Source organism: Dunckerocampus dactyliophorus, chromosome 10, assembly GCF_027744805.1.
Source record: "Dunckerocampus dactyliophorus isolate RoL2022-P2 chromosome 10, RoL_Ddac_1.1, whole genome shotgun sequence".
NCBI classification, from domain to species: Eukaryota; Metazoa; Chordata; class Actinopteri; order Syngnathiformes; family Syngnathidae; genus Dunckerocampus; species Dunckerocampus dactyliophorus.
This window is the reverse complement of record NC_072828.1, coordinates 16,796,011-17,315,375: the sequence shown is the minus strand read 5'-3', so window position 1 is coordinate 17,315,375 and position 519,365 is coordinate 16,796,011. Positions and strand designations below refer to the sequence as shown.

Sequence of the window (519,365 nt, the reverse complement as noted above, 5' to 3'; positions counted from 1 at the left end):
GAAACCTAAGATGAGGCGACCGCGACTTATTGGGCAAGCCTTGCCTACCGAGTGAGTGCACACGGAGCAGGCTCATGGTGCCCGCCAGTTTCGGTTTGTCATAATACAATGTTGCACAAACGTTTCTGATACACTAGGACTTTCTATAGCGGCCGCACGGTGGCCGAGTGGTTAGCATGTCGGCCACACAGTCAGGAGATCGGGAAGACCTGAGTTTGAAACTCCATTGGGCATCTCCATGTGGAGACCTTTTAGACCTTTTATTTTTTTAATTACAGCTTATGAACTGTTACAGTCCAAGCCTGGCCTTTTAAGAAGCATTGCATTGTGGGAAGTTGAGTGTCTCTCTTCCCTCGCTCGTCTGTCTGTACCGCCCATTGTTGTCTGCGTCCTGATTGGCTGTAGACCACTGTCAATCAATCTCCTTTGTGCCGCCGTGAGTGTCTCCTGTGTCACCGCTAGCTTGCTTGTTAGCTTGTAAATGAATCTTTGGTTCGAAGGACTGCAGCAGTATGTTTTACCAAGGATACAAAAATGCTACGGCGCCAGGACGAAAAGGCACGGTCACAGGAGAAAAATACACGTGAGAGTCTTAATCATTTCTTGTGTGCTACCTGTAGGTCCGTCGTTAAAATTCAAACAAAAGTTTGAACTTCTTTGAGAATGTTTAAACAAGAGAGAAGTTGGTTACTTCTCAGATTTCACTTATTGTGGGCTATTTTGGGAACCTATCCCCCGCGATAAACGAGGGAACACTGTACACAGAAATGTCATGTGGAGGTGCTTGCAGTACTCGCTTCATCCTGAGGGGGTGGGGGCGTGTGTGAGCTGGAAGGGGCTTTTGTCACTACTGTCCTCATATAGAGGGGGTAAAAAAAAAAATTCTTTTTTTTTTTTTTTTTTTTTTGACAGCAGCAATACCAGCTACGGAGCAGACGTCATTTTTGGGGTGCTGTCCGGAAATGATGGATACTGTCGTGTCATACGTGTCAAAGGGTAAATAGAGCCTAGCTCTTCAGGAAGGAAGGAAACGTTCCTCTTGCTTCAGTCAAGCTTTTATTTATAACGTGGCGCAAAACAGAGCAGTTGAGCACAAACAGATTAGCATGGCCTTCCCACTTCCACCTTCCTTATACCGCCCCCTCCACATGCCCAAGGCCAAAGGTCACATAAGTCCCCACTTTTCATGGCTGTCTCAGGCAATGCCTGGAACATAGTTACAAGTTTTTTTCTCGTAAATGCACGACTTTATTTTCATAAATTTACTACTTTATTCTTGTAACATTACACGTTTTTTTCTCCTAAATTTCCCTCGTTATTAATGTAAATTTACAACTTTACTCTCGAAAGCTGAGATTATTTTAATACTCCATCGTAACAGGCATTGCCTGAGACAGCTATGAAAAGGGAGGACATATGTGACCTTCAGAGTCGAGTGAAGGTAATATTACGACTTTGTTTCCTTGTAAATTTACGACTTTTTTTCTCGTAAATTTACGACTTTATTCTATAAATCTCAGATTATTGTTTTTTTTTTCCAATATGGCCTTAATACTCCGTCCTATGAATAGATGGTAGGTAGCAAACCTCAAGTGCAATGTAATGTTTCACCGTCTCGGTTGCATTCTGGCATATGCGTCCACCAGGCCACACCCCCCTCTATGTCCGCGCCTGCTCATGTTCGGGTTACTCCACCCACAGCACGTGTCTAGAATGACCGTGCATAGTGACAGACTTCGCTCAATTTAACACGTTTTCCTCCTTTTACCTGCATGGGTGAACAGAGATTGTGGTAATCATACATACCCACATGGAGTTTTATGTTCTGCTCCTCAATCGGATGTTCACTTTAAGCGTCCTATGGGAAGTTTCCTGATACGAAAAGCAATACAACCCCTTTAGTTCCCGCAAAAAAAACAAGTTTGTGTATGAGGCAGTGGCGAAAGACACACAGTATCAAGTCATGATGGGTCACACTCAAATTCCACCACATGATTGATATTGTTTTTCACCACAAAATACAGTTGGAAGACACGGAAAAGCATTGTGATCTTGGTTTTAGCTCCAAGCAGTGACAAAGTGAAAGTGAAAATATACACACAGCAGTTGCTCAGTTGCAGTGTATATTTATTATAATACGCTCAGCATATTGGAACGAGGAAACATCTAACAAGGATCCTCACACAAACACGGCAAACACACAGAACCTTCTACTTGTCAGCTCGGCCATTTCAAATAAATAAACGGGGGCCCAAAGTTAGGAAACTTGGTATGCAGCTGTTTCATTGTGCCCGTGAGTCATTTTTCCGGGACTAAATAATAAAAGCACCACTATCAGCTGCACCACGGCTCAAGTTGAAGTGAGCTCCGAGTGTCATTGTGTTATAGAAGAATGATTATAGATTGCATACACATACAGTATTGTGCAAAATACTCTTGTGGAGTGTGGACCTCCACCACGGACAAAACACGTACTTTTTGTGTATGCTAGTTGCCGGGCTACTTCCTGGTTTATGGAGGATGATTACATCATTATCAGTCTCTCAGTCTGGACAGTTCTAGCGATGCCATAATATTACCCGTGTCCGCCGCACGGTACCTCAACGCCTCTACTCAGCTCTGTTGACTCTTCCACCGTCAAAACCAGGAGATTCACCATCTCTGTATTATTTTAACAGGATACATGACTAGAAATGATTCGATATATAAAATGACAAAAAAAAGTCTCCACTTAGCTGCAGCTGCCCCCAGTCTCCTCTCTGGTAAATGTGTGGGAGTGAATACGCCTCCATTGCTGTTTTTTTCTTTCTGATATTTAATAGTTTTTGCAGTGTAAGAGTCGATCCAATGCGGCATAAAAGTGTCAACCGTGACTCAAAACTGTGAAAATAGTTTGCACCTTTATCCTGATCCTCACCAAAATGCAATTAGTTGTTATTCGTTATTATAATATTATATATGCCATTTTGTGGAAATCTATTTTGCTTTAAAAGATAGTGAGACCTTTGCACAATACTGTATAAACGTAACTCACAAACGTGGGTACAACCCTCACATTGCAGCAACCATTTTTATTACCGTACATCTTCTCATTGGACAATACTTGGGATGTCACAAGACGAGACGATACATGATATCGGGCTCACGGGAACAGGACGAGACAGATATTTTAACATGACTTTTAAGAAAACAACAATGACAGAATATGGAACTGGACAAACAGTTTATTTAACTGAGTCACAATACAGTGCAGGTACATTTTGAAATGTTTCGTAATTTTGCATGGATGACCTAAGCATTGTGCTTTTAAATGTTGGAACTTGTTTCCACAAAAACTAAAAATGCTAAAAGTGAAAATAGTGACAGCAGTTATAGCTACAAGTACTAACCATTTATGTTGGCGTGTAGTGATGTAAAGACACATCTAAAAGATTGCAGTAGATTAATTTTTTGTTTATGCTAAAAGAACAGTTCCCATGACGCCATGAGCGCACTACTAGGATGTCGGTCCGAATTCGACGCTTGTATCACATGTTTCGAAAGAAGGCTTATGCAGCGATCGTATATTGATTGACTTTGATCAAATGTAGAATTACTACAACTTCCGCTCGGAGATGAACACTGCCGCAGCTGTTGAGCTCCGATGAAAAATAACGAGTGAGGCTGGAAACACCAAGGTAGGTTGGACTGCAAGGTTTATATTGTGCGTAAAGCACTTTAAGTGCGGGTCCAATCCTGTCTCGCACACTACCACTTGCATCTTACGTGTATTATCATTCACAGTATCGATGTCATAGCTCAGTCTGACCCGTTTCCTCGAGACAGCTGCTCTGTAAATGACATTATCATGACATTCTAATCAACAGCCCTATACCATACCAGAAATAACTTCAAAGTAAGGTACATCGTATATTTAGTCTTGTATTTAAACAATAACAACTGTGCGTTGAGCAGTGACGTGCAGTCAGGGGAGGCAGCGCCTCGAATAATAGTAAAATATTTGTCTATTGAACCGTATTGTAAATGTTTTCTCTGCATGATTACAGTTGTTTTTAACATTTTCAAGTAAAAATGGTTGACTTTGCACATTGCTACTGGTAGTGTATCTTCTTGCATTAGCGTGCAAGCCTTGCCTACCATCTGAGTGCACACAGAGTTGGCTCGTGGCGCCTGCCAGTTTCTGTTTGTCAGCATGTCGCCAATGTTGCAGAAACATTTATTATAAACCAGGACTTTATGCAGCCTGTGTATTCTTGCTAATCGGGCAATACAATTGAGCGAAATGTCATACGGGAGGCACCTGCAGTACCGCTACGTCCTGACGGGTGGGGGCGCGTTTGAGCTGGAAGATGCTTTTCACTGCCGTTCTGCCATAGAAAGATGAAAAGATTGCATTTATTCTGACAGGTGGAGAGGAATAAGTCAAACGCAAGATATTTGTATGCTGTTGTGAATGAATGAATACATTTGACTGCCAAGATGGAGGATTATATACCCAAACTCACCAGGAGGTGATCACACTGTTCCACCAAAGTATCAGAGCTTTTCCAGGAGAAGGAACTTCATTTACAGGTACAAGGTAAGAACATACCGTAAATGTTTCTCAGTTAATAAATACATTAAATAAATGGGACTAAGAAGTATTTGAAGACATTTTTTTTTAACCAAAGTAAATTAGTGTCTTCCATTTCACGTCTTCTTAATGAGCAACATGTACACAAACAACTCTTAAGCACATTCAAGTTTCATTTCTAGTGTTGCCCTTCCAGAAGATCTGCTGTCATGAAACTGGTTGCTGAAATGTGAAGGATGTACACACTTTTGTGAGATACTGTACATTTGCACGTGGCCTTTACCTTCATGTACAGGTACTTGGACCGCCATATAAAAAAAACTGCACCCTACGCTGCAAAATGCAAGTTCTCATATTTATATATATACAGTATATATACTCTGTGTGTATATATAAAAGTGATATCCTTGCGACATGTGTGTTACAATATAATGTGTGTGTGTGTATATATATATACACACTCCTGATCAAAATCTTCAAACCAGTGTAAATAATTTACATTTTGCACTGTTGGAGGTTCTAAGTAGAGCTTCAAAAAGCAAAAAGAAGAAATGGGAGTGAGACAAAAAACATTTTCAGTAAGCAATTTACCGCGAACAAGCATTAATATGAATAAAAAGGCCCACATCTTGGCAAAATTGTGGATTCAATGTCATTTTCTGTCAGGTATTCCCACTGTCACGATCTCTGGACAGCAGAAAAAAACAACCTTTCTCTCTTTGAACGTGGTCAGATTGTTGCGCTGCATGAGCAAGGCCCCTCGCAGCGCGCCAGTGCTGCTGAGGTCGGTCGGACGCAGTAAGACAGTCATTTGAAAGTTCTTCAAAGATCCTGAGCGTTATGAAACAAAAAAACGTCATGTGGTAGACCCAAAAATTCAAAAATGTCACCGGCCCCGAGCCGGAGGATCCGATTGGCTGTCCGCCAAGACACGGGACCATCCTCGGCCCAAATGAAGGTTGTCACTGGTGCAGGGTGCAGTCCAACAACCGTCATACGGCATCTGCGAGAGAAGGGTTTTAAGAAGAAAAAAACGTCTTCAAAGGCCTCGTCTCAAAATTTGCCCGTTTGGGCGCCCTCATGATCTGGGGTGCTTTTTCCTTCAGTGGAACAATGGAGTTTCAGGTTGTGCAGGGGCGTCAAACGGCAGCTGGGGGCATCCCTAATGACTGAAAGCCCTCGTCTGTGTGGTAATGACTGGCTTTTTCCAACAGGACAACGCTGCAGTTCACAATGCCCACCTGACAAAGGACTTCTTCCAGAGGAATAACGTCACTCTTTTGGACCCTCCTACATGTTCCCCTGATCTAAATCCAGTTGACAACATTTGGGGATGGATGGCAAGGGAAGTTTACAAAAATGGACATCAGTTCCCGACAGTGGATGCCCTCCGTGAAGCAATCTTCACCACCTGGAGCAGCATTCCCACTAGCCTCCTGAGGTGATTAACAAGAATGGCGCAGCATCTGAGTCCTTTTTTTTTTAAATTGTATTTCTATTTTAGGGGGGGTTTCAGGTTTTTTTGAGCTATGGTCTTAAACTTTTGACCAGCTAATGAACAGTCATTTCAGGTTAATAGTTGTTTGCAATAAATTGTTTGTCTCACTCCTATTTCTTCTTCTTTTTGCATTTTGAAGGTCTACTAACAGTGCAAAATATAAATTCTTGAAATTTTCAACTGGTTTAAAAAAATTTATATATATATATATATATATATATATATATATATATATATATACACACACACACACACACACACACACACAAACACACACACATTATATGGGCTGTCAAATGCTTACAGTTTTTTAGCCAGATTAATCACAGTTTTCAAATTAATTAATCACCATTAGTCATAATTTGTAACTATGTCTGAAATATTCCCATTCTTACCGTATTTTATGAACAGAAAGATCAATGACAGGACATACTGTACATATAGCTGTATGTTTTAACAGTTCCAAATGAAATTAAAAATTAAATTAAGCAAAAAGACGCCACACGTCTGAAAATCTATTTGCCTGTAGTCTCTTTAACTGTAGCAGAACATTGTAAACAATGAGGGTTGCCTTCAAAGACACCACGTAATTTCAGTAGAATGCACATGTTCACATTCACGCTGTATTTTCCGGGGTTTCCGAGCATACTTAAATGCTGATAACAATATCTATGTATTGTTTTTCTTTGTCTTTCCGTTTATTAAGACCACACATACATGCATAATAAAGACGCTGTTGTGGCGTTCAGCGTGTCCATGAACGCACCTCGCGCAAATGTGGTAGAGAGTGAGGAAGCGTTTTTCCAAGGATGGATGGAGAGATGTGTTAGCGAGATAAATTCTGTATGTGGTGTTAGAATTGCCTCCATCTGCCGACTATGGCGTACGTTAAATATTTCAGCCGTTAACGCATTATTTTTGACAGCCCATATCGCACACATATACACACAAAAAAATACACAATCGGACACAATCTGTGCTCTCCCTCTCCCTCCCTTCCTTTCCTGCATCACACATTTTAGCAGCTCAGAATGACCTTCACTCGCATGTAACTAAGGCCGCAATGCTCCACCGTCATGAAGAATGGACAACACAAACTTGATTACTGTGCAAAAAGACGAAAAAAAGTGGGGCGCTGACATCCCTTTCTTTATCCAACGCGCTTCAAATGCTGTAGTCCTTATCACCGTATACCAGATCTGAATGTGCTGGAGACACAAAGGAGACGCTGAGACAAACATTTGTGCTTTCAGAGTAAACTGGTTGAGGTGAGCTTTTTTTTTTCTTTTTTTTTTTTTACCATGCAGGGGTGGGGGGTGTGGGGGTAGACCACAGCCCTTATGCTGACTTGAAAAAAACAAAACAAAAGGAGTGTAACCACGCCACAGAACGATCAATCTGACATTTCTCATGGGAGATCAATCTGCATCTCTGCAGACCGCAGCTGTTCTTTTGTCATGAGGTGTGCAGCTTGGAGCCAGTGTTTCTAGAGAAGACATCATGGTGGGCAAATATTGCCTTGTGTGACATCACAGTCCGTGTCTAAGGTCAATAAAAGGGGCTTGGTGTAAAAGGCTTTGTCATCACAAGTTACCCTTTTGCTCCAGTCTTTGCTTTTCTTGCTCCAAAATTCTCATTCCGTCTTCCCAGATGCAATCCTGACCAGCAGGCCCACTATTCGTGAACTCTGGCCTCCGATGTTTGACTGCTTTTACTAATCCCGGATGTGTTCACTATTATGTGTATGTATGTGTAGATAAATGTGTACGTGCGTAGGCACATCTTTGTCAGTTGGTCTCATACGAGGAAAGCAGTGCGGCGTCCACAGGCTCCATGCAGGACGGGCAGGTGAAGGACCTCATCAGCCAGTCATCTATACAGTCCATGTGGTAAATGTGCATGCACGGCAGGAACCGGATAGGGTCCCCATACACAAAGTCCATCATGCAGATGACACACCTGCGGACACAAATGCACACATTTACTATTTTCTTCCATCAGGTTACTACTTCACTGCACTGATAATCCAAGCAGTGCTCGAGAGTCCACATCTTACGCCTAGCTGTCTTCTTATCACGCCCATTTTGGCAAAGGAGTATCAGGTGGTGACTTGTCCAAACTTTGGTATGCTAGCTAGAGTCTAGCCAGAAAGACATTGTGAAGAAGTGAGTTTGTCAGATCTGTTTGCCGACACCACTGGCTTGAATACAATCTGGCGTGAGGATCTAACTCGTCTAAAAAGTTACATACAGACAAAGGTTTGAATTATGGACAATAGCAAGATAAGATACGTCTCAATTTCAAAAGTGTTGACTACCAATGTTTTTCATGGGCAGAAAAAGGCTTCTGTTTCAGCAAATGCAGAGGAGAACAATGTGAGAGAGAGCCAGGAACCTGTTGCACTATGGGAGGGAGATAATGGTGATGTGGAACGACATGAGGAAGGGGAATTCGGATGTTCACAAGGAGATAAACTCGTTCAATACCAAATACATACTTATACGTTTTTATAAACCCGAACGCCAGATCCCAAAGACGCCTTTTACGTTTTTTTGCGTGAGAGGGAAAAAGAGGTGATGATGCAAATGCACACCAATAGATGTCACATTTAGAGCAGTTTTCAGCCATAAAAACAGCCACGAGGTGGCAGAAATGCATTTGATAAAAGCTCGACATGGATCATTTGCAGATAAAAACACACTGGACAGCAAGGAGGATGCGGAAGAGCATGGAGGAGTGTAGTGTGCAGACGTTTACGTATTGTAGGGAAATTTTAATGCATGCCCACACACACAGTTTAGTTCCAAATGCAAAAATTGTAAATAGTTCATGGTGTTATATTTGTAAATAAATTGTTAGTGTGATGTAAAACAACCCTTTTTTGTGTTGTTTATGTTGTGGTATAGTTGTTTAGATATTTGAGCTGTCACAAAAGCAAAAATATTGTGTCAAAGTGAAAGTTATGCTTGAAATGTATCTTTTCTTGGGAACTGCTATTTTCCTGAAACTTACCTATGTTCTACTGCTGATTAGTAAAGATCGAAAAAAAAGTAGAAACAACCTTTTTTTCCCCCTGATAAAAGATGAGAGTCTAATCTTACTTTTGGTAGGTTCCATTTTTATATAGCCATAGAACATAATATTCTGTGTGCCTTGAAAAATCAGTCAAAATCGTCCAAAATGGCCGGTGCTGAAGGAATTGTCTTTTGAAAAATGTCTGGGATTGAATGAGTTCATGGGTCCCTGACAAGATTCATCAACTTTGCTTGAATAAATTATATATTGTTTGTAATTATGTTCTATATGTAATAATGTTTGATTTGTTGAAAGCGAATGGTCAATTCGAAAAAATGACATTTGTAGTTCATGCCACCAGCCGCGACAAACTACTTCTCGCAGCTCAGCTTCATTTCCGGGTGTGACGTAATCAGGGTAACACTTGCTCAGCTACACGAACATAGTGTACGAGACGGAGGATGTTTATATTGATTATAGTGAAGATTTAAGTGATGTGTCTATAGTTTGAGGAGGAAGGAACATTTCGAGATGAAATAGAGAACTTGCAGAACAGAGACTCAAAACATGGAGATGGAGATTGGCCGCCTTCAAAGCACAGAAGGGTAAGTTACTCTGGGTTTGTTTATCCTTCAGTTATTGTTAGCGGCTTCTAAATGTGTGTAAAGTGGTTTTTATAGCCTGTGTTTTAATGTACATGTGACCTCATGTCCACGATGAATGACCGCCATTGCCACCACCGCCCACCCCACAGTAAACATATCACTGTGAAAAGCTAATGCTTTGCAGCCTTATCGCTATCGTGGAATAGTGTTTAGAGGACATGTAAACAAGACATGACTTACTCTCTCCTGAGCCAACTTTGACGCTTCGTTGCGTTGATGTTTTTTCCTGGGTACCCGTGGAATAGCATTCTATTTGAAAATGCGTTTACACCATACTTTCAAGCCAAATGCTTCTTGTAAAGGTGTTCCTTCTAAGCAGTCGTCAGTGAAATGATCATGACGCACAGAACTCGAAGTGGGCGTCCATCTGTCTCTTGTTCTCTGCACTTGCTTTGTCCGTTGTTGTCTTGGACCTTCGTCTTTTGAAAAGAAAACCAACCTACAGGATCACTCAGATACTGTGACCATTCAGCAGCAACACAGCATTTTGGCATGACTACTATCTTGATGAAAAATATACTGAACCAAGTCGATGATCTACCTCCGAGATGCGTTTGTTTACTCTGCTTTAGCTGAGCGGTATTACCCTCGTTATGTCACATCCGGAAATGACGCTGACCTGCAAGAACTAGGTCTTCATGACTGGCGCCATGAACTACAAATGCAAAATGAACTACAAATTTAAGCAAAGTTGATGAATCATGTCAGGGACCCTTTAATGACATGAGAAAGGAGAGCTCTGTAAATACCAAGGCGCTAAAAACAAAATAGATGACGACATGAAATACTTAACGAAACACGTTAAGAAATTGGAGAATGATACTTCGTCACTTTTTAAACAAAATAAGGGTTCCAAATGTGTGCAATTTGGAGACAGTTGATTAAATTCTTCCCTAACTGAATGCAATCACAGCTCCATGGTTTCTTGACGCTATCTTATGGTCATCTCATATTCGGGTCAATATAGTATTAATGTGGTATCTTGTAATGTTCAACCCTTTCTCATAACATTATGTCTAATTTTTTGTAAATGTTAATTTTTTTCCATTTCAGAGTGGCCTTAATCCTCCTTCCTAATGTTTTATTCTTTGAAATCTATTGTTTCAATTTTGTTTTGTAATATGCTACATACCAATAAAAAACATGTTATGTGCTAGAATTGACTCCCCCAGGCCGCACACCCATGTGGTTTGTACTAATACAGTGGAAGCTCGTCCATCCATCCATCCATCCATCCATCTTCTGCTCATCTGAGGTCAGGTCGCGGAGGCAGCAGCCTAAGCAGAGAAGCCCAGACTTCCCTCTCCCTGGCTGTTTCGTCCAGTTCCTCCTGGCAGATCCTGAGGTGTTCCCAAGCAAGTTGAGAGAAAAAGTCTCTCCAATGTGTCCTGGGTCTTCCCCAGAGGCCTCCTACCAGTCAGACGTGCCCTGACACGGACACAGGCATCCTGACCAGATGCCCGAGCCATGCCATCTGGCTCCTCGATGCGGACGAGCAGCAGTTCTACTCTGAGTTTTTCCCGGATGACAGTGCTTCTCACAAAGGTCAACCAATGCAAACCACAAAGTTATGTATCCTGGGTCAGTCGATGATGCCATCTTCTTCATATTTACTTTTTAAGGCAATATTTGAAAAAAAATGCGGAGGACCCAATTAACATATCAGGTGTAACGAATAAAATTGTTTCTACTTACTCTCTGATCTTCTTCTCAGTGCCATCCCGCCCGGGGTCGTAAACGCCCCTCGGAAGGTGCTGGATCAGTCCAATACGCTGGGCGATGCGCACCTGCTCCTCTTCTGTCAGCTGGGTGGCCAGACGGGCCTGGCTGGGTGTCGGGTGGTAGATAGGAACATGGATCTGCTCCTGCAGAGAGAGGAGAAAATACTATTTACCAATTATATCACACAAGAACACAAATCTGAACCTATAAGGTTCTAGAAACACTTCTTTATCTTCATGGGTCATGTGTGCATGTATTCTACATTGTCACTGGTACATGGCACAATAAAATGTACGCAGGTGACTGAGCGGGTTTTCATAGTGACTGCAGGCTTTTAAAAATTTCTTCCAATAATTTTTGGTCATTGACAACTGCAATGAATGACTAAATTGTGAGCTAGCAGTGAGTCTGATACGGCATGTGAAAAGGCAGCAGGACCCTCCGTGGCTACTAGATTATTACCTCAGCCAAGGAGGCACAGTAACCCCTCCAGATTAACTTTTTCTTTTTTTTTTTTTTTTTACGAGGAGCACAGTGGCACCTAATTTTGGAGCGCAGGCAGAAAATTTAGGGGCACACATCAAAATCTAGCAAATATTCACATTTATTCTCATTTTCACCTTATTACAAGAACAATAAATACTTGAACAATACATGGCAACCGTCTTCTCTAACCAACCTGTTTCTGTCCCTAGCTTCTAGAAGACATCATACACATGATAACTTCAATGCTGCCTTCTTTTCACACATCGGCCCGCCTTCTTCTCCTTTGGTGTTCTTCTCCTTTTTTCTTCTTTTAGAGTCCGTTGACAAAGTAGCTCATTTGTGCATTACTGTCAACTACTGGGCTGTGGTGCTGACCAGACGTTTGTCAGCAACAAAAATATGAAATAATAATAAAATAAAATCAGCAAATTAACTGGCAAGGTTGCCAACTTCCTCAAAAAAAATATGTGACACCTTGTTGGCAGTGGCAACCAGCCTGACTGTTTTTTGTTTGTTTTTTGCTTTCAATTGTGTAATAAGGGACTTAACTCAACAAACACAGGCTTTGTGGTCAAGATGCAGCTCAATAAAACCTGATTTCCCCAAACAGAGTTAAACGGTACTGTGACGGTGGTTATCAACTTACTGTGTCAAGTCCGGTTCTCGGCTTTGTGCTCAGTGCGCGCTCACATAAGAGTCAGGAAGTTTGACGTCATTTTATTCTACTTCCACTCAAAAATGTAGCCATCCCAGCTGGTGTATTTTACAAAAAATGAGCAAGTAATCATGGAGCGTTATGAGGAGTTCCCAAAAGATTATCACTGCCAAAAGCATCACTGTCGCCGGCAAAAGAGCGAGGGAGGACCGCTGGCAGAATAATGCTAAGCGTATAAATGTGGAAGTTAACACTGATTATTATACTAACTACACCCTACTGGTCTTTTCATTTATGAACATTCAACTTTGGCATATTATCCCTTATCCATTTAAACAAATAAATAAATTGGAGCAATAACTGTCTTTTTTCATCCTTGAAATATGTCTACATTTTTATATTTTACGGCAATAGAATGCTGTACCCTGTGGTGACCAATAGGTGGTGACGTATTGTTGACTCACGCAAAGGACTATTGTGACATACACTGCTATCCATCCATCTTCTATGCTGCTTATCCTCACTAGGGTCGCAGGTATGGTGGAGTCTATCCCAGCTGACTTCGGGCGAGAGGCGGGGTACACCCTGGACTGGTCGCCAGGGCACATATAGACAAACATTCACACTCACATTCATACCTATGGACAATTTAGAGTGTCCAATTAACCTAACATGCATGTGGGAGGAAGCGGGAGTACCCGGAGGAAACCCACGCACGCACATGGAGAACATGCAAACTCCCTTGTCCAACGGAGATTCGAACTTAGATCTTCCCGATCTCCTGACTGTGTGGCCACCTTGCGGCCCTATACGTCTGCTAACATTGGCCTAATTATTATTTCATATTAATAATGAAATATTAATAATAATACGTGATATTAGCATCATTACTTCCTAAATTACTTCCTAAATCTCCACTCTAAGCATTATGGGAACTGTAGTCGGTCTTTTAGTGTAAACAAACCTAATCTCCTGCAATCTGCAGTCTATTTTACATGAATCCTTACATAACTACATCATCATCATCGTAGATGATTAGTAGTATCACTATTCTCTAATAAGGAAGGGATTTTTGTTTTATATGTAAAATAAACAATTTTGGTCAGGCCAGTATTGACCCCTGGGGTACGCCACAAATTATATCCAAGCATGATGATGAAGGCTTCACAACTGCTTCCTGTCATGAAGTAGTTTTTTTACCCAATTTGAAACCAACCCTTGATGTCATACAGTTCTAATTTATTAAGCTATGATTTATTGCATTGAATGCTTTTGTCAGATCCGTAAATACTCCAGATACATACTGTTTGCAGTCTATTGCATTGATGAGTTCTTCACTTAGCTGGAAATAAGATAATAAAATAAGCAAAAAAAGCCTGTAAGCACAGAGTGGCCATGAGTCAGCATAGTTGGTGCTACAGCAGGAACTGCTCCTATTTTCACTCATGCCAAACAAGGATGGCAGCCAGGCATGGGGAATTTAAGTATCATGCACCTGAAAGGGGGGGGGGGCAGCCATCATACTGTGTGTCTGTGTGCGTGCGTGCGCGCGCGCGTGTGTGTGGCATCAGCTGTGCAACGTTAGCAGTCTAATTGTTATTATAGGCCTCTACCTTCTTTTGGACATGGTGTGTCAGCTGGGCTGCAGTAACTGTTCTAACCTCGCATTGACTGGGAGCCCAGCAGGAAAGGGGGACAGAGTTTAGCAAGTTGCCTTGGGTGAAAAGAGGGATGGGGGGAGGGAGGGAAGGCCAACATTAAGAACTTGGGTGTCATTTATCAAGCAAGACCTTGGCTGCTGAACTAACAAGCGCATAGCAACAGAGGGTGTCAGGCCTCAGGCTGCTAACAGTGTGTGGGGAGGGAGGTGGGCACAATTGGTTGGAATGTAAAACTCCCATCTTCGCCATGCTGCAACTATGCCCAAAGCATCACAACATCTCAGGAAGACTTGTGAGAAAATGAGCGCAGACAAGAAGCGAAATAATATCTCTGCAGTGCTATTCCTCCAAACCTACATGGCCCTGTGTGAAAAAGGTGGTTGCCCCCTAAACGTAATAACTGGTTGGGACACCCTCAGCAGCAACAACTGCAATCAAGCATTTGTGATAGGATCTCTGCCATGCAGGATGTTTTTGCCCAGTGTCTTACTTATGGTGGAGCCATGAACACCGACCTTACTTTTTCACAACACTGTATATGCATTTATATACGGCATTTATATTCCATAGAGTTTCTCGCCGAAATAACCCAATATGGTGCCAAAGAAAGTTTGATAAAGAAGTTGAGAAACACTAATGAAAAAAAACACGTGATCGGCGTATGCCGATAAGTGTCTTTCAAAGCCAATCACAAAAAGCGATTGCCGTGCGGCGGCAAATCCTACAAGTCTGCTGTTACGTAGGCTTGCCAACAAAATGCTGCGTTTCGTATTGAGCTTGCCACAGGCTACGCCAATTGATGCCAGCATGTTTGATCACTCCCTCACCAAACCTACTGCTTTTCCACTATTCTTGTATCTTTGTTTACACGCTCTGCCTAGCTGTCACTGGCTGTACTCTGCATTGGCGAAAAGAACAAACACGGGAAAACACAGTTTCTCTCCAGCCAGTGTCAGTGCATCTGGGTCCTTCCTAGCGTCATACTAGCGAGCTAGCTAGGGTTGTCAGCCTAGCATCTGGTCTTCGGACTCCAAATGTGACTTTACCACAATGACATTTTACTTTTAAAACAAACAAGCAATGCGGTTAGTTTGGAGTTAGTTTTTTTGTCCCACGAGGAAGCCACAAGTGGATATCACGTTCATGGGGTTCATACTAACTTTTTCAAGTGTCACTGAGCAACTTTACTCTCTGGTTGTTATTATACTAATTAGTTTTTTTTTATGATAAACTGTTGACTTCAAACTTTATGCCTTTATATAATGACAAATGAGCACAAAATAGCATAAACAACACGACTGTCTAAAACGTCAATCCATCCATCTTCTATGCCGCTTATCCTCACTAGGGTCGCGGGTATGCTGGAGCCTATCTCAGCTGATTTCAGGCGAGAGGCAGGGTACACCCCGGACTGGTCGCCAGCCAATCGCAGGGCAAACATAGACAAACAACCATTCACTCTCACATCCATACCTATGGACAATTTTAAGTCGCCAATTTACCCAACATGCGGGAGGATGTGGGAGGAAACCGGAGTACGCGGAGAAAACCCACGCACATGGAAAACACGCAAACTCCACACAGAGATGCCCAACGGAGATTTGAACCCAGATCTTCCCGATCTCCTGACTGTCAATTTTGCATAATACAATAACATGAGTCCTTTGCATTAAAAAATATCGATGAGGCACTCGTAGTGTGGCGCAATGATCCACATGGTTGTGTTTTGAGCTAATGCTAGGACAATGTCAACAATCTACAGTACTGTCCCATGTTTCTGTTACCATACAAGGACAACTCAATCCTGACTCATGAGTGTGATTAAGTCAGTTACACTTGAGTTGAACTCCTCTGTAAGGGCACAAAAACTTAAAGTCACTGTAGAGGAGGCGTCACTGTGACCATTTTAAAATCAAATAGAAGCACAGTTTGAGCTCAGGTTTCTCCCACAGGTAGCTTGTGAGCTCACCAAAAGGGTCAAGGAACACTTGTTTCAACTATACTTTTAGTATTTTTTTTATAAACTGTTCAATTCAGACATTATGGCTCTATTTAATGACAAATTACCAAAAACAACATAAAGATAATGACCACATTGTTTAAGTGAGAACACATAGCTCACCGAGTAGAGTAGCTCAAATAGTGTTGAAAGTTGGAAACACCTGTTTTAGCCTAGCAATGAAAAGCCATATGTCGCTGTGTCTTTAATTGTGCAAACATTGCACCAGTGTTGAGTCATTTCTTTTTCTGGCTGAGAAGGAGTCATCTTCAGCAACCCTTGGCAGCCAACTTGGAAAAAATTGCCAAAGTTTTTCTGGTTACCTAGATAAGTTCAGAGCACATAACCAATCTGTGGGGGTCAGAACACTTGCTGTTTGGTAGGAAATCACATGCTTATTTCACTAAATCAAATGCAAATGTACAACTTTTTTATTATATTTGTTTCTGTATATTTTTTGCTATTCTGTCCCTCCCAGTTAAAATAAACCTATTATAAAATTCTGGACTGTTTATGTCTTTGTAAGGGGAGAATCTTACAAAATGATGGCCTGGGGACCATTCAAAGTTCTGTCCATCCGGACAGTATTCACAGCACTTTTTCCACATTTAGTTATGTTACAGCCTTATTCTAAAATGGAATACTTTTTTTCCCCCCTTAAAGTTCTAAGCACAACACAAAATGACACAAAATAGGATTCAATATTATTATGACATATTTTCGTGGTTGGAGCATAGAAAACCTGTTTATGACTTTCTAAATATGTATTTTACCATTATTAGAGCCCTGTAGACATGAAATAACACCCCTATAGTCATCTTTACACTCCTATTTTTATTTGTTTATGCCACATTTCTAATGCGCAGGCTATGGGAACACTTCAGTGGCACAAGAGACGGCCACGGCTTTAAGCATAAAAAATATAGCGAGCTAACTAGTTATTGTAAAATTATGAATTTTTCTTGTTTGGTTACAACTTTTTTTCTCTTAATATTTTGACTTTATTTTTGTATGTCATCATTACATTAAATACAGTCAAACCTGTCTATAGCGGCCACCAAAGGGAAAACGGCAAAAGTGGCCGCTATACAGTAGGCATGTGGCCGTTATAGACAGGTTGGCAGCCATTTTGAATTTGTGCGCGCACATATTAACGTCTGTGATTAGAAGCTTGCTGTGTTTGCAGATACATATAATTATACTGTTACATGTTGACCAGTAGAGGGCACTGTGGGACTGCGGATAAAAGTTGTAAAGAACTACTAGGTTAATAAACCGCTGTTAATAAAGCAATTAAAGTGCATCGGCGACGTGAGTCTCTCCTTCCCCACAACAAGAGGCATTACAGCATTGACCAGTGCATATTGTCTCACACCAGGAAATAAACTGTGTCACTCTCTGCAACAAGCTCCAAAGAAGATGGCTTTTTTTAATGTGGAACAACTGACAGTTTGTGTGGATCTTGTGAATGATTGTGACTGAGCTACGACTCAGTAATTAAAGTCTACACACGACGGCTTCATTGCTTAAAAAACAAAACTTTTTCGTGCATGAAGCTTCTGCTTGAGTCGGCATTTTGGCCGCTATATGCGGTCAGATATTGACCAACGGATACAAAATGGGTGGCCGCTGGCCGCGTTAGATAGGTGACCGCTATACACAGGATCTATAACACGTAAATTTTCTGCGGGGGATTTTTCAGTGGCCGCTATAGGCAGGTGGGACTGTATATATATCCATCTGGAATTAAAGCAATTAATTTTCTACATAACTTAATCCCCGTTTTGAGTCTAAGCGTCCACCTTTAAACTAAGCAAATTTTACTAAGCTTATATTCATCTAGGATGTGGTATCAAATGTAGAAACATGCTCACTAAAAATGGAAATGCTTTGATATCGGATCACTTTATTATTATTATTGTTTTAATTCAGCAATGTTGCTTGTCGCAATTAAAGGGTTAAGTAGCAAAATTACCAGCATGGACAACAAACATAACAATAAGAATATCGATATAATGTGCATTCAAACCTTTCGAAGCGGAGCCATAATTAATTTTAATTTTGCTGAGTTTTATCATCATGAGATAGCATTAATGTCACAGTTACTTTTCTTAATATAGTCCCAGTTATATGATTGGTTGATTTTACTGTCCATTCCTTACGCGCAGCACATTTTTTCCTTTCTTTTGGTGTATTTCCTCCTTTTTGGAACAACCAATTTACAGCTCTTACAAGATGCGTCATACCTAGCAACGGGGTCAACCACACCTCCTCACCAAGACAAAAAATTCTGTCCTCTACTTGCTCAGAGTTGCTCTCAGAACGTTCCTTAATCATTCTTAAGCTAAGATGTCTTGCAAGGAATTTTTAGGCTAAATTAGGAGCTTTCTGAGAGGACTCTGAGAAGCTTTGTGAATACGGGCCCAGGCTTGCTGCCAAGGAGTGGCAGTTGAGATGGTTGTCCTAAGGTTCTCCTCTCTCCACAAAAGAATTCTGGAGCTTTAACCATTGGGTTTTTGGTCACCTCCCTGACAAATACCCTTCTCCCTCAATCTCTCAAATTAGACAGCCGGCCAGCTCTAGGAAGAGTCCTGGTGGTTCCAAATATCATCCTTTTGGATGGTGGAGGCCACTGAGCTCATTTGGACCTTCAAAGCAGCAAAAATATTTCTTTACCCTTCTCGTGATTTGTGCCTCGAGACAATCCTGTCTGAGGTCTACCGACAATTCCTTTGATTTCATGCATGGTTTCTGCTCTGACATGCACAGTCAACTCTGTGACCTTATACAAACAGGTGTGTGTCTTTCCAAATCTTGCCCAATTATGCTGTAGAAACATCATAAGGATGCTGAATACTGTCGGGACTGTAACAGAACTTTGAACGGTCCCCGGGCTAGCTTAGCCCTTACAAAGACATGAACAGTCCAGAATTTTATGGTAGGTCTATCTGAACAGCGAGGGACCGAATATCAACAAAATTATCCAGGAAAAACATTTCATTACAGTTATAAATTAATTTGTACTTGATTTAGTGAAAAAGGTGATTGATCCCCTACCAAACAGGAAGCATTCTGACTGCCACAGACCGTTGGGAAAGCATCCCAAAGAAAATCTGAGGAGGGAGCTGACTTGTATAGGGACAGCCTCAAAACCGTCAGGGTTTGGAGAGTACCTGTAAAAGGGTTCCTCCACAAAGTACTAAATAATGTTATGCCTGGTGATCAAATACTTATTTCACTCAAATTCTAATGCATTTATGGTCTTTATTTAATGTTTTTTTCTGGATTTTTGTTGATAGTCTTGTCATCTTGCTGTTAAAACCTACCATAAAAAAGGATAAAAAAACGATTATCCCCACTGTGCTCGCAGGATGCGGGTCACACAAGCGTTGCTTGCTGCTTTTATAAATGTTGTGGCCGCCGGGGAAATTCTTTAGTTTCATCATCTCTTCAAATTCTTTGTATTCTGGCTTTCTATAACCGAGCTGACTAATCTCTGACTAAAAGCTCTGAACAACTTGCGTTCTGGTGCAGCTTTCTGACAGCAGCATGCAGACCTTGCAGCCTCTCTCGGGCTTGCACAGGGGGCATTGCAGGTCACGGCTCAGCCGCTCTCTAATGCAAACAGTGCCATTTTATCTCCAGTCGTCTGCTCACGCAGCAATGAGTCAACACTCATCTCACCGGCTGCTCGACAAATCACCATAACCGACATAAACCGACATTCAAAATTGCAAAGTAAATATTTACATTTCCTCTCATTTTCACTGTATTACTAATAAATACTCAAACAATAAATGACAACCGTCCTCTCTATCGACCCTGTTTGTGTCCCTAGCTTCTGGGATGCCTCATTGGTGGCATCATAAAACATTATAACTCCAATACCACGCTCTTTCTTGTCTCCTTTCTTCCTGTTTAGGAGTTAATGTGGGTTGCCAAACTACCTCATTTGCATGTGACTGTTACTGTCAACTGTCGAGTGTGGAGCACAAGTTTGTCAGCAACAAAAAATATTCAATAAGAATAAAATAAAATCGGCAAATTAACTGGAAAGGTTGACAACTTCTGGAAAAATAAATAAGGGATGCCGTGTTCTGTTGCCTTTAATTGTATGACACAAATTATGTACTATTTGACACAAACCTGAATTTAATTTGATGCATGTAGAATACTACTAATACATGGGAAGTTAATTGTTTCATAAAATATTTTTTAGTTAAAAATAACACAATTAACAAAATTATATAGCAATTACATTTTTTAATAGAAATCTGTCCTCCTTAATATAAAACAGTATAAACTGAGTGTCTAGGTTTATGATAAGGCAGGTGTATCCAACTTCCAGCACGATTAAAACTACTCTCACAAAAAGAAAGCAGAGGTGAGCTATTTGCGTTTTATGTGACTGGCAACAAAGCACATCTCCACTCAGTGTGCTCATTGTCTTTATCTTATTTTGTGGTCATTTGTCATTAGATACAGGCATCATGTCTGAATTGAACAGTTACAATAAATACTAAGAGTTGACGCAAATATTCTTTGGTGATCTACTCAACTGATCAGACGGTGAGCTACTGGTAGTTCACGAGCTACCTGATCCCATGATAGCGTCACTATTTTAAAGCTGGACACACTAGATGTTTATGTTGAACACCTTTGACACACAACTAGTGTTTTGAATACAAGACATAATTATTATTAGGGTGACAAGAGAGCAAGGTTGTTAAATAACACTTTAAAAAAGTAAGTTAGCATGTACTACATGAACGTGACAGCCAGCGTAGTTTCCCTGTGGGACAAAAATGAGCTCCAAACGAACCGCATTTCTTGCTTCTTTTAAGGAAAAAATGTCACTCTCGTCAAATTTTATTTTATTTTTTAAAAAGGCACATTTTGAATCTGTCAACCAGAGACTAGGTGTATACCTATAGCTAGCTAGCTAGCTGTCGCCAGAGAGACAGTGGAGTCAGGCAAAATGTGTAAACAAAGATGGTAGACTCGTTGAACAATGCGAGTCAAACGTGAGCGATCACACATGCTGGCATCTACTATATAGGCTTAGACTGTGACAAGCTGTCGGCAATTGACTACACATTTCACAGACTCTTTTTCATTATTTCGGTAGTAAGGGACAACCCTTGTCAACTCAATAAAGGACATATTCTTTTACCTGGTCATATATGCATGAGTAGATGAAAAATTCACTCACAATGTCTCATATTTTAGTGGCAAGCAGGCTGAAGCCCTGATAAGGCTATTTAGTTTGTTTAATACAAAGATATGGTATAACACTGTTCAATAAGAACATAAGAAATGTATCCTTGAAGAACTTCTGTTGTGTTGTGGTGCTATATAAAAATAAACATAATTACTTTTTTGACTAACAGATACATTAAGTCAACAAGTGAGATGGGGAACTTTTCCTTTAGTTGCATAATATTTGTGCACACAAACATTCTTCTAAGAAAGCCAAAACCTCACTTTTACTTTCTTAAAATGATTATTAACATTTTGGATTGACCAAGAGCACTGCAGTTGTTCAACAATAAACTTAATCCTCAAATAAACTACTTGCCTAATTATTTTGCGTACAGTGTACAAATGAAAGGAAGGCACTTCTTAAAAAACAACAACAACAACAAAAAAAAACGTGTGTTAGGCCAAAAATGTGTGTCGTGTTCTCAGCTTGTGCAAGGTTGCTGCAAGTCTTCTGCGGGGAAAAGGGGGTTGGACGTGGCTATGAAAGAGTCCTTTATAAATGTAGGTTTGAACGTGTTAGTTAAGCCGCTTGTGAAATTCTATCAGTGTAAACAAACTGCACTTAGACCACTAGGCTGAGAAGCTCAGAAGAGAGCTCTTCTCGGGAGATTGTAAGAAACACTTCCTGACAGGATCTCTGCTCTGTGACACCACAGCTGGCATTTACATCCTGCTCTGCATGAGACATGACCACAACCGAATAATATAGGGGGAAAATACTAATAATCAGAGTCATATTTATATATATATATACACACCTGCACAATCTAATGAGATCCAATGCAAGAGCTGCATCAGACAGTCCACCTTTACAAATATAATAATGAGGTATTCATTTAACAATATGTTTATTATTGTGGTTGTAGTTTGCAGTGGAGTAGAACTGAGTATTAGGTTTACCTTATTTAGCTACATCTTGTTAAAATAATACCACTCTCACCCACTAGGGTAAATAGCACTAGGGATGGGTACCTCAGGATATATTATATGATTCGCAAGCTCACAATACATGGCTCACGATAACGATAATACAGTATCTCAATACAGCGGAAGGGTGAAACAAAAACAAATAACATAATATCATAGTTTATATTTTGCAGCATATTTTAACTAAGTACAAATAGCAATAGAAAATAATGATGACACGGTTTTAGTGCAGCATAAGTGTTAAGAGGATTTTATTTTAGGTGTCTGACCAACATTGTCAGGTGTCTGGCAGTATTTTAAACTCATTCAGAAAACAGGACATCTCATGTCTCTCAAGTACATCAAATCTACTAAGTTGAAGCATAACAAACATAAATATTAATTTAGTATAATAGTAGTGATGTAATCACCAGAAAGAGACAGAAATGATCTGGATGAGGTTGAGCTGTATGAGGACGATATTAACAATAAAAGAAGTAAACCAACCACACATCTCTTAATTGAACAACAAAACGTTTAGCATTTGAATAGAAAAATCCACACTTCTCTTTCTAGGCACAGTTTTCTCCACGAGTGTGGTGACGAATGAGGTGCATGTGCATATTTGTCGTGCCACCCGTGCGTCGAATTTTAGTGAGACACTGCCAAGTCCTTATCCAGCTTTGTCCCATCCACGCTATGAAAGCCAAAGCGAGTCCACGCTTTTCATTTCAACTATGTCGATGCGTCTTTCTGTTTAACTTCACCGCCCGAGTCTGCCAAAGTGCGGCGTTTGTTTGTTTTTTCTTCTTCTCCTGAGACTTTCGCCCAACTTTCTGCCACTCTCACAAGGAGCTATGAAATGTAAAAATGGTGTGACTCCACTCACCGAGGAGGAACGATGAAAGAACTTTATGGCGACTATATTATAATAATAATAATTTTTTAAAAACGATACATGGCGAGAGCGTATCAATAATCCATCGTAGGGTTAAACACTGCGATAGTTCTGCGATCTATCGATATCTATCAATATTTCGTCACACTCCTAAATAGTCCGCAACAATTAAATTCAAATCACAAGGGTCAAGTGCCACCGACTTCTAGGACCTTCCGCATTGTCCTGGGCAAGTTCAAAATAACGACTCATCTGAATTCTATGAATGTGAAACTACTCTTGATTCACTGAATAAAAAAAGAATAATAATTTTTTTTTTTTTTTTAAACATGCACCTCCAATGTGTTGCCTGTACTATTATTTTTTCTAGAGGTGTCCTGATCCTATACTGATTTCGCATAATAATTTAATTCAACCAAACTCATTGTGCATTTGAAGGAGGATTTTCGTATCGCTCTGGCTTCCTGAAACATCCATCGCTATTTGACACATTTGCAAAGCATGAGAAACTCCCACGGGGTGGCAAAAAGTTACTGGCTGTAACAGAAAAGCGCCAGCCCCCGTCAGTGGTGAGTAATGTCAGGTTTAAACGCTTCATTGAGCACGTCGAGTCTCGCTACTTTATGCCTATTGTCAATAAAACTATACACCAAATGCATCAAGAAGTAAATGGGTCCTGTTTTGTCATGCCTACTGTTGCTGACTATTATTCTCTGTTTGAGTAATATCACTTTATCAAGCCTTTTCTAACATTCCATGCTGCAAAACAAGTAATAAAAGTATGCATAAGGTGCTGATATCGGATCGATATTGGTATCGGCCAATAGTCAAAGTAGCAATATCGGGATAGGATCGGAAGTGAAAAAGTTGCATCGGGACACCACCATTTTTTTTGACAAATACACCACACGGTGGCGCAGTTATTAAACCCCAAAGTTTCGGCTCTACTTGAAATTCCTCACACAGCTCAATGTGCACTACAAAACACCCACTTTAGCTTTAGGGGTTTTAGCTGCATCACCACGAAATGTGGTACATACCTTTATGGAAATGACAAAGTCAATGTTCAATGTTAAATTTGAGCAAGATTGGTTTGAAAACATGGCTGTCACCAAGCAAAACATCTTTGCAGGGGCACCAGTGGGACTTACAATATAAAATTATGAGCATATGTGTATTATACGTAGGTCTGTCACGATAATCCAAAAAATAAATTAACCGCATGATACATAAAAACTAACTTGTGAATTTTGCCGGCCTCAATAAATTGACAATGACACTCGCGAGTGTACACACAGTGCTGCAAGTGAGTGTCATGAGGAGTAACAAGCAAACAAACGCAAATAGGTGATTCTGCTGAAAGGGGTACCAGCGAATGAGAGTATTTACAGGCGTACCAGCCAGACAATGCAATTACTTTGACTACAGTGACTGGATTGAAAATATACAGCATATAAACAGGAGAAACTGTCGAATACATTAATCGTGCTTGTTGTGTATAAAACACTATGTGATGTCAATTTCAGCCCATTTGCGCATAGTCATTTTGTGACATAAAACAGTTTGTGACAAAGACAATTCAATAAATAATACAAAACAGAGTAACTTACGTTTCAGTTGCCATGATTTCTGAAGTATAACACCTCATTGTGTACCAAATGCATATGGCTGCATCCAAAACATGTACTTTGACCAAATTCACTTTGACAAAACGTTACACCTCATTAAAAGTAAACAGCGTATTCCACACAATGTTGCTAAAAGTGAAGCAAGGAAGTGTATATGCAAATGAGCTGACATCTGCATTAACACACAATGTGAATTTCCAGGTCATTTCTCTGCTCTCGACATTCCAATTACAATGTTAAACATTGTGATGAAATTTAAGTTTATTGCCATTGATAGAGTGAACTCGCATTATTACACCATATGAGATGGTTTCAAAATAATGTTGACAATAATCTCGTTTATCTGCAATAATTTCAATTATCATCCAGCAAAATTCCTTATCGTGACAGGCCTAATTACATGTATGCTAGCATGTCTAGCATGATTTAACTGGTTTCAGTTTTGCGTTCAGTCTGTACAGTACAGATAAATAAATAGATATCAGTTTCCCAGTAGTATTTCAAAATGGGGCGGGGGACTGCAGCAGCAGAGGCATTTCTTTCATTTTCTGAGTAATTTTGTGTGTTTTTTTTTTTTTTTATTCGGAGAAGAGATACTTTCATATTTTTATGAACGATTCTTCATGTATTCTCCATCTGTGAACAGCTTGCCCCTTCTTACGAGCTCAGCTGTAGTTGACTTTGGAGCGTTCATCTACTTCTTGAAAGTATGTTTGCTTGCTTTGTTTGCTCAACCTTCCGTAGGAATTCCGAAATCGCTCTTTTAGGGCCATCTGCAGATGGGTACTTTTCAGAAAAAGCTGCTTGCTTGTTTTGAGAACGTCTTCCAGCGTTACATGTTTTTGTTGTTTACTAATTTCTCGCCACATATCAAGCACACGGGTTCCTAAAGGAGTACCTCAAGGTTCAATCTTGGCACCAGTTTTATTTACTACTTATATCAATAACTTGTGTGATAACTTATCAAATGTCTTGTTTCACCTTTATGCCAATGACACAGTCATTTATTGCTGCTCTTCCTCACTTGCCCAGGCTTTATCATTTTTACAGATTCATTTAAAATCTTTGAAACTGGTTTTAAATACAGAGAAAACTAAAATTATGGTTTTCTCTCATAAACATGAAGTTACAAGGCCTGTGAAGACCATTACCACTACAAATGACAAACAGATAGAGATGGTCACTAGTTGAAAGTATCTTGGCTTTTTGCTTGACCAAGAACTCTCCTTCCAGGCTCACGTTGCCAATCTAGTTTGTAAATTGAGGGTGAAACTTGGATTTTATTACAGGAATAAATCCTGTTTTTCCCTCAGAGCTCGGAAATATCTTGTCCCGTGCAATCTTTCTGTCGTTGATTTATTATGGTGATGTTTTTGTACATGGATGCCTCGTTAAAATGTCTTCGGCACTGGACACTGTTGATCATTGTGCATGACGCTTTGTTACTGGTTGTGGTTGCCCCACTCACCACTGTGAGCTCCATGCCAAAGCAGAGTGGTCCTCCTTGAGCTCCCGGAGGTATACACATTGGATGATTTATAAGTCTCTCCTTGGATTAGTTCCATCCTACCTAAGCTCTCTGCTTCAGAAATCAAGAAACACCTATGCCTTACGGTCTTTCACAATTCACCACCTAAAAAGGTGCCCAGAGTTACAACTGAATTTAGTAAAGGAGCTTTTTGCTATGCTTCCCCCACCGTTTGGAACACAATACAGACTGAACTGAAAATGTCCGAACTGATCACAGTTAAAGCCTTCCGTTCTATTTTACATACAAGGCAGCGAGATACCAATGATCAATGATTGTGTTTTTAATTGCTACTGTCCTTGAAAGTGTTGCATTCTTAGTGCAAAATTGCTGAATTTTTACCTTATTTATTGTTTGTAATTTCCATCCATCCATTCTCTATGCCGCTTCTCCTCATTAGGGTCGCAGGGGTATGCAGGAGCCTATGCCAGCTGACTTCGGGCGACAGGCGGGGTACACCCCTGGACTGGTCGACAGCCAATCGCAGGGCACATATAGACAAACAACCATTCACACTCACATTCTTACCTATGGACAATTTAGAGTCGCCAATTAACCTAACAAGCATGTTTTTGGAATGTGGGAGGAAACCGGACTACCCGGAAAAAATCCACACACGCACAGGGAGAACATGCAAACGCCACACAGAAATGCCCAACGGAGATTCGAACGCAGGTCTTCCCGATCTCCTGACTGTGAATGTGTGGCCAACATGCTAACCACTAGATCACCTTGCGGTATTTTTATGACATGTGCTGCTGACCTCTTGGCCAGGTTGCCGTTGCAAACGAGATCCTGATCTCAGTGGGACTTACCCGGTTAAATAAAGGTTTCATTAAAAAAAATAAATAAATCAAGCCAGCGTCATTGGCAGTGAAGGCAAAGAAATATGTTCATTCTATTTTCTTTTTAGGGTCTAGCTTACCACGGGGGTAGCACACTCATCGAGACGTCTTTTTCGTGTCATACTGGCCCCTCTCTCTCTTTCTTTGCTCATCCAATCAGCATTCAGAATGCAGTGTAGATGCATTCACGGACTTGTGGTGAGTTGGATATTTCAAGCTCTTTTCAAAAATTTCCTCCACTTTGTTGTTAAAAAAATTACAGTGCTCAGCGTGGGTGCCACAAGAAGGAGGCTGAACAGCCGCATGTGGCTCCGTAGCCATGGGTTGCTGACCCATGGTCTGTACTGTATGCACCCTGTGATTGACTGGTGACCCGTCCAGACTGTACACCCGTCTCTTGCCTAAAATCAGATGATAGGGTAGACTCCAGCTCACTTGTGACCCATAATTAGGACAAGCAGTATAAAAAAATGGATGGATGGACGTTTAATATTGTGACTGGAGTTTAAGTTATTGCAGTTGTTTTGGTTACTTGAGAGGGACAAATATCATTTGACTGTGCACGGAAAGATCAGTGGTTGAATTTATTAATGCAATACACATTATACACAATGAAAAAGCAATGAGCTTCTCTCTTGCCTCTTATCAAGTCATTAGGGTGCATTTAAACGGAGTTTAAACTAGCTGGCAGTCAACTCCAGTGCTCCGGGGCTAGCATGAATGATGCATGCCGTGCAGCTATATTACAAAGCGGATTATTGTCAAAGCAGCCCATGTTCTGAGGGCCCGAGAACAGCTGATCACCCCTTCCCCCTTGCGCGTACAAAAACATAGTAATAATATATATGTTTGTGACTTGTGACATGGTCTAGAATTTAATTATCTTGACAAAGTTACCTGGTAAGGGGGCGGTGGCTCCTGGTCGGTGTCAGCGCCGTCTCCGTAGCTGGCCCGATCGGACTGAGATTCATGGAGCAAAGAAATGTCGTCCGAAGTCGGCGACTTCAGACAGTTGCCCATGTCCTTCCTTCCTCTTTAGCCGAACACCTTCCCCTCTTCTCTCTTATGTAACAAGGCTGAATTTTACTGATTATTTATTCTACCGAACGACGGGAGGGTTGCTTGGCTCAACAACAACACATCCTAGCAGCTAGCCACACAAAGAGCTAGCTCCACTAGCCAGCACTCGCACTGGAGCATTCACTACGATACAATTCCGAGTGAAATCACATCTGCTGGTTCCTTAAATCCATGGCGGAAGTGGGGCGAATAAAGGACTAGCACCCCTCATTTTTATAATTGTAGGTCCTACCCGGAAGCCGTCTCTCTCCTGGCTGTCAGGGACTTTCCAATTTTCAGCTGCTTGAACAGCGGACAAAAGACAAGTGATGTAGCAACACTAAAGCACCGCCCACCGAAGAATTAGCCAACCCGAGACCTAGTACGTCCACGCAGCAATTGCTCAAGGCCAATCAGATTTATCACATTGTAATTCACTGTAAACATAAACAATAGAGATAGGCGTAGTCAAATGAGACTTTTGAGGCGCAATTTATGGACATAAGCCGCAATTTATGGACATTTTCTTTTACTGCTGTGTTTAGAACCTGTGTTTAGAAACCCTACAATTTAGTCTCTCCGATGAACCCAATAGGCACGTTTTGGACTGTGGGAGGGAGCCGTAATATGGAGAGAACTCACACATGCAAACTCCATTCAAAGATGCAGTAATGGAAATCAATGCCTTTAAACGGTGCTGTCTGCCTTGGTTAGGTACTGCACGGGGACGCTAACTTTCGAATGTGTATATTCCGCGCTTTTCTTGCTCCGACGTTACAGCCACGCTCCACCTTCGAATTGTGACAAATAGACATTTATTTGTTAGTCTATTCTTTTTAACCGCTATTGATAACATACAATGTCGGAGCTACGTTGTGGCCGGCCACTACATTGGCCATCTAGACGTTTCAAGTATCAATTTATTGCCACCACTATGAGTAATGGTCTCACCTTGGCCACCCCCATACAAAAATGTCAGGCTCCGCCACTGGTAATATATGCCAGCCAGCCGGTGGTGGTGTTTTTAATTTTTTGGTTATAAGAAGTGTACTTTGGAGAGATGGACAGCACTTTTAAACATAACTGAGGTAAGCTTAGCATGTTTGAAAAAGTTGTTTCTCTTTATTTTTCTCTAACTTCTGTGCCACACCCAGTGGCGGACTTAACAATTTTGGGGGTAAACATAGCCAGGGGCCCTCGTCATATGTTCTTTTAACACAAAAAAAGCAGGAAAGGCAACCTCAAAGGCCATTATCAATTTACAACCTTGCACTAAATTAATACGGGGTGAACGTCCGTTGATTCATCCATTTTCCTCCGCTTATCCCGGCCGCTGCGGCAGCAGTCTCAGTAGGGAAGCCCAGACTTCCCGGTCCCCGGCCACCTCCTCCTACACCAGGAGGACACCAAGGCGTTCCCAGGCCAGCTGTGAGACATTATCAACCAGCGTGTCCTAGGTCTGCCCCGGGGCCTTCTCCCAGCTGGACGTGCCCGGAACACCTCACCAGGGAGGCGTCCGGAAGGAATCCGGACGAGATGCCCGAGCCACCTCGATTGGCTTCTCTCAATGTGAAGGAGCAGCGGCTCTACTCTGAGCCCCTCCCGGATGACTGAGCCTTTGCCTTCCGGCTCAGCTCTCTCTACACCACGACGGTCCGGTACAGCGACCGCATTACTGCAGACGCTGCACCGATCCGCCAATTGACCTCACGCTCCAACCTTCCCTCACTTGTGAACAAGACCCCGAGGTACTTGAACTCCTCCACCTGGGGCAGGACCTCATTCCCAACCTTTACCGATGGGGTGAACAGAATGAGAGAATAAAGTTGCAGATATAAAACCAGTGTATGTCAAAATGCCAGATATTTATTTTTGAACAAAAACAACGCAGACATCACAACAAATGTGTGTGTGTGTTTCAGAGCGAAAGAGACTGTGTATGTATTAAGAGGGAAGATGAACAATTAAAATGTAACAAAACCAGTTACTAAACTATATCCCAACAGTCATAACTATATAGCGTCAGGAGGAAGGCATGGGAATGGGGAGAAATCAATTGTTTGCAAAGATGACTCATTTTTTATGTGTGTGAGATAGAGAGACAGAAACAGGGAGAGTTTATGTTCAAAGACAGAGGGGGTGTTCATGTGTGTCAGAGAGATATATTATTATATAGGGAGAAGAGAAAAGGTGGAGGATTTTAAGTACTTAGAGTACTTAGAGTAGTGGAGAGTGTGGAAAAGAGGTGAAGAAGCGTGTAAATGCAGGATGGTACGGGTGGAGAAAAGTGTCAGGTGTGATACAAGAGTTTCAGTTAAAATGAAAGGAAAGGTGTACAAAACTGTGGTGAGACCAGCAATGTTGTTTGGTCTAGAGACAGTGTCAATGAGGAAAAGACAGGAGACAGAGCTGGAGGTAGCAGAGATGAAGATGCTGAGGTTCTCTCTGGGAGTGACCAGGAAGGATAGGATCAGGAATGAGTACATCAGAGGGACAGCACATGTTAGAGGTTTTGGAGATAAAGTCAGAGAGGCCAGACTGAGATGGTTTGGACATGTCCAGAGGAGAGATAGGGAATGTACAGTATAGGTAGAAGGATGCTGAGTTTTGAAGTGCCAGGCAGGAGGCCTAGAGGAAGACCAAAGAGGAGGTTTATGGATGTAGTGAAAGAGAACATGAAGGTAGTTGGTGTGAGAGAAGAGGATGTAGAAGACAGGGTTAGATGGAGGCAATTGATTCGCTGTGGTGACCCCTGAAGGGAAAAGCCGAAAGGAAAAGAAGAAGAAGACTGTGAAGCAACTAGTGTGCAGTGCTTAAAAATATTGTAATGGCAGCTGAATAACTGCACCTCAGGATGGCTGTACTCAGTTGGTCATTTATTTTCATAAGTAGAAAAGCACTTACAGATGCAGGAGCACTTACTGTAGCTACACACGTGTGTAAAACAGCAACACTTCCTTCACACCTTATTCTACGCCTTTTCCCTCCAAATGCTTGCTCCAACTAACATGCTGAACCCGACTGCCCCCTATAGCTCACACACCAAAACCACAGCTGGGAGCAACACAATATACCCGTCGCTACACTACCTCCGCCCTATAAAGGCCCTCGCCCCAAGGGCACCAAAAATTAACAACCAACGAGGAACACTTAACAAAAACAATACAACACACTCAAGTGCTCCCCCCAACCTTATGACTCACATAGTCTCTGAGATACCGTGGCGGCCTTCTCCTCCTCCTTAGGCGCACCGCCACAGGCGGCGCCCCCGCCGATGGTGAGAGCAGGCTGCCTCACCTCGGGCGTTGCCACCCCAGGTTGCTCACCCACATGAGTCCGGAGAGGCGAATGTCCCTCCTCAGTCTCTGGTGCTGACGGAGCCCCGCGGCCCGCCACTGCGGGGTCTTGCACTCCCCGGTATGGCGCCAGCCGGTCACGATGAAGAACCACTTTTCTCCCTCGACCTGGCAACTGCACTCGGTACACCACTTCCCCGACTCGCTCTAGACTCGGCACGGTCCCGTCCAGGGGCTGTCCAGTTTGGGGCACTAGCCCTTCTTGCGCTGCGGAAGGTAGACGCACACCCGCTCGTCCTGCTGGAAATGCCTCCCTCTGGCTTTCAGGTCATAGTTCCTCTTCTGTCACCTGCCCGCCCTCTGTTGCTGCAGGCAGGCAAACTCGTGAGCGGCCTCCAGCCGGTCCTGGAGTTTCCTAGAATACTCTGGACCTGGGGCCGGCTCTGTGGCCTCAGGAGGGCAGCCAAAGGACAGCTCGGCTGCGTGCGGAGCTCCCTCCCCAACATGAGCAGGGCTGGGGTGCAGGCTGTAGACTCCTGCACAGCAGAGCGGCAGGCCATGAGCACCAGAGGAAGATGATCATCCCAGTCCTTCTGGTGCTGTGATGTCAAAATGGCCAGCTGCTCGCCCAACGTGCGGTGGAATCTTTCCACCAACCCGTCACTCTGTGGCCGCAGCGGTGTGGGGCGTGTCTTTCTGATGCCCAGGCGCTTGCACATTTCTGTAAACACTCGTGACTCAAAATTTCTTCCTTGGTCGCTATGTAGTGTCTTCGGAACGCCAAAACGGCTAAACATTCCCTCTATCAAGGCAGTGGCGACTGTCTCTGCTTCCTGGTCGGCCAGGGGGTACGCCTCTGGCCACCTTGTGAAGTAGTCGATGGCTGACAGGACATACCAATTCCCCCGGTCAGAGCGTGGCAGCGGCCCCACAATGTCGACTGCCACTCTTTCCATGTGCGCCTCCATGAGGGCCTGCTGCAGCGGGGCACAGGAACGGCCAGGCGGGCCCTTCCTCGCTGTACACAGGTCACAGCGACGGCAAAAATCCTCTACATCTCTCCTGCAGTGGCCCCAGTAGAAACTTTGGCACAGGCGGCGCAACGTCTTAGCCACACCAAAGTGTCCAGAATCAGCTGCCCCATGCATGGCGTTGAGCACAGGCTATTGTATACTCTTTGGGACAACCACCTGCCACCTCTTTTCTCCCGTCGCCGGCTCCTTCCACGCTCGTTGCAGCACCCCTTGACTCAGACGCAGCGTCTCGAACTTGGCCCACAGGCCTTTAGTCCCTGCTGACATGTGGGCTATCTCCTCCTATGCTGGACGTTGCTGAGACTCCACCCACCTCCGGACTGGCTGCAGGTCTGCGTCTCCCTCTTGCTGCTGCTCCTATTCGGCGAGTCCTACCATCTGGAGTTGCCTGACCATCACTCCTATGGCTCGGCACTCTGACACGCCACTACCCGCTTCCTCCAGCAGCTGCTCCTCCCGGGCCTCTATCCTTTCACAATAGCGGCAGCCCTCTGCAGGACACGGCCGGCACACGTGCCCCGGCTCTGTGCTCCACCTTGAAGTCGTAGGCCTGGAGCTCTTCGAGCCACCGGGCCACTTGCCCTTCTGGGTCCTTGAAGGTCATCAGCCAGCTAAGAGCCGAGTGGTCTGTCCTCACCCTGAAAGGCTGGCCACATAAGTAGTATCTAAAATGTCTGATGGACAGCACCACGGCCAGCAGCTCTCTGCGGGTGACACAGTAGCGCCTTTCAGCCTTGCTGAACACTCTGCTGAAGTAGGCCACAACCCGCTCGCCTTCAGGTGTGGGTTGCGCCAGCACTGCTCCTATTCCCTCTCCACTTGCATCTGTGTCAAGGATGAAGGGCAAGTCGGGGTTCGCTGGTGCTAGCACTGGGGACTCACTCAGGGCTTGCTGGAGACTGCTGAATGCTTTTTGGCACTGGTGAGACCACTCATAGTCGCGGCCCTTCTGGAGCAGCTGGAAGAGGGGCGCCGCTGTGCCTGCAAAACCTCGTACGAACCTCCTATAGTACGAGGCCAGCCCCAGGAAACTTTTCAGCTGCATGCCGTTGGTGGGAACTGGCCATTCTACCACCGCCTTCACTTTCTCAGGCAGGGTGCTGACTCCTTCACCTCCCACACGGTGGCCCAGGAATGACACTTCTCTCTGCATGAAGTGACACTTTTCTGGGTGTAGCTTAGGGCCAGCTCCAACACTAACCTCAAGGACTTTAGTGCTGCCTCGAACGAGCTGCTGTGGGCCAGGATGTCATCCAGGTAGACGAGGGACTCCAACCAACACTCTGTCCATCAACCTTGAAAAGGTCGCCGGTGCATTGCACAATCCAAAGGGAAGGACCTTAAACTGCCAGAGGCCCCTCCCAGTGCAAAATGCAGTCTTGGGTCAGGCTTCCTGGGAAAGCGGCACCTGATAATAGCCACTGCGGAGATCCAAGGACGAGAACCAGGATGAGCCCGAGACCAAGTCCAAGGACTCGTCTATGCGCGGCAGAGGGTACGCGTCTTTCTTGGTCACCCCATTGACAGTCCTGTAGTCCACTCAGAGCCACTATCCCCCCCAACTTCTTTGGCACCATGACGACTGCTGACGCCCATGGGCTGTCGGAAGGTTCGTTGATGCCCGCTTGCAGCAGCTTGGCCACAGCCTCCTCACAAGCCGCTAGCCAGGCCAAAGGAAGGCGACGGGGGCGACATTTACTGTGTCAATCTCAAGCTGCGTCAAATGCGTGAGACCCCCCTCATCGTCACTTTTGGCAAAGGTATCGCTGAATTCTGTCAGCAGATTCCAAAGCTGCTCCTCTTGCTTGGGGGTCAGGCCGCTGCAGTTCCTTTTCCATAACTCCCACAGCGTCTTGTCCACAGCTCCGTCTTCCACGGAGCCTGTGCCTGGTTTCTCCTGTCTTTGGCGGGGTACCCTCAAGGGTGGCGGTTGGCCAGTGGCTTCCAGTGCACACGCCGTAGGCTTGACTCGGGGATCGAGGGAGCCCAGGGAGGTCATAGGAATGTCAGGACCTCCCTGGAAGCTGATCCACCTACCTCCAATGTTCACGACACAGTCGGCTGCCTTCAAGAAGTCCAGACCCAGGATGCATGGGTCTTGTATGTCTGCTATCCATACTGGGTGCTGGAGTGACATGCCCCCCACGGACAACGTCAGCCGTCCTTTGCCTTGGAGAGGGGACCACTCTCCTGTGACTGTGCACAGAGCTACTGCAGTCGGCGCGAAATGGGCGTTCTTCGGCCACACGTCAGGCCTTATCAGCGTCACCGTTGCCCCCGTGTCTATGAGGGCTGAGCACAACACACCCTCCACCTGAATCATCACGTAGCCTGAGCCTCTGTCCAGGTGCATTGCACAATCCAAGTGGCCAGGCTGGCCACACCCCCAGCAGAACCTCACCCCAGGGCGTGAACGTTGCGGCGACTGCAGTGACACGGACCTAATCATTTCTGTGATTTCGGCCACCCAAGGGGGTTTATAATCAGCCTCATGACTCCCTGCTGCTGACCTTGCTGTGGGGGGAAGGACCCTTTCCTCCGTCGCGCTGGAGCACGCCACCAGCTCCCTCTCCACAGCCAATTCCAAGGTTTCTTGCAGGGTGCGGGGGTGCAACAGATGGACTTGAGCTCTTCAGTTGGTTCCGGGGACCAAAGAGCTCTAACAAATTGATCACGTGCCAGCTCACTTTGTACATCTGGTGACATGTGGGAATATGTCCGCCTTGACAAACTCTCGATGGCATACGCCAGGGTCCGCAACGGTTCCCCTGCTGCGCGGCATCTATTACTTAGTTCATTTCTCAGGAGACCCGGCTGTGTCTGTGTGCACTGTCCAAAACGCCTCTTTAGCGCCCCCACTAAAGCTTCGTAATAATCTGCACGTCAGGATGGCTGTACTCAGTTGGCCATTTATTTTCATAAGTAGAAAAGCACTTACAGATGCAGGAGCACTTAGCTACACGTGTGTAAAACCGCAACACTTCCTTCACACCTTATTCTAAGCCTTTTCCCTCCAAACGCTTGCTCCAACTAACATGCTGAACCCGACTGCCCCCTATAGCTCACACACCAAAACCACAGCTGGGAGCAACACAATATACCCGTCGCTACAATGTTTTAACAATAATTACCATTTCATTAATACAACTATTGCCTTCTCCCCATTTCCAGAAGTAAAATTGAGGTTTTTCATATTTGTACAAATACATAATTTCATATTTGTTCAAATACATAATGTGGATGCTTATTATCTTGTTGAATTTCATCCATATTGGTGTTTTTCATTACATAAGTGTCAAAGACAAGTCCTACTTGTTGCTGTAACTTCTCACTGGACCTAACACAAAGTTGTAGTGTCGCAGCACCAAAGTCATCATCCGGTAGCGGGCAGGAACTCGCTCACAGTGGGCGGTAGTTTGTGACAGTTGACATTTTTTTCTACCGACACCGTGAAGAATGTTGACACCTTCGGTAATGAGGCAATATATATTTGGCGTCCTCTCAGCGTTTCCTCTTCTCAGCCCAGCTCCGGTCATTTCTTTTCGTTTTAAGTAGTTTCACACGCTTCACACACATTCCTGGTCAGTCTTGCGTCATCATGGAACAGTCCATTGTAGTGTGGGGATGAGAGAGGCAGATAATGTGAATTTAGCTTTCAGATGGCTTCCTTTTTTATTCTGTTATTTGCTTGTTTAGTATACTAACATAATTATACATAAATATAGTTTGGGGGTGCTGCTGGCTGTGGTGGCCCTGGCCCGTGCTGGTCGGGAGCTCCCTACTGGTTGGGGGCCCAAGGCAATTGCCTGCTTTGCCTTAATAGTGGGTCCGCCCCTGGCCACACCTCAAGTTTTGTAGTGCCTCCTACACTGAACACTCTCGCTGTAAATAACGTGCTTCGTAGTACACACAATTTGCCGATGGCAAGCAAACAACACATGCTTTTTATGAGACTGTTCTCGTAATTCCATCTTAAATTACAATAAAAAATTCAGTATATACAGGAATGTAACGAAGCTCAGTGGTAGCCTTGTCCGTTACAATTTTCCTGATAGCAAATTCCAGAGAGTTTGATGTTTAAATGTCAAAGTGAAACATTAGAGCAAGAATACAGTATGAATATAAGACAATAAAATACAAGTTGTTATGGGACTATTCCAAAAAAGCTGTTAAGATAATAAGGAAAACCACCATGGACACCAAACCTCACTCTAATCATGAATAAATGAGCAATTTCGAGGTTTTCAACTGTCTGATGCTGGGGCTCGCCCTTCAAGTAATCCAGTCATTATTAACACGGTCCGTCTCTCCTTTAGTTTGACTCACTCTGCAGTATTTATTCAGTTTGATGTGAACCCTAATTATGACATTCAAGCCCCTCTCACAGAATAACGTGAATCAAGCATGGCTGATACAGGAGCAGCAGGTTCACTGTAGTGGTTTTAGAGCGTCTCCCCTCACTAAAGATGCAACAGGCCGACAAAAACGTGGTCCCCTCACTGCTCAGAGTGAATGGCCTGTTTGTTCAAGGCTCTCAAGTGCTGCTGGAGTCTGTCCCACAAGACTAGGAGAAGAGAAGGAGGAAGGCTGCCTTTTTAAAAGACATGTTCATCTGTCCTCTTATAACAGGAGAATTTGAGTCAAAGGTGCCATTTACAGTATAGAGAAGTAGGTGCTGCAAGAGGCGCAATGGACAGTTTGCCTATGTTCAACAGGCACGTGGGACTGTCAAAGGTGGCACTATGAAATGGATCTGTGGATGTTTTCATACATTTGAGCAGAGTGAAGACATATGGAAAACAACTGTGTTAAATGCAATGAATACTAATCCAACATAATGATGGTTCAAAAGGTAAAAGCTCAATGATAACTTAGCTCATACACAGTCTCACCACCTATTTTATGGATGGCCTCTAATTTAAACGACATTATTTTTGTTCCATTAAGACCACACTTTTTTGCAGCTAAGGCCATCTTTGCTACTTCCTTGTCGCACCTTTATGGGTGACTGCAGTGCAAGCGCCAGTAGTGACATTTTCTTATGATTTGAGGCACATGTCTGGACTTGCCTCTTTTCCCAATTAACTGAGGAAATGAATGCATGTTTGGAAGATGAGGACACGTCTTGATGATCGCCATCAGTGCCACAAGAGCACGCCATCAGCGGCGGTTACCAGTAGAGGAGACAAAATGAACATACAATGGAAATAAATAAATATCAAGCATTCCTCTTCCCACATACTCTCCTGAAAAAGAGACCATTCCAACCCTCTAACAGGGCTGGGTAAAGCGGAGTGGTGCATTCTGGGAGTGTCAATGCAGGAAGCTATCTCAGCTCTGGTGCGCCCTCCTCTGTTTGTTATGGACTTGAGGGCACATGGACACCATTTTGTCTCGCTCCCCTGGCTTTGCGCAAGGCGGCTTGGATGCGGAAGTGAGTCCGAGATTCCATGGAGTAGTTTTTGTAATTTTGCCTGTAGAAAACAATGCCTGATTAGTGATTACATTCATGATTATTTTATGCCATTGTTTAAAGGAAGGATGTGAACAAAGACATGTAAACCTTATACAGTGGAACCTGGATATTAATGCTTCTTAGAATGCAACTACATTTTCTGGAAAAATAGAACGGCAGGCACCTGCTTTCACCTTTAACACGAAGCTGAGATTTCGGCTGTTTTTCCTTTAAATGTGTTTACTTGTTCATATATCTCGACCTACACACACATTTGTCCTCGTTGTTACAATATGGTTATAATAAGTCAACAACAAGTGGAAAGTGATGTGAAGAGTGGATGAGTACGCAATGTATTGTTTTTAAGTTTGAATACACTTATTTGGACACCCTTAAGACAGGTACTTAAAATACTGCCTGTACAGATATTAAAGGTTTGATGATGGCAACAGTCTGAGCTTTGAATACAATAGTTTGATTCTCATTATTTTTATGGAAAATTTGTTTGAAAATTCAAACAAATTGGAGGTGCACTCCGGACTCGAGTGTGTTAGACCGTGGAGGTTCCACTGCAACCCACACTTAAGCACTGGCTTACTGAAATGTATTTTGATTTGGTCACTCACTTTGCTGCTTCTAGTAGTTTTACTGCTTCATCATTTCGGCCTTGTTCCAGACACAATAAGCTGTGCTCCAACATTGCATTGGGAACCAGATAGTGGTCATATTTGATCTGTGTCTCGCTGAAGATCAAATAAATCAAATCAGAAAAGAAGAAATCAGTGTGAATACAATCATTTTTATCAATAACAAACACTTGTCTCCTACTTGCAGAGTACTAGAGTAAAGTAGTGTTCAGCCTCCTCATGGTGTCCCAGGTGTTTGAGACATAGTCCCTTCAGGAGGCTCAGCAGACACTGGTCATCAATGGAGAACTCATTCCCTGGCAAAGGTCCACACAGATTACATTTATTACATTTACAGACAATACCCATCCATCCAATATAATGTGGATGATAATGGCTTCATACTTTCCAGGTTGTCAAGTTTCGCATGGGCCTCATTCAGCGTCTTCAGCATGTTTTCAGTCAGATCTTTGTGTTTGCCGATGATCGTGTAGCCGTTCCAAATGTACATCATCTCCTGGACAGGGACCACAAATACCAGAACAAACCAACAATCAGTCAATTGAACTAATCACTAAAGCCCAATTTCAGCAACACCTCATCAAACTGTATGTCCTAAATATGCATGCTAAGAGGTCCATGCATTGTTACAGCATCCATGGCTTTGACTGACAGAGGTGTGTTTAAATACTATTGTCCATATAGCATGTCACCAGTTGTGTAAAATAAAAGCATACCGTGTTACATGAATGGAAGTAGCACTTACAAGTGGAGGAACAGGAAGAGGAATGGGGCTTTCTGCTAGGTAGCGGCGAGCCTTCCTGATGGCAAACTTCTCTGTTGGTAAAGACTTGCCTGCAATTTTCTGCTTCAGCCCATGCACCTGCCTAGAATATAGAATATATACGTTAAAAAAGTCATGATTTACTCATTAATATTGACTGATATGTTTAACATTTGCTATATTTCAAAGTTTTAAAGTTTTTTGGGTTTTTTTAGATCTATCAGTTATTTATGCCAGATTTTGCCAGTGTCACCTTTAAAAAGAAGATTATGGCACAGTTAATGATGCTTGAGCGGAATATATACAAACTCAACCTGAACAGAGTGAGCGCAGTCTCCCCGAAGGTTAAACAATCATCCTCCGTCAGCATGCTGAGGTAGGCTGCTTTCATATACGCATAGGTGGCCTGAGGGAGGAAAAGAGTGGTTACTGCTGCAATCCAATATTTTTTCCAAATGAAAAGCAAAAAAAGATTATACAGGGCACAAAAATGTCCCCGCATTTTTATATCCATGCTGCTTCCTCAGCAATGGGGCCTTATATTGTATTTTATCTAAATGAAAGAATATGTAAGGATTGTACTTTTTCTCTCAGTAATGTCTGCCGTCACATAACTCAGCATGTCAGCCGTAGGAGGCCATTGGGCCATTATGGAGTGTGTAATTGCAGTAATCGACATGTGCTGAAAAATACAATTTGGAGTTAACCAAAACTTATGAAAATATGCCTCAAAAGTAAAAGAAAACCATCGATATGCGTGATACTGGCAAATCTAAGACTTCAACTTAGTGAGCATCTAAAAGCATGTTTTGCGTTGTCTGTAGTTTTTTTGTAATGTCTAGAGGGTTGTAATGTTCTAAACTCATTTAGAGTTTGTTAAGAATATTAATTCATTTTTTTAGACTCACGGGTGAGTCCTATCCCAGCTAAGTTGTACCCCTTGAGTGGCGGGATACACCCTGAACAGGCAATCACAGGGCACATATACAGTAAACAAACAAGCATTCACACTCACATTCACACCTATAGACAATTTTGAGTCTCTAATTAGCCTAACATGCATGTTTTTTGAATGTTGGGGGAACCCTTGAAGCCTTGATCTCGACTGTGATGCAGATATGCTAACCATATACAACAAAATATAGCAAAGTGCCCCAAAGTTCTTGCTATTTCCCCTAAAAAAAGTGCTACTCGGTGGGGATGAGTTGTATTTGAAGGGCAGGTAATTCCTATAGTATCTCTCTTCCTCTTCTGTCTCAACTGATAACTCAACGGACAGCACCAAATGAGAGTAAAAGCAACATCTGTAATCTGTACTCTAAATTCTGTCAAGAACACATTCATGCAGAAGACTGCCCACCTTGGACCAGGAGTTCTCCTTGCTGAGCAGATCAGCGTAGAAGTAGGCCATCTTCCAGTGCCTCTGATACGTGAAGCACCACATCAGCTCCCAGTAGCACATGTGATGGAACTGCTTCCACTGCTGCTGAGCCTCGCAGCACTCCTCAAAACGCTTGATAGCCTGACAGAGACACACAGAACAATCATCACTGTGTTTGGGTTATGGGTTCTCTTTCACTGCTATGTTCAATAACAATCTCATCAGCCCATTTTATGATTTTACATAAAAAACATTATTTATATACAGTATATATACATATATATATACTGTATATACACACACACACAACCGGTCAAACGTTTTAGAAGTGATTGATTGAAATTCAAGTCGTTCAAGTTAAATGAATAGCTTGAAATCGTTCAAAGGTACTGTAAGTGGTGAAGTGCCAGAGTTTAAAAAAAAAAGGTAAAGTTACCCAAAACTGAAAAATGTGTATTTCAGAATTATACAAAAAGGCCTGTTTCAGGGACCACAAAAAGGGGGCAACAATTTAAAGCCTTGGCAGTTGGTGCAACTAATTCCTACAGGTGTTCCAAGTTCTGGAGTCCCTACTAACTCCTCTGCATAAAAACAGTGTTCGGAACACACTGTGGTACTATACCCTCCTAAACATCAGTGGAACAGCATTGTACTGGAGAAAGTAATTTGTTGCTACAAAAATGGCAAGAAAAAAGGGAATTAACAATGTTACAATGTAACAATTAACACTTAAAAATGTAGGTTGTTCTTCCAGAGGTAGTGTATGTATGTATATATGTGTGTGTGCGTGTGTGTATATTTATAATGTTATTTATATAAAATCATGAAACGGGCTGATGACATTGTTGAGGTGTATCTGAAAAGTAACAGGACTGGGTGTGCTGTATGAGCTTTGGGCAAAAGAGGGATTAGCAAATTGTGTTATCATCGCTTCACCACGACAATGCACCTGCTCACAATTCTCTGAGCATCCGGAAGTTCTTGGCCGAGAAGAACATCATCGTGCTGGAACAACCTCCCTATTCACCTGACCTTGCTCCATGTGACTTTTTTCTTTTCCCCAAGCTTCAAGGGGATCAAGGGGACCCGTTTTGAAGACATGGAGGCCATCAAGAGGGCTATAACGACGGCGCTAAGCAGCATTCCAGAAGAAGCCTTCCAGCAGTTCGTAGAAGCGTGGCAGAGAAGGATGGAAAAGTGACTTGAGGGGGATTACTTTGAAAGTGAAACCATGTAAACTGTTGCTTGGACTTAAAATAAATTGTTTGTGACACCAGTCCCGTTACTTTTCAGATACACCATGTATGTAAACAACCATGAAAAATGTTACAATAAAGGATTAACATGTAAAACATTGTCAAATCTATTAATACAAGTATTTTACTTACAGCATCCAGATTGCCTTTGATCTCCTCGATTCGACCAGCGAAGAACAAAAAAATGGATCCCTACAAGAGAAACAACTCACATTTTCTTAGTCACATGGCACAACACAAAAAACAACACAGCAATCTTGAAAACAACTCTCACACCTTAGGGTATTTCTCCAGAAACGGTTGCAGCAGTTTTTCTGCATCTTCTACATCTCCTTCTCCAGTGCCTGCAGCACAAACATAAAAAGTGCAAAACCAAATGATGAAAGAATGTGCTGCCAGAGGCCTCACAGCATGTGTCTGTGTTTTTACTTACCTAGTATAAAGCTCATGAAGGTGTGATAACAAAGCAGCAGCATGTTACATAAGAAGGACCTGAATGTGCTTTCTGCAGAGCCCTCCTGAAGCTGCTGGAGGCCAAATTCCTGCACACAAATACACAAAGACATTATGAAGAGATTTTGTAATTAAAAAATTATCGGTGCAAAGCATTATTTTAGTTGTTAAGTACTGTATGTGTACATGTCTATTTGATATGTGTGGGCTATTTCAGGCAGAAGTAATTTTAAAAGACTAAAGTGGAAATATAAAAATATTATCATATTTATAGCAGTTTTGACCACTGTTGTCCTTAGGACTTGCTGCCAATCATTGCCAATCATTACAGCCAGGATGCTCACACTTCTTCAGCCTGCAAGTTACTTTTAAAATGACCCAAAGATCTACCACTTACTATAAACAGAGAATATATATTTAGTATATGTATAAATATGACTATTTACATACATTGTACATGTATATCTGGGGTGCACACACTTTTGTAGCATGCATGTAGCAAATCAAAATGACATACGTACATATAAAATCTAACCAGCAAACTTTGAAGCGACTACACTAAATACTAGCGATTACTATTTCACATTTCCAGTTTCAGAGTTTTACAGGTCAACAAAATAGGTGATATTCAATAATTCACAATTCAGTTCAATATGGCAATGAAGATAATTATTAGGGCAGTCAAATGATTAACATGATTTTTTTCAAATTAATTAATCATGATTATCACCATGTCATACTATGTCTGAAATATGCCATTTTTTACTGTATGTTATTGAAAGAAAGATAAATGACAGGGCAGGATTATATATATGTATGTATTAACAGCACCAAATTAACTGAAAATTTTAATCAAGTTAAGAGGTGGGACAAATGTCTGAAAATCTATTTACCTAACACAGTTTTTTTTAATAGAATATTTGAATCAGATTTTAACTGTGTTATTATGAGCAATGAGGAGTTGCGTTCATAGACACCACATAATTTAAGTTGAATTCACGTTTTGAGTGAATTTTCTGGGCTTTCCAAGCATTCTTAAATGCAGCAAATTGTATTTCCGTATTAAGAGTTACAAAGTGAGTGATAAGAATATGCACTTATTGTTTTTCTTTGCCCCCGCGACCGTAATTAGGATCAGCGGCATAGAAAACTGGCTGGCTGGATGTTTTTCTTTGCATTTCTGTTTATTTAGACCAAACATACACACATAATAAAGACGTTGTTGTGATGTTCGGAGTGTCCATGAATGCATCTCGTGGTCTGTTGAGTGACAATGAGGAAGTGTCGTTGACAAATGGACTAAATGTGTTTGTGAGTTGGAGACACATATAAGGTGTTGGAATTGCACTGCTGTGTGTTCAGGTCAGAAAAAAAGTTATAAAAGAGCATCAGACTCTGTGGGGATATAGAGATATACAGATAAAAAAAGTGGTACAAAATGCAGAAATAAGAAGTTGTTATCGCTTTATTTATGCAGGACATCCTGCTGTTTTCTAGGTGCAACTGTAGTCTTTGGTGCTCATGAGCTAACCACATACAGTCAGTGGTTTTTCTCAAAGCAACCCATCAACCAGTGGTGTGCAGTCAGGGCCAGCAAGGCCCTCTCTACTGGCCTCAACACTATCAGAAGCACTGACATGCATTTACAACTTTATTTCTAGTATTTGTTTCATGAAATTGTATTAATTCATGCCAACAGTCAATTATTTTCATTCCGTAGCATGTTTCTTGGCTGCACTGCTTCCAGTAGTGTATTTGTATCTTCGATTTTTTTTGTCCAATCAGATTTCAGCTTCTATGTGTTGCCAATGTTAATCTAATCCGCCCACCTTCAGAATCAGGAGTGCTGGTTCATGTCAAATACACACCATTAGCAATGGGGCTGTTTTTTTTTATGGCAATCAGACTTCAGAGTCACCTCTTGCACCAGCAAGCCAGCGCACAGTGACATCAGCACTTTTCTGTCCTCTGATTGGTTCATCAGAGCAAAACTGTTCAACAAGCCAGGTTACGCCCACAATTGTGGAGTAAGGAGGAGGAATTGACATCTCTGGTGAGTAGTTATTGGATATTGGTGAGATGTTATTACATATTAGATAACATATTCTGTTTCGAGACCCTGGCATGGCACGTTTTTTTATTGTCATTTTTTAATGATAACCTTTTTTAAATCAGTGTATACCAAAGAAAATTCTGTCCGGCTCAGGTACCAAATGCACCCACTACTGCCAACTGTCAATCAGCTTTAATTTAGGAGTCATCCATTACAGTAGCTCTTTTAACAACATGTCAAGGGGAACTCACTTTATTACCAGAGAAGCCCACAAACTCCAATAGCTTCAGCATCCGTGTAGGTAACATGGAGATCATCTGCAGCAGGAAGAGAGACAGCTGAATAAAAGCAGTTTTATGTTTAAAACAAAGCTTACTTTCAAGGAGGTGTGATTCATCTACAATGTTTTATTGAAAATCATGAATTGTACAGGTCTAACAGTAACTTCAGACATCATGACTATGTACATGATTACATACAATTGTCCTCAAAATGATTAGTTTTTGTGGAATGGTGGCCCACTCTTCCTCAGCGGAAGTCTCAAGCTGGGTCATGTTGGCCAGTTTCCCAGCAATCACAAGATGGTGAAGAAATGGTTCAAGTACAATAATGTCAATGTCCTGGAATGGCCCAAGTTAACGTCCTGACCTGAATCCAATCAAGAACTTGCGGCGAGACCTGAGTGATGGCTAGGAAATTGGCTAAATCTGACCCAGCTTGAGACTTTTGCCAAGGAACAGTGGAACCCTCACAAGGACAAACAAGTGCATGCAAGGCCACAACATTTAACACCTTACCAGATTAAAGGCTCCAACTCCCAATTTGACTCCGCCCTCAAAATGACCATGATTGTCGCCGTGACAATACCCAGTGGACTGGAGGACTCTGTGAAGCTCTCTGCAGAGAAAGGGAGGAAAATAGATCAGCAAATGACATTTAACAAAGTGAAAAAAAGGTTTAGCCTCTCACTTGTACGTCTGGTAGCTATTCCTCACTTTGATTCCTCCTTTGATAAAACTGATCATATTTTCGTCCTTATGAGAAGAAGGAGTTGAAGGATTATATACGGTAGTAAAAAACACACATCAACACGATAGTAGACAAATTGGAGGCCATAAGGTATTGTTGGTAGGCAGGGACACTGACCTGCAGGAAGGTGAGTGCTGCCCTTTGCAGGAGGCACTCAGCATAGCAGACTTCAGCGTGGAGCTCATCTGTGATTAAAAATAATTTTTAGTTATCTCAGGCATCCAGCAGGTTAGTAGATCCCAGAGGTGGCAGTACAATTACACACACACACACTGACCTTCTGTGAAGTTCTTGGAGAAGCTGGACTTCTTGCGGTGCCTGATTAGAAGAGCACACAAATCACTTTTCTGCCTTTCACCCCTGTGCTTTTCTTTTTCTGTTCATTATATTGACTCTGAACTGTAGTGAGATGAAGTTGCCACCAGGTGATGACTCCAGCATTTACTTGCTAATCTACAGCCAAAACTGCTCACACCCAACAATGCTGACTATCAAAATCAGTAAATATGAAGCAATAAAGCACAAGTTGTTCTTATGCTGCATGCCAACATACACTTTATACCTATATAATAATAATATTAATGCCACTACAATACCTATAAAATGCCACTAGGTTTGCAACCACCTTCCTGTTCCCACTGATTAAATGTCTTTCAGGTCGCTTTTTATTGTAGTGGTTCTCTTTATACTTGTACAACAATATTAATAATAATAATGTTTAAATGTCTCCCTTGGGCATTTCTGTGTGGAGTTTGCATGTTCTCCCCGTGCGTGCATGGGTTTACTCCGGGTACTCCGGTTTCTTCCCACATCCAAAAACATGCAGGTGAGGTTAACTGGCGACTCTAAATTGTCCATAGGTATGAATGTGAGTGTGAATGGTTGTTTGTCTATATGTGCCCTGCAATTGGCTGGCGACCAGTCCAGGCTGTACCCCGACTGTCGCCCGAAGTCAGCTGGGATAGGCTCCAGCATGCCCCCGCGACCCTAAAGAGGAGAAGCGGTATAGAAAATGGATGGATGGATGGATGTTTAAATGTCATTTAGGTGACAAAGTTTTATGATGGCAATAGTTTCAACATGGAACAAAATTAATTTCCTTACATTATTCCTGTGGGAATTTTTTAACAACTTGGAATTAAACGACCATAGCATCATTGGACTGATCTTCTTTGATTTTGAAGGCTTTACTATATTTTATATTCAATGCAGACTAACTACTTGATTGCAATTAAACTTGCGTAAAAAAATAGGTCTTGTAATTAAAAAGTGTTACTGCCAACTTTCCCTATTCGTTCTTTGGTGTGGGACAGCGGAAGAGCTCACTCCCCTTAAGCTGCCAAGGAAAGAGCATGGGGAGCATACAGTATGAGAGCGTATGACATATGCCATTTGTTGTTGAGGTAACAAAAGATTATGCCATTGTGCTACCTAGCAACACAATGGCAAACAGTGAAATGGACATGAAAAAAATACAGTGTATTAGAATGTCTCTTAAGTCGTACATTTTTGAATTTTAAGTATAACATTTTTAAGAAAAATATGCCTAAAAAATGTAAACATGGAAGTTGAACCATGAATACTTATTAAAGGTTTTGTAAAGGCGATGGTTTGTCCCAGGAACAGAACAAGAACAGAACAAGTTATATTAAACTAAAGGTCAGAATTAATTGTCTGGCCACTGGGCTGCATGACTGTCATGAAAAGTCAAAAGTTTCACCGTTGACAAATAGCCTGGGCCTCCTTCATGGTGTCCCCTGCCTCCAGGATGTGTTGGGGATCAAAGGTCATCATGGCCTGCATTTCTAGGATGGTGGCGTAGGTCAGGGCATGGTACATGCTGTCTTTGGTTCTGTGAAAGCAAAGAAACCCACATGGATCAAAACCCATGTGCTTTCTGCTAGAGCATTGGTGTGATTGGTTACATGGAAGACTTAACACCACACTTCCAAAAACAAAAGAAACCCTCCCACTCTCTATTTACACTTGTGGCTGGTGGTGTTTCACGTCACACCCTGCATTAAAAACTTTGCTCTTACGCGCTGAAGATTGTATTGTGTCCGAGTAGCTTTACTTGTTCTTCCAGTTGTAAACCATTACCAAAACAATTACTAACAACTGAATCAGTCTTCCTGTACAGTATGCAGTATAATTGTATTTCAAACCAACCTGTTGAGCTCCAGATATACAGCATAATGCATAGATACTTTCGAGATACAATAGTTTTCAGCTAGAGGTTCCTTACTGCACTGCACCTGCTCATCAGGTCAGTGTTGACTGACCAGAAAATAGTGTGACACTTCCAGAGGGTAGAGAGGAATTGAGTTAGAGGCTGTTGATTGATTGTTGTTGATTTGGACATCATTCAGACAGTGAAACTTTTTCTTCAATGACTATGTATTCATTTTAGGATAAAGATGGTGACGTATACAGTTGAATGAACACAACATTAAAAAAACTTAAGATAGGTTAGACTACTTTCAGCTTCAGTCCACTCCTTGGAGTCCTCATTGTGTCCAGTCTTTGTTCTTATGGTGTTTATATGAAACTGCATGAGCAAACATTATGTGTTAGGAATAGCATAAGCAAGCTAAAATATCTAACAAGGCTGTTGTGAAACCCTTTAGGAAAGAGCTGTGAAGGGAGTTGGATGGCTGGTTAAAAATGGAGGAGAATTCCAAACATTTCACACGACAGCGCGCCAAAGGTTTTTCAAGCATATCACTCCAGTTGTCTTTTCTCTCCACTGGCTCCCGGTACATTCTAGAATCCATTTTAAAGTCCTCCAGTTTGTGTTCAAGGCCATTAATGGTCTTGCTCCAGCATACTTGGCTGAACTTTCAACTGTCCGTCACCAATCTAGGGCCCTGCGCTCTTCTGAGCACACAAAATTGGAAGTCCCAAGGACGAGATAGAAAAAATGGGGGGAACGCTCTTTTGCTGCCTTTGCCCCCAAGCTGCCTTCCACCCACGCTACCGTCTATCAATGAACTTTTTAAATTTCATTTAAAAACTAATTATTCAGACTGGCATTTGACACGTGATGAGTATAGGTATTTTACATGTGATTCTGTACATGTACATTTATTTTGGTTTTAGTTGTTCTTATTATATCTTATTTGATCTTAGCCTGTTCTCATTTTTTTGTAAGCTATTTTTATTCTTGTGAAGCACCTTGGGCACCATTGGTATGTTATAAGGTGCTATACAAATAAACTTTGATTTCATTTGATTTAAAGCCAGCATGATTTCTAAACTTGAGTGAGAGGTTACATGAGGCGCAATCTGAACGTGAGATGCGATCACATTCAGGTGATCATCAAAGAGGTGTCATCGAAAAAGCGCAGCTGTGCTTCCACGCTCTCTGATAACACAGGAAAACTAGACTTCCCACCTACACACCTCAGTACTTTCTATGGAGTCCCGATAGAAAGCATAGAAAATGGATGGATGGATGTATGCATACTGAAAATGACAAATAAAAGGAATTGGAATGTGATCACTTTGTTTCCTTATACGTCATTGTTTTCAGTAATGACACAGTGCAGACATACTGTCGTAAAAAAAAAATTAACCACTTAGTTAAATACCAAAGGACTGACAACCCTGTGAAGCAGGAGTCGGGAGCCTTTTTGGCTAAGAGAGCCATGAAAGCCACATATTTTAAAATGTATTTCCGTGAGAGCTATATCATATTTTTTAACACTGAATAAAACTAAATGCCTGCATTTTTAAGCAAGGCCAACAATATTAGAATATCATAAGTCTTTGAATTAATTTTTTTTATAAGCATTGTTATATTGAAGCGATCCAATAATAAATAAAATACTTCTTACCATGAATGCAATTTCTGGTGCTGCATGGTTTTGCACCGTACTCTGTATCTTTCTTTATTTTTGCCATCTTTTTTGTCAAAAGGGTTTGTGCTGCAGAATTAACTAGCTGACTGTTTGATTAAAGGAGAAAAGTTTACTTCTTGACCGCTCAATGACCCGGGTAAGCTACCACATTATCCAATAATCAAGTTTTGGTGTCTGACCCGGAAAATATGGGAAGGACAGCTGATTAGCTGATTAGATTAGCTCTGGACACCCGCATTGCAGTAGAAAAGGGACGGATTAAAATAGATTAAAATAGTAATAAAATAGTTTTATCTTTTGTATGTTATTTTTAACACTGATTCCTATAATGTTTTATTTTAAAATATCAGCGAAGAAAAATTTCAAATCAATTTTATCGTGTTAAGAAATGTCTGAGAGCCAGATGCAGTCATCAAATAAGCCACATCTGGCTCCTGAACCATAGGTTTCCTAACCCTGCTGTAAGTCTTTAAGTAATATTTGGTATGCATCTAAATTATAGTTAAGTATAGTTTTTTGATGATGATCAGACAGCTTCAGTCTCTATTGAAGGCCAAATCTGAAGGCCTGCATGTCACCTGTGTCATCGCTATCTTGCTTGCTAGCTTGTGAATGAATTTGCGGTTCCAAGTAGGAGGACTGCAGCAATATGTTTTAACAAGGATATAAAAATGCTACAATACAGTGGAATGGCGCCAGGACGTACAGGCAAGGTCACAGAAGAAAATACGCGTGAGTGACTTAATAATTTCTTGTGTCCTACCTGTATGTTGAACATTAAAATTCAAACGAAGGCTAAATTTCATTGTAAAAAAAATGAAGTTGGCTACTTCGCGGATTTCACTTATTTCAGGCTATTTTGGGAACCTATCCCCCTCGATAAACGAGGGGAACACTGTATTCCCACGTACAATTCATTAATCCGTCTATGTGGTAACGGCCCGTAAAAAAAAAACGCGGAAATAGCGGTGGGCAGGCAGATGCTGCAGTTTGCTTATGCAAGATGTTGTTTACAGCCATGTTGAGAAGCCAATTCTTGATGCTGTATCCATTAGTTTCACAACAGATACAGTATGTGTTAATTCCACGACAGCAGATATGTGAAGTTATCCATATCGGTATCGGTTGCTATCGGAATCGGAAATTGAGGATATCGGCAAAAAAGCCAATATCGGACATCCCTAATTAAGTGTAAATTTTTACATTTCCTTGGTCACCAATGTTTATTTTTTGTGAGAGCTACTTTTAAAAAAAGGAAAATGGCCAAGAAGTACTCATTTTTGTAACATTTTCATAGCTTATTTCAACCCAAACAAGCCGAATATGCTTGTTTTACCAGACATTAAGAAAATGCTGGTATCCAAAACTCATATTTTGTATTTTGGAATGCATTTCTTTCTAGTATTCTCACATTATTAACTGAAAATCTCAATGAAAAGCAGGCTTGCAGGCGCCTTATGTGGTTATGGGGGACTCAGTGGTGCCACGGGCACCACGTTGGTGACCCCTGGGTTATATGATATGAAAGGGGGAACCATAAAAAGCAAGTATCGGCATATGCCAATACCGTGCTTTTTCACAGAAATTGGCCGATACTGATCAGTGGCTGATCGATCGGAGCACGCCTAGTCCATGTAATCGAATCTGAGCTGACGATTTACCTTACTGTATTTACATCATTCAGGTATTTTCAACTCAACAAACCACACTATAAAGATGTCAATCTTGCTCAGATACCAAAATAGGACACAAAGCTGTTCTTGACTGAAAGTAACACTGAAAAGTACAAACTGGGCTGATGGGCGTGGTCCAGGAGGTAGTACAATAGCAAAAGTGTGATGATGACTCCGATGACCGAGGAGAGAAAGAGCACTGAACAATGTAGTAACTTGATGACATGGTATTGGTTACCAGAACTGGACATGATGCAACAGCTGTTCATCAGCTTCGAGCAAATCTGCTGTATGTGGACATACATCGATGCCATCTATTGATCACATGTGAGCAAAGCATAGAACCCAGAGCTTCACAGGGCACATTTTATTTTGACATCTCTACGAGGAGGATCATTGTTGTGCATATGTGTATTTCTGTCTATTGTCTGTCTAGCATTGGCTGTAAACTGAATTTCTCCGGGGGCTAATAAAGGACGTCTTCTTCCTCAGTGAAAAACACGTGATAAAGAAAGTTGAACTAGGGCAAGCGGTAGAGAAAATGAATGGATGGGTGTATTATGTTCCTTCCATTCAGGATGCATCATGAGCTGAGAAGTAGCACTCGTAATGAAGTGGGGCGCAGTGTGCACTCTCACCGGGGCCTGAGGCGAGCCTGCGCCTCCTCAAAGTCATTTTGGAGGAAGAGATCCAGGGCGGCCATGCAGTCCTCCAAAGCCAGCGACAGGTCCGACTTCAAGCACCTGGACAAATAAAAACAAACACGTGAAGTGGTGGTTTAGATAGCCGTACCAGATCTTGTCATTACTAAATTAAACACATTATACAGACGGTCATCCATTGTCTATACCGCTTATCCCAGGTTGGAGGGATGTGGACTCCACACGTGGACACACCAGTCAATCACTAGCCTGGGCCGTAACTCAAGATCCTGCTCTAATCCAACTTCGCCTTTTGCATAGCCAAACCTCACACCCATGTGCCTTCCACACAGATGCCGTCATGATATTGTTACAGCTCAGATACTCCCACTGAAGGTGGACTATTGCTGGAGTAACTCTGTACCCCATTAACCATACCAGTCATATTGCTTCTTCTGCACAAACACACCTCATGTCAATGTTTCCTCAGATTCTGAACATCCAAATTGAAACCTTAATGAGCATTGATTAATGACTCATTAATCAATTACTTTAAATTGTGTTGTTAGGTTAATTGGAGACTCTAAATTGTCCATAGGTATGAATGTGAGTGTGAATGGTTGTTTGTCTATATGTGCCCTGCGATTGGCTGGCGACCAGTCCAGGGTGTACCCCGCCTGTCGCCCGAAGAACAGCTGGGATAGGCTCCAGCATGCCCCCGCGACCCTAAAGAGTAGAAGCGGTATAGAAAATGGATGGATGGATGGATGGTGTTAGGTTTGTTTCATTTTGGTGTTGTCACCTTTTGACCTGTGTGCTTCTCTGTAGATCCCTTCACTCCTTGAGTGGGCGGCGCCACGAGGCACACCTGTAGCCACTTGGTCATCAAGGGCTCTTAAGCCACATGGCTGCAGGAGGAGGACGTGGGATTGTACTACTGGTTTGTTTGCTCCTGTGCTCTTTGCCTTAAGATTGCTGTGTCCTTTCAAAGTCTGTTCCACGTGCTCCTTGCCTCCTGTGACGCCGTCTGCTCATCAGTGAGTTGTTTCCTTTTTCCACGGTGCCTTTTTGTTTTACTACCTTAGTTGCACCGTTCTACCTCAGTTTGGACTCAGAAGTTTTTGCTATTTGTTTGTTACTTGGTTCCTGTTCAACAAGATTAAAGATATTATTTTTACCTGGATTGTGTCTGGCTCTGCATATTGGGATCTCTGCCTGACTGCACGTAACAGATGGATGGTGTTTTGAAACAATTGAGGCAAAATGGAGCGCGTTACTTGGCTTCAACCAGCAGAGGTGCTGTTGATTAAGTCTGTTTGCTGTTGACAAAAGGAACTTTAGCCTCACTAGAAGTCTACACTTTTTATACAGAACCCATCAAAGCAGAATCATACAACTGGATGCGTGATGACATCAGCATTCGCGTCTGGTGTGATGTATACAATGCTTACAATACTAGTGTTGGAAAAGTGAGTCGCATGTCTGAAACTTCATTGCAAAATACCCTTTCATACTGACGCCATTGTGTGTCTTTTGCGGCATCATTACACGTGGGTGCCATTCACACAGAACAGCGACAATGGAAAAAAGCTAGCTTTTCGGGGCAGTGTGAAAGGTGCTAATTTAAGGTCAGCTGCGGGAAGTTAAGACAACAACAACTTTTTCTCTGCAAGCAACCAGGTCACTCATTAGGCATCTATTGACTCTTCACACATTACAAACAAGAAAACAGAAGAAATCAACCTCAAAAGACCCGCCAACACAATTACCAAGCTAAAGAGAAGTATTCTTGTGCCGTCTTTAGTAATATGCATAGGCATAAGCAGTATTTTTAAACGTAAAAAAACCCTGAATGATATGTCACTGCATGCACATGACCCTCACGTGGAGAGCATATTGTAGGGGGCCACGCTGTGTGCACAAGCCTCATTCAATTCCTCAATCAAACCGCCTACTCTGGGTTCAACTACAGGGTTGATGATTGCATTTAAATGGGACTTTTATTTCTCCATTTAGGCACACAGCGTGAAAGCGGCATCGACATCACTATAATGGGATGGTGCGTCTGTCTTTTGTCATTTAGCTTCTGCCAACTTGTTGGTTGGTTTGGTAGCGGTGCAGTTTCTTATACATTTAGCTGTACATATGTCATGTAGCTATGTGTTCACAAATTTTTATGTTGTGCTCTTGAGCCACAAACCACAGCTTTGTGTGCCGTGTCTTTTTTTTCAAGCCACTGTATTGATCACATGAGCTTGAAAAATTGTCCTCAATTTACAGGAAGTGGAAAACACCCGATCAGCGGGGCCTCTTGAGGATGTCAGAAACAAATATCTAGAAGAATATGAGAGTAGAGGCGGCACAAACCCAAGTACAACTAATCTGTGTAACTGATGACTAATATACAGCTTTCACTTTACATTCCTGACTATTAGAGACACAGAGGAACTCATACACGCCCACACACTCTATAAAAGGAGTGCATACACTAGTGTAGCATTGGCTAATGACATGCGGGTGACTGCTGTGTTCACCATATGACCAACAACAGGTTGGATTGGCTGAATTAAAGGGAGGAAAAGGGAGGAAAAACAACAGAACACAGGATCGGCCTATTCTACAAATGACAATGCCCTCATCCATAGAGTACCAGGATTCCCTTAATGGCTTAATGAGCATGATAACTATTGGAGTCATGTGCAATGCATTTTAGACCAAAATATTACACAAGGCTTCTCTACAAATTAATATGCTTGAGAAAGAAGGGCTTTTTAAAAACATTTTAGAATGTTACAAAAATAAGTCATAATATTGCATCATAGTTTCTTCTAGAAAAACGTTCATGATGCCAATGATATGAGAATAAAGTCTTGATGTCCATGAATGAATGTCAAAATTGCCACACAAACTGAAGGTCAACAGCCTTTTTACTTTTTTGAGTTCATAATACCATAACTTCATTACCATAAATGTTATTATTGTAATATTAAGAATATAATAAACTTTTATTATAATATGCTGTAATATTAAGACTATATTCTCAAAAAATAGTCATCATAGTAATAATAACTATTATTATTAATAACAATAAATTAACAATAATTATTTATTATAATTCATAATAATCATCCTCATAATTCTATGACTTTGTTGTTACAGTATTATTATTATAATTTTTCAGTTTGGCTCGAATATTCCTCCATACAGGCAATCATCAAAATGAGCAAAAAAACTTTATACTCTTTCCTCCTGTAATTTCTCACACCATCTGCTGTCACATACAAATATTTGCTCTGAGCTAAGGGGTAAACAATTAATAAAGGAGTTTAAAGATGAAATTTGCTATCCTGTTAAAGTGGATGCACAAGATAATCATGTGCAGAATGGACAAGAGATGTGATTTATGTAACCCCTGAAAATCAATATTTACTCTAACCTTACAATACATGAGACTGAAAACATTATCTGTGATAAAGTACAACACAGTATGTTGGCACACCATCAATTATTTAAATACTTGATGAATTCATGGCTTAATTTGGAGAAACCTATTCTTAAAAAAATAATTTGTTAGTGTTAAGTGTGTCTTTGTCACTTAAAATAAATTATTTCTTTTTAGTGCACAAGTCCACGCCCAACCTGGATGTGTTGTATAATCAATGTGATCATTCCTCCTGCCAGTTAATAATACCAGCTTCACTGGAGGATAGAAATAACCAAAAAGACTTAAATTAATCCATAAAGTTAAAGCCTGTTACAGTGACAAGCCTAAGACCAGTCAGTCGTAGACATGTGAAATACATAATGCGACCCATCCTCCTGCCAGTAATTATATGCAAAAGCAGTAAGACCGTGTTCTATTATGAAGTGTTGCCGCATGCAAACCTTCACTTTTATACATGTGATGTGTTTTTTCTTTGCAAGAAATCCTTTGTGTTGATATGCAGATCACAGCCTTTCACCTAGGCAGTGGTCTATGCCCTCCGGAGTGTGCTGTCTAGCTTGCTACTTGAAAAAAAACACAGTATTAGGATATTCCTCATGATCAAAACTAACCTTAAACCTGAATTGACACCACAATTAACTGTTAAGGCAGCACAGTGGACTTTGTGTTCGATAACTTGGCATAAAGACGACAATACAAGTAAAGATGTGTGCAGGGATGGCTTAAGGATTTGTTATGTCCTTAGAACTGGAAACCAACTCTACTGGTTTTCACAGAAAAACAACCGAGACTGAATAAAGATGACGATCTGGAACGAGACACCACCTTTCAGCTGCAAATGTGTGAGTTCAGATGTGATATAGTGTTGACAGTGCATGTGATTTATTGTCATTTCAAGCCATCACGTTTGATCATGTGGGTAGATTCCCTCCTTGCACAAAGGCCATCATTATCAATCAAGCAAATGCACACATAAAAACACTTAGTAAGCACAGCAATGATTCACATGCACACCTCTGCACAAGTCCCTACACTCTGAGAGTTAATAACATCTGTTTACCAACCCTGCCTCTAAGCTGCCACTGCGACTACTATTGGATATTTGAAGGCCTCAGACGCACAAGATGCGACACAAGGGAATTTTTAAAAAAACAATCCCGGCAAGTTTGTCCACATGCCTAAGCTGCGACACGTGGATTGTTCTATGATAGCAGGAGAAAAGAGAGAAAACTAACATGCCATGTTATCTTGCAGCAAAGGTGACGTCTCTTACCCGTTCGACAGAGGCTCTCCTGACATTTTCATGTGGCAAACCGTGTGTGTTTGGCACGGCGCAGGAAACTAACGCAGACGAGCAGCTAAATGGACCTTATGCCTTTCTCCAGCAACGGGAGGAAAAGCAGCAGCAGGACAAGCAGTGAGAGAGGGAGGGGATGGGAGGAGGAAGAGGAGGAGGAGGAAGCCATCACAGCAGATACAGCACCCTGATAATAAGATCAGGATGACTATGTTACATCGCACAAGAGGACGCAAATGCTATGTGTGCTATGTGTAAAACACACAACTACATTTGGCTCGTTATCCCTGAATCCTAACCAAACCATAGCCTTTAAAATATTATTTAAAGATGCTTTAGACAGAAAGCAAATGCTGGTATCCATAACTCACATTTTGTATTTCAGAATGCATTTCTTTCTAGTGTTCTCACATTATTAACTGAAAACTTGAATGAAAAGCAGGCTTGCAGGTGCTTCATGTCGTCGTGGTGGTGCTCCAGTGTGCCGATACCATGCTTTTTCACGAAAATCGGCCGATAGTGATCGGTGGCCGATCGATCGGAGCACCCTTAGCTTCAGAGCAATATTCACAAAGTACAATAACATTTACAAACATGACAGAAAATTACATCATACCATCAAAACATTAAAAGCTAGAACTCTAATGTAAGGATGAGAACTAAAGGTAAGAATTGCTTCCAAATGTATCTCCATCCATCCATCCATTTTCTATACCGCTTGTCTTCACTAGGGCCGGGTAGTAGTAGTAGTAGTAGTAGTAGTGTTAGGAGATTTGTGATTTCTGAGTGTCTGTGAACGTGACAGGTCCTGCTTGTATTGGTGCAGGAGGAGGAGGCCAGTTGCATGGACAGTAGTCTGTTTTGTTTTAGCAATAAAGATATTGTTGATCGACCACCTCCTCATCCTCTTTACTATGCCCGTGTAATACAATTACAATTACAATTACAATTATTGTAATACAATACAATCTTTATCCTTAACGATGGTCACGGCAGTCAAGCGATAGAAACAAGTTTGGCCAATATTGAGCACAAGGTGTATTTTTCCATAGCGCATGGCACTGTAACTAGTTCTCGAGCAAGTCCAGTGTTTATGGACCAAAATTACACATACGTGACCACAAAACGCCAAAACTCGGAACATTGTAACTTCATTTTGCTCTAATACACAACTCTTACATGTAAAGTGGAAGTCAAAGACAGCCATAATTGTACAGCATATCGACCAGAATTTCTGCTCCAATTCTGGTGAATGTATGCACTTAAAAGAAAACTGCACTTTTTTTGGGAATTCTGCCCATCATCCACAATCCTTATGTGAAACATGAACACATATTTCTTTCCCTTTTCTGTGCATTCGAAAGAGAGAAAACATGTAAGCTTGAGGGAGCTAACAATGGACGTCATGGGACTGGCTGAGGCCTGTAGCTCAGCCTCCATATATTCAAGCTTAAAAGATAAAGTTGTGGTTCCTCATTTGTCCAAAAGTAGTTGTCGGTGGCAGCTCTCACAAAGTCTGCCGTGATTATTAATAGCACAAACACACTGTTTCTATGCGGCTGTTGTTGACGGAAGTAGCGTTAGCTCCTATCGGCTAGAGTTTTTTTTTTTAAGGGCTTTACAGTCGAAATAGCCCACCCATTTCAACGTAGGATCCCATGACACTTGCATGACATTTGCACATTCTTGTGTCTTTGTTGTGAGTTTTATTTTATATTGGCAAATCTATTACTTAATAATCATTTTATTAATTTTATTGAAGTATTTAAATGTAATTAAATATGAAAAATTTAATTACTATTCTGTTCAACGTGGATGTCACATTCCATAAAAATAAAAAGGTATTGTTTTTGGACAAAATTTTCCTGTCTTTTAAGTGCCAGAACGGGCATCATTTAAGCAAAGGTATCGGACAATGTGTAAACAATACCCAAAACTATTTATCAACCGTACAGGTTATATTTTAAGTAACATTTTAACATTCTTAACTTTCATACAAGTGTAAAAAGCGGATAGTCGCTGTATAATCAAACTAAACAAAAACCTACTTACTTGCTGATGCCATACAATAAGCATATCCTTTTAATAGCTGTAAAGTAAATGTTAGATACCATCAACTGTGTACTGGCCTTATTACCACAAGAAAGACTTCACACAGCTGACTTTGCGGTGTACGTTATGGATGTAGACTTACTGTCACTTTAGCTCTTTTGCTCAGTTTCCAAAACATTATGGGTGTTTGAATTTTTACAGTCTCCTGCACTGTACATTGTACACCAATTGTATACGAACTGCGCAATGTGGAAAAGAGAAAATACTGCACATGTCAAGTAAAAACAATCCTCAGGTTATTTGTGTTGTCAAAAAAACTAATAAACAACACAACAATATTAAATAAGGAAAAATGTTCCCTCTCATCCCGTCATAACTTTAATTATTCACACAGCAGAGAGAAGCTACACCAATTCCAATGACCTTCCAGCAACATTTACATCAACATGTCACATTGTTGTGAAAGTGTCACCATGGCGACACTGTCTGTGGTCTTACCCGTTGGAAGGGTTGGTCTCTTGCTGAGCATCTTTATTGTCTGGTAAGTGCAACCTAAAAAACAACAAAAGAACAGCAGAGGAAGATCATCTCACGGGAAGAAATCCATCTTAACTGCCAACAATTGTTTGGGAAAAATGATCGTGGGGCAATTTTAATGTGTGGAGTCTTACAGCTCTATGGCCGGTGGGTTTTGGAGCTGTATGGGCGGTTAAAGTAGAAGAAAGAAACAATCTTTTGGGGGGAAAATAAATAAATAAAAACAGGCTCCGCTGCACATCTTAAAGCCTGGAGCTCTACCAGCTATCTGTCCGTGAGCTCTTGGCATGGGAGCTGTACATTGGTGAATAAGCTGACTTAGCATAATGTTGCTGTTAAAATGTGCCTGAAATGTTAGTAATGTAGCTCACATAGCTATGCTAGTGTTGCTAACATTGTGCCCTCTTTTGGCACACCGTAACGCCTTAGTCAGTGACAAAGTCGCTATGTATAGCGAGTACAGGTGGTCCTCAGGTTAAAAAGGAGTTGTGTTCCTAGACTGTGATGTAAGTCGAGAACTTTTGGTTTAAGTCAGATCTTATACCTAAAATATACCTTGATTAACTCCCTCGTCATTCACACTGTACACAGAACACATGAAGGACAACAAATACAGTAACAAACCACGAAATACACCAAACAGTAATGAAATACAATAAAAAAGTAATAAAAAAAATAAAAGCTAAAACTTTCCATCTCATAAGACCACTACACTTACTTATTACTGTCACTTTCATCGGAGCAGATGCTTTAACATATTCAAGGATACTGTAGCGACCTGGCAATGATGTGTAGTGTCAAAGGGTTTGGTGATTTCCAAATATCTGTGAACGTGACATGAGTCCTGACTATGTGTGTGGGTCTGGTAGGAGGACGCCTGTGTACAGAGGACAGTGGAGTTTGCTGATGTTGTTTTGGCGTGGTCCAGCCAACCGTAACCTGTTTTGTTTGGGTAATTCTGATCAACCGTCTCTTCAGCATCCTTACAACATCCGGGTAGACATTACAATAGAATCTTTATCCTTAATAATGGTCGCAACAGTCGAGTGTTGAGAGTAGTGTAGCTTCACGTGAGCGACAAATAGTATATTCGTCTGCTGTAACTAGTTCTCAAGCAAGTCTTGTGTTTATGGAACAAAATTAAGTTTTGAATTCATTTATGGGAATGCGTAAAAAACCACGAAACCGAGGACCTCCTGTCCACCATGTTTGGAGACTGAAATGCAAGCACGTATCACTCTTCTTAAAGAGCAGCAGGTGCTGCTGTGGGCCCCTCCCCCATCTCAAAGCCCTCTCAGGCGGCTCCGTCTTGTTTGTGACGTAAAAAAAAAAAAAAAGAAGCAACAGCAGAAAGCTGTACTTCGAAACATGTTTTTTTTAAACTTACTTTTTGTCTGTGCCACAATGTTATTTCACTCTCCTACAGGGTCCATTACAATAACATGCACATGCTTCAGGCCAATTGTGCAGATAAGACAATGATGCCACCCCCGCAACCCACCACCACAGTCCTGTGGGAAACACCGGATATGCTCCTCTCCATATTACATTTCATCAAAGTTATTTTTTATAGCTTACTTGAAGTTGCTGATGATGGGATCCAAATCCGGAGTGTTTATGACTGATAACCTGCAGCAAAAACACAGAACGTTGTCATGAAAGTGCTCTTTTACTTTAATTTGCAATCATATTAAGCCCTAATATGACATGTCCTCCAGTTGCTAAAATGTCAAACCCTGGGGTACTTCAACTGTGTGAAGATGTCAGCATACCCACTCGGAGAGTGTGCACCATCAGGAACGTCTTGTGCCTGCATGACATCCCTGTGGAGAGGTCAAAGGTCAACCGGGAGCGACAGAGCATAACAATGGATTCATGATGGTGAGGAGACGACGATGAGAACGACGGCGGCGACAGAACCAATCTGAAATTGTGATAAAGGCCCAGACTGACAAATTAAAGCCATTTAAAGCATTGAAACTAATCATTTATGTTTGTTACATGTGCAAGAACCACGTCAACAGGAAGCAGCTCCAAAGTAATGCTCAGTTTCAATGAATCTAATTATTATTGATGTGGTAACGCAGGGCTGTTTAACTGGCAGCCTGCTGGCCTCATCTGTCCCGTGAATGACTTCAAACTAGCCCGTGAGTTCAGTTCAAAATTCGGGAGCGACTGACATTTTTGTAATTTTGCAAATTTCCTAAAAACACTTATCATATTATATAGATGAACTTAGACACATGAACATATTTATAACTTTGTAAACATAATGCCTGGGTTTTGATATTTTTATTAAATGATTACGACTTTATGACTATAAGCCATTTGGTGAGCTAAAAATGTGAGCACTGACATTATATCAAATATGAATAAGCCTATACAGTATGTAAACACAATACAATATATATAAAAAGTAATAATAGTGTTATGACAGTATGGGTTGTGTCGTGTAAAAACCCACTGTGTAGCAAACAAGCCTGCTTGACCACATCAGGCTGTGTGCTATGTTGTCGAACAGGCTGTAAACTGTCAACACAAGTTTGCTTCGTCAACTTCCTTCCTACACAGCACACGATAATGATTTAATTTGAATACAATAATAAAAATAACTTTTAAAGATGAAGAGTGACGATTTTCAAGAGTTTGCACGCGCTTATTTTTTTTTCCATTTTTCGACTTTAACTTACATTTTGCTGTCTTTCCCTTTCACACTCCGTCTCCACTTGATAAAACTCATTCCACGTCGGACAGGGTGGATTTAGTCGGCGGTCTGGGACGTGGAGGAGCTGCCACGGAAATCTGCCTGACAGGAATGACTAAGAGTGCCGGCCGGTCGCAAGGACTGTCTGCCTCTTCCTCACTCCTTGTGACGTAGAAAGGTGCTCTGTGGCTCTGTATGGCTCTGATGACCAGGAACGTGGGCTGCAAAAAAAAAAAAAGACATGCCGTAGTTGCTCGTGTCTTCCGGGTCTCAAAGATAGCCGTTAGTGCAATGTACGGATGTCCCTTCACTTTTTCAAACTAAATTAGCATTTCGGGAAACACAATAACTAAACTCGAAACAAATCAGCATTGGCAAATTAGCACGTGCGATATTGAATTCTAATAATTTTGACAAACTACTTGGTACGTAACATAGTCCAAATGTCCACCTATCACGAGACAGTTTGGGTGTCTTAAAATAGGCGACTATTCTGAGAAGTCTTGATTCACTGTTGCCAACTCCTCAGTAAGAAAAAGTAGCTATTGGTTGTCCTAGAAGTCACTAAATGACGTCATAGGCTATTTTACATATCATTAGCATATGATATTGTAACAGATACTATAGGAAAAAAGAACCTTGTAGGAAAGACAAAAAAAAGTGAGTTAAAAACACAAATTAATTGATTATTAGTTTGTTAATTTAAAATTGGCCATCATTTCATCAAAATGAAATAATTTTAATATTTTATTTCGGCTAGCGTCTCTCAAAGTCTAGACAGCGTAATAATTACATCCGGACTCGCCTCCAGCCGCAGACTCCTTGTTAACTTATCTCACATTGTTCTTTTTTTTGCATGTAATCTTGTTCAAACCTATTCCTCTACTTTTCATGCCCAGATTTGTGATAGGCCCAGTCTCCAATCTCCCCTGACATCACTAGAGACCCCCAGCAGCCAGTGAGCCCACTCATGAATGATTTTGCTGTGATGTATTTATTCAAGGTTCCAGAATATAAAGGGATATTGTTCAGTATGTTAAGGGCTCGCATGTTTGTATGTATTATAGATCAATGGGACGAGTTGGGACAGTATCTGCACGTGTATTATAGTGGGCCAGTCTGGACAAACAAGTCCAGGTCCAAAATTTTGTCCCAGTCCACAACTGCCGTAAACATGATCACTTCCTGTCTGGTACATTCTGCTTCTGGTTTGGGTAACTGTAATTTGTTTTGCTGTTTTACACTTCTCAGCCACCGTAGTGATTGATAGTGTGGTGACAACGGCTGACACAGGAAGGGTTGGGGGGGAATGTGATTTTTTTTTTTCATGGGGTTGAGAATTCCTGGCAGTGCCGGATCCAACCTGTAAAAAGAAATCTCCAGGTACGCACAGTATAAGATGAATTTCAAGTGTATTTGTGAATGAGAGCAATTGAAAAGCAGACAAACTACCACAAACATATTGTTAAGTAGTACCTCACAGAGTGTCAATCACACCACATGCAAATGTGGCCAGAGTACAATAAAATGGTGTATAGGGTTTCAAATATTTATTCCGTTTCAATTTAGTGCATTATATATTCATCAGAAAAAAGATCAAATGCATTTTGTGAGCACACCTGTAAGTAGAAATGGTGGTTGCGGGTGGGGAACAGTCTGTACAAATGAAATTGAAGGGGGGGAAGGGCAGAAGAGAAAAGGCATTTAGGAAAGGTTCAGGTTCTTCTGGTATTCTATAATTGGAAAACAATTTCATTACAGCATTTAACACATAGACAGAATATATCTATAACATGTGGGAGTCATATTATTAGGTGTCAACACTGTCAGGGAGGTATTTGTGTAACAATATGTTTATTGTGGTTGCAGTTATCTGCACTGAGAGCAGTTTCTAGGTGTTTATTTAGCTACAGAGTACAAAGGATGTATTTGAAGCAATGCATTCATTTGAGAGGTGGCCTTATTTTGTACATACGCTTCCGTGAGGGTGTAGCTCGACACTCCTGCCCAGCAACTTCTCAGTGGTGAATTGTGAATTAAGTGGATGAAACATTAATAGAGGTACGGCTTCTATTATATCACCTTGAGTGCATGCATTTGCTTCTGCTTTAGCTTTTAGTACATATTATGATCTATCGCACATTAAACCCATCACATCAGTGTACATTTAATGACCTTTGCATTTATTTCTTACACACTGAGGAGCTTAAACGAGTAGCACCCAAAAGCCCAACTGTCGTTACAAGTGGATCTCCTTACTTGATCTTTAAAAATGAATTTGTGTTAAAAAATGATAGCAAAATCACAGTTATGTTATACTTAAATTTATATCTGAAAATATAAAGAATCTTTATGCTACTTAGTTCATGCTTTCCTCCTACACAACGCTAAAATAAACCATGGTGAGCATCACGGTCCATTTATTCTCTTTTAATGTAAGAACCTAGCATGCACTTCACAGGTCAAGAGAACGTGCCAAGCCCCATTTGTCATCTTGTTTGGAAAATAATGAAATAAAATCACATTCAGTCATGATGGCTGCTACATTCCAGATATTTCACTTTGAGACATCTAAACCCGCTTCTGCACATTTGAGAATACTAAGGGTGATTAGTGATGACGTTTTCAGAAGTGGCTGACTGTAGTGAGTTAGTGGATAAAGCTCTAGTTCAGGTTTAAGAATAAGTTACATTCTGGACAAATAAAGGGACAGGACTTGACAAGCTGGGTTTCCCTGTTCATCTGCTCCATTACGGTTCTCCTAAAAGGATGTAAAAGACACCGCCATGCCAGTCTTGAGGGCAACATTGGTTTAAGTCTCCACTTTCGCTTTGGTGCTTAAACAGGCCACCTGTTGCTGTGCCGGGTTTTTGAAGGAGTGGGGCAGGGTTTTGCTGGAAGCCCCCTCAGGAGAGTTCAGACTTGCTGAGAGCAATGGCCAACTCCAAGTCTTCTTGTTCCTGCTGGGTAAGCCTGGCAAGACGCTCCTTCTCTTCTCTTTCGCTCTCGCGCTTTACCCACTCGATCATATCTTCCTCCGTTGGGTACTGCACACATACATACACATAAGGAGGCACACAAGTGTGTATGAGGAGAATGGAACAAAAATGGAACAAAATTAGAAAGGTACGGAATCAGAGGATTAGTTTTGAATTGGGTTAAAAGCTACCTAGCAAACAGGAAGCAATTTGTAAATCTAGGAGAATATAAATCTGGGAGTTTAAATATCACATGTGGAGTACCCTAGGTGTCAATATTGGGACCAAAACTGTTAAATTTGTATATCAACGACATTTGTAAAGTAACAAAAGACTTAAAGTTGATATTATTTGCGGATGATACCACTGCCTTTTGTTCTGGGGAAAGCACACAAGAACTAATTAAAAAGGTCAAGGATGAAATGGTCATATTAAAGTCATGGTTTGATAAAAACAGATTATCAGATTATCCTTTAAGTAAAACTAAAATAATGCTATTTGGAAATAGCAGAAAGGATACGAACGATGAAATACAAATAGATGGAGTGGATATTGAAATAGTGAAAGAAAATACATTTCTGTGGATCATAATAGATGGAAAAAATGAGTTGGAAATCTCATATCAAAAATATACAACAAAAGGTGGCGAGAAATATTTCAATATTGAATAAAACAATATTTGGTCTTGATCAAAAATCACTACACACTCTTTACTGTTCTTTGGTATTTCCACATCTAATTTATTGTGTGGAGATATGGGGCAATAATTATGAAAGCAATCTTCACTCAGTCAATGTACTGCAAAAACAATCGGTGAGGATAAATCATAATGCCGCGTATGGAGAACATCCAAACCCTTTATTTTTAAAATCACAGATATAAAAATTTGCCAATTTAGTACATTTTCAAACAGCTAAACTAATGCATAAAGTTAACAATAACTTGTTACTCAAAAACGTCTTACAATATTTCTCTAAAATCATTTATATGCGAGAACAACGCTGAAAACCCACAGCATTTCAGTATGCGGAACTAAATTATGGAACGGATTGAGTAAAGAACTCAAACAATGTACAAAGACGAGTGAATTCAAAAAACAATACAAGCAGTTGATGTTTGCTAAATATAAGGCAGAAGAGTCTCGATTATTATACTTATTGTTCTGTCATGCTTGTTTTTATTTTTTATTATTTTTTTTATTATTCCACTGATTATTATATGGAATAATATTACATGGAATGCAAGAAGTGAATAATATATACTGCACATGATTTGGAATGGATGGGGGGTAGGATTAAATAAACTGTCCTTCTTCCTTCTCCTTTTGGACATGTGAAACTGAAATGATGATTCATGAGATGTATTCCATTGTAATCTGCATGCATGTTCAAATAAAATTAAACCAAACATAAGGAAAATAAATGAAGTTGAAAGTAAAATCAATTAAAACAACAAATGGAATGGAACATTACCATCTTAAATCGTAACAGCAGATTTAAGTGTGCCTAATGGAAGTTTCCAATAAGGGTATATTTGGCTTGAGAAGAACACTTTGAGCATTTTTCTATTTAAAAAAAACAGAAAACGCATTGTCACAGCCGGGTGTTGATGCATGTGACGCAGAGCTAACATGTTGGGCTCTCGTCGTGTGTGCTCACTCAACATACATCACGAGAGTGAATAAAAACAGAGCTGAGGTCATGAAAATCAATTTAAATGGATCAAAGATGAGGAGGATGAATGACCCCTTTGTGACATATTGTCTGTGGGCATGTGATCAGTGTAGGAGAAAGAAAAAATGGTCTGAGGAATAGTGTACATGACGGTGGCATGTCAGCAGCTCATATATTAAATGAATGACTTCAAATGCTCAATACATGTTAATGTTTAACTGGAAAAATAACACTCGGTACACAGTATAGAATGTGGAATATACTGACTGATTTTTCATAGTACACATATACAGTCGTGTGAAAATACTTGTATATGGACACCCAGAGTGTCATTTGTTGTGCATGTAATACAGATATCCTGGAAGGTTTCCAATTATTAAGCAAATGGCCAGTGGCTTATGGCCAATTAGTTGCCAAGTGCCTCAATTGTATATTGACAATTTGTGTGTCAGACTAACAATGAAAATATGTTGAAACACAAATTACTGTAATCCTGAATTACTCACACACCTGCCAGCTTTTTTCATAAACGCTTAATACAGCGCTTTTATACAGTGCTCCTTACCTAGTGTTCGTGGGCATTTATTTACTCAACTGCAGAGAGTACCAGCCGCATATTCAATGTAAGGTGTCTCTATTGAGAGGAGGCCCTTACGTGTCCAAAGGTGTAAAAATAGATTGAATCTGATGTCTGGTTGTTGACACTTACAAAGCAAAAGGAACAGGTAACAGCCGCACTTTCTATTTGTGTGTGCTTCTATTCCTGGGTACGGTCGATAATGCAGTGCTACTAAAAGTGGAAGTAATTGTTCCCCGTTTTAGTTTCTACGTCATGTTACAATAAACACACCGGCCTCAACTGCGCAGACGAAGCATAACGTCTATTAAGGTTTGCACTTGCTGCATGATGTTTATCATGGTTTATATAAAGCGTTGATTCTCGAACAGTGGTACCAATACCACTGTTGTGTACCAATACCACTGCTACATGGGCTCCATCTAGTGGTACTTAGGAACATCAGAGATTTTTTTTAAATAAAACTGAAATTACATATTTTACATACTTTCTCTATGTAAACATTTATTAGACCACCTTTGTTTCTTCAGTTTCTTGTTCATTTTTGGCAGTAAAATGCCGTAGCTATTGACGCCTGTGAATATTCTCATTCATCCAAGTCACTGTATTGTATTCTCAGGACATCGACTCCATCGCGACTTTACTAGTATGACTAGATAGGACAGCTCTAGTCTGAGTTGATGCAGGATCCAAAGTATTTACCCTCTAAAGGAGGAGGAATGTCCAGACAAGAATGGTTTCGCTCTTTTGGGGTGCCAATTGACAGTCGTTAGAATACAATGGAGTGGTCTATTTTAGGGGGGCTTTGGGATTCTTTTGAGCTATGGTCTTAAACTTTTCATCAGCTGATGAACAGCCTATTTTACTTTAATGCTTATTTGCAATATATTGCTTACTCAACATTTTTTTTTGTCTTACTCCCACTTATTCTTTTTGCATTTTTAATCTCTACTACTGTCGCCCGAAGTCAGCTGAGATAGGCTCCAGCATGCCACCGTGACCCTAATGAGAAGCGGCATAGAAAATGGATGGATGGATCTCTACTTGGAACCTCCTTAAGATTTGACAGTGCAAAATGTAAACTCTTGCAATTTTTCAACTGGTCTTAAAATTTTGATCAGTGTATTTAAAACAAAACCGTGATGATAAGCAGAGGCAGCAAAAACGGTGGTACTTGCAAGGAAAATATTTCTGAGCTAGTACTTTGTGTAAAAGGTCTGAGAGCCACTGATCTAAAAAAGAAAGCCCTGTTTTGTTTTGTTGTCATTTTTTTCTGACTAAATTTGTTTTTTGTACTTGGGAATGGGAAGAGAACAAAAGAGCTGGTAGTGGTCACAATAAACTTGTTTCCTCAAAATAGATAAGTGTATTTTACTACAGCTTCTTGAGGGACAATACAAAAGAAATTAAACTTGATGATGCTAGTTAGGGTAGTTACAGTAGTTAGTGTGCTTCTTGTATATCAGTTTAGATTTACTAATCACTAAAAATGAACACACCACCTAATTCTAGCCGAAATGTAACAGGTGTACTCACTATTATGATATAATGTACAGTATATACAGTATGACACTATCGACATCTTATGTACACATTCCATTGCTTGGTGGAAACGTAGCAATGTACACTATTAATTATACGGCTACCAAGAGGCACGACTTGTTGGCATCAATAGAGCACTGATTTTTTTAAATTGCGCAACTATGAAAGAAACACGGCATCTACGTATATTGGAGCGGAGGCCTATAATTGAAGAAATATGGTGCTTGCCTCCTGCAGGTCTATATAAAAATAAAGTAGTGCATATGGAATGATCGCTTAACAAGGATTTTAAAAGAAGGATCGGAGGATGTTTTGTCTGATCGCAAAGCTCATGCAGTTGCAGACAGATGGACGCAAAAAGAAATCAAAGATGATGCCCTTGATTTAACACTTTATTTAACTTATTTGTACAGTCACACATGCAGACACACACACATCCATGTATTTGTTTATACATACAGGTACACAGACATACAGCGTGTGTCTGTGTGTGTATGTATATATAGTACAGTAAATACTAGAGATGTCGCAAGATTAAAATTGATGATATTTCTCGTCTTTTGTTTAACCTCTTAAGACCCAAGCTCTTATTTGGTATTACTTTTTAATTTCTCCTTGCTGTTTGGAGTGATGAGTATAAAAAAAGAATTAGCTTTTAATGTAGTTTTAGAGAAAAATTATGTACATATTTGGACATTCGGATTTAAATTTCATACAACGCAATAAAGTCATAACTGTGTAATGGTGTGCAAAACTCTTTGTTATGGTTCTGAACACAATAGCGCAAAAGCAGAACAAGATAACAGTCTGGACATGATTTGTTAAAGTGCCCTTTGATCTGTGCCATCTGCCAGCTCCGGAAAGTCTTGAGTTGCCATGGTCACGCTGCTCCGAGGCCACTTCCAGTCAAAATTCAAGGAACTGCATAATGTTCTTCTTTGGTGTACTACATTCAATGAGGTCTTTGTGGTACAGTAGCCAGCTGATCCTTGACGTGTAATAGCATCTTCTATGTACATCTATGTACCGCTTCCCTTTTCATTTCTTGGTCAGCCAGTAGCTTCTGCACTGCTGCAGTGACTTGATTCTTCATAACTGTACCAGCTACAGACAATTGTTTCTTCATCATGCGTTCCATACCTTGGATGGATATGAAAAACCGGTCATTAAAAAAAGTTTTGTATTACGGCGCAGAGTTTGAGGCAGATGATCAATCACTAAGCCTCCCAGATCCTTTGGTTTTTCAGCCTGCCACAGCAGTGCATCTGCACCTTCATAAATTTCAAACGCAGCACCTTTTGCTATACAAACAAACCCTCTCTGTGATGTGCTGTTTCCTCCTCATGCTCAAATTTTGCTAGGTCTGGTGTTATAGGAAGAGGCCCTCCCTTTAAATCCCATGTCCTTTCATGGACTGCCTTTGATGGTTTGGTCTTGGGGTTAGCTCTTCAGAGACATTGTCTGAGTCATCAGCTTCATCCTGCTGTGTCTGAGTGAAACTTCTGAGTGTGTGGGACCTGGCAACGTCATAATCCGAACAATATCCTTCATACTCATAACGGAGATCTTTACGTCGCTTGGAGGGGTGTGGGATTGGGTCTTCCATCCACTACTGTCCTCCTCACTGCTGCTTGGCTCCCATGAGGGGGGTTGATATTCAGTATCCCCCGTGGGATCATTGATGTCTGACAAATTCTCTACCTCTGAGTATTGTCCATCAAGTAAATTATATCATGAGAAAAATCAAAGAACAACAATGCAGACTTATTCATGAAAGAAGCGATATCTGTTTTTGATAAATTACTGTTTTTACCGAAAGCACACCAAAATCGACTTATATATTTACATTTTATTGCTACATTTCTATCATCAACATCCAACGTGAAAATGGGGACACGTCTGAATGTTGGTGTTGCATTTTCTTCTTCTTGCGGGTGGCTCGAGTTGAGTGGCAACCAGCTTTGAGGGGCATTACTGCACCTACCATGTTGTAGTGTGGCTTTGAGTTACAAATGTGATACGACAACCGGATCGGCCCGATCTCGTGGCAGTAGCCGATATTGTCCGATCTTCACAAATACAGCAGATCGGCAGCCGATCCCGATCCTAAAGCTTGGATCGGGACATCCCTATAGCATACTGTTTAAATAGGCAGCTGTCTCTTGTGTCCCTGCAGTGATCCCATAGCCTGCGCATTACAGCTTGGCAATGAGGTGTAAACAAAGAATGATAGGAGTATTAAGGTGATTATAGGGGTGTTATTTCATGTCTACAGCGCACTAATAATGGTAAAAATGTCTTTTACCGTAAACAAACTAATCCACTGCAATCTGTTATACATGTGTCTTTTCATAACTACACGTCAATATACCTGTAAATGATTAGCAGCTACCACTGCCGTCATTATTTGAACTTTTAGAATTTAGTTCAGTAGTTTCACCTTGTGGAAAAAAGTTCAACAGTTAAAAGGTATCATGGTTAGGTCATGCATGAAAAGTCATAAAGCATTCCAAAACGTACCTGCATTGTGTGACTCAGTTAAATAAAAGTCCTATATTTTGTCATTGTAGTTTTCTTAAAAGTAATGTCAAAATATCATCTCGTCTCGTAAACCCAATAATCGCAGATCGTCTCGTCTCGTGAGCTGAATGAATTGTGACACGCCTACACATACATATACATATACAAACACGAACGAACGAACGAACACACGCACTCCTACACACTATATGCACTCCTGATCAAAATTTTAAGACCAGTTGAAAAATTGCAATAATTTACATTTAGCACTGTTGGATCTTAAGGAGGTTCTAAGTAGAGCTTCAAAATGCAAAAAGAAGAAATGGGTTAAAAGTGAAACAGGCTGTTCATCAGCTCATCGAATGTTTACGACCACAGCTCAACCCCTCAACCATTTCACTTTAATGCTTGTTAATGCTTCGTCTCACTCACCCGTTTCTTCTTTTTGCAGTTTGAATGAATTTGTGTGCGTGTGTGTGTGTTGAAAAAAGTACATACACATACGGTATGAGAGAGAGAGAGAGAGAGAGAGAGAGAGAGAGAGAGAGAGAGAGAGAGAGAGAGAGAGAGAGAGAGAGAGAGAGAGAGAGAGAGAGAGAGAGAGAGAGAGAGAGAGAGAGAGAGAGAGAGAGAGAGAGAGAGAGAGAGAGAGAGAGAGCTATCCTGAGATGGCGCTTGCACTAGGTCAATGGATGCATGCAGGTATGATCATGCAATCTAACAGGGGCTGACAATAAGGAAGCCATGCATCCCACATTCAACATATGCACCATTAAAAGAAAAGACCTGACTGTAAAACTCCATGAATACACCCTCACTGCACTGGATGAAAATATGACATGGGCCTCGAGACATAAAGACAATTAAAAGGGGTGATTTAAAATTTCATTTCATTTCATTCAATTATGCACAGTGTGTAATATCAGAGTGTGTGTTGTGCGAGAGCCACATAATGACTAACAAATAAAAGAATGTGTTATTTTCCTTAATGGGGACAAGGAGTGGATGGAGGGATTAAGGAAAGAGGTGCTGCTTGGCTGGCTGGACACTGAGCAGAAATTAAAACAAGAGAGGAGTTCAAAGGACAAGAGAGGAGAGGAGGGTGTGTGTCTACTCAAACTCAAGTGGAGGTGAGTGAGAGGGAGAGAGGGCGGTGCTCACTTTGTCAAAGCTGGCAAATCGGTCAGCTTCCTGTATGTGCTGACGAGGAGGGGAAGAAGGGGCGAAGGGGTCGGCTATGGGATCCTTGGCAGGCAGGGAAGAGGAGGAGGAAGAGGAGGAGAACTCTCCCGAGGTCTGTGGGAGAAAGTGCCCTCGTCGATGGAAGGAGTCCGAGGACTCTGTTCTGGAGAGGGAGGATCTCTTACCTGCATGAAAGCGCAGAGAAAGGCGAATTAATTGCGCAGAAGGACTGTTGACAAACATGGCGCACATGCATTGAATGCCTTAGTCAGAATGAAAAACGCAGACAAAAAACAGAAATGGAGGAGAACAAACCGAGAAAATGGGCCACTGCCAAGTGGAGACTATGGAGTACAATACTTGTCCAGAGCTAAGCAATAAGGTATTGTAACTCTGTACTGTACCTGCTTTTGTCAATCGAAAAGCATCAGTAGCAAGTAGAGATTTTTGGCATTTTTTTTATTGATCGGAGAATGAGCCCACCCGATCTTTACTGCAGTTGCCATAAAGTGCTTTGTTTCTGCAGCAGCCCAGAAAGTAAACAAAGCCATGTCAGGCGTCTGTATTGTAAATGAAAACAGTCCTACAGCCACTTGCAATGTCTGCAAAACGATTTCAAGTGGTGGTACGAGCAGAGCTGCATTCAACACCACAAACTTAATGTCATCTCAGGACAACCGACGAAAAGGCTGCTACGCCAAAAGCAACAAACTCTGGACTTCGGAGGAAAGACAAATATCTTAAATCGAGCAAAAAGGCAAAGCGGATCACTGAAAAGATAGGTCAATTTATTGCTTCGAACAACTAGCCCATCGCTGTCCTGGATTTTGGGCTTTTATCCGTCTTTAAGAATGTATTACAATGTAATGCATTGCTGACACCGCCTAACTACAGTTGTACACATAAATACAAAAAAAGATATGTGATTTAAAACAAAACCCGATAGCTGTAAGTTTCACCATAGACATATGGCTGACATTTGCCCCATGTTATTACGGTCATTACATTTTACAATACTGATCCAGTAGGGAAATTGCTTGGTTGCAGTACCTCAATAGTAGAAGAAAAAAGAAAAACACTGTTATATAAAATGCAATACGATATGTATAAAATAAATAAAAGAGAATAATAAAAAAAAGATTTGTGTATTTACAAATCAGAGTTAAAATATGTCTAAATAAAAGTGCATTTGCACTACACAGAAATACAGGACAAAACAGTACAGCGCAATAATGTGTTGATGAATGATGAATAATATGAATAATATAGGATTATCTCTTACAGGTGGGTGATATATTATGGACCTGGATGGCATGTGAATGAATGAAGTCCTGTAGCGTTCACTGTGAGCGCGGAACTGGAGGAGTCTGTTGGAGAATGAGCTCTGCTGCCCCTCTATTGTCCTGTGAAGTGCATGGGCAAGGTTGTCCATGATGGAGAACAGGTTGTTCAGTGTTGTCCTGTCTCTCCTCTCCTCCGCCTCCAACTGATTTGAGATGACTTGTTCTGCTTTGTTGATCAGCTTGTCTATCTGGTGTATGTCTCATTTGCTGATGCTGTTCCCCCAACAAGCCACTGCAAAGTACAGGGCACTGGCTACCACAGACTAGTAGAAGATCGCCAGCAGCTTGCTACACGCATTGTCATGTATTGATCCTTCCTCTCATGACTCTCACGCACTTCTGCCACCCAGTGGCTGTTTTTATGGCATTAAAATTGCTCTGAAGCCTAATCCATTGGTGAGGAGTTACATCACCTCTACATCTCTGGCGCCAAAATAATTTAAAACTACTTCTTTGGTATTGAACGAGTTAAAATTTTATATTTATTTATGTGGATCATTTAGTGTAATCACATGACATGGATCATCTCACACTGGTCATTGGAAGTTCAACATGGCACTTCATGGCAAAGACCTTTCTGAGGAAGTGAGAAAAAGAATTGTTGCTCTACATAAAGACATGTTGCTGTACATAAAGATGATTGCTGAAAACAATCAAATTAAGGACATGGGTTACTGGAACCATGTCCTGTGGTCTGATGAGACCAAGATACATTTAATTTGCTCCAGATAGTGTCAAATGTGTGTGGCAGCAACCAGTACAGAGAAAAGTGTGTCTTGCCTACAGTGAAGCATGGTAGTCGGAGTATCATTGTCTGGGGCTGCATGAGTGCTGCTGGCATTGGGGACCACAATTTGTTGAGTGACACATGAATGCCAACATGTATTGTGATTCGGGGTGTCACAATACACTCAGATCAAGAGAGGAGACAATACACAATATTGGAGTTACGAGAACGAGACTAGATTATACAGGGTCAGGCAAAATGATCGGACACATTTGTAGGTTAAATAAAAGGCAAATAAAGTAAAGAAACAAAAAAGTGTTTTTATTTTCGAAAAGTACATATAATGCCATTTTTTTCATATAATGCCATTTTGCTTTGTTTCTTTGTAATGCCATTGTTTTTCGTTTCTTTTTCAGTTGGTGCCATGAATTGGACTGGTGAGCATCGCGCTTTCAATGTGGAAACGAATCTGTAACTGCAACACAACGAGCGTTCCATTTGCACTTCAATTTTGGTAGACATGACCCCGTACCAGCTCGAAACACGATCTTGTTATGGATTACCAACTTCAGAGCTACTGGATCTGCATTGAGTGTGTGGGCAATAATGGATCCCATTTGACTGATTTAATTTTTAAAACATAAAAAAAAAAAAAAAAAAAACACTTTCTTGTTTCTTTAACCTACACGTGTGTCAGATCATTTTGCCTGACTCTGTATTTTAACTTTACTTTTAAGAAAACAACAATGATGAAACAGGACGAGACTAACATTATTTAACATTTATTTAATAGAGTCAAAAAACAATGCAGGTACATTTTTAAATGTGTTATATCTTTTGCATGCATGACCAAAGTATAATACTTTCAACTGTTGAACTACTTTCCGCAATTTGAAACAAAAACTAAATTACAAAATTTGAAAAGTTAAAATGACATCAGCTGTAGCTGCGACTACTAATTATGTTTACATAACTACATGTCAAGACATGTAAAACAGATTGCAGTACTGTAGATTAGATTTACGTTTAGGCTAAAAAACTACAGTTCCCATGATGTTTACTTAGAGAGCCAATACAGCAAGTAGTGCATTTCCAAAATAGAAGCTGACAAATCTTAAGTATCCGTATTTTCACGACCATAAGGCGCACTTAAGAGTAAGAGTCTTAAGTTTTCTCCAAAATGGACGGGGCGCCTTACAATGCAACACACCGTATGTGTGCACCGAGTTCCAAAATCTGTTGCGTTGTGTGACTTTGATCCGCTTGACTGACCGGAAGCATTTCCCGCCGACACGCTGCTTACTATGTAGACGAAAGGCGGACGTGACTGGGCGCCACACACGGGAGGCAACGGGCAGCTGCAGGCGGCTGCACCCGTGGGTGACGCATTCACAGTAGCTGCTCTTCGCCTCTCGTCTGCGTGGTTTGCTGCGTGTTGGCGGTGGGTTTCGTCGTTTGCGACTGTTTGTCTCCTCCCGCACACACATGTGCTACATTAGCCGCCGCCAGACAGATGATCACATCGCGAGCCTCGATAACACACCACACCCTGCCAAGTGCCCAACCCCAAATGCCATGCAACGCGCCACCCCGGCAAGACATTTTCCGTGGCATTTTTTGCAGGGTGCAAAACTTGGATCACTTTCACAACGACGGGAAGTCCTACACGGCAGCCATGCTTGTTTTGGCTTTGTGAAGTAAAAGTTTGAGATAGACGGTTTCTATAGGCTGGATGCTGCAATGGGGGCGGAGCTGATCGGCGGATGTGATCAGCGTTACAAAGCAAGTATCGGCATATGCCGATACCGTGCTTTTTCTCGATCGGAGTACCCCTAGTTTTACGTTTACGGTACAAGAACTACAGTTCTAATTCTGCTTAGAGGGCTGGAGCACTAAGTAGTGAATTTCCAAAATAAACACTGACATATTATATATCATATTATGTTTTGATAGAAGTCATATGCAGCGATTTATTTTGATCTGACAAATCGTTAGTAAATTTGATCAACTGTACAATTACTCCAGTTTCTGCTTGGACATTAACACAGCACCAGCTGTTGAACTCAGATGGAAAAAACAGCCACACGTCATGAGCGAGTGACACTGGGTACACCAAGGTAAGTTTTCAAATTGGACATTTTCATGAAGGGTGTACTCGCAGAAATGTTGAGGGTGTCTCACTTTTATGAGATACTGTACATCTCCATTCCAAAACCTGGTACTGACCTGGAGGTGGAGGGGGTGGTCTCGTTGGCGTCCCCGTTTTGGGAGGCAGGGCTGGGGGAACGTCAGGATTGGCAGACTGGCTATCATCTTGGAACAAGTTCTTATTGTTGATGCCAAACTGATCAGGGCCATTTGACTGGTACATTAAAGAAAAAACACACAACATGATTCAGTATGGTTAAGTGTAGTCGTTAGTGTTGTGAACGATTAGTGTTGTGACTGGATATTCAAACGACAGATTCGGCTGCGCCGGTAGCAGTCTCCTGTATTGATAAGAATCAGCCATAAATCTTTAGATTGAGCAATTGTAGAGACATGCACCAAGTGTTGCCAGACAAGCAATCGGTTGACAGTGTGTCTCTTAAACAACGAGATAGCCTGGGCTGTCATGCAAAGGATGGTCACACACGCTCCTTTGCTTACCATGTCTGAAGACGAGAATGGATGTAAATAGTAGCAGTATGCTAGCATTAGCTAGTCACCGCAAAAGATTTTCAACACATCAAAAAAAAAAAGAAAAAAAAAAAGAAGAAGTTTGGCATGTCTTTGGATTTTTCAAGCAACAAAATCACAACAAAACCCACACCATATGCAAGCTATGCAAAGCAGCTCTGAAGTCCACAAGGAAGCACAAAAAATCTTGACCAGACAGGCCAACAGAGACCAGTATTGTAACCTTTTTTTCCAAGGGCTGCTACTTACCTTTTTTGCTTTCTAAGTTGTTTACTTTGAAATGTTGCACCTTTGTTAGCTACATGGAGTGTGCCAAACAATATACTCAGGCTGAAATGTTGCACGCTTACTATTTTTATGACATTTTGAGTATATGGGATTGTTTACTTTTCCAAGATAACACAGCATTTTCATTGCACCCATGTGGCTAATAGTGCTATTTACTTATCTTTGCCACTTCTGAAGAAATGTGTCATTACTTGAGAGACCTTGCACTATTTTTATTTCTTACTATTGATTGGACTGAAGGCTAAGACTTCTGTTTTTTCATTGATATATTTCATATTGATAATTGGTCTGAAAATAAATACATAAAAATACAATAACTACATTTGACATGTTATTCTGTTGACTTTATTTTTGCCAGTGCCTTACAGCATGCTTGGAGAAATTATCTGCTCTTCTGGAGAGCAGTGAAGCATACACGCATATTCAGGGGTCAAAAGGCAAGCCTTGTATGAAAAATGCCTACATGTTGGCATTTTTCACACCTGTAAAATGTAATAAGGTCCAATGCACAAGCTATATTCAAATTCTGCTATAACAAAGGTAATGATGCTCAGGTTTGTTTGACACTTCCAGAGAGGTATTCTACACTATATGTGCATAATGTCTATTGAGGGCTGTTTCTATTGACTACATGACAGGGGCAAAATACAGCCACAAAAATTAACATATTGTTAAATTAATATGCAACTCAATAACACTATATTGTGCAAGTGTACCTAATGTTGTCACAGAAAATGGAAACGGTACATTTTAAACTTAATTGTGATGGAATTCCTACACTTTGCATTTGAATTTCCCAGTAATAAAAATAATGTAATACATTTAAACATTAAAAAAAACTAACTGTGGAGTAATTTAGTGACTGGAAAATAAAATACAAAGTAAAACATAAACCGGAGAAAAAAGAAGAAAAGTATGGTTGTAGATTACCACAATTTATCCAATCAGACAACAATTGCTTTTTCTCATGCATTCCAATAGGCAAGTGGATGAGAGCACAACTAATATGATGTTGCGCTACCTAGTGTGGTACAGTTTCATTACCCAAATTGTCAGAAGGTATTTAGTTTTTATTACCTTTGCAAGGTCACTGAAGTCTGCAAAGCCCCCTCCAAATGACTCATTCCCAAACACAGCAGCAAATGGATCTAAAATATAAAGAGACACAATCACATTAGTGATACTATACCATATTGGGTATTTTGGTATTGGTCCTACCTGGGTCTGAGTTGGCACTCCCGGTCGTACCACCTGGAGCAAAAGGGTCATTGGCTGCTGCTGTGGTGTCCTTCTAAGAAGAGCAAATGTGAATATGTGTCACAAACGTGAACTAAACTTATAGTGTGCATCCTATATGTCTCAGAGTGGACTCACCAATACCAGCGCAGCAGTGGGCGGCGAACAGTTAAACGGATCTGTCCCTCCATACTGAGATCCAAATGGATCCACCTCAGCGGCAGAGTTCATCTTGTGACTGAACGGGTCTGATTCAGCAGTGTTGTTGCCTTCTGAGTTGAAAGGATCTGTGGCTGGTAGGGTTGCGTTTGTGGGTTGGGAAGTGAAAGGGTCTGCTTCTACTGTCGGTGCTAGGGCAGGATCCTTGTGCTTGGCTGCAAATAGGTCTGGCTCTGGCACACCAGTAGTGGTACCAAATGGGTCGGTAGAGCCAGGAAAGAGGTCTTCTGAAGGCAATTGGCTGCTGGTGGTTTGTGTGAAGAAATCATCAGCAGCGAAGGGGTCTGATCCTTTAAATGGATCTCCTCCAAACGGATCTGAGTCAGCAAAAACATTATTATTATTGTGTTCCATTGGACTAGTTTTCCTGCTTATCACCTCTGAGGGCTCACCTGCAGTATCTGGTTTTCCAAACAGATCGTCTTTGAATGGATCGTCTACAAAACAAATGTCACATTGTCAAATATACACCATCAACAACATACAGATTAGCCACACTTCAAGGATTTAATGCGGCTCACTGTCTGTGAACGGGTCTGAATGGAAGAAGTCCAACTCAGGCGGGCTGGGTGGTGCTGGAATGGAACGAGGAGGACCAACATGTGTTGGGAGAGAGGATTTGTTCATTTCCGGGGATTCTCCAGCTTTCTGCTCAACCTCTGGCTCTGATGATGCGACCTGTTCAACAGTGACAATGACTAACTTTGCCATTAGTCTTTGTTGTATAGTATTGCAATATTTAACACAACTCTTTTATTTTGTCCAAAAAGGTCCTGCATCTAGATTTGCTGTTATTATGCACTTGATGTTCGTATTTCTACAGCAGGCTACAGAGGCAGTAAACTTGAATGAATTGCATCCTCTGCTGGTTGCTGCTCAGGACCATCAATTGCTACATGAGGTACACAACATAAAGTCTACACAACTTAAAATCTTATTGATTCAAATTTTAGCTTCATAAAATGCCACTTGATGCAATTTCTTACAATTAAGAACAAATAAATCAGTTCGTCATTTTCTTTATTTACCTTCGATGGGTTTGATTTAGATGACTGCACCACATCATCTTGGACTTCTGAGGAGACATCAGGTGAAGGATTACTGTGTTCCTGGAGATGTCAAAGAAGATGTGTTACTCCGACATTTAGACGTCTTGTTGATGGAAGAATGTTTCATACATTAACAGTTTTCTCTTGTGACTTGTTGAGGGTGTACATCTCAGAGGAGGCTAGACTAGTGTAGAGGTCATCCAAGGCATCAGGTTTCAGTTTTTCCTCTTCTGGTGTCTTTGGGCGCTTGCCCTCTTTTTCTTCCTCTTTTCCTCCATTTACTCCTTTCTCTGTTTGTTCTGTGAGGTCTTTCTGATTGTATGACCCAGAAGCTGATTCTTCTTCCTTTAGTTCCTTAGGTTGGTCTTCCTGGAAGAGGTCCTGCTGGAAAGGATCCCCATGATGCAGCTCTGGCGTGGGCCCTGTTGATCCATTGACCATGATGGGAGAGTTATCTTCCAGAGCTCTCTTCCAGCTCAGCTGAGCTGACACCGACCTCTCCTCCACCTGAAGGTCGTTCAGTTTCTGTTGGACCTGAACAGCAGAGAGAATGGTATGTAACAGGGGTGTCCAAACTTTTGTCACAGAGGGCTGCATACAGAAAAATCAAAGGATGCGGGGGACATCTGCGAACATTTCAGCTTTTTTTCTTCACATTGTGCCTTCCCATTTTTGCTGTAATTTTATTTCTACAACATGCCACAGGCCAAAAACAAAGAATTCATGGGATACAAATGGCCGCACTTTGGAGACCTCTGTTATATGCAAAACAAAAGAATATGACTAGGGAGAGAATATATAGGTTTCAATCTGACCTGTGAAACTTGTGTGAAAGAATCCCGCACAGATTCCTGCAAAGGTGTAAGTTGCTCCTGAGCAGCTTGCACCTTCTCCTGCAGCCTTCTGCTCTCTTCCTGCAGAGCCAGGAGCTCCTCTCTAGCCTGAACTAATTCCTCCTCATATTGACATATCCTTTGCTCCTGCTCCTCGTGCTCCGACTGCAGCGATGAAATCTGAGAAAGTCCATAAATGTCAGAGTTTACTTGAATTGGCACATACATGTTTTTTAAAATTACAACATGAGAAGGATGTCAGATTGGAGATGTTCAAAAACTAGCTTTTTGACTTGCGTCATAACAAATGTGTGACATTATCCCATGTACGACCTGACAACATTTGGTAGTTGCAATCTGGGAGATCCAGGCCCACTCTCCCTTTTTTTTCCATGAACGCATTATGACACGCACAGGCAATTAAAAAAAAAAAAAAAAAAAACACCTTGACTATCCTGTTTGTTCTTTTTTTTTTTTTTTTAACTCCACTCGACCAGATGGAATTTTTTTTTTTAACACCGGTGTGGGTGAAATTTTAAAAAATTTCTGTGTGGACATGGCCTTATATTCACATCAATATAGTAATGGTGTTCAACGCTTTAAAATGTGATAAGAGTGCATGTCTACCGTAACCTAGCGACCCAACAATAATGTTGATTATGCTATTGCTGAAGCAAGTCACAGACAAACTGTTTGGTTTGAGGTTGAATGTATTTTTCGTCGATGAATACCATTTCCAGTAGCCTATATCCAATGATGTTGGAATTTTGTTGGTGGTCCAAAAAAGTGCAGAGACTAAAATATGCTGTAACATGTATTTGCCAATATGATACTATGATACTAAGGAGCCTACTAGGTTTTCAGGGAGGTGACGAGAGCGTTCTGCCAGACACACCAGTTGGGTCTCTTGGCTGGTTTGCTTGCGGATGTGAGCCAGTTGCTCCTCCAGAGAGCCCTTCTGTTGGTCCAGCTCCTCCAATGCCTCCTGGATCTTTTGACGCTGAGTCTGGAGCTTCTGCAGCTCCTCGCTCTCTTTCGCCACCTCGTCCTGCAGGTCCTGTGAGTATCAACACATACAATGTATTATTTTCTGCATGTAAACTGAAAATACCCCAGTTGCTCTGATGCTGCGTCATCAGTATGTAAAAGTGCTAACAGTGTCAAAGCGCTTTGAGTGGCTTGAAGGTGGAAAAACGCTACACTGTGAAAAGACCATTTATCATTTTACCATCTAAATACATAAGCAAATGAATATTGTTTTACAGAAAACGAAATAATTAATAAAGCTTGTAAAATATGTTCTCTCTCTCTCTCTCTCTCTCTCTCTCTCTCTCTCTCTCTCTCTCTCTCTCTCTCTCTCTCTCTCTCTCTCTCTCTCTCTATATATATATATATATATATATATATATATATATATATATATATATATATATATATATATATATATATATATATATATATATATATAAAAGGGAAAAAAAGCATCTGGACCCCAAGAAACTAACTTGTGGTTAGTTGTGGTCGACTACACTGTCAATACACACAGAGAAGCAAAAGGTTTATATTGGCAGTTTAACTTGATATGACATTCAAAGTGACTAACCTGCAGAGCAGAAGTGGCTACAGGGACTTTCACATTGACTTTCTAAATTCAAACAGCCCATTGGAAACTATTTTTTCCCCCCATACACAAATTTACTCCTGACCAAAATAGCAACTGAACTTTAGCTGTACAATATGAACTGCACTATGCAGGTAAATAGATGTCTTTAAAGTGCTCATGACACCAAAGTACATTTTGTTATATGTGCCGTGCATACAGTAATAACACTGACAGGCATATTTCCAGGGGTGGCCGTGGCCACCCATGGTCAGTCTCCGGCCACCCCCTCAACTTATTGCCACCCCTATGTGAGTAACGGTCTCACCCTGGCTACCCCAATGAAAAATGAAAGATATGTGATTTTACACATATCGGTTGATATTGGAGTCGGAAATTGAGAGTTGTACAATATCGAATATCGGCAAAAAAAAAGCCAATATGGGACATCGATAATTAACTTATCTCTGGATTCCCATATAAAAAACAATGGGAATCTAGGAAACTTCACCTGCACTGTCCAGTATCCAGGTATTTATTTCACAGTCAGACTGGTTTCATTTTTGGCTAAAGAGTTTCTGAATGAATTTAAAGTTACTGAGTAGTTTCGGACTGTATCATTCTAAATGAACTAATATTTTCCTTGAATCGTATCGGCAACCATGAATCAGGATACGACTCGAATCGTTATTAAAACGAATCATTACACCCCTACATATTTATCCTCTTTTTACTCTTTTCATCGCTGAAGAACAATCTTGCCGGAGACTGGAGGAGGAAGTGATGTAATTTCGAGAAACCTCCGTCTCGGAACTACGCATTGAATACAGTGTTTTCATATTATGCCCTCTCGTTGTGTGGTAGGCTTCTGCTCGACTACTAGAGCAGACGGAGTAAAGCGTTGTTTACACTTGCACGCATAGTGCCTCTGCATTTTTCTCAATTCGCCGTAGCAATGCGTGTCATTTAGATGGCATACCTGAAAAGGTTGAAGACTAGTTCACGCACTGTTTGCACATTGTTTACACACTTGGCACACAACTCCTGGCCCAAAATGGTGCGCATTGGCACAAAATGCCACCCTCACTCAGACGTCTTTTATTTTTTTACACCTAAGTCAAGTACTGTTCATCAAATACAAGTACAGTTTATCAGTGAAATGATTTTATCTTATGTAAGTATATATTGTATGCATCACTGTGAAGAGGAAGCTAGAGTATGTTTACCAAAGTCGGAGGCGCCCTCTGCTGGGCAAAATGTGAATATAACATCAGGATTCAACTATGAAAACGTCTCAGAACGCTGCAGATGTGTTATAGATCTGATCTTTGGCCTAAACAAACACATTTCTTAAATGTAGCTTCACCAGAGATACATTTTCACAAGCTGGGAGTTCTGCAGGTGCATGTGCAAGTATAAGGAAAAGACTTACAATAGTAACAAGTAAAGCACAAAGAAAAATAAATAAAGCAAACAACAAATGCCGTCTTACCTGGACCTCACTGTTGCGCTCACTGATAGCCTCCTCCTTCTCCTTGATCTCCTCTTCCACTGTGGTTTTCTCCCTGGGGGTCCAGCACAACAGATTAGCCACGAAGGACAAAGAGGGTAAATTCCCAAGACCACCGCCCCACAGCCAGCTTTCTGTCGAACACCCAACTCTTTGCTGTGCCTGAGCGGCCGCTTCCACCTGCTCTCCCTTGACAACCATGACCACTCAAATTAAATCCACGACAACGATTTTGTATGACGAAAACGCTAATTAGGCCAAGGCATGGAATGCCGAGGGTGAAGAGGAACTGTAGGAAGTGAGTCTGTGTTTGATCTGTCAAATATATGGGAGAGAAGAAGTAAAAAGCAGATGGCTGACGTGAGGAGGGAGGGCGATGTTAGGGAGGAGAGTTCTTCTGAGTATTCCTGAAGCGGCTTACATCCTTCTCTTTCTGCCCGTATGCCTTATGTAGTGCATCATGTAGCACATCTCGCATACAGTACATCACTACATGAGATCTTTACATTTGGATTATATACACTTAATGGTCACGTCATTATATATACCTGAACTATCTAATGAAATACAATAAAAATCTGTATGAAAAATGCGGCCTTTACAAAGAAGAGTTGTGGAGAGCCGTTTTTAATCTTTTGCCCTTTCATGTATCTAAATAAGGTAGCCAGCATAGTGTCAAATTAGAATCATAGCTGAGCATTACCATCTATGCAGAGGCAATATTTTTGATACAGCTTTTGTATTGGAATACGTTATGACTGAAGGTTTACCACAATAATAATTAAATAAACAACAAATTAAGTTATGTACCAATAAAAAAGAGCAAAAAAAATAACACAGCACAACGTTCACCTCTACAGGCTCTATTTTTAGATCTTCCCACTGCTCTCACATCAGAGCATTTTTCCACTGGCAAAACTACAAATTTTTCCTTCCTCTTAAAGTCAGCAGTACCATCCTTCTTATCTTCACCACAGAGCTGCTGCCACATTAAGAAGAAGTTACAAAAGTGCAAGTCTGGAGTTCACCTTTGCATCAAGAGAGTGCATCTCTAATCTCCAGATTCTTTCTTATTTTGACCTACAACTGCCAGCATGCAGTGGGTTTCTGTATTAGAATTCCCTTTCTATGCTTGTGTCTGAAAAAGCTGGAAAATACTAGTAATATATGGAAATTGATCTTAGACAATACAGATGTCAAAATTTGCATCCTGAAATTCCATTCATGTCCACACATGATGATTTTCAAAGGCTACGAAAATTGACCTATGTTGAAAGTGTTGCTGTTTGTTTGTGAGACTAAAACAAATTTTACCTTTGTAGTTCAACAATCTCGTTACTAAGCGAGTCGAGCTCCTTGATGGCAGAAAAGTCAGCTGCCAGGTTGGCCATGTTGTTCTGGAGAGAATGAAGTACAATGTGACAAGTTAAATGGGAGCAAAGAGCCAACATGAGAAGACAGACGAGCTCAAGCTACTCTTATCCTGAGAGCCACATATTGAAATATTTACACCATAACAAGCAATCAACTACAATGATGGTGTTCACACAACGTCGCACAAGACAATAAACGTGATGGCATTATATGAGGGGAAACAAGTTGGAGAGAACGAACTCACTCAGTGAGGGCCGGTTCCATTCGCATGTGAACGACGCAGAGAGTAAAAATGTAAAGTGCAGAAAGGGAGGAAGAAAAACAATGCATTGCAATGAGAGCAAAGGAAAAAGACAAGCCAAAAGGTATACATGCAAAGCAAGAGCAACAGTTAAGGATGGATGCTTTTATAGAAGCACCCAATGCGGACATGCAATATTATTCAGAAGAGCACACCGGAGGACAGGGCTTGAGTCTCCAAACCTTTGACACTATAATAAATCAGCACCAGCACCAACGTTCACGACAGTAGAAAAGGGGTATTTGGGTGCAATTTTGATAAAATAAAACAATAAAAATCCTGTATCTTCACTTAGTGATCATTTTGATGTTTACGGCTGTTTATGTATAATAACAGTTAACTGTGGTGTATTTTAATGAAATATGTTAGTGAAAACATAAAATGGAAAACAAGAATGCCAGAATCCTGGTTATCAATCATTCGGCATATCTTACCTGTTTGATGTTCTGTCTGTCAGCGGGAGGGATCATCTCCGGCAAGAGGCTTTGTGGTGGGTCAAGGCCTCTCGTCAGCTTCTGATTGATCAGATGGAGTGCCAGGGCAAACTGCTCTCGGGTCAGTTTTCCAATGTCGCCAATGTCACAAAGCTCCCTGAGGGGGAACAATGGCACGCAGGTTACACAACAGACTAACGATTCACGCCCCATGGTTGTTAAACAGAGCAGACAGACACAGCAAGACAAAAGTTAATTAGGCAAAATCTATAGCATGTGTGAGTTTCCTGATCTTGACACACAACAGTGCAATGTCAGTTTTCCATTCAGAGACATATTGATTTCAGATACAATTTTCTGTTAAATTACGTTTTTAAAAACAGGTTACACATAAGTAGATTTCTCTCTAATATTACTTAATTCTTCTTTACCACGTGTCACCTACTTATAATAACTCAACCTGATCTTAAAAACCTGACAATAACTAAAAAGAATACTAATAATATAAAGTGTCTCTTACCAAATGCGTGCAAGCGTAGCAGAAGGCAGACCAGTTTTGAGGAAGATATCTCTGACTTCAGGTCCAGACACAAGCCCATCCATGTCTCCATCTGTCTTGCTGAAGAGTTCATCATATTTGGCCTTGTCCACTGCTGACACCACCCACTGAGCAGATGCCAAAACATGTATTAAACCAGCATCTCCATATGATGAAATCAGCTGATAAAAGAAAGCTAGCTAATGCATACAAATAACATACTTTCACATTCCCTTTGGTCTACTTCTTTTGAAAAACATACTGCACTACCCAGTTTGAAATCATTTTAAAGCAACAATAACAAAATAAAGCATCCTAAACATTTGGGAGGCTCCAAATAATGGTCTGGTACTGTACTCACAGGGGCGGCTGTTGGCAACTGGGCGGGTTTAGGGGGATGGGGCATGGTCTTAGAGCCAGCGTGGGAGGCGCGACTGTCTTTGACGGACGGGGGCGAGGGTAACAAGGGCATCACAGGAGGCACTGAGGGCTTTTTCCTCTTGGAGGGTGGAATCAGGGGAGGCGGGAGCGACATGGGAACAGATTCTCCTTCCAGAGCTCTGTACACCAGATACATGGCCTGGAAGAGCAGGGGATTGGAAATTCAATGCATCTGACAATTATTGTCTGCTTTTTATTGTTAAGGAAAACTGCACTTTTTTTGGAACTTTGCCCATCGTCCACAATCCTTATGTGAAACTTGACCACACGTCTTTCTCTTTTCTGTGCCTTCTAAAGAGAAAAACACAGTTAGCATGAAGGATCTAACAATGCACATCATGGGACACACCTACTTCGACTATCAAGCCCTCTAAAAAAAAAAAAAATAAATAAACTTCCAACAAGGTTTTATGGTTTTATGCATACATGCTGTCACCATGCTGTAACAGGTATATTCATCATATAATATGTAATACTTAACAGTATTTTGATCATTTTAAACATTTAAACTTCTTTCATGGGGGCACTGATTTCACAGAGCCCCTAGATAGGAACTAGTGCGACTTCTGTCAACAGCAGCAGCAAGTCAAGCGTGTGTCTGTTTGCTACTACTAATAATGGCAGACTTTGTGAGAGCTGCCACCGACGACTACTTTTGGACAAATGAGGATCTAGAGCAGGAGCCACCAACGCTTTTTCTTGCGAGAGCTACTTTTAGAAAATGAAAATGGCCACGAGCTACTCATTTTTGTAGAAATGATTTTCATACCTTTTTTCAACCCAAACAAATCAAATATGCTTGTTTTACCAAAACATTCACAAAATGCTGGTATCTACAACTCACATTTTATGTTTCAGAATACATTTTTTCTAGTGTTCTCACATTATTAACTGAAAACCTGAATGAAAAGCAGGCCTGCGGGCGCCTCGTGGTCGTGGGGGGCTACCTGCTGCCCATGGGCACTGTGTTGGTGACCCCTGATCTAGAACCGTATCTTTTTGAGCCTGAATATACAAAGGGGTGAGCTATAGGTTTTAGAAGCTCAGCCCGGAAGAAGAGAGTGAAACTTCATAGCAGATGGGGGGAGGCACGTCATTAAACCGGTATGACTTGGTGATGTAAATGTGGAGCTTCCCAAGCCATGCCCACAGAAATGGAGTGTTTCTACTGCACTGATTGGCATACAGTTTTACCATTGACGGAAAGGCTTTGTGTGTATGGCGAGGAAGACATTGCTCAAAGAGATTGCATCACAACAAATTGCTAGCCCTGCAGTGATAGAAACATTTTTCCACCTACCCAAAATAAATTGGAAAAGACGCCCCAGACCAGCTGGACCAGACTGACAACTGTCCATTGAGTAAGTCACCATGATATTGATTGTGATACGTGGAGCACATAGCACATGATATCACAACACAGTCCATCTGGCCGTGTATGAACAAAACATAGCATGTGGGCTAATACTTTACTGATAATTTGGTTGTCTATTCGTAGTTGTTTTTGTTCTTGTTTCCTAGTCAGTACAGATTGGTGTCCTTTTACACTGTTTTGAACAGTGCAATAATGGCGTGGTGTCACTACGCCAGAAAAATAGTTCTTTGTGTTAGCTGCTACAATACCAATGGTGCTGTAGCTTGGTTTACATACATGGCAGTTATGTAATTAGAACATTGTTGCCATTTGTTTGAGTTTTTTTTTAAGGGCTTTATAGTCGAAATAGGTGTGTCCAGTTATGTGCACTGTTAGCTCCCACATGCTAGCTGTTTTTTTTCGCAGTTTTTCTATCTTTAGAACATTTCACATAAGGATTGTGAGTAAAATTTTTAAAAAGTCCAGTTTTCCTTTAAAACATTTTGAAGTCATTTTGTCAAACTAATCTTAAAGACGCCGTCCCTCATTGGCTTCAAATTACACTTTTTTTGTTTTAAAGTGGCTAGCATATGTTACAGATATTCGTTTCAAATAACAGACTGAACAAATGTCTACTGTATATTTGCCACAATACCATGTGAAATTTTGTAAACATTACAGCCAAACAAGTTGACTGGCGTTCATGGCTTTCACTCACCGTTGTCTCCTTTAATGTGTGCACGTACACATTAGCAGTCATAGAGATGCAATCAACACTTTGGAGTCATTGTGTGGTTATGATAGGCTATACAATCAATGATAGCTAATGTTAGTAGCTAAACTTAACCAAATCGCTATCATCCGCTGACAACAACCTTAAATAATGTGCGTGCGTGTGTTACGTGGGGCCAGGCTTACAATGACAAAGTAGGCAAAATGCATTTGAAAGTAAGCGGCCCCCATGCAGTACATAACCGACGCACACAGCACATGAAACATCAGTGTCTCACTTTTTAGCTAAATAAACACCCCTATAATTACAGCATTTGCAGTATGTTGCCAACCTTGTTTCTCTACATGAAAGTTAAAAATCATTAGAAACAGCTCTCAGAATTGTTCAATGACCGTGTCAATCAAAACAAAGCATCATTATCTTTAAGGCAGAATACTGACCACGTTGGATCATGAAGCCAAAGAGATAACATTCTTACCACAGAAAATTCATCCCTGTCCAACATGCCATCTCTGTCAATGTCACTGAGCTCCCACACCTTTAAACCAAAAAGCAAATTATATTGTCAAATATGCATCATGCTTCATCACATGTAACATCTTTCACTTCCACATGAACCCCCTTTAGGGGTGTCACAATACCCTCAGCTCACAAGACGAGACGAGACATGATGCTTTAACATTACTTAACTACAACATATACAAGTAGGTCTGGACTTTTTTTTTTTTTACTTTCTTATTTAACTGAGTCACAAAACAATGCAGGTACATTTTGAAATGTTTTATAACTTTGAATGCATGACCTAAGTATGATGCTTTTAACTGCTGAACTTCTTTCCACACATTTAAACAAAAAATCAAAATGATAAAAGTAAAAATGACTATGACTAAGTGCTCATTTATGTTGATGTTTAGTTACATAAAGACACGTAAAATAGATAAAAAAGCAAAACAGTAGATTAGTTGTGTGTTTACGCTAAAATAACTACAGTTTCCATGATGGAAGCTAATAACTTATGTTTTGAAGTCTTCTACAGCAATGGTGTTTTGTTCTGACAAATCTTAAGTAACTTTGATCAATTACTATAGTTAGTTGCTTCGACATTATCATCACAGCAGCTGTTGAACTTCGATGAAAATAAGTGTCTCACGTCTGGACCACCAGAGCAAACAAGTGACGCGGGGAAAACCTGAGTGCAGGTTGGATTGCAACTTGCATTATAGTGTGCGCAACGCACTTAATGTGCGGATCCACTCCTGCCTCACACCATACCACTTGCATAGTATGTGTATTATCATTCACAGTAGCAATGTCATACCACAGTCTGGTAGACTTCTAGCTGCCCTGTTCTCGCGAGACAGCTTTTCTCTAAAGGGGAAGCATAGTCACGTTTTAATCTTGAGAGATCTCGTGACATGATATCTTGTGACACCCCTAAACCCCACCACATCCTTTGCTACCATTTTGTCTCATCAATTTGCTTTCTTGTGGTATGCAAATTGGAAATATTTATCTTTCCAATTACAAAAACACATTTCCTTTGACATGGCTTAGAGTTGCAGGCAGCTCATACCCGGCCAAGAATGTCCACTGGCAGTTTGGAGTTGAGCAGGACAGGCTTGACTTTGTCCCCAATTAGCATGCCACCTACTGGACCAAGGCTGTCAAAGATGGAGTCAAACTTCAACTTCTCCTCAGGCTGAGTAGGAAACAAAATGAGAACGGAGGAAAGTTTTCTACATTGTGTGTATTGTCTACATGGTTCCTATGTTCATGTGATGATGACATATCAAATTTCCAGGGAATGGAAGCAAGTGTTTCAGATATGTACAGTTATATTTGGTGCTAATAGTGTTAACTGCTTTAGCTACGTCTGCATGCACTAACATGTTCGTTGCACACCGGCGTGAAACAAATGCATGCTATGCTTGAGCATAGTGTTGTCTACAATTCATTTATCAGTGGTATTAATGCTTGCTGAGCAGTTTGCTCCTTACCGCTATTACAACATTAGTTTTGTTGCTTTTGTGTTGTGCAATCTACTTGACCATGTGGTCAAAGAGAGCTACGTTTTCCTCCATGTTCTCATGTACTCCAAATCGCTACTAAAGTTAACAAACGTAATTGGTATACAACATATGAGTTTGCGAATCAAAAAAGCACATCTGCACATTCTCATGAACAGCTGTAACAAAAATTATACCTTTTCAAATACATTTGCTGTATTATTGTAATTGTAGTTAGCAATGGTCTACAACTATGCTACATCATACTGTTTCTAATATTTAGCTTCACTCTTGCAGTTATCAAAATCTTCTATCAGCGAAAGATGGAATCGTTAATATAATTTTCAGATGGGATAAGATGGTATTTTACTGTGTGTAGTGACTGCCAACATCAGCTTACATTGGCAAATAAGCATGCATGATTTGCTGAATATACAGTACAAGCAAAATGTATAAATGCTTTACCTTGACCACCCAGGGAAGATCAGTGGCTGTCCCCCCAGCTAACAGCGGGCTGTTTGTTTCATGCTGGGAACAAAACCCAACTGTTTTTTTAATCCTGATTTCAATTCAGCGACATATGGATGTTATGATGGATGCAAAGCAGCAGAGACTTACAAATTTGGGAGGCGGAACAGCCACATTAAGGCTCTTGAGTGCCACCTCCAGGCCATTCTGAGCACACGCCACCAAGCGCAGTGCGATGAAAAATTGCTGTGGGGAAAACAAATGTTCACAACAAGTCTGTAAAAAACCACTTACACTGGGATTTTATACCTGTTTGTTGAGAAAACCTTTGCCTTCTGAGTCGGCCAGATCCCAGATCTATGGAGGACATTTATACCCATCAACATCAAACAGCTAGCATAACAGCATAGCACCACAATTTGTGTGTTGGTTTCGGCAGTCTTTGCTTACCTTGCCCAGAACCAGATCAGCCAGGCCCGACCTCTTCAGGAACAAAGCTGCGTCTGCTGCGGCCACCCTCCCACTGCCTCTGGGATCAACCTGTGGACACAAACGTCGCAGATATAAACCTTCAGATAGACAAATCATCATTATAACGGGACACATACAGTACGTGCTTTTCTTTTTAGCCAATTAATTGAGATGCAGTGGTTGAACTAATAGAAGTACAAGCAAATAACTAGAAATAAATAAGTGGGGACACCTATTTGAGAGATGGGAGCCTGAAAAAATCAAACAATCTAAATCAATTTTGAAAGTAAAAGCAAAGCGCTTTACTTCCAAGTCTGTAAGCTTGCAAAAGGATCAGTTACTATCCTTTCATGAGGGTCACAGCCAGCCCACTATAACCATGTTGAGCAGCGTCCTGCATTATTAATTCATAGACCGACTTCCTGTACGGGAAGTGATAAGAACTGCAACATGACCATGGAGCAAATGCAGCTATCGCTTTAATAAGCCCTCAATAACACCACATTAGGTACACCTGCACAATCTAGAGAACTGTGCAAAAATAAAAAGAGACTACACTACACTATTTGTACTTGTATACACACATACTAAAAACTGTTTCTAATATTTGTGGTCACTCTACTTAGCTATAAAGGTGCAGTGCAGTTTCACACAACCACAATAAACATACAGTATTGAAAGCATTATTATCTTTGTAAAAGCAGATTTTTTGTTACAAAGCTTGTATTGGAGCTCCTTAAATTGTGCATGTGTACCTAATAAAGTGCATGCCATCTTTGCATCTGACATCTAAAAATTACAGTAGACATCATATTTTCTATGTGTTCTGGTCCCCAGAAACCAGGACTTTATAACTGTGATAATAGAGTATTTGCATACCTGTCTGTAGTATTTGTCATAAATGGGATTTCCACTGGAGAGCTGCAGCGGAAAACAAGTGACATTAACTTTTTTAAAAAGCAGGGATTTATCATCAATGTATTATCAAATAGAAGGTAAAATATAAAGATTTGGTTAAAATGTTCAATCCACCTGAAAATCAAATTTACTACATACAGATGAGGCAGCTTATAACCTAATGTTGTTGTTTTTTTACCATATTCACTGGTGTCATCAAGAAAACACCATAGTTTGTTGTTTTCATTCAGACCATCTATTGAGGTAGGGATTGTGTTAATTGCTCAAAGAAAGGCCACGCTAAACCTGTTTTGCAAACAAAGAACACTCACTTGTCAATGCAAACAGCTTTAAAAGGCTGCAGGTCTTATTTCTACAGAGTGCAAGAGTGCAGCAACAGCACTTGAAAAGACAACTTTCTCCATAAATCTGATATTAATGCCCCGAAGATCGTCATAATTTGACTAAAATGTCAGGAAAATACAGCTCTGAACATGCGCAAAGCTATGCTGTTCGAAAAGCAGTCATGCATGAAGTGAAGCAAAATGTTAGCATATCATGCGTAACCTCAACGTTGTATGTCATGAAAGCTCAGTTCAGTAAGCAAAGGTTTCAGTGTGCCCGTTTTGCTTTTTCTTTGTCTTTTTATAACTGAGTATGTAGACTTGACTTCAAAGCAGTAAGTATGTAAGTACATATTAAGTATTTTACCCTTTGGTATGTTGAATCTTGTGGTATTAATAAAGTTGTGGACAGGAAATACTCTCAGCATTGCTTGTTACTCTCAGCCATCTTGGATCACATACCCAACACCAAATCTCGCAATATTTAGGTTTACATAATACTACGGTATCCTGTAAGGCACATTCATTTGTCAGACACAAATGAGAGAAAGAAGAAATCCGGGAAGCTACGGTTGCGAAAAGGAGTAAAGGTGCACAGACGATCAAAGATGTTGAGAAGTTGTTGGTGTGGATCCCCTCCTCTCTCCCCCCTCCCCTCCTGTCTCCACCGTCCTTGCAGTCCTACCAATAAGAGTCTTCAATAAAGAGATAAGTGATGTTAAATGGTCCTTCGTCCATTTCATTCTTTTGCACTGTTTTCTGCATGTAAAACTATTAATTATTGTCTATAAATCTATCTTTGTTCATATTTTTGGGGGCCTAAAACTGATTCATTGGATTTAAATTATTTCCACCAATATGGGATTTTTGGGGCCGATGCTGAAAAAAGCCGATATCCCATATATTGGCCAAGATATGAAATATTAGAATTGATATACACGGGATACATACTGTACATGAACACCCAAAATACGATTTAACACAAAGAATCAGAAGACTACTAAATTCACCAAATCGTTTTACCAATATCAATCATATTCACTAGCTATTGAAAAGTGAAAAAACAAAATAAGAAATAATGAAAACATGTATCATGTTACTAGACCTAATACAAGGGACTAAAGTACATTTTAGGTAACAATGCGGCTGCTTTCAAAACATGCAATATATAAAATTACAAATAAATACATTACTTGGAACATTTTCAAAATTATTTTGATGAAGCCCCTTTAAGTCATGGGACACTCTTGTAGTCTTATATTAATGATGGACATGGGAGTTAACAGTTGCATGGATTTTCATTTCACTTTAAAATGCTGCATAATAAGTCTAATATTAGATAATGGTGGACATGTGGATTAACAGTTGCATCTACCTTTGTTTATCTCACAGAGATGAAACTTACATTATGTTAAAACGCTGTAATACGCTCTCTAAAACTTACATGAAAAAAACTAGAATGTTCTCCTTGACGGGTTCTGACAGCGTGTTTCTGCAAGGACGTTATTCTCTTGGGGCACTAAGATGTAGCGTTATATTGATTTACAACGTCACAGCTGACCGTGGAGTAAAAATTGCAGTTTATTTCGCAGTTTCACCACTTTGCTGGTCTGTGTGTTTGTGTGTGAGAAGAGGGGGCCAGGTAAGGGTGCACCACAGAGACACACAGGAATGGAGCGACAGAATCTCTGCGCAAAAAAGTTAATATACTGGTTACATATTCACCGATGTTGATTAAACTGTGATACGTCATAATCGACGGGCTGTAATTCCTTTGTGAAAATATGCTTCGGCCACGTTTCAGTTTTCCATCCATCCATTTTCTATACCGCTTCTTTTCGTCAGACCTATTAGGAACGAATAACAATAACTGAGGTAACAATGTATATAACATATATTATTAAATATATGATTGTTATGTGCCCTATAGTAATGTAATATATATATATAATTCAATATTTTGCCATGCTTACTGGTTGGATTATAACTCTCTAAATTACGTTACAAGTTAAGGTAACTACTTTTTGCACTTGTGTGACAACTTAACTTAAGCATTTTAAAAAGTGACACGCACAGGCCAGTTACTTTTTTGTCATTCATTAATAAAGTTTAAAAAGTTGTTTAATTATTTTTAGGTTGTGGCTTTTTTACACTTGCTAGCAGGGCCGCTAGCATACACACACACACACACACACACACACACACACACACAGAGTGCACTGTGGAGAGCAATTCAAGGTAACGTAGTAGAAATTAGGAGGGAAAAAGATGATTGCAAGGCAAAATACCACGGGAATATTACGGCTTTAAACCGAATGAGGGAAGCCCATCAACACGGATGGACTGACGGACGGCGCCTTCATCCCGACAGTCAGCACTCACTTTGGTCGGCAAAATGGTGTGCGTTCACAGAAAGTGTACTTTACTACACAGCAAAAGAAATTCTGCTCTTTAATACAGTTGAAAAGCCAGCATTTCAAGAAATGCTCCAAATGTTTGACAAACAGTGCGGCTTGCCTGTGAGACAATACATGTCACAAACGCCAATTCCGCAACTTTACTGAGTGAAAGATGACATATTAAAAGGAAATATTGCATTAATATGGTGTATTTTTATATAACAGTGGTCTATTTGGTCTCAAAAAATGCTAACAATAATATTGTTTAGCAGCAATTTGTGGGACAAAAAACATTTAAAAACACATCTGCATTGTTTTGTGACTTGCTTTAATAAAAAAAAAAAAAGCTTGTTTGTCCAGTTAGATTTTTTTCATTCTGCTTTTATTAAAATTAATGTCAAAATCTCGTCTCAATCTCATGGACCCAAGCTTGTGTATCGTCTCGTCTCGTGAGCTGGCTGTCACATGACACCCCTACTAATTAGAAATGTACCCTTATGTCACATCCTCTTTAAACTACCCCCTTTCCTCTTTCAGTATATCTAACTGTCCACAGCGGGGGCGGACGGGAAGACAGTCAGCATTTCCTTTTTCATATAGCTCAATTGTTGATGTTCTCTAAAAATGAGCAGGTGCAGCACGGAACAACATAACAGCTTGCAAAGTGCTTTCAAAAAAAAGATCCGAAATGGCTCCATGTCAGGCAAAGATCTGCTGGATCTGCACTGGTGATAACTAACTGCCCATACTTATCTCTTTAGAGCCAAGGCTGCTTTTTTGCTATAGACAAGAGTGTGCCAGGAACTAATTGTGGCTGCAACACAGTGTGCATTGTACTTGATGTTAACTTATTCAACACTCAATGATGCCCGGTGTAACAGCCCAGAGTGCACCGAGGGTTATTATAGCCAAAGCCCGTGAAAGCCCAAATGCGCAGTGGGCTCGCATATTGATCTTTATTGCTAAACGCATGAGTTCTTTTAATTTTGACAGAAGATTTGCACTCAAATTAAAATTTTTCTATGGAAAATGTTTGAGGTCTCCAACAGATAGCCCATGAGCAACCTGATTTTTAGTAGCTCAACAGAAGCATAAACTCTGGGGGTGTAATGGTACATGTATTCATGATTAGGATTTTTCAGTATGAAACATGCGTTAGGGTACAGGGGGCTACCAAATTCCCACACGGAACACATTGAGTGAGGGACGGGGAGTGTAACTGCCTCGCAATATAGTCACACGTCTACTCCGGGAACAAATACAGGGCAGCCCAGCCTTTGGAGAGCAGGATTCATGGCTAGCAATAGTGCCAAGGAGAAGACAGAGCTTGAAACCCCTCGTCTGTCTTGAAAGTCTCCCGTTTGGGAATGCTTTGCCTTCCCGTTGTAATACGTGTGCACAAAAGCAAGACAAGTGGATATGACAAATGCAGTGTGACAGCTTTGTTCAGGAGGAATAGAGAACTGGTTTACAGGCTGAAACTATTAACGCCGCACTTCAGCAAATAAGAAACGTTTATTCACTAAAAATGAAATAATAATTCAGACTGTTAACATCGTTACTGCTGCACTTGTCTGCATTGTTGCATGTTCCAGAAAGTAAACATGAACTGTTTTAAATTGTTTGGTTTTTTTTTTAGGATTTAAAAATTACAGAGTAGTACTTAATGCAGAATTACCTTGGCAGTTTGCATTTTTTAACTTTTACTGCACCTGAAATTAACCAACCCATGGGCGTAAAACCAAGGTAATAAAATAATAATAATAATAATAATAATAATAATAATAATAATAATAAAGTACTAAACCCTGGTTATGGTGTCTCCCCCCCCCTCCCCAAATGATGACTCTTTTAATGACAAATCACCACAAAAATAGCACATAATAATAATAATAAACAAAGTAGAAGTAGCTCACCTCTCCTTTCATTTTGTCAAAGTAAATAGTAAAGTTAGAGATCCTTGCTGTAGTCAAATAGTGGATGGGCAAACATCAACGTGTCCTCTTGAAGACTGTTTAGTTGGACAACTGGCGCAGCAATGAAGCCACTCAAGTGTTCACACTCTCAGCTCCTCTCCTGTGTTGTTAGAGGCAACAGTGACTCAGGTGACAAGTGTAACCTAGTAGTGACACCTGCCTAGAAACTGATAAATAACTTATTACATTTTGTGCATGCTAACAGTCACTTTGACCAATGTCATAAAGGCGCCAAGCTCGGAATACTTCTAGTAGTAACAACAAAAAGGTTGTCACTATGGTACATCAATAACATTAATGTTACTTATTAGAGGCGTTCAGTGTCCAGAAAAATGACAGTTAATCGCAACCACAGCCACACATGTTCATGTCACATTCACGCCTCTTGCACCGCAAACACGATAGGTGGTAGGATTTTCAGGCATTTTGAAACGTCACACAACCAAGGTTGGTAAGGTTACGTTGCTTATTGAAAATACAATAAAACGAGTCAAAAGCGAGCCAATAATGCACACAGACTAGCAGTTAGTTAGCTAGCATGCTAGGTAGCTAGCTAGCTACGCCCTTACACAGTCCCCAAAGAGATTAGGCAGAAACTTTTCCCAGTCACAACCAAGCACTGTCAACTTCCCCCTCTAAAACAGCAAAATAGAAGACGTAAACTCTCTATTTTTCCGCTGGAGGCCACTTTGTTAGTCGAAGAGTCCCCAAGTGGGGAAGCCTGTGGACATGAAGCTCTGTCTGTCGTTAAAAGAGAGTTGTAAGAGAGTGTTACCTGAGTCAGAGTCAGAGAGGCGGCCATAGTCCTTCTACTGCTGCCTTCACGCTGCCTGCCTGATACACACTCACACACAGGCCGCCACAAAACCTGGAACTGGACTTCCTGGACTTCCCGACGGAAAGCAACACACGTTAGCGCCGAAACTCCGAACTCATTGCTGTATGGAGAGAAATGTGTGTCTTTTTATCCAGTCAAAACAAAACAAAAAAATGGATTTGAAAGCAAAAATAAAAAATTGCTAACAAAAAAAAGATTTACAACCAAAAAGAATCTATTTGAAAGCAAACACAAGTTGCAAACAAAATTATTTTTTACCAAAAATATATTATGAAAATGTTGCTTTTGTTTACAAGTCAAACAAATTGTTCTCATGAAACTATCATATTTTTTGGCGTTTGCATTTCAGAAAGTTCTGTTGTCTGCAATTACGGAAACTTTGTTTGCAGTTCTTAAAGTTTTGGTTGCATATTTTATTTCCGCACATACAGTTCATGCATACTGTTGTGGGCGGGGCCTCCTGTGAACGATGTTAGAAGCGTTTTTATTGGTCAGTCTCGAATACTGCGCTGACAACCGCGTTAAAAAGCTAAAGGCAGTCGACATACAACTGCTCACCAACCGAGAATTACCGGTCGGAAGGGACCAAAGGCTAGACGAGGGCTAGCTAAACGGCAGATCAACGGCTGCTTTTAAAATACGACAAAGACGTAAAAATTAAAGAGTAAACATATCAATTTATCTGGTGTTAAGAAGGTGTCCTGTGTGTGTTGTTGGAAAGAGAAAAGAATCCATCTGTCTGCAAAATTGTAACCTTATATTTTTACATGCAAACTCCACACACAAATGATTCGAATCCAGGTCTTCCCGATCTCATGACTGTGACGGTGTGGCCAACATGCTCACCACTTGCGGCATTATTCATATTTAATTATTTTTGTACTTACCAGTTTGTTAATTATTACTCTGATTGTCTTATTTTTTTGGTTTAAAATAAAAGTCTTAGTGGCCATGACATGGCAGTCAATCAGCTTTGAAACTTACATGATGGATGATATGGCGGACATACCTCACAAACACTGGACTAAGATGTCCCATGAAGAGGTCTACACAGCAACACCACACAGTTCTCAATGATTTGTTTTTAAGTATGTCTAACGCAGGGGCGTCCAAGCTTTTTACAGCAAGGGCCACATAGTGAAAAATGAAAGGATGCAAGGGCCACTTTGAAACTGCATCTCAGCTTTGTGATATAGACACTGTGTGCACAATTATTAGGCAAGTCAGTATTTTGACCGTATTCTCATTTTTATGCATATTTTCCAACCAAGCTGAATTCATTTGAATGTCTATTGGGTTTAAGCATACCATGTGTGTACGGAGGGAGGGTGTGCCCTTAGGAGATCAACACCCTTCATTAGGTGTGTACAATTATTAGGCAGCTTCTTTTCCTCTGGTAAAATGGGCCAAAAAAGAGATTTAACAGACTCTGAAAAGTCAAGAACTGGAAAACATCTTTGATAGGGATGCAGCACTCTTGAAATTGCCGAAACTGCCAAGATATTAGGATGTGACCACAGAACAATTAAATGTTTTGTTGCAAGTGCACACAAGGGTCCCAAGAAACATGTCGAGAGAAAATCATGCAAATTAACTGCCACATATTTGAGGACAATCAAACGTAAGTTCCCAGGAACCCATTGTCCTCCAGTGGTCATATTCCAGAACGATAATCTACCTGGAGTGTCCAGAAGTGCGGTACATGGTGTTCAGTGCTCAGAGACATGGCCAAGGTAAGAAAGGCTGAAACCCGACCACCACTGAATAAGACACACAAGTTGAAAGGCTCTGACTTGGCCAAGAAATATCTGAAGACAGATTTTTCAGAAGTTCTATTGACTGATGAGATGAGAGTGACTTGATGGACCAGAGGGATTGGCCCGTCCGTGGCTGCGTCAGCAATGGGCAGAGAGCTCCACTCCAACTCCCATGCCAGCAAGGTGGAGGTGGGGTACTGGTAAGGGCTGGAAAAGATGAGCTTGTTGGGCCTTTTCAGGTTGAAGATGGACTCAAACTCAACTCCCAAACCTCCTGACACTTTTTTCACACAGTGGTACAGGAAAAAGTGTGCATCTTTCAAGAAGACCATGATTTTTATGCAGGACTATGCAATGCATCCAAGTACTCCACTGCGTGGCTAGCTAGTAAAGGTCTTAAAAATAATGACATGACCTCCTTACTCACTTGACCTAAACCCTACTGAGTACTTGTGGGCCCTTATACGTAAGATTTACAGTGAAGAAAAAGGTTCACCTCTCTGAACAGTGTCTGGGAGGCTTTGGTTGCTGCTGCACAAAAAGTTTCTTGATGGTCAAATGATCACCAAACTGACAGACTTATCTGTGTTATTGAAAAGAAGGGTGGCTATGTTGCTCACTGATTCATTTTTGGAACTGTCAAACATATTCATTTGTCAAGTTTGTGTTGTTTGTTTATCATTCTGACTTAAAAAAAAAATGAAAATAAAGCAGTGAGATGGAAACATTTTTGTTTTTCTTTGAGTTGCCGAATAATTGTGCACACAGAGATATTTTCAACTAAAGCCAAAACCTCACTTTCACTTCCTTAAAATATTCAAGTTTGAGGTTTACCATTTTGGATTGACCAAGAGCACGGTTATTGTTAAATAATAAAACGAATAATCAATCATGCAAATTGCCTAATAATTGTGCACACAGTGTAGGTACAAAAAAAACAACCTTAGTATCATCTTCAGTCTTTGGTCTTTTTTTTCCCCATTTTTGCTATTTTTTAATTTTCCAAATATTTTAACTTTCTTTTTAAATAACCTTCATGAATTCTCCATTCGTAATATTATGGCTTTATATTGACTTCATTCCCATAATGTGTTTTCCCCAACCTAATGTTGGCCTATAAATTGTAACAAATAAGGGTCACATGACTGTGCATTCATCAAAGAGTATGACAATTCTTATGACAATCATGATGCTAAAAGTGTGTGTCTTTCAAACCCCTGGTACAAGTTATGATGATAATTAGGTCTTGTTTAAGACCCATATGACATAACCATGACACGCATTATCATAGCAGGTGGTCGTACAAAGTAAACAATTGGTCAATCTAGCAGACAACAGAAAGAACTACGACAACTATCGAAATGATTGGAACAAGAGAAGACCGGAGAGACCACTGGTGTAACAACGGCTGTTCCAAAGTTCCAACAGTGTTTAGTCTTGTGTAGTAATTTGATGGTCTTCCTCTTTGATTCAAAGGTTATCAACCTAACCTGTGCTCCTGTAAAAAGTTGAGGTGCGAAATAAAACTCAAGAAAATCTGCTGGAGATGATAAAGTGTCCTCCGCGGTCTTCTCAAACCTTTTCAAGTTCAGGCTGGTGAAAGTCCTAAAGAACTTAACACCTAATATTACAAAAATTACAGCTTTTGTTTTGTTTCTCATAGTATAACTTTTCATTTCATATTTGAACATTATGCTACTAAAATGACTTTGTTTTTCCTCATAACATTACGAGTTTATTCACATAAAATTGCGACTTTTTTCTGTAATATTTTGACTTTAACACCGTAAAATTACAGCTGTTTTTTTTTCATTTCGGCTGTGTTCATTTTACATTTCCAAATATTTTAACTTTCCTACAAATTTTCTTCTTGTAATTACTGTATGTCCATATTCCCATAATATTTTAACTTTATTCTCGTAACATTTTTCATATTTCCACAACCTAATTTTCCAAAAATTACAACTCATTTGTCGTTTGTTTCTCATAATATTATGACTCGCAGGTATGCTGGAGCCTGTCTTGTCAATCAGTGGTGGCATATTATCGATCTTAGTGGGGATTTAGCGCCCCCCTGTGTCGTGTGGGCGCCCCAGCGGCCGCGCCGACTTGTTATGAGCGCAGACTCCAGTATACCTGCACACTCTTGATCAAAATCTTAAGACCATTGCAAGAAATGACATTTTGCACTGTTGGATCTTAAGGAGGTTCTAAGTAGAGTTTCAAAATGCAATAAAAAGAAATGGGAGAGAGTATTATTAAAGTAAGTATTAGTATTAAAATTTCATCAGCTGATCAAAAGTTTAACATCCATCCATCAGTTTTCTATGCCGCTTATCCTCACAAGGATCACGGGTATGCTGGAGCCTATCCCAGCTGACTTTGGGCGAGAGGCGGGGTCCACCCTGGACTCGTCGCCAGTCAATCGCAGGACGTTATTCACACTCACATTCATACCTCTGGACAATTTAGAGTCGCCAATTAACCTAACACGCATGTTTTTGGAATGTGGGAGGGACAACAGCCTTTTAAAGCCAAAATCTTGGTGAAAATGTGGATTTTCTGTCAGGTATTCACACTGTCATGATCTCTTGATGGTAAAAGCAGAAAAGCTTGCTTTCTTTGAACATGGTTGGATTGTTGAGCTGCATAAGCAAAGCAGCGCGCCATTGCTGCTGAGGTTGGACGCAGATCCTGAGGGTTATGGAACAAAAGTAAAAAAATGTTCACCAGCTTTGAGCCATTGGATCCGATTGGCTGTCCGTCAAGACACGGGACGATCCTCGGCCCAAATGAAGATTGTTGCTGGTGCAGTCCAATAACCATCAGATGACATCTGCAAAAGAAGGGTTTTAACGCCTAACACCATCCAGCCGGCACTGCTCAGAGTGAAGATGGAGAGTGTGGGAGTAGACCAACACCTGACTGCATGGGTTATAGACTACCTCACCAACAGACCAAAGTATGTGAGGCTCCGTCACTGTGTGTCTGACATGGTACTCTGCAGCACAGGTGCCCCTCAGGGTACGGTGCTCTCCCCTTTCCTCTTCACCCTCTACACCTCGGACTTCACACACAACTCCACACAGTGTCACATCCAGAAGTTCTCCGACGACACAGCCATCGTTGGGTGTGTTTCAGAGGGGAATGATCTGGAATACAGGACGGTCATCAGGGACTTTGTCAGCTGGAGTGAGCTTAACCAGCTGCAGCTCAACACCAGCAAGACAAAGGAGATGATCATTAACTTCCAGAGGAAAACATCTCACTTCACACCGGTGAACATCCAGGGAGCAGACATAGAGTTGGTAGACAGCTACAAATTCCTGGGTGTTCACCTTACCAACAAACTGGACTGGTCCGTCAACACCCACGCCCTCTACAAGAAGGGCCAGAGTCGCCTGCACCTGCTGAGGAGACTGAGGTCCTTTGGTGTGTGCAGGACTCTTTTACGGACCTTTTATGACTCTGTGGTGGCCTCAGCCATCTTCTACGCTGTGGGCTGCTGGAGAGGGGGCAGCACGGAAAGGGACAGGGGCAGGATCAATAGACTGATCAGGGAAACGAGCTCTGTCCTGGACGGTCCTCTGGACTCCGTGGAGGAAGTGGGGGAGAGAAGGATGTTGGCTAAGCTGACATCCATCATGGACAACACCTCTCACCCGCTACATGACACTGTTGTTTCCCTGAGCAGCTCCTTCAGCACCAGACTGTTACACCCACGGTGTAAGAAGGAGAGGTTTCGCAGGTCCTTCATACCGACCGCTGTCAGGCTCTACAACACCTGCACCACCTGAACCATGTTGTAGTCAATATGCATTTCTTTACACTGTTCTCTTTACTTGCGTATCTTGCTTGCTTGCTGCTGTAACAAGTAAATGTCCCCGCTGTGGGATAAATAAAGTACATACATACATACATACATACATACATACATACACTAAGAACAAAAAACGTCTTCAAAGGCCTCGTCTCCTTCAACACCACAAAATTGCCTGTTTGGAATTTGCATGAGCACCAAACATGGGACATTGAAAGGTGGAAGAAAGTTTTATTCTCAGATGAGAAAATTTTTTTACCTTGACGGTCGTGATGGCTTCCAACATAACTGGCATAACAAGGAGATCCCACCTGAGATGTTTTCCACACGGCACAGTGGAGGGGACGCCATCATGATCTGGGGTGCTTTTTCCTTCGATGGAACAATGGAGCTTCAGGTTGTGCACGGGCGTCAAACGGCACCTGGATATGTAGGGATGTTGCAGGGGCATCCCTCATGATTGAAGGCCCTTGTCTGTGTGGTAACGACTGGCTTTTTCAACAGGACAACGCTGCAGTTCACAATGCCTGCCTGACAAAAGGACTTTAAGAAGAACCACCTCACTTTTTTTGGACCATACTGCATGTTCCCCTGATCTAAATCCGATTAAGAACATTTGGTGGACGGCAAGGGAAGTTTACAAAAATGAACATCAGTTCCAGACAGTGGATGCCCCCTGTGAAGCCATCTTCACCACCTGGAGCAGCATTCCAAACTATCCTCCTGGAAATACTGGCATCAAGTAGGTCCGAAACTAATTTTTGAGGTGATCAATAGCTGAGTCCTTTTCTGAACATTTTATTTCTATTTTGATCAGCTGATGAACAGCCTAGTGCAAAATATAAATTATTGCAATTTGATCAGGAGCTATATTCATTTTTTTCCTCCCCAACAAGAGATCTTTTAAACTTAGTTCAGCTATAGATTAAAATTTAAAACGGATTTAAAATAAAAATGGCACAAAACATTCCCAGGATCTCATAAGAGTTAGAAAAAGTACAATTTGTCACCTTACTTTATAGCCTTTATTAAGAGTGTTTAATTTGCTTATAGACAAGTGGCAAATATTTTAATAACTTTTTTTAAATGAGGTTTTGAGTCATTTTCCTGTTTTTTATTGGGACATAACTGTCTTTATTTTGCACTGCAATGACAAACCTCTGCACGTTCATTTTACCACCAGTATTAGTACAAAATGTCTTACAAAAAAAAAGCGCTTATCCTTTTTAGGCAGTCTGGGTAATGAGGACAGTTGACTTGTGTACACACCAAACAATGAGTGGTCAACCTAAAAAGCGTTCCTGCTACTGGAGTGCTTCATAAATCCATTTAAACACTACACTGAGACTATATATGCACAAATAACTGTACAGTGCAAAAATAGGCAAGTTGACTTTAACAGCATTTGACTTTAGAGGTTCCGATGTCGAAATTTCGTTGTGATCATTTCTACCTAACCAGTTGAGTGGGCTTTTAAATTGGGGACTGACAAAAGCATAAAAAAACAGCATTACATGACAAGGAATACACAAAACAAATATTTTTACAAACAAAATCTGCAGTAAGCAAATAGGTTTTGTCATGTGTCAACACCACCACACGGGGTTATTCTAAAAGAATGAACCGGCTGCCAAGTCACGAGTGCTCTACGCACAATCAAGTGTTATTTCCTGTCTTAAAAGCTTTCAATATGGCCTCCACCTGCAGCACTGGCAACATCAGTGCGATAAGAGAATTCCTGCCAGACGCACATAAGCTTATCACCATCTACTGCGTTGATCACTGTTGTTATACGATGTTTAAGCGCCCCTGTGGCAGCCATTCAAAACTTGGAAAACTCCTCTTTCAAATGGTCACTGACTCATTTCGTGACAATGCTTCAAAACCGCAGCAATGAGTCATGAAACCAGTCCATTCTTTTTAAATAACCCCGTATATTTCCTAACAACGCAGGTTTTGACAAAACACACATAAATCACGCCTTACACATTTCTGGAGGGTCTAAACTGCAAAAAAAATTCTGAAATGTGTTTTTTGATTTTCTAGTCCTGACATTCATCATGACATCTTCATTTGTAATCATATTTCGATCATCATCGTTATTAGGATAACATAATTATACAGAGGAGTGGTTTTCAATGTGTGAAACAGGCCTTGCCTGGGAGATGCAGCAGCTTGAAAAAATGTGAAAAAACCCTTTCAAATCTGCTAAACTCAAGTTATGTTTAAAACATGATTTTTTTTCTTGTTAGAGTAAGAGTCGGGGCCGAGCAGAAAACTCCACAAAATATGCTGCAGTAAATAAATGTTTCGAAGAGTAGGGCAGGTCCCAACCATATCATATTGTCTGTATCACACTTTGAAAACCTCTGCTATCTAGAATTCCAATCATCATATTTGACCCCTAAATTGTAAACAAACAAAACTCCTCCCACTGGGTGAGTCGTCTACTTCAGCCTGCTTCCAGTGGTTCATAGACAGTCTGTTCTTTCAACTGCTCCTTGCCTTGAAATGGTGTATATTATAACTCATCCTTCAGGGGGGACTCTGTGTCCTCTTCTCCCTCCTCCTCATCCTCCTCGTCCTCATCCTTCTCCTCTTCATCTTTTTCCTCCTCCTCCTCCTCCTCCTCCTCCTCATTTGCCTCATCTCTCCTCTGCTTGTCTTCTTCCTCGCGCTTCTTTCTCTCCTCCTCATCCTGGCTATCTTTCATCTTCTTCTCCGCATCCTGATAGGGGGGGAAAAAATGTAGGGGAAAAAAAAGGGACGAATATTTCGTGTTGGGACAGAACTGACACAAGAAGAATTGACACAAGAGGGAGACAAGCTAAGATACCTTAGTTTTGCCCCATGTGTCGTCGCCTACTTCCTCAGCCAGTTTGGGGTCATTAGTGATCAGGAAGTTGTCAAAGATGGTGCCAGACTTGACCTACAGCAAATACACCAGCAATGCAAATGAATGAAAGATTAAAATAAACCACTGAGGTTGGACAGCTTGGAATTCGACCAACACTTTCAGTCAAGACGTGTGTGTGTATATCTATCTATGTATGTATCTATGTATGTATGTATATATACGCATGCACACATCTATATATACACTCACAATTTAAAAAAAGTGGCTGCACTGCCTCCAGTAGTGTTTGATTTTTTTGCTCAATCAGATTTCAGCTATGTCAGGGGTGTTCAAAACTTCAAAGTATTGCCCAAAGCTTAATTTTTATTGGCCCAGGGCACATTTATATAAATAAAATTAAACAAAAAACTTTGGAAAAATACAGCAAAAAGGTAAAATATAAAAGACGCTGAAATGTTGATACTAATAACAACACAAAGCTTGGCCTTTAAATGTATATAAAGTTATTTTTTTTAGCCCTTATTAAATTTAAACATACCAGTACATAAAAATATCAAAGTGGCCCCTCTGTGGAAAAAGACTGGACACCCCTGTTCTATGTGTTGCCATGTCAATCTAATCTGCCCAAGGCCTTCAGAGTCAGGAGTGCTGGTGGATGTCACTTCAACACTGAGCAATGGGTCTGTTTTTTTTTTTTTTTTTTTTTTTTTTAAACCAATCAGATTCGCCTCAAAGGGCCACAATAACAACATTTTTTGGTCCTCTGATTAGCTGATTAGAGCAAAACAGTTTGACAAGCCATGTTATGCTCACAATGGCTGACGAAGTAGGAAGTACAGCAGCGAGTTTGAAGAGAGAAAAATCACACTTCCTTATTGGTTGAAGTGCATCACTAACGGTTCCATATCAAAACCAGTCATTTTGTGTGATCTCTGTAAAAGGGTATAGAGGGTTGATTCTATTATCTTACCTGCCACAGGTCCAGTCCGATCACACCAATGCTGTCATACTTGTAAATCTCTGCATCAGCAGTGTATTCCGGGTTGTTAATCTCGGGGTGGACCCACTTGCCCTTGTAGGCAGGGTTGCTGACCTCTTTGGGCTTCCATTCACCCTATGTGACAGCACAGAAAGCCAGACTCTGTATTTCCTACAGAACCACTCATTTCTTCTCAAATATTGGACCACTTGCTGTCAATTAAGCACCAGCATTCAAATGTATCACCTTGTATTCCGGGTTAGCGATCATGGGAGGCTCCCACTCTCCGTCCATTTCATCGTCCCAATCATCTGGTTTCTTGGCATCTGGATCTGGAATGTTCTCGGGCTTGTCCCAGCCCTGTGAAACGGATCACCGAGGTAAGCCACTTTCATTGTAGTGCCATGCAAGGTTCAATGAAGTGTGACCCCGCTCACCTCTGGTTTGGTATCATCAGGATCGGGAATCTTCTCTCGGTCATCCCAGTCTTCTGGCTTCTTGGCTTCAGGGTCCTTAACCTTTTTGGGGGGCAGGAAGTCCCAGTCATCCTCCAGGCTGCCGGACTCGACCTTCTTGTTGTCTATCTTCACCTCGTACGTGTTGTCAGGGTTGACAATCAGCGTGTACAAGTGGGAGAATTCGTCATCCTGCCAAGCAGAAAAGACTACAAGTGTTAGGAATGTTACGTTTACAATCAATTAAAAAGCTGAAAACACTGATGCAGGAACTTTACAAGCTGCGCTGCCAGAGTTCCTACATTTTACTGGTCAATATACAGAGGCATGGATTTGTGGGGTTATGGCGCCACTGACAGGCGACTACAAGAAATGCACCCACCATCAATTAAAACATTAGGGAAAATACATCCATCCATCCATTTTCTATGCCACTTATCCTAATTAGGGTCGTGGGGTGCGAAAATACAGTAAACACAAAATAGTCTTAAGCCATCATTAGATGTAGGGATGCACCGATCCACATTTATTCACTTTCGAGCTGATCCTGATACCTGAATTTGCATATCTACCGATACTGTTCCGATCCTAGAGGCCTATTTGCTTTAATATTATCATTATTGTTGGTTTTATATGAGACTGTAACAGCAAAAACAATGATAGTGTTTTAGTGCAGGATTTTATTTTAGGTGTCTGACAAACAGTGACAGTATTTTAAAATCAATCAAAAAACACATCTCATGTCTCTCAAGTTGACGAAATATTCTATTAAGTAGAAGTATAGCAAAAATATTAAACCATTTTAATACTTACGTTTTTTTGTATAATTTTTTAAAATAATGTCAATATACAGAAATATAAAAGTGTTGACAACTTCAGGATAAATAATAAGAAAGATACAAAGTTGGAGGGTGGGGTGCGTGGTAATGTCCAGTTCGGCCCACAACTTAAAGTAGGCTTTGACTTTTGGCCCCCCCTTGCGATTGAGTTTGACACCCCTGATGTAAGGGATGGATTATAAATACATGAGATATTCAAGATTCAAGATTCAAGAGAGTTTTATTGTCATGAATCTTGAATCTACAGATAAAGACAGGTGGTATCGTGAATTTCCGATAGCTGAATTACGCCTGGATGAAATCAGCCCAATCTCTTAAATTAAATGTGTTTTAGCAATGCTATTGTGACCATAAGACTACATCAGGAGGTTGCGTTCAGCCACAACCAATGTTTAACCGGGCGCCAAGTAGAGACACCAGTGGTTATTGGCATTTGTAGACCAATTAGTTGTATCTTACAGTGGTTAACCTATCTCTACACTTTTATGACAGTTGGGAAGATGAAAATGTGACATTAACTAACAATCTATTTCCTATGAGAAAACTGTTTTGAAATTACAACAACTTTAAAGTCAACCAGCATCTAGGAATGAATTGTGCTCACATTTAGAGGTTCCACTGTATTTACCTTTACTATGCTGTGGGGGGAAAAAAAATACAAAAAAGACAAAGCTAGTGGTGACCTAAAACATTTGCGCAGTACTTTTTAGGTGTAGTCATTTGTGGACATTTTAATGCATGTCAACCTTTAAATGTAATGCTTTTTGCTTGAGTAGGAGGAACATACAGTATGTTTACTTACTTTACGCAACCACTTGATGACTCACCTTGCACCTGATGTCTTTGTTAACCAAATGGTTCTTTCCCTTATAGTTGAAGATCACATGGACTTTCTTCGTGCCGGGTCCACAAATATCAGGACCTTCACACACAGAGAGGTTAGAGGTTCAATGTGAGAGCACAGATTTAACAGTAAACAATATGCTGATGCAAACATACCAAACATAATGTTGTAGACGGAGTCCCCGTGCATCTCCTCCTGCTTGAGGTCCGATGGGAACACTTTGACGTATCCACCTCCGCAGTCGATGTTCTGCTCATGCTTCACGGTGAACTGGATGACGAGAGGCTGGCCCTGGTTGCTGAAGTCATCGAAGCGGGAAGACAGCGCGTAAAAGCGGGCATCCTGGCTTGTCTGCAAACCTACCACGGGAACAGGGTTCATTTAATGATTGATCATACTGTTTCTCTCCCACATCCCAAAAAAACCAACATGGTAGGCAAACTGGATAATGAATGTGAATGGTTGTTTGTCTATACTGTACTGTCAGCGGAGTTGTACTTCACTCACTTGGTTAACGCTTAAAACTGCCTTTGCACCACTTTTGTGGAGTTTTATTCTAGTTCAGTCAGTGACTGTTTAGCATCCCATTACTGAGCTAACCACTAACTATCTACCTCATTACAGCTTGTGTTATATTTTGATTCAGGACATGTCCGTCATGTCTGTCCGTTTTGTAACAGATTCCTTGTGAGAGTTTGTATACAGTTTTTGATGTACTCAGTACATTACTGTCCAGTGGGATGTTGGATTTCTGTGCTTTATGTTGTACATTTATATGACTGAGCTCTTCACCAGCCCTATAAAAAAGGGCCTGTGCCTATATTTCCACTACTGTGTGGTCACTTTTTGTTCTGTTTATCATATATCATCTTCAATCTTCTGTATGCCATATCACTATTTTTTTTCTTCTTATTTTATAATTTTATTTGAGTTACCTGCCAGCAGATTGCAACTGCTCTTTAATGCTTCATTTTAAATACCATTTACCACAAAAACTAAGCAGTGTTTTGCTGTTTGTTCCCTTACTGTACTGAAAATTAACCTATGTAAAATCATGACCTTCACACCAAGGTACGTACCACACCTAATTGTTAATGTTAATATGTTACACTGCCGAAAAAGTATGTAATTTGACTATGAAAGATAATTTATATTTAATGTAACAAAAACATCTGGGAAAAAAAAAAATTTCATCATGTGTCACCACTAACGAGTCATTTCGTGATTGAATTCAGGGAAAATTAGCAATGAATTAATAAAATGCTTTAATGTTAATATACATTTTTATATTAATTTTAGATGGCAAATACTTAAGTGCGAAAATAGATACTTTTTGCATTTCTTTACAACATTTACCATATGTCATGTTCTTCAGCATGCAAACACACTGCAGCTGAATCAACAGTGCCTCTACTGGTAGAGGCCAAGTAGTGCACTATTTTGCCCCCATGCGATACATGCAACCAAATAATATACTGTATGTAGTGTAATAGTGGGGTCTTTTCCATACAAATGGGTCCCATGGGAGGTTTCTACCCTTAACACAGGGATGTCCAAAGTGTGGCCCGAGGCGCATTGCCTCAATAAAATTAAACAAAATAGCAAAAATGTGAAAACAAGGAATCTTTTGAGTTTCAGTATGCAGCCTTTGGTGCAAAAACGATGTTTTAATAATGCCACCGTTTATTTTAAAAATAATGAAATTACAAAAAAAAGCTAAAACAAACAAAGCAAAAATGTACTTCAATAGTTCGGATTTTTGACATGAAGTTGTATGACATCCACATCAGCATTGCATTGTCCCCTAAGTCCAGTTCTGGTCAGATTTCTGTGATGAAGAACGTAGTTCCGCTTAGTTGCTGGGGACAATTAAGTAAAGAGTTTGGCTTCTAAAAATAATATGCCTTCAAAAGATTAAAACATTTGCATCACAAAAATGCCTTCTCAAAAACTCAACCCTCACAAAACGCTCGGCGTTGTATCTGCCTCCTGTCGTATCCCTGCACGCTGTCGCCAGTGCGTTCATGTGACGAAGACACTCACATTTTCTTCCGCTGTGGAACAGATATGTAAACAAGATGGCCGTGGCGCTCCGTCGCGGAAGTAGATGAGAGCGTCTTCGTCACATACACATGATTGTACAGGCGACAGTGCGCAGGAATACGGTGGGAGACAAATATAACGCCAAGCCTCTTGTGAGGTCTGATTTTTTTGAGAAGGCATTTTTGTGATGCAAATGTATTCATCTTTTGAACGTATGTAGTTTTGGGAAGCCAAAGTCTACTTAATTGTCCCCAGCGACTAAGTGGAACTACGTTCTTCATCACGGAAATCTGACCAGAATTGGACATAGGAGACCAAGTGGGGGGTGAGTCTCTGATATTGGACAACAATGCTGATGGGGATGTCATACAACTTTATGTAAAAAAAATCGGAACTATCCCTTTAATATACACTTGCATGGGGGGCAAGTGAAGCAGTGATCAACCACATCCAGCAGATGGCCCTGCTCCTAGATGTTTAGGATTGTTTTTGGCCTGATTCAATTACTCCACTCACCTTTGTCTTTCTCTGCATCGCCATAGAACTTCCCTGCAGTCAGGACAAACTTGCCATAGTCTGTTTTGTGCTTTGATTCCTCCCACCGACTCTTCCAAGCATCTGTGCACACATAAAAAAGTGTTAAAATGTTTAAAAATTTGGTAATATGAAGTGCTGTGCTGTCCACCTGCATGGAGTATGTCACATGCAGAGTATGGGGGAGGGATGGTGAGGTTACAGTGAATGACCAGGGGAGGGCTGTACAGAAGGGGGAAGGGGAGAAACATTGGGGTTTGACCATAATTGGTGTGGGGCGGGAATCAAACAAAATTGGGGTGGATGTACCCTACATAAAAATGCATGCACTGTAGAATTTAAGGAAAAATCGACCAGCTACAATGCTAACATGTGTTACAATAAGCTAACTATAGCTATGGTCACATACAACCCATTCAAAACCCTAGTTGTATTCATAGTGAAATAATACATAATAACACATCACTAATATATAATTTAAGAGTATATTTAATGGGAAAGGACCTCACCCCCGTCTTCAAATTGCTCTCGGAAATACACAGAGGACTCAGCCAGGACAGAAGCGGCCGACACGGCCAAAAAGAGCAGCGACAAGGCAGTCATGCCAACGAGCAGCCGTCAAACGACCGTAAAAAAGTACCAAAATAAAGTAATATTAAGTCTCCTTGATAGCTCTTCGCCCTGTAGCAACTGCTGACTCCCCCTTAGTGCCGTTTCACTGAAATCATGCACCCCCCTCTCGCCTCTCGCCTCGGAACAGATGTCCCAATCTGATTGGCTGTCAGCACCGGAGCTCAGCCAGGAAGTGAAACAACTATCAGCCAATTGAAGGACAGATTTGTTGAAGAGCTGCAGCTATAGCCAATCGGCGCAGACCACGCGTTTGCTTGATAACAGAGAGCGTGATGCATTAAGGGTGCATCCCAGTTAAGTGACAGTTTATGCCTACATAAAATGATTATTAAATCCTAACCATTTCAAAACATTCGTCGTATTCTAAAGTCTTTATTTACACTAGTAGTCAGAAGGGAAAATTAAGAACATTCATTCTCTTAATACGCTGTTTAAAATGACCGTGAAGCGTCATACAATCTATTAAGGTCTCACGGATCACATGGGTGTGGTTTATTATCATAGTTATCGCCCTACGATGTAGTGCAATTATAAATTCGTGATTCTTTTTGCGTGTACAGAAGAAAGAAAACCATTATGAGTGTCATTTATAATTTTTAATTTCCAATGTTCAACCATCCATTTTCTGTACCGCTTGCCCTCGCTAAGGTCGTGGGTATGCTGGAGCCTATCCCAGCTGTCTTTGGGTGAGAGGTGGGGTAAACGCTGGACTTGTACAGAACAATGTAACAATTAAAAGTGTAAACATTTAAAATATTTACAATCAACATGGGAAGTAAAAATCAATTCATGCAACTGATATTATCTTAACAGGTTTGAAAAACGTTTTCTTTATTTTTCCCCAAAGTGCTGCAGATGACATTTTGAAAACCCCTGCTCTAGATTAAGCACTAATTATTCTTAAATGATTCTTAAAGGTGCCTGGTAACAATTCAGTGCCCTTTAGAGTTGTTTCAGAACACCAAAAGGTAATTTAACATTGACAAGAAGCTCCTACTTCAAAAAGCACAGTGTGTACGATGCTAAAAAGTAACGGTCAGTAGTAACCCTTAAATAAAAGATGACCTTAAGATAGTGCAACATAAAGTTGGGTGAAGAGTGTGGATAGGCTATGTGTGTGCAAAAAGTCTTACGCCACCATGAGATGTTATATTATATCAATATAACAGACAGCTCTGATAGAACTAAGACTTTTGCAGAGTTTAGAGTGAAACGTGTTCATCTTAAAAGGAGTAGCCACATGACGACCAGGTGGCCCGTCTGCGCGTCTTTGACACTCTACAACAAATAGTGCTTTGCTCTCCCCCACACAGAGTGTGCTCTTGTGTGACCTGCTCTTTGTGACCTGGACAGACACGTGTTGCACCTGTAAAGGCATGAACCACCGCACCCGCTCCAGGTCTGTCTTCTAAGGAAGAAAGAAATTGATCCGCTGAGGTATGGACTTGCATCCCTGGGCCGAGAACAGTCTCTCCTCTTTTGGAATGTACAGCATGGCCTTTGCCACCTCATCCAGGGTGGTGTCGTCTGTCTCAAGTCCTCGAGCCGTGAAGGCGTCCTGGGCGCAGAGCTTTACGTGACGGTATTCCAGAGGTAGGAAGGGGACGAAGAAGTCGATGAGGTGGCCCGACATTAGCTCACTCTGGGCAAATCCACCTGGAAGCAAACCAAAATACAGTGTCACTGGACATTAAAACTCAAAAACAGCTGGAAAAACAAACAAGAAAATACCTTGCGACTCCATGGTTTCGGCTCTGAGTCGATGTTCCAGATCTTCCATCCCGATGTCCTCTCGGTTCTGCCCTGAGTGCCAAAAGTCCAAGGCTACATCGTTGATTGTCGCTCCTCCAATATTACTGCAGAGTCAGCCAGCACAGAAAAAAGCGTGTATAAATTAAGTTGTACTACTCAAAACATGCTCTACGAAAATACAAAACAAAAAATAAAATCAAGAAAAACTAAATCCACATAGGTGAGTTTAGCTTTTTTTGTATTTATGTGATGTCACCACCGTGCTGGCAAAGATAACCATAGAACAGGAAATTCATCTTACGGTCAAGTCGGAAAGCAGTGCACACTGTCCTGGCTGCTCAGTACAATATGGCTGAGATGACAATAATTACATACCTGTAGGAAGTATAGGTATAGGAAGAATGCATACCATAAAGATATGTGATGAGTCTAACCCCTTCAAATGAAGTAAGAGCATGTTCATACGTGCTTGACATTTAAGTAAGGGTTTAAGTTTTAATTAGGGCTGTCAATCGATTAAAGTATTTAATCGTGATTAATTGCATTCTGTCCATAGTTAACTCATAATTAATCGACAATCACAGATAGAAAAAAAAGGTTGTTATCTATAATAAGTGGACCTTTGAAAGATCATTTAAAAGTTTTTAATACCCCTATCAACATGAGACTCGCTTTATACAAATTTTTGTTTATTAAAAATCCTCAACTCAATACAAAATGGACCTCAATGAAAAAAACAAACACAATGTACAACAAGTAGACACTGGTGGGGTAAACTGTCTATCACTCACATATCATTCTCTTCAAGCAAATAATTTCACAAAATATAATTGTGATTACCAATAAAGGTTTCCAAAAACACCCAACAGCTACGTGAAATAAAAACAGGGTGTTAGAAAAATAAATATGAATCAATTACAAAAAAAAATTGAGTGCTCAAGGACAGTCAGTAGTTTACAGAACTAGGACTGTGCCCATATACTGTAGTGCAGTATACTGTAGCTTATACTTCACTTTGAAACACTTTTTCCCAGAGACAAACACACACAAACACTTTTTCATGCTTTTCTTAGTCTGAGGACATCAACGACCTGGAAGTATGACACCGCGGGTCTTTCAACGTGCAACTTTTACTCTGTCTTCTTTGACGAACACAGCCTTTCAAGCACAAACGCTAATAAATCGCTAATAAGTATCCATCCATTTTCTATACCGCTTCTCCTCTTTAGGGTCACAGGGGCATGCTGGAGCCTATTCCAGCTGACTTCGGGCGACAGGCGGGGTACACCCCGGACTGGTCGCCAGCCTTATCGCAGGGCATATAGACAAACAACCATTCACACTCACATTCATACCTATGGACAATTTAGAGTCTCCAAGTAACCTAACATGCATGTTTTTGGAATGTGGGAGGAAACCGGAGTACCCGGAGAAAACCCACGCACGCACGGGGAGAACATGCAAACTGAGGTGCAAATGTCAAATACGCTTGAGAAATTAAAGTTTACTGCTTTTGATATTCTTTTGTACTCTCATTATTTTGCCATGTAATTAATGAAAAAATGGCCTAAAAATGTTGTTAATAATATCAATTATCAATAATCATCCATTGTCAATAATTGATATCAATTATCAACAATAATTTGTAGGACAATTATCTTCCAGCTAAATTTGTTATCGTGACAGGCCTACTTGCAAGCTTTTACTGCCATCTCATGAGCGCTGTGTGCGCTCGCTCACTTCTACCTTTGTCGCATTGACACAAGCCCCAAATAGCTGTCCTTGGCTATGCCTGCCGGTAACTAGCAGCTCGTAATCCAATTTTTAGCTTGCAGTTCACAGCAAAAAAATCAGCCAAGAGACGGCTCGCCTCTTAAAAACACTTGTTAGTTGTACCGCTGTATAAATGACAATAAAAAATACCTGCAGTGCACCAGTACCTTCTCTCTTCTTCTCTCTCACAGCGACAGTAGATACAAATAACTTTGGTCTTGTCGAGAGAGCCATCTGCCAGGGCTTTGAAGCTGGACGTACCATTCAAAATACCTCCTTTCCTGCTCAGTATTTGTTCCCGCTTGTGGCTCCACAGTTACGAAACGTTACATGTTTAATTTCAAGCAGTGATCCTGTCTCTACTTACTCATACGCAACCATCGAAGTTACGACTGAGAACATTTGAATATTGACAATGTTTTGTTTTTAGTGGTTTTAACTTATTTTCACACTTGTTTGGTTTCCTCTCTGACATGGAGGTTGTGTTTTTTAGCAAGATAAGTGAACTATTTTTTTTCTCATGATTCTGTGACCCGCATATCTTAGTTGAGAATCTGGATAAGGGTGCAGTTATTGCAGAAACATCCTTCCTCCTGGAGATGCTGTTACAATATCCAGCCCAATAAAGGTGGAACCAACCTGAGGAAGAGGAAGATGGCCTTTCGATAATTTACGCCATCCACGTTGTCATAGTGGTCCATGTAAGGCTTGATGGCATCGATGAGGCCTGGGTGGAGCTTTTCAGCCTCGTCAAAGATGAACAGCGTCTGGGAACAACGGAGAACCATGTCCCGGATTGCCTCTCTCAGTTGACCCTGTTACAAAAAGAAAAAAAAAATTAGAGCATCAAAATTAACATTCCAAAAGTGTTCTGCTTTTTATTTGGCTTGTCAAGCCAGGATGACAAAGTGAAAAAGTGGTGACGATAAAAAAAAAGGAACTCATAGACAAAGTCGCGGTGCTGTTGCGGTGCTCAGTACTGTTTGGCTAAAGTCGCATCCATCTGTCGTCTCCCACATATCCAGCAGTCTCAGTATGGAAGCGTAGACTTCCCGGTCTCTGGCCACCTCTTCCAATTCCCGCGCTGACATTGAGGTGTTCCCAGGCCAGCTGCAAGGCTTAATCCCTCCAGCGTGTGCTCGGTCTACCGAGGGTCCTCCTACCGGCTGGGCATGCCCAAAACTCCTTACCAGGGAAGCGTGCAGGAACATCTGAAATCCTTACCCTCTCTCTATGGGTGAGTTCAAGAAACTAACTTCGGCTGCTTTGGTCAACGATCTTTCTCTTTTGGTCCCTAGCCAAAGCTTGTGGCCATAGGTGATGGCAGGAACATAGATCAACGGGTAAACAGTGACAATTAACGTTATTAAGTTATCAATAATAAAGCGTAGGATGAGAATACACTGTGCCAAGTGCATGTGAAGAGTTACTGTTTTTTGCGATAGTGTTTAACTTGTTTTTACACTTGACACTATGACAGTTAGAATGTTAAAAGTGTGAAATCAGCTCATCTTCAGCAGGCCTCCCTTTTCCCTACTACATGCGTCCATCACTCGTCGCATAAATTACTAGTAGTGGTTTGAAAGAACAGATTATACAAAAATGCCTACATTTTTCACAATTATGAATTTACTTTAACAATGGCCATATATTGCTGTTCGGCTCAAGCAAGATGATTGGTCACGTATATCTTTGGATGGTAATTCACATTTCTGTAACACATCCACACACACAAAAGCAGTCTCAAAGGTGCAATCAATATACATTCATGTTATTACTATAGGCTATACATGAAATGATAGCTAACATGAGAAGCCAAACTTTGCCAAATTGCTATCATTAGCTGACAACAAACATAACTAGTGTGTGTGCTATGTCGGTGTAGCTTACGTATTCAAAAACAGGAAGAGGGTAGGACACAATGCTTGCAGTACGTTCGGACATTAGCGCCCTCTGAGCAGCTGGGGAACTTGCCGCATAAACTCCCTTTAGATCATTGCTTGTACCGTTAATATAGGTTTGATGTTCACAATTTCACCATGGGACTGACTATTTTCTTTCCATTGTTTCGTATGCTGAGATTGCTTGCCTAATGGCTTTAAGAGCAGTTTATAGTGCTTAATGTAACAATTTGTTTAGTTTGGACTTTTCACTTCACCTGTGCAATAGTAATCAAACGTCATTTGGAAATCTACCACAGGGATTGTGTAACATTTGCATAGAGTGGATCATGACCACGGTGTCCTACCTGGGCTGACGCCAGCTTTCAAAAAGTCTCCCGTCCTAAAAGTGTTATCATTCCAGCTCTGGACCCTTTTTTAGGTTCTCACTGGACATAGACCAGAATGTTTCTGGCACTGATCCCTCACAGGGCAAACAGGCTTCTGGCTGACCTACCTTGTACGTGTCCACCAGTCTAGCGTGTGGAAAGTGGAACGGGGCGATGAACAGGCGGACACACTCGCTCTTTACCCCGTCACGATAAAGGTTATCTGCAATAATCCTGGCCACAAAGTTCTTTCCGGTACCGGACCAGCCGTGGAAGGACAGTGTCAGGGGCTTGTTGGACTCCGGGTTGTTGATAAAACCCTGGATGGCTTTCAGAACCACAGACTGGGCCAGGTGCTGACCGTGAAGCTTGGTCTGGAGGTCTCTAGCCAGGCCTGCAATAAGTCATCACAAAAAATATGTTCATGCAAATAAATAATATATATATTTCTATATTTACATTATAATTTGCTTTTCTGTATTTTCCTGGCTTTAGTTTTTTTAAAAGGAAATGCAGTAATAAACGCATTCCTAAATTCCTAAGAAATTTGCATGTTGGCCACATATCAGCAGATCAGGAAGACCTGGGTTTGAATCTCCGTTGGGCATCTCTGTGTGGAGTTTGCATGTTCTCCCCGTACGTGCGTGCATTTTCTCTGGGTACTCTGGTTTCCTCCCACATTCCAAAAACATGCATGTTAGGTTAATTGGCGACTCCAAACTCCATAGGTATGAATGTGAGTGTGAATGGTTGTTTGCCTATATGTGCCCTGCGATTGGCTGGCGACCAGTCCTGGGTGTACCCCGCCTCTCCCCCAAAGTCAGCTGGGAGAGACGCCAGCATACCCCCGCGACCCTAATTAGGATAAGCAGCTTAGAAAAAGAAGGAATGGATATCACACTGTGCATTTTTATCGATTTCTCGATGCTCTTTTTCAGGAAGTGCATTATTAAACTACCGACTCACTACCATTTCACTTCAAATGCAGAGGTGGCGGCTGTGGAAAAGAGTCAGGACCCAACGCCAACGGCAAAATCTACATCAAGTTAAATGGAGTAACGGAGGAAACCAAAGTACTTGTTGTCAAAGACATCAAGGATCTCTACTAAAAGGAGTAAAAGACAACTCAGAAAGACTTGATGCAGCTGTAGTCGTCAACAATCAACTATAACAACGCTACAATAATAACATACAGTAGATTGATGCAAATTCAACAATATTAAGCAAAACCTTTCATTCCCTGATCATCACCAGTAAGTAAGTATTCAATTTATTCCCCAAAATTACTTATAAGACTCAGTTAAAATTTGACTCAAGTATTTGCTTCACATGTCTTTTTTAAACGTCTCCATTCATTCTAACTTAATCATTTTCCATTATTTAAAAAATCCTATATTACTATCCTTGTTTACGTTTTTCCTATGATGTGAATGAATTCTCAGGAAAGAGATTGCTTGCTTCCTACTCATTTTCAGACATGCCGAATTGTGCAAATGTAACCATGTGACGTTCGTTAATATAACTTCTTCAGCTTTTTTTTTTCTTTTACAGATTTTCCAGCATTTTACTTCAGTAGTAAATTAAATATGTGCATAAGTCTACTTTAATTTTCTGTACAACTTACCTTGTTTGGGGCAATAGGGAAGCTGGAGCCTACACACAAATCTTTACATAATATGTAAAAATAATAAACTATTCATCATGTATATCCAATGTAATAGTGTGTGATACATTACATTACATCAATTTATATATATATATTTTTTTAAGTTACAGTTATTTTAAAGTTACAGTTATTTTTAAATGTATTTATGATATTATTTACAGACAGATCACAGTTTGTGGACAGTATAGCTAATTTCTCCATTTAAAGATTGCTTTCATTTAAAATAGTTCGATTTATGCAAAATTTCAAGCACCATGGTCATGTGAATGACGACTGTCATATTGTAATCCTGCCTCCATATTGTCTAGGATGACTAGCGTGTTTTCCCAGGACATGTCCGGTCCTGGCCGTTTTTTTCCCCCCTCAAAAGTGATGAAAATGTCCTGGTTTTAACTGTTCTTCAAACTACAGGTAGAGATATTTGGTTGTTTGAAGTAATGTCTTTATTATTCATATAATTACTGTACAACATTTTCCTATCCGTATGGAGGCATGGGGGGGCGGGTGGTTCGCACATTATAGCGATCTAATTTATCTTATTTATTATGTATTGTGTAAAACAAAGACATGAATAACATCGAATTAAAAGCACAAAATGAATGCCGACCCACTATCCACCAGTTCAAGTTCCAGCCACGTTTTTCCAGAGAGACTATTACATCGCTGTTTGACGTGTGTGGTAAAAGGCAGTGCGCTAGCATGAATTAACTTGAGACAAATGTGCACATTAGCACTCAATAAGTCATCAAAACTTACCTTTATGCATTCCCACATAGTATTACCGTTTGAGACCAAATATGAGGTGAAAGAAAAATGGTAAAAATACACTAGTAGTCTATCTGTGCGGCATGAGATAAAGTTAGCACACGCACAATGGACAGCCGTCAAGTGAGACGGATGTAACAGAGAGAATCCGGCCACTTTTCAAAATTAAACAAAAAACTGAAATAGTGGAAATTATTTTTTGTTTCTGTGCAGCCCGGTACCAAATGACGCACGCCTCGGGGGTTGGGAACCACGTTCTAAGGCATCTTTGAGTAAACACCAAGTATCATTTGAGTGTCTCATTGTCAGCCGAGTGTCCTGGTTTTTGGTAATTAAATACGGTCACCCTAATACTGTCCTTTACTGCGGATACAGTATAGTCTGTCCCATGACCAGTGCAATTTATCCAATGACTTTCATGCATAAAAAATGCACTTTGTTTGCACGAAACTACAGGGAGCAGTGTTTTATTAAAGCAGACTACACACTAGTAATCAATAAGTCATTATAACGCTGCTATGTGCTGTTACCATCCAGTGCAGGCGCGTACATTTTCAACCGTTACCTGTGATGTTGTTGGTCACCCTGCAGTCTCCAGACTCACAGCACTGACCCAGGCTGCAGTACCAATGGTACACCAGGCTAATGTAGTCTTGGGGAAACGCCGCCCAAAGGTCCCTGGTAGGAACTGTCCACAAACCTCACCAAGACATTCAGTTTAGTAGGTCATGCGTGCTATTATATAATAATGTTCTTTTACCTTGCTGCGTCGCATCGTCCTGGTGGGGCTGACACTCCCCCTCCCAAATGTTGCAGTAAATGTAATTAAAATAGTAAGTGGACGCATTGGAGAGGGTCTCCAGCCTGAAGAAATGACTGTGTGCGGGGACAGCCAGCAGCAACAGCAACGGCAATAAGAAGCGGATAACCATTGGAGGAAGAGGTCGACCGTGGCCGTAAACTGGACACAGCATCTAATGAGCCATCGAGCTATCACTGCATGACTGTCCCGACGTCTGTCGATGCTACCATTGGAGGAGGGGCGTACCAGATTTCTACGCCGGAAGTTGACTATCAGAGTTGGACACATTTGCACATTTCAGCACACTATTTAAGAATACCCTTCTGACGTAGCGTAGTAAATACGCGACAAACAGCGCGTTCTGTTCAGTTGACATCTTAAGAAATTGGAGCGCAAGCGCAACACTGCCCACCTCTACACAACACGCATGTAATGAAAGCGTAGTACACAATGTAACGAAGTCCGCCATGTTGGAAAAGCCAGCTGGGAGGGGCGAGGCGCATGACAGGGTACAATGAATTCCCTGGCTCTGAGCGGTTAAGATCAAATCTTAACGTAAACAAGAACCAGTATAATTGTGTCACATTGTTCACATACAATGTGGGCAACAAAGTGCATCGTTGACATTCTATGACAGTGTATTTTCTGCCTAAACCTTTGATCAGGCACTGCTAATTTAGCCAAATCCATCAAACGAAATTAATCGCTTATTTATACAGCTAAAATAGTGGACATTAATGTACGGTGGATGAAATGAAGTTTGCATTTATTAGTAATGGAGAAACAAAGCAGCCTCTAGATGTGTGGGACTACACTGAGTCTTGGCATCCACAATGTGTCAACATTTGTTTTTGGAAATCTTGGAAACATGACTTTTGGCCTGCCTAGTTGAGCATTTGATCACTGTGCAGTGCTTCAAGTACACAGAATCTGTATTCTGCCTACCAACATGGCAGCTATGCACACCCAAGTGTACTTGTATGTACAGTAGGCAATTATGTCATATCTGGTTTCACTGCTGACTTGCCATTTGCTAGAATCAGGGTTCACACTCTTAAGACAAAAATTAAAAAAAAAATAAGTCAGGCTGGATTTGAAGCTTTATTCTGGCAATGGCTGGTAAGTCAACATTTCGTTCAATACACAAGCAGAATCTTATGGCAGCCATTCAAAAATCCACTTCAGGCGATCAGGGCAGCTCTTCCACTTCCTGCAGAAATTAAAAGAAAGGCACTTAATTGCATGTTGTATTTTATGGACAATGCAAATTATCTTGCCACAAGCTCAGAAAGATGGAACGGTAATGTTTATAATCAGAGTTCATTTGGCAGAATCTTTTCATCACAGGTTGTGGTTTAGTTTCCAGTTAAAAGGGAAAGTCAACTTACCAAGGTCATCTGGCAAAAAAAATCCAGTTATCTGCACACAAGAGAAAAGAGTGATCTCACTTTACATGTGAGGCCTAGCTTTACTAAATTATAATAGGTCACTCAGTGAACAGATATCCACATTTTATTTCAGGTCAGACATTTGTTAAGACATCACTGAACCCTTTGCCATAGCAAAATCTTTTTGATCCCCTTCTCACCTTCACGTCAGCCATGTTTGACTGTCAAACTGGAGTCTGCATCAGAAGGCGGGACTCCATCCTGGGGACAAACCAGCCTTCAGTCAAAATACACACCAGCTTTTTAAAAAGGGTACACAAACAGACCCATTCAGCTAGAGCTAATATCACTGACTCCATGGTGGCATTGTCAGTTATTGTAATAGTTTGTCATCACATAGGCCCAACAAAAAGAATAGTTTGCTACAGTTGCTTTGTGTCAAGGAACCAAACTAGTCCCTACCTGCTGTGACAGCTTCTGTACAGTCGTCAAAGCGCTCTGCAATAAAACAAAAATTAGGGCTTTCTTATAAAACATTTAGAAGTATCTCTTCCCTTCAGTCAGGATCAGTAATACTTCAATCTCCTCAACAAGATCAGCGACCTGATTCATACTCATCACCCCTGACGGATAAAAGGCCCTATTCACAACCCAACGCTGTTCATGGTGACAAACATTTGCTTACAGGGTCATACAATTCTATTCAGGTTACAATGTTAGTTTACAGCATTATAATTCAAGTAATTTATGCCATGCACACAACACATTTTCAAAACACGCACATTTAGACCAATTAGAAGCATGCAGAAGCAACCACAACTGACTCATGTACATCGTATTTGTGCACATACCTTTATGTGCAGGTTATGTATAAAAAACTGCATGTGGACAACATACAAAAATAGGAGCCAACATCTATAGTGTGGAAAGAACCCTTTTACTTTGAAATGACTGCAGGAGTACATTCGGTCTCTCCTCCAGCCTACACCCTTTGTTTTGTGGTTAGGCCTACGTACTTGATTTATCACACCCCCACTGACAGGTAAGTGACCAAGTTCGAATGAGTCCTGGGTGTAATTAGTACTTTTCAGATGTCCGTTTGCCATACCATACAGGTCAGGGTTGAATAAGGCCTTTGTGGTGGTAGTGCATTTTTTTTTTTTTTTTAAAAAGATACAAACCCTATCAACGTGTCCAGAGATTTCTTCTGTTCCTCTTGCACATCTAAAAGGTTGGAGAAACCAAATCAATGAAAGTTTTTTTTTTTTTTTTTTTAAAATACTTTGACTTTCAGTAAAAGCGTGGTTGACACATCAGCTAGGGGTGAAAGACAATGATTTTATTCTTCACGGGTTGTCTGCTGAACTATGCAGTCATCATTGTGTCAAGCTTTTGTTTAGAAAACAAACAAAAAAAAAACTTCAAACTTACCATCTTTGCAACTGTGCTACTCATGTATCTAGAAAGGTAAACAAAGACAAGTTATAAGCCACTATCAAGTGGCTTGAGATAACATGCAGGATGGGTGAAACTTATTCTTCACAGGTCATCATTTGGCAAATACACTAACGGACTTACCATCTTTTGTGGCATGCTGCTTTAACCTAGAAATAGGTAAAAAAAAATAATAATTAAAATCCACTGTGGCTTGCAGAGTCCGACAGTGCTATGCAGGCCAGCACATCAGGATTAAGACTGAATTTATTCGTCACTGGTCATCTGCTGAACTATGCACACATCACTTGTCGGCTACTTCCAAGATAAGGGGTTTCCAAAGTGTTGCGGTGTGAGCTTCCCTTCAGAGTACTTAGGACAGGGGTCACCAACGTGGTGCCCGCAGGCACCAGGTAGCCCCCCCACGACCACATGATGTGCCCGCAAGCCTGCTTTTCAGTTAATAATTAAAGAACAGTAGAAAGAAATGCATTCTGAAATACAAAATGTGAGTGTGGACACCAGCATTTTGTTAATGTTCTGGTAAAACAAGCATATTCGCTTTGTTTGGCTTTAAAATAAGCTCTGAAAATAAAGGTTAGAAAAACGAGTAGCTCTTGGCCATTTTCATTTTGTAAAAGTAGCTCTCAAGGAAAAAACGTTGGTGACCCCTGACTTAGGATGTCCACCACTTCCTGGGGGAAAAAAAAAAAAAAAAAAAAATTTCTGGAGCATATGTACCAATTTGCAAAACTCCAGCAATTGCAATCATTGTATGAGGAAAAAATGAAAACCTTTGCAAAACTGGAGTCATCTTAACAGGTGGAAAAAAAAAAAAAAAAAAAAAATTCTCAAGCTGCTGTGCCACCCTTGAAGTCTTTTCACCTTACACTTTGAAAACCCCCCCCAACTCAAACAGTTGCACATACCTTCAAGTAAGCCAAGAAATCACCTGCAATAAGACAAACACATTAAGCACAAGAACACACATTCAAAACAGGTATACCCCACTAAGCACTGCATCAGAATAAAAAGCTCTTTCACTCTTATTCAGAGAGATTCCCATTGTTTTCAAACAAATCATCACTGACAGTTTGCTTGTAAAGCCTAATCAAAGGACTCAAATTTGCATACCTCTTCTGGCAGTCAAGGAGGAGAGTTAAGCACCAAGTGGACCTAGAACAAATGAACACAAGTTCACTACAATAATAAGGTCATACTTCCATGGATAGATCACAAGTAGTCAGTGCCTCAGATGTCAACTTGGTGGTTGGTTGTATCGTCACCCATCTTGTCAAGAGTAGCAAATAAAAAGGTCATCACGGCAGCAAAAGATTTAACTTTCTGTTGCTGTGCACCATATATACAGTTGGGGACAAAAGTTTGGAAGGGACTTAATTTTGATGACTGCTGCTTAATGTTTCCTTTGTGATCCCCACAAAATGTGCTTATTGTGTGTAGCAGAAATGTAACATTAAAAAAGTGGCAGCAGCATTTTAGAAAAACATTATATTGACGCCCAAAACTTTTGGCCAGGACTGTAAATTACTCTACACAGCCCACATCACAGAAGCTTAATGTAGGGAAAAACTGACCCTCTGGCTTGATCGCAGGTCTTCATGGAATTTCCTCATCGCAGGATACTTCAAACTAGAATATAAGGGTGTTAGAGAACAATTAAAGGCGACAGTAATACTAGTGCAAGATAAAAGGAGCTTTAGTAAAGGGCAAACGCAAAGCTAAGCGGCTAGTTGAACATTCGACAACGTCCCATGCGGTCAGGGCTGTTGGCGTTTCCTCACATCGATTCAGATGTCCCTACCAACGTTTTGTCATCATATAGCAATGGGACGGGGGTGGAAACAATCATAAAACGTTAAGTTTGTAACAAAAAAAGTATGCTAAACGTTCAGCAGCTGTATTCGATAGTACGCACAAAGCACGTGACAGAGGCCTTGCTGACTGCTAGTTAAACAACATTACATGATTATTAACCACCACACGGTTCTAAGTCATGCTACACAAGAAACATAGCTGACAAATAAGAGTAAAAACACGTTACAACTTGCCAACATTCATTTCTTTTTTTTTTTTTTTCTTTTGAAGTAATAGTAATGCAGCCGTACCTTGTCATTGGACGCGAGGAATGAGACAGTTCAGCGGGCGAAAGGCAGCTTTATACCCTCTGCCGCACAGGCTGATGGGAAAATAATGCGACTCCTAGTGGTAGTAACGAGGAACTGAAAGCAAGGAAGCAGCTGAACTAACCCACACAACAAAGTACTAACAACACACTAACGTACAAACGGATATACTCTATATATTTTTGCTCATCGTAAATATGCATCCAATGTGCTCCACCTTTTAACAACCAGCGAATGTTTTTGACACACAGTAAAGATGTAACGTAAAGGTGCTTGTTTCAGACATGCAAGTTTCATGAAGAGGAACATCACATGGTTGGTTACATTTGCACAATTCAACATGTCTGAAAAGCAGTAGGAAGAAGCAGAGCTTATAATTAATCCTACCCCTTCCCCATGTCTATTACTGATTATTCATTCACACCATAACTTGTCGACACAATATTTATGTATTTTTTCTACTTACTGTATGAAAGGATAATGTTTCAAAAATCAAGAAATGATAGCTAATGTTTGTAGCTAAACTTTTCCAAATTACTATCATTCACGGGCAACAAACATAACTAATGTGCAGTGGCCACCCTTGGTCACTCTCCGGCCACCCCCAAGGCTGGGGGACAATTTTGACAAATGCAGCACTGTGGTGCAGAACATTAGTTCAGCCTAACCACCGTTTTCATTTGGACGCATTTCACTGCAGCACACAACTTTCCTTGTGGAGGAGCTGTCAATAAAAGCACGTTGCATGAACTGCAAGCGGTAGGTGAGTTTTCCATGATTACTTTGGTCAATTCCTGTAAAGTTTTCTCACTATGTTGACTTTGACTTCAGTTCTGAAGCGTGATTCACCACATGAATGTGTTAATAATGGAAACTCACTGTAGCAGCATGATTAGGCATGTAAGCCATGGGGTCTAGAGTTAAAACAGTGCTGATCAGCATCCAATTCTGTATTATGCCCTGCGCGGGTTTTGCTGCCATGATGGCGAGCAGAATCCAGAAACTATGCAATGAAAACATCTCCTCGGCACACTGCTCAGCTATTAATTGCTCCAATAGACGGCCCAAAAGCAGTGGCGAAGCTACGGGATGGCCAGTGGTAGCCGTGCCCACCCTTGGTCACTCTCCGGCCACACCAGTGGTGATCTAGACAAGTCAGGTATCAATTTATTGCCATCCGTATGTGAGTAATGGTCTCACCTTTGCTTCCCCAATGAAAAGCCTCCTGCTCCACCACCGCTAATGTGCCCGTATGTGTGGTACATGAGGTGTGGCGTGCAATGTCGGAACAGGAAGATCGTGGGTTTATAATGCTTGCAAGGATATTTGAAATGTTACGCTACCTGTGCAGTACCTAACCAAGACAGATGGCACACAGTTTAGCTTTGTGGTTGTGTTTGGCTCTTCACATCACATCTCACAACAAGATAACTGTCTCGCTGGCACTTGAGCATGATGGTGGTAGTGTCATGGTATGGGATGGGTCATTATGTGTGCTGCTGGCACTGGAGAGCTGCGGTTTCTTGAGGGAAAAATGAATTCCAACATTTACTGTCACTTCCTGAAGTAGAGCATGATGGCTCCTTTGGAAAACTGGCAGTTTATCAACATACCATGACATGACTCTTTGCATTGTATCACACAATGTAATGTTTAAAATAACAGACACGACTGCACGGCTTGCACTGCGGCCATCTTCATTTTTCACTCATGTTTGCACGCAACACTGTCTTTGTCGGCGTTAACATACTGTATTACCTGTACTGCAGCAACTCACTTAAGTCTAGTCTTACACGGCTCTAAAGTTGTGATGTTTTGTCTGAAGGTGCCTCAGCAGGTTATATGCTTTCAAAACAGTGTTTACTTAGGTACAAAGTAAGCCCATCTGTTTCCCCACTACATTTTCGGTAAATGCATATTTTGTAGTCCAGTCACTGTTCAGGAAGTACTCCATGAACGAGCATTTCTCTTGTTAGACTGAATGGTTTACATTATTTGGGTGATGTTTTGGCGAATGTGGACCATGGGCCGACTATTGAGGACCACTGCCGTATATAATAATAATTTAACAACAGATGACATAATAATGGCTGTGAGCTGTCATATTCAGTGGCTAATAAAGTGACTACTCCAAAGTAGTGGTTCTCAACTGGTTTGGCTGCGGGACTCACCATCACCCCCCAATGACAAGTGGTGGCCCCAATTGCAGACATTTTTCAACTGAGACATGTTATATTTTAGGGGACTGTTTTCAACACAATGTGAACTGCAGCGCTCAGATGCTGTCTCTTTATGGCACACTCTTCTCCAGCAGATATCTGCAGCAGTGTGTTGGACAGACGACACATTAAGTCTCCACTCGATGTCCTTCCTCTCTCATGCACGCTTGACAAAGTTGCCCAGAAACGTGGCTTGCACCTTGTGGCGGTGTAGCAAGCGAGTAGCGCAGACAATGTGATGAATGTGATGTGCTGTGCCTTCAGACATTGGGTCATTACATTTTTAAAACATTTTTTTTCCCCAAGGCCAAGACCCGCGACCCACTGAAAATGGCTCCGTAGCCCACTTTTGGGTCCTGACCCACCAGTTGAGAACCACTTTTCTAAAGTATATCCAAGTTGAATTACTATATTACAGTCCAGAAGGTGAACTCACTTTTGTGTGGGTTATCATTACTAACAATCTTATTGTCTTCATACTGCAGCAAAATACATCCCAAACTAAGCACCACATTTTTTTGGGCATATTCAGGTGAAATTTGTTTATTGTATCTCATCCATTGCACTTCGAGCCAACGTCTATGTCACTGTAAAATAAAGGAATGAATAACTTTTTGAAAAAAAAAGGGGAAAAACAAGCTGAGGTGAAGAGTAGTAGTAGTAGAAGACCCTCATAGTGGCTCTTACAGAAAGGAAACTAGCAGCACTACAAAAAAATAGCAGAGGCGTTTGCACCCTTCTCCTCCCCCAAGCAAGGTGATTAATTCAACATGAAGAAAACAATATCCTCAACATGGACAAGTGGTCAGGAAGAAGAACAAAAAAACCCACAAACAATCGTTTGTTCATAAATGCTTCCAGGTAACAGAAAAAAATACGTTGATAGGATTCTTTGTTCTGTGTGCGCATCAAAGTCCCTTAAGCCTTCTTTCCGAAAGCATTGATGATGACCACTAGATTGCATATTATATTCCATTGGATGCTATATGGCTTCTGTGGGGCTTTATTGTGTATTATCACGCTAGAGACAATGACTAGCAAACTGGAGATGGGAGCAAATATGACCATTGGATGGGTACCTTAAGATGTGACGTTTCATTATGCTCAAATATTTTACACTATTGCCAGAAAGAAAAATAAACAAAGTTAAAAAAGAGAATATATACGTCTCATATGTATATCTATATTTATATATAAACAAGCTATATAACTAGTTGCAGGCAAGCAGGGAATGTCTTCCCCGCCCAGTTAAGGTTCATCCATTCCACCATCATAAAAATAACAATAAGGCTGTCAGACATTTGCAGGGGGGCTGTGGCTTGCTTTCTTCAGTCACCAGATTCCCTGAGATGTCAAGCTCTGTTTTACATTTCTAAAAGGTTATTGTTCAATTCCACGACCCTACAAAAAAACAATGAAGGGAGTGGCCTCGCAGCCGGAGCGCGCAGGCAAAAATCGCCACCAGGGGGCGCGCGCATGTAAGGAGTTATTAAATCGTCTTGGTAGAGCTTTAGGTCTTTCCATTTAATATCATTCATTGCTATTGTTTTACAGTTGAATGCAAAGCTGTGTACACAAAGCCATCAGCAGTCAGTCAAAGGCTTGGAGAATAAGTGGTTTTTGCAAAAGAGTTCTTATGAAGACTCTGCAGTGTGTGTGTTATATTAATGTGTGTGTTTGTGTGCGTGTGTGTGTGCATTTGTTTGTATTGTGTGTTGCTCCATTCAGTGCCGTGGAGAAGCAAGTCTCTTTAAGAGCGGCTCATCGTATACCCAGCATTCCCCGTCCTCGTGGAACAGCTGCAGACACAGAGAGGAAATTATTATACTGGATGGTTCACACATAGCATCCACCTGTGCCACCAGCATCATGTTTTGCAATATTCCAACTAGGGATAGGCATAACAGTTGATGAGTTTGATAAGAATTATGTGATGAAGTGCACTACTTGGCTGCAACCAGCAGAGACACTGTTGATTCAATCTCCATTCATTTGTGATGAAGAAGAACATGATGTCAACTATAGGAAGTTGTGCTACATCCATGCAGACATCCACTATGATAGTTCTGCCGGGTGAATTAATCTAACAATTGTAAGACTGGCAGGGAAACAGGAGTTCAGAACGTTCAGGGGTTAAATATTGAAATTCCAACTACGGTGGTTGAAAATGGCCGCCACCCTCACCCTGGTCTCCCACTGCTGCTCGTTCTCCTTCCTCTCTCTGGCTTCCACTCTCTGCTTCTCCTCCAGCCGGTGTTTGGCTTCTGTTGCAGCGTCGATGTCTTTGAGCTTCAGGTTCAGCGTCACATCTCTCCACAATCTGCCAAGGGGGTGGGAAAGGTTAATGTCACCAGTTGGGTTTCCGAGGGTCAAAATGTCTCACCTTCGAGACTCGTACGTCAGCTGGTCTTCCAGCTTCCTCACTTTCTTCTTAATGATGCCCATCCTCTTAGTGTCAATGAACGTTGTGTTCTCCTTACAATACATTTCATATTCAGGCCTTCATATTTGCAGGGAATTTGCAAAAATTGTGTGAAAATGCTGAGATATACTGACTGCAGGCTAAAATTTCAACAAATTGAAACACTTAGTGGTTTTTATCTGTCATTTCTAGCCGTGGACTGTATACTGAGTGATAAATGTTACAAGAACGCAGTAATAACAAATCTTAACCAATGAGCGACCAGTTGTATGTATGTACATCACTGATATTGTATTGGCTTGTCATGCTTGGAGCCCTGGATGACCAGATACTAGAAATAGTACCCAGTAGTACCTACTGGAAAAGCATCAGTAATGAGAGGAGCTGTGCTGAGCTGAGCTAGCATGCTGTAGAAAAGGTGCATTAGTGGGTTTCTGTTAATACCACAACATTATTTGTCAGTGAGCCCTCGGACTCCAACGGGTTGGCGTTGAACAAGTTGGAATTTAGTGTAGTGTCTAAAAGTCCAAACAAAAATTCTGAACGCAAACACCAGGGTTGGACAGGATGTTTTTCCATTAGGTGATCCTCTAATTTATAAGTTTTTTTTGTATGTTGTTTTGGCTTTTTTGTGTGTATAGACTTTCCACAAGGTTATCAGCGATAAGTCAATGATAGAAATGGCATAATAGTGAATATTCAAACATCCTTTCCATTATTTCTTAAGGGGAAAAATGTATCTGCAATCTGAACAAATATCCTCCTGAAAGATATTTTCTTTGAATTTGTGTTCACACCCGTTAGTGTAAGCGTGAATACTTGTCGTCTCTCAGCAGTCACACAATAAATGCATTTTGACAGAATTGTCTAATTAAAGCCTGAGCGAAAACTCACTCCAGTGGCCCACTTGGCATACATCACTCCGTTCCATTCGCCTTCAACAGAGCAGAAAGACTTCTTATCATTCGGTGCACTGCAAAATAAAGAATGTCATGGTGTTATTAAAAATGCCAGAGAGCTTTTATCTGCAACAAATAATTCTCCTTACAAAATGTCAGCTGTGATTCTGTGCTTCTTGCCGCCGTAGAATGGTTTGGTGTGGAACACGATGTTTGCACTGTAGCCCGTTTTGGAGCATGAGATGTTGCACTCCCCACCCAGCTCCACCCAGGGCACAGTCAGAATGGACCTGCACAGATGTGCTAAGGTCAGTCAAACATGCATTGAGGATATGGCGGCATAGAGATGGTGAGAGAGTCACGCACCTGCCATATCCGTTAGGGAAGGTGAGGATGTAATGTTCATCGTGCTCTAAACATGACACACAGCCTTCATGGAGAAGGTAATGAATTAGTGCAACAAGAAGCCAAAAGAGACACATGAGCATTAAGTGTGCAGAATGGACGTACCTTGGCCAATATTATAAACGCCTATGGACATGCCCAGGAACTTAGACTTGGTCCAGATGTGAGCATTGAACTGGATCTTCTTACTTGAACATTCTGCGTAGAATGCAGAAACTGCAGAAAGAGGACACAGTTAAAGCGCTTATGTTGGGCACCACAAAACAAAAAAGGGCAGTTCAGAAAATTAACCATTAAAGGGACTGCATGCAACTCAGCTGGCGTATTTGCCAATCATGCTGGGGTGTCAAACTCAGGCCCTGTCCACATGGGAATGTTCTTGAGATTTTTTATTTTTTTGGGGCGGGAACGGATCACTGGGTGAAAATGATGTAATACACAAGAAACACCTATGTGTGGTGCTGTAAACACACACGCAGACGGAACCACGTGACACCAAACTATAGAAGAAGAACGAACGCATGCGCGTAAGTCCGCAGTCTTCCGCTTTCCAAGACTCATCTAGACTTACGACCAAGTGGAATTACTTCTATGATTCATTCTGGAGAATAAGACAGCAGAATATCAGGAGAATGTCAACTGAGGTGAGTCGTGTCCGTAAAAATATTCAGATATGTTAGCTTGTCGTCAAAGCTCACTTCTGGTCACATGAAGGTGACTAGGTGGCAAAGGGTCTTGTGATGTCATAGTTTCCGTAAAATAGCGGTTTGGCCGTCTGTATGGAAACGACAAGCCGGCGTTTTCAGATTTTCCCGCTCTGGAAGCAGTTTTCAAAAAATACCATGTAGATGAAAGGCTGAAAGGATAAAATACTTTTCTGTTTTGACCCGAAATCGTTTCTGTGTGGATAACCCCTCAATCGTTTGATGTTGCAAACATGACAGGACAAGCCCCAATAAATCAGGCTAAAGCAATGGTCAGATTTTGAGAAAATGTCACATTAGCACTGAAAAATACACATCTTTTATCCCAGTTCCCTGCATGTGCAGTGTCGAGATTGGAACATACCAATACAACGCACCAGCCAGCTATGGTTGCGTTTTCAGGCTGGGACAAAACGCGCATGACATTTGGTGAATGTGTTTTTTATGTGGACAGACTTTTTTTTTTTAATTTTATTTTTTTAAACTTCCCTGGTGTGGATGGACTTTTTTTTCTTTCTTTCTTTTTTTTTTTTTTAAACATCTGTGGGGCTTCAGTGGGGAAATGTGCATTTTTCAAAATATCCGTTCATTCTTGCTTGAAGTTGTTACTTTGTCTCTGAGGCCATGAATGTATTCTGACTTCTGATCGGATGAGCCAGGAAAAGGGAGGGAAGACGGCTGCGGATATACGGTTGTTTTGGCGTGGTTGTTCGTTTCAATAAAGCGATTGTTGATCGACCACCAACAGCTACAGTATTTTATACCAGCACAAAAATGTGGAATGTGTGGATTATGCCTTTCCCAGCATGTTTTGCTGTAGTTAAAATGATCACTTTTGACTGTTCTTATGCCTTTTTACGGTGTTATTTCGTACAGACAGTGTGTAATAGCTAGCCGTGTACAGTTAAATTATTGCTTCTTTTGGTCTGAATCTGGCATCCTTAGTAAGAATGGTTGTGCAGTGGTGGTATATATGTGGCTACTTGTAATCCTGTAAAGCCAGATGAGTAGTTGATACCAGAAAAACTACTTGATTACGCAGAGCATTGAAAGCACTTTCTTTGTTGAGGGCTGTGATGCCAGTATAGCAGGTTGATGAAATTACTACAAGCATGAGTTTGACAACAATGCAAAAGCTTGAAAGCAAGAACAAATTGTATAAAACAATGTATATTTTTCACAATTTCAAATTAAACTGCATACAAATTGTCGGAAATATTTGTTTGGCCCAAATTAAATAACTGGCATTCATGACTGTAGCTCACGGGTGTTGGTATTCATGTACATGTCAGTGGAGCTTACGCCCGCACACGCGCACACACAAGCAGTCTCAGGGAGGCGAATGACAATTTGCATTCATGCTGTTGTTACGATTAGCTATATATTCAATAACAATTATTGTTAGAAGCTCGGTAAGCTTGAATGTTGGTACCCTGTAGGTAGCTGAAGGAATCCGCTGCATAACATCCCTTTCACCATGCACATTTGGCTTTTTTCCAAAACGTATTTGAAAAGGAGACAGCTCAACAAGCCGTATGAAGAAGAACATGAAAATAATATGCACAGGAAGTTATGTGAAGTAAGGGGACTTATGAGTATTTTTATGTTTTACTATTAACTTTATTTTACACTTGCATCTGTCATGACTCACCTGACAAGTGTTTATTAATTTTACAACATAATATTAACAGTGGTTAACTTATTTTTATAACTGTATGACCATTCAAAATTGCCTGTATGGGTAATAAAGACTTTAGGATGGTCACAGTGTAACTATGGAACTGATTACAGTGCCCTCCAGAAGTATTGGTACAGTGTGGGTTTGCATCTGGGTTTGACATCAAAGGACAAATAGGAGACCCGAGAGCAACATTTCACCTTTTATTTCCAGGTATTTACATCTGGATCTGGAACTTAGAAGGTAAAACGTTTTGTTTCAACTCACCCATTTTTTTAATGTGAGCTAATGTATTGGAACAAGTGACTGACAGGTGTGTTTTGTTGCCCGGGTGTATCCCATTTCATTACTTATTCAATGGCACCCAATGTCTATTCTAGTTTCAGATTGGGTAGGATAGGTTTTGCCTGTGTAGACTGCATTTAGAGATGAAAACAACATGAAAACCAGAGAACTGTCTATGGGTGAAACAAAAGCAATATTGAAGCTGAGAGAAGATGGAAAATCAATCAGAATCATTACATAAACATTAGTCATAGCCAGCACAATGGAATGTCTTGAAAAAAAAAAAAACAACTGAACAGATGTCGTACAGGTAGATCAAGGAATACATCAGCAGTTGACAGAAAAATTGTGAGTACAGTAAAGTAATACCCTAAAACAACTGCCGGTGACATCAGCAACAACCTACCGGGGGCAGGAGTGAAGGTATCACTATCTACTAGGAGTAGATCTACTAGGAGGTTTATGCATTGATGCATAAACCTCTCCACAATGCAACCCAACCCCTGACCAGCGACAGAGCCAAGAAGCATGGACACACTCCTTCGTCGCCTGGCCTTCCTGGCGAAACACAAATGGGTGTCCAAAGTGTGGCCTAGGGGCCACCTGTAGAAATAAAATAAACAAAAACCCAGCAACAGTGGAAAAATAGATAAAAAAAGGCATAATATAACTAGAAAAAGCTGTAATGTTGATACAAATGACTTATAAAAAAAACTACAAAAAATCTGTAAATGCAGTCCACACAGGCAAACGCCATCCTCCCCAATCTGACACCGAGTTTAGACTGAATAAGCAATGTAATAGGAGACTCCAGTGTACAAAACACACCTGTCAGTCACATGTTCCATTACTTTTGCTCACATCAAAAATGGGTTGGGTTCAAGACAAAATGTGCTACCTTTTAAGCTGCGCATCTGAGCCAGATGTAAACACCTGGAAATAAAAGCTGAAACGTTGCTCTCGGGTGTCGTATTTGTCTTTTGATGTCAAATCCAAACGTGTTCAGTCTACAGCAAAAGTAAAGGAATTGACCTCACTGTTCCAATACTTCTGGAGGGCACTCTACTGTATATCATCCCCCTACAACTAGGAGGTCAACCAGCACTGAACAAATACACTGTGTTGCAGTGTATTTGGCTTTATAAGAATGTCACTCACTGGGTGGGTGATGAGAGACCTGCTCTGCCACAAAACTGATACTGTTTGCTGAAGACCATGGAACGGGACCTTCTGATTGCATATCCTGCACAGGAGGAGGAAAAGAGACTGAGAACAGACCATTGAAAAAAATACAGCTTCAAGTATGGGTGGTGGTGGTGGTAGTAGATGGGACCTCACCATGTGTGTGGCTGGCTCCTCAGTCTGGCAAGGCAGATCCCAGTGGCAGAAAAAGACCTCTCCCAGTATGGGATTATAAGGCTTCTTGGCCACCGAGCCTTTCCTTCCCGCGTGGAAGGCAGAGAGGTACCATTTGACCACCTGGACCATGCGCTCACGGGGCTCCGGCTGCTCTGCAATACTGGAGGAAACCAAATGCTTAAGTTACCTGGAAATACATTGAAAGACTCTTTTCCAACAACAGACACAGCTCAGCTCAGCAGTACGATTTGGAACGGATGACTGAGTTGACTTTCTGGCTTTGGGTGTGTCGGTAATACCAGTGACAGGCACCAACCTTTTCATGTCGTCATTATGGGATGTACTGTGTAGAATTTGGAAGATCTATTTATTTTTTGAAATTATATTGTGGAATAATCCTGGAACATTACAAAATGTGAAAAGAGTCAGGTGCTTTATACAGTATATATACACATTTTATTTATATTTTATACAGTGCACCCAACATTTTGGTACCCTTCAAGAGGTTTAGGACAATGGAAACACCCCACATTTCTGTTCTGTACTGAGCTAAACTGTACTGTACTGCGTGGAGGAATCAGTATCAGTGGACCACAACAGATGGAAGAGTTAAAAGATGGTTACCTTACAAATAAATCAGGATGTGCAAAGAAGTCAGCATACATTTCTAACAAAGATCTCCTTTCTAGAATGAAAGTAGGCAGCACCACCTGTGAATTAGGATGGGGACAAACAGTCCACAGATGTTAGTGGTGAGCTCATGCTTGAACAAAAAGGTAACAACAGGAACTCATATGGAGAGAAACAGACAGGAAACAGACCTTGGTCAGATCCATGCCCAAACGGACTTGGGAGAGCAGATGCATGATGACACTTTTGTGCTCCTCCACAGACTCCCCCTCGCCTTCGTCATCACGATCGTCATGGGTATCAAATGCATCTGAGCACAGCTGCAGTCTTAGCAACGACAAAAAAAAAAAAAATGTGTGTGTCATGTCTGTTTTTCACCTGCATCCGTGGTGCCATTGGACATGGATGAGTTAAGGGACTCTGTTGTGTCCGGTCTTTTCAACGTTGTTTCTTGATCATTGAGGGGCAAGGCAGCCGGAGGCCCTGAGGCACTGAGGGGAAAAGTTGGAGAAATCAGGCACACAGAATAAATTGTTGCTCAACTGGCGTAGCCTGCTTCCGTAGCAATGAGACACTCACTTCATGCAGTGTTTGGGGGAGGTGGTGCTCTGGTAGAATTCGTCTGCGTCGTAGAATTCATCCTCGCTGGACGAATACGAGAAGTCTGGAACTGAGTGCGAGGGGAGGGGGATGTGGGCTGGGGAGGTGACGCCGCTGTTGGGGCCTGATGGGCCGCTCCCTGACAGAACAGCAAGATAAGTGAGAGTGTTAGCAAGTTTAAAGTAAGGAGTTCACAGAGACTGATACATTTTCATGTATTATTACAAAGCCCTCCGCAGAGCACAACCTTGTACATTTCACTTTGCCTTGATTTTTACTCACTGACACAGCAAACTAGGCTGAAGAGGTAATGCAACACTTTTTTAATTATAATTTTTCTCACTTATTTCAAAATTTTTTCATGCATGACTGTGCAAAAATATCAAGTCACCTGTGCTATTGGGGGTTGGGGTCTGCAGACTGCCCATCACGGTGACAACAGGACCAACAGGTAATGTTGAGGGTCGCTGGTCCGATTTACACACCTGAGAAGAATCTTTTGCACAAAAAATAAGATAAAGAGAAGTACATGTTAAAGATGTTTTCAGACAGATGGGTCCTACGGTATGTGAGGGATTAAAGTCTACAACGTTTTTAAGTCTGGTCACAGTCATCTGACCAAAACAGACATCTTCCTTAGAATGCTCTCAGTGGTGTCATCCAGTGAGATGAAGGCAAAAACTGAATATATTAGCAGCCAATCTAATCTGTCTAAAATAAAAAATAGACATCACGTTTTGGGTGGTTTTAGCATAAACAAATGCAAAAAAACAAAATGCAAAAAAACAATGGCTGAGAGTGGAGTCATTTTAAGAGAGAATAAACATGAGGAAAATCCCACCTTCCTTATCTTTCAATAATAAGAATGAAATTTAAGAGTTTACGTTCCACTGAAGGACAACACTGGTTGGTTCCAACAATAAAATCGACATTCTCGTCTGTGTTGGCTTGCGTGGACCAACTCCACTAGTCAAACACTTGGGAGAGCTGCTGTCTAATCTCAAAATATTCACCTACATTAGGAGTGCTGGGGTTTGTTTACAGTGGATCCGAGTGGATATTCATGATTCAGCATTCGCAACCAAGGAAATTTGCTGTTTTTTAAATCTATTTTTTTTTATGTGGGAAAACCTGACCATTTGTGCTTTTCTCTCCAAAAAGGAATTTCTTCCGAAGATAATCCATCTCATTCAGCCCAAATCAGTAATGAGTTATAAAGAAAAAATGTCAGCATAACACAATCGCATAATAATACAAAATACAGTACATGTGAGGTTTGAATGGCTGAGCACTTCCTGCTTGGTGGCGCCACATCTACAGGAAAGGAGCACGAGACGGACGTCTCATTCACTTGCAGGTCTTCAAAGTGTTGTTTCTGGGGTGAATTTTTAGGTTGTATTCATGCCCTACAATGCCGTCCAAACATCCTGCACCTTCTAAGAATTTTGGCAAGAAACATAAGCGCCTGGAAAAGGTAATGACGCCGCAGGAGAAGGTTGAAGTTCTGGATGTGATGAAGGAGGAAAAAAATTCCCACCATAAGTTGCCATTATGGAGTGAATGAAAACACTTTTCCATACATAAAAAAACAGAAGTAAATCAGAAGTACTGGACTGTAACCAAAACCTCCTGCGAGCTTGACGTTGACATTATCTTGGTGATCCATACAGCGCATGGAATCAGAATCATGGTCTAGCCTTTAGCGTGGTCGTTAGGCTAGTGTACTACGCTTCCGTCGGTAGTGGGGTCGCCTCCATCTACCTCTACAGTGGCAGAAGGCAGCTGCGTCGTCCCGGCTAGCTGTCAGAAAAGGCGTTTCTCCAAGCCACATAATCCCCACTGCTTGCCTGTTGTAATTCCAGTTTAGAGGCTGGATTTAAAACAAGTTGACTGTAGAAGATAGTGCTGCTGTAGCAACACAGATAGGGTGCCGCAATCATGCACATCACGTTGATACTGTATGTAATTAAAAAAAAACATCTGAGAGGCTACAATCAAAGGATATTGACATATTTTTGACCTTTCGCCATATTCAGGCTTCAAACAAAGACAAGTGCAAGCCTCCCCTCAGAGAATACAATAGAGCTGGGGCTGCCCATACTCCTCAAAATACTATTTATCTGGAGCATACTTTTTGATGTGTACTGCTCACCCCAGACTCTGTTTACTCTCTGACGGCAGGAACTACAAATCCAATTTATTTAGTCCTTAACACAACTGCAGTTAGCTTAGCAGGTTTGAATAATGTCTTTCTTGATTTTTCTCAGGTTGCTGAGCCTCCCTTGAAGTCCTCTGGCACCTCCCAGAGGGAGTCCACATGCATGTGGAGTATAACTGCATGATATCTGGCGATTGCTATTACAGTGAAACCTCGCTTAGCGTCTTTTTTCAGTTAACATCAAACAATTGCCCTGGTGTACGCACGGTTAGCATACAATATGGCATCAGTCTTGTGTTAAAATACACTGCGTGACTCCAACTGTGTGTGCCTATTAGCTTGCCAATACATGGAAACAGGAACCGGAAGTCAGCTCCGTCGCCTGTTTATGATGTGATGTCATCAGCGGTTGATTCTGTAGTCCTTTATTAACTAACACAGTTCAGCCAAAAGTTTCCGCTTTTCTTTTGATCACGGTTGCAAAATAACCCACAATGGAGCCAAAGACAGTTGCAAGTGCCAGCATTTTGATAAAGAAGGTGAGACACACTATTGAATTTAAGAAATAGGTCATCGCAAAACAAGAAGATGGTGTAAGCGTGGATCTCGCTGGCAACAATGACGTCATTTCAATGCATGCAACTTCTGCTGACTGTTTTTCTACTGCACACTGATATTGGACTTATTACATTGTTACTTTATTCTTCTTATTCTTATCAGTGTTATTTTTTAGGAAAAGAATCCTCTCCTGAGTGAATTACTTAATGTTATTTTATCTTCCCAGGCCAAATCAGAGAAAAGTCAACAGTGCATTTTTCTGTAGTGTTTATGTCAATGTAAGCTAAGGTTAAAAAAAATGCTATTAAACATGTTTAAACATGTACAAGAGCCTGACTGAGGATGCAGTGAGGTATGGAAACATGTGCGCTACCTGTGGGTAGAGTGGTCTGTGTTGGCATTGTGGCGTTGGCTACTGGAGTGTCCAGAGGGGGCTGGTAGATCCCATCCACTGGGTTGATGGTGCTCTGAAGCGAAACAAATACAAATTGGCCATCAATGTCACAAAGCATGGACATGCGCCCGACATCTGCCATGATCAGTAACTGTACCACTGCCTGCTTACCCTGGCTCTGTCAATAAAAGGAAACTTTAAAGACTGTCAATAAGTTACACTGAAACTTACTGGTTGTATTTGTGACTTGTTTAAATTATGTACAACCACATGTGCCTGCATGCAAACTACACTGATAACAGTATCTTTACCATGCTTACCCTTGCTTATGCAACTTAGGCAAGCAACTTTTGATCTACTGACAATGGATCAGCCAAATGGTACAGTCATGTAGCAACCAAAACCATGACATAAAATATGCACCGCCCCTGTCCTTCGAGGCCAGATCAATTTCCTTTGACTCCACTTCCTGGAAAGAGTAACATTACCAGATGTCATGAATCAGATCAATATTATCCCATCCAGCAGTAGCTGTACCCATTAACCAATAGTGCCTCTTGAACTATGAACAACCTCCCAATCTGAATACAGTTAATCAACTTCAGGCTAAAATCATTTACATGTTGACAACTCTGTGGTGAAAACCAGCTGGGACATTTTCCTCTGTGGTATACTGCCACCATCACGATCACGATGGGTCCCTTCAGTAAGCCGACAAACGCGCTGACAACATGTGGACCTCCTTGTAAAAATAGACCGAAGGAAAAATAAAGCAACTTGGCCACTCCATCACCTTCTGCTTCCACAGAAAGGTACTTCCCCTCTTGGAAGAGTATCGCTAGATCGCTACATTGGAAAACTCCCTCAATGAAGCACAGCTTCCCAGTGCCAGCAGCATTCATGCAGCCCCAGACTAGGCCGCTATCACCCCCGTGCAGGACTGTAGGCAACACACAATTATCATGAACTACACTTGTGTGGCCAGCTATTTAAAGAATAATTCATTTAGACAATATAGTCATTCAGTGCCATTCGGTCCTTGTACAACTGGAGCAGAAGCCTGGTTTTCATTGCCAGTAGTAAGTCGAGCCTGTTTCCGCGCCAAGGCTGCCCTTTGTCACTGATTCCGTTCATAATTTTCATGGACGGAATTTCTAGGTGCAGCCAAGGCGTGATCTCGTCTCTGCTATTTGCAGACGATGCGGTCCTGATAGCCTCATCGGGCTGTGACCATCAGCATTTAGTGGGGCGGTTTGCAGCTGAGTGTGAAGCTTCTGGAATGAGACTCAGCACCTACAAATTCGAGGCCATGGTTCTCCGTCGGTAAAGGGTGGATTGCACCGTCCTGGTTGGGAATGATGTCTTGCCCCAGGTGGAGGCAAGTATCTTGGTGTCTTGTTCATGAGTGAGGGAAGCGTGAGGGAGCGTGAGGTTGACAGGCGGATTGGTGCAGCATCTGCAGTAATGTGGTTGCTGTACCGGACTGTCATAGTGAAGAGAGAGCTGAGCCGGAAGGCAAAGCTCTCAATTTACCCGTCGATCTATGTTCCCACCCTCACCTATGGTCATGAGCTTTGGGTTGTGACTGAAAAAATGAGATTGTCGATACAAGCAGCTGAAATGAGTTTCCTTCGTAGAGCCGAAGAGATAGGGTGAGGAGCTCAGTCATCCGGGATGGGCTCAGAGTAGAGCTGCTGCTCCTTCACATTGAGAGGAGCAAGTTGAGGTGGCTCAGGCATCTAGTCCGGTTGCCTCCCTGACGCCTCCCTGGTGAGGTGTTCCGGGCATGCCCAGCTGGGAGAAGGCCACGGGGCAGACCTAGGACACGCTGGAGGGATTATGTCTCACAGCTGGTCTGGGAACACCTTGATGTCTTCCCACAGGTGGCCGACCCGGATAAGCAGAATAAAATTGATGGACGGATCGATGGATGGCTGTGTTGCGTCACTTTCAGTGATTAGTCAATCTATACTACCATACAAACTGTGCACTGACTACTCCAATGTATATCCACGTTTCATTTCTACAGTACTGTCCTTTGAGAAGATTTTCAGTCAGAAAAATTAGGGATGTCTTATATTGATTAGGGCCGCACGGTGGCCTAGTGGTTAGCATGTTGGCCACACAGTCAGTAGATCGGGAAAATCTGTGTTAGAATCTTCGTTGGGCATCTCTGTGTGGAGTTTGCATTTTCTCCCCGTACGTGCGTGGTACTCCGGTTTCCTCCCACATTCCAAAAACATGCATGTTAGGTTAAGTGCCGACTCAAAATTGTCCATAGGTATGAATGTGAGAATGACTGGTTGTTTGTCTATATATGCCCTGCCATTGGCTGACGACCACTCCAGGATGTACCCCGCCTCTCGCCCGAAGTCAGCTGGGATAGGCTCCAGCATACCCGCGAGCCTAGTGAGGATAAGCGGCATAGAAGATGGATGGATGGATGATATTAATACTGGAAATTACGGACTATAAGCTGCTACTTTTATCACATGCTTTGAACCCTGCTGCTTAAACAATGGCAAGGCTAATTTACGGCTAAAAGAACTACAGTTCCCATGCCGTGTTCAGTGCAGATTCAGGAAGTAGTAGATCGAGTTGGAGTCGTGAGGTGGACGCTAATAGCAAGTTTTGAAGTCTTATGTAGCAATCAAGTTTTGACCTGACAAATCTTAAATTTAAGTTTTATCAAGTTTAGAATTACTGCAGCTTCTGCTTGGACACCTTGGACCGCGGAAGCTGTTGGAACTCAGGGGGGGAAAAAAGCACCTCAGGCATCACTCATTGCAGTTAACGAGTGACGCTGCGAACACCGAATATAGGTAGGATTGCAAGGTTTATAGTGTCTTTCTGTGTAAATATGCCATATTGTAACGTGGACACCTGCGCCTTATAGACAAGTGTGACAGGTGGGTGCGGCTTATATTCAGGTGCGCTCAATAGAAATTACGGTATTTACAGTACTTCTATCACACCGCAGGAAGAATCACTGAGTGGCATGCAGATAAGCGAACTGGAGACATGTTCAATGCGCCCATATTATTTCACCTATTAGTATTAGTCCAGAGCTTCATACTTTTCACTTTACTTTCATCTTACAGCTTTAGATTAGTTGCTAGCATTATTAAATTGCATTCTTATTTGTGAATGTACTGTATGAAGTCTAAACTGTTGTGGTTATAGGAGAACATGTTATTTTAGTTGACTATTGGTCATATTTTTAAATTACTATTTTAATTACTATTTTGTTGACCCAAAATTAATATGGCACTTTTTCTATAATTCACATTACATATTGCAGTATTTGTCTTAAATTGCACAAACAGTGCTCATTTGTGAAATGCAGCCAGTGTAATCACAGTAGAAGAAGCCTCATGTGCTCATTACATGAGATGATTAGTTTGAGGGAAGAGTTGCTGCCAATATCGGTAGCAGTTGATACCGACATCATCATCGGTCATATATATCGTATATCAGTAAAAAGCCAATATTGAGCATCGCTAATAAAAATGGTTGCTGAAATGTGACAGATGTACTCACTTTTGTGGGCTACTGAGGATTTGCTGAGACAAGTGCGGATGGACAGAAAAATTATGTGGCACTGACGTCATTGTATTCAGAGTAGATTAAAGCACTTGACAATTAATGGAAAAAAAGAAACAACAAAACAAATACAACACTGTGCATATTACATCAAAAGCTCAGACAGACAATCAAAAGTCAATTAAAGCGGAGACGGCATGGTCATAATTTTTCAATACTCCAAGCTTTCTGCCATATGCAGAATGAAGCAAGAGCTCGACCAATAATAGATAAACACAGACGGTTTCTTGCATAGTCAGTAGAAATGCTTCCAAAGTACAAGATCAATGATACATTCAGCTGGTGTTTCCAGTAGTTTAAACATAAGTGTATAAGCAATGCATCAAGCACACATGCACATTAGAGGATGGATGTGACAGACGCTTAAACTGTTATAAAGCCCTAAAAATGTATATTTAGCACACAGCTTATGGCGTATGAACTGTGCATCAGATTTATAGTGAGCACACACTGTACTATTATGAGTAATGTTGTACGTAATGTCTGTAAGATTATGTGCATGATATAAGCGCGACATAAGCGAGTAAACGGTTTGCCCTGCTGGGATTCTAGCATCAGCACTGATTTCCTTAACGCAAGACTCCAACTGCATAAGAGTCATCTTGTAATATTTGCTTTTCTGCACAGCTCAGTGGTTTTCAAGTGCAAACAATACCAGCCATAAATTCTGAGAGAAAAGTTTCTTTCTTGGTGGTGTTCCAAGATGCTTCGACATTTAACTGCTGAATGGCTTTCCCCGAGCATTATTCAACATGCACGTGGAGAACAGTGGCCTCCGGTTCTCAAATCACAGATGAGGAAGTCACTGTTCACCACTGTGGACATGCAAACAGTTGTACATCCTGGTAATCTATTACAGCTTTAGAAAAGAATAATTACAATCAGACTACTAGTATATGTGGATGGAACATGCAAAATGATGTTTGACACCTGCATAGGCAGTGCTGCCTGGATAGCCACCCAGCTATTACCGCCTGATGGGTCAATAAGCAGGCAGTGTGTACGTAAGATACATCAATGGTGCATTTGTTGACTCCCGCTGAACGAGTGAAGCGAATAGCAACATTCTCATACAAGCAGAAGTCGTGTACTGTATGAACACACAATGCACATTACTGTAACACAGCTTTTAAAACATACAGTCACATTGATAAAGAATAGTTCCCAACCACTGCTAAAAGACTAAAATCTGATGAAATCAGGAAGTTGTTTTAAAAGATCAAGAGGAAATAGTGGCAGATGTGAGAGAAAAGCTTGAGATGGACACAAATCTCTATATTAGACTGCATGCACTAAAAGAGATTCCATTGTATCCGCTTTCCTACAGCGTGAAGTGAATCAAGCGGGAAAAGAAAAGTTAGCAGTTTGTTTTCAGTCTTTGCCATGTGACAGAGAATGTCAAACTTACTAGTCCGTTTGCGTGTTGCTGTTCGTTACTTTGGTCCTTAAAATTTTAAGAAGACAATGTTAGACTATTTGCTTCGCTGTCATTTACAATTTACCAACTTGCCATGTTAAGTATTCCTTTCATCACATTACTAAATCAATAGCTTTCATCATTAATGCAGAGTGGATAGAACCATTATAACAGTTTATTATCTAGTTTAAAAAAATTTCAAAAGGAGAATTGGACATGTGATGAAATGATGTACATCCTCATTGGCTGCTGACCCAAGTAGCAGACTTGAGCTGGGAACTATCCCAGAAATACAAGCGACAGCCAACAGTCAACACAGATTTGGTCATATGATGATTACATACAACAGCATGCGAGCAAAGGTATCACACCTACCTTGGCAATTTGCAGCAGAACAATACAGTGTTTGATGGACTCTACCATACTCTGAAAAGATCATCACAGAAATGAAATAAATAAGCAGGAACTGACTTCAAAACTGAAAAGCAGGAAGGAAAGTGTGTCAAGTTCCGACTTACACAGGTAGTGTCTTTCAAATGTTCTATTTTCTGAAAAACAGAAGGAAAATGCTGTAAAAATCTAACAAAGAAATACAGTCAGAATACACATTTGGACTGTTATTTACAATAGGAGTGTTGTTTTGACCTTGGAAATGTGGGGAGGCTGTTGATGTGTTACAAAAAGAAAGCTAGGGAAAGTTGTGAAACTTTCACATGCTGAAATCCGGTGACAAAAAAATTCAATTAAATCAAACATAACTCAGGTTAAGAGTTTGGGTTTCATCCTCAATAGCTTGCTGTCATTTCATTCCCACATCAATAACATTACCTGGTCTGCATACTTCCATCTATGCAACATCAATCGCCTACACCCCACCCTCATCCGCCATACTACTCTATTCTTGTTCACAGCCTTCCGTATTGATTACTCCAACTCTATTCTCGTCGGCCTCCCTCACAAATCCCTCAATAAGCTTCAAATGGCCCAGAATTCAGCCTCCCACATCATCACCAGAACCCCTTCTTTTCATCACATCACGCCCATCGGCTGCCCGTCACATCAAGAATTGAATTCAAAATCCTGCTGTATACATTCAAGGCCATCTACAAGCTCGCACCCCCGTGCGTTGCTTTTAACTAGGTCTGTACCGTTAACTGTACAGTGTCCTTGGGTTCCTTGAAAGGCGCTTACAAATAAAATGCATTATTATTATAACTATTACTTTTAGAAATAGATTGAACCAAAGTGGTTAATCAACGGTTTGTTGATTTTGTCTTAAAAAAACACACCGTAACACTTTTTTTTGGTGGCTATTATCTCTCTCTTCTTGATGGATTATGAGCTGCACACACAAGAGGTGATGCTGCCTTTAGACCAGGGGTCTCAGTTTACCCGGGGGCCACTGGAGGTAGAGTCTGGGTGAGACTGGGCCTCATCAAGTATTCGGAGTAAGGCTCACGATAACGATAGTGAACGTGACATTTCCTGGAGGCAGTGTTCTGTTTAGTGACCCCCATTTCTCTATGTGACACACTCTTAGTTCCGTGGTAGGTTATGCTTTCACCCTGTGAGCATCACTGGCTTAACTTAGACCACGCGGGCCGCATTTACAGTAGTCTTTCCTGTCAAGTTGCGGGCCGCAAAATTTGACTTGGTGGGCCACAAATGGCCCGCGGGCCGCAAGTTTGAGACCACTGCTTTAGACCATTCATTTTCAATGAAACTTGCACAACAGGGCGATTATTGTTGGTCTCTGTCCTGGCAAGCGACACAAAATGTTAAATTGCATGTTAAATTCCCAGAAAATTGAAAATTTTTTGCATGGCTGTCACACAGATGAGGACCAATCAGCCGGAGTTTCATTGACCAATGAGCAGACAGAATGCTATTCACTACTCTCTCGCAGGTAAACATGGAGGAAAAAATATAAAAATTGGTAAATTTAGTTTTAAAAATAGAAATTCCAACAAAAAAGCAGCAGTTTACATGGATATTTATATAAGTTGAACTCTGATACTAGCAAGAGCCGGTACGAGTACGAGTACTCTATCAACACCGGCCGCTTTTTCTCCTCAGTAACTACTTTGATACCTAAAATTCCCTCCAATCAAAACAGTGGGAGACTTTTAATTTGTTCTGGTTGTGAGTACGTTGCTCACTAGTGTCGCTGGCCACAGCTGCTCGTCGCCTCCCGTGTGAAGGGTTTTGTATGTGTTGGCGATGAGTTTGTCGTTTGTCACCTCCCGTGTGTGGAGCCCATTACACTGCATCTCGTAATGCTTGGTGACCAGATCAGAGAAAGCTTAGACACAAGGACAGTGAGCAGTACTGTGAGTACTCACTTTGCGTGATTCATCTTCTTTGCAGTCCTTGATCTTGTCATCAAATAGCTGTGAAAAATAGAAAACATGATGAAAAAATGCTGCCTTGACTGATGGAATTTGAAACATACTGTGCAGGATGTTCACAAATATTGCTCTAATGAGGCTGCAACTATACCACTATTTTATTTGAAATGCCCATACTGTGGACCATTGGTGCCAATTTGTTCAAGAAGGGGTGACTGTATCTGAAAACGGATGTTAACCGAATCAATATTTCCCATAAGAGAAAATGTAAATCCAATTACTGCACCTGAATATAAGACGCATCAATCATACATACATACAGTACATGCATGCATGCATGCATGCTTGTCACCCTTGTGGCTGAATTACAACAATTCTGCAAAGGTGAACGTCAAGACGTGAAAACCTGAAGAAAGTTGAGCAATATTACAAAGACAACGAAGAACAGTGGGTCCAACCGCTGTATTACTGTACCAACAAGCCGTATGACCAACCACTCATTGCGGCAACAAAGTAGGAGTTTGTTGCTTGAGGATGTGTGAAATGGCAAAATTGAGGAAGCAGTAAACACCAGTAAGTGGAATGAAGGTAAATCATACCAAATACTCACCATTTAGTTTGTTACATGCTGTAGTCAGCGACACGCCATTTGTTTGGTTACAAAAGCTGAGTGAACCCGAATGCTAATAACAGCTACAGTTGGGTGTGTTCGTGTGGTCGACGTGAGCTCAACAATGATTTATTTTTTATGTATTGTTACTGACAGAAGAAATGCCCCATAAGGATTTGTGTGACCCTCATGAGATCGTCATTGACTGAGAGGATGCCTTTCTGACTGTGTTGGGCACAGTAGACGTAGACACTAAGAAAACCCTAATCCTTCACTAACGACATAAAACTCAGAACACTTTTCGTTTTAAAATCATCGTGTTTTGTATCTTGTTTTCTTCGTTATTTAGCTACTGACAGTTACCGACAGTTAATAGTGTTCATTTATATTGAACCAATGTAGAAATATACCACTCCCCCATCAGCCTGATTTGAATAAACTACTGTGAACTTTACAATGTGGCGGAAACGCAATCTACACAGGGCCACAGGAACATTTTATTTCCAGGAACTAAAGTGACCAGGACAACTTTTGGTAGAAAAGATGCTAATGTGAACTTAAGAGTATTTGCGGGTTATTTCTCCAGTTTTTCAAAATCCATAGTTTGCACATGTCTGGTATAGACTGTAAAGTAGTTACAACATAGCTTACATAAACAGTTAAGTGTGATATACTGCATACAGTACCAGTGAGGTAAGCATGGTCTGCCGTTGTACCTTTAACTGGTCAATCAGAATCTGTAGGTAAGCGTCAGCTTCTGCAAGTTTTCTGTCGAAGTCTTGGACACTGGGTACTAATCCTGTCTGGGCCTCCTGTGATTGGAAAGACAAAACAGATAATTAGTGCATCCCAAACAAAAGTAAGTCAACCACCATGCCTGTAAAAATTACCAGTCAGAGTAATGTCCGCAATGAGTGTCATGGTCATGTAGGCTTTCTTTACACACATGATGGCAAACAGTAACATCAACAGTTCAGGAGAAACTTCCAGCAACTGGTCCACATATGAGCACTATTGTTTACCGCCTTGCCTATACAACTGGCCAGTGGGTCTGTCAGTCTGCCTGGGGTTTGAGCATTCAACCTTCAATTCATGAATCAAGGTGACCAAGACTGGAGAGCTACTGAGAAAAGACAGTGTGTGCACAAATCGCCTAAGGTGCACATAATTGTCGCTTGATTAAAAACTGACTTAATACAGGCACACAGCAATCAAGTTAAGGGCAATTTAATTTAACAACAACCATTACAAGGTCATTACAAGACAAGTGTCAGAAAAGATGTAATGGAGCATATATCCGGGCCAGTTACCGTAAAGCACCGTGTATAAACCGCACTTTTTTTTCCCCACTGGTAAGAAGCAAAAAATCGGGGTGCGATTTATACACGATGACAGGTCTGTGACCAGACGCAGAAATTGACGAGAAGTCCATTTTAGAATAGCCGTCTGTGGGTCAGACTGTTGCTTTGACTTTAGCGCCCTCTGCTGTAGTTGCTGAAAATGCTAGTGTATGCAACTAACTTATCTGACGGCTGTCTGTATTTTCACACAGTGAAACGATCTCTATATACACTGAAGCTAACCTAAGCTTCCATTAAAACATTGCAGTTGATGTAAAATACAATACAACTTTGGAGTTTATTCAAATTCACACTGAAGCAAAGCAATAAAATAATAGAGAAAAAGAGAAGCAGTGAAAGATAAGATAGCAAAACATCTCTGAAAATTGCAAATTTCTTTATTTTGATTTATTATTATTATTATTATTATTAATAATAATCTGTGCTTTTGTTTTGTATGTACTTTATTTATCCCACAGCGGGGAAATTTACTTGTTACAGCAGCAAGACAAGTAAAGAGTACAGTGTAAAGAAAGCATAGTGTCTACAACATGGTTCAGGTGGTGCAGGTGTTGTAGAGCCTGACAGCGGTCGGTATGAAGGACCTGCGGAACCTCTCCTTCTTACACCGTGGGTGTAACAGTCTGGTGCTGAAGGAGCTGCTAAGGGAACCCACAGTGTCATGTAGCGGGTGAGAGGTGTTGTCCATGATGGATGTCAGCTTAGCCAACATCCTTCTCTCCCCCACTTCCTCCACGGAGTCCAGAGGACCGTCCAGGACAGAGCTAGCTCGCCTGATCAGTCTATTTATCCTGCTCCTGTCCCTGTCCGTGCTGCCCCCTCTCCAGCAGCCCACAGCATAGAAGATGGCTGAGGCCACCACAGAGTCATAAAAGGTCCGTAAAAGAGTCCTGCACACACCAAAGGACCTCAGTCTCAGCACTTAGCCATAATATTAAAGATCTAGATGCCGAAGTTCAGATTTCTTCTTTATTCTTCTTTTTGAAATTGCTTAGTACCTTTACGCATGTTGATTTGAGATGAAAGAGTTGGCAAGCATTTATGAACAACATTCTGTTGCACTGTTGCCAAATGTCGGCAACTTAACCATCACGGCATACAGTGACATTAGTTGCCTCCTTACCATCAAGCGGTGCCTGTGTAGCAAGACGTGTGGCCCTTGTAGAGTTTTGCATCCCCAAGAGTGTGGATTTAGTGTTGATTTCACATGGCTTTGCAGCTATACAACTAATGTGTTGTGTTGTGTAAGCACATAACACTATTAAAGTACATTTTCCACATGTTAACATAACCTAATAAGTCACAAATGTCATGGTTTAATCGCTTGTAGTGTAAACAAACACGTATTGACACTACATGTTGCAGCTTAAAACGTAAAGTAAATGACAAAATACACTAATATTACAATATTAAGTGAAAACATTGCACTCACGTGAAAGATTCCTCAAAGGGATGCACATTTAGAAGATTTACTCCATGTACAACAGCTTTCCTTATATATACACATGCACAGTAGCGCTAGGTGATAGAACTCGAAGGCACATGTGTAGTCTTTCCACTGGTAGGATAAGTGGTATAAACCGTTTCCTCTCCATTGAACACCAAGCAACAGCAATCAGATGACCCGGAAACGAAAGTGAAACTTGGTGGAACATGCAAATTAATAAAAACTCAGCAAATACACAATCCAACAATTTCAAAACACCTGTGGACAAGTTGTGACCTACACATTCACTACGCTATGAAATAATAATGCAACATTACAAGTTTTTAAAATTATTATTTATGTTGCAACATTTTTGAGCTACTGATTGGGCCAGTGATTGCATTTATTTGCACTTTGCTTTTTTTCGCTTTTTTTTTTTTTAGTAAGAAATATTTATGGTCTTGTGACATGAGTCGAAGGATTAGCCACCATATACTACATTAAGAACTGCATTTTATTTATTATTTATTTAGAACTAACTTATTTTAAAAATTGATTTTAAATACGTATGTTCCACTTCTATCATGTTCTATTATCTTGTTTAAAAAAAGACTGTCCAACAGATTTTTTTTCCTTTTCTTTACATATAAATACAGATATTTCAAAGCATTTTAGAGCTGTAATTATAATACAGTGAAACTGTCAAACTGTACTATTTTTGCCCATACCGTCAGAATCTCATACTGGCCCTAGTTGTGAACTTCTTGAGCCACTTGATTGCATCGATTGATTTATTTGCATTTCCTTTGTTTTGTTTTTTTTACTTTACAAAACATTTATTGAGACTTGAGTTGTGCCACACGGTCAGAAGACCTAGGTTCGAATCTCCGTTGGGAATCTCTATGTGGAGTTTGCATGTTCTCCCCGTGCGTGTGTGGTTTTCCTCCGGGTATTCCGGTTTCCTCCCACATTCAAAAAACATGCATGTTAGGTTAATTGCCGACTCTAAATTGTCCATAGGTATTAATATGAGTGTGAATGGTTGTTTGTCTATATGCGGCCTGCGATTGACTCGCGATCAAGTCCAGTGTGTACCCCACCTCTCGCCCAAAGTCAACTGGGATAGGCTTCAGCATACCCCTGTAACCCTAGTGACGATAAGCAGCATAGAAGATGGATGGAACGCATTTTAGAGCTGTAATTATAATACCATGAAACCGTGTTATTTTTGCTGAAGGTTGTCACACCGTCAGAAACTCATACAATGCCTAGTCTGGGCTCACCCAAGTAGCCAAATCAAGTCAGTAGGCACAATGACAAAAACAGGAAAAGAGCACATTCATGTGTAAACAAGATGAGACTTCCCTAAAAAAAAGAAAATTAACTCAGAGAAGATAAAACATTAACGTCAAGGCAGACAGTTCCGCAGGATGAATAACACAGGAGATGTGGAGTCTGTAGGCAGCTACACAAAACACAGCACCTCGCAACATGGAATCAAATCAAGCACTAATCAAACCTTGTGGGCTGGTATGCCTGTTCTGCTTTTGTTCTGTCGCTCAGTCCTACTGTATTGTGGACCTGAAGGGCCTTTTCCTCCTGCTCTAGACAATCTCATGGGGACGTGAAGAAAAGCCATAAAGAGCCAAAAGTCGCTGCTGGCCTGCAATCTATTTGTAAAAAAAAATACACTGGCTTTATGGAGAACAAAGTCTGCCTGAGATCAACCTCCAAGCCTGCGGTCAACTGGCCAAACTTCCTCAAAAAGGAGCAAAGGTGCTTTCGCTGTCAGCATGACTGCAGGACAGCTTAAGCAAAAATAAACAACATTTGGGGCAATTTATCTCCTACTAAAACCATCTAATAGTTTTGTACTGGACTGTAACAATTGTAACTGACAATCAGCTGAAAAATACTGAGCTGCCATTTTCCCACAGTAAGCAACATTGCATGTTTTGCCGAGGCATCCAAAAATGTCACATGCTCCCGTCTTCACAGTTCCATGATATAATCCCTCCCACTAATTCTCACAAGAGATGCTGCATCCCTGTGTGCCATATAGTGGACATATTTTAGAGAAGCTTACAAAGTGACACTCAAACCCTCATAGCTACACCAGACTCAACAAACAACACTGCCTCCCTCCCCCCTTTTATATATTTGTTTCTCCACGCGGTGTGACCCAAGAAAAAAAAAAGCGCCTGCCCCGGCACTGCACTGCACTGCAGGTGTTAAAGTTGTTGTGGTGCAGTGTGTGTATGTCTTACTTACAGGGTGCCTCGCTCCAATAGACATGCTGAGCTAAGCTACGCACATCTTGTCCATCAGGCCATTAAAACCTGACGCTGGTTCTTTCCTCTGCCTCTTGTGCACTTTCATTTTCAGCAGACAAAACACCCAAGTCTGGTGGTTGGCGTCCTTCCTCACTCCTCCTCTCAGGAACAACAAACCCTCCTCTCCAATGCAGGACAACAGTATTAACTGCAACAACCTTCAGACCCAGTTAGCCATGCAGCCACAGTTGATCCTGTCTTATCTGTTATCAGCAGGGCGTTTAGTACGAGGCAGACAGAGCCGAGTTAATCCAGGACCCTCCCCTGGCAGGAAAGGCACACTTCCTCTCACGCAGGCAGACGAGAGAAAACACACGAAGCAGCAGCAAATGCTGACTGGGGCAAGCATCAACGCCTGCTGCTATTGGCTGAGGGCAGATGGCGGGGCAGATGTTTGGTTGATCCAGCAAGCAGCAGCAAGCGGCTCTCAGATTGGTAGGAGTGGGTCACATGACGCAAACGACAGTAGCGCATTCCGTGTGTGTGTGCTGAACAATACACATAGCACATCAGAAGGATTTGCCATAAAGGGCCAGGATGCTCAAAGAGATGAGTACAGCAAATATACTGTATATATATATATATATTTTTAAAAAGGAAAATGAGATGATGCAAGCACCAAAATTTGGTTTTAAAAGGGATTATTAAAGATTATTAAAAATAGTATGGTCATTAGATACAAGCACATTCAACAACAACCAGAATTTAAGATAAGACCACTAAGACAAGTAGCCACAATGTGGTGGCGACAACATCGCAATCCAAAGTCCTTCACAAGCAGAAGAACACTGATAGAGCAGGCAAATGGAGGAACACTAAATGTAATATTCTCAGCAGTTCATGAGTCTCATTGCTCTTTGGACATATCGATTCCCATAATTCAGCCTTTGATGAGTGTTGCAGGGAGACTTGCTGAGGGTGACTTCATGCATTGCACTTTGACACTGTTAATTGTCATACAAGTGTAAATGAAGTCAACCACTGTTCAATAAAACTATAAATTGTGTACTCTGTGATTGCCTGGGGGGGGAAAGACTCTTTACCTCAACATTAAACACAACTGACGTCACGTCACGGTAGTAATGGGCGATAGAAATGTTATACAATAGCAACAACAAAAGTTACATAGTTGGCCTACAATAGAGATTTTAATTCCATCGCCCTATCGTGATAATGTATGTTGATGATGCAATCTAGCATTGACCCGCAAAATTAAGAGCGACAAGCTACAACGTATTGTCAGTGTAATAGGGTAACCTGGCTGAAAGCAAACAGTGTTGCTGTTTACTTTTTAACTGAGAAGACGCCAGTTTTTCTGTTCTTTGCGTCTCGTGTAATTTAAATTTACACTAAATTTACTGCTTTCTGCACTATTTTGCACTTTTTACCGTCAAAGGCATGACAATATTGGAAGGAAAATTTAAACTAACATGAAAATGTAATTCCTTCTTTCATACAAATGTGTGTGACTAATAATGGAAGTATTTTCTTTATTCAAATAATGAATTGCTGTAATTGGGGGAAAAAAAATGTGTACAGCACCAAATGCTGCAGGCTATTTTGTGCAACATGTGAAGTATCTTTACACTAAATTTGAAGAATTTTCTTTATTTAAAAGTAGCCATGCCCAACACTTAGTTTTTACTTAATTCACAGTATCAGTTCCTTTTATTAACAAAACACTGTTTTTTCCTGTTCTCTGCATCTTGGGTGTCATTGTAGAATCAAGGGCTAAAACTAGCTGGTTGTAGTGCTTTTTGGAATGGTTGCATAAAAGGAAAGAAACCAAATACTTGAGTCTTTGCAGCTGTTATGGTAATTTTCTTTTATTTAAATACATCTGCAACATCATGTTGTATAATTACAGTTTTGGATGTTTTCCCTACTGTACTATGTTTCTTTCTTAAAAAAACAGTTTGGCTTTTCATTGGGCCAATGTAACCTGTTCTCAAAGGCTCTATTATAATTCATATGCCTAGGACTGTCGCGATAACACATTTTGCTGGACGATAGTTGTCCTACAAATTATTGTCGATAATCGATATTAATGAGAACATTTTTTGAGACCATGCCATAGATGGCAGTAAAGGCTCGCAAGTAGGCCCGTCACGATAACAAATTTTGCTGGACGATAACTGTCCTACAAGTTATTGTCGAGAATTTATATTATTGACAACATTTTTTCAGACAATTTTTTCATTAGTTATATGGCACAAAAAATTAGTACATCGTATCAAAAGCAATAAACTTTAATTTTTCAAGAGTATTTAACATTGCAATTGGAATGTCAAGAGCTTTCAAATAAATTAAACACAAGACAAAAAAAAACTAAATGAAAATAAAATCGACTGTCACTTTTAGCAGAAATATAAATCTCAATAATAACCAAAAACATAAAAAAATAGACTGTCTCTGTTGATAATAAAATAAGAACATAGTGAATAATAATAATAAAAACCACAAATACACACACACGCACACCCACATGGTTACGTAGTGTATTGTTAAACTAATGTATTGTTAACATATCTGTGTTGGCGGAATAAAATTCACTCTTTCTGATGTCATTCAACAATTGCCGTCTATGACATGTACGTTCTCCCAGCTAATTCGTACAGTCTGTCAAACACCTCCCAAAATGTTGACTTTTCAACCGCATTGAAAGGTTGCATTTCTTTTGCAATGTAGCGAGCGACACCGTCTGTGAGCATCCACCATTTTGCGCTCTTTCGTTTTATATTTGCTTTGCCGATCAAACGTCTCAGAAAGAGTTGACTGTCAGGACGAAGGCTCTGCTGTGCCTCCACACCAGTTTTGGCCTTCGGCTTAGAAACCGTGGCTTTTGTGCCTTCATTTATATTAGCGTTTGCTTGTTAACTGCTAGCACTCTGTATATCCACTCACTAGTAGCCCCGCCTCCACAAAGAGGCTGAATGAGAGGAGGTCTCACTCTCTCTGTTCATTCTACTAAAGACCCAATGCGCACAGACATGCGCATGAGTGAACCCTCTTGTCATCCAGCCTGTGTGGTACAAAGAGACGATGAAAACAAATTTATCGAGGCAGCAAATTATCGACTTTGTTTTTTTTAATCGTTAGATTAATCGATTATCGTGACAGGCCTACATATGCAAAAGAAAATATCTTGATAGATACCAATATCGCAATTCCGTTGTTACGCTACAGCTATGTCGCTGTACGTCTCAATACACTTGTCCTCATTGCAATTACTGATAGTGTTCCATTATGGCCTCACACTTGCAGAGTTAGTCGTTCAGACACTCACTGTACTGAAGTCTCTCTCATGAGATAGCCTGACATCGTCATTGTTTTGTTTTGTTTTTTCTGAAATGTTTGGTTTGATTTACAAACTGGATGAATTCTGAAACATTTGAACTTGAGGTTCCACTGTAATTTTCCCTCAACAAAAAATATGATGGCATGATTGTTAGCTAAATCAGTTAGTTAATAAGCATTTGGATAGAGAAAATGAGGCCACCAAGACACAAGTATGTATAAGAACAATAATGCCCAATGTCCAAAGTCCATTCACAGTAGGAAAACATTTATAGATGGATGGATTAACAATTAAAAATTATACGAGGAAACATTGCTATTAAAATTCTCTCAGCAGCTTTGATGGGTCAACACTTTGAGGAAAAGCTGACAAAACTGTAATTGGTCCTCATGATAATATACACTGTAAATGTACCTATATATAATCACCTCATAATATATACTCTAAATATTGTATATATAATCAAACTTAGATGAGATTAGGCTTATCCAGATCAGACAGATCCTGACAGAAACTTGAACTGTAAAATGATGCAAAAGCACATCCATGAGCGTGAAAAGACGACCGAGTCCCTGTTTGCAAATGGCAAACTATACAACGCAAACAGCGAGACAGAAATTTGCATAGGCAGACAATAAAACATAATGAAGCCGTACAGCTTAACAGGTTTTAGTCCAACAGTTTGATGGATAACACACATGCACATAAAGACGCATGTTTACACAAACACGTGCACAGTTTCCTACCCGGAGATGGAGGGTGTGACGCAGGATGGTTCCCTCTAAGGCATGGATCCACTTTTCTCGCTCGTCTGCATCTCTGGCTGAGGGCGCAAGCACACAGACACACCCAGTGAGCCATATTTCTTACATAGAAACATCAACAGATGTTAAACATAAAGATATGACAAGGTGATGATAATGAAAACATCTTGAAAACAAGGCTTTCTCTCTAAAAAGAGACTAGTCCTTAAAGTAAAAACATCTATTTACTTTAAAACAGAAAACTCCACCGCGAAAAAAAACATTAAGTTTCTAAATCATATTTTACTGGCTTGTATTTTAATGCTGCAGGCCTATGATGTCAATTTTCCGAAAGGGCCACGTGGGGTTGGTGTGTGAAGTAGAGCAGGACAAAGCTGCACCCTCAGTGCACAGACACACAACACCCTCATAAACACACTGCCTGTGACATTGAACACTGACCCAATACAAAACACGTGCCTCATACATGGAGGGCCAGCAGCATGTAGAGATACAATATTTTACAATATCGATCCATTTTCTCTACCGCTTCTCCTCATGAGTTGTGGGTGAGTTGGAGGCGATCCCAGCTGACTTACGGTGAGAAAGAGTGATTGGTATGAAAAAGGTTCAGTATTTTTTTTCACCCATTCCAGAAAGTGAAACGCATTCAGTTATGGTCAAAATAATTAGCACCCCTAAAATACAGCCCCATGTTTGCAATGTTAATAGCATTTTATATAGTAAACCATTCATTAATGATTTGGCCCAATTTTAGTACACTTTTAAATCTAAAATAAATTTTCCAAGACATCTTGAATAAAGATTTGTTGAAAAATGAATCTTATTTAAGAAGCAGGGTGAGTATCACCTGAGCACTTGATCGAAAGGGACTGGTCTAGAGTTGCTTCTAAATCTTAAGAAGTGACATCACGCTAAAAAGGAATCAGGACTTCAGATTGAAGATAGATTAGTTTATCTTAAAGGGGAAGGATATATTGCCATTTCTCAGCGTTTCACAGTCTGTAGAACAGCTGTGCGTGGCATCACAGCAAAGCACAAAAAAACCTTAATTTTCCAAACAATAAACCTGGTTGTGGCCAAAAAAGCAACATTTTCAGAACTTTGGAGATCAGAAAATAACTAGAGATGTGAACAAAAATCCCCACTTCTTAAAAAAAAAAAAAAAAAGTGATCAGGTCACTAAACTTATTGTATACACAATATATACATACAAATATATATATACATATATATACATATATATACATATACATATACATATATATACATATATATATATACATATACATATATATATATATATACATACATATATATATATATACATACATATATATATATATACATATACATATACACATATATATACATATATATATATATATATACATATACATATATATATATATACATATATATATACATATACATATATATATATACATATACACATATATATATATATATATACACATATACATATATATACACATATACATATACATATATATATACATATATATACATATATATATATATATATATACATACACACACACACACACACACACACACACACACACACATACATACATATATATATATATATATACACACACACATACTGTAGATCTTTGGGACTTGGTCATTTTAAAAGTAGCTCAAAATGTCCAAATTGGGCCCAATTAGCCATTTTCTTTCCCCAGTGTCATGTGACCCATTAGTGTTACAAGGTCTCAGGTGTGAATGGGGAGCAGGTGTGTTAAATTTGGTTTTATCACTCTCACACTCTCTCATACTGGTCACTGGAAGTTTAACATGGCACCTCATGGCAAAGAACTCTCTGAGGATCTGAAAAAAAAAGAATTGTTGCGCTACACGAAGATGGCTTAGGCTATAAGAAGATTGCCAACACTCTGAAACTGAGCAGCAGCACGGTGGCCAAGACCATACAGCGGTTTAACATCACAGGTTCCACTCAGAACAGGCCTCGCCATGGTCGACCAAAGAAGTTGAGTGCACGTGCCCAGCGTCATATCCAGAGGTTTTCTTTGGAAAATAGACGCCTGAGTGCTGCCAGCATTGCTGCAGAGGTTGAAGGGATGGGTGGTCAACCTGTCAGTGCTCAGACCATACGTCGCACTCTGCATCAAATTGGTCTGCATGGCTGTCATCCCAGAAAGAAGCCTCTTCTAAAGATGATGCATAAGAAAGCCCGCAAACAGTTTGCTGAAGATAAGCAGACTAAAGACATGGATTACTGGAACCATGTCCTGTGGTCTGATGAGACCAAGATAAACTTATTTGGTTCAGATGGTGTCAAGCGTGTGTGGCGGAAACCAGGTGAGGAGTACAAAGACGAGTGTGTTTTACCTACAGTCAAACATGGTGGTGGGAGTGTCATGGTCTGGGGCTGCATGAGTGCTGCCGGCACTGGGGAGCTACAGTTCATTGAGGTAACCATGAATGCCAACATGTACTGTGACATCCTGAAGCAGAGCATGATCCCCTCCCTTCGGAAACTGGGCCGCAGGGCAGTATTCCAACATGACAACGACCCCAAACACACCTCCAAGACAACCACTGCTTTGCTAAAGAAGTTAAGGGTGAATGTGATGGACTGGCCAAGCATGTCTCCGGACCTAAATCCTATTGAGCATCTGTGGGGCATCCTCAAACTGAAGGTGAAGGAGCACAAGGTCTCTAACATCCACCAGCTCCGTGATGTCGTCATGGAGGAGTGGAAGAGGATTCCAGTGGCAACCTGTGAAGCTCTGGTGAACTCCATGCCCAAGAGGGTTAAGGCAGTGCTGGAACATAATGGTGGCCACACAAAATATTGACACTTTTGGCCCAATTTGGACATTTTCACTTGGGGTGTATTCACTTTTGTTGCCTGCAGTTTAGACATTAAGGTCTGTGTATTGAGTTATTTTGAAGGGAACAGTAAATTTACACTGTTATACAAGCTGTACACTGACTACTTTACATTGTAGCAAAGTTTCATTTCTTCAGTGTTGTCCCATGAAAAGATATAATAAAATATTTGCAGAAATGTGAAGGGTGTACTCACTTTTGTGACATACTGTACCTACTACTATAAATATAGAAAGTATATACCTGTATATTTACTATATTTATTTTAAAAAAATATGAGTAGATATTTTGTATGTACGTTATGCATGAATATCAGGAGTGCAAGCACTTTCTCAGCATGCAAGTACAAGTCAAAATGATCACCTCTTTCAATAAAACATAACATGTACTGTACAAAATGTAACCAGTAAACTCTGTTGTAAGAGTTTGTATTGTAAATATTAATGATTAGTATTTCACATTCACATTTTCAAAGTTTACAGGTAATCAAAGTAGTTGCTATCATAATTCACTTCAATATGGAAATAAAGATAATTCCAAATAACTCCTAAATAGTTGTGTACATAACCTGAGTGCTGGTAATATGTCAGTCAAATCAGCTATGTAACGTTCATTAGGGCACACAGCTCATGTATTACATCCAGTTAGCATTTGCTATCAAACATTACCCATATACAAGAAATTAAAATGATTATGCAAAAGACAATGCAGCCGAAGTCAAGGCAACATATTGAAAAGGTTTCAGCAATGGGCGCATTTTTAATTTCATCATGAAATAATACGTAGTTTAAGAGGCGAACGTGTAGTAAACACTGATTTCTGTAGTAGAGTTCATGACGCCAAGCAAAGCCAGTAAACAATACACTTTTTTTCTACGTAACTAGCCGCTACAAGTGAACAGATAACTTTAGTTATAGATATAGACATCTTACCGCAGAGTTTGCTCATCCATAATCACAATAATAAAGATGAAAGTTGCATCTTCGTGTGTAGCTTGAAACGCTGCAGGGGAGCAAGCGCGAATCAGGAGGGGAGCTCAATGTCAGCTGACTGATGTCATATGACAACTACAAAGTGATGTTTACGCGATCGACCCAAACTACCTTGGCAATCTACCGGTAGCTCGCGATCGACGTAATGGCCGTCCCTGTTCTAGAGTGTGAAGGCAAACGGTATGGATGAGGAGTGAGAGAGGCCATTTATGTAAAAGGTGAGAAACCATCTCTGAACAGAGGGGGAGGAGGTCTACACCACATACAATGCTGTACTTTCATCCCTTCCTAAAAGATTCTATCATTTAGCCTCTAACAAAAACAAGGCACAGCCACCTGATTGCAGGCATGTCCATAATCATCTTTACATCTGAATGGAATGGAGGTGATTCCACCCAAATGACTGTCGTTGACTGGCACCACACAAGAGCAAAACCATTCTTGTCTGGCCATTCGAGGATAAATACTTCGGATCCTGCACCAACACCTCAGACTAGGGCTATCCTACCGAGTCAGACTAGTGTTTGACCCACCTACTCGTTGAGAATGAACTGATGAAGCCTGCTAGGATGGCCAACCTTTTTGCGATTTATTCAATGCCCTGAGAATACAATGAATACATTATTCTTGATGCCTCTGACTCCAGTCTCAGTCCACTCCTTGTGAAGCGCCTCAAAATTCTTGAAAGGACTTTGACAATCCTCTTAATGCTGTGGTTATTCCTGTTGCTGGTGGACCTTTTCCTTCCATACGGTTTCCTTCCACTCAAATGTGGAATATGCTTGGATACAGCACTATGTGAACAACCAGCTTCTTTTGCAATGACCTTTTGTTGCTTACCCTCCTTGTGCAGGGTGTCAATGACTGGCTTCTGACATCTGTCAAGCAGGCACTCTTCCCCATTATCGTGTAGCCTACTGACCCAGACTCAGAGACAACTTACAGACTCCGGAATACTTTGCAGGCAAGTTAATTATATGATTAGAGCGTGAGACCATACGTTTTTCACAATATTAAAATTTTCTGAGGTGCTGAATTTTGGGATTTCATTATCTGTAAGCCATAATCATCAAACCAGATGAAGGCTTGATGATAAATATTTCACTCTGTGTAATAAATATGAGTGACGAAAAATATTGCACTTAGTTATGATACTCAACAATAATAAACAATATGTTTATTATTAGTATTGTCATAGTTTGCAGTGTCATAGTTTGAAGGCAGTACAGAAGATGAATGGGTAAGCAGGTACACAAGCTGAGCAGTGCAGAGAAGCTTTTCAACACAGACAGACAGACCTGCCCCAGAATAATAGACTCTCCAGAGGAGGTGGATACCGAGGCTAATGTTATTTAGCTCCATTCCAGATGGAGGTAGCGCCGCAGCCTTGACGTACATTTTGTCGCAGCACAATATTGTCCCAAGCATTGGTTAACAAGTAAATGGATTTTATTGTCTCCTCAATGATGAGCAGATACAATACAGTAGGACTTTGCACAATGAAGGACTGCTACTGTAATCCGTCTGGCAAATATTCAACAACAGCAAGTTGTTCACCGTGTAAAACATATACAGTGGTGTGAAAAACAGTTTGATTTCTTGCATGATTGCCACACTTTAATGTTTCAGCCCATCAAACAAATTTAAATATTAGTCAATGACAACACAACGAAACACAAAATGCAAGCTTTTAAATGAAAGTTCTTATTATTAAAAGGGAGAGAAAAAATCTACATGGCCCTTGTGTGAAAAAGTGATTGCCCCCTAAACCTAATAACTGGTTGGGCCACCCTTAGCAGCAACAACTGCAATCAAGCGTTTGCAATAACTTGCAATGAGTCTCTTACAGCGCAGTGGAGGAATTTTGGCTCACTAATCTTTGCATAATTGTTGTAATTCAGCCACATTGGAGCCTCCACCTTGATGTGCTTGCCTCCAGTAAAACAAATCAATTGAGTTTTTCACGAGTTCTCTCTCAACCACACACATGCTTTCACTATCACGGACTGTTTGACTGTCGACATTATCAGCAGCCTTCTTCTCAAGCAATTCACAGACATGTCGGCAGGCACTACGAGCTAACAGAGCTGCCACTAACGTTTACTCCACTCTTACGTTATTCTGCTGCTCACTGTAATGTTAGCAGTAGTTGTCATATATAGAGCACTGGGATGTTTATTACAATTTCGAGACAGTTTTCTGCGTTTACCTTGACGTGTGTTTGCTCTCAGGATGTTCTCCACACGAGAAAACTTCCCTCTTAGCCGTGTGTGTGTGTGTGTGTGTGTGTGTGTGTGTGTGTGTGTGTGTGTGTGTGTGTGTGTGTGTGTGCATGTGTGTTTGAGGACAGCGTTCGCTTCAGATTGGCTCTGCCACTAACACCTGGTCTGGCTTGCTTCACCAATCAGATGGTGCCATGGGTGGAGCAATGCTGGAGACAGAAGACGTAGCCGGCAGGAGAAAGAGAGGCGCGTCTGAGGCGAAATAACCCAGTTTTAAATTGACTTCTTGATATCGGCCCATCAGATTTAAATAAAGGCTAAATGCCAATATGTGTCAAAATTCCAAATAACAGCCCGGCCGATAATTGGTCGACCACTACTAATAACAGACCATAGTCTATTACAAAACAGAAAAAAATGCAATATAGTGAGGGAGCGATAACTGAATTGTGATATTGCAACGGATTACTGTATATGTATTCAGTGGTGTCTTATATTTAGGTCACTAAGGTATGAAGGATATGAAAATTTGTGGCCTACCGATTACATTTTTCTGGCTGACCATCTATGTTTAAAAAGTCTTACCTGCCGATTTTGGCAGATACTGATAAGATTTTGTTTTTAAGTAACAAACAGCATACACGTTCAATGTTCCATGTTGCTGAACAATACCTGTGAAACAAAACAAAACTTGTTGAGACTGCACATGATGTAGTTCTCTCATAAATTAAAGCTTTATAAAATTGCTGTACAAACTACTCAATTGTATCAGTTCCTTTAGTCATTTATTTTTTACATTTCAAAAACAAACAAAACATGCACAACAGGTTGCAATGCACACCTGATTTTGAGGCTCTTCCAAAAAGTGAAGTGCGCAACAGTCATCTGCTTTTACAAATAAAAGAAATCAAAAGGTTTGAGGTAGTTAATAAAATAATCGAGAGGACAAACAAATGGCTGGTCATCTAACGCCATAACGCCATAATTTTCCTTGTCGTAACTTTGCTCTGTCACAATAGGATTGTAATGTAAATGTTTAGAGTTCCCACAAGTTGCAGGGGGGACATTTTGAGTGTGACACCATACCTGGCATCTGACACCTGACACCATAGAGCCGAGCTAGTTCTATATGTTCTGCAAAGTCCTGAGTAAAGTTCAAGTGAGCATGCATACAGCTCTAACCGTTCACTCTTTATGGTGAAGTAAATAACGGACAAGGGAGAAACAGCCTCTGACTGGCTCTATGGTTCTGCTTGATTTAGCTTTACATGGCCGTGCGCAAAGTGTTTGTTGTTTACTTGTGCAATACACGCAACTTTGCAGACTTGCGATTGGTTTCATATGTAAGGATCGGCCGATGCCCCAAAATAATGGAAATCGGCGCCAATCAATCGTTTACAGAAAATATGGACAATTCAGGGGTCCCCCAGCGTCCCAGTATGGATTACGTTTGACCTTTGATGTTGCACTGTATTCTTCCACCTCCAAGGTCAGGGTATTGAGCATTGAGCATTTCACTTTAAAATGCTTAGCCTCTGCTGTCCCTCCTTTGTCCAAAATACATCTGAATTATTCATGCCGCCCTTTTCTTTCCTCTGTCTGCCATCTTTCGACAAGCTGATGAGAGGTTTGTGTGTGTGCGCTCCAGTGTGATGGAGCAGGGTCAGTCACTCTGGACTACAATCTATTAATACTGTATTGGTGAGACCCGAGTGTTGTGCAATGACTATGCAACATTTTAGAGTGAATATAATTGCAGGTCAGTTGTATTATATGTCGATTAGGGCTCACTGGATTGGCTCATGGGTAATTCACTCACCACAAGTCAAAATACAGACAAAACAGCAATGGTAAAATTGGGTGAGGAAGTGGGAATAGGAGTAAGAGCGCAAGAAAAACAAACTCAAGAAGGGTTTGGTTCTCTTGTTGTTGACAGAGTGGACAGAAAAGGAAGGATGGTGACTGTCGATAAGAGGAGGTGAATGAGGGCCGAGGAAAAGGGGATAGTAAAAGGCTCTCAGGTAACTGATGCAGTGGAGAGGGTCTGATTAATAATGGATGCTCCTCTAAATAAAAAACACAGAGGAAACAGAAACGCAATCTAAGCTGGCATAGCAGCTGAATAATAACTGCACTTCCTAATTCCGTATGAGATATATCAGTGTAACACAACACTCAGAGACCTGTGTATCATCATGTGTGGGTCATCTAAAATCTGAGCAAAAGCTATACTATATTCATAGTACTGTGCATCCTTAGTCCAGGATCACTTTACATTACAGTAACAGGGGAATCTCCTCGGCACAACATCCTGAGTCTTATTTCCAAACTAAAAGCCTGTCTCATGCACATATTAAGAGCAAATTTTCCACTTATTCCTCCAGCAGGACAAAGAATGGATCATCACCAGTCTGGGCATATGAGAAAATCTCCATATTTAATTGCACTAGGGATGTGCAATGTGGCCTAAAATCCAAATCCAAATATAAATATAAATCTATATCTATATCTATATCTATATCTATATCTATATCTATATATATATATATATATATAGATATATGGCAGCCTCTTGAAATAGCGATACTGTATAGGCATATCACAATTAGGGGTGTAACAATTCATTCACAACATAGATGCGATATAGATGCATCGATTTATATTCCTACGATTAAACTACATTGTTCTGGGTTCTCAAGTTTCCATTCAGGACGACATATATCGATCTAACATCATTTAAAAGGTAGTCAATTGAATCGATACTAGGAAATTAAGCATTGGATTTGAGCACGGCAGGCATTACATGTATGTGCTTTTTTAAAGCACTTTATTGATAAAAAGACGTTAAATGTTACAGTCTGCCAGTTGGTGACGTCATTGTCTTCCAGGAATGTGGTGGTCATTGGGGTTGTAGTTGACCTGTGAAATACAGTTGATTCGCTGCTTCTTCTTTTGGTCAGTGCATTCACTTCATACAGTATTCATATTTAACTCATCTGGCCTTATTTGAAACTGCTTTTAGTGACATTTATGAGGACAATATGCAAAGTAAGGACGTTTTGTACGCCTCTGATGCTTCGTGACATCATCATCCAGTACTGTGTGTCCACGTCAAAACACATATGTAAGAATGTTACAAATACAACCCCTGTATTTTAGCGATGCAAAAAATCTAACACTGTGTGAGCGCGCTCGATTAGGAAAGGCCGTGGGGACGTCCGTAAAAATGCACCGTTTTCATATATCGGATATATTTTCATTCATATACAGAAAAGTTAAGTCCAACTTCAAGCCTCAGCTTCAGGACATGATAAGAGATAGGTAGGACATAAATTCACTTTTTACCAGACAGAATTAATCAGAGACCTGATTCTAAATATTTCAAAATTTTGTAACATATGTGCGCTGCAAAACGTCTGTCAGTGTATTCTTGCTAGTTGCTGCACTGTTCTTTCAAAAGGCTGCTCTGAACAGGAGGATTAATAGCCCCAAAATAAGCCCCTGCTTCCATCGGCCCGGACAGGTGAGAAAGTTTTGACACCTAATTGAAGATACCATACCACATTCACTTACTGAGGAATTCGCATAATGTCCCTCATTGGGTGCAGAGTGCAGGTTTGGGTTGCACGATTTAAAGTAAATAATTAATTAGGACAAGCTATACCACCCTCTGTTCATCCTGATTTTGTATTGCATTTTTAACTCTTTTTTTTTTTTTTTTTTTTTTTTTACTCACTGATAATTTAATCTTAAGTAAGTCAGCATTATTAATAATTTAACAAAAAAACGATGGGAATCTAGGACACTACAGTACTGCACTGTCCAGTATCCAGGTATTTATTTCACAGTCACACTGGTTGAATTTTTGGCTAAAAAGTCACTGAATCGTATCGTTCTAATGAACCAATATCGCCCTTGAATCGTATCGGCAACCACGAATAGTGATACGAATCGAATTGTTATTATAAATAAATCGTTACACCCTGATCACAATATATTCTTTGGTATATAACTTAGAATGGACCATTTCAAAATAGGTTACTGGCTCCTCCTTTGGTTGTTGAAGTATGTAGTAACATATTGTATCAGTTCCTGTTTTTCCCTGGACTCTTACTCAAGAGGCTGTATGTAACTCACTCCAAATTGTATTTTTTGAAACAAAAAAAATATAACGCACGCCACTGCCGGCTAGCATATGTTACCATTAGTAGTAAAAGAACATGTTGTCCAAAAAATGTCTCTAGTTTTCTTTACAAATTAAACGGCACAAAAATTGTCAGAAATTTTTGTTTGGCGTCCGTGGCTATCACACACGGCTGTTGGTATTTAAGTATATATCCGTGGCGCATATACAAACACGTCAGCCGACGAAAAACGACTGGCTCGAAAAATGCATTGGAAAAGACACCAAAACCAAGCACCTACATCTGCAACCGTGACTGTCACTCGCATATCGGGCTATACAGCCACAAACAAAGTTGTCATAATCCCGCTATCCCAGCTCAAGGCGCAGACCCATAGTCTTCCGAGAGTGACAGATGCCGAGAGGCTGTTGATACAATAGGGTATACATTCAATGATGGCTAACCTTAGTAGCTAAACTTGTCAAATTGCTACCTTTAGCCGACAACAAACATAACTAGTGCACATGCCACGTCGGCGTATTCAAAGCAGGAAGAGATGGGATATAATACTAGCAGTTAGAGGTGTCACAAGATTTTGTGTGATGAGCTCTCGAGGTTAAACCGTGACAATATTTCTCATTTAGAGAAAATCTGTCTCACGGGAAGAGAGCAGTCAGAAGTCTATCACACTGAACTATGGCATCGCAACTGTGAATGATAATAAACGTAATACGGAAGCGGCAGTGTGAAAGACAGGATTGGAACTGCAAATTAAGTGCCTTATGTAAACCTTGCAATCCTACTTGCACTCTGCGTTCCCAGCGCCACTTGCTCACGATATGTAACTTTTTTCTTCTGAGTTCAACAGCTGCTGTTAACATCCAAGCAGAAGCTGAAGTAATTCTACATTTGAATAAAAGTTACTTAAAGGGATAGTTCAGATTTTTAAAAATGAAGTTGTATGACATCCCCATCAGCAGTGTCGCAAGTACATCACCAGTTACTATTCACCGTGGATGGACATATTTTAGTCACGCTAGCTAGCCAGGACGCTACATAACATTGACAATGTATTTGTCGACCTTGTTGACCTTGTCGCTTTCAATTTTGCGGGGCACGGCTAGGTTGCGTAATCAACACGTATAATCACGATACAGATTTGAATTCTATTGCCCTATCATACACCAAATTTACAGTCACTGGCATGCCAAAGATGCCAATGTTTTGGCCATGGCTGTATAAACCAGGCTGATTTGGTTGTATTCCATACAGGCATGGCCAAAAACATTGGTATCTTTGGACAAAAAAAACATGCCAATATTTTTGGTCATGACTGTATTTCATTTGTATTGTATATTGTTTATATCGTGCAACCCCGGTTTCCAAAATAAACACTTACTTGTTTATTCTTTTTAAAACGTCTTCTCTCTCAGACGTCGCAAAATAGTTGAGACTAAATCAACAGCACCTTTGCTGGTTACTGCCAAGCAATGCAGCCCATTTTGGCAACTTCTCTCAAGGAAGCGATTAATCCGCGCAATTAAGAAAAAACTTGAGGATCAATTTATTTATGGCTGTGATGACCCAAATATACAATAGCTCTTCAAAAAAGCCTGAAAAAGTCATCTTATATTCTGTGTTGAGAAACTTATACCTGCAGTCCTACAAATCACATAGATACAAAAAAAAAACAAGTACAGTATTGCTTGCCACAGACTTCCAAAATGTCAGTTATTTTAACTGAATGACACCCAAAACACTATGCTGCACCTTGATAATGCACAAACTTTGCCTATGAGAATTCCAGACTATGATAAGAACCTGATGTCATTCCCAATTTTACACATTGCTGTTCACACATAACCCGGAAAATGTCTAAACAGGGGAGGGCATGCTATGTTAGCATAGTCATACTTTCACACTGTGCCAACAATGGGCTGATATGAGAGATTGCAGACACCTGTCCATCACACCTGACTCAACAATCTACCTTCCACAGCGTCCTTGAGCCGCAATAACAAAACCAACACGCCCAAGCAAACAGAATACAATGCTCCGCCTAAACCGTAAATCTCAGACGACAAGTAATCAATGCCACCTCCGCTTCTCTCTGAACTTGACATGCATGTCAGCCAAGGGGCGTTTTTCTCCTTACCCTTCCGTTTGTAGAACCACAGCATACAGCTTCGGAACACAGACATGGGAGAGGGCATGGAGGTGGTGAGAGGGGCGGGACGCTCATGGAGTGTGGCAGATGACCCTTGAGGATGAGCTGAGGGCGGGTGGATGCTGGTGATGATATGTTTGGCAGTGAGGAGGGAAAAATTTATACCGATGGGGGAGATGGAAGAACAGAGATGAAGGATTGAGGCTAGGTCAAAACCTGGCGGGATGATGTAAAAGACAAAAAACAAACTAACAAAGAGGGACAGGTTGGCACGGCTAAGAGGTGTGGGGGGGAGAGAGACAATCTTGTCCCAATGGATGGACTGACTGGTTGTTACAATGCAAGCAGAAACAGGGTTGTAGTGAAGGACGAGGACAGGCAGCGGCCGACAGAGACCTGAGCTCAGCTTCCAGCTCAGCAGTATTCCATTATTATTCCCAGAGGCGCAGCTGCAGAAACACACAAGCGGCAATCTTCGTGCTATCCGCAGTCAGGAGTGCTGAGAAAAACAGATTCCTTCCTTGTTTGCTGTTCTGGGAATCTATTTAGCGGGCTGCAGCACGCATTTCTTTGTGTCACTCAAACTTCGTGAAGCTAGGTAACATTCCATTAGACAGAAGAAAAAGTTACATTTGCGCACAGCACACTTTGACTCATGTGCATGTTTCCTGGCATGGACGAGGCTGATCCAAGTCTTTGAAAAGGTGGGGAGGATAAGAGCAGGGAGAGAGAGACAACGAGAGAGGGAGAACGAGAGAGGAGAGAGAGAGAGAGAGAGAGAGAGAAAATGACCAGCAGTGATGGTGGGAAGAGAGACCACAGAGAGCTGGCTAAATTAAAAAGGAGGGTCAGCTCACCTTGGAAATGGAAAGTCTTCTGGTCCACAGTGATGGTGAATGTACTGTCGTCCTCGTCATCGATGCCGATTACAGCGCCCTGGGCAAGAGGAAGAGCGACAGAGAGAGTGAGGAGAAAGAGAGAGAGGGTGGAAATCAGGCAGTCAGAGGGACACGTCATACTCCACTTTGTTACTTTCCTCTTCCTTCTTTTGCCTGTGTAAAATTACCTTGGCTCCAACCTCAGAACCTTCAAAAAGAACTCATCTCTTCCTGACATATATGTCTCTCACGCACGCACACAAAACCCCTGTTCGAGTCACATACACAAGCACAGCCTTTTGGAGCAAATGTGGGAGAGTGAAGAGGAGGTGGGATTTGGGAAGGCAAAAGGAGGAGAAAAGCAGGGAGGGAAGGAGAGCAACAGACACACAAGGGACAAGCAGCAAACAGATTAAAAAGGACTGCAGAGAAACAAGACTGCTGCTGGCGAGCTGTCCGAAGCAAACCTTACTGGGCACGTGACACACAGCCTTTTAATAGGAATGTCCTGATCCACATTTTTTGGCTTCCGATCCCTTTTTTTTTTTTTTTTTTTTTAATTTAAATTTAATTTTTTTTAAATAGTATTCTTATGATACAAACATGGATTTGTGGAATTGGAAATGATTATGAAAATAGCTCTTCAAAGCATTAAAAACAATGCAACCAAAGTATTGCTGAATGTACCTTATTACACAGCATGACCAACAACATTGTTTGGCTTTTGTAACAAACGTCAGGCCTGAGTCAGGCCCCTAATCCAAAGATAAAATTGGACATATTGGGCGTGCAAAATACTTTTAGGGTAGGACTAATCATTTGACATGGTTATAGATCAATTTGTGGTGTGATTTAGAATATATGACATTTTTGTAACAAAGTCTCTTCACAAAATAGTAATTTATTGACAGTGCCGAGTACAACCCCCCCTCCAAAAAAAAAAAAAACAGTGGTTAGAGCGGCACTTCCCGTGCAAGCTCCCCGTACCATGACACAGCCGTTCTGGCACAGTGAGAGGGAACTACTGCTGTAGCTACGGAGCTAAATATCTTCAACACGGTACACCGCGGACACGTCTGCATGGTGGTGTTGCGTTTTCTTCTTGCGGGTAGCGGGAGTCAAGTAGCAACCAGCTTTGAGGCGCATTGGAGAGTGGCCCAGAGTTGCAAACGTTATACAGCAACTGGAACGGCCCGATCTTGTGGCAGAAGCCGATTTTATCCAAACTTCAAAATACAGCAGATCGGCAGCTGATACTGATTCTGAAGATAGGATCGGGACATTCCTACTTTTTAATACAAAAAAAACAAAACAACAACAACAAAGTGATCATAAATTGATGACTTCCACCAGACTGGTCAAGTATCCCACGAAAGTGAAGACATCCCTCACGTTTCAGCAACACTTCATATTACAGTACAGCGGACTCTTGGTTTGCCAAAGAAATTTTCCTCATAAGAAATAATGCAAGGCCATGTAAGTCAATCTCTTCCAGAAAGCCAAAAATATGAACACGAAACATTTAAACACTTTTACGGTTTTGCAAGCATAATTTTACATACATAAAACAATTTGAAATATTTTCTGCTGAAGACAATGATGACAACTGCTGATGACATCATAAACAGGCGATGTCGCTTCCTGTTTCCATGTGGTGGCAAGCTAATAGGATGTTAAAGATGTTTTGTCATTAAAAATACATTAAGAACACTGTGTGACTCTCACAGTGTAGTACGCTAATCGGAAAATGTGCGCAAATTGAGGCAAAATTATGTACATTTTCAAAAAAACAAAAACAAAAACAAAAAACAAACAAGCTATCTTGTATGTCAAATCAAGTCAATGTCAATTTTATTTCCGTAGTGCCCATTTGAGGTTGTCTTAAGACCAGTTACACATGCAGCAGGTCTACAACCACGCATCTCATACATTATAGAGAACCATGTTACGTGAAAATGAATATGTTAAGCCCGGGTCTCAAATAATACTGCTCATGTCAGGTGTTCTATGACAGTTGATCCTCTGTTTAATGTTTGTAGTACTATTATGGTTTTAGACATGTTTGATATACAGCGCCCTCCATAATTGGCACCCCTCATTAAGATTTGTTCTTTAGCTTCTAATAATTGTATTTTTTTTCCTAAAAAATATAGGACCATACTGAAAATTGGAGAAAAATATAACCATCTCAAGTTAATTTTAATAAAATATTTTTAAAAATCCCAGACCAAGAAATAATTATTTCTATAAAATGACCTATCCCACAATTATCGGCACCCTTAACAATTCCTATGAAATAAATGGAATTGAAGTATTTCTGTCACTTCAGTAGTTTACAAAGTTGATCAGAGTTTCGAGGAACATTTAATCAGCAATTCATTACTTCATGTTTCTTTGGGGTATAAGTATGACGTGACACAGAAGCCATTTCTCTTATCCACTCTTCAACATGGGAAAGAAAAAGCAACACACCATTCAAGTAAGGCAGATATGCGTCGACCTTCACAAGTCAGGCAATGGCTACAAGAAAATAGCCATTCACCTACACCTGCCCATACCTACTGTCAGAGGTATCACAAGTTTAAAACCACTGGAACAGTGGTAAACAAGCCTGGACGAGGACGCAAGTTTATTTTGCCACCATGCTCAGTGAGGAGGATGGTGAGAGAACAAAAAAATGCTCAAAGCCCACTGTTGCAACAAATGGTAGCATTTTGGGGTCACAAAATCCACCATATTTTACTCTTGGTATGATGTTTTCTGAAATGCGTCGTTACTAAATGCAATGGGACACAAACTTTCCAAAAAGTTCAACAACTAGTATTTTAGCAACGGTCTTGAGGATCATCAAGATGTTTTCTGTCAAAATTGAGAAGAGCCTTAATATTTTTGGCTCAGCAGTGGTCTTCGTCTTGGAACTCTGCCATGCAGGCCGTTTTTGCCCAGCGTCTTCCTTATAGTGGAGTCATGAACAACTGAGGCAAGTGAGGCCGGCAGTTCTTTGGATGTTGTTGTGGGGTCTTTTGTGACCTCTTGAGTGAGTCGTCGCTGCGCTCTTGGGGTAATTTTGGTTGGCGGGTCACTCCTGGGAAGGTTCACCACTGTTTGATGTTTTCGCCATTTGTGGATAATGGCTCTCACTGTGGTTCGCTGGAGTACCAAAGCTTTGACACATGGCTTTATAAACAGGGTTTCCGCATGTAATTGATCATGGCACACCACCATTACCAAATAAAAGCCACCACACCTTAAAAATTATTATTTTTTTTAAAACTTGGAGACAATGTTAAGCAATTTAGTGTATAAATGGATGTATATGCTATATAGATACATATGTAGATTATTATTTACGCACACATTGACCACAATGAGTTTGAAAACAATTTAAAATATATAAAAAAAGTTTCACTGCTCTTTATTTTGGTAAACGCATGCTTGTGTATGTGCGATCAGATAAAAGTACCTTATGATGATGTTCATTTTTGTTTCCGATTATCGAGAGAATGAAAAATAGCCCGTAAAAAGTGTTGTCAATTGATGACAGCTTCTCACAGACTTAATTTTATCTATGCCAGCGCGTGTTATCGCTCACGTTTCAATCTCATTCCACATTTTGCCTGGGTGGCAGTTAGCTAGCTCGTTTTTGTCCCATGGGTGAGCTACAGCACAAGTGGCTATCACGTTCGTGCGAAGTTAGTCTTTTAAAGTGTCACTTAAAAATCTTGCTCTCTTGTCATAATACTTATGGCTTGTCTTCAAAACACTAGTTGTGTGTCTAAGTTGTTCAACAGAAACACAGTGCAGTGTGTCCAGCTTCAAGACAATGATGCTATCACAGGGGTCTTCAACAGGTAATTCGTATGCTAGCAGTAGCCCACCAGCTGATGTTGAGTGAATATTTGCTTCACCTCTTACTGTTTTTGTAAGTGTTCTATTCAAACATGACACCGGCATTTAATGACAAATGAGCACCGTGAGTAGAGATGTGCTTTGTGAATACTGTAAAGTGCAATTTAAATGTTAAATGCATAAAACACAAAGAAATCACCTCTCCTTTCTTTTTGTCAAAAGTAGCTTTAATAGTGCTGCAAGTTGGATACGCCTGTGCAATTATAAACCTGGACACTGAATTTATACTGTTTGTACAGGACAGATTTCTAACACAAAAATATTAAATTGTTATTTTGTTAATTGTGTTATTTTTAACTGCAAATATATTATTGAAAATGTATTTCCCATGTATTCGTATTTCCCTAAAACAGACACCAAATAAAATGTAGTTTTGTGTCAACTCGTACAAAATGTTGTACTTTTGAACTCGTAGTCACATAAGTACAATTCCACTAAATAGGTCAGGTCACAAAAGGAAGCTCGACATTCTAGACTCAATTTAAGTGCTCTCAGCAACTTTGCCATTAAATTAACAGTTTTGCAATGTTCTCCGTTCATGTTCTGGTGGTTGTTGAAAAACGTTAAATAAGTTAAATACTGTAAGTCATTAAAATTGTTGTCATAATAATTGAAAAAAAATAGCATGCGTAGCAGCGGCGGTCCAATGCAGCCCACCACCACAGCTTCAGGGGGAAATATCCGAGGCGAACCCCTGATTTCCAGAGATCTCACTTAATCGCAGTTCAATTATGTTTTAACGGGCGATGTAGGTTTGTTTTTATTTTCTCCCTTAATAAAAACTTTCATTTAAAAATGTTGGTTTCAGTTGTGTTGTCATTGACTAATATATACATTTGTTTGATAATCTGAAATATTTAAGTGTGACCAACATGCAAAAAAAATAAAATAAAAAATAAATCAGGAAGGGTGCAAGCACTTTCACACCACTGTGTCTGCTAAATAGGCACGTTCCACATTTGTTAAAAATGTATGCAGGTCCACCACAAAGCAGACATAACTCTGGACAGAATGATCATTTTTCTTTTAATGTCAAGAAATGATGAAGTGCAAGAAACGGCTGCCATCTAGTGGCTATAACAACGTATTGAAAACATGGGTGAGTTTACTCAATGAAAAGGTACCATGAAAAAGGTACCATGAGCTGCACAAACTATAGCTCTCACACTGCATAAGCTTGTTAAATGTCTAATATTTGCAATGAAATACTAAACAGGGCAAAACATTTGCCATACACTCCCGTCCAGCCCCAAACTTTTGGATGAGTGTAAATAAGAAGAAATACCTCCAGTCTGTGATGTCTTAAGGCACATTTAACAGGAAACAATGTAGTAAATACAGGAGCTTTTGTTTGTGTGTTTTTGAAAAGTTCACTGTCAGGACGATACTCTCATAACGAAGAAACTGTAATTTGCTTAACGGCTGTATCACGTGCACAGAATACTGGCTTTAGCCGAAGGTGTATTTTTAGTATTCAAATGAGGGTATATTTGGTTGGAAAGTTTGAGTTGTAAAGAGTAATCCGTCTCTGCTGATCACAGTGAAAGCACACGTCACTGGAAAAGTGTATCAAGATCAGTGTCTGGAGTGCCAGACAGTCCTTATGCCTTGATTCTCATTTTATAATTATTATTTGTATCACATTACAACTTGTGGTCTTTTTTTTCTTTTTAAAATCAGGTGTCACCACAGGTAAGCTTGCATGATTTGTCTGGCACAATTTTTACACTGGAAGACCCCAATGAAGCATCCATCCATTCATGTATTTTCGATACCACTTGTCCTCATTAGGGTCACGGGTGAGCTGCAGCCTATCCCAGCCCCCAATTAACCTTAGAGAGTGTTTTCTCGCTTTCCTTTTTTCAATCCCAGACATTATTTTAGTAGGCACTGGCAGAAGAAGAAGGTGGGCCGATGTGTGGGAAAAGAGGGGGTTATTGGAGCTAACAGTATTTTTCAGTAATGCAGTGAAAATAAGAGGAAGTCGATTTCGGTGTGCGCTCCTACGTCTTCTGCTTGTGCTCCTAAAATTTTTAATTTAGGGGCCACTGTGCTCCGAGTAAAAAAAAGTTAGTCTGGAGCCCTGTGAGACCTTTTCCTTCGTGGCACTCAGGTGCAATGTCTTTTTCGGACATTAATAAAAAATCACTCCTACTCCTTGCTAATTTAACACGTTAGCATGTGCTATTGTTGTGATCAAGTGGGCTATAGTCGGCCGCTGATGGATATATACGCTGGGGCGTAGTCTGGAATCGACTGCTTGTATCTGAGTGCCAATATCAGCGATTTTACATGCAGGCCGATATAATCCGATCCTCTGTTGTTGTTTTTTTTTTTTTGGCTAATATCGACCCAATATCCGATATCAATATCAAATTGGGACATCCCTACATATGGGACTCCACCATAAAAATTAAGTGCATGTGTGGCAATTATGCAAATTAGACAATGGCACTGTATGGCAACACCCACACCCCCCGCCACAGTTAGAATACAGCCCTGTGGGAAACACTACTGACATGCATGTTTTTGGGCTGTGGGAGAAAGCCCATATTAACCACTGCACCACTGCTTTCATGTGAAGCAGTGTAGTGTATTATACGCCGTATTCATTTCATTCATGAGGTGAACAAAGGCCACCCTGAGAATCTTACCCTGAGTCGCACACATCCTCTTCTGGACCCCCGCATCATTTTGTCCTTTGACTGAAAAGCAACAGAACAAAATCAGTATAAACAAACAGGACCGGGTAAACGTAATGCACGACCTTTTCCTGAGGTTGAATTCCTAGCAATTACTGGGTGCGAGTGTGTGCAGAAGGGCAACCACAAACTTAACACCAGACCACTGTTCCTTTTCCATTAGGCATTCTCGTGATTCCAGTTCGCCATAGCTAAGAGGCAAGGTCTCTTGTCTAGTAATCACAAGGAAATGTGGAAAAGTCTTTTTGTGTGGATTAGCTGCACTTCGCACCAATGCATGTACAGAAGCTATAATAAGTTTGCACAGATGTTACATTTCACGAGATGGACTGAACTGTGAGTAGTTGGTGTGATAAAATGAACGTCCTTGTGATTTTCCCTCTGTGTAATTATAGTAGGGAAATTAGTTGAAGAATAAACAAAATACAAAACAGCGAAAAGACAGAAAGGCATCTTAAGGCACAACAAAGTATACATGTATTCCTGTAAGGAAAAGACTAAAAATGGCATCTCAGCCTTCACATGAGAAAGTAAAATAAAATACAAAAGTTCTGTAAAAAAATCATTTGTACTGAAGATGACTACACAATGCAATTATTCTCCAAACTTTTCCCATAGTTTGATTTCCATTAATTTAATTTGTCCCATTTGTCCCACATACTGTGGGAGGGAAAAGCACATTAACCCTTTGCAATTTCTTACATTTCTGCATAAAAATTGGTAATAAAATGTAGTCGGATCATCTAAATCATAAGAATAAACGAACACACAGTCTGCTTAAACTAATTCCACACCAATTATATGTTTTTATATGTTAACATGTTATCACTCGCAGGACAGGCAGGTAAAAGTACGTGAACCCAAGGATTTAATGACTGTTTGACCCTCCTTTGGCAGCAATAACCTCAACCAAACCGTTCCTGTAGTTGCAGTTGGATTTTGCACCATTTCTCTTTACAAAACAGTTTAGCAAGATTCCTGAGATGTCTGGTGTGTATAGCTCTCGAGGGCATGCCACAGCATCTCAATCAGGTTGAGGTGAGGACACGTATTTTCTTCTTCTGAAGCCATTCTGTGTTTTGGATCATTGTCCTGTTGCAACACTCATCCTCTTTTGAACTTCAACTTACACAACCAAAATTGTTCCAAGTAGAAATGTAATTGACACGCAGTTGCAAGTGTGTGTCATGATGAAGCAGATGATACTGTTTGCCTACGAGGCCGTTAGTCATTGTCAAGGTATTATACTAACCTAACAACTAACAGTAGCAGCCGACTCCTCCCACTGTCTTTTTAGCTCCATACTCACACAACTAGCGAGCTTAATGCTGTCACATATCGATAATTAGTCTTGACAACGTACATAATTCTGTCTCGCTGTCACCTAAAACAGTTAAGTGTAAATGTAAAGGATGTGTTAAAAGGTGTTTTGGCTCAGCTTTTTCTAGCAGGAATGCTAAGCGGAAGCACGGGGGTACATACTGCCACTCGATTGGTCAGCTACACTTCAGGCAGCAATGTTCCTGCAGTCGCAATCAGACGATCAGGATGGATTTTGGACCATTTCTCTTTACAAAACAGTTCAGCAACATTCCTGGGATGTCTGGTGTGCATAGCCCTCTTGAGGTCATGCCATAGCATCTCAATCATGTTGAGGTGAGGACTTTGACTTGGCCACTTGAGAACACTTATTTTCTTCTTCTGAAGCCACTCTGTTGTTGATTTTCTTCAGTGTTTTGGATCATTGTCCTGTTGCAACGCCCATCCTCTTTTGAACTTCAATGAAGGTTGTTTTTTTTTTTTTTTTTTACCTCATTGAGCATTCTGCACAGTGCTCTTGCAGTCATCTATACACAAGTGTACTGAACCCATTGTATACAAACTCTTATTCCTACACTGTTCACCTGATTTGGATGTAAATAGCCTCAAATTAAAGCTGAAAGTCTGCAGTTAAATCACATCTTGCTTGTTTCATTTCAAATCCATTGTGGTGGTGTTTAGCGCTCAAAAGATGGAAATTGTGTTGCTGTCCCAACATTTATGGAGCTGACTGTTACGTATTTATTTATTGTTATTCCATTTTTTTTGTTTATTTTTCTTGTCTCTCCTATCTTGCCTTGTTTGCTTTATTTTTAAGTGATTAAGTTTACTGTGACACTTTTGCAGAGCTGCTGGAAATGTGAATTTCTCTTCAAGATGAATAAAATATCTATCTATCGTGTATGCCATCCGCTGCTATTTACACACGTGACCAATTCACACAAGCGTGTGCATTGTTTGGAAAACAAACACCACCAAAGTAAATTGACTATGAGATGAGCGCAAATAACATAAAATAGGCTCCAGATCCTCTGTGTGTAGGCTACAGTGCCACACTTTCAAAAACCTTGCTTTAGAATATAATTTACATAACCAAAATTGTTCCAAGTGGAAATGTAATTGACACGCAGTTGCCAACGTGTGTCATGATGAAGCATTTGATAGTTTGCCTACGAGGGCGTTAGTCTTTGTCATGGTATTATACTAAACTAACAACTAACATTAGCAACCGACTCCTCCCACTGTCTTTTTAGCTCTGTACTCCCACAACTAGCGAGCTTAATGCTGTCACATATCGATAATTAGTCTTGACAAAGTACATAATTCTGTCTCGCTGTCACCTAAAACAGTTAAGTGTAAATGTAAAGGATGTGTTAAAGGTGTTTTGGCTTAGCTTTTTCTGGCAGGAATGCTAAGCGGAAGCACCGAGGTACATACTGCCAGTCGATTGGCCAGCTACACTTCAGGCAGCAATGTGATTCGTCCATGTGAGGATCCGTCACACAGCAGATTCGCCTGTTGGGTGCCCGAGACTCCCCAACTCCTGACAAACACCAAGGCCCTCATCGCAAGCACCGATAACTTCTAACCACATTAACGGAACAATTTAGTTTTATCAACCTGTGGAAAACAACGTACCGTGTAGTAAGACAGCAGGCCGGCATTATAGTCCAACACAAACCAGCGATACTGCCAACCTTTCATGACGTTGGTCCACTTGCTCAGTGGTCCTTCCATGATGGACGCCATCTTTACCGTAGGGACGATGGGGAGGAGTCGGATAGGCTGCGTGGTGACGTCATGAGTAATTACATGGTTAATGTCATAAAGTTGATTGCAGAAAGTTTCAAAAGATGTCCCAATTTCGGGAACATAAATGTATTATTTATTAAATCAAATAGTATTAATATACTTATTATTCTAGCAAGTTTTTTTCCACAGGTTACCTATTTCTTTGATATACAAAAACATTTTATCTGTCGAATCCATCCATTCTTTTTCTATGCCGCTTCTCCTCACTGGGGTATGCTGGAGCCTATCCCAGCTGACTTCAGGCAGAAGCGGCGTACATCCTGGACTGGTTGCCAGCCAAACGCAGGGCACATATAGACAAACTATTCACAACAATTTAGAAATGCCAATTGCCAGCTAACATGCATGTTTTTGGAATGTGGGAGGAAAGTACTCAAGAGAAAACCCACACACGCACAGGGAAAACATCAAACCGCACACAGAGTTGCCCAAGCATAATTTGGAAGCCAGGTCTCCCCGATCTCCTGACCGTGTGGCCAACATGCTAACCACTCGGCCACCGTGCAGCCCACCACCTGTCATATATATTGGGACTACTTTGTCTATAACTGATTTAAGTTTAATCAATTATCTTATTTATCTTTAAAAAGCCAATGAAATATGCAAAGGGATACAATATTCATCAACATCTTTATTATTTACAATAGACTCAACACCGATGAACAAAACTTCACAGTAAAATGTGAGCTTTAAATAAAAAAGCATATATAGGTTGCACAATATAAAAGTTTGTGTTAACATGTTTTCTTGTTAAATTCATTCATAGATTCACATATTGCATTATGACATGTCTGATTTCATTGTACTTAGACCACTTTGGTATAGTGACGTGTGCATGTGAGCTGCAGAGCACTTTCCAAGAAGACAAGGAGTAAAAGTTTTGAAAATAAAACCACTGGACAATTGCAGGTAATGAATGCACGAGTGATAAAAAAGTATAGTGAGGACATTTCAGCTATGAAGAAACTGCAAAACCGGAGCTCAATTTATTCAAAACCCATGTATTTATTATCACGTCAATGTATGTGAAGGTGACAAACATCTTTATCTCAATCTTTGATAAGGCTTTAATTCAAGAGATGATCACACATAGGTTAAAATGACTTATTTCAGCCAGCACAATAGCTCAGTTGTAATAAAAGTTATGGCATAGCAAAGGAAATATGGCACATGACATGCTGTGGATTCTTGCAAGTTTTCTCACAAAAGGCACTAATAATCACTGAAAAACAACATTATTTGAGAGTCACAGTATGTGTGAATATATGGCCCTACAGTGTTCCCATATGGACATTTGTGTAGATACACCATATTGCCTGAGGCCGTATCCAGTGTACATTAAGCTGTGTGTGTGCGTGTGTGTGTTCGTGCATGCATGTACAATACTTGCAAATTGTGCTCAATAAAACAGAGCAGGTTGGACTTTTCTATTGTGACTGAAAGTTCAGTGATAGATGTAAAAAATAAAAGTAATGGCACCTTGAGAGATGAGATATTGACTGCTGATGAATAGAACTGAAGAATACATTCAAAAAGCAGATGTTCAGATGGATACGCCTCAGTCTAAAACTCTTTCTTTTGTGGCTACACATAAATCATTTGATATGAAATAAAACAAATATTTACATAATTAGTTCCAAAATAGCTCTGTGCTTTTAATTAATTAAAAAAAACAATAATTTAAAATTCAAGTTCATACCTTAACATTCTAGAAATCATTTTTCTTTAAATCAAATACATGTACAAATTGCTCATGTGCTGATGACATACTGCAGGTAGCCAATAGAGAGGCCATGTACTGTGCGATTAGCGTGTTTATGCTGGGTTTCATACACTGAAGACGTGCGAGGCGCGGAGGCCACTTGAGTCCTGCACTGTCCATAACGAGCAAGGACATTTGGAAGGAAAGCCGTCCTTAAATGGCCTGCTCATACAGTATGTGCGCTACCCTGTGCTCCTGTTGAGTCTCTTTTTGCGAAGCCAGGATAAAGTGTTGTGCGAACGGATTTCCCCGGTATAAATACTGAAATGCTTTGAGGACTTGGCAGGTGTGAAATTCATTCAAGGAAAAAATGCTGTGCATAAAAAAACAACGCATGAGTAGTGTGGGGAAATAGAAATTGTTATATATTTACTTACATTTTCAATTGAGTTGCCTGTGTTTGGTCTTTTGGTATCATTTGTGTTTTCCTACGACAAAAACAAACAAACAAAAAAAGAAATGCATAGACATAGACAACCAGAATATATCCCACCGGACATCTTGTGCATTTAAATATGCAAGTGAATGTAAAAATTAGAGTAAAAAAACAAAACAAAAAACAATTCCATGAACTGACAATTTTTGGCCCATATTGAGATAGCAAGTTTTATTTTAAGCTAGGGATGGGCATAATAATCAATTACTAGATTGATTGTTGATTAATCATCTCTTCAAACAACTGAGGCGAAACAGCGTTCACCACTTGGCTGCAACCATCAGGGGTGCTGTTTATTTAGTTTCAAGTAGTCCAGTCTGCTCAATACAACACTAGCAAGGAAATAGGGGTTCAGAACATGGAGAGCTTCTCCAACCTCAGTATTTAACAATTACAGTTAATTGATCAGTAATTTCTCCCATAATCAAGCCATAAAACGCAGTCAAATGCCCATCCCTACAATAAATGCACAAAAGGCGAACATGTTGCAAACAAAACTGTGGCCACATTTGTATTCCTATTCATTAAAACTGATCTGTGTTTCGCTACCTCACATCTGTTACTTGGTTAAGATGGCTTTCAGGAAATCCTTATGGTCCCTCAGTTGCTCTACAGTCAGCAAAATGCTCAGAGAAACACAGTGCACCCGACCAATGAATCACACATACATGAAACACGTAGCTTGGCAGAAGGAGGGAAATGTCGGTCTGGTATCGTCAGTAAGGCTGAGCACAATGAACAGACACACATACATAAGCAGAGTGAGTGTTGACTTGAGCAACAATCTGTGCTGGTGACACACACTTGACATTCATTTCACGACCGCCTGGAAAACATTTCACCAGATTTAGTTTGGCATAAGCAGTCCCCTATATGTACAACGGACATGTCCACACTGGCATTTTCTGCTTGTAAACAATAAAAAGATTTTGTAGTGATTTCTCTGAGGTACTTTACACATTGTTCTCATTTTATTACCACACCCTCCCAAACCTACCGCATTGACCCGAATATTACATAATTTTTTAAACTCTTGAAAACAGTCTGAAAATGACAGGTTGTCTTATATTTGCAGTCGACAGAATAATGCAAAACAACAGAATTGTTGCAGCACACCTAATTTTCTCTTATATCTTTGTCACTTCAACACACCCTTTGCTGTAATTTCAGCTGTCATTCACACGTGGTTCGGTACTAAAAAAATAAAAATAAAAAATAAATAAAAAAGAAGATAATGGTGTGCACTTTAGTGTGGTTCGTTTAGCTTTCACACTGGTGTTTTGTCAAGGGATCAAAGCCTGCGCAGTAAAAAACATGCATCAAGGAAGGACTTGACTGGGCAGCTTTCGTGACATGTCATGCAACAAAACTCAAATATTCCCGACCAAAATGATGTCTCTTGTGTTGAATATGAAGGTTACTTTTATATTATGTTAATTTTACCAGCTTGGATTTCATTTCAAATATACTTTTAAACAGTTTACTTGCAAGTGGACCAAGAACCATCTCTCAAGCAGTCTCTGTCCACTTGCATGTTGTGTTCACACGAGATCAAAACAAACCATACTGGCGGCGCAAATGCACTGGAGTTTGTTTGTTTGACAAGAAGTGTGAATGCACACTCAGCAGACAACAGAGGAGGAGCAGCTAAAAAAAATATGATTAATGTAATGTGATGAATGAAATATTAAACTTGAAAAAGAGGGTGCCGTATTATATTCAGTCATTTTATATTTGGGTCAATACGGTATTAAAGGAATCAGAAAGAGAATCTTGCTGTGTTAGTGTCAGCTACCTCTGAACTACATCGCTAATCTCTTTGATACAGCTGTGCAGGTTGTCTATTACGGCATTGGACCCCACGCAGCTCAGCCCCCCACCACCTCCTGAAGACGAGGCCCTCAGTTCCTGCAGGCTGAGCTCCAGCTTCCCCACCGCCTCCCGGAAGGCAAACTTGTTCCTCATCTGGGGGATGCAGTCCACGTAACCAGAGCAGTAGTCCAGCAGCTGGTGGCCAGCGTCCAGTACTTGGCTGCTGGAAGGGCTTTCGGGGCTGCTGTGGAGGACGTTGCTCAAGCACTCGGCGCACTCCAGTAGGGCCTCGCGGCTCACACGCTCCAGCGGCACTCTTTCTGACTGCTGTCTGGTTCGCCGCAGTCCCACTTTGGAGTGTGAGGAGGAGGTGGTGCTGGGTGATCCGTTGGCCATTTTAGTGGGAGTTGTGTTGGCAGGGGAGGAAGCAGCAGGCACTTGTGGTGGTGGAACTGTCGGTCTACACATGGTCACTCCTCCTGACAACCGCCCTGACTTATGACCTTTTAAAGTGTCTCCGTTGATTTCGACCTGTGTGGCTACTACCTGCTCTTCTCCCTCACTGCTGTAGGAGTGCTGCATGCTGCGTAAGGTTGGCGGAGGCGGTGGGGCACATTTGGGTTTGACTAGCCGTGGCCTGTCCCGGTCCGCCTGGTGATCGGACAGCAGCTTGAAGCGGTTCCCCTGAGAGTCCAGCCCGACGAGGTGTACGTCCCCTGGGCTGTTCTTCAACGTGGGGGATATGAGAACTGGAACTTTGTGGTTGTGAGTTTGTGTACCTGCAGCAGCTGAACTAGAAGTCTTAGAGGGGGACGACCAGCTCTGCTGTACGCCCTCCTCTCTCACCCGACACACGCCGTCGGATTCCCCGACTTCCCCACCCACACATGCGGCCCTCCCTTCTGAAGCAGTGCTTCGGGGTAGCAGCTTGGCTTTGGGTCTTTCCCTGATCTGTGCGGTCCCCTCATCCATCCTCCTGAGCAGAGTTTCAGTGGGCCGTGTGGTCCCATTCTCTGGCTGGGAGGTTGTGGAGGCAGTTCTCTCCAGAGGTGTTTTAGCACTGCGGTTCCTGGGTAAAGTCAGGGCAATACGCTCCAAGTCTGGCAACCCAGATGACATTGAGGAGGTAGAATTGGACCTAGGTAAGGGTTTAGGCCCTCCCACCATGGTTCCACCATCCCCTGAGCAGACCGCCTTTCCTGTCCGTAGCCCAAGGGTCTTTTTGATAAGCCTGGGGGTAAAAAAGCCGGCAAGTCCTCCCCAGCTGCTGCCGCTTGTTACCTGTGAAACAAATCCTCCACCAGAAGGCTTCTGTCCAAATGCCGCTCCACAGCAGCGTGACTGAGCCTGCGCGGGCTCTCCATGGGAATGAGAAGGAGAGGCAGAGAAGCCCCCTATACTGTCTGACTGTGGCAGCGGCGGTGGAGCGCTGAAATCAGCAGTGGGCTCATATTTCTTGTGGGGTTGCGTCTCCATCTCTCGAAAGGAACTGCTCCTTTTGGGAGGCGTCGGGAGGTTCTGTTGGTGCTGGGAGGATGGTGAGCAGGAAGACGACGATGACTTCTTTTTTATGAAGGAGCTGAAGAAGCTGGTCTTGCGGTCTCGTGTGAACGTCCCCATGTCCAGTGTGTCCTCTAAAAGGCTGCTGGGTGATTTATCACGTGGCTGCTGTTTTCGGGGTAGTGCTGGGGAGCTGCTTGAGCGTCCGTCGCCTCCCAACAAAGAAGTCCAGCCTAAAAGGAAGAGAAAAGGTTGAATTAAAACTATTAAATAAAACCTTTGTGAGCTCAGCAGGAAAGTAAACAGTCTTGATCATATTTGCCTTGATGATGGGAGCCACTATGACATTTATATGTATTTCTACATTTTGTAGAAAGGCTAAAAAATATACATACAGTACAGGACAAAAGTTTGGACACACCTTCTCATTCAATGCGTTTTCTTTGTTTTCATGACTACTTATATTGTAGATTTTCAAAACTATGAATGAACATGCGGAATTATGTACTTAACAAAAAGTGTGAAATAACTCTAAATATGTCTTATACGTATTTTAGATTCCTCAAAGTCACTTTTTTGATAGCGCTGCAAACCATTGGTGTTTTCTTTGAGTTTCATGAGGTAGTCACGGTTACTTAGCGGAATTTCTTGCCTTATTAATGGGGCTGAGACCATGGTGTCTGTACTGTACTGTACTTATACTTGTATGTACACTTGCTGCAACAGTCTGTCATACCACGTATTAGAGAAGACTTTGAAGACAAGGACTTTTATTTTCAGCAAGATGGAGCACGCCCACACTACTATCGTGATGTTAAATCCTTCCTTGATGAGAGCTTGCCAAACAGGTGGATTGGACGGAGGGGTTTCGTTGAACACCCTCCGCGTTCACCAGACCTCACACTACTAGACTTTTTTTTATGGGGATACCTTTATGGGGAAGCCAAAGTCTACACTATGAAAGCTGCCATTGAACGCGAATGCATGCAAAAACCAAGGGAATTGTTTTGTGATGTGTGTGATTCCATTGCTTTGCGTTGTCAGCAGTTTGAGAACAGTCGGTGACAAAACAATAAAATGATGTTTGTGAATTGTTTTACACTTGGAAAATTTAACAAATTATGATAAACACCTAGTTTACAATTATTTAAAGTGTGTATGCATTTTTGAGACACCCTGTATATGTGTATATATATATATATATTGTATCTATACATACTGTACATATATACATACACAGTATATATACACATACACACACATATATATATATATATATATATATATATATATATATACACACACACACAGAAAACTTTTTGTTATTGTTAATTATTAGTATCAACATTTCAGCCTTTTAAAAATTTTTTTACATTTAGTCTTTTTACCCCCATTTTTGCTGTTTTCATTTTATTTTTACAATATGCCGCGGGCCACAAGTGGACCCCCGGGCACACTTTGTACACCCTGGCCTAACCTAACCTAATCATAATTGACCCCTTATTATAGACCAGGGGTTTCCAAGTGTAGCACAGTGAGAGGAAAATACTATTGGGGCCCTGCTTTTTCCACACAAACTGACTTTATGGAACAATTAATTAAAAATAAATAATAAAATGAAAAACATGTGACCACATGCAAAAAGGCCTGCATGCAATTGTAGAGAAAATGTTTTGTTGCTATTGTATCAAATGTATTACATTGCATGAATTTTTCACTGCATTCTCACAGAAACACTTTTACTGGATTCAAGAGCAGGGGGCTTGCTGTTTCTGTTTATTGTACAAGTATTAGTAAAATGAATGCTTCATGTGTGGGGGTTCTGTGAAGTTGCCGGGGACAAACAGAACGAGGACAAAGACAAGCATTAAGGGAAGACTTGTTCACATCACAGACAAAGACACTGGAACAACATTTTATTATCAACATAAAAAAATAAAGAGCACAGACTCTTCACAAATATGACTTGAGAATATTATATAGTTATTGTGCCTTTCTTTAGGTTTCTGATAGATCTACCTATCTACTCAGACATAGAGATCATTTGGAGTCAAATGGGTCACATGAATCAGCAGATGAAACTATTTAGAATGCACGAGGGAGCTCAACTGATCCAGGATTAGTGCTATTTGGGGATCTTTTTGTATTTTGTAGAAAAGGTGGGTAAGTCTGTAAAAACTACTTTAGAGACTCCTGGGTTTAAAAGGCATGCAGCATCCCTTTCATGGAGAACTAGGGGTGTAACGATTTGTTTTATAAACGATTCTACTCGTATAACGATTGGTTCGATTGGTTATTGGACGATATTGGTTCATTAAGAACAATACAATCCAAAATGATTCAGTAACTTTTTAGCCAAATATTCAACCAGTCTGACTGTGAAATAAACAGCTGGATACTGTACAGTGCAGGTGAAGTTTCCTAGATTCCCCTTGTTTTTTGTAAGGGAATCAAGTATAAATTAATTATGGATATAAACAAGCAAACAACAATTAATGGCAAATGCATTCACATTTTATTTGGATAAAGTGCAACGAACACTTCAGGTTGAATTAACAATGAATGAATGAACAGGTTGAATTTAATCAAGTCTGTGATTAATTGTATCTGATAAAACATGACTTGAACTTTAATTTGATACCTCATTCACCTCTCTACCCCAAGTATTGAAGAAGTTCGAGTAAATTTCATACCGGGAAATAGTGCCTTTGGTTCCCATTGCTTTAACATTGAGTCAAGACAAAAGCTGTCGACCCACGGACCTTGGCAAGTAGTTTGAAAGTTTGAAAGGCTTCAAGTTGCACTTAACTTTCAAAGCACTCATATGACTCGATGTGGTCCAACACTCAGTATAAATCCAGTATAAAGTGTGGCAAAGACATCACAGGCAGACTGAATCGAGTATAGCGTCCAAGGTATAGGACGTCTCGAGTCACTCTTTACAGGACTGTCATTATAGAGAGGACGTCTGCTCAGTCACCTTTACATGACGTCAACCGTGTGCCCCACTCAACAGACATGACTACTCAACTTACGCCAAATCAAACTGTAACCGTTTACCAAATCAAACGAGTAACGTTTAACGTTTTTATCATTGAAAGTGCCAAAAAAAAAAACACACACATCCATATTAAGCCTGCCGTGCTTAAATCCAATGCTTTATTTCCTACTATCAGTGCTGATTGATACTATGACTGATTATCTTTTAAACAATGTTATATCGATAAATGTTGTCTGGAATGAAAACTTGCTGAACACAGGTCGATGTAGTTGGACCATACAAATGTAAATGGATACATCAATGTCGTGGATGAATCGTTACACCCCTATGCTGAATATTATAGACTTTTATGGCTGGCAGATGTACTTCCCGCCATTAAAACTTGAGCAGATGAAGTGAAGTGGGTCAAAATGTATTTCTGTTTTGCATGTTTTGTTTATTAAGACGCTGCTGGAGTTGCACTTTTAATGGAGGTATTTCTTTGTTTCTCAGTTAATAAATGCTTCTACCGAACTACCTAGACAAAAAAACGTCATTCCATGAGGAAAATGACAGCCCTTCTCTTCAGGTGACGGGCTTGACGACGCTGCAGTTGGCTCTTCGAATCAAGGCTGCTTGGAACACCTGTGGGGTTGTAATGCGGTGCACCTAATTCCTTGGCAGTGAGGTAGGCGTTTCTAGCCATACCTGAGGGACTGTGAGTGCCGTGGTCTGGCCGCCCGTCCAGCCCACCCTCGATATTCTCCTTGTTTTCCGTGTGCTTGAGGAGTGCACGAGATTTGGAAGGTAACAGGGGCGTGTCATGGCTCAACGAGTGAAGTGGACCACTGCGACCAGAGGAGGCTGTCTTGCAGAGCTCCTCTGCCACCTCTGCAAAGAAAAATTTGAAAAAGTCAAAATTTAGAAGCCACTGTAAAACAGAACCTTTAAAGTCAAACACATATCTTTATTGAAAGAAGAGAGGAAAAACCTCATTTTGAAATAATATAATAAAACATGATTGATGTGCAACATATGTATTTAAAATAAATAACAAAAAAATAACTGAATTATTTCTAAATAAATAATAAATATAATGCAGTTCTTAAAGCAGTCTATGGTGGCTAATCCTGCAACGTATGTCGCAAGACCGTAAATATTTTCTTACTAAAAAAACAAAGCAAAAATGTAAATAAATGCTATCACTGGCTCAAAAAATCACAATATAAATAAGAATTTAAAAAAATTCTGAATGTTATGTTATTATTTCATAGCGTGGTGAAGGTCCAAGTCACAGCTTGTCCACAAGTGTTTTGGAATTGTTGGATGTGTATTTGCCGAGTTTTTATTAATTTGCTTGCGTTTCACTTCCGTTTCCTGGTCATGTGATTGTTGTTAGTAACCTTTGCTAAGTGGTTGTTGCTTGTTGTTCAGTAGAGAGTAAACTGTTTATTCCACTTATCCTCGGTTTCTGAATAACATCTCCACATTTAGTGACATGAGTAATATGTCGACCGGCAAAGACGATAACAGCGCAGCAGTACGGGTGGAATGACAACACGTGTGCCTTCACAACACGTGTGCCTTCATCGTTCTGCCACCTAGCGCTACTGCGCATGCGTAAAAAGGAAATCTGTTGTAAATGGAGTAAATCTTCTAAATGTGTATGCCTTTGAGGAATCTTTCATGTGAGTACAACGTTTTCACATAATGCCATATTAGTGTATTTTGTCATTTACTATACATTTTAAGTTGCAACGCGTAGTGTCAATACCTGTTTGTTTACACTACAAGCGATGAAACCATGACATTTGCGACTTATTAGGTTCTGATATTCTCGTTAACATGTGGAAAATGTACTTAAATAGTGTAATGTGCTTACACAAAGCCATGTGAAATACACACTAAATCGCTATGGGATGCCAAGAGGCCACACGTCTTGTCATACCGGCCCCGCTTGATGCTAACAAGACCGCTAACATCACTGCTGCCGCGACAGTTAAGGTGCACGACTTGTGGCAACACAGCTCATGCCTGTGGTTTCAGCACATTCAAGGCCAGTTCCAACTGTGATGAATAACACAGGACATGACAAAGTATTTCCACATAGTGGTCGCGCTGGACCTCCACTTTCCCTCACACCATAAGACGATGTGTCGGATCAGTTTTAGAGGTTTTGAAACCGTGGCTTTTCACACCGTGGTATACCTTGAAACTGGCAACCGGTCCATGCCTAATGAGGTCACACAGAACCACCACAAATCGGAAGTGTTAAAAATGTAAGACTGCTCCCGATATCAAACTGTCCCACAAGTCTAATCTGATTATAGTTACAAAATAATATAAAAATCGACAAAAGATGCGTGCATTCAGAAAGTATTCACAGTATTTAACTTTTTAGTCCACAAGGAAAGAAATTATTTTTTTGTCCTTAAATTCTACACCACAACACTTCATAATGACAAAAAGGTTTTTGGAAATGTTAAGACCAGTGTCCATGGTTGGCTGTTAAGAACGTCGTAAGAAGAGCTTCAAAATTCCAAAACAAAATATGGGAGCAAGAGAAACATTTTTTGAGCAGGCAACTGCATCCATATTTAAAAATACCTTTGTCAGCTGATCAAAAGTTTAAAGACCACAGCCTCTAAAAGCCAAAATCTGTGAAAAACGTTGGATTCCATGTTATTTTCTAATAATCCTCATGGCTAAGGCAAAAAAAGCTTTCAGTCTTTGAACATGGTAAGACTGTTGAGTTGTACTAAAGCAGGGCCTCTTGCAACGTGGCATCACCATTGTAAAACAGTCATTGTGAATCCTGAGGGTTATGGAACAAAAACGTCAAGTGGTAGATGCAAAAAAAAAAAAAAAAAAAAAGTCACCAGCGCTAAAACGGTGGATTAAATTCACAATCCTTGACCAAAATGAAGGCCAATACTGGTGCTCGCTGGACTCACTGCTTCTTCCAGGAGAATAACATCACTCTTTTGGAACATCCCCTGATCTAAATCCAATTGTGAACATTTGAGGATGGATGGCAGGGGACATCAGTTTCAGACAGTAGATGCCCTTCATGAAAGCATTTTAATGACTTGGAGTGACGTTTCCACTAGCCTCCTGGAAACACTTGCATCAAGCATGCCTAATTCTTGACAGTTTAACTGATCAACAAGAATGGTGGAGCTACTCATTACTGAGTAATTTTATGAGACTTATGTTTCTGTTTTGCGGGGGTTTTTTGTTGTTTTTTTAAACTATGGTCTTAAACATGATCAGCTGATGAAGAGCTTATTTCAGTTAAATCTTAGATTTGAATGGCACAAGCGTGTACCATATTTACATTTGTATTATTCCTTGTGACCTGAGAAGTTCTAATGTATATCCACTTAACAATTTCCAAGAGCCTTTTCTTGTTTCTTTACCTTCTGAGATGCTGGAGTCATGGAACATAGTTTCAAAAGCTTGGTGGATCTCTGCAAAAGATGGCCTGTCTAATGGACTCCATTGCCAGCCTAGCAGGAACAAAGCAGAGTTCATTTATATAAAATAGGGATTGCATTAACATAATAATCTGAAGGACCTTGCTGTTCTGAAAAGACATCTACTCACATGCTCTCATAAGCTCATAGACCTTTGGCGGGCATCCCTCGGGCTGTTCCATGCGGTAGCCCTTCTCCAGAAGGTCATAGACCTGAGACAAATCAATGCCTGGGTACGGAGACATACCGTAGGTGGCAATCTCCCACAGCAGGACCCCAAAAGCTGTAGGACAAACACAGTGTTGGTCAGCAACCATGTCTGTAGTGGTAATACTTTATGGAAATTAATGAGATGTGTTACTCACCCCATACATCAGATTTGATTGAGAAGGTGTTGTAGGCAAGGCTCTCGGGCGCGGTCCATTTGATGGGGAATTTGGCCCCAGCATGCGCAGTGTAGGTGTCGCCAGTCATCAACCTGCTAAGACCAAAGTCTGCCACCTTAACAACATGATTCTCCCCAACCAGGCAGTTCCTCGCCGCTAAATCCCTGACAAAGGGAAGGAACCGTTAGAGTACTTTTCAATAAAAGCACAAAAAGATGGCAGCTGAATCCCAACCCCCCCACCTGTGGATGAAATTCTTCTTCTCCAAGTATTCCATTGCAGAGGAGATCTGTGTGGCCATGTAGAGCAGAACCACAGCATTCACCTCCTCCTTGTCACAGTCTCTCAAGTAGTCCAGAAGGTTGCCATGTGGCATGTACTCGGTCACGATGTAAAACGGAGGCTCCAAAGTACACACACCTATTATTAAAAAGGTCCCATTATGCAAAATTGACGTTTTCATGATTTTCTAATAATAATGTGTCTTTTTATGAGTAGGGTTAGGTATCGTTTCAATATCCGACATCGGTGCCTGACACTTACACAATGGAAACATACAAATTTTGTCCAAAAATTGCCTTTTTCTTAATATTATATAATCGAATAATGGAATAGTAATACACTCACCAATATGAAATCAACAAATTGGCATGATTATTAGAGCAAAACTAGCAGCAATACAGAACACAGGGAATGTGAAAATAAATTTGCAAAACTTTGTAGTACTTTTTGTTGTTTAAGTGCACAATTTGAGAAGAAATTATGAACATTGATACACAATTCTGGCAATGTTAGACGACCATTACACTGGTGTTTGCTAGTTAATCCTACATGCAAGAGACGTGTATTATAGGCACTGTATGCAGCGGGTTCCTCCAGTTGCCTTGAGGGCACCAACATTCAAACCTACGAATAACAATAACATATGCTAGCCAGTGGTGGTGTTCCTACATTTTTTGTTTAAGAAAGTACTGTAATTTCTGGCGAATAAGTCGCTACTTTTTTCCTCATGCTTTGAAACCCTGTGGCTTATACAGGGATGCGGCTAATATGTGGCGGCATCTCGTGTGCTTCATCTGATGTGGGGCTGTAAGTTTGAGAATTTTGTTTTCTTCAGAGAACAGGCAAATCTCGACTGATGTTGCCCTGAACATGTAACTATAATGTTAGCACTGTAGCTCCCGTTGCTATGCTAGTATCGTTCATGTGTGTCATCCTGTCATAATTCTTAATGTTACACTGTTGTATGTGATGTATGGCATCTATTATGTTGACACTATGGCGGGACCTCTGAGACTTGGTGAAAATAGTATAAAATGGGCCTCATTTATGAGGAGCGGGGTTATCGACCTGCTCCATGTGAGATGGCAGGTGCTATACAAATACAACTGACTATAAAACAAAATGGGTACTGACCTAGAAGTTGAACAAGGTTTGGATGTTTTACTTCCTTCATTACAGCAGCCTCTTTCAGAAATTCCTCAACTTCCATGGTGTCCTCCTGTCATAAAAAAGGGAGAGAAATTCAAACATCATCTTAAAGAAGCAAGCCAAATAATCAAGCCATCCATTTTCTATACCGCTTCTCCTCTTTTAGGGTCGTGGGGCATGCTGGAGTCTATCCCAGCGGACTTCGGGCGACAGGCGGGGTACACCCTGGACTGGTCGCCAGCCAATCGCAGGGCACATATAGACAAACAACCATTCACACTCACATTCATACCTATGGACAATTTAGAGTCGCCAATTAACCTAACATGCATGTTTTTGGAATGTGGGAGGAAACCGGAGTACCCGGAGAAAACCCACGCATACACAGGGAGAACATGCAAACTCCACACAGAAATGCCCAGGGGAGAATCGAACCCAAGTCTTCCCGATCTCCAGACTGTTACTGTGTTGGCCAACATGCCCAAATAATCAAGCCAAATAATTTAAATTTATATGTAATACCACAGTCTACCCGCAGATGGCGACCTACTACCATGGTTCCATCCATGTTTCATCATTGCCAGATTGCAAAATATAGTGGTCCTCAAGGTTACATACAAATTCCATCCATCCATTTTCTATACCGCTTCTCCTCTTTTCCTAAAATGTAGTGTATGTCAAGTTTTGATATAAATCAGATATGATAGCTAAGTTATGCCTAAATTAACTCCTATGTCACTCACACTGTCCACACTACACAGAACACATGAAGAATAGGGGTGGGGATCTCTGGCCACCTCACGATTTGATGCTATCACGACTCTGAGGCCTGCGATGTAATGATAAAACGATTACCGATGCATCTTGATGCATTTTTTTGTGATTAATAGTTTGTCAGTTTTTTCACGCATCATTTTTTTATAAAATTTATCTTTACTCACTGCGTACTACTAAAACAAAGCATAGGATTAGCTACAGGTTTTATAAGCTAAGCGGGCAAGAAGACAACGTGAAACATCGCAGCAGACAAGGGGCGAGCGAGTCAGAACCGGTATGACTTGGTGGTGTAAATGTGGAACTTGCCAAACCATGCAGACAGAAATTGAGTGTTTCTGCTGCACTGAGTGGCATTCAGTGTTACCATCGATGTAAAGGCTCTGTGTATATGGCGAGGACATTGCATCACAACAAAGGAAGAATTCTTAGCACTAACAAACCCTCCAGTGATTGAAACGTTTGAAAATATGTGTTCATGTTTCACATAAGGATTGTGGATGATGGGCAAAATTCCAATAAAAGTGCAGTTTTTCTTTTGAGTTTTAATTAATTTATGGGAGTACATATGTTACGCCAAAACTCTGAACACCAACCAGAAGACCACCTGTACATGCAACAAACCTTGAGTGTCTTGACCGCCACTGTGAGGTTGTATTTCTTCCACACGCCCACGTACACCTCGCCGTACTGGCCTCCTCCCAGCTTGTGCTTCATGGTGATGTCGGTACGCTCCATCTCCCACTTGTCGTGGATGGGCGACACGCCGTACACGGTGGGCTTGTTGCACTTGGGCGCTGGGTAGTGCAGTGTGGTGACCAGGCCGTCGGCTACTGTGGAATGGTGGTGGACCAGCTCGGCCAGGGTGGCAAAGCGGCTCTCAGACGTCACATATACCTTGATGGGGGAAAGAGTAGGGAGATGTTCAAAATTATTGCAGGCTGCGGTATTTCACAGTATAATATTGGTATAATATTAATTCAAACAAAAGGGTAGCTCATAAAGAACCTTTACGCAAACCACCTTGCCATCTGAGGAAGTGTTGATCCGGTAGTGGTAGACTCTCCCCTCATAGCGGAGGGAAATGGACAGCTGTCCGGGACTGCTCTCACTTTCCCGGACAAGGAAGCTGCCATTGATGAGAGACGACAGCAAGTACTCGGCGGCACTGCGAGACACGGGTCCGTGGTACCAGCTATGTTTCTCCAGACTGTTGACAGGCGTAATGTAGTTGGACGGGACCCAACCTTGGCCGTTCTTAGAGCGAACCTCGCTCCACTCTCCATTCTGGTTGTAGCCCAACACACACAGCTTCTCGCCTAGATAAGAGACACAGGAGGCAAACGATCAAGGCTCCATGCAATAAGACCTCCACAAAGGATTAAATTGCAGGTTTTCCTTAATTTATTCTGTATCCAATGGATCCAAATATATTATTATACCACAAAAACACTACAAACCATATCTGTTTATGTACTGTTAAAAGCTGCAATTTTAATTGAAGGTAAATGCACATTTGGGATGGGATATGTTGGAAAACTGGTCTGTGATTACAGCTTCTCACCCTGCGTTATTTGAAGAAGTTTCATACATTCTAAACGATGAGGATTTTTTTTTGATGTGTGGATTATCACCCAACCCAATTATCAACCCAAATTCATAAGAAGCTGGAGAGAATTTGGTCAACTGTGCAAGTCAATTAAGGCAAACTGGATTGCACTACTTGGCTGCAACTAGAAGATGTGCTGTTGATTCAGTCTCAACTCGTTGGTGGCCTGAAGAACAATATGGGAAGTTGAGCTACATTCACACCTCCGCTATTGCTCAGCATTATCATGTTACATGCAACATTGCAATTGAAACAGGAGTTCAGAACATTCAGATAGAAATTCTCTCTGTACAATAAAATATTCGCTTTGCTGTAAAAAAAAAAAAAAAAAAAAAAAAAAAAGGCATGTATAAATACAGAGAAGCAATCAACCCACACAAATGAAAATATTACTCCCTGGCAGCGGTAATGACAAAAAAGTAATTCCTTTTTTAGCTTCATGCAATCAGGTGAGAATGTTGGCGAGGATGTCTTGGTGACTCAGCACAAACAAAGAGGGAAGATATGGACATCTTGTGAGTCTTGCTGAACCACATCAAAAAGCAGTGCGTCAATAAGAGAGCGACGCTGCCATGCGAGTGCCGGGCAAAGGCAGACATGTTGTGACTTGGTGTCTTGTCTTTGTCTATCCGTACCTTGACGTCAGAGCTGTGAGATGCGAGGCAGAGAGAGAGGTGCTTGGTTTTTTCGAAACTGGAGGAGTGATTCAGTAGCACTGCCTGTACCTCATTATCTGGCAAATCTAGTTTGCAGAAAGTTAACAAACTGCACTGTAGCAGAGGTTAAGCTTTTACTAGCGTACACGCAGTATTTTAATGACACTCCTGACATTTGAAGCGTAAAACTAAGTTCACAAATGTGATACCACAATAAAACACTCTAACACTGTCTTAAAGGAAAACTGCACTTTTTTCACTATCCTTATGTGAGACATGAACACACGTCTTTACTGTGCGTTCTAAAGATATAAAAACAGATAAAAAAGAGACTGTTCATTACTTCACGCAATGGGACACACCTATGTCGCCTACAAAGACCGCCAACAAGGTTTTATGGTTTTATATGCTGTAACCATGTAGTAACATGTAAATTTACAGTATATTGCCGTATTTTGGTCCTTTTAAGCAATACCGGAACTTCCTTCCTGGACGCACTGATTTCGAATAGCAACACAGAAAGGAACGCCTACACCTAGCATTAACTTTTCCAAACTCAAAAACAAAATACAGCAGCAGTAGTGGCAGCTCCAATTTGTAACGTTAACCTTTGGTTGTGCTGAGGCATTGTGAGCGTGGCGCTGACGCGCATGGTGAGTGTGTGGTAAAGCTCATCGCTAGTTGTAGTGTGGCAAGGTGTCAAAACGCCGGTAATGTAGTTTAATCGGCTGTAGCTTGGTTCATATGAACGTCACATTATATGCAAATTAGGGGTGGAAATCTCTGGCCACCTCACGATTCGATGCGATTACGATTCAGAGGCCTGTGATGCGATGATAAAACAATTAGCGATGCATCTTTTTGTGATGAATACTTCAATTTTTTGAATGCGTAATTTTTTCTACATATAATTTCTTTTTACTCACTGTATACTCATAAAACATATTTGTAATGATCCACAATTAAAATAAACATGAAACAGATGAATTTGCTGCCATTATCTTAATAGTACACTTACATCTGCCAGTTTCCTATTGTACAGAACCAGCAGGAAAAGTAAATTGCACCAGTAGCAGTACCGGTATGTATAAAATTAACGTCAGCATATTCTGAATAACCAACATAAAAAAATCTGACATGAATATTTTCTGTATAGCAAAGTGAAAAACAGCTTTCATGCAAAATATAGATTACTGTCCCAGCAGCTCGCATACAAGAATAATACTTGCAGACTTTGGTATATTATGAATAACCAAAAAAAAAACTAGGCTGCCCTTATTCACAAATACAAAAAATACAAATGAATATGCCACAAGAAATTAACATATCTCTGCGACATTACTGAATGGCTCAGACACCTTCGCACATGTACACTTGTCATTCATTCCCCTCGTTTGTAGCACATGAGACACTAGCTTCCAGTCATCAGTAATGCAAAGCGCTGTTACGGTGACATAAAAGCGCCTTTTCGGAGTTGGCTGGAAAATTAGTTATCACCTGCTCGATGGGTCTCTGGTTGGCAGCAGCTTCAGCCGGAGAAAATTTGGTGTACCTAATGAAGTGTTCAGTGGGTAGGTAATCTCTAAAACCTTGTCAGTCAATTTCATTGCCTTGGCAAACAAAAGAAGTCCATCACATTGTCAGAGTTTCTCCAATTATCATAGAGAATCTCTGCATTCGGGCCAGTCCGACTGTCCAGTGAGTCACAGTCTAAATGACGCATCATTACACACAGTGAATCTAGCTAAGCGTCCGGGAAATGACGGTCCACCCAAGAAACAAAAATACTTGGATAAAAGCAAAGGATAAACTACTACTGTAGTGAACCTGAACATATCCAAGGCAAACCTTTGGAAAACTTTTTGGAAAGGTCATAGCTGTGTGAAGCTGGGTTTTTTGCTGCAACTAAAACGGGATTACGGAGTAAACTGGACATAAGGAGCATACTGCAAGTGCCACTGGCTCCCATCACCCCCAGATGGGGCCATCTCGTTGCAGTGAAACCATGAAGTATTATATGTTTACAATACATCGGTGTATATATCTTAGGTTAATTACAGTCTCTAAATTGTCCATAGGTATGAATGTGCGCGTCAATGGTTGTTTGTCTATATGTGCCCTGTGATTGGCTGGCGACCAGTCCAGGGTGTACCCTGTCTCTCGCCCAAAGTCAGCTGGAATAGGCTCCAGCATACCCTTGTGACCCTAACAGGATAAGCGACACAGAAAATGAATGGTGTGTATATTGGTTGATATTAGTGAATTATCCGTGTGATCAGTTTACAACCCAACCCCCACAACAACACAGCCTTGCAAATGACATGGCATAAAATAAACTTTCTGAAAATGTGTTCCCCCTGTACAATTTAGTTGAATAGCCCTGGTCTAAGTATTAGAGAAAATTCTAATGCCACTGTCGCTATAACTCAGACTGCTAAAAAGCCACTAAATGTACTATACTCAGACCACTATCCATTCTGCTATTCAACAGTTTCCTCTGCACAACTGGAAACACTGACTGCACCCCTTTGCCTTTTGACTGGCTGGGAGGACATAATGACTCTTGAGCAGCTAATTCCTGTTTGCGGTCAACTCTTTCCTGCTGGGAGTACCCACCTGTTACGGTTGAAACAAAATTCCATATCGTCACATCGCTGTGGCACCACAAACACTAAGCTATGGACATGTGAGTATGAAAATACTTTTTGTAAACTACGTGAGATAAAACCAATACAAAGCTCTACTGACTCACAACATTCTAATGGCATAACTGTACATGAAACTGCTTTGCTCAATGACGACGACCTGCCAATCGATGGCATGGCCTGAAGGAGTCTCTGTTAAGTAAATTGGTATGCAATTCAGTTGCAACACATGTACTTCTGTTGAAGGTGTAGAAAGCAATGTATTAACAATAACACCACGTAACCAAGCAACTGCTCCAACTGCTTGATGATGCAGGCATGATACGTATTCTGTAGGGCATGATTCAGCCTGCAATGAAACCATGTTGAATGCGATATCAGCAGCCATGAGATAACGGGCGCTTTATTGAGTGACAACTAAATCAAGAATTCTGGCTTAATAAAGATAATTCCCCGTTTTTTAGTTTTCAGGTGGTGTGGAAGGTAAAACAGATCAATCAGTGAGATGCTGTGCGGTTTGACACCAATCTACAACCATACCATTAAACATATTGTGACAGTAATAACTCTCATTGGACCTCAAACTGTGCAGATTTAATGAAGTCATTAAAATGCCTTTCTTATTAATAGATTAAAAATCCAAATTAACTGTGATTTTAGACCGTCCTTACGTGGAAAAAAATTACTCCTCTTACACTACTTACCTTTCGTGATGCTGAGCGTGTTGTCTCCACTGGCAACAAAGTCATAAAGTGCAACAAACAGGTTGGGGTCGCTCTCAGCCGCTCCCAGCAGGTTTTCCTTGGAGCTCCAGCGTACCGCCTCTGTCAGGGCCGCAGAGTCCAGGCCGAACGGCCTGTGGAGAGCTTCTGGAAAAAAGGGAGAAGCAAAGAGAGAACAAGAGAAAAGGAGATGATAAATGATGAGACATCAAGCAAGCCAGCATGAGGGATCTTTGCTGCAGACGAATATATGGAATGCCTGGAAAACATCCTGATCAGAACCTGAACCTAAACTGTTCTTCTGGTCTACCTGTTTGTCCAGGCTCAGGTCTCTGCCTAAAGCCAGTGTGGAGATGCTGGCCGCTCAGGGCCGTCCATTCTTCTTCGAAACTATTTGCCTGCAGGCACCTCAAAAGCATTACTTTTACCAAATGACTCTCTTTAGAGCACACCACTAAGGTCAGCTATAAACTGAGTTAGCAGACTTTTTAATGTGTTTATTTAAAGAGCACAAAGAGGGTGGGGTCCATGTAGTGACGCCACCTGACAAAGGTGCAGTGATAATCCTCACTACACAACACACGCCCACAGAGACTGACAACCGATTGATGAACCAGCAAGAGTAGCCGGGATGAACAACTCTCTGCAGCTGCTGCCAAAGTCACACTGCATGCCTGGACAGCTGCTGTGGGAGTGGGAGAGGAGGGTGATGAAATAGAGCTGACGATGGAGTGCACGCACCGCAGTGCGAGCTGTTTTAATTCCAAAGAAATGTTGCATAACCTACAGCATTTGTTTTGTATTGCAGAGTAGACGCCTCACATTCCCGTAATCATTATTATCACAGTACACTTTCTCCAGGCACAAAAACAGACATGAAATTTGGATCTACTTTAGAGTAGGCAGTCCCGTTTTTCATTTATTTGTGGAGGCCTGCCACAAATAAATCTGGACCGCCACTATCAGATTTGACGCTACCTGCTCTGACTTGTGGGATTCAGTTGGTTCTCTTAAATGGGGCGTGGTTGTAGACCTACTCCATGTGTAAAGTGCCTAGAGATAACTTCTGTTGTATCGTAGCGCTATGTAAATAAAATTGACTTGATGTGACAAACAGACACACAAAGAAGCTTCAGAAGAAAGTTTGAATTTCTGAACGTATTTCTTTTGCTTTTCATGGTTTTTGTTCACTTTTTGTCTCTCCCAAAGTATTCACAAAAAAGTTACACGTGTCACGATTAATTACCGTAAAATCCAGTGTTTAATCTGCTACTTTTTTCCTTCAACTTTGAACCGGTGTGACTAATTTACGGCTAAATTCTAATATCGTGACTTCTCCTTGACTTCAAAATTACTACTGATTGTTTAAATACTGTGCCGCTCGCGAGTCAGCGGTAGCTCTTTCTTTGGCAGGAGCCAACATAGCAGTCTGACTCACAGTGTCACCTTTTAAAGACACTTTACAAACAGCACTAAATTCAGCACACCGGAACCTCAAACTCAAAAGGTGTATACACAAATATCGAATCATGTCCCAATTTGACTTTAAAATAAAGAAAATTTTAAAGGTTTCCCATCATACATTGCATCTGAGCAACACATTCACTGGACCGCTGCAATGACGTCACCTTCCCTCCGTCACAGTTTCCCTGTCTTTTGGTCCTCTGACTACCTCTGGTGGACAGAAGCAGCATTGCACCCATTCTATGGGTGCATTCTATGCCCTCCTCCAATAAAATGGTTCTCAACCAAAATGTTGTTTTTTTTTCATAAAAAACTCGTACTGATATATGTTTCTATATTTCTGAGATACCTGTATAACGTTTGTTATTTGCTGTGTGATGAGTTTAATGTATGTAAGACGAAACCATGAGTAAGACTGTTATATTCAGTAATAACTTCCTGCAATTTTCAATGGGTTGACAAGCTTGTCATGAGTTTGTTCATAGCTCATGATTGGCAAATAAAGAGCTGCCTGTTCCTCATGGACTCGTGCATGCCACAATATACCACTTTATGACGTGGACACCTGCGGTTTACACAACTGTGCGGATTATGTAAGAACAAATCTGTTTTTTCTCTACATTTAATGGGTTCATCTTATACACCAGAAATTACAGTAAGCAAATTAGTCATCTAGATGATTTTGACTGATCTTTCAAGGCACACAGCAGCCGAGCTCTTATCAAATGCACCTAGTGGCCGTTTTTATGGCTTAAAATTGCTCTGAAGCCAAATGCATTGCGTCATCACCCCTTTTTGCTTAGTTTATATGGTAAGCTTACTACGTCTACGTCTTTGATATTGAATGAGTTAACATAAGATATTTTTATGACACCCTTATTTTGTTCACACAATTAGACAAGATGTGCAAAACACGGCTTATTTTGATGGCCGGAAGTGTGTTGTGTGTGTTGAGAATGTCCGTTGGTCGTTAGGATGAGCTGGGTGCAAGAATATACGTGCCTCTTGTCTTGTCTTGAGGGCCAGATATAATGTATGAAGCACGTTAAAAAATTAGCACCCTCTTGGCAGCTGCATAACTGTTGCAGTCTCTTTAACATGCACGTAGTTTCACTATGCACCTAGAATGGTTAGTCTGCATACATTCTATGTGCACACACGCACACACACACCATTTATGCACAAAATGTACTCACCAAAACTGTAAAAACGACCTCTGCCTACACATTACAGTGGATCACCTTGTGTGTCCACAGTGCCAAAACAAAAAAACAAAAAGCCCACCTTTTTTCTGGACCAGCATGCATTGCAGCGCAGCACTGGCCGTGACCTGGCTGAGCCACAGTTCCCAGTACATCTTCTGCTCCAGTATGGAGCTCTATGAATCCGACACACTGTAGGCTTCTTGATCCGTCAATTGATGCAAGCCTCGACAGATCTGAAAACGTGCAACTGCTCGTTCACCATCTCAATAAGAAACCCCCTCACCAAATAATGGAGTTGAAAATACACAAACTAATCCTCTAGTTGAGAATCCACTATAATATTCCGATGGACTGCAGAGACAGCCATGACTGAGGCTTCCTGCGATGTACCAAACTGAAAAGGATGGCAAAATAGCAGCGGGAGGGTAGGAGGCGCCCAGACGTGTGCTGAAGGAGAGGTTTGAGGGTGAGATCAGAGTGTATGGGATGGTAGGAAAGCTGAGAGCTGGGTAATGTGTGTACAAACGTGTGAATGTGTGTGTGTGAGGCCTGGACCAGAGCTGCAGTCAACAGCAGATGGCTGGTCTTGTTCTCCTGGGAGTGTGTGTGCAACTGCTAGCGACGCTGAGCCAACTGTCATAGCTGCTCCTCTTACATAGCTGCATATCACATCACTCTCCTCGAAGCATGTTTTTTTAATGACGGGACACACTAGTGAAGGTTCTAATATTAACAACTGGTCTTTAGCAAGGGAAAATGACTGATGAGTCCAACTGAACTACCTAATTACATCAATCATAAAGCTTCATTAATAACATTTAATTTGTTTTTTTATTTAGATATGCAACCGGTTGCCTTTCCGCTTGGCCCAAACTCAGACCCTCAAACGCTGTAACATTTGATTGAGTGAGCAGTTGGTCTACGTGCTGCATGTTGTGTGGCTGTCTGATTGCCTTCCATGCGCGAGTGTATGCTGTGAAGCGTATCACATGTGTGCTCTGAAGAAATGCTTTGTTCTGAGTGGACCAGAAGGGGTCTTTGCAAGTCTCTCATCCCCACCCCAAGACAGCCGGGACAGAGGTGACCCTGATCCCAGGGCAAATACACATGCCTGCCTCTACTCAGCAGGTGTTTGTATGACTGATGAGATATTTACACTTTCACTGGGCCAAAGCACATTGAGGCAAAAGATAATACTAATAAACTAGAAATGTAAAGTTGTGTTTACGATCACAATGTACTCCACAAGGCATCTTACTAGGGCTGCAACTAACAATTATTTTAAGTCAATTAATCGGTCAATTATATTTTTTAGATTAATCGAATCGGATTTTTAAAAAAACAACAAATTTTCAATTTACGCCTCTTACCGCAATCCCTTTAAGAATGCATGAATGGACTTTTTTCCTCCCAAAAAATCATAGCAAAGAGGGCAAGGAAGAGGAATTTCTCTGACACCGAAATTTAAGTAGAGAAGTATAAACAATCAACGGAAAAACATCACAAACACTCTATTGCAAATCAATGAGTCACTGGCACTGACTGCTACATGTGCATCACCAATAAATAAATTAAAAAAGACAAACTTTAGGGGCAGGCTTTGCGTTTGCCATTGGCTCGTTCGTTGTGTCTTGTTTGATGGTCAAGTTGTGAAGCACGTAACAAGATGGTATGGCCTGTGCTGGACAGGCATAGCCATAGCTATTTCTAGTTTCACTGTTCTACCACTAGGTTTTGTGTGTACGCATGGTAAGAGTTGTGCACAAATGTACGCATTTTCCTATGCACAAGTACAAATGGATAAATCCCATATTTTGCGTGGGGATGTTGTTATGCACGCTACGCACACATCTCTGCAGTGGTTTGCTTCACAAGATATCGAAGGACGCACAAACGTTGATTGCTCTTTTCCAAAGGTAAAAGCTGATGTGTGTGACTGTCTTGTTTTGCCTAAAACACAAAGATAATAGGTCTGCTTTCATGGTTGACTAAGGAAATTTAAAAAATAGTCACATTTGAGAGGCTGAAATCAGATTTTTACAGTACATCTTTAAATGAAACAATGAATCAATTACCAAAATAGGTGTCGATTAATCATCGATTAATAATTTCAGCTCTACATCTTACAATTGTCTGTAATGTAAGTTAGTCCAGACTTATCTTTTGATAATGATGTAAGTCACCTCAAATATGACACCGGCAACAGAACGGTGAAGTATGTGTTTAGCATGTCTACCTAATAGCTACAAGGTTGTGGGTATGATTCTCAACCTCTATGTGTGGAGTCTGCATGCTTTCTCAGACCAACCCATAAAAATTTGCCATGATCCTGCTAACTAACCAACCAACACACAGCCATCAAAACAACCCTCTTGCTTAACGCTTTTCAGAAACAATAACAGCTTTCACAACTTCAAACAAGCAACAAAAAAATATGATATATCAGAGGCCCGTGGCTAAGTAGGTAAGCATTTATTTTTAGCTGACAGTGAACAAAACACAGCAGCAAGACACTAGGAATAACTCCGCAGTGCACACTGTGATGCTGGTGCAGACAAAAGATGGTGGCTGGCTGGCTGCCAGCAGGAAGCCCAAAATCCAAGCCCAACTTGAGACAATGATCCCCACATGGACAAGACATTACATAAGCTATAACGGACTAGAGCCCGTCCTGTGGTAGGCAGACAGGAGTCTAATTGTTTCAAAAAGAAGAGGCTAAAGCCTTACGTCATAATAACTCCTTCTACTGCTAGTCACGAAGGTCAACAACTAGGGCTGGGCGATATCAATATTTTCAAAATATCGATATTTCTTTTAAGCACGATATCAAATGCAAACATAGCGTTCATATCAATATAGACTGGATTTGCGCTGTTCTCTTGTATCTTGACACGGAAGTCTGTCTCGCTCTGCTGTGTGCGTCAGCGCTCCTTAGCGGGGCTGCTGCCCCGCCCCCCTCTGTGCTAGACCTGGCAACATTCCAAACCCTCATGGCGACATATTTTCTCAAAAGCGACTAGCGACAAATCTAGCTACTTTTTCTGGTGTTGTTGGAGATTTTTCTGGTATTTGGGAACATAAAAGTCAAAGTAAAGCCCCCGCTGCACACTGCGTGGTGGAGGATCCACACATCCATCTAAAAAAATAATACTGTTCAAATTATTTTTAAATTTCCTCTTAAACAGGGCACTTTATTTCAGATGTTGTTCTTTTGTGCTTTTGTTATTAGCTGAGGATTTGGATTTGTTATAAAGAAGATTGATCATTATTTATTTTACTTTTGCTATATTTATTTCAAAAAGAGAATGGACTTTTATTTTAGCGCCTATTTTTCTATAAGATTTGTTTTTTAATTTTTTTTTTTTTTTTTTTTTTTTTTTTTTTTTTTTTTTTTTTTTTTTTTCCCCCTGTCCTGTCCAGCCTTTAAAGCAGATAGAATTGTATACCTAAATGCCGTCAAGTGCTCAACAGATTTACTCTGCCAGAGAGAAGTGTGATATACACTTCCCCTGTCATACAAAATTTATTCGACCTTGATGCTTGTTATAAAGCAAATTTGGAGCGCCCGGACCGGAGCAGGAGGGGACAGAGAAGAAGAGAAAAGGAAACGGGGGGGGGGGGGGGGGGGGGGGGGGGGGGGGGCGCGAGAGGGGACAAAAACAAAAAAAAAGAGAGACAAGAGACAAGGACAACAGCAGCAACAACAACAATTGTGACAGAACAACAGAAACATACCGAACGACATCAGCAAATAAATGTCCGTGACAACTATAAAGACGAACAAGGATAAAGGACAAATCAATATCAACAACCACAATGACAAAGCTGTCAATGACAATCAGACATAATAGCAGTCATGAAATGATGACCTATGACAGTGATCACAATGACAATACTGCATTGAAACAGTCGCACACAATAGCAGTCATGAAATGATGAATTATGATAGTGATCACCATGATAATACCGCATTGAAACAGTCACACATAACTGTAGTAATGAAATGATTATCCATGATAGTGAATAGAATCAAAGTTACTGTAATGCACATCATTGTAAAAAAAAAAAAAAATACATATACACACATATATACATACATACACATACATAAATACATATATACATATATATATATATATATATATATATATATATATATATATATACACATATATACCGCACATACACACATATATATATATAGTCATACTGCTGAAATCACCGTCGCTGTAATAAAACCAACAACATAATAACACCCTGGATAACTCAGTGAGTAATGTGGGGAAGTACGTATGTACTGTGAGTGTGCATATGTACAGGTATCTCTGTATGTAAGGAAGACTTCATATATATATAAAGGTGCAGGAATGTGTGGGCGTGTGATTGTCACTGAGAGTGCATGAAAGGAAAGGGGCCGCCTTCCACCTCCCAGAGAGCCCCGCCCCAAATAGCAAGGCCGGGCCCCGGCCGCCAGAAGGCCACCAGGCCCATAGGGGCAGGCAGCACAAAGAACAGTGCCCCAAGAGCCAGCCCAGAGAGCCCCCCCCCCCCCGGGAAGACCAGTAAGGGGCCGAAGAGAGGTAATCCCAGCCAAGGACAGGGCGCCAGCGGGCCGGAGGACTGCCAACCCCCGAGACCAGCGAGAGATCACACCCCACAAAGGCAGACGGGTACCGGGGGCCACAAACCGGCAGGCCCAGAGACGCCTCCACAGCTGGAAAGAAGCCCGCCCGCGCCGGAAGCGCCAATTCTCCCCCACCGCCACCCCCACCCCCAGGGAGCGGAGCCCGGCCCGCCCCGGGCCAACCCCCGCCCGACCCCCGACACAGGGCCGCCCCGCCAAGGGATGCAGGAGGCACACCCTCCACCCACCCGGCGGAGGCACGGGCGGCAGAGATGTATCGCCCAGCACCTGACCCCACGGAGCAAACCCCTGTATGCCCCCCCCCAAATAAATAACTAAAATAAATAAATAAATAAAAATACACACACGCACGCACATACACACTCCTACGCACCCACACACACGCACATAAACGCTCCTACGCACAAACACACCCCTATGCGCACGCTCATACACACTCTTACTTACTCAAGCGCGCACACACACACACACACACACACACACACACACACACACACACACACACACAGTGGTCGACTGCCCGACACCCGGAAGCCCCACCCTATCCCCCGTTGGTAACCCATTTTAATAATTAGTTTTTTTTGACTTGACACAAACTCCAATACGAGGAATGTGTGAACCTGAGCGCTGTCTGCCGCACTCCTCATGAAAAGAAAAGCAAGGTTGTGTGCTATTATAAAGAGGTGTCCAATCACATTGCTAAGATACAGGTATGGTCCCCGTTACAACAGTGGAAAAATGGCTTTAAAAACCTGCTGAAACGATGGGCTTGCGATGTCCAGTGAGCTTCGCAGTCAAAACTATAACAGAAGCACTATCACAAATGTACAAGGAAGTTAGACAGTTACAGCCAAAAGTTTGGACACACTTTCTCATTTAGCATGAGTAAGTGTGTACAAACTTGACTGGTACTGGATACTAGGGATATCCCAATCCAATATTGATATCGGATGTCATGCGTATATCAGCAAAAGAACAAAAAAAACAAAAAAATATAGGACTATATCGGCCTGCATTTCAAAAATTCAATATTGGCACTCCAATACAAGCAGTCCAATCCAGACTCCACCCCAGCACGCCTATGCAGCAGCGACTGGATCGAGCCCCTGTGATCACAGCAACAGTGTTTGCTAGCATGCTAACAAAATAGCAAGGAGCAGGAGTGACGTCAGCCCTGTGGCAGTAAAAAGACGTTGCAGCTGAGTACAGTAATCGTCATGCACAAGCTTCCTATGGTGGCACAGAACTGGGAAGATTCATGCGACCAACCTCATTGCGAACATGAAGCCACATCGCCACATCGCTCAGCCTGACAGTAGACACATGATGGTTATTCTATGAGTAATTTAATAGGTTTTTAATTTATAACTTTTATTGTTGAACTGGACGTTATGCAAATAATACGCTTAAACCACTTAGGAATTATGGCAAAAATGTGTTGTTGTTCAGTGGAGCATATCCCACATATCCAAAGGAAAGTTGGTACCGGCAAATCTATCTAATAACTACTTAACTCATTTCTTTGACACGCCTGACGTCATTGTTAATGGATGTTTTATTGGTTTGTTTAAAAAGCAACCAAACCCACAAAAAGCGTGTTTAGCGTTAATCTCTTGATACAGCGAGGTAACTCATCTCTCATGAGGTAACGTGAAATTCTGTGGGATATGGAGTCACATTTTTCCTCCGACTTTGGATGTTCTACTGCAGTAGGAGTTAGTGACCTAATATAGCGCTTAATTTTCCCGATATGCTATTAAACTCCAGACAGAAGACGTTGCATGGTGAGGGGCATGCGAGAGGATTCTCACAAAGGCACATTCAACTTAAGTGTCTATGTGGAAAAAAAGAATAGCATGTATAGCATGTATGACTGTAGTTATAGATGTGCATGCTTGTCCAGAGGAAGTGTGTGTGTATGTGTAAATTCTAAGCCAACTTTCCAGTCTGCAACCCAGAAGATAAGCAGCAGTGATACTGCCAACATCAGAGGACTGATCCTGGAAGCCAATCAATGTTTTACAGGCTTGGCAGCAATGACTTGCCCTCTCTCTACCACTATCCATTTCCCCCCCACAGCTAAGCCTCGTAGTGAAACCGCTACTTAACCAAGAGCTGCTGCAGCAATTTGGCTGGACCTCTCAAAGTTTAAAACATTTTGTGTTCTGCGGATGACAGATGCATGGAGTGGATTCACCATCTGTACAGTCAACCTCGCTGCTTTGATTAATGCCCTCTCCTTAATAATATAAGTTGCAAGAGAGTCAAGGCCAGGGACTAAAAGACAGTGTTCTTTTAGGGGACTAAAGAAGCTTGGCTGGTAGCCAATGCAAAAGCTCAAGGAAAGCAGCAGGATGGAGTGTTCCATTAAAAATGTATCTCATCCATTAATGCCCTTTTAATAGCTAGAAAATTATTATTTAGATGCAAGGTGCTTGCTGTTTTATATAATACATTCAGCATGCCGCTGAGAGTGAAAGCACACTGGCCATAGCTCCTCCTGGTGGTTAACTGACCCGTTTTTAAATCTTGTTTATAAAAGCCTATCAATAACACTAATGTATCTGAATGTAGGATATTCCATACATTGTGCTATGGCCGCTGTGCGACTTGCTCTGGTTGTTGAGGCTAAGTCAAAGGAAAAGTGGATTTGGGTCTAATCCAATTTCATCCTTGATGCAAATCAGCTTAGTTCCATGGATCCTGGATGAAGGCATTCTCATCTGAGCAGAGCCTGAAAGTGCTGTGTTAAGGCATTCTAAACATCCCCCCTAATTATATAACAGTTAGGGTGAACAATATATAGTTGTTGAAAAAAAATCCAGTTATGAAAACCCCATAACAGATTTGAGAAATGCTATGCAAAAGTGATAGAAATTTCAATTTGGCATGTGTCTTGACTCAGGTTCAGCATGCCATAAACACTAATTATAGTAGGGGAATTTATTTACCTGAATGGAGAATGGAATGGGCCGGTAATTGGAAGTAGGCGATAACTGAAGAAAGGCTGTCATTTCTGAAATTTGAAAGCTCATTACTAGGGGTGTTAATATGTGACGAGGTTTCTCGTTTGGAGAAAAGATGTATTGCGAGAACACGGCAGGGCGGCGATCACCGGTTCTGTTTCATAATACCCTTCCATAATACATAAAACAACCATCCACACTCACATTCATACCTATGTACAATTTAGAGTCGCCAATTAACCTAACCTGCACGTTTTTGGATGTGGGAGGAAGAAATCGGAGAAAACCCACGCATGGGGAGAACATGCAAACTCCACACAGAAACGCCCAGGGGAGAATCGAACCCAGGTCTTCCCGATCTCCAGACTGTTACTGTGTTGGCCAACATGCTACCGTGCGATGCGTGTCCAAATGTTGACATATTTAACCAGGGTTTCTGCTACATGTAATTGACGGTGGTCGTGGGGAGGAGGGCGTTTGTTCATCACAACTTCATTTCACTCGTATTTTATAGTTGTTTACTGGCGGATGACAGCAAAAATGACAAATACTTTTATTTTTTTTTATTGGTTTTGGTGTTATGAGCACTTTCAAACCATTGATAAGTTAATTTAAAAAACAGTAAAAACAGTAAAGCAAGTTATACACCAACAGCTGAGTAGCACAACTGACATTTTGAAATGCATGGAGGGGTTGATAAAAATTACTGGATTCTGACCACCTTGTTAATAGAAAAAAAAAAACACATCAGGAGGTTGCCTATAGCCACAGCTGCTAATACCAATGTGTTTTGACCCAGTGACATCAATACTGCATTTCAACCAATATAGCTAAAAGGTGTGAATCAGCATTGTGGCGTTTCATTGACCGTCTCTGTCTCTCTCTGTAGTTCTGCCTGGTGAGGTAACGTTTTACTGCGACTCAGAGCTGTTGAATTAATAATGTGCTTAGAGGAACTGCTGCACACCTGAGTTAGCCACAGGAAATGACTCACCTTGTCATGAGCAGAGAACCGAGGGGAAGTGAAAATCTAAATTTGCGCTTTCATTACCACAGGGCAGCACAGTCAGCTATTCACTAGGGATGCATAATATTTTTTTTCAAGCCGATGCTGACACCAATAACTTCCTGCTTCGCAAGACTGATACAGATAACCAATAACTTTTGAAAATTACATTTAACTGTAGTTTGTGCAGACTTCAGTTACAGCTTTTGTTACAAACATGAATTTAATATGGTTATTAAAGTAGCTCTTCAACGCATTAAACATAATGCAAACAGAGTATTGCTGAATTTCCTTTTTTTTTTTTTATTACAGAGCATGACCAACATTGTTTGGCTTTTGTAACAAACCTCTGTGAGTCAGGTCTCTAATGCAATAAATAATGTGATTTAGAATAAGATTTCTTTTTAAAAAAAACTCTCTTAGGGCCCTATGAAATCCGTTCTTTTCCCCCAAATTCTGTTTTCTCTGTTTTAATTTTTTAGAATGCAGTTTTTTACCTTTTTCACTTATTTTGTGCTATTTGGGTTAGTGAATAAAATGCAAAAACCCTTACATTTATTGATGCAATACATCATTGGCCCATTTGGTCCAGTTAATGAGAAATGGATGTAGCTTAGCTAACATTAATAGTGGGATGTCAGCCTCAGCACATATTGCTACAAAATCTTCAACAAACTTGTGACTGTGATTAAGGAAGATGGAGTCACAGATGTAATTCCAATCACATTATTAATGTAAGATGTTTTAATGATACCCTTATTTTGTTTACACAATTACAACAATGATAAAATGTGACAAAGAGGGCTTCTATTTTGAAAGCCAGAATGTGTTGTGTGTGTTGAGAATGGCAATTGACGGTTGATACTCGCCGGGTGTGAGATAAACGTGCCTCTCGTCTTTTTTGTAAAAAAAAAAAAAAAAAAAAAAAAAAAAAAGTAAAATGGTCCTTACATTAAAGCAGTAAAACACAACACAGTGAAAATATACTCTTCCAATATACTCATCCAGCCTGAGTCGCACACACACACAGCTGCACTAGCTAAACTAAGCGAACCCCGCTAGCTTCCATTCACGCTCCGTAACAGAGGAGTTTCCAAGGTTTTTCACTGCCGTTTCGACATGTTTAGTAGTGTTTGTAAGGTCCCTATTATCATCCAGCGATTAGAGCGGCACTTCCCGTGCGAGCTCTCTTCACCATGACGCAGCAGTCCGGGCACAGTGAGAGGGAACTACCGCTGTAACTACAAAGCCGAAACTAACTTCACCACGGTACACCACGGACATGTCTACATGGTGGTGTTGCGTTTTGTTCTTCTTGCGGGTGGCGCGAGTAGAGTGGCAACCAGCTTTGAGGCGCATTACTGCACCTACCGTGTTGGAGTGTGGCTCAGCGTTACAAACATGATACGGCAACCGGATCGGCCCCTTGTGTTGGAAGCCAATATTATTCGATCTGCACAAATACAGCGGATCAGCAGCCGATCCTGAAGATAGGATCAGGACATCCCGACTATCAACAAAACTTTAAAAAATATATATTTTTAATATCGGCAATTCAGAAGTACAAACCGTGGCTCAGAGTGGTTTGCTGGCCGACAGGGGCCATGGGCATTTCTTCAGGGCAACTTCTTTGGCGGTGCCGGCGTCTTTGTGGAATTTACAGGTGGCTGGTGAGGTTTAGTGTGTTGAGAGTTGATGTTTTTTCTCTCGTTGCAAAATGTCTGAGCAGCGTTTGCTAGCTTGTGCGTGAGGTGTCTGAGGCAGTGGTAGGTTCCACACGATCTACATGTTTGTTTATAACACGTGTTTGCAGCAGTCCACACACTCACCCCCACCTACAGCGCAATATGGGTAATCTAGTCTCATAGGAGCGATCGGTTATGGGAGCTATTTTTTTTACGTTATCGGATTTATGTTTATCGGTATGATGTCATAATTCCCCGTATTGTACACCCCTACTATTCACACTAATGGGCCTACCGACCTACCCCTCGTCTGTCCATTTTGGTAGATTCTGAAAACTGATTAGACTATCAAATGAAAGCATGTACATACAACATAGACCAGGACATTCACAGAGACACGCAGGAACACACAGGCATGACCTCAACAGACAACCATGCATTCCTCAAAGACCGACACCATTCAATTATGTTCTGAGAAGGCATCATTTGATTCTACACAACATTACACTGCCATTCTGCCAAAAATGCCATTAAAAACAAACAAACAGTGGATTGCATGCCATTTGTTTAGCTTTTTAACAGATAAAATGATTGAACTGAACTGCTTGGTGGAAACATGGTTTAATGTCCAACCAGATTGCTATGATTTTATTGCGATATCAGAGATACATTTGGTGTCCAGTATATCTTCCACAATTTGGTGCTTGCAATCCAGTATATTCCAGTAGATGGAGCGTGGAGATTTAAATTTACCTTTTATACAGATGCCTCTGATACGGACAGTTAAGATTTTTTGACATGAAGGTGTATGACATCAACATCAGCAGTGCATCAGCTGGGAGTCTATACCAGCCGAATGCAGCAAAATACAAACTATGAAATGTATTTCTTTTCTTGTTTCACCCTATCACTGTATCGAGATATTATCATGATCGAGAGACGTGCATCGCGTATCGTAACGTATTGTGGGGTACCCTGAGATTCCCAGCCCTATTCCCAATACTTCATGCGGCCCAGCCACAACCAGACCCTATCTCCAGCGGTCCTCAGGTAAATTGAGTTTGAGACCCCTGATTTAGACAAAAACATATTTTACTTATATTTTGAAGACAACTCGTGAAACTTCCAGAGGATGAGACGCCTTCTTTAAAGGAGACTCTGGCGAACTTCCGATGAATTCAATTTTTTTTGGGGTTATTAGCTTAGCTGTCTGACTGTCACACACATGCGGGCTAGTGTTAGCCACATGGCTGAGCTGTCGTTTGATGTGAGCTCCCGTTTGCCTCCAAAACTCACCATACTCCGTCAAGCGTTGTTCTTCAAATGCCTTATTAAAGCTTTTACTGCAAGATACAGTACTTTTCATGGCATGTGTTAGCAGTTCGGTTCCACACGGCAGACATGATTGCTTTTCTTTTGAGGCAAAGTGGGAGGACGACACTGCCCAAGACGTCAGTTAGGGCGAGACATTCTTCTTCTGCTTTTCCCTTCAGGGGTCGCCACAGCGAATCAATTGCCTCCATCTAACCCTGTCTTCTGCATCCTCTTCTCTAGACATTAAACTGTACGAAGGGGGCGCTGCTGGCTGCAACAGTGCTAACCACAGGTGATCTCAGCTTTTGTGATCAGTGTTGAAAGACATTTATCGGCATTTGCCGATCACACAAATTTTTACGCAAATTGGCCAATACTGATCTATCGGAGCATCGCAAATTTAAACCTGACATTACTCACCACCGACAGGGGCTGGCTCTTTTCTGTTACAGCCAATGACTTTTTGTCATCCTGTGGGAGTTTCTCATGTTTTGCAAATGCGTCAAACAGGGGTGGTGTTATGAAAAAACTTCTTCAAACGCGCGATGAGCTTGGTTGTGTTAAACTTTCCCAGTTTAGTGCCACCTGTGCCGGGAAACTTGTGCATGACAAGTTTTGCACTGAGCTGCAACATCTTTTTCGGACTTTAACAAAAAAAACACAAGCACACAGCTGACGTCACTCCTACTCCTTGCTAAACACGCTAGCACACGCCGTTGTTGTGATGACGTGGGTTCCGCGTGCTGAATAGAAGGGCTGCTGCTGGATAAACTTGCTGGTGCGGAGTCTGGAAAGGACTGCTGGTCTCGGAGTGCCAATATTGGAAATTTGAGATGCAAGAGAGAAGCGAAGAGAATGACATGGAAGAAGGAGCGAGATACTATATAGGGAAAGAAGAAAGAAATGAGTGAGAGATACAGAGAGAGATGAGTAAGCGGGAGACAATAAAAATAATACATATGGTGCTAGGAAGAGAAATGTGGATAGCGAACATGGAGCTTTCAACTCAGAATGTACAGACCCACTGATGTTTATTCTTCCTCCTGGAAGCATAAAATAGGTTGTCTCATCTTCTCAGAGACCGTGGTACTCGTGGTAAAAAGGTTTTATACTTTGTGCTGTTTTTCACTCAAATCTGAACTGAGTTCACAGAAACTAAGCAGTCTCAGAGTCCAATATGAACAATCTACCCTAATCCTGACCTATTCATTCACTGCCCAACAGATGCTAATGAATGCTGCCTGGACCAATCCAGTCCAGGTTTAAAATCTTGGCAGGACAAGCTGAAGCCTGACAATAAGTTGTTGATTACAGGCAGGCATCGATACAACTACGAGGCTACTTCCATTTATATAATCACACACTAAACAATGACACAAGAAAGACATGATGTTGCGGGCATTTGCTTGAATTTTAGTTGAATACCTCTCCTCTAGAGGATAAAAAAAAAAATACACCGATACCTTAATAAACAAAGAAACGTGTTTTTCCTCCCAGAAAGACAAACAATTCTTCATTAGTAGCAGACAAATTCAAGATGAAAAATGCACTTTGATAGTGAAAGCCACTCTCAGTGGAGTGGCAGTATGACAGCACCATAGCTTCTATAAAAAGGACACACTCACCATCAGAAAACAGAACACTTGGAAAGTGAGTGGTGCTGCACTTAGTAGGTCTCTGCCACTTAGGGTTGTTTGGAAAAAAAAAAGCAGAGATGGTAAATCCTATCCATTCCCTGAGGTTTACATTCTATGTCCTTGTCCACTGCAGTGGTGGTCGGAAATTCATTCAGTGATGTAAAAGTTAAGGAGAGACCCGGTCAAGGGAAAAAAAAGACAGATATTATGAGAACTAAGGAGTTACTGCTTGCCCATTTATTGAAGAAGAGACAAATGTGCTTTTCACCAAGGCTTACAAGGTAGATAGCAAGCGTCAAAAGCATTGAAACTAATGTTATTCTAAGGTTAAAAATAATTACACGTGTTCTCAGTGCACATACTAGCATCATTATTACTCCACACATTCCCAGTCAATCAAAAAAATAAAAATAAAATGAGAATCCTTGTGCAGGACAAATTAGCTCCAGTGAGGTCCCTGAGGTTGTACAAAAATGACCAAAAATATGCCTATGTCACACAAATTGTCAGACTGAGCCACCGGTATGCATAACCGACCGAAAGCCCCGTAGTCTAGAAAGCTGCATGTATACATAGATACTTTATTCATCCCAAGTGAAGTTCACATTTCCAGCAGCTCTGCAAAAATTTCATAGTAAACTTAATCATGTCAAAATAAAACAACCAAGGCAAGACAGGAGAGATAAGAAAAATAAGAAAATAGAATGAGAATAAATAAATACGGAACAGATCACTTCAAATTTGTAGTGCAATAATGCATAATGTCGATCTTTGGGTCTTTGCCAGTTGATCCGAAAATATTAAGAAAAATGAATGCATTATCCCATCAGTGGCCTCCCCTTCCCAGAGAGTGCCCAACAGACATGCAAACCAGCACACATCTGTAAATGTGAAGTCAACTGACGACAGCTTGTCACAGGCTAAGCCTATCGATGCCAGATTGTGTGATCGCTCACCTTTCAATCTCATTGCCACTGACTTTCTGGCATCTTTGTTTACACACTTTGCCTGGCTATCACTCAGCCTCACCGGTGGCTGCTAGCTACCTAGTTTTCCACCTAGCCTCTGAACTTCGGACACCATAGGTGATTTTTTTTTTTTTTACCACAGTGTCATTTTGTCTTTGAAACATACAAGCAATGTGGTTAGTTTGGAGTTCGTTGTTGTACCACGGGGAAGCTACAAGTGGTTATCACGTTAATGGGGTACGTGCTAACTTACTTTTTAAAAAGTTTGTCTATATGTGCCCTTTGACTGACTGGTGACCTGTCCAGGGTGTACCCGACCTCTCACCCAAAGTCAGCTGAGATAGGTTCAGCACACCTGTGCCTCTAATGACGACAAACAGTACAGATGGACGGACCTATGCTGATGGCAGTTAAATCCTGAAAAAGCTTATTTTGATTTCTACAAGTATTAGCACTTGCTGAACTAACCCCAATGATGCTCACACCCTCTATCGGAGAGCATATTTATGGTATCTGGACATTGCTAATACATGTTGTCATGCATCAACCACTCAGAGCCCTCGGATACTTCGCTCCATTGGAAGGCAGTGTTAGCTCAAAGGAATTGAAGAAAAGCAGCAATGTCGCTAATCTTCCACGGAGGAGGGCAGACCTTAAGATATTAAAACATAATCTTGACTGCATGAGCGTAATCATGCAATGACAGAAGGTGACCTAAATTATTCACAATAGATTCCCCCAGTGCATCGCTGAGCTTGCTGAGTGTGCTGTAACAGCAGACCTGATGAGACAGGATGCAAGTGAGCATGACAAAACCACTCGGTATTGTAACTATGGTGAGTTAATGGACTGGAATTGCTGCTAAATTTCCGGAGGCGAAGTATCATTGTTTACTAAAGCGACAATCAGATGCAGAGATCTGAGAGGGAAATCGTAACTAGCCGGCCGTAGGCTATGAAAAGTGGGCTTCCTCTATAACACGGTCTGCCTTTTGGCATCGTTTGATAATATGCAGCACAGGCGGAAGAAAAATGATCAGTGTTGTATATCAAGATAGAAGTATAGTCAACATTTATAATAGGAACAAAAGAACAGAAAAATGCGTGCAAGAGTGCAGGCTCATGTTGGTTGCTGAGGCGATTTCCGCTAACTAGCCAATGCTAATAAGCTGCAACAAATATTAAAACACCACCACACTCCTTACATCATTAATAATATGTTACCTGAATGCTTGGTGAATATATTAATCGATGGATCAGGCACATTGATCGCAGCTGTCCTGCCTGGCGGTGTACCGGTGTTACTGCCGGCTTCTCGGGGTCTCCTCCCAGCGACGCTCCCCCGGTTCCCCTTCCCTTGGTGTGGTTGGGACGCGTGGGGCTGTGGCGGCTGGAGTCCGGTCGATGCGCCTTCACCGACGCGGCCTACCTGCTGTCCCATCCCGGTAGTTTGGAGTTCGTAAGGACGTTCGCGGCGAAGCGAGCAAACCCTCCAGTAGACCTCTGGCTCACATTCCCATAAGCTGTAGCCGCCTTAGCACCGAATTGCGTTCCTCTTCTTCCCCCCTCCTTCGTGATGTTCTCCCCGCTAACTATCCCCTATTAGCTCGCTTGGCTAGCCAAGCTAGCGAATGTTAGTAGCGATAAGAATTCCACCCTTCTATAGTTAAAATAACAGCCCAAGTAGCTTGACAACCACCCAGATTTCTCCGACGGAAAATAGATGTTATCCAAGTACGAAAAAGAACAAGCGAGAGTTGCGCAAATGTGGAGCTTTTTCAAAAGGCTGTTGCCGTTGTCCGGCTGCTACGCGCCCCCTCTGACGCCGCCATCTTTACCGCACAACAGAGGATGTGTTGCACAAGGCGACGGGGGGTTGGTCGAAGCCCCGTCCTCCACCTCTCCTCTGCTTGTGTCCCCCTCAAAAGCGGGTTCGTACAAGCCGTGCATGACCCCTTCCATGCGCACACAATACTTTTTGGTCAATTGTTATAAAATCGAAATCTATCTCAATGTCAGTGTCACTCAAACACCACCTCAACAGTACCACCATGAAAAAAGGGAACAAGAACATTCAAACACAGTATATACCGTTCATGTATATAATTTATAACATAATTTCATTTTTAAGAAAATCATTGGTGTGCCTGCGTATTAGACCTTATACAAGTGGTACTTGTTTGGTTAAATTAAAGTGTTTTTTATACATTCAGTAACTGTGAGTTGAACATTCGGGTTTGTAAACATGTATTTTAATTTCATTTTGCAAAATAATTTGATGTACATGAAGGAATGAATCTGCATGTGAGAATAAGAGATTTGTAAACTTGTCTAATTAAGGTAAGGGAAATCATTATGATTCTGCAAAGAAAAATAAGGGCAATGACAAGCGCGTGTGCTCTTTTTGATATACGCGTATCAGAAATGTCTTCAGCTTCCTAAAAACAAATTTATTGTAATCATTAACCAATTAAAAGTGGGCAAACACAGCAATGGCCTTCATCTAAGCTATATACTGGTACAAGTTGTGCACATACTGGGAAAAATAAATACTGTATCCTGTATGAAAAATAGTAATTGCTAAAATTTATCAATGAAAGGGCCAATGAAAAAGCGCCCCGGCCGACAGAATTAAACTTTTATAATACAGTGCCACCTTGTGGTCAAATATTGGTCACATTGTGGAATAATTTGCATTTCTTTTTTAAAATTTTGAATATCGCATCTTTTTATTTACAGATACATTACGTCCATCAAAATTGGCAATGACAACGTCCAATGTGTAGGACTGTAGGTATTGTATACGGAAGATCATTTCTTTTAATGGGAATAGTTACTTACTACTGAGCAAGCATCAATATTATTATATTAATATAAGGTCTTAACTGCTCTGACAGCCTGCGAGCCTTACAGCTGAAATAAATGCACATAAGCATATAAAGGATACAAATCTAATTTGGTCCAGATAAAGCGCCGATGAGCAGATGAAGCACGATGCTCCATATACAATCAAGCAATTTCAGCTCGAATGATACATAATACATCCAGCAGTCACACAGTGTATATCATTGTCTCTTGGTTTTACTGAGCTCATAGCATTGGATGTAAGTTCCATGGAGTTCAGTAGACAAACACGTTTATGACAAGGATGCTGGTTTTGTTAAATATTAACTATCACTGTATGTGTGCATAATGACTGTATTCAGCTGCCTCATGATGATTGCCACTCTCCCTATTGGCACAAGGTGTAACCTCAAGGTGGATCAAGTCAAAGGGATTGAAAAAGTTGCCTGAAAATAAGTAGTGGGCACACATAAGCTCAGGTCATGGTAACATTGCGTTTTTTTCTTCCAGGTTGAAGCAGACATGAAAGTAAGGCATCAGTATGGTTTGCAGAATGCAGACAGTAGTGCAATATAAATAAAAAATAGACACCAAATGTCAGGGCAGTAACTGAAATGCCGGTCAACGTGATAGTGACGGGTCACAGCTGCGGTTCAGGTCACAGCTTGTCAGTTGGCCATCAAACTTCTCTTGCAGCTCCACGACCGAGGTTGTAGTAACTCAAGGAAAGAGGGCTACAATAAAACCAATCTTAAGAATCAGCATTTTCTGACAAATCAAAAAAAAAAAACAAGCAATCATATGTACTAAAGACATCACAATTCAGGTCTTACCTCTTTCAGAGTGCAGTAGCGCTGGGCATACCACTCCTGAGAGTACAAACAGATGATAACTCCGTGACCTAAGAAGAGTGATGTCCACATGATTATGTTCCAGATGGGACCTTTCCTTTGGTCATGGAGGATGAAGTTAAACATCACTGTAAGAATGTGACAAGAAACACATTTATGTATTTTGGAATGTAAAACTAAGAAGCTGGAAGGTGTATTGCCGTCTTACTCCCGAAGCACATAAACAAGCAGAAGAGGACTGGGTAGAAGAAGCCGAAGCAGATTGCTAGGATGTACTCGTGGACGACTGCAGACACTGTAAACACAAACAGCATGGCCGCTGGTCTGAAGCGCTTCCGGGATATCTGGAAGAAGTCAAAAAACACATAAGCATGCAGCTTTGGATCGATGTGTGATTACATCAGCAGTGAAATAGCTTCTCACACAGTCTGCACAAGAAGATCCACAGCAGTACATGCAATTCTAAATTAAACCAAAACTTTGGCAAAAATATGCCACTAAAGACATACAAAACTTATTGTATTTTACATAACCTCAGTTAAGAACATCACATTAACTGCAATAGACGAGACAGCTGTGAACGCCAGTCCTCTCATTCGGGCTCAAGAACTATTTCTATTAAATTTGTCAATTTTTTCCAGTCTGTTCTTTTAAACCATAAATGGTAACATATTCTAGTTGGTGGTGGTGTTCTCATGTTTTTAGTGTTTAAAAAAAAATAAACTTTGAACCAGTTGCAAAAAGTCCATTTAAGTTTATATATAAAATGAGTTTTCAAATTTCAGAAATAACAACCTCTCTCCAACTAACAATTATCACCAACTTCGAATGAATGTCCTCTTTAACGTTTCAACCTTCGTGGAGGTCTGCATTCTACGGGACATTGTAGTTGTACGTGAATATTTAACTATTGCAAAAACAACGTATCTAACGATGGACTTTTGCATAGTGCTGCATCTAAGTTTTAACATCAACAGGCGTTAATTATTTTTACACTTCACTTCTACACTTAAAATTGCCTGGTGTGTTAATCAAGGTTTTATGATAGTTTGAGCCAGGAACAGATTAATGCCTATGGTCAACTAGCATCCCAGAACAGACTTTAGAGGTTCCACTGTACACTGTAAAACATTTAATAAACATAGTAACAAAAAATGTGTTTTTAATACACTGACAGACTCACCCACAAGAAGTCCCAATACACGTAGTGAAACAGCCAGTCATGAACGACTACATTCCAAGTCCGGTAGTAGTTGGCAAAAGATGTTGAATTCCACCAATCCTATGATGTAAAGTCAAAATGAGCGAGTTTGACCACACACTGAAATATACTGTAATTTCCGGTGTATAAGCCGCTACTTTTTTATTCAACTTTGAACCCTGCGGCTTATACAGCAGTGCAGTAATCATTTAAAAATACTGCGACGCTCGTTAGCCAGTGAGGAAACAGCATTTCTTTCCTTGGCAGGAGCCAATCACGAGCTATCTGTGCACTCACGACGAGCTTGTCAACCCATTGGTAATCGCAGGAGGTCGTTACTCAATATAAGTCTGACTCATTGTGTCATCTTGCAAAGAACGCTAAACTCATTACACAGCAACTTAACACTCAAAAGGTATACCTAAGAAAAATACAAACGAGAGTTTAAAATAATAAAGAAAATCAATTTTCCCATAATGCATTGCATCCAATCAAAGCAGCTGCAATTATGTCAGCCTCCCTCTGGGCTCCTCTGGCTCCCTCTGGTGGACAGAGGCAGCAATGCAGCGCCATCCATTCATTTTCTATGCCGCTTGTCCTCTAATGAAATGCTTTGCTCAGATGAAATGCATTATGGGAAAACAAAATAGTTTGGGTTTTTTTTTTAACTCGTATTGGAACACGTTTGTATATTTCTTAGGTACTCCTTTTGAGTGTTAAGCTTTCTTTGGAAGATGACACTGTGAGTCAGACTGTTAAAGTAATGACTTCCTGCAATTTCCAATGCATTGACAAGCTCGTCGTGAGTTTTTTCATAGCTCATGGCTGGCTCCTGTCAAATAAAGAGCTGCCTGGTCCTCACGGACTCGTGCATGCCACAATATGTCATTTTATGATGGACACGTGCGGCTTATACAGTATATGTACAAATCTGTTTTTTCCTCAAAATTTAGTGGGTGCGGCTTATACACCGGTGTGGCTTATACACTGGAATTTACAGTAATTTTAAGATGGTGGGCAGACAGTACGGCACCTTATAAAACATTCTGTCAGCAAAACGAAGCATCTCTGCAAATGCATTCAGCCAACAGTGGAGGAAGGCAAAGAACCCCAGAAAGAGAATCAACACTCCTGCAAAATTTAACAAAACATATCTGTTGTTCTTGTCAATAAAGACGATGAGCAAAAGCTGAAAATGACTGAGTGTCTGATCTTACCAGGCAAAATGGAGTTAAAGACACAGAGCACCATTGCCCTCAGGTCAAAAAACTGAAGACTGATGCTACGGAACTGAGGGATACAGAGCCGCACAAACACATAGTACGCATAAAATAGACAGCCTAGTACCTGTGAGGAGGAAAACCATTGGGGCTGGTAAGATAAACGAGTAGCAGTTTTATTTGGAATGAGTCAGTAAGAATCCAAAAAGGTACCTGTAGTAACTTTGAGGCCACATAGCCCCATCTTATCGTTGGGTTCCTGAAAAATATAAGCAAGTTTAGGAGCTCCTTGTTCAGTTTTCGTTAAAGCACCATAAGTGCTGATGTTGTTTACCTTGGGTATTTATCTCTATAGATAAGCGTGGGTGCAAACAAGAAGTAGAGGTACTGAGAAACTTGAGGGACCACTGGGCCTGGGCCTGCAGATGACAAAACAGATGGAACAAAAAATGGTGCCCATTCCTCACCACTTCATAATTCATTCATGAGTAAATTACATCTGTGTCACCCCCATTAATGTAACAATATGTTTGTTATATTGTGATTGTAGTTTGCAATGGTGCATCATAACAGCACACCTCAGTACAGCCAGAATTAACAGAATAACGCAAGCAATGCAGATGCACCACATAATGGCTTTGTCATTTAAATTGGATAAGTGGTTAACTTGTTTTATACTTGTAAGACATTTAAAATCATATTTAAAAGGTAAGGGTTTTATGGACCTGATTATATTCTGTTTCCTATGGAAAAAATTGTTCTGAAATCTGGAAAAAAAAATAAAAAAAATGTGAGGACCAGTTGTTTGAACTTAGAGGTTCCACTATTATTCCACATTGAAAACACCCCTCAGTATGATGCGCTGTAGCTCCACACCACTAAAACTATAATAATAATAATAATAATAATAATTATAATAATAATAATAATAAGTTGGTTCATGTAATACTTCCCTGCATTACTCTAATTGTAAAGATTTTAATACATGTCTTACATTGGATCTCTGTACCTAATATTTTGGCTAGAGTGAGACTTACTGGTCTTGTCTTTAGCCCAGGCCAGGACCCTTGGTACATTCTCCCTTATATAGGAGTGGGCTTTCATCATGAGTCTCACCTGGAATGTGCACGTAACAGCTATCATCAGATTATTTCAATAAAAAGGAGCTGGTTTCCTTTAGGAATGAACATTAGACATAGAATATACCTGCTCCAGGATGATGATGAAACAAGAGGCTGGTGGAAAACTGTTCACAACTGCCACATATGTGGGCAGAAAACCAAGGGCCAAAGCTTGGTAGAGAAGAAACATGGAACCTAGGACAAAACTGTACAGCCTGTGGTGACTGGAAGAGCCAGCCTGACTCTGCACCCACAAGTGGAACAGGGTGTAGGGAACCACTAAAACAGACAGGAACATATAGATCCACGTGCACACCACCAGAGGAAATTGTCCAAACGCATAGACCAGCAGGTCAAAATCCAGCACCAGTCTGAAGAGATAAGGCATAGTTTATAAGATAAAAATACAGTAAAAAAAATAACTATCTTTGAACAGTCAAATCGGTCTTATATATTACCTGCCTTCATCAATGAAATCAACCACCAGTGTACTGAGGATAAAGAGAATGAGCAGAGCAATAAACATGTGGTAGATAGTCTGGATGTGGTTCACCTCAAGCAACTCACTAGGGCAAATAAAAAATAAAAACAGAAAAACAGAAAGAGTGACTGAAAAATGCACACTTGTTGCTTGGTTGACATCTTAGTGTCCGCTTACTCCAGGAGGGACCTGCGGCTGACAAACTGCTTGCCTTGGCTATGAGGAGGTTGTAAATGCCTGCAAGACAGGGTGATACCTGTCAAAACTCTTTTTGTTTTTTGTCTGAGTGAGGAGAGGCACATTTGTAAGAAAAGAGGGGATTACACTCACTAGCCACTTCATTAGGCACACCTGCAAATTGAGGCTGAGTGCAAGAGTTGTATCAAAAAGATACTGTTGACAGACAACCTAAATATTAGAAACATCTCCCACTATGATGCAGTGCAGTTCGATACCAACTAGCAATCTAAATTAGTGTGATTATCTTTGTAAAGGCAGTTTTTTTTCCTTGTATTGGTATATCTAATCAAGTGCCTAGTGAGTGCACCCTCCCGACTGTTTACCCGAGTCTGCTCATCTTCTTGTCTAACAGAGAGGGTGAGAAGACAGGAGGCAGCGATGCAGATTCCAGGGTGGTCGATTCCTCGATAAGACTGTCCATAAAGTCATTGACCTGGTTGTCAAACTCACGCAACAGCTCCCTCTTAAGATGCTGAGGAGAAAGAATAGCACTGGGGTAGTCAACACTTGCTGATGTACAGGGAAAAAAAGACACTTGACAAATATTTGATAAATGACAGGGAAATACAGCAATAGCAATCATTTTATTATATTTTCTCAAGGGATAATAGTTAGAAATAAAACAGACATACTCTAGTGTAGTTAGTGCACAGCTTATATAGTAGTATAGATTTACTATCCCCTGAAAAGGACTCACACAGCCATTATTGTCTAAATACCAAGCAGCACAAGTGAATACCAAGATACAATAAATATGTCTTGCTTACAGTCAAGCATGGTGGTGGCTGTATCATGGGCTGAGGCTGCACGAGCGCTGACGGCACTTTGGAGCCGCGGTTAAATGGGCTGTGACATTGTGAAGCAGAGCCCCTCCCTTGGGAAACTGGGAAGGTTGGCAATTTTCCAACATAACAAGTACAGTATAGTCCTCAGTGCTCACACTAGATATTGACACTTTGGACACCATTTGGATATGCTCACTGTGAGCTGTACAGTACTCACTTACGTTGTCAGCTATTTAGACAATAATGGCTGTGTGTTGACTTGCTTTCAGAGGACAGTAAATCTAGACTGTTATTCAAGCTGTACACTGACTACTGTACGTTTCATATCTATAGTATTGTCCCTTGTGAGATAAGTTCGGAAACTTCGGTACAGGAAGAAAAATGCATGGTTTGACATGAAAGAAAAAAGAAAAAAAAAAAAAAAAAAAAAAAAAAGAAGGAGTCCATGTATGTTTCTTGCAGAATTTTGTTTCGAGACACGATCTGGATAATGATACCATAACTTCATGTTCCGGAAACTTGACCTCAGTTTTTTCATTTCATAAGCAAATCATTCAAATGAGCCTCCACCACCCCCACAAAAAAACAACAACAAACGATTGAATTTCTAACCTCTGCTTTCCTTTTCAGTTGAAGCTTCTTGCTGATCACCTGCTCCACTTCAAGTTTCCCTGAAATGACAAGGACAATTTGCTCATTTGCAAATTGTATGCAAATAAAATTCTCAGAGGCACCATAAGACTTCAGAGGAGGTGCAGCAGCTTGAGAAAAATTAAGAAAAACATCTTTTGCAAACCTGCTTAGCTAACTTGTGTTACTTTAAAGACAAAACAAAGCGATTTTTACACAGTGAGAGAGTACATTAACAATTTTAACAATCAGTTTTCCCCAACCAGAGGATGTCCGAAAATATTGCTGGGTTTCAACCACATGACCTCGACATAGTCCTCATCACTTACGGTCTTTACTTGGGGGGCAGCTGTCATTCAGTTATCATGGAGATGTGCAGATGTCAGAGTATTATAAAGGTTTAGAGCCGAATATACAAGCCAGATATCTTCTAACTGTTCCCAAATTCTTCTTCTCAAATATTCTCCTGTCATTTATAATTCGGTGTCTACAGTTGCTTGCTGTCTGTGCCTCAATGATCCCTCAACAGTTTTCACTTGCTTAATCCATGCAGTCCAGTACTGTTTTGCATAAATTTAGATTTTGTAGACGGCAAGCAAAGTTTTGCTTCAATTTCTTGTCTAAGATGAGTTGATTATAGTCTTCAGACATTTTAAAGTGTTTAGTCGGAACTGGATTCATGTTTTGTTGTGTTTTGATTCAATTCTTGCTGCATTTGTCATGTTCATGAGCAATTTGGACCTCCAACAATATTTTAACTTTGGTTTTAGTATAAATTTTACTTATTGTTGGGCACTGCAAACTTGAGCGCGTTCATACTCGGCTCCTCTCGACAAGAGATACAGGGTTCAGCAGCCACCTTTCTCTGCATTTTTTTGGGTTATTTCTTGAACTTTGGTACCTTTATGGTGGACTACTGTAATAATAATTTTCCAAAGTTCCTATTTGAATGATTTACACATGAGAGAAGAGCGCATGTACAGTATGTGGCATTTTCGCTCGGACTTTACATGACTTTAGTTACAATTATGCTTGTTTGAGTCGGTGACAACAGCAACCGGATGTGACGCCACGTGAAACCCAACAATTGACCGATATCGGCATAAAAAAATTGATAGATTTTTCTGCCTATAATGATACCTGCGCACAAGTGATGACGTCGTGCTTTACACAGCAACAAGCTTGCTAGCTCGTGTGTCGACAATGTGGAATCATTTCCAAATTTTGCCTTCGGAATCTAAATATTCAATTTGCAATGATTGTAAAGTGACTAAGGAATCTTCCTTTTATACTTTTAATATGTCACACCAGGATGAATCACTCGGATTGACACACAGCTTGCATTCATGCAGCAAAATAACAAGCAACTAACGAAAATGCTGATTAAAAATAAGAATTTCCGGCACCCATGGAAACCCTGCAATAAGTTGTCAAGCAATCTCATTGGTTTGCACACTATAGATTTTCAAACTGGTGTGAAAATACAGCAAAATGGGAATCACATTTTAAATGAAAAAAATACATTAAAATTTCTCTTTTTTTTTTTTTTTTTTTAAATCACACTGGCAAGAATTTAACCACTTGTATGTACTGTATTAAAATGACTTAATTTTGCCAGTGTACTGTTGTGTTAAAAATCCACTGAACTTTATCTTTTCCCCGCACACAGATCTTCTTTAAATTACATAATTAACTGGTCATCACGTCTGGAGGCTGGTGCTGATTAGTACTTCCTAAGAAATTGTTGTGACGTTTTAAAACTGGGTGTGTTAGGTTAGGTGTTAGGTGTTTTCAAGAGAAAGGCTAAATTAAGAGCGTCTCCATCCTACAAGACATGTTGATAGCTTTTTATTTTATTTTTTACCTTTACTAGTGATGTGACTCTCTCCATTAGACTGGTGGTCGTGTCCCCCCAGACTGCACTCGCCATTTGACGAGCTATCCGGGTCTGAGAAAGAGGGCATTTTCGAAAAAGTTTGGCGGCGGAACCGGACACTGTCATCGCCATTTTCCATCCTGGAAAGCAAAAACAATACAATACAATAGGATTGTGTTCTTACACGTAAAACTGATCTCACAACTCCCTGAACAATAATTCAGAGGATTTAGAGTGACACACAAACGAGCCGAGTATGACGAGTGAATCAGTCTCACAAGACTCTGTATCTGTATAGACAGCCGACGACGGTAAACACATACAAAATCAGGAATTCCACTAAATTAGGTGTCTAACATCCATTTTAACACAGCTATCATCTTCACTCTTTGCCATCATTGTGTGTGAGAGCTACTGTGCGTAAGAGCTAACCAACTTAACCAAACAAGAGGTTAAATGTTGACAGTTGACAAATTCATGAATAGAACACTCACGTCTTAACCTCTACCAGTTCTACCAGCCGGTCCACATCCACAACACTGCGAGAGTCTGTCAGTCCGCTCAACCTAACTTGTCTTTATCAATCGCAAAAAGTGAGCAGCTGCTGTATACCTCCATTGTGTCAACGTTGAGGGTATTATGACAGGCTAGTCCCACGCTGATTGGATGTCAGGCCAATCCCACGCTGATTGGCTGAAATGTCACTCCACCTTTCGACGTAGCAATTTTCAAAAATTGATCACCAATATGCGTATAAGTTCGAAATTTATTTAATGGCCTCTTTTGCCAAAAATTAAAGAAACGAATTTCTAAATAATAAATAAAATCATTTTCATCTTTTGAATGGCAGTATATCGTAATAAACTAAACACAAAAAGTAAGGACCTTTGTGTTTGATCAATTACATCTTTGTTGTTAAATTATTTTTGTCAATAGATTTGACATCGTTGGAAAACCTGTTTAGTACCCTTTAAAATGTGTGCTTTTTTTCTTAAGAACATGCATTTGTGGGCAGCAGAGATGAATAAGTGACTCCTCTTAACAAGACCACGTGATTGGTCTAAATACACACCGGTGACATGCTGCCAGGGGAGGCAGGTGGGAGCCTCAACTGTCATGATGAAAAAGAAAAATATATGTAATGATAATAATAATATTAATAGTTGTCTAATGAACTGTGTATTTTTGGTATGATTCAAATAGTTTTTAACATTTTCTTAAGTAAAAATCCCTTAATGTATACATTTGCTGGTCTAACACAGAGCAGATACCTAAGATGAGGCTGTTGGGAGCGTCTCTTCTCCGCTTAGTGTGCAAGCCTTGCCTACAGTCTGAGTGTACTCAGTGAGTGCACTGAGTTAGATCATGATGCCTGCCAGTTTCTGCATGTCAGTAATTTAAGGTCGCAGAAACACTTATTGTACAGCATGACTTTCTACAGTCTGTGTAATGTTTTTAATATAAATCTGATTCTTACTAATCGGACAATAATGTCATACAGGAGGCACTTGCAGTACTCGTGTCATCCTGAAGGGGGTGAGGGCGTGCATGGGTTGGAAGGTGCTTGTCATTGCCATCCTTCCATAAAGAGCAAAAGGCAGCTTTTTTTTATCTTGGAGAAGGATAGGGTGCATGTACTTCATATACAGATAAAAGGTACGAACACAAATGTTTTTCAGTTCATAAAAAAATAGAGAAATGGAAGAAGAAGACCGCTTTCTCACACTGCCAGCACTTAGGTGCCATAGGCTGTCCTCTATAGATTTGCAGTCAAAGTTTTCAGGACGATACGGCTGACGGCTCTGTGCCCAGACAATTCGGAAAAGACTGGGAATCTCAGGGTACTTCACGATATGATAAGATTTGCAATATTTGGCTCACGATAACAATAATATCGCTATACAGAAATAGGGTGAAATAAAAACAAAACAAAATGAAATGACTGTTTTCGGCAACATGACATTAAACAGGATTATTTTTCAGGGGTCTTACGAATATGATTATTATTATTATTATTAGGAACTAATTTTGTGAATGAGATTGTACTCGATCAAAAAAACAACAAAAAAATTAGCAAATTCATCATTTGTGACAAAGGAAAAAAAAGCAGAGACCCAGTCCTGCAGCCACCAAACCAGATCCCCTCAGCTTCCTGGATGTGCCTAGAAATTCTGTCCATAAAAGTAATGAACAGACGAACCTGGTCAAATGCCTTCTTCAAGTCAACAAAACACATGTGGAATGGTTGGGCAAACTCCTACGCACCCTCAAGGACCCTGCCGAGAGTGTAGAGATGGTCCACAGTTTCACGACCAAGACAAAACTCACACTGCTCTTCCTGAATCAGAGAGGTTATGGAGCTGAATCAAATCTAAATCCAAATCCAATTTTTATTGCAAATGTTGATCTGAAATTGGAATATAGCATCAACGTTAAGCGAGCAGGAGGGTTTGTGTGTGTGTCAACAATAGACATTTTTATGGGCGTATCAGTTACTCTGGGATTTTCGCTATTTGCTGGTGGTCTCTGGGATTAACCCAGCAGAAAAGCAGGGATCTACTGTATACTGTATTTGAACAGTCAGAAATTGCTGTCAATATTGTTCATCTCATGATTTTGTGGTTTTTGAGTTATACTGATAACAAATCATTCAAGAATGTAACATATTTAGATGATGTAACATAATAGATTGAAATATTCTGATATTGTTATCATGTTTTCTCCTCTTTTAAGTTTTTAAAGAGGTCTTATTCAAAACGTTATCTAGTGATGCAGGAGCTTGGCTTGGCTAGATGAAAGACATTATTTCTATACAGTGACTTCCTTATTGTCCCATGTTTTTGGGACAATAAATTTGATTGATAATTCAGAGGGAAAAAAACTCAGCAAGTGTGCTGTAATCTGAATAAGGCTGATCTTATGAGTGGAGCATGTCCAACACAATTAACTGCAAAGAAACAAGGACACATTTATGAAAACTGTAAGCAGCTGTGTTAGTAACTTTGCATGACGACAATTCTCAATGGAGTTTTTCTGCTCCGTGATAATTCTGATCAGGAGGGATGATGATGATGTCAAAATTGAAATGACTGATGAGTATTTCCCATCCTGAATTTACCTAATGGCAGTCAAACAGATCTGTGTAAATAAATGTATTCACTTAATATCTTTTAAACATCACAGTCTTTGCATAATGGCACACGTTTCGCATGTGGAATAAACTTAATTTGACATTATAGATTTTGATGTTGCATACATACAGCAAGTGTACGGTTTTCACCCAAAAGTGAAAGGAACATGAAAAATGGAACTGTCTTGTTTCAATTTTGATTGTCTCCCATATCTGCAAAATTGGATCAGATCCAAATTAACCTTGGTTTGAAAATACAACTTCTGATCCTTCGTTTTACACCATGTAAAGATTATTCCTTTTAATTTAATAATCAAAATCTATTTGCGTTTTGAATTGATGCTAAAAGTGTAATCTGGTTCCGATCTTGATGACAATTGGTTTGCTTTTGGCAGCTGATGTTGTGTAAACCAAGCAAATTTTATTCAGTTTGGTACAATTTAATAGACATAGTGTCAGAACATGCTAAATGGATTCATCCATTTTCAGTTGGAATTTGCTTGCAAATGTGCAGTACCGTTCAGATCCAAGTCAAACTGTTTTATTTTGCTTCTGACTTTGCATACACAAATTATTTATATTATACAGTATATTATTTTTTAATTTTGCCCATTATAGACAATCTGGATTTTTACCCCCCAAGAAGTTAAAAACGTTTATGATGTCAAAAATGTGTCCAATCTCATCAAAATGTAAGTTTTCGTTAAAATAATAAAAATGTAACTTATTCCAGTTTTTCAATCAATCCTTTTATTTTCATACAAAAAAAAACACATACACACAACCGAATGTACTGAACCTTTCACACAGTAAATGATGCACGATACTAATTAACAATGTTAATTCAATAAATACATTCAACAAAAATATAAATGCAACACTTTTGTTTTGCTCCCATCTTTAATCTTTATCTTCTTTATCTATCATCTTTAATGAGCTGAACTGAAAGACCGGAAACGTTTTCTAAGTACAGTAGATCCCCATTTTTCATTGTGGTTCGGTTGCAGGACCATGTGCTACTGGTGAAAATCGGCGAATAATTGAGAAGACCATAAAAATGTCTATTTTTGGCTCACTCTCCCTCCTCTCCAAACCATCCCACCAGCTTGACCTTGATGTTCTCCTCCGATTTCAGATCTATACATCTCACACACTTATGAACGATAATGTTAGATGATCGATGATTGAGCAGATGGAATCGGAGTCACGGTGTAGAAGTTATATTCACAAACAAACGAACAAAGTGCGAAAATTGCAACGCTGAATGAAAAAACATTATCAGTGAAGCATAAAGACATAAACATGTAGAAATTGTGGGCTTTTTGAACAGTGGTACATGTATGCTCAACATCTTACCTGTGTTATCACATACTTATAAATTACTACGATATAGAGTGAATGAGAGACTCTTTTTTGAGAACAAAAAAAACCTAAAAAACTATTTTTGAGAATTTGTGGGGCGATCAATGCTGATCCACTTCACAGGTGTGGCATATCAATATAATGATTAGACACTATGATTATTGCGCAGCTGTGCCTCAGGTTGGCCACAATAAAAGGCCACTCCAAAAGTTGAAGTTTTATCACACAGCACAATGTCACATTGAGGGAGCATACAATAGGGATGCTGATTGCAGGAATGTCCACCAGAGCTGTTGCTCATGACTTGAACGTTCATTTCTAAAACAAAATCTTCTCCAAAAGCATTTCAGAGAATTTAGCAGTATATCCAATGGGCCTCACATCCGCAAACCATGTGTAACCACACCAGCCCAGGGGCCTCATTTACAAAAGTTGCTGTGTTCAGAAGTTGCGTCAGCAAGGGTGAGATGTCCTTGCGTACCTTTCACTGCAAAGGTTGGTATTTATTAGGACGGTCAAAAATTACGTGTTAATGGCGGTAACTACATTATTTGACGTTTTTAATTAATTACGTTTTAACGTAATTAATGCCTTCGTACACAAACAAAGTGTAGCTACCTCACTGAGTCACACTGAGTCTGGTGCTTTTTAATAACCTTATTCAGACCCGAACACGTCAACAGCGGTGCAAATTCCAGCTTCACATGAAAATTCACTTTCTTTGACACCCCGAGAACTTCTCACAGATCAAAGTATTATCATCATATGTAATTAAAATGGCAATTTAAAAAAAACAATCTTACTATATTAGTTCTACCTTTAATTTAATAGAAATGTTTCACTTCATTTAGCGCCTTTTGGAATTTAATCAAATTTTGATCGATCAGGTCAAAAATGCAACATCTCAGCCATATGTTGTAACCAATCCATATGTTATCAATATTCCAGTTTTAACACACAGAATTCCACCCACCCAAGTCATTACTCGTGAATCTACGCATTCTTTCACCATGCGTGGCGCTCACATCAAGTTTTTCAGTCAGCGACGCTCCATTGTGACGCCACAAAGCAAAGGCCACTGGCTCTTGTTGTCGTGTGTCCATGTATGTATATGGGACTATGAAAAAGGTTGACACCTTCGCTAGTTTTGATAAAAACTGCGTACTTTCCTCTCGCCTTCTCCGCTCCACTCAGGAACATCGCTTCATCTTCCTCCAAAACATGCCAACAACTTTGTTTTTGCCGCCGTCTTCCAGAATCAATCACCACACGCGCAGTAACATGGATTAGTTCATTGCATGAGAAGAGCGGGCGGGAGCAGTGGAAACGTATCATGATAGATTACGCATTTTGATGTAGTTTTAAGCATGTGAAAGAAGACTAAAACAGTAATATGTACTTTTAATCAAAGAAAAAAAAAATCAATAATCAGTTTCTATGAGACGTTTGGGGGCCTAGGCAATTGCCTGTGTTTGGTAAGTAGTAAGTCCGCCCCGGCCAATCTTATAATGAAGACAGCGTACAAGTGTTGCACAGCTTGTTTTTTTTGGAGTTTTTTCATGCATATGTACATTTTGAGGTTTGTGACTATGCACTGGAACCCACGCACACTTTAATAAATAAGGCCCCGGACAGCTTCTGCAACAATCGGTTTGTATGACCAAAACATTTCTGCACAAACTGTGACAAACCATCTCAGGGAAGCTCATCTGCATGCTCGTCGTCCTCATCGAGGTCTCGATCTGACTTCAGTTCATCCTCATAACCGGCGTGAGTCGGAAAAGGCTCACATTTGATGTTGTCTGGCACTTTGGGGAGGAGTTCTCTTCACGGGCGAAACCTGGTTTTCATTGTACATTGCAGATAGCAGCCAGCGTGTATGACGTTGTGTGGGCGGGAGGTTTGCTGATGTCGACTGATGCTGATGTGATCAAGTGGCCCGTGGTGGTGTTGGTGGGGACAAGCAACACAGGTGCATTTTATTGATGGCATACTGATATCGTGACAAGATCCTGAGGCCCATTGTTGTGCCATTCATCCACGAGCATCACCTCATGTTGCGGCATGATAATGCATGGCTCCATCTTGCAAGAATGTGTACACAACAACAGGACCAACATTGGACCAACATTTCACAGGCCACAATCAACAACCTGATCAAATCTATACAAAGGCGATGTGTTGCACTGCATGAGGAAAATGGTGGTAACATCAGATACTGACTGACCACTCCCACCCTCCACGCAGTAACTACATTTTGGAGTGACCTTTTATTGTGGCCAGCCTAAGTCACACCTGTGTAATAGTACGGCACACCAGCAAGGTGGATGGATTATCTCGACAAAGAAATGCTCACTATTGTGGCATTTTGTGTACATTTAAAACATTTTTGAACTTTTGAGTTCAGCCCATGAAAGATGGGAGCAAAAACAAGTGTTGCATTTATATTTTTGTTGAGTGTATAAACAAAATAGTGTGCAGCACTAATTGAATTTGTCTAGACACCATACATCCCTGCTATATATAATTATTTACAAGACATCCACACACAGCATTTGTCACAAGAAGCAGATGGGTCCCAGGACTGCTGTGACCTCATGCGTTTGCGTCCATAATGGTGGCATTTTTATACCCAAATCTCTAATAGGAAGTAACTGCATATCACCTCGATGAAGCTCTGTGCTGCCTCGAACCCTCAATACCACCTCCACCTGGAAGCAGCCACAATGAAGAGCTCAAAGACATCAATCCGATGTGTCATACAGCTGTAAGGACATACCTCATGTCCTATTGTGGCCACTGTGGTATGGTGTGAATTGATTTCTTTGCTGGAGTCTCCCAGGAAGTGGATAAAGTCCTTGTTGCCATCCATCGCAAGCCTGTTTGCTGTACTGCTGAGAATCACATTCTGGAAGGAGGTGTGGCTGTGTAACCGTAGAAACCTCAGCTGGACAACATCCACACCAGGGTAACCAAACTATGAAGCAGAGAGGTTCATATTAAGTCTAGTCATGTTGCTTCCTCAATCCACAAAGGTCAGTCTTACCTTGTCACTGCCATGTTGATGACTGAACCATTGAACTGATGATTTGTGACTTTCTGGATTCCACCTAAATATTATCTACACAGCAGAACAAAAGTTTTGTTACTCCTGGCCATCACGCTGTATGGTGTACCCACTTTGATGTACTAAAACCAGGGTGCCCAACCACTGCTAAATGTAGAGGGTAACATGCTAATCACTCGGCCACTGTTTTATTGTATTATTTTTGTAAATGAATGAACTTAATTGTAAATGTGTATAAATTAGAAATATACTCATTATCACCAGTTGAAAAATTGCAAGAATTCACATTTTGCACTGTTGGATCTTAAGGAGGTTCTAAGTAGAGCTTCAAAAGGCAAAAACAAGAAATGGGAGTGAGACAAAAAAAACCGGAGTCAGCAATTTATTGCAAACAACCATCAAACTGAAATAGGCTATTTACAGCCGATCAAAACTTTAAGAACATAGCTATAAAAAACCTAAAGACCCCAAAAATAGTAATACAATGTTGAAAAAAAAAGGACTCAGTAATGAGTAGCTGCGCCATTCTTGTTAATCACCTAAAAAATTAATTTGGACATGCTTGTAGCCGGTGTTTCCAGGAGGCTAGTGGGAATGTTGCTGCAGGTGGTGAAGATGGCTTCAAAGAGGGCATCCACTGTCTTGAACTGATGTCCATTTCTGTAAACCTCCCTTGCCATTCATCTCCAAATTTTCTCAATTTAGATTTAGATCAGGGAACACGCAGGATGGTCCAAAAGAGTGACGTTACCAAAATGCAGCGTTGTCCTGTTGAAAAAGCCAGTCGTTACCACACAGATGAGGGCCTTCAGTCAAAAGGGATGGCCCCTGCAACAACTCCACATAGCCAGCTGCCGTTTGACACCCCTGCACAACCTGAAGCTCCATTGTTCCACTGAAGGAAAAAGCACCCCAGATCATGATGGCACTCCCTGCACTGTGCCATGTGGAAAACATCTCAGGTGGGATCTTCTTGTCATGCATTAACATTGGAAGCCATCAGGACCATCAAGGTTAAGTTTTTTCTCATCAGAGAATAAAACTTTCTTCCACCTTTCAATGTCCCGTGTTTGGTGCTCTCGTTCAAATTCCAAACGGGCAATTTTGTGTCGTTCAAGGAGACTACAGTAGGCCTTTGAAGACGTTTTTGTTTCTTAAAACCCTTCTCTTGCAGATGTTGTCTGATGGTTATTGGACGGGACATGGCATCAGTAACTACCTTCATTTGGGCCGAGGATCGTCCTGTGTCTTGACGGACAGCCAATCAGCCAATTTTTAGGTCTACCACTCGACTTTTCCATTAGCCTTAGCATCTTTTAATTTGAAGAGGACTTATTATTCTTTTCCTCCTTTTTCTGACCTATAAATGTTGTTACAATGTTGTATTGTCGTGTTAAACGATGCCAACGCATCAGATAATGAGGTTTGCGCATTTGGGAGTAAGCCCTGAAAGCAGTTTTGGATGGCTCTGCACGCTGTATTTTACAGTTTTTTTTAAACACAGAGTTCCATTGACGTCAATGCAACCCGGACTTCCCTATATTGGCATGCCCAGCACCCCTGCTCTGCAAGAACAAGCACTTATATGTAGAGGATTTTGCATTCTTACCATTTCCAGGTGTTTCAATGAAATCTTACCTGCGACTGCATAGGGTCAATGCAGGTGCTTCCTCCTGCTGTGAAGTTACAAAACACTTTCACAGCATCATAGGGACAACCTTGGTTGGGGTCCATGTAGAAGTAACCTGAAAGACAATGCGCCTACAGTAAAAGTGGTCCAAAGAGCAGCCATTCAACATGTTTGAAGACCTGACTGGGACCCTCACCATCATTCAGATGTGGATGTATGAGCCCAAGCTCATAGCAGGTGGTGCCAGGGTCATCTTTGGTTCCTTGAGGCCAGTGAAAAGCTTCATTAGCCTCATCTTCTTGAGACTCTCTCACTTCAGTCTTCACTGGACTATGTTGCTATAGAGGAATGTATTATTTATAAATGTCAGATGAGCTAACAGTCAGGCACCGGCATAGTGATTGACCAGGGTGTTAAGACGACACCTCATTTTGGAAGACTAAATTATAATTTTCCAATCCACTTTATTTATATAGCACATTTTTAAAAGTTTGTTACTGCTGCACAGTTGTTAAAATACAAATAAAAAACAAGATGAAACTAGACACAACAACAAAACTCCATCCATCCATCTTCTATGACGCTTCTCCTCCCTAGGGTCACGAGTGTGCTGGAGCCTATCCCAGCGTACTTCAGGCGAGAGGTGGGAAACACCCTGGACTGGTCGCCAGCCAATCGCAGGGACCTGGGTTCGATTCTCCGTTGGGCATTTCTGTGTGGAGTTTGCATGTTCTCTCCGTGCGTGCGTGGGCTTTCTCCGGGTACTCCGGTTTCCTCCCACATCCAAAAACATGCATGTTAGGTTAATTGGCGACTCTAAATTGTCCATAGGTATGAATGTGAGTGTGAATGATTGTTTGTCTAAATGTGCCCCTGCGATAGCATGACGAGCATGACGTCTTATGCATGACGAGTTTTGCACTCAGCTGAAACAACTTTTTCAACGGAAAATACTGCCACACGGCCTCCATTGCTCTTAATTCATGCTACTTTGTTAATACGTTAGCGCCCACTGTGGTTGTGATGATGTGGGCTCTATCCAGCCTCTGCTAGATTGACATGCTGGGGCGGAGTCAGAGAATTTAGATGCAGGCCGATATAATATGATACTTGTTTTTTTGCTAATGTTGGCCTGATATGCATTGTCAATATCAGATCGGGAAACCCCTATCGTGAACGCACACACAATTATGGCAATGGCGACCCACCCGACACCACTGTAGTCAGTCACAATTAACTGAAACAAATATAAATGAAGCATGAAAGAAAACAAATGTTATACTCACTTTTTGTTGTCTTTGCCGTATCTGAAGGAGCTTGTGTTCAGACTTGGATGTGTTGGATCTTGTTAAGGTTTCAGATGTCTCACTTGGTCTATAACCATATTTTGGTCCTTGTCCTTGTTTAGGTCTGTATTTGCCTGGTAAACCCGTTTTTCCCTGAGGAAAAATGACAGTAAAACCACAGAAAATATCTAATTACACTGGGTTCTCTACTTACGAACATCCGACTTGCGACCATTCGGAGATACGAACGCAAGCTGACTGGTCTATATTTTCATGTATTTTTTCGAAAATTGCAATATTTTGTCATTTGAATTTGTTCGAAAATGGCGCTCTACAGTGCTACCATATCATCTACAAGGAGAAGAAAAGGAAGACCATACAAACTTCCATTGAAAGCTTCTTCAAACGTAGATCTGCTACTCCTGCACCGTCGTCACCAAGTGACTCGCCACCAATGCCTACACCTTCGTCTGCACCTTCGTCGGCAATTCCTTCCACCTCAGTTCCCCTGAACAGCCTCTTTTAGAAGAGTGTAACGACGACGACGATTTGTCCTTTTTTCAATAACTCCTCCTCCTCCTCCACCACTACCACTAACGACGTATGCTCGGCCACTCCTCTTCAAAGGTAAATAACATTTATCATTACATATTACTATATCATTTTTATTATTATTGTTTTTTTTAATTAATTATCGTCGTTTAATATTACTACTGCATCCAAACTCATATTTACATACATACGCATGTATATATGTATATATGTGTATATATGTATACACGTACATGTAGTACCTATATAATTGGTAAATTACCTTTTGTTGGACTTACGAACAAATCGACTTGCGAACGGTCATCTGGAACCAATTGTGTTCGTAAGTTGGGAACCTAGTGTATTATACTTTTGTTTTTAGTATACTAAATGTCTTACTGGGGGTCCTTGCTTGCCCTTCACCCCTTTAGGTCCGCTGGTGCCTTGGACACCTTTCATTCCCTGTAAACAGAGCCAATCACTATGCAGGGATAACTCTTGAGGGACACATTCATTGTCTTTTCTCTGTGGCACAGCCAGGAACACACTGGATGTGAACTAGCTTCTGGTAGCATCAGAGCACATACATTTTAGCTCATTATATTGCAAAAAAAATACTATTACCTTCTGTCCAAGTTGACCCTGTTCAAAAGCAGGAAAGAAAATCAATTTCGACATTTTCAAGTACTTCCAAAACAGAAAGTTACTACTTTAAAATAAGGATACCCTTAGTATGACTTTATAAATTGGCTATTAATTTAAAAAAAACATACTGACCCAATAAACTGCTATAAGTCACAAGATAATCAGCAGGAGTGACATCCTGTTTGCGAAATAAATGATTCCACATTTAGATGTAATGCTTTGTTAATGGTAACTTCTCATTAAACATATTTATAACTTACATATTGTATACTGTACATTGTACTATATATGAAAACATTTATTGGATTTATACCTTTTATGATCCTTATTTATTGTCAGACTAGGCTGTTTTCACTGTTCATTTATTGTCATTATTTATCACACTATGAAAACCCCTGATATAATATTTACGGGTAACCTTACTCCAAAGTGGTACTGAAAAATTCTTAGAGAGAACCTACAGGTTGTCCAGGATAGCCTTTTAGACCAGGCGGACCATGAGAACCATTATCCCCCTGTTAAAATCAACAAGTTGGTGGTTAACTCCATGTGAAAAAACATGACATCAGAAGGTAAATGAAAAGGTACCTGCTTCCCTTTATGACCTGTCACACCTTTGGCACCCTGCACACCAGAATTCCCCTAAAATCATGAAATATGAGGTCAAGGTCAATATTGTCTTTTATGTAAAGGTTTATTTTAGTTATACAATTATTTGGAGAACCTTTATTCCTGGTGGACCAACTGGCCCCAGCATCCCTCTTTCACCTGGGAGACCCTGTATAACAGGAAGAAAAGGTGAGAATTGCTTAAAAGCCACTTGTTTCCACATTGAATATCATGTCTGGAGAACTGTACCATGTGACCACCTCTGCCTGTGTCACCTTTCTGTCCCATCAGTCCAGGGATACCCTGAATCAAGAGCAGGTATTATGCTAAGTTAATGTTATCTTCACAATAACAGTTAAAAAGTGTTATACTTTTGGACCCATTGGTCCAGGAGGTTCTCCCATCTTTCCCGGTGGTCCAGGTTCACCCTAGAAGAACAAAGTGCATTATACAATATAAATGATAAAGGGGTCAAGGTTTATATTTAATACAGAGCTGCATCGCTATGGTGGTGTTTTGAAAGCCGACAAAGATGTCAGTGCCTTTTACCATCGGCTAGTAAACCACTTAGAGTCACAGTTTGTACTTCCTAGACGCTGCTATTTTTCAGATGTATGTTTGCCAGCAAAATACAACATTATCGCCACACACCTGCATACAATGATAGATGTAATTAAGGACGTGTAATGTTAGCCCTGTTAGCTTGTAAGGTCTGACAGCGCAGTGGCTGGATAAGGACTTCAAACTGTACAGTTTAAAAATAAACATCGTTTATCATAACGGTATCGTCCTTGAGAAGCAGAAAGTTATCAGTATTGGTTTGAAAAACAAAAATCCTGTTCTCTTAGTAGAGTTTTTCCCCATATAAAAACGTACCTTAAGGCCCTGTGCGCCAATGTTCCCCGTGATCCCAGGTGGTCCAGGTGCACCCTATGGTATTATTTTGTCAATGTTACACCGTCTACTACTAACACAGCTACCAAAACAAAGATGAATAAATGATAGGAAGTTCAAAGCTTTCATGCTATCCATGTATATTTTACCTTTTTACCAGGCCTCCCCGGGACACCAGGCGTTCCTGTGTAGCCAGTGTGACCCTTTCATTCAACCAGGAGATAGATTCAGTTTTTTAAAAATGATCAAACAATAGAGAATTTTACAGGATGACATGCTTTCCTTACCGGATATCCTTCATTACCCTGAACCCCATGTAAACCGTCCAAACCATTTAGACCCTGAAGGTGAAACAGAAGTTAATTATCACTATTTCTGTTAGACAAAATAGCTTTTTAAATGTTTGATGTGTCCATAGGGATACTTGCTGGTATTCCAGGTCTCCCTGCAGGTCCAGGTTTCCCTAGTGGACCTTCAGGTCCCTATAAAAGACATCACATTACTGAGTTCCAATGCTAATGATATACATATCAAAACAAAACATACTGTGGCACAGTGCATACAACACAACAAAACATTACAGAACATAACATAACTTTTGAGTGACATTTTGATTATCGACAACCAGGACACTCAGCCCGGCAGTAAGATACTCAAATCATACTCGAAGGTTACTCAAAGATGCTGTATAATTTCAGTGCGTTTAAAGTATGCCTCCTCTGAATGGATAGAAAATTGATAGATTACAATGGATGTAGAGCTACTGCAAGTGCTGTTCTCTCAAAGATGTGGACATCGTGTGGTAGTCCACAATGTCTTTGTTGAGATTGTTGTCAAGGAACCAGAGAAACTTCTGTCCTCTTCTCTAACATCTGTTCAATGTCTGTCGCGAATGCAACAACTTCTTCCTTGTAGCGACTCAGAACACCAAGTAGCGTGTTGTTCAGGTAAGGCCTAGTCAACAGCCCATTATTGAGACACACCACTATACTGAGCACTTGAGTCAAATACGACTCTTATTTTCTTAGGCTTCTTGGGACGATATGTGCCAAATATTGGCAAATGTCACAGTTCTTCCTCGTTGAGGGGAGATGCTAACTTAGCATGACCATTTTTGAACATCTGGTCCATGAAGCTGAGAAAGTGTTTGCTCATCTCGAGTTTCCTCTCAAGGTTTTTCACATTTTTCCCCCCAAAATGGTTACATTACAAAAGGTAACAAGCATTTGACCTCAGGCTCCTGTGTCATTCTGTTTTTGGAATAATTTCCGTGCTGATTTGTTTTCTTCCTTTGGAATTTGTGTCCTTGGTTATAGATAGTATAATTTTCAACTCATACAAAGGAGGCAAACATTAAATGTATTGAAATTAGAAGGCATCTTTGAGTAAACTACCTCATTGCTGGGTCAAGTGACCTGGTTTTCAGTAATCAAAATATTGTCACCCTATAGCACATTACATGAAATTACATTATTCTGACTCACAGTTTTCCCCAGGGCTCCTTTGTTCCCTTTTTTTCCAGGCTGACCTGACCATCCCTTTATAAAGACAGCATCTACATTATCATATCGCTTATTTGAACAGTTAAAACATGAATCATATTATTTACGATATACTGAAGATGGGCACTGGGGTTCCCTTACTGTTATCCCTTGAGTCCCCTTATTTCCATGAGGACCAGGAGGACCAGCAGATCCAGGTCGACCTTTAGAACCAGGAGGCCCAGTAAAGCCCAAACTTCCCACTTTTCCCTGATAGAAAAGTTTTTTTGTGTGTGTACAAGTCTGAGATTACAGTTAAAAGTACTTTGTGGTTATGATATATTTAACCATTGAAAACAAACAAAAGTCTCACCGTTGCGCCTTGTATTCCAGGCTCTCCTTTTGCACCCTTTTCACCTGTTATTCCCTAAGAAATTCACAGGTTTGTGTACGAAAGCACAGTTTGTCAATATGATAACATTTACATAGCAACTCAATAAAAATGTGTGTACAGACTCCACACATCATACACGTCATGAAACCTCACCATGTCTCCTTTGACGCCTGGAGGACCAAGATGACCTTCCTTCCCTACACTGCCCTGATGAGCATGAAAACCATGAAAATGAAAATCCAAAACAGAAAGTATCAAAAACTGCTTGTCCTACAAAGACAATTTCAGCTGTAATTCTGTTTCACCTTTGGGCCAGGATTCCCAGATTTGCCACCAGGACCCGCTTTGCCTGGCAAACCCTAAAAAATATTTAAAAAATGGTACATATAGTGACTCAGCTGATTCAACCCTTTTACCTAAAGTGCTGCTGATGACACTTACTGGTGCGGATGGTCCAATAAGACCCGGAGGACCGATGCGGCCAGCGGGGCCCTGAAATGAGTGGAGAGGTCGAAGCATTGAACTATAGAAACTAGTATATTATATTCCAAAAAAGAAAAAAAACAGGCCAAACAAAAGTTGGGGTTCAAACATTGGGCCTCATTCACGAAACGTTCTTACGCACAAGTCTGTTCTTAAAGCCTTCTTACGAAGATTTTTGGCATTCATGAAACGTGTTCTTAACTCACAGTTCTTAGATCTAAGAACAAATTCTACAAACGCTCAGGAGGACTCTTACGCACAAGCAAAGCTTGCACTTTCAATGCGCAATCGCCCTCATGATGGATTTTGCAACCTGATCCCAAAAAATGTAGTGCAAATAAAATATCCCAACAATTATTTATCATCAAAACAACTAAAATATACTCCATCGATAAATATATAACAAATCCCAATTCATCAAAAAAAAAAGTAGCTGGCTGGACGTGCGCTGCGCAGAGAGAGAATGTAAAGGGACCATTAGATTTATTTGCTGAAAGCCACGAATATTTGATGTCCTGCTTCAGGCTTCAGGCTTCCCTCTCTGTTCTTGCAGGTGTTCAGGATCATCAGAATAACATCGCAATGAAACGTGGTGTGTCTATTGCGCACGTAGCACCCCCAGATAACGACATGCGCCCCCAGCCATGTCTTGAGCCAGAGCACGGGGCTGCTGTATTAATTAGGCAGCGTCTAATCAAATGTAACCACAGAAAAAATACATTGTCACACACAAACTATGTATTTTGACTTTATTTTTCCATCATGATTGTGTAAATATTTTCTAGAGTTTCCGAAATGGTTTGGTTTTTGATTGATGGCCCACCTCCCGTTTCCTCCAGATCCCTCCGGTGCAGTCTAATCTTTTTTTTTTGTTAGTCTATTTTAAGTCAAAAGACTTCTTTTTAACCTCTGCGGTGGTGTGTTTCTTCGTGGAAACGGCATTTATGTTTCCTGCAATGGTGCTCCATGCCGACTCTTTTTGGATGGCCTGATGACCGGTGGATACACGTGAAAATAAGGTGGCCTTGTGTTCGCTCACTCCTTGTAAAAGCACCTCTATTTCTGTACAATTGAAGTTTTTCTTTCGTTTGTTGTCCAGCTGCTCCTCAGTCTTGCCCTTGCGCGTTGCCATCTCCGCCTCCAGCTGCCCGTTGCGCACGGCACATTTTTTACCTTGTATGGGAAATAATAGGCGGTGACCTATGCAAATTAGGCCTCACATGCACGGGCATCGCAGTTGGCATTCATCAACCTAAGAACACCGGTGCGAACGATTATCCCTACTTAAGAACGTGTCGTGAATGCGGCGCAGTTTCCAACCCGCGCCTTCTTAAGTACACTTCTTAAGAAGACTTTTGAGAAGATTTTCGTGAATGAGGCCCATTGATGCTAACTGTATGTCCCTGAAGACCCTTCTGTCCTTTGGCTCCAGGTTTTCCAGTATCTCCCCCTGGACCAAACTGTCCAAGCATCCCCTCGACACCCCTCTGGCCTTCTTGACCCTGTAAAAACATTCTAATGATGAATAATTTTACACTTTCATAACTTTCAACATTGTTAAAGGAAATTAACCTTGAGTCCAGAGGATCCCGGTGCACCTCTGTCCCCTTGGACACCAGTATACCCCTGTAAGATAACCAGCGAAAACATGAGAGAAACGAGAGAATTTTAAGTGAATTTCAGTAGGGACAATTATTAACCTGTTTCCCTGGCGGGCCCTTCACTCCCTGGGGGCCTCTGACACCACGGTCACCTTCAGTTCCCTTTGGGCCTCTCCAACCTGGAGGGCCTTTGCTGCCTTTATCACCCTAAAATAAATTGTATGCTTAGTCTGTTTGCATGTATGGATGCAATTTAGACACAAAAGTGTCTATTAACATCTACTCACTGGGGTGCCTTTTAGTCCAGGTCGTGCCTCAACCCCCTGGAGTCCAACAGAACCCTAAAGAAGAGGGTTCGCAGAGAATACAGATGGACTAAGTATGTATTGTCAGCCACAGCTATACACAAATGTTAGGAAGCTTACATTTAGTGGGTATAAAAAGAAATATGTATATGATTGAAATCAGCAACACAGTCTTAATCTAGCTACCTCCTCACCATCGAGACCTGCAAGTCCCTCCTCTCCTGGAGGCCCTTTGGACCCCTAAAAAAGATGATGTGAAATTAAACATCACAATTAAAGGCCAAATACGGTATATATGTATGTTTTAACAGAAATAGATCACCTTGTCACCTTTGACACCAGGTGGGCCATTTGGCCCTTGAAGTCCATTGTTACCCTAATAATGAAAAAAAGGATTATATGCAAAGAAGGAAACTAATATGAAGATGCTGTCGCTGTTCTCATCCAGAACACAAAGAAAACACATCTTCTCGGTTTTCTGAAAAAAAGCAAGCAAAAAGTCCTGATAAAATACCAAAGACAGAAAAAGAAAATAAAGAAAAATAAGCAATTTTACAAGAAAAAACAGGCAAAAAAAGATATGACGAGCAAAAACAATGAAGTGTTGATTGTACGAACTTTTCTTGTAACAACCTTTTGTATTCTCTTTCATTTCTGATGTTGTGCTTTTTAATTGTAGTATTTTTTTTTCTTTTCTGTGCCGCCCTAATATGTCAAATTGAATAACAAACAACTCTATCAGGGAGGAAAACTATGAAATATAACAAATGTACAATAGGATAAGATGGCTGCGCAAGTGTGCAAACAATACTTTGATTTGGCGATTTTTAACCACTCTTCTTAACAAAAGTACTCCAAATGTGTCAGATTTAGCCCTGGGCTTTGATTTAGGGTCATTCCTTAATGTTCTTCTGGATTTGGATGTATGCTTGATGCTGAAAGGTCACTACTGTTCATAAGTCCCTCCACCTTGCCTAGAGCAAAAGAGCCATCATATCGTAAGTATATATAGATTATATGTTATGTGGTTGTATTGGATTATTTTATTATGAAGATGTAAATTAAAACTTTGAGCATTAAAAACCTTTATACTTTTTAGGAGACAAAAATAGTGAATTATGGACTTTTTTACATTTTTCTTTCTTTTTTATAAAACACATTTTACTTGATTTACTTGATAATGAACATATAAACAATCACATATGATAATTCTAAAAATAATAAAAAATAATAATATGTTAAAGCACTTAAACACAATTTTTTAACATATATTCTCACTTTTTAGTTTGTGGATATAAAAACAAACTTACAGGGTAACCTCTGACTGCACTGGACCCAACTGGTCCTTGTGGCCCTGGTTCACCTGGAGGGCCTCTGGGCCCAACCTCACCCCACGGTCCAATGTTACCCTGTACACCCTGCAATATAAAAAAAAAAAGCACGGACCTACATTTACAAGGTCAATCCTAGCATTTGTTTCTTGAAAGTGTATTAATTTAATCCCGACAGTCTGTTATCTTCATTTCGTAGCATGTCTCTTGATGTGATCTTGACTGATTCTTTTTTTTTTTGACCAATCAGATTTCAGCTTTGATGTGCTTCCATGTGAATCCAATCTGGCCAAGGCCTTCAGAGTTAGGAGTGCTGTTTCAATGTCATGTAAAATATTATGATTGGGTTTGTTTCTTGAACCAATCAGATTCGCCTCGCAGGGCCATCTGGCAGGCGTACTCTGACATCAGCATTTTTCTGCCCTCTGATTGGTTGATGTCTGAAAGTATATTCCTAACACTCAAAGTTACCATTATGCTTGAATGAATCATCACGTGAAAAGCACAATGCTTAACTGATCCTGTTCTGACATGAAGAAAGGAGCTATATAACATTTTTATATAATCCAGTAATCAGTATACATATTCATGAAAACAAAGCATTTGTTTTTATGGCGTGTGTGTCATTTTCTTTCAGCCATTGAATGATCAAAAAAAGAATTAACGTGGATGAAAAAATTGTCAGAAAGGGAGAACATCTCAATATCTTACCTCATTCAGATAAATATGAATCGATAAAAACATATACAGTACGAGAAAAGCACTCAGAGAGTGCAGACCTCCGCCAAGCGCCATAGTTCCCCCATATTGTGATTTACACCATAAATATTAGTCCTACATTTATCTACATATTTAGATTGCTAATGTTAGCATGCTAGCAATGCTAACATGCTAACGTTAGCATGTTAACACTTTGCATAATAGTGGTGTTTTTATAATTGTCTAGCTATAAAAATGCTCTTTTCATAGCTAGACACATTTATAAGTACCACTATTATGCTACGTGTACTATGCTGGTATGTGGTAACATGCTAACATTAACACAGTAGCATTTTAGCCATTTTCATAGCTAGACACATATATAAATACCATTATTATGCTACGTGTTAGCATGCTAATCTTAGCATGCTACTATGCTAATGTTAATATGCTCGCAATACTAACATGATAATGTTAGCATGCCAACACCTAGCATGATTGTGCAATGTACCGGGAAGGCTAAATATCCCTAATGAGTTGAGAATTTTGACTTTGGAACGGACTGAATCGGTTGAGAAATGCAGTTGTTAGAACTCTTTAAATCAAAGTAATTTTACATTCCGAAAACTGGGAATGTCAAGAAAAGTGGGAGTTCTTGGTATGTGGAAAATGGCATGAATGTCTTTAATTAGTTGAATGCTTGGATGTTGGAATGGTCTGAATCTTTTGAGAAATGTGGTAGCCTGAATGTCCTGAACGTGTTCACGGTTTGAATCGGTTGAGAAATGTGGCAGTAGAAGCAGGTAATTAGTTTTAGGGAAAAGGGTGAATTTTGGGAAAATTTTTAATTTTGGATCACCTCCAAAATTTAATCAGATCTCCCATACCCCATTTCCGACAATTCCTGAAAATTGCATCCAAATCCATTCGGAACTTTTCAAGTTATTTTGAACACAAACAAACAAAGAGATAAACACCGGCAATAACATAACACCTGCACTTGCAAAATTGTAAAAGAAATCATCATACTGGAGGTCCCGTGTGTCCACGTGGTCCAGGCATGCCCATCTTTCCCTGAAGGATAAGGGGAGATCATATCAAAGAGTAGCTTATCAAAGAATCAATGGCTTATATGTTTTTAGAAACGTTTTAAATATAAAAAATACGATACTGGTATCATTGATGAAAATAAAATGACTTACTAGGGGGCCTGGTTTTCCTCTTGGCCCTTTATCTCCTCTCTTGCCCTTCCCAAGAAGGTTAAAAAAGCATAAAAATGAAGCATATATTATAATATCATGCAAGAATATACATGATAGGATGAAGCAATTATTACCTTGCTTCCTTCCATCCCTGCAAGTCCACTAATGCCGTCTTTCCCATTTGCCCCCTAAAAGGAACAAATACATTTCTACGCTACTATGAGGGCTACAATGAAAATACTTTACATTTACAATATTTGATGTCTTTTTCCTCATCAAAGTAATTTGCAATATCATATCAATGTTATATTGTTTCTCACTCTTTTTCCCAGCTTTCCAGGTGTTCCTTTCGTTCCTGTACTTCCAGCATCTCCCTGGAAAGAAGCACCACATCTTTATGAGTCAGGACTTATTTAAAATGTTATTGACTGTATAAAACACTCACACTTTTCCCTACAGGTCCCTGGAGGCCACTTGTTCCTGGCTTTCCTGAAAAACCCTGTCATACAGGTGACCATTTGAATCTTTGTATGGTCAAGTAGGTTCATAATGGAACTAGACCACTGCCATCAAGTTTAGGCATTGTAAATAAATGTTGGGATTGTATTGAGACTAAAATAGCGTCACCGAGAGAGACTAATCTTTTTTCATTAACGTTATAATTTTAATTCTATTTTTATTATTTAAATGGTTACTTTGGGCCGCACGGTGGTCTAGTGGCCAACACAGTAACAGCTTGGAGATCGGGAAGACCTGGGTTCGATTCTCCCCTGGGCATTTCTGTGTGGAGTTTGCATGTTCTCCCCGTGTGCGTGTGGGTTTTCTCCGGGTACTCCGGCTTCCTCCCACATTCCAAAAACATGCAGGTGAGGTTAATTGGTGAGTCTAAATTGTCCATAGGTATGAATGTGAGTTTGAATGGTTGGTTGTCTATATGTGCCCTGCGATTGGCTGGCGACCAGTCCAGGGTTCCGCCTGTCGCCCTAAGTCAGCTGGGATAGGCTCCAGCATGCCCCCGCGACCTTAATGAGGAAGATGTGGTATAGAAAATGGATGGATGGATTGTTACTTTGATATGTTTTATATTATACTGTATTTTTCAAACTCAGTCTTCAGATTTCCCCGTTTTTTCACTGACGTCAGTGCTTGTATTTTTTTCAGTGTGTTGTTTTTCCAACTTCCTGATTTTCAAACAGAGGTCTGTTTCAGTAAAGCGCTGTCACTGAAAAATACGGACATGAAATGGGAATTCTGAAAACTGACGCTCAAAAAAATTCACATTCTAAAAAATATCCAAATAAAATATTGGATTGGAGTGAATGTCTGTTTTATTTTTTTATTGAATCATTTCCATAGCTTCTTTCAATGTAAATAGATGTTTCTCTGCAATGCCAACATTTATTTATAACCTCTAACGCTTATTTCAAGAGCGTAAACTCACTTTTGGACCTGGAAGTCCAGTGTCCCCAGTCATTCCATTTGTACCAGTCGGGCCCTTTTGAAAAGATATTTCTTGTAAGTGTAACTGAAATCATCTGAGAGATAATTTGACAACTAAGACACCACCAGTTCCAAAACATGACTGATTGCCTTGCAAGCACCTGTATTTAGCATTTTTTCCAATGATCAACAGGAGGCACAACTACACAATTACAAAATTAAACTTTATATACTATTATATACTTTAAGTCATGGGCAATATGATACAAAATGCAGAATCCGAGCAATCAAAAGGAGTGTGATTGGTCTTACCATGGCTCCGTGGATACCATCTTGTCCTCTCTCTCCTGAATGACCTTGTAAACCCTACAAAAATAGAGAAAGTTATTTGGGCTATCTTAAGCCAGATTCACTTCCATAGTCAACACGTTGGCCACTTTGTACTGTTTCAAAAGTAAGCTTCAATGAATTGGTCGTCTTAATTCTAATCAGAATACTTCAATGAATTATCCATAACATTACCTTGAAGCCTTTTAGCCCATTTGTGCCTGGGACTGCTGGGCTTCCCTGTACAGTAAAGTTAAAACCCACAACCAACATTAATATTAGACTATTATACTGCTTTTGGAAATACAAAATAAATAATAATAATAATTATTAAAAAGTAAGTCAAAGTATGAAAATGTCAATGGAATTAAATATTTATGTTATGTCATACTGTATGTACTGTATGCAATGCTACTTTTAATACAATAAAACAAAATGCTTAGTAAAAAAAAATGCTCCTTTTCCACTTCACAGGACTGGTTTGGCATCAGAACAACACACGCGAACAAACAACAACAGTGGAGTTGACCAAAGTAAGAAGACAAATGTCATTGAAGAGGAGACTGAGGGCAGGAAAGAAATGGACCTCGGCAGCAAAGTGACTATTGAGATAATACTGCAGTACAAAGGCACAGCAACAGGGTAGGTTAACGTTAGCATGTGTTTATTTTTGTCAGTTGTACATGTGTATCCTCAAACGTTTTCACCATTCACTCAAGAGTGGTTGACGCTGACTGCTGGATCCCCTCAGGCTAGGTAGAAGAAATGGTTCCTGATTTTGTCAATGGAAAAGCATCAATAGCGAGTGGAGCCATGTAGAGCCAAGTAGGTAGTGTACAGTGGAAAAGGAATCATTAGTAAAGTCAGAATTTGACCACATTACAGTTCATGTTATCAATGTTATCAGAAGAGCTGTGAGTAGTAACTAAAAAAAGAATAGGACTATGTAATGTTTGAGATGAAATCTGAAGAGGCCACAATGAGAAGTTTAGACACATAGTAACCTTAATACCAGGTTCTCCTTCTGGTCCTGGTTCCCCAGATTTTCCCATTTCCCCCTGCCAGAAGAAAAGTGAACCAAAACCACTGATAATAATTGACATTTTAAATTGAAATAATTGCTATTTATTTTAAATTCAACAGCAAACCCAAGGTTCATATACTCACAAAAGGTCCGGGTATTCCTGAAAATCCTGATCGACCTTCGCGACCCTTTTTTGGGAAACATGATGCGAACATGTTTATTATTTACAGTTTAGAAATAAAACAGCACCAAAACAGTTATTTCAACATCTGCATGTCATGCATTTGTGTCAGTGGCCTTGCTGCCAAATGAATGGGATAACAGTCAAACTAATTCCAGTGAAGAAAACTACATTTTCATGAACATAACTTTTATGAGTTGACTCATTCATGTCCTACTTTGTCTCCTCGAGGTCCAGGTACTCCTTGAATCCCTGTTAGCCCTCGGTCTCCCTACAAAGACACATAGATAAGGCCCAGCAAAAGCCACACACTTCAGTCATGCATCATATAATGCCTTTTAAATGCACCTTCGGCCCATCTTTTCCTTGGTTTCCCTGCTCTCCCATCGTTCCATCAGCTCCCTGCAAAGATGGATTTTTTCTTCACTTACTGTTCATGCTTTCTTCATCAGTGTGTACCCACAGTGGTTCCTGCAAGTCCTGCTGGTCCTGTTGGCCCCTTGAGTCCTTCGAGTCCTGATGGACCTCGACGTCCCTTAAAGCCAGGCTTTCCAGGAGGCCCTGGGGGTCCCTGCATGTTAATATAACAAGATACTGAACCTTTATTGAACTGGTCCTACATAGTCCGTGGATGTCCACTTTCCATTGGTATCCAAGAACCTACCAGGTCCCCGTTGAATCCTGTATCACCTTTTACACCCAACATAGCTTTAGCCCCCTGTGTTACACACACAAACACACAAAAAACACAAAGGGCTTTTTGATATGTGATGTTGAGGAAAGCATTTTAGTTGAAGTCAATAGTGCTTAAATAATCTTACTGGATCACCTGAGGGTCCAGGCATTCCTGGATTCCCATTGGCTCCCTGAAATAAGAATGTAAAAAAGATCTGTAGTGAGACATTTGAGGTCGTATATGTGACTGTACATATACGTATAGGTCTTGTTGACTTACATAAGGACCAAGGGGTCCAGGCTCTCCTATGTCTCCTTCATCCCCTGGACGACCCTAATGAAGGCACAGTGACTCACAGAGGACAGGTGCAATTAAATGTTCTGCTTTGTTGTTGTTTTTATTGTCATACTCACAGGATCTCCTTTAGTACCTGGGGGTCCAACAGGTCCGGGTTTACCCTGAGTGAAAAATAAAAATGATTTTACATTCTGGTCACATTACATTCTCAAAACATATATATATATATATATATATATATGTTTTGAGAATGATACAAATATGACTTTTCACAAAGTCAGTTTTTATGATGGCAATTTGCATACACTCCAAAGTGTGAAGAGTCATAAAATGAATGGCAATGAATTGTCAATTAAAAGTCCCTCGCTGCCATGAAAATGAACTCCATCCCAACAAAACATTACCACTGCATTTCAGCCCTGCTGCAAAAGGACCAGCTGACAAAATGTTAGTGATTCTCTGATGAACAGTGTTTACAAGGACAAAGGCTAGAGATAACGCTGTCATCCTGATTGAGTGAGAATAACAGACTGGAAGCTTTAAAGGGAGACTTGTGCTTGGTATCTTTGTTGTTCTTCTGTTAACCATGGTTACCTGCAAGGAAACATGTGCAATCATCCTTGCTTAACACAAAAAGGGCTTCACAGGCAAGGATATTTGTGATAGTAAAACTGAACCTCAATCAACCATTTACTGCACTTCATGTTCACATAAAAATGTAAAACCACAAATGTTTTTCAGTGTATAAAAAAATTAGGACTAAGAAGTATTTGAAAAAAACATTTTAAACCATCCATCCATCCATTTTCCTTCGTTTATCCAGGTCCGGGTCGCGGGGGCAGCAGTCACAGTCGGGAAGCCCAGACTTCCCAGTCCCGGCCCACCTCTGGGAAGACGTCAAGGCATTCCCAGGCCAGCTGTGAGACATAATCCCTCCAGCGAGTCCTAGGTCTGCCCCGGGGCCTTCTCCCGGTTGGGCATGCTCGGAACACCTCTCCAGGGAGGCGTCCGGACTAGATGCCCGAGCCACCTCAACCGGCTCCTCTCGATGTGAAGGAGCAGCGACTCGACTCTGAGCCCCTCCCGGATGACTGAGCTCCTCACCCTATCTCTTAGGGTGAGTCCAGCTACCCTACGGAGGAAACTCATTTCAGACGCTTTTATCCATGATCACGTTCTTTCGGGCACAACCCAAAGCTCATGGCTGGTGCCATGTGCACTTGTGGACATCCTTATGTTCAAACATGGTGTTTGTGATGGACAAACTGAGGTTCGTAGGCGTTGAAGTCTCCCAGTAAAACGTCACCAGTTGGTGTGCTCTCCAGCACCCCTCTGATGGTCTCGAAGAAGGTGGCGCATGTGCACAAACAGCAGTCAGGACCCTTTCCCCAACCCGAAGGCGTAGGGAAATGACCCTCCCGCTAACCGGGGATGACTCCAACACAGAGGCACAGAGCCCGGGGGCTATTAATAAGCCTACACCAGCTCGCTGCCTCTCCCCTGCAGCACATTTTTAACCAAAGTCAATTATTTTCCTCTTTTTCTTGTTTTTTTGTCTTTCTTTCTCCTCTCAGGTGCTGTCCACACAGAAACGTTTTGTGGTCAAAATGGCCAAGTATTTTATAATTTCAGCCTTTCATCCACACAGATTTTTAAAATTATTTTTAATGGCCTCCAAAGTGGGAAAATCTGATAACGCCGGCTTGACGTAGCATACTGCTACTTTCTGAAATCAATGACATCACCGCCCTGTCGCCGTCACGTGACCAGAAGTAACAAGCTAACATAATATCTGACCACTTGGACTGCCATGACTCACCCCAGTTGACATTCTCCTGATATTTTTTTGGTCTTATCCTTCAAAAATGACTGCAGAAGAAATTGTCCTTGTCCTTAAATTGTCAGTCTAGACAAGCCCTGGAAAGCGGAAGACGACAAATGTTGTGTTCTTTCTTCTTCTACAGTTTTGGTGTCGTGTGGTTCTGTCTATGTGTGCCTTACGTATTACAGCGTTTTCGCTCAGTGAGCACTTCCCAGCGATTCATAGCAACTATTTACTAATCTGACAAAGCATGGCCGTGATTTCTTTTTAACACACCAAGAAAAAAAATCCCAAAAGCGTTCCCTTGTGGGCAGAGCCTTAATGAGCAACCTGTATCAACATTTTTTTTAAAACTTCAAAGGAGTAAGTGCCTCACCAGCTACGATCCTCACCACACATCACTGAACTTTAATGACGTTTTGGAGTTCATGAGAAAGTCAAAAGAAAAACGTAGCTCTCTTGAACCACAGGGTAATTTATGAAGATGTATACCTCACAAAAGTGAGTACACACTTCACATTTCTGCAAATATTTTATTACATCATGATATCACTGAAGAAATGGCACTTTGAAAGCAGTCAGTATACAGCTTGTATAACAATGTAAATGCATTGTATTTGTCATATGGTTTTACTTCTGGCTGTGTAACTGCAAGTATTGGCAACATTTTAACTGAATTTTGGTTGTCGCTTGATCACGTCACCTTTTCCTTCACGTGTGTGTTATGTGGGGTGTGGCTTGTGTGTTGAGCAGGAAGAGAGCCGGATATAGTACGTTCGAACATTAGTGCCCCCAATACAGTACCTAACCAAGGCATACAGCACCTTTAAAACATTGCCTGTACAACACAAATGAGCCTAGCTAAGTTTTGTTGTACCTGTGGACCTTGTATGCCCGGAGAGCCAACTGTTCCATTGGGACCAGGTTCTCCCTAAAGGCAAACGTTTAGCTCCTGGTGAGTACCATGTTTTGTCTTTTGTCATTAGCCTATTTTAAAAGCTAATTGTTGGTGTGTTACCTCTGGTCCAGTTGCTCCTCTCGGGCCAATTTCACCTTGCCGACCCTGAGAACAATCATAAACATCCTATCAGTCATTTTTGGTTATAACTGATTTAAAAGTGCTAGTTGTTTACTCACTGGAGGTCCATTCACTCCTGGAACTCCTTTTGCTCCTTTTGGACCCATTTTGCCCTGGGGAATCACGTTTGCTGTTGTTACTGACACATGCACTGTGCTCTTGGAACTTGGAAATTTTATTTCAAGAAATATTATTATTAGTATCATCATGGAAATGGTGATGGTTTGATTTATTTCCAACATGCAAAACAATTTACATTTGCAGTATGTCATGTGTTTACACTTGCACGATTCAGCATGTCCAAAAAGGAGTAGGAAGAAGCAGAGTTCATTTAATCCTACCCCTTCTTCGTTTTTCAGCTATTGCGGATAGCTGCTCACTTACCGTTTAACATGTACCATTTTGCCTTTTTTGTCTAAGGTAAATGAAGGATAAAACTGTTTGAGTTCAAACTGTTTGCACAGTTTGAGCTTGTGGCTCGCTTGTTAAGTGAAAATAAATAATATACAGTAACAGATATAGACTCAAAGAATAAATAGGTAGTAGTAAATAACTTACATAAATACATAAATGTTATTATTAAAGTAAAAAAAGCAGCTTATGGCCTAAAGCGATACTGTGATGTTTCGCTATGATGTCATGTACAGTAGTGTTACCCCAGGATGCGAGGACATTCTTCTTCTTTTACATTTAACGGTGGATGCAAACTACACGAGTGCAATATGATCTCTATGGCTAACAGGCTATATCAATACAGTAGACATTTGGACATTTTGTGGAGAAACGAAAAAAAAATACTATATTAGCAAGTTTGGTGGCTTTGCAAAACAGCAACAAAAACATGATTTAAGATGACTTACTGTATATCTTGAATGTTTCTACCATGTCCACGATTTTCCTCTTTGAGTTTTTTCTTTCTCTATCGTACCTAGTGCAATTTATAAGAACTGCTCTACTGTCACGTTAGAGCTATCACCTTTTCCAGTGTCATGTTTACCTACTAAAACAGTCTTGTTTAACTTAGTATGTCCTAATTGAAGCCTAATGATTATTGTTTCCTTGTTGTTGTTTTCCTTTCCTGGATCGGCCACCCTGGGGACACGAACCAATGTTTAAGTTAATAAGGAACAGTTCTCCACCCTTTCTTTCATTATTCCACCCCACTTGCCATACCTTCATCATTTTTTTCAAATTACAGATTTGGCTTTTGATTTGCCAACGTTACACTGAACTAATATAGTTTCTGTTCTTAGTTCTTGCTTTGCATATATGTCGGCCAACTAATTGCCCACCATTCCCACATGGGCTGGAACCCAAACAAATCCAACATGAATTCCCACACTTTGAATTCTGAGAATTATTATTAATATTTCATAAACAACATTTAATTAGCGGCTTAGGAGCAATACCCAAGTGACCCAGCCTATTACTTAATTCAGAATAAACAAATTATAGTACCATTACATACATACATGCAAGCCTGGTGGTCCGCCAAACCCTGGTGCTCCACTTGGTCCCTGGAAAAAGTCAGAAGTACTTGTATATCAAAAGCAAAGTACACTGGATTTATAATATGGTCAAGTTGGCTAAATGCTTAACACTGACCTGTGGTCCTGATGGTCCGGGGAAACCAGGAGGACCCCTAGCTCCTGGTATTCCCTGTAATATAAAACAAGAGAGATCATGGCATATAGTGTAATGGTACAAAGGTTACATGTGTTTAACATTACTGTATACTAGAAACACTGCAGAGATTGTAATGTTATATCTGACCAGGTAACCTGGAAGCCCAACAATGCCTCTGACACCTTTATTCCCCTGGTGACATTAAAGACATAAGGATTATACAGTATAAAGAAAATGAGTGCAATAAATCGTGAGAGGTGGATGGTCTCTCCAACCTTCTGTCCTTTTACACCTCTATTCCCTTGTGCTCCAGGCTCCCCTTCATAACCCTGAAGAGGCAAAGTAAAACGTTTTAATCCTGCTGTATAGTTACATGTAGACAAGGGGTGTCACGAGATCAAAACGTGACGAGATTTCTTGTTTGAAAGAAAATCTGTCTCGTGAGATCAGGGCAGACAGAAGCCAGTCAGATGGTGATTTATGGCATCGCTACTATGAATAATATTACAGCGATGTGAAAGTGGCAGTGTGCAAGGCATTATTGGAACCGCACATTAAGAGCTTATCGCACACTATAGAACTTGCAGTCCAACCTACCTCCCAGCGTCAGCGAGTGACATGTGGGTGTTTTTTTCGTCGTCGAACATTCCAGGAACCAAAAATGGCTAGTAGGGAAAGCTGTCGCCATGCAGAAGCTGTAGTAATTCTACATTTGATCAAAGTTACTTAGAGTTGTCAGAGCAAAACATGTAGATTGTAGGACTTGTTTGCACCCTTAATCACCGAGTGGTTCTATTGGGCGGTTCTATTTATGCTCGTTATACTGAGAGCACTTTACAAGCAATGTCGGTCTGATGCTGGTCTGAAAGCTGCATAAACCCCTCCAAAATGCAATAGCTGAGCCAAGAAGGCAACACCTCGCCTTCCTGGTGAAACCAAGACAAACATGAGTGTCCAAAGTGTGGTGCAGGGGCCATCTGTGGAACGTGGCTCATTCAGAATTAAACAAAACCTGGCAAAAGTAGAAAAATAGAGCAAAAAGGCATAATGTAACTACAAAAAGCTAACATTTTGATACTAATAACTAATATGACAGACAGTACGAATTGTCTGTAAGAAAACATTCTTATTTATTATTATTATATGTTATCGTAACAGTTGTTTATTTGGTCTCAAAAAATGTTGACAATAATATTGTTTCGATCCAGTTTGTGGAAAAATAAACATAAAAAAAACACAGGTATTGCATTGCAAATAAAAAGTTAGTTTTTCCAGTCGTATTTTTTTCATTGTACTTTTCTTAAAATGAATGTTAAAATCTCGTCTCGTTCTCGCAGACCCAATCTCATGCATCGTCTCGTCTCCTGAGTTGGATGTCTCGTGACACCCCCAGTAGACATTGCTCTCAATTACCAATACAGTACATACAAATATGACAGATACATTTGGAGTTTCACCCTTATCGTGTAAGGCCTCCTTGAACATTGAAGGTTGAAAACATTCTTACCGACTCACCCAGCTCCCCTTTGCTGCCTTTCTCTTCACTGTAGCCTTGGGGCCCCTAATGAGCCAAGCAGAATTTACATTTTTTAAAAAGCAGCTGGATAATTAATTAAATGAGAAGATTACTGTCTCTGAATTGAACTGCATTACACTGCTTTTGAGTTACATTTAGCAAAACAACAGTATAATTCTAAAATATGTTTACTTTTTAACTTACAGTAAAACATTTAATTTTAACACACTTCAACTTTGACAAAACAAATTAACAGCTTACAAATTATACGTATCTTAATAGTCCTACTTTCTATTGAACTTTTGTACTTTTTTTATAAAATCTATTGGTATTTTAGGTTTTGTGGCCCCGTTTTTTGTAGGATTTGGTTTTCAACAAAAATTTTTGCAACAACATGGCTCAGTTTTTGTACACTGTCACGTTTATTGTGCCAAACAGTACGTTTGCCCGCGGAATCAAGTGCCCAAACAAATTATCGACGCATTAGTGACACATTCTCTGTGAAAAATGGATAGTGTTTCTTTTAACGTTGGGACACCATAGAGCAGGGGTGTCCATTACTGCAATCGCGAGCTACCGGTCGACTGCGAAGGTAGTGTGGGTCGATTGCATAAATGTGACTTTGTAGATGTCATATGACATCAGTCTGCTGACATTAAGCTCCCCTCCTGATTTGCTGTAGCTCCTTTGCAGCAAAGATGAAGTAGTGAAAAGACGTCTCAAGCGACACACAGAAATGCAACTTTTATCTTTATTATTCTGATTACAGATAAACTAACCCAGTGGTAAGATGCCTATATCTATAACAAAAGTTATTTGTTCACTTGTATCGGCTATCTATGTAGAAAAAAAAGGCAATTTGACGTCTTTGCGTCCTCAACTCCGCTATAAAAATATGTCTTTTCTACACTTCAGTTTGATTATTTCATGATGAACTGGAAAATGTGCCCATTGCTGAAACTTTTTAAAATATGTTTCTTTGACTTTGGCTGCATTGTCTTGCATGATAATTTTAAATTCTTGTATATCTGTAATGTTTGAAGGAAATACGAACTGGATGTAATCATCAACCCGACGTAGCTATTTCGTCTGACATACTTTGATGAAGAACTTTGATAAAGAAGATGAGAAACACTATTGAATTCAAGAAAAAACTCAGATGAATGTAGGGTTACAATTGTCATGTAAACTGGAGTAATTTGCACTACTTCTTATAGAAAAAATGGATTTGGTTTTTGTATGTTTTTTGAACGGGATTAATGATGAAACCCAAGGTTCCATTGTAGATACAATTTGATTTCTATAATGTTACACAATTAAATGAAAACACAGTTGCCAAAACAATGATATGCTTAATAATACTTTTGTCTGTTCAACATCTAGCTGGAGCCAAAGAGCGATAGCACCTTTAACCGTCTATATAAATAACCTGTATAATTATATGAAAACACAATTTTGACAACGATAATCACATTGGATGTGTCAGGAGATTCACCTGTTCTCCAGGTAAGCCTGGGGGTCCTTGTTTTCCATTGTACCCAGGTGTCCCATCAGTCCCAGGCCGGCCCTGGGGCCCTGGCATACCTTGTGGCCCAGGGACACCCTGAGGTACAAAGCACAGGTGACACAGATTGTGTTGTGTTATGAGAACTTGTAGGTAAAGAAAAATAATCATGTATTATTGTTATTAAAATGTAATTTTGGGAAATATGAGGGAGAACGTTGTGTTACTTGATTATCATTCTATTTACTATTGTTCTAAAATTTATACCGTATATTTATTATTTTACAGAATACATGCAAGCACTGAGAATACTACAAATCAAAATCTAAAGCAAAATCTAAAGCAAAATCTAAAGCACTCATCCGTGGGCCGGGCCGAACTGGGCAGCAGAAAACTTCCATAAGCAATGATGCAATGAGTTAAAACAAAACAAAAAAAACGTTTTGTAAATAACATTGAATGTAATGTAAATGCATATCACCTTAAGGAAAAAAGGGTGTTTATTTTAATTAAAAAATAACTTACAAAGACATTTATTTTACTCTGATGTGACATTGGTGTTGTTGTGGTATTATATTGGGTTCTGAAGATCACTACCGGCAGTTGCAAAAATAAAACTAAGGGGTCAAGCTTTTTCACTAGGGATGCTGAAAAACTTAAAAGTCAGGATAATGGTGAGACAAAAACAATGAAACGATAGCAGCTACTTAAAATATGGTTTTGTTACTTCCATGTTATTAATAAAAGCACTTGTTCGTTGTTTCATCATTTCAGATTAAAGTTAAAGAGAACTATCCAGAACTTTCCACAATGGCATTGAAGACGTTTCTATTCCCATCCAAGACTAGATCTTCGGCTATTACCGCCACCCAACAATGGATGGGTAAAACACGCTGTCTGTCACACACATAAAACCACAATATTAACATCTTCCCTCTGGAAAACAAACTCCAGGTTTGTACAGATGGTGCCCCAGTATTAACCTTTGTCCTTTTAATTTGATGTTTTGTTATACACAAACATAATAAATAATCACCATGACTACAGTGTAGTCGTACAGTGGGTCCGTGGGCTCAAAAAGGTTGGGGACCAATGATCTAAAGAAGCATAGCAACCGCTTGAGCGCTTTAACAACCAACTGATGATCACACCTATTTGATTAGGCATCATAAGCACTCACAAGCAGTTATGGTGTACTTTGTGGACTTAAATGTCTGATTGGCGCTGACAAACAGAAAACAGCATGCAATGTTAAGGTAGATGAGAGATGCTTACCGTTTTTCCTTGAACTCCTTTGCGACCCTGCTTCCCGATAATTCCAGGCACCCCCTTTAGAAGGCAAATTTGATTCATCAAATTAATTAAAACTTTCTTGAAGTGTTGTCTTCAATTTTAATCTGAGTATATTTTGTTTGCTTTGTGAAAAAAGGACTCTAAAAGAAAGACATACTTATGTTGGATAGCTTTTAAAGTAGTCAGTGTACAGTTTGTATAGAAATGTATATTGTAGATTGACTATCCACTGAAAATGGCCCGACACACATCCATTATTGTCTAAATTGCTATCAACACAAGTGTGTCCTAGGTCTAGGCCTCCCCCCAGCCCGGCATTCCAGGAGGCATCAGGACTAGATGTCCGAGCCACCTCAACTGGCTGCTCTCAATGCCGAGGAACAGCTGCTCTACTCTGAGCTCCTCACCCTCTCTCTTAGAGTAAGTACTGCAACCCTATGGAGGAAACTAATTTCAGCCACTTGTATCTGTGGTTTTGCGTTTCAGTTCTGCTCTTTCTTCACCACAAAGGTCCGTTACAGCGACCGCATTACTGCAGATGCTGTGCCGATCAGCCTGTCAATCTCACGGTTCGCCCTTCCCTCACTAGTGAACTTGAACTCCCCAACTTTGGGCAAGATCTCACTCCCAACCCGAAGGGTGCAATCCACCCTTTTGCGGCTGAGAACCATGGCCTGTGATTTGGAGGTGCTGAGTCTCATCACAGAAGCTTCACACTCGGCTGTGAACTGCCCCAGTAAACACCGAAGGTCACAGCTTCAGGCCATCAGGACCACATCATGAGATGAGAGCCGAAGGCCCCCAAATTGGACACTCCAATGCCTTGGCTGAGCCTAGAAATTCCATAAAAATTATTAGCAGAATCAGTGACAAAGGGCAGACTTGGTGGAGGCCAGCATTCATCTGGAAAAGGTTTAACGTACTGCTGGCAAGGTGAACCAGGCTCCTGCTGGGTGTTACATGGACCAAATGACACGTAGTATGCCACAAACCCTCCTACTCTTGGAGCACCCCCCACCGGGCGCCTCAAGGAACATGGTCGAATGCCTTTTCCAAGCATACATACTTCCTCTTATGTGGCTACTTACAATGGGCCCTGCATTTCCAGGAGGTCCAAGAGGTCCTGGAGGTCCCTTTAGTTTCTGACGTTAATTAAAACACAAGATATGCAGGTAAACCTATGTAATAATTGTGTTGTAAATTGTTCCCGTCTGTTTTCAAATCCATCTCCTACCGGCCATGAAGAAATCAGCTTAATGTAGAATTTCTTCTTCTGTAAGAAAAGCAGAGCAATAACTGTTTAATTAGTTTTTGAGCTTGGGTCACATTAAGAGCCAGCAGTTAAACCTTGAAGGCCTCCCATTCCTCCTCAGATGTTTGCAATACAACAATAGCAGGCATCCCAGGTGGACCAATGGGGCCTGTGTGTCCAGTTTGTCCAGTTCTTCCCATCACCCCTTGGTATCCCTAAAAAGAACAAAATACCATTACGTCATCTGCTTGCATCAACCACCCATTTTCTATGCCGGTTCTCCTCATTAGGGTCACGCGGGTATGCTGGAGCCTATCCCAGCTGACTTCGGGCGACAGGCGGGGTACACCTTGGACTGGTCGCCAGCCAATCGCAGGGCACATATAGACAAACAATCATTCACACTCACATTCATACCTATCGACAATTTAGCGTCGCCAATTAACCTAACATGGATGTTTTTGGAATGTGGGAGGAAACCGGCGTACCCGGAGAAAACTCCACACAAATGCCCAACAGATTCGAACCCAGGTCTTCCCGATCTCCTGGCTGTGACTGTGTGGCCAACATGCTAACCACTAGACCACCGTGCGGCCCTGCTTGCATCATATCAATACCAATAAAGTAGTCAGTGTACAGCTGGTATAAGTGTATACATGTATTTACTGTCCCCTGGAAATAAGTCAACACTTATTAACACAGTTCTTAATGTCACAAAAAAAATTGGCCACAAAAATTGGAGCACCCCTAAGTTCAAATTAGGTCAAAAGTGTGAATATTTGTGTGACTACCATTATTCTCCAGCAATGTCTCGTCCACCTTCCATTTGTGGATAATGCTGCAGATGCTCAATAGCAGACGTGCTTGGCCAGTCCATCGTCTTTAGCTTTTTTAGCAAGGCAGTGTTCGTCTTGGAGTTGTGTGTGCGGTCGTTGTAGGAATAGTTTTTTCAAGGGAGGGATCATGCTGTTTTTCCATTATGTCACAGTGTACGTGCTGGCATTCACGTTTCTCTCAGTGAACAGCATCTCCCCAGTGCCATCAGCACTCAAGCAGTCCCACACCGTGACACGCGCACCACCATGCTTGACTGTACACAAGACGCACTTTAATTTGTACTCCTCCGCCACACGCGCTTGACACAATCTGAACTGCATAAGTTTATGTGGTCTCATCAGACCACGAGCCACTGTTCCAGTAATCCACATCCCAAGTCCTAAGTCTGATTGTCTTCAAAACTTTAAAACTGTTTTCAGCCTTCACGCGCTTGACACGATCTGAAATGCATAAGTTTATGTGGTCTCATCAGTATATGTGTATGTATGTAAATATGAGTTTGGATGCAGTAGTAATATTAAACGAGGATGATTAATGGAAAAAACAATAATAAAAATGATATAATAATACGTAATGATAAATGTTATTTACCTTTGAAGAGGAGTGGTCGAGCATACGTCGTCGTGGTGGAGTTGGAGGAGGAGTTATTGAAAAAAAGGACAAATGGTCGTCGTCGTTAGACTCTTCTAAAAGAGGAAGTGTTCTGTGGGTGGTGTAGAATTAAGAAGGCCTATTAACTCTTCATAAACTTTAATCACACGCTCGGTTGTATAATTTAGCTTTCCATTTAGTTTATCTCCTCAGCTTCTAACTCTTCCTTTGTTGGTTCCATTAGCAGTGTCACAGTGCCCTCTACTGGTCAAGCATGTACAGTAGCCGTATAAATACTGATTGAGCGACTACAAGGCAAAATAAAATATCGACCAGTTGGCTTGTGTTTGTATCCGCGAATGTTTGCTAGTCGGGTGTTCGTAAGTTGGGGACCTAGTGTAGTTGGTTTATACACACACACACACAGATATACATATATATACATGTATACAAACACACACACACACACACACAACCTGTACAGGTGAACTAATTTTGAATGCACATGCCCAACATATTCAATACGTAACGTAATATTTAGCAAACTTGCTGTTCTGTAACATAACAGTTGTGCATTTCCTTTTTTGTGAGTAGTAGATATGGAATATATATTAGGGCTGTCAATCGATTAAAATGTTTAATCACGATTAATTGCATTTGGTCCATAGTTAACTCATAATTAATAGGGATGTACATCTCTTGTGGCGAACACTTCCATACGAACCTAGATACAAGGGTTAAGATACGATACAAAAACAACATATTTTAAAAACAGAACAATTCAATGCAGTGTACAAAGGATACGATTCGATCTTATTTGATTCAATCATTACATTTGTAGATGTAGACAAATGTAAAAACTTCTATTTATAACTTACATTATAAAATAAGGAAGCCAATTGTACAAAAGTGTCATTCTTACGGTATTTTCAAATGTGTAAAAGACACATCATAACCCCAAGCATGCTGTAAAGCAGGGGTTCCCAGCCAAGGGGCCGCGGGAAACATTCAGGTGCAATCATTAAAAAACACACACACACACACACACACAAAATTAAAAATGAAATAATTTGGCAATTTTTTGTAAAGTGATACACATTTTGGACATATGGGTCATTGCTTTATTAAAAAAGTAATATATAGTTAGAAATCCCACAACGTTTGCATGTTTAATGCGAGCGGCGACTTCTTCCACTTTGTTCCACGGTCCTTGAACGCACCATTTAACTTTGGAATGCATCCTGTCCCATGATACACACAAGACTACTCTCCTGTATTTTTCTGTTTCTTCTTTCATCTCATATTTGGTAAAAAAAATGTTGATACCATGTGGGAATGCATGAAGGTAAGATTTGATGACCTTATTGAGTGCTAATGTATATATTTGTTGGTGCACCTCTCTGAAAAAAAAACAAACAAAAAACCTACTGTATGTATCTTACGTTTGTGATGAAAATATTTCCCGGTGACCAGCTAGCTAGTAAAGCTAGCGAGAGCTAATGCTATTTAGAGCCATTGTCATTGACACAAGCCCCAAATAGCTGCCCTAGGCTATGCCTGCCCGTAAGTAGTAGCTCTCGCCCAAATTTTAGCTAGCAGTTCAAAGCAAAAATCCACTGAGAGACGGTTCGCATCTAAAAAAAACACTTGTTGGTTGGGACACTCTTATACCACGGTACCACTGTATTAATGACAATTAAAAAAAATAACTGCAGTAACTTCTCTCTTCTTCCTGGCCGCGTACTTTTTGACAACTCAACTCACAGCGACACAAATAACTTTGGTCTTGTCGAGAGAGGCATCTGCCATGGAAGCTAAACTTACCATTCAAAATACCCTTCTCTGTTCCACCCTTTTCTGCGCCAATATTTGTTCCCTCTTCTGGCTGCCATGCTGCTGTGTTTCCTCAAACTATAGTGTGGGCCAAGGACGTGCGCACATTAATCACGCACCCAAAAAATTAATTAGTGCTGTAAAAGGGAAATTCCGCTAACGCATTATTAACGCGTTAACTTTGACAGCCCTAATATACATATACATATATATATTATATATGGTGTTCAAGTCAACCCTTACTTTGTCGCCTTTTGGTCCTGGAAGCCCTGTTAGACCTGGTGGACCCTGTAAGCCCTGGAGAAAATTGTATAAATAAAAGAAATACAATTTAGTAATTGTCACTTTGTTAAATTGAAAAAGTAACAATAGCAAAACAAAAAAATAATCATTGATATCATTGTTATTATTGTATTCTATACATTTTATATCAATAAATAACTATTAACTAATAATATAGCAAAAAAATAAAAAATGTTACAATGTGTTGCAGTATTACTAGTTGTATTACTATGTATTTATTAAATAATAACTATTATTAAAGATAATAGAATCCAAAACATTTTTACTAGCATTGTTTGTATACACAATGGTAATAAATAATTACATAGTAATAAAATAAAATATATTTAGATTGAATTTATATTTTGATATTTTATGTTGTGAAAATCAATGTTTTTTCAATTATTGCTGTGTAAAAAAAAAAAAAATACAGCGGTACCTCGGTTTTTGTTATTAAGTGTTTTCACAACGAAAATTGAAGCATATGCAAACCAAAGCAGTTTTTTCCATAGGGAATAATGTAAAGCCGATTGATTCATTGAACGACAAATTAAATGGAATTAAGTGAACATTTCACATCAGTTTTGACTTTGCTGATGACTCTTGCTGGCAGACTACAAGGAGCAGAGTAGAAGAGGGGAGGGGTTGACCCACACCTACAAAAAATTCTCAACATCTTTGATTGTGATCTCTGTTTTGCTAACACCATCAACATTAGCTTCCTTGAGTTCTTATTTCTTTTCCAGGATGGAACTTATTTTTTGTGCGGCAATCGGACTAGTTTGTGTAACATTCTCATTTGCGTTTGCCAAATGAATGTGCCTTGTGGGATACCGTAGTAAAATTTGACTTGAAAACTGAATCATATGAAAACAGGGGTGTTGGATAACCAAGGTTTGATTGTAGTAGGTTGTTATTATTGTTAACCTTAATACATTCATCCTTCCATTTTCTATACCGCTTGTCCTCATTAGGGTCACAGGCGAGCTGGAGCCTATCCCAGCTGACTTCAAGCAAGAGGTGAGTACACCTGGTCTGGTGGACTGGTCACTAGACAATCAAAGGGCATCAGTAAACAACCAGTCACACCATGAGACCATTGAAAATCTACATTTAACCTAACATGCATATTTATAAGATGCGACAGAAAGCTGGAGTAACCAGGGACAACCCACACATGCAAAAACCACGAAGCGATGCCTAAATCGAGATTCGAACCCTCGGTCTTCTGACTGTGAGGCCAACATGCTAGTCACTCTCCACCATGCAGCAACCTTAATACAATTAAATCTATGTAATTTGATTGTAAAAAAAAAAGGAACCCTTATTTTTTAACAGTGTTGGGTGTAGAAAAGGGTTTTTCTTTCATACACATTTTAGTTTTTAAGATTACAATTCCACAATTGAACCGAATGAGGGAGACATTCACTGCCATCATTCTCATATTCAAGTGGCACTCAGGTTGACAAACGAGTTCCGTTCCTACAACGACCTGGCCCTTCTGTGTAGTGTTAAAGAGTTTTGTGATTTCTGACTGTCTGTGAACGTGACAGGTCCTGACTGTGTCTGTGTGTGGGTGCACGTGGAGGACAGTTGGGTTTTCCGATGTTGTTTTGGTGTGGTTGCAGCTAAGAATAGCATGTTGATCGACCACCTCCTCCTCATCCTTACAATGTCCAGGTTAGCCAACGCTACACTACGATCTTTATCCTTAATGATGGTTGCGACAGTTGAGTGTTGAGAGCAGAGTAGCTGTGTGTGAGTCACACGTAGAGTATTCTTCAGCTGTAGGTAGTTCTCAAGCCAGTCTCATATTGACAGAACAACATGAACTTTTCAATGAATTTACGGGAGAGCATTTGTAACCACAAAACACCAAAAACGCCGGAAACCGAGGACCGCTCGTCATCTTACACAATAACATTTTTTGTTTAAAGTAGTTACATTAAAACTCTAAAATCCATCTTTAAAATAAATCTATAACAAAATGTCATCTTACCATTTGACCTTGGTGCCCTGGCCTTGGTTCTCGTCCAGAAGGTGTGTGTTCAAGATGCTGGCTTACTGTTTTAGGACTGTTCATTGGAGATTCCCTCTCTGATTGGGTGGATTCTCCTGGAGTCCTTTCTGCTGATGGTTGATCATGTTCCTCAGGGAGATCAGTGTTATCATTAGAACCCATGTTTGTAACATGTCTTTCCTCTTGCTCCTCACTATCCACGCCTATATCTTTACCACCATCTGTGCCTGGTGGTCCTTGTTCTGGTTCCAACGTGTCTCCTGATTTCTTATCGTGATCTTCCACAGTCACTGCTTCAAGAATACTTCCTGCTTCTCCTCTGAGAATGTGTGTAGAAACAGTGATGTTTGGAACTGGTGCACAAAAGTGCTCCTCTCCTCTTCTCTCAGTGGATACCTCTTCTCCTTCTGCTCGGAAGAATGGAGGTTCCACAAGTGGAGGTGTCATCTCCGAGCTCTCTGAACTTGCAGGTTGGGATCCTGATGGGAGACCTGGAGCTGTGGGCCCCTCGGGCTGAAGGTGAAGACTTGGAATAACTGTCTCAAGATTTTCAGAGACTGATGTGTCTTTCTCAGCTGTCAAAGTTGGAAAGGCGGCTCGTGTCCACAGTTCCCTTTCAGATTCAGTTTCAGGACGGGGATTCAACAATGAAGCTTCTGGTTCATTATCTTCACCTTCTTGACTTTTTCCTATGTCCATGACGGTTTCCACTGCAGCTCCATTGTCAAAGGTCAAAGGGGAGATGCTGCTTCCTGCATCCGGTGTTGGTGTCACCTCAGCAGGTTTGACCTGTACATTCAGGTCTTGAGAGTTGAGTGGTCCGGATGATAGCAGGACGATGTCGGACAGAGTGGTCTCATTTGGAATGCTAACCTCCTGGAGACACAAGGAGAAACATTTAAAAGTTACATTGCGCAGTCTGTAACAGAATCAATTGCTGCTGGGCAGAATTCATGGGGCACAGCCATACTTGCTACAAAAACAATAGCAAGAAATTGGTATTTAGAAGTCTTGGTCACTATACTTTTTCTTTTGGGCAGAGGGCATCACTGCCCAGCGTAAATAATATATATACCTCCACTTAGGAAGCAGGCGGAACTGTGGGAATAAGGTGTGGAAAAATGAGCGAGGCCTAATGTTTTCAGGTTGAAACATTAGCGTATTTAATAGTATCAGCCTTTCATCCACACGGCAACGGCGTTCTGGGTGCCCTGAAACTGTATTTTTAACGACTTCCAGAGTGGGTAAATCTGATAACGCCACTTATTGCTGCCATGTAGACACCCACTGCTTTCTGAAAACGCTGATGTCACCACCCTGTGATCAGAAGAATAACGGGGAGCCTCGCACGCCTAACAACAACAATACTGGTGGGCTATAGAGCTATGTTTGTGCTGCAGTTGCATTCTCCTGATATTTTTGCCCTCCTCAAATCCTCAGTCCGGTACTAACATGTCCCTAACACTAACATGTCGGGAATAAACAGCATCCAATGACGCCTCCTCCAATTAGACAGTAAGAGTCTGTTCAGATGCTTGTTTTAGTGTTGCTCCCAATGTACTTTCAAATAGTTTAATGGCTCACAGAGGTGTGTTTTTCCTACCTGTGTGCCTGTTGAAGTGGAACATCTTTTGTCGTCGTGGAGATAGAACTGTATGACTGGTGTCGTCTGTCCTAACACATATATCATCTGCTGAATGGGCCCCTGAACGCACCATTGAACAAAAAGATACATACATGAATCAAAAGTAAATGAACCTGTGTACAGTTCATGTAAAAGAGTTTATTTGTTGTAGAATACTTGGAATTTGGAAACATTCCATCGTTTAGACACTCACTGGCCAAATGATTAGGTACATCTGCACTATCTAATGAAGTCAAATCAAAGCTTTGTATTTAAAATAACATAATAATGCTGGGGTATTTATTTAAAAATATGTTTATTGTAACATGTGGGGAAAGGCCCGACTACCAACTGCCATTGTTCTGATTCTCTGCACCGTTGTCCTCGCAGAATGCTGGAGCTCAAACGTGGTTGAGTTCTACATGCAGTTCTACTTTGGAACACAGAAATGTCCAAATATGATTTTTTTCTTAATGAAATGACTTGGTCAGATCAAATGACTATTCATATTTTTAGATCTTATTAGATTCCAGGTGTACCTAATGAAGTGACCGGTGACTGTACGTTCCACCAGAAAAACAAACATATCACAGCAGTTTGATTCTGATTTGATTTTTAAAGCACATTGAAATTGTATTTGATTCTTTGTATTTTCTGGTGTCCAATAACATGAAAACTAAAATAAACATGTTTCTGTTTGAAACATGTTTCAAACTTCCGGTAAAAAAAATTTACAAATCTATAGAACATTTTAGATACAGTACGTAGAAAGAAATAGCTAAAATTGTGCTATTCTGCCTCACTAATTTAAGACGAAAGCTTAAATAACATACAGTGATATAAAATGCTAACACAGTTCTGCCTGTATTGCTCCTTACAGGCAGGACTATATTACCGTAATACGTTCTAACAGATGAATGGAGGACTTACACAGCTGAGCAGCAGTAGCAGCAACCCCTGCATGTCTTCTGATGAAAGATCTCTCATGGATTGTTTTGACTTATATGTTGGCTCTGTGGGAGTCTGGAGGTCCTGGGTCTGACACACACACGGACACACACCCACACACACATCCAGTAGGTTTATACTCGTACTCGGACATACACACACGGACTGTAGAACTTTGGGAATACTCCGCCTTCCTGGAAAGCTCAGCCCTGCATGTTGAATCTGTACCAAATGATATACTGTACCTTTACCTATACCACGCTCCTTCAATACCTTCATTCTGTCATGTGGATAAGATACTGTAAGGTTCAACAAAAATCAGATGCAAAAGTTGACAAAAGTGGTGTTTAAAGTGGTCCAGTGCTTTATTTAGGCTCAAATAACAGGAAGTCTCATCATTTTATGGTAAGAATGAGAAATGAGATGATCTGATACAAACTCCTGTTGCCTGCAAATCTCTGAGAGAAGTCGCACAAAACAGCAGAATGCGGACTTCCAAGTCAGTGTGATCTTATACCAGTTTCCATTAAAGTGTCATTCGAGAGTCCAACTTTCCTCTGTAGTTGAACTTCATTTATCTATGTCACGTAAATGACGACTTCCTTTTTTTTTCCACTGCATCAGTGCTTTGCTTGCCTGCCATCAAACTTAACCTCGAGCCTTCCCCCTTTCATCTTTGGCCTTGACAGGAAGGTCGGAGAGCGAGGACTGTGACCCAGGTGAGGAATGTGGCATGGGAATCCAAAGAGTGCACGGCTGCAGCCTCACTGTCTGCTCAAGATGGATACAATTTACGGTAAATTTAGGTCTGTAGGGAGTTTTCGATGCCACTCCCTTAAGTGCGCTCTGGGGACACTCCAAAGTCCAAAAGGCCAATCTAGTGTGGATATACATTGATATTTTTGATACATCTCTTGTATTGGATCCCATTAGTTTGTGTAGGTGTGCCAGTGTATGGCTTTGTAAAGACAGAGTCTAAAATGACCACAGGAAGATAAATATATAGTTTATGACTTTGAAATGCTGGTTTAAAAAGTAAACTGACAGCAACCGCATAGATTAAATACAAGTAAATATATGAGCCACTAGAACAATTTGGCCTTTTTCGATGTATTAGTTAAATTTGTATTATTATATATATATATATATATATATATATATATATATATATATATATATATATATATTTTTTTTTTGGTACAAATTTCTCTATTTTTTTTGCATAATTATATTTTATGTACCGTCTTTATTTATTTATTATTATTTAGTAGCGCTACATGAGTCAAAGATTAAATTCAGCTAAACATATGAGCCAATACAAATGTGTATTACTATTGTTTATTTAGTCAAAGTACCATTAAAAAAGTTTGTAATCTACATCTGAGCAGCAACATTGCTGCTTTTTGTGTATTATTAGTACTTTTAATATTTTATTATTATTATTGTTATTAATAATGAATAACATTATCTTTATTAGTAGTATTTGTTTAATGATTTCATTTAAATTTTGCATTATATCGGACCTCATTAGCTATACAGGTGGACTTTTAAAAAAAGTCAAAATTATTATTTGCATATTTAACATACTTCCCATTTATTATATTTTTAAATAAAAAATGTTAAGTAAATTTTAATAAATACGTTTTTTAATTAATTAATTTTAATTAAGTAATTTTTGTAAAATATTAAATTCCACTAAACATCTGAGCCACAGCAGCAGTTTTTGGATTTATTTTTTAAAATCTTTGACACTTTTATATTATTACACACTGTTTTGGTAATCATTCACTCACTCATCATTTGTGTCCTGCTAAAAACAGGAAAGTATTTATTTGTTTTAGTGTGTCACAGAGACCAAAGACTTTCCACTTGAAGAGCTGTTTTAGCACATCAATGCAAACTTCGTCACAAAGCTGACACATTCTGACAGCATTAACGCAGTACTTGGAGACATTCGAGGTCAAAGTTCACACCTAAGCCTGGAAGGTCTCCCTAGTTAGGAGTGGTGACATCATGGCTAGCAGTAGCAGAAAGTAGTTCAACAAACAAAGTCTGTAGTTATGGTACGAGCTTGTAATAGGTAGAATAATAGCGCTGTTGTAGCCATGGCGACTTCAATCACCGACAATATTTCAGTGAGATCTCCAACCACCAAGAAAAAATTTCATTTTTTTTTGTCCTGTCCCGGCATTAGGGCAGCTCGTATTGTTGGTCTGAATGCCATTAGGTGCTCAACAGATTTGCTCTGCCAGGGAAAAGTGTGAGATACACTTCCCCTGTTATACAGAATTGATTTGACTGAGATGTTTCTCTTGTCATGCAAATTTGCAGCGGACGGAACGGAGCAGGAGGGGATAGAGAAGAAGAGATAAGAAAACAAAAGGGGGTGTGCGGGGACAAGAAGGCGATAATAAAGAGCGGGACAAGGACATAGGACAACAACAGTTGCGACAACAATAAGAAAACAACAGAAACATACATACATACAAACAAACAGGACTACATCAGCATTTTCATGGAACAAATACTAAAATTGAAGTTGTAAATGGTGGTCAGTCCTTCTGTTAGTGTTCAGGCCAGCAGAGAAGGATTTGCGCCACTGCGAAACACACAGGCAAGAAAGTGACATTACTGAAACATGACTATAAACATTTCCAAAAACAACTGAAGGATGCCTGGTGGGATACATTGTAGTCTACCATTTATTTGTACCACCTCAAAGATGGTGTTTGGGCTGCCACTCAATAAAAATAAATAGTCACCAAGGCAATAAGACAAGTGATGCCTCTTTAATGCTTATGTAAACACATCTTTTCTGCGTTTCTAATCTTAACGGTGCATGGATTTACACTTTATACAACATATTAACACAAGAAAACCTCTCTGAATACGTAAGAAAATCCTGGCTGGAGAGGGAACTCTTAGGAATGTTCCCAGGCACAGATGAGGCTGTTATGTACACACTTATATTAAGGCTATGTGCACACATACACTGTAATTTTTCTATAACTATTTACCACCAAAAAACATAAACACAATGCCAATGCAGATGGCACTACAACCTATAACTTTAAGGCCATTTTAGCCAATTAGAAGCCTGAAGAAAATCATTTCAGGAAAAGGAATAACAACAATTGAAAATTAAGGGGAAGAAATTGCCAAAAAAAAAAGTATTTGTCCACATGCGTATTAATGGCATGCCAAAGTAACACATGGCACTACAACCTGTAATTTTCAGGCTATTTAAGCCAATTAGAAGCGTGAAGAAAGTCATTTCAGGAAAAGGCAGAAAAACAACAAAATTGTGTTTGAAAAAAAATGCTTTTTCCACATGAAAATGCTTTTGCGGACTACCATGAGCATGTCGGAGCACCATGGGGCACTACAACACTTAACTGTAAGTTGTATCCAATCAGAAGCCTGCATAAAGTCATTAAGAAAAAGGCATAACAACAACAGCAAAATTCAGTGGGGAAAAAAAACAAAAAACAAAATGAAAAATTCGCAGCCAGCACATGTCAATGCAACAGGTGGCACTATGACTCCTACTTTATCCAATGAGAAGCCTGAAGAAAGTCATTTTGGAGAAAGGCACAAAAAAAAAAAAAATTATGGCAATGATAAAAAAAAAAAAAAACTCTCAAGAAAATCGACACCAACAAAATCTCTGTTCCATTGCTTTTTACAGGCTGTCAGAAGCATGCCAAAGCAACGGGTGGCGACGTAACTCTTAAATATAAAGTCATATATTAAGCAATAATGGGCGCATTTAATGTACACAAATAATGTAGAAGTATGAGAAAAAAAAGTTGCAATATTTCAACAGGGTTTTAAAGAAAGAAGTTAAAAATAAGTCGTAACATTAATGACAGTTTTTTGGTGCAAAGTTTGGGAAGATTGACATGAAGCAAAATGTTAATTTTGTGAACAAAACGAGATGCATTTCAAAAAAGACCCATCTTGATGTGTGAATGGCCCCAAGATTACGATTAACCTGACCTGTGTGTGATATAAATGTGCGGTTATTTTCAGTTCAGGACATTCACTGTGGGACTGCAGCATCCTTTCTTAAGCAAGTAGATCATGTGTTCACATTTTAGTCAAGTTACAGTGGCACCAACAGCACATTGTATACAGTAAATACACAACTTCAAAACAGTGTGGAGGAGAAATTGTTGCTGGGTTGGAAACAGAAATGAATACACGTGAATACATGAATACACACTGCATCTTCGCCGTGTGTGGAAGTGAAAATACCGCAATGTTTACATGAGGCAGTGATGCAGCAGCTTAAGACAGAACGCTACATTCCAATTCCTCTAAAAAGCACGTCTTTATGGTCATCATGTGGTGGAAGAAGGCAGCACATCCTTACGGAAGAACACATCCTTGGGCTCTATGTACCGGAAGAAAATGGCTTCAGTCACATCCGCTTCCGGAACAGGAATGTATAGAGTGAAAAAAGTTTGCTTTTCTACCATTACAGCAGTGGCAAATGTGGACCTTGTAAACATTCTTAAGATTTCAGAATTTATAAGAAAGGATTCTCAATATCCAATCACATCACAGAGCAAACATTCCATACGTCTGTAATAACGACTCATTCATTGCTGCCTACATATAATGCACATTTTCTACTTTGTGTAAACAGGAAGTTTGCCATGGCTACTCGCCAGTTGTATTCTGGCAAATGTGGTCCAAAATGAGTCTGCTGGAGACCAACAACAACCCTCCCAAATTCCCTGAACATCAGATGCTAATAAATTCCATTCTGCATTATACATTTTTACATGCTACCTCTATGTTTACATCCAGAAAATGCAATTTAGATGATCACTGGCTACATTTTGCTGACAAAATATTGGGATTTTCTTAAACCACTTAATCAATTACTGTACTGACCCAAATACAACACGACCCTGAATATAAGATGACACCGCTTTTCGAAGACCATTTATGGGAAAATATTTTTTAAGACAAAAAAAAGAGCTAAATTACCGTATTGACCTGAATATAAGACGACCCCTGTTTGTCAAAACCTGTTTGGGAAAAAGATTTTTCAAGACAGAAAAAGGCCAAATTACTGTATTGATCCTACTATAAGACAAACACTGTTTTTCAAAACCTGTTTCTGCAAAAAATACTTTTTCAGACAAAAAATAATCTTTTTTTTTCCACACAGTGGTGTGAAGACGGGTTTGCCCCCTTACTGATTTCTTATTGTTTTGCATGTTGGTCACACTTAAATGTTAAACATCATCAAACAAATTTAAATATAAGTCAATGCCAACACAACTGAACACAAAATTCAGTTTTTAAATGAAGCATTTTCTTATTAAGGGAATGAAAAATCAAAACCTACATGGCCCTGTGTGAAAAAGGGATTGCCCCCCTCCCCTGTTAAAACATAACTGAGATGAATTGATATCTATCAGTCTGGAAAACGTTATAAAGCCTTATCTAAAGCTTTGGGACTCCAGCGAACCACAGTGAGAGCCATTATCCACCAATGGCAAAAACATGGAACAGTGGTGAACCTTCCCAGGAGTGGCCAGCCAACCAAAATGACCCCAAGAGTACAGCGATGACTCATCCAAGAGGTCACAAAAGACCCCACAACAACATCCAAAGAACTGCTGGCCTCACTTGCCTCAGTTAAAGTCAGTGTTCATGACTCCACCAGAAGAAATACACTGCATGGAAGAGTTCCAAAACAAAAACCACTGCTGAAGAAAAAGAACTTTAAAGGGATAGCTGGGATTTTTTGTATGACATCCCCATCAGCGGTGTAGTACATCAACAGTGACGTACCCCACACTCATTCCCGTGAGTTCAGTTCTGGTCGTATTTCCGTGATGAGAAATGTAGTTCCACTTTGTTGATGGGGCCACTTAAGTAAGAGTTTGGCTTCTCAAAACAATTTGCGTTCAAAAGAGTAATACATTTGCATCCAAAAATGCCTCCTTGAAAAAAATCAGACCTCACAAATCTCTCTGCATGACATACAGTATGTCTTGTGTTTGGATATAAATCCAATATGTAACCGATGCCACTGCAGTCTCAACGTTGGAGTCACGTATATCCGACCTATACATTGAAAGGCGTTTTATTATTTAATATTTTTGTGTCAGTGAAGTGGCTGACGTCAATGTCCCACCACCCCTGGCTCCGACTCCTTACCTAGACGCTCCTTGGAGCAGATGTTGCAACAGTCTCAATCTTCTATGCAAAATAATTTAAGAAAATGTGCACAAAATCCTTGAAGTTGCCACAAACGTGCCAGGACTGATACGAGGAGTTGGGGCTACGTTTACTTCCATAAACACGCTGCCTGCGACGTTGTGTTTTGTGAGCAAGCGCGCCACTTCCTGAACACATCGCGTTCACGTTACTCACAAAAACAGGTATAATTTTTTTTTGTAATGTGAACAACTACATAAAAAGATTGTATTTTAACAAAAAATCTGAATTGGTCATCATACCCTGCAGTGTGAATGTAGCCTAAAATGTCTTTTTCAGACCTAAAAAAACCCCAAACACTCTTACGTTATATTCTGGTCAATACGGTCACTAATCAATTACCAACTTTACCGGTGAACAGTTTGTGGGAAAGTCCATAAAGGCATCCTTGGCTGAATTTGGTGTGGAAGAGCTGGACGCCATCAAACACCTGTGAGCCAGGCCCTCTCATTTAACATACACGACCCTTGACCTCATAAATGCTCTTCACAAAGACACTCCAGACTCTTGAAGAAAGTCCGACTCAATACTTTAGCCCACACAGCATGTTTTGTTCAAATACATGACAAAGGAGAAGGAAGGCTTGTGTGAATGATGTAGCATACGAGCTTTTCTCCAGTGAGTACACACACATTAGGTCACTCCAGGCACAGCAAGAATACACACAAGGACAAAATAGAGACAAACAGCAAACAACGCTGATAAATGGCAGTGGTGTTTAGTTCTGCCTGTGATGCTACTGCTACTGACAACAGCCAGTCAGGTCTTCCCAGCTTCTTTTTCCAGTTTTAGCAGCGGTCATCCTCGTCTGTGTCACTCACCAACTCACCAGTGCTGGCCGGGCAAGCCTGCACTAAGTTCTTCCGGAAATGTCCATTAGGGACCTGCCAGGAGTGTCTCAGCTGAGGGGCGGAGCTGATAGCATTGGCCCGTCCCAGGCTGGTAGCCACGGCAGTCTCGAAAGTCAGGGTCCCCTGCTGCTTCTCACCTGCCTGGCTGCCACTGAGGTCCTCATGAAACGGGAGGTAAGGCTCAGATATGTAACGGTGGGGGGACGGATGGCTCGGACCGGATGAGGAGGACTCCTTGGAAGGTTTGTGGGGGCCCCGATGTGGGCTGTTTCCTGCAGAGGCAGGGGCCGGTGTGCTGGAGGGTTGATCCCGGCTCACCAGGGGGGAGTAGGAGATGTGAGGACGGGGGCGGGAAGGGGTCTGTGGAAGCTGGCGCCGGTTACGTGGGGTGCCGGACTCTGAGGCTGAATGGACAGGACTGCCAGAGATGTTGACCTGGACACAGCATATGATGTTCAGGGATGATTGTTCCAATGCTAATTCTAATCATGAGAACCCCAGCGACAATAGAAAACTTGTTTTTTTTATTCTCACCGTAAATTTCATTCTTTTTTGATGTACAGTTGTAACCAGAAGTTGACATACACTATTTAAAAAAACACAAACATTTTTTCTCTATCTGAAATTAAATCAGACTAAGCTTTTCCTGTTTTTCAGTTAGTATTACCACAATTATTTCTATTTGCTAAATGCTGCGATTACGAGAGAAGGAATATTTAAGATACATTTTTTTTAAATTACTTTCTTCAAAGTAAAACGTTTACATACATTTTCTTGGCATTTTGTAGCATTGCCTTTAAACTGTACGACTTGGGTGAAGTGTTTTGTGTATCCTTCCACAAACTCCCCACAGTAGTTTGCAGGAATTCTGGCCCATTCCTTCTGATAGAACCGGTGTAGCTGATTGAGGTTTGTAGGCCACCTTGCTCACACACGTTTTTTCAAATCTGCCCATACATTTTCTATGGGATTGAAATCAGGGCTTTGTGATGGCCACTCCAAAACATTGACTTTGCAGTCCTTAAGCCACCTTGTAACTATTTTGGTGGTATGCTTAGAGTATTTGTCCATTTGGAAGACCCATTTGCAACCAAACTTTATCTTCCAGGCTGATGGCTTGAGATGTTGCTTCAATATTTCCACATAATGTTCTTCCTTCATGATGCCATCTGTTTGACCAAATGCACCAGTTCCTCCTGCAGAAAAACAGCCCCACAACATGATGCATGATGCTGCCATCCCATACTTCACAGTTGGGATGGTGTTCTCAGGTTTACAGGCTCTTTTCCTCTAAATGTTGTATGCATGTTTGAAATAAATTAAACCATACCATACCATACCAACGGTCATTATGGGAAAACAGTTCCACTTTAGTTTCATCAGACCACAGGACATGTCCAAAAATTAGAGACTTTGTCCCCGTGTACGTTTGCAAAACTGTAATCTGGCTTTCTATATTGTTTTTATATGGCTTCTTCTTGGTAGAGAGGCCTTTTAGCCCTTGTCCGTACAAGACTCTCACTACCTTAGCCATCATCTTCACAAGCCTTGGTTCTGGTGTTGATTTGCACATTTCGGACCAAAACCCGTCTCCTTCCTGAGCCTATGATACCTATGACGGCTGGACACTCCCATGTTGTTTATGCTTGCGGACAATTGCTAGAAAAAGTGAGCGGGCACCTTCAAGCATCAGGAAATGGCACCCAAGGATGAACCAGGTTTGTGGAGCTCCACGATACCTTCCCTGACATCTTGGCTGATTCCTTTTCATTTCCCCATAATGTCAAACAAGGAAACGGTGTGTTTGAGGTGTGGCCTTAAAATACATGCAGAGGTGCGCCTCAAACTAACTCAAATGTTGTCAGTTAACCTGTCAGAAGCTTCCGAAGAAGCCATGTCATCATCATGTGGGGTTCCCTACATTGTTTAAAGACATGGTCATCTTTATATGCGTAAACCTTTGACTTTGAATAAGGCAATAAAAACTCTCTAAAATAATTTCTCTCTCGTAATTGCATAAACAGTATTTAGCAAACAGAAAAAATGTTGGGAATCCTAACTGACCTAAAACAGCAAACGTTTAGTCGTATTTAATTTCAGATAATGGGGAAAAAACTATTTGTGTGTTTTTATGTAAACATCCCGTTTCAATTGTATGACATATGTTATTACTGTACATACAGTGGAACCTACTTAAGCCGGCCGCGCATTTGTCGCCAACTCGTCTACGTCGAACAACTCATCATGTCTGAGTGGTCTTATTAATAAAAAGTGCCGGCTTAAGTCGACGGTCACATATATGGCGGAGCGCTTTTCTCGACTTACAATTTAAAACCCAAAAAGTAATTTCTGTGAAAAATTGTTCCATATACTGAATGTCCATGTATTGTAGTCTTATCAGCTTCCTCATTATCACTGCAAATAAGCTTCAAAATAAAAGCATGGCAACATTAACCTGGATTCTACTACAGCAACGAACAAAATTCATCCTTTAAATTATTTTTAACCAGCAGGGAAACGCCACTGCCCCCTATCGCCCAACCCCTGAATCACAGTTCAGAATCATACACGACATTAGTCAGCCAGTCCAAGGGGCGATCAGATAAGCGGGTTCCACTGTATTACATTAAGTATCACATACATTTACCAATCAATGTAATTCCATGTTTTCAAGTTGCTGCTCTGTTGAAATACAAGTACCCTGTTGATTGTGAATGCCCACTTAACATTCTGAAGTCATATTAATCAAGTCATAACTCATACTGGTGCATGTTCTTGCTAGTATTGTACCCATCATTCACTTCGTCCTGCTCCCCCACCTGTCTCTGTAAAGAGCGAGTGCGTCCTTCTTTAGGCGAGAGCGAGCGTCTCCTTTCGCATGACGGGTCTCGACTGCGCTCCTCAGAGTTACAGCGGGACACATCTGGAGACAGCAGGTGGCGACGTTCTTTGGAACGCCCTCTCTCGTGACTGCTTTGATTGATTCTTGGGCCTGGGAGAGGAGTCCAATTATGCAGTTTCAGCATAAAAAGCCAATTACTATCTTAGCTGTCGTACACTGGACACTATATATACACTGTATGTTGGGTTGTGTCTGGTGAAAAATCTAACCTCTGTAGCTCTTCTGACGGAGCCTGTATGTGCTGTCTGGGCTGACTCTTTCCAGGGAATGTTGTTCTTGCCAGAGGCGGTTCACACACTGGTCTCCAATGGTGGAAAAGGAGCGCTTCATGAGCTTTCTGTCCACTGACATTCCAGGCTGTAGACACACATAGGCAAGCTCATATGTTAAAAATCGTCATCAATCGGGTGTAAGGTGGGGTGCACCCAGGACTGGTCACCTGTCACCCACAGGGCACATATACAGTATACAAACAGCCATTCACACTCACATTCACACCTATGGACAATTTAGAGTCTTGGGACTGTTAGAGGAAACCAGAGTACTTGGACTAAACAAGCACAGGCAAAACGTGCAAACTGCACACGAGCCACGATTTGAACTCACAACTACGTGACTGAGAGGCAGACGTGCTGACCACACCATCTACTGTGCTGTCCCCCAATCTATTCAACTTTTTTTTTTTCAAGCAGCATACCATGCACTGTGCTGACTATTCCTATTTCAGTTTCCTCTTCACATTTTATACTTTCTAAAATGAAAAGCCATTTGTCGCTTATGACCGTCCATCCATCCATCCATCTTGTATACCGCTTATCCTCAGCCTATCCCAGCTGACTTCGGGCGAGAGCCGGGGTACACCCTGGACTGGTCACCAGCCAATCGCAGGGCACATATAGACAAACAACCACTCCCACTCACATTCATACCTATGGACAATTTAGAGTCTCCAATTAACCTAACATGCATGTTTTTGGATGTGGGAGGAAACCGGAGTACCCGGAGAAAACCCACACATTGGAAACAAACTGTTCAGTAATTTAGTTAATTACTGAACCTAATTACTTGCCCTAAATGTATTGTTTCCAGTGTATTTGTATGAGTCCAAAACATGCATGTAAGTAAATTCAGGTTTGAGTCAAACAGCATAAGGTCAGTCCTAGAGATGTCGTGACCACAGTAGCCCACAGTAGCCCAAAATTCCTGGCGGCTCCCCGACTTCATCCATGTGAATCCACTTATACTGTAGATAGGCACTCTTTCTCAAACTAAGACTGCATGAGTGACTTCAAGTGAAGACTTATCAGTCCTTCCTACCTGTGGTTCCATAGCAAGTCTGGGCATAGAGGATGCTCTGATGGAGGACGTGCGCTGAGGTGACTTGACGACTGTTGGATCCTGTGCTGGGTGCTGCTTCACTTGGTTATACTCCACGACATCAGGCACCTATACAAATACAGAATTATGTAAATAATACCATTGGTATGCTGTCTTTGGTTATGTAAGGTGTTTTTGTAGTTTAAATGGGCCCTCCCGTAGGGAGTAGATGTTCACTTCCATGTCCACTGGACATGTATTGTACATTTTTTGACAAAACCACCTTCCTGCAGGGTCTGGCTGTAGACACTGTAGTTTGAATAAGAATAAAACAAATATACAAATATTTAGCAGAAATGGACAAAAGAAAAGAGCATTTTTAATGGTAAGTTTACCTTCAGAGCCCTGGCAGATGGCTCTCTCAAGACCAAAGTTATTTGCATCTACTGTCGCTAGAGTTGAGTTGTCACCGAAGTACGTCGAGTCTCAAATGCTAGAGAGAAGGTGCTGGAGCACTGTAGGTATTTTTTAATTGCCATTTATACAATGATACCTTGGCATACAAGTGTGTAACAACTAACGAGTGGTGTTTTTTAGGTGCGAGCCATATTTCGGCTGACTTTTTGCTTTGATCTACGAGCTAAAATTTGGGTTGCGAGCTGCTAGTTACTAGCAGGCGTAGCATATTTTTTTGTAATTGGTCAATATTTATTTTTCTAACACTGTTTTCATTTCACTTAGCTGTTAGGTGTTTTTGCAAACCTTTATTTGTAATGTTAATTACAATTATATTTTGTGAGATTATTTGCTTGAAGAGAATGATATTTGAGTGACGGACAGTTTACCCCACCAGTGTCTACTTGTTGTACATTGTGTTTGTTTTTTATACATTGAGCTGTTTAGAAAAACCTGAATATTTAATAAAGAAAAATGTTCATAAAGCAAACATAGTATCCAGTCTCATGTTGATAAGTGTATTAAAAAATTTGAAATTGTCTTCCAAAAGTACACATTATAGATTAAAACTTCTTTCTATCGATGATTAATAGTGATTAATTACAAATTAACTATGGACAACATGTGATTAATCACGATTAAATATTTTAATCGGTTGTCTCTCAAGATGCAGTTTTAGAAAAGTTCTTGGACAAATGGTCATGAATGCAATTAAGACTGAATTGGAGCTGCTGTTTTTGTGGTGATGCAACATTTACATTTCTATTGGACAGCTTGTGACTCATTACAGTATAAACTCAAAAGCTCAACTCAACAAGATAGAGAAGCCATTGAATTAGGTTACAATAAATACCGTATTGACCCAAATTGAAGACGACCCTGGATATATTACAACCCTTCTTTAACAAGACCCTTTTCAGGAACAACTGGCAGATGGAATACCATCCAGTATTTCTTATCTGCTCAACAGTTGTCTGATGATTCGGTTTTGTTGATCCCCATTATCTTAAAATTACAATCATAACTCCTCCTCTGTTTTTTGCAAACTTGCTACAAAACCTTTGAGACACTTTCGAGCATCTGGTGTATGTGAGTGACAAGAAGAAAACCTCTGACTCACTTGGGAAGAAGTGGTTCGGCGCCAGTTGATTTTAATCTCTATACCCCGAATATAAAAGCAACTTTTTTCCCCAAACTTTTTTCCAAGGAAAAAAATGTTTTTATATTTGGGTCAATGTGGTAAATTGTGCTGATAAAATGTGGAGCTATTTAAGGAAAAAGTGTATACCAGCGTGTGTGAATGGTGGTGGTGGTGATGATGAGGGAAGTGGTAAGGGTGATAGGGTGAATAGTAATCATCATTCTCCTCCTCTTCCTCCCCGGAGCAAGGCCGCTGCTGCAGGAACATCTCCTGGGGGGAAATGGGGCTGAGGGCCACAAAGCCTCCTCTGGTGCTGGAGGGAGACGGACACACACAAACAGAATGTTGCAACACACACCTATACATGCAAATACAGTACGAGTGTCAGTGGCTTGGCGAGAGCATATTCACAGAGCTGATCCTGCACTGTGCCGAAGGAAGGACAGTGATTTGGCATTGCAGATGATCTCCTGAGGCAAAGAGGAGGCATCCATACGCTGGAACATGGGAGCGTGTTTCTGTCGGGAAGAGTGGAGAAGGGGAAACAGGAAAAAGATCAAATCTGGAGATGCTCGATATTGGCGTTCTTCCCGATATTTGATGTCGACATTGTCCAGCACTTCATTACCGTTACATCAACTGATACCGATATTGCCAGCAGCTCTTCCCTCAAATTAACGTTGTGGAATGAACACATTATGCTTCTTTTACTGTGATGCATTCCTCAAACAAACAGCGTTTATCTGCATAAAGTTTGTATGAAACAGTCATTCCTCACCACTTCGTGCTTCAAATTTCGGGGCTTCAGTCTATCACGGCATCGCTTGCGCCTCACTGTTTTGTGGTTGACTACGGCCTTTTATTAATGAATAATATGCATAAGCAGATTTGACATCTTATGCCATAAATTAAGCATTTTTGAAGCATAAAAATGTGTAAATGTCTAAACTAAACCACAAATATAAGGCATTGAGGAGATACTGTATTCATACCTTCAAAGCCAACGGCGTGGATACGCATGCCTATCATAGCATCATCATCATGATAGGTGTAAATCTCCAGTTATTTCCTTTCATCCACTTCCGCTTGCATTTTTGGTCTGGTGACGTGCCAATCGATACTGAAATAGCAGTACCGCCGATACCAGCTCTTTATGCTCTAAAGTCCATTCCCAAATCAAAATATCAACACATTTCACACTTCAGTCATTTGTAATGTTTGCATGAAAAGTTTTTCTGTTGAAACGATGACAGGTCGTAAACGGAACCACGTGTGAACTGTGAATAAAGTTTTCATTTGTCGTTTTTTTTGTCTTATGTCTTCTATATCGGGTAATATGAGTGTAAAAGTGAAACGTTAATATTGTTAAACACTTTTTAGAATGTCGTAAAAAGGTTTTCTAAACAGACACCCTACTCTTTACACCCCCCTCGCAGTGCTTTACAGCTTTTGCAAATTGTGTATTTTACAATCCAAAGGTGAAACTTGGAAATGGTTCCAGATCACGGATATACTGAGCTAGCAAGCTGGCTGCTGTGTGGAGCATGACGTCCTCACTCATGCAGCGGTATCATTATTGGCAGAAAAACAGATACCGATATGAACTCATTGTCCCCCAAATCAAATCAGTCTAAAAGCAAACTGCAGATACAGCCTATGTGGTATCCATCCATCCATCCATTTTTTGTATAGCTTAGCTTAGCCTTCAAATCTATTCTAAATGTATTCTGTACTGTAAGGTTCAATTCTGTGACTAAACAAAGGTGTGTATATACTTGTTCCTCCAGCTGCTGTCGAAGCTTCTTTGCCTTGCTCTGCTTGTAGTAGTCCATGATCATCATGGCTGCGTAGATCTTACCTATGGTCATGTCACTAGCTGAGAAAAAAGTAGTCATAAAATGCCATTTTACTGTTCCCGTCCTAATCCAATTAAAAAAGAACATTCATTTCCTAAAAGTCACCTTTGTTAATAGGAACCAGCAGGTCCAGCATCTTCTGAGAGAGGTGAGGCCAGATCACACTAATTTCCTTCTGAAGGTCCAAGTCCATCTGATTACGATCCTCCCCTCCTGGACATAAAAGCAACACAATTCCAACAGCACCGCCTCAAAATGCAGCAGATGGCACTGTTTTTCTTCTTCAATATGCATTTTACATTGAATACAGTGCAGACATTCATCAGATTGATGTGAGTGTGAATGTATGGGCAGGTCTTCTAACCTCCTGCTATCTTGATCTCCAGGGCAGTGCGGATGAGGGCCATGAGTGTGGAAGTGAAGTGGACTGACATGTCCTCGTCCACAGGCATGTTCATCAGGACTAGTCTCTGGTTTTGGAGACATGGGGCATCATAATCAGCAAGACAGGTCACATAAAATAATACTAAAAAAAAAAAAAAAAAGCCCAGAACTTCGAGGGGAACAAATCCCCAAATTTATATTTAACTTTCTATGAAATTATAGCAGTTTACAAAGTGGTAAACCTATAAATGCATTATTGTTGATGGACAGATTCAACTTTAAATTCTTTTTTATGGTGATATGTACATGGCTCAGATCAAGGGTACCCTTTGCTGTCTTCAACTTCACTTGAGTAGTATTTGAAATTGTTGTTCTAACAATGTGTACTATCCCTATCACTCTGACGTTTATAGAGTGAGGAAGCTTACCAAACCATAAATCAAGCCTGTTCATGTTTTTATTTTGCGCTAGCACGGCTATGTTGTAAAAAAAGTGTCTATATTTGGACATTGAAATGTTACATGTAAAGCATGTCTACTTTTGTTGTGAAATTAACAATATTTTCTCTGATAATTTTATCATGATTTCTACTTAGAATTAAAGAATGATGTCTGAAATTGGTTTCTGATGTGTTTTATTGAAATATTCTCAGTGTAAAAAAAAATAACTGTCGTGTAATCATTAGAGAAAAGTACATAACCTTCGTGTCCGCCTGCCGATGAAAATTTTGAAGAACATAATTCAATTGAAAAACAAACCCCATTGATGATTACAATGGTATATATTCATGGAATAATTACTCAACTCTGCAACTAAAGTGATTTTTTTGTGTATAAAAGTAAAAGAGTAAAATAAGATTATTTGAACAAAAGTGTAACACCGAGTGGACACCGAGTTATGTACTTTACATTTAAGAAAGAGTGAACTTTGGAGGGTTGCTATGGGAAATGGAAGATGTCTCGAGCTCTGGTATGTTGGGTGTGTGTGTTTTGCAATGTTTGAAGTTTGTGTTGATAACATTACCAAGGTCTATCCACGAGTTTAAAATTTTAAATGTAACACTTGGGTACCGTTGATCTGAGCCAGGCACATATAGAAAATGTAATAAAACGTGCCAGAGGGAGTACACCCCTCTTCTCAAAAGACAATACTATAGCATTTAAAACCGGGATATACCTTTCAGTAGTTGTACAGCTTGCGTAGCTTTACTATCCGCTAAAAATGACTCAACATACAGCCGTTATTTTATACTGCTATCCAAGCTGTACACTGACTACTCCAAGTTATATACACGTTTCATTCATATAGAATTGTCCTAAAATGTGAGGAGTGTACTTGTTTTTGTGAGGTAATGCACATTTAACTGATAGCTAAATATAAAAATCAGAGTAGTAAGCATATTTTGATATCGTTTTCTATGGGATCTCTGGGCTTTTGTAAGGAGGATTTTGCACATACAGTCATCCCTCGTTTATAGCGGTTAATTGCTTCCAGACCTAACCGTGAATTTCCGCAAAGTAGGATTCCTTCCTTATAAATGGACTATTTTTGTAGTTAGAGCATAGAAAACGTGACTTTCTAAATACGTTTTTTAACATTACATTATTAGCACCCTCTAAACATGAAATAACACCTAGAAAGTCACCCTTATGTACAGATTACCCTATATAGTAGATGTAATCAGAAAAAATAGGCCATTTAAGACATAAATAAAACCCGTGCGTGTGTGTGTTGCAATAAATGTGTTCCGGATGCGTGGCGGACATTGGGGGTTCAGAGTTGAGTTTTAGCTTGCATAGGTTACGGCTGCAACAGCAGCCAGTGTTTTTATCAATCCATCTTCTGTACCGGTTGTCCTCACTAGGGTTGCGGGTGTTATTATTATTACGATGATTCTGTTATTGTAGTGTTGCTGGGAGCATTTCCCAGTATCTTTTGCTGGGATTGCTGTGTAAATAGTAAATATTACATGTTTAATTTGATGCAAGTTGTTTCCGTGTGTGTATCTGCTTATCTGTTTGTGTCATAAGGTTGCTGTATAGTGTTTATTTCTTTGATCTTTCTATCTGTCACCATCCCTCAGGTTAATGTGCTGTGTAGTTATCCCCCTTTCATTCCCATTGTGTGTTAAGCTCATAACAAGTTGCTGACTATTCCCTGCCCAAATAAAGAGCTACTTCCTTAAAAGCATCTGAAGTGCCCTTGCCCTTCTCTTCACCAAGTCGTGAGCGCCACATTGGTGTCAGAAGTGGGATTGCAGGAAGGTGACCCACTTCAAGAGATTGAGGACGTCATCACACGCTTGCCAATGGAGGAGGAGGAAACCTGTTGTTGATGTTGGCAAGTGGAGGTAGCCCCAGAGGCGTGGCCAAAAACTGCCCTTTCCCTGGGCCAAGGTTTGTGGCAGTTTAAAGTAATGCCAAATTTGGACTTTGCAATGCCCCCCTTGCAGCGATACCAGGTGGGGGCATCTATGTAGCGTGTGTCTGTCGACATCCTGGGCCCCTTTCCGGCCACAGAGCAAGTTAACCGCTACGTCCTAGTGGAAATACTAGCACCCCCAGATCAAAAACTAAACCAGGGCTCACCAACGTGGTGCCCGCAGGCACCAGGTAGCCCCCCACAACCACATGAGGTGCCCGCAAGCCTGCTTTTCATTCAGGTTTTCAGTTAATAATGAAAGAACAGTAGAAAGAAATGCATTCTGAAATACAAAATGTGAGTTGTGGACACCAGCATTTTTTAATGTTCTAGTAAAACAAGCATATTCGCTTTGTTTGGGTTTAAAATAAGCTCTGAAAATAAATGTTACAAAAATGAGTAGCTCTTGGCCATTTTCATTTTGTAAAAGTAGCTCTCACAAGGAAAAACGTTGGTGACCCCTAAACTAAACAGTGATAGTGACACCTAGTGACCACTTAATGTTACATTCACAATTTGAATGTGTTTTCTTAATGCCTTGTATTTGTATTTGACTTATACTTCATTTAGGCAAAAAACATATAATTTGCTGATATATTTTTTAACTAATAGACCGCAAAGTTTGAACCGCAATGTAGCGAGGGACGACTGTATTCAGTAATAAAGATGGCACAAAGATGCTTGCAGGGTTGCTCACATACACAAACATGCACATGCAGTTTGTTGTACATATTCAAGCACACTGATGCAGGGCTGGGCTGTGGCAGGAGACACATGCACACACACACACACACACAGGCATACAGTATATAAGAAAATAAGTATGATAACAAGATTTAGCATGTGGATGCTGAAAAATTTGAAAATGTCTCTCAGCCACTAACAGTAAATGCTTAATGAGGTTTTAATTGTCTGCCTAGAAGCAAAGCAAACCAGTTATTTTTTAATCACTGTGGCATCTGCTAATGAAAACACATCGGAACTTAAAGTGTTTAAAATGACCAGTACAGTGTCAAACAGAAAGTGATGATTTCTCTGCAAATAAAGCATCCTCTCAGGTGCAAGAGCACAGCTCCTCTTACGTTGAATCTACCTTATAAGCCACCTTGGAAGGGCATTTCTTGCCCAGGCCTAGAGGTGGCGACATGTTGGTCAACATCTCATACATGTCAGTGTAATGGATGCGGCCACTGGGGGGCGCCAGGTAGCCGTTACAATGGGAGGATGTGATGGAGGGAGAAGGGAAAAAATAATGACAAAGGGGAGTGAAGGGCAGAAAACAGAAGAGCGGAGATACAAAAGAGACAATTATTCCAATGCATTACAACAGAAGGAGAAAGAGAGAGAAGTTTTCTTTCTATGCTGCCATCGGGGCATAGAAATTTGGGGAAAGGGAGGGGGATCTTAGACAGAATGAGCAAAGGATTGACAGCCTGATCTGGTACAAATGACATCGTCACACTGGTGTGTCACTGCATGCGCGTAGGAAACATCTTAAACCAGATCCAAAAGGTAGAAAGAGACAGGACTCCAGAAAATGGTTCCATCAAGCCATAACGTAACTAAAAATTACTCTAAGCGATACTCTTGTCAAGCCGAAGAGCACTAGAATGTTGTTTCATCCGTCAAAGCAATCCCTAGATAGCACGCAAATATGAGGCGTTCCCAGGCCAGTTGGGAGGCATAGTCTCTCCAACGTGTCCTGGGTCTTCCCCGAGACCTTCTACCGGTCGGACTTGCCCTGGACACCTCCCCAGGGAAGCATTTGGGAGGCATCCTGACCAGATGCCCAAGCCGCCTCATCTGGCTCCTCTCAATGCGGAGGAGTAGCGGTTCTACTCCGAGTCTCTCCCAGATGACAGTGCTTCTCACCTTATCTCTAAGGGAGAGCCCAGCCACCCTACGGAGAAAACCTTACACGTACATGACAATGTTAAAGAAACGAGAGGCTCGAGATGAGAATCACCATTACTATTAGTCAGTGCAGTTAAGCCTTGAGTGATTGACTTGTTTAGTTTTTATATTATCACTGCTGAACGTATTTTTGCACTTGATTGACAGTAAGGATAAATGTTACTTGAAACATTGCCTGTTAATAAAAGGTGGTACTTTGGAACTCATTATTTCTGCTTCCATTAGTTCCTGTATAAATGATCATCTCCAAGCATTGACATAACGTGTCTTTCCAAATAAGTCTAGCAAGGGCAGTCCTGTCTCTTAGTACCCTGACACCGGACTGTCGTCATTCTTTGACCCAGGCACACTAGAAGAACACGCTCCTAAAAAGTCAAGCAAGGTGATGATACTCGGTGAAGAAAAGAGGCAGGAAAAGAAAAAGGTCAGCGAAGAGTGTTTTTTTTGTAGTTGTTGTTGTTGCTGTTCTGGGACAGATGGGCGAGGGGAGCAAACCTTGCATGCCACCCTGTGGGGGCAGTTCTTCCCAAAGCCCAGGGGAGGTGAGATAGAGCGCACAACTTTGTACATCTCCTTATACTGGATCCTACCACTGGAAAGAAGATATGAGGGTGAATGAGGCTGAAAACACACACTTTGTACCCTGACGATGAACACTCACCGGACACTTCATTAGGTACACCTGCGCAGCCTAATTATGTCACAAGGCCGTGTCACAGGTTCTGTCACGACTAAGATAACAGAGGTGGGAGAAAGTTTTGCAAGTCTCAAGTAAAGACGTGCAAGTCCAAGTCAAAACAAGTCCGAAGTCATAGGCTTGAAATTTTCGAGTCATTACAAGTCATAAGCACTGGTTGGCATGTCCCAAATAAAATTCCATTTTAACAATGTAACAATCTATTAAAAATGACAAATACAATGAATGCATTTTTAATGGTTTTATTTCTAACCATCCATTTTCTATACCTCTTGTCCTCACTAGGGTCACAGGTATGCTGGAGCCTATCCCAGCTGTTTGGGTAAGACTGGTCACCAGCCAACAAGAACATAGTGACTGCATAGAGAGATGTTCCAAGGGTGATACAAACCCACGATCTCCTGACTGTGAGGACGACATGCTAACCACTCACTAGGCGTGGTGACAAGACTTAGTCACAGAAAAGAAATCTCAATTACTGTTTGTTCCTTAACCCGATTGGACGTTAATAGATGCCTTCAATGAGGCAGATTTGAAGGAAATATACGTTGTCTTGCTGGAAATTACTGTACATAAGAATCGCGTTGCAAAGTTGAATACTTTGAATGGGGACACATTTCACTAAAAATCTCAACTATTCTCAAGTCATCAGACTGAAGTCCGAGTCAACTCCCGAGTCACTTATGTCAAAGTCCAAGTTGAGTAATATTGTCGAGTCCAAAAGTCCAAAATTGTGACTCGAGTCCACAGCTCGGGATAATAACATTCAATGGTAAGGTTGGGATTGACGCTGTCAGAGATATTCACTTAACAATATGTTTTATCGCCCAGCTGGGGTGTCCAAAGTGCGGCCTGGTGGCCATTGATGACGTGTAAGTATTATTTTTTATTTATTTAAAAATGTTAATTAAAAATAAAATAAAAAACAGAAATGTGAAGCATAGAACAAAACGGCACAATGTAAATGGAAAAGGTTGAGATGTTAATACCGATAGCTAATAATACAAAGTTTCGTCTTTAATTATTCAGTGCATCACAGCACTTCACTTTTTCCACATTTGATGCGAGTCAAAAGAGAACAAGTTCACTTTCTCCTCAAAATTCTACACACAACACCCCATAATGGCAACACTCATTTTTTTTTAAATGCTTGATAATTTATTTAAAATTTTTTTTAAAACTTAAAAGGGACTGTTTGCAACTCACTCCAAATTATTATTTTTTTTTAAAAGCAAAAAAATGAAACTGAAAATGAAAGAGAACACCACTGGCTAGCATGTTACCATTAGTGGTTTTAAAGAATTGAAGAGAAAATGTCTAATTTTCACAATTATCAATTAAAATTGCATAAAAAGTCAGTAGTCATCAGGCCTGAATAAGATGACTGGCGTTCAAGGCTGTGACGCACAGCTGTCTCGCACATGTACATACATGCACGTACATGCATGCATGTACATGCCAGTCGTGCCTGCAGATACACATAAGCGGTCTCAGAGAAGTGACCGACAATTAGCAGTGGTTCTGTTGTTACGATATGCTAACGCCATTAGCTGACAACTATGATAACTAATGTGTGTTTAACGTGGGGTGGAGCTTACATGCTTGGAGCAGGAAGAGGGCGGGATATAATGCGTGGAGCACATTCGAAAGTTAGCACCTTCTAGGCAACCACCAAACTGTTACAAACCATTTAAGAGATCACATGTACGTAAGTATTCACACCCTTTGCCATGAAAATCGAGCACAGGTGCATCCTATTCCATTCCACAAAAAAATACATTATATATATATTATCATTATTATAAAATTCTGATAATAAATGATTATTTATCATTATTCTAAATGATTATGTATTACATACCTTACTACAACTATACATTACAAGTTGAAAGCGTAAAAGAACATGGTCAAATACTGAGAGACACTGACCAGGCAGCTCGATCATACTCCCCCCAGATTCGGACAAACTCATCCAAGTGATGGGGTCCCAGGATGGATGAGTCTCGAGTCAGATACTCAAAGTTATCCATGATCACGGCCACAAACAAGTTCAGCATCTGGACACAAAAGTCACACGGGTGTTGTTTTTGCTGTAAACGAACATACAGTATAAAGTCAGCTCTTCTTACCAGGAAGGAGCTGAAAAAGATGAAGGACACAAAGTAGAAATAAGCAAAGTCTGAGCCGCAGCCTCCCTCCTGCTCAGTGCTCTGTAGACGCACGGGGTTGGAGGGGTCTGCCTCACAGTGCTGCCCCCCAAGACAGGACAACATGATCTCCTGCCAGGACTCCCCCGTGGCACTCCTGTAAAGAGATTTTTATCACATTTTATGCACCCCTTTTCTTCCCTTGGTCACAACATATTTATGCTTCAGATTGTGAAGACATTTAAGGAGTTGAGTGCCTCAAGGCAGCGTCCATCAGCTACTGACTACAAGTAGGCCTTTGGGTACTTATCATTGTAACCTAGCAACATCATCCTAACAACAATGAAGAACCAGCGGGCGAAGCACAGCAGTAAATGTCAGTTTGGATGTTGGACTCAATCTCAGATTATGTCGCATTCTCACTAAGAATTGGGTTTAATGCCAAGAATGTTTGAATACAAAAAAGTCATTTGACTAATGGAATACAATCGTAAAGAAATCAGTGCAATGATGTAATGCGTTGGAATAAAAAGCAACCTCATAACTAATGTATTAGGAAACAATAAGGACCAGGTGTTGTTGAATAAAGTGTTTTATGTGGCCACAGAAACTTGATAAAAGTTATAAAAATGGGCTTTTACCTGAAGAGCAGCATCAGAGCCCCAGAGAAGGTCTTGAAGTTGTTGTGTTGGTTTATGTGTGTCTCCTCATTCAGCTTAATGTTCCCAAACACCTGATTTACATGTATGACAAACATGTCAACAGACAATAAAGTCAACAAAATGCAATTCAAAACAAATTCCGTAAATACTCTAATTATAGCCAGGGCCCTACCTAAACTGCAAAGGGGCCATGGTGTTAATTCGAAACATGTCATAACTGGAGGGTGTTATTTCCCTCATTTTAAAACTCATTAGACTGTACATAACAACTTTATTATTTTAAGAAAGATACGTGCATGGCAATGTGGAAAGGAAAACCCAGTTCTCTTTGATTAACAAGGACAGGTGGTCCTTGCTTTACGGTGTTTTTGTTACAATTCGTGGCTACGACGCGCTCTCGTAAATTATTAATACTGCACAAAAAGAAAAAAGAGATGGGTGTGGATACGCAGGTGGAAGAATATGTAGGCGGAACAACACAGTCATGCATCGCTACACTGAGCAAGCACAAAGTCCCTTTGTTTTTCTGTTAACTTTTTCCCCTTATTACGTCTCCCAAGTCTTCCAGTGGCATCTCGTCAAAGAAAAAGACCGCGAAGTGACGTGAAATTTGACATTGTAAAATGCTAAGAAAGGATAGAAAAGCCAACCAACATTGGCAGCATTCTTGGTCTAAGCCACTCAACTGTCGTGACCATCATCAAAATAAAGATGGCATCCTTGAACATGTGAACGTATCTGCCCCTGTGAAATGGACATTGATAACTAGGCAGCTTACTGGTCTCATTATTGAGACTTCCTCACTTGCGATGCCACAGTGCAACAAATATTTTAAAATGCACGCAGAGGTAGATAAACCGGCTGGACGCTGACCACTTATGCCCCCTGCTACACCGTTGTTCGAACATCACTCCCTCACTCTATGCCGTTTTTTTCGAAAGTTAATTAATAAATGATCCCTTAGTTCTGTGGTTGACTATTATTAGTCCAAAAATATTGACAGACAACTTATATGCAATGTTGTGGTCACTAGGCATGAGTAATGTTACACTGATGAGACATGATGTTAGATTATATTACCTTCACACCTCATGAAGTCAGCCATGGCATGACATACTGGGAAAAAAAGTTCACCCATTCTGTGTGGAAGTGGTAAGTTTTTACTTTGTCCTTCTTTCCCAATGAAACCCTTTCTGAACTCTAGAGGCTACCTAGTTAGCTTGCTAGCATGCTATGTTTAAAGCGCTGTCTCCTGTGTCCCTGCAGTGATGCTGTCGCCTCCAAATTACATTTGAGCAATGTGTTATGAGCAAGAAATAATAGGAATGTAAAGGTGACTGTAGGGGTGTTATTTCATCTCTACGGGGCTCTAAATATAGTCAGAATTATATGTAGAAAGTCATAAACAGGTTTTCTATGCGCTAACCATGAAATTATTTCTACTTTGCAAAAATTCGCTGAACCTGGCCCAGTCTGGAACCAATTAACCACAATAAACGAGGGACAACTGTACTGTCATCTTGTGGAGTTGATAGAAAATACATCAGGGGGTTGCCCCCAGCCACAACTGTTAATGCCTGCGGTTTTTGACCTGGTGCTGATTTTACACCCTTGTGTTGCTTATGTAGACCACGCACCACGAGAGGGGTTAACTGGAGCATTTAAGGCACATTCAAGTATATGCAACATACTGGATTAAAAATGAAAACTGTGCGTTGTACCTGCATGCCGATGATGGCGTAGATAAAGAAGAGCATGGCGATGAGCAAGCAGACGTAAGGCAAAGCTTTGAAGGACTGCACAAAGGTCCACAGAAGGATCCGGATGGTGTAGCCCTGTCTCAGCAGTTTGATCAAACGTGCTGCTCGGAACAGCTTCAAGAAACTCATGTTGAATGTGTCTACAAACTAGTGGAGGGGAAGTGGAACAAAAATATAACATTTAGGACAATTAGAGTGCATTGCGAGATTGAATTGATTCGTTTTCTGCTTGTTCTGTGGGTCACGAGTGGGCCACAGCCTATCCTAGCTGATGTTCTTTGTGAACACCAGAGAATACTCTCTACTGTTATATGCTAATGCCATGTTTGCAGAATGTCTGTAAAACAGTCAATACATTTTCCCCAGCGTAAGCGATTTAAATATTCTTTTTTTTTTTTACCTGCAAGTCTACTACGATCTCAGTAATGCTGCCGAGGACGGTGATGAAGTCAAAAATGTTCCATGTGTCCCGAAAGTAATTCTGTGGACGCACAAAAAATTGATGGTTGGAGTTGTTTTGACTACCATCATGTTGAAGTTTGTTTGTTTTCTCACCAGAAACCCAAAAGCCATTATCTTGAGGACACATTCAACAGAGAAGAGAACAGTGAATGCTGTGTTCAGGTGCTTGAGTACAGCTTCATAGGCAGGAGGGGCTGAATAGTACTTAAAAAAAAAACATATACAAACAACAGGAGTTAAAACACTAGCCAATTAGGACGGTTCCACATTTGAGATCAGTTCAAGCTCCAAGTAGCAGTGTGAACTTGCGACCTGCACGCTGCACATGTACAGGTTTGATGGAAGATTCCTCCAGACCCATAAATAACAACCACAAGTCTCCGCGCCCCTCATCTGTCGCACTATAAAAAGGAGTCATTCCTCCGGGGTCGACAGCCACGGTTAATGAGGTCATGCTAAATAGCAGCCCCTGGACATTACAGATCAATATTTAATACAGGCTGAGTCATCCTGCGTCTGTCTGTCTGACCGACCCAGGGGGAAAAAAGACAATTTCAGGAAATAAATAGCAAAGAGAAAGTGCTGGAGAAAATGTCAATACAGTACATAGAAATGCCAGGGGAGGTGACGTAAGGTGGTATGGGACAAGAATTGCATTCACGTTTCATGCAGGGAGTCACTCATCTCTACGGTGGTGAAAAAACAAATGCATGTTGCTGGCAGATCTTACTGTCCTCTTTTGCTGTGCTGGGCAGCAGAACTCCAAAAAACAGCATACCCTGTAAAAAGTGAAATCTAAGCAAGATTAAATATCTGAGATCATGGTAAAAAAAAACAAAAAACACTTGCAATAATTTCTTCCTTACTATGTTCATCCAATTTGTTCAAGTAATACGTACTAAAATTTGATACATACTGTATTACTTAAAGTAAGCAATATAATCTGCCAGCAGGACAAGAAGATTTGACAAAACAAGTAAAATGGCATCCAATGATACTGTTCTGTTGGCAGATTATTCATATTTGAAGACTTACACCATATGGCCGCACGGTGGCCTAGTGGTTAGCATGTTGGCCAACACAGTAACAGCCTGGAGATCGGGAAGACCTGGCTTCGAATCTCCGTTGGAGGAATCACTGTGTGGAGTTTGCATGTTCTCCCCATGCGTGCATGGTTTTTCTCCAGGTACTCCGGTTTCCTCCCACATACGTCAATTGGCTGTATTGTATGAATGTGAGTATGAATGGTTGTCTATATGTGCCCTGCGATTGGCTGGCGACCAGTCCAGGGTGTACCCCGCCTATCAACCTATCCCAGCTGACTTCAAGTGAGCTGAAGTCAGCTGGGATAGGCTCCAGCATACCCCCGCGACCCTATTGAGGATAAGCGGCATGGATGGACTTACACCATATCCACCCATCCATTTTCTATGTCACTTATCCTCATTAGGGTTATCCTCATTAGTGCCATAGAAAATGGAAAGATGGATATGGTGTCCATCCATGCCACTTCTATGCCGCTTCTCCGCATTAAAGTCGCGGGTATGCTGACTTCGGGCGAGAGGCGGTGTACACACTGGACTGTTCGCCAGCCAATCGCAGGGCACATATAGACAAACAACCATTCACACTCACATTCATACCTATGGACAATTTAGAGTCTCCAATTGACCTAACATGCATGTTTTTGGAATGTGGGAGGAAACTGGAGTACCCGGAGAAAACCCACACAAGGGGACATGCAAACTCCACACAGAGATGCCCGACAGAGATTCAAAACCAGATCTTCCAGATCTCCTGACTGTGTGGCCAACATGCTAACCACTAGGCCACCGTGCGGCGACTTACACCATATATAATTAATCATGATTTTTTCACCTTGATTTTAGATATTTAATCATGCCTAGATTTCAGCTTTTGCAGTGCTGTAAACATGCTTTTTTTTTTTTTATTGGCCTCGGGGGCAAAAATGACTTCTGCCTAGCAACATGTGATTTATCCGTTGACCGTAAAAAACAAATCAGGGCAAGACTTAAGTTGCTGTACCAGATAGCTCATCAAAATGTTAATTCCTTTGTAAAGTTTTACAATACCATTTCAGTATTTTCATCTAATAAAGCGTATCAGACAGTAAGGGGGCAGCATGTAGTTTTCTTTTATGCCGCGCATTACCTTCATCATCAATACGATGGTGTTGAGAGCGATCATAGCCAGGACGGTGTACTCGAAAGAGGGCGAGACCACAAAATGCCACAGACGGTACTGGAATGTATGGCGGTTCTGGGGCATGTAACGGGTCAGTGGTTTAGCGCTGATGGCGAAGTCGATGCACGCCCTCTAAAATGAAGAAGAAGGCAGATCAAACGGTTTATGTCAACTTGCAGATCATTATGAATGCAAATACGTTAATATCAACATTTCTTTGGAAACAAAATGACCGTCTGGATTTGTTGGTTAGATTATCATTTTTATAAAAAAGTTATCATTCGTAGTGGAGGAAAAACAACAACATCAGTATCACAGTACCGAGTGTGTTCAATGAAAGGCTGCGCATTTAGTTGTTACTTTACTTCGACAAAAAAATAAACGTCTGCCATTGCTAACCTCATTCTTCTCCAGGCTGCACTCCTCCATCATCTTATCCCCCTGTTCCTGAAAGGTGATGATGATGAGGGCCACAAAGATGTTGACAAAGAAGAAAGGAAAGACTACAAAGTAGATGACATAGAAGATGGACATCTCCATCCTGTTGCCGTGACTCGGCCCCCTGTCTTCCTCGGTCACGTCGACCGAGTGCTGCAGGACTCTGGAGAAAAACAAAATACACAGTGAACTCTATTAGGAACTTCTTGTGAATGATTGTACATTATATCTGCACTATACAACATTATGACCGCTTGCACTTAAATTCATAGCAATATTAAAGTTAGAATTCTTGATAAAGTTCTTATATTGGATCCCATTAGATGTGCACATTTTGGTCTCTTGGAGTACATTAAAACAGAAGCAGTTATCCAAAGTAGTGCCGATACAATGGACATTTTTAGGAATTCATAAAAAAATGTCAATGTGTATTATAATGCTTAGTTTTCATCGACACCGCCAGATAAGTACAGGGTGTCCCAAAAAAGTGTGTACACTTGCTGCAACAGTCTGTCATACCACGTATTAGAGAAGACTTTGAAGACGAGGGCTTTTATTTTCAGCAAGATGGAGCACGCCCACACTACTATCGTGATGTTAAATCCTTCCCTGATGAGATCTTGCCAAACAGGTGGATTGGAAGGAGGGGTTTCATTGAACACCCTCCGCGTTCAACAGACCTTACACTACTAGACTTTTTTTATGGGGATACCTAAACGCCAAAGTCTACTCTATGAGTCGCTGGATTGAGAGCAGCCATTGATTGTGAATGCATGCAAAAACTAAGGGAATTGTTTTGTGATGTGTGTGCGATTCCATTGCTTTGCTTTGTCAGCAGTGTCTGGACGAAATGCAAATTTTATATTTATATGCAAAGTTTATAAACTTGCAGCAGTTTGCAAATAGACTGTATTTAATTATGCATTACTATAATTATTATTGTATTTTTTACAATTATTTTAAATGGAAAGGAATTACTTTATTTATGTATTATAATTACTAATAATATCATTTGAAATTATCCAATTATTATATGGCTGTGGTTAATTTACAAGCTCATAACCAGTGTCAGTGAAATATAGTGTAAATTTACTGTGAGATGAATATCCAAATCTTTCGTATGACAAGCAAAGTCATAGTTTGTTCCCGAAATATCCAAATTGACAATTTCTATTGGTTAAAAGTTAAATTAAACTTCCCATTAATGGAAAACAAAACATGCAGGCACTGACTGAGGCCAGCCTTCTCCTGTCGACACTGTGAAGAGAGTCAACAGAGCCCAGATCACGTTGTCGTAGTGGAACTCGTGTCTCTTCCACTCTCGTTTCTTCACCTCTTTCTTGTCCTTCCCATAGTCGATATAGTAACCTCTGGAGGACAGAAGATGGAAATAATAGCTTCAGTATCATAGTGATGGTATATCTCTTAGCATTGCAAACCGAGATGACATATTCTTTGTTTATAATAAAGCGGAACCTCTAAATTCAAATGCCCCTGAGGTCATACCACATGGAATTCAACCAAAAATAAAAACTATAAATGTACAACTAAAGTTGCTGTGGAGTCTTTTTCCCTCCTGCTGCATCTAAAAGGACACGGACGTGTATAAAATATGCAAACGAGCAGCAGCCTGATGTGAGTGGTTGTTATTACTGGCAGTCCTTCTCTGTGTCCTTGGAGCTGTCGTTGCAGTAAAAGAACTTCCCCTTGAAGAGCTGCACAGCGATGACAGCGAAAATGAACATGAACAGCTTGTAAACAATCAGGATGTTGAAGACATTTTTCAGTGACGTCACCACGCAGTCGAATACAGCCTAGGGGCAAAGACAGAAGAATACAATACACGTTCACATGGGATAATACTAGAAAAATCATGATATAGATTTATAGATTTATTATCCACTGAAAATGACTCAAAATGCCGCTTTTATTGTCTAATTAGATGACAACAGAAATAAAAAGGCGGTGAAGTTGTTTGTAGAGTTGTCTGTTAGCTACTTAGTTACCATAATTACACAGAATTGTGAACTCTAATTTTCTGGAAAAATATACTGCAGAGATTGAACTTCTATAACAGTCAAAACGCAATAAGGTAAAAAATAAAATCTCCGACCTTGAGTTTTGGAAGCCTCTTGATGGTCTTCAAGGGCCTGAGGACACGTAATACTCTCAGGGATTTGATGGTTTTAATGTCCCGTCCTTTGTTGTTTCTGCGCAAGACGACACAAATTTCAAACAGAAAAACTAGCAACACGGCGAGTATTACACTTTCGACATTCCTATTCAGCTGACGATGTCCATTATTTCATCTAATATCACATAATTTCATTTGAAGATTATTACCCCATCACATTGCTGCACGCCAGCCCACAAAGTCACCATTGAGATAGACAGGGAGAAAGAGGAAACGGTTAATTACATGAAAACAGAACACATACTGTACGTGCAGCATCCAGGTGAAAGTCAAATAAATCATGTCACTTACGTGAGGGCGAAAGCCACGAGAGCACCAACCACCACGATGAAGTCCAGGATGTTCCACAAGTCTCTGAAATATGAGCCGTCGTGGAGGATCAGACCCTGGTCGATCATCTGAGGACAAACAGCTGCATGAAATGTCTCTGTAAAGCTGAATAAGGTAATATACATTTTAGATGTCCATAATATACTGCACATTTAAACGAAAATCTTCATGACAGTGTCAGTCAGACCTGAACATTGCATTACATTACGTTGTATCTACCCAAATATAAGACAACCTTAAATGTAAGATGACGCCTCTATTTTGGGGGGGGGAAAAAGCATTTCCAAGACCAAATTCAATGTTCAATGTCAGCAAAATAAAATTTGTGTTTGATTAAAACGTGACCAGATGTCTCATTTGTAGAAAAGCTGCATCTTGAGAACAGGGCAGCCAGAAGCCAATCAGACTGAACCATGGCATCGCTACTATGAACAATAATACAGTAATACGGAAGTGGCAGGGTGCAAGGCATTAAGTGCTTTAGGAACACCTACCTTGGTGTTAACAACGTCAGTGTCAGTGAGCGACATGTGGCTTTTTATTTCCCCCTTATCAGAGTTAAACAGCTGCTTGCTACTTGTTGATGTCCAAGCAAAAGCTGTAGTAGTTCTACAGATCTGTAGTAGATCAACTTTACTGAAAGATTTGTCAGATCTACCCACATAGATGTTCGGTGTTGTCTGCACCTTTAATCACTGAGCAGTTCTATTGACTCTCATTACTTTTGGCTAAGCGCCAGCTTTTCGCGATAATCTGCTTCACAACATGCACCTCATACATAGAAGACATCTGTGTTGACAATTTAGTGACACGGTCGCTATATTTAGTAAGTAAGTATGCCCATTTAAGTGTTTCTTGCATGATGCATTCATTCCGTAATTAAATACAATCTATCTGTCACGGTGGGAGGTTGCTGCTGTCAGAAGCTTGACCCCCGGTATGCAGAGAAGCGGCGGCGAAGTGCAAAAATAAAAGTCATTTTATTGCACAAGAAAACAATAACAAAACCAAAGGTGACAGAGGAAAAGCTGTTTGTGAAAAATGATACAAAAATAATACAAGTAAGTCGAGGTGACAACACTGGTAAGGCAACACGGTTCATCAACGATGAAAATGACAACAACACTGAACCAGCGGCACGCATATGACGGCGCTGGTCTTTTAACTTAATTAGTATTGACCGCAGATGTGCAGCTGTGCGGCCACCAGGCGTGGAGTGGCAGTTCCTTCCGCCACACTGGAAGCACCGCTTGCCAGAATAATGGCGCAGGACAGGAAGTACACGCTCCTGTCCTGCGAAGCGTGACACTATGAATAAAGATGAAGCATCCATGGAGCAGCCGTGCTGAGTGAGCCCCACCTCTGTAACGCCGTGCAATGCATGTCTGAAAGCTGTAAAAAAAAAAAAAAAAAAAAAAAAAAAAAAAAAAAAAAAAAAACCTCCATAATGCAACCCAGCCCCTGACCAACATTGTCAAGAAGATGGGTGTCCAAAGTGTGGCGCAGGGGCCATCTGTGGAACATGGCTCATTGCAGAAATCAAATAAACAAAAACACAGCAAAGGTGGCAAAATAAAGCAAAAAGGCATAATGGAACTCGAAAAAGCTAAAATGCTCACACTAATAAAAACACAAAGATTTCTTTACTTTCATTGAAGACGTGATTCTGGACGACAGACACATTGTGGCAGTGAGGTCTACCACCACCACTTTCCTGTTTTGACATCACTTGTTCAAACTTGTTCAATTCAATAGTGTTTCTCACCTCTATGACCCAAAATGGAGCCAAAGAAAGTTACAAGTGCAGCATTGTGATGAAGAAGGTGAGAAAACTATTGAATTCAGTGACAAGACAGGAAGGTGATGTCCATGCGGTGTCTCGCTGTCTTTGAGGACAGTATTCTGCAGTCAAGGTAAAGGTAACCTTAAATGTTAATTTAGCCCTTTCATTCATAATTTATATACATTTACAAATGTTTTATGAATGCAAAACTATAATTATAAAACTACAAAAATGTGTTTTGTGTTAACATTTTCGAGAGTCAACCGATGATGACATCATAGACGGGCAACGTAAATTCCGGTTCTGGTTGCCATTTTGTTCGCTAGCTAACAGGATGCTCACAAGGAAGGCTGTTTTTTTATTTAAAAAAGTATTAAGTATACAGATGGACTCACGTAGTGTATTCATAACACAAGACGTGCACCATATTGTTCGTTAACCGGAGAATGCGCGCAAAGCACGGCCAAATTGTGGCATACATTTTCAACACGCTGACCGTGGCAGACGCTAACCGAGGTTCCACTGTTTGTAATTTGAGAGGAATATTGTCAGTTGTTTATAGAAAAAAAACAAATGTTGATTGCTTCTCAAACACAGGCCCAAAAAGTAGTAATAAGAAATAAGAAAATGATAATTTTGCAGCAATCTAAAACCTCTTAGATTTTTCCATAGCTGTATAATTCCAGGCACCGCACGGTGGCCTAGTGGTTAGCATGTTGGCCACACAGTCAGGAGATCGGGAAGATCTGGGTTCGTTGAGAATCTCTGTGTGGAGTTTGTATGTTCTCCCCGTGCGTGGGTTTTCTCCGGGTGCTCCGGTTTCCGCCCACATTCCAAAAACATGCATTTTAGGTTAATTGGCGACTCTAAATTGTCCATAGGTATGAATGTGAGCGTGAATGGTTGTTTGTCTATATGTCTATATAGTTGTTTGTCTGCAATTGACGGGCGACCAGTCCAGGGTGTAACCCGCCTCTCGCCCGCAACTCCAGTGAGGATAAGCAGCATAGAAAATGGATGGATGTATAATTCCATATGTCCATGCATTTTGTGGCATTGTGCACAAGACTGCCATTGTTTCTTTTGCCCTTTCTTGCCCTGCAACTGCCTTCATTAAAAATAATTGCAGCCTGGACTGCCACCTCCTTGCGGCATCCTTTGACAGCAAAATCCTCTTCATTCATTTCCAGCACAGTTACTCACCTTAATAATCATTTCAAACGTGAAGACGCCGGTGAACACATAGTCAAAATAACGCAGAACCTGAAGGAGAGCAAACAGACCGAATAAACGTCCATAAAACATAAACTTATTTTACTTTACTGTAAAGTCTAAGCTTTTCTTTCAACCCTAAAGGCTCTCAGCTTGTGGTTTAATATGCAACTATCCTTGCAAAACAGTCCAGACATAGCAAACATCACAATTTAATTGTCCCTCCCATCAGTTCACAGTAGGATCATTTTTCAAAACAACTAAGTTAAGTGTTTTATCATGTTTTATGTTATTTCAGCTGCTGTGCAGATAAAGGGCATACTTTTAAAATGGTACCTCGGGATAATAGTTCATTAGACTCAATGACATGAACAGCAATGAGTCAGTCTTAAAGATGGGCAGAAAACACTGACTTCCTACATATGAATGCACAAACCTTGTTCCAGTCAGAGGTGGTTGATACGGGGTCCTCTGCAGCAAGCGCGATGCTACTTGCGGCTATGACCAGCAGGATGGACATTTCAAAGTACCTGAGGTTCACCACGTAGTGACATGCTCTACGCACCCTGAGGCCAAACAGCATAGCACACAGTGAAGATTATCAATCCGCAATAAGACTGAATGGGTAATGACATCTGCTGAAGATCAACAACGCTTTCAGGACTACAAACAAGAAACGAAATACATTTGAACAAATACAGGATGTCCTCGGGTTATGGACAAGTTCTGTTTCTACGAAGTACGACGTTCCTGCTTTAGGGTACGTCGGAACTGAATTACGTTACTCACACTGTACACAGAACACATGGAGGACATAAAATACAGTAATAAAAACACTAAACACAAGAATTAAATTAAATAGTGATTAAAAAAAGCTGCTGAGTTATTACTGTCGCTTTCATATGAGCAGATCCTTGAACATGCTGGAAGATAGTCTAGCAACCTGGCAGTTATGTGGAGCATTAAAAGAGATTTATGACACTCTATGAAGCTGTGAACGTGGCATGAAACCTGATTGTGTGTGTGTGGGTGCGGGTCGAGGAGGGTGGCTGCCTGCAGACAGTACAGCTGAGTTTCCTGATGTTGTTTTGGCGTGGTCTGGCCGACAGTTGCGTTTTTGTTTTTGCAATAAAGAGATTGTTGATTGGCCACCTCCTCGCCATCCGTTGTAAAGTGATCTTTGTCCTCCATGATGGTCGTGACACAAGCGACTGTACTTCTACTGCCCCCGTGCGCTATAACTTGTTCAAGCGAATCTCATGTTTATGGACAAAAATTAAATTTTCAATAAAGTTTATATGAGGATGTTCGTAAGTAAGTTAATTTTAAAATCCCAGTAAAACACTGCCTGTGCCACTGTAACAAAGAATTAAGGACGGCGACCATTTGACACTGGTACTGATTATTGTATTATTTCCTAAGGTACACATCACAGCAACAAACAAATCAGAGGCCAAAGGGCATTACCAGCATTAACCCCACCTATCAAGGAGAGGGCAATGAGGGATTTAGACATAGAAAAGGGGCGTGGCCTAATTAGCCCCTGTGGATGTGGGAAAGGGGCGGGGTGTAATCACGTGATACTTACTACAGTCACCGTTTCCCTGTATCAACACCCTAATGTATCATGGGAAATCTGCCATTTTGACCAACTTTCACGCCTAAATCCGCCATTCCCCCCTTCGTAATAGGTAAGGTTATACTGTATACTACTATCATGCAATGGACTCTGTTCCACCTTAGAGTTTCCACTGTAAATCTGGCATAACTCGGAAGGATTTAAAGGGAAAGTTGCAAAGGGAGCTTACGGGTTGTCTGGTTTGAAGATGAACATGCTGTCAGGCGTCACAGTGTTGACTGGTTTAGTATCTCCATGCTCCTCCTTTTCACACTTGGAGGCTTCAGGTTCCTTGCTGTTAACTACAGAAGAAAACGGGTGAAAAGGAAGCGCATGCGTGATCACATAGCTTACTAGCTACCTGTGATGCTGGAGAGCTCCATGGACGCCTCCATGTCGGGCATCTCAACAATCACGCTGGAGCTGAGCTGAGATTTATCCAGGTCTTCTTGGTTGCCCTCAGGTACAACAATAGGACACGGTGCTTCTTCGTGAAGAGAATCTGCATGCTGCTTTTGGACACCAGCATGGTTGTTTGGTGGCTCAGCATCCACTCCCTCACTTTGGTCACCCTTTCTAAAGACACAGAGAGAAAAAAACTCATTCCACTGACCTGTAATTGGGGCCTGTGTGGCATGTATTGGTGTGTGTGTAACTTCCTAACCGCATTATTGGATGTTTTAATTTTTATGATGGGTATGTCTGCATATCTTTCTGGAATGCGTATAATAATCCATTCAGGAAAGCCAGCTCACTCTGTGTAATTAATGAAAAAAAACTAAACAAATCAAAACAATGAATTCATTTATTGTTGGTATTCGACATAACTGCTCAAGAAAATTCAGTCAAATGCCAATCCCCATTGAGTTTTGGTTCGATCACGTTTGCGTCAGTTAAAAACGTAATCGGTTTATACAGTGTTTCAGTTCAAATTATTTTTAAATATCTTGTTCATTTTGACATCATTTTAGATAGATCCTTTCTTCATCTCCAAGAGAAATTCACATTTCCAGGAGCTTTGTAAAGATGGGAACACAGGGGCATGCAGGTTCGGGGGAAAATCAAGTATTAAAAATGGCATCATAAATGTAAGAATATATATGACGGTGCAAAAACAAAGTGATATAAGAGCGATACATTTCATATGGATGTGCTCTCAATCTGTGATGTCAAACCCACCAAAACTGACACAAGCATTTAGGCAGCAATTTAAATTTATTTAAATATGAGCCAATCCTTTCATTTGACTATGTGGCAGTTATAATTCAGGCTTTTTAAAAAAAAATCCTACCTAGGAACAAGTAGCAGAAAACTCACATGATCGGAAAAATAATTATTTACAAAAAAACAGATTCATGAATATTCAGTTTTGTAATTCAGGTTTTCCGTATAAACAGCCTTGCAATTCGGAGAATGTGTGCTGGATGTCTTTAAATCAAAAGCTGTTCTCACCTGTTCTCCTCAGGTTTGGACTCCTCTCTCTTGTGACTCTCCTCCTCCTCCTCCTCCTCCTCATCCTTTACTTTCCCAGGATTTCTGCTGCTCTCTTTGTTGACCGAGCAACTCTCCAACTCTTGGTTTTCTTTCCTGGGAGATGATTCCTGACTCCTGTCCTCCCCGTTTTGACTGCTACGTAGTGCCTTCTTGCCTCTAATCTCAATGTGACCTCCCGTCTGAGACGTGAGGGTGGCACCTCCATCTAGTGGTTTAAACTTCTTCACTGCCCGGTGCTGACGATCACCATTCAACCTGGGGCTCCTTCGCTCGCTCATCTTGCTGTGACTCTCGTCGACATCCAGTTTCCCACCCCCTGGGACGGCTTCTGACTCAGGAGGCTCTGGTATGGACTCAGGAGGCTCATCAGGGGTAATGCTCAAGTGGTCCGATGCTAACATGGTGGGATCACGGATATCACCAGATAAAATGGCTTCAAAAGACATCTCCATGGAAGCGCCTGAGGCCTGCTTTTTGGACGGGGAGGCCAGGTGCCCCCCTGGTGGCGTGTTCTGCATAGCTCTGCGATGCAGTGACAGTGGCGGTCCGGACTGGGCAGAGGCGGGAGGTCCCTCTTTCTCTTCGCTGGGGTTGCCGAACAAAATCTCTCTGCTGGACATCTGGCGGTGTCTCCTCAGCTGGCTGGTCCTCTGCTCCCACACAGACATGGTCATTCGCTTTCTCCTCTCTCTCCTGGACATGAAAGAGTTAGACGGGTTGAGTGGTGGGAGAGGGCGGCCCTCCTTGATGCTGCCCTGCGCCTCCTCCAGGGAGCAGGAGTAGGTGGGACGACTGCGGTGAATGGCTCTTTTCCTGTACAGATAGGGTCGCCTCCTACGGCTTCCTCTGTGGAGAGATAGAGTAGACAAAATCCATCAATTCATACTTACTACACTGCGCAAAAAGTTAAGTATTTAACATATATTTGACATTTTTTTGCTGATCCAGGTGTAAACTCTTTGTGTTTACAATTACAAAGGAACATCTAAGGTGGAATGTTGTACAAATGTTTGGAAAAATGTGCCTTTAAAGCTGGACAAAAAACGTCTGTGCTTTTTCTTCGGCTTTTATTGCTACTTACTCCAATAGAACACTGAGATTTACGTATTGCTGTTGAGCGCTTCATGTAAACAGCGTGAAAAGCGCAGGGAGTACAGTGCAGAAGAAAGGAGAACAAGCATGATGTTTGTTGTTCTGTGTGCATGATAAGAACGAATAAATAAGTTTGATAATGATGTTGTGCATTAATAGTGTGTCTTCTTGAAGACTTTCTTGATATTGTGTGCTAAATGAGAGCGGTCTGCTTACGTACAACTGTGACAAGTGCATTTGCTGAGCCGTAGAAGCCTATAATTTGTTTCTTGACTGGATGCACTGACTATGTTAGAAATCACACAATTTTGCATGTTCATGTTTTTTATGCTTCACTAATAATGTGTCTTTTTCGGGCGTTGCAGTCCTTGAGCGCACCATAGTTGTGTGTCGTGTGCCGCACAGATTTATGTGTGTGACTTTCTCCGACGCTGCACGAACAGATGTGATTTTCTATTATTCCTTTCAGCTCGTCCTTGTTCACAACTGTTAATGCTGTATGTGCACACTACCAGTCAAATGTTTAGACACACTTTCTCATTCAATAGCATGAGAAATTCTTAAAGTTAAGTTAAGAAGTTAATTATTTTAGCAGTATGCCTTGGTCATTGCAGTTTAAACTGAGTATTAAATGTTACATTTTACAGTCAACAACATGACATAATATACATTTAAACAAGTTAAAACCTTTTACGATGGCGACATTATTTCTATTTACATTGTGGTTCAGCCTCCCACAAAAGATCGTGTTCGACCTCAGAGGTTCCAGTGTATTTTATTTACATGAAAAATGATGACAGTAAATCACATATGCTGTAATCAGATGCTTAACCAGCAACAGCAAGCTTTTTTTTTAAATTCAAAATGATGATTCACTGGATCAGTGAAGATGTTTGGTGACAATCAATCAAGCTAACGATCCTTGTGTGTGTGTGCTAACAACAAAAAACGTGAAATGCGTAAGGAAATTGGAGGCATGAGTTTAAATAATGTGTGATTGGAGGCATGAAGAACATTTATCACAAAGGAATGAGGCTGGTGTGTCTCGTCAGCAAAGAAGGTCAAGCACATGTGAGTGATAAAGAGTCATAGAGGTTGAAGAGTGACAGTAAGTGAGCAGTACATGTTACTTACTGGAACGTTGGACTCTTGTGTGGTCCGTGTTATCAATGAGCGATTGGTTGAAAACAAGACATTAGTGCTTTTGTGAGCAGAGACAAAACAGACCAGGAGACACACAGCAAAGGACGCTTGCCTTTAGTAAACAAGGTGTTTGAGAATCATCAATATTTCCTTGTATGTGAATGCTGAGAAGATATGAGAAGCTGACTATGCCACTTACACCACCTACTGAGATCCAATAGAAGAGCTGTATCAAAAAAAAAAAATCAGCCTTTGCCTTTGCCAAATGCTCAGTTTTCATCCAACAGCATATTAATACCATGCAAATATGCTCCCTAGTGGCTGTGAGCAGTATATCTGATAATCACACACTAAATGAAGGCTTTCAGACGATGCCAGGGCATTATCGCTTGCCTTTAAATGATCTCAACTGTGATCTTCTTGCAGAAAATGTCCAATATTTGAAAACCAATAGGAAGTGTAAAGCTCACATGTTCCAAACATACTTTTTTTTTTTAATGCACAGTTTCATTTCTGTGAATACATCATTCACATTTGATTTATTATACACACTTCAGTCCACATTAGTGCAATGGCGACGTTAATCAAAAAGGCTAACTCAACTCTTTGGTGTGTGTCTCCACAGGAGCCAAGCGGCACATTGACAAACAAGATGGCTGTCCAATCAGACCCATTAGAAGACATTCTTAAACAGCACAACAACACTCAGAGAACATCTTGGGTAATTTGGTCACAGTTACATGATGAGCACACATAAACTGACAAAGCACAGAGAACATACAGTAGGTATGTGGAAAAGGCTTGTGGCTGCACCACCTCCAGGCACTGATGCATTCTTTCAGGTCATGCTTGGTGAACTTAATGAAATCAAGTATAAGCAGCACAATAGGAGAGCAATTCAAAATCCCACAAAGTCAACGAGCAATTTATGATATTCTATATATACAGTATATATATATATATATATATTTTTCCTATATACAGCAATCATGCGGACCAGATGCATGCAGAGAATTTATCAGCCTCCGACATGTTGCATATTCTTATTGTTATCTTCTGTTGGCATGCAAGTTTTCTCCAGGTCAGCAGTGCACTGGCTATGGAAATGAGATAAGAAAGCCTTGAAGTTCAGAGCATCCTTTATGAATACTGATTTCTGATTTCTTCTTCGCCACCCTGTACTGTTCCATTGCAAAGTGTTTCATGTTTAAAAAAAAAAAAAGACCTTTCAAGGTGCCCACAAACTTGTGCGTGCATATAGATTAGAGGCAGGCCACAACCCTTTGCATGCACATGCGCCTCCGCCCCCTCACACAATACCCTCCACAAATTAGAAAAGTCAATCCTGCCAAAATGAAAGCTAAAAGTCAACACTTCAATAACTTGTTTTCACTTTAAATCACTGTAGTGGTGTGTAAAGGCAAAATCACAAAAACAGCTAAATCAATGCAAAAAAAATCAAGACATTGGGATTAAAAGGATTTGGATGCTTAAGAAAAACTCTTATCAATGAAGCTGCTGGAGAGTCATCAATAAAGGACCGTGGGCAAAAATGAACGCAACTCATTGCGTGAACTTACGTCGCAATTAAAGCAAGGCATATTCAAATGTAAAGGTGGTCTAATGCAACACTAGAGAATGTGCCTTTTTTAACTGATGTTCCACGAGGGAGTAGGAAAATCAAGCCTGCACACACTCTATTTACCTTACATTACCTAATAATCTCTCCTGGCAACAATATTGCTACTTCCAGGCCGTGGTAATTTGAGTAAACTCGTCTCTAGGACAACAAGATCAACACGCTATTTGTATGAAGAACCGAGGAGACAAGGATGTAAGGACTAAAATTAGAGTGCAAGGAGAAGGATGTGAATACACACACTAGTACACCTTTTATCAACATTTCTGCACTAAACTAAAAACTTGGAATTCGTTTTATGGCCAACCCTCCGTCCATAACTGTTCTCCATGCTGATGGTTTTATTAGTAATTCAAATCTACTCCCTCAGACTGAAGATGTGCTCTTCAGTCAACTGTGGATTACTTCTAGACACTGACTGGAGGGAGTGAGGGAGGTGAAGAGAGAGACAGAAGGAGGAAATGAAGAGGTCAGACAAGGGGAGGACTTACTCCGAGGACATGAAGGAGGACAATGGGCCGACCTCCTTGGCTTTCTGGAGAGCATGCTTCTGGTTAAAGGCGGCCTCTGCTTCCTCTTCGTCCTAAGAGAGAGAATACTCTTTGGAGCGAATGAACATAGGAACCAAATGATCAGTTGTTGAATTACACTATTGTTGGACACCCCTGCTCTAAAACTCAATCAGCATTCAGTAAAACAGACTGACAGGACAGTATAAGCAAATATGTGTGGTAGTTTTTATTTGTATACCGAGTACTATCTTGGGCCAGAGAAATATCCTTCTAATGAATGGATGAAACTACAGCAGTGTCCATCTTACCGCCAATTAATGTTCATCTTGTTTTCATTCTAAAATGAGATTAATCTCATAAATCTGGAGACATTCCACGCCCATGCTTTACTTGCCTTTATATATTTGCTGTATTCTCCTTCTACTGTGATACTTGCTGACTGATTTCATTACAATCGTGTCAGCAGACAAAGGTTTTTGCTAAGATCTTCAAATAATTCTTTATGTCTAACTTTATGTAAAGCTTTTGTATAATAAATACAACACATATAGACATATTTCTGCATTTTGCATTCTGCTCTTTCTGAGTCTTAAAACAAATTGAGAATTTCTTGTGCCTCCATCATTTGCAAATTCAAACTGTTGATTACCAATCCCGCTGTGTGTTCTTAGCAGGAACATTTCCAAGAACAAACTTTATGACATGCCTCATCAGGGTAATAGTGCGGTGCCGCTCACAATCCACTGCACCATGTTTCTTGGGGAGTGTGTGGAAATTGTCCTAATGTCAAGGACATCAGTTTTTCAACACCACACTCCTCCAGAGCATCAATCATCTCTATCACCACACCATCTGAACCAGCTGCCTTGTTCCTTTACACCATCCTTACAACGGTTCAAACCTCTGATTTCAGACTCTTGGGGCGGGCCTTCCACTGATTCTGGATAATTTGGCACAGCCTCTCTCTGATCGTGAAACAGCTCTCATATACTCTTTTGCAACCAGCATGCTTCCATCTTTTTATTTAATGCACCCAGAACTTGAACAGCGTGCCTTTCTGCCAGAGATCTCATCAGTCCTCCTGTACACACCATGATCGCTACACTGATCATTCAACACATCCGTCGTTTGCTTCTATACACCTATCCATCCATTTTCTATGCCGCTTCTCCTCATTAGGGTCGTGGGGGCATGCTGGAGCCTATCTCAGCTGACTTCGGGCGACAGGCGCAGTACACCCTGGACTGGTCGCCAGCCAATCGCAGGGGACATATAGACAAACAACCATTCACACTCACATTCATACCTATGGACAATTTAGAGTCTCCAATTAACCTAACATGCATGTTTTTGGAATGTGGGAGTAAACCGGAGTACCCGGAGAAAACCCACGCACACACGGGGAGAACATGCAAACTCCACAAAGAAATGCCCAAGGGAGAATTGATCCCGATCTCCAGACTGTGACTGTGTGGCCAACATGCTAACTAGACCACCGTGCAGCCCTGCGTCTATACACTTCATCTTAATTTGATTGTCTAACTCTCTGTACTCCTGTCCTTGTCTACCTCTAACCTTCTGTTTATTCCCCATCATTAACAATATCTCTTCTGTCATCCACTTCTCTCTTTCTTTGGCAGTCTGTTTCGACTAAATGTCTCTCACTGTATCCCTGTCTCACTCCTTTCACCAACGAGGCCTTCAAAATGATTTTTAACCTGGACAGAATATTGAAGTACAAATTTAGGCTCGGGCAGTTCAGCTTATGTAAGGTTCTTGCTCTCTTCAACTGTCTGAGTTTGGATCACATGGTCACTGCCACAATCAGCCTCAGGATATGTTTTTGCACCTTTAACTGCTCTCTTGAATCTGTTTATTGTTTTGAAGTCTATCTGGTTCTTTAAGCGATAACCAGGGCAATCCCATTTATACAAAGTTCTGGGATGCTGTTTCAATCAAGTATTTGATGACCATGTCCTTCGACTCAACATCATTACACCTATCTGTCTCCACAAGCATTTCTTTCTGCAAGTCCATGTGGCTCTGGTGCTAACTGCCGTTACAACTGTACAATATCATCTTCAAGCACATGTTGCAAGTGGTTGAGTCGGCATCTTTTGAGGTGAAATACAAACAAACTTTCCGTCACGTTCTGTTAGTTATGTTCTGGGTTTCTGCTGTGTTTTGTTCTTATGTGCTTTTTTGTGTCGTGATTGGCTTCTGTGTCTTGCCCTGACCCTTGTGTTTCCTCCAATCAGCTCTCTCCTCCCTCCCGTGTCTAGTCCAGGTGTGTAAGTCCGTATGGTGGGAAGTATTTAGTTCCCAGGTTTCTATCTTGTCTTTGTCTGGTTGTCATGTGTCTTTTGTGGTGAGTCAGCTCCTAAAGCTTACAAGGATTACTGTGGACTTCACAAACAACAATGTTGTATTTTTGCATCCTTTGCTGCCAAGTCCTTTTCATTAAACCCTGTTTGAGCAACATTCCACTGTTGCCCTCATTGCTTCCCTGCACTTGAGTCCACCACGCCTTCCCCCTACATCCAGGCCGTGTCTGTTACGAGCATTTCGGCCTGAGATAGATGATCACGTCGTCTGAGTGGGTGAAAACATCAAGTGTCAAGACTGCTGATGTGGCTGTAACTATCCCTTATTTTTGCCTCATTTCAGTGCCGCTAAATTATTGGTAACTGTTAATTTTGCACAGAAATGAGGCACCAATATCTAATTAGTTTTTTGTGACGTCGTTCCCATCGCCATATATTACCATTACCGTTATCATTACTATTGCCACTTGTTGGTATGCATGAATACATCTCTTGAACATAAAAGGATCTTTTTCTTTTTGTTTTTTCTTTTTGTTATTATATTCAGATCAATACAGTTACCTGATCTGACTTGGCTACCGTAATTAAAAATGAGCATTGTTGTCTTGTCATTCTTGTTTTGGATCTCATTAGACTGTGCGGGTGTACTTAATGTTGGTGTTATCAACCTTTACCTTAGTGAGCTCTTGTGCATTAGCAAGGTTATCTACGGCAATGGCCAAGAAGACATTAAGCAGAGTGTCTGGTTACGTCTGAGTTAAGGACAAAATTGAAATTGTAGTCCCTAGTGATGTACTTTTCATACTTTCATTAAATAACACTGAACCCAACATTTTTGTATTAAAGATCAAACCAGAGAAATAGTATCTTTTAACAAAATTCTGGTAGCACACACAGATAAGAATATCTCATATCTGGATATGTGATGTTGGAGCCGCAAACTAGCCTGTAAAACAATAAAGGATACAGTTTCCAAACAAGGTGAGGACTATGAAGTATATTGAAGACCACATGCCAGTCTTGACTCCTCCCTGAGAACGAATGCCATTGTACATCACCTCATTCCAGTCCTCCCCAGTCAGGATCTGACAAACAAAAGCACCCATAAAGTCACAATGTTAGTGCATGTTATGGACATATTGACAAATACATACAGCACCTCAGAAAAGTGAGTTCATTCGATTCAGTTGAGTCATTTTTAGTGGATTGTAAATCTATACTGCAATACAAGCTGTAGACTGACTAATAAGTATAAAGTATATCCAAGTGTCACTTCTATAGTATTGTCTCTTGAGAAGATATTGTAGTAAAAATGGTTGTTAAATGTGAAAATTGCACTCACTTTGTGAGATACCGTATTCTCATATTCGCTCAGTAATGAGCTTTGATAACTTTGATTAGCAGACCTGAAAGACGGTCATGATGGCTGCAGGAAAGGTGTCAAAGTTTGTCGGTGTGTAGTCCTTAAAGATGAATCTGACAACAAAAACACTTATAATCACAGAAAGTCAGCAAATCATTATGTGGAATCAAATTACGGAACGGATTGAGCGAGGAACTAAAACAATGCACTAAAATGAGCGATTTCGAAAAACAGTACAAGCAGCTGAGCAGTTTACAAAGTAGTCACTCTTACACTGACTACTAACTTTTATTATTTTGTATTTTCTTTATTATTATTATTATTTATTTCATTTTTAGTCAGCTGGGATAGGTTCCAGCATATCCGCAACTTTAGTAAGGATAAGCGGCACTGAAGATGGATGGATAGAATTATTATTATTATTTTTTTTTAATGTTTTCCCTTGTGAGTAAATTGTCTGTACTCTGTACTCACTCATTATCCAACTATGTTTCTGTCAGTTATTAAAGGGGACCTATTATGCTTTTCCTGTTTTCTGATCTATAAATGTTGTTACAATGTTGTATTCTCGTGTTAAACGATGCCAACGCGTCAGATAATGAAGTTTGCGCATTTGGAAGTGAGTCTTAGAAGCAGTTTTGGACGGCTCTGCACGCTGTGTTTTACAGAGTTTTCTTAACATAGACGTCAATGCAACCCGGACTTCCTTATATTGGCATACCCAGCACCCGGCTCTGCTTTGATCTGTTCACGGTGTTAGCACATCGAGCAGCGGCTCCCAGGAAATGTTTGTTCGGGTGTGCCTAAAGAGACAAGCATCAGGCAGAAGTGGTTGGAGTTGCTGATTCCCGGCCAGCAAGAGAAAAATATGCTCATCTGTCAACGGCATTTCACATGGGACTGTTTTGTGAACAAGGGCCAATACGAAGCTGGACTATCCGCCAAAATGTCCGACACCTTTCTAACGTTACTAGGTCATAATGAAGAGTCAGAAGAGCAAGCTGTAAATAACAATTTATCAGTGTTCTAAGTGTGTTTATTTTGTGTCATTAATAGGCAGCTGTCCGGAAGTCCATGGGGAGCGCTTGGGAGTGTGACCAATCACAGCGGAGTGGGCTCAGCGGGAGGCGTACCTGCAGTTTTCAAAATTTCAGCCACTGCCATGAAAGACATTAGGAGTAGGTGTGTCACAAGATCTTGTCATGCTCTGTGCTTGTCGCTCTGCTGCTGCCTGTCTGTCGTCTTTTGCAGTGCATGGCTGGTCCTACGGAGGTAGAGTCTCCAGCGCACACCTGTTCCTAATCAACTATCACCATACTTAAGGCTGACGCCGGAGCTCCTCTGTTGCCAGATTGTCCTTTGCCTGCTCACATGTTTAGCCTGCCTTGTGCTTAAAACCTGTGTGTATACTTCCTGGTCGCCTCCTGCCTTGTACCACTGTGAGTAGGGTATTCCTCATTAGCGTAGTTTCCTGCCTGGTTTTTGGTAGCGCTCTCAGTTGTTAGTCACCGCTTGGGTTTCAGCAGTATTCTTTTGTTAGTATTTTTTATCCTGCCTGTGCAGCGCTTTTCGTTATTGTGTACTTGTTTTCCCTGCTATTATTTTTCTAGCAGTGTTTTTCGCTTACTTTTGTGGCCTTGGCCGTGTCTTTTTGGACCGTCTATTTTTGTATATTTATATGCATTGTTTGCATGTTCTTCCCGTGCGTGCGTGGGTTTTCTCCGGCTACTCCGGTTTCCTCCCACATCCAAAAACATGCATGTTAGGTTAATTGGAGACTCTAAATTGTCCATAGGTAAGAATGTGAGTGTGAATGGTTGTTTGTCTATATGTGCCCTGCGATTGGCTGGCGACCAGTCCAGGGTGTACCCCGCCTGTCGCCCAAAGTCAGCTGGGATAGGCTCCAGCATACCCCCGCGACCCTAAAGAGGAGAAGCGGTATAGAAAATGGATGGATGGATGGATGGATATATGCATTAAAACCTTTTTGCTCTTGTACCTGTGTCTCTCTGCATCATGGGTTCTGAACTCTAGCACGCCACCTTGTGACAGATCTTGCGAGATTTCTCATTCAGAAAAAAAAATGTCCCATAGGCACTAGGGCTGGGATGATAATGAATAAATTAATTAATTACAGAAAGAATGAAAAGAATTCAGTCATTTTGCCAGCCTCAATATACAGTGTTTAAAATACAGTTTTTAAACACTTCCTTAAGTTTAGAACAAATCAATTGGAGGCTAACCACTTAGCTCAGTAGATCGCTATATGCTATGAGCGACAGCAGTCTCTTGTGCCCCTGCGGTGATTCCGTAGCCTGCGCGTCAATGTTGCGCAATGTAGTGAAAACAAAGAATAACAGGAGTGCAAAGGTGACTATAGGGGTGTTATTTAATGTCTACAGGGCTCTAATAGTGGTAAAAAACGTATTTAGCAGGTCATAAACAGGTTTTCTTATTAATATTGAATCCTACGTCGCGGAAATTCACTTATCCGGTTGGGTCTGGAACCAATTAACCGTGAAGAGCAATGCAAGGTAACGTAGTATAAATTAAATGAGTAGATTGCAAAATACTGTAATATATTTTTTATATATTTTTTCATTGTACTTTTCTGAAAAGTAATGTAAAAATCTCTTCTCGTCTTGTTCTTGTAGACCCAAACTCGTGTATCGTCTCCTCTCATGGCACGCCTAATTAGGATTCCAGTGAAATATCAAAACATTAATGCGTTGTAATTTCACCTTTAAAACAATTACATCTGCAATATCGCACAGCGGAGTTAGGACAAAAGCTCAGTAAAAGATAATCAAATTAAATAAGACTATGTCCTTTTCTAAGGTTTTTTGTTCATGTTATTGTCATTACTTATCTGCCCTGTTGTTTGTTGACTCATTGTATCTTTACTCATTTTATTGCAGGTTACCTGGCTGTGACAATCTAATTTTGTTCCCCATATTGAGCAATCCATCACCTTTTTTTAATGACTATCTTGTCAGTATGTTTGAAGTGAGGTAGAAGGACCTGTGGTCAGACTTAGTGTGTGTTTTTTCTAATTAACTGCTTTTGTACTGCCTGTTTGGATTTTTTTTCTATTGCATATCTCTTTAGTTTTGTTTTTTTTATTTTCATGCTACCTGTATGGCTTACACTAACAGTAAATATGAGTGCCTGTGTGGATTATTATGTTTATTCCTGTCTGTGTGGCTTATTCATTTAGCCTGTGCTGTCTGTTTGGTGCATGGATTGTGTGTTGTCTGCGTGGCTTATTCCATCCATCCATTTTCTTCTGCTTATCTGAGTCCGGGTCGCGGTGGCAGCAGTGTCAGTGAGGAACCCCAGACTTCCCGATCCCCGGCCACCTCTTCCAGTTCCACCGGGAGGACACCAAGGCGTTCCCAGGCCAGCTGTGAGACATAATCCCTTAGTGTGTCCTACGTCTGCCCCGGGGCCTTCTCCTGGCTGGGCATGCCCGGAACACCTCACCAGGGAGACCTGCGGGAGGCATCCGGACTAGATGCCCGACACTGAACTGGCTTCTCTTGATGTGAAGGAGCAGCGGTTCTACTCTGAGCCCCTCCCGGATGACTGAGAGCGTCACCCTATCTCTTAGGGTGAGTCCAGCTACCCTACGGAGGAAACTCGTTTCGGCCGCTTGCATCCGCAATCTCGTTCTTTCGGTCATGACCCAAATCTCATGACCACAGGTGAGGATGGAAACATAGATTGACCGGTAAATTGAGAGCCTTCTCTTCACCACAACGTTCCGGTACAGCAACTGCATGACTGCAGACTTTTTTTCGAGGAGGCATTTTTGTGATGCAAATGTATTACTCTTTTGAACGCATATTGTTTTGAGTAGCCAAACTCTTTACTTAAGTGGCCCCAGCAACTAACCAGAACTACGTTCTTCCACACCGAAATCCGACCAGAAGTCCGCTCACGGGACAAAGTGGGGGGTAAGTCACCGGTGATGCACTACGCTGCTGATGGGGACGTCATACAACTTCATGTCAAAAAAATCCATCTATGTTTGCCTTGTTGTCAAGGTAAGTATGAATAAGTGATCACAAAGAGTTCCCAAGGACACTTCCTGTACAGACTCAAGGGGGTGTGATCATCATACCTGCCGCCAAAGAGCTGCATGCCCAGGAGAGCAAAGACAACAATGAAAAGGAAGAGGAGGAAGATGAGCGAGATGATGGACTTCATGGAATTCATCAGTGACACAACCAGGTTTCTCAGAGATGCCCAATACCTTCACAGAAGACAAAATAGTGAAAAGATGAGTCACGAGTAAAAGGTTTCTTCTTTTAAAAGTAGCACTAACTTGGTGATCTTGAAGATCCTCAGCAGACGAAGAGCGCGCAGGACACTGATGCCAAAAGAAGTGCCTGGCCTGAAGAAACCCCAAAGCACTTCAAAGATGCTGCCAACAATCACCTGGATAAGGACAGGAAATGTAAGTTAAATAGACTGTATATTCCAGCTGTAAAGAAGGAGACAGAGCACTCACGCTGCAGTCAAAGCAGTTGAATGAGGAGTGGAAGTACAGGCGTGGACCCAGGCTGTACATCTTCAGAAACATCTCCGTCAGGAACAGAGCGAGGAACAAGAACTCTGCATAGTCTGGAGCACAACAGGCTAGTATTAAAAACACATTACATAATCATTGAACGGTGATGGGAAAGTGACTCACACAGGAAGTTGGACAACCAGTGGGGCTGATTGTGATGAACAATGGACACACAGAGTGTGTTGAGAGCCACCAAGCCCAGCACTGTCCAGTAGAAGGTGTGTGTCTTCACCACACGGCGGATAGAGATACGCAGCAGCCGCTCCTTGCGCCGGAAATAAGCAGCAGGACCTCGCCGGGTGCTTCTGATGCTCCCTCTCGCAATGGGGAGGCCTTGAAGGAGACGAGAGAGAAAGAACCAGCGGTGTTCTGCTATTCAGAAAGATGGGGAGGCATGCGGTGTCATGGTCACCTCACAAAAACTTCCACTCACCCACTGAGGAAATGTCACCATATTGTTCCTCCCCCGGTGGACCACGATGGGCCGTATCCATGCCTCTCCTCTTTATGGTGGTGGCTCTCTTCAGCACTTCATACAGAGCAGGTTCAACAGGAAAAAAAAATGTTTAGTCACTGGGTTTTTGGCTTGAATGCACTCAGTTGAATCTTTAGTTACAGTAAATGGACGCTGCCATTGTGATTGGATAACAACCAGTTGTCACTGTGCATTCATGGCAGTAGATGGTGCGTTTGTCTAATATTCACTCCATATTTAATAAAGAGCAATGTCTCCATTGTCAAATTCAGTTTGTTTCAATAAATGACATAAATTGGAGGGGACAGTTATGAATTATCACCAGGAAATCTGCCTAGCAACAAGTGGCCACGCAAATAAATTATTAGACCAGGTGCCAACCTACATGCTTATGCCCCACCCTTTTTTTCCATATGCACTAGCTAATTTATAAGTCATTGCTTATACAGTACAAAACAGCCTATTCTCACAAGAATGTACATTTATTAAAAATTAAAAAAACAGCTAAAACATATTCAAATTGAAATAACTTTTGTAGATACAAATGAGTAAAAATGATCAGTTTTCATAAAATAACTACAAAACTCACTCTATACTAACTCTAAACTAAACTAAACTAACTCTATACTACTCATTTAAAATATGCTAAATAATGGATCTAATTATAGAATTATGTATTACCCATGAATAAATAAATAAGAAAAATAAAAAATGCACCATTTCATTATATATATTTTAAATGTTCTTTGAAGTATTTTGCCTCCAAACTCTCAACGCAAACTTTCTTTTTTGGTCCCTTTTTTATTTTAACCTCCACCAAGCACAAATAATAAATATTGTTTTCATTGCTGCTTGTTAATGGTGGGCTATTAGCGGGACAGATAACCCGGTCTTTTGTGCGTGTGGCTTCACAATAAAGTCCAATGCTTTACTTTTACTTGTTCAGAAACTGCTGCATAATGCAGTGGCTGGACCAAAGCGACAGCACTGGTTCATTTTTGCAACTTTTGTTCAATTTAGACAGGGGTGTATAAATTAGTATTCATATCTATTATAAAGATTTGATTTTTTGCAACTCCTGCGAGAACATTTTATCAAAGTCATATGACAAGCGTGTCACATGATCAACCATCTTTCCAAGCACTTTCATGCACAACAAGGCGGTATGCACAAAGGATGCAACGATACACTGTGAAATACCGGACTGCTTGGTCCGCCTTGCACGGGACAATCCTCCCTTATGGACTGCGGGCTTGCAATATATTTTGCACTGCTTGTGTGTGTGCCTGTCCAGGCTGGCGAAAAGCCCTCCCCGTGACATTATGTCCCATTTCCCACACTGCACGGGGACAGTCTGCCCATAAGCGGATGAAAGGGTGAGGCATTCAGCGACAGAGTATATATCAGAGAGATTTGGCAGTATGGTGCTCACCGGGCCCCCTGCCTCCTGGCTCTGACGTCGAGTGTAAATGTTTCTGAACACTTGATGAGTGCATAAGATGAACACAGCGTGTTGTCGTTGTTCAGTAGTGATGAGAACGGTTCTGCACGCTGCAACTATGAATTTTGCGCTTCAGGTAAGGAACTTTCATAAAAATAAAGTAATCATCACCCTGTTCAAACTCTTACTGTTGTACATGCATCGTCCTTGAAAAAAATCCACTGTAAATCAGGGGCTTCCAAAGTGCGGCCCAAGGGTCATTTTCGGCCCACAGCTTGTTCTTTATTGGCCCGCGGCTTATTCTAAAAATGAAAGTTGTTTTTAATGAACTATATTACTAAATATTACACTAGTTTGCTTTGTCACCTGTAACATATATATCCTGACCTACATGGATTGGTTTTCAAATCTTTAATATGCACATCCTTCTTTTTTTCTGGATGCTATGTCAAAATTTTTATTTTTTATTTATTGGAGAATTACCTGCCAGCAGATTGAAATTACATTTTCATGCTTCATGTTAAAAATAATTTAATAATAATAAATGATAAACAAGAACATTTTGGGAGAAAAAAATTCATGCAAAAAAATGACTGAAACCTGACCATAACCACAGCCCAAATACCGCGATGTGGACCGTGTGTGTTACCTGTACCGTTGCACCCCTCGTATGCACGTGTATTATCGGAAGATGCAAATCAACCACAAAGACAATGCGACAAAGTTCATACACATAAAAAGCTAATGTCAGTCAAGTCTTAGCTGCAAGGCAAAGTTAAGCAGTTGAATGAGACAAAACAGCAGTCCTTTAATGTTCAGTTAATGATCCAAAGAGTTAAATGCGACTTTATGATCGGCCATGGCAAACCATGCTCTGAGGCGGCTTTGGCGGACCATGCACTTGTTTGGAGTCGCATTAATTTTCAGTACTCGACGTGCATTGCACACATGCCGCAGTGAGCGTGATGAGTATGATTTGACCTTTCAGCAGTGCTGGATGTGGTTATGATCACCTTTCATCCTGCCCTGAGATGAAAACCAACCCTCCACCACTGCTGAATCTACTTGCACTCAATATTTGTTTGGAGACTTTCTTTTTAATAGGCCCCTAATCAAACACACACACACTGTTTGCTAAAAACACACACAGCATATCCAAGCACTTGTACTGAATATTTTTCAGACTGGCGGTTGTCAAGGCAACAGCAGAGCCCCACCTATTTTTTTAATTAAAAGCATTTATTCCCATCACAGCCGCTAACCCCAATATAATTTGACTTCACTTGAAATTTGCAGCAGTCTGTACCATGGAGTGGCATGTGTTTGGTGAATGGTGTGGTGACGCTGAAGAGGCAGAGAGCAGAGATGAGAGAAGGGTTCTCACCATAGGCACCGCCTGTACTCCACTCAGGGAGCCTTCTGAGAGCTGCCAATCAATCAACATTTAATAAAAGTCCTGCTGCGTCAGTGAGGAGGAAAGGTCAAAGTCATGAGGAAGAAGGGGCAGAGTCGGCATTTGGCTTACTATGGGGAATCACGCCACTATGAACCATATCAAAGCTAACGTCGTGCCACAGAGTCTTATCTTTATGCGCCTTAAGGATTTTATATTACCACAGAACAACGATTCATATGATAAACGTAAGTGTTAAATAAACTTGTGAGCCTCTATTTTGACATTCACATGGGGGGGAGGCTGACATATGATATATTTTTTATGGGAAGTTATGATTGAGCACTATGAATTCTGCCTAGCAACAAGTGCAACATATGACTTTGCAGTTATAGATCCACTCAGCAGTTATGTTGATCTACATCAGTGGTTCTCAATTATTTTCTGTCATTTGAAATACTATTGAGAAACTGATAATGTTTATTTATTCATCTGTACTGTACAGACAGACCTCGAAACTGAAACCAGCGAAATGCAACAAAATGAAGAGCAGTGAAGCATACAAGCATGTTTAAAAGTCAAATTGCAAATTTATACCAAAAAAATCACATCAGACAGTTTTCCTGGTATGTAGCCTAAGTGGTTGGTGTCCCAACATTTTTTATAATGTAAAATGTAAAACATCACTGGGTGATGTTTGCAAGTGTACCACACCAACTAATTCAATTTGACAAAACTCGCATGTGCTCATAATTCTTGACAAGACACACAGAACAATAACATATAAAGTCACATACTCCTGAGTATTTTACATAGCACTTTTACGTTATATGTACCCCTGAGCATGAAGCATTTTAAAGCACAGTAAGCAAAATTCCAAAATACCGTCATAAACTAAAAGAAAAAACCAAGACAGGCAAAAAAAAAAGGCTGACTTACCATCAAGGGCAGAGGGTCCAGGATTCTTATTCTCCTCTGCAAGCATCACCTCCTCTGGAAAGCAACAAGTTCAAACCATGCATAAGTAGCTGATATGTTTGTTTCCAAAATCAAATAAATCAAATCAAACTATTTATTTTACAGCCACCAATATTAAAAAGTCATTTCATTTAACATCCATTCATTTTAAAAGGCGTATAATGACAGTCTGCCCACGTTGGTCGGAGGGACTTAACAGGAACACAAGCTACAGTACGGCAGAAAAATACAGGTAATGAAAACCCGGACTACAGTCGTCACTCGCTACATCGCGGTTCAAACATTGCACCCTCACTGTATCGCGTTTTTAAACAAATTAACTATTTAATACATGATTGCTGTTTTGTGGTTGAATATGGTCTATTATTAGTAAAAAAAGAAGCATATTTACACACAGTGGCAGTAGAGTATTATTCTACAGTACACTGGTCTGTATGTGTCAGTAACGTTACATTGATGAGATCATAGCCACCAGGAAGTACACGGTCCATGCCAACATATGAGTCTTATCTTATTCATGTCTAAGGTGACTTATTTTTTGTATTGTTACAGTATGTCTACTATTATGTGAAGTTGACTACACGGGTGTTATTTCATGTCTACAGGGCTCTAATAATGGTAAAGCCCACATTTAGAAGGTCATAAACAGGGTGTCTATGCTCTATGCTCTCTATACTACCAAAATATTCTATTTATTTATATTGAATCCTACTTCCCGGGAATTAACAAAGGACAAATGTATTTTACAATCCTGGGAGGAGACTTTGAATTGTCCAAAAACTCAAAGTGTACCGCAAAAGGAGTGGAACACATTTGTTTTCAGAAACATTGTTAATCTGAATGTTAAGCATGAATGTCCTTGCTGGGAGGAACACGTACATGCTTGCAACGTTGGGATTGGTTTTACAGGAGCCGAACAATGAAATCACAGTATTAACAGATATCAGAAATAGCGGGCAGAGGAGTTTGTTGACTCAGTTTATTTGAAAGAAGCCATTTTTTTTAATGTTTTATGAATTATGTGTTTTGTTCATTTTTAACACAGTTTAATAGTCAGAAGAATAACTCCTTTATCTGAGATGAGACAGAGTGACAGCACCTGCCCTGTCGATCCACGCCCGGTAACCGTTGAGCTCTCGCTCAATCTGCTGCTGGCGTCTCAATTTCATGAAAGCCCTGCGGTTTTCTACCCTCTCCCTCTCTTTGGCAAACTCCCTGCACGGGCAAAGAACAAAATGGATGTTATTTTTTATTTTTTGACAAAAGAAAGGCTGCTTTTCTCAAAAGTATTTGGAAGAGACAAGAATGGTACGAAAGTTTGGTCCTGCAGTGAAGTCAAACAAAATACACAAGTGCTTGCTCTATTACCACCTTGATGCATGTTCAAGATATGGACTAAAAGCTATGTTTATCACTACGGTTATCGTGTCATGGCAGCAGAGCTTGAGGCTTTTCCAGATGACTTAGAGTGAAAGCCTGACTGTACAGTGAAATGATCACCAGCGCAATTGTGACTAGTGAGCCCATGACAGCTGCATCAATGTCAGCTGTTAATGAACCACTATACAACCTCTGATAAGCCTATTTTTTTCAGCAAGGGCCACATATTGAGAAATTAGAGGACACGTGGATATGCAAAGAAGTTATATATTTCAAGAAAATAAAGCATCTCAGCTTTGTGATACAGGTAAAAAAGCCTCTTATTAGTATCAACTTAGGTCTTTGCTCATTTTTGCCCATTTTTGTTGTATTTTTTTTATATTTTCCAAATATTTAAACTTGTAATGCTGTATTATGACTTTATTCTCATAATATTTTGACTTTATTCCAATATTATAACTTTTCCTCAAAAATCACAGCTTTGTTTGTTTGTTTCTCATTTTACGACTTTAAACATTTTTTTCATTAATATTTCAACATCTATGCTGCTAAAATGAGGAACTGATTTTCCTCATAATAATACGAGTTTATTCTTGTAAAACTGCAACTTTTTTCTCGTTTTAATGCGACTTTTTTGTCTAAATATTTTTACTTTATTCTTACAAACTTACTGATGATTTTTCCATTATTGTTTTTGTTGTTTTTTTTTTAACTCTTCTTGTTAAATTAAAAAAATAATTAAATAAGTATTATACATAATAAACACATTAATAATTAAATATTTTAACTTTTTTCTTGTTAATTTTTTCCCCATAATATCATGACTTTATTCCCTCAATATTAATAACTTATTCCACAACCTAATTTTACAAAAATTTAAATGTTATTTTGTTTTCTTTTTTTCTTATATTACAACTTTTTTTTTAAGAAGTCTTCTAATATTCCAACTTTATGCTACTAAAATTGCTATTTTTTCTATTGTTATCCTCGTAACGCGAGACACCTCCCTGGGGTGGTGTTCAGAGCACGTCCAACCGGTAGGAGGCCTCGGGGAAGACCCAGGACACGTTGGAGAGACTATGTCTCTCAACTGGCCTGGGAATGCCTCGGGATCCGCCGGGAGGAGCTGGACGAAGTAGCTGGGGAGAGGGAAGTCTGGGCTTCCCTGCTTAGGCTGCTGCCCCCGTGACCCGACCTCGGATAAGCGGGTGGATGGATGGATGGATGGATGGATGGATCGTCTCATAAAATCACAACTTTTTCTTTTTTAGATTACAATTTTTTTATGTTCATATTTAGATTTTCTACTTGTAAACTTACTGCTGATTTTTCCTTTTTTCTTTTCAATTTGTTTTTTTTAGGTTTTTAAAATATTTACAATGTGCCGCGGAGCAATCAAAAAACAGCTGCGGTTCGCAAATGGCCCCCAGGCCGCACTTTGGACACCCCTACATTAGAACAACGACTGCAAAAGTGGGCCTACCCAGAGAGGACTCCCAGCACCAGGTTCAGGACAAAGAAGGAGCCAATGATGATGAGCGGGATGAAGTAGAGCCAGTTCCAACTGGGACCCAAGGCATCATCGGTCTTAACACAAATCAAACAGGGTTTTTGGATTTAGAAGGCTGCATTTGATTGCACAGCATTGTTACAGCCATCGACAGTCAAATGTTGCACCGAACTGCAGGAGGTGTTAAGTCAGGGAGGGTATAAAAATGTCAAGCTGAGTTGACATAACACTCAGTTTCATCTCTGTCTACATCTAAGACAGACTGAGAGAGAGAGAGAGAGAGAGAGAGAGAGAGAGAGAGAGAGAGAGAGAGAGGGGTGCTGGGCTCGCACACACCCACTCAGCCAAAATCACTTACAGCATCAAGAGGAAACATAACTTAAGACAAACGCCAGCAATATATGTAGTGACACTTACATTGTAGAGCACAGTGGTCCATCCCTCCATGGTGATGCACTGGAAGACAGTGAGAACAGCAAAAAGGATGTTGTCAAACTGAGTGATGCCATCATTCGGGCCGATCCATGTGTCGCTGCAGGTGTATTTGGACGGGCACCGACGCATGCCACACGGAAACTCAAGCTCTGAGGGGTCCACGGTCTCATTTTCTGGAAAGAACGATGCAAAACTAAGTGTGGTTCACAGCAATGCACATAACATCAGGGCAAACTTTATAATACAGAGTGTTGTATAAACATTAAGAACACCTAGTTTACTGCATAAGTGACAAATTGAATCATATTTTGCAAAATTGCCAATACTGGTTATCAATGGAGGAGAGTCAAGCATTCATGCTGTGGTGTATCAACCATACTGTATACTTCTACTGTATCTGCATAGTTCCTCTGCTCCAAACTCAAAGAAGACAATTCATTTGAGAAAAGCGAGTGAGCTACTATTTTTTCCAATCTCAAACTCTTTTTGGTTCGTAAATATTGGACAAGAAATTCGTCTGCAAGAGGATCAAAGAAAAAAAATCATGGACAAAAAATCATTGAAAAATCAATACAGGCCAATTGCCTTGTGTTATTCGTTTTTTGTAAATGAAAAAAAACATTTAAATTGAATGAATTGAAATTAATATAAATCATAAACATAAACATAAATGGTTGCATTACTCAAATTTTTACAATAGCGACCTGAATCAAAGACAGTATTTTCATTAAAAAATGGACCAGTCGACTTATTTTCTAGAGATTTAAATAAAACATCGGAAGCGGTGTCTGTCTGCTCCTCTCCTCCCTTTGTGTGTGCCAGAGTGCTCCACGGGCAACTGGGATTTTAAAAAGTAGATTTTAGAAGCTTTTTGTGAAATCTGAGCTGCTAGAAATAGCACAATATAAAAATAACCAATGTATATAAAGTATCCTACATTTGCAACATTTCAGACTAATGTGCATGTTTAAAATGTCGTTCTACATGATGTGGAAGAACCATGAGGTTGGTGTGTTTTTAAGTGAACCCTGATGTAATTCTTATGCCACTCCTAACTCTTGTCTGACAGTCAGACATGATAACTACAAGATTTCCGCGTGATCTTCTGAATTTCTTCTGAATTTCTTTTGTCACAACTTCAGGAAGTCCATGTATGGCAACTTGCCGGCTGTCCAGCAGTAGCCGCCGCTCAACGGCAACTCTCCACACTTTACACTAAGTTGTTGTTTTTAGTAAGTTCGTTCATATTGTTGTCACTTTATACGGAAAATACCAGCCAGAAGGTGTTTTTCTGTACTGTACTGTACCAAATTCTGTACATTTCCACGGGCTTCCCAAGGACTCCTGGAGGAGAAGAACGCAGGTTTGCCTTGTACACAACCTTGAGATTTAGTATTGATTGGGCCTTTTATTAAAATAAACTTACTATAGTGCCCCTTTAACCCAATATTTGAGTTGCATTATGTAGTAAGTCACAAAAGCGTTCTAGTCATGTCTTACTTTTTTTTTTTTTTGCTGTGATCCAATTTATTTGATTAAAAACCCAGCTTCAGCTTTTCTATTTGTTCTGCTTATTGTAGCACACCACATTGTTGCTTTTAATTACAAAGCCACCACAGCTGGTCTGGTTTGATCCAATCTCTGGTGTGTGCAGGCGCATGCATGACAACGGAGATACATCCTCAAGCCCTGCGCAAATATCTGCACCAAACGTTCATAACGCACACAGTTACGCCATCAAGAAAGAGCACAGTCATGCCTCTTTGCCTGTGCTGTTTATTGCTAGGAATTTTTTAAATTACTTCATTTTTTCCAGACGTATGCAATATTCATGAATTCTCCCACAACAAATTGCTCCCTTTTGTGTCATTCATTCCATCAGGTTGAGAAATAAGAATAGTCATAGTTTCTTTCTTTTTTCTTCTTCTCCAGTGTGGTTTAATGTAGTGCTTGGCAGGGATATCTGGATGCCACTGCTGGCTTCCCTTTAAAATGTATGCCGCATGATTTATTACATATTTTTTTGTATCTAAAACGGGAGAGATTATGACTCAAGTACGCATTGTACCTCTCAGAGGGAAATGACTTTTGGGGTTTGAGTGAATGCGTGGCTAACATAAAGATTATACTTGAGAGGACCATGTGTACACTCACTCACTAGCCATTCATTGGGTACACCTACATAATATATTGAGGGGTAGGCATGCACATATGTGCTTGTCTGTGTGTACATGCTATAAAACATACCGAGTATTCCTGGCTGCGGCTTGCAGGTGTGGTGCAGTTTGCCGCTGTAAAACTCCAAACCGATGATGGCAAACATGAGGATTGCAAAAAATAGCAGTAGGCCAATCTGCAGCAGTGGAACCATGGCCTTCATTATAGACTTCAGGACTATCTGGAGACCTAAAACATATAAGCACACACACAGTCAGTGATCCATTGGAGAGGGTGTAAGAAGCATCATGCTTGATACTCACTGGGGATGCCCGAGACCAGTTTGAGAGGTCGCAGCACTCGCACTGCCCTTAGAGTCCTCAGGTCCACGGAGATGTTCATGTGAGCGCCAGCTGCAGCCAGAATCCTAAACAACATGCAAAGAAGAAACATGTATGAGCATATGTATGCTGTGATTTGATGCCTTGCAGGCTGTTTGAAAGACGGCATACACTCAAACACATGCTGTTTACACACAAGTGTAAGTGTCAAAGGAGGATTGCAAGTACTCAGATATGGATGAACTGAGGTGTCCAACAGTAAACAACAAGCATGTTTTTTTTTTGCTTGTTTGTTTTTTTTGGCCGCGTCCCTGTGTGTGGGAGGACACGCTGTGACAACTGCTAGTTAAGAGAACACTCCATCATGGGAACGCAGGACACCCGCAGCTTGAAGCAACATGAAGCTCATGGACACACGTTCATACACACAGACAGTAATCCTTTTACTGATTCATAGACTACACTCCTCACATTTCAGCGACCATCTCATTAAATGCTTTCAAGGGACAATACCATAGAAATTAGGCAGTGTACCGATTGGGTTCAGGTCTGGAGACATACTTGGCCACTCCATCACCTTCACATTCAGCTTCCTCAGCAAAGCATTGTCATTTTGGAAATGTGTTTGGGCCCATTTGTCATGCACCACTTGACACATTTTGTCTTTAGTACTGATTTTATTTCCTGTTTTGCTTGTACTTATTTGTCCCCCTGAGAGTCGGTTTCTTTTGTATTAAACTTTACACTCTAGCGAGACAGAGCTTGCCGAGTGCACCTGTCTCTACATTAGTAATTATGCGCGCTCCTAAGCTCTAATTAGAGCTACAGTAATTACGTGTTACTCATTGTACGTTACTCCTTGTTCCTCCTGAAGTTACCGTTTGTGTGTTTCCAAGTTTTCTGAGGTTACCTGGTACTTACATGTATCCCCTGTGTATTCTGCTACACAGTTCTGTTCTCTACCCTTGTGTGATTACCCGTTAGCATGTTAGCTGTCTTCTCTTGTATTAGGCCTTTTTCGCAGTGCCTTTTAGTATTTACACTAGCGCCGTAGTTTTAGTTTTGCTACAGATGCTAGTTCTACGTTTCTTTGCACTTTGAGTTTTGGACTCTTCCGCCTGGCACTACAGTATTGTTAAATAAAGACTTAATCGATGTCTCCGCATGGTGAGGTTACCCTTAATCAGATATTAGCATCATGTTGGAAAACTATCCTCCTCCCTTTGCTTCACAATGTCACAGTATATGTTGCATTTCATGTTTCTCTCAATGAACTGCAGCTCCATAGTGCCGGCAGCACTCATGAAGCCCCATACCATGATGCTACCACCACCATGCTTGACTGTAGGCAAGACATAGTTATCTTGTGTTGCCATAGCTGGCAATGGTCAATAATGGTGGTGTTGTTGAGTCATTTTCAGTGGATAGTAAATCTATACTGCTATACAAGCTGTACACGGATTCCTCTAAAGCAGTGACCCCCAACCCCCAGGCCATGGGTCATTTAGTACCGGGCCGCACAGAAAGAAAAAATAATTTAGCAATTTTTATTTTTTTGATGTTTTATTTTGAAAAGTGGCCGGATTCTCTTTGTTACATCCGTCTCACTTGACGCATGTCAAGTGATAGACTACTACTGTATTTTTACCATTTTTCTTTCACCTCATATTTGGTTTCAAATGCTGATACTATGTGGGAATGCATAAAGGTAATTTTTGATGACTTATTGAGTGCTAATGTGCACATTTGTCTCAAGTGAATTCATGCTAGCGCACTGTCTTTTACCACACACGTCAAACAGTGATGTAATAATCTCTCTGGAAAAACTCCAGGCTTGAACTGGTAGATGGTGGGTCGGCACTCATTTTGTGCTTTTAATTTGGTGTTATTCATGTCTTAGTTGTACACAATACATAATAAATAAGATAAATTAGATCGCTATAATGTACGAAACCCGTGTCCCCCCCCCCGGTCCGCGGGACATTTGTGGCAACACAAGCCAGTCCGTGGGTCAAAAAATGTTGGGTACCACTGCTCTAAAGTATATCCATCTTTCATTCTGTAGCGTCGTTCATAGAAAAATATACTGTGATAAAATTCTGCCATTCAAGTCAGAATTCTTGTATTGAATCTAACGAACTAATTACCCATGGTGGGATTAGTAAAGTTGTCTAAATCTGAATCTGAATAATTTGGTAGTAGTGCACCTAATGAAGTGTCCGATGAGAATAAAATGCATGTTTGGCTGCTGGTTTGTAATTCCTTAATAGGAACAAAGCAGTTTGATTTAATTAAAGAAGACGAGGGGGGAGTGAGAACACATCGGGCTGAAATAAGTTAGATGGGGTGTGAAGGATAGAAATAGCTCATCATCATCACCACAAATATAGAAATTGAATTATCCTCATGAGCTTCACACCTCTAACTCTCTGACATTCCCTCTTTTCAGTCCCATTTGCTCCTAATCTGCCTACTGCCTTCTTATTCTTTGACTCCAACAGCTCCAATTTGTTGTCATGTCATACGACACCTCCTTCATTTTTCTTCAGATCATTAAGCACTTGTGGCTGCTCTTTGGTTGTTGTGGCGACAAAGGGCGGATAGTTCTAAAAATGTCATGTTTAGTTCAATGTCATCAACTGGTCTTGGTGGGTCCTACTTTGCAGTGGAAGTGAGATGCTGTGTATGTATTATATCCGCTATGTATCTGTCATATTTGCTTGTGTTGGATAGTCAAAGATAAACCAAAAAATAATCACTTTTGTGAAGTCATTAACTCTGACAGCTTTGCCGTCTGGAGCTGAGAGTCTGGCAGCAGTGAGTGGTAGATGCAAATAAGCCAAGGGAGTAAAAACACACTGTTCAATTGGCACAAATTAATGATTTGGCTTACAAGCACAAGCGACCTTCTCTCACTTGCAGGCTAATCATTTGTTTATGTGTTTTATTGTGTCACACTCAGTAATAAACTATGTTTTAGCTACAACAAACATGCAGGCAGGACAACAGCACAGAACCTATGAGTTAATAATAATAAACTAGAAGCTCCGCTCAGTCAAAAATATCCTCTTAGATGCCACTTCATTAGGTATACCAACAAATCCAGTACAAGAACTGCCACATTCTACCTTTAAAAAGAGCATAAGGCTCAGTTTTGGTTCACACTTTAGAAGACTGCATAATTTAGCAATATGTTTATTATTTCGGTCGCGTAGTAACGTCACTGCATCATACTAAAATACCAGCTACAATATGGCTGTATGCCCATACTTCATGATTTGTTTCATAATGAGCAATTTTATTGAAATCTGTATTGGTGATTGTAAATTCCCTGTATGATGACCTTTAATAATAGTGGGTTAATACTATTAAAGGTCATCATTACTGTTCATTAGTGTTCCCTCATAGACATTTGTGTGAAAAGTTGCCGCAATCAACTGGTGGGTCATGTCATAAAATGTGTTTTGTGAGGTCACAGCGACCTTTGACGACTAATCAGTTCATGGCATCAAAGTAAATGTTTGGGTCAAATTGGAATATATTTCATCTGTGCTTATTACATACACAGCGGAACCTTGGTTAGCGTCACAGCAAAAACAATTCAAAATGTTTATAAATAGATATAAAAGATGAATTAAAGGGATAAATGAACATTTGAGGTTACGTTTATCTTCACTGAACACGTGTTGCTGCCAAAGACACGATGTGGCGGCGAGATCAACACGGACGAGCTCCTGATTGTTAAAAGATTCAACTGTAAATCCCAATCCATCCCACAGCAGTGTGTGACCAGGCTGATGACTTGCATGGAGGTGGTGGTGGCAGGCTTTTGTGGTTGTGTATGGTTGTTGCATGTGTTACTGAGGCCTCTGATTGTTTGTAAAAAGATTAAATTGCAAATCCCACTCCATCTCAGAGCAGTGTGTGACCAGACTTTTGTGGCTATGTCATACTTTAATGATCCAGTCCACAAAAGAAAGCCAAACAAGAGCCAATAGCAGTAGTATAATAAGTTGTATAATAGTGGAATAGTAGTATACTCATGTTTGGCATAATCAGTGAAGATTAGAGACATTTTACATGGGCGTTCATCCCACAAGTACATGTTTTTTACAATTGGGGCATCATTTGAAAAGGAATAAACTTTCCAAGAGTATAGATAAAAACTGAGAAATAATCGACTAAACACTATTTTTTGTTTGTTTTGTTTCTCACACTCTATTTCCGAGGCTAGTCTTACATAAACAATCATTTCCATAGATTTCAGTGGTTCGCAAATGGTTTGGCTGCGGGACCCACCATCACCCTTCAATAACAAGCGATGACCCAAATTGTGGAATTTCTTTTACGCAAACTTCTCAAAGATATTATTTATTTAAGAAATTACATTTGTATATTTAAATTTAATGGACTGTTTGCAACGGCGACGCTGCTATCTGGAGGGCGCTAACTTTTGAATGTGTTGAAAGCATGATATAATATGCTATAATATAAACCCTCTTCCTCCTCCAAGCATGTAAGCTGCACCGCTTGTAACACACATACAGTATATGCAGGAGTCTTTGCTAAGAGCTGGCGGTGTATTTTGAGCCAGTTGCAAATGGTGCCTTTCATGACAAAGACATCAAAGTGCAGTTTTGAATTTGAGATACAGAAAAATAACACAATGTGCCATCACAAAACAAGTTTTATAAACAGTTCAGCTACAATCAAAATCACACAGGCCATTTCACATTTTTCAGGAAATGATGAAAGAACATAGTATCATATTGTCAGCTAAACACTGCGTGTATCGTATTGTATCATATCGTATTGTGAGATTGGTGTATCGCTACTGCCCGGATGTGTTGAGTAAAACGTGTCTCCATTCAAAGTATTAACGCGATTGTTATGCCATTCCCAGCAAGGTAACACATTTTCCCAAAGAATCTGCCATTCATTGAATGCATCTATTAACATCCAATCATGTTTAAGAACAAACAACAAGGGTGTGGATTTCGATGCACTGACTAAACCCAGAATGCTGTGTCAGCACTCTTTTTTCCTGTGACTACGCCTTGTCACAATGGTCTTATAAAAATGAAAACAATTCAAAATGCATTAATAGTATTTCTCAAATTTAATAGATTGCTACATTGTTAAAATGGCATTTTATTTGGTAAACACAAAACGGACTATGACTTGGGACTTCATTCGGTGCATTTTGTGCACAATGAGGTGTTTTGTGTCATTTATTTAACGGTGTTTGTCACGAACCATTTCATGTCACAAAAGGACAATGCACAAACCGGCTGAAATTTACATCAGATTGTGTTTTATACACAACAGGCGCGACACACACAGCTAGCATGTAGTGTACTCGCTAGCGTGTAGCGTGCCTCTCCTCACTGGGACAAAGAGACCGAATGACTGACAGGAGGGTTTGCTCACTCAGTTCATTCCACTATAGAACCAACACGCCCAGGTGTGAACCCTCTTGCAGGCCAGCCTGTTTGGTAGAGCGAGAGGAGGAAAACAAACATGCATGTATATGTTAATATATTGAGGCAAAAGTTAGCCAGCAAAAGTTAGTTTTTATTTATCGTGTGGTTAATTGATTTATTGATTATCGTGACAAGTCTAATAAGAGCATTTGCGCACGGACCCGGATGCGAAGTGAAACATCTTCAAGAAAATCAAGCAAGTCCAGTTTCTCTAATTCAACACTCAGTAGAAGTCTAGATATTTAGCTGTGGGTTGGACGGACGGCACGTTACGTCCACACTCTATGTCCTTCTCTTCCCACTCAAGCTTGACCAAGTCCTCCATAAACATAGCACGCACCTTGACACCGTGGTGAAGCAAGCAAATAGCACTGACACGAGATGCATTCGTGGACATCGGGTCATTACAATATGTTTGTTTTTTTTGGCAATAACCTTGCGACACACTGAAAACAGCTCCACGACCCACTTTTGGATCGTGAGCCACCAGTTGAGAATCACTGATTTATATTACTTTAATTTCCCTCTAGAGATAAATATACTGTCGATCGTGAGGTACTAGTCGATCTTTGGGACTTTGCCGGTCGATTGCGAGAACATTTAGATTAAATGTATTATCACATCAGTGCCCTCACCTCCCAGAGGATGACCAACAGGCACGTATTTTGTCCACTGAACACGCCCGTACGCCTCGCCGCGATTCAAGCAACAACCCGCAGGCCCCAGCAAGAAGCCCAAAAAGGTTGAGCGAAAGAGGGAGGGAGTGACAAAGCGCTGCAGTGATGTGCCTGAGCACACAACAGTAATTATTGCATTTTAATAGGGCTCAAAATCTGCCTTTGCTACATCAAAGTCAAGGCACAAACATAACTCCATAGATGTGCACCTCCAAAAAAAATCTTTGAGCCGCTGTGAGGCCGCTCGTTAAGGGCTGACTGTTGTAGCACCTTGACCAGCGCCTCTCACCTCTCCCTGCATCGCTCGTCCGCTACACTGAGCCAACAAGTGAAATAGTTGTGGCCACAAGCCCAACCCAGACCAGACCAGCCCAAAGTGCGGCTCAGGTGCCATCTGCCGCCTGTGGCTCATTTGTCATTGCATCACTGCAAAAAAAAAAAAAAAAAAAAGAAATTGAAAAAAACAGCAAAAATGATAAAAACACAGCAAAAGGCACAATGAGAAAAAGCTGAAATGTTGAAATCAATAACCAATTATAACACAAAGCATATATTGTACATACAGTCATGAAAAAATGATTAGACCACCCTTGTTTCTTCAGTTTATTGATCCATTTTAATGCCTGGAACAAAAAAAAGCACATTTGTTTGGACATAATATAATGATGATAACAAATATAGCTCATAAGAGTTTACTTTTAAGAGCTGATATCTTGCAACTTCCATGGTTTTCTTGATACTAACCAAAGTCACTTATGTTCTTACATGAATAGCTAAGCGCTGTACGGCCCCCAAAAAATGTAACTCTTATGAGCTATTTTTGTTGTCGTTAAATTTGTCCAAACATGGGTACCTTAAATGTATTATGCATTAATATGAAGAAGAAACTAAAGAAACAAGGGTGAGACCAGGGATCTTGGTCTCAGAAAGGATGGTGACCATTGCTGTAGTATGTCAGATGGATAAGCTCGCTGTGGATTCATAAAAGTGAAACACTGGTGAGCCGGTTCCAGCTGTCAGCCATGACAAGCGAGGAACCATGACGGCTTCTCACAGTGTGACAAATCTGCTGTGACATCTGTCAGGCCATGATAGTGACAACGTTGTGACTCGTGCGCCGTGTCAATGTCAGGCTGCTCACCGGTCGCACTGTTACAGTAGGCACACCTGCAAAATTGAATGAGATCCAGTACAAGAGCTACATTCAAAACTTTACAGTGTATCCAGTTTTACACTACACTCACTGAACACTTGTGAGATCCTATCATGCTAGAGTGACTTAACTTGTGCAGACTCCTGGTTGAGGAGTGTAGTGCTGTCCCAGAGCACCACATTACAGAAAGTATACCTGCACAATCGAATGAGATCCAGTACAAGAGCTGGATTACTAGTCCATGGAAAATGACAGCAAAAACTGAAGTTTCAGACTTTTATTTCTGTTGAGTGGAGCTCAGAGCAAAATCGGTGGTGTGCCTAATGTTGTGGCTGTTACATAACAGCATTAAATATTTTGGTTGTGAAATAACAGAAGTTTGTGGCATAGCTATGATTGGCTGGCGACCAGTCCAGGGTGTACCCCGTCGCTCACCCGAAGTCAGCTGGGATAGGCTCCAGTATACCCCCGCAACCCTAGTGAGGAAAAGCGGCATAGAAAATGGATGGGTGGATTGCGGCATAGTACAGTATATACTGGCTTTATGAATCCTGAAAAACGTTCAAATATAACAGCCGCCCTTTTGGCCTACAGTGTGGGCGGGGGTGGTGCTTTGACCAAAAAAGAAACCAGTTTGAAATTAACTGCCACCCCTCACATCTTTGCTTCTTTTCTTGTCAGTCCTTTTAGATTCCCATCTCACGCACACTCAACCTGTGTTCACACGTTATTTTAAAGTTGTTATGAAAAACAAACGTCATCACTTCGTGTGTCATCAGGCAAAATATACTTGGGCTTGTGTGCTAGTCTGCTGAGTAAAGAAAAACACTGTAAATATGTCTGGGTTTTCTGTGGTGCAAAAAGAGGCGCAATGACGTCAGTATGTCTTTTCAGCAGTAGATTATTGTGATTTATCACTAGCTTGTAATTGTAAGGATTCATAAGATCCTTTGTCATGATCTGCAAAGGTTTTATAACATTATATAATTTGAAGGGACTCTTGAGCTTTTTGCCTTGAGGTACAGACTGAGTTGCTGACTGGCTTAATGGCGCAACCTATCCGCAACCCATCGCACCATGTTTATGTCACCTTCTGTCTCTGTGAGCTGACTGAGACTATAACCACATGAGCACACACACTTCGAGTAACTCTCCTTGTGAGCAGATTCTTATTCATTCATTTGTGCATTAGTAGTCAAAATGTGACTACTAAAGGAGACCCTGCAATAGTGAAGTGTAATATACTTTTAATAGAAATGGAAAGCAGTGCAATTTTATTAAACTACAACAGACTATCAGGGTCACACTGAAAAGACCAAAAATATCATGAGAATAAAGTCATAGAATTACGAGAATAAAGTAATTACCATAATTGCCCGTGTGTAAGCCGCTACTTTTGTCTCACGCTTTTAATGCTGCGGCTTGTACAGCGATATGACTAATTTATGGCTAAAAAACAGAGTTCCAATTAGACATTAGCCTCAACCTACAGCGAGTTGGCGTGGGCTGATTAATAGCACCTCGCCTTGGTGCCTACATGTTGAAGTCATCCCCAGTCAGTGAGAGGGTTACTTCCCGATGTCTTCAGGTCAGGGAAAGGATCCCGAGTATCCAGCCTTCTTGGAGTCAGGGTTGCTGGAGAGTTCCCACTGGTGACTCTGTGGTTCTACTGGGAGATTTTAATGCCCCTGTTGGCAAGGACAGTGTGACCTGGAAGGAACGGCCTCCCAAAAGCTTAATTATAAATAAAACAAGCAAAAAAAAAAAAAGATAGGGATCAGATTGGATCGGCGAGACTATTAAAAAAAAAATGGGATCGGATCGGAAGCCAAAAATGTGTATCGGGACATCCCTACTTTATTTACTATTCTCTCCTGGTAATACTTTCCGCAACTTTCTTCAACTCCAGAATTCCTCTTTCTCATTTAACAAGACATCCAACAACACTCGGCATCACACAACTACTAAACATGAAACGGTTAAGAATGTGTAACAACATTGAAACCTTAAATGTCCTTAAAATGGAAGAGTTGTTTGCAACAAAGCTAAAGCTAATACAATATGGGCGGTGTTCTGGCAGACCACTAAAGTAGGAGATCTGGGGTTACCATGGCAATGACGCGGCACAATCCACCTTAATCCCCAGTTTGTGTACCATCACAATTACGTCGAAGCAATATAACTTTAAAGAAGCATTCAAATGACAGTTTAACGTGAATGGACTTGGATGCCGTCTTACATTGGGACTGCTTTCATCTCACTGCAGCACTTTCTGATCACTCTCTGATCAGAACCAGATAAGACTGACGAGACACGAATGCCCTGGAAGGTCTTTGTTTCATGTCCCACTCACCGTCCTTATACTGACAGGAAAGGATGGGTGTGCGGGGGCAAACAGGGACAGAGAGATGAGCGTCTGAGACTATCAATTTTCTCAACAACCCCACAACCATCATTCATTGACTTCATTCTGGATCACAGTGTTTTCTTCGCTTTATTCTATTTACTTTCATTGGGCTTCACCCCTAGAATCATGTTGGGAGGTTGAATGCAATCTCAATGGCAAGGCAAGATAAGTGTGGACTAACACTGCGCCAGGAATGCCAGAGACAGCCTGACCGACGGTGGGGTCCTCTGTCACCACGGCAACAGCTCATGTGGACATATGCATCCCTGCTGTAGGCTGGCTATGTCATCGATTGATCAGACAACAGAGGGGAAATACAATTGGAGAAGACAGCTCTCTTCTACTGTATGTGTGTGTGTACGTGTGTGTGTGTTATTCAGTGTTACAGGTGTACAAGTGCCAAGCTGACAGAAGGTGTTGCTGGATAAAAGTCATGTAGTAGTGCTCCATTTGGCACACATGCAACACACGCACACAAGATACCTCAGCCACCTACTGTAACTACACCATCAGTTAACAAAATAGGTTCCATCTTTAGAACATAAATAAATAAGAATATAATGCGTATCTTTGCTTTGGAGCAATTTACAGGATATACTGTTTTGCACATGGGGAGACATAAGTGTGGCTTATACCAGTGTTGGGCGTCTCCTTCTGCCAACAACTGCCATTCTAATGAAGGGTTTTCCACGCAACATGGACGCAGAGATGCTAATTATCGTGTACGATCATGCAGATGCATTTTCCTCATTTCCTCCAGCTTAACATCAATGTTTTGTCCCCTTCACTTGCATCCACAGCGAAACCTCGGATTTCGTCATTAATCCGTTCCAAAAGGCCCGACTCAAACTGAAACGTACAAAAACTGAATCAATTGTTCCCATAAGAAATCATGTAAATCCAAATAATCCGTTCCAGACTCCCAACACAAAACACATTTTATAGACAATAATTACAGTTTATATTTACATACAGGAAACCAAGTCAGATACATAAATGACAAATGCAATGGATAAATGAACACTTGACTTTTACCTTTATTGAAAACTAGCAAACACAGAGATCCACAGAGAATGTAGGGGGCAGGGACGGAAAAGCCACGTGGACGTCGTTAGAATTTAGTCTGTTACAAACTTAACTCAAAAGAGTGGACAGTTAAAGCTTTATACTTGCTCACTTGAACTTTATTGTCAACTCCAGCAGCAGGTACAATAATCATTACACACACTGGTCCGACTCACTATCTGTTACGTGTCTCCGTAAAACAAATTCCCTGTGCAACCTGTGTTAACTAAAGAACCTTTTTTACATTACAAACCTGTTGTCACAGCACTACCTTCGTACTTTGCTACGAGTTATTTCCTGAATTCAATAGTGTTTCTCACGTTCTTTACCAAGTTGGAGCAAAGACACAGATTCCTCTCAGAAATACACAGTGTGCTTGAACGTCTCATCAGCGCACGGCGCGATGCTTGAGAAGGAAGGAAGCAAACAAATATAGAGTTCTTCATCAGTCTGCGTGCGTTCCATGAACAAATAAACCACTCGCACAAACATAATAAAGATGATTAACAGATTCCCTGGCTGGAATCTATCCCCAGAGTCACCAATGCATGGATGCATTTTTGGCCACTTGACTAATTTGTTAGGCACACTGTTTGCTGTATGATACCCGAGACAGTGTACGAAAACTGAGACATACTTGTGGCAATAATATTTGTTGAATACCAAATTCTATGAAAACTGGGGCAGTTCCCCCGTATTTGTTTGTTACTGAGTGTCGTCTGTATTTATTTATATCTCATGGCTCCCCCTCACTCTTCGTCTGTAAAAAATACAAAGACACCTTGAAGCACTGAGGCAGCTTAAGAGAGGTAATTGTGGCCTCCAATGTTGCCACTGCAAGCAGTAGCCTCCATTACCACAACTATTATAGGGTGAGTCAGGGGTTTCCACTGTTTTTTGTAGTCTGTCTTGAAAACAAAGTAAGGATGCTCCGATAAATCGGCCACTGATTAGTTTTGGCCAATTTCCGTAAAAAAGACGTAATCGTCATAGGCCGATCACAAAAGCCGATCACTGTTTCATGTCATGACAACACAAACATGACATGAATTTGCATGTGTAGGGCTGCCCACACCCGTATTGAGCTGACAAGGAATGCACTTGGTCCCGTATTGCCGCGAAAATCAACACTAGTCTATAAAACCGCATTGTTTTCGGTTTGACAGCTTGACACAAGCTATGCCAATTGAATGCCAATCAGCGTGTTTGATCACTCCCTTGTCAAACCTACTGGGGTTCAACTTTCTTGCATCTTTCTTTACAGGCGTGGCCTAGCTGTCACTGTCGGGAGCCTACTAGCTAGCGAGCTAGCTACAATACGCCTAGCTTCTCGACTTCGGACTGGAAATGTGACTTTTTTACCACAGTGACATTTTCTGTTTAAAACAAACAAGCAGTGCGGTTAGTTTGGACCTTGTTTTTGTCCTACGCGGAAGTGGAAATTATGTTTATGCAGTACGTACTAACTTTTTCAAGTGTCACTGAACACTTTTGCTCTCTTCTTGTCTAATTATGTCTTGTCTTCAAAACACTATTTGTGTGTGGTTGTTTAATGAACATCCACACATCGTGTGTCCGGCCTTCTTATGATGACACCATGACAGGGGTCTCCTAGCTTGCCATGTGATTTTGAGTAGCTCACAAAGGGTCAAAGAATATTTGCTTCAACTCTTAGTAGGTTTTTTTTTTAATTATAACTGTTCACTTCAGACTTTATATACAGTGGTACCTCGGTTAACGTCAGTTAGCACGTTTTTCGGTTAACAACCAAATTTTTGCTAAAATTTTGCCTTGACTTGCGTTCGCCCGCTTGTTTAGCATCCAAAATACTGTCCGGTTTGTTTACGCCGCCATCATGGATCACATGTACAAGACATCTTGCAATACTTGCAGGTGATTTTGCATTTTAGGACATTTTTATCAGACTTGTAGAGAGATACACGACGTAACAAACACATGGACAAGTAAAAGCGATGCTAAAGGTTCAGTTGTCCATTCATTTGTCATTTGTAATTATTTTTGCATAATTTTCTACATGTAAAACTATAATTATTGTCTATAAAATGTGTTTTGTGTTAACATTTCTTGGTGTCTGGAACAGATTAATTTGATTTACATTATTTTCTATGGGAAAATTTGCTTTGGTTAGAGTCCGTTTTGGTTTTTTGGTTTGGTTTGTTTTGGAAGTGATTCATGGCGTTAACCAAGACACCACTTTAATGACAAATGACCACAAAATAGCATAAAGATGATGGCCACACTGTTTGAGAGGAACTCTGCTTAGTAAATAAAGTAGTGTGCCATTTAAATGTTGCCAGTCATAATGAAAACACAAATAACTGACAGCTCTAATGGTAGAGACCCCTTTTCTGTTTTAAGTTAAGCCACAGATTTCTATTTAATAAAGGGTATTTATTTGTATTACTTACTTAGTCTATTAAATTTGTTATCTTCAACTGAAAAAGAAATGATTGAACAATTTATTTCCTATGTATTTGTATTACTCCAAAAATATGCATCAAATTAAATTCAGGTTTGTATCAAATAGTAAAAAAATTGTTTCACTAAAATAAAGGCCATCAGGACCACACCGTCTGCGAATAGCAGAGACGAGATCTCAAGGCCCCCAAACTGGACTCCCTCGACGCCTTGGCTGTGCCTAGAAATTCTGTCCATGAAAATTATGAACAGGATCATTGACAAATGGCAGCCTTGGTGGAGGCCAACGTTCACTGGGAACAGGCTCGGCTTACTGCTGGCAATGCGAACCAGGCTCCTGCTCCAGTTGTACAAGAACCGAATGGCACATAGTAGCGTGCCACCAATCCCTCACTCCTGGAGCACATCCCACAGGACACCGCAAGGGAGCCTTTTCCAAGTCTACATAGGGCAAAACTCCCGTGTACCCTCCAGTACCCTTGCAAAGGTGTAGAGCTGGTCCAGTGTTCCGCGACCAGGACGAAAACCCAATTTCACCTCCTCGGTCGTACCCTTCTCTCCAGCACCCTGGAATAGACTTCCCCAGGGAGGCTGAGGAGTGAGATCCCCCTATAGTTGGAACACATTCTCCGGTCAACCTTCTTGAAAAGGGGTACCGCCACCACGGTTTAGCAATCCAGGGGTATTGTTCCCGACCTCCACATAATTTTGAAGAGAGGTGTCAGCCAAGACAGTCCCTCAACATCCTACTTATTCCTAAAAATTTTTAATAAATTCTCATAAGAGACTCTTTTAAAAAGGGCAGTCAATTAAATGTCGTGCTTGTATGAGAGACTCGACATCTAATTACTATCTGACTCCAGTGGCAGCTCACCTTATATCATCAGCATATCTCATAAACTCCATTCAGTCTATAATAAGGCTGCATACTTCTAGTGTCACACACTACTGGAATGGAAGGAAAGAAAGGAGCAAGCATTATTATCTCTATGCAGTCCCTCTGATTCATTCAAACACAGTGCATGCATGTTAAACAAAAGCCTTGCTCTTGCTCTTGCATTATACCATCTAATTCAGAATTTCAGAAAACTAGAGATGCGATGATGGGGGTGATGGTGTCTCACCATATTCTGCAGTTTCTTAATATGATTTTAGTATACTGTAGGCAGTTCGATGAAAACGCAATTAGACTGTAGTTGCTCTACCTAGTGGGGAAGTCGGCCAATTACAAGTACTGGTATAAACTAGGAGTGGCATAATTATCGATCACTTTCAACTGATTGGGTGAAACTCACTCAAACGTGTCTTGAAGCACTAGAGGCCAAATGAAGTGTGATACTTGGTTGCAACCAGCAGAGGCGCTTTTTCAACTACAGTCACACCTCCAATTACAGTCAGTGTGTTTATTTGGCTGAACCGCAAAGAGAACGGGGCGTTAATTGGAAGCAGGCAATAATTGGAGAGAGGCTATTGCTTCCATCATTTCATAAATCATAATATAATCCCTTTTTAACTTTAATAATGACTTAAAGTGCACGAGAATGTGGAAAGGGAAATGTAGCTCTAATTGACCACATGGACCTTTATTAACAAGCACATTGCACAACACAGTAGCAACAGACCCTATGTTGTAATACCTAGCTGTAAGGACAAAACTACTCGGCTAGCATGAATACTGATGATGAGTTCATTGGAGACAACAGTACGGCAAGTGTAACAGACATGAGTTTAATTTCCTAATGTTAACACATGAAACTTGAACCGATCTGTGGTCAAGCAACTTTGATTTTAACATAAAATTTAACAGAAAATATGTTGCCAAAATTTATTATGAACGCAGAAACTAAAATGAGCATGAAAAGCTTTGTTTTTAGGTATGTTGCGATAGGATGATTTTGGATTGCATAATTTTTTCCATGTCATCATCTTGTCTACAAGAAGGCACATCAATAAGTGCTCCTCATACACGCACTGGAAGTCTGATTACAACGTGCTTTCCCCCCCGGGAGAGCCTCTGTGGTCTTGTTCCTTTCACCGTCTGTGGCTGGGCAGGCAGCTGTCATTACAAAAATCCATCAACATCTGTCTGTCTCACCGTGTTTTAATTAAACTTCTAATTCTGGACCAAGAGTAACTTTGTGTGTCCTAAAGGCGTTGTCACATTGTCAATTGATCAAAATACCAGTGAGAATCCCCCAACCCAGCTCCCCTCCTCCTCGATGTCTTCTACATCCTGTCTCTCTCCTGCAGCGAGGGGGAGCGTCCTCAAGCCCGAGTCTGAATGGGACTCAACAATCATGGAAGAATTCAGAATATAACATATGGAATTCTCTAAGAAGGCCATCAGATTCCCGTCGTGCTTTTTCGGGGCAATTAATTATTTAATATTTAATTTATGTGCACACGTGGGGGTGTATGAGGTTCTGCTGCCTCATCAAGCACTTCTTTTAAACCATAAAGCTTGCACTACTTCTTTTTAGATGTGTGGACGGTTAGCATTACCACATCAAAGCTCTGGCAACAGAATAAAGCTGAAGGTGATTATTTAATACATGAATAGGGATGTGACTATATTTCCTTCAAAATGATCACAATGAATCGATTGCTTTGTTTTCAATTTTCAAAAGGATGGGAGAATCTTTCTCTGAATGTTCAGAACTCGTTTCCATGCCAGTGTTGTATTGTGTGGTGCCATAGTGGATGTATGTGTGGCTGGAGCCCAACTTCCCATAGCTGATGTCATGTTGTACTTTTTTTAGACAGCAAAATAGTTTAGACTGGATCAACAGCACCTCTGCTGGTTGCAGCCAATGTTTACTCGATTGCTTCAATTAATCACATTTAATCAGCAATCAATTCCACTGCGTTGACAAAATTCTACATTATAATGCCATCCCAACTTTTCAAACATGATAAAAAATATTATCAGATCGACAATGATGGAAAATCAGCATTTTCACTCTTTGAACCACAGTGAAAAACATTTCCATTAAGTCACAATGACAATAAAGCAGTTGAGAATAAATGACAATAAAGCATTTGATGTCTGTTAGGAATTTTCCTTTCGTTCTGATTATGGCGCTAGCTGACCTAATAAGAACCAAAAGGTTTAGATGCAATGGGAGCCATCCATCAGGGTATTATCACCAGATTTTGCATGAAATTGAAGAGAAGTGAAAACCTATATAAGTTTAAACCAAAGATTTAAAGGGAAAACCCACCAACACCACAAATCCATCAGACATGCTGTTCTGAAAACACTATATTTGGCCTCCGCAAGGCTATATTTTTCCATAACTTCAAAGTAGTGAGGCTTGGAGGCTTGTGGTTATAGGATAGATTGTGAGAAGGCGAGAATAGGTTGCATCAATTCTGCAATGACACCAGTTACAGTATGTTTGCCACATGAAGGAATGGTACCTGTAAACTCTGTGCATTAGCATTAGATTAAAACTCACCTCAAGTTTATGCAATTATTCTTCCATTATTTTCAGAGTTTATAACATCAACAACTTCGGCTACTATTATAACTCTAATTGGAATGCATTCATCCACGCTTGATACTTGACTTCTTTCCTGTTATGTAATATTTTTAAAAATTGTTGAAATTAAGTCAGGCTTTATGTACAATTTTCCAACAAATTTCCAATTTTGTTTGACTCACCCACTGAGGACCACAATGAAATCCATGACGTTCCACCCATTCCTGAGGTAGGATCCTTTATGAAACACAAAGCCGAGGGCGATGATCTTTATTCCTGCCTCGAAACAGAACATCCCAATGAAGTAGGGCTCAGTTTTCTCCTGTTGATACAAAGTAAGCGAGAGGGTCTTAATAATCATATGAGATAGAAGCTCCGTATTGAAAACACAGTTCGGTCTGGAATGTGCATGTCCTGTCTCACCAGTCTCTTTGACATGGGCGTTTTGTCCTCTCCTGGTAGATGCTGCTCCAGGGCCAGAACGATACAGTTGGCGATGATGGTGGCGAGGATCATGTACTCAAAAGGAGTGAGAGGATATAATTAAGGAATTCTCTTTTTGGTTTTCATTTAACGAAAACATCATCTGGCATCTAAAAATTGTAAGGTCACACAAAAAAAAGTAAATTTTGTACACGTATATAATGTAATCCGACCAGTCCACGGTGTGTACCCCACCTGCCGCCCGAAGTCAGCTGGGGTAGGCTCCAGCATACCCCTGCGACTCTAATGAGGCATAGAAGCGGCATAGAAAATTGATGGATGCATGGATATAATGTAATCCACCTGTAGAACATAATCCATACAATGAAAAAAATGTCTTTACAAAATGGTCACTAGAATGACATGCCTAAGCCTATTATTTTATTGTCAAATCATATGCCAGGTGATACTGTTTCACCCCAAACAGGTGGCAATAATGGGCATGACAATATTGTTGCCAGCATCAACAGCACCTCCGCTGCTTTAACCCATCCATCCATCCATTTTCTATACCGCTTCTCCTCATTAGGGTCGCAGGGGTATGCTGGAGCCTATCCCAGCTGACTTCGGATGACAGGCGGGGTACACCCTGGACTGGTGGCCAGCCAATGCTTTAACCCTCCTGTCATATTTTTTCATTGTACTTTTTTTTTTTTTTTAAAATAACGTAAAAAATCTCGTCTCTTCTCATTCTTGTGGACCCAATCTCGTGTATCGTCTTGTCTTGCGACTTGGGTGTCTCGCTACAGAAAGCGGCGTCTGAAAGTAAATGAAGCCAGCACTGCATGTAAGCTGGAGATAATGAGGCCATCACAGTTCCTCATACTGCAGAATGAGGCCTTTAGTGGTTGTCAGTTCAACTCCATACTATTGTACCCAATCCGTCAATGCAGATGAGGCTCTGAAGGAGCTGAGAGAAAGGCGGTGATCGGGAAGGAGGAGCGAGTGTGATGCTTACAAAACAAGTGAGTGAGGAGCAGGAGGAGGAGGAGGAGGAGGCAATGAGACTAAATTAGGCTGACAGCGGACAGATCGATAATGCGCGGCTGGTGATACCCAGCGGGGTTACTTGGGGGCATGTGAGTTATGAAAGGCAGAATAAAAAGAGCAAATACAAATGTTAACACAGCAGCTCTCACTTGAACCTGGGCTGCACTGTACATTAACTCAGGTGGGAGTTCACATTTGTGAGGAGACCACAAATTGTCTTAATGACACACTGTGATAGCTGCATCAGCATGAGGCGCCGTCTTCACTCTTTATTGTATTTTTACAAGCTTTTGCCTCACTCTGAAAAGAAAAATACTACCTTCACACCCCCAGACAGCATCCGACATAAGGAGGGTATGGAGGGACGGGAGGGAAGGAGGTATCCACGGTAACAGGTTTCTCTTCCAGCCAAAAGTCAGTGCTATGAGGCGGTTACTGGCGCTCTCGTGTGACTGCATGCACACACGTGTGCAATTTTAACCACAAAATCACTAATATAGGAGGCAGAGGTGTCATCAATAGACAAAAAGCTAGCCCTACAAGGAGCATCTCATGTACTTTTAAGTGAATCAAAATAAAATGTAATTTTGGCGTGTCTAAAAAGGTGCAGACTGAAAAAGTAATCCACCACAAGCGCCTCGTGAGTCACAATGACGCCGCTTCTGTGCCAGCGTTCCTCAAAACATGTGTGTTAAAATACACAAGGGGTCGGGTGCCTTCACCATTACACTCAAGCCACAATCACAACCAATCATTGCAACCATTGAGGCATAAGTGGGAGAAAAAAAGACTGGTATCTGAGCCTCACTTGTGGCACTGCACACACGCTGATTAATTAAGGGTGCGATAGAAATATTGAAAAGACGTGTGAAATTAAAGAAGTCAGCAAGTTAAATGGTGTAAGTGACTGCCATGTTAACTATCTTTGACAATCATCCCGTCTATTATTAGGTATCACCCTCACACATCAGCAGCCTCCTTCTGAGACTCAAGAAGCAAAACATTGGAAAATAAAAGCATCAGTAAGACAGCAGAGTTAAACTTGTTGTAAACTTATTGAAATTGTGAACTTATTGTAAGAGAAAGGTTGGCTCGTACCAATAACCTGAAGTCATAAAAATATAGTGTAACAACACGGTCATCAATATTTAACTACGATGACGGGTGAGCAGATGCCAAAAGTGCAGATTTCAGATTACTGTGTCCCTTGTACTGAGCAGCCAGGACAGAGACTTTCACAGTCCTATGTTGCAATTGGGTCCAAATCTGGCTCTCTGGTTATCATCAGCCCTGTTATTGACTAGCTACGAGCCCATGGTCTAACCTGCCTGAAAGGGGGAAGGATCAAATAAGATCTGCTTCTTCGTACTCCTTTTCGGATATGTGGAACTGTGACTTGTAACATGAAGCATTCAATGTACATTGTATGCATGTTTCAAATAAATTAAACCATAACCATAACCATATAAAAGTTGAACAGTTTTGATCCCGGTATTGACCCCTGGGGTACTCCACACGTAATATTTTAACTTGCAGATGTGTATTCTCCTAGCTTTGCATATTGCTTCCTGTTAGCTAGGTAGCTTTTAACCAAATTCAAAACTAACCGTCCAATTCCGTACCTTTCTAATTTTGTAGTTAGGATGTCGTGATTAAATGTATGTAAGGCTTTTGTCAGATCTATAAATACACTAGGTCCTAACTTACAAACATCCGACATGCAAACTTTCGGAGATACAAACACAAGCCGACTGGTCTATTTGTTCATGTATTTTTCCTTTTAGTACTGTAACGCCATATTTATACTGCTAGATCTTGACCAGTAGAGGGCACTGTGACAGTGTGATAGAGCGTGTGATTAAAGTTTATGAAGAGTTAATAGGCCCGTTTAATTCTAGACCACCCACAGAACACTACCTCTTTTAGAAGAGTCTAACGACGACGACCATTTGTCCTTTTTTTCAATATCTCCTCCTCCAACTCCACCACAACGACGTATACTCGACCACTCCTCTTCAAAGGTAAATAACATTTATCATTACGTATTATTATATCATTTTTATTATTGTTTTTTTCATTAATTATCCTCGTTTAATATTACTACTGCATCCAAACTCATATTTACATACATACGCATATACTGTATATGTATACATGTACATGTAGTACCTATAGCTTTGGTAAATTACCTTTTCCCCTACCTGAGAACAATTCGACTTAAGAAGGGTCGTCTGGAACCAATTGTGTTCTTTGGTTGGGGACTTAGTGTACTGCAACTGCACACTTTCTGTGGTCTTTAGCGTTAGTAATTTCCTCCATGATTTCAATCAGTGCCATGGAGGTTGAAATGTTAGCTCTGTATTCGTATTGACTATCTGCGTGTAATTCATTCCTATTATTAAATGTGTTCAACCTGTTATTGAATAGCTTCTCCATTTTAGAACAGGTCGGTAATTTGTAAATTGATGTTTGTCTCCATTTTTAAAAATTGGAACTACTTTCTAACATTGTAAAAGGGAACATGTCTGAACCCATCAACTCGTGCTCGTTCCCCTGTGCAATAATTACATTATTTTTCCAACTATCAATTATTTAAAAGGCGTAGCCTCTCAATGGGACACTTCCCGCTGCAGGGAGGCCCAGTGGGGATCAAAAAGGAGGAGCAGCTGTCAGTCTTCACTCGGCCTTCTAAGCTAAACTCATCCTGCATGTGCTTTGTTAGCTCTGCTTCCTCTCTGCACTGCTTGTAACCTCATACAGATAAGCTGACAGTCCTTGCACACCTCACGTGCACTCATACAAGTATGCTCTCATAAGCTGAATAGATCATGTGACATGATCATGTTAATTGAGCACTCCCACAACAGAGGTGAGTGGTGCTCCTAACACAGTGTTGACCTTTAGAGGGTTTACTGCAGACATCGCATGTGTGCCCTGTCATAAATCCATTTCTGTGAGGACCAATGTGCTCCTTTAGCCATGCTATGTTATTGCATGTATTGTTATAGTATACAACATATTAACAGGAGGCCGCAGCGTAGTTTGAGACCTCTAGCATGTTTCTCTTTGGCTTTTGTGCCTCGACAAAGAGCAGAAAAAGGTGAGGAGATGAAGAGGCCGCACGGTATAAGAAGTAAGCAAACTCCCGTGACAAAAGTAGTAAGACATTATCTTAGCCGTTTGTTTGTTTTGTCACTTGTTTTAAAAGCTTAAACTCCTTTTGAACCCTTTGGAGGCCAGGGTAAGATTTAGCATTTTTATGTACTTTTGGACCTAGTTTTCCTTTTCTAGTTTACTCTTTATCATGCCTCGGTTGGTTTCCTTTTTTCAGTACAATGTGTGACTCCTGTTTTTCATTTTGACATTGTGACTATGCCTAAAATCACAGTAAAACCTAAAATCCAAGTAGGGCTCTAACATATGTAATGAATACTTATTTTAACTTGGAATGCAAATATAAAATGTAGAATTCAAAATCTCATGTACAAACTTAGCAAATAACAAAGGTAAATGTAGTGACATATTTATTATAATAATCATTTACCTTCAAAGCCAGGCAAGTCCTCAGGGAGTTACAATTTACTAACTACAGTATGTAATGTGTCCCTTTTGAAAAACATGTTTTTTGTCCACCTCAAGAAAGCTGAATATACCATCAACAGGCCTGTGTAGGAATTTCAAAGCCATGATGTGTGTCCCTAGGTTAGGAGGCCACTTGACGGCAGTGTTGGCTTACACTTGCCCCTCTCCTTCTGCAGCCAAACGGCCTCTAATGCTTTGATTAATTGATGACAAGCTTTTTTCTATCAATAGTAAGGTGGGCTCATGTTTCATTGCCTGCCCACTCTTGCTTGGTTTGGTTTTATATGACGGATTTACACCATTTAAAGACTTGTATGCAGTGTGAAGTCTGTAGTTTCGGCGGATAGTTGAAATGAAACATCTGAGTGGCTGTTTCATCGCAGATACAAGGTTGTGGACTCCTGAAAGTAACACTTGCGTAACATGAGGGAATGCTAAAAAGTGACGGTTGTGAGGTTGATCTGGGACTCAAATCACTATTTTATTTTAAGTTAATAAAGACTTAACGCATGTTTACACTTGAAAGACAGTTAAGTATGCTTACAAATTGCCAGCACAAAGAAAATGCAATACATGGAGGATAGTGTTTAAAGGCTTGAGTCAAATTCCTATTTATTGTGCCTTAGATGCATTAGGGCTGCACGGTGGTGTAGTGGTTAGCATGTTGGCCACACAGTCACAGTCAGGAGATCGGGAAGACCGGGGTTTGAATCTCCGTTGGGCATTTCTGTGTGGAGTTTGCATGTTCTCCCCGTGTGTACGTGGGTTTTCTCCGGGTACTCCGGTTTCCTCCCACATTCCAAAAACATGCATGTTAGGTTAATTGGCGACTCTAAATTGTCCATAGGTATGAATGTGAGTGTGAATGGTTGTTTGTCTATGTGTGCCTTGCGATTGGCTGGCAACCAGTCCAGGGTGTACCCCGACTGTCAGCTGGGATAGGCTCCAGCATACCCCGCGACCCTAATGAGGAGAAGCGGCATAGAAAATGGATGTTCGGTTCATTGTACTTGATACACATATATACACAGACTTACTGGTAAGCAGTTAAGTTGATGTCTGCTTGACTATTCCCACACAATTAAGTTAACTCGCTGACCAAAGCATCTCACCCTCCTAAACTGTATTAGCAAATGCTGTAATATAGTGAGTAACGACTTGTTGCAATGGTATATGACGCAGCGATCAGATATCATTACATATAAATCTTCTTAATGTCTGTTAATCATGCACAGTAGAGCTCATTAGCTGTAATAGGACACTCTCTCCTGGACGGCCCATTAACCTGCATGTTACTCTGTCTGCTCCTTTCCCTTCTTGTCACTACAGCACAGCCAATTGTAAATACCGCTAAGACTCTCAGTCAAACCGATTTTTTTTTTTCAATTGCATATTGATTAGAATGCATCCAAACTCTATTTTTAATAACTTCTATGAATGGGTAAACCCAGAGGAAACAACAATGGATGACAATAGCAGCACAATGGGGTGGGGGGGGGTTTAAACCAGCAGTAGGCCATCCAGTTATTCACAAGCCTGCTGAATTGAGCAGAACAATAAAAGAGAAGAGGCCACACCTGGCTTGGACACCTGGTGAGCTGCACCAGTGACACAAACACAGAGCCAATGCATATTAGCATGCGGTCACAGATGGAATAATAAAGCGTCTCCCTTTGCAGTATAAAGAAAGAGCAGTCTGATCATCACCAGTCAGTTCAAGTGTTACAGAGCATAGCTTGATTAGAAAGAGTGACTGTGTGATTGAAGCAAATAAATTTGGAAATTGCTACTTTTGTGACTTTGCGTAAATTGTTCAAAGGGTCACATCATCAGAAAGGTAAAGACTCGGGGACGAATTTCTTCCTTCACGATTATTCTCATTTTGTGTATAATGACACAAGGCTTTGTCATATGGCAGTTCAAAAATAAAGTAACAAAATTAAAACAGAAGCACTATGTTAACGCTAGTCAAAGAATTTTTATATAACAGGAACAGTCTGCTGTTTTTAAGGACCAACTACAAAAATGCTAGTCAAAGATATTTTATATGACAGGAGTGCTCTGCTTTTTTAAGGATCTGCTGCAATATGTGACATTAGTGAACGCCGCCTTCATGTGTCACCACCTGTGTGCTCCACCAGCCAAAGTCAGAATTGTCCATGCTGCCTTCAGATGAATGACTCACGACATCTCCAAGTTTGAGTTATTCCACAGCACGATCTATTCACGAGAACGCAGCAATAAATGCTATAGCTAACATGCTGGAGGAGTGAGTGACCTACACTGAAGACTTTTTTGTCATTGTGTCAGGGAGCAGGACATAAAGTAGAGGGCGCAGCCCGAGTCCGACTGACTGGACTGGCGCCACATTTACTGCTGTATGACGATGGAGGAGATATTAGTGCCAGGAAAAATATATATACATATGTACATTTTCTTATTTAGTATTTTTAAATATTTTTTCTCTGTCGTTCAAATGTTCTTGTGTGGAAAATTTCACAGTAAAGTTATCTGTAGCTTGCATAGTTTTTTTGTGCCACCAGTTTTTATATTAAAAAAAATAAAATACAGGTGGTCCCTGGGTTATGAACAAGTTCCATTCCTAGGCTGATCTAAGTCAAGTCTTAGTTTAAGGCAATGTCCACACAAATACACATTTAAAAAAACAACATATTTTTCTTTGTGCTTTGGCCTTTCATCCACATGCAAACGTACAATTCTGTCCTTAAAAACGAAGCATTTGAAAAACTTTGGCCAGGGTGAAGATTTTGGAAAATTCCGGCGTATGTGTGTGGATGGCAAAGACGGAGGTTTTGGCTTGAGGCCGACAGATGACGTAACAATTATGTGCCGTCATTTCCACACTAGATCCAGTAAGTATAACTTAATGTGTGCAATGGCAAACATTATATAGCTTGTTTTAAGCACACTGAAATGACTTTTTGCGTGTTTAAGAGTAAAGCTATCTACTTTCACTTTACATTGACAAACAAAGGCGCCATTATGAGCTTTGGAGGACGCTGCTGCTGCTGTTTTACTCTCTAAAACGGCTGTGACGCTCCCACCAACAACGAAGATTTGGGACAAGACCTGATCGGACCTCTAGCTGGTGGGACAACTTTGACAAGCACGTCGTTATTTTGGAAAAATGGCGTGAGAAACTTCACAGTATGTTTTTGATTTGGAGGGAAGTCTTTCAAACTCTTTCCCTGATAGTCAATTTAGATTTAGAACCCAACCCTTTAATAGCAGTGTTTGGCAACATGACTTGCGTTTGACCCCCACAAGGCGATGTAGTTTGTCCTTCGCTTCTCTTTTGGCCAGACGAACAATTCTGTTAAAGTGGAAGGATGCTGCCCCGCTTACCTCCGCTCAGTGACTGAGAGACGTCACGTCCTGCTTAAATTTGGAGAAAATACACTACTTAATTTCTAACGCAGAAGGAAGATTCCAAAATGTATGGGGACCCTTCTTAGTGTATTTTCACAACTTTAAATTTAACCGAGGTCCCTAATCTTATTTACCCTCTCTCGTCCGTTTATTGACACCTAATGTTTTGTTCGTTTATTTATTTGCTTTGGCTGTTTTACATTTATTTGTCTCATCCTCCCAGATTGAAACCGGATTTACGACTGCTGGCTGGTCTTTTGTGGCAGCACACTACTTAATTAAGGCTTCTGTCTATTATGGCTGTGTGTGGCTTGCTGTGTTTATTTGCTTTTTTTGTTTTTTTGTTTGTTTCTTTATTTGTTTTTTTTCACATTCATACCTATGGACAATTTAGAGTCGCCAATTAACCAATTAACATGCATGTTTTTGGAATGTGGAAGGAAACCGGAGTACCCGGAAAAAAACGATGCACACAGTATAAAGTATAAAGACATAAGCATGTCTTTATGTACTTATAAATTCTTACCAACTTAGGGTGAATGATGTGCTTTCTGCAGAAAAAATGCCTATTTTTTGAAAATTTGTACCACTGTTAGAGCCAAATGTGACCGTTTATAATAAACAGAGAGAATACTATCACCATGAAGTCAGCGCAAAGCGAAAGACAGACAGAAAAACTGTGCCACGTGTCAAGGTCAAAGACACTCTGGTGATTGGAGATGGAGCCATGTCTAACATAAACATAAACAAAATTGCTACTTCCAGCTATCCAAGCGCCATTGTCTATGACATCACAAAACTGATACCTGATGAACTGGCAAAACACCAAGGGGTGAAACATCTGATCATGTTCATGTGGGTGCAGTGGATGTCAGAAAGCAACAGTCTGAAACCTTAAAAAAAGACTTTCATGAAATGTTTGAGAGTCCTGATACCAAGGTTCATCAATGGACCAATCCCAAACATCGACAGGAGGATGAACAAATTCAGCCGGCTGCTTCAGCTGAACACATGGCTGTCCAAAGTCTGGGAGTGCAGAGGACTGCACTTCATTGAGAATTTCCATCTCTTCTGGCAAAGAGAGAATCTGTCTGAGAATCACCAAAGGACTCAGCCACAGCAAGCACAGCCGCTCCTACAGAATCCAGACCTACGGTTTCAGATGCAGCAGCTCCTCCCTCACCTTCACCACAGGCCTGGGACCCACCTGCTGCATCTAAACCCTCCAGAGATGCTTCACCACTGTTCCTGTCTCTACCATCACCCATGAGATTTCCTGACCTTCTTGAAAGCTTGGTGAAAGCAGGGATTAAAATGGTTCCCCTCACCCCTGACATGGCAAGCTCAGGGATCCTAACCGCAAAAAAGTAACGGGCCCCTCTCCCTACTCGGCCCATTCCATCACCATCAGTGTCCGTAGCTGTTATTCCCAACAGCGTTACTAAACCTCATATCAACCAGAGGCTTAGAGGCTCGCCTAAAACAATAACTGTCAATACTGTCAATCCACATCGAGTAGTTAGGAGACACTTAGACTGTCTGATCAAAGCAATCTAACCCACATCCCTTGCAAGAACACAGCGCTCAGTTCAACTGTAGCTAATCATAATTATGCTGTATGTAAATGTTTCTTCTGTTCTTATTCTTTTTCTTGTGTTTTCTTTCTTTCTTTTTTCGGGAGAATGAACAGAACAAGAATTTCATTGCATAGTATAACTACCTGTTTTACTATGCATATGACAATAAAACTCCTCAATCTTGAATCTTGTACTCAATGTCAGATCTTTGAGTAGTAAATTATTTTTTATAATTTTATTTCCTTTTACAATCTTGACTTTCTGTTTTTAACTGAGACATGGCTCGACAAAAACACAGCTAATGTTCATGGACAATATACTCACCCAAAAATTGTCATTTGGACTTTTTTTCTTCTTTTGAGTATGTGTCATTCGAAACAGACTTCCATACTTTATATTACCATTTACAAACCACCACAGAAGTGTTTTCTTTTACTGAATTACTTTCAGTTGACTGACTGGTCAGTACAGGGAGTTGAATGTGCATGTTGCGAAAGCGCAAGTCAAAGCTCTAGGTTCATTATGAGGTTTACAGAGAAAAGCTACATACTTTCGACCAAACCTTGCATAGAACCAGTGAGAGTTATTTTTCTGAAATCATTACCAACTGTAGTAACAACACCCTTGTACTGTTTTCTACAGTTAACAGATTAACAAACTCTCCAGTTTCACTGCCGTCACAACTCATTTCTACATCTAAGTGCAGTGAGTTTGCAACTGTCTTTCATGACAAAGTTCAAGGTATAAAAAATGCAATCATTTCCACAACACAAATAACTATTCTGCACATTTCACACCTGTCATTGACAAAACAGTCGAAGAGATCATCGGCGGTCTGAGTCCAACGTGCTACCTTGATTAGTTACTCAGTAGAAGTCTGTGCTATGCTACCACAAGTCACTCATCTAGTTAGCATCTCACTTAAGACTGGAACATTTCGAAAGGCCCTAAAAACTGCTGTCATTGATGCAACAGTACTGAACAACTATGGGCCCATATCAAACCTGCCATTCTTGGGAAAAGTCTTAGAAACGGTTGTATCCCAACAACTTACTGACTTTCTCCTCTCTAACAATGTGTTTGATACTTTCCAATCAGGATTTAGGCCCCACCACAGCACTAAGACAGCTCTGATTAAGGTGACAAATGATATCCGTCTGAATATAGATGCAGGCAAAGTTTCTCTTTTAGTTCTGCTAGACCTGAGCGCTCCCTTTTACACAGCTGACCATGTGATCTTATTACAGAAAACTGGGTGGGAATCTCTGGTACTGCTCTAAACTGGTTCAAGTCCTACCTGGAGGACAGGAAGTAGTTTGTTGGGATTGGTAACTGTGTCTCAGACCAAATGGCTATGACTTGTGGGGTTCCCCAGGGATCAATCATGGGACCCCTATTGTTCTATCTGTACATGCTTCCTATAGACCAGCTAACACACAGCTGCAATGTGTCCTACCACGACTATGCAGACAACACTCAGATATACGTGTCACAGACAGCAGGTGAACATGGTCCTGCAGATTTACTTTGTCACTGCATCAAACAAATCAGTGTGTGGATGCAAAATAACTTTCTCCAGCTGAACTCAGACAAAAGTGAAATCATCATCTTTGGCCGACAGAAACAAAGGAAGTGTTATTAGCCACCTTCAGACTCTTACTCTAAAACCTAATCATCAGGTTAGAAATCTTCGGGTAATAATGGACTCCGATCTGAACTTTAGCAGCCACATTAAATCAATAACATCAGCAACTTTTTACCACCTAAAAAACATTTCCAAAATCAAGGGAATAGTGTCTAAGCCAGATTTAGAGAGACTAATCGATGTCTTTGTCGTCCAGCAGGCGAGACTACTGTAACGGCCTTCTCACCGGGCTCTCTAAACGAGCGGTAAAACAGTTGCAGTACATCCAGAATGCTACAGCTCGAGTCTGGACTACAACCAGGAAATATGATCGTATTAGTTCAGTAATCAGTTCTCCGCACCAGCTTCCTGGTGCGGAGAGAATACACTTTAAAACAGCTCTGCTTGTGTACAAGTCTTTTCATGGTTTGCGCTAAAGTACATCTCTAACATGTTATAGCCACATGAAGCATCTCAAGCTCTGGGGGTGGTCTCTTGTGGGCCCCCAGAGTCAGGACTAAACACGGTGAGGCTGCGTTTCAGCTTTATGCTGCCAAAATCTCAAACAGTATTCCAGAAGATGTGCGACAATCGTCAACTTTGGCAACGTTCACATCCAGACTGAAAACACTTCTATTCAACTGTGCATATGATAACTGAAAGTATTTTATATGCACATTTTTAATCTTTTTTGTTTGTTTGTTTGTTTTACGTAATTATTTATGGAATTTTATGTACTGATTTTAGAATGATTTTATGTGTTTATGGAATGATTTCATGAAGTGATTTTACCCTTCTTGCACTTTGAATTACCTTGTGTATGAATTGTGCTCTATAAATAAACTTGCCTTGCCTATATCCTAGAATGTCCACTGGTTCTCCACTATATTGCAAACTACAACAATAATAAACACATTGTCACATTAATACCTCTCTGGCAGTGTAAATGCAGATTTCTGCACCACGTGGATCCTAATACATTGTGCTGGTGTACCTAATGGGTTGACCTTTATCTCCCGTTTAATTGCATATGCTGTCCATGGTTCTGAATTGTATGCATATTGCTGTTATTCTCTCAATTTGTGTGAAGTTATCTTATATTATTCCTGATTGTTCAGCTACCTCGCAGCTTTGTGTGCAGCAAAAGCATTAAATGGAAAAAAGGATATGGCCACTCAGTGATTTTCTTGGCGTACTTGCGCACCACGTTGTCCTCCCCCAAGATAAAGAGAGACCTGTTGACGGTGAAGCAGTTCTCACGGACCGGGATGGGGTTGTACAAGGCCATGGTGCGGGCACGCTGCGCTTTGGTCTGCTTGAAGGCTGCAGGGGACACGCCACCTGTAGACACGGTCGCTCCATCGCGGCTCCTGTTGCGCTCCGAGCTGCCATCTCCTGCGCCAAACAAGCCCGGAACATCGTCTCCGAAGCGGGCCATTCTGTTGAGGCAAAATTTAAATTAAAAAAAAAGGGAGAAACGAGGGAGTGAGACAAATGAAGGTGCTCGTCTCAAAAAAGGGCGCGGTGCTGCACTCGAGGGCTCTCCGTGAGTACTCTCAGTCCGTCATTAGTTTCACTTATTTAGAAAACAGCACAGCAAATTGTCATCTCCTGTAGTGTTTGGTCCACAAAAGCCGCAGGTTGACTACCTCCTTCCCCCTTTATTTAGTGAGCTTTGCGTAAAAAAAAACTCCTCCTTTGAAAAAGGGCGCGTTCAAAATCCACAAATATCAGAGAAAAGCTGCAACAGGTTTAAATGAAATCCATCATCTTGCGCGAATGGAGGAGGAATAAACTTCCCCAAACAAGAGACCCCCCAAATGCAGCGTGTGGTGGGAGGGAAGAAAGGAGAACCCTCCTTTTTTCCACGTACCAAAATCATCCATGCACGACGTGTCTTCATGCAAATGCATCACGCCTCTCCCAAGTCACTACCAAAAAACAGTCAAAGAAAACATGGATTTCACATTAATTAAGTCATTAGATGTTACCTATAGGAGGGGGGTGTTTAAGTTATATATAAACAGCATTAATCTGCATTTACACGGACGAAGCTTTAATATTCGCTACATTGAATGCAGCACAAACAAGGGAGTAAACATAACAGCTTCTGTTATTTACACAATGTGAGCCAGGGTGTGTCTAATTATAAGGTCCATACCCTATACGGTAATAGAAGGAAGGATGCGATGGAGAAGGGACTGTTGTCACAATAAATGATCATATCATTTTGCAGTCAAACTTATGGAAAATACAAAACATTAACTGGACACTTCATTTGGCACACCTATACAAGCTAATGAATGCATACTGGGAAGAGTGTCATATTTTGGCAACATGTAGCTTCATTTGAGCAAACTGCAACTACAATGACTTTATTTATGTAATCAAAACCTATCCTTGTAAAAGCAGAATCTTTGCACAAATGTAATCTGTTGCTGCCTCCTTCCCTTAATTCTTCAATAGTTTATGTCCCCCCCAAAATGTGTTTTTCAATAACTGATCTTCAAATCATATAAAACACAGCTATAGCTAGCGGATAGCACAAATGCTAACATTTGAATTGCTTCTCTCTCAAAAGTGGAGCAAACAAGTGAGGAATTGTGCTTCACAACACAATTCTGAGTTGTAGCAGCAAAAGAAGACAAAACAAAATAGGAACCTAGTGGGTTTATAGTGACGTGTGAAGATGACTGAACAATGATGTGTGTGTGTGTGTATATGTGTCCTCTTCCTCATTCATGCACAAACATAAAAAGTATAACATACAGACACACATGTCACATGCCACTCCTTTATGTCTGTTATTTTGTTGTGCTGCCCTCTACTGTTTCCTTTTATTGTTCCAGACTCTAACCTTCCAGTCCTGGGCAGACACACCTGGGTTGCCTGTTTGTACTTCCTGTTGTAATTCCTGTTTATGCTTGTCTACATCTTACAATGTCTTGGACTTTTGTCTTCTGGCTTATTAGCCTTTTGCTATTGCTCTCTTTTGCCCTTTTTGCTCTCTTGGCTTCACTCAGCACATGGGTGCGTCAAAACTGGACATTTTTATGGGTTTTCGCAGTTGGTCTCGGAAAGTAACCCCAGCGAATAGCAGGGATCTACTGTCCATGGTCTTCTTGTCTGGCAGAGAGTGTGAAGCACTCAGCTTTTTGGGCTGAAAGCTGAAGACAGAATTATGGTAATTAGTCCGGAATGATTAGGGTGTAAGGATGATGGTTATTTCCTGGGAAAAAGACAGAGCCAGGACTTGCAGTCTCTTGTTGTTAGTCTCCATAGTGTCAGCTTTCATTTGATAAAACTGGGTGATAAAGCACTACCTTTTGTTCACACATCCTTTGTGTACAAAAAGTTGGAAGTCCCATCGAATCAATGGAACAAAAACAGGAAGTAAAAAAATACCAAAATAACAACACTACTGGTCAAAAGTACTTTTACCACTTCTGCTTTTATTGTGAGTCTGCATGTCACAGTAACGTCCGGTGGCTATTCAACTTCTGATCACTTTCCTCTTGTCTACAAAGTGTCCTACTTTTAGACAAAATGTTGCAAAAAGCCAAAGAAAAAGAAAAACATCAGCACATTATATATATAGGTATAGTTTTCTCCGATAACGTTGGTGGCACTTCAACATCTATGAGCTGTAAGGTGTTTCAGAAGAGGTTCCACTGTAGTAGCAAAGGTTTGATATGGCCTATTTTCTGCCGTAATTCACGTTTGTCATTAACGTATGCACATCGTGGCAAGCCACATATCTATGCTTTGATGGTGAACGCAGGCAAGTGAAGCAGCCCCACAGATGAACAGAGTCTGACACCTTTTTTTTTTTTTACTTTATTCCTACCTTAACACATCAAGAGCGGTGCTCAAATCCAACACCATATATGTATCTCCAACTCGCAAACACGTCTCCATCCTCAACATTGGCAACATCCTTAGTCTGGACTAAGCATACTCACGCGATGTGCATTCACAGACATCGGAACTCCGAACATCATTATCAGATCGTTACAACATTTTATGTTGATAACCGCTGACGTTGTCAAAGCTTAACATTAAGGAAGGACAACAGCAATTAACTTGAGAGGCACTTTACTGACGCCCAGATTCCTCTCACTATCACAAATTACAGCCGTCAAGGGCTCCAAGACAAACAACACACTTCCGGCCTTCACAATAAAAGCGCTGCATGTTACATTCTGTCTCACTGCACTGAGCAAAAATTGTGTTCTCAGAAAAGTAGCTTACACAAGAGATCTGTCACTAGGGCATGAAAGTGTGCTGGAGATTACCTCGGGATGCAGAGACGGGGCCCTTGTGGAGGTAAAAGTCTTTAATATAATTCCCAAAAGCAGAACAGAAAGCAGGGAAGCTTGCAGAAGGCACGTGACAAGATGCAGGCAGGCAACAGACATGTGGCAAGCGAAAATGAACATGCAGCAAGCATGACAAAAACAAACACAAAGCAGTGCTCCGACAAAGGACACACGCCAACAGCTGAACTAAATATAGGGAAACTCAAATAGCCGCAGGTGCGCGTAATCAGGTAGGTAAAGGCAACAGAAACAACATGGACCCAAACAGGAAGAATTACAAAATAAGAGTATGAAAACTGGAACCAAATACATAAACTAAGAGATAAGCACACTGTCACACAGGCTGACACGCAGGGTGTGACAGTACCCCCCCTTATGAAGCGGATCCCAGACATTCCCAAGTCCAAAGTCACACAGGGTGGGTGTAGGGAGGACAGGCGGTGGGTCGCTGGCGGCACCCCTGCGCAGGTAGCGTGGCGGAACCAGCAGGACACCTCTGGGGGACAGCCAGCCCGGCAGGACTGCTTCTGGGGACGAGCAGGACGGCATGCCTTGTGGCAAAGTAGGAGCCAGTTCATCCGCCCAGCAAGAAGGCGAAGCAGGGAGCACCTCGTCCACTCGACATGACGGCAAAGCAGGAAGCGTCTCGTTCGCCTGACGTGACGGCAAAGCAGGGAGTGTCTCGTTTGCCTGACGTGATGGTGAAGCAGGAGCAGAAAGAGCAAGCTGTGGCTTGAAGGCAAAGCAGGAGCAAGGGGACGGGTGGAAGCAGGCTTGGAGGGGGTCATGGGTCCTTCCCGCTCTGATGCCGCGGCCGGAACTAGTGGTGGTTTCAGACGTGGTCGGCTTGAGATTTCTTCAGTAAATAAATAAATAAAAGTGCTCTATACATTGTGTACCAAAATATGCATGATACTGATTTTGTTCTGTGTTTTAGTAGTGCATGTTAAAAAAGTGCCTTTAACATACACTCAAGGGAGAGGAGAGGTGTCCCCTTCTGTTCTGATGACTGTTGACTGGTGTGGAAGCTGTTGTGTGCAGGATGGGCTGGCCAAACCTGTTAAAAAAACGTTTTAACTGTTTTGCCTTTGTCACTTCCCCCTCAATTTGGGCACCTATCCCAGTCAGTGATCTCGAAGCAGTCAATCACAGCCTGTTCAGCCTCAGGGGACCCCTTCCTGAATGAGCATGTGGTTATTGGTAATTCTCTTTTGGTATATATTGATATTGATCAGGACCAGGTTGTGGCCTGCCTTACCCAGTGCAGGCAGTGAGGTGGCACTGTATGCATCTTTGATGTTTGCAAACATTAGGTCTATAGTCCCGTTGCCCCTGGTGTTACAGTCAATATACCGGTAGAAGGCAGCCAGTGTTTTGTCAAGTGTCACATGGTTAAAGTCCCTGGAGATCAAAACGAGAGCCTCAGCGTGCTGTGTTTGTAGTTTAACCGTTGCATAGTGGATGACGTCACACGCAGCCTCCGCGTCAGCGCGCCGAGGTATGTAAACACCGATAATAATGACGTGACTGAACTCCCTGGGCATGTAGTAGGGATGCAGGCTTACAGCCAGGTGTTCGATGTCCCAACTGCAGATGGACATTTTAATGTTCACATGGCCAGGATGACACCACTGTTTGTTCACATACAGTGCAAGGTCCACTCCTTTGCACTTACCACAGGCTCTTGTGTCTCTGTCCGCTTTGATTGTGCTCAAGTCCGCTAGCTCCACGTTAGCATCTGGGACGCTAACTGTTAGCCATGTTTCAGTAAAGCACAATAAGCTGCACTCCCTGAAGGTCTTGACAGTCTTTGTCAGCGCTGCCAGCTAGTCGATCTTGTTTGGTTGGGAATTCAAGTTTCCCATGATCAAAGAAGGTACCAAAGGCTTAAATCTCCACTTCCTTGCTAGCTCACTTCCCGTCTCTCGCCCGAAGTTAGCTGCGATAGGCTCCAGCGTACCCCCGCGATCCTAGTCAGGACAAGCAGCATAAAAAATGAATGGATGGATGAATATAATAGCAACTACAGTCAAACCTATCTGTAGCGGCCACTAAAGGGAAACGGCAAAAGTGGCCGCTATATGCAGGTGGCCATTATAGACAGGTTGGCGGCCATTTTGAATTTGTGCGCGCACATATTAACATGTCTGTGATTAGAAGCTTGTTGTGTTTGCAGATACATATAATTATACTGTTACATGTTGACCAGTAGAGGGAACTGTGGGACTGCGGATAAAAGTTGTAAAGAACTACTAGTATAATAAACCGCTGTTAATAAAGCAATTAAAGTACATCGGGCGAGTCTCTCCTTCCCCACAACAAGGGGCATTACAGTATTGACCAGTGCACATTGGCTCACACCAGGAAATAAACGGTGTCACTGTCTGCAACAAGCTCCAAAGAAGACGGCTTTTTTTTATGTAGAACAACTGACAGTTTGTGTGGATCTTGTGAATGATTGTGACTGAGCTACGACTCAGTAATTAAAGTCTACACACGACGGCTTCATTGATTAAAAAACGAAACTTTTTAGTGCATGAAGCTTCTGCTTGAGTCGGCATTTTGGCCGCTGTATGCGGTCAGATATTGACCAAGGGATACAAAATGGGCGGCCGCTGGCCGCGTTAGATAGGTGACCGCTATACACAGGGTCTATAACACGCAAATTTTCTGCGGGGGATTTTCCAGTGGCCGCTATAGGCAGGTGGCCGTTCTATACAGGTGGCCGCTAAGACAGGTTTGACTGTACTTTGATTACCTGATTAACTTTGTGTGTGACCGTGAAATACTAATCATTAATATTGACAATAGTATTTCAAACTTTACCGGTTAGGTTTTATATATTTTAAAAAAGGAGGTAGATCATTTTGACTTTCATGCTGAAAAAGCGTGTGCACCCCTGATATACATGTATAACGTACATAAATCCATACTCATATATTTTTCATCAATATAGTAAATATATATATTTTCTATATTTATAGTAGAAGGTAGATCTTTGGGGCGTTTTCGCAGGCTGAAAAAGTGCGAGCACCCCTGCTCTACATTATAGCCAACCTTGAATTCGACAATCCAATCCATAAGAGTAATGTGTAAAGTTAGAGACTATAGTTAACAGATTGACCATGCTTCATGCCTGGCAGCAGGTTGACAGTATCAGCCCTGGTAATAGGACCTAGTGCCACATGGCAGTGAGATGTGAACAAAGATTTCACTCCAAATATAGAACACGGGAACGCAGATACCTGGCAGGCTCATGTCTGAAAGCTGGTCGTTATCGTTGTTTCTGCCTAGCAGGCTTCTATAAAATCTGCGTCTGTCTCAGGAGAGTGAAAGTCAGGAGAGCACTGACATGGGAACTAAAAGAGAAAGTCAAAGTTTCAATAAAACAGTAACAAGTAACAAGAAAAATATACACTACCAAGAGGAAATGTATGTGTTGTTTTTGGAAATACAGCAAATATGTTTTCATACACACCGTATAGTAATCACATATAAGTTTCACCATGGAAGTTTGGAATATTAATACAGCATTTCAAGATATAAAAAATAAATTCTTGTGGGATTTTTCTGTTTATTTCTGTGTGATCTGCCTACAGAAGGCTACCCGTGATAGAAAGAGGGAAAATGATGACAACTAGATGTGTGATGATAACTACAGAACCAAAACTGGATCTTATTTGTTGATAGTTGATAATAATAACAATAATAATAAAAGACGAGTAAAGGGTGAAAGTGAGCTGCATTTGGTTTTCATGTGAAGCAACTCCCGTTGTATTGATTTTAAAATGTTACCAACACCTTTTAACTTCTTTTTCCTCTTGCATGACAGTTTAGAATGTTACAATGTTACCTTGACTCTGGAATAGATTAATTCCTTTTCAATTAGTTCCTATTGAAAAAAAATATATTATACTGTAAATACAAACAAATCGGAGGGTAACCAGTAGTTTTTATACATTCAGTATGTATAATATGTGATGCAATGTGCTTGAAATGCTTGAACGCAGTGCGAAAGTAGTTGTAAAAAGTGAAATATGTACAGTAATTAATAAATGACTCGAAATGTACACAAAACATGTTTATGCTTCATTAGATCATTGAGTTAAACGAGCGAAATCCTCTGTGCTATGACATCAAACAAGGAATACATATGTGTGTGTGTAGTGTCATAACGTCAACATCATAATGTCAACACATTTTCATCTGTGTGGTTGACACACTTGACAACTATGAATGAGGCTGACAATGTGCACGTATAAAAGCAGACCAAAAACACAGGCCGCCACAGCCAAATGAACACATCCTTTACATATGTTAAAGGAAAACGAGAATTTTTTAGAATTGTGCTCATCCACAGTCCTTATGTGAAACATGAACACATATTTCTTTCCCTTTTCGGTGTGTTCTAACGAAAGAAAACGAGTTAGCACGAGCCAGCTTACATTGCACGTCATGGGAGGCACCTATTTCGGCTATAAAGCCCTCTAAAAAAACCTCTAAACCACGTTTTATCATTTTATATACATGCTGTGATCACGCATTAGCTGGTACATTGATGATAACATGTAATACTTAAAGTATCTTGCCGTATTTTGATGACTTAAAACATTACCGGAAGTTCTTTCCTAGGCGCATTGTTTTCACATAGCCCAAAGGAGCTAATGCTACTTCCGTCAACAACAGCAGCATAGAAAAAGCGACGACGCTTACAATGTCCGCTCTCTTTGGGATGGCTGTGTCTTCCAGCACAAGACTTGTGCTCCAGTCCTCAGGTAAAAAAGTTGAGCTAGTTCAGTCTTTGTAGCGAAACTGAGAGCCAGTAGTATCCACTCTTCCGTCTGTCCCGTTGAAGTGGCTTGAGGCGTTGTGAGTGACGCTGAGACTAGCAAGGCGTTGTGTTACTCCGCCAGATAAACATAGTTTTTCGTGTTAGCTGCTACAATAACAATATCACTGTAGCTTGGTTAATATACATACCTGTATCTGTTATGTAAATGGAACACTGTTTTCCGGGGGGGGTTTCGCGCTTCATCGTCATAATAGGTGCCTCCCAGGATGTGCAATGTTAGCTGGCTCATGCTAACTCGTTTTCTCTCGTTAGAACGCACAGAAAAGGTCAAAGAAATATGTGTTCATGTTTCACATAAGGACTCCAAAAAAAGTGCTTATAATGTGTCCTTGTCATTATTTCCCCTATTAGTCAACATTTACATTAGTATACATTCAAAACAGCATTGTTCAGCTAATGACAGGCAGGTTGTTGTTTTGTTTTGTCCCGACCATCTCATTGTTTTCTACCCCATTATTGTCACAGCAGTTTCCATAGCGACAACATGGGGACCGACAGAACTTCCACAAATACAATATAATGCATACAACACTACAGCTGTGCAAAGAATGTGGATGCTTACATATCAAACAGGAGATTTTCATCCATTAAATGACCCCTAACAAATAATTAACACACTCCAAACTCGATCAACATTTTGAATCTACTGTTAATGCTCCAATTAACGCCTAGATTCACTTAACCACTGTGTGTCCTGTAGTGTACAACAGCAGTTAAATAGTGGGGTCTCTAATTAGCAGCGGGTCAAAAAACATTGGCAGAAGGCAACCTCCCGGTGTAATTTTTTATTAACTCCACAAGGTGGCAGTTGGCTGCGTCTGAAATATTATGATGTTAGCATCCATCAGCTTTATCTATAGTACCTCTGCTTGGGCTTTAAAATGTCGCTAATCAGCTTTTGGTGTGAAATTCATGCATGCTGTGGCAGAATAACGTTTCAGCGCCGTCACTACACCGGCCCCTCTGATGGGGTCTTGATTGATTTGTAGCTCGTCAGCGGTGGCTAATGTTTTGCTTCCGGTGTAGTAGTAAACAATGGCAACTGCGACATCCATCATTGTTGGAGCTGGAGCTAATCGATGTGGAACATCAGCCACTTTTCTTGGACATGTTGCTCATATCATTTGCATACTACATATTTCTTCACTGAGACGCTCCTCAATTTGCGCCATTGTTTCTTTTGTTTTTGGAAGGGAAGGGAAAGAATGGAAATGATGTACAAAGAAAGCAGACTAATCACAGCTCTCCGATCACCATTGACGCCGACTCCAACGCTGTAATGCTGAAGCCTAATTCAGGCTTTACACTTGCCGTACTGTTGTTTACAATGATCGCATCAGCGGCATTCACTTTGGCTGAACAGTTTGTTTCTTACCGTTATTAAAATATTGGTTCTGTGCAATATACATACTTGTTAATAAATGCCCATGTGGTCAAAGACAGCCCCTTTCTCATGCACACCGAATCATTATTAAAGGGGTTTTTATTTATTTATTTATATATTAGTTATCAAATTTTGCAAATAACAGCTTCTCTCAAAATAGTGCAAAAGTAAACACAAACAAAGCCAAGAAAATGTGTTCAATTTCATGCGTGTGAAAACACACTTCATGGTTACAAATTGCATCCCTGCAGTGGCAATCCACTTGAACTTTACACAGAGTAGCAGTGAGTCACAACAGCATGTCTGCTCTTTGTTTTTGCTGAAAAAAAAAACATTGGTTTCATTGCGCTCCAGCTCTTCCCGTCAGCGCTGCTCTCCAAAGAATACAGGATGATTTAATTTTTTTCCCTCTCCCTGCCTCAAACTCAGTAAGTGTGCACCTGCACCACAGACGCTGCACGGGAGAAAACAATCTTCCTCATTTATATTTCCTATTGTCATGTGGAATGTGCTTCCTGATATAAAAACACTGTTTCCTATACTTACATGCATACAGTACAGCATGTATTATTTTAAACCATACGGATTATTGTCATTCTTAAAGTCCAACGTGGAAAAGGTTGTACAATTTGGAGTTCAACCATTGAGCTTCATTGAGCACCTAAATTATTATTACAACATTTATAGACAACTGAGAAGAACATTTCTTTCTTGGAGCTTAGGAGGTTCAACCTCAAAGCGCTCCAGTCAACAGTAAACAAAAAAACGCGGCTGCCATTAAAGTCGGCACCTTGACAACTAGCACAGATTCTGAGCTCACAAGTTGGAATTCTGACTTTGGGCGGTGTTCCACTTCTCCTAGTCGTTGGCCGGAAGTGTCTAACTTCCCAGATGTCTGGAACACCATAACCAAAGAAATAGAAATGGGACTAGTGAGTCGTAGAAAAAGTCTGGCTGCTCAGTAATATAGGTGATTAAATATCATATCACGTACACATGAATTGTACCAATAAGATGCTAATGTAAAAATACACTATACACACACTAAACCAGGGATTGTCATCTGGTGGCTCAGGATCCAATAGTGGCTCGCGGACCCATTCTTAGTGGGTCACAAACAACTAGTCAGAAATTACATTTAATAGTGAGTCATTACATAAATGATATCTGACTTGTTTTTGTTATTTTTAAATAAAAATCTATTCATATAAGCAACTTCTTCTTTTCAAATCTTAATGAACTATTTTATTTATGTTATTTTTTTTTATACATGAAGTTATTCTGTTCATCCTAAGTTTCTTAATATTGTGATCTGAAATACACTTTGCACATGCAACTGTTTGTATTTACATTTTAAAAAACGTGTTTTTGAAGGCTATTTTTAAAGAAAAGTAAATTTGCTTCCTTTAATTTCTACAAAAGTGGGTTGTGACTTAGTGACCATCAGGATGAGACCAGCTGACAACTGCACTATACAGCACTGATGAATTCCAGCAAAACATATAAAACGCCTCGAGTTGACAGCATTGTCAGGAGTCGTCCAAGGGTGATCCGTTTTATACTTTTTATGGTATTATATAGTGGTTAGCATCTCTTTTAGGGATGTCCCGATCCGATCTTCAAGATCGGGATCGGCTGCCGATCAGCTGGACAGTAGACGCCCCTACAACGTACTGTAAATAATCCGTTCCGAGAACGTGTACGTTATAGGGTTTTTACGTTATACGAAGCGTAAAATACATGTAAATAGCCTAATCCATTCCAAGATCTTCCCAAACTCACCCCTTTGGCCCATCAAAATATTCAAAGTCCACCAAATAATCCTGGAGACGCCCTTCGCAGGTTTCATCACTTTGAGCGCATCTTTCTGTTTAATAATTGTTTGTATGGTCGATGGAGTACGGCCATATAGTCTCGCAACATCACTTAATTTCATACCACCTTCATACTTCTGGATAATTTCCTGCTTGGTTTCTATCAACAACTTTTCCCTTTTTTTCTTATCCCTTACACTTGGTTTAGGGCCTATGATTACGGTAATTTTACATTAAGTTAACACAAAGAAAAGTAAAAAAAATTAAGAAGAGATTTCAATGCGTGCGAACTAGTTTAAGGGCGACTACGAAGAGGAAGGGAGGTTGAAGGGAGAAGCCTGTCTCTCACACAAAGTCACGTACGCGCTGTATAAGTCAGCCAATGAGATGAGAGCGTAGGCGGTGCCCCGATAATCAGCCAATGAGAGCGTGAAGCGTCAGAAGGCGTCACCAAGTGTACTCTGTTAGTCATGGAAAATGTTTCCCTCTCTCTGTCGTGCGCGCTATTCAAATCGAATTTCTGAACTTGTACCGACTTGACGCTTTACGTTATATATGGAATGTCTTACGTAATACGATGCAAAAACTTTACATAAATTCTTTACGTTCAGTGGAATTTACGTAAAAGGAGGTTTACGTTATGCAAGGTACTGCTGTATTTGTGAAGATCGGATAATATCGGCTTCCGCCACGAGATCGGGCCGATCCGGTTGCCGTATCACATTCGTAACTCTGAGCCACACTCCAACATGGTAGGTGCAGTAATGCGCCTCAAAGCTGGTTGCCACTCGACTCGCGCCACCCGCAAGAAGAACAAAACGCAACACCACCATGTAGACATGTCCGTGGTGAAGTTAGTTTCACATTGGACGTTGGATATTCGGCTCTGTAGCTACAGCGGTAGTTCCCTCTCACCGTGTCCCGACTGCACGGGGAGTGCTGCTCTGACCACTGGTTTCTTGTAATAGGAACCTTACAAACACTACTACAGTACTGTAAACATGTCGAAACGGCGGTGAAAAACTTTGGAAACTCCTCTGTTATGGAGCATGAATGGAAGTTAGTGGGGTTAAGTAACATATTCTAAATCACACCACAAATTGATTTATAACCATGTCAAATGATTAGTCCTACCCTAAAAGTATTTTGCACGCCCATTTTTTCCAATTTGATCTTTTATTGGATGGACTTTTATTGGATTAGGGACCTGACTCACAGAGGTTTGTTACAAAAGCCAAACAATATTGTTGGTCATGCTGTGCAATAAAAAAAGTAAATTCAGCAATACTTTGGTTGCATTATTTTTAATGCTTTAAAGAGCTCTTTTCATTCATTCAGTCCCACAAATGCATGTTTGTAACAAAAGCTTATTATTATTGAAAAACAAACAAACAAACAAAAAAAACGATTAGTATCGGATCGGCAAGACTATAAATAAAAAAATCGGACCTTATCGAAAACCAAAAAATGTGGATCGGGACATCCCTAATCTCTTTACATTTGCATGTCCATTAGCAATGTTAAAATGTTACTTAAAATATTGTCTGTAGAGCCAATCAAGGGTTTATGAGGGAAGAAATTGATTAATTTGACATTAATTCCTACGTGTTTCGAAATTGGAACAACTTGGAAGCAAACCAGCATCACAGAATGGGTTGTGTTCGAGTTGTTCCACTGTGCACCTTTACTCTGTATTGAATACGAAATACATATTATAAAAAATGAAAAACAGCCGAATGTGTTGAAAATGGTAAATAATTCAAACCTTATAAATGTCCCCAAAGCTAAGTGCACACTAGCTTTGTGTACAGTTGGCCAAAAATTTGACAGTGACATGGCAAAGTGTGGCTAAACACACAAGGACAAAGACGCATCTATTGATGTGTCCACATGAAGGGGCTGAGGCTGGGGAGGGGTGACTGGACTATATTTAGCTTCATTGAGATGGTAATGGTTGGAACACGAGAGTACCTTGTGTATGCGTGTGTGTGCAGCTTTGCATATAAGCCTTCCACAATTACATTGATTTTTTTTCCTTTCTTTTTGTCTTCCTCATCATCTTCTGTCTTTCCCGAGCTCTCAGCTTCCTACTGTTGACGTCCTCCTACGTGTTTCCTAGCAACACAGCTGACATGCCCTCTACTCCCTGTGCCGTGAATCTGCCCCCGTAACCCTACATTCTGTAAAACGCTGAATCGTCTCTGCCCATGGGCACCAGACTCTTTTCGACAGGCATGTCATTAATCTGCTTTTCTTGTTCAGAGAGGAAGGAACACAACAGTTGGTTGTTGGACACAGCGTTAGCCAGACGACTGAAACACAAATAAAACGCTGCTGGTGCACAGTCAATGTATGCAACTGGAGAGAAAGACATGAGGAGGACACGCACATTCATGAGACACTAGTTGGCAAAACTATCAAGATAGGATAATTGTTAGGCAACAATATGATGTATACGCTTTTGGAAGAAATTAAACACTTTTTTAATGATGTATTGACAAAAGTTAGGACAACCACGTGCGAGCTGCATTAAATGATAATGTCTAATACCATGTGATGCTCCCATGTATAAGAATATGTATTTAAAGATGAATACACAATAACCATGTCAACCAGTGCTGAAAACAGATAAACTGAACAGTGTATCCAATGTTATGCAGGTAGACAAAAAAACTAACAAAAAAACCCCCAAAAACAAATAGATACTAATATTTTCTCTTGCTTTGTACACAACAGAAGTCACAGACACGCTGGCTTACAAAGGGTATGGCTCCCTCTAGTGACAACAGCTGGCACTACATAAGGATTTCAATAGTTTGAAATGACTGATTAATTTAAATGATTTCAGGATTATGAAGCACAAACTTTAAGGTAAAAAATAAAAAATTGTTTCCATGTATTGAAAAATCAATATTCTTTGCTATCAATTTAAAACTTTCCATGATTGTTGATCAATAGATATAGTGCTTTGGCCATTTAATCCAATCAGAAGCTTGAAGAAAGTCATATTCGGAAAAGGCACAATAACTACAATGGGAAATCAGATAGACAGATAGATATATGCCTTTCTGTTCCTTCTATTATGCATTATATTTAATACAGAGCGGTAATATTGCAAAATGACTATAATTATTGAATTCTGCTTTGTGCTTTTCTGCTGTTTGCTTTATTGCGGTTTCAGGCTCTGGCTCCCTCTTTAAATAAACAAAATAAATTGTTAAAAACCCTCAGCATCGAAAAATGATTTTGAAAGTTTTGTCTTGGGTTGTAATCTTAAACATCTGTAGGTTATTCTTTAAATATGGGGTGGTTTTTCACCTTATTTTTCAAGTGATCCTAGGGTTTCTGTATCAAACATCCTGATTTTCAAACGACGTCATAAGACATTGGTGATGACTTTCCATGTTGGCAATTATGAACGGGTTCGCGTGCACTACATCGGCAGTTCCCAATAGCTCCAGCAGGGGTCACAGGTAAGTCAATAAAGTCCAATACTGCTGCTCTGTTGAATAATTTATGTGCAGGGAGTTTGCTGATCAAGCACCTTTCTTGTCGTTTGTCAAAACTGTTCCCCTTCTAAAGAGGACCATAAGTCAGGCTGCTGCAATATTTGGGCTCCTTGTGGTTTGCGAGTGGGAGATGTGGGGTGAAAATGACGAATAGCACTGAACACACATCAACACATATTTATATACAGTCCTCACACACACAAAGACACACAATGCACAATGCATGTCTCTGACTTGCTGTTTATTATTCTGGAGGTCTAATAAGTAATAAGTCTATTATGTGGATGTTGGCGACCAGTCCAGTGTGTACCCCGCCTCTCGCTCAGAGTCAGCTGGGATAAGCTCCGGCATACCTCCGCAACTCTAGTGAGGGACAAGCGGAATAGAAAATGGATGGATGGATGTGGATGTTGATGCTGACCACACACTACACAAATGTAATCTGGTGTGTGCCTATGAAAGCATTAGTGGCTGAAAGGAATACAGTTGCACTAAAAAGCTCCCATAAGATGATGGCATTACACTTTCATATTAAAGTGTATGCCTGTTTGGCACATTATGCAAAAATCACGAAACAATTGGAGTGCATAAGTATGATTATGATTATGTTTTTATGGATATATTCATACACAACTAGAATTAAAGGCATTGACAAAATTTCAGAAATGAGCAAGAACCCTATTTGTTTTGATATATGACATCAGATGGCCCATGGAGCTGAGGTCAAATGTCAAATTATGTATCTTCCTTTTCAGCGCACTAACAACAATACTCAACTTCAATATATTTAAGGATTATTACTTATTTTAAAGAGTGTTTGTAGTGATAACATGCAGTGTTTTATCACTGTTCAAAATGGTCAGATAACAATAGACGAGTACTTCCAGGGATTTCTCGTCATATAACCTAGACCAGGCGTGTCCAAAGTTTTGCCACTGACGGCCACAGATAGAAAAATGCAGTTGTCTGGGGGGCCACTACGATATTCTTCACATTTTAATTCATTAAACACACTAATATAAATCCATTGTGGGTCAAGATATGGTCAAGATATTCTGAGTTGGGCTGTTCAGATGAGGTAGATTCGCTCATATTGGACCCGGAGAAAATTATGACCAAATGCGGCACAAAAGAAACATTTACAATGTTCAATAAGTGACAAATGTGAACTGGATCCCCCCAAAATAATAAAGGAAAGAGTAAAAAAAAAAACAACAAAAAAAAAGCACCCCCCCCAAAAAATCTAACCTCGTGTCAATGGTGACATGCATCGCCGAGCTCTGATTGGTGGTATTTTTTTTGTACATAATTTCTGTTCTGTAGTAGGGATTAAAATGTGGCGATATTTCTCTTTTATAGAAAAGCTGTCTCGTGAGAGCGGCAGCCAGAAGCCAATCAGACTGAATAACTGTGAACTGTGAAACTGTGAATAATAATACACATAATACGGAAGTGGCAGTGCTCAAGGCATTAAGTGATTTACCCACACCATAAACCTTGCAGTCCAACCTACCTCGGTGTTCCCAGCGTTCGTGATGTGTGTCTGCTTTTTTCATCAAAGTTGAATAGCTGCGGCAGTGTTAATGGTCAAGCAGAAGCTGTAGTAATTCTAAATTTGATTAAAGTTACTTAAGATTGGTCGGATCAAAACACAGTCGCTGCATAGGACTTGTATCAAAACATGAGATAGTAACATTTCAGAAATTCACTAGCTCCTGGTACCGCACTCCAGGCAGCATGGGAACAATTGTTCTTTTAGCATAAACTACTACTGCATAATCTACTGCAATCTATTTTACGCGTTTTTACATAACTACACATCAACATAAATGATTAGTAGTAGCAGCTACAAATACCGTCATTTTTTAAACTTTTATAAATGTTAGTTTTTGTTTCAATTTGTGGAAAAAAGTTCAGCAGATAAAATCATCATGCCTAGCTCATGCCTGCAAAGTTATAAAACATTTCAAAATGTACCTATGTTGTTTTTTGACTGTTAAAATTAAAATGTCGGTCTGTCAAGTCCTTTTGTTACTGTCATGTAGTTTTCTTAAAAGTAATGTTAAAATATCGTCTTGTTTCATTCCTGTGAACCCAATATTGTGTATCGTCTCGTCTCGTGTGCTGAGTGTATCGTAACACCCCTAGCCTTTCATGCTTTTCCCTCCCGCTAAAGCGCCATTTTTAAATCTGCCAAAACAAAAGAAACAATGGAGCAACATGTACAATAATAATAATAATAATAATAATAATTTCATGTCTCCAAGCAAACTGTGTCTTTTTAGTGCACATTTGTGGCAGAGAACGTTCAAGGGTTACACTGCTTCCTGTGCTAAATGGTTTAATATCACATGGCATTGTGCGAGCTTGATACAATGTACTGCACATACACATGTCTATCACCAGCAGGGACACAGAGCACATCGGAGAAATAAAATGACTGCAGAGTACAGTGTTCCCTGGTTTATCGCGGGGTATAGGTTCCCAAAATAGCCCGCAATAAGTGAAATCCACAAAGTAGTCAACTTCATTTGTTTACAATGATCATATATGTTTTAAGGCCGTAAAACACGTCACCATGCACTTTCTACAATTTTCTCAGACAGGCAATAAAATGTTCTCACATTTTAAAACACTCCAAAGTCCAAATTTCCTTTGAATTTTAATGATCAATCTACTAGACTGGACACAATAAGTTATTAAGTGACTCACCATATTCACTACTCTGACCGTGCTTCATCCTGGCGCCGTCTGTAGCATTTTTGTATTCCTCCTGCCGTTGTCATCCTCCTCATCCTATTCCTTGAACCGAAGATTAATTTAGTCGGTTTAGCTTCTTCTTCTTCTATTGTTTATTGGCGGTTAGCAAGCAGCTCACGCAGTTTGCAGTTTGCTAGCAACAGCACAAAGGAGATTGATTGACAATTGTCTACAGCCAATCAGGGCGCAAAACACAATGGGCGGGTTCTCCCTCAGCCAATAACGACTGTTGTGGCTCAATATTTGGCCGGCTATTGCCTGCTCTGGGTTCCTAATTGCTCATTCAGGTAGTAAACACACAGACGAGGTGGAGCTGCACACGTCTTCAACATGAGTGTACAACACTCTCTACTGTTAGCAGTAGTAAATGCAATAACAGATATACAACAGAGCCCGACAGACCGCTCTAATACGCCACAAGGGCGCAGAACTCAATGCGCGTTCATAGGTTGTTAAAAAAAAAATCTAAATTTCTAGGCAGGTTATCCTTCTACAATCTATTACAGCCAAAGTTAAGTTATTGAATATTCTTAAACATTTCACATACACCTTGTAAGATTCCCTGTATATAGAAATACTACCCCGCAGTGATCAGCCAATCCGTTTAGTTTGTAATTGTGTTAATAATGAAACACCTCATTAACACTGATCTATGCAAGAAATTGCACGTTTGGACCTGAAGCTCATCTGAATGTGCAATGCACAGGAGAGTGTGCAGGAAGCACTGGCCATTTTTCACCAAAGTATTCCCTTGGGTGATATAGGTGATGTCAGGAAAGCAGGGCATGGGCCCAAGATGCATGGCACTAACACACTGAGGGCTACGATTCTAACAACAAGAATGAGGACACCACGGTGAGAAGAAATCTAGGCCATCTATACAGTACAGTATGTTAGAGCTCAGATTTAGACATGTATAAACAAAGAGGAAGCTGAGGTAATTCACTCGCACTTAACATTTAATCTTTACTGATAATCATTGATTCTTTCTAGGAAAAACTACATAATTTCAACTATACTGTAATCGTAAAATCCAATTTACCAGTATTTCCGTTTTGTAGAGTATTTGAAGCGGGAATTTTCTTGGGAGAGTCATAATTTCAACCTTTTACAGTTCCAGAGCAAATTCCAAAATCAAATTCCCCAGGGGTCTTTGGAGTTCACCCAAGAACTTTTGGAAAAATAATGCTTCAAAAGTCAAATGAAAACTTGAATGTTGAACAGGCACCATGGGCTCTTAACAAATATGACATTTCAGCTCACCAAGCATCTAAATGATTACCTCCACAAGTGTATGTTGCTTTTTCATTGGCTTTTTTTTAATTTAAAACAGTGATGACAAAGAGACAAACATAGAACTGTAAGTGGAGATTTACTTTAACACAGGGAAGCTTCTGGACACTCACACAATATGAGCAATACAATTACCGTATAGACCCAAATATAAGACTGACCCCTCTTTGTCAAGACCCATTCTTGGAAAAATACTTAAAAATCAAAAAGGGACATTAAGACAAAATCATAGGCGGGACGTGCATTTGGTACCTGGGCCTTCAGTGGGGTCTTAACCAACTAAATCCACCTCTTAATACCACCACTATCATGTTACAGTTACACAATCCGTCGGTAATATACAAACTTGACTCACCCTAATAGATAGGATGAGGCCCTCAGTCATCTAGGAGGGGCAGAGTAGAGCCACTGTTCCGTCACATCGAGAACAGCCAGTTGAGGTGGCTCTGGCATCTAGTCCGGATGCCTCCTGGACGCCTCCCTGGTGAGGTGTTCCGGGCATGCCCAGCTGGTAGGAGGCCCCGGGGCAGACCTAGGACACGCTGGAGGGATTATGTCTCAAAGCTAGCTTTGGTGTCCTCCTGGTGGAGCTCGAAGACGCCGGGAAGTTTGGGCTTCCCTACTGAGACTGCTGTCCCTGGGACCTGGACCCGGATAAGCGGAAGAAAATGGAACGGAATGGAACAAATACCAGAATTTAAGTTGTAAAGGAAGGTCAGTGCTTCTGATAGTGTTTAGGCAAAGCCTTTTCTGCTTGCCCTGACAGCATGCCACTGGACAAATTTAAAAAAAAAGTCTGATCATGTTTTCAATATTAGTGAATTAATATTTGCTTAATCATATTTGATCAATCATATTTTAAGCTGCTCGACAATTGTTTGATGACTTTGCTTCACTGATAACCAGTACCATCATCATCATCATCATGATCATCATGATCATAACTCTTCCTCCGTTGTTCAACAACTTGCCGAACCTTCGAAAGACTTTCAGGTCACTGGTGTGTGTGAGTGACAGGAAGAAAAGCTCTTGCTAAACAAGTGTCATGTTTAGGCATGGTGTGTGACCCCAAGATGCAGAGACAGCGTCGCAAGATCTCACAAGATTAAAACGTGACAAGATTCCTCAATCAGAAAAAAAAATCTCATGGGCACTAGGCCCGGGGTGATAATGAATAAATTAATTAATATATTGTTAATATGCAATATATGTTGTTTGTAATATTCTTGCAAAATTGTGACTTTTTCTCTAATGTTATTGAACCATATACATGTATGTATATAGTAGTCTACATTGTATTACATTGTAAAAATAAAGCAAGAAGAAAAACTTAAAACTAAGTAGCAGTATAATACAAGACAAAAGTTAATGAAAAAGTATTGATTTAATGTACTAGTTAACTCCTAATGGAGAGGAAGTGTTGCAATCTATTATACTATTGCACCAATGTTCATCAATATCAATATTGCTCCACTAAAGGTCCCCTTAGCTTCATAACCGGCTCATTTGAGCAAGCAAGAACTTTACAGTATAAAAAGTGCTTTGTGACAAACTTGAGAGGACAACACATTTCATTTGGTACCCTCCGGGAACATTTATTCGAAACGTTGTGATTTCTCTCCATTTCGGTCTCTGATGGGGCCAGTTTGTGACAGCATTTTGCGTGACAAAGATGAAACAAAAGAGGAAGTGAGACAATGGATGCGGCTTAATAAGGACAAATGTACGTGAGCTTATCATTATTTTATATCTAACATATATCTGCAGACTAATTAGGGGTTATAACACTATAACTAATTATCAATGAAGCCAGCTTCTCTAGCCAGGATATTATTTAAATGTTATGTCATTTTGTGGCAAGGAAAATGGCTTTTCAGCATGTCATCATTAATAATTCACCCATGTCAAACAGTTCTGACATTTAGACCACACTGTGTGTGTGTGTGTAACACTAACAAGACAGCAATATTGCAGGTGAAATGAGGAACATTTGACTGAAAAGCTTGCGCTAAAAAATGCTGGATTGGCGTTAACAAATTGGAATTTGCCATTGAATGTGCAAAGACTATGGCAACTGGAAAGATTGAGAAACTGTTGCCATGGCAGCTCGACAACATCTTACATTGCTGTGCAATTAAGGCCTCTGAAGCAATCCCAAACACTTCCTCAGCTTTCAAATGTAAATAAGCCAGAAGGTGTACATGTGATGGACTTTTGCATAAAGCGCTGCGTCGTCCCTGCTGAATACTGTATCTTTCCAGCTTGTGGATCGACAGGTTGAGCACCGAAGTGTGACTACAGATGCTTAAGACTTGTGGACAGACAGAAGCACACAGACCGAGTCCACAGACATTAAAACAGCTTTCCCAAAATACAGCACATTGCTTTTAGTATCTGAAAAAAAACCATGATTTTTTCCTTCGATTTGTCACACATTGTTCAGCTTGAATTGCAACGTGTTGGCAGACTAATTTGGAAATAGCACAACAGCGGAACAATACAATACACTGAGGGATGCTGGTTCACATTTACAATCAACATTTCCCATACGAAATAGAAGTCATCCATAGTAATCTCTAGCTGACATCATAAAGCCTTTATTAACTGTACAATACAAAGAAGTTTATAAGCAATATTTTAATCACTGTACAAGACACACACGTATCTAATAGCATGTGTGAGTCTTCTTAAATAAATTGTGTTTTTCATGATTATTACTACACAGACTGCTAATTCTTCATTTTATTTTGTCATTTATTATTTACATTATTTATTTATTTTTTTGGGTGTTATTTTTTTGTACGTGTTACACCTTTCACCGCGATTGGTTGGCAACCAGTCTAGGGTGTACCCTGCCTCTTGCCCAAAGTCCGCTGGGATGCATGCCCGTGACCCTAGTGAGCACAGCGGTATAGGTACAGGGGATGCTCGCTCCTGTCCTGCAGAACGTCACAAATTTCCATCTTTGATTTTTTTTTAAACACGATTTTAAAAGCAAGAAATAAAAATTTTAGTGAACCAGCCCGATGATATATGTACAGGATACACAAAATGGGTGGCCGCTGGCCGCATTAGACAGGTGACCGCTATACACAGGGTCTATAACACGTAAATTTTTTTGCGGGGGAGTTTTCAGTGGCCGCTATAGGCAGGTGGCCATTATACACAGGTGGCCGCTAAGACAGGTTTGACTGTATACTCTTCTTTTTCTTGTTGTTCTCTAAATGAAGTACCTCCAAAGGAGTCAGCCATGAACCTCACCGCATGTCACTTGACCATGCCTACTCTGTTGCGATTGGTCAGGGGTCAAGTATCGGTTCCAGCCTCCCACCCCCCTGCCACCGCTGAGAGCTGCATAGAGACCCCACCCACCCACCCACCCACCCGTAACCATTAAGTGCTAATGGTTATCAGCAAACAGTAAACAAGACTATATAACATGTATGGATATAATTAGAATTATAATAATTATAATACTTACAATAGCGATTATAATATGGATATAACTAGATGAATATTGGCAAATCTGATATCAAACTGTGCTTTGTACATGAAACAGCTGTCGGTAAAGTGGCAAAAGCAGAGGAGCAGAGACCGTGAGGTAGGTCTTTGGCTCCTGAAAAACAAAAAACCCATTGCTGCCTTACTTCGGTTTAGTTTTGGACATAGTTGCACTCAGCACATCCCCATACCAGGAGTTTATTTATGGACTGTTCATCAGTTTGTAACACTGTCAATACACGCATTTAAATGCAACGACTGGTGGAGCTCCATGTCCACCCGGCATTGAGATTTTTCTACAGGACAGGCCACAGCAAGTGCTGATAAATGGTTGTACATCTAGTAAATGTTTTTGAAAAGACTGGGCTCCCCCAAGGCTGTGTTTTTTCCATTCTCTTCTCTTTGTACACCAACGACATCAGCTGCAACAGAGACGGGTATGTATGTAAGTATGCAGATGATATTGCTCTGGTGGCTCATGTGACTGACAGTAAATCACTGGCTACCATCAGGCAGTCAATAACCTCATGAGCACTTTTAAGGAAAGCTCTCTGGTGCTAAATGTCACCAAAACCAAGGAGCTATGCTGTGGGACCACAGGAATGGGGGTTCCACAGCGGTCTCCGCTTTTTTAGCTCCTCAGCATCAATGGTCAGCTGATGGAGCAGGTGCAATGAATAGTGACACCTGTTTGTCCTTTAAGACACATGCTGACTCCATGTACCTGAAAGCTCAGCAGCGGAAGTGGAGGTCATTTAACTTCAGTCAGGACACCCTTGCGTTAATAAAAGAACCCATACTTATCTTCAACATGGCTTCCTGATAGAACTCACAACAAAACATAAAAAAACTTTCAGGAATAATAAAACTGGCCAGTAAAATAACTGGATCCCCCAAAATTCATTCAAATTAAAAAAAAAAACATTTACAGAAAAATCCTCTATTCCCACTGCCATTATTACCCTAAACAAACGCAAAAGAATACTCTAGTTCAGGGGTGCTCACACCTTTTTAGCCTGAGAGCAACTTTAAAAATGATCAAATCCCAAAGATCTACCTACTACTATAAATATACAAAGTATATACCTGTATATTTACTATATTTATTTAAAAAAAATATGAGTAGGTAATTGTATGTACGTTATACATGTATATCAGGAGTGCACGCACTTTCTCAGCATGCAAATACAAGTCAAAATGATCACCTCTTTCTATAAAACCTATAACATATACAAAATGTAACCAGTAAACTCTGAAATTCTATTGTAACTATTAATGATTAGTATTTCACATTCACATTTTCAAAGTTTACAGGTAATCAAAGTAGTTGCTATCATAATTCACTTCAATATGGAAATAAAGATAATTCCACATAACTCCTAAATAGTTGTGTACATAACCTGAGTGCTGGTAATATGTCAGTCAAATCAGCTATGTAACGTTCATTAGGGCACACAGCTCATGTATTACATCCAGTTAGCATTTGCTATCAAACATTACCCATATACAAGAAATTAAAATGATTATGCAAAAGACAATGCAGCCGAAGTCAAGGCAACATATTGAAAAGGTTTCAGCAATGGGCGCATTTTTAATTTCATCATGAAATAATAGTTTAAGAGGCGAACGTGTAGAAAACACTGATTTCTGTAGTAGAGTTCATGACGCCAAGCAAAGCCAGTAAACAATACACTTTTTTCTACGTAACTAGCCGCTACAAGTGAACAGATAACTTTTATTATAGATATGGACATCTTACCGCAGAGTTAGTTTATCCATAATCACAATAATAAAAAGGTGAAAGTTGCATCGTCGTGTGTAGCTTGAAACGCCGCGGGGGAGCAAGCGCGAATCAGGAGGGGAGCTCAATGTCAGCTGACTGATGTCATATGACAACTACAAAGTGACATTTACGCAATCGACCCAAACTACCTTGGCGATCTACCGGTAGCTCGTGATCGACATAACGGCCGCCCCTGTTCTAGTTGTTACCCATCAAGAAGGACTGCTGCATCACTTTTTTTTTTTTTAAATATACATTTGGTGTCACTGTTTTTTTCTGCCGTGTTATGTCTGTATTTCGTATTGTTCTGTCCCTTGGGTTGTTAGAGCCTGTCAAAGATGATGGACACGGTGCATATTTTGCCATAGAATATAATATAATAACTTATTTGATGAGCGGCACGGTGGAGGAAGTGATTAGCACGTTCTGGGTGCAATTCTCTGTTCTCTGTGCTTGCATGGGATTACTCCTGGTACTCTGGTTCCCTCCCACAGTCTAAAAATAAGCATGTAGGTGAACTGGAGGCTCTAAATTGCCTATAGGTGTGAATGTGAATGGTTGTCTATACAGTATATGCCCTGTGATTGACTGGTGACCCTGCCTCTCACCCAAAGTCAGCTGGGATTGGTTCCAGCAGAACAGGGCAAGCGTCTTTTTCAAAGAAATATAGAAAGTGACTACATGTTAAATCCTTTAAAACTCTCATGAGAACAGACTTTCACAAATCTACATTAAAAATTGTAACCAAATTGTACGTTGTTTTGTTGTTTTGGTGGACAGATAATGAGGCTCATGGGTCAGCATGCACAGAAAGAAAACAGGCAATTTTCCAGTTACAGTTATCTATGAGCGATGAAGTCGGGAGGACGAGGAAGACCAGAGGCACAGCCAGAGTGTTCCGATCACATTGTGATCAGAAGACACGAGGATCACACAGGCAGCACTGTCCAAGTCTGTAAACACATCTGCCGAGAATAGCTGCCGAAGGACACAGCCATGAAAAAACTGAAAACACACATACACAGCGATGATGACACGCTGGCGTCTTAATCTTTCAACTATAACCACCCAGACTTTCCACAATATATCAGCCATGAACTATTGCACGAATTGCTGATGTGACATGTGCCAGTGTGTTTGCAATGTGCACACCTTCAAAGCTGTGCACGCATACATACATGGCAGCTTATAACACAAGGAAGAAAACGATAGCTGAGGGGCATCCTTGCAGAATCATCACTTGGAGGACTAATGATTGACGTCTTTGACCATGAAACACAAAACTGCTGGGTTGCTCTTTCTGTGACTGTCAATTACAATGACTTCTTTGGAAAATACAAATAAATCGTAATGGAAATATAACACAGAAAACAATAGGGATGATTACTTTTATGTTTTTATTAGAGCTGTCAAAAATAAAGTGTTCATAGTGGTAAATTTATTTAATTGCTTTTTTTAACCTTATTTTATTTTTATTTTTTAATGTAATTACCATTACACCTCTGTTATGACAGTGGACGGAGGCAAGTGTGGCGTCCCCACAGATGTACAAGTTTGACACTTTTTTTTCTTTATGCCAACCTCGGCACGGGCTGGTTTATGATTCTGACGGTATGATAACCTTAGGCAATAAAATCACGGTTTCATATTACACAGATCATTATATTATCATTATAATATTATCCAGCTGTAAAATGTGTTTTTAAATATCTTTATTGAAAAGAAGAGAAGAGAAGAAAGTTTGTCAGTTTAAACAATATAATAGAACATGATGGAAGTGGAACATATGTATTTAATATAAATAACAAAAATAAGCTTTAAGAATAAGCTTTCTAAATAATACATACAATTCAGTTCTGAAGGCAGTTTACTGGAGCTAATCCTGCAAATCAAGTCACAATACTAATAATATTGTTTTAATAAAACAAAAAATACAAAAACAAAGAAAAATGCCATCACGAAGTGGCACAAGAAAGTCACTAAAGCGTAATGTTAAGTTATTTCCTATCATGCTGAATGTGCAGGTCACAGCATGTCCACAAGCGTGTTGTGGAGTTGCTGGATTGTGTATTTGCAGAGGTTTGATTAATTTGTTTTTGTGGTGACCCAACAATATAGTGAAATGTTTCCAGGTCGTGTTATTGTTGTAGCAACTGTTGCTGTGTGTTTGTTGTTCAGCGGGAAAGTAAACGATTTAAACAAACAATAAGTATGATTGTTTCAATGTAGTATTATCACTGGGGCTGTTGATATTATTTTGTCCTCTCCATTATGGTCTTTATGGCCGTCATAGACATTTGCTGACAGTCACGTCTGTTTCTGTTGTTTTGTTATTGTCTATGCAATTGTTGTTATTGCTGTTGTTCTTGTCCCTCTCTGTATTAGCCCCCTCTTGTCCTCGCACTCCCCCCTCTGTTTTCCTTTCTCTTCTTTTCTATCTCCTCCTGCTCCGGTCCAGCCGCTCCCAATTTGCATAACAAAACATCAAATAAAGTCAAATAAAAACAGGGGAAGAATATCTTACACTTTTCCCTGGCAGAGAAAATCTGTTTAGCATGTAAGAGCATTTAGATCAACAATACTATCTGCCCTCATGACTGGACAGGACAAAAAAAAAAAAGACAAAATGATTGATTCCACTTATCCGCCACTACTGTCTTGTTCTGAATCACATTTTCACATTTGGTGACCCTCGACATGAGTTATATGTTGACAGACAACAGTGACAAAAGTGTGGCCGTACCGGCGCCGCTCGATGCTAACGAGGCAACTAACGTCAGTGCTGTCTATGCCATGAAGGTTAAGTTGGCAAACTTTTGTCAACACAATCCATGCCCATGGTTTCAACCTGTCGAAGCCCAGTTCCGACTGTGAGGAATAACACAGGACGTGGCAAAGTATTTCCACGTAGTGCCCGTACTGGACCTCCACTTTCTCTCATACCGCAGGAACGGTATGACGGAGAATTTTAGTGGCTTTGTAACTGTTACATTTTTATATCGTGGTTTACCTTGAAATAATAATAAATATTCATAATTAATATAATGAAAACAGTCACAATGTCCGCTCTCATTGAGATGGCTGTATCTTTCAGCACAAGACTTGTGCTCCCCGTTGAGCTGGTAAATTCAACATGGAAAAGGGAAAGAAATCTGTGCTCATGTTTCACATAAGGATTATGGGCAAAATTAAAAAAAAAAAAAAAAAAAAAAAAAGGTGCGGTTTTCCTTTAAGGAGAGGTACAGCAGCTTGAGAAAAACAAAGAAATATTAGAACATATCAGATCAGGTTGGATTTGTTTTGTTTATTTTGGTTCTTATCATATTTTATAGAATAAATAGCATGTATTGTTTTTTTGTCGTTGTATTTAGTTGTGTGATTAAGGGTTGAAAGAGACTTTACTGTTTTGCTTGTCAAATGAAAGCATGAAAATGGGTGTTGCCTTTTTCCAACCTTCTAAAGAGCAACTATTGTATTCATTCTGCACTCATCCACTTCAGTACCAGGTGAGGCGTGATAAATGCACACAGTTAGATCAGAGAAAACCCAAACTCAAACTGGAAATGAGACTCTGGACCCAGAAGAAAGTAAAATAACTAATTTATAGCTTCACTAAAGAACTGTGTTGCCAGACAGCATTGTTAATCACACAGGCATAGTGGAACCCCTCACATGGATTCTGTCCAGACTTCTGCTCTGCTCATTTACTAGTCTGGCTTAATGACTCATAGATTTTGCATATGCTGCCAGGTTTTACAAATCTAACGCCACAAATTACTGGCTTGCAGCATTTCAATTAAGCTGGTCGCCTCCACAATAGCCCGTTCTTCACTGTGTCCCTCTTCTTTATTTACTTCTCTTTACCCCAACAATAGCAGCGACTGAGAGTAGATAAATAAGATGAATAAGTACAGACTGACAGGGAGACCATACTCACGTACAATACAATACAAAGATCAGAGGTCAAACGTCAAATAACAGTTATTGTTCCCCAATGTTAATGGCTAACGTCCGGTCCTGCTGCGGCTCAAATGCCAGTTTAATCGCCATCATTAAACCAGGCTGACACTAAGTACCGTTATTTAAGCCAGGAAGGAAAAAGATGCCATTAACGTTTGAAATGCTGCACATGCAGTGATCCAAGGACAACCCTCAACAACGACACAAGATGGTACGACAATTGGAAGATTTCTATTTTAGCACATCTTTACAGATAGAAATAAATATCATTGAAGGAAACAATGTTTTTTTTTTCAAAATTATTGGAATTCCATCCCTTGTGAAGACCATTTAACGTAAAAACACCTGATCACATTTTTTTAAGGCAAAATTCAATATAATTACATGGGAAAGTAATCCCACTGTTGACAAATTCTTAAAAATATATGCCCCTAAAGCAGCCCTTCTCAAACACAGGGATGTGCGTGACCACGGGGAACATGCTTTTTTTTTGTCGTACTAGAATAAAGTGTAATTGCACATCCATTGTCAGAGTGTGCACAGGGAGTATTAGTTCTATGTGTAGGGTTTTTATTCAAATTATTTTATATTATATATATATATATATATATATATATATATATACACACATACACACTGTATATATATATAATATTAAATTTATGTCAAAAAATGGACAGCACAATCTGCATTCCAGTCTCCAAATGGATTTTGTGACCCTAAATTGTAAAAACAAATATGTCTCAACATTTCTTGTTTAGAAAAGACAAAGCGGGGGCGGGGGATATATCTTGTGCAGGTTCACGACCGAGACCAGGGATCTTGAGCTCAAAAAGGTTGGTGACCACTGTAGTACACTATCAACACTGTATGGCGGGGATGGTGTGCTGCTGACCTCGGCGAGAGATGTTGTAAACCGGTGGAAGGAGTACTTCAAAGACCTCCTCAATCCCACTGATAGGTTTCCCCTGGCCTCGTGGTGTATGATCCCATGGCTTGAGGTGGGCCCAGCCCTGCTGTCCTGGGGTTGGGAGTGGTGGGTGGGCTGACTATCCTGGGGCGAGGGAGGGTCTCCTTCCTGAAGTGGGGGTGAATCTGGGCTGGGTGAGGTGAGGCCTCCCAAGTTTGCTCATGCCTGCACCAAAATTTCACACCTTTTACTGTTTTCAGCAAGGGTGCCTTGCTACTGAAATGATACTGTAAGTGTGTGTTGCTATTGAAGTTGGATAATGGTGTGTGTGTTAGTAATTATTTTAGGAGTTTTTATTTTTTAAACAAAAAATAATGACACTATGTAAAAATATTGTCCTTTAAAAGGGTTTACAAAGGCAAAATAGAATTCATATTTGACATGTACAGTTGAGGCTGAAGTTTTAAAAGGTCGACTCATTTAAAGTGGACAAAATGTTAATATATAATACATTTACAGAAGTATTTGGGAAGTTGACTTGTATTGTCATGAAGGAAAAGTGTGACTGATTTTAAAGCACCTCAAAAGGAAAACTGCACTTTAATTGGAATTTTGCCCATCATCCTTGTGTGAAACATAACCACATGTTTTCCCCTTTTCTGTGCTTTAAAAAGTTTAAAAGAGAGTAAACGAGTTAGCATGTGGGAGCTAACAACGCACGTAACGGGACTCACCCATTAAGACTATAAAGCACTTAATAAAAACAAAAAAAAAACAACAATGTTTCATTTACATAACTGACCTGTGTATTAACCAAGCTACAGTGATATTGTTGTATTGTCGTGTTAGCTAACACAAAGTATACCATAAAACCTTGATTGAGGGTTTTTAGAGGGCTTTATAGTCAAAATAGGTGTGTCCCATTACGTGCAGTGTTAGCGCCTTCATGCTAACTCCGTTTCTCTCTTTAGAACGCACAGAAAAGGGAAAGAATATGTGTTCATGTTTCACATAAGGATCGTGGATGAAAAATTCAAAAAAAAAAGTGCAGTTTTCCTTTAAAGGTCAAGTCTGTGGCCATTTCTTCTTCTTCGTTTTACTACCAAGCATTTCTCAACTTTGGTAGGCATAGTGTATAAATAAAATGTGTTGACTGATGGAGTCAGATGACCTTATCATAACAAATTTAACGTTCTGAAATCATCCCAATGGAAGGAGAACAGGTGCATATGTTTGCTCAGGTGCAACATTTCATTATCCAAGCAGCCATGTGGATGTGGCTTAGCCCCTAAGTAGACCTGAGAGGTGGATGTTCATGGTCGTAACGCATTGTGACTTACTCTGGTCTTGTCTTTTCATGCTGCAGGGGTGTCCATCTGACATGAATGCATCATATTAATTACACCAGGCAGGGGCAGAGAATAGTTATCTACTCCACGAAAGAGGAAATGTCTAGTAATCAAACCATTGCTCCTGTCAGGACTCATGCATGTAAACCAACAGATAGTTTCTTTGTGATATGCATTTTATGTTTAATGCAAAGAAATGATTCACCTGGGAAGGTGGCGTATATGTTGTCCTGCCTGACTGCCTGTTCTGGTCCAGCCATGCTCACTTTTCTTGAATGACACACACAAATATCAACACTCTACACACTATTAAATAATTAAATAACAGGTGTACCCCACCTGCCGCACAAAGTCAGCTGTGATAGGCCCCAGCTCACTCGTGAACCTAACAAGTGGTATAGAAAACGGATGGATGGATATTTGACATGATTATTAAAATAAGGGGCCAGGCAAAACATGCAAACCTGACCAGGAAAAAAAAAATCTGCGCATTCTTGCCTCTGCTGGAAAGTTAAAATTTGATTTCAACTGCAAAATTTTGCACTGGTAATCTATGAAAGGTAAAAACAAAAAGAGAAGCTTAAAGTTCCCGATGCACAATTTTTACATCTACAACTACTTCTCCAAAGTAATAAAATTTATAATATAATATATTTATAATATAATATCTCCTGTCATGTAAAATTCACCTCTTAGCAATCTCATATACGCCCTCTCTTCATTCATTATACATCTACACCTCCCATTTAACCTTCCCTATGCTTTCCCCACCCTGTCTCTGTACGCTATATAGACATCAGCTCAGCGTGGGCTGTGGCATCCTGAGCCTGTGGTGCGGAAGGAGGGGAGGGTAGGCCTCATGTAGGAGCAAATCAGCCCCATCAGAGGTAGAGCCACATCTTCAGCAGGGAAACCTTCAGCTTGAAATTCTATAGCACCACAGGACAGTACATATGCATGCACGTGGTAAGAGCACGTGGATGTACAGTAAACTGTACGTCCAATTAAAGCGTGCATCCAGACTATACAAAGATGCTACTGATTGAAGATGGTCTGCGGAATGTCTTAGGATGCAACACAGACTGAACAACTAAGCATGACATAGTATCTTAAATGACAAAGAGCAATCAATTTTCCCCCCCACAATTTCACTGCAGCATTGCAAAATTGCACTAAACTAACACTAATCCCGACTTTTACTGGCATCACGGGGGCTACAAAGCCTTCTCTGACCAATTAGAAGCGAGTAAGCTGTGGCACAGCTGTGACAAAGCTGTCACACACACACACACACACACACACACACACACACACACACACACACACACACACACAGGAAGATGATTGGTTTTGGTGGTCATAAACATGCTACCGTTAGGACAGCATTTTAAAAGTCTATCGTGCAAAAGAGGGGACCTGTGCATAATGTGCTTGTAAGCAAGCATGCTTAACATTCTGAATGGGGGCTACCTACTGAAGTTCTTCTTGTAACTTCTAAAGCATGACTGAAACAAATAAATCATGCCACACCACACCATGCCATGCCATGCATCCTCCAATCACACCAGGTTCTTATGCTGCAAACTACAACCACAAAAATAAATATATTGTTCCATGAATACCTCTCTGACAGTGTCAGTCAAAGTGGGGCATTATCTTTGCAAAGGCAGATTTATTTTTTTTGCTCCATCTTCATCCAATTAGATTGTGCAGGTGTCCCTAATGAAGTGACTGTATTATATGACATTGCTGTTCGCACATCATCATTAAAAGTAACAAAAAATTCATAAAGCTTAGCAGGAAGAAGCTACAGTAAATGTTTTTCATTAGTATAATACTCACTCCCACTCCTTGCGTCGTGCCTGCGGTGTGCTGTGGATCTTATGGGCCTGATGGGCCTTCACGATGTCCTTCTGCTCAATTAGGCCCCCGCGGCGTCTCTTAATCACATTGGGACTAACGGACAAATCTCCATCCATCGCCAGCATGCTCCCTCCAACATCAAACGTCGACGTCACATCCAGGGTGAGGCCGGTTCTGTTTTGGTGTGGAGACGGTGTCTGGCCCAGCACGTGTGGGGGGTAGAGGGTGTCGCGACTGCTTGAGAGACTTTGGGGCTCGAGGATGGGATGGGAACCGGAACACAAGCTCGACCTTCCGGCCAGTCCCGCTCGATGCTTCTGCCAGCTTTCACTGTTCGCATAGGATGGGCGGAGGATGTGGTGGCTGAGGGGGCCACTGCCACATAGGGGCTCCATAGGCAGACCCAAATTATCATCTGGACAATCTGCCAAAGCTGGAGCTCTAGGGAGGCCTAGAGCATTATGGTCCCCTGTCATAGTGCTGTAAGTACAAGAAGAGGAGATAACGTTTAGTCCTTTTTGTAGTACTTTTATTGTGCACAGTAGTGAGTAGTGAGTGTGACCCATTTATTAGAAACAGTGACGACAAGACTGGTTTATGTGCCAAGGAAATCTAGACTTATAACTGAGAAAGTTAAACTAAGACCGTCCTTTACAAATTGCCACTTATAGCTCACCTGCAGGACAAAAACGAGCTAGCTAGCTGCCTCCAGAGAGCCAGTGAGAGCTAAGCAAAATGTGTAAACAAAGACACCAGAAAATCGAATGAGACTGAAACGTGAGCGATCACACACGCCGACATAGATAGGCTTAGCCTGTTAATTGACTCCACATTTTATGGACTATTTTTCATTCTCACGGTAATAGGGAAACAAAGTGAACATAAACACAAGAGGGGTCGCTTACTTTTATCTGGCCACACATGCATGCCAACAGGGCAAACTGGCGATTCCTGTGTATGTTTATCAGAATAAAGTACAGTACAACAATTTTATGATATGTTTTAAAACTAATTGTGTTCATATATACTGCTCAAAAAAATTAGAGGAACACTTCGAAAACACATCAGATCTAAACTGGGGGAAAAATGATCTTGAATATCTCTCTTGATAATAAGTGGGTGATGTATTAGTAACAAAATGATGCCACATAATTTGATAGAAATGAAAATGATCACCCTATAGAGGGGGGAAATCAAAGACACCCCAAAAATGAAAGTGAAAAAAATGATGCAGCACACTGGTCCATTTAGCTAAAATGTCATTGTAACAACTAAAAATGAAAAAAAAAAAAATAGTTTGTGTGGCCCCCACATGCTTGTACGCATGCCTGACAACGTCGGGACATGCTCCTAATGAGACTACGGATGATGTCTGGGGGATCTCCTCCCAGATCTGGACCAGGGCATCAATGAGCTCCTGGACAGTCTGATGAGCAACCTGGCGGCGCCGGATGGACCTAAACATAATGTCCCAGAGGTGTTCTATTGGGTTTAGGTCAGGTGAACGTGGGGGCCAGTCAATGGTATCAATTCTTTCATCCTCCAGGAACTACCTGCATACACTAGCCACATGAGGTCGGGCATTGTCGTGGACCAGGAGGAACCCAGGTCCCACTGCACCAGCGTAGGTTCTGACAATGGGTCCAAGGATTTTATCCCGATACCTGATAGCAGTCAGGGTGCCATTATCTAACCTGTAGAGGTCTGTGCGTCCTTCCAGGGATATGCCTCCCCAGACCATCACTGACCCACCACCAAACCGGTCATGCTGAATGATGTTGCAGGCAGCATAACGTTCTCCACGGCATCTCCAGACCCTTTCACGTCTGTCGCATGTGCTCAGGTTGAACTTGCTCTCATCAGTGAAGAGCACAGGGCACCAGTGGTGTAGTTGCCAATTCTGGTGGTCTATGGCAAATGCCAATCGAGCCCTACGGTGCTGGGCAGTGAGCACAGGGCCCACTACAGGACGTCGGGCCCTCAGGCCACCCTCATGGAGCCTGTTTTTGATTGTTTGGTCAGAAACATTCACACCAGTGGCCTGCTGGAGGTTATTTTGTAGGGCTCTGGCAGTGCTCATCCTGTTCCTCCTTGCACAAAGGAGCAGATACCGATCCTGCTGAGGATTGAAGGACCTTCTACGGCCCTGTCCAGCTCTCCTGGAGTAACTACCTGTCTCCTGGAATCTCCTCCATGCGTCCAGGTACCGCAGTGATGCCCTGGTCCAGTTCTGGGAGGAGATCCCCCAGGACACCATCCATAGTCTCATTAGGAGCATGTCCTGACGTTGTCAGGCATGCGTACAAACACGTGGGGGCCTCACAAACTACCATTTTGAGTTGCTACAATGACATTTTAGCTAAATGGACCAGTGTGCTGCATCATTTTTTCACTTTCATTTTTGGGGTGTCTTTGATTTCCCCCCTTTATAGGGTGATCATTTTCATTTCTATCAAATTATGCGGCATCATTTTGTTACTAATACGTCACCCACTTATTATCAGGAAAGATATTCAAGATCATTTTCCCCCCAGTTTAGATCTGATGTGTTTTCGAAGTGTTCCTCTAATTTTTTTGAGCAGTATATTAATAATTTATATTATTTCCTATAGGAATATGGGAACATTTGTTTCAGAACGGTTAATACTTGGGCTGAGACCTACTGTAGTAGGAGATATATTTAAAATAAATAAGAAAAAACAGAAAAAAAACAGAAATTGTAATTTCTTGTAAAAATGCATGTGAACATTGAGAAATAGTGAAAAATAACATGCCTCTATTGAGTAATGGCACCGATATTTGCGCTACAAAAAGGAGAAGAACAATACTCTTTTTATACCCAACGGTATTAAGTGTATATCTCAGCAGCCACAACATTAAACAAGTATAAATGTTTGACAATGGAAACTCATCTGCTGAGCCGAGTCTGCTGGGGGGAATTAAAGTGCAGCTACTGGTTACCATGGTAATCCTAACTTAGTAGCTACAGTGATTGAGACACCTTCCCAGGCTGCAATCACAGCCCCTTCTGTTGAGAATGGCTTGCCCAGCGTTTTTTGTTTTTAAATCAATAGTATCATAAATCAATCCAAGTCACTTTTGTTTTTGTTTTTGTTTTTTTTTTACTATTTCAGCTACCCAATCTGCATTGTAGTTTCTGACTGATGAAATCCATTACTTATTGCGCCTTCAATTTTCTTGCTGTCTAATGGCAAATAATGACAATCTTGCTGCTCTGGTACCCAGAGAGAGTAATGACGCCATAGGTGAAGTGGCTTTAATTGTAGTGGCTTGATGAAGCTTTCAAACAGAGGCAGGAAACACAACATGCTGCCAAACACTGTGCATTTTCTCATGTGAATGAGTCCAAAAGGAAACGCAGTAAACATCACTGAATAGAAATGGAACCTGCATAGCACCATTGGCCTGTTTTTCCTGATCAAATAATAGGAAAAGCTTTGTTTCAGACATCGATCAGTTGAACTCATTTAGCAAATTGTGTTTTCAAAGTTACTGAACTGTAGTGTGCCAGCTGACATATCAGGATGCTGGACTTCAGACAGTTTCATCTCACTAAGACTTGAATTACTTCCAGTAATGAATCACTTTGCTAACGACACATATTAAGATTTTGAAATCATAACAGCGGACAAAAGGCAAATCGAAAGGAAATCGACTGCATGACAAAAAATACTAACGTGAGGAATAGCACAAGCACTGGGTTACTTTTTCGAGCACCTTACTAATCTATTTATAATCTATTTGTATATCATTGCCATATGTAGCAGAATAATGCTGGCACAACAATGATGAAGGGCTGCAAGGATGTAGGCCTTAGATGATGTCATGTTGTTCTTCAAACAAACTAGGTGAGACTGACCCAGTATTAGGACCCATCTGAGATCTTTTTGCTTATAACAGTGGTTCTCAATTGGTTTGGCTGCAGGACCCACCATCACCCTTCAATGACAAGCGGTGACCCAAAATTGACAATTTTTTTTTTGAAATGTAAACCTCTCATACAGCTTACGTAATAAATCACATTTATTAAGGGGTGCTAACTTTTGAACACGTTGCAAGCATTATATCCCACACTCTTCCTGCTCCGGACATGTAAGCTGCACCCCAGGTAACACACACATGCGCAGGAGCCTTTTGCTAAGCTCTGGCGGTGTCATTTTGAGCTAGTTGCAAACACTCTCTTTAATAAAAAGTCATTTAAGCGCAGTTTAAATTTGAGGTACAAAAGTACAAAATAAGACGGTGTCCTAGCACAAAACAGGTTTCAGTTCAGCAACAATACATTTTTATTCACAAATTTAAAAAATAGTGTGTGTAAAGGAAGACGGATGAATGGATGGATTTTATGTTATCATTATTCATTTTTGTATTTGTCATCATGACAGGCTGTGCCTCACCTGCATCCCCTAACCACACATTACCACTCATTCAATTGTGAAAGTGTACTCAAATAGTGCATGCAATGCATATACAGACCCTTTCCAAGAAATTAGAATGTCATGGAAAAGTTGTTTAATTTCCATAATTCCATTCAAAAAATTTAACTTTCATAGATTATAGATTCAGGGCCCACAATTTAAACGATTTCAAGTGTTTATTTGTTTATTTTTACGTAATTTGGGCTTCCAGCTCATAAAACCCACGAAAACAGAAATTCAAAAAATTAGAATACTGTGAAGAAATCACCATTTACTTCTCAGTTTTTGCAGGAAAAAAAAGAAAGAAATTAGGATCACATCAAATCAATCAAAATATGGTACTTTCAAAACGATATGTCAATCTTCAATACTTGGTTGGGAATCCCTTTGCCTTAATCACTGCCTCGATGCCACGTGGCATTGAAGCAATCAGCCTGTGGCATTGCCTGGGAGTTATGGAAGCCCAGATTTCCTTGATGCTTGCTGTCAGCTCTTCTTTGTTGTTGGGTCTGGTGCCCCTCATTTTCCTCTTGAGAATACCCCATAGATTCTCAATGGGGTTTAGGTCCGGTGAGTTGGCTGGCCAGTCAAGCACTGTGATGGCATGGGCATCAAACCAGGTTTTGGTGCTTCTGGCGGTATGGGCAGGGGCCAGGTCCTGCTGGAAGATGAAATCTGGATCTCCATACAGATCCTCAGCAGAAGGAATCATGAAGTCCTCTAAAACATTCTGGTAGACTGTTGCGGTGACCTTGGATTTAAGAAAGCAGAGTTTACCAACACCTGCACCGGACATTGCACCCCAAATCATGACGGACTCTGGATATTTCACACTGGACCTCAGGCAGCTTGGGTTCTGTTCCTCACCCGTCTTCCTCCAAACCCTTGGACCTTGATTCCCAAATGAAAGACACACTTTACTTTCATCGGAAAAGAGGACCATGGACCACTGGCCAACAGTCCAGTCCTTCTTCTCCTTGGCCCAGTGGAGACGCTTCCTACGTTGGCTCAGGTTCAGAAGTGGCTTGACCCGAGGAACCCGACAGTTGTAGCCCATCTCCCGGATGCGTCTGAATGTGGTGGTTTTTGAAGCTGTGACTCCCGCCTCATTCCACTCTTTCTGGATCTCTGCCAGATTCTTGAATCTTCCCTGTTTGATAATCCGCTGAAGCCCACGGTCATCTCTTTTGCGGGTGCATCTTCTCCTGCTACATTTTGCCCTTGCTCTAGACTTTCCATTGATATGCTTGGACACAGCACTCTGTGAACAACCAGCCTCCTTAGCTATGAACTTTTGTGGCTTACCCATCCTATGGAGGGTATCAATGATGGTCTTCTGGCCAGTTGTCATGTCTGCAGTCTTCCCCATATTGAACACAACTGAGACAATTGAACCAAACTGAAGCAGCAGGTGATTTGACTTTAGTAGATGATTAGTGTGTGACATTCAGTTTAAAACATTCATGCCCTGCAAAATTTGGGCTGATTTCTTCACAGTATTCAAATTTTTTGAATTCCTGTTTTCGTGGGTTTAATGAGCTGGAAGCCCAAATTATGTAAAAATAAACAAATAAATACTTGAAATCGTTTAAATTGTGGGCCCTGAATCTATAATCTATGAAAGTTGAACTTTTTGAATGGAATTATGGAAATTAAACAACTTTTCCATGACATTCTAATTTTTTGGAAAGGGTCTGTATGATGTACTGTATATTGAAAAGTGAAGCAGTTCAGGCAATCATGGCCAAGTGTGATGGTTGGTAGGAGAGAAAAAAACACAAATTTGAGAAACCTCACCATTTGTTTGAGTCACATCCAGTCAGTGCACTCTTTATCCCAGCCATCATTGTAACCATTTCACCAATGCATTAGCAGAACTGTACCCTCACCACTACCACTACATTGTGATTACTCTTTTAACCGCAACTACACCTCAAGTTGACTGTGGTTTGAAATAATACCCTCTAATTAGCTTTTAAAAAGGAGGCTGGCTGCTGATTAGCCTTATTCACAGAGCTTTCAGCCTGCAGCACACCACAAAAGTCCATTCCGAGTCAGTGTGTTGTCAAGTTTTCAATGTGACCAGAACCAATTGTTTTTTACGCTCTTCAATGTACAGCCAGGTGTTTGCATGGTCTATAATAAGGAGTGATGAAGATTTTCTGACAGGCGAGGGACCTTTGCACACCTGTTGTCCAAAGCAACCAACACCACGGCCTCATTTCAACAAAATCAAAGTAAATTGACATATTTTTCCTCCTGCTTGTGTGATTTTATACAGGAACCTTACCAAAATAAAGTGGAACCTACTATGTTAAATTCCCAAAAGTACTTTAACATTTCCTGAAAAAATATGCCTCAAAATTCAAAACCTGGAGCTCAAATCATTATTTATGATGTCGCGTGAAACCTCACCAAATCTCACGAGACTTCAGCTCAGTTAGCATAAAAAGATTTCTTTTTTTCTATGGATTTTTTTTTTATTTTTTACGTGATGCACTTATGATGCCACCACAGAAAGGTAACAGTGATGACAGGGGGAAAGTGTGATGATAACCATAGAAGCAGATATGGAACTAATGACACCATAGAAACGGGTCTGGCTTTTCAATATAAGCATTACAATTAATTGATGAATGTCTGAATGCTGTACTAATTTCAACAGTACCATAAATCACCACAAGGTCCCAATATTGCTCTGCAAACCTGTTTCCTCTGCATTCTGTTGTGTCAAGCACCTTCAAAAGGGGGAGTTACTTTATTTTAGCGTGATTAACTTAACATTAAAAATGTATTTATTGCATGTTTGTATGTGGGATGTTTGTATATTTGTGAGGTCAGAGGACACTGTGACGGCCTGGCTCGCCATCTCTGTTCAAGTTCATCTCAAAATTTTTTGCGTTCTTCCACACCAAACACACCCAAGCATGCTGTCATGGACCTATCTAGGTGCAGCACTAGAACAGAAACTGTTACCGTGAAGTTGGGTGCATAGAATTTCCCAAACGGTATTGGAAAGACAAAAAAAACAACCTTTGATTGAATAATTATGATATATAATAATACATGGTATATGTGTCTCAATACTTTTTCCACACAGAGTGTTTATTGTTATTCCACACAGAGTGTGTTTATTGTTATTCCACACAATTCTTTGCGGTGTCTTCCATTTTCCTCCTGTGCCATTAACAACAACCAACTGCTGCCGGGGCTTATTAAAGTTTCATGCTGCCATTGCCTGTTGCATTATAAACACTGACCGACTCAAGACGTGATGGATCAATTGGTTTCAGGTCTGAATAACATACAGTACATTTGATTGCACACATTCACTGCAACTTAGCAGGCAAAGTTAAGAATTTATTGATTGTCAGTTCGGCACACAGACAGTGTTTAGGCTATACACAAATCCCTCGTGTATCGCAGTTAATTGGTCCCAGACCCGACCATGATAAGAATGTATAGATATGTAGCATATTTTATATGGAATATTTTTTATAGTTACAGCATAGAAAATCTATTTATAACTTTCTAAATAAGTTTTTTTTAACATTATTAGAGCCCTCTCGACATAAAATAACACCTGTATACTAACATTACCCAATATAGTAGACATTCATTTATTTACTTTCTATGCTGCTTATCCTCACTAGGGTCACGGAGGTATTCTGCAGCCTATCCCAGGTGACTTTGGACAAGAGGCAGGGTACACCCTGGACTGGACGCCAGCCAATGGCAGACTATTAGACATAAATAAAACATAACTTAGAATCACACACTGGGACAGTTACTTGTTTTTTGGAGTATTTCCTGCAGTAGCTATTGTCTCATCAGTGTAATGACATCACGTCAGGATGGGTGTAAATTAGTCAAATTTTTTTATTTGAAATAAACACAGGGCATTTTGTCTTAAAGGCAGATGCACAAAACACAGCACAGGATGCTAAATGAATAGGACTGTCGACTCAGCCGCAGATGAATGGAACAGAGTGTACAGGTAGTAGGCCATGGAGCAAAAAGTCCGCCATGACGGTGAGCAAGAGAGGTGGGCAGGGCTAGGGGCACAACAGTGTTCAATGTATTCAGTAGCTCTGGGTGTAAAATAAAGTAAGATAAAGTAACATTTGCTTAAATATGCATTTCTTTTTGGCAAATAATAGGCCGAAGTCAACAACAAAACAGCGATCATTTATGAATTCATTCATTTTTGAAACACCACAACAGAGTGAGGGTGCGATGTTCGAACGCAATGGAGTGAGACATGACTATATTTGTGTTTTCATTCATTCAGCCATTTTTATGCCAGAAAATGCTTAATTTAGCCTAGATGTCATATAGATGTCAGTTAATTTTAGAGATGACCCTTGGCAGAGGTCTTCACTCCACTGAATGCTACTTTAGCTGAACATGTATTGTCATAACCATGTGGTGCTTAATGGATTCACTTGGCATGGCCATGATTTTCTATTACCCTTCATACTGTATGATGAAAAGACATTTCTCAAAGATGCCCTACTGTGGTGTTGGCCTTCCAGGAAAAGCAGCCATTATCGAACACCAGGAACATTACTAATCATGACCACTCCTAATCGAGGATTCACACTAAGTGGAAGGAGACGTGTTATCATGAAAGGGGAAGAAAACACACTGTCACATTGATCTGTTATCGTCACACTTTTGACAACATGTTGCATTTCGTGGACGATAGATAAACGTTGTACAACGCTACTACACACATGACGTCATTGACTGGTGAAAAGGGAATAGTATCACAGCTCACCGTTAGCACACCGCTCATGTTTCACAACCATTTCTTTATATCTTAAGGGACAATACTACAACATAGAAATGAAACTTGGATATTGTGTACAGCTTGTATTGGGGTACAGTCGTCCCTTGCCACGGTTCAAATTTCATGGCTTCATCCACGATGTCCATCCACACGAGTGAAGTTTTAAAAAAAATGTACACTCAACAAAAATATAAACAAAACTCTTTTGTTTTTGCTCCCATTTTTTAATAAGATGAACTCAAAGATCTAAAACTTTTTCCACATAGACAATACCACCATTTCTCTCAAATATTGTTCACAAATCTATCTAAATCTGTAAAATCTGTAAATCTTTGCCGAGATAATCCATCTCACCTCACAGGTGTGCCATATCAAGATGCTGATTAGACACCATGATGACGGAGGAGAGTTGATTTGAGGCAAGAAGCAGATCTTTTGCTTTTCCCATGGGGTTAATACATTAATACAAATGCTGTTAGAGTAACAGCTGCACAATTAATGCCATGTTAACCTGTTTCGGTTTCAATTTAGCTAGCGGCAGGAGGGTAAGTGAGCGAGTTATCAGAGCCAAATACCCACAAGTCCCAGTTCAGTAAAAAACTTTAATATTGACCGACTCGGTCAATACAAAATAAAAAAACGTTTTTGTTTTTTTTTTTAAATAACTAACATTTTAGAGAAGTTACAGGCTGAATATAAAGTGAACCACAGCACAGAGACGGCCCTTTCAAAGATTGTGAAGGATCTCAGGTGCACTTCTGATTCACACAAACTGTCTTGGTGCTGCTGGATCTAAGCGCAGCCTTTGATACAGTAGATCACCCAATTCTTTTAAACAGACCGAAACAGTCGGCCTCTCCGCTACTGAGCACAAGTTGTTCACATCCCATCTCTCAGATAAAAAGTTCCTGGTAGGTATGAATACAAGCTCCTCAAAGATCCACATGTGGTGTCCCCAGGGATCAATTTTAGGCCCTGTTCTTTTTAATCCTTACATGCTTTCCCTTGGCAGTGTCATCAGGACAAATGGAATTAATTCTCACAGCTATGCTGATGATACCAAACTGTACATTTCTATGTCTCCTGGTGACACAAGACCAACTGACAGTCTTTTTAACTGTATTTTAAATATTCAATCCTGGATGGCAGAGAACCTTGTACAGCTGAACCAAGATAAAACTGAACATTTAGTCATCAGTCCTGAGGCTCTGAGAGGGAAACTCGTATCTAAATTACAGGCATCGATCATAACACCATCACCACAAGTTAAAAAACACCTCGATTTGATTTATTCCACATCTTAAAAATAACAAAAAAAATTTTTTGTCATATTATATATATATATATATGCATAATTGCACCTTATTCATTTATTTCATTGTTATTTTTGTTACATGCATGCAGCATGTATAGAGAGTGACAGATTCCAACAGAGGGTTGACAATTTCGTTGTGATGTTCTTTCCACAATGATAATAGAGCTATTTCATTTCTATAGTATTGTCCCTTGAGTAGGTATACTGTAATAAAAAAAATGGTTGCTGAAATATGGGGGTGTACTTTTGTGAGCTACTGTAAATAACAAGGGTGTCAATGGACTAGGGATGGGCCTGATTTCCTTGATCAAGCCTGGGGTAAGACAAAAATGCAATTAAGAAATTATTTTGTATTTTTATAATGTCTTATTTGTGTAGAATTTAGTTTTTAAAAGTATTTTGGGGTATATTATATTTTTATTTTACAACAATTGGCTTCACAGTATGGTTTCGTTCTTCGTTTGAACATAAACTACCGTTAATGTGACAGAATCAGCAGTGCCTCTGCTGGTGGCAGCCAATAATGCGCTCTAATTAATAACACAATTAATCAACAGATTTGTTAATCAATTATTATGACCACCGATGTGTGATGATGTATTGATGCGATTGATACACCGTAAGTGCACTGACTGACAATCTTCACTTACATGATTATTTACCAGGATTTCTAACCATGACTCTTTAAAGATATTAAAGTTTGCCTTGATCATTGCAAGCAGAGATCCACTAATGGTAAATGGTGGGTGTAACAACACACAACCACGTCAAAGGGCCCCATCGAGTTCCTTGTAGTGCGTTTATTCAGCACAATTTCTTTTACATAGCTGAAACTATTGTAAAATTCTTCATATGGGGGTGTTAGTTAATCAAAATAACCAAAAGGCAATAAAAATCGCCAAACTAGATTGGACTGGGGGGTCCATAACAAGTGCTAATGTAGTCATTAAGCAAAATTGATCCAAGCCTCTCTTGTAACACCACCAACTGATCAATGCTAAAAAGCTACAAGTAGAACTGTTAGTACATGAGAAAGCATTTTTGCATTTTGACCAAAAAAAAATGCAGCAATGAAGGTGTCTTACAACAAACTGTTGCCTCCAGCACCCTGCCAACTTCAACACTGATTATTCGAACTGATCCCCTTTATTGCTCAACTCCCACGACGTAAGAACATCTACACTGTGCTCGCTCTAATTGATTACTTGAGCTGTATCCATACAGAATCGTGGATAATGAACTGCAAGTCTTTCGTGAATACAAATGATTAAAATCTTCTCAGACATACATGCACAACGATGATTTTCTCTTGAATTATTCACCCTTGTTTTGTGGTCATGATTTGTTCATTTACTGATTCACTGGCATCTACATGTGTGTACGGCTTTTCCTAGACTTGGCAAAGTCGTTCAGAGGATTTAAATCACATTTAGTCCGTCTCCAATGTGGTTCTCTGTGTTGCCACTTTAAATACAACTATTTTTTACACACTTAATTTAAATCATGGTCTCGTTTAAATGATTAACCAACTCTTATACTTGCAGTGACTGATGAGGTTTGCATACTGATTAACATCAACAACAAAAGAGCATCTCATTCCACTTATATTCCACTGTTTTGCATAATAAAGACAACGAAGTGAAAATAAAGCCTGAGAGTGCACCTTGCTCGCACCAAACTGATCTTCACCGAGCATTCTGCACCTTTGAGTACAAACACAACCTGCTAAAAAATTTACGTCTGCAAGCTCAAAACTTAAAACCTTTAAAACAATATATAACATGCACAATATTTCTTACCTAAAATCGCCCCGAGTCTAGTCCTTTTGGGTAGCTAAACAGCTAACGTGACATGCAGACTTGAACCGTGTCTGTCCACCAGTACGATCCAGGAGACGCGGAAAGGGAGGTGGGTTGGGGGAGTGTGGAGAGGTGTCGTATTCAGACCACCTTTTATTTATCGAAATGAAGAATGAAAATATAACATTAAACCGGTGATTCCTCGTTTGCTTTTTGAGTCACATTTGTTGCATTGTGTTTTATTTGTGGATTCATTATGCACACTTGCCAAAAAAAGTATAGGGTGTGCGTGTATGTAATACGCACTCCTGCCACACGATGACAGTAAACCCACGTATAAATAAATAAATGCACGAACAAACGGCTATATTTCAAAGGGACTCTATGCAACTGGCTCAAGATTACATTTTTCCAACCAAAAATTGTACGCACACCATCACATTTAGCATATCTTACCAATAATGGTTTACAAGAACAAATTATACAAAAAAATCAATATTTTTCCACAAAATGTCGAATTAAACTGCATGACGGTTTTTGTAAATGTTTGTCCGATTAAAACAACTGGCTTTCATGGCTGCCACTCACATCTGTCTGATATTCACGTAAATGTCGTAGTGTGTCCACACAGGAAAGCAGCCTAAGAGAGGCGACCAACAATTAATGTTGTTGCTATGATCGCTGATGTTAGTAGCTAAACTTTGCCAAATCGCTATCATTAGCTGACAACAAACATAAGTGAATGTGTTACTTCACGTTCTCAAAGCAATAGGGCAGGAAATAACCTATAAACCTATAACACTTGCTTATTCCGCAATGAAAAATAAATAGAGGAAAAAACTGACTGAAAAATGTTACACTGAATATATAGACACAAAATATATATTTAAAAAAATATACTGATGTTTTTCCCTGAGGTAATTTCTCCTCTCTTGTTGCAACATTTTGTTTTTTTGGGGGGAGCACATTATTTTTTGCTTTGTGCATGATTTTAGTTTAGTTTGAAGATATAATAGATTGATGAATTTCAATATTTGCGATATAAAGAAGATTTTTTTGTGATCTCTATAAGCAGCATTACGTATTATCATAACTACCTTTTTCTGCAATTGGCTGGCGACCAGTCCAGGGTGTACCCTGCCACTCACTCAAAGTCCAGCATACTCGGCCGACCCTCGTGAGGACAATTAGCGACATAGAAAATGAATGAATGAATAACTACCTTTTTTGCAGTACGGTTAGTGAATGAAGTGCGCTTTTGTAGTTGTTTCCCCAAATCTCCACACAATAATTTTATATGGTAACAGTAGAAAATGTGGAGTGATTTGCACTCTAGTAAGTGTTGCTTTATTCAGTATTAAATTGCCTCATTTTATTACAAAAACTAATATGGCAGAATTTACACTGAATATTCAGTTCAAAATGTCTCCACCATTATAGGTGGAGGGGGCAATGTTGTGACGATGGTCAAGGGAAAAATAGAATAAAATGAAACCATTTTCGAAAATAGTAAAAGTTCACAAGTCTCTTATGTTCTATTTTCTCTTTCAGTTGGGAAGATCTTGCATTACTCCACTTGTAATTAGGGAAATGAAGTACTTGAAGTGAATTTCCTAAAAGTAATTTTAAAAAATGTGTATTTGTGAATTAAGACAAAATCGGGTTAAATTAAATCAGAAGTTAAATTTTTTCTATCTCGTTGGTGACCAGCGGGTGCGCTTGTCCAAAATCTCGCGATATTTTATTGAGTCGTCCGTCACAAAGCGACCCATCTTGGATACTCTTGTTTCAGTGGTTCCGAAAGGTCCGTGTCGTAACCCGGCAAAGACAAACTCAGAGGCGGGTAGCCACTATTGGACCTGGGACACAAATTATCTAGGCGAAATCTGTTAAAACTACCTGGGAGAGAACTTGGATTATAACAATGGGTGCGCGACACTGAAAAAGTTGCTAGCTCGTTAGCACAAGTGGCAGTGGCTAGCTGCTTGAAGCTAACGTTAGCAAACAGACCGCTGAAGCAATCTGAAGATTTCTGATGATGTGAGGACATTTTTCGTCATGATTCCACCACGATAAGGCATCTAAATGTTTCCGATCACTATCTTAAAAAGGTAAGAATTGTGTTTTTTTTTATAATGTTATTTGGAGTTCAGTCATGACTTCTTGTCGGTTAGCAGGAATGTGTCCCGAGTTTTGCTTCACCGGTGATTTTTCTGGGCCGAAGAACTAAAAGGAAAGAAAATAGTTACTTAATTTTTACGTAAAAAAAGTCTGCAATGCTTATCGTTGACTGGTTTATGCTCCAAGTAATATCCCACCTTTAGTTCACGCCCTAAGAAGCTTATCGACAATAGCCTAACATCGCTTGGTGAAGAGTTCAACAGACTACAAACTGTTAAATGATCATGAAAGTAAATCAATAAGTCAACATTATAAGCCCCTGTCTGCTCTTGTCTCGTATGTTTGCAGCTAAGCAACTTACTTAACTACTACTGTGAGCTCTTAAATGGCCGATTGAGATGTGGTGTGGTGTCTGTGCGCAAAAACTTCCATTCGCAATGTAACTAATACTGTATACAGCATTAGAAAGGTGGCTCATGTTGAAATAACATTTGGCATTTTCCCCTAAAGTTGCCGTTATCATCGTAGCTATGCTCTAATGAGTATAATGTTCCAGATATGTAATTAAATGATGTCAGATGATTTTTGGTTGTCCTAATTAAGGTCAAAAGTCTGTCCATCATCGATTTTCTATAATGATTATCCTCATAAGGGTCACGGGCGAGTTGGAGTCTACCCCTAGCTGACTTGGGTGAGAGGTGTGGTCCACCCTGAACTAGTCAATCACAGGGCACATACAGACAAACAATTCACACCTACCAACAATTTAGAGTAATAACATGTCTGTTTTTGGGCTGTGAGAGGAAGGTGGAGTACAGGGATGACATGCAAACCCGGATTTCCAGACTGTAACATTCACCTGAATGCAATGACTTCTGCAGTCACTTTTCTCCCAGGGTGTTCTTTTCAATGTTCAGTTAGTACTTGGTATGAGGCTTAAGAATACACATCATATATGACTCAGCTGGAAATGTAACCAGCACCGGCTGCTTCCTGTTTGCTTTGTCAAGGAGACCGTGTTCGCGTCAGGGCAATGTCATGTGATTCGTATGAGCAAACTGCATGACCTGTTTAAGTCTGTACAAAAAAAAAAACTGTGCAAACGTAGCAAAATGAAGACATCCTACAATATGTGCCAGTGAGAGTAGAGGAACGAGTCCTGAGTTTTTAAAAAGTCCAGCTTGGACTGTATGTACTGTACTCTGGTATTACAGGTCTTTTTAGGTAAACATCACATTCATGGTCATTTTTAGTTTCACCCTCCCTCATGGAAACTGCTGAGGAACACACTGTTGTTAAACCAGTTTTAAATGACAAGTTGACATAGCACTTCTGCCTGTGAAACAAGGTGTTGTAACAGACATTACTTGTAAATCTATAATGAACTTTAGCCTAATACATACTTGACTGTATGTATTGTCATCTAGGAATGTTTTATGTAAAATTGTCTGAAGCATTTCCTTTTTTCAAAGTGCTGGCTGTTTTTTCTCTTTGTGTTATTTTTTTTGTTTTGATTTTCATTTGACCTTATGGTCTTAGCAAGCCCATTGTTTTGGTAGTAACAAGAGCTTGTCTAATATCAGAACATGCTGTTAGGGCTGTAATTATTTGCACAATGACACCATTTCTATCATTTTGCCTTTGTAAATCACCACTTTGGATTTAGAATTTCAAGCTGGGACTGTAGTTTAAGCCTCTTTCTCACAGAGGTCGCACAAAGGGACAAATGTTTGGCTTTTTGGATTTACATTATTTCTTAAGGGAAAAATTGATTCAGAGGCACTGTAGACAGATTTTGGCCAGGGAATTGTTTAACCATCTGTCACATTATGTGTGTGGGTGATGTATTTGTTCACTAAACAATGAACAACTCTCATTTCTATCGCCATTCTTCCTCTTAAAGGGATAGTTCGGATTTTTTGACATTAAGTTGTATATCATCCCCATCAGCGATGTACTACATCAACAGTGACTTACCCCCTCCGCTGTGGAACACACACATAAACAAGTTGGCCATGGTGTTCCGTCGTGGAAAGAGATGCAAGCGTCTACACAAGAATGGAGAGGCGACAGTGCGCAGGGATGAGGCGGGAGACAAATATAACGCTGAGCAATTTGTGAGGTCCGATTTTTTTTTTTTTTTTTTTTCGGGGAGGCATTTTTATGATGCAAATGTATTACTCTTTTGATTGCATATTGGGTTGAGAATCCAAACTCTTTACTCAAATGACCTAGCAACTAAGCGGAACTATGTTCAGACCAGAAATGGGGCCTCATCTATAAAATTGTGCCTGGAAATGTGACTAAAAGTCTGCGTACGCCAGAAACCCAAAATGTGCGTACGGACAAAAATATTCAGACCTAAATAAAGTGACGTACGCACACCTTCACGCAATTGACTACAAAGGTGGGGCAACGGTGCGCACATTCTCACTTCAAGTTGTGTTTTTATAGGTACCATACTTGGCTTGGAAAACGGTGTACACAACTTTTCGGCCCTGTTGTGCATACGCAAGCTTTATAAGTAAGGCCCCTGGACTCGTGCGACCAAGTGGGGGGGGGGGGGGGGTGTAAGTCACTGTTGATGTACTCGCTACTGTAATGCGGTGGGGCTGAGGGCTGACTGTGGCTAAATTCTTAGCACTTAAAAACTCTTAGCACTCAGAAGGAGGTTCAACTACTGGAGCCTCAGTGTGTGAACAAAACTTATTTGCAGTTCAAATAGGTATATATTTATATATATTCAATAGAGTATTCATTATATATAGGCTATATAGATATTTGTAATTAGTATAAATAGATATGAAACAATTAGATATAGATAATACACCCCATGGAGAACACATTAAATTTCAATTACACTCAGTCTAGGTTCAGATACACAATGTCCTTCATGTCCTTAATCTAGTTAATCAGAGGGGAAACAGATGCGTTGATAATGTCCAGAAAAAGAATGTTCCTACCGCGATGCGGTGTGTGGGTAGCTCGCCATCATGCATGTTGTCAGCATATCGCACAAAAGATTCAACGGGGAAAAAATCAGACCTACACAAGGTCACAAAACAATTATATAAATCAATCAACAGGTAATATTTTGTTACTGACGTCAAATAACAATTCATGCTACGTTTTGTACAGCATTATCAATATAAAATGTATTCTATGAGTCACTTTGACCAAGATAATACCATAAATTCATGCTTCAATTTAAGTGCACTTTAAGTATCAATATAATTTGATAAACATTGAGGCATAATTGTGAATGTTTCAATTAAGTCTTGTTGCGCAACAACCCAATTCAAAACTACATTGCCACTTGGGTATACATTTTGGAATACTGCCCTGTGGCCCAGTTTACGAAGGGAGGACATTATGCTCTGCATCAGTATGTCACAGTACATGTTGATATGCATTTTTCTCAATGAGCTATAGCTCCCCAGTGCCTGCAGCACTCATGTAGTGCCAGACCATGACACTCCCACCACCATACTTGACTGTAGGCAAGACACATTTGTCTTTGTACTCCTCACCTGGTTTTCGCACATACGCTTGACATGATCTCAACCAAATAAATTTATCTTAGTCTCATCAGACCACATGGTTCCAATAATCCATGTCCACAATCTGTCTTGAGCCAACTGTTTTCAGGCTTTCTTCTGTATCATTTTTAGAAGAAGCAAACTGTACACTGACTACTTTTACTATTGTGTTTCTTTAGCGCTGTCCCATGAAAAGATATAATGAAATATTTGCAGAAATGTGAGGGGTACACTCACTTTTGTGCTGTACTGTATAGGACACTTGGTGATTAACTGACAAGAGGCGTTAATTGGAACATTTACTGTATATTCTTAATTGGAGTACATACAGTTCATAAGGTGATGCTCAACTTTCTCCTTTCTCTATTTCAGATAACCCAATTACCCTTGCCAAAGTGTAAACTTGGCTGCAGGTGAATGGGTGAGATGAGGAGTAGTAAAAGGGCTCCTCTGTCCTTTGGCATTACTGTCCATCAGCACTCGGATAACAACCTTGATACAGGTGTGTAACAAAATAATACATTTTGAATTAAGGAATAGAATGGGATCAGTATTTCCCCTAGGTTGACCTCTTTGGGAGAGTGGGGGGCTCAGTAACATTTCACTAACTGTAGTACAGATATTGATATTGGATATCAGCATTAAAATGAGTATTATATCAGCTTATACCGGCCTACATCTAAAATCTTCGATATTGACATTCTGATACAAGCAGTAAATCCAGCATGTGCTAACATGTTAACAGAGCAGCAAGGAGTAAGAGTGATATTGGGCATGTGTATTTTTGGTTAAAGTTCAAAAAAGGCTTTGCAGCTGAGGGCAAAACTTGTTTTGCACAAGTTTCCTGTGGTGACACAGAACCAGTGAAGTTTAATACGACCCAACTCATTGCGCGTTTGAAGCAGCATCACACTGGAAACTCTCACGGGGCGCCAAGAAGTCATTAGCTATAACTGAAAAGATGACCAGCCCCTGTCGGTGGTAAGTAAAGTCAGGTTTAAATACGTGATTCAGCACCTGATTGTTCTGTGTTTTCTGTAATATCACTTGATCAAGCCTTTTGTAACATTCCACACTACGTAGTAAGTATAAGTATGAATGATTTGAATGATTTTTGGAAGTGACAAAGTTGTATGGTGACAACCCTACTAAAAAGCACTGGAACAACTCCAAGTTAGTTCACAAAGTCACGATTAAGACTTTCAGTTAACTAATGTGATCGCTCCACTGCTTGTGAAAGAGATCATATAAGAAATTGTACACGCACAGTCATGTAGAGACAGAAATGGCATTTTGTTGTGTAAATAACATAAGGCTATTTTTTTGTTTAATTAACAGAACAGTGTATAGGCCTTTTCTATATGCAAGGTATTGTCGGGATCCGACAGACACGCAGAGCCGCTAATGCTCTTTTGAAGCGTTGTTGCCAACCTGAACAGAGCAACAGTTCAATTCTAACATCGTATTCATAGGGTTGCACACCTTTTTGAAGCTTTGAACTCTAGCACTAATTACAGTTCCTCCTCATTCACCAAGCGCACTCACGCCAAGGGGCATTTACATACTGTGGAACTCCGAACATCAACATGTACAGTACAACAAAACCAGACTGTTACAGTATCACTAAATTATTCTGTTATGATCTGGTGCTATGTAAAATTTTTATTTAAATTAAATAAACATGGCCTTCTCGGGGGTACCAACATACACACATTGTGTTTTATATTCTACATGGAACGCTCATAATTCTCTTCTTTTTTTTATCAGATCTAGCAACTGCATGGAAGGGTTTGCCTCAGTCCAAAGCTGCTGTAAGTACACAAGGAAGAATTTTGTGATGTTATGCGTCAGCCTTCGGTTGCGATTAGGGGGGTCACGAGATCGACTCAAAATCTCGTGAGATTGAAACGTGACGATAGTCCTCATTTAGAGAAAAGCTGTCTCGCGGGAAGAGATTGTGAACTGGGGCGTCGCTGCTAGGGATGGGAATCTCTGCCCAGAGATTAAGAGGCTTGCGATGTGATGATAAAACAATTATCAATGCATCTTTTTTGTGATCAATAGCCTGTCCATTTTTAATGCAGAATTTTTTTTTCTCACTGTGTACGACTAAAACAAAACATATTTGTAATGATCCACAATTAAAATAAACATGAAACAGATTATTTATTTATTCACAAATAAATAATAGACCCAACTGTGATAAGTGAATTTCCACGCATAACATTTTTGAATGCATCTTCCGAATGCCTTATATTTGTATTTTAGTTAATTGAGCAATTTTTATGCTTAAATGCTTAATTTCGGCAAATAAATGTTAAATTTGTTTGACTTATAATAGGCCGTATTCAACCACGAAACTTGATTTTATGAATATATTTTTTTAAACCCGTGATAGTGAAGCTGCAAAATTCGAACTGCGATGTGGCGAGGGACGACTGTATATCAAATAGTCTGTTGATTTATTGATTGTAACTAAAACAAAAACGATACTTAGAGCGCCACACTAACACTTGATTTAGTGGACCCTTGTAGCCATAACTTATGGAGAATGACATTTACATACTTTCTGTGTAGTTGCGCCGTATAGAAAACCATGTGGAGGCAGTTCCTGGGACAACAGCGCTCCTCTTGTCTGTCATGGATCCACCCAAGAAAAAACAGTCAGTGACTGTCCGGAGTAGAGGTTAGTTTTTTTTAAATGTTGTTAAATCATGTTAGGAACACAATAAAACTGTTAGCTAAATTACTTTGAATAGTTGTGTTATGCAATATTAAAGTTACACTGTCATCATCACAGATGAGACAACAACATTTTCAAAGTCCACGGTCCATCGTCGGTCAAGTTCCAAAAAGAGACGCTCACGCAGCCCGCTAAGAAATGCCACGCAAGACAGCAATGTCGACAAGCACAACAGCATGGCGCTCAGGGAAGCACTGGCTTTGTACAGGTTGGTATTTACAAATCCTACAAATACCGTATTTTCGCGACCATAAGGCGCACCGTATTAAAAGGCACAGTCTCAGTTACACGTGCTATTTCTGTATTTAACACATATATAAGGCGCTCCGTATTATTGGGCGCAGTTATGGTCACACTTACAAGAGTCAGTGAGGAAGGGATAGTGCTTTATTTCTTTGGGCAGATTAATAACAGAGTTCTCATACAGTTTATCAAATCCACTGGAAATCGCAGAAGGTCATCACTCAACACAACAGTCTCAGTCATGGTGCACAGCTAAAAACATCACACAGCAACGCAGCAGATAGACAAAACCAGACAAGACACTACCACTATTTGTACAAAACAATAACTAACAACTATGTAGCTCAAACATGTAACAGCATAGAGCATTTGCACCAAAACAATACCGCAAAGCACGCTGGGGAACAGGAAGTGCTCCCAGCACCGCTACAATACGCTAGTATGCATGCACGCTATGCTAGCGTATGTTTTTAAAAAGGCAGCGGGAGCAAAACTGAGTTCAGTTGTACTTTGTTGAAGTATTTAACAATGTACTCACGTTATTTTTTTTATCAATCCTCATCCACAAATCCATCAGAAGTCCTCACCTTCTGTATCCAAAATGAATAGCGGGGCAAGTTCTCCATCAAACACGCCAGGTTCCCTCTCGTCATTGTCAGAGTCAGTCTCGCTGCCGTGCGGCTCCTCAGAAATGATGCCGGCTTTTGCAAAAGCTCAAACAACAGTGCAAGCAGACACGTTAGCCCAAGCATCCACAATCTATTCATAAATTGTGGCGTAATTGTGCCTCCCGGTCTTAGTAAAGCCGTGTTCGCCATCATTCATCCATCGCTCCCACGCTGCTCAGTGCACACATAAGGCGCCCCGTCCATTTTGGAGAAAATTTAAGACTTTTAAGTGCGCCTTATGGTCATGAAAATACGATATTTATGTCTGAATCTGAATGGGTGCTTAGTAAGTCTCTGGCAATACCATATCTTTGCCACATTACTTCTTTTCTCGTGTTTAATGTTCTTGCAGAAAAACAAATGGAACACAGGGGTCAGGAACGTTTTTGGCTAAGAGAGCCATGAAAGCCACATATTTTAAAATGTTTTTCCGTGAGAGCCATTGAATATTTTTTTAACACTGTATACAACTACCGGTAAATGCGTGCATTTTTAGACCAACAACTTTAGAATATAATAAGTCATTGCATTTACAGTGTTCTTTTAATAATGTTGTTAATGAATAATACATTAAAATACTTCTTACCGTTAATGTGACTTCTGGCTCTGCATGTTTTTGCTGATGGCTTTGTAGTCTGGTTGATACGTGGTGAGGTTAAAGCTTCATGTCCTTCACTTGTGTTTACTCCACTTGATTTGCCATCATGATGGTATGATCATGAACCGTTCTTGCTGACAGAGGCATGCCTTTTATTCATTTTATTATCTTGTCTTTATCCGAAAAGTCGTCATAAAATTCATTCACCACATCAAGCATGAATGTTTTGGCATTTTCGCCATCTGTGAATGGCTTTCTGTTCCTCACTATTGCTAAAGAACCAGCAGAGCTGGCCGAAGACCAGTCGGCTGCTTGCACAGGTTTGCCGCTGACTAGGTTGCACTTCGGACAGTAACTCTTGGCATGCCTTCTTCCGGCTGTTCTTCGCTGACTATTTAGATAGAAATGGAGCATGTGTCTAAGTGCCGCTTTATATTTGACCGTTTCATGAAATTTTATCACTTCTTATTAGACACACCGCCACACCTGCTCTCTCCACGAAGGCAAGTTCCTCTGTCCATTTGTGCTGAAATGTGTGGTACTTTCTTTCTTTTTGCCATCTTCTTTGTCAAAAGTGTTTGCGCTACAGAATTATCCAGCTGACTGACTAAAGAGGGGGAAGTTTACTTCTTGACCTCTCAGTGACCAGCAGTATCCAATTATAGTCGTGTTTTGGCGTCTGACCCGGAAAATATCAGGAGGACAGTTGGCATCGGCTCTAGCCATCCGCATTGTGGTAGAACATGGTTGGTAATGGTAATGGTTTAACTTTATTTGAACATGCGCACAAATTACATTGGAATACATCACATCTTACAATTTGCAGTTCAACATGTGTAAAAGGAGTAGGAAGAAGCAAAGTTTATTTAATCCTACCCTCGATCCGTTTTATATCAATTGCAATACATTTATTCACTTCCTGTCTTCCAAATGTAGTTTTTGCCGGTTAGTACATAGGAAAATGATAAGATAATGTAACAATGTGCTTGCACACAGTTACACAGAGAAGTGCAAAAGCATTAGTTTTAATGCTTGACTCTGAGCATTCACCCAGTAACAAATTAATAGGGCAATGTTTTGATGATCTAAAAATAGCTTTTTCTATTTTTTAGACATTTTAATTGCTCCATCATGTCAATCAGTGTGCATATTTGCATAAACATTTCTAAATGTGACCATCCATGCATAGTGGATTTTGAATTAAGACTAATCTTGATCCTCCTGCTGATCCAATGTAATCTGGTTTCTGTCCAGCGAGACCGCCCCTCCATCACAACCCTCATCCCAGCTGCAAGCTTACAGACTGCAGTCAGTGTCAGGGACTTCGTCCTCATCCTCACAGGCCCCCTCTCACCCTCTGTTGAGCAAGCCTGTGTACCAGAGAGACAATCGGGACAAGCAGACAGACGGTCACCAGGACGCTGCACACTCTAGAGACTGCACAGAGGTCCGCTACCTCAATGACCCACCCACTGTGGACACCTTGCAGACTTATGCAAACCCTTCAACAAGCCTCGCTATGGAGGACGTCATGCCAGAGACACAAATCACACAGAGAACGGATATTCAAGAATGCAGCCCATCTCTACCTCCAGCCTCTGACTCCATATGTAGACCGGAGAGCAATCCTTCCACCAGTCCAGGCTCAGATTCCCAGCGCTTGGAGAACCTGAGGCGACATCAACATGATGATAAGCTGGAAAAGCTCAAAGAGCGAATTCGAAAGCAGGTGAAACATCAGGAGGAGGCTGCAGAGAGGGAAAAGGTGTTAGGCCGTCTTGACCAGCCCATTCTACACACCTGGAATAAAAATGGCGTCACTGAGCCCACAGCCAAAATAAGGAAAGTAGCAGCTGCACCACAAGCGCCTTCTTACAAAGGTATCCCTGACCGCTCTAACTTCATCACAATTGTTATTTCTTTTTTAAATATAAGCTTGGTTTCTGCTTACTCTTGCATTGCTTTATTTCCAGGCTTCAGCAAAACAGAGTCCCGTAATCTGCATGGGAACGCTTTAAAAGAGGAGTATTTTCGCGGTTTAAACAGTGACATATGCCTAGACCTGTCAAGGCAGCTTGCTGGTAAGACACATACCACAAACATTCAAGGTAAGGAGTAATGCACTTTCACCTACGCGGGTCTTATATATTCTTGTTTTGATTACAGAAAGCACAACATCCAGGCCTCAACAGGGAAGGCATCGTTCTTTTGAGAGAGAAGCTCCCAAACCAACCAGGAAGATCCACAAAGTTGCCCCGGGCCAAAATGCTAAATCAGGTAGGTTTGTTTGTACTTTTTATTTTACTGTCCTAATGGTTTGTGTTGAATATATTTTACAATGGACAAATACATTGAGACTCACTTCTTTGTGCATTAAATAATCAGGTGAATGGATACGACCTCATGATTGAGTCACCTTTTTAAATTAGTGCTTCATAATCAGAGGAGGTCTTGAGTGCAGGCACTAAATGGATGTGTCATAGACATCTGTTCTCTACCTCGCTGGCTATTGTTTCTGATGCAGACTAAACATAGTGGATGGCTATGCCACTTTGGAGGGAAAGCCGTATGTTCCATTAAGTTGTTAGTTGTACATTAATGAACTGAGATTTAAATACAGTATAAAGCAAACTCATCCATTATTATCTAATAGCTAAGTGCGAAATTGCTGACAAATGAACTCTTGTTTAACTGATTAAATGCTAAACATTTTAAATAAGCTTGCACCGATTGATTGACGCCGGGTTCCTTATTTTTGTGTCATTGGCGATCGGTCCATAACTTACATATGACTGTCCCCTTTTGCTCTGCCTGACTGATGGCTAGCAATCAAGCTTAAAGTTAAAGCTAGCTGGAGCAATGAGCCACTCAGCGGCCAAGTTTTTGCGTTTATGGGCAGTGAAAAGAGCAGAGGTGCTGAAACTGAGGGTTTCAGGATGCCCGCTGATGTCGTGGAAGTCCGGTGTAAATGGGGCCATGGCTGCAGGGGGTACGTTTTATACATGTACACAGGTTGTCTCATTTAGCAAAAGTAAAGAGACCTTCTCAACACACGCAACACACTTCTTGGCCTTCAAAATAAGATCCTGTTTAATTTTGGTAAAAAAATAAGGGTGTTATAATAAATAGCTTACATTACTACAAGGAAAATCATGGAGTTCATGGCATTGGACCAGCCATTTTTGTTGGCTGTGCACTTGCTCAAATCAGGTCTGCAGTGTAACCTATTGTGCAAGTTTTGTTTGTTTTTAAAAAAGTGAAAAATAAAAGACTAAAGGAACTGATCATTTAGTAGTTTGGAAAGCAATTTTTTAAACCTTTCATGTGTGTAGATATAAAACAACAAGTTTGTATTGCTTCATAGGTATCGTTCAATGTTTCTCAACAAAATAAGAGTGAAACATTCTCGGAATAAGTCTTGAAGGTTTACTGTCAATTATTTAAAAATAAAATAAAATTGGTATCTCCAGAATCGCAATTGGCAGGTCAGACTTTTTAAATATCGGTGATTGGCCAGAAAGTTGGAATCGATGCACCCCTAAATTTGAATGCATCCCGCTTTTGAGCATCATGTATTGTTTCATGTTGATTGTTTATCCTGTTTTGGATGAAATTTGGTGTTGTGTTTCATTATGACCCATGTCAGCTCCGGAATTATTGATTTGGCCATGATGTGTGCTGTCCCAACAACATCAGATAATTCAATAGTAACAAGAAATATAGGTTATCTAAAAGGAGATATGATCTGTTGAAATGAGTCTACACTGTTGTCAATTGTCAGGCGTGGCTTAGTGCAAGTAGGCTTTTTAAATTTTACATAATGTTCCAGAATCTGCCAATACTCGTTTTTGGTGTTTGTGCACTAGCAACCTGACAACAGAACTTTTTGTCACCTCCTCCTTCCGGCTTAAGTTCGTTCATGATTCCATAAATAGCTCTGAAATCTGTAACCAAGATCATGTGAACCTCCTTATCTATTCAAACAGAAGGCTGTTTGAAGAAGTGTTTTTCTTGGAACTACTTCAACATTTTTGTGTGTTTTTTTTTTATAATGAAAGCTTATGAATATAAAAGATTATTTTACATGTACTTAACTAGACAGACAAATATAACTTTGGTACCAATATTTGTATTTTTGTGTGTTTCTCTGTAGTGATTACACCTGCTTCCTGGCGGGAGGGTTTGAAGTTGGTAAACAAGGTACTTGGTACGGCTCCCAAGCGACCCAGGGAGGACAAGTTCCATCTTGATGACAGACCGCACCAAACAGGTGGGGGCTAGTGGACTCTTCCACCTAAAATTAAGTCACAATAACCGTGTTAGTCATGACTGTGTTAGCCCATTGTAATACAGTAATCCCTCGTTTATTGTGGTTAATTGGCTCCAGACCCAACCGTGATAAGTGAATTTCCACTAAATAGGATTCCTTCTTCTTATCTTATAAATACCGTTTTTAACATTATTAGAGCCATTTAGATGTGAAAGAACACCCATATAGTCACCTTTACATTTGTACTACCCGTGCCTTACCAGTGTTATGATTATTATTATTATTATTATTATTATTATTATTATTATGTTATTATTGTGCCTGCTGTGAGATCACCTGCAATAAAAGCCTGTTATTTGCATGTCTATCCAGCAGTGACCGGATAGAGACCCATGTGATCACAACAAGCGAGCCCCTTTCAGCAATGTTGTAGCTATTGGCTGTTCTAGAAGTTGCTAGATGATTTCATTGGCTAATTTGCATATCATTTGCATATGATATAACAGATGCTGTAGGAAAAAAGCATAACCTCGTAGGAGAGACAAAAAAGAGAGTAAAAGCACAATTACTTTCCGAACTTAAAAAAAACCCCACCTGATTATTGTTTAATTTAAAATTGGCCATCTCTTCATCAAAATAAAATAATTTCAATATTTTATCTCAGCCAGCACCTCTCAAAGTCTGGCCAACATAATAATTACATCCGGACTTGCCTCCAGCCTCCACCCTTATCTTGCAAGTAGGAGCACTTGTTTAATTTATCACACAATGTAATTCCATCACATGTTCTTGACACCCTGACATGCAAGTGACTGAGTCCAAATGAGGCTTGTGTCTAACGAGTAGTAATTTAATGATGATTAAGAAACATTTACATTTTAGATCTCACTCTGTAAAATAGAGTGAGTTCCACCCAGGCGTCTCGCACATGTGTGATTGATGGATGCGTACAGCTTCACTATGCTCTGTGTGCTGCGGGAGCTGACTGCACACTGACCGCTTGTGACTGCTTTGGAGCAGGGCGGACCTCTCAGCAGCACTGGCTGCTGCTCAGTGAGAACAGAAACTGCAGGACAATATGTGCTTTCACTATTCAGTCAATAAATACCAGAAAACTCTCCAAAGATGCCAGGAAAAAGCCGCTAGATCTGTCGCTAGTCGCTTTTGAGAAAATATAGCTCATTACTGCACATATGGGACATACTTATTCCTCTAAAGTCTCCAAAAAGCACCAACAACGCTCCATTTACACACAAATTTCATAGATCAAACTACATTACTGGCGTATTGACACTTGGCCATACCACACCGGCTAGCGACTAGCTTCACCACAGACTCGCTCGTAGCACGTCAGCGTCGCTCTCACAATGCCTCAGACGCAACCAAAAGGTATGGCCACATATTCGAGATGCCGCAGCCGTTGCTGTGTTTTTATTTCCGAGTTTGGAAAAGTTAATGCTCTGTGTAGGTGTTAGTTTCTATGACGTTGCTATGTGAAATCAATGGGCAGAGAAAGGAAGCTCCGGTAATGCTTAGAATGGCTGAAAAACACAAAATACTATAAGTATTACATGTTATCATGAATGTACCTGTTACTACATGGTCACATCATGTATATAAAACCATAAACCCTTGTTGAAAGCTTTTGGAGGTGTTTTAATAGCGGTCTTTGTGGATGGCATAGGTGTATCCCATTACACCCACTACTGAGCTGTCGCTTTTTATGTGTTTTTGTGTCTTTTAAAATGCAAAAAAAAAAAGAGAGATGCATGTTCATGTATCGCATAAGGATTGTGGATGATGGCCAAAATAAAAAAAAGTGCAGTTTTCCTTTAAGCAAATGTTATGTATTTTTTGCCTAAATTAAGCATTTTCAAACATAAAAATGGCTAAACGAACTAAAATACAAATATAAGCTATTTAGAAGACTATTCAAATTGTGAATGTAGTATTCTACATTGGTCAGTAGGTGTCAGTATCCTCAGTGTCTGTTCGGAGAGACAAGCTAATAATAATAATTATAATAATAATCATCATGATAATAACAGGGGCTACTGTTGCGGCCATAAGCCACGACAAGCTAAACCTCAAGTCTGAATCCCGGGCATCACTTCCTGTCTGCTACCCCTTCTGGTCCCTGACTAGCACTGGAACACATTTACTGGAACACACATGAGCACGTTTTATTTTTATCTTAAATGCCTAATTTTCTCTGATTATGTATACTAGTAATACAAATGTAAAGGTGACTATATGGGTGTTATTTCATGTCTAGAATGCTGTAATAATGAAAATATTCAATTCAGGAACTGAAGGATTGCTACTTCGCAGAAATTCACTTATCATGGGTGGATCTGGAACCAATTAACAGCAATAAACAAGGAAGTACTGTACATACAAATATGCTTTTGTTATTTATTTATTTTTTTTTTACTGATTTACTGGCTGTATTCAACCACGTAACAGCATGATTTATTAATATATGTTTGAAAAACCGTGATAGAGTGAAGCAGCGAAATTTGATCTGCAATGGAACGACTGTATAGACAGCTACAGTAGCTTGGCCTTCTCTGCTGTTTCTCAGTGCTCAATTTGTACTTCAGTGTCATCATGCAGTCTCAAGAGGTAAAAAGAATGCAGCGATAAAAAGGTCATAAAAGGTGGAATGCTTTGAGCAGCCACTCAGAATGTGTCACTTTGATGTCATAAGCAAGGTCTTTACATTATTGACATCCACAGTGTCTCTGGCAAGACTTCATTGCTAAACTTAGTAATCTCTTTGCACTCAGCTTTATGGGCCTTGGCATCTTTTTTTAACCTATACAACACAATTTCCATCTATGACTCTAAATTGTCCGTAGGTATGAATGTGAGTGTGAATGATTGTTTGTCTATATGTGCCCTGCGATTGGCTGGCGACCAGTCCAGGGTGTACCCTGCCTGTCGCTCGAAGTCAGCTGGGATAGCCTCCAGCATGCCCCCGCGACCCTAATGAGGAGAAGCGGAATAGAAAATGGATGGATGGATTGAAATTTGGAAATTAAAGGCATTGTCATAGTCACGCTTTCTAGGCTTTTATGATTTATGGTTTAAATGCCTTAGCAACACACCCAGGCAAAGAAAACAACAAGTCTTTGGGGGTAAAGTGGCTCACCAAACCCAGGCTTTGTGCTCAAGATGCAGCGCAACAAAACCTGAATTCCCCAAGCAGAGTTAAACAGTACCGCAATGATGGTTATCAACTTACTTTCTCAAGTCCTCGGCTTTGTGCTCAGTGCATGCTCACATAAGAAGAGGCATTTGACGTCATATTCTACTTGCGCTCAAAAATTTAGCCATGCCGGTTGGTGTATTTTGCAAAAAATGAACAAGTAATTATTATGGAGCATTATGAGGAGTTCCCAAAAGATTATCGCTGCCAAAAACAACACTGTCGCCACCAATGCAGCAAGGGAGGACAGCTGGCAGAATAATGCAGAGCGTATAAATGCGCAAGTTAACATTGATTATTATCCTAATTATACCCTACTTGTCTTTTCATTTATCAACGCTCAACATTGCGCAACTTTGACATAATAACACTTATCCATTTAAAAAAAAATAAAAAATACATTGGAGCAACAACTGTCTTTTTTCATCTTTGAAATATGGATCATATTGCATTTTATTCCTGACTCTCTTCTCAAAATGTGAGCAAATGTAGGGTGTTGTCTCGGCTGAAAATCCATATCTCTTCCAGAGAATGTGAATCAGTGTGATCTCAAAGTAGTACCTCCCATCATAGTGCTGCCCGAATTATTCTTGCTCTCATGTCCACCAGTAAATGGTGACGTCATCTCAGAATGAGTTACACAGTGAAACAGCGGCACTTTCATAGCCCATTTTTAACTGAAAGTCTGGACATAACCTGGTTGTGACCAGGTTGTGAGTTTAGCCTAAGTTACCATGGTGATGTGGCCGCTTTAAAAGAGAGCTACTTTAGTTGAACAGGCAAGCCCAGCTTTATACTCAACACACCTCGCTAATCCACTAAACTGGCTTTGCAGTATACCCCCTAGGACGGTTGCTATACAGCAATGGACAATCTCCCTCATAATGCTTTGCACACTATCTCCAGCTACAGCTGTCTCATCTGTGTGTCTACTGGCTACCATTGACCGGAAGGAATTGAGATCGACTGGCTATTCTGGTTGGGTGCACAATGAGTTATGACCTAATTTGATGATGAAGTTGGCCCCACCACAAGCAACACGGACCCTGGGGAGTGGCAGAGTAGGGCATTGGCATTCGAGTGAAGCTCAGTTCAGCTCAGCACAGTGTTCACAACTGTCTGGCTAAGACGCTACAGAATGTAGATCGCAATTTTCACTTCGGCATGGATTGAATTTGGCATGATATCGTATCAATATCAGTATTAGACGATCTTTAAGGCTCCAATATCGGAATCGTATTGGCAGCCAAGGCTGCAATGTCGGAACTGTATCAGTAGTGAAAAAGTTGTATCAGGACACCCTTAGAATACGCTCTAATTAGTCAAAAATACGCATATTTAAGGAAATGTTATTAATATACTGTAGGTATAATTTAAGATCCGACTTACACCAAAACTCGACTTACATCACAGTCTAGGAATTGAACTCGCTGTATGTAGTATTCTGGTCACGAGGCGTAAGTAATATTAGATTAAGGCGACATGATATTAGGTTACATTACCTTCACACTTCATGGAGTCGGCCCTGGCATGTCTGACACGATAGAGTGAAAAAGGTTATCCTCCGATTCCTTATGGAAGTGGTACAATTTTGGCTTCTTACTTTGTGTTTTTCCTCCACTCCATTCGAAACCCTTTAAGTTTAGAATAACCAAATTGGAGGCTAACAAGTTTGCTTGGTAACTCGCTACAAGCTATGAGCAGCGGCTGTCTCTGTCCCTGCAGTGAGCACATAGCCTGTGCCTGAGTGTTGCTCATTGTAATGCAAACGAAGAATAATATGATTGTAAAACTATGGGGTTTATATTTCATGTCTACAGGGCTCTAATGTTAAAAAACCTATTTAGAAAGTCATAAACAGTTTTTCTATGCTCGAACTACGAAAATATTCAAATTATTAATATTGAATCTTACTTCTGGAAATTTGCTTATCGCGGGCGGGCCAATTAACCGCGATAAGAGGGACAACTGTAAACGCAGTTTATTGTGCAACATTTTGCAACGCAACTCCCTGAGTGACAGGCGTCAACAGGCCGTAACAGAGTTAAGAAAGCCAAATGCTGGTTGAGAATAGTGTCTTTTGGAGCTGAAGAGGGACAGAGCCTTTTAATTAGATGACATTTGGTTTTATAGACCAACAACTGTAGGGGACTTTGCAGTTAATGGAATAATGGCGTTAATTGGAGCCTTTACTGTTTTATTAACAGAAAGATGAATGACAATCACAGGACACAATTATACAGGCATATGTACAGGTATGTATGTTTTAACAGCTCCAAATGATCTGAAAATTTAAATCAAGCTAAAAGATGCCACATGTCTGAAAATCTATTTGCCTAACAGAAGTGTCTTTTCTACTATTATATATATATATACTAGTCACACTTTAATGAAATCACACTTTATCCATGTTATGAGCAATGAGGGTTTGCTTTCAAATTCCCGATTTTCAAGCACACTTAAATGCTGATAAGGCTTATTGTTTTTCTTTGTTGTTTTGTTTATTTCGAGCACACATGCATGCACAATAAAGATGCTGTTGTGATGTTCGGAGTTCAGATTGTTTGTGAATGCACCTCGTGATAGTGTGGTGAGAATGAGGGACGAACAGAGAGACGTGTCATGGTTTGCCCTAGGATTTTTGAAGCTGCTGTGGTGAGCTGCATGGGAGGGCGGACTGCCACCGCTGTGTCGTGCCGCTGCAGCGTCCAATTATGACAAATAACAATTTTTATGACTTATTTATTGAACTTTTTTCAACAACCAGCAGAACATGAACCGAGAACATTTCAAAACTGTTAATTTAATGGCAAAGTTGCTGAGAGCACTTAAAGCAGGGGTCTCAAACTCAATTTCACTGGGGGCAAGTGGAGGTGGAGTCTGGGTGAGGCTGGGCCGCATGTATTGGGAGTAGGGCTGGGAATCTCAGGGTACCTCAGGATACGATACAATTCACAATACATCCATGTGATAACACCACTGTTAGTTCAGTTTTGGTGGTAACTTGCCCCTGTAAGTATGTAAGTATACAAGTATAAGTAACATTGAGCTTGCCCGGATGCTGCAGTTGCACTACTCTTTGATGTCCAGTCGCGGGCCGCAAGATACGACTTGGTGGGTCACAAATGGCTGACTTAAAGTGAGTCTAAAATGTCGAGCATCATTTTGTTACCTGACTTATTTAGTACAATAGTACTATGTGACTAGCACACAAATACAAAATTTTGTACTATTTGGCACAAACCTAAATTTAATTTGATGTCTGTTTTTAGAGTAATACGAATACATGGGAAATTGATTGTCCAATAATATATTTTAGTTCAAAATAACACAATTAACAAAATGATTTAGCAATTTAAATACTTTTGTTATAGAAATCTGTCCTGTATAAATTCAGGGTCCAGGGTTATGATAGTGCAGGTGTATCCAACTTTCAGCACTATTAAAGCTGCTAAAGTGATCTATTTGTGTTGTATGTGACTGCCAACATTTAAATAGTACTTTATTTACAAAGCACACCTCCACTCAGTGTGTTCATTTGTCATTAAATACAGGTGTCATGTTTGAATAGAACACTTATAAAAATACTAAGAGGTGAAGCTTATTTTCGTTCAACTGCTCAACATCAGCTGGTGAGCTGCTGCTAGCATACGAGCTACCTGCTGTGATAGCGTCACCATCTTAAAGCTAGACACACTGTTTATGTTGAACACACAACTAGTGTTTTGACAACAAGCCTATAAGTATTAATAACAAAAGAGAAAGATTATCAAGTGATACTTTAAAAAAGTAAGTTAGCATGTATCCCATGAACGTGATAGCCACTAGTAGCTCACCCGTGGGACATTTTTGATATTTTAAATTGTTTTCAAACTAATGGTGGTCAATATGTGCAAAAATAAGCTATATATATCAATATAGCATATACATATTTCCATGTATACAATATATTACTTAACCTTGTTTTCAAGTAAAAAAAAACAACACATTTTTAAATTGTGCCAGCTTTTATTTTGTCTTGGTGCAGCGCCACAATCAATTACATGAAGTGGAAACCCTGCATGTTTGTGAGTTGGGCATACATATGTGGTGTTGGGATTGCACTGCTGTTTATGTGTTCAGGTCAGAATAAGGTTTGAAAAGAGCGTCAGACTCTGTCGCTTGCCATGGTGCGCATGCATTAATTACACTAGAAATGGTAACCTAAATAAATTAGCTACCGTGTTATTTTTTCACATCCTAATACTATCATAAACAGTTGCATGATGCCCAGTGGGAAACATTGTGTTAAACTATTACTGTGCTGTCGGTAATTGTTTTGATTTTCTCCTAATTTTCACAGCTTCCCAACGCTGCTCCGAGTCTGAGCAAGGCTCAAAAGCAAATCACCACCCTCGGCCTAGAAGCAAAGAAAGGACTGGCAATGCATGTCAGGGTCAATCCAAAAGCCACTCTACATCCGCTGCTAGCCCCGCGTCTGCAGGTCAAGACAAGTGCCCAGCGGCTGCAGGCAAAGACCTGTTGTCAGCAGATATCAAGGCCATACTTAATGACCCACAAGTAGAGTGCAAAGACGCTGAGGAGAAGGAGAGGTCTCTGCAAAGATCTGGTGGAGGTAAGGGTGGTCAGAGGGGCAAAGCGAGGTCATTGTCTCAAACAAGGACTCCCCTCTCGTTCTGGGGAACTACAGTGCCAACAGTTATTCCTTCAAGAGGCTGTCGTAGTGCCAACCCCTCCCCAAACCGACCAGAGTCCTCTAATGTGGCTGAAACTAAGGAGAAAAAACGCCACTACGATGCAGATAAAATTCGTCAATACATTGTCAAACAGAAAGAGGAAAGAAAGAGACGTCAAGTGGAAGAGAAGAAATCATTGATAGCAGAGACCGAGAAAAGAAACCAGAGGCTCCAGGAGCTCTACAGGAGGCAAAAGGAAATGGCGAAGACTGTAGTCACTCCCACTGAGGCTACTGTAGTCCCTCTGCCGAAACAAGACAGAGATGACATGTACAACCTTTTAACACTGGAGGAAGTCACGCGGATGCAACCTTCTGCTCCCTCAAATCAATTGGTATTTATTACAAGCGCTAAACCTTTTAGTTCCATCCTCAACAGATTTGCTTCTCACATACTGTATACTGGACAAAACTAAATTAAATGGTTGTTTGTGTATCTTTGTACCACAGAGACCAATATATCAGCCGTCTGGAGAGTCTGATAAAGAAAACAAGAAAATGGAACTGCCACAAAGCCCATCAAGCAGTGACAGGTCTTTGAATGATCAGCTATCTCCTCCATTAGAAAGGTGGATAAACACACTTCATGTCTACTGTACTTAAAGGCCCCATGTTATACTATTTTGTGTCCTGCTGCTCTTTTGCTCGGTGTGTGACATGCTTACTGTGGCCATTCCTCATCCACCAGTGATAACTGTAAGAAATGTAGTTTATTTGCCGACGCAAACGTTAGTAATACCAGATTAGCGACAGTATGTGAGCTAGAGTGCTAACATTACAGTCAAATTTTAACAGCAACATAATGATCATGTTAATTTAGCCTGACTCACAGATAGGCTTTATTTTAACTTGTGTAGTGAAGCCTGCTTTTTTTAAAAGCTGTCCTTTGTGAAGTGGTCAAACGAGGCATCATGTCCACGAGGAAGTACATTTCTCCTTCATGACATAAATATCCGTAACTACAAAAGCTTCTTCTGTGTGCTTCTGTTAAAAGTGGAGCAGAAGTGGATGAGAGATTTTTGTCATGTTTGGTGCTCAAGGGACACATTTATAGTACACTCTTGTAACATCATGTGAGATGTCAGTTTTGCATAAAATCTTTTTTAATCTACACAGTAACAATAATATTGTGGACAAAATGTATTTTTATCATTCCAAGGACTTCTGCAAGCTTATAACATCTATTTTGTCATTTGTGTTCTCTTTGTCATAGGAGTGATTTAGATGTTGGAGTGAATTCTAGACTTAAGCCAGACCTTCTGAGCCCAAATTTTCAGTCCCTCTCTGGTTCCAGCAGTGATGCACTACAATGTAGAAACTATGACCCTCTCCTTTCACGGCCTCTGAGGCTGGAGAACACGGCGGCAGCTGGCGACATCAAGCCCATACAGGGGCTACACACAGCACCGCCCACCACCAGTTTTCAGTTAAGGAGGTCCCGCATTGATGCCCTCAAGGCCACAGCCATCTCCCTCTCTAACCGCATAGAGAGTGAGGCCCGGCAGATTGCTCGGGTGGGGATCAACTACGGTGAAGCAACTTCATTGGACGTGGATATTTTGGCCCCAAGTTCCACTCCTGCTAATCTTAACGAGAGAGGCTTGGTAACTGGACATGGCACATTACAAAATGGCAACTTGACATCAAGGATTCAGAGACTTTTAGTGAGCACAGGTCTTAGCTCATATGATGGCGCCTCTCTTCCAGGAGCTGGCCATTTGCACACATTCTCGGGACAACCACAGCAAATTTCAGCTGATCTAACAGAGAACTCTCCTAGCAGTTATAGACTACAAAGAATGCACAAAACCAATAGCTTAGAGAGACCAGATGACCTACCACAAAGTAAAGGACTTGGAGAAGCTGGGGAGAATAGGGTAGATCTACATGACTCAAGTGGAGGTTCCATCAGTGAGTGTACCATCTTGAGTGAGAGCATCTGTAAGGACGAAGTCAGCCCTCCTCAGCCTTCCAACACGCATCTTGCAAGATCAGCGGATTGCTTCAATGACTTTTCTAGTCAACGGAGGGAAATGCAGAGCCTGACTGACTTCCAGGAGGCTGCCAAATGCTCGGCTCTCGCGTTGCCATTTGCTCAGCAGGACAGTAGTCAAATACCCTGGGAAGAGTTGAACAAAGGTGACCCTTTCAGTGTAATCAACATTTACTTAAAGAACCTCAATGTTAAAGGTTGGTTGACTCATAATTAACCCTGCATAACACTGTTGGGGGTAAGGATATTACTTTATACAATTTAGTGAACTTGTTTTTCCTCCCACAGTGAATGAGAGGAAGTCTTCGCCTGCTCGCTCTTTTCATTCTGGAGATTCCCAGAGAGATGCAGTCTATGATGATGACTTTGTGTCATTTCATAGCAGTGGGGTTAGCCAACAGTTGAAAGACTCCACTTCACACAGGTGATCAAGTCAACGTTTTTATGCTTTTCAGATAGACCACTAGATGGCAGTCATATCACACAGACGTAAAATCCAAGTAGTAGTACTGTATTATTCCTGTTCCCTGCAGTACAAGAGTATCCACTATAATGAGAAACAGAATTACTGTGTGTTATTTTGTGTATAAAATAAATAGATTTATTTTTAGACTCGTATCATTAATTGGTGAGCAACACTTCAGAAAAGCCTTTTTTGCGTTGATCTCAACATATTCATACCTTAGCGTCACCCTTCAGAACAGGGGAGCAGTCTGTTGAAAGGTGTCCTTCAAGTTTTGGTTTTGGTTTGGTCAAACTGGAGAGAGAGAGAGAGAGAGAGAGAGAGAGAGAGAGAGAGAGAGAGAGAGAGAGAGAGAGAGAGAGAGAGAGAGAGAGAGAGAGAGAGAGAGAGAGAGAGAGAGAGAGAGAGAGCAGTGTTAAATAGGTATAGCCTTATCCTGGTAATTAAAACTGTTGAAGTTATAGAAGCTATTCTTTATTCTTGATATCACTAATAGTGATAGAAGAGTTAATGGTCTGTATTGTTTGTTTATTACACTCATAGTTTTGGACTTGAAAGTAAAAAGTCTCCACCATCCAGAGCAAGACAGGCTTCTCCTTCCACCTTCCCGTCTCCAGCCGTAGTCTCTCTCAAGAACGAACCTCCAAGAAATGGAGTTGAGAACCGAGGCACAGGTAAATGTGTGTTATGTGGCAAATTATTAGGAATGTCCAATATTGGCTTTTTTCGCACACAAACGATATGCTGATGTTTTCCAACTCTCAATTTACTTTGTACCAATACCGATATGTGTAACATCACATATCTTTTTCTTGAGTAAAATTGTTCTAAAGCAACAATACTCTTGAAAGTGTACAGTTGTTTGTTGGCTACTCCATCCATTTCTGAGTAGATAATTAATGTATTACATATTTTATATAAGAATACATTTGTGTTTCTTTATTTGTTATTTTTGGAAAGATTGAATTTATTTTTAGTTAAGGGGGTATTGTTTAAAATACATGAATTTGCTGAATATTATTTTGGTTGATAACTTGCATGTTCTTATTTTATATTCTTATTTTATTTCATTAAAACTGGTATATATGTTTATACTGTGTTTTTTTTGGCACTACTTTGTGCTCTAGAGCTGATGTAATGTGAATTACTACTGTGTGGCATCCATAAAATTCTTATCTTAGTTAGCCATCTGAGAAGCTGAAATACATTGTTTGTGGTGCCTAACTGTTTACCAAGTATATTAGTGCGTGTGTGAATGTATAAACGAGAGGCATTAATTGAAATTATTTTGTAGAAAGGCGCTTTATGAAAGGAAGTACATTTATTTGTATTCACTTACAGAGCAGCCTTGGCACATCTAATAGGGCGGCGACATTGACGTAAGGCTCAGCGCTCGATGCGGCGTCTTGATGTATATGGTTTTTGACAACAGCACTTCCTGTTTCCCAGCGTGCTTTGCTGTACTGTCGTTGTAAATGGCTGCTAAGTTACACGTTTAGGGCTCACGTAGTTGTTGATTATTTAGCATTATTCGTCGGCAGTGTTTTTTCCGATATTATCGGACAACCTTACAAATTATATATTACAATTTGTTTTCCTTAGGTAAACTCCAGTATTCACCGAGTGCCCTGCAGCAGTATATGGCAGCAGAACTCAAGTACCAGGAGTCGATAGAAGAGTCTTTGAGGCAACTTGGGGAAGTTGAGAGGCTGATGGGTGTGCCTGTGGCTCAGCAGGTTAGTGCAACATCTGCTTATTGGCTGAATTAAGAGAAGTGTTATTTTTGCTTAGGTGGTCCCTGAACTTTTCACAATCCTGTACCCCTTCAGACATTTGACTTGAAGCCATGTACCCCATACTCCTTCACAATTAAAAAACATAAACCACGTAAGCACACAGTTAAGCATTTTAGTTTGATATATTTGTTCAGTTATTATATGACTATATAATTGATGTTGAAAGGAAATATTTACAGAAGAGCATGTCTTCCTTAGTTGTCCCTTCTTGAGTGTATGCACATGTGCCCGGCTGGTGTAACATTGACTGCGTTTTAGTAGCTGTTATAAAACATTATTTATAACAAGTCGTGTCAAACTGATCTTTATGCTCTTTTGCTGTGTTTTGCTGTGGTCTGCAACAACATGGCATACAAAGAATAATAAGGAAAACAGTGCAACTAATGTTACACATAAAAATAGTAATTCTAAGTAATTGTGAAAACAAAGGCACAAAGTGTAGAAAGCAATAAGGATGTTTGGTTTGGTTTGGTTTGGTTTAGTTTATTTGAACATGAAGGTTACAATGGAATACATCTCATGAATCATTTTTTCACATGTCCAAAAGGAGTAGGAAGAAGCAAAGCTTATTTAATCCTACCCCCCATCCAAATCTACATCTTGTACAGTACATGTTGTTCACTTCCTGCATTCCATGTCATGTTTGCTGTGATAGTCAGGATAATACATAATAGATAACGGTAAGACAGCCCTCCTAGTCAGGATAATACATAATAGATAACGGTAAGACAGCCCTCCCAAAAAAAAAAGAAAAGAATTATATATATATATACATTAATAATAATAATAATCATAATAATGGCAATACTAAATAAATAAATAAAGAAAGAACAAAGCTTTTTTCTTTTTTTTTTCTTTTTTTTTAAACAAACAAAAAAAAAAAAACAAACCTGACAGAACAATCAGGACTCTTCTGCCTTGTATTTAGCAAACATCAACTGCTTGTATTGTTTTTTGAATTTGCTCATCTCTGTACATTGTTTGAGTTCTTTACTCAATCCGTTCCATAATTTAATTCCACACACGGAAATGCTGTGGGTTTTCAGCGTTGTTCTCGCATATAAATGTTTTAGTTTTAATTTTCCTCTAAGATCATATTTCTCCTCTCTGATTGAGAAATACTTAATTAGATTTTTGGGTAACGAATTGTTATTAACTTTATATATTATTCTAGCGGTTTGAAAGTGTACTAAATCTGCAAATTTTAATATCTGTGATTTTAAAAATAAAGGATTTGTATGTTCTCTATACTTGGCATTATGAATTATCCTCACAGATCTTTTTTGCAGTACAGTGAGTGAGTGAAGATTGCTTTTGTAATTATTTCCCCATATCTCCACACAATACATTAAATATGGTAATACTAAGGAACAGTACAGAGTGTGGAGTGATTTTTGGTCAAGAACATCTTTGGCTTTATTCAATATTGAGATATTTCTCGCCACCTTTTGTTGTATATATTTAATATGAGATTTCCAACTCATTTTTTCATCTGTTACAACCCCAAGGAGTTTATATTCTTCCACTTTTTCAATATCCACTCCAGTAATTTGTATTTGGTGGTACGTGTCCTTTCTGCTATTACCAAATAGCATTATTTTAGTTTTACTTAAATTCAGGGATAATCTGTTCCTGTCAAACCATGACTTTAATATGACCATTTCATCCTTGACCTTTTTAATGAGTTCTTGTGTGCTTTCACCAGAACAGAAAGCGGTGGTATCATCCGCGAATAAGACCAATTTTAAGTCGTTTGTTACTTTACAAATGTCGTTAATATACAAATTAAACAGTTTTGGTCCCAGTATGGACCCCTGGGGTACTCCACACGTGGTGTTTAAACTCCCAGATGTATATTCTCCTAGCTTTACAAATTGTTTCCTCTTTGCTAGGTAGCTTTTAACCCAATTTAAGACTAAACCTCTAATTCCGTACCTTTCTAATTTTGAAATTAAGATAGTGTGATTAATTGTATCGAAGGCTTTTGTCAGATCCATGAATACTGCTGCTGCGCATCTTCTGTTGTCTATGGCAGTAGTGATTTCTTCCGTAATTTCGATCAGTGCCATAGAAGTTGAAATGTTGGCTCTGTAACCATATTGACTGCTAGCCAATAGTTCATTCTTATTAATAAATTTGTCCAACCTATTATTAAATAGCTTCTCCACAATTTTAGAGAATTGTGGTAACAAGGAAACTGGCCGATAATTTGTAAATTGGTGTTTGTCTCCTTTTTTGTTTCATTTCATGTTTTCATTTTGCTTGGAAATATTCCAGTCTGAAATGATAAGTTACTAATATATATTAACGGGTCTGCGATCTCATTGATGACCCTTTTAATTGTTTCCATTTCGATTCCATGAATGTTTTTGCCTTAAAATGTTTAACAATATCAGTGATCTCCTTTTTGGTTACAGCAGTGAGAAACATAGAATTAAGATTCCTATCGATAATATCAATCCCTTCATCAATTGTGTCTTGTTTTGGAATTTCTTCTTCCAGTTTTTGTTCAATATTTACAAAATATTCATTAAACATTTCAGCTACCGCATTCATGTCATTCCTGTAAGTGTTTCCAACCATGAAATAGGGAGGATAGTCTGCTTTCTTAAAGTTGTTCTTTATAATACTATTTAAGATGCCCCAAGTTGCTCTCATGTTATTTTTGTTCTTATTTAGTACATGACTATAATATTCCCTCTTACACACTCTCAAGATAGTTGTCAACTTATTTTTGTAAGTCTTATACTTTTGTTCTGCTTCTTTAGTTTGTTGAATGATGAATGTCCTGTGTAATGTGTTCTTCTTCTTACAGGCGTTTTTTAGTCCTTTTGTCATCCATGGCTGGTTGTTTCTCTTTTGCTTCTTGGGCTTTTCTTGCCAGGGACAGTTCTTATCGTAGAGCTCCATATAAGTACCAAGGAAGCTGTCATATGTCTCGTCCACATCTATTGCACTGTAGACACTCTCCCAACTTTGTTCTTCTAGTCCTTTCCTGAAGGCACGGATGCTGTCCTCTGTACGCAATCTTTGAAAAGTCTTTTTTGCCTCCACCTGTTTTTTCTTATAATGTTCATTGTAGATTGTGAACACTGGAAGATGGTCACTGATGTCACTAATTAGCAGGCCACTGATGGTGTTGTTATCAAAGTCATTGGTGAATATATTATCGATGAGGGTGGCACAGTGGTCTGTTATTCTGCTTGGTCTAATGATTTTAGGATATAAACTCAAACTATACATTGTATCTGTGAAGTCGTCTATTTCCTTGCATTTGTGTGAGTCGAAGAGGTCAATATTAAAGTCTCCACATATGAAAATAGTTTTTTGACCTATGTCTGTAAATGTTGTCTTAATCCAATCCTCAAATATTCCAATCTTTGAATTTGGAGTTCTGTACACACAACTTATTAACACATTTTTGCTTTTTTCTTTACAGATTTCGATTGTTATACATTCTAAAATGTTATCAATGACAAATGACATATTCTTTACCATTTTGTAGTTCACATGTTTGTCCACGTATACAGCCACACCTCCTCCATTTGCATTGTTCCTGTTTGCACACGTCATTTCATATCCTTCCAGCTCGAAGTCCATTCCTTTTGTTAGTATTAATCCAAGTTTCTGAGATTGCTATAACTTTGAAAGGTTCTTTGAATTGATTCAACTAAATACGAGAGCTAAATGGACATATGAGCTCAAATAGCATGAGATTATGCTCCAAGCTAATAGGCACACTGGCACTCGGCACAGAGCTAACATTGTTAAACCTCACCTCCTATGCATTTAGGTACAGCATTAATATTTGTGAACAAGGATGAGGTGAAAGAAAGAAAATACACATCAGTCTGTGCAGCATCGGAGAAAGTCATACACATAAATCTCAATCCAAGTCACACGACACACAACTATGGTGCGTTCAAGGACCACCGTACAAGTTGACCGCAGTGCCTGAAAAAGACATTATTAGTGGCGCACAAAGAAAATAAACATGCACAATTGTGGGCTTTCTAACATAATCAGCGCATCAAGTCAAGAAACAAATGACAGGCTCCAACGGCCCAGAAAATGCTGTCGTCATAGCACGACTTATGAAAACCAGCTCTCATTAACGCACAGTATAAAGGAAATCTTCAAGACTAAACACTTGTAAAGCACAATACAATCATCATTTGTTCATATAACACACAGAACAATGAACAGCTTAATGCTTTGTCTCCGTTCTTCTGTACTGTGCTCGCTGCACTGTGCAGGGCTGTTCACGTGAGGGGTCCGTTTGCATTACATAACTCTGTGTCAAGTGCTAATGTAATCATGCTGTTTTTAATTTTTACTTACGTACCCCCAACAACATTTGGCAATACCCCACTATGGGAACCTAAGGCTTAGACCATTAATAGTGTGTAATGTCAGTGGCTTTAATTATGCTGTTGCTGCTTATGCATGTCTTTACACCTCCATTAATTTCAGTGACTTAATCATAATAATAAGGTGTATTTACTAATATTGTCATCAAACTACTCTGAAAACTTTCCAGGCCAAACAGCAGAAATCTCCACCTTCGAGAGCAAGGATGACTTCATCTTCTGGTTTTCCGGACTCTTTTCGAGCAGTAGATTATCGCAGTGAGCATCCAAGAAATGGCTTTATGGTCGGGGCCAGTAACAACATGAATACAGGCACCGCAGTTCATTGTGGCAAAGATGAAAACAGGGCAACAGGTAATTACGGTAATAATTGGTGTTGTAAGCATTGTGATGCTTGACATTGGATATGAAATACAAATATTTATAGTATGTATATTTATAGTTTATCTTCCTCTCCAGGTAATCTCCAGTATTCTCCTGCTGTCCTGCATCAGCAAATGGCAGCAGAGCTCCAGTACCAGGAGTCCATAGAGGAGTCTTTGAGACATTTAGGCGACGTGGAGAGGCTAATGGGTGTGTCTATGGCCCAGGAGGAGAGTGCATCATTGGCGCACATACTGAAGGTGAAGCAGAGCTTTGCCTTAATTTTTTTTTTTTTTTTTGACACTTAACTCCACATAAGGGACTTTTATACTAATTATTTTCCTAATTTGCCATGGCTTACCGAAAATATACTGAGACAGTGTTTTGTTCTCTTTGCAGACCAAGCAGCAGAAATATGAGAATGACCTTTATGAGCAGAAGATCCAGGCAGAAAAAAAAGCTCTGGAGGCCCAGCTTCAGCGGGAGGAAGACAGGCAGAGAACAGCCAGGGTACAAATACACATATTTTAACACTGTCGCTGGATTTACTTTTCTTCATCAAAATACATATTCATATATCAGTGCTTCTCAAATAGTGGGGCGGGTTCCCCCGGGGGTGTGCGGTGAACTCTCAGGAGAGGCAGGGAGTCATTTAAATGTTAGTGCAGATCTGCCAACATGTACAAATTTGTTGTTCTCAGCGTGCAGTTTGACTCTTGAATACGCTGGTATGCTTCACAGTTCTCCATCTTGTTGAATTTCCTTATTTCAGTTTTGAGTGCAGTCTGTACAGTACAGATAAATAAATTGATGTTATCATTTTCTCTAATGGTATTTCAAATCGGGGGCGTCATGAATACATTTCTGTCCCGGGGGAGGCATGACAGAAAATAATTGAGAACCACTGTCCTATATTAAAATAGTTTATGTATGATCTTCCTGCTATGGTTTTTGTCCAGGCTCATGAGGAATTGCTGGAAAAGTTAGTGCTAACTCAAAAAGAAACTGCAGAAGCGGCCCGTCACATCAAGGAGGTGAGCAGATCTTTGACAAAATTGATGGATTGTTGTCATATCTCTAAATGCATAACCCTCAGTATAAACACAAAACATGTTATGTCATTAAAGTAGGTTTTTGTCTGTAGTTGACAGACCTGGCCCGGTCTCAGATTGAAGGTGCTCTTACTGTCTCTGTTGTTGCTACTGAGCCACCCATGCAAAGCAAGCAGCAGCGAGAGAAGAAGCAGAACAGGCCTGATTCTGGCAGGTAAAGTCTCCACCCTCCCTTGAGTTGCCAGTTCCTGTCCTAAATCCATAATAAATGATGCTAAGTACTCAAAGCTGTCTTTTTGGTTTCAGCTTCCAGAGAGAGGCATCAAGTCGAAGTCCCAGTCACACCGACTCACGGCCTGTGCAAAGACCTAACCTCATGTATTGACCAGTCCTCTTTACACCACTTAGTGGATGTGAGGGATTCATGTTAATTGTATTTTTCTCCTTTCCTTCAGTGGTGCAGACTCCAGCTCCACCAGTACCCCCTCACACACATCAACAGACCATATCAAGCCAGTAAACAAAGAAGAAACTGAATTAGAATGGAAGAACAATGAGAAGCAGGCGGAGAGGGAAGCGGGCTGCAGTTCAATAGAGGAGGAAGGTCCCACAGCGGATAATGACTCAATCTGTAGCGAAAGCATCCCCTCTGTAGCTGATGACAAAGGTACCACATGACAGGCACACCTTCACTAAATTCAGTCTGTTCAAAACTAAAGCTGTGTATACTTACAGCTCTAAGCTTGTCAGGTGAATGAATGACTAAAGAAATTACTTATGTTCGTCTCGTTTCTCAGAGTACTCTCTCAAGTTTGACACATCCAGGACAGAGGATGTGGCTGAGGAGCATTCCTTCAACTCTCTGCTGCCGTCTAAGGTGCACCGTCTGAGTTCTTTGGAGAAGAGGCCAGGCTATCACGAGGAATCGGACGATGAGGCTGCAACTCACAACACAACGTCTGTCTCAGATTCCCATAACATTACAAAGGTGACAGGCTTGTTAGGTGGAGTTGTGAGTATAGAATGTACAGTTGTCCCTCGCATCATTGCAGTTCGAACATCACTTCCTGACTCTATCGAGGCTTTTCAAAAATTAATGAATAAATGATCGCACAGTGGTCTAGTGGTTAGCACGTTGGCCAATACAGGAACAGCCTGGAGATCGGGAAGACTTGGGTTCGATTCTCCCCTGGGCATTTCTGTGTGGAGTTTGCATGTTCTCCCCGTGTGCGCGTGGGTTTTCTCTGGGTACTGCGGCTTCCTCCCACATTCCAAAAACATGCATGTTAGGTTAATTGGTGACTCTAAATTGCCCATAGGTATGAATGTGAGTGTGAATGGTTGTTTGTCTATATGTGCCCTGCGATTGGCTGGTGACCAGTCCAGGGTGTACCCCGCCTGTCGCCCGAAGTCAGCTGGGATGGGCTCCAGCATGCCCCCGCGACCCTAATGAGGATGAAGCGGTATAGAAAATGGATGGATGTTTCGTGGTTGACTATGGCCTATTATTAGACAAAAAATATTGAAAGACAAGTTATATGTAACGTTCTGGTCCCAAGGTGTCAGCAATGTTACATTGATAAGACATGAAATTATATTAGATTACCTTCAAACTGCATGCAGTCAGCCATGCAGTCTGACATGATGGTGGTAAGGCTTTTTAGCTTCTTACGTTGTCCACCTTCCCCACACTGTTTGAAAAACTTTCTTAAGCTTACGATAAGTAAATGGAGAGGGTAATTACGCTCGTTAGCTCGGTAGCTTGCTATGCTAGCGGCGGCAGTGATCCCATAGCCTGCGCAATGTGGTGTAAACAAAGAATATTAGGAGTGTAAAGGTGACTTAAGGGGTGTTATTTCATGCCTGCAGGGCTCTAATAATGTTAAAAACAGTATTTATAAAGTCATAAACAGGTTGTCTTTGCGCCAACTACAAAAAATATTCAGTTTATTATTATTGAATCCTACTTCGCGGGAATTCACTTATTGCGGTCGGGTGTGGAACCAGTTACCTGCTATAAATAAGGCACAACTGTATAGTCGTTTGTCCTCTGCATTTTTAACTCACAATGTATTGTCTTAACTCTTTGTAATACCGCTGTGAGACCCCATTAAACTTACAGATTTTGTTGTTGTATTGCCTTTCTTCTCCTTAAACATATTTTGGAATTTTTTTTCCCCTAGTCTCAGAATGCAAAGTTGGCCTTTTCTGGTGGCCAGGACAGCTTTTCCCGATTCACCATGGACATGGTGCGTCAGTACATGAAAGACGAAGACCTGAGGCTGCAGCATCAGAATGCTCTGCTGCATCTGCGCCAGAAAGCCGTCAAGGAAAAAATCAGAACTGAGCTTGCGTGGCTGGAACACCAGAAAAAACAGCTGAGGAACAAAGGCGAGGATGACAAATTACCACCCATCAGGAAGAAGCAGAAAAGTCTTTTATTGAGACTTCAAGAGGAGCAGGTATTTGACAGTTAACAGTTTACTGGTACCATAGACCATTGTTTCCCAACTTTTACTGAGCCGAGGCGCATACTTTACATTAGGAAAATCTCACGGCACACCACCAAGTGTGCCAAGACTTATTCTGTAGTAGGAATGGCAGCAGGTGGATACAGAGTAATTACATACTTTCTGCCATTTAGTGGAAGAGCATTTAATTGTTCTGCATGTTACTATGCTTCACTGGCATAGTAGATACATGAACAAAGAAACATGGATAATTTCCCGTGGTACACCTGATGATTGGCACAGCGCTTGTTGTCACTGACCTTACCTGTTGTTTTTTTTTTGTTGTTGTTTTTGTTATTCTTGCAGGCTGAGATCAAGCGCCTTCAGGAGGCTAACAAAGCAGCAAGGAAAGAAAAACAGCTGTTGTTGAAACAGCAGGAAGAGATTGAGCAGATGAGGAGTTCAACATTGAGACTGAAAGAGCGTCTCAAGTCTGCTGGCTGTGAAGTACCACCTGTAAGTAATCAAACAGTCGCTAATCATCCTCATAAGAACGAGGTAAACAACTTCTAACCTACAGTGTATATTAGTGCTTTCAACTTGAATGTTCAGGCTTTTTTTTAACTATCCACATGTTTCTTTTTTTTTTCTGTTCCTTAGGAGACTCCTGTGTCAGAAGCTCTGTTGTCAGAGGCGCCGTCTCCCAACATAAGGCATGCTGATGACAGCCGCACCCCTTCTCCCTCACCCTCCATCTCTGGAAGTGAGACCAGCAGCATCATGCAGAAGCTCAAGAAGATGCGCTCCCACATGGATGAAAAGTAAATGCACTCCTTCATTTAAACTCTTTTTACCCTTAGATACTAATACCGGTAGTATTTTTATTTGCTTCATGAGAACTTCCTGCACCCTTGTTTCCACCTTCAGTTTTGTTTTTGGGCCCTTGTTTGCTTTAATATTGCAGTCAGTGCTGACTCTTGTGAACTAAAACTTAAGGAACTTACCAACTTACCAAATGTGACACTAACTGTAATTGAACTGCATGCCATCTGTATCAAGTGCTGTGGATGTGAAGATCGGCATGCTCCATGTTCCCCTTCTAGACATAGCCAGTCAGCAGTCAAGTACCGTATATAGGCATGGCATTGTCCCACCTAACCACCCCGAAGGGGATATGGTGTAGAATAGATGAGGGAGTACAGATTGTAATGTATACAGTTGTATTGGAATGCAATTGTCAGATTTATTTTATTTTTTTCCTGCTACTTGTTTGTGTTGACCAGTAGCTGCATGTGATTGGAGTTAGTGTGGATTTTTGTCTTGGCTACCAGCTTGAACCATGTGATTGCACAGTCTTTCACAGCTGAGTAGGTAAAGAATTGGATTTTGTTTCACTCAGAATTATTTTTAGATCTTAGCAAAGTATGAGAAAATAGGTAACCTAACCACAGACACATTTCTGACGTCTACAAAGTAGTTATTCCTTTTTTCCCTCATAATCCTCCCACTATTTGTCACCGCTGTCCCGCTTTTGATTAATATTCCATATTGTGCAAGTAACACACTAACAATCATTTTCACCTCAGTTATTTTATCATGGTAAAGATTCACATAATAACCCCATACTGTTTTAAATGTTCAACAACAGTTATGAGTAATGCATGCTCCAAATGTATGCTACTTGAAAATGAACCTTTTTTAAAAGGGAAACTGCACTTTTTAAAATTTTGCCCATCATCCATAATCTTTCTGGGACATGTCTTTCTCTTGTCTGCGCATTTTAAATATTGAAAAAACACCTCCAAAAACCCTCAATAACGTGTTATCGTTCTCTAAACATGCTGTAACCATGTAGTAATAGGCACATTCGTGATAACATGTAATCCATTACAGTATTTTTCCGTATTTTGGTCATTTTAAGCATTACGGCGCATTGATTTCACAGAGCCCATAGCAACGAACGCAAGAGCAGCATAGAGAGAGCGTTTGCTACCACTAATCACGGCAGACTTTGTGAGAGCCACTGACGACGAGTACTTTTTACTTTTACTCCCACCAGGCAGACAATAAGTTTGCTGGGTGCTAGGCAGATCCAGCTGTTGTGAAACACCAAGCCATTCTTGTAGCATAATCATGTAGCACTATTGCTAAACGTTTAATTGGCAAAATAAGACCATAATAAAAGTCACTTACAATGTCCACTCTCACTGGAATGCCGACTGATGGGATGACTGTATCTTTCAGTGCAAGACTTCAGAGCTGGTAAATTCAGCATAGTCTTGAAGTTAAAAATGCTGAGAACAAAGGAGCATCTCGCTCAGCCTTCCTTGCAATGATGTCTGGTCTAAGTTGAGAGCTAGCATCCACAGCTTCAGTCTCCCCAGATGTTTAGTTGGTAGTGTTTGGAATCTCAGAGTTGGCTAACTTTTCATCTTATTGCCACAACCTTTTGCTATACACATGCGAGGCATGATTTATAACGTAGCATTAACTTTTTCAAAATCACAGGAGATGCAGCAGTGGCAGCAGCTCCAGTAGCTAACGTTACCTCTCGGTAGTGACCTGTGAGTAATGTGCCGTGTCACTAATGTGCCATGCTAGCTGTCTTTCTGTCTTTAGAGTGCACAAAAGGCAAAGATGTGTATTCATGTCTCACATAAGGATCCAAAAAATTCCCCCAAAAAGTGCAGTTTTCCTTTAAGGCGATACCTGACAGACTCATTCCACCAAGGGTGTTAAAACACACGCACAAATGCTCATATCGTTCTTTTCTCTCTCTTTCTCTCTACTTGTTTCCTTCCTTCCACGTTCTGTTTCTTCTGCATACATCCATGTCTGTGTGCGTGCGTGTGTGTGTGTGATTGGTTGGCTGACTGTGTTGCATGTTTGTGTGTTGTAGACACTGTTCCCCTGTCCACTGCTTCTTCTCTGTGTTTACGGCCCAACACTGGGCTTCCCTTAGTGTCTGTCTTCCCAACCTTCATCCTAAATTCCAGCTATTTATCTACAACCAGTTGGTCAGGTACTGTACAGTTCTCCCTTACCTCTTTCGCCGCACTTGCACCTAGCCTGGGCCTCCACGCTTCAAATTCACCCTCTCCTCCTCTTAATGGAACATGCTTGTGTTCAAGCACTGGCAATGGGCCCTCACAAGGGTGTGCTGGTGAATGATGAATGATGTTTGTTTGGGATACCTGAGGGTTTTTTTTCTTTTCAGGATGGAATTTGTGGAGAGGGGAACTTTTAAATGTCCAAGGAAAGTTGTGTTGTTGAAATAAACTAACCTTTTGGCACCTTTTATCAACAGTATTTCCTAAAGAGAAAATACTGTGATTGGCGGTGAAGGTCAAAGGTTAGGGTTATTTTGATCAAAACTTTCCTTGTTGAAGGGGAAGTTTTGACTTCATACAGCACTTTTTGTGGTGTTACATTCTTACGCTGTTTCCCTTACTTCTCGGATGACAGGTTCACTTGCAGTGCCTGAAATTCACTGTCTTATATTATAATCAGTTTGGCTGTTCAACCCCCGGCACAGTCCTTGATACAAGATGTTTTAGATTAAGCCACACTATTCAGTGCAATTAAAATTAATAGATAGTGGTATGTCTCTTATAAGCCCAGTAAATCCTAATTGTTTCTCTTTATTGGGAAACTGTTGCACTAAACGGGATAATATAGATATCCATTTTGTCCAATAGAAGTTTGAATTAGGAAAATAGAGAAGCATTTAAGTTAGTCTAAATAATGCTCCAATGTAATTGCACCTGTGGCAGTGATACACCACATTATAAGGAAGCTGGAAGTGGGGGAGGACACAAACAGCAACACAAGTATAGCCAGGTGAGGTATAGTGCTAACTTTACAGCAACCTCATGTTAGGTTAGCCTATTCGCTGAAGGAGCTGACAGAACGCCTTTTTTTATTTTTATTTTACAAAACTGCTCTCCATGAAATGGTAAGCTGGGCTCATCAAGCTAGGGGACGGGTGAAAGGCGGTATCATGTCCATGAAGGAGTTTTTTCCCTTCATTTCCTCATGGAACTTCTTCTCTCAAAAGTGGAGCAAACAAGTCAGGGAGATGGTAGATTTTTTTTTTCTCACGTTTGATGGTTATAAATGGGCTCTACGGACACATATATTACTGTTATAACATAATTAAAAAGTCACTTTTGCATAATAGGCCTTTTAAATGAACTGTTATCGCCGTGATATTTTATCCTGAATGACATTCATCGCCTTTATTTAATGGATGTTAGTTATTGTAGGGAAATATACAGTGTAAAGCATGTTTGAAGTGGGTGTGCTGTGAAACTGGTTTGTCTAGGTGATTTGGGTCTGCCTGCTTTTGACCTTTTTTTTTTTTAATATACAATGATAAAACTAATTCTCCTACTTTTTTTTGTCCTGTTCATTACCATTTTTCCTGGTTTGCCACAACTACCTCCACCCATTTTCCTTCTGTCTTTAACCTCACACACACTTCATCTGTGCATTTTTTCTTTGCCATTATTTCTACCGTTCACTTATTAGATTCCTGACTAAGCGGGAGCAACAGCTAATGCAGAGGCGTCATCATGCTGAGGAGCTGCTGCAGTGGAAACAGCGTCTTGATCAAGAGGAAGCAGAGGTCCGGAGGATAGAGAAGGAGGCCCTGGCTGGTTGGGGCGAGGGTTTGGAGAGTCACAGCAAGGAGATCTCTGAAATTATCCATGAGCCCTGTCACCATCAAATCTCAGAGCAGCAAGCAATCAGTGACAAAGGTGGTGTACTGAATTATTTCATTTTGAAATCAGTGACTTTTGATTGGTATAAAACATGTATTTAATGGAGGAAAACGGTAGACATCCACACTGACTAATTTTGTGTGTTGGTTTATTTTCAGAGTATGTGACGGAAGACGATTATTCTTCGGCAGCATCCGAGTGCAGCATCCACACAGAAGAGCCCTCCCAGCGGCCAAGAAATCTATCCTCGGCACTACCTGCATCAGTCGCTGAAACTTTGGCCTCCAACCAGAGCAGCCTTACAAATTACAGTGAAGACTTTGCTTCACTCGCACTCAGCAAGCAGGTCTGCGCAATTTGCTTTAACTTCAATGTGTGTGCCGAAATTGCCCAGTTGCCGATCTCTCATATAATCAAGTCATATATCTGTACCATCCATCTTGTATTCAGTCTTCTCCAGTCAAAGACAGCATCACAAGCAAGATGCAGCTTCGCTCCTCCTTGCAAATATCAAAACAAGCCCCAAATCAGCCCAGAGACACACCGACAGCATCACACACTGGTGAGTTTCTCAATACATAACTTAGACATTTCCTGCATTTCCTGTATGCATTACACCCTGAGCCCTGTGTGATAGTTTTATTGTGCCTCAGAGAAGTTGGAAGAGGGCAAGCAGAGTGGTTGAACATTAAGAAGCTGCATAGCTTGCACTGTGGTGTCAGTGGCAATGTGATGCTGCAAGCAGTTTTCACTGCAGCCGGGGAAGAGATCACACTGTACTCCACTCAACTGAAAAAAGACACATCAGCCAAAACACCAAATTGGTGTGATTTAAGCCAGTGGTTCTCAAACTTTTAAAGTACTACCTGAAAAATATTTAACTTTACAAATTTTTACGTTTTATCTACCTCCACTTGCCATCACTGTGAAGCTTCAAACATGTGGCTTGTAATGGCAAGTAATTGATCTGGCACATGAAAATTAATATTATTTTAGGGAGGAAAATTATTTTTTAATTACATTTTAGCAAGTCTTTGATTAAGAAATGTATATATATCTACGATTATTTCATAAACATTTTAGGTATATGTTTCTAATATAATTATGTCTTTGGTGTTCTGTACCGGTAGATGGAGCCTGCGTATCATCAGTGGTACTTTGTACCACAGTTTGAGAAGATAGATACTTCATTGAATAAAATAAATGGTTTAAGTAACGAACTTTCCCCTCCAAAATATTTCTGTTATTGTAATGTTACTAATAGACATTGTATGTAAACCTAAACTGAATTTCATTGGTAAAGAAAACATACACTAATCCCTAAAGAATTAGGTTTAAATTCCGCTGGGTGCAAGTTGGATTACCCTTGGCTAATCACAGAGGTCTGACTCTGCTCTCCACATTCTGTTATGTATTTTCTACATTTCTTTTTCAGAACCCATTTCGGAGCAGAGTGACATTGAGAACCGAATCAAAGCTCTGAAAGAGGAGCTGAGAAAACGAAAGTTTATGGCCTATCAGCTCAAAAGGGAGCAAAAGATGAGGCACAAAGAGCGGCTGAAGGCACAAGAGGCCAGCCTACTGAAACAACTAGAGGTAAATATGATTCACCTCGGTAATGTTGTCTAATTGTGTGTGTCCTTTTAATTACAGCTTCACCATAACTGTTTTTCCGTCAATTTTATTTCCAGAGCTATGACAACTACATTGGAAAAACTAAGGCAGAACTGAACAAAAAACCCGAGCCAACACCGAATAGCAAGTCTCAGAAGGAAGACTCTACCTTAGGTGCAGCTCAATGCAAGCTCATATCGCCTATTCAAAGGTACATTTGTGACAAACATATTATCACACAAGAAGAAAAACAACTAAAAGTATCACCTGTTTTTTTTAGGTCTGAAACCAATAAAATACCAGCTGGAGGAACACAAATTAATTCATCACTCCACCAAAGTAAGTTATTTTATTCCTGTCATTGCTGATTATTGCAGCAGCACGTAATTTACTGTAGTTCTAACAAATGTTTTTCCTCATTCAGACCTTAACAGATCTACCTCAGCATCTGAAGACCTCTCTGATGAAGCTGCATCTCCAACTTCTGTACATGGCGGTCCAGATTTCCTCACCTCAGAACTTAAGAGATGGCAATTACCAGACACTTCTTTAACCGCTTCTGCTGAACATGCTCAGATAATTGAGTCTGAGAAGGATAATGCTGTGTCTGAGTCTCGTTCTCCTGTAGCGGACCTGAAAATTTCAGATCTTAATGGCAACCCCCCATCCTGTGGCCATTCCTGTAGGCCTGACTTGGATGTCATCTCCTCAGTGAAGGAGGCACATATAAAGGATATAGAGCCGTCTTATCCCCTGACAGATTACCAAGATGACTTTGAGTCATCAGGACTTTCTTCGCCGAGGAAGGAGCAGCATATTTCAAAGCCGGACTCAGTTCCCCAAACTGAAATCCGGTCTGTTAGTCAAGATGAAGAGATAGAGGAGGACATAGCAGAAGAACTAAGTCACTATTCTGTTACTAGTGGTGCAAGCCATGAATCTGGTGGACTGTTAGATCTTCATTGGAAAACTGAAGGTGACTTTAAGAATGATAGTCACAGCATTGATTCCAGCCATTTGCCAAGCCCTCTCCCTCTGCTTGTAGATGAAATGCCTAACTTCAACATTGGAGATCGAGTTCTTGTAAGTAACGTCCAACCTGGCACTTTAAGATTTAAAGGCCCAACCCGCTTTGCCGGTGGCTTTTGGGCTGGTGTAGAGCTTGACAATGCTGAGGGGAGCAACTGTGGCATTTATGATGGAGTGGTTTACTTTGAGTGTCATGAACATCATGGGATTTTTGCTCCACCTGCCAAGATCACTCATCTACCTGACAAGTTTGACATATACACTGATGCTACAGGACACGAGGACTCATACACAGAGAATGTGTCAGATCAGTGTGAGGATGAGCATAAAAGTGAAGTGGATATATCTGAAAATCTAAGCGCTCTGGAGAAAAGTGAAGAATTGTCTCATAACAACGTATTTGGAAACCAAGAATTTGTAGACTTAGCAGAGCAAAACCTCAAGAGCCAGGAACCACCAAAAAACGAAACGCACCTTGACTCTAAAGGTGACCACTCCATTCCACCAGATGGACAAGATGTAACTGCCTTAGTGGATAAGGACGACGTTATAAACCAGGCCATACTATTGGAAGGTCAGGAGATAACTGCAAATGTTGAGAAAGATGACATTGTAAACCAATCCTTACCACCGATTGATCAGGACATTGCTGCCGTAGTTGATAAGAACGATGTTATAGACCAGTCCTTATCACCAAATGATCAGCAGTTTGCAGCCATAGTCAATAAGGAAGACGTACACAACAAACACCAGCTGATTTCCTCCGAAGTTTCCGACAAAGTTGAGGATGAGAAAGTGGAGCCCAAGCATCTGGTATCTAGAGACAAATTAGCAGACAAACTGCTGAGTAACTTTATAAAGGACACAGTTCACCACTTGGTTCAGATCAAAAGGGTTAAAGAGCAGAAAATTGAAGCTTCCAACCAGATCAACGCTTGCCTCTTTGAGCTTGATGAACAAGGGCTGATTTCTACATTGGGACATCAAGACGGTCTATCTTCCTTTTTACCTGAAGAGGAGCCATCTTCTCCAGAGCTGTTTAACCGACCGGTGAGTCTATAGTAAATCAAAATGTGTATTTTATCAGTTATTTAAAAAAATGTAGTAAAAAAGATAAAATTAACAAGAAAACTCAGCTTCCATGGTTATGTGGAAAATGACTGTATTGAGTCATTACCTACATATTAGAGGGGCCCATATTAAAAACAGCATGTATAATGCAGTGCAATACCTACGTAGTTCTTTTTAATCACATGTATTATGAAGTATAACGCACAACACAGCAGCAACAGAACCAATGTTGTGGTATCAAAAAGGAGCAAACAACTTTGCCAGCATTAATCCCACTGATGAGTTTATTATAAACAGTACGGTGTAACACGCATGAGTTTCGCACCAACAGCTGAGTTGCATGACCATCAATTTAAAGTACATGTAGAGGTAGATAAAGATGCTAGATGCAGAGTGTGGAGTTAATTTAAAAAAAACACATCAGGATTTTAGCAATAATCACAACTGTTATTGCCAATGTTTTTGAGCTGGAGCAAATTGGAGGCCCCAATGGTTATTTGCTTTTGTAGCCTACACTTCTAGTGGTGAGTTTAATACAGGCATTAATTAGAGCATTTAGAGTATTCACAATACAAAGAAATACTAAGAATTTTTGTGAAGGTAGAATGTAGCTGCTGTGTTAAAGCTTATCAGTGTGTGCATGGGTACCCACGAGCAGTGAGCGTAGGGACACTTTTCACAAGTTAGCTCCACAAAGCATAACCTGTGGAGCTCAGCACAACTGAAATGATCGAATGAACTTTTGAAAACTGCTTAAGTTGTGGAGTAGCTTTAACTATGAAATCAGAGCAATTTCGAAACGTTACAGACAACTGACAAATAGTACTTGTTGATTTGCCCTTTTGAATGGGTTTTCTCAAGCAAAGTCCAATGTCATTTTGACAGTCTAACCGATCAGAGGAAGAACAGGTAAAAGTAGAAAAACATAACATTTCCTTTCTTTCTTTCACAAAAGGAGAGTCCAATTTTGGGGGCCAGTGGCCAAGAAGAGCTTGCCAAGCGACTCGCAGAGCTCGAACTTAACCGCGATCTGCTGGATGACCTGGGTGACGATCAGGACTGGTTTGATGAGGACTTTGGCCTTAGCTCACGTAGAGAACAACAGAGACTCCAACAGAAGCAGAGAGAAGAGGCGGCAAAACTGGGAGCAGGACTGAGAAGCTCTGATTCCTCAGACGAAGATCCCCTGAGGGGGCTGGTCTTGTCCTCAGATGGGGACCAGCCTGCGAAGACTCCACCAAGACCTGCCCTTCCTCTTCCCCTGCCACCTAAGCTGCCAGAGCAACCTGCTATGGTGGTACCCCACTCAGCCGGAGAAGTGGAGAAGATGGTCCATGCTGCGATTCAGGAGATGTGGGACAGCTTTGGCCTTACAAAGGAGGGAAGCCCTTTGCTTTCAGATATGAACTGTCCCAAACCTTCACAAGAGTATTTGGGTGTTGAGGACAGCACAGTAGACCAGGAGGCCCTCTGCATTCGAAGCTACAAAAAGGTGACGATACAAGGCTAAGCAGTTCTGCTTCTTTTGTTTTGTAATTGTAGTGCAGTCTTACAGTTGAGTTATTTCCTTTTATTTTTAACTCCTTTGAATGTGTGATTTGTCATTCAAATTTGACAAATACATGAAAAATCCAGTTTGTTTGAATTTTATTAAATAGTCTAGCTAACATACCGGTAACCCTTTTGACAGAGGTATTAACACCTGTATTCCCACAGGCTGTGTATGACCTAACGTGGGAGATCCTCCAGGAAATCTATGCCGAAAACCCCAACGCCAATCAGCCTGAGTGGATAAAACCACAACGAGTCAGGCCCGCCTTTTCCCACAGAGTCAAGACACCAGAAGACATGACAAAAGTTCAGGTATGATTCGTTTGTCGCTCGCATCCACTATGCTACTATGACCTTGTTGCCACGAATGTCAAATACAGCATGATGATTTTTGTTGTGTCTTGTCTTGTCCAGGAATTTGTCACAAAAGAAGTTCTAAAACTTTATGGTTTGGCCAAGAATACAAGTAAAAAGTCAGACTGGCAGAAGATGCTGAAATTTGGCCGAAAGAAACGAGACAGAGTTGATCAAATACTGGCAAGTATTCACGTTCACAACAGAGTTTTTTTTTTTCTAATGGTTGATATTAGCAGTCAAAATTATGAAGTCAACCTTGTTTGTTATGTTGAAAATGAAATGTTTTGCCGTTACCTGATAACATGGAACTGTTCATGCTAGTATTTTATACATCACACTTGAAACTGACAGTTGCACTGATGACTGTAATTATCGGATAGGAGGATTCTCTGTTGCAGTGTGAACGCACGCAATTATGACGGTGTCCTGCTTTCTTGGATTCTGTGTGAAATGCACAGATAAATAAATGTGAAATGTTCTGTTACCATGCTGATGATACACCAATTTTGCAGGCTCTCATATGTGAATAAGCCTTGTAATTCAGCAATTCACCCCACTAGGTGGGCCTACACAGGGTTCCTATGCAAGTATAGAAAGTATGGAATTAGCTTTTATAAATTTCCAGGTCTGGAAAAGTATGGAAAATGAAAACTGAATTGTGGAAAAATATTCATTTTTCTAAGACTGTTCCTGTTCTGTTTTCTAAAATATGAAATCATGAATAACTTAAAGAAAAAAAAAAGAAAAGAAAAGAAATGGATCGATCTGTGTTTCTAAGGTGCTTGCTACGGCAGCCAAGATGTATGTATGAAATGAAATTTTGAAATGTTAAATCTGTAGGAACCCTGGCTACAGCACTCTTAATTTCACTATACTCATTCCAAAACTGTTCATTGGGATACATTGTGGTTGTCTACACCTATAACACATATCACAACACTGCTCTGTAACAAAGGTTCATGTGATCTGCAGGTGCAGGAGCTCCACGAGGAGGAGGCTCAATGGGTGTGCTACGAAGAGGATGAGCTGTCAGTCAAAATGCAGCTGGCAGACAGCATCTTTGACGTGTTGCTGAAGGACACCGCCAGCATGCTGAGTCTCATAACCAAGAGGGCTGCTGTTCATTAATGGGTGAATGTAATCCACTTTGAATCTAGTAGTATGTGGGTTTGGAATTGTTATATAGACTAGACAATTGTTTGATCAGTGACACATTTTAAATCAGTGATGTCATTTGCAGACTTTTTTTTTTTTTGGCGGGGGGGTGGATACATATGCCTTAAACTCATCCTACTGTCAGTCATCCTCCCCCAAAAGTGACTTTTCTTGATCTTTTCTTTGTTGTTTTCCTTTAGCGTCGTCCACTTTGGGTTCTTTTGTCATATTGACGCATAACTGCATGGATGTGTCCCAAGAAATTATAATGTGTCACTGATCTCAAACATTTAAACTGCCCTCAATTGGGACATCACAGAGATGAGATATTTTGTAAAACCTCTTGAATATGTTTATTTATTGTGTAAAAAAAAAAACGTGAAAACAGAATGCTGGAAATGTATATTATTCTGTCAGATTATAAAAAGGAGTGAGTTTTAATGTTATTCAAAGCAAATCTATGATCTAATAGTAAAAGCACAAGTAATGTAAACATGGCAATATGCATCATGGCAGAGATTTAAGATAATACAAAATTTTTATTATCAAAAGTCACGTTAATTATAACTGTCCCACTTTGTGCTGGGTGTTAATATTAGCACTAACTACATACAGCCTCCAAATCGATAACTACTGATGACATATATTTGAACTGTAACTGAAGACTTATTAGGAGGATTTAAACATGTTTTCAGTTGATTCTAAGTTATTTGCAATTTAATAGGCGGATTTAGGATGTCAGTGCACTACATATTAGCATAAAGCGTGCAAGTAGAGCACAAAGAAAGGACTATTAGACTTTTGCACGGTACTGAAATGCTGGATTTGAGCCTTTTCCTTATTCTTTTATTTCCTTTCAACACACACTTTGGATAGAACAGCATCTCCTCATCCTCAGTGCTGCCATTATGTTCATCTTTACAACCATCATCAGGGTCAAAACCAGCCAACAGAACGTTACCAGCTTAGCCAGGTGACCATCCTCAACCTTCATTTCAAGTGCCTCTTTATGTTGTGGAAGACTGTGTTTGATAGTTTGTCTTTTGGACCTCCACTCAACTGCTGTAAATTGTCCCTTTTTTTATTTTATTGTTCTTCTAGCTTCACTGGTTTGCAAAAAAAAAAAAAAAAATACCCTCATGACTTCAGCTTGGGCCTTAATGTTCCTCTTAATGTCAAGTTTTTAACTTTTTTATGTTTATGTGCCTGACAAAATGTGTACATAGACACATTTGACTTGGTGAAGACACGCAATGCATTTCGATTATCACGCTGTCTCTTATTTTGGTCCTCTTAATTATTTCTATGGGCGATCCAGCCAGCTTTCTTCCTTTCAGATACCTTTTAAAGCTAAAGTGACCTTATTTTAAACCAATTTTTACACTCACTTGTTAGATAATGTACCAAAAAGTGTGATGCCCACCTAATCCCTCTTAGCTTGTCTTGAATTGATTGTATATCGGAGAAAGTAACACTCTGTTGTAACTATGCAGCGCTTTATGTAGTCGACTGAACTTTTTTTTTTTTTTTTTTTTTTTTACACTTTCAGTCGGTTCTCCATTTTATTGGTGTGGAGAAGAGCCCATTATTCTCTGAAAGCAACTTTGTCATTTGATACCAGTAGGTAAATAAGAATAGATTTATTAAATTAACCCCATCTTACCAATGTCCCTCTTTTTTTAATTATTGTTTGAAATGTTATGAATATTTATAATGTGCTTTGAGTGTGTGCCAAGTGCACTTGGCTTGTACAATACTTTTATGGGTGTAAATATATTGTATTATTGTAGCCAATGTGACCCACTCTTACTGACTTTTCAGTGAGCTGTGGAAAATGGACCTGTTTACTTTGCAAACATGTACATATTTGTAGACTTTGGAACTGTAAATAAAGCTTTGTTTGTAAAGGAAATTTGGAGAAAATTGTTCTTTTTGTTTCAGGAAAATAATACAAACAAGAAATGTGATTTTTTTTTTTTTTTTTTTTTTGGATATAGATGCTTTTTAACAGAGAGCAACATAATTTATCATATTGCCTGCTAGTGTATAAATATCCAAAATAATAGAAGCAACTGCAATAATAATACATTAAAATACCTTTCAATCAAAACAGAGTTTTATTATTCTTGTAAAGGCAGAATGTTTGATACAGCTCTTGTACTGGATCCCACTAGATGGTTGTGTTTGTGGGCTAGGTTTAGCATTTATAGAGCCCCATCAGCAAACCTCCACATGCAAATTAACGTGCACACTGTCGTCAATGTGTAACTTGTACGATTTCATAACAATAAAATGGGTTATATTTCCCTTTAGAATTTTCAAATACACTCCTGAAATTTTAAGACCAGTTGAAAAGTGCAAAGAATTTATATTTTGCACTGTTGAATCTTAATGAGGTTCCAAGACCTTCAAAATGCAAACATTCGCACAAGCGCACTAAACATGGGACATTGAAAAGTGGAAGAAAGTTTTATTCTCTGATGAGGAAAAAATAACCCACCTGAACTGTTTTCCACATGGCACACTGGAGGGGGCGCCATCATGAGCTGAGGTGCTTTTTCTTTCAGTGGAACAATGCAGCTTCAGGTTGTGCAGGGGCGTCAGACGGCAAATAGCTATGTGGAGATATTGCAATGGGCATCCCTCATGACTGAAAGCCCTCGTCTGTGTGGTAATAACTGGCTTTTTCAACAGGACAATGCTGCAGTTCTTGACAAAGTAACAGCCTCTTTTACTTTAATGCTTGTTTGCAATAGATTGTTTACTTATAATTTTTTTTGGTCTCACTCCCATTTCTTCTTTTTGAATTTTGAAGTTCTACTTAGAACCTCCTTGACCTCCAGCAGTGCAAAGTGTAAATTGATGGTAACACATGATGGTAATATATTCACAGAAACTTATGAGAGAAATTTTCCAAGTTGAAGGTGAAACATGCATTCATTACTGTGAATAACAGCAAAAAAAAAGCAGGTAGACCCTCTATAACCTTAGCATAGTCATTAAAAAATACAGCACAAAGGGAATGATTTTTTTATTTTAATTTCAGCTATTCAGATATAGACACAGTCAACAAAATTCGCATTTAAATAAAATAAAATGTAAAAAAATTTATTTTTTTTTATCACGCTTTAACATTTCTGGTAGCGTTGTTGCTGCTGTTCCAAATTTTCACCGCTCGGGGTCACTGCCTGTCATAGATTATGGGAGTTAGGGAGTTTGCTTTCATTCCACTATCTCGCCTCTAAAATTACCAACACACAGTATGTATTGTGTTAATCTGTGACTCTAATAACAAAGGTGTGTGATGTAATGTGTGATCAAATGTTGTCCAATTCCAATTGATTTAGTTCGTAATTTAATATAATTATTTGTGATGTATTCATGCACATTATACACTATGATATAATAGTACAAAATAGCTGCAGCGTCACGTCATGCGAGAGAACGTATGAGATAAATTATGATAACATGTTAGATTTACAATTTAATCAGAGTTTACGGTTTGGACTGTAAAGTGAATTTAAATAAAAGTAAAGTAAATGCATCATTTTCAGAACTTTTAGCAAGCACACAATCCTACTGTCCTTCAATACAAAACAAACAGTACACGCTCATTTTTCCTATCAAGCAATAACAATAATAATGGTTGTGAATATGTTGTCCTAAAGCTACAGTACACACACGCCTGAGGTTGGGATGACGGGTGGGTGGGGTGGGGGGACATGAGAGTTTGTTAGTCATCATCAGTTTTTCAACACAAAAACAAATCGATTAAGCTGACTGGTGGCAAAAGTCCAGCTGGGTTGCTCCTATTGGCACAAAGTGTTGCAACAACACACACTCATACTGTGGCAACAACTGTCAACAAGTTACCGACCACTTGATTGCTGTCTGGTCTGCACTGGATAACTTTGTGTTACAGGCCTAGCCTGGGCCTTTAAGAAGAATGGCATTGTAGGAAGTGTGTGCTGTAGTTTTGTGTTTTGGCATTAGGTGTATCTCTCTTCTGTCTGCACCGTTTACTGTGGGGCCACAAGTCTCAGCGCTCTGTTATGTTTGGGGCCAATAAAGACAACGACGCCATATGCATGTTTAGCCTCTGCACTGCGGAGATCACTGGACAGGGGGAGAACAGTTAACATTTGATAACACTGAAGACAAACACTACCCATTAGATGTTGACGGGAGTGTGAGTGTATTTTTTTTTTTTTTTACTATTTTTACTAAAAAAATTGAATTATCCTAAACACAATTCGTATTTGATAGCTGTATTTTAGGCAAAAGTAGTTTTAAAAGACTTACTCATTTAAAGAGTTTTCTACCTCTCTCTTATTCTGAAAACCAGATGTGCTTTCGCTTAGCTTTCCGGTAGTCGTGGGGAAAAATGAAAACAATTGTGATGTGCTCAGATGAATTCAAGAGTACGTGGTATGCCTTTGTGGTATAATTTAGCTTCAGATGGGTTTGATACCCGAGCTAAATGTCAATAAAGAAAAACAACTGCCCAACAGATGTACGTGACAACTCGATTATGGCCATTCATTTACCATAAAGGCCATAGTAGGTGCGCACTCGGAATAATCAGGTGCGCCTTAAGTGTGGAAATTTACCGACGTGCTGCAAAGTTGCTACAGTGGAGGTAAACTTTGCATCCAAGTGAGACGAAGAGGGGAAGATGGCGCAGCGCAACAACTGTGCCACGTCTCGTTTCAGCGGAGAAATGAAGAAATACCCCCGAAATGTCGTCGTGGTCTTCTTAGTAAGTTTATGCAAGCTTTTACCCTCCACGGTGGTGGCCGGGCTGTACACGGCGTCCGACCAGATCATCCTGCTCTCCCCGGACAACGTCAAGCCTGTTTTGGTTAACTCCAGCACGGCTATCGTGGTGGAGTTCTACGCGTCGTGGTGTGGACACTGCATCGCATTTTCGCCCGTTTATAAACGGCTGGCGAGGGATATTAAAGGTATGTGTGAAGATGTCAGGGCCCACTTTTTTGATGGTGAAGGTCCTCTCCTACAGTGTTTTCACAACATTGACACTACAGTACTATATTAATCACTATCATTTTTAGCAGTCTTAGCAATATGGCTACAGTAACATTACTACCATTATTTCATATCCACGGTTCTCACAGGTGCTTGGCATTACTGTCAATGTATATCGGAAACAGAACACGACAATCACGTCAAACTTAAATAGCTAATAGCAGATAGCTATCATTTATTGACACATGCGCCACTTGGTGACGCTGTTATTAAAACCCATAAGTCGGATTGACGTGATTGACTGAAATTTCCCTATGCGCGGCACGTAGGTGCACCTTTTTCCGCCTCTATTTGAGATACTTTCAGGTAACTGTTGTGATTGTGATCTCTGCAATTGTTAGGAGGGCTTAACAGTGTCACCGTGTATTTCAGTTTGTGTTGACATGCATTAAATGCTGTGCTTAGATGCTTTTTGTGTCCCTCAGAATGGAAACCTGCAGTGGACCTGGCAGCTATCGACTGTGCTGATGAAGAAAGCAGGAAGGTCTGCACAGGTTTTGGCATCAGAGCATATCCTACTTTGAAGGTAACGTAACTCACTCAGTCACTATCTGCAAGTGACCTCAAGTAGCATTACCTTTCTGGTTTAGCCTGGCTCTACATGATGAGCAGATGTTGTTTGCCACACTGTGTCCAAAGTCTCTCAAACAAGACTTGTCTTTTTGAGCCTATTCACTTGTGGGTATGGAATGTGATGACTTCAAATGGAATGTGTCTTACTTATCCTGTAAAAATATGAGCTGACGCTGTTATTGAATGAGTGATCTCATCGTTACCAAGCTTGCCCTTTTTTCTCACAATGATGTGATCATGATCATGTTCGCGCCCAAGAGTGAAGCATTTTACCGACTGATGCTACTAACAAACATTTTCGGTTCTGGACATAATTGTAAGGTTGTTATACTTTATGACTTCATAAACTCCCTTCTACAAATTCTTTGAGGCTGGTTTCACCACAGGAATTCCACAGTATTATGTCACAGCATTATGCCACAAAGTCAACAAATCCTGTTTGTAAAATGTTGTTATTATGGCCAACGACAATGAAATGTATTTTTTCAGCCTTACCTGTCAAAGGTAAATCCTGTGAGATCTTGTTTGGACTGTAAACCGGCTGGTGCAATTCCATGCAGAACATGAATTTGGCATCTTACCCGTTGGCTCTTGCCACATCCAGTATGGCGGTGACATTGACGTATGATACGGCGCTCAGAATGCTGAGTCTACATCACCCGAGAAACTCGCACAGGGGAAACAAGTCCCGACTCACTGAACTCATGAGCCCAGCACGACTCACTAAACCTGTGAGTCCACGTCAGGTTCACGAGTCACTTGTCGGCACCCTCATGCTGGCGTTGGTGAGTAAGTCGAGTGAGTCTAGGTTCTTGAGTGCCCAGGTTCTTCGAGTGCTCAGCTCAGTAGCTCAGACAGGAACAGGAAGTGGAAAGGAGAGTTGATTTGAAGAAAGGAGCCAATCTGTTGCTTTTTCCACAGGGTTAATATTATTTGTACAAAATGCTGTTAAAGTGACAGTTGCACAATTAATGCCATGTTACCTGGTTTCCTTTTTAATTTAGCTAGCGGCAGCAGGGTAAGTGAACGAGTTAACAGAGACGAATACCCGCAAATCCCGGTTCAGTAAAAAAAAGTTTTGAATGACCCAGTTAATACTCGACCATCTCTAATGTAATATACCAATTCTTACCCCAACAGCCATTCCGAAGCAACAATTTGTAATCACGGTAACCTTATATTTTGATGTAATACGAACACAAGTGCAGAAGTCCTTCAGGGGAACTAACGCAAATAATAAATAAAACATTTTCAAACGAATGTTTTACTTCCCCCAGTGAGAGTGAAAAGAGTTCTGAAATCTTCTTTCCAGGTCAGTGCTATATTGTATTTAGGCGTTTATAGCGGAGGTCATCATAAATATAACTTAAATTCCCTTAATTGTTGGTGTCATGTTGACTTTTTTAGATGGCAACTTAGTCAAGACTTAATGTTCTGAACTCAAGTTTCCATGCAAGTGTTGCATTGAACCACAGGTGTCATAGTGGAGGGCTTCATAGATGTGGCACAACGCCCCATACTTCCCCTGTTGCAATGTTGTTCTTGTTTAGACAGCAAACCAGTAGTGACTTAAGCAGCATCACCTCTGCTGGTTAAGTTCACTCAGTGCTTTAAGACAGAAATTGATTCCGCATCAAATCTTAGTGATCAATCTCTAGTTGGCACAAGTGTCAGTGCTAACAGTGCTGAGTAGATGAGTATAGATGAAAATATATGTATAGCTCTACATTACAAACATTGTACTGTGTGTGTTTAAGATCAATGCTTGTTTACTTCTTTTAATTTGTCCCATACTGTTGTTTTACTGTGAACACTCTCTTATTGCTTAATTCCACGTGGGACAACAAAACCAGCTTGTGAAAATTACTGATTCAGTGGAACTTTCTTGTTTTCACTGCAGTGTTAGTTTCAGTGTGTACTCTGTTTCATGTTCAAATGGCGCTGATTCAAACTGATTCATTTTGCTATTCTAGAGATGCAACATTTGCACAGACATTTGCAGTTTTTGTAACATCCCAGATGAAACGTCAGCTTTGAAATGTATCAAAGCCTCGGCCGTGTCCCTCCCCACTGCCCACCAGTGAAAGTCAATGCAACAAAGGGCTCTTTCTTTTCTGATTTACAATGTAACTTAAACATACGCAATTCATTTTAGAAAGCAGGGATTTAGGGGTCATAGAGGGCAAGGGGCTGGCTGTGTGCCAACCAAACTTTACAGAACGTCGCTTTTGCTTCTTTCATGGCTGTGTGAGACCTGCCTGAGTTATTCGCTTCTCTTCTTCCACTTTCAGTGTAACCCAAAACTAACTTGTTTTGTTTCACTTCACAGTTCTTCCATGCTTATGGCCAGAATGATTCTGCTGGACAGGCTTTTAAAGGTATCGTTGTACACACACAGCCAAATCAAGCTAAGATCTTTTTGTTTACAATGTTACCAAAGGGACTCAGTGACCATTTCATTAGAGACGCCTGCACAATCTAATGAGATCTGATACAATAGCTGCCTAAAAAAAACCTGCCTTTATTAAGATAATGATGACAATAATGCTCAGTTTGGATTGACACTGTCGGAGAGGTCTTCATTTAACAGTATGTTTATTATTATTATTGTAGCTTGCACCACACTGCATCATACTGCATGTAGGTAACCACTTATCTGCGTGATGGCCTTTCAGTGTACACAGAGATTAAATATTAAAGTGACCTGGGTGAGTGCTGACCCTGCCTTAAAACAAACAGCAGTGTTGAATGTCCACCTGATGTTCATTGACCTCCAGGTTTTCCCCGTGACGTCCGAGGTCTCCGACACCACATCGTTGATCAACTGGAAAACCACCAAGAGCCGTGGCCCCCCGCCTGCCCCCCACTGGAGCCTACCAGGTAGACAACAAAAAGCACACAGGGCCCCTTTTAAAGCTTGTAAACTTGAAGAAACACCCACAAGGGTAATGAAATTATCAAGTTTCTCCTTAACATGTAAAAAGTAGCTGTTTCTGGTACAAGGAACTACAGTGGAATCTTGGTTACCATCTGCTCCGGTTGGCGTGTTTTTCAGTTAACGGCAAAATATTATACCATAATTTTGCCTCAGTTTGCATCCTTTTTCTGGTTCGCGTACAACATTAGATTTATGGCAACACTTTACAATAAGTTACACAAAATTACAGTAGTTAATGAGGAACAACCCTATCTAACTCTAACCCTAACCATTACTCATTACTACTTCATTAGTTCCTCATTAACTACTGTAAATTTATGTGCCTTAGTTCCTCAGTATCTACTCTACTCATTAGTTCCTCATTAGTTCTTTAGTAACTACTCTAAATTTATGTTCCTTAGTCATTAGTCCGTCATTAGTTCCACAGTAACAACTGTATTTTTGTGTACCTTTTATTGTAAAGTGAGACCAGATTTACATTATTTCTCATGGGAAAAATTGATTCATTTAGCGTCCATTTTGGTTCCACTGGTTGGATGAAATGGATTATGGCGTTATGGTAAACAATACAGTATATTGTTATAGTTGAATCTTTAAGGCACTTTTTATAGTCATTACAGTATCATTAATACTTTTGTAAAAGCTAATGGAGTAAAAATCTTTTGACATGCACAACAATAATTTTCTGAGATGAAAGTTTTTAATTTTTACATATTTTAATGACCTAGAAAGGATTAAGAAGGTTCAAAATTGAGATTCCTCTGACACATTTGACTGTTATTTACTGTTAACAGTGGTTAACTTCTTTTTATGCTTGTACGGCAGTGAGAATGTTAAAATGATACTTAAAACCTTGCCTGTACAGTTAATAAAAGTTTTATAATGGTGACAGTTTGACCCAGGAACAGATTATTTAGTTTTGATTTATTCCTTGTGGGAACATTTTGAAATATTAACAAATCGGAGGGCGACCAGCATCCTGGAAAGGATGTGTGATCTTAGGAGGTTCCATTATAAGGGCGAGATGAAGTGATTGTTCTTGGGCTTTGCAAGATTATCTGCATTGTTGTTAAACTAGTATCATTTAACTTTAAAAGATAGCAGTCTTCCTGTATCCTTTTTTTGCACCCACATTACTCCTCTTTTGTGTATCAGCTTGTACATGTACCGTCACCATCTGGCTGTTGTTGTTGGTTTTTTTTCAAATATACAGTTATTATGCATTGGTGTTTATCCCTTAAGAAAACAAGTCCTTGCTATTTTTGTCTAAGAAGCAGTGGTTGTTAAAGTTCCTCCATTGTCTTGATCAGGAAGTAGCTTGTGGCATGCTTTGCATGCTTTTTTTTCTGAAGTTCTTGTGTGAAGCCTTCCGAGTATGAGCCTTGTATTTGCACACCAGCCCTGTTGCATACATTTTGAGGATGACACTTGCACAAAAGAAACCGGAAGTGAGCTACAGTTTCACCTGTTTTCATCTGTCCGTTCTCTTTCATATTGTAAAAATGCCTGGAACACAACTCTCAACCATTTAATGGTGCATTTTAGAGCACAAACCATGCTTTGCTGCAGCCATTTCATCTCAGACTGTCTCAATATGGCAAAGGTGAAAGGAGAGGTGTACAAAAAGAGATTTTTTTTTGATGAAGCATTTTCTGTTTAGAATGTTCCTTCTGTGTGAAATCAGATTTGCATGTGACTCCAGTCTTGTGTTTATTCTCCCCAGTCAAGCTGAAATTGACATCTTCTTGGAGACAAACAACGTCCAACACCTTGCTTTGATCTTTGAGGATGTCAGCTCCTACATCGGTAGAGAGGTAGTAGCACATTGCCATTATTCTGCATTTACCTCTTCTGTTTTTTTGTCATTAGTGACATACCTCCCAGTCCAGTTATCATGTAAAGTGACACTGTGGTGAAATGTAACGCAATGTGCAGTCTCATACAATGTCAGTTCCTGTGTGCATCAGGTGACCTTGGATTTGCTACAGTTTGAGAATATTGCAGTGCGCAGGGTCCTGAGCACTGAGGAAGGCCTTGTGACCAAAATGGGAGTAACAGAGTTCCCGTCCTGCTACCTTTATTACCCTGGAGGCAACTTCACCAGACTCAAAGTGTAAGTGTTTTTGCCTCAACTAAATACCACTGAGTTGCCCATTATACTCTACTGACCAACAAAAAGATGACCCTGAATATAAGACAATCCCTCGTTTTCAAGACCTATTTTTCAAAAAATGAGTCTTGTTTTTAAAACAAATGAAAGACAAAATCATATACTTTTAAAATCACGTTTCCAATATTGGTGAAACAACATGCGGTAGATTCCAATAAAAGAGAATACCATATTTCTATATTATCTTAAAATTAAACATTTTTAACATCATAACTCACCTTTAAGACTCCATTTTCCGGGGGGTGTTGCTGCTGTGTCTCTCCAGGTCACCGGTGTGTGTGATTGACAGAATGAAAACTCTGACTCATTTGGGGGGAATACGTTTGGCACCCCCTGTGGATTTGCATGTATAAACGTCAAAATCTCAAATATAAAACAGCTTGGCTTTTTGATTTGACTTTTTCTTCCTAGGGAAAAAAATACAGTTTTATTTTCAAGTATTTTGATTTTAGACTTTCACATGTTAATGTCTTAATCATATCTTGGAATGTTAAACACTTCCGTATTGTCTTATAACAGGGTGCTATTCAGATGTATTTATATTTTGGCCCTCAATGAATGAAAGGATTACATTGCATCTGACATCACAAGATCCACAGGAATGTAAAAACTGGAAAAGAAAAAAAAAAATGGAATTGTTTACATGCTCAACAGCCCTAGAGCATTCATGAAAGAGAGTTTAGGGAATGTCGTGGAATTAAATGATTATCTGTAGCAGACATTAATCTGGCTGTGGTTTCATGAAACATTTCTGAAGTACGTCTCTACACATTGTCTGATACTATCGTCCGACCGATATTCTCTGCAGATATTGATACCGGCACGCGACTGAAAATTGAATTATTTCCAAGTTTTGCATTTGAATTGTAAATACTATCCAGCTACAGTGGTGTGAAAAAGTGTGAACCTTCCCAGGACTTGCTGGCCAACAAAAATTACCCCAAGAGCGCAGTGACGACTCATCCAAGAGGTCACAAAAGACCCCACAACATCCAAAGAACTGCAGGCCTCACTTGCCTCAGTTAAGGTCAGCGCTCATGACTCCACCATAAAAAAGACACTGGGCAAAAATGTTCCAAGAGAGTTCCAAGATGAAAACCCCTGCTGAACAAAAAGAACAATAAGGCTTGTCTCAATTTTGCCAGAAAATATCTTGACGATCCCCAAGACCTTTGGGAAAATACTCTGTGGTCTGACGAGACAAAAATTTAACTTTTTGGAACGTACGTGTCCCATTACATCTGGCGTAAAAGTAACGCCTCATTTCAAAAAAGGTACATCATCAGTATATCACACCAATAGTAAAATATGGTGGTGGTAGTGTGATGGTCTGGGGCTGTTTTGCTGCTTCAGGACCTGGAAGATTTGCTGTGAAGTATAACCATGAATTCTGCTGTCTACCAAAAAATCCTGAAGAGAATGTCCAGCCATCTGTTCGTGACCTCAAGCTGAAAAGAACTTGGGTTCTGCAGCAGGACAATGATGCAAAACATACCAACAACTCCACCTCTGAATGGCTGGAGAAAAATAAAATGAAGACTTTGGAGTGGCCTAGTCAAAGTCCTGACCTGAATCCCATTGAGATGCTGTTGCATGACTGTAAAAAGGTAGTTCATGCTGGAAAACCCTCCAATGTGGCTGAATTACAACAATTCTGCAAAGATGAGTGGGCCAAAGTTCCTCCACAGCGCTGTAAGAGACTCAATTGAAATTATTCCAAACACTTGATTGGAGTTGTTGCTGCTAAGGGTGACTCAACCAGTTATTAGGTTTAAGGGGCAATCCATTTTTTTTACACCGGGCCATGTACGGTATGTTTGGATTTTTTTTCCTCCCTAAAAGGGATAATTTTGATTGCATGCTAGAGTCACGCAGCCTAACCAGAACTTAGACTACTACAATTAGTTTTACATACAGAAAACTATTTTAACTGCATATACAGTAAATGACGAATGAAAGGGATAGATGAACATTTAACATTTTACCTTGATTAAAGACTTCATTGTGACAAAGCAGGCTGTAAGGAAATCCACGCAGAAACCACCTTCATGTTTTGCTATGAGTTATTTATTTAATTCATCTGTATTTCTCACCTTTTTTTAAATCAAAATGCTGGCACTTGTAACTTTGTTTGGCTTCATTGTGTGTTATTTTGCAGCCGTGATCAATAGGAAAAGCAGAAACTTGTGGTGTAACTGTGTTAGTTAGCAAAGAACTGCAGAGTCAAACGCTGATGATGTCATAGACTGATGACAGAGCTGGGGGATAATGACTTCAGGCTGGACGTTTTGTGAAAAAAATATGTTGGAAACAAAGTTGGACTCATCGACACAATGTAGTAACAACACAACAAGACGCGTGACACATTGTATACTAACCGGGAAATGTAAATTTGTGTACATTTTTGATTTATTTTATATATTTAATTGATTATTATATTTAATTTGTTTTGACTTTGGTAGAGTTTTGCTTAAGAGGTGTGTCTCAACACTGTTCACAACACACTTGTCACACTTTTTCATGTAATATACCTGTATGCTGTATAACCTCTGACTGAAAATGCAATGTACGTCCATCAACACTGTTCAGGTTTGTTCCCTTTATGTGTTGAATTGTTCAGCATGACAACAACTTTGCACGGTCATTATCTGAACCCTATTCATGAAACTTTTAAACATCTGGCCTCTTAATGGGATCAGAGCATCAAAATTGCTGCCATTATTCACCATCATAAAGCGGTGCTGATCGTTCTTCACCTCGCAAATCCATCTGCTGCTCGTGCGTCTTTGTCTGGCGCTCTCAATAACTTGGCATGCAAAAGAGGACTCTTTTTAGTTGACAAATGCAAAGAGGAAATGATTTATTGCTGATTTATTTATTCACCCTCCCCCTGCTTCCCCACCATCCAGCCCCCATCCTCATCTCCATCACTGTACAAGAGGGGGTGGGGGGAGGTTTTTAATTTCTTGCATGAAAACAATGCTATTGCTTTTCTGGCTTCACCTGCATGGCGACAGATGGCAGCCCATCATCGCTTGAATGTCTGATTGATCCTGGGAGAGACACAGTAGTGTGTGTGTGTGTGTGCGCGTACGTGTGCGCACATCCCTCATGCATGTAATGCGCACCACTCCCAGGTGAATGTGCCCACACTGACACCAGCCCAGGGGATGACTGGATGAATGGCTCTCCTCCCTCCACATGTGCAACATTCCCACCAGGCCCACAGGTGTAATTGAGTCCCGGGCTGGTGCGAACAAACCCCCCTTTTAGCATCCATCCACCTTATTACCATCCCCTTCCAGTTTTACGATGCTCTGTCTTCTCTCTATCCTGCGCAAGTGGAGAAAGTAAATGAATGTGCAAGGAAGGAGAAGCGAGGGAGAAAGCGCAGTAATGGCTGAGGCTGCTGCGTTTAGCATGTGGCCTCATAAGCGATGATCTCTCGCTAAAGCCTGGCACCATCTAAAATGTTTTCCGGTAAGTGTGTAAAATATACGGCCACAAAAAGCAGAAGAGGCGATAAAGCATTTTTATAACACTAGACTTGAAAACAAAAAGAGTCCAATGCATTTTGTTTAACAATCCCTGCGCTGAGAAATAGCTGTACGTTGCCAAATGTCTTGCTTGTAAATGTCTCCGCCCTTCTGTTAAATGCTTTCCAAAAAACTCTTTGACCAGACGTTGACAAGGTCAGGCAGTAGTGTGGCATGATGAGGTCCTTGCTTCCATTCTTGTGTGGTTCAGTCTAATGTACATTTGCTTTTTGAGTGTTTTCACTGTCAAAAACTGAAAGTCACAACAATTACCGGTCCATTTGTCTCATTTTTCACTACAAAGTACCAACACATCTGTCCTTGCCATTGACACTTTTTGATTGAGAGTTCTGGTCTCTCATTGGTTGCGCATTATCCTTCATACTGTGTCAATGTTAACGTTGTTTTAGCCTGTTGCTGTTCTGTACTTTTAGATGCTGGAGTATTATGCTCCACAGTCTCTACTTCGCTGTAGTGGCCCCAAAATGAGCAATAGTGCAGTTTGGGTACCAACCACAGTGGAACTATAGTACTTAAAGGGTAATACTACAGCCTATTGATTGGTCGACAGAGAATCATCACTTCTTTTATGAAATAGCTTTTCTCAAATCTATTTTTTTTTGTTTACATCGTGAAAAACACTGTTTACAGGTGTTTACACCTCACAGCTATCACCATCCAGCCTACATACCCCAGGTTGCACACATAAGCCAAATCAGGGTTTGTGTTTCCAAACTGTAATGTGCACTGAACTGTACCAGGGTGATAAGGAAAACCGGTATGTTTATGTGTTGGTTATTTCATTGGTTCTTTTTATTTGTTAAACACCTGTTCCTCCCTCCCCACAGCAACATCGAGGCCCGTGCTTTCTACTCCTTCGCCCTCCAAAGGCTTCCCGGTGTTGTACGTTCAGGGAAGCCCCCGCCTGTCACCACAGACCTCATCAACAAACAGACAGAGGATCCCTGGAGACCCTTCAACAGGTACAATATGATCTAGAAACCTTTTTCTAGCCTTTGTCCTGTTGTGTCTCTTTCAACTGCATACACATGTGACATCCGCGCAGGTCCAGCGTGTACATGGCTGACCTGGAGTCAACGCTGCACTACTCACTGCGAGTGGAGCTGGCTGCTCATCCCGTCATCACTGGAGAGGGGCTGACTTCTCTCAGAAAGTACATCTCCGTCTTGGCAGAGGTGGGAGAGAGAGAGCACTACACACACACACACACACACACACACACACACACACACACACACAGATTCAGGCTCATTATTTCAATTTTTACATTAAAAAAATGACAATCTAATTTAGAAATATTATGAAACCCTAGTTTCAGAAAGACTACAATACACTGGAATACAAACATGTCCATCATAACCCTATATACTTAAAAAAAGTGTTTTTTTTTAATTGGTAGCTATCCTATTTCTTATACTTAAAAAAAAATGCAGTTCGAAGTGCTTTTTTTAAAAATTGGTAGCTATCCTATTTCTCCACCAAAAAAGATGTCGTGTAGTTACAGTCGGTGACCACTAGATGGCGAGTAAGACAGCCAAATACGACTTCATTCAAGCCCAATCTAATGAGATCAAATACAAGAACTGTATTAGTAATTCTGCCCTTGCAAAGATAATGCTCAGTTTTGAGGTTTGAATTTAACTCTGTGTTTAATATTGTGGTTGCAGTGCTGCATTGTACATAAGGTATTTTTAATAGTTTGGTTGCCATAGTAAAGTAAACTTAGAGGGTAAGAAACAGTAGTGATGCAGCGCAGTTCTACACCACGATAATACACATATAGTTAAATGAATGCCTCTCTGACAGTGTCAAAACTGAGCATTATTATATTTGTAAAGACAGGATTTTATTTGGTTCTTATTAGATGTGCAAATGTGCCTCATGAAATTCTCCTAGCTGTGTTGAGCATCCATTATATTGGTCAAATGTGCACTAGTATAAAGACTAAGACAGTGTTGTTGTATACTGTTATTCCTGAAAGCGCGAGTAAATAACTAGATGGGGAGCGTAAATACTCTCTGGGGCATCGTTGACCCTCTTGATTTTGTCTCCCTGGAGTATTGAAGCATGGCCACCACCCACCCTCCCACGGCCTTCAGGCATTGCATTGGCGTGGACTCATTAGTCATAAGCTCCCCCGCCCCCTTCTCACAACAATACTTGTGACTATTGTACAGTACTTGCACACAGACTTTCCCTCATCCTCTGCAAGTCCAGCCTCACTTAATTTCCTTATTTTTGGAATCCTCTTTAGGGATTTTGTTAGTACTGCTTCTCTTTTTTCTCCCTTTTTCCCACTTTGGTCATGGCTCTCTTCTTGGGTTCACATAGAAGTGTGCCAGCCGGGCAAACATGTAGCGATGATGAGGTCTGACCCGCTAGCTTCGTCCCGATTGGCTGTGCACCAGGCTGTCTCACTGCCACCAATCTCTCTGATTATATCTCACTCTCTAGGGAGGCCTTGTATAGCTGCTGTGTGTGTCTGCGCGCGTGTGTGTGTGTGTGTGTGTGGGTGTGTGTGTGTGTGTGTGTGTGTGTGTGTGTGGGCCATGCGCTGTGGCCTCCCATTAGCTCCCGTTTGTTTAGTCAATAGCAGCGGGTCCCAGTGGTACTTTTAGCCTGCCGCCTCCCTCCCCAAATAGAGTGGTGGCTCAGCCGCTGGTGATCAGGGCTTTGTGCGGCTCAGAAGGTTGTCATGGCCGCCGCTGACCGCCACTTGTGACAGCCTTTGTTGACATTTGACTGAACGCTCTCACTACAAAGACAATCCATTCATCCAGTTAGCTTGTTAGGCGCACTTAATGAAAGACAAGAACGGTGTCGGTGCCACTCAAGCTCAACTGGAACAGAACCAATAACCACTGACAAATACCCAAACTAATTTAGGTACATACAGTATCTCACAAAAGTGAGTACACCCCTCACGTTTCCTTGAGTTATTTTTAGTGGATATTAAAATGTGTACTGCTATACAAGCTGCACACTGACTAAATGATATCAGAGTTTCACTTCTATGTTATTCTCCCTTGCGAAAATCTACTGTAATAGCACTGTAACTGTTATTACTGCAGATATACTGTAATAAGATACATTATACTGTACCTATTAACTTCATTATATGTATTCATGACACATTCTTATCCTTTTTTCCCCAATTGGTAAACAGGGAGTGACCAGGCTATCAGTAAACTGTTGATAGACAGAGAATGGGTATGATTAGATCATCTCTGCTTGGATTCATAATCATAACCAAAATTTTGCTGAAATGCGAGGGCTGTAGTCGCTTTTATCAGCTACCGTTGTCAGTATATTATTTAAAAGGCTGCGAAATGTACATGTAGGTGACATCTATTGGTGAAGGAATGTCCTGTGTGGAGCTGAAATGACACAATATGTAAAAATGTGACACCTGAGCGCAGTGCGTGAGTCATGTGATTAGATTAAAAGTGACTCATGGGCGTCCTCATCGCAGTGAGGCGGGGGTCATCTTCACACACTGGTGATGTGATGCTCAGTCACATTCTTATCCAGGCAACTTTGTTCATACCACAAGGGAACATCAACCTTGCACACACACACACACACACACAAAATAATAAATAATAACAAAAGCTAACCTACACTAAGGTCTAAACATTTGTCAGCTGTTCTGTTAGTGACCTTCTAGGATTATAAAATTCTGGACCTGTTAAATGGGCTTTTCTAATGTGAAATTCAAAACACATTGCTACCACTGACCCTGCTTGCATATGGCAAATGTAAAAAAAATATATATGTATATATATATATATATATATTTTTTTTAGCACAATTTAGATTTATGGGTTCTCACCAAAATTCTAAAGGAACATGCATTGCGCTTAATGTATATAACACACATCATTGTTTTGCACACTTTATTTATTGTAATACATCATTAATTTGCATTTCGTCTTTCATTATGACCTCTTTCTTGTGCATTTTTGTGCATTCTTAACACTTGTTTTCCTCCTTTTGGCATCAGTACAAGTAAACACCTAATATTACTTAACATAATCTATGGTAACCATCCTTTGCAGGATACCAGGTTGTGAAAGAGAGGTGCTGAGAAAAACCTAACCTACTGGGCAAAAAGCTAATTGGAATAAAATAAATTCATAAAAAATAGAATGAGATTGTTGGAACATACAATAAGAAGAAGTCAGCATGCTGTATTTAGGAAGTGATCTATTTTTGCCAGTTCAATATAATAACATGGTAGTGTGTGTGTTTGCCCTGATAATGCGCATGTTATTTTGTCTTACGGTGACATATTATTATGCTTTTGTAAAGACTCTTTGGAACTGATTTGTTGCTGTCTTGTAGTAATCTCCCTTTGTCCAAGAATTCTATGTAATGTTTGTTATTCACCATTAAACCTTTTATTTTATTTCCATCCAAGCATGTTCACACTAGCTGGTTGGGGTTTTTATTTTCCCCTCCTATTTGTGCACGCTCATATTATTACTAGATTTACTGTCTTGCCAGGCTGAAGCCGGATTTATGAATCCTTTCTACATGTATATGAGGATTAAAAAAAGTGGATCTTGGGATGTATGAGAGCATTAAAGCAAGGTTTTTAGGGATTATACATCCAACTTGTTTTTCTTGAAATATGCCCAGAGGGGAAACAAATGAAATAGGACCAAAAGGATGCAGTTCGTTCAAGCTTATCGCATCTGGGTCTAAACATCAAGTTCATACATGGCATTGCCTATTAGTATACTGGAAATTATGTTTTTCCTGAAAGATTCATGAAGAGGAAGGTGAAATTGTTTGAACAAACAATTCACCTACACTTCACATTAACCAACTTGCTGTTCGATCTTATGGTGTAGGTATTGTTATAAAACAGTAAAAGGCCATGTAGCATGTTTTTAAAAGAAAGACGGAGTACCCAAGGGATTCAAATTCAAGGCAATAATATTTCATTAAATTAAATTAAAGGAAATAAATTATGTTAATGTTGTGCAAACAGTGCACAGAGATGTATGAAAGGGGCTGGTTGGAGCAGTTTACATAAAAAAAATATATGGTGATGGTTTAATTTATTTTTTGATGAAGACGCTCGCATCTTCTTCCGCGCCGGAGTGAATTTTCGCAAAGTAGGATTCCTTATTTATAAGTAGACTATTTTTGTAGTTAGAGCATCAAAAAATTACGTTCTAAATACGGTTTCAAACATTATTAGAACCCCTACACATGAAATAACACCCCTCAGGTCTCCTTTACACTCGTATTACCCAATATAGTAGATATAACTGCTGTCGGAGGTTCAGTGTTGAGTTAGAGCTTTGTAGTGGGTAACTGCCGCAAAGGTAGCTCTTGTTTTTTTGTTATTATTATTGTTTATTAAGGATTATTACTGATTATTGTGCCTATTGTGACATAATTCAAACCTGCACTACATTTTTATGCTTGAAAATGCTTAATTTAGGCAAACAAATGTGTAACATTTGCTTAAATATGCATATATTTTGATGATAATAATAGGCCGTATTCAACTACAAACAACATGATTTATTAATTGATACCTGTATATTTTTGAAGAACAATAGAGTGAAGCCATGAAATTTGAAAAGCAAAGTGGCAAGGCACAACTGTACATCCAAATAACCGTTTCCTGCCAAAACATGTAGCTTTTTTTTGTACCCCAACAGTGTTCAGTAAGTTAAATGGGTGGTTCAGCACCAAGACCGACCCAGTGGAACACGGTGACCCTCTGATGCGATCACCAGAACTACAACGGCATGAATAGTGTTGCTTCACTGATGCTGCGCTAAGCCCATTACTGGCAAACACCTGCCTCTTCTTCTGCTGCTTAAATTCATATGACTGTTTAATAAGCTTTTCTGACTCGTTGTTATTCAAACCTCCCGATCCACACCTAAACCCATTAGGTCACTTTCCCAGCAGCATTGAGCGTCCTTTGTGTGTCCCTTATGCACACCCCACTTTGAGTCTTCGGTGTGTGGTGTTGTTTATAGAACATAACTTGTGATGTTAGATTATTTTGCTGATACTATTAGCCTATGTGTGTGTTCCTTCCAAACCAACATCCTGAATTTCTCTTCAGCAGTAAATATGAACCTGTCAAAAAGAAAGGACACAAACCAGCGCAAGAGGGTTATAGTTAAGTGGTGTGACTTCCAGATCCTGTTAAAGCGTGATGAATAGAAGGTCCAGTGCGAGATTGTCTGCATATGCAGGTGCACTTAGGTGAACAGATGGTGGGTGGGGGCAAATAAAAAGGAGTAGGTTTTTGGATGACGCTGTCGCTGTCTCCTCTGAGACTCATAGCTGGATCTATTTGCTTGTTGGCAAGCGCTCATGATAGTAACTTTGATTTAAAAATACCTGTAATATATTAAATGAATTCCTGCCAAACATTTGGAGCAAATCAAGCTGAAGTTGCCATGGTAGTGTTGTATTTCTAAAGCTGGGGAACACAAGCCATTTGTGTTGATTGTGAGCACAGGAACCACATTTAGCTGTCACTAATGTTTATTTGTCAGCATCTTAAATGTGAAGACTGACTGATGTGTGTGTGCGTGTGTGTGTGTCTGCATTTAGTCTGTCATTACTGCTCTCAGGCACCTAACAGTTGGATTAACTCCTTCTCACCACGTTCCCACTTTTGCTAGTTACTGTATTGTGATTCCTCCAATGATTGTCGCCATGGTAGCAACAGTTTTAAAAAAACATGTAAACCCACTTCTGTCAGGGGTTTGTACTGGGATTGTGGATTGAACTCCAAAATGAAGACACTTTAGTGTGGGCAAAAGACAAGAATTGATTTAGACTCAGAGTTTGTGAATAGGAGTGGAGGGAATCCTCGGTGGACAGTGCAGGGAAGGATGGGCAGCGAGCGAGGCATGGCTCAGGCAGGGAAACGCTTGTGAGTTGATAACAATCTGGTTAAGGTTTCACATCAGAGTGGACCTTTTAAGGAGCTGCCATCAAAAGACTGAGAGACAGTGGTGATGATGCCACATCAGGGCAGATCCTTAAGGGAGCTGCAATAAGGGAATGAAAGATCGGCGATGGAGAAGGGGGAGGAGGGATCTTGACAGCCTCAGGTGAAAGCCCCCCCCATAGAGAACCACAGTTACCCCATGGTTGTTAGTGGCTTAGGGAATGGAGCTTAACCAAGGAAGTGGTTTAAGACTCTCGGCTCTTGTCGCACTTTAGCGGAATTCTTTTGGAAGGTGCTGAGATGGAAAAACACTTTAAACCGTAATTCACGTGCCGCTCATAAATGTTGGGAACAGCATTGTCAAGGATTTGCAGGCAACTATTAATCAAGCTATTACACTGCTGATTTAGTGCAATTTGTGTGCTTCAGTATTGACAAAGACAGGAGATGAAGAGATGGTGCTTTATTTAAGCTTTTTGAATGGTCTGACAGGAAGAACATCTAGTAATTTTACTCTACAATAATTAACTGCACACTATACAGCTTCCAATAAGGAGAACATCTGTCATTCCTATGGCAACCCTGTATTACCGACTTTCATGGACTATAATTTTAACATATTGACATAATATTTACCGCTATTGCCCAATGCACTTCGCTATATCAATGTTGCAATTCACACACCAGTGTTGAATCAGGATCCAGGGTCTCAGTGGGGCCTTTCTCTTTATTAGAGGGTTCACCTCTATCTCCCTGTTTTCAAGTAAATAAACATGCAGTATTATACTATATATATATTTTAAATAAGTTTAAATAAGTAAAGAAGAGGTCCCACAATAGTGTATATGAGGAATTATGTTGGCCAAAATCTAGCCACGATGCTGGAATTTAGACAGCTAAAAAGTGCTCTTTGTAAGCCCTAGTGGGAACACACTTTTGTTTTGTCTGTAGCTGTCATGCGAATGAGGCGCATTTGTCCACACCTGTGAGTGTGTGTGGCTCCAAGCAGCGCTATTGTGCACTTTATCCACTTTTCGCAAGTACACTGTTACTCTGTGCTTGTCCAACAAAATAGATTCCATATGTCAGATACCACAACGTAACATTAAGGAGTGTGACAGGAGGACACAAATGCTCGCAACAGTAGCATTACAGTGATAACATTACAGTCACTATTCACTGAAGAAAACCAAAATGATCAAACTTACAGCTTCCATGTCTGAAGCTGACTGCCAGAAGATGGTAGGCTGTATTTTAAGATGTGTTGCAAAGCCTGTTTTCGCAAGCTTGGTGCTCACCAACAGGCTCTCGTGACACATATTACTGTTAGAACATCTTTAAAAAATCATTTAAAATATCATTAGTGAAACTCGACATTAACGACTGCTGCTACAAATACATACATGCATGTTAACCTAACTTTAACACATACAGTATTTTTGCTGTCGTCTGCAGTACTTCCCTGGCCGCCCGATGCTGATGAACCTGTTAAAGTCCCTTAATTTGTGGCTACAGAACCAGGCTGGTAACCAGGTTTCCTATCAGGCTTTCTTGGAAATCCTGGAAAATTCAGCACAGGTGAGTTAGGACACTGAATGCAACTGTAAGGTAAAAAGGGGAAACATACTGAACTATTCCACTCCAGTCTTGTAAGTGGCACTAATGAGCATGAGCAAGTCTATTTAAATGCAGACCTGCCAACATGTACGCATTTTCTTACTCTGCACACATTTTGACCCTTGGATGTGTTTGTATGCTTCACTGTTCTCCAGCATTTTGCATTTTGTTGCATTTCCCCAATTACAGTTTTGAGTTCAGTCTCTGTCTCAAACTAGGATTATGCTCCTGTGTCGAGGCAGCAGCGTATGCTACACTGGCCCGCTGCAAACCCTTTTGCGTAGCGTGATGTACAGTACACTTCCGAAAAAAATCCAACCACGCAGACCTTAAAGGTTGTGATTGGCCATCTTTGTAGAATGTTATTTACTGTGTGTATATTACTCGTTCATAGAGCGTACAGCTCACCACTACGAATGACTTCTCCTCGGATTTTGGATCAACGTTTACAATAAAAGGGACTGTTGTAACGCATTGATTAGTACCAACTACAATGACACTCCTCTTTTCTCTTTCATTACCGTTGTTCGCTGGTGACAAAAGACCCTAACAAGCTGAATAGTCAAGGAGAGTTGATGACACATCACACGCTCAACTTTGACGAAGAGCTGAAAAGGCAGGGGTGTTCACAATGCAACATGTGGCTTATTTTTTTATTGGCTTGCAGCACATCGCAAAAATAAAATTAAACAAAAAAATAGTTTTATAGATCAATGACCTAAAGGGAGTGAGCCCTTTTGTCAGTCATACAGTCTCTTTGTCTGGGTAGAGGCGGGGCCTGTGGCATACACACAGAGTGCAGAAGAGTGTAACGTAGGCTCGTCTCATTTTAGTAGACCCAATCTCATGTTTCGTCTCTTCTCGTGAACTGAGTGGCTCGTGACACGCTTAGTAAATAGTCACGGCCGCAAGGGAACTGATCACTGGGTGAAAACGACGTAATACATAAGGCACACCTACATGTGGCGCTGTAAACAGACACACAGACAGATCCACATGACACACCAAAACTATAGAAGAAGAAACAATGCATGCGCACAAGGTCTATTGTCTTCCGTTTGTTCGGCTAGACTATGACAACAAAGTGGAATTACTTCTTCTCGTCACTTTGGAGTAAAAAATAAAACATATCAGGTTAATGTCAACTGGGAGTCATGCCAGTCGACATATTCAGATATTATGTTGTTTTTTCGGCGACAGCACACGTGACTGCGACGGGGCGATGATGCCATCGTTCTAGCAAAGTAGTGTTTTGCTTGTCCGTGACGACAAGATGGTGTCATCAGATGTTTAAAAAATACAGTTTCAGGGCACCCAGTACGCCGTTGCCATGTGGATAACAGGCTGAAATGCTAATACTTTACGGTTTCTACCTCAAAATGTTCCCGTGTCGACAGGCCCTCAGTTGTACGGTTTTTGTATAACATTGCTAACTACCAACCTAACGAACCCTAAGAACAACAATCTAGACATAACTTATTTGGTCACGCAGTGCTAATTAATAGCCCAGATAGGAGCATTTTATTGCAGTTGTTAGTCTCTTTTTATAACATTTGATTCTACAGGTGTACATAATGTTGTAGCCCGGTGAATAGGGTTAGACTTCTCAATATAAACATTATGTATTGTCTGGTATGAAGACTGCATGCCTTCAGTGTGCAGCACCTCGCAAATTGAAATAGTCACTTACTTAGATCATTAGCTTTTTGCTGGCCCGATCAATGGATCAATGAATCGATGAGAAGGTATGAATTGACTTCACTTCCGAGGAAATGGACTCGCCCATGCCCAAAATCTTTACTATTGACATGTGAGTAACCCTGTCAATCACGGCAGCGATAAGCAATAGAGGGCGGCAAGAGAAACGACTTTGTGTCAGAGGAAATATGTTGTCGGATTCAGCCACGGCTGGCAGTTAGATATCTGGACCGCCCGTGTTCATTAGTGTGAGGCCGAGCCATTAACCTGAGATTGACTTCTCATTGATCAAGAAAACTACGCGGGCCAGCTTTCATTAAGTTGAACAGGTTTGAAGATGCAGATTTTTTTCATTCTCGTTCCCTTGTGTCTGTCGAGTTGCATCAATTCTTTGTTGTTTGCCCCCACCCCCAGGCTCCAGACACTGCATTGCCCGAGGGCGTGAGGTGGGTGGGTTGTCAAGGGTCACAACCCCACCTCCGACGTTATCCTTGTGGCGTGTGGACTTTGTTCCATCTACTTACAGTCCAGGCCAAGAAGTCTGACGGCTCAGGTGCGCACAACTTTCACACACTTTGTGTTGCTGTGAATGCAAAGGGCCTTTTAAAGTTCACAAGGGGGGAAAGGTTGGGGTGTATTTTGTAAACAAATTATCCTCTTTTTACAGTAACATGATTTAACTTCACACAGAATGCACGCACACACACACACACAAACAAGCACAAATGCGTACACACACACATACACACACACACACGTATATCTTAACAATGGTGCCAGCTAAACTTTAGAGCATTCCAAAATTTTTGGTCACATACATTGAACCTAATTTTGACTGTGTGAAAAGGGATTATGCTAGATTAGTGGAATGTGAGTGGTTAATAAAACAAGGCAGATGACTGGAGGCTCCACTTCTAGCAGGCATGTTAATCTCTATCTCTTCAACGCACACACATACACTCCCACACAGCACACACACAGGGGTTAATCCCAGGGTTTATAGACCATCATGTGACCTGCAGATGGACCGGCCGAAAAGGGGCGTCCATCTGGTCCCCCACAGGCCATGATCTCGGAGGACGGGACACACACACACTGCACTGCACAGATCACAACATAAAGTTCACGCATGAACCCACATTTTGAATTCAGTATTACAGGTGTGAACGCTGAGCCATTGTCCTAACACATCCACACACACGCACACACATATTTCAAGAGGCCGTGCGGTTTATCACCGGATGGGGCCGCTAAGCCAAGAACAAATGCAAACTGCCACAGGAAAAATATGGTTGTAGGCTGTGGAGCTCCTGAGACAACAACCTGGCTACCATTCACACAGAGGGTTAACTTTGTTTAATCTCCAGATTGGGTTATCCCCTTGGTATAGATTATTCATCCCAATATGGGGTTAACCCAGCTCTCGGTGACTTCTGGCCCACATAAGCGTGGGAATCCATGAAGCTGCACAAGTTTACAATTTACAGACCAGAAGTTGACAGAAAGTCTGAGTGAAATTGTTTGTGAATGCTGAAAAATTCTCTTGCCAAAGCCAAAAATAGAGGATTTTGGTCAATGCATCACATCACATCATAGCAATCCCATGATGTGTCACAGTTGTGGCCAAAGGATTTGGCAGTGAAAGAATATACCTATATAAGAATATCGTTTCTGTAACATTGTATTCAGAAAAACATGTATACCGCAAATGTAATTATAGCTCTTTCGGCCCAAAGCACTACATTTTGAATTTGAATTCAGTAAGAAATGGTGCTGCTATTCAGTGCAATAAATGAACAATAGCATTACCTTCTTGTGAATGCTTGTCTCTCAGTGTGCTTGAAAAGGACTAATATGGTTTAAAGGGATAGTTCGGATTTTTGGACATGAAGTCGTATGACATCCCCATCAGCAGTGTAGTGAATCATCGGTGACTTGCCCCCCACTTCGTTGGATTTCGGTGATGAGGAACGTAGTTCCGGTTAGTTGGTGGGGCCACTTAAGTAAATGGTTTGGCTTCTCAAAACTATATGCGTCCAAAAGAGTAATACATTTGCATCACAAAAATGCCTCCTCGAAAAAATCAGACCTTACAATCGCCCTGCGTTACTTTCTCTCCCGTCGTATCACTGCGCGTCCATTGTTGTGTATGTGTTCCACAGGGGGTGAAGACCGTGAACGTGTCTGGCGTTACATCCATGCATGTAAACACCCCCTGGGGGTGGGAGGGTTTGGGTTGTAAGTCATTGTTGATGCACGACACTGCTGATGGGAATGTCATACAACTTCATGTCAAAAAATCGGAACTATACCTTTAATGTTTTATGTGACATCATCTTGTCATTCTGCTCCAGATCCCCAGGAGGTGCTGAGTGCAATGAGAGGCTACATCCGTAACTTCTTCGGCTGTAGGGCATGTGCCGAACACTTTGAGAACATGGCGAAGGAGAGCCTGACAGAGGTGAACACATACTCTGCTGCCATTCTCTGGCTTTGGTCCAGACACAATCGTGTCAACAACAGAATAGCAGGTAAGAGCGGGCGGTTTTTAGAAGACTATTATGATTGATAAGTCAAATAAGGAGGAAGGGCCCAGTAAATTATCCTGATTGTGTTGAATTGTTGTCATTGAATGGTTAACAACAAGATGAACAAACATGGGAATGAATCCAGCTCATATTTTTCAGGATGCTCTGATTTTGAAATCTCAGTCAAAATAGCACATGACATGCTTTGAGTTTGGTGTTTGTTAAACTGTTTTATGCCTCTTTTAGAGATGCTGTTTGAAATTCCAATGACGTTACACATCATTAACTTAGTTGGAAAATAATAGCTAGAAATTGTCAGAAATGCATGTGAAGTCAAATCAATATACAGTCGTCCCTCAGTTAAAGAGGTTAATTGGTTCCAGACCCGACCACGTTAATGAATTTCCGTGATATAGGATTTAATGTTAATAAGTGGAATATTTTCATTGTTACAGCATAGAAAACCTGTTTATGACTTCCTCAATGCAGTTCTTAACATTATTAGATCTCTGTAGACATGAAATAACACCCCAAAGCCAACTTTACACTCCTGTTCTTCATTGTTTACACCACATTGCAGCTCTTATGCTGCAGGGACTTGAGACGACTTGCTAGCTTGCTGGCTAGCGAGCTAGCGAACAAAGCAGTTGGCCTCTAATTTATTTCTTCTAAACTTAAGAAGCCAAAAACTTACCGCTTCCCCACGGATGAGAGGAGAACCTTTTTTCACTTTATCTTTTTGACATGCCATGGCTGGCTTCATGCAGTGTTATTTATTAGTTATTTAATAGTTTCTCTTATCTAATTGTAATTTAATAGCTTCTTTATTAATATAAATTTAGCATAGCTTGTTGTTTTCAAACCTCTTTTTAATTTTTTTCTTTTCAACTGCAATTTGTTTTTTATTAGCTCCTGTGTACTGAAACACATCCCCTGAATAGAATGCAGCAGTATCATCTGCGAATAGTACTAGCTTTAGGTCGTTTGTGGCTTTGCAGATGTCGTTTGTATATAGAGGTTAAACAGTTTCATCCTAGAAGATGATCTCATTTATCTTATTTATTATGTATTGTGTAAAACTAAGACGGGAACAACATCAAATTAAAAGCACTAAATGAATACAGGCCCACCATCCACCAGTACGAGCCTGGAGTTTGTTTTTCAGAGAGGTGCACCGAACATTAGCACGTCATCCAATCTTACTTTTATGCATTCCCACATAGTGTCAGTATTTGGGAGCAAAGGGGAAAAATACAGTATAGTAATCTACTGTATCTGTGCAGCGTGGGAGAAAGTTAGATGATGCGTTCAAGGACCATCGAACAAAGTGGGTTGAATCATATCGTATTAAATCAAATTGTATCGTTTGTAGACTGTATCGAATCGTTCTGTTTGTAAATATATCAAGTATCAAGGCATGGAGATGTGCGGTCTCTTAGCTTCACGTGCTTCCTGTTTAAGTAGCTTTTCACCCACTCCCAAACCACACCCCGAATGCTGCAGTGCTCTAATTTATTAAGATGGAATGGTATGGTTTATTTGTTTTAGACATGCTTAACAAGTTATATTGAAGAATATCACATGGTTACATTTGCACAATTCAACATAGGAGTAAGGAGTAGGAAGAAACACAACTTATTTAATCCTACCTCTTTGCCATATCTATTACGTATAAATCATTCACGCCATATCTGTTACGTGTTGACGCTTACAACATTTTTTTGACATTTAAATTTTGTTCACTTCCTGTGTGAAAAGAAAGGAAGGTGTTGAAAAAATAAAATACCAATAAGCAAATGGGAATTAAGAGAATGACTCTACACTGCTTGGGGAGTTTTAAGGAAAAGGAAGAAATAAAAATGAGGATAAAAATGAGATTGAATTGAATGAAAGTAGTAAAATTGGGATACATTTTTAAGAAATAGAAAATAAATAGGTTAAAATAAGTGGGGAAGTTACAGGTGCTCCAGGTGCTTTTTCAGTACTTCAACATAATCATTGCTTCTCTGGGACTACCTGGTTTCCCGCTTTCCTTCAGGTCTTCCTCTTCTGCATTCGGTGTGACAGAAGCCCTTTTTCCTCCCATTTTGTTACATTTTCTTGCTATTGATCGTGTTAGTTCCTCACGCCTGACTGTATTCAAGTGAGTGGTGTCGGCAAACAGATCTGTAATTATGGTCGAGATCTGTGTTTGGCAAAAGTTGTAAAATAGTCTATAAGTTTTGAATCAGTGCAGAGCTCTTTTCCTATGATATATTATATCAAATGCTTTTTGTTAGATCCATAAATACTCCAGCCGTTTGCGATCTACAGCACTGATAATTTATTTTGATTAGTGCCATTACTGTTGAAATGTTTGCTCTGTATCGGCATTGACTGTTCAAGAGTAATTTACTTTTGTTCATACGTATTGCTGAATCATTTTTCAATAATTTTGGAAAGTTGTGGAAGTAAGGAAATTGTAGTTTGTGAGCCGGTGTTTGTCTCCAGTCTTCTTTGCTATCTCCCATTTTGTCACGGAATTTATCATAAGTTACAGGTGTATGTTAATGGTTTTGAGATGTTTTTAATAACATTTTTTATCTTTTCCATATTACATCCATTACAATCAGGTGACGTTTTAGATTTACATTTGTTCACAATGTCAATTATTTCCTGGTCTGTAGCATCCTTAAGGAACATTGAACAAGGATTCCTGACTATAGTGTTGTTCAAGTCGTCAAATTAGGGTGGTTTGGGGTTCCTTTTGGCCATGTTTGGTTCAATATTTACAATATAGTTAATGAGGTCTTTGTAAAATATTGAGGTTCGTCTGAACCCTCCCATTTTCAAAGGGGAACTACCGTATCTTGCACTTCTTTCCCAACACCCTCTTGTTTTAATAGTTTCCTGTATTTTCAAAGGGCAAAAAAATCCTCTACAGTTCTGCCAGATCAGCTCCACTTCCAGTTTGCTCTGCAACACTCAGTAAAGTCAGGCCTTCAAAATAAATGCATGGCAGTAAAATAGCATGGTTCCACCACAGTAGTCAATCGGGCCTTTACACCAACACTTACAGATTTCAGTTGTTATACATTGTAAGATGTTATCATTTGCAAATTACATGTGTTTTACCACTTTGTAGTTGCGGCTTTTCTCTATGTACACCACCACTCTTGTTAACATTGTGATGGACTGATTTACACTCCTGTTAGTGTTTGAATGGCTTAAACGCTCCCTGCATTGACCGTTCGTGTTACTTGCCATGATCAGTTGGTCGTGATAATGCGACTAGAGATGGTGCTGGGAGGTGCAAGGAGAGATCCTCCGATCAGACACCAGCTGTCACAGTGTCTTAGAACACCCCCCCCCCACCACCACCACCACCACCACCACCACCACCACCACCACAACCACTACCACCACCACTCCCTCTTCCCCCGTGTATGATCTGCCCCTGCGTCATTTACCTCGTTTTCTCTCGACCGCCCTCCACCATTCCTCATCCTTTTTCTCATACATCGTCACCGTTCCCCTCCACCTCCACTATCGCTGTCCATCTTCTCATTTGTCTCTCGCCCTTGTTTATTTGTCTGTCCTCTTTCTTTTGTACCTTGAAAGTCCTCCACTTCCTAATTTGCCTCCATGTAGGGAATTAGGAGATCAAAGGTTCAGAATCATTCAGTGGGTTACTTTTATGTGGCTCATGTTCACACGTTGTTTTGTCTTTTTGTCTACATGTAACCATGTGACTGGATTCTGACTTTTCGGAAAAAAATGAACTCAAATTTTGAGTTTTTAGTCTTTTTTTCTGCTTTGTATGATGTCAGAATGTGTTTACTTTATTTACTATATTTATCTGTGGCATTCATAATTAACTCAATGTTACTATTCCCACACAAGTCCCCCTGTCCTCTACTGTTGTCTGTTCCAGAAGTGACTTTATTCAAGCTTCTGATTGGCTAAGATGGACACCTGTTGCTTTTGCATGGGCTTGGCATTCTGGAAGCGCTATTGAAAGGGATTGGTGTGGATATTTTTTCTTCTTGCCCTTGAGGAGGTCAAATATATTTTGGTATGAACAAAAAAGTTCCCCTTTTTGACTGCACAGTATTACTGAAGTATATTACTCTTAAAAGTGCGAGCCCCTCCTCCTCCATCTTTGTTCCAATGATTTTATTAGGCCCAGCACTGTCATTAACAGCCCACTTTGTTAAATCACTATCTTTTGTTTGTGCACACCACCCCCTCCTCTATCACAGGGACAGATTGTGTCCTGAACAGCGGGGGCCAACAGGACACCCGCCTCTGCGTGTGTCTACTCCCCAGACAGTTAAACACTATACAGACCCCCACTCAGACCACCCTACACTCGCTCCATCCATCTTCTCTCTCTTCCTCTGTCTTGTCCCTCTCTCTCTTGCTTGTCCCCTGGGACTCATAACCTCGGCTTGACAAGTGATAGCACAGCACCACAGCAGGATGACTCGCATCCGAACCAGCCCTTTTTTTCCCTACACGCACAATTCCCAAGGTATTGTGCGACAGCAGGTGGCAAACACCATGACACACACACACACACACACACACACACACACAGTTGTGGAGTGTGTCAGGAGGGTGTCATGGTGGTAGAGGGTAAGATGTTTCCACTGGGGATCATGATGTGAGCGTCTGCCTTTTGGCAATGACTGACATTGTACACGCCATCCCTCTCTCTCACTCGCTCTCTTTTTTTTTTTTAATGCCCCAAAGAGGAGCTGTTCTGCCGGGCCGCCTTCCTTTCAGGAGCAGCCATGCATGAAAGAGCAGCTATTTGTAAAGCGCCTGAACAATTAATTTAGCTGGCAACAAAGAGGCCCCAGGGCCCTCTGCCGCCGCCTCGCACAGGCCGAATTAAGAGCCGCAGCACCTCCGTCCTGTTGCTGCTTGTCAACAGGCTGAGAGTGAGACACATTTCTGCAGACTAGACTGCTGATTTGTTCAAGATTCAAGAGTTTTATTGTCATATGCACAGTAAAACAGGTAGTCATACTATGCAATGAAATTCTTATTCTGTTCATTCTCCCAAAAAAAGAAAGAAAACACAAGAAAATGAATAAGAACAGAAGAAACATAAATACCAATAAATTAAGCAACAACAGAAGAGACATTAATACAAATAAATAAATAAATAAATGAATAAAGTGCTATGAGTGTTTGCGTGTGTTGCGTGCGGCGTGTGTGAGTGCTTCGTTGAGAAGCCTGATGGCCTGTGGGTAAAAGCTGTTTGCCAGCCTTGTGGTCCTGGACTTCAAACTCCTGTAGCGTCTGCCTGACGGTAGGAGTGTGAGTAATGAGTGTTGTGGATGTGTGCTGTCCTTGATGAGGTTGTTTGTTCTTCGCAGGACTCTAGATTTATAAATGTCTTGCAGTGAGGGGAGGGCTGCCCCAACAATGTTCTGTGAGGTCTTGATCACTCGCTGGAGTGCCTTCCTATCACGTGTTGTACAGTTACCGTACCAAACAGTGATGGAGGCGGTAAGGACACTTTTGATAGTGCATCTGTAGAAGCAACTAAGGATTTTGGTGGACATGCCAAATTTCCTCAGTCTTCTCAGGAAGTACAGTCTCCTTTGGGACTTCTTCATAATTTGTTGTTTATCTTCTACGAATGGATCCCTCCGCAATTTATGTTCTAGTAACTTTTGAAATAGCTGCTTAAAGATGTTGACGATATTCAGGTGTGTCATTCGGGGGTTGCCATTTATAGGTTTGTCCATTTATAACATCTTTAGGTTAATACATGGGTTCTCAGCTGGTCTTATATGGGGACCAACATTGTCAAACAAAAATAGCCTTCGAAAACACCATATAGTACATGTTTCATTTTTCTTAACATACGTGCACACAAACGCAAATTACAAAGAAACAGAGGAGGAACACGATAACTGTGTGTACAGCCATGGCCAAAAGCATTGGCATCTTTGGCATGACAATATTTTTGGCCTTACCTCTATGAAGATGAATAAAGTTAGTTATAATATCAACATTTGCACTAAATAAGACCATAAAATGATCTGTACATTGAACATAAACCAGGTAGGAAGCTGCCTTTCAAAATATGTTTAATAAAAAAAACAAAAAAAAGTTGATCATTCTCCATATAAATACTAGTCTCTGTATATTAAATACCCAATTTTGGGTCCCGACCCACCAGCTGAGAATTTCCTGGACTCTCCCATCATGTGTTATAATTCAGAGTTATGTGCTATACTTTTTTATGTATTGTACATTCATAGGCTTTCTGTAGTGGAGGAAACCTAGGGTGTGTTCACCCTTGTAGTTTGGTACTCTGGTCCAAGCTAATTGGACAACATTTTGGACATACTGTATGATGTAATGCAAGTAAAAAGGTTGTGTTACATAAGCTTGTTATTTTATAGTGCTATATTTTACCTGTGGGAAGGTCACCGAAAAACACACCCGCACACACAGAGAAGTGGTGCTTCCAACGCATCTTCGGAACTTCACTGTTGTATATTTGAGTCATTATAATGCTGGTCCATGTCTTTGGTCCATGCAACATTCACACTCACACTTACCTACACAGCAAAATGAGCTGAAATTCATTTACAGGTACTTGTGTGTTCACCAGCAATCCACCTAAAGTGGTCTTGGTCTGCTTGCATTGCTGGTGTGCACATTTGACCAAATAAACAGCATGATCGCAACAGCAAAACCTAATCCAGCCTAAGAAATACTTCATATCTGGAGTGAATAGTCCCATGATTGTTCACTGCTATTTAAAAAAAAAAAAAAAATTACGTCAGCCTTATTTGCCATGACGGCTGACACCATGCGGTGTACGAGTTACTGCTGAGGAAGCTAGTTTGACGTGCTGAACAATACATATTTATACCTGATGAATATGTATGAGCGAGTGATGACAACCCAGCGACGGGGCCATGGTGGCAATCTCAATATGGCTGCTAGGCTAAAGTCACCCTGGAACACAAACCTGGCAATCTGATTAGAACGAGGGGAGCCTTCTCATGTTATGTGTGTGCACGCCCTCCCTCCATCCATCCCTCCCTCTCTTGTACCTGCTGAAATGTATAAAAGCCCCACCCTGCCCCCTCCCTATGCTATAAGCTCACAGGCTGCAGCACATCCAGGACAGAGTATAAAATGAATGTGTCCTTTATGTAAAGCACCGCAGGCATAGTCCATACACACATGCATATGATTGAGATTCATGCTGAGCGGCAGAGAGGAGGAGGTCCTGGAGAGGAGTGGTGGGAGTAAATTGACTGTGCTGTAAAGTGACACACACCCTCACACACACACACGATAGCTTGTTGGTGACAACAGGCAATTTATTACTAGATTCAGCTGTGTGTGTGTGTGTGTGTGTCTTTAAAGGCATTTGTGCACAGAAGTTTGCATGTGCACTCATTTCCTTACATAGATATTGTGGTGTTTGTCTCAGGAAATGTAAGATTTTCTATTAAAAGCAATACTTAATTGTAAGTAGAAGACTGATATTTATGCATTATTATTGAAGATGCTAAGACCGATCGGCCACCGATTAGTATCGGCCAATTTCTAGAAAAAAAACATGTGATCGGCATATGCCGATAAATACCTTTCAAAGCCAATCACAAAAACTGATCGGCGTGCGGTAGCAAACACTAAATGTGTTCTGTGTCACGTAGGGTTGCCAACACCTGTATTGAGCCGACAGGGAACGAACGCACTTAGTCCCGTATTGCCGCGAGAATCCACACTATTCTGTAAATACTCAATAGCTTCAGTTTGACAGCTTGACACAGGCTACAACGATCGATGCCAGCCTGTTGAATTTTTGCTGTTTGACTTTTCTTGCATCTTTGTTTACACGACTTGCCTACCTGTCACTGGCAGCAACTAGCTAGCTAGAGTTATCCGCATAGCTTCTGGTCTTCAGACTCCAAATGTGACCTTTTACCACAGTGACATTTTGTTTTTAAAACAAACAAGCAGTGCGGTGAGTTCGGAGCTTGTTTTCTGTCCTGTGGGGAAGCCACAAGTGAAGCCACAAGCCACACGTTCTTTTTCAAGTGTCACTGAACAAATTTGCTCTCTTGTTGTCATTATAATAATTATGTCTTGTCCTCAAAACAAGTTGTTGTTGAACGAACATAAACACATAGTGTGTCCAGCCCAATGATGGTGATACTATCATAGGGGTCTCCGAGGTCGCCAGGTGATTTTGAGTAGCTCACAAAGGGTCAAAGAATATTTGCTTCAACTCTTGGTAGTTTTTTTTATTGTAACTGTTCAATTCAGACTTTATGCCGTTTATATCATGACAATTCACCACAAAATAGCATAAAGACGACATTGTTTGAGCGGAGATCTGCTTGGTAAATACAGAAGTGCCAGTAAATGAAACACAAATTGTTGACAGATCTAATAGTGATGAAAGTTGGCAACCCTGCAACCTGGACACTGAATTCATTCTGTTTGAAGTTAAGCGGGACAGATTTCTATTTAATAAAGATATATATATATATATATATATATATATATATATATATATATATACTGTATATATATTTATTTTTTTCATTTTATTCTGTTAATTTGTTATCTTGAACGAAAAAATAAATTATTGAACAATTTATTTCCCATGTATTTGTATTACTCCAAAAACATGCATCAAATTAAAATCAATTTTGGTGTCAAATAGTACAAAAATAGTTTCACAAAAATAAAGGCAAAAAACCAAAACGTTTATTTGTTAATAATTACCTATTTGCAAGTGGCCCTTGGAATTGTCTTAACAGCGGCCCTGGCCAATACCACTCATCATAAATAAATTTTAAAATGTACAGTTAATCCTTGTGATAGGTATCGGTATTACCCGATTTGACTCATGGATGATCGATATCGGAATCGGTAGCATAACACCCTGATCAGAGCATCCGCAGTTATTATTTGTAATATTGTTTAAAAGTCGGTTCTGTTTTATACGTAAGATGTTTACATTTTCGGTGTTCATCACAGTACCTGATCGCAGCTTCAGCCAAAATGGTGTTTCCTAATTCAACTTCGGCCAAATTTATGCCACTTTTTTTTGTCAGAGGGTGGATTAAATAGAGAATTGGCAACTAAAGAGCAAGAGAGTGTATTTATTTAAATGCTTATTTTAAAAATGACTTATTCATTGCTTGATCCCACACAATTCTTGTATTACTGTAAAATATTGTGTATGGTTCCTTGCCCTATAAAAACATAATGAGGATTTAAAAGGAAATTCAGATGTCTGGTGGACAGCATGCCAGCAATATAAAGCTTGCACAAATATGTATTATACACCATGTCTTTCTAAAGCCCGTTTCATGTGTGACATCATTTTAGTTTTGCTAACCGGACAATAAATTACAGATAAATGTCATACACCGAGGTGCTGCAGTACTCCACCTCATTGTGAAGGGGCGTGTGTGAGCTGCAAGGTGCTTGTTGCCGCTGTCCTTTTACAGAGAGGAGAGCCGGGGCCAGCTCTTTTTTTATTATTTTTTGTATTTTTACCTTTATTGAACTACACAAACAGAAGCATCAGCTAGAGTCAGTAACAAGTCAAATGCATTAAAGATAATTGTATGCTCTGCTAAATGAATGAATGAATTTGATTCAAGATTCAAGAGTTTTATTGTCATATGCACAGTAAGACAGGCAGTTATACTATGCAATGAAATTCTTGTTCTGTTTATTCTCCCAAAAAAGAAAGAAAACAAGAAAATGAATAAGAACATAAGAAACATTAATACCAATAAATTAAGCAACAACAACAGAAGAGACATGAATACCAATGAATGAATGAATGAATGAATGAATAAATAAATAAATAAAGTGCTATGAGTGTGTGTGTGTGTTGCGTGCGGCGTGTGTGAGTGCTTCGTTGAGAAGCCTGATGGCCTGTGGGTAAAAGCTGTTTGCCAGCCTTGTGGTCCTGGACTTCAAACTCCTGTAGCGTCTGCCTGACGGTAGGAGTGTGAATAATGAGTGTTGTGGATGTGTGCTGTCCTTGATGAGGTTGTGTGTTCTGCGTAGGACTCTAGTTTTATAAATGTCTTGCAGTGAGGGCAGGGCTGCCCCAACAATGTGCTGTGAGGTCTTGATCACCCGCTGGAGTGCCTTCCTATCGCGAATATATCCAAGCTCAAAAGAAGCTGGTCAGACTTTTTTACAACAAAGTAACAGCTTTTCCGAGAGAAGGACAGGGCGGATGCACTTCATATACAAATAGAAGTAAGACCACAAATGTTTTTCAGGTTATAAAAAATAAATAAATAAATAAATGGAACTAAGAAGCATTTGAATACAACATTTTTAAAATTAGTGAATGATTCTCTTCTTGTTGTCCTCTTAATGAGCAATCTGTATTAACATAAAAAAACAGCAACGAACCGCACTGCACAAAGCATAGCATATTATAAAATATGTTTTTAGAGGCGGTACAATTTGTTGCAATGTTGTGCCGAACTTTCTTTTTTTGTTGTTTGCATGAGGCTAACAGCTACCTAAGGATGTTAAGAGAATATTTTTTAATTCATTCATTGAGCTGCTCTCCCTTCTGTGGATTCTTTCTCTTCCTGTCACGTTCAGTTTGATGATTAGACTTTGCTTTCAAGGGGCTATGACGGGACCAGACAGGTGGCGCGCACGTGCATGCGTGTTTGGGAGTGGGGAAGCTGTCCACTTTGGTCACATCTATTATTTCACCACCCCTCCCGCTGGGACATCCCTGAAGCCCATTGATCATTGTTAGACACACACACACACACACAATATCAATCTGTAGATTACACACACACAAACACAGACGGGTGATTTACATACACACTCTTAAAAGACATAGATGCACATATGCATATAGGCACAGAGATTTATGGACGCTGTGACAAGATGAAATGGCTGCAGCACAGATTGCATCCAGTCCTCAAATCAACATGCCAAGCATAACACGGGAGCGTGCAACAACTTTGTGTGACTTAGCGTCTTGTGTTAATACCTGGAAAAATGAAAAAGAAATGTTGTTTTTGTTTGTTCAGGTTCTTTGAGCGAGGATCCCAACTTCCCAAAGATCCAGTGGCCGTCGCCAGACATGTGCAAAGCCTGTCATACCGTCAAGGACAACGGAGAGCACAGGTGGAACAACGAGCAGGTTCTGCCCTTCCTCCAGACGTACTTCTCAGCCGAGCGCATCCTCACAGGTGCAGTATAAACTACAGTGCCTTCCTTGTAACATCTTTTGCGGTTATAAACCACATTTATGCCAAGCGGCTAACTTCAGCACTTGTAACATTTCTTCAAGGTTGGCAGGTCTGCTAACGGGAAAAGATACATTTTGTGTTCTTCCCCTTTCTTTGTTATTGTTGCATGAAAATGTTGATTCCCTGTCGTCCAGTCAATGAATGATGGCAACATATTACAGTCATGTCCCATTTATAGTGGTTAATAGGTTCCAGACCTGACCGTGGTGAATGAATTTCCGTGATGTACAATTCCTTCTTTGTAAAATATTTGTGCAGTTAGAGCGTATAGAAAACCTTTTACCTATAATATACTATTCACAATGTACAAAAAGCAGTGATATTTTCCTTTTGTCCCCCATCAGACTACCTGGAAGATGAAAGTGTAGTTCTAGCCAAGCAGAAAGAAAAACGCATCACCCTGCAGCAAATTTTAGAAGGTCAGAAGCGTGCTGAAAGGAAAGCTAGAGATGCTATCACTGCTCAGACTCTTCCTCCACCAGCACATGCTGCTGTGGAAGAGGAAGTTGAGGAGTATGAGGAGGAGGAGGAAGAAGAAGAAGATGAGGTGGTGTCAGATGAAGAGGAGGAAGGTATGGATGGAGGAGCAGAGATGGAAGGTAAGACCCTGGAGCCTACACCCTGGGCCCCAGCAGAAACAAAGTTGGATCCAGATCGGCTTCACAACAGCAGGAAGCCAAGCATCGTGGGGATGAAGACGCGGGACCAGCAAGAGGACATTGTGGACCTGGACTCGTTTGTCAATCAGCACTACAAGGCCAAAGTCATGCAGGTGGCCACCTCTAGCCGCGTCAAACAACGAACCCTGCAGAGGAACCAGGAAGAACAAGACTCCGGCCCCGTATTCGGGCTTGGGATGGAACTGGACGCTGGGCTCGGCATGGTGGGCCTGCAGCCCCTGGAGCCAGACTTCGGTCCCAATACGAGGATGCAAAAGCGAGAACTGACGGGCCGCCTCTTTAGCAGCGAGGAGGTCGGGCTGGGCCAGGGAGGTCGCTGGGTGTCCATGCTGAGCATTGGCTTCTCCAAAGTGGACATCAGCCTGTGTGTCATTCTCTACTTCCTGTCCTCCATGTGCCTCCTGGCCATGTATCTTTTCTTTAGGACACGTGTCAGGCTAAGGCGGGCCAAAGTATCACTGCCCTGATCCAAAGTGTCTTCTGGTTAGTGTTAAAGCGGATGTCTCCGGATTAGCTTGGCCCACTTAACTGCTTCCCACTGGAGTTGCCACTGGTCACCTGCTGGTATACAGTAGTTCTGCTGCTCAGGCTAGTTCTGGTAGCTTGCACCGGTTCTAGAGCTTTTCACCCCACTGAAGCAAATGGATGTTTATATTACATATGAAGGAGAATCTAGTTTTCATTCTCTTTGACCTTGCATGAAGGACTTCTTTTTAACACATGTGACACATTTGCAGTGAATGGAATTACTAGAACTTCTCTAGTGTGATTTCTATGAAGTACTTTTTATTTTTATTTTTTTTAGTTTTGCAGCATTTTTGAATGCTGGTCATAATATTCTGTACAACTGCACAAGTAATGAAATCATGCCTGAAAAATCCGGCCTTAAAAAAGTGGGGTTCTTTTTATACAGCTCTTGTATTGGAGCTTCTGTTCTTCAATTGAAGAGTTTTTTTTAACTAAACAGTGTTGTTTACTGTTAGTCCCTTTGTCGTGCAACTCCCGTGCTGTGAGACAATTACGTCATACTGCTGAGTCGTAAAGACAGATGCATCTTTCAGGAAGAGTGCAGGGTGACTTATGTGTTCAGGTTTTAGGACTGGTTTCGGTTTTGGCTGTGCGCTTGTCCACAGTGCTTAAATGATTTTCTTTATCATTGAAAACCTTTATTTTGGAAAAGAGGTCCACACATACTTTTGTGTTTGTCAGACCAGATTATTTTGAATTTACAGAGAAAGAGAGCAGGTCATCTGTATTACATTGGCTAATGTGACATCAGAGTGTTTCTCCAACTTTTCAGGCCTGTGTTGTGCAGGGTGTTGTTGCATGTGGAAATAAAGAGAGAAAAATGGGGTGGAGGCGGCGTTGAATGATGACAAGGTTGAAGGAAAAAGCCTGTTGCCATCTGCTGCGCAGCACAGGCTAAATCCTAACAATTTCATTGGGATTAAAGCAAGTGAGTAATCCAGCTTTCCTTTAGGGGGAGAGATTACCCTGGAGGATTAGCTCCGTGCAGATAATAAACTTTATTAAAACGCAATCGGCTTTCATGGGCCTTCTTCCCTTCACACACACACACACTTGGGAGGTGGACTCCTCTGGGGCCGGCCAGGAGAGGGCGAGGTGGATGAAAGAGTGCACAAGGGGATAAATGGATGACGGTCTTGATGTTGGTGGGATTACAACAGACTCCTCTGAAGGGGGGAACGCTTGTGATCTTGAGCTTTGTGTTTCCTGGAACATTGGATTGAATTGCCTTTATGCTTCAAGTGAAAACACAAACACTCTCATCTCCTCATCCACTTCTTCAGCTTGAGCAGCGTGACGGCTTTGGCCGGTGGAACAGTCCACTTGACTTGAGCAGCAGCAAGAGGCTGATTAATAGGAGCACTTTGGTTTGGTTTGGTTTAGTTTATTTGAACATGAAGGTTACAATGGAATACATCTCGTGAATCATTCTTTGACAGTTCCACATGTCCAAAAGGAGTAGGAAGAAGCAAAGCTTATTTAATCCTACCCCCGTTCCAATCTACATCTTGTACAGTACATGTTGTTCACTTCCTGCATTCCATGTCATGTTTTCAGTGATAGTCAGGATAATACATAATAGATAACGGTGAGATAGCCCTCCCCCCCAAAAAAGAAAGAACATTCATAATAATGATAATAATGATGACAATACTAAATAAATAAATAAATAAGAACAAAGCTTTTTCTTTTTCTTTTTTTTTTTAAACACAACAAAGAAAATTATAAAAAAAAATAAAAAATAAATAAATAAAAAATTAAATTTAATTAAATAAAAAAAATAATAATAATAATAATAAAATAACAAACCTGACAGAACAATCAGGACTCTTCTGCCTTGTATTTAGCAAACATCAACTGCTTGTATTGTTTTTTGAATTTGCTCATCTCTGTACATTGTTTGAGTTCTTTACTCAATCCGTTCCATAATTTAATTCCACACACGGAAATGCTGTGGGTTTTCAGCGTTGTTCTCGCATATAAATGTTTTAGTTTTAATTTTCCTCTAAGATCATATTTCTCCTCTCTGATTGAGAAATACTTAATTAGATTTTTGGGTAACGAGTTATTAACTTTATAGCGGTTTGAAAGTGTACTAAATCTGCGAATTTTAATATCTGTGATTTTAAAAATAAAGGGTTTGTATGTTCTCTATACTTGGCATTGTGAATTATCCTCACCGATCTTTTTTGCAGTACAGTGAGTGAGTGAAGATTGCTTTTGTAATTATTTCCCCATATCTCCACACAATACGTTAGATATGGAAATACTAAGGAACAGTACAGAGTGTGGAGTGATTTTTGATCAAGAACATATTTTGCTTTATTCAATATAGAGATATTTCTCGCCACCTTTTGTTGTATATATTTAATATGAGATTTCCAACTCATTTTTTCATCTGTTATAACCCCAAGGAATTTATATTCTTCCACTTTTTCAATATCCGTTCCATTAATTTGTATTTGGTCGTACGTGTCCTTTCTACTATTACCAAATAGCATTATTTTAGTTTTACTTAAATTCAGAGATAATCTATTCTTGTCAAACCATGACTTTAATATGACCATTTCATCCTTGACCTTTTTAATGAGTTCTTGTGTGCTTTCACCAGAACAGAAAGCGGTGGTATCATCGGCGAATAAGACCAATTTTAAGTTGTTAGTTACTTTGCAAATGTCGTTAATGTACAAGTTAAACAGTTTTGGTCCCAGTATGGACCCCTGTGGTACTCCACACGTATTGTGTAGACTCCCAGATGTATATTCTCCTAGCTTTACAAATTGTTTCCTCTTTGCTAGGTAGCTTTTAACCCAATTTAAGACTAAACCTCTAATTATTTTGAAATGCTTCTCTCTGAACTTGCATTTCTCTTTGTATGGCGTTGGTAGTCTCTAGCAAACTGTAAGTTAGTTTATGCAGCGAGTTGAAATTCTCCACAAGTTGCTGCATCTGGTTTCCATAATCCTCCATGGTTTTCGCCATGGTAAACTCACTCTTTTCCATTGAACTTCTTTCTTGCTTGTTTGCGCGGTGTTTAACCTTCTGCAAGGCTGTCGCTGTTGCTTTGTCTATATTTCCACTCAGGTGTGTCAACTGGTTAACTGTGTCATCCTTGTAGGGTCTCGGCGGCGGTTGTGGTAATAGGTGAGCACCTCCAGTTGTCTCAGGAATCTGTTCGACATCTTCCGTATATATGACTGAATCTGGAGTACTTCGACCAGAACTGCTAGAGCCACCGCTTGTTGCGCTTCTTCTCCCTCGAGCCTTTGACATTGTTACTGTTGCTTGGTAACGCCGTCAGTTAGCCGTTGACTTGTGGTGCAATGCCTTCGGTGATTAATCTTCGTTATAACGGTGAGTTTATCTCTCACCAGTATCTCACCAAAGTCCCACCAGTCCTCGTGGGCCGAAAAAGCTGCACAGGAAAACTCCAAATGTTATCCTGTTATTGAAATCAGGCTTCAAACCGCGGCTAGCATGATAGCTTGCTTGTAACGGCTGTCGGCTCCACCTGATTGTCTCTTTTGGTGAGTTTAGTCCACTCGCGGGTCCGAATTGAGGCAGAAGTCTCAGCACTCACTTGCAGAGTTGTAATCACAAGTTGTGATCACAAACTGTATTCACCAAGGTCGCGAAAGTTTTAAACTCCGGTAATAGTGGACGGAGCTTTTCCGTGAGCGTCCTTTCCGTACAACAGGAAGTGACGAAGCTGCAAGCTGCACGCTTTGAAGCAAACACTTCGAATTCGACACTCAAAGACACATTATCTTAACCTGGAGGCTTCTTTGTTGTGATGATAGCCAGCATGCGAAGTTTAACATCATGGTGCAGTATAATTTGGGGAAAGTGAGTACATCTCCTTCACTGAGGGTGTGATGACACTTGCCCGTGCATCGCAGATGAGACACTAGCTGCTTGCTAGTGGTGATAAAGTTGAGATACTTTGGTCACCGGTTTTAATGCAGGGAGGAACCGTTGGAGCTCGTAGCTGTATCCGACTGTTTAAGTGACCTCTGCTTATACAAAGTCATGTCCAACTTGCATTATTTTTTTCATTCATCCAAAAATCAGTAGTCACAGTTTTGAAAATTTCCCCAAAATTCCCCAAACTTCATAAGTAACACGGTTGATTTGTTACCTCTTCTTCTACTGTTGAGCCTGTTTTACACAGAGATCCTGCAAAACCGCTGCGCCCAGTCCCTAACAACAGATCTGAGATTTAGCCGCCCTTGCCTTTTACACACAATCCAGCCAAGCAGACTTTTACCGTAAATGTGCACTTTCACACAGCAACACGCCATCACTCGATCATATAATCAGATGCATGATGGCGCCAACGTCTGGTCCCATGTACAAAATACTTGTTGTACAGTGACAATTGTTTTCAGTACAACAGCCAGAGAGACATGTGAAACCTCATGACCCCACCGTCCCCCCCGTTTCATCTTTCTGTTATTCCTTATGCAAAGCCTAGGGTCCTGCCTCTGTCGCAGCACTGATACTACCTCTGAACGCGGTTGACTCTGAATGGCCAGGTTGACTTTGTCCTTCCAATTCTGTGTCATATCTGTTTATACAGAAGAGTTACACAGAAAAAGGTGGAAAAATCATCACTACAGCATTACACAAACAGGCCGCATCCAGCCTCTGTTTCGGATCCGATATGACATCTGAAGGTAGAAAATGCGGGTTGATGTCGTCTTAGTCTGAGATGTAGTCCCCCGCAGTGTTGGTGCCATTTACACAGACCAGCGACATGAGGAAAAAGGCAGAAAAATCCCACTTTTTACAGGCCAGTGCCAAAAATATACTTAATGGATTTGCACAAAATCTGAGTAAAGGTAGAACTCGATCAATGAAGTTATTTTCACTGTTGTTAATAATGGAAATATTTCACTGAGTAATGCATGAATCTTAATTAGGTGTATGTCGTTAGCACTGGTGGTTTTGAGTATGAATATCGGCTGATATCGCTGTATGGAGCTTACATTTAATCCCTGTGCTTGTGTGTGTTTGCTCCAGTTCCCTGTCAAAAATCATGCATATTAAGCGTAATGTAGGCTCCACCTTGTCCATGAGTGTTAATGGTTGTTTGTGTATACAGTATGTGTCTTGTGCTGGACTGGTAACCAATCCAGGGTGTACCCAACCTCTCAAAGTCAGCTGGGATCGGCTCCAGCTCACCCGTGACCCTGCACAGTTTAGCCTTGGTGGTCTGCTTCAGCTACATGAAAATAATGACAATTAGGACTAGCCACAACAGAGATGTCCATTCCTGAGCATTGCTATGAGGTCCTGACCCTGCATTTGGTTTAAGGAACAAATGAGAGTGAATGAATCAACACTGTAGGTCAGGGGCGTCCAAAGTGCGGCCCGGGGGACATTTGTGGCTCGCAGCACAGACTAAAAATGTAATTTAACAAGAAAATAAAAAAAAAAAAACAACAACAGCAAAAATTGGGAAATCAATCAAAAGTCCAAATATTATAAAGAGAAGACTTGTAATCTAGCAAGGAAAAAAGGCAAAATGTCACAAGTAATAGTATAAGGAAAAATGTAATTTTAGTAACATGAAGTTGAACTATTAAAGATTTTTTTCAAATCAAAAACAATTAATAAAGTTGTAATTTTTGGAAACTTAGGTTGGGAGAAAATTTAGAACATGACAATGAAGGGAAAATATTCGGAGAAGAAAATATACAAGAAGAAAGTTGAAATAATTGGAAAATTATACACAAAAACAACAACAGCAGAAATGGAAAACAACAGAAACGTTACCAGAGTAAAGTCAAAATATTACGAGAAAAAAAAAAATTCTAAAGGGGGAAAAAAGCTGCAATTTTATGAGAATAAACTTATAATTGAGGAAAAATATCACTTTAGTAACAATGTTGAAATAAGGAAAAAATATTATGGGAATAAAGTTATAATTAGGAAAGCTGAAATTAAATAGTTGGAAAAATTTTTTAAAAAACAGCAGAAATGGAAAAAACAACTAATTTTACAGGAATAAAGTCAAAATATTAATCAAAAGTCAAATTGAATGAAGAGCAAACGTCGTAATTTTACAAGAATAAACTCGTATTATGGAAAAACCGTCATTTTTAGTAAGAAAAGCATTTTTTTGTTGAGCTACATATAGCCTCTTAGCATATATCTATGTGTTTGTTTACAAAAGATCAAAGTGGCCCCTGCATCCTTTCATTTTTCAGTCTGTGGCCCTCGCTGGAAAACGTTTGGACACCCCTGCTGTCGGTGCTGGCTCACATTCTGTCACGCAGTCATGGCTTGGCCTTAAGCACTCTTCTCCTGTTAATCTGTTTAAACATTACCTGTGCGAGCCTCAGGACTGACACTTGAGCCTTGTTGATCTGCAAACTAATGATTACTAACGATGAGGAAGTTGGCAGCCTTGTGCTGTTCTTACTGCAGGAAGCACTGCCAAGTCTGGAGGGGTGGGGGGTGAGGGGGTGCGGTTCATTCTGAGGACACGCCATACATATCCAAACCAAGGATTTGTTGATGCTCACATGTAAGGAGTAATTATGGAAGATTTGAGGGTTCTGTTGTATTTTTCTACACCTGCTGTTTGAACACAGCATAGGAGATCAAATAAATATAACATCAAAGTGTCTTTATTGGTTTTTGTTTGTACGTCGATGCAAAAAGCGCACAACCCATTTCCGATTTTGCGGAGGTGTGGCGCATGTGCCGAGGGAAAACACATTCAGTTTTGTTGAGGTTATTTTGACTTTTTAATGTTAAAGTCCACCTGCTTTGGGGTCAAGTAGTGTGGTGACGAGGATGTCATGAGAGCTCGCGAGATTAAGACGTGACAGGGTTTCTCGTTTAGAAAAAAAAAAAAGTCTCACGATAATAAATAAATAAATAAACTCAAAAATGAACTTGTTAATTTTGCTGGCCTCCATATATTGCCATGTGCATGCGCGTCTGTTTTCCCTCATCTCTCGCCTCTAAACGGGTAGGAAGAGGGTTCACTCTGTGCATTAGCTCAGCACCCAGATGCTTCATAGAGCAAAGGCGTTTCATGGAACAATGGCGAACAGAGGGAGACCTCTTGTCAGTCACACGGTCGCTTTGATTCGGTAGGGGGAGGCGGGGCTGCTAGCATACACACATCAACAGAGTGGAGCTTTGTGAGGAGCAGTGCAAGGTAGCGTGAGAGAAAAAGATGCTTGCAAAGCCAAATGCCACAATAATGAGAAAGGTGAGCCCATCAACACTAAACCGAGCCAATATGCCAAATTTATTTGAAAGTGGTAGCAACATAAAAGGCAACAAAACGAATGTGCGCATCTCAGACTTATCCACCCGACCCAGTTTTGCCATTTGGGACAAAAACTGCACATCGAGATGCAGAGCCTTCGTCCCAACAGTCAACACTCACTGAGACGTTTAGTCGACAAAGTACAAACAGTACAGTGCAAAGTGAGGTGCGTTCACAGAAAGCCATCGCAAAAGAAATGCTGCTTTTTATTACAGTTCGTACAAATTGCCTGTGAGAAAATACACGTCACAAACAGCAATTCCACAACTTTACAGAGTGAAAGATTGCATATTTATGGAAATATTACATTATTAATTCATTATTATTATTAAATAATATAATTTAGCATCAGTTTGTGGAACAATAAACATTTTAAAACGCAACTGCATTGTTTTGTGATGCGGATAAATAAAAATGTTTGTTTGTCCAGTCACATTTTTTCATCGTACTTTTCTGATAATGAATGTTAAAATCTTGTCTGGTTCACGTGGATCGTGTCGTCTCGTGAGTTGCGTGTCTCATGACACTCCTAGTGGTGACCCACTAAAACCAGCAGTTGATCTACAGGATGGCTTTTCACTTCATGATATTTTTCGTAAAATTGACATATTTAGGACTCTACAGCCTCGGTAGAGGTCTGCACACTACTGAGTGCTAATCCAGTTACCTCCGCCAAGGCGTGAGGTATTGTTTATACCTCTGCTAGCAGGAATATGCAAAAACTACATAATTGATTTCCACAAGGCTTAGCATAGCAGCGTACATAGCACCTAGTACTTCTTCCATTCGTGATATCATTGCATTTGGCGTGAGTAGCGATAGTGATAGTGATCATATTAACGTTCTTGATGAGCGGTATCCAAACCTTTTCCACCTTGGGGCCGCAGACAGGGATTGAAAAAAAAAGATGACTTGGGGCCACACCAGAAACAGACCCTGTCAATCGCGGGCCCTTGGAATTGTCACACTTTTTGGTAATGATAGCGGTAATAATGATTTAGTTGATTTCAAACATGCTTAACAAAGTTACATTGCAGTGCACAATCCAACATGTCTGAAAAGGAGCAGGGATGATTTCATCCCACCTCTTCATGCACGTTGAGATGGAACACGTGTTTCCGTCTCATCTGATATATAATAAGAGCCACCGGTGATGGGAAAAAGTTAGACGGCTAAACTTTTCTTTACGTTGTGAAATATTCCCCTGAGCGCAGGCTGAAGGGTAGCAACTTCACCTTGCTGGCCTGTTGTTGTCTTCCATAAATTAGAAGATGTAAGCTTTTATAGTGGCTCCTCAGCGCCGTGAGCCCTGCCTCCATGTTTATTACCCCTCTCTGCTATTGATATTAGGATGCAGCAGGGAACCTTGATGCATTTTTCTCTCATCTCTCTTTCTGACTTTAATAATACTATAAAGCTTCCGGCTGTGGACAGAGTGGAGAAGAAGAAGGAGGAGGGTGAATAAATTATGAAGAAAAGCAGGTTAATATATTGTATTGGTATATATCACATCCAAATATAAGCCGGGACCCCCCCCACACCACCACCACCACCCTGGGTTTCAATATTCAGCCTTTTAAAAGCAAGAGTCAGCTAGGGTCACATCCATCTCATTTAACTGCCACCCTCCCACTCCCTGTCTTTTTAGCCACGTCACGCTTCCTGCCCCCACCCCCCACCCCCCCATCAACAAGTTGCTTGCTGCTCTGCAATGACCTGGCACACCCACACAATACTGCAACATGGTACCTTCAGGGGTACATTTTCTTGACACTATAGCTTTTCTGACAGCTTGGGAAGACATACTGACGTTTTTCTAAGCTAATCACAATATTAGGAACAACCATGAACACGCCGTTAAATGACTACCTCTCTGCCTGTGAATATCATAACTGAGCATTATTGTTTTCATCATTTTGTCATTTTTGATACCGCTCTTTTATTGACTCCCATTTTAGTCTGCAGTGAGGGTACTTTACGATAAATGGGGGAAAAGGCTTTGCGACATCACGTGAATGTAACATTTTATGGTGTAACGTTATACTTTTTCAATTATAATTGACATGTATATGTTTTTTTTAATTCACTGCATTTTATAATATTATTGTGTTGTTCGTTTGTGAGATAAAGTGCAAAGTTGCATTATCTTGACATATTGAAACGCATGTATAAATTATTATTCGTGTTTGTAATGAGCAGCTACGGTATGAACGCATGTATAGACTGTACCTGGAGTCCATCACTGAAAACATGCAACATGCATGTCAGTAATTCTACTACATACATGTTTCCTCAAATAATTATAAGAATAATTATTATTATTAGCGGTAGCAGTGGTAGAGGCAGTAATAGTAGTAAATGTGCAGTATTTGCAAATGATTAGTAATGGTAGTAGTAGTAGTAATTACACGCGTTTCCCTCAAATGAATTAATATTAGTATTGCAGTAGTATTTTCAAATATATATGATTATATCTACTTAAATATATTGCTTATATCAAGAAAAAATAATAATAATAATGAGCCCCCAGTTCGTTTTGACGGTATGTTTCCTCAAATCATTACTAATAATAGTAGCAATATACTTCAATATACATACTTATATGTACTAAATACACTTAAATATACTCCTGTTTACAATATGTAAATATTGCCTATATGTGTGCAATACTGTATGTAATATTATATCAGTTGTAATCAAATGACCTCACTGCAGACTGTAGTTAAAGAATGTAAAGACAGATAATAATAATAATAGTAAGAATAATTCTAATCATGATGATGGTCCTCTGTTTTGACAGTGAAGCAGCCCAGAGCTGTGGTGCCACGCGACGGTTGACAAGGTGCGTGAACTTGGTTGTTATTTGAGCTCAATGAGCCTATTAGCGGCTTGTAGTCCAATAGGGTCAGGTTCAATCGTGGAATGAGGAAATATCATTTGTGACGGGACCACATTTGGACTGTTGGACCAATCTCTCCGACTAATTACCCAAATGGACAGGAGCTGTCACGAGACAATAACTATTCCCCCTTAATACAATTTGCCCCCCAAGTGCAATCTAATTTCTCCCTACAGCAGCAGCAGCAGATCCCTCGGAGGGCTCGTGCATGGCTCTCTCCCTCTCTTGTGAGTTTACTTCTCTCTGCTGCTTCTGCTTCTTTTTTTCTTTCTTCTTTTTTTTTTTTTTTTTTTTTTGCTTCATGACGTCCTCCATCGTGGACAGGGTGGACTGTTTTGTCCCTGCCAGCTAACCCGCAGAATGCAAAGGAAAGATGAGAAGGAGGCAGATGAAGGACAGCAGGAGAGTGTGCGGAGATGAGGTAGGTCTACAGGATCATGCCATTTCCTGGAGAGAAATAGAAAGAATAAATCCAACTGCAGGTGCACAGCAGGAACGCACGACTGAACAATATCGACACGTGCATGACATGTGCATAAAATGTTTAATTTGGGGGGGTGTTATCGGCAAAGGCTGGCACTTTGTGTGTGTGGCGTGTGTGCATGCAGATGTCAATAAAGTGTTGGGAGTGAAAGATGAGTTCTAATTAGAGGTGGCGGGTCAACAGCGGTGGCAAAGGAGTCGCCCTCGGTGTGAATTACTGCTTCCGTCCTTCCTGCTATTTGTTTTCTTTCGAACGACGCCCTGCTCACGCTGACCCACACATTTCACTTCCACATCGCGGTGGAGCATTTTTTTCATTTTATATTCATGTCTGAAATTTTATTTCAATATTTCTCGTAATTATTTGATTCATTTAAGGGCAAATGTTACATTTTTATTGCCGTTGATGTCGTTTTAAACTCCATTAACCTGAAATAGTAACAACAGTCCTAACCTGTTTGGCTGTGTTGCGTTTGAGCCAATAGGACAAATAACAACTGTAAATGTAACGTGAATGTGAATTCAACACTAAGTGTCACTAAAGTTGAAATAACATCGATAACTGTATCATTATTATTGTCGTGTATTTATTTATGTATTATCTGCACGTGCGATTGTCACATATAAGCATCACGTGTGAGTGGCCGCGGCAGGAAAGCCGCCTCCACTTTCTTTTTTTTTTTTCCACACGAAGTAAATTGGAAGTGAATATTGAGTTGATCGAGCTTGAACTCCCAGTCCCAGCGGGGGTCTCTTTGAGAAGACAGCCCACCAATGAGATGTGACAGTGTGACGCACGTTGTCTACTTGTAGACACGTCAAGTCATTGCACCTCAAACCTGAAACACAACAGCATCAACATCGCATCTATTATCGTCGCTTAAGTATAACAAAAATAGATCCATTGTGTATTGAAGGATCCACATCTAATCTACATCCATACTTAGTACTGGATCATTTTAGGGAAATGACAAGATTCAAATGTGTGGCCCAGCATCAACTTATTGCTCCCTAAATTGAAGAACAGTCCCACCTGATTGCACCGATTTAAGAAGAAAATGACATTAAAACGTGCATGTGTATATAATAAAATAAAAACCATTGTGGAGTGCAACGTCATGATTCCACTCCTATCCGTATTACAGGATAATGAAGCATTTTAGTATCGCTTAAAATGCAAGAAAATGAGATGATGTAGTACAGCAGGCTTGAATATACAACAATGAAAATGACTGTAAACAAACAGCCCACCTGTAACCACACTCATTACCGCTCAACTATTTTCAGTAATTCTGTATCAGAATTCAGCATCAACACACACACACACAGACACACACACACACATATATATAAATGTATAGAATTCACCATATATGGTGAACATGTAAAAAGGTGTATGCACAGGGACGTTTGTATGTAAACTTACGTCTGATACAACATCAACATTAGCCCATACCAGGGGTGGCCAAACTTTTTCCAGCATGGGCCGCATACAGAAAAATTGAAGGATGCGGGGGCGCATTTTCATACATTTTGTGCATTCAATTCAACTAATCCGATGTCGTTCAATATATGCTAAGGTTTCTCAATCAAACATCTTAGCTTTGTGTTCGAGCTGAAACATTGAATTAGTGTCATGCCTAATCAAATATTTTCCTTATATTACATCCATTTAGTTTTCAGAATATGCTGAGGGTCAATACAAAAAAATCAGCCGCGGCCTGGAAATGGCCCCCGGGTTGCACTTTGGACACCTTTGGCCTTTACCTATTCTTAGTATTGCTTAGACTTTCGTATATATAGAATAAATTCCCACAGCTATACTATATACTAATATTAATACATATATACTAATACTTAACGCTTAACGTAAGATTGTGCAGCATCAATACTGATACTTATCCTTACTTATAAATAAGGAAAGAAGGTAAGTTGTGAAGTGCAATGTCAAAATCCCAAGACTGTATAGGATATCCAATTACAGCCGTACTTATTTGTGCTTAAACGGCAAAGATTCATTGTGTCAATGCCCCACTTTCATCAATACTTATTATGACTTATCTTTGCTTGAGGGTAAGAAAATAAGATGATTCGTGAGCGTCAACATCCCACTTTCATTTGTAGTTATCGCTTCAAATATAACAAAATAAAAGCAAAACGTACTCATTTTGGCTGAAATATCAGAAAATACAATTAGTTTGGTGGTACCGTATGAATGTCACAACCTCATACTTATTATGAAATCCACACTTATTATTGCTTAAACATAAGAAAAGAGAATTTGCATCACACTTTAGAGTGTAAGAAGATATTATGAATGGGGCAGCATCGACATCCCGCTTACATCCATACTTATTTGTACATAAATATAAGAAAACACAATTCCGTATACAACCTCAGCATCCACTTAGCATGCATCCATATTTCTGCTTCAATATAACACAATAGGATTGGATATAGGACAGCATCGACATGACGCTTACACCCATATATTATTGTTGTGTGTGCAGCCTCAGCACCTTTACACCTGTGTTGCTTCAATGCCATCAGGTTCATTGGAACTTCTGCCCTTGCTTAGAATTGCGTACCAACTAACTCGCCACCATCTGTATTTATGACTACTACGGATAACATGATTTGTATTGTGCAAGGGGTGTTATTGTTTAAAATAAGAACATGCAACAATTGTTCCTTCCTGCATGGGAGCTAACATCAGGCCTCATGTTCCAATGTGCGGGTCAACCTCTATGATGGCCCCCGGGAGCCGTCTGGGTTCCTTTAGGGGCCACTCACACTGCAGTGAGCTATTTATGGGTTCCACCATCTCAGTGTCCCGCCTCTCCTCCTACTGAGGATGCTCAAAGGAGGAGTACAGGGGGTGATGATGACGATGGTGATGGCCCTCTTTTTACCGGCGCTCTCCTATTGGCCCTCGCTGAGCCTGTGCCGCGATGACGTCACGGCCCGCCGCCCCTGCAGCGCCGAATGGACTCAGCAGCCTGCCTGATCCGCTCCAAAAAAGAGCTTGGCACAGCTCGACCCGGCACGGCACTGACCGGACGCCATCAGTATTGGACATAAAAGCAAGACGCCCCAAAGATCAGCTATTTTTATATTAAACATCAGCCATTTTTCTATTGGTTTTCAATCCAGGAGGCAGGAGAGGGGGGCCCACCGTGTTGCGGCTTGTATGTGCGTGCGTGTGTTGGATCACGATGATGCAAAGTGCGGCGATCCTCCCCACAGAGAGTCCCGTTAAGAGTTTACCGGACATCCTGGGAGTGCCACTGCAACGTAAGACCGCATTTCTTGCCAACATTTGTGCATTTGTGTCATTTTCTTGCAATAGTTGTGAGTGTTTATCCGATGCTGGACACAAGACAAGGCTGTATCACAGCGTGTCTCTTCCTATGCACCAAAATACTTTTTAGCACACATTTTCCCCACACCTTAGCAAAATCGAATGCATCCTGTGCATTTTAATTTGAATTGTAATAGCACCCGTTGAGTGTACATTTTATTTGCTTTACCTGGGCCTTCAACTTGGCATCTTCGCTGCGTTGGCCTTCGCCTCGTTCAGCGCTCGAAATGCAATTTGAGTGTTTCAATGTTTTGTTTATGTTGAAAATCGCCATGGAACGCGGCCTGTGACGCTCAACAATGTGTTGTGTTTCTTAAAAGGCATTTCCGTGTACGTGTGCGCTTTATGCTGCACGATGAGCCATCCTTATTTAAGTAAAAAAAAAAAAAAGATGAGAACAAGCACACTTAATGCGTAACCCTGTCATTTAGGAGAATGATCACGACGATCATCATGTGATTGTGTTCATCTCTGCAGGCCTTTTCTATGAATTACAACCACACAGACATAAAAATAGTCTGCTTTGACCCAATTATTTAAACATAATGGAACGGTCTAACGGCATTTAAAAAGAAAATAATCCACAAAAAAGAGATAATCCGGTGAAATACGATGAGTAAATATTGAAGTACATTTATTTTAAAAAAATGAATAATTAAAAATATTCCAATGGCCAATATGAGGTGGGATTATGCTATTAAATTGTATAAACCGCAGCAGATTAAACGATTGGATAAAGGATCCTGCCACTCAGCCCCCCTGCAGTGCCAACATCTTGCATGCGTGGATTTAAAACATGCTTTTTTTCTAGGAATGGAAGGGATTTTTGTACCGTGGACTAAACTGATGTGTTTGTTTTTTTTGATACCACTAACGAATTCACACACTGTACAATTGAAATGATGCACATTTAAACCAGGAACCAAACCAGACTGACCAGACAAATGTGCCTTGTGCACGTTTTCACGGTTGAGGTGATGAAGATGATGAAGCTCGGTGTAATGATGACGATGATGAGGGTGAGGGTGATGATGAGAGGAGTCATGGCAACAGATGAGAAACTCGTGCGAGCACTTTCCTCTCAGCATCTCCCTTTTTCGCCTTCTTGTTTTTTCTGTTCAAGTATTTGTCTGCGCCTTTAAATGTGGACTGCATTCGTTGTTAAGTCACCTTAATTGCACAAATCATATTTGATTAAAGTTGCAAACATAAAGCCAAGCTAAAGATATTTGCTAAATTCTTCGCCATGCAGAGCCTGCAGACTAAACGGATGGAGGGGGGAAAAAAATCATCATTTAAATTCCCCAAATCAGCATCTTTTTTATGCTTTCCTTCACGGTGACCTTGTGCGTTTTGGTTGTGATCTGCTGTGTTTTAACTGGAGAAATACTGCAAAATGACTGAAAATAAATATCAGATTGGAAGTTGATGTTGTTTTGATGAAGATATAATGATACGTATTCGTAGTCGTGCCGTATTGTTTATAAAGAGGTCAACAAACTGCTGTGTTTCCGGAGTAAAATAAAACTGAGAGGCCATTTTAAGTAGCATATTCAATGTAAAGCTGTCTAAATATGAATTTGTTTTGGTGGACCCGGTTAATCTGTAATATTTTCTTTCTTCAATTTAATGGTTTAGCATTTTAATTGCTCTTGCTGTTGTAGCTGTAAACTAGAATGTTACGTAGCCTATATATTTATTCATTCATTCATTTTCTGCGGCACTTAATCCTCATTAGGGTCGCGGCGGTATGCTGGAGCCTATCCCAGCTGACTTCGGGCAAGAGGTGGGGTACACCCTGGACTGGTCGCCAGCCAACAGCAAGGCACATATAGACAAACAACCAGTCATACCTATGGACAATTTAGAGTCGCCAATTAACCTAATATGCATGTTTTTGGAACGTGGGAGGAAACACGAGGAGAACATGCAAACGCCACACAAAGATGTCCAACGGAGATTTGAACACAGACAGCCTATATACCTGGATATTAGATAATATAGGCTGTTATCATAATGAAATTGTGACTGCTGTTCAGGGGCGCCGTGAGGGGGGGTTATGACAATTAAAAAAAAATTTGAGATGTGGTGATACATCTGGGGTGGGGGGGGCAATGTGGGGGCAATGTGTTTTTTTTTTTTCATGGAGCCCAGATATTCCTGGCGGTGCCATTTGTTCACATTTGGTCCCCCCCCCCCCCCCCCCCCCCTCCAAAAAAAAACAGAGGTTTATTGACACTCTTCAAAACGCCGAAGTCCAATTGTATCAGGCTTGAAATGACAATGCTCATACAATGAAGACAAGTAGAAAAATGAGGCGAATCAGCACCATGGATAGAGACACAGGTCGCCGATCCCTTCATAAAACGCTTTCAAATCAACTGAACAGAAAGTGTAATATGATGTCTATATAGGAAACACTGCTGCATGAGTGTATCAATATTATTCATCATATCATATCATTATTATCAATATAATTAACATAGTTCATAGCAATAAAATGCTTCAAGTGGCGAAACCCTTATAGAGCACTCATTTAAATGGCTTTTCATTTATTGAAGTAACATTTTGCAATATTGAATTGAAATATGAAACAAATATATATTATTTTCGATATAATATTTCATTGTACATTTATTATTATTATCAGAATGATGCTTATTGGCTAGGTGGGATCACATGGTGTCCATTCAGAACACCCTTTTAAGTTCCGAATGTGTTCTTAGCCTAACAACGTTTAAAGTATTTAGTTGGTGTTTTTAAATCAGACGGCGGTGGTGCTGAAGTGACTAATCCTGTCATATGTTGTCAGAATGTTACATCTCACCCAGTTTGATCATTTTAAATTCATCTTGGCTAGAAAAGCGATGACAGGATGGGGATTTATGTTGTGTGTGTTGTTGTGTCACACTGTAGAGATCCCTCAGTGTGCGGGCTGCAGTCAGCACATCGTGGACAAGTTCATCCTGAAGGTTCTGGACAGACATTGGCACTCCAAGTGCCTCAAGTGCGCCGACTGTCACACACCGCTGGCCGACAAGTGCTTCTCTCGGGCGGGCAGCGTCTACTGCAAGGAGGATTTCTTTAAGTCAGTTGTTTCACCTTTAACCTTTGGCATTTCTCTTGACCTACTAACACACACACACACAACACACACACACACACACACACACAGGCTCACTAAATGAGCTGAGAGTTAATACAAGCTTCACGATGACAGAATGTAAACTATAGGGGAGGAATAAATAGCTTTAAAGCACAATCTTATTTATCTACATTCATGTTTGCAAGCAGGCCCTTTATTTGGTGCAGCCCAGATATGTGAATGTAACTGTTGAGACCTAATAATCGAAGCATTAATAAAGTATACTAACAGAACTATAGTCTGCAACCATAATAACAGATGATTTCCATAAAAATAAAGCATTATATTTTTGTCCAAAATCCGACCTATAATTAAAAATATATATACATAGCCACTTCAAGATGGCTGATAATAATGATATAATAATTGGATTATTTTTATTTATTAAAAAAAAAGATTTCTTTAGCTAAAAATAGTTATTAGTTCATATTTATTTAGAAAAGTGGCGTTTCAGTTGCTGCAATTAGATTTCATTGTTGCTTTTCATTGTTCCCTTGCAGATTTCAGAAATTCGATTTCTGAGGCATTACAGATTCATACCAAACAGGATCAGGGCTTTATCTAAATCTAGTTATGGTACGGTTTTGATGCTTTAAGCTCAGAGGTTAACTGTGTTAGTTTGACCTCCAGCATGCAGCGGGGAGCAGGGTTTTGCGTCCACAACATTAGGTACAGCTGCACAATCTACAGTGTGATCCAAAACAAGAAAATCCCGCCTTTCCAAACATAATAATGCACCATTTTGATTTGGTTGTAGTTGACGTTAGTGTAGAACTGCTCTGCTTGTGAGAGGTGTTTCTAATATTTCGGCCCTGTTGTGTAGCTAAATAAGGTAGCCAAACAACTGTCACTACGATGCAGCGCAGTTTTTCACCACTGCAAACTACAACCACATTAATAATCACGTTTAAACGAATGAAAATAATTTGCACAGCAATTGTTGTTTTTAATTACGCGCATGTACTTCACGCGGGTGTTCGTGAACAGGGACATACACTGTGAACGTGTGCGTGCGTGTGTTTGTGTGTAGGCTTCACCTTGCCTTTTTTTTCTGAGGGTTGCCGGAGTGATTTAAAGCCTCTCCTGAGTCAGTGTTTTATTGCTGCTCCTCAGGGTGTGTTTACTGTGAACACCACCTACTCCTCCTCCTCCTCCTCCTCTCGAGCTCTCAGTACTTATTCTGCAAACACATAAACACACACGCGCGCGCGCGCGCGCAAGTACGCACGCGTACACAGTCTTGTGTCGCACACTGGCCGCAGTGCATTGATCTTGTCCATCCATCAAGCTGCAGACAGGTCTATCGTTAACAGAAATGCATTCCAGTGCTGATTTTTTCCCCGCTTCAACAGCTGGAGCTCCTATTAACACAGACGTTGCACCATCACTCTTGACTGCAGTTGAGATGAAAATACATACTGTAGCTGTCTAAGCATCTGGGCAGGTCAACACCAGTTTATCTTTGTGAGTGTTTCCAGCTAAACGCAGCCCTGACCTTCCTTCCTTTCCCCCCCGCAGGCGTTTTGGAACAAAATGTGCATCCTGCCAACAGGGAATCCCTCCAACGCAGGTGGTGCGGAAGGCACAGGACTTTGTGTATCACCTGCACTGCTTCGCCTGCATCATGTGCAGCAGGCAGCTGGCCACCGGGGATGAGTTCTACCTCATGGAGGATGGCAGGCTGGTGTGCAAGGTGGACTACGAGACGGCCAAACAGAACGGTGAGTCTGCAGATAACATAAGAGCATCATTTATTAGTCTCACAGGAGAGAATTTGATATATAATACAGTAGCAAACAAGGCAATTATTAAGATCATGTGACAGATGATGATATGTACTAATGTTGGTTAAATTAAATTAAATTAAATCAAGTTAAAAAACATATATATATAGAATAACAATCCAAATAAGTATTAATTTAATTCAAATACATTCGCATTAAATTAAGCAACATAAAATAATAAAATAAATCATCATTAAAATAAAACCATATATTATGATGACGTACAAAATAGTAGATATGGTGTTTCTACAGTAATATATTTTTAAATATGGTTGATGCAGGAATTACTTTTTTCAAAAATGTTTCAAGTGTACCAATTACGGAAATATTTACTATCTTTGTAAATTGTTTAGAAAATTATTTTAATTGTTTTATTTGTCACAGATTAGTAAAAATCTTGCTTTCCCAGTTTCCCTTCTCACATAGAAAAATATAGGGAAAAAAACAATAATAAATATAAGACGGAACATGCGAATATTAAATTGATTTGACATTAAAATGAAGGTGAAATAACTCTAAGAAAAACAACATAAAAATACCTAGAAGATTCATATACACAGTTGCAAGCACTCGGAATTAATAATTGCAATTCCCGTTTATTGGAAAGTTAAAATGTAAATAAATCAACAATATATTTTTTAAATTGTCCATCTATGTAAAGTTTGTACAGTTTAAAAACATGTAATTTATAAGAGGGTTGGAATCATTTTGAGTGCGTATATCTCTCAGCAAACAAATAACAAAATGAAAGGTGTAATTCCAAATAAAGAGCAGCTTGTATTTTGGCAGGCGGATGGATAGCTGGCATCCCTGTCAACACTTGTTTGTGAACATACAGGACATTTTCCGGAAAATACGGGAAAGTCAGGGAAATTCCTCCTCCTCCTCCTCCCCCGGAAGCAAGAAAAATTCTCAGAGGGGGTTGGGTGGGGGATGACCCTTTGCTGTGTGTCAAGCATGGATACCATCATTACTGTCATCTGCAAATTTACAAGAAACTATTCAAATGGGAGGACAGAACAGAAGGGCAAAATAACGACGTTTCTTGGGAAAACCGGGAGGGTTGACAGGTATTTAAATAGATGGAGGGGTAGGTAGATAGGTAGGTAGGAAGGTAGGTGGATAGGTGGATAGGTGGGTAGGTGGGTGGGTACTGTAGGTAGGTGGGTGGATGGATGGATGCACGGATGGACTGATAGACGGACAGACGGACAGACAGAGAGACAGATAGATAGATAGATAGACAGATAGACAGATAGACAGACAGATAGACAGATAGACAGATAGATAGACAGATAGACAGACAGATAGATAGATAGATAGATAGATAGATAGATAGATAGATAGATAGATAGATAGATAGATAGATAGATAGACAGATAGACAGATAGATAGACAGATAGATAGACAGACAGATAGATAGATAGATAGATAGATAGATAGATAGATAGATAGATAGATAGATAGATAGATAGATAGACAGACAGATAGACAGATAGACAGATAGATAGATAGATAGATAGATAGATAGATAGATAGATAGATAGATAGATAGATAGATAGATAGATAGACAGATAGATAGATAGATAGATAGATAGATAGATAGATAGATAGATAGATAGATAGATAGATAGATAGATAGACAGACAGATAGACAGATAGACAGATAGATAGATAGACAGATAGATAGATAGATAGATAGACAGATAGACAGATAGACAGATAGATAGATAGATAGATAGATAGATAGACAGACAGATAGATAGATAGATAGATAGATAGATAGATAGATAGATAGATAGATAGATAGATAGATAGATAGATAGATAGATAGATAGATAGATAGATAGACAGATAGACAGATAGACAGATAGACAGATAGATAGATAGATAGATAGACAGACAGATAGACATATAGATAGATAGATAGATAGATAGATAGATAGATAGATAGATAGATAGATAGATAGATAGATAGATAGAAGAAAGGGTTAAAAGTAGGGTACGCAGGTTGTGTGAAAAAGCAGACAGTGGCTTGAATGTGTGTCCTTGCGTCCCTCATTGTTGATGTAAAGTGAAGCAACACCCACTTGTGTGTTGTGTGCTGCAGTCCCAATAAGTGTGTTGTCTTGTTAAGATTTATGTCCTGTGCTGCTGTGGCGGCCAAGACAGACGCACAAGGACAATAATGGACTTCTGCTCGCCACCGCTTACTCCACTGAACACACTGTGTGCACAACGCTAAGGAGGGCACTGCCTGGTTAACACAAAGGACAAAAACAATCACTCACCTACTTGTGCTGTTGTTTGTTTCTTTTTCAAGATGATTCTGAGGCAGGGACTAAGCGGCCGAGGACCACCATCACGGCCAAGCAGCTGGAGACCCTCAAAAGTGCCTACAAGAACTCCCCAAAGCCGGCGCGACACGTCAGAGAGCAACTTTCATCTGAAACAGGGCTGGACATGAGAGTAGTACAGGTAGACATGGTTGCTAAATGAAAATCAGGGCGTAGCCATTGTTCATTTGGCTACTCTTTTATACAAATCAACAATCAAAATGAATGCTGATTTACAACGATGACTTTTCAGGTGTGGTTCCAGAACCGCCGAGCAAAAGAGAAACGTCTAAAAAAAGACGCAGGCCGCCATCGCTGGACTCAGTTTTATAAAAGTGTTAAACGCAGCCGAGGGGGGTCAAAGGTCGAGAAGGAGAGCTCGGCAGACGATGCAGGACTCAGTGACAGTGAACTGAGCTTCAGAGGTAACTACTACTAACTAGTCACCCACGCTACATTTGACAGTAATCCCTCGTTCATTGAGGTTAATTGGTTCCATTGGTTCATGGTTAGAGCAAAGAAAACCTGTTTATGACCTTCTAAATATGGTTTTTAACATTATTAGAGCCCTCTAGACATGAACTAACACCCCTATAGTCACCTTTGCACTCATAATACCCAAAATAGTAGACATTATAAGAGTATATAAGAGTATGGTTTTTATAATAATAATAATAATAAGAGTAAATAAGCTATTTAATACAAAAATAAGACTCTTTTGTGCTTGTGTGTGTTCCTGTAAATGAGTTCCCCAGCGAGCTAAATGAGGGGCAGACAGGAAGTGAGGTCGGATGTTAAGAGTTGAGTTTCAGCTTTGTCACAGTCTCAAGAGTAGCCCGTGTTTTTACTAGGGACTATTTCTTTTCCACTTTTGTGAGATTAAGGCCCGAGCTTGTGTATCTCACCAAACATTACAGCAACTTTACTGACACCCAGTGACCAGTGTAGCATACTACACATCATCAACGCCTTTGAATGCATCTTTTGAATGCCTTATATTGGCATTTGCATTTCGTATTTTTATGCTTAAAAAAGTAACATTTGCTTAAATGTGCATATTTCTTGACTAATAGTAGATGGAATTCAACCACGAAACACCACAACTTATTAATCTGTCTATTTTTGAAGAGTGAAGCTGTGAAATTCACAGCATGAAGCGGCGAGGGGCAACTTACTTTTCAATTTAAAAGCTCAGGAAGTTGTCATTCTAATTTATTGAGATGGATATACAGACCAGTGCATACTATATATCTGTACTCTTATATATATTTATATGTAAGTATATGTACTATGTTATTTGTTTTTTTATTTAAAAAATACCCTTTGAAGACGCCTGATATATTATACAGCATACGCATAATACAACACAATAAAAGTAAAATAAAGTAAAACTCGGTATGCTAAATTAAGACATATTTCCAAGTGAAAAGAGATATGAAGTTGTATAATAAAACTAAGTAAAGTAAAGCAGCTTACCTTTTGAAAAAGATGTTTAATGGTGAGGGATCAGGAAGGTGTTTGCAGGGCAATACTGTTAACTAGTAGTGTTTTAATTGTAGTTATTGATAGAATGAATTCAAAACTAAAAATGTGTGTATGCCACTGAAATGGAATGATTGTATTGTGCAATATACATCGTAGTCGCTTCCATTCCCAGGTTTATGGTTATGGTCACACTTTTCTTCTTTGCCATCACACAAAATATAAAAAAGCCCAGGAAATGCAAATGTAGAGAAATCCTTTACTACAGACGCTTACTGAGCTCACAAGACCTTGGAAGCATAATATTACAGAACATTTGGGCTGAATTCCAAATTTTGTTCGACTTTTGGGGCGTTCGACTTCCAAGTGTACCTGTGTTCCTTTCACGCTAAACGGTGGTCTCTCCTCTGCAGATGACCAGGTGTTGTCAGACCTGGGCCAAGGCAACGGCCTCTATGGGAGCGTTGGCGACATTACAAACAGTGCAGTCTTGAACGGCAGCTTCTCGGTGGACGCAGCTGGGCAACCGTACCACGACATCCGCGCTGGAAGCCCCTACGGTCTCCCCCAGTCGCCCTCATCCATCGCCTCCTTGCCTGGTCACACCCCTCTCCTCAACAACCTGGCTTTCAGCATGGACAGTCTGGGGGCGCAGGGCGGACCGGGCGGTGTGGGTCAAGCTCTGAGGGCCATGGCAGGAGGCCCCACCTCAGACCTCTCTACAGGCAGCAGTACGGGATACCCCGATTTCCCCACCAGCCCCGCGTCCTGGCTGGATGAGATGGACCATTCCCAGTTCTGAACCACTGTGAGGACAAATTAGGACAGCCGACACACACACACAAGACTTTTTACATGTTTCTATCGTGTGATGAAGAGGAAACAGCTGCTTAAGGAACCCCAACTAGTGTATCATACAAACTTCATCTTGCTCATTCTACACTTCTCAACAACGTCAGGGCTAAAGTGTTGATCCGGAGGCGCCTTGCATGCTTCTGACCGATCATGACGAGCCTTTTTACGTTGACGACGCACTTTACTCTCCTCACCACTTCCTGCACACGAGGACACAAACGCAGAATTAGATAAAGGGAAGAAAAAAAATACAAAAGGGAGACGTATGCACAAGGCTGAAACAGTGTTGCATTGGGAGAGAATTTTACAAGAACTGTGGCACAAGTGTTTATTTAAAAAAAACAAACAAAAAAAACTACAGACAGTTTTTCTATTAGGAAGTCCATGATTGGCCCGTCCATGAGCGCTGATGTTTTTCATCCGTCTCTTGTGTATTTATGGGTGCTCGACTTGTTCTTGTCTGTGTAACACCGTCTGGAGACACGTGTCAGTATTTAATGATTGGTGTCCACACCCGAGAGATTTAAGGCCAAATGATTTATTTGAAGTATTTAATTTATTCTTCATAAAATGCACAGACGAAAATGGGGGGAACATTTTTCGAGACTTACAGATCTTTTCATTTTTCCCAAATGCCAATTATTCACCTTGGGATTGCTATGAGATGTTGTGATGTAGTAAACGGCATTTCTACTCTAGGGATGGGCATTTGACTAAACGTCGGGAATTGGGAAAATGATCGATTATTCGACTTTCAGTCATATCCAAATTATTTTTAATAGGATGGAAGATCCTGAATGTTCTGAACTCCGGTTTCTATTGTCAGTTTTGTATTGAGCCGAGTCATGCCGCTCAGAAGAGGTCTGCTCAGGCCTTAGCTGACGTCGTGTTGGTCTTCTTAAGCCAGCAGACTAGTTGAGAATGAATCAACAACAGTGCCTCTGCTGGTTGCAGCCAAGTAGTGCACGCCATTTTACCTCAATTGCTTTAAGACAGGTTCATCTACAAATTCAGTTAAACGATTAACATGCCCATCCCTAACCTCTTTCTTTCTCTTTGGAATTTCAGCTTGGTGATCTCTCAGCATTCACACACAAAAAGTGAAGCCTGGACGACTGCAAAAGGAGCAAAAACATAAAATTGCACTAAAACCGTGTAACGTCACAGAGAATAAAGCTGTAAAATACCAACACTTTTACGAGGAATGCAAATTGTAATCGTACAAGTATAAAGTCACCATTTTAACTAGTGAATGTCAGTATTCCCACATGACTCTAAACGCAATCCAAAAGCACTTGGAGACCAGCAGCCACTGTCGCTCTATATCAAAGGTGTCCAAAGTGCGGCCCGGGGGCTATTTGCGGACCGTGGCTGTTTTTTTTACTGGCCCGCGAAACACCGTAACAAAAACAAGCAAACCAAAAAAAACAGCAGCTGCAAAAATGGAAAAATTAGCATCAATTTTACAAGAATAAAGTGAAAATATTAATAGAAAAATATGTAATACAACGGGAAAACGTCATAATTTTGAAATAGTTAAAATGATAAAGAATTTTTTTTTTGTTAAAGTCATAATATTATGAAAAACGAACAAAACAAAAAATAAAGTTGTAATTTTTGGGAAAATCAGGTTGCGAAAAAAGTTATATTGTCACAATATTTTGGGTCATAGATACAAGACGAAAATTTACAAAATAACAATCAAAAAAGTAAAAAAAAAACAACAAAAAAACAGGAAAAATGAAAAAAAAAACCTGCTGTAATTTTACAAAAATAAACACGTAGCATTATGAGGAAAAATAATGTCATTTTAGTAGCACAGAGTTGAAATATTAAAGAAAGAATTTGCTATTTATTTGTAAGTCGTAATATTATGACAAACAATCTAAAGTTGTAATTTTTTGAAAAAGTTTGAATATTATGGGAATAAAATCATGTTACAGAAATAAAAATGACCAAGATTATTTAAGAAGACAGTTAAAATATTTGGAAAATTAAAAAACAGCAAAAATGGGGAAAAAAAGAGCAAAGAGCAAAATTGATACCAATAATATGCTACATGTCACAAAGCCGAGATGCATTTTTTTTTCCTGAAATATAAATAACTTCTTAGCATATCTACATGTGTTGCTTTACAAAATATCTATGTGGCCCTCGCTGGAAAAAGTTTGGACACCCGTGCTCTATACAAATCAGGTAATATCATTAAACATGTTAAAACATTTGCGGTCAGACGACTGAACAACAAAGGATTGTGTCCAGTTGTTTCTCAGGAACAGAAGCTTACATGATCACATGAGAGTGGTTATCCGATGATGGGGTCGCTGTGACAAAACATGACAAAAATGTATACTAAGGTGTAACCTGACAACATCCTCAATGGCTCTTTGGTATTCCAGCACACCGTGACCTGTTGAAGGACATTTAAAATGTGCGGCATGCATCCCTGCCTCGCTGTGGTTCTGTCCGTCTGATCCGAAGGCTTCTCTCGGTAATCTACTCAGTGAAGAGGAGCTCTACGTGCTCTATCTACAGTATCAACCTACTTACTGGGAGGCCAGATGTGTTGTCAGCCTGTTGTCTCACGGTCTGGCCTCCATGTCAGAGGGATTACCACACACTGGTGCAGCACGGGCAAAACACAAACCTTCCACTTCACTCCAGGGCTTCCTCTCGCAACATTTTGGCTCTAAAATAAAAGAGTGCAATCATTCATCCAGCTAGCTACTACTTGTGTGTGAATGCTGAGAGGTAAGTATGAGTGCTAAAGGCGGTTACGCATTGAAAATTGTGTGAATGCTGGGAGAAAAGCACTGTACACTAATGACTCTCGCTCTGTGTTGAAAAAATGTAGCACCAATCAAAAGTTTGGATACACCCTCTCATGTGATAACACGGGAAAGCATCTAAACCTTTGACGGGTACTGCAAATTATTATTATTATCACAAAACATTTTTTTTAGCTTAATTGCATTGTTAAAGGGTTTTTTCACACTTTTGCGTTCTTGGAATGTGTTCTAAAGATTAAAGGTGAGATTTGTGGGCACCTAAGGTCATCTTCGCATGGTATCTGGGGATTGCTGCGACATGCCGTCATGTCTTTGCAAGCGTCCCCTTTTCATTTCTCTCAGCATTCACATGTTTTTATCGCAAAACTTTTCCATTTCTTGTTTATTTTCACTTGATGAACACATGGAAATAATTTACTTTTCCCACCTGAAGAGATTAATCAAAAAGTTCAGCTTTGTACTTTCAGTTTTTTTTTTTGGCAGCTCCCCTAAGAAAACTCTAAAACAAAATCATCACTACATCCGTTTTTCTTTTGTTAAGTCTGCGTTGCCTCAATTGTTGTAAATGGTGTACAGTTTGGCTATGTATTGATGGTCTTGTTTGATGAGTGCTATTTATTATTATTATTACTGTTGCCATGTGTCTTTGCAAAAGATGTAAAGGAGAGCACTGAAATGATTCATTTATGCCTTCTGTGTAATGATATGGACTGTGTACATTCAAATCTATATGAGGAAAATAAAGCTGGATTGTCTTTTGGGTTAAAGACCGGCTGCTCAGCAGGTTTTGTTCAATAGATATATAAATATATGCGCTGTAGGTGTTTGTGTTATTTTTGCCTTATCGAAACGCTCTTTAGAGAGAGTTAACCCGCAAATTCATTTAGCCATTGAGAGCATTTACCACACACTTAGGGCTCTATTCAATTGTGGGGATCCATTTAGTAGCACGGGCAGACAGTGGTGGGTCAGTTAACAGTGATTGATGCGCTCTCGGGACGAGGGCGACCACAGAGACGCATGAGGAGGAAAAAGAGGATAGAATAGACAAACAGCTGCCTGATCCTGTCACTGTTAAAGCAGATTCTCCCTTTAATCCCCACGCTGGTAAATAATTGTGGAGTGCTTTGTATGAGATGTGTTAGTAATCGACATTTTG

The 519,365-nt window shown here is 40.5% G+C and overlaps 14 protein-coding genes, 2 long non-coding RNA genes and 4 other non-coding genes across 38 annotated transcripts; 3 read left to right on the top strand and 17 right to left on the bottom strand.

The window, feature by feature from the left end:
• Window positions 1–3,051: 3,051 nt before the first annotated feature.
• On the bottom strand, window positions 3,052–28,709 carry rnf11b (ring finger protein 11b). The gene is made up of 3 exons (XM_054790005.1): window positions 28,239–28,709; window positions 11,447–11,616; window positions 3,052–8,030 (listed from the first exon to the last, which is right to left on the bottom strand). The coding sequence occupies exons 1-3, from the start codon at window positions 28,359–28,361 to the stop codon at window positions 7,859–7,861; spliced, it is 465 nt and encodes a 154-aa protein (XP_054645980.1). The 5' UTR covers window positions 28,362–28,709; the 3' UTR covers window positions 3,052–7,858.
• Window positions 28,710–35,598: 6,889 nt separating this feature from the next.
• ttc39a (tetratricopeptide repeat domain 39A) lies at window positions 35,599–62,420 on the bottom strand. Of its 3 annotated transcripts, none has more exons than XM_054790394.1 (21): window positions 61,963–62,420; window positions 61,045–61,095; window positions 60,851–60,901; window positions 59,234–59,287; window positions 51,939–52,043; window positions 47,488–47,619; window positions 46,045–46,085; window positions 45,885–45,952; window positions 45,708–45,772; window positions 45,536–45,635; window positions 44,990–45,055; window positions 42,666–42,774; window positions 42,509–42,576; window positions 42,365–42,424; window positions 40,956–41,117; window positions 39,910–40,001; window positions 39,578–39,698; window positions 39,217–39,328; window positions 39,014–39,128; window positions 38,812–38,928; window positions 35,602–38,204 (listed from the first exon to the last, which is right to left on the bottom strand). In XM_054790394.1, exons 1-21 carry the CDS (start codon window positions 62,010–62,012, stop codon window positions 38,090–38,092), a joined length of 1,854 nt encoding a protein of 617 aa, XP_054646369.1. In that variant the 5' UTR covers window positions 62,013–62,420; the 3' UTR covers window positions 35,602–38,089. The 3 variants fall into 3 exon arrangements, with proteins under 3 accessions (XP_054646370.1, XP_054646369.1, XP_054646371.1); XM_054790396.1 differs by having other exon boundaries at window positions 61,049–61,095; XM_054790395.1 differs by lacking the exons at window positions 59,234–59,287; window positions 60,851–60,901; window positions 61,045–61,095; window positions 61,963–62,420 and adding an exon at window positions 56,660–56,786 and having other exon boundaries at window positions 35,599–38,204.
• A 1,089-nt stretch (window positions 62,421–63,509) lies between these two features.
• Window positions 63,510–98,591, bottom strand: eps15 (epidermal growth factor receptor pathway substrate 15). Of its 7 annotated transcripts, XM_054790294.1 has the most exons (26): window positions 98,444–98,591; window positions 97,609–97,768; window positions 92,932–92,973; window positions 92,032–92,121; window positions 91,891–91,938; window positions 91,732–91,827; window positions 91,579–91,641; window positions 90,681–90,806; window positions 89,586–89,645; window positions 86,941–87,159; window positions 86,562–86,707; window positions 86,042–86,198; window positions 85,247–85,329; window positions 83,915–83,987; window positions 81,676–81,879; window positions 80,805–81,002; window positions 80,119–80,523; window positions 79,969–80,049; window positions 79,462–79,618; window positions 79,333–79,377; window positions 78,860–79,257; window positions 78,704–78,776; window positions 78,563–78,633; window positions 76,745–76,880; window positions 72,428–72,633; window positions 63,510–65,023 (listed from the first exon to the last, which is right to left on the bottom strand). In XM_054790294.1, exons 2-26 carry the CDS (start codon window positions 97,618–97,620, stop codon window positions 64,883–64,885), a joined length of 3,330 nt encoding a protein of 1,109 aa, XP_054646269.1. In that variant the 5' UTR covers window positions 97,621–97,768; window positions 98,444–98,591; the 3' UTR covers window positions 63,510–64,882. The 7 variants fall into 7 exon arrangements, with proteins under 7 accessions (XP_054646269.1, XP_054646266.1, XP_054646268.1 ...); XM_054790291.1 differs by lacking the exon at window positions 97,609–97,768 and having other exon boundaries at window positions 98,444–98,543; XM_054790293.1 differs by lacking the exon at window positions 97,609–97,768 and having other exon boundaries at window positions 78,704–78,773; window positions 98,444–98,543.
• Window positions 98,592–105,085: 6,494 nt separating this feature from the next.
• calr (calreticulin) lies at window positions 105,086–113,410 on the bottom strand. The gene is made up of 9 exons (XM_054790234.1): window positions 113,144–113,410; window positions 112,617–112,718; window positions 110,213–110,416; window positions 110,041–110,135; window positions 108,357–108,566; window positions 108,166–108,279; window positions 107,911–108,054; window positions 106,920–107,012; window positions 105,086–106,811 (listed from the first exon to the last, which is right to left on the bottom strand). The coding sequence occupies exons 1-9, from the start codon at window positions 113,235–113,237 to the stop codon at window positions 106,605–106,607; spliced, it is 1,263 nt and encodes a 420-aa protein (XP_054646209.1). The 5' UTR covers window positions 113,238–113,410; the 3' UTR covers window positions 105,086–106,604.
• Window positions 113,411–113,834: 424 nt separating this feature from the next.
• On the bottom strand, window positions 113,835–122,755 carry tor3a (torsin family 3, member A). 2 transcript variants are annotated; one of them, XM_054790235.1, is made up of 6 exons: window positions 122,253–122,755; window positions 122,058–122,192; window positions 119,190–119,455; window positions 117,432–117,607; window positions 114,999–115,123; window positions 113,835–114,923 (listed from the first exon to the last, which is right to left on the bottom strand). In XM_054790235.1, exons 1-6 carry the CDS (start codon window positions 122,464–122,466, stop codon window positions 114,676–114,678), a joined length of 1,164 nt encoding a protein of 387 aa, XP_054646210.1. In that variant the 5' UTR covers window positions 122,467–122,755; the 3' UTR covers window positions 113,835–114,675. The 2 variants fall into 2 exon arrangements, with proteins under 2 accessions (XP_054646210.1, XP_054646211.1); XM_054790236.1 differs by having other exon boundaries at window positions 113,836–114,923; window positions 122,058–122,180; window positions 122,253–122,753.
• A 621-nt stretch (window positions 122,756–123,376) lies between these two features.
• LOC129188445 (uncharacterized) lies at window positions 123,377–127,285 on the bottom strand. Its single transcript, XR_008572619.1, has 11 exons — window positions 127,243–127,285; window positions 126,712–126,766; window positions 126,251–126,292; window positions 126,046–126,068; window positions 125,261–125,286; window positions 125,114–125,141; window positions 124,864–124,906; window positions 124,145–124,180; window positions 123,883–123,943; window positions 123,683–123,713; window positions 123,377–123,504 (listed from the first exon to the last, which is right to left on the bottom strand). It is a non-coding gene; the product is annotated as an uncharacterized LOC129188445 (long non-coding RNA).
• On the bottom strand, window positions 123,575–123,644 carry LOC129189373 (small nucleolar RNA SNORD47). Its single transcript, XR_008572793.1, has one exon. It is a non-coding gene; the product is annotated as a small nucleolar RNA SNORD47 (small nucleolar RNA).
• LOC129189375 (small nucleolar RNA snR60/Z15/Z230/Z193/J17) lies at window positions 124,988–125,070 on the bottom strand. The gene has a single exon (XR_008572795.1). It is a non-coding gene; the product is annotated as a small nucleolar RNA snR60/Z15/Z230/Z193/J17 (small nucleolar RNA).
• Window positions 126,132–126,211, bottom strand: LOC129189377 (small nucleolar RNA SNORD79). Its single transcript, XR_008572797.1, has one exon. It is a non-coding gene; the product is annotated as a small nucleolar RNA SNORD79 (small nucleolar RNA).
• Window positions 126,886–126,966, bottom strand: LOC129189374 (small nucleolar RNA SNORD74). Its single transcript, XR_008572794.1, has one exon. It is a non-coding gene; the product is annotated as a small nucleolar RNA SNORD74 (small nucleolar RNA).
• A 2,707-nt stretch (window positions 127,286–129,992) lies between the features above and the next one.
• Window positions 129,993–181,687, bottom strand: osbpl9 (oxysterol binding protein-like 9). 3 transcript variants are annotated; one of them, XM_054788974.1, is made up of 24 exons: window positions 181,564–181,687; window positions 178,558–178,608; window positions 171,974–172,052; window positions 158,714–158,790; window positions 150,266–150,361; window positions 148,934–148,981; window positions 147,110–147,139; window positions 146,967–147,017; window positions 146,583–146,618; window positions 141,551–141,644; window positions 138,853–138,957; window positions 138,441–138,600; window positions 138,240–138,352; window positions 138,053–138,171; window positions 137,856–137,941; window positions 137,211–137,391; window positions 137,031–137,115; window positions 133,311–133,421; window positions 133,167–133,230; window positions 132,950–133,090; window positions 132,796–132,874; window positions 131,863–131,954; window positions 131,664–131,799; window positions 129,993–131,278 (listed from the first exon to the last, which is right to left on the bottom strand). In XM_054788974.1, the coding sequence occupies exons 1-24, from the start codon at window positions 181,672–181,674 to the stop codon at window positions 131,204–131,206; spliced, it is 2,220 nt and encodes a 739-aa protein (XP_054644949.1). In that variant the 5' UTR covers window positions 181,675–181,687; the 3' UTR covers window positions 129,993–131,203. The 3 variants fall into 3 exon arrangements, with proteins under 3 accessions (XP_054644949.1, XP_054644950.1, XP_054644951.1); XM_054788975.1 differs by lacking the exon at window positions 146,583–146,618; XM_054788976.1 differs by lacking the exons at window positions 158,714–158,790; window positions 171,974–172,052; window positions 178,558–178,608; window positions 181,564–181,687 and adding an exon at window positions 154,608–155,014.
• A 616-nt stretch (window positions 181,688–182,303) lies between these two features.
• abl2 (c-abl oncogene 2, non-receptor tyrosine kinase) lies at window positions 182,304–220,733 on the bottom strand. Of its 6 annotated transcripts, none has more exons than XM_054789509.1 (11): window positions 204,675–207,922; window positions 201,909–202,073; window positions 197,318–197,613; window positions 196,919–197,191; window positions 195,506–195,590; window positions 194,332–194,509; window positions 194,069–194,253; window positions 193,834–193,986; window positions 193,647–193,736; window positions 190,936–191,118; window positions 182,304–187,480 (listed from the first exon to the last, which is right to left on the bottom strand). In XM_054789509.1, the coding sequence occupies exons 1-11, from the start codon at window positions 204,745–204,747 to the stop codon at window positions 185,727–185,729; spliced, it is 3,435 nt and encodes a 1,144-aa protein (XP_054645484.1). In that variant the 5' UTR covers window positions 204,748–207,922; the 3' UTR covers window positions 182,304–185,726. The 6 variants fall into 6 exon arrangements, with proteins under 6 accessions (XP_054645484.1, XP_054645485.1, XP_054645482.1 ...); XM_054789510.1 differs by having other exon boundaries at window positions 201,909–202,070; XM_054789507.1 differs by lacking the exon at window positions 204,675–207,922 and adding an exon at window positions 202,237–204,637.
• A 1,406-nt stretch (window positions 220,734–222,139) lies between these two features.
• soat1 (sterol O-acyltransferase 1) lies at window positions 222,140–230,703 on the bottom strand. Its single transcript, XM_054789648.1, has 16 exons — window positions 230,559–230,703; window positions 230,053–230,204; window positions 228,171–228,229; window positions 227,097–227,245; window positions 226,711–226,770; window positions 226,511–226,618; window positions 226,138–226,423; window positions 225,969–226,047; window positions 225,266–225,350; window positions 225,145–225,190; window positions 224,929–225,058; window positions 224,745–224,842; window positions 223,694–223,792; window positions 222,719–222,854; window positions 222,493–222,638; window positions 222,140–222,393 (listed from the first exon to the last, which is right to left on the bottom strand). The coding sequence occupies exons 2-16, from the start codon at window positions 230,201–230,203 to the stop codon at window positions 222,328–222,330; spliced, it is 1,698 nt and encodes a 565-aa protein (XP_054645623.1). The 5' UTR covers window position 230,204; window positions 230,559–230,703; the 3' UTR covers window positions 222,140–222,327.
• An 8,543-nt stretch (window positions 230,704–239,246) lies between these two features.
• Window positions 239,247–253,524, bottom strand: si:dkey-21p1.3 (collagen alpha-1(XXIV) chain). The gene is made up of 36 exons (XM_054790065.1): window positions 253,486–253,524; window positions 252,677–252,721; window positions 252,467–252,520; window positions 252,156–252,209; window positions 251,160–251,213; window positions 251,035–251,088; window positions 250,849–250,902; window positions 250,715–250,759; window positions 250,542–250,586; window positions 248,793–248,900; window positions 247,805–247,858; window positions 247,669–247,722; window positions 247,465–247,518; window positions 247,277–247,384; window positions 247,149–247,202; window positions 246,971–247,078; window positions 245,535–245,585; window positions 245,399–245,452; window positions 245,247–245,300; window positions 245,073–245,126; window positions 244,862–244,969; window positions 244,703–244,756; window positions 243,647–243,700; window positions 243,506–243,559; window positions 243,368–243,421; window positions 243,201–243,254; window positions 242,696–242,752; window positions 242,574–242,627; window positions 242,440–242,493; window positions 242,304–242,357; window positions 242,177–242,230; window positions 241,695–241,712; window positions 241,470–241,532; window positions 240,540–240,692; window positions 239,450–239,591; window positions 239,247–239,368 (listed from the first exon to the last, which is right to left on the bottom strand). The coding sequence occupies exons 3-36, from the start codon at window positions 252,467–252,469 to the stop codon at window positions 239,247–239,249; spliced, it is 2,211 nt and encodes a 736-aa protein (XP_054646040.1). The 5' UTR covers window positions 252,470–252,520; window positions 252,677–252,721; window positions 253,486–253,524.
• Window positions 253,525–253,888: 364 nt separating this feature from the next.
• Window positions 253,889–259,213, bottom strand: LOC129188919 (collagen alpha-1(I) chain-like). Its single transcript, XM_054790064.1, has 12 exons — window positions 259,165–259,213; window positions 259,032–259,076; window positions 257,619–257,672; window positions 257,500–257,544; window positions 257,359–257,412; window positions 254,776–254,820; window positions 254,642–254,695; window positions 254,508–254,552; window positions 254,351–254,404; window positions 254,150–254,257; window positions 254,035–254,088; window positions 253,889–253,957 (listed from the first exon to the last, which is right to left on the bottom strand). The coding sequence occupies exons 3-12, from the start codon at window positions 257,664–257,666 to the stop codon at window positions 253,889–253,891; spliced, it is 576 nt and encodes a 191-aa protein (XP_054646039.1). The 5' UTR covers window positions 257,667–257,672; window positions 259,032–259,076; window positions 259,165–259,213.
• Window positions 259,214–260,729: 1,516 nt separating this feature from the next.
• On the bottom strand, window positions 260,730–263,517 carry LOC129188985 (uncharacterized). Its single transcript, XR_008572721.1, has 3 exons — window positions 263,481–263,517; window positions 262,197–262,304; window positions 260,730–260,746 (listed from the first exon to the last, which is right to left on the bottom strand). It is a non-coding gene; the product is annotated as an uncharacterized LOC129188985 (long non-coding RNA).
• Window positions 263,518–274,760: 11,243 nt separating this feature from the next.
• LOC129188475 (voltage-dependent R-type calcium channel subunit alpha-1E) lies at window positions 274,761–406,204 on the bottom strand. The gene is made up of 49 exons (XM_054789053.1): window positions 406,120–406,204; window positions 393,754–394,254; window positions 361,648–361,916; window positions 349,255–349,361; window positions 349,014–349,153; window positions 332,108–332,211; window positions 331,875–332,033; window positions 329,610–329,800; window positions 329,166–329,269; window positions 327,402–327,517; window positions 326,264–326,317; window positions 325,316–325,357; window positions 322,449–322,544; window positions 322,139–322,348; window positions 321,956–322,068; window positions 321,770–321,882; window positions 321,566–321,697; window positions 317,486–317,555; window positions 317,047–317,164; window positions 316,754–316,821; window positions 313,735–313,826; window positions 309,328–310,215; window positions 308,237–308,451; window positions 308,066–308,177; window positions 306,694–306,823; window positions 306,249–306,308; window positions 303,224–303,330; window positions 303,082–303,093; window positions 302,852–302,948; window positions 302,392–302,552; window positions 301,971–302,108; window positions 300,700–300,901; window positions 300,268–300,432; window positions 298,189–298,299; window positions 298,034–298,114; window positions 297,595–297,780; window positions 295,853–295,944; window positions 295,194–295,368; window positions 294,994–295,121; window positions 291,547–291,643; window positions 288,013–288,118; window positions 287,754–287,861; window positions 287,568–287,668; window positions 286,204–286,310; window positions 285,940–286,105; window positions 284,196–284,324; window positions 283,088–283,235; window positions 282,796–282,968; window positions 274,761–280,411 (listed from the first exon to the last, which is right to left on the bottom strand). Exons 2-49 carry the CDS (start codon window positions 394,248–394,250, stop codon window positions 279,914–279,916), a joined length of 7,488 nt encoding a protein of 2,495 aa, XP_054645028.1. The 5' UTR covers window positions 394,251–394,254; window positions 406,120–406,204; the 3' UTR covers window positions 274,761–279,913.
• A 1,678-nt stretch (window positions 406,205–407,882) lies between these two features.
• On the top strand, window positions 407,883–454,153 carry cep350 (centrosomal protein 350). 3 transcript variants are annotated; one of them, XM_054789601.1, is made up of 38 exons: window positions 407,883–408,230; window positions 412,152–412,281; window positions 413,547–413,590; window positions 414,357–414,465; window positions 414,580–414,730; window positions 417,286–417,911; window positions 418,005–418,112; window positions 418,198–418,308; window positions 420,185–420,301; window positions 427,855–428,582; window positions 428,698–428,816; window positions 429,461–430,386; window positions 430,529–430,664; window positions 431,247–431,377; window positions 432,306–432,439; window positions 437,040–437,223; window positions 437,329–437,492; window positions 437,632–437,742; window positions 438,192–438,266; window positions 438,377–438,498; window positions 438,591–438,662; window positions 438,740–438,951; window positions 439,082–439,272; window positions 440,468–440,746; window positions 441,101–441,250; window positions 441,395–441,555; window positions 443,634–443,756; window positions 445,265–445,494; window positions 445,617–445,804; window positions 445,909–446,020; window positions 446,894–447,054; window positions 447,150–447,283; window positions 447,353–447,411; window positions 447,497–449,151; window positions 450,128–450,664; window positions 450,889–451,035; window positions 451,138–451,260; window positions 452,053–454,153. In XM_054789601.1, exons 2-38 carry the CDS (start codon window positions 412,197–412,199, stop codon window positions 452,206–452,208), a joined length of 8,871 nt encoding a protein of 2,956 aa, XP_054645576.1. In that variant the 5' UTR covers window positions 407,883–408,230; window positions 412,152–412,196; the 3' UTR covers window positions 452,209–454,153. The 3 variants fall into 3 exon arrangements, with proteins under 3 accessions (XP_054645576.1, XP_054645575.1, XP_054645577.1); XM_054789600.1 differs by having other exon boundaries at window positions 429,461–430,437; window positions 452,053–454,152; XM_054789602.1 differs by lacking the exon at window positions 443,634–443,756 and having other exon boundaries at window positions 429,461–430,437; window positions 452,053–454,151.
• Window positions 454,154–456,674: 2,521 nt separating this feature from the next.
• qsox1 (quiescin Q6 sulfhydryl oxidase 1) lies at window positions 456,675–492,795 on the top strand. Its single transcript, XM_054789275.1, has 13 exons — window positions 456,675–457,199; window positions 457,707–457,807; window positions 460,184–460,232; window positions 460,632–460,734; window positions 462,516–462,606; window positions 462,760–462,905; window positions 467,347–467,481; window positions 467,565–467,694; window positions 474,909–475,031; window positions 477,183–477,321; window positions 479,123–479,299; window positions 490,354–490,515; window positions 490,920–492,795. The coding sequence occupies exons 1-13, from the start codon at window positions 456,911–456,913 to the stop codon at window positions 491,720–491,722; spliced, it is 2,448 nt and encodes an 815-aa protein (XP_054645250.1). The 5' UTR covers window positions 456,675–456,910; the 3' UTR covers window positions 491,723–492,795.
• Window positions 492,796–505,488: 12,693 nt separating this feature from the next.
• lhx4 (LIM homeobox 4) lies at window positions 505,489–519,151 on the top strand. Its single transcript, XM_054790914.1, has 6 exons — window positions 505,489–505,747; window positions 508,731–508,902; window positions 510,478–510,680; window positions 513,068–513,222; window positions 513,334–513,505; window positions 514,976–519,151. The coding sequence occupies exons 1-6, from the start codon at window positions 505,669–505,671 to the stop codon at window positions 515,362–515,364; spliced, it is 1,170 nt and encodes a 389-aa protein (XP_054646889.1). The 5' UTR covers window positions 505,489–505,668; the 3' UTR covers window positions 515,365–519,151.
• Window positions 519,152–519,365: the final 214 nt, after the last annotated feature.

Coding starts and splice junctions, on each gene's coding strand:
- rnf11b (XM_054790005.1), bottom strand. CDS start 28,361: ATGGGCAACTGTCTGAAGTCGCCGACTTCGGACGACATTTCTTTGCTC. Junction 11,617..28,238: donor AGCCACCGCCCCCTTACCAG/GTAACTTTGTCA, acceptor CTCTCTCTGCAG/GAGCAGATCCATGTTCCTAT. Junction 8,031..11,446: donor ACTGAGAAGAAGATCAGAGA/GTAAGTAGAAAC, acceptor TTGTGTCCGCAG/GTGTGTCATCTGCATGATGG.
- ttc39a (XM_054790394.1), bottom strand. CDS start 62,012: ATGAGTTTTATCAAGTGGAGACGGAGTGTGAAAGGGAAAGACAGCAAA. Junction 47,620..51,938: donor CAGGCTCGCCTCAGGCCCCG/GTGAGAGTGCAC, acceptor TTGCTTTCACAG/AACCAAAGACAGCATGTACC. Junction 42,775..44,989: donor TGGGCTTCTCTGGTAATAAA/GTGAGTTCCCCT, acceptor ATTTGTGTGCAG/GAATTTGGCCTCCAGCAGCT.
- eps15 (XM_054790290.1), bottom strand. CDS start 98,470: ATGGCCGCCTCTCTGACTCTGACTCAG. Junction 90,807..91,578: donor ATCTTCCCTGGGTGGTCAAG/GTAAAGCATTTA, acceptor TTTCCTACTCAG/CCTGAGGAGAAGTTGAAGTT. Junction 72,634..76,744: donor ACCACCCCCTCCACCTCCAG/GTCAGTACCAGG, acceptor GCTTTCATGCAG/GTAAGAGATCCTCCCTCTCC.
- calr (XM_054790234.1), bottom strand. CDS start 113,237: ATGACTGCCTTGTCGCTGCTCTTTTTGGCCGTGTCGGCCGCTTCTGTC. Junction 108,055..108,165: donor TCGCTAACCCGGAATACAAG/GTGATACATTTG, acceptor GCTGTCACATAG/GGTGAATGGAAGCCCAAAGA. Junction 107,013..107,910: donor TCGGACTGGACCTGTGGCAG/GTAAGATAATAG, acceptor TATTTGCTGTAG/GTCAAGTCTGGCACCATCTT.
- tor3a (XM_054790235.1), bottom strand. CDS start 122,466: ATGCTGTGTCCAGTTTACGGCCACGGTCGACCTCTTCCTCCAATGGTT. Junction 119,456..122,057: donor GGTGACCAACAACATCACAG/GTAACGGTTGAA, acceptor GACTTATTGCAG/GCCTGGCTAGAGACCTCCAG. Junction 117,608..119,189: donor GACTGGTGGACACGTACAAG/GTAGGTCAGCCA, acceptor TTTTTGTAACAG/GGTCAACTGAGAGAGGCAAT.
- osbpl9 (XM_054788974.1), bottom strand. CDS start 181,674: ATGGCGTCCATCATGGAAGGACCACTGAGCAAGTGGACCAACGTCATG. Junction 137,392..137,855: donor CATCCTGATTTATTTGTAAG/GTAACCATCTTT, acceptor GGTTTCCTCCAG/TATTGCAGAGCAGCCGGAGC. Junction 132,875..132,949: donor AGAATCACAGCTGACATTTT/GTAAGGAGAATT, acceptor TTTATTTTGCAG/TGCACCGAATGATAAGAAGT.
- abl2 (XM_054789504.1), bottom strand. CDS start 220,256: ATGGGACAGCAGGTAGGCCGCGTCGGTGAAGGCGCATCGACCGGACTC. Junction 202,074..220,039: donor TATATTCACCAAGCATTCAG/GTAACATATTAT, acceptor CCTTTTTTCCAG/AAGCTCTCCACAGGCCGTTC. Junction 187,481..190,935: donor CGGCACTCACAGTCCCTCAG/GTATGGCTAGAA, acceptor TCTTCCTTTTAG/GCTGGACTTCTTTGTTGGGA.
- soat1 (XM_054789648.1), bottom strand. CDS start 230,203: ATGGAAAATGGCGATGACAGTGTCCGGTTCCGCCGCCAAACTTTTTCG. Junction 225,351..225,968: donor CTGGGCTAAAGACAAGACCA/GTAAGTCTCACT, acceptor TGTCATCTGCAG/GCCCAGGCCCAGTGGTCCCT. Junction 225,059..225,144: donor TGGCCTCAAAGTTACTACAG/GTACCTTTTTGG, acceptor TCCTCCTCACAG/GTACTAGGCTGTCTATTTTA.
- si:dkey-21p1.3 (XM_054790065.1), bottom strand. Junction 245,453..245,534: donor TTATTGGACCATCCGCACCA/GTAAGTGTCATC, acceptor AATATTTTTTAG/GGTTTGCCAGGCAAAGCGGG. Junction 244,757..244,861: donor AGGGGACTCAAGGGATAACA/GTAAGGGAACCC, acceptor GTCTTTATAAAG/GGATGGTCAGGTCAGCCTGG.
- LOC129188919 (XM_054790064.1), bottom strand. CDS start 257,666: ATGGGTCCAAAAGGAGCAAAAGGAGTTCCAGGAGTGAATGGACCTCCA. Junction 254,405..254,507: donor CTGGACCCTCAGGTGATCCA/GTAAGATTATTT, acceptor TGTGTAACACAG/GGGGCTAAAGCTATGTTGGG. Junction 254,258..254,350: donor CAGGATTCAACGGGGACCTG/GTAGGTTCTTGG, acceptor ATTAACATGCAG/GGACCCCCAGGGCCTCCTGG.
- LOC129188475 (XM_054789053.1), bottom strand. CDS start 394,250: ATGACAGGGGACCATAATGCTCTAGGCCTCCCTAGAGCTCCAGCTTTG. Junction 298,115..298,188: donor TAATGGCTTTTGGGTTTCTG/GTGAGAAAACAA, acceptor GTGCGTCCACAG/AATTACTTTCGGGACACATG. Junction 295,945..297,594: donor ACGCCATCATCGGCATGCAG/GTACAACGCACA, acceptor CATGTAAATCAG/GTGTTTGGGAACATTAAGCT.
- cep350 (XM_054789600.1), top strand. CDS start 412,197: ATGGGTGAGATGAGGAGTAGTAAAAGGGCTCCTCTGTCCTTTGGCATT. Junction 428,583..428,697: donor CTGCTCCCTCAAATCAATTG/GTATTTATTACA, acceptor TTTGTACCACAG/AGACCAATATATCAGCCGTC. Junction 430,438..430,528: donor AAAGAACCTCAATGTTAAAG/GTTGGTTGACTC, acceptor TTCCTCCCACAG/TGAATGAGAGGAAGTCTTCG.
- qsox1 (XM_054789275.1), top strand. CDS start 456,911: ATGGCGCAGCGCAACAACTGTGCCACGTCTCGTTTCAGCGGAGAAATG. Junction 457,808..460,183: donor GAGCATATCCTACTTTGAAG/GTAACGTAACTC, acceptor TTCACTTCACAG/TTCTTCCATGCTTATGGCCA. Junction 460,735..462,515: donor CCCCCACTGGAGCCTACCAG/GTAGACAACAAA, acceptor TATTCTCCCCAG/TCAAGCTGAAATTGACATCT.
- lhx4 (XM_054790914.1), top strand. CDS start 505,669: ATGATGCAAAGTGCGGCGATCCTCCCCACAGAGAGTCCCGTTAAGAGT. Junction 508,903..510,477: donor TGCAAGGAGGATTTCTTTAA/GTCAGTTGTTTC, acceptor TCCCCCCCGCAG/GCGTTTTGGAACAAAATGTG. Junction 510,681..513,067: donor CGAGACGGCCAAACAGAACG/GTGAGTCTGCAG, acceptor TTCTTTTTCAAG/ATGATTCTGAGGCAGGGACT.